General features: G+C 38.1%; 3 protein-coding genes, 2 non-coding genes and 3 pseudogenes across 10 annotated transcripts; 2 read left to right on the forward strand and 6 right to left on the reverse strand.

The window, feature by feature from the left end:
- Positions 1-7,006: 7,006 nt before the first annotated feature.
- Positions 7,007-457,447, forward strand: SBF2 (SET binding factor 2). 3 transcript variants are annotated; one of them, XM_032427050.1, is made up of 42 exons: positions 7,007-7,468; positions 104,031-104,116; positions 208,518-208,655; positions 230,363-230,485; positions 231,903-232,013; positions 233,937-234,042; positions 256,944-257,076; positions 258,348-258,456; positions 260,775-260,888; positions 261,412-261,489; positions 262,803-262,916; positions 263,891-264,019; positions 267,496-267,594; positions 278,372-278,576; positions 290,600-290,709; positions 292,473-292,622; positions 352,622-352,690; positions 390,084-390,254; positions 394,968-395,230; positions 397,371-397,543; positions 398,581-398,654; positions 400,162-400,357; positions 403,551-403,669; positions 404,874-405,049; positions 406,968-407,113; positions 409,856-410,054; positions 412,784-412,980; positions 415,114-415,254; positions 416,141-416,236; positions 422,044-422,118; positions 423,468-423,652; positions 426,919-427,095; positions 429,403-429,504; positions 430,210-430,395; positions 443,416-443,542; positions 446,244-446,371; positions 447,588-447,821; positions 448,865-448,969; positions 450,622-450,815; positions 451,464-451,551; positions 453,509-453,640; positions 454,659-457,447. In XM_032427050.1, exons 1-42 carry the CDS (start codon positions 7,414-7,416, stop codon positions 454,755-454,757), a joined length of 5,712 nt encoding a protein of 1,903 aa, XP_032282941.1. In that variant the 5' UTR covers positions 7,007-7,413; the 3' UTR covers positions 454,758-457,447. The 3 variants fall into 3 exon arrangements, with proteins under 3 accessions (XP_032282941.1, XP_032282942.1, XP_032282943.1); XM_032427051.1 differs by lacking the exon at positions 422,044-422,118; XM_032427052.1 differs by lacking the exons at positions 416,141-416,236; positions 422,044-422,118 and having other exon boundaries at positions 454,659-457,446.
- LOC116646468 lies at positions 21,641-30,039 on the reverse strand (annotated as a pseudogene). Its single transcript, XR_004302121.1, has 2 exons — positions 29,991-30,039; positions 21,641-23,147 (listed from the first exon to the last, which is right to left on the reverse strand). The product of XR_004302121.1 is annotated as a protein S100-A6-like (transcript).
- Positions 42,759-45,674, reverse strand: LOC116646384 (annotated as a pseudogene).
- Positions 152,922-153,028, reverse strand: LOC116646587. The gene has a single exon (XR_004302136.1). It is a non-coding gene; the product is annotated as a U6 spliceosomal RNA (small nuclear RNA).
- On the reverse strand, positions 267,672-271,865 carry LOC116646225 (mitochondrial calcium uniporter regulator 1-like). Its single transcript, XM_032426818.1, has 2 exons — positions 271,790-271,865; positions 267,672-270,724 (listed from the first exon to the last, which is right to left on the reverse strand). The coding sequence occupies exons 1-2, from the start codon at positions 271,863-271,865 to the stop codon at positions 269,865-269,867; spliced, it is 936 nt and encodes a 311-aa protein (XP_032282709.1). The 3' UTR covers positions 267,672-269,864.
- On the forward strand, positions 326,907-327,046 carry LOC116646582 (annotated as a pseudogene).
- Positions 457,448-474,371: 16,924 nt separating the features above from the next.
- SWAP70 (switching B cell complex subunit SWAP70) lies at positions 474,372-551,277 on the reverse strand. Of its 3 annotated transcripts, XM_032427088.1 has the most exons (12): positions 551,101-551,277; positions 523,494-523,634; positions 512,188-512,361; positions 497,885-498,112; positions 495,243-495,389; positions 493,987-494,095; positions 491,475-491,656; positions 482,341-482,448; positions 480,634-480,800; positions 476,928-477,126; positions 475,842-475,938; positions 474,372-475,508 (listed from the first exon to the last, which is right to left on the reverse strand). In XM_032427088.1, exons 1-12 carry the CDS (start codon positions 551,197-551,199, stop codon positions 475,402-475,404), a joined length of 1,758 nt encoding a protein of 585 aa, XP_032282979.1. In that variant the 5' UTR covers positions 551,200-551,277; the 3' UTR covers positions 474,372-475,401. The 3 variants fall into 3 exon arrangements, with proteins under 3 accessions (XP_032282979.1, XP_032282980.1, XP_032282981.1); XM_032427089.1 differs by lacking the exon at positions 523,494-523,634; XM_032427090.1 differs by lacking the exons at positions 523,494-523,634; positions 551,101-551,277 and adding an exon at positions 518,105-518,643.
- Positions 523,676-523,866, reverse strand: LOC116646606. Its single transcript, XR_004302155.1, has one exon. It is a non-coding gene; the product is annotated as a U2 spliceosomal RNA (small nuclear RNA).
- Positions 551,278-576,716: the final 25,439 nt, after the last annotated feature.

The following is a 576,716-nucleotide window of genomic DNA, read 5'->3' on the forward strand; positions in this document are numbered from 1 at the left end:
GTATCTTCGAAAGTGTATGCGCGTGTGCGCGCGCGCGATTACGCGCGCGTACCCGTGTGCCTGAGTTTGCGTAGGTGGCGGACAGGAACCAGAGTGTCCCCCTTGGGGGTCGGGTGGGGTATAAATCGAAAAAGTATATAAAATTTGCTAAGTGTTGGCATCTATTGTGTAACCTCGGGTTCGCTTACTTAATCATCCCTAAAGACACACACCACACACACACTCGCGCACACACACACGACTGAGTTTTCAGTTAAACGGTCGGATGTAGAAGGAAACACCACAGCGGGAGTTCTGCTTCTGGTGATTTGTTAACGTGGAGTTTCATCCAAGTTGCAGTGATTGTAGATTCACTGTTGAGTAGAAGGAAGGAAGGGAAGGAAGAAACATCTTTAAAATCTCACTGTCAAGAGAAAGACAAAAAAAGAAAAAAATTCTGGTTAATGAAGATCCACTTTTTTTTTTGTGCCCAAGAATTCTTTAAGGGTCAGATCGTAAATAAACCCCAGAGCAGGGTAATAAATGTATGTATCCTGAAATCACATATAAAGACACAAATATGCTAAATATTTGTTGTATTGGTGTCTCAATTTCTTCTTTACATTCCAACTGAATTATTTTTAGGCCTTCAATCCAAGCCTTATTCTTAGTAATGTTTGGAGTTTAAAAAAATTTGTGGTGGTGGTTTTCAGCCAAAGCCAGTGTGACCACACTCAGGTCATGAAGAAAAATAATGAGAAGCAGTATATGATATTAATGATATTAATAAGAATAAAAGTGAGTAGCTAAGTGCATTGCATAGTTAGATGCCTCTTTTTTTCAAACAGGAAATTTTATAATGCATTTATTATTTATATGTTTCAAAATGACGTTGCTGAGCTAAGGGCTTGTTTACAAAGTTCATTTGAAAACAAGGTTTAAGAAACTTCCTGGAGTCATAACACAAAATAGTTTAGGGAAAGGACACAATCAGCTTTGCAGATTTGGTCACTCACAGGAAGAAGTAAAACAGGATTCAAAACTTGACACTTTTTTGGGATCTCTGACTTCTCCAAGGAGCTAATAAAATATAGATCCTTTCTAGAAAAATTCACATGTACATAAACCAAATTAAGGATAAAATAGGCATACAATTTGCTGCCTCATTTTTGCGCTTTTGCACAAAATAGATGGAAGAAATAATCAGTTCTGGAGCACCTGGCTGGCTTAGTCCGTAGAGCATGCGACTCTTGATCTTGGGGTGGTCAATTTGAGCCCCACATTGGATGTAGAGTTTACTAAAAATATTATATATATATTTAATAAAAAAAAGAAAATATCAGTCCTTGTATGTGATAAAGCCAGAAGACAAACCTACCTGAAGCTTAAAGAATGTAAGTTGCTATTGGTCAAAGAGAATATGGAGAAGAGGATAAACATATGGAAGCTTATTATACTAACAGCTATAACAGAACAAGACAAAATGACTTCAAGAAATTTGTCCTGTTTGATCTCAACAGTTTTGTGAGATTCATCAGAATTGAGGAGGTTACCAATGGATTATAAAAGAGATGATTAGACCATTTGGGTTTCATCTGTAGCCAAAGATGTTAACAAGAGCAACTGTTATGCTACCTGCCTCCAGGTGGGGACCCTATACTATCAGATTAGAACCGCTGTAATGAGGCAATTCTTATATATGGGCCTGCATGATTTGAAAGTGCATTTATTCCTTTAACAAATATTTACTGAGCATGTATTACATGCCTAGCTCTGTGCTAAATGTTGGGCATACAGAAATCATCAATGCAAACATCATTCTTGCCTTCAACGAGCTACAGCATGGTGGGGTAGGCAGACATAAATAAATCTTCAAAAGAATAAATACATGATTATAAACTATGGTAAGTGTTCTGAAGGAAAAGCAAAACTAGGGGGATCTAATGTTCCAAATGGAGGAAACAGCATGTACAAAGCCTTAGGGGTGAGAAAGCATTTGGTACATTAGGGAGAGATCAGTATGGTTGAAATGTATTGAGTGAGAAAGAAGAGGGGCATGAAATGAGATTAAAGAGGTCATCAGGATTAGAGTAAATAGGACCCTTTGGGACATGATGAAGATTTTGCACTTTATTCATGATGACATGGGAATCTATTGACAGGTTTAAAGTTGGGAGAGAAATGATCTGACATACATTTATTTAAAGGATCATTTTGGCTATTTACTTTTTTTTTTTTTTTTTAAGTAATCTCTATTGCCAAGGTGGGGCTTGAACTCATGACTGTGAGATCAAGAGTCACTCGCTCTATCCCCTGAGTCACCCAGGTGCCCCTATTTTGGCTATTTAATGTGGTGATTGGATTAAAGAAGAGCAAGAAGGGAAACAATTGCAGTGGTGGCACCCTGGAGAGACAGGTGAGGGCCTAGTCCCCGCAAAATCTCTATTAATGTACCCCTACATACACATACACACACGCATTCCACCCTAAGCTTCACCAACAGAGTCAGCTTCATGAACATGCACGATGTTCTGTCACACAGGGTCCTATACTTGGTTTAATGCCCTGTTTGTCACTGTTTTGAAATTCCTCTTTTTTTTTTTACGATTTTATTTATTTATTTGACAAAGAGAGGGAGAGAGCACAAGCAGGGGAAGGAGCTGGCAGAGGGAGAGGGAGAAGCAGGCTCCCCACTGAGCAGAGAGCCTGATGTAGGGCTGGATCCCAGGACCCTGGGATCACGACCTAAGCCGAAGGCAGGCACTTAACCGACTGAGCCACCCAAGCGCCCTGCTGTTTTGAAATTCTTTTTTTTTTTTTTAAAGATTTTATTTGAGAGAGAGCAAGAGAGCAAGAGCGACACACACACACACACACACACACACACACACACACACACGGCATGAGCAGGAGGAAGGGGTAGAGGGAGAGGGAGAAGCAGACTCTCTGCTGAGCAGGGAGCCCAACGTGGAGCTCCATCCCAGGACCCCGGAGACCATGACCTGAGCCTAAGGCAGATGCTTAACCAACTGAGCCACCCAGGTGCCCTGTTTTGAAATTCTTCATAATTTTTGAACAGAGGGTCCTACGTTTTCATTTTGCACTGGGCTCTACAAATTATGTAGCCAGTCCTGCTCACCAAATAAACATGCAAGCTAAGTAAAAGCAGCCTGCAAACTCTCACGGCACTTATATACACTTATATACTTATACTATAACTGCTAATGTCAGGGGTACTTAATATGTGTGTCAGGATTCAACTATTCATATAATCATGTGTGAAAGCAACTGCAGGAAGACTTCCATCAATCATCTCTGAAGCCTCCTTCCTGTACCCCAAACATACACCCCAGGTAGAAACAGTGTGTTTGCTATACAAATTTAATTTGAAGGGAAGGTTCATAGCTCACTTACTGTCCTTAAGTTTTACCTACATGGAAAGTCTGGAACCACCCGTGAAGCAGGGATATCAGTTAGGAAGTTACTGCAATAGTTAAGGTGGAAAGCGATAGTGGCTCAGATAGTGGGGTGGCAATGGGGGTGGAGAGAAGTATACATATTTGGCAAGTAGGATCAATGAGGCTGAGTGATGAATGTAGGGCTGAGAGAGAGGCATGTGTCAAGGGTAAGGATCATTAAGTTTATTACTTAGACAACTGAATGGATGGAGATATGGCAATGGATCAGGCAGTTTTCTAAATGGCCTCCTTTGTTATTGGTTGTAGAGACTATTTGAAGAGGCCCCAGCCCCGCCCGTGGACGTCTGGTTAAGTCTAACTCTCAGACTGCCTCTCTGAACTGGGGTGGCTAACCACAGGAAGCACTTGAAATGACTGTAGAGATCAACCACTCACTCCACAACAGCTGACTGTAGGAGCAGAGGACTGATAATTCTTGCTCACGAGTAATTGGCCCTTTTTTCTTCTAAAGCATGAATGAAAGGCATCTGCTGTGTACACATCATCGTGTTGCATATTCTTCTTCCCTTCCTGCTCCTGCCAGACATCAGTAAAACAAATCTGGGATTGCTTTACTCCCTCACTCTTTGGTGAAAGGTCATGGTGGTTATCTCAAGGGGATGGTCTGGCCTTCTGCCAACTTCAGTAATCAGCTGCCTTGTCAGGGCTTATCAGTTTCAGCAGACTGGCAACTGTTGGCTGAGAAGCAAAGCACAGCTCCAGTGTATGCTAAATATGTTCACATGTGTATATAAACATATGGTGCCTTTATACATATAGCTGGGACATGTCAAAATCCCTATGCTACAGAACACACATTTGAAATGCAATGGCAGCCCACCTATGACCCAGCAGATGGAATATGCCTTAGAGCACACAGCATTTAATTCTAGGCCTTGAAAACAACTAAGCTTCGATTAAAAAAAAGTTTAAATAATTTGAACCAACACTTGTTAATAAAATATTGATTAAAAAAAGTTTAAATAATTTGAACCAACACTTGTTAATAAAATAAAACTCAACACATTTAAAAAGCAAAATGGGACTCCTATGTCATGTACAAAAACTCAAAATGGCCTAAACACAAGAGCTAAAACTATGAAACTCTTAGAAGAAGACAGGAGCAAATTTTTCTGACCTTGGATTTGGCAATGGAATTAGATATGACACCAAAAGCACAGAAAACAAAAGAAAAAACAGATACATTGTATTTCATATGGTATATACATAAAATGGAATATTATTCAGCTATAAAAAGAATGAACTACTGATACATGCTACAACATAGATGAAACTTGAAAACATTATACTAAATAAAGAACCCACAAAAGGTCACATATTGTATGATTCCATTTATATCAATATCCATAATAGGTAAATCCATAGAGAAAAAGCAAATTGGTGGTTAAGAGGGGCTGGGGGAGGGGAAATGGGAGTGGCTGCTTACGGGGTATGATCAAAATTATTTTGGAAATAGAAGTGGTAGTTATACAACATTGTGAATCTACTAAATACCACCCAATTGTACACTTTTATTTTTTATTATTTTTTTTTTTCAAAATGTTTTATTTATTTGTCAGAGAGAGAGCACAAGCAGAGAGAGCTGCAGGCAGAGGCAGAGGGAGAAGCAGGCTCCCCGCCGAGCAGGGAGCCCGATGCGGGGGCTTGATCCCAGGACCCTGGGATCACGACCTGAGCCGAAGGCAGACGCCCAACCGACTGAGCCACCCAGGCACCCCTATTTTTATTTTTTTTAAAGATTTTATTTATTTACTTAGAGCATGAGCAGGGGCAGAGGGAGAGAGAAAGGGAGAAGCAGACTCCCTGCAGAGCAGGGAGCCCAATGTGGGGCTCCACCCCAGGACCCCAGGATCATGACCAGAGCTGAAGGCAGACACTTAACCGAGCCACCCAGGCGCCCCCAATTGTACACTTTAATGGGGTTAATTTTACGATATGTAAATTTCACATTATTTTTTTTTTTAAGTTTTATTTATTTAAGTAATCTCTATACCCAACATGGGGCTGGAACTCAAGACCTTGAAATCAAGAGTCACATGCTCTTCCAACTGAGCCAGCCAGGTACCCTTTTGCCTTAATTTAAAGAAAAGTAAAATGGGCAAGGAACATGACAGCTGCCTTAAAAATGTCAAAGTCTAACTGAAAGACTGTTTTTTTGTTTTTTTTTCTGGGTAGTTCCAGAGAGCAAAATTAAGGGAAGTTACAGGACAACTCTTAACATAAATGAGGAAGACCTTTCTAAACAATAGGGCTTTTAAACAGTGGAATGGGCTGCCTCCCAAGAAAGAAAGGTTACTCCTTACTGAAAGTGATCAAGTTGGATGATGAGATCTTCAGGGAAGTTATAGAGAGGATTCTTACATGAGGCGTGACTGAGGCTTTTTTTGGTTTAATTATTTTCAAGATTAATCTGTTATCTTCCCTCTGCCGCTGTAACTAGGCTGATTCAGTTTGACAACAGGCAATTTGCAAACAAATTCTTAGAGTTAAGGTATTTCTTCCTGGGAATTTCAGTTCTTCTAGTGTAGCCCAACCCTCTCATTTTGTAGATGAAGATAGCATGGCACAGAAAGAGGAAATAATCAATTAAACTTTCAGAAGTTGAAACTCCAACCCTCTGGACTCCCAGTTCAGAGTTCAAGCTATTGCAACTTCCTGTTGGTAGCTGGGGGGAAACTGTACAATCACCCATTAAAAATATTTAAGCACCTACTGTACACCAGACACTGGTCAGAGCTCTTAGATATAAATGGTAAGGGTCAAGTCCTCAATTAATGAGTAGCGATAAGCAACTACGAGGATGATCAGATTTGCAAACCACGGACATTCCCAAAACTTCAGTCTACCACCTGTAACTTATCCTACTACTAAAACTTCCTCAGATACTAACAACTGACAAAACAAAGTCATCTGGGTGTCTCACCAGCCAAATTCGAAATGATCAATACGAGCAGCAAACAAGAAAGTGACCTAGATAATTCCTAGATTGGATGAGACCCACTAATTCATTTTATTGTGTGCTGGAGTAGGGAAGTTGGAAGTCACCACATGCTCTGGCTACAAGAACCCTGGGACCGCTGCAAGGAGAGAAAGGAGAGGAGAGAAGGGAGGGTCTCCCTTGGGAGACAGACAAAGCCTCCTCCCTCCTACTCCGTTGGATCCGACCAGTTTAGGAGGATCCCGTGGATGCCGCGTTCTTCGGTGGAATCCAGCCACCCCTACTTCGAGCACTCCGGGGAAGCCCAGGCCAACCGTCCCCAGCCCACCCAGCACTGAAGCACGAGGCGCCTCAAGATTGCGCAAAAGCCTCTCCCTCCCCCCGCCTGCTCGGTGGCATGTTCCTAAAATTCCCATCTGCACAACATAAACAGGAAACGTGCAGCAAAAGCCCTGGCAGTGCAAATTCCACGCTCCAGTCGAGGGCGGGAGAATCTCGTCTTTGGCAGGGGAGTGGAGGGGGGAGGGGAAGAAGCAAACTTCCCAGGAGACCCCTCAATCATCCCTGTCTCTTCTTCCCAGATCCAGAAAGAAAGAATAGAGAAGGCGGAAGGAAGGACTCCCCGCTTTCGAAAAAATAGGGGAGGGGGAGGGGGAGGGGGAGGTGGGCCACGAAGGAGCAGCCAGTCTTCAAAGTGAACCGCCTGGAGCGGCCGCGGTGGCGGGAATACCCCTGGCCGCCTACTCCGCAATCCAGCGGTCAGAGCTGCCCTAGTTGCCGCGGGGTGGGCTCACCGCCCGCTTGGGGTTCCCGAGTCAGCGCGGGTGGGGGCGGGGGAGGAGCAGGCACTCCGCGAGGCGCAGGCGCAGAGTGCGCCTCGGTTGTCAAACATGGCTGAAGTGCCGCCGCTGCCGCTACTGCTGCTGCAGGGAAAATGCTGAGCCCTCCCGGACCGGGTGGGTGGCGGCGGCGAGGGCGGCTACGGGCACCTGCTTCCCGGGCGCGGCGGCGGCGGCCATGGCCCGGCTGGCTGACTACTTCATCGTGGTAGGCTACGACCACGAGAAGCCAGGTAAGGGTGTGGGGCGGGCGCCGCCCCCAGGCCTCCCCGCCCCCGTCCCCCCAACACCCTCCCCCGGCTGCTGTCCAGTGGGCTCTGCGGGGCTGGGCGTCGCAGCCGGGAGGCGGGGAGGGCCGGGCCCGGCGGCGGCGGAGCTGGCGGTCGGTGTCCGGCCTTCTTGGCGGGGCTGAGCCTCGCGGGGGGCGTGAGGGACCGGCACGAGGGGAGGGGGAGGGGAGAAGAAAGGGAGGAGGCCGCGTCCGCAGGGGCCCAGGGAGGCCCAGCTGGGCCAGCTGGGGGCAAGTCTGGTTGCCGCGACCCTCGCCCTGGAGGAGGCCGGGTACCAGGCGCAGCGCCCTGGTGCCGGAGGGATTGGGCCAGGACTGCAGGGCTGGGAGGGCGGGAACCAACTGTGTTAAGTTCCTCGGGGATAAACTTCTGCCCTGCATCCTGAGTGAGTAACGAGTGACGCAGGGGGCTGTCCTCTCCAAAAGGAAATGCTGAGAGAGTCCACTGCTACCTCACCCCTGCGTTGTTGGGGGCCTGTCTAGTCACCGCCCCAGTGAACGCGTGGTACCGGGGAGGGGGAGAGGATCCTTGCACTTTTAAACATTTCTAGTAAATGCTCCCTGTACTTTCAGGACAGATATGACAGTCATTTCAGAGAGTTTGAACACTATCTTTTAAGGACAGTCAGCCGACCGCTTTAAGTCTTGTTTCACGTTAATTAAAATTTTTTTTTGGATTAAAAAGGTTTTTTTGAGTATAGTTGACATGTGTGTTTTAATTATTCTTAGAATTCATCACAAAACTCTTCATAAGGAACAATTTGGCAAATGCATTGTATTTCAGTTTCATCATGGATTTCTGCAACTTAAGAAAATTCGGGGTTCATACACGTTTGTTTTTGTATTTGCATTTCTTTGTATTACTGTATAGCTAAGCGTAGTGTAATAAATTGAACTGGGGGGCACAAGTATTTCAGGGTAATTCCAGTTGCACATTTGCAAGGAATTTTAGATAGCGGCAGACAGTCCCTTCATCTTTGAGGAGATGCTGAGATTGTGCTTTGCTGACGCTACAAATGGTTAGAGCCATTTGTAGCGTCAGAATGTCATTGTTCTACCCACTCCTGGTCAACTGCCCCTTTCAGTATTACTCTTCTAATAACTTCCTTTAGTGGGAACGTTTTATATTTTTAAATCTTTCGCTATTCACAACCTGATTGAGGTCAATTGTTAAGAGAAGGGGTTGGGCTGTATTTAAAAGAGTGTCTTCTGGCTCCAACATTTTATTTCCTAGTAATTTTGCATAGTCTGGTGTCTCTTACCAAGATTAACAATATGAAGAATCACAGTTTTTTAAAAAATATTTCATTTTTACCAACATCTTTTTTTTCGCTCACTTAAAACTGAAACAATCACATACTTGCAGAAAACTTGCAAGTAAGGTACAAAGAACTTTTTTTCTCTGAACCGTTTGAGAGGAAGCTGCTGACCTGATGCCCTATCACACCAGAATGCTTTAGTGTGCATTTTTTAGAAACAAGGATATTCTCCTACATAATCACAATACAATTAGCAAAATCAGGAAATTTGTGCTGATACAGTACTCCATTTAGTTATCAGACTGTTTCAAGCTTTGTTGATTTTGCTGTTAATCTTTCTACTGGCAAAAGGATACCAGTAAGAATTATATGTTGCTTTTACTTGTCATGTCTCTTTAGTCTTCTTCATTCTGGAACAGTTCCTCCATCTTCTCTTGACTTTCATAACCTTGACACTTACGAAGATTACAGGGCAATTATTTTGTAGAATGCCCCTCAATTTGGGATTATCTGTTCTCTTATGATTAGATACATACAGGTTATGTACTTGGGTAGAAATATCACAAAGGTGATGCTCATTCCAGTCTATCAGGTGGTACACAATTTCAATCTATCTCATTATTGGTGATTTTCACACTTTGATTACTTACATGATATAAGCAATGCTTGCCAGGTTTCCTCACTGTAAAGTTAATATGTAATTGTTAATACATAGTTTTGTGTGGAGTACTTTGAAACTATGTAAATATCTTGTTCCTCATCTAACTTTTAATGTATTCCTGTATTCCTATCTGTATGAATGTTTTTTAGTGGATTATATTCTGTTACTATTTATTTTGATGTTTAGATTGTTCCTCATTTGGGCAATGAGAGCCCATTCAGGCTGGCTTTTGTATCCTTATGATATGTCCCCATCATTCTTTTACTTTTTGGCACAGATTTATCCTGTTAGTCCTGCAATTGGCTATTTCTCTGGGGAGTCCTGGATCCTTTTAGTGGAGAACGACATTTTGAAGCTACAGTCTCAGTGCTAGTATGTTTGTTGCTGTTGGGTTGTTAATGCTCCCAGACCCTCTTAATGGATGAAGCTGGGGAATACTTATTTGTTCAAATCTAACTGTATTTAACCAGACTTTCATATTTGCTGCCACCCCCTCCTCTCCTGGACGCCTTTTTTCTCTGCTGATTCTTCATTCTATCCCTCCCACTCCACTACTCTCAGGAGCTAACAGCCCATACCAGGATGTCCCAATTCAGGGAAACCTTCAGTCTGCTCTGACTCTGACTCCTCATGTTAGCATCCCCACTGTTTGTGGATGTATTTCTCACCCCACTTAGGCTCTGATACCCCACATTGGGCTGCTTTCATGTGAAGACATCCTCTTCACTCTGTTCACACCTAGTGCCCCATGCAAGGTTGCCCCTCTGTGTTGACACCCTCCTTCCAGTGCTTGGGCTGAGCACATGTATTCTTCCCACATGGACTCCTTCCTTAGTTCACTTGGGCTCTGACAATCCCCACCCCACCCAGGGCTAACATGACTACTCACCATCTCACAGGAGGGAAAGGTAAGATTATTTTATTATTTTTATTATTATTATTTTTTGGTGGGGGCAGAGGGAGAGGGAGAGAGAGAATCCTAAGCAGGCTCATGCCCAGCGCTTGGGCTGGATGCAGGGCTTGATCTCACAATGCTGAGATCGTGACCAGAGCTGAAATCAAGAGTTGGACATCTAACTGACTGAGCAACAAGGTGACCTATTTTTTATTTTTTTAGTGAACTCTATGCCACACACGAAGCTCCAACTCACAACCCTGAGATCCAAGAGTCGCTCTACTGACTGAGCCTGCTAGGCACCCCAGGGAAGATTTTTTTTTTAAGTAACAAAATCCAGAAGCTTTTATAAATTGTACAATCTGGATAATAAAATGTATGATTTTATTATAATTTTTTTACTTGGGATAATTTTTCTTTAGTCACATTTATTGAAGTATAATTTACGTGTAATAAATTCACCTTTTTAACTGAATAGTTCAAAGAGTTTTGACAGGTGTATACATAAATGTAGCCCCTACCACAATCAAGGTATAGATATAGAACATTTCTGTTCCTATAGAATGCTCTCTTGGGACACCTGGGTGGCTCAGTCGGTTAAGCCGTTAGGTGTCTGACTTTGGCTCAGGTCATGATCTCAGGATCTTGGGATAGAGCTGGCTTCAGGCTCTGCACTCAGCAGACTCCGGCTTGTCCCTCTTCTTCTCCCTCTGCCCGTCCCCTCCCCCACCCCTCCCCTGCCAATTGTGCTTTCTCTGTCTCTCTGTCTCTCTCAAATAAATAAAATCTCTTAAAAAAAAAAAAAGTTCTCTCTGCCCCTGTGAAGTCAGTTCCCTCCCTAGCCTCTGGCAATCACTGATCTGTTTTCTGTCCTTTTGTTTTTGTCTTTTTTAGAATGTCATCTAAGTGGAATTATATAGTTTTCTGTGGCTGGCTTTTTTTCTACTTCGAAAAATATGTTTGAGATTTATCCATCTTGTATGTATTGTCAGTTATTCCTTTTTGTTGCTGAATATAGTACAATTTATCAGTTCACCAGTTGGTGGAAATTTGAGGTTCAGTTTTCAGCTATCATGAACAAAGTTATTCTGGACATTTGCATACAGATCTTTGAGTGTTCATATGTTTCATTTCTGTTGGGTAAATACATGGGAGAAAAATTGCTGGGTCATATGATAAGTGTCTGTTTAACTTGCTGTGAAACTGCCAAACTATTTTCCAAACTGGCTGTGCCATTTTGCATACTTACTGGCAATGTATAAAGGTTCCAGTTAATCTTTTTATTTTATTTATTTTTATTACTTAAAATAAAAAAAAAAAACACTTTTAGCCATTCTAGTGGATATGTAGTGGTATCTCATTGTGGTTTCAATTTGCATTTTCCTGGTTGCTAATGATGTTAGTCACCTTTTCATGTACTTATTGCATTTGAATATTTTTTGTAAAGTCTCAGATCAAATTTTTGTTTTTTTCTGTTTGATTGTTTAGCTTCTGATTATTAAGGTTTTGTTTTTTTTTTAATTTCAAATACAGGGGTGCCTGGGTGGCTCTATTAGTTAAGCATGCAACTCTTTTTTTAAGATTTATTTATTTATTTATTTATTTGAGAGAAAGAGAGAGAGTGCAGAGGGGCAGAGGGAGAGGGAGAAGCAGACTCCCTGCTGAGTGGGCTTGATCCCATGACCCTGAGATCATGACCTGAGTGGAAACTAAGAGTTGACCCAGGCGCCCCAAGCATGAGACTCTTGATCTCAGCTCAGGTGTGAGTTCAAGCCCCGTATTGGACTCCATGCTGGGTGTGGAGCCTACTTTAAAGATAGATAGATAGATTGATTGATTTCAGATGCAAGTCTTTATCAGGTATTTTGCAAATAACTTCTTTCAGTCTGTGGTTTGCCTTTTCATTTTCTTAACAGTGTCTTTTGAAGAGCAGATGTTTTAATTTGGGATAACTTTTTAGACATTTGAATACTTTTATATCTTGAATTGTGTCCTTTGAGAAGTCCTTTTTATGTAAAGCCCTCTGTAAAAACTTAATTGGAAGAAAATCCATTAAATTTGTGTACTTTGAATTGTAAGTGAAGAATAAACCTAGTTGATTCTGTAAATCTTTATTATAAAGCTTTCTTTGGAAGTTAGTATGATTTTATTACCTAAATCTCTTTAAAGCTAATCAGATTATGATAATATGATACTGAAATGTTGTGTGTTTAATACCACAGTATTCCTGGAATTACTCAATCAATGCACTCTATATTTGTTCCTAATGTGTCCTTTCAATTAGTAATAGTTTCAGTTGAATTTTTTTCGTATATCTATATTAAAATTGGATTGAAAGACAAAAAAACCTTGTCTTTTTAAAAATTGCTTTTACAAACTGGGAAAAATAATCCATGCTATTTGAATTGTATACAAAGAAGAGTGCTTGGCACATAGTAGATGTTTAATAAAGACGTATTGAATGAACACACAATTGCTGAAAATGTAAAAAGCTATAAGAAAGGAGTGTAGTTATAAAAGGATAACAAGAGGGATTTTTATGGTGATAGAACTATTTTGTATCTTGACTAGGTGGCAGATACATGAACCTACATTTGTGAAAAATTGCATAGAAGTAAATACACACACACACACAAATGTGAATAAATACAGTAAAACTGGGGGACTCTGAATAAGAAAGTAGATTTATTAATGTCAGTATCTTGGTGTTGATATTGTACTATGATTTTACAAGATGTTACCATTGGGAGAAACTGGGTAAAAAATGGGATTTCTGTGTTATTTTTTACAACGATCTCAAAATAAAAAAATTTAATTTAAAAAAGCTATAAGATAGGGGCGCCTGGCTGGCTCAGTGGGTAGAGCACATGACTCTTAATATCAGAGTCAAGAGTTCAAGCCCCACATTGGATGTGGAGCCTACTTAAAAAAATAAAATAAAATAAAATAGCCATAAGATAAAGCTATAAGATAAAAAGATACTAGTAGTATTCTAACTTTTTCCTTAATGTTGATAACACAAGGAAAAGTTATTCTGTAAAATTCCAGGAAAACATCATCTTCAGTGGCTGAATTATTACATCTTATGGGTATATCAATTTAACTTTATCATTTATTACTGGATATTTAATGTGTTTCCAGTTTTGTGTTCTTACACTGTCATGCTGAGGAGAACATACCTTAAAAACCACTGATTTTTATGACAGTTTGATTTTGATAATTTGAAATTAAGGCTTTATTTTCCTGACTTTGCCTATGACTATGCACAGTATTTAGGAAGTTAGGAAATATCATTTGTTTCTAAGAGGTGAAGTTATTTAGCCAACTCTCTCTCTCTCTTTTTTTTTAAGATTTTATATATTTATTTGAGAGAGAGTAGAGTGAGAGAGCATGAGTGGGAGGGGGGAGGAGGGAGAGGGAGAAGCAGGCTCCCCACTGAGCAGAGAGCCTGATTCAGGGCTCGATCCCATGACCTGAGCTGAAGGCAGGCACTTAACCGACTGAGCCACCCAGGTGCCCCCCCCAACTATCTTTACTTTTCTTATTTTTTTTTTTTAAGGTTTTTTTGTTTTATTTTGTTTTTTACTTATTTGTCAGAGAGAGAGAGAGCACAAGCAGGGGGAGTGGCAGGCAAAGGGAGAAACAGGCTCCCCCCTGAGCAGGGAGCCGGATGTGGGACTCAGTCCCAGGACCCTGGGATCATGACCTGAGCCAAAGGCAGATGCTTAACCGACTGAGCCACCCAGGCGTCCCTCTTTATTCTTCTTTTTGTTTTTACTTTCTTCTATGTTTACTGAGATTTGTCCAAGAAGAATTGATAATGACCACAGGGTTAAATCCCTTATATGACTTTACTTTTTTCTTTTCTTTACTTTTTTTTACTTAAATATCTTTTTTTATTTTTATTTTTTTTATTTTATTTTATTTTTTTATTTATTTTTATTTTTTTTTATTTTTTATTTTTTTTTATTTTTTTTTATTTTTTTTAAAGATTTTTATTTATTCATTTGCGAGAGAGACGGAGAGAGAACAAGCAGAGGGAGAGGCAGAGGGAGAGGGAGAAGCAGGCTCCCTGCTGAGCAAGGAGCCCGATGCGGGACTCGATCCCAGGACCCTGGGATCATGACCTGAGCCGAAGGCAGACGCTTAACCATCTGAGCCACCCAGGCGCCCTATTTTTATTTTTTTTAAAAAGTAGGCTCTGCAGCAGCCAACGTGGAGCTTGAACTCATGTCCCTGAGATCAAGAGTTTTGTGCTCTACTGACTGAACCAGCCAGGCACCGCTCTTTTTGTTTATTTTTCCTGTACATTAATATATTTAGAATTTAATCCATTTATCTATATAGTATTTAACCTGGAGTCAAGTATCTTAATCATTTGAAATTCTTGTATTCTTTCATATCAACCCGCTTAAGTATTTAGAGAAAGATTTGAAATACTTCTTAGGTATTTCATTAGTTTCATTTGGGCTAGTATGAGTGAGATAAGCCAAGGGGTAAACTTACATGCACGATACCTGAAATATAGTTTGAGACATTTTAAAGATTGATAATTGGTTATTATTGAACCATTGTAATTCATAGTCAGCCTGGGTTCCTTCCCCTTCCCCATTCTATATTAAAGTACAGTAGTTGGGATTTTTTGGTTGCTGTTTGTTGCCAGCTGTCAAGCACCACTGGGATTCATTGACTTGACAAGTATTTATTGCTTTTCCAGGCATTGTGCTACGTGCTAAAACAAAAATAAATGAGTAAGTGTAAGATGCTGTTCCCTACCTTAGTCATTAATGGGGGCAGTCTTGAAATAATGATAAACGAAGAAGATGGATCCACTTTACTGAGAGAAAGAGAAAACTTCTTATGAGAGGTGATGTTTAAGCCAAGTTATGTAGGGTGAATAAGCACTGCCATGTGGAAAAGAGGGTAAAGGAGATTAAAGGCAGAGAGAAAAACATGTAAATGTGTGAATGTCTTGTTCCAGGACTGGAGAGAAATATGGTGTAGATGGGAATTGAAGTGAACTTTGCTAGAGAAAGATTGTGAAAAGTTCTGTATATTAGGCTATGGAATTTGGCCTTGACTCTGTAGACAGTGAGGTCTTTTGAGAAATGGGGGTCTTGAAAAGCAAGAAACAACATAGAAATGTGACCCAAATGGCAGTGGACTGGAGGGAGAAAGACCAACGTGAGAAAACTCAGCAGCTTTTACTGCGGGAATGGAAAGGAAGGTATGGAGTCTAAAGAAATTTAAAGCTCAAATTAGCAAAATTTAGTAATGAAATGGATGTGAGGGATAAAGGAGAAAGAGTAGTTGAGGGTAACAAAGTTTCTAGCCTAGTTAATTGTGTGGGTGCTGTGAATGTAAATAGGGAACTCAGGAGAATAAATTTGGATGCAGGAAAGAAATGCTAAGCTTAGTTTCGGATATGTGGAATTAAAGGTGCTTGCCTAAATCAAGGTAGAGATATCATTTAGGTGTTTAGATATATGGGTCAGGAGATAAGAGAAAGTGAAAATTAGAGATTTAATTTGGCAATTACCAATATCCAAGTGATTGTCAGATATAAAGAAAAAAATAAGATTGTTGAAGAAATGTGTGTAGAATGAAAAGAGGAGTGGCCTAAGAATTGAACCCAGAGAAAATTCAATATTTAAGGGTAGATAGAGCAGTAATAGCCAGGAGTGGTCAGAGGTATTGCAAGAGAACCAAGATAATGTGGTATCATGGAAACCTTGGGTGTAGAGAATTTTGAGGAGGAGGAAATAATGAATGTCAAAGGTCTGAAGATGTCATGTATAATGAGGACTAACAATAGTGTCTTAGTCCATTTGGGTTGCTATAACAAATTACCATAAACTGAGTGGCTTAGACAACAAATGTTTATTTCTCACGGTTCTGGAGGCTGTGAAGTCCAAGATCAAGGCCAAGGCTGATTCAGGGTCTTATGAGGGCTGACTTCCTGGCTCATAGATAGCGGTCTTCCCATCATATCCTCACATGGTGGAAGGCACGAGGAAAGTCTCTTGGGCCTGTTTTAGAAGGGCACTAATCTCAAGTGACTGACCTAGTCACTTCCAAATACCATTACTTTGGCTCTACCTCCAAATGTTAGCACACTGGGGGTTAGGTCTCAACATATGAATTTTGGGGGGACACAAACAGTCAGTCTATGGCAAATAGGCTCATGGACTTGAAAATAAGGATAGTGACTTTAGAACATTACAGTAGAGTTATGGGGGGACCAAAGCCAGTTTGATAAGTGTGTTTCCTAAATCATATGTTGTATAAGCCTCACAGAGTCCAATTTATTTTCTTTTTAGAAGCTCACTATGACCTGCCTCCCATGGCTTGTGGGAAGTGGAAAGAGGAGTCAGGGGTGATGTCAGAATTCCAAACATGAAAGTCTGGGTTGTGATACCATGACTTAAATAGGTTGAAAATATTTTTCTCTTGACCTTTCTTGTCTTTGTGGGCTTGGAAGATGATAGGGTTTTACTTTGTAGCCATCCAAATGGAGACTTCAGAAAAAGGGACAGGTAGGGGCTGAACACAAAGACTTGAGAGTCATTATGATAGAGCTATGACACTGTGAATGCCCTCAGAAAGTTGGTATAGAGTAGAAGAATAAAGGACCAAGGACTGAGTTTTGGGGACTCTATTGCTAGGAGGATCGAAAATAGAAGGAGCCATAGAAGAAGGGTTGGAAAGTTTGGGAGAGACATTTAGTCTTCCTCAGTAGACATTCTACAGGGTGATAGAACCCCTGATTTTTGGTTGGTCATGTGGACATGCAGAAGAGGGACAATTTTCAAGTTTTGTTTCTTTTCTTTCCTTTTTTTTTTTTCCCCCCTCTCATTTTCAAGTTTCTAAGAGATATAAATGTGAGTAAGTTCTGGCCAGTTTGATGTAAGTGGAAATGAGCTCAGTATCCCAAAGATATTATTATTTTTTTTAAAGATTTTATTTATTTATTTGACAGAGAGAGACATAGCGAGAGAGGGAACACAAGCAGAGGGAGTGGGAGCAGGAGAAGCAGGCTTCCCGTGGATCAGGAAGCCCGATGTAGGGCTCAATCTGAGGACCCGGGGATCATCACCTGAGCCAAAGGCAGACGCTAAATGACTGAGCCACCCAGGTGCCCCCCACCCCCCAAATATTCTTAAAGGGTATACCTCCCTAGTTTTTCTCTTTCTTGAGACTGGCCTCCTGATATAAAGACTGGAGCTCCAGTAGGCATCTTGGCCATGTAGATGAGGGCCCACACCCTAGAAAGAACCTGGGTCCTAATGACTTATATTGTCATAATTTGTCATAACTGCTCTCTTTTTTAAAGATTTTATTCATTCATTAGAGAGAGAGCACAAGCAGGGGGAGCGGCAGAGGGAGAGGCAGAAGCAGGCTCCCCAGTGAGTAAGGAGCCTGATATGGAGCTCTATCCCAGGACCCTGGGATCATGACCTGAGCTGAAGGCAGACAGACGCTTAACCAACTGAAGCACCCAGGTGCCCTGGACTAGCATTTCTTAAATTTAAAACGTTGCTATTGTCAAAACTGAGATCATTAAGTATTACAGGATTTAATGCCCTGCTACTTAATTATTGCTGAACTTGAGTAATGACTTGGGTTATGAAATTATTTATAAAGTAAAGGTTATTCATTTAAAATTCTCATTTCTATAATCTACATTGTGAAGGAAAAGATAACTTACAGTTTCATAATTATTTAACTTTTTCTGATCAATGTCTTCATTTTAGAATTTTTCATAAAATAGAGGATTTTATTTGTTATTTGGTTTTTTTTTAAAAGATTTTATTTATTCATTTGAGAGAGAGAGAGAGACAGAGAGAGCACAAGCAGGGGGAGAGTCAGAGGGAGAGGGAAAAGCAGACTCCCTGCTGAGCTGGGAGCCTGACATGGGGCTTGATCCCAGGACCTCGAGATCATGACCTGAGCTGAAGGCAGATGCTTAACCATCTGAGCCACCCAGGTGCCCCTAGAATTTTTTTTTTTTTTAAAGATTTTATTCATTTATTTGACAGAGACAAAGACAGCGAGAGAGGGAACACAAGCAGGGGGAGTGGGAGAGGGAGCCCGATGTGGGGCTCGATCCCAGGACACTGGGATCATGACCTGAGCCGAAGGTCAGACACTTAACGACTGAGCCACCCAGGCACCCCCTCCTAGAAGTTTTTTTTGTTTTTTTGTTTTTTTTAAAGATTTTATTTATTTATTTGACAGAGAGAGACATAGCGAGAGAGGGAATACAAGCAGGGGGAATGGGAGAGGGAGAAGCAGGCTTCCCGCGGAGCAAGGAGCCCGATGCGGGGCTCGATCCCTGGACCCTGGGATCATGACCTGAGCCGAAGGCAGACGCTTAACGACTGAGCCACCCAGGCGCCCCTAGAAGTTTTTTTTAAGTTATATCTGTTTCATTATTTACTGAAAAAAATGAATGAAAAAGTGATTTTCCCTATGGAAATATTTCATACAACTACTGCCTAAGTTTAGATGAATTTCAGACAGGCTAGATTAAAAAAAAAAAAAAGGTATGGTTTTACAGATAATCGATTATTTTGGAATATAGGAACAAAAAGATTAAGAAAAGAAAAACTTGTATTTTAAGGGAGCCTTAACACTATTATAAGAAATACCAGAGAAATAAACTTCACTTTTTAAAATGTTTAATAGCTGCAGTTAAGCTCTCCAGCACTATGAGTTTCCTAAGGCTGCCATAACACATCTTGCAAATTTGGAGGCTTAAAACAACACTTATTCTTTCACAGTTTTGGAGACTGTAAATCTGAAATCATGGTGCTGGGAGGGCAGTGCTCCCCCTGAAGACTCTAGGGAAGGATCCTTCATTGCTTCTTCCAGTTTCTGGTGGCTCTAGGCTTCCTTGATTTGTGACAGCATCATTCTGCTCTCTGTCTCATCTTTACATGGCCTTCTTTTTTGTCTCTGTGTCCAAATCTCCTTTTCCTTTCTCTTATTAAGACAGTAATCAGTGGCACTTGGGTAGCTCAGTTGGTTGAATGTCCAACTCTTAGTTTCTGCTCAGGTTATGATTTCAGGGTTGTGGGATCAAGCCTTTTGTCAGGCTCCCCCCTCCGCACGGAGTCTGCTTGAGATTCTTTCTCCCTCTGCCCCTCCCCCTGCTTGTGCGAGCGTGCGCGCGCGCACTCTCTCTCCCTCTCTCTCTCTCTCTCAAATAAATAAATAAATAAAATCTTTAAAAAGACAGTAATCATTGGATTTAGGGTACACCCTAAATCCAGCATGATTTCATCTTGAGATCCTTAACTAATTACATCAACAAAGACCCTATTTCCAAATAAGGTCACATTCCGGGGCTCCAGGGGAATTTTGGGGGGGGACACTATTCACCCTACTGTATACATGATGGTTCATGAAGTTTTTATAATGCTTGCTGTTTGTAAGTATTAGGAAATGTATCTGGATTAGAGCAGTGCTAAAAAAATTAAAAAAAAAAAAAATATTGAGCATTTTCACATACATTATCTCATGAACTCTTCACAGTAACACAGTGAGTTACCCTGGGGTCCATCAAAGTTAAATAATTTGCTCACTTTCGTAATGATTTTAAATTGAATTAAATGGAATTAAGTGGGACTTGAAATTGATTTTCTGACTTTATTTATTTTTAAAGATTTTATTTATTTATTTGACAGAGAGAGAGACAGCGAGAGAGGGAACACAAGCAGGGGGAGTGGGAGAGGGAGAAGCAGGCTTCCTGCTGAGCAGGGAGCCCGATGCAGGGCTCAATCCCAGGACCCTGGGATCATGACCCGAGCAGAAGGCAGATGCTTAATGACTGAGCCACCGAGGCGCCCCGATTTTCTGACTTTAAATAAAAATTTTTCTTTATAAATATATTATTGTAGGTACTGGGGAGTGAAGAAGAGTGAGGGAGAGGAGTAGGGAGGGATTTTCAGGTTGGGAACAGTAGTAGTGGCAAATTCACTGAAGTGATAAACAATGAGTAGATTGTCAGTTTGGCTGAAATATTGGGACTGGAAGAGGAGAACTGAAAAGTAATGATATTGGGACCTAAACAGGAGAACTGTTAAGTATTAAATGAAAATTATATTAGAGCAGCTAAGACTTTTTTTTTCCTCAGCTGTTTTCATAGACCAATCACTTTTCATTGCATTTTTTTCTTGTCCTTTTGCACTTTATCTCTGGAGCTGAAATAGTTGATACTTCAGAAAACAAAATTTAAAAACCTGTTACATAGAATGTTTTGAAGTATTTCTATAGGAGAACTTGGAAAAAGTGCTTGTTTTCATAGGAAGCAGGTTAATTGCCTTTGATTTTAGACTCGTGGTCAGGTCTCCTTTATAATCTATGCATCTTGTTTTACTCATCTTGACTTTTCCTACTTAGAGTCCTAGTTTCTGACTGATCTTTTTCTGCTTGGCTCTTGAATTCTTTTGTCCAGATAATTAGAAACTCTGCTCATCTATTTTCCTACTCAGTTTTTGATTCATACTGTCATGGTTCTAATACATCAGCACCTTCATGCTTTTACTCACCTGTCTGTTGCTAAATTGTTTTATATTTGATTTACTGCAGTAATACATACTTGTTATAGACATTTTAAACATTACAGAGGGTGCTGAATCTTGACTGTAGTGCTTATCTCTTCAGACTTCTCACAGTTAATTTTATTCTAGGTACTTGTACAGAAATTTCTAGTTCTTTTTTATTTACTATTTTTTATTGAAGTATAATTAACATACAGTGTCATATTAGTTTCAGGTGTACAATATAATGATTCAACAATTCTCTACATTAGTGCTTATCATGATAAGTGTACTCTTTTTTTTTTTTTTTTTTTTTAAGATTTTATTTGTTCATTTGACAGAGACACAGCGAGAGAGGGAATACAAGCAGGGGGAGTGGAGAGGGAGAAGCAGGCTCCATGATCCCAGGACCCCAGGATCATGACCCCAGCTGAAGGCAGACGCTTAATGACTGAGCCACGCAGGTGCCCCACGATAAGTCTACTTTTAATCTTCCTGGTCAGCAATCCCTGCCCCCACCAAGTGGCAACCACCACTTTGTTCTCTACATTTAAAAGTCTGTTTTTTTGTTTGTCTCTTTTTTTCTTTGTTTGTTCATTTGTTTTGTTTCTTAAATTCTACATCAGTGAAATCATATGGTATTCGTCTTTCTCTTACTGACTTATTTCCCTTAGCATTATACCCTCTAGGTCCATCCGTGTTGTTGCAAATGGCAGGATCTCATCCTTTTTTTTATGGCTGAGTAATATTCCATTATATATGTATATATATTTCTTGTAATAAAATAAAACCCCAGTCTTCCAAGGTTGGCAATGGGAGGAAAGCCACCAGATGGTTGTTTTTCTAGTGTTCTTATGGAATGTCACTTTTTTCTTAACATTCTGGCCCTCTCCACTGAGTCATTTCTTTTTTATTTGCGCAGCCAGGCACCCCTAAAATGAGTTGTCTAAAAGCTGAAAACAAAACAAGGGTAATGAAGCCAGGGAGTAACTTTCAAGTCAGTCGTCTGGTTTGCAAGGTACAGTTTAGATCTGTTTGGTCTGTGTTCTCCAAAAGAGATACTGTCCTAGCTAGTTTCTGGCCTGCCATCAGATGATAGAGGTGGTTTTTCCTTTTAACATGTTTCCTTAAGTCTATGTCTTAGATGGGGGTCAAACAAGTCCATTCCTGTCAGATCTGTTTAAGGTACACTTTCCTGGTTCTAGTTACTTACCCAAGGATCTGTCTCTTCTGGATGATTATGTCAAGACTGTGCTTCAGGAGACGTTTCCTTAACCACAGGCCTTAAACAGCAGCACCAGCTGGTCTGCTCTATTAGAATTCAGCATAGGAAAAGGAGAATATACCACATACAGAAGTGTGGGAAGAGGGCATCTTTGTCTTTGTACCTGTTTTCCACCCATGTTCTCAGCATTGACAAAACTTTGGTGTTACCTAGAAACATGGTCATAATATTCACATACAACTCAAAAGTGCAGCTAAACAAGCGTCACATTTTCTGTTACTTTGAAAAGAAAAATAAGTTCTGTAGAACTGTGTGTTCATATTTGTTTTTAATTAATGCTTTGTAATCTTTCCTGTTTGATTTTAATCTGAACAAATAATGATACCATTTTTATTACTCAGTAAGCATGAATATTAGTTGAAGCAGTTTTTAAAAAACAATAGTTCAAGTCCCCAAACATCTAAATCCCGGACTGACTTAATTTGTACAGTTAAACTGAAATAATGTTTTCGAAAAGCTCTCCTATCACTTTTTTTTTTTTTGACAAAAAAAACTTTTTTGTACAATTACCCACAACTGGATTTGATTTAGGCCCGACAGAGAGTGTCTCTGCCTTCCTGATTTATTTTCAGCCCTTGAGGTTATCATTGTATCTTAGTGCAGTGGCCCCAGGAAGGTGACATATTCTTGGAAGTTCACCATTTGGTCCTTGTTCTGGTCCAGGTCCTCCATCACCTTTGCAGTGTCTGCATCCTGCATCTTTGGGCCGGTGGTGAGCTCTTCCTGGATCAGCTCCTTCAGCTCCTTCTTGGTCAGGGTGTTCTTGTCCCTTCCCTGCCTGAGTACTTGTGGAAGATGGCCACAGGGAGGCCAATGGCTTGATCCGGGGGCAAGCCATGGCTGGGTGCTGGGCTCCACAGGTGGTTAGGAGAGCGTTGAGGGAGTGTCACAGGACCTCCTATCACTTTCTTTTTACTCTCTTGTGTAATGAGTCTGTTTTTTCTACTAATGATTAAACAATGATTAGTTACCAAAGCATCTGATTAAGAAAATCAAACCAAAACAGCATAACTGGTCTTTTTTCCCATGCACATATTATGTAGAGGCTCACTGGGGATTGTTTATTTTTTTTAATGGACAATTTTAGAGAAATGGTGTGATAAAATCACCATTGTGCCAGGAGTTATTTGTATTTGTATATCATGAGATTTGAAGCTATTGAAGAAATCATTGAAAGAGTTAGGGAAATTATGTGAGTAGCTAATAATTGGCAAATAAGTAACTCTCAACCATAGTGAACTACTAGCCATTCTCTTAAGGAATCAAGATTGTTTCCTTGACTTTGCAATTGCTACTCTTTTGTTATCTTTCTGATTTTAGCCATTCTACTGGGTGTGAAGTGGTATACTACTGACATTTCAACAGATGGTTTTCCTGAGATTTTTGTGAGTTCTAAGTATCATTTTTTTCCAGCGTGATTTCTTTTTTCTTTTTTAAATTGAAGTATAATTGACATACAATATCCTATTAGTTTCATATACTTCATAATGATTTGATGTTTTCCTACATTATGAAATAATTCCCACTGTAAGTCTAAGTTACCATCTGTCACCATACAAATATTACTATAGTATTAAATATTATTACAGTATTCCCTATGCTATATATTATCATTTTTATTTTACTTCTTATGAAACAGGTTCATATCATCTATTCATTTATGCAGCCTCTGTTTTTGTTGTTGTTTTTTTTTTGTAAGTAGGCTCCACGCCCACCATGGAGCCTGATGCTGGGCTTGAACCCACGGCCCTGAGATCAAGGCCTGAGCTGAGATAGTCTGATGCTTAACCAGCTGAGCCACCCCGGTGCCTCTGTGTTTTTTAAACTTAACTGCATATTACTGGCAGCTTTCCATATTCTAAATATATATTATATGATAGCATTAACTTTTATTAGCTAGAAAGTGTTTTCATTATTTTAAACATAGTTTGATGTACATATAATCATTTTACCAATTAATCTCTTATGATAAGACATTTTGGTTATTTCTAAATTTTTGCTGTTAAAAATAGTGCTGTGATGAATCCTCCTACCTAATCTTTGCATTCATCTTTAATTTCTTGGGAAAAGTAGAAAAGAGGCCAGTAAAGTTTAGTAGTTAAAAGCATGGGATTGAGGGGCGCCTAAGTGGCTCAGTCAGTTAAGTGTCTGCCTTCGGCTCAGGTCATGATCTCAGGGTCCTGGGATCAAGCCCCGCATCGGGCTCCCTGCTCAGCGAGGAGCCTGCCTTCTTTCCCTTTCCCGAGCTCCCCCTGCTTGTGCCCTCTTTCTCTCAAATAAATAAATAAATAAAATCTTAAAAAAAACCCAAAGCTGTAATCATCAACACAGTATGGTACTGGCACAACAACAGACACATAGATCAATGGAACAGAACAGAGAGCCCAGAAATGGACCCTCAACTCTATGGTCAACAAATCTTCGACAAAGCAGGAAAGAATATCCAATGGAAAAAAGACAGTCTCTTCAACAAATGGTGTGGGAAAATTGGACAGCCACATGCAGAAGAATGAAACTGGACCATTTTCTTACACCATACACAAAAATAGACTCCAAATGGATGAAAGACCTGAATGGGAGACAGGAATCCATCAAAATCCTAGAGGAGAACACAGGCAGCAACCTCTTCGACCTCAGCTGCAGCAACTTCTTGCTAGACACATCTCCAAAGGCAAGGGAAACAAAGGCAAAAATGAACTATTGGGACTTCATCAAGATTAAAAGCTTTTGCACAGCAAAGAAACAGTCAACAAAACCGAAAGACAGCCAACAGAATGGGAGAAGATATTGGCAAAAGACATATCAGATAAAGGGCTGGTATCCAAAATCTATAAAGAATTTATCAAACTCAACACCCAAAGAACAAATAATCCAATTAAGAAATGGGCAGAAGACATGAGCAGACACTTCTCCAAAGAAGACATACAGATGGCCCACAGACACATGAAAAAATTGTGGATGCACTGGAATTGTGATGCACCAGTTTTGGTTTTCTTTTTCAGCATTCTTTTGGCTATTTGGAGTCTTTTCTGGTTCCATACAAATTTTAGGATTATTTGTTCCAGCTGTGAAAAAAGTTGATGGTATTTTGATAGGGATTGCATTGAATGTGTGGGTTGCTCTAGGTAGCATAGACATTTTAACAATATTTGTTCTTCCAATCCATGAGCATGGAACATTTTTCCATTTCTTTGTGTCTTCCTCAGTTTCTTTCATGAGTGTTCTGTAGTTTTCTGAGTACAGATCCTTTGCCTCATTGGTTAGGTTAATTCCTAGGTATCTTATGGTTTTGGAGAAACAGAACAGATGAAATAGGGGAAGGGAGGGAAAAATAAAATAAAATGAAATCAGAGAGGGAGACAAACCATAAGGGACTCTTAACTATAGGAAATAAACTGAGGGTTGCTGGAGGGGAGAGGGGTGGGGGGAAGTGGTAACTGAGTGACTGGTATTAAGGAGGGCACTTGATGTAGTGAGCACTGGGTGGTATATGCAACTGATGAATCATTAAACTCTACCTCTGAAACTAATAATACATCATGTTGATTAATTGATTTTAAATAAAATAAAAAATAAAAATTGTCTGGAACACAATAATAGTGTAAGTTTTAATTTCTAGAAGTAGAATTACTGGATCAAAAGATATGTTTATTTATATGGACATATGTTAATTTTTTGTCCAACATCCTTTCCTTTGGGAAGCATGTCTTCTCTTTCTTGTAGTCCCAGGGAAAATGCTAGTCCTAGTTACTCCCACCCCCTATCTTAAACTGGGCTAATTAGAGCCATCTCTGGATCTTTTCTTTTGGAAGGAACAAGACACTCTACAAGGAAGACTAAGGTAGGAGACTGTGACTTAGTTGGGGCTGCCAATGGGTATTTTCCCTACTGTGTTTAGAAAGTCTGGCTGAACATTGAACAGAGTCAAAGATAGCCAAAACATGAGAGAGAGACAGAGCTTTGGAAACGTTACTTAAACTTCTGGTTCCAGTCATTCTTGAAAGCCAAAAGAACATTAAAAAAAAAAAAAGTTTTGAGGTGTATTGCTCAATTCTCTTCCAGAAATATTGTGTTAATTCATACTCTCATTTCCCTCAGGGGGATTTTAATTAGAAAAAAATCAATAAGATTTATGGCTTAAGTAGCAACAGAGTAAACTGAAGGTGAGAATGCTAAGGAACTGGAGCAGGGATCTCAGATGTTATACCTAATTCAAATTATGTGTCTGAAACGTTACAGACTGCTACTTGTCTTTGGCCTTTATATTGTCCTAAACATATTTATTTATTTATTTATTTATTAAAGATTTTATTTATTTGAGAGAGAGAATGAAATAGAGCATGAGAGGGGGAGGGTCAGAGGGAGAAGCAGACTCCCTGCTGAGCAGGGAGCCCGATGCGGGACTCGATCCCAGGACTCTAGGATCATGACCTGAGCTGAAGGCAGTCGCCCAACCAACTGAGCCACCCAGGCGCCCCTAAACATATTTAAAACTGGTAATTTGAGTTCTGAAAATTACAAGCTCTTCCTTTTTGTATTTGTCTGATTTATCTAGACTGAGAGTTCCCTGATGGCATGGTCCAAATAAATCCCAGTATTCTGTGAACAGACAAATCTTTGAAACTGGAAAAAAATCCTTTCAGCAGAGATACTTACTTATATTATTTTAGCAGACTACTTTACCTAATGGGAGGTGAATAATTATTTAGTTAGTATTTATCAAGTAGACAGATTTGTAGAACTTTCTTTTCCGTGATTTCCCTAATAGACTGAGTTAGGAGAAAGAATTTGTATCTTCTCATTTTCCATCAATGAAACCATTCTGTAGATCACTTCTTTTCCCTTGATCCATTGTTTATAGCTCTTTGTATATTTTATTAATTTACAAAATCAGCACCATGATTTGAAGAAAACAATTAACTTGTTTGGGAACTTGACATGCTTTATTTTCTCCTTCAAGCCAATATCCTATCATTATACTTTATTTAAAATACAGACTTAAAAACTTGAAATTGAAGATTCTTGTTTAAAGAAAAAAACTAGTTTTGGGGCAAGTTTTTAAGTGAAAAAAGTCTGTTTATACTTAATGACATCTGCTTGTAGGTAAAAATACGTGCTTTGTTTTTTCCAGCTTAAGCTAAGTCTAGTTACATTTAGAGAAAGAAATCAAATGTCAGAGCAAGCTTGGAAAATAATAGTATGAAAATTAATTTGCAATGGAAAGTAGCAGTTGGGACTAGAGTGAATTTTACAAATGCTTTATATAATTGTCCCACGCGGTTGTATGGAATTTGAAAAGAATGTTACTTGTTTTTCTTTTGAGACAGATGTTTTACCAAATAATTTTAGCCTGAGTAAATCAAGATCCACACAGGATTAGATTAATAAAACTCATTTTTTTAAAGGAGAAAAGAATTGAGAGGGAACAACAATAAAGATTGATTTAGATTGGTGAAAAACTGAAGGCTTTTAAAAACACAAGTTAACTGTATTACGTTTCTGTGTTCCCAAAATTTTCTTTCACTGCTATCGTTCAGATTGTATGTTTGTAGAAGCATGAAGGATATTTGAAAATACTATAGTATTTGATAAAGTTACCACAATATATTTCAGGAGATTATATGATAACATTCTCTGGTCTTTTTTAATTATTTGAAAGATGGGATGCATAGTTTCCATTAATATGGTTGCCATTTATCAAATACCATATGCCAAACATTAATTTCTCTCAACAAATACATAAGGTAGGAAAAGTTACTGAGACTTGGAGACATTAAGTAATTTGCTTAGGGTTATACAGCTGGAACTGGTGGCATCAGTCTCTGAATCCTGTTTTTTTTTTTTTTTTTTAAGTCCAAGGCTCATGTTCTTACACTGTACAATCCTCTGTTGAAACTGGGGAATCCTCAGGTAAATATACTGTTTAGTTATTTGTTTATTTGAGAAATGTTTATTGGCTATTACGTGCCAGGCATCATGCTACAACAAAAAACAAGCCAGATACTGGAGGTTCTCTTTTACAGGTTCTTCTTCTTCTTTTTTTTTTTTTTTTTAAAGATTATTTATTTGAGACAGAGAGAGAGACACAGAGAACAGTAGAGCATAGAGGGAGAGGGAGAGGGAGAAGCAGACTCCCCACTGAGCAGGGAGCCCTATGCAGGACTCAATCACAGGACTTGATTGCAGGACCAAATTGCAGGACTCTGGGATCATGACCTGAGCCGAAGGCAGATGCTTAACCCACTGAGCCACCCAGGCGCCCCTCTTGTACAGGTTCTATTAATAGGAGTAGAGCATTTAGAAAAAAACTAGACTCTTCTCCTTCAGAGAAAGATTAGCAGCCTTTCATAAGTGAAGTGCCAAATGGCTTCTTTAAGCCATTCTGTCAAGTGTCTATTGAGTGATTGGTCGGGTTGGGGGGTGGTTATTGGCTTTGTTCTTCAGGAATTTATAATTTTGTTATGCTTGATCAGTCTCACTAGCAGAGAAATGGAAAATTCATTTAAAAGGCTCACATCTGGGCGCCTGGGTGGCTCAGTTGGTTAAGCGACTGCCTTTGGCTCAGGTCATGATCCTGGAGTTCCGGGATCGAGTCCCACATCGGGCTCCCTGCTGGGCAGGGAGTCTTTTCTCCCTCTGACCCTCCCCCCTCTTGTGCTCTCTCTCTCTCTCATTCTCTCTCTCTCAAATAAATAAATAAAATCTTTAAAAAAGAATAAATAAAAGTCTCACATCCGCGGTGCCTGGGTGGCTCAGTCAGTTAAGTGTCTGCCTTTGGCTCAGCTGATGATCCGAAGGTCCTGGGATCAAGCCCCACATTGGGTTCCCTGCTCAGCGGGGAGTGTGCTTCTTCCTCTGCCCCTCCCCCTACTCCTTCTCTCTCTCTCTCTCTCTCTCTCTCTCTCTCGCTCACTCTGTCAAATAAATAAATCTTCAAAAAAGGCTCACATCCTTATCAGTATGAAACCTACTAAATTTGTAATCATTGGGCTGTTTTGGACAGCCTCAAGGCATCAAGAGGATACTAGCAAGGGTATGTAGGTGGGGACTAGGAGGTGGAACTGCCTACAGGAAAAAAAAAATCTACCTAAATGTCTCACAGGAATTGGAAATTCAGCATTGTCTAGTAAACATCCCAAACCTTTTTACCTTGGTCATTCACACAGATTAGAAACTTGCCACACTTTTCCTTTTTTCCCTCATTTTCACTTGAAAGTGTTCTTTTCTTTTTTTTTTAAGATTTTATTTATTTATTTGACAGAGACAGACACAGCGAGAGCAGGAACACAAGCAGGGGGAGTGGGAAAGGGAGAAGCAGGCTTCCCGCAGAGCAGGGAGCCGATGCGGGGCTCGATCCCAGGACCCTGGGATCATGACCTGAACTGAAGGCAGACGCTTAATGACTGAGCCACCCAGGTGCCCCAAAAGTGTTCTATTTTTCTTCTTAAATTTTTCTCACATTCCTCTTTTTCTTTCTGTTCCTACAGTCACTGCTGTAGTTCAGGTCCTTTTCCATTACTATAAAGAGCGCTCTGTTCGGATAGAGGTTTGGCTTCCTGTAGTAGAGACCTAACATAAATGTTTTCAACAATATAGAAATTTATTTCTCTTTCACGTAAAGGTCTGGGTCTAGACAGTTTTGGGTTTATATAGGCTGCTTCCAGCTTTATACTTAACATTTTAACCCTATCACATCTGTGTGCCAAGTAAGAGGATAGGCGAAGTGGGGAAGAGGGATGACTCCTTCCCTTTAGGCCCGCAACACCTCCTTTGGTTGAAAGTTAGCTGACGGGATACTGAGAGATGTGATCCATATCCCTACTTAAAACTGGGGCTTCTATCACCACCACCACCACCACCATCATCATCATTGTAGCTATTAGGAGACAGCTAGCGATCTGCTGCAGGAACCTCCTTATCCCTCTCTTTTTGGTTAAATTCTTCTTTGGCTAGTTCGATACTGCTACCAGAGTAATTTTTTTTTTTTTGGTGCAAAAAATGTGCTTTTATTATAGCACAGGGGACAGGACCCAAGGGCAAAAATTGCTGCACTGTGCTTGTGAGGAGAGACTGATTATATACTTTTAAGTTGTTTATTGGGGGTGGGGTAGAGATAAAGGAAGTTTCTAAAGGGATTTTCTTTTTTTTTTTTTTTTTTTTTTTAAGATTTTATTTATTTATATGACAGAGAGAGACAGAGTGAGAGAAGGAACACAAGCAGGGGGAGTGGGAGAGGGAGAAGCAGGCTTCCCGCTGAGCAGGGAGCCTGATGCGGGGCTCGATCCCAGGACCCTGGGATCATGACCTGAGCTGAAGGCAGACGCTTAATGACTGAGCCACCCAGGCGCCCCTCTAAAGGGATTTTCATGTGTTAAAGAAGACTTACAGATCCTGGAGTTATACCGAGAGTAATTTTTTTTCCTTCAATAAAATGGTCACGTCACTCTGTTTAATCTTTCAGTAGTTTGGCTTCAAATTCATACCCAGGATGCCTCACGATATTTGAAGAGTGTCATTGGCAGAGGAAATCTGAAATCTGCATTACTTGTATCCTGCAGTCATCGTGTCCTGCATGACAAGGATATCCTTCCCTACCAATAATGATTGGCGTCTCCCAGTCCTTTAAGGCCTCAGTTCTCTGTCCTTGACTGAGATGTTTCTAGTTACTATTATCCCAGGTTTACGGAAGATAAATTGATTTGTCCACAGTCACACTCCAGTAGGTGGTTAAGAAATTCAAACTCAGGTTGTCTGACTCAGGAATTTATGCTCAGTTGTGATCAGCCAGTTATATTACTTCATGCATATCCTCACTGTGAAAGTACAAGACAGGGGAGGACACAATTTGAGCAACTAGACGCGAGGTAATAGTAACAGTAACAGTAATAGTAACAGTAGTCCCCACTTCCTAAGATTGTTGAGGATTAAATGAACTCATAAGTAGGGTCTTCTGCCTCTCAGAAAAAATACTCAAAAATGGCATTTGTTATTTTTACATAGATGTGTTCTTTATACATGTACATAATATTTAGGCATATTTCACAAAATTTCAGATAGATATGGTTTTTATTGAGTTCCCTGGATGTTTTCATATTAATTGGCTAAGAGATACAGATATTTTAACATATTTAAAAAATAGATACTTTTTGTGCTGATTATTTTGCTGACTTCTGTATTTGACTATATATTCTTTTAAGATAGGACCTGTATCCTACTCATTTTTATTTTTATTTTTTTTCTAAATTCCTGGTCCCTAGTAAAATACCTGGCACATAAAAGAACCCTAGTAAATATTTGTGGAATCAATTTTGAATGAACAATTTACTTAGGTCAGATGGCAGCCAGGATGCCATCCTTTTCCTGCCCCCTCCTCCCCCCCCCCCCTTAACAGGCACTTTCCCTAAAAAGAGAACTTTTAGTATAAATAGATCAGGTCTTTATTATAACCACTAAATCATTTATTCTCAGCTTTTTTCCTGATAAGCTAAGTTTAATTTTCCTGAAGTACTTTGATTATTAGGATTAGAGATGAGGGAGACTGAGTCACTGTATAAGTTACTGATGGGTGTAGCGGGGAAGATAATGGCTGCTGGCCATTCCTTCCTCATTTTGAGTACTCTGGAGCCATGAAGAGGGGAGTGTGGCAGTAGAACCATATTGGAATCTAAGTATGTTAAGTGTTAAGATTGCCAAGCTGTCTGCTATTTCCAAATGTCCCTTAGTAGGCTTTATCTAAGATGGAAGCACAGTCATATAAGCATCTTGAATTATTTTATAGTTGTTATTTTTTTAATATTAACTTCAAAAATCATGAATTTTTTGGTAGTTATCAGATCGTTGTTGTTTTAAGACTTAAGTCTTAAAGTCGTGTTTAAGAAAAGGTAATTTTTCTCAAGTAGTGCTTGAGTTATATTATTTTTGAATGTTAAATACTTTTTTGCTTTTTAGGGATAATGGACTGTTCAGGTATTCCCTTACTTTTCCCATCAGGACTTTTGAATATGTTGAATGTGTTCCAGAGTTTTTAATTTCAGCCAGGATAAATTTTCCATTTGATATATCATATTCTTCTTTTTAATATGGTCAATGTAGTTTAACAAAATGAAAGCTAAACATAATATCTCAATAGGTGCAAAAAAAAAAAAGCATTTGACAAACCTCAACATCTATGTATGATGAAAACTCTCAACAAAGTGGGTATAGAGAAAATGTACTTCAGTATACTAAATGCCATATATGACAAACCCAGAGCTAAGATCATGCTCAATGGTGAAAAACTGAAAGCTTTGGGCGCCTGTCTGGTTCAGTTGATAGAGCATGCAACTCTTGATCTTGGGGCTGTGAGTTCAAGCCCCATGTTGGGAGTAGAGCTTACATTAAAAAACAAAAACAAAGCTGAAAGCTTTTCCTCTAAGATCAGGAACAAGACAAGGATGCCACTTTTATTCAGCATAGTATTGGAAGCCCTAGCCATAGCAGTAAGGCAAGAAAAAGAAATAAAAGGCATTGAAATTGGAAAGTAAGGAGTAAAACTTTCGATATTTGTAGATGACATGATACTATTCATAGAAAATCCTAAAGTCTCAGGCGCCTGGGTGGCTCGGTCATTAAGCATCTGCCTTCGGCTCAGGTCATGATCCCAGAGTCCTGGGATCGAGCCCTGCATTGGGCTCCCTGCTCGGCGGGAAGCTTGCTTCTTCCTCTCCCACTCCCCCTGCTTGCGTTCCCTTTCTCTGTCAAATAAATAAATAAAATCTTACAAAAAAAAAAAATCCTAACGTCTCCACCAAAAATCTGTTAGAACTAATAAATGAGTTTAGTAAAGTTGCAGGATACAAAATCAATATACAGAAGTTTATTGCATTTCTATACACCAATAATGAAATATCAGAAAGAAAAAATAAGAAAGCAATCCCATTTACAATTGCATCAAAAAGAATAAAATACCTAGGAATAAATTTAACCAAGGAGGTAAAACACCTGTACACTGAAAACTGTAAGACACTGATGAAAGAAAACAAAGAAGACACAAATAAATGGAAAGATATTTTGTACTCATGGATTGAAAGAGTTAATATTGTTAAAACTGTCCATACTACCCAAAGCAATCTATAGATTCAGTGGCAATTTTTTGAAAGATTTTATTTATTTGACACAGAGAGAGAGCATAAGCAGGGGGAGCAGCAGACGGAGAGGGAGAAGCAGGCTCCCCACGGAGTGGGGAGCCTGATGCAGGGCTCCATCCCAGGACCCCAGGATGATGACCTGAGCCGAAGGCAGATGCTTAACTGACTGAGCCACTCTGGCGCCCCTCAATGCAATTTTTATCAATATTTCAGTGGCATTTTTCACAGAACTAGAACAAATAATTGTAACATTTGTACAGAATCCTAAAAGATCCCAAATAGCCAACATGGTCTTGAGAAAGAACAAAACCAGAGGTATCACACTCCTTGATTTCAAACTCTACTACAAAGCTATAATAATCAAACAGTATCATATTGGCATTATAAATAGACACACAGATCAATGGAACAGAACTGAGAGCCCAGAAATAAACTCACACATATATGGACAATTAATTTATGATAAGGGAGCTAAGAACTTAAAATGGAGGAAGGACAGTCTCTTCAATATATTGTGTTGGAAAACTAATTAGCCAAATGCAAAAGAATGAAGCTAGACCACTATGTAACACCATATACAAAAATTAACTCAGAATGGATTCACAACTTGAATGTAAGACCTGAAATCATAAAATTCCTAGAAGAAAACATAGGTGGCAAACTCCTTGACATAAGTTTTAGCAGTGTGTTTGTGGATCAGATGCCAAAGGCAAGGGCAACAAAAACAAAAATAATCAAATGGGACTACCTCAAACCAAAAAGCTTCTGCATAGTGAAGGAAACCATCAGAATGAGAGGACATCCCAATGAATGGGAGAAGATACTTGCAAATCATATATCTGAGAAGAATTTAGTATCCAAAGTATATAAAGAACTCATACAACTTGGGGCACCTGGCTGGCTCAGTCAGTGGAGCATGTGACTCTTGATCTCAGAGTCATGAATTCAAGCCCCATGTTGGGTGTAGAGATTATTTAAAAAACAAAACAAGAAAAACGACTCGTACAGCTCAACAATAAAAAAATAAAAATAAAAACTGGGCAGAGGATCCGAATAGATCGATTTCCAAAGAAGACATATAGATGGCCAATAGGCACATGAAAAGATGCCTATTATTAGGAAAATGCAAATCAAAACCACAGTGAGCTATCACCTCATACCTGTTAGAATGACTATCATCGAGAAGATAAGAAATAAGTGTTTGAGAGGATGTGGAAAAAAGGGAACCTTTGTACACTGTTGGTGGGAAACAGTATGGAAATTCTTCAAAAAATTAAGAATAGTTCTACCATATGATTGAGCTATTACGCTTCTGGATATTTAACTAAGGAATATGAAAACACTAACTCAGAAAGATAAAGGCACTGTGTGTTCATTGCAGCATTATCTACAACTGCCAAGATGTGGAAACAACCTAAGTGTCTATCAGTGGATGAATGGATAAAGAAAATGTGGTGTATATAGAATGGAATATTATTCAGCCATAAAAGAAATCTTGCCATCATGACAACATGGATGGACCTAAGTGAAATAAGTTAGATAGAGAAAGACAAATACCATATGATTTCATTAATATGTAGAATCTTAGAAAACAGAATAAACAAAGCAATACAGAAACTCATAGAGAACAGATTGATGGTTACTAGCGGGGAAGGGAATTGGGAGGTGGGCAAAATAGGTGAAGGGGTCAATCATATGGTCGTGGTTGGTAATTAGATTTTTGGTGGTGATCATTTTGTAGTATATATAGATGTAAAATTGTAGTAAACTTAGGGTGCCTGGATGGCTCAGTTGGTTAGGCATCCAACTCTTGATTTCGGCTTGGGTCGTAAACTCAGGGTCATGAGATTGAGCCCTGTGTTGGGCATGGAGCCTGCTTGGGATTCCCTCTTTCTCCCTCTCCTTCTACCCCTCCCCTCCCTCCCTCTCTCTCTCTCTCTTCCTCCCTTTCTCTCCCTTTCTTTCTCTTTTTCTTTTCTCTTCTCTTCCCTTTCCTTTCCTTTCTTTCCTCCCTCCATCCCTCCTTCCCTCCCTCTCCTTCCTTCCTTCCTTCCTTCCTTCCTTCCTTCCTTCCTTCCTTCTTTCCTCAGAGAGAGAGCACAACCAGGGGGAGTGGCAGGCAGAGGGAGAAGCAGGCTCCCCACTGAGCAAGGAGCCTGATGTGGGACTTGATCCCAGGACTCCAGGATCATGAACTGAGCTAAAGGCAGACGCTTAATCAACTGAGCCACCCAGGCGTCCCTCCCCTCCCTCTCTTAAAAAAATTTTTTTTTGTTATTTTGTACACCTGAACCTATATAATGTTCTATACTAGTGTTACTTCAATTAAAAGAAAAAGAAAAAAAAAGAAAAACTTTTATGAGAACATGCAATGTCTTTGGCCTAGCTAATTTCTAGAGATAAGCTAATTTTTAAATTGCATATTTGAGAAAACCTGAATTCTATAGAAATTAAATGAATGAATAAAATGAAAATTATTTGTTATTTATATAGAACATGCAACTTGATAAACACACAGAGACAGAGATATGTATGCTAAAATTTTCACACATGCCTGCATGTGTGTATATGTACCTTATTAAAGTATGAATCTGTGAGATATATATATAAAAAAATAAAGTTCATAGTTTACTCCATTAGAAGTTATTGCATTTCTTTTAGTAATAGTAAAAGTTATTGCATTTCTTTTAGTTGACATTTTAGTAGTTTGAATTAATCATAGTTACCATTAATGTTTTAAGAGTATAAGAATCATTCTTTTATTCATTCATACATGGCAGTGAGGGCAGCCCCTCTAAATAGAAGTAAATAATAGTTTCTTCCAGAGTTATGAGATGATAGTTCAGATAAATTAAAAAAAAAACAAACTTGAGTATTTATTTGCTTTATCTGATACTTCTAGCTTCATGTCTTTTGGGGATAAAAATGTGGAGGGGCACCTTGGTGGCTTAGTAAAGCATCTGACTCTTGATTTTGGCTCAGGTCATGATCTCAAGGTTGTGAGATTGAGCCCCATGTAGGGCTCCGTGCTGGGCAAGGAGCCTGCTTAAGATTCTTTCTCTCCCAAGGGGAACCCTCTTACACTGTTGGTGGGAATGCAAGCTGGTGCAGCCACTCTGGAAAACAGTATGGAGGTTCCTCAAAAAGCTGTAAAAAAAAAAAAAAAAAGTTGAAAATAGAGCTCCCTGTGACCCAGCAATTGCACTACTGGGTATTTACCCCAAAGATAGAAATGTGGTGATCTGAAGGGGCACCTGCACCCCAGTGTTTATAGCAGCAATGTCCACAATAGCCAAACTATGGAAAGAGCCCAGATGTCCATTGACAGATGAATGGATAAAGAAGATGTGGTGTATATATACAATGGAGTATTACGCAGCCATCAAAAATGAAATCTTGCCATCTGCAACGATGTGGATGGAGCTAGAGGGTATTATGCTAAGCAAAATAAGTCAATCAGAGAAAGACAATTATCATATGATCTCACTGATATGTGGAATTTAGGGAATAAGGCAGAGGATCATAGGGGAAGAGAGGAAAAAATGAAGCAAGACAAAACCAGAGACAGAGACAAACCATAAGAGACTCTTAATCTTAGGAAACAAACTGAGGGTTGCTGGAAGGGAGGGGGGTGAGGGGATGGAGTGGTTGGCTGATGGACATGGGGAAGGGTATGTGTTGTGGTGAGTGCTAGGTATTTTGTAAGACTGATGAAGCATAGACCTGTACCCCTGAAACAAATACTACATTATATGTTAATTAAAAAAAATAAAATGTTACTGTTCAATATTACAAAAAATGATTCTTTCTCTCCCTCTCCCTCTGCCCCTCTTCTTCCCTACCTCCCCTCCTTTCTCTCTATCATTAAAATTACTATAAAATATGAATGATATATATGCTTATTTCCTTTTATCCATACCTAAATGTTGATTTTTAAAAAAAAAATCTTTTATTTACTTATTTGAGAGATTGAATGAGAGAGAGTGGGGGGAGGGGCAGAGGGAGAGGGAGAAGCAGACTCCCCTCCTGAACATGGAACCCGATGCAGGGCTTGATCCCAGGACCCCAGGACCATGACGACTCCAGCCAAAGGCAGATGCTTAACTGACTGAGCCACCCAGGTGCCCCTAAATGCTGATTTCTTATGCATGCTGATATTTTTAAAGGAGCATAACGGGAGACTTAAATGTGTGTGTGTTTTTTTTTTTTAAGATTTTATTTATTTGAGAGAGAGAGTGTGAGAGAAATGAGAGCATGAGCAGGGGGAGGGGCAGAGGGAGAAGCCGACTCTCCACTGAGTGGGGAGCCTGATGTGGGGCTTGATCCCAGGACTCCAGGATCATGACCTGAGCCCAAGGCAGACACTTAACCGACTGAGCCACCCTGGCACTCCAAAAATAAATTCTTTAAAAAAAAAAAATGAGCCTTGAGGGATTGGATAAATTTTTTCTCTACATATGATTATGAAAAACTGCAAAGCTGCAGCGAGGCTGAAAGTTTACAGTGAACACCGCATGCCTACATCTACGTTGTATACTTAACATTTTACTATATTTTATTACATACTAATCCATTTATTTAATTCCTCTATTCATCTTTTTTTGGATGCATTTCAAAGTAAATTGTTGATAACAGAATGCCTGACTAGTTTAGCTTGCATATCATGAACATTCTAGAATGAAACGTTCTTTTGACCCTTTTTCTTTTGATGTAAAATTTATGTAAAATGAGATACACATCTTAAGTTTACATTTTTGGAAATTTTTTTTTTTTTTTTTTTAAAGATTTTATTTATTTGAGAGAGAGAGTGAGAGAGAGAGAGAGAGCACAAGAAGGGGGAGCGGGAGAGGGAGAAGCAGACTCCCTGCTGAGCAGGGAGCCCGATGCGGGACTCGATCCTGGGACTCCAGGATCATGACCTGAGCCGAAGGCAGTCGCTTAACCAACTGAGCCACCCAGGCGCCCCATTTTTGGAAATTTTATACAGTGTATAACCCAATTCCTTATCTCAAGATACAGTACAGTACCATTTTCCTAAAATGTTCCCTTTTGCCTGTTTCCAGTCCATTCTTGCCCCTGCCCTCCTAGGGGCAATCACTGTCACTGTTTTTTTTTTTTTTCACCATAGATTAGTTTTGCCCATTCCAGAATTTCATGTACGTGGAATCATACAGCATGTACTCTTTTATGTAAGTCTTCTTTCACTCAGTAAGTTTTTGAGATGTATCCAAATTGTTATATCTATCATAAGTTTCTTCTCTTTTTTTTTGCCATAACAACAGTTTAACCCTTCTGTTGATGGGTACCTGGACTATTTCCAGTTCTTGGCTATAATGAGTAAAACTGCTATCAATATTCTTGAGTCTTTCGTGAAAATATATTTTCATTTCTCCTGAGTAAATATTTAACAGTTGAATTTCTGGGTCATAGGTGGGTATATGCTTAATTTTATAAGAAACTGCCACATCTTTTCCCAAAAGGATTGTACCATTTTATTTCCCTACCAACACTGTATGAGAATTGCAGTGATTCTGCAGTCTCATCAATATTTGTGTTGTCAATCTTTTTAATTTTAGCCATTCTGTGATATGTATTCTTTTTTTTTTTTTTTTTTTAAGATTTTTATTTACTTATTTGTCAGAGAGAGAGCACAAGCAGGGAGAGCGGCAGGCCAAGGGAGAAGCAGGCTCCCCGCCGAGCAAGAAGCCCGACACGGGACTCGATCCCAGGACCCTGGGATCATGACCTGAGTTGAAGGCAGACGCTTAACTGACTGAGCCACCCAGGCGTCCCTTTGTTATGTGTTCTAATATCTCACTGTGGTTTTAATTTCTAGATTTCTCCAGTGATAAGGATAATAACATTGGTTGTTTTTTTCTTGTGCTTATTGGTGAAGTGTTTGTTCAAATCATTTGTCCATGTCAACATTGGATTGTCATTTCATTATCAAGTTGTTACTTTGTATGTGGTGGTACTCATTAATATTAGCTCTTTCTTCCTATACCAGATGTGCCTTTAGTGGACACAGGTTCAATTACCTGTAAAAGATAATTAGTCTTATTGAAATAAAAGTAATGTAGACTTTTAATTTTATTAACATATTGTGGGTAGTGAGGGCAAATTACGAAAAAAAATTGTGGACTTTCAAAATTTTGATGTGATTTTTAAAGTTGATCTAATTTCTTTGGTATTGAACAGGAGAACCCAAACTATCCGAATCAGAGGAGAATGATACAGATAAATAATTATTTTTTTTTAAACAAGTAAATTCTTTTTTTTTTTTTTAAAGATTTTATTTATTTATTTGACAGAGAGAAAGAGAGACAGAGAGAGAAAGAGCAGGGAGGGTGAGTGGGAGAAGGAGAAGCAGACTCCCTGCTGAGCAGGGAGCCCAATGTGGGGCTTGATCCCAGGACCCTGGAATCATGACCTGAGCTGAAGACAGACGCTTAACCGACTGAGCCCCCAGGCACCCCAGATAAATAATTCTTAAAATAACTATGAATTGGGATGCCTGGGTGGCACAGTCTTAAGCGTCTGCCTCTTGGTTTCTGCTCAGGTCTTGATCTCAGGGTTGTGGGATTGAGCCTCACGTCGGGCCCCGGCGCTCAGTGCAGAGTCTGCTAAAGACTTTCTCTCTCTTTCAAATGAATAAATAAATAAATCTTAAAAAAAACCCAAAAAACTATGACTTATTCTTAGGAAGTAAATAACTATTTGAATAAATGAAGTTTATCTAGTATGATCCAGGCATTAATGGGGTTAAAAACACAGTAAATGGTAATGAGATTTCTTGTTTTTGGATTTGACATTGTTTGTTACTAAAAGGACTCAATAGAAGCTACTATGTATTTGTTCTCTTTGTATTTCTTGTCATTTTAGTAGGTCTACAAATTGATTCCAGTTATAATAATCTTAGAATAAAAGAAATAACTTATTATTTTATAAAATGGGTTTATTTTGTTGTCCTTTAAAAGTTGTTATGTTTTGGACTCTTAAAATGTTGGTGGTTTAGATAAGGTATATTTGGTATTGACACAACATTTTTACTCTGCTGTGGAAAAATCATTTCATTAGGATCAAAGATATTTTTTGAGTATTTGATATTATTAGTTCTGCAGATTGTACAAAGGGTGAGAGATTCCCTGCAGTTAAGACATTGTGGTTACAGTGTATTCGTAAATTTTTTATTTTTTATTTATTTTAGTTTTATATTTTTATTTTTTTGTACTAATAACTTTTTAAAAAATATTTACCAGATTTTTACATCCAGAAATAAGTTTTTTTTTCTTCTTTCTCAGTTATGGTGTAAGGATAAGTTTTTTTTTCTTTTTTTTTTTTAATTTAAGTAATCTCTCCACCCAGTGTGGGGCTTGAACTCACAACCCTGAGATCAAGAGTTGCATTGTCTTCTCACTGAGCCAGCCAGGTGCCCTTAAGGACAGGATTTTTTATATTGAGTGAGAGGAAAGAAGTACATGCAAATTAATAGTAATAGCTAACATTTATTCAGTGCTTGCTAGATACACAAAGCACATGACAAATATCTCATTTCATCATCAGATTTTACTGATGTGGAGATACTCTAATTATTTCCATTTTACAGATGGAAATTAGAGGCTTTAGGTAACTTGTCTGGAGTTTTGCATCTTAGAGTCAAGGGCCTGGGATTCAATCCCAAGCATTCTCTCTACAATCTGTATTCTTTTAACACCTGAGCTGTCTAGCTTCATTTTAGTGAAATGAATTAAATTTTCCTTGTTTGAATTTAAATGAGATTGGTTCCAAGGAAAAGAGGTAGGTTATTATAAAGGGTACAGAAAAGATCTAGAAATCCAAGGGCTTGGTTCATAGGAGCTGAAGCAGGGAGCCTGACCCAGGACCCCGAGATTATGACCCAAGCCAAAGGCAGATGCTTAACTGACTGAGCCACCCAGGCACCCCTGGATACCAGTTTTATTTTATTCTGATCAGTGTTCCAGTTTTCAGTGAGGCCTAATTGTGGAGTCTTTTTGTGCTTCTACACTACCCCACATATTCTTGCACTAAACTCTGGTTGTGAAGTAATTTAAGTGAATCTGGCATATAGTTCTGGCAATTGGAAAGAGCCCAAATGGCTTAATACTACCACCTACATCCTTTAAGTAAAGCATAATAATGCACTTCATTGATGTAAATGGGATTAATCGATTAGCTGGGTGGGAGGAACAGGGATTTGCTTGTGGTATTACTGACCAGGGAATGTAATAGAGGTTGTGCTTCCCTTTTTTGACATAGTTGCCCCAGTATTAGAGTGAAGAGACCCAGGTTTATGGCTCTGCTACCCATTAGTTATGTATGATCTTAGATAATTCTCTCAATTTCATGGGCCAGAGTTTTCTTTCTGTAATTTGGATTAGTCAAACTTTTTTTTTCCCCCCAGAAAAGCAGCTTTTTAACAAAATTGGTCATTGTTCACAGCATTTAGAAATGGTTAGAGATAGCAATAAATCTGAAAAATGAGAGGAAATAATATCAATCTAAGTAAACATTAAAATATTGATGCAGCTTAAGTAGGAAAGTCTAATATTATTCAGCATTCTTCTTTTTTGTTTATGAAAAAGGAATGTTGTGGGGATAATATATCTTCATAGATGTGACATTAACTTGTCTACTTTTGCTACAGTGTATTTGTTTTTTCTCTCTTTTATTTATATTTCAAATATTTATAACCAGTTCCTCTAAAGAATTTGACAAACGGGTAGATTTGTTGTTTTTTTTTTTTAATGCAGTGCTTTCCTAGGCTTTTCATCCAGACTCAGCCTGATAAGGGGGCAAAAGACCAAATGCTTTTTTGTCGTTGTTGGAGAATCTTGATTTATGAATTATCTTAAAGTATCGATAAATTAAATTATACTATGATTCACTGTTAGTAATATCTTAGGTCAATAGTAATTCTTACCTTTTGTGGGAAAAAGTGCCCTTTAGCAAAAACAGTTTCAGACTGCCCCCAAAGTAATCACTGTGCTCTTAATATTGATAGATTAATATTTAAGTATTGGTAGATTCTGTGATTTAGAGATTCTTTGTTGTAACTTTCTGTTTCTCTGTAGAATCAGGAACACAACCAGAACAAAAAGAAGCTTTAAAAAAAGAAAAAAAAATTTTTTTTGGCAGTTTACATTCTTTATTCTTCTATGTATAATTACTTTGTAGGATCAGAAAATATCTGTTGCAAAGGTGTGTATAATCCAGTCTCTTAGGGCAGGTCTCCATTCTTAAATGTAAAGGTGTAGTCTGGATTCCTGTTAAGAAATGAGAAATTCGGGGTGCTTGGGTGGCTCAGTCAGTTAAGCATCTGCCTTTGGCTCAGGTCATGATCCCAGCGTGCTGGGATTGAGCCCCACGTGGGGCTCCCTGCTCAGCGAGGAGCCTGCTTCTCCCTCTCCTTCTGCCAGCCACTCCCCCCTGCTTGTGCACTCTCTCTCTCTCTCTCTCTCTGTGTCAAATAAATAAATAAAATCTTTAAAAAAAAATAAGAAATGGGAAATTCTAGGACATGACAAGGATGTGAGGAAACACTGACTTACCCCAAGACAAAATGAAATTGAGACCTGTTTGGAATCATCTACTGTGGTCTGACATAGATGTCTCTAACATTATGTCACTTTCATTCATTTCAGTTTCAAAGGTTTCTTCCAAGGAAGGTCTGGAATCTGGAGTTTTCCTTGAGGTTTCCAGTAGTGCAAACCCCTTTCCTCTGCAATCTGTTTTTCTACTTCAAATTCCCTGAAATCCCATAGAGGTGAAATAGCGTTTTTTAGTGTCTTCATTGATGCACATCAAAGTCATAACATTTTAATTTATTTTTAATGTCTGCTCCAATATAAGCTTCAGAATCACCAATTTACATTTCAATGCAATAACCAAGCACTGTAACAGAAAATATTGCTTAAAACTAAGGGCTTTGTGGAAATAACAGCATTTTCAGTGTTGCCCATCAGACTGTGGATATATCCTATGGCAGAATAGGTGGATGAGTTCTGAAGAATTAACACCAGTGCCTGATGGTGATAATCCAGTGCCTTGGCAGACTTTTTAAACTTCTTGTGGACGTGTCCCAAATTGTTCAATAAAGGTTCCCATTTGTCAACTGTTACCTTGTTCCCAATTGCTTAAATTTTTTCCAAAGCATCAAGAAACCATTTTTCTGCTATTTTCCATTCTTCATTCTGATATGCAAGCATACCAACCTTGTGTATAACAAAAGGATGTTCCAGTGCAATGCTTAGTTGTGCAAAGCTTAGGGCTTGGCCAAAGAATCTTTTAGCCAATTTTGAATTATTGGTCAATCCATATTATAATCCAGTGTAGAGCACTGGAAATGAGCCTTTCATCACCTGCATTCCTATGAAGCAGCCACAGCCTGGTCATGCTCACTCTCAACTGCAAACAACTGCCTATATGCTACCCATGGAGGCTGTATGTCTTCTCAAGTGTTGTTACTTTGCTGAGATACCTCTGGCATGTTCATTTTTATGACCAAGCATGAGATAATAGCATCCCGCTGCAAACTGATGGGAGTGCAATTGGATTGCACACAAATTAATGAGAAAGAGAAAAGTCCATTTGCTTTATTCAGTTCCACAAGTGTCCCTGTATGTACAGGTAAACAGTTTGCATGGAAAGGATCTTTTACCGTACTACAAAAGTAAGCTTGCAGCGCTATTCTTTCTTTCTTCTTTCTTTCTTTCTTTCTTTCTTTCTTTCTTTCTTTCTTTCTTTCATTCAGAGAGCATGCTCACGGAGGGGAAAGGGAGAGATACAATCTTAATTAAGCAGGCTCCATGCCATGGGGGAACCCTGCCTGGGGCTCCATCTCACAACACTGAGATAATAACCTGAATGGAATTCGAGTCGGATGTTTAACTAACTGAGCCATCCAGCCCTCTGGTTTGTAGCACATTTTAAAATCACAGTTATAATAATGTCTCTCAGTTAAAGACACTGTCATATCCAGATTTTCTTGCAAACCATCTACATAATCAGGGAAGACAGTTTCACTAGGATTATTATACTTTTAAATTTGTTCTCAAACAGAAAGCATAGCAATTCCTGTTCTTCAGTACAGAGCATGCTAAGAGGTAATGACTCAGGAAGTTCATTTTCTTCTTGAGCTGTCAACATGTAGTGTGACATTAAAAGATCAAATGCTTCAAAACAGTAGGCGTGGAGTTTCAAAATGTCTTTGTAAGTATAGGTTGCTAGGGTGCGGTTATCCAGGGCATCTGAGATTTTCCCTCCTAAGAGATAAATGGAACTCTTTTCGAGGACCGTGACATTTCCCAGTCATTGGAGGGGTCTTTAAAGCCACTTTCATCAGGTATTTCTCAAATAACCTTTTGTTGATTGGCTCCTCCATATCAAGAACATCAAGAGCCTGCTGATGCCTTCTTGCAGCATAATGGCATGTAGCTACAAGGTAGAGACATGCTGCATATGGTTTGTCCAGTTTTTGTGACCGAAGTGTATGAGCTGCTTTGTGATACTGCGCTGTCAGGTAGATGCTGAGACAACCAATAAATGTCCTGGGGTTCTCATGAGAGACTGAAGCTACTTTTCTGCACAGAATAGAGCACCTTGATAGGGTTGCTGGTCCAGCTACTGCTGAGTGCGCTTCTGCGGCCACTGCAGGTTCATGGCTGTGCAGCCGTGGCGTCCAGCTGAGCACATTCCGACTTGCCCTCCGTTCCACTGCCCGCCAGGCCTGTCCTGAGCCTGTGTTGCCTAAAAAAAAAAATATTCTAAGCAGCTAAAATCACTGCCTTAAAGATTGGGCACTACTGTACTGACAGGGCTTACTTTTGATTTTATACAGTTCTTACCTCTATCTGTTGCACCCCCCTGAGAAGAAAAAAAAAGACAAGTTTTCAGAAACAGAAGTTGTGGCTCTGTTTCTACTTACTTTTTCCCCATCATTCTTTAAAAATTTTTAAAAATCAAGTTATATATTCATATAGCTTAAAATCAAATAGTTCTATGAAGCATATTAAAAAACCCAGTATTGTTCTCCAGTACTCTGTCACCGCCTTTTGTTTTTCTCATCCCCAGAGGCAACTCTGGAAACTTTTAAAGCTGATTCTTTGGATATTTACTCCTTGTGGCAGAGGCTGCTAGTTGTCCCCCTTCCTCAGAAGTGGAACCTCTGGTTTTTAACTGGGTACATTGCTACCTGGAATATAGACATGCTGCAGTTTTCTTGTAACTAGTTGTGGTGATATGACTAAGTACTGAACAGTAAGTCATATGTGACTTCTGGGAGGTGTTTTTAAGAGTAAGGAGCAGAGCCTTCATTAACCTTTCCTGCTGGTTAGAAGGTGGATGTTAGGGACACCTGGATGGTTCAGCTGGTTAAAGAATCTGCCTTTGGCTCAGGTCATGATCCCAGGGTCCTGGGATGGAGTCCCACAGCGGGCTCCTTGCTCAGTGGGGAGTCTGCTTCTCCCTCTGCCTGCCACACCCCCTGCTTGTGCATATGCACTGTCTCTGTCTCTCTGACAAATAAATGAATAAAATCTTAAAAAAAAAAAAAAAGAAGGGTGTTATAGTTGGAACTTGAGCCGCCATCTTGGACTGGGAAGTAAAAGCTATATATTAAAGATTGTATAATGAAAGGATAATCATGGATTCTCCATACCAGTCCTAGAATTACTTCATTTATGTGAAAGAGAAAAAATATTTCCATTTTAAGCTCTTGAGGTTTTGGTCTCCTGCAGCCCAACCTAACCCTAACTAATATACCTCCATATCTGTAAATAAATCTTATTACTATTTTTTTGGTTAAAAATATTTGACTCTATTTCTTGATTTCTTGTCATGAAAATGGGGATTGACTTTCACCTAACCTATTATATTTGCCTGCTCAGACACACTTCCCGCTCACCTGGCATCTTCCCATTATCTTGTTACACTGTAGTTTTGGTGAAGTCAGTATTCAGTGCTTTCATTTTGACTATGTAAATGAACTTAATAATCTTTTGTTGTTGTTTCTTTGCTTAGTTTCCTATTGCTTATCATTAATTCAAACTCAACTAATTTTGACACTTACCTAAAATCTCTCCACCAGCCTTATCTTCTTGAAGATCTCTCTCCTTGGGCCTTTTGAGATGCTTTAATCTATATTGATTGTTTTCTGTGATGCACCACTGATATCCTGGAATTTATCTTCCCCCATCATTCTGAGGATTCCCTTTTTTTCTCTTCCGTGTGTTTGATCTCTTTATTCTTGGATCTCACCTCTTATTTTTTTCCTTAATTTTGTTGAAGCGTATCTTCCAGGGGCATCTTGAGTAAGGGAGGGTACAAAGGAAGTAATGTTATTGAGGCCTTGCATGTCTGAAATGTTTTATTCTTGATTGATGATTTGGATTAACCAGAAATAATTTTCCCTCAGAAGTTTGAAGTTATCGATCCCTTGTTTTTTAGATTTCAGGATTGCGGAGGGTCTAGTGCTACTCTGATTCCCAGTCTTTTGTGTGGTGTTTTTTTCCCTCACACAGAGCTTTTGGGATCTTACATGTGTTCCTGTTTTTTGAAACTTCATGCCTTTTAGTGGGTCTTTTTGTATTCATTATTCTAGACCTTCAGTAGGCTCTTCTAAACTGGTAGCTTGTGAACTTAAGTCCTTCCATTCTCCACTGTTTCTCTTCTCTTTTTGGAAGCCCTGTTTTCATCTCTTTGTTTGTTTGTTTTTTTTAACATTTTATTTATTTACTTGGAGAGAGAAAGAGAGAGAGCGAGCCTGCAAGTAAGATAGAGAATATGAGCAGCGGGGAGGGGCAGAGGGAGAGGGAGAAGCAGATTTCCCACTGAGCAGGAAGCCACATGCGGGGCTTGATCCCAGGACGCTGGTATCATGACTTGAGCCAAAGGCAGATGCTTAACCAACTGAGCCACCCAGGTGTCCCTGGCTTTTGTTGTAGTTGTTATTCTTTTTACTGTTCTGTTAGTTTCTTCCCTTTTTCTTCCATCTCCTTTTCATTTCTGCCATTAAAAATATTTCAACAGCTCTTTTTGTCTCTTAATACTCCTTTTCATAACATTTGGTTCTTGTTTTTTATGGTTGCAATATTTTCTCTTACGTCTCTAAAGATATTACTGATATTAAAAAATGCTTTTGTTTCCTTGAATAAGTCTTTTTCTTCTAGCTTCCCCTCCCCACCTTTGTTTTAGTTTTAATCTCCCATGTTAGAGGCTTTCTTTAGCTTTCTCCTAATCTTGTAGTCATTGTGAAGTTTTGGACTGTTGGCTTCACCATTGGTTAAAAATGGGTGATCTTGCTGGGATTGGGTTTGATAACTTCCCTTTTTTTATATATTTTTACCTTTGGTTTGTCAGATTTCCCAGAGAAGGATCTTTCCATTTCCTGCTGGGAGGTATAGATTTGGTTGCCAGAATTTGGGGAGTGGGTAGAGGAAGATTTGAGGTTGCAGAATTCACTGTGCAAACTTTTACACAGTTCCCTCTCTTTTCAGTTTGATGTTCCTGCTCTCAAATGCTAAGTATTCCCATAGGCCAATTATTCTCTTTTACATTTTTACCTGATAGTAAATCTCAATTCTTCTGCTGGGATGGAGCAAGTACAGTCACCCAGGTGCATAGAGAATGGAGAGTATCTGGAGGTCTAACTGCTGCTTAACTAGGCATTTAAACAGTTCTACTCACATTTCATTTCTAGAAGTATCTGGTACTGACAACTGCAGAGCTAGTTTAGAGTTCTGAAGTGTAAATCAGGTAGCTTCTTGTCATCCCTCGTGATAGCTTAGGATTTAGTGTTCTGAGGTGAGCTGATTCAGGTAAGTCTATCTGGCTGCCTTTCAGCTTTGTGCTTGCATTGCAAATCATTGTTTCTTTGCTAGCACCTCTCCTTTATTTTAAAACTTTTGAAACAGAAAGAAAGAACTTCTAGTAATTTTATTTGCTTGTTGACTATAATACCCAATCAAGTTTCTGCAAAATCATTTTAAAATTTCACATTTCGCTGGATGTTAATTATTTTGCAAGGTTTTTTACTTCGTTAAAATGAGATGTCAGGGGCGCCTGGGTGGCTCAGTCAGTTAAGCATCTGCCTTCTGCTCAGGTCATGATCCCAGGGTCCTGGGATGGAGTCCCGTGTGGGGCTCTCTGCTTGGCGGGGAGCCTGCTTCTCCCTCTCCTTCTCCCTGCTGCTTCCCCTGCTTGTGCTCTCTCTCTGTCAAATAAATAAATAAATAAGATCTTTAAAAATAAATAAAATGAGACATCAACTCTTGAAAAGGTGTTTTCTTTTTCTTTTCTTTTTAGAGCCTGAGCCAGGTTGGGGGTAGGGCAAAGGGAGAAGGAGAGAGAAAATCCCAAGCAGGCCCCATGCCCAGTGCACAGCCCGAGTTGGGGCTCCATCTCAAGACCTGAGATCATGACTTGAGCTGAAATCAATAGTCAGATGCCCAACCGACTGAGCCACCCAAGTGCCCCTTAAAAAGGTGTTTTTAAAATTAAGATAACATTTCTTACAATAAGAAAACAACTGAAAAATGTGTACATGTGTCTACTTTGCTTTATTGGCTAGGGCTGATACTGTTTTTCTTCCTTTTCCATTGTAGTCATAACAAAATGATGATGCTATGTATCTTTTCTCTATAAGCTCTCAGCTCTACCTGTTGGCTAAGATTGGTAGATATTAAACCAGAATAGGAAGGGGAATTCTGAAAAAGATTGAAGGTTAACAAAAGTTCTGGTATAGAGAATATTTTATAATTTTATGATTTAAGATAGATCTCCAGATAAAAAATGTTACAAGTACTATTTACACATTCAGAGTCACTTAAGATTTTTATTAATTTTGTGAAATACCTATAAATTACATTAACCCATGCATTATTCAGAATAGAAAAACACTTTAGTTACCCTTCATTATCTCCTTTTTTCCCCAAAGGATTTTATTTATTTAATTTATTTACTTACTTACTTACTTGTTTATTTAAATTAGTGGAGCCCCCTCTGGGGGCTGAACTCATGACCCTGAGATCAAGACCTGAGCTGAGATCAAGAGTTGGATGCTTAACTGACTGAGCCACCCAGGTGCCCCTCAAGGATTTGATTTGATTTATTTTATTTTATGTATTTATTTTTAAAGATTTTATTTATTTATTTGACAGAGAGAGACACCGAGAGAGGGAACACAAGCAGGGGGAGTGGGAGAGGGAGAAGCAGGCTTCCGGCCAAGGAGAGAGCCCGATGAGGGGCTTGATCCCAGGACCCCAGGGTCATGACCTGAGCCGAAGGCAGACGCTTAATGACTGAGCCACCCAGGCACCCCTTATTTATTTATTTTAAAGATTTTATTTATTTATTTGAGAGAGAGCGAAAGCGAGAGAGATCACAGAGGGAGAGGGAGAAGCAGACTCCTGGCTGAGCAGAGAACTGAATGCAGAGCCTGATGTGGGGCTTGATCCCAGGACCCTGGGACCATGACCTGAGCTGAAGGCAGATGCTTAACTGACTGTACCACCCAGGCACCCCTCAAGGATTTTATTTATTTATTTTTTTTAAAGATTTTATTTATTTGACGCAGAGAGAGAGAGCACAAGCAGAGGGAGCAGCAGGCAGAGGGGGAGGGAGAAGCAGGCTCCCCAAGGAGCAGGGAGCCCGATGCGGGGCTCGATCCCAGGACCCTGGGATCATGACCTGAGCTGAAGGCAGTTGCTTAACCAACTGAGCCACCCAGGTGCCCCAAGGATTTTATTTTTAAGTAACCTCTATGCTCAGTGTGGGGCTTGAACTCCCAACCCTGAGATCAAGAGTTGCCTGCTCTACCAACTGAGCCAGCCGGGTGTCCTCTGCTTCATTGTCTACTTAATAAACTTCCTTCATTATCTTGTTTCAACCCATTTCCAATTTTTATTCTTATTGTTTTCATTTATAGAGATATACAAAGCACCAGCCAAACTGAGCCATTCTTTATTTTCCACAGAGCTCAGATTCAGGGTCTTGTGTGTTCTTTCTCCTCTCTATTCAGAATCTTCTATCCTGGGGTGCCTGGGTAGCTCAGTCGGTTAAGTGTCTGCCTTTGGCTCCGGTTGTGATCCCGGGATTGAGCCCTGCATTGGGCTCCCTTATCAGCAGGGAGCCTGCTTCTCCTTCTCCCTCTGCAGCTCCCCCTGCTTGCATGCGCTTTCTCTCTCAAATAAATAAATAAAACCTTAAAAAAAAAAAAAAAGAACCAAGGATTGATGTTTAATGCTTCCACCAGAAGCTAGGAATACGCAAGGTGAAATCAACACCTTGATTCCAGACTTCTAGTGTCCAGAATCGTGAGAGAATAAATATCTGTTTAAAAAAAAAAGGGGGGGTGCGCCTGGGTGGCTCAGTCATTAAGTGTCTACCTTCGGCTCAGGTTATGATCCCAGGGTCCTGGGATCGAGCCCTGCATCTGGCTCCCTGCTCGGCGGGAAGTGTGCTTCTCTCTCTCCCACTCCCCCTGCTTGTGTTCCCCCTCTCTCTGTGTCTCTGTCAAATAAATAAATAAAATCTTTAAAACAAAACAAAACAAAATTCTATCTTTTGAGTCAAGTACCACCTTTTTCATGATACCTTAGGGAAGACTATGAATCTAACCTGAGAATATAATATAAAATATGCAAAACTTACTATATGACCATGTTTATTGCAGCATTATTTATAGTAGCTAAATATTGGAGACAACCATAATCTCTAGCAACAGTGAAATCATTATAATGAAAAGTGACGTTGGGACATATAGACACATGGAAAGATGATTATGGTATAGTTGGGAAAAAAAGCCAAATACCAAAATCATACATACAGTTTGATTACAATTACAGTTCTGAACAATTACAGTTCTGAAACAAAATACAAATGAAAATAAATGAAATGTGGAAGTATACCAAAATAAGTTGTTAGTGTGGTAGAATCACATGTGTTTTTTTCCTCTCATTTTATAAATTTTATGTAATACATGTAAAATTGAATAATTACAAATTGTTATGGTAAATATTTGTGCATTTTATTTTACTGTTTAAAGGTTGGGTCAAAGCAGTGTTGGGAAAACCCCAAAATGAAGCACATAAAGTGTTGAATATTGGGTAACTGCTTGAAGGGGTTTGCAGTGTTTTATGGTTAGCTATAAAAGAGTTATGTACTCTTAGTGACAAGGAGAGCTGAGCGACATCTGAATGTGATGTTTTGATATGGTAGAATTGGTGAAATTTTATTTTATTTTATTTTATTTTATAAAGGTTTTTATTTATTTTTTGACAGAGAGAGACAGTGAGAGGGAACACAAGCAGGGGGAGTGGGAGAGGGAGAAACAGGCTTCCCGCTGAGCAGGGAGCCCGATGCGGGGCTCCATCCCAGGACCCTGGGATCAGGACCCCAGCCGAAGGCAGACGCTCAACAACTGAGTCACCCAGGCGCCCCGAATTGGTGAAATTTTAATCTTCTAGTGTCTGGCTCTTTGAAGAAAAGAAAACATTTAAAAAAAAAATGATGAGGTATTGCCTGTGAGAAGAAGAGAAGGTAAAATAAGATGGGAATGCTGATGAGTGCAGATATTGAAAGGACATAGAAAAGGGAAGGACAGGGGCGCCTGGGTGGCTCAGTCAGTTTAGTGTCTGCCTTCAGCTCAGCTCATGATCCCAGGGTCCTGGGATCGAGCCCTGTATCAGGCTCCCTGCTCAGCAGGGAGTCTGCTTCTCCCTCTGACTCTCCCCTCCCACGCCCAGCCTGTGCTCTCTCTCTCTCTAATAAATAAATAAAATCTTAAAAAAAAAAGGGGGGAAAGACAGTCATATAAACAGAGATGACTATAAAAGTGAGACACCAGAGTGTAAAAATAGTGTGGAGAAGGCCAAAGCTTGGAATGAAGCTTGTGAGAAATGTTTAAGTACATAAAAAGCTTTTAAAATGGTTTTAGTAGCAATAACAACAAAGAAAGAAAGAATAGTCCTGCTGTTTGGACTGTGGTATTATATTTGTAAATTGTCAGAGTGAAAGCAGAACTTTTCTATTCCCATTTGGCTTTGATCTTTTATTTCAAGTATAATTATCTCTATTTTTTATTTTTATTTGAGTATAGTTGACATAGGATGTTACATTAGTTTCAGATGTACAGCATAGTGATTCAACAAGTTTATAGGTTATACTATGCTCACCACAAGTGTAGCTACCATCTGTCACCATGTAATACTTTTACAATTGAGTATATTCCCTAAGCTGTACCTTTTACTCCATAAAACTTATTAATTCCATAACTAGAGGCCTCTACCTCCCTCTCCTCTTCACTCATTTTGTCCAACCCTACCCCCCTTTCCTCTGGCAACCATCAGTTTGAAGGAGAATTATTTTTAGAATAAAGAAGATAAAAGGCCTATTGTTCTTTTATAATTACTTATCAAATATATTTATTATGTAAGATTTCCATGTTTGTTGTAAATTTATTTATTTATTTACTTATTTATTTATTTATTTTAAAGATTTTATTTATTTATTTGACAGAGACAGAGATAGCGAGAGCAGGAACACAAGCAGGGGGAGTGGGAGTGGGAGAAGCAGGCTTCCCGCCGAGCAGGGAGCCCAGTGCGGGGCTCGATCCCAGGACCCTGGGATCATGACCTGAGCCAAAGGCAGACGCTTAACGACTGAGCCACCCAGGCGCCCTGTTTGTTGTAAATTTAAAAAACAGACCTGTATGGGGAGAAAAACGCCACCTACATTTATGCCAGTCAGATAAAATAATTATTGATATTTTGTTGTGTACCCTCTCAGAATCCTCTTGAGCATAATGTATATATGCAATATATTTTTATAAAAAGGAGGTAAAATTGCTGTTCAGTAGTTTCTTCTTTTTCTCAGAAGTTAATTTCCTCAGAAATATATTCTAAAGTTTTCCATGTCAGTAAATGTGGACTATACTATCTTTTGAAAAATTTTTATTAAATTATAGCATGCATACAGAAAAGTATGCAAGCAAACAGCTCAGTAAATAATCTTCAAAATGAACACATTCATGTAACCACCACTTAATTTAAGAAATAGACCATTACCAGTGTCCCGGAAGCCCTCTTTATGCTCAATTCCAATCCTGAACCCTTCCTTCTCTCCAAAGATATACTGTTCTGATTTTCATGGATTATTCTTGCCTGTGTTTGTACTATGGAAGAGTATAGTAAGTGGTCTTTTGTGTCTTTCTTCTGTCACTCAATATTGTGTTTTGAGATTCATCTATGTTGTATGCAGTTGTGGTCTGTTTTTAGTGTTCTCTAGTATTATATTTTATGAATAAACCAAAATGCATTTATCCATTCTACTATTGATAGGCTTTGAGTTGTTTGGAGTTTATTCTGTTTACCACTGTACATACATAGTGCACATAGTTTTGTGCCTGATACATAGCACACATTCAATAAATATTTGTTGAATTTAAGAATGAAATGTCTCACATTTCTTTATAATTACTACTGAACTTTCTCTGAATTATAAGAAGTTAATAATATAGATACCTTTATGTTCTTCCTGCTGGTGCGAAGACCTTATCCCTCTTGACTTGTGCGCTGCTACTGTAGTTTAATTATGTTTAAAATTTAAACCTTGGGGCACCTGGGTGGCTCAGTCAGTTAAGCCTCAGCCTTCGGCTCAGGTCATGATCCCAGGGTCCTGGGATCGAGCCCTGTGTCAGGCTTTCTGCTCAGCGGGGAGCCTGCTTCTCCCTCTCCCTCTGCCTGTCACTCTTCCTGCTTGTGCTTTCTCTCTGTCAAATAAATAAATAAAATCTTAAAAAAAAAAAAAATTTAAACCCTGTAGAATAGTCAGTATTCATTTAGATTTAATGACATTATTTATTCTCTCTGTTACTCTTTTTTTTTTTCTTTCCTGCTTTTCCAAGGATTCCATCTGGCATAATTTTTCTTCTGTCTAAAGTACACTTTACTTATAATAGCCCAAAAGAGGACCAGCCCAAATGCCCATCAACAGATGAATGTATAAACAAATTGAGGTATATCCATATAGTTGAATACTACTCAGCAATAAAAAGGAACAAATTATTGGTATGCACAACCACATGAAAGAGTCTCAGAATAATTATGCTGAGTTTTCTGGGTGGGAATTCTGAAAATTCTGTTTTTGTTTGAAAGTGTGTTTATTTCACATTCATGCTTGAAAGGTATTTTTTAGGGAATAGAATTTTATGTTGGCAGTTATTATCATTCAGCAGTTTGATGGTGTGTTTCCATTGTGTTTTGGCGTCTATTTTTTTAATTGGAGGTAGCTGACAGTCTTTTTTTTTTTTTTCCATGAAGGTTATTTGATTTCCTTCCTTCGGCTGCTTTCAGCATTTTTTTTTTTCCTTTGTCTTTGTCTTTGAACACAGTATGATTTTCTTTGTACTTATTTACTTGAGTTTCATAGGGCTTCTTGAATCTCTATCATGTTTTAAATCAGTTTCCAAAAATTTTAAGCCATTATCACTTTGATAATGATAATGATGGGCTTCTGTCCCATTTTCTTTCTCCTTTTGGAACTTTTCACTTTCCCACTATATCCCCCTCTGTCTCTTCCTTCCTTCCTTTTGTTTTTGTTATATTTTATCCTTTTGTCTCTTTGTATTTTATTCTGCATATTTTCTTCTGACCTGTATTCTTCTTTCCAATTTTAGTATATGTGCTGCCGAAGCGAGCACTCTGACCTGTATTCTGAGCTGCTGTTAATCCCACCCATGGAATTCTTAATTTTGGTTAATTATATACTCCAGTTTTAGATTATTTATTTGATTCTTTTGTAAAAAATAGTTCAAGTTTGGGATGCCTGGGTGGCTCAGTCAATTAAGTATCTGCCTTTGGCTCAGGTCATGATCCCAGGGTCCTGGGACTGAGTACCATATTGGGCTCCTTGCTCAGAGGGGAGCCTGCTTCTCCCTCTCCCTTTGTCTGCTGCTCCCCCTGCTTGTGCTCTCTCTGACAAATAAATAAAATCTTAAAAAAAATAGTTCAAGTTCTTTGATGATTTTGTCACTTTTGCCTTTTATTTCCTTGAACATATTTACTATTTTTGGGGGGCTTATTGAGACATAATTGATGTAAATAAACTGCACATCTTTAAAAATGTACAATGTGATGAGTTTTGATATGTTTATTCTGGTAAAATCATCACCACAATCAACATAATGAACATATTCACTACTCCTTTAAGTTTCTTCGTGTGTCATTATAGTCCTTGCCTCCTATTCTTTCCCCTGCTATTACTCCCTATCCCTGAGTAACCACTGATCTGCTTTCTGTCACTGCAGATTACTTGTATTTTTGGAAATTTATGTAAATGTAAAGCATGTACTTTTGGGGGGGCTTCTTTCAGTTAGCATAATTATTTTGAGATCCATCCATGTTACTGTGTGTATTAGTTTCTTTTTATTGCTGAGTTGTGTTCTGTTGCATGGATATATCTGTTTGTTGATCCATTTATCTATTGAAGGACATTTAGGTTGTTTACAGTTTTTGGCTATTATAAATAAAGCTGCTAGGAACATTCTTGTATAAGTGTATCCATGGGCATAAGTCATGGGTATTTTTCCCTCCCTCCCTCCCTGCCCCCCCGCCCCCCCCTTTCTCCCCCCCCCCCCCCCCCCTTCCTTCTCTACGCCCAGCATGGAGTCCAGTGTAGGGCTTGAACTTACAATCTTGAGATCAAGATCTAAGCTGAGATCAAGAGCCAGACACTTAACTGACTGAGCCATCCAGGCACCCCTTGCAGTCTGTTTTTGATAACTATTTTCTGGATCCCTGTGGGGGAATCTATTGTTGCTTTAAAAAAAAAAAAAAATCTTTCCTTTTATGCTTACTCATGTTTGATTGAGTATTGGATATTGTAAATAGAAAAGTTACAGAAATAGCTTAAGGTTTAAGTATAAAGATTTATGCTTGCTTCTGGCAGATGACTAGGGGCACTAGTGATTCTGTATCACCTTAATCCAGTTTAAGTACTGAGATGATTTGAGGCTAGGCTGTAATCCCAAAGACAGTTTATTTTAGGCTTTCTTGGGAGTAGCCCTTCAGGGTATGGATTCTAAACACATGGTATTTAACTATATGCCTTTTCTTGGTGGGCTTTGGACTCCAGTTTTTGTTCTTTGTATTATGTGCCTGTCAAAGCCCTGCTTATTTTCTAAATCGTTAGCTAGATTTGCAGAGTTGCACAGGAGAAAAGTGGCCCAAAATACAGCTCTTATCTCTTGGGTTCCTTCTCCTTCTGGATCTGTTTCCCATAATTCTTTTTTCTGTTTTGGTGACTCTTTAATTAATGCCTATAATCAGGTGATTTTCATGTTCTGTTCAGCTTTTCTAATTGTTTGCATTAGAATAGTTGATCTAAATTACTGAATTCACATGACTAGAAGTGAAAGTCACACTGCTTAATTTGAACATTTTTTTCAAATGTTCGTGGTTATTTTTATTTCTTCTTTTGTACCTTTTCTGGTCATATGAGGATCATAATTCTTTTTTTTTTTTTTAAAGATTTTATTTATTTATTCATGAGAGACAGAGAGACAGAGGCAGAGGGAGAAGCAGGCTCCCCGCGGAGCAGGGAGCCCGATGCGGGACTCGATCCCAGGACCCTGGGATCATGACCTGAGCCGAAGGCAGACGCTTAACCGACTGAGCCACCCAGGCGTCCCGAGGATCATAATTCTTAAAAAGGTTATTGATACTCATGTTGGGTGGTGAATATCTAGATGTAGTTATGATTCAGGTTTCCTGTCATGGATTAATAAAATTCTCTAGGGTATTGTCAGTGATGGTCACCAAAGAACTGTGAAGAACTAGAGAAATGTTAGCAAGATAGTTGCTATGGAAGTATTTCCTCAGTTTTCACAAAAGGCAAGAAGTTTGTGTAACTATACACTTGGTGTTAGTGATGGTCAAGGTTCTCAAATGGCTTTTAAAAAAATGTTTCATGATTACCTGAAAAAGGACATATAATTAGCATATATTCATAAAAACAACAAAACATAAATTAGTTGTATTTATTGGATACTCACAAATGTTGGCAGTGAGCTAAGAACTTGATACTATCTCCTTGTAATCTTTATAGGTACTTTAAGATAGGTATTTGTAGTAGAAGACAAGTGTTCACCAATATATGTTTTTCCTTCCTTGGCACACAGAAATGTTACCTTTGTAGCCTTCCTTATATACAAGGAGGGCCATATGACTAACTTTAATCAATGAAATATGAGCAGATTGGTGTGTCACGTCTGAACTGACATTTAAGAGATACTGTACCACTTGCTGTTCTTCTTTACCACACTTCTACAGCCACAGGGATTTTCTTTTTGTCCAACCAACCCACCAAGCTTGTCCCCAGTGTTTTTTCTGATTTGAATACTTACATCCTTTTCATCACAGGGATAAAGGATAATTCATTTGAAAAGATGACATTTGACTTAATGACCTCAATATGAAGAAAAATAATTTTGAAATATGGGCTTTTTGATTACAAATAATTTTGTTTCCATCATTTGACAGGGTAGAAGTAACACAAATAAAATCTACCAGCTATAACTGCAAGATGTTGTTATTGATTAATCTGGTAGTAACAAAATCCTCTTGCTCTTGACTAAATTTAGATCTTTATGACCTGGGAAAAACAGAATTGGTTAGGAAAAGGAAACTCATTATGGCAGAAATTGAGCCCCCCAAAATTCACAATGATAGATGCTAATATTTAAAAAAATTTGATATGAATATTAAACAAAAATTGTTACTATAGAATGTACATGTTGAGGAATTGCTCTAGCAAGTCAGCAAATAAACATTTTTTTTTTTTAAAGAAATGATTTGGGGGCACCTGGGTGGCTCAGTCGTTAAGCGGCTGCCTTCGGCTCAGGTCATGATCCCAGGGCCCTGGGATCGAGCCCCACATCGGGCTCCCTGCTCCACGGGAAGCCTGCTTCTCCCTCTCCCACTCCCCCTGCTTGTGTTCCCTCTCTCGTGTCTCTCTCTGTCAAATAAATAAATTAAATCTTTAAAAAAAAAAAAAGAAATGATTTGGGGTACCTGGGTGGCTCAGTTGATTTAGTGTTAATGTTTGACTCTTGACTCTTGTTCTCAGTTCAGGTCTTGATCTCAGGGTCGTGAGTTCAAGCCCCGCATTGGGCTCCACACTGGGTGTGGAGCCTACTTTAAAATTTTTTAAAAAAAATTTATATACAGAAAATTAATCAAGCTAGGATATTGGCTTAGTGGAATTGGCTCCGAAAAGAAAATACATCCTTGGTGTCAGAGTAAAACATTTGCCTAATCAAAATGAGGGGTAAAAAGAACTATCAACCAGCTTTCCAAATGAAACATTAAAATTCTTCTGCAGGGCGCCTGGGTGGCTCAGTTGGTTAAGCGACTGCATTCGGCTCAGGTCATGATCCTGGAGTCCCTGGATTGAGTCCCACATCGGGCTCCCTGCTCAGCGAGGAGCCTGTTTCTCCCTCTAACCCTCCCGCCTCTCATGTACTCTCTCTCTCTCATTCTTGCTCTCTCAAATAAATAAATAAATCTTAAAAAAAATAAAATAAAATTCTTCTGCATATCTATTTTTAATATCTTAATATCAATCTTTTTCCCCCTGAAGGTTCATTCTTTATTTTGATACAAAAAATAAACCTTTTAACCTATAAAGAGTGTCAGTTGTTTTCATATTGTTCTAAAGCAATATTTTCTAAATCTCATGCTGTGAATATCCATGGAAGAACAAGGGAGTATATAAATGAGAGAAATAGATGTTTGTATTGAGATGCTAAAATTATAGTTTTATTTCTGGATCTTTGATGAATAATATTGCTATATCGGTATTAAATAATTGTGTCTGTTGGGTCCTTTGGGAAGAAGATGCTGAGTTGGAGTTAGTATAAGAGATATATACATATATTGGAGAACAGTGCCTGTGAAAAATTAAAGGAGGCAGGATAGGGCCGGGAGAGTCTCCTCACCATGATGCAGATCTGACAAGTCTTAGCTAACACAATGGGGAGCTCTAGAGCAAAGATTGCTTTTTAGAGGGGTCCCATGTTGTGCAGAAATAACCAGGTCCTAATACCTTAACCATGCAGTCATTGGTTGGGATATGCCTGGGAAGATTGTGGATTTGGCTGGAAAGCTGAGGCAGGACCTAAAGGCTCTTAACAACTAATTACCATCTCTGCAGCATAATCCTAAGTTCTTTCTTAAAAGATCTGGTTCATCTCCTTGACTGCAATACTAATTATAGTTTTTTCTTTTCTTTTCTTTCTTTCTTTCTTTCTTTCTTTCTTCTTTCTTTCTTAGAGAAGTATAATAAGTTGTTTAAAATAATACAGCAATTTTGAGAAAAAAATTTTTTTTTTTTTTTTTTGGCTAGGGCTTATACCAACAGGTTAAAGAAAAATAAATGGGTACTTTTTAGTGTAGAGAATCTTAAATATCATTGGTATAGATAAGATTATGAGGTAAAGATTACTCAGAATAAGGGCACCTGGGTGGCTCAGTCGGTTAAGCTTCTGCCTTCAGCTTAGGTCATGATCCCAGGGTCCTGGGACTGAGCCCTGCGTTGGACTCCCTGCTCAGTGGGGAGCCTGCTTCTCCCTCTCCCATTCCCCCTGCTTGTGTTCCCTCTCTCACTGTGTCTCTCTCTGTCAAATAAATAAATAAAATCTTAAAAAAAAAAAGTTTACTCAGAATAAGAACATCTGAACAATGATTTGGCAGTAGAAAGATTTTTTTCTTTGAGGGGGGCTTGGCTGCATAATTCTTATGCTTTAATATAAAAGTAAAATAGCTCTTTTTGTACCATCGTGATAAAGATTAGAATATATTGCTTATCACATATGTGAAGAAGTCCTGTCAAAATATGTTAAAAATGGAGAGAATAATAAAGTAACTACTCTAAAAGGGATGATAACTAAAGGCCTCAATGTGCCTTAAGATGAAGCTTTTAAAGAGAGGACACTGTAAACAGATATGAAAATCAGTATTAAAAATAAGTCCTATAACCCATTTATCTCCTTTGATTGAAAATACTGACTTAAAAATATTGTCTTAGATTCAACATATGCAAATCAATAAATGTGATACATCACATTAAAAATGAAAGCTAAAAATCCTATGATCATCTCGATAGATGTAGAAAAGGTATTTGAGAATATATAACATCCTTTCATGATAAAAAAAAACCCTCAACAGGGCACCTGGTTGGTTCATTCAGTAGAATATGCGACTCTTGATCTCGGAATTGTGAGTTAAAGCCACATGCTGGGCATAGAGCTTACTTAAAGAAACAGCCCCCCCCCCCCCAAAAAAAAAACCCCACCTCTGGACAGGTTGGGTATAGAAGTAGCATACCTCAACATAATAAAAGCCATTTATAACAAACCCCTAGCTGAAATTATATTCAATGGAGAAAAATTAAAAGTGCTTCCTCTAAAATCAGGAACAAGACAAGGGTGCCCTCTATTAACCACTGGCATTCAACATAATACTGGAAGTCCTAGCTAGAGTAGTCAGGCAAAACAAAGAAATGAAAGTCATCCAAATTGGAAAGGAAGATGTAAAATATCATTATTTACAGATGATATGATCCTATACATTGAAAATACCAAAGACTCAACTAAAAAACTGTTAGATGTAATCAATGAATTCAATAAAGCTGTAGGATACAAAAACAAATCTGTTGCATTTCTATACACTAACAATGAACCATCTGAAAAATAAACTATTCCATTCACAACATCCTAAAAAATAATAAAATACCTAGAAATAAATTTAACCAAGGAATTGAAAGATCTATACAATGAAAACTACAAGACTTTGTTGAAAGAAACCAAAGAAGACACAAAGAAATTGAAGAACATCTTGTATTCATGGATTGGAAGAATTAATATTGTTAAAATGTTCATGCTATTCAAAGCTATCTACAAGATCAACACAATTCCTATCAAAATTCTAATGACATTTTTCAAAGAAATAGAAAAAACAAAAAACAATCCTGAAAATTATATGGAACCACAAAGACCCCACATAGTCAAATAATCATGAGACAGAAAAACAAAAGTGTAGGTGTCACACTTCCTTACCTCAAACTATACTACAAAGCTATTGTAATGAAACCTTAGGGTACCAACATAAAAATAGACACATAGACTAATGGAACAGAATAGAGAGCCCAGAATTAAGTCTCTGCAAATACAGTGAACTAATATTGGATAAGGGAGCCAAGAACATTCAGTTGCAAAGGATAGTCTCTTCAACAAACAGTGTTGGGAAAAGGATAACCACATGCAAACAAAAATGAAAAAAAAAAAAAAGAAGAAGAAATTGGACCTCTATCTTAACATCACTTACAAAAGTTAACTCAAAATGGATAAAGACTTAAATATAAGACCTGATACCATAAAACTCATAGAAGGAAAACCTAGAGAAGAAGCTCCTCAACATTGGTATCGACAATGATTTTTTTTGGATATGATACCAAAAGCACAAACAACAAAAAAACCCCAACAATTGGGACTATATTCAACTTAAAAGCTTCTGCACATCAAAAGAAACAATAAAATGAAAAGGCAACCTATGAAGTGGGAGAAAATATTTGCAAAGCATGTATTGGATAAGTAGTTAATATCCAGAATTTATAAAGAACTCATACAACTCAATAACAAAAAACCAAACAGTCCAATTAAAAAGTGGGCATAGGATCCAACCCACCCTCCTTGGCAGGCATCCCTCCAGAGTGGCTCCTGCTCTGCCACACCTGGCAGGCAGCCGTGGCTGGGACTGTAGCCAATCCAGAGTGACTCCTGGCAAGGGTGAGTTGAAAACCCCATACAGCAGCATGTCCGTAGTTCCTGAAGCTAGGTTTAGCTGGCTTGACACACAGCAAGCCCTTTCCTTCAGTGTACCTGCAGCTGTGGTATAGAGGTTAATTGCTGACAGGCTGAGTACTAGCCCTGTCTACCAGTGAGCCCATGGTGGCCACACACATGCCTCTTAAAAATGCAGGGAGCAAGCACTGCCCAGTGCATCCACAGTAGGCAAAGAGCATCATTGCAGCTGGGCTGAAGGTAATTATGGTTCAGCCACAATAGGAAGGTGCATGCAGCCCACAGAGGGGACACTTCTAGAGTGCGTGGTTCTGGTTCAGGTGCTATAGGGCATCATCGGACCTCTTCTACACAAGGCCGCTACTTTCAAGATAAGGAGAGGTAGCTGGCCTTCTAATATGTAGAAACAAACAGAGAGAGTTAGACAAAATGAGGAGAAAGAGGAATATGTACTAAATGAAAAAAAAAACAAAATTACAGTAAAAGAGCTGAATGACATGGAGATAAGCAGTATACATGATAAAGAATTTAAAGTAATAGTTATACTCACTGGACTTGAGGAAAGAGTGGATGAACTCAGTGAGAACTTCAATAAAGAGAGAAAATAGAAAAAAGAACCTGTCAGAGCTGAAGAATTCATTAACTGAAATAAAAAATACACTGGAGGGAATCAGTAGCAATTAGAGGATGTAGAAAAATGGACCAGAAGTCTGGAAAGCAATCAAGGTGAACAGCAAACAGAAAAAAAATTAAAAATGAGAATAGGTTAAGGGAATTCTGTGATGTCATAGTATAACAACATTCACATTATAGGGATCCCAGAAGGAGAGAAAGGGAAGAGGGCAGAAGATTTATTTGAAGAAGTAATAGCTGAAGCCTTCTCTACTCTGGGGCAGGAAACAGACATTCAGGTCCAGGAAGCATAGCCCCTATCAAGATAAACTCAAGGAGACCCACACCAAGACACATAATAATTAAAATGTGAAAAAGAAATGATGAAGAGAGTTAAAAAAAATTTTTTTTTTAAAGCAGCAAGAGAAAATAGTTACATACAAGGGAAACTCCATAAGTCTATCAGTTGATTTTTCAGCAGAAACTTTTCAGGACAGAAGGGAGTAGCATGATAGAGTCAAAGTGCTGAAAGGAAAAAAACCTACCCAGCAAGGTAGATCGAAGGAGAGATAAAGAGTTTCCCAAGCAAACAAAAGTTAAGTTTATCACCACTAAACCAGCCTTACATGAAATGTTAAAGGGAATTCTATAAGTGAAAAGGGCCATAACTAGAAGTAATAAAATAATGAAAAGAAAAAATTTTACAGGTGAAAGCAAACATATATTAAAGGTAGCAGATTAATCACTTATAAAGCCAGTATGGTGGTTAAAACACAAAAGTAATAAAATAAATTGTGTCTACAAAAATTAACCAAGGGATACACAAAATAAAAAGATGTAAAATATGACATCATTTACATAGAACATGGAGGAGAGGGTAATGATTTAGTGCTTTAAATGTGTTCAAACGTACGTGACCATCAACTTAATATAGACTGCTGTGCACATATAAGGTTATATATGAACCAAATGGTAACCACAAATCAAAAACTTGTAGTAGATACACAAAAAATAAAGAGAATAGAGGGACTGGGTCAGTCGGTAGAGCATGTGACTCTTGATCTTGGGGTCATGAGTTTGAGCCCCATGTTGGGGATAGAGTTTACTTTAAAAAAATAAAGAGAATGGAATCCAAGCATAACACTAAAAAAACCCATCAAACCACAAGGTGAGAGAGCAAGAGAAGAAGGAACAGAGAAGAACTACAAAAACAGAGAACAATTAACAAAATGGCAGTAAGTTCATGTCTATAAATAATTACTTTAATTGGATTAATGCTATAGTCAAATGACATAGGGTGTCTGAATGGATAAAAAAACAAGATCTATCTATGTGCTGCCTACAACAGACTAATTTCAGAGTGAAAGACACATACAGACAGAAAGTGAAGGGATGGAAAAACATATATCATGCAAATGGAAATGAAAAAAAAAGCTGGGGCAGCAATGCTTATATCAGACAAAATAGACTTTAAAACAAATACTGTAGCAAGAGACAAAGACACTACATAGTGATAAAGGGATCAGCTGAACAAGAGGTAGCAATTGTAAATATCTACACACCCAACATAGGAGCATCTGAATTCATAAAGCAATATTAACAGACATGAAGAAATTGACAATAATACAATGATAGGAGGGGACTTCAACACCCCACTTACATCAATGGATAGATCATTCAGACAGAAAATTAAGGAAAAACGTGGCTTTGAATGACACATTAGACCAGATGGACCTAACAGATATATAAAGAACATTCTATTCCAAAACAGTAGAATACACATTCTTTTCAAGTGCACATGTAGCATTCCCCAGGATGGACCTCATGTTAGGCTACAAAACAAGTCTTAAAAAATTTAGGAAGATCAAAATCATGTCAAGCATCTTTTTGACCACAGTAGTATGAAACTAGAAATCAATTACAAGGAAAAAAACTGTAAACACACAAACACGTGGAGGCCAAATGATATACTACTAAACAGTGAATGGGTCAACAAAGAAGTCAAAGAGGAGCGGCACCTGGTGGCTCAGTCAGTTAAGCATCCAACTTTTGATTTCAGCTCTGGTCATGATTTCAGGGTCCTGGGTTTGAGCCCCACATCAGGCTCTGCACTCAGATTCTCTCCCTCTCCCTCTGCGGCACCCCCCCCCCCGGCTCTATCTCTCTCTCTCAAATAAATAATCTAAAAAAAAAAAGTCAAAGAGGAAATTAAATACATGGAGACAAATGAAAATGTAAACAAATGGTCCAAAATCTTTGGGTTCCAGCAAAAGCAGTTCTAAAAGGAAAGTTTATAGTGTTACAGGCCTACCTCAAGAAATGAGAAAAAAAATCTGAAACAATGTAACCTTCTATCTAAAGGAACTAGAAAAAAGAACAAAGAAAGCCCAAAATTAGTAGAGGGAAGGAAATAATAAAGACTAGAGTGGAAATAAATGAAATAGAGACTAAAAACCTTTAGAAAAGATCAGTGAAACTTATCTTGATAAAGTTGATAAAATTTAGTTAGATTCATGAAGAAAAAAGATCAAAGTCAGAAATGAAAGAGGAGAAATAACAACTGACACCACAGAAGTACATAGAATTATAAGAGAATATTATGAAAAATTATGTGCCAACAAATTGGACAACCTAGAAGAAATGGATAAATTCCTAGCATACAATCTCCCAAAACTGAATCAGGAAGAAATAGAAAATCTGAACAGATTGATTACTAGTAATGAAATTGAATCAGTAATAAAAGAACTTCCAAAAAAGGAAAGTCCAGGATCAGAAGGCTTTACAGGTGAACTCTACCAACCATTTAAAGGCTTTTTTTAAAAAGATTTTATTTTTTAAAAAAGTCTCTATAGCCAGTGTGGGGATCAAACCCACAACTCTGAGATTGAGAGTTGCATGTTCCACCAACTGAGCCAGCCGGGTGCCCCAGAAGAAGACTTAATACCTATTCTCCTCAAACTGGTCCAAAAAATAGAAGAGGAAGGAAAACTTCCAAATTGATTTTATGAGGCCAACATTATCCTGATTTCAAAACCAGATAGAGACACTACAAGGAAAGAACTACAGGCCAACATTTCTGATGAACATAGATGCAAAAATCCTCAAAAAATTATTAGAAACTAAATTCACGAGTACATTAAGAAAAATCATTTACCACGATGAAGTGGGATTTATTCCAGAGGTGCAAGGGGTGGTTCAGTATTCATAAATCAATCAGTTCGATACATCATGTTAACAATAGGAAGGATAAAAACCATATGGGGCTGTTTGGGTGGGCTGAGTCTGTTGACATCTGACTCTTGGTTTTGGCTCAGGTCATGAAATTGAGTGCTGTGATGGGCTCCATGCTCGGCAGGTGTTTGCTTGAGATTGTCTCTCTCCCTCTCCCCCTCCCCCCTGCTTTCTTGTTAGCTCTCTCTTTCTCTCTAAAATAAATATTTTTTAAAAACCCATATGATGGGACACCTGGGTGGCTCAGTCAGTTAAGCGTCTGCCTTCGGCTCAGGTCATGATCCTAGGGTCCTGGGATCGAGTTCCACGTCAGGCTCCCTGCTCAGTGGGGAACCTGCTTCTCCCTCTCCCTGCCCCCCCCCCCCCCCCCCCCCGCTGCTTGTGCACGCTCTCTCTCTCTCTCAGACAAATAAATAAATAGAATCTTAAAAAAAAAAAACCCATATGATTATCTCGATAGATGCAGAAAAAGCATTTGACAAAATAAACATTTGTTCATGATAAAAACTCACAACAAAGTGGATTTTATTTTATTTTTTTTTAAAGATTTTATTTGAAAGAGAGAGAATGAGAGAGAGAGAGCACATGAGAGTGGGGAGGGTCAGAGGGAGAAGCAGACTCCCTGCCGAGCAGAGAGCCCGATGCGGGACTCAATCCAGGGACTCCAGAATCATGACCTGAGCCAAAGGCAGTCGCTTAACCAACTGAGCCACCCAGGCACCCAACAAAGTGGATTTTAGAGGGAACATACCTCAAGGGTGAAAAACTGAAAGCTTCTACTCTAAGATCAGGAACAAGACAGGTTGTCCTCTCTCACCACTTTTATTCAACATAGTTTTGGAACTCCTAGCTGCAGCAATTAGACATTAAAAAGTGAGAAGAGGCATCCAAATTGGTAAGGAAGAAGTAAAACTGCCACTATTTGCAGATGACATGATACTCTATGTAGAAAACCCTAAAGACTTCATGAAAAAACTGTTAGAACTGATAAGTGAATTCAGTAAAGTTGTGGATACAAAAATGATACAGGAGATTTGTTGCATTTCTATACACTAATGAAATAATTAAAGAGAAATTAAGAAAACAACCCCATTTACAGTTTCAACAAAAATAGTAAAAACATAGGAATAAATTTAATTAAAGAGGGGAAAGACGTATACTCTGAAACCTATGAGACACTGATAAAAGAAACTGAAGATAACACAAACTAATGGAAAGATATAGCATTCTCATGGATTGGGAGAATTAATATCCTTAAAATTTATACTGCTTGAAGCAATCTACAGATTCAGTGCAATTACTGTCAAAATACCAACAGCATTTTTCACAGAATGAGAACAAATAATACTAAAATTTTCATGGAACCACCAAAGATATCAGATAGCCAAAACAATCTTGAGAAAGAACAACAAAGCTAGAGGTATCATCACAGGTTTCAAGCTATACTACAAAGCTGTAGTAATCAAAGCAGTATGGTACTGGCACAAAAATAGACACATAGATCATTGGAACAGGATAGAGAGCTCAGAAGTAAACCCACACCTATTTGGTCAATTAACTTGTAACAAATGAAGCAAGAATATACAGTGGGGAAAAGACAGTCTCTTCAGTAAATGGCATTAGGAAAACTGGACAGCTACATGCAAAAGAATCAAACTGGTCCACTTTCTTAGACCTTATATAAAAATAAACTCAAAATGGATTAAAGACCTAAATGTGAGACCTGAAACCATAAAACTCCTAAAAGGAAACATAAGCAGTATTCTCTTGGACATTGACCTTAGTGACATATTTATGGATATGTCTCCTCAGGCAAGGGAAACAAAAGTGACAAACTATTGGACTACACCTAAATAAAAAGTTTTTGTACAGCAAAGGAAACTATCAACAAAACAAAAAGGCAGCTTAGTGAATGGGAGGAGATATTTGCAAATGATATATCCAATAAGGTGTTAATATCAGAAACATATAAAGAGCTTAACACCAAAAAAACCAAACAATCCAATTAAAAAATGGGCAGGGGCGCCTGGGTAGCTCAGTCGGTTAAAGTCTGCCTTCGGCTCAGGTCAGCCTGCCCACGTCAGGCTCCCTGCTCAGCAGCAAGCCTGCTTCCCCCTCTCCTCCCGGCTCGTGTGCTCGCTCTTGTTATCTCTATCTCTGTCTCTCTCAAATAAATAAAAATCTTTTTTTAAAAAAGGAGTATGTACAATAGCCAAGGTATGGAAATAACCTAAGTGTCAGTCAGTGCATGTGTGGATAAAGAAGATATGGTACACACACACACACACACACACACACACACACACAGAGGAATATCATTCAGCCATGAGAAAAAGGGAAATCCTGCTATTTGTGACAACGTGGATAGACCTTGAGGATATTATGCTAAGTGAGATAGGTCAGAGAAAGACAGATACTCTATGCTGTCTCTTATAGGTGGAATCCAAAAGCCTGAACTCAAAAAAAGAGTGAAATTGTGTTTAACAGGGGCCAGGGCTTGGGGGAATAAGAGAGATGTTGTTTAAGGGTATATACTTGTAACTAGTAGATAAGTCCTGAAGATCTAATACACAATGCAATGGTAGACAACAAAACTGTATTCTAAACATTAAACTTGTTATGAGAGTATATCTTAATTGTTCCTACCACAAGAAGTGATAATTATGTGATGTGACAGAGGTGTTAGTTTATGAACAATGGAAATCATATTGCAGTATAAATGTATGAACTCAGTATGTTGTATACCTTAAACTTACACAATACTTATGCCAATTATATTTCAATAAAAATATTGGCTTGAAGGGACTGTGTAGGACCATTTATGTTTTTAGTATTGTGTATCATAGACTGCACTCCTGACCCCAGGCAACTGGAGCCACCCAGAAGGCCAGTGTGTATTCTTGGTTACCCTAGGGCTAGAGAGAGAGTATGAATAAAACAGCACAAATGTGTCACTGCCTACCAGAGAAAACAGCTTTTACTTCTAAGTACAAAAGAGATGTCTTTTCTGAAGAACATATTTATTGTTACAGAAGTAGCAGGATTTATTTTGGGGAAATTTAAAAGTAGCCTTGGTATTTGGGAAATAAATTTTTTCATGAAAGCATCTGTAATAAAAGTAGTAGATGCTCATTTAAATTAATTTAAAAAATTCAGACAAAATAAAAATATAAATAAGTCCTACCATTGAGATGTAATTTTGTGGATATTTTGGTATAGGTACTACTTAAAAATACATGAGTACTACACACACACAAAATGTTTTGTTTTTTAAATATTGGCTCATACTATCATGCTGTTTTGTGACTCCCACCCCCCATTACTATGTTTTGGTTATTTTTTCATACTAATAAATAAAGATCCACACTATCTTGAATAGCTGTATACTGTCATTTGAAAAAATGAATTGTGCCTATTATGACTAGACTCTGACTGATATGTGACTACAGTATAATTCATTTAACTCATTACCAGTGTCAAATAACCAAATGATATGTGAGTCATTTAAATTTTTTCAATATTATCCAATAGTGTTACAGTAAACAGCTTTCTATAGCTTTCCTGACTACTTATTTCTGTTGAATAAAATTTTAGGAATGAAAATCTTGTTTTACAAGCCTGCACATTTTAATTTTATTTTTAATTATTATTTTGTTAAAGATTTTTTTTTTTTTTTAAGTAATCACGGGGCTTGAACTTACAACCCCGAGGTCAAGAGTCACATGCTCAACCGACTGAGCCAGCCAAGCATCCCAAAAGCCTGCACATTTTTAAAACTTCTGAAACACATTACTAATTGATCTCTAAATTTTGCCAATTTACACTTCTACCAGCAAGGTATATGAATGTTGTTCTTTGTTTTTGTTTTTGTTTAAATCCCCCTATCAGCTCTGGGTCTTGTCAGTTTAACTTTTGCCAATCTGATAGATAGAAAATGGTATCATATTTTAATTTACTACAAATGCTACAAATGTTTTGAGTCTAGAATGATGAAATGTTCCTGGGTCCTAGTAAAAATAGTTTCCCTTGGGATAGTTAGAAGTAAACTGCACAGAATGTTATTTTAAGAACTTCCATTGCAGGTTGGATGAATTGAAGATTGCTTTTAATAGAGTTAAAAAAATGAAAGCAAAATAATAGCTCTCTCTTTTTTTTTAAAGGTGGTGTAGTCATTGTCATCTGGTTCTCCTGTAGAGATAATAAAGGCAATAAAGATAGAACAATTATTAGGAAATAAATTTCTATTTATAATAGCACAAATACAGCCTCTACAACTAGTTTTTAGGGACAGAGAGTACTCCTTGTCTAGGATTTAGATGTTTACTGTTTTTTTAAGAACATTTTTATACCACTTAGACAACTGCTTTCTTGATAGGAAATTGAGTTTTCAGAATGCTGCAAGAGAGCATGAGTGGGGGTGAGGGGCAGAGGGAGAGGGAGAAGCAGGCTCCTCCTTGAGCAGGAAACCCCATGTGGGACTGGATCCCAGTACCCTGGGATCATGACCTGAGCCAAAGGCAGATGCTTAACTGACTGAGCCACCCAGGCGCCCCTGTTAATTGAAATTGTTAAATATTATCAGTGATATTCTCAAGTTGTATTTTAAGATATGCTCCTGATGTGAATTAGTTTGAAAGATTGTCAGTGATTTGTTTTTGTTTTTTTGATTTATATAAGTTTAAGGATTTTTTTATCCTAATTCTGAGTAACACAGATTCTCAGAGACAGTAAAGGAAATATTTGATGTTCTCTTTATTCTTATTTTTTAAAGATTTATTTATTTGAGAGAGAGAGAAAGAGCAAGCAAGCATGGGGAGGGGAAGGGGGTGGGGGAAGAGGGAGAGAGGGGGAAGGGGTGGGGGAAGAGGGAGAGAGAGAATTTCAAGCAGATGCCCTGCTGAGTGTGGAGTCAAACACCAGGCTTGATCCCACAACCCTGAAATCATGACCTGAGCTGAAATCAAGAGCTGGATGCTTAATCAGCTGAGCCATTCATTTGTCCCTGTTCTCTTTTTAATTTTATTTTAATTTTAAGATTTTATTTATTGGGGCGCCTGGGTGGCTCAGTCATTAAGCGTCTGCCTTTGGCTCAGGTCACGATCCCAGGGTCCTGAGATCGAGCCCCGCATTGGGCTCCCTGCTCAGCGGGAAGCCTGCTTCTCCCTCTCCCATTCCCCCTGCTTGTGTTCGCTCTCTCGCTGTCTCTCTCTCTCTCAAATAAATAAATAAAATCTTTAAAAAAAAAAGATTTTATTTATTTATTTAAGAGAGAAAGAGAGCATGTGAGAGAGAGAATGAGCAGGGTGAGGGACACAGGGAGGGGGACACAGGGAGAGGGGCAAGCAGACGCCCTGCTGAGCCGGGTGTCCAATGTGGGGCTCTATCCCCAGACCCTGAGATCATGACCTGAGCTGAAGTCAGATGCTTAACTGACTGAGCCACCCAGGCGCCCCTGTTCTCTTTATTTTTAATTAAAATTTTGCATGAACATTTATCTGTTAAGTCAGTCTCCTGAGACCTTCTTTCCCCAGAATGGTAAACTGGGATGTTAAATAAACCATTAAAATGGAACAATATTTGAGATGTGTGACCATTTGAGCCTATTTTTGGCTTTCAGTTAATAAAATAAAAAAAAAATTATTAAGCACTTTCAGTATTCTTGTATTAGCTATTGGGCATCCTGGTAAACCATGCAGATGTGGTCTCTATTTTGATAGAGCTAAATAGTCTTATAGGGGTCTCAGACAATAAAAAGCAAAGGAAAGGAAAACAAAAGAAAAAAACACCATAATTAGAATTTGTGACAAGTGTTATAAAGGGAAAAATAGTGCAACAGTAGAGAATAATGGGGATTCCTATTTTTGACAAGGTGGTCAGGATAAGCACTCTGAAGTGGTGACATACAAACAAACATGTAAAGGATTAGAGGGAGCCAGCTGTGTAAATAACTGGGTGTCTGAGTTCCGGCCACTTTAGTAAAGTTTCATAGATCGGATGGCTTATAAACAACAGAAATTTATGTCTCACAGTTCTGGGGGCAGTAAGTCTGAGATTAGGAAGCCAGCATTATGGGGTTCTGATGTGAGGGCCTTCTAGGTTATAGACTGCCATCTTCTTTTTGTATCCTTATATAGTGGAAATGGGGCAAGAGAGCTTTCTGGCAACTTCTTTATAAGGGCATTAATCCCTTTAGTGGGGACTCTACCCTCATGACCTAATTACCTTCCAAAAAGCCCTACTTCCTGTCTGTCCTTATCTTCAGTACTATCACATTGCAGATTAGGATTTCAACATACAAATTTGTGGTGGAATTCCGTCATTTAGTCTGCTGCACAGGGGGATGGACAGGGTAGAGGGATTAAGGCAGTTTGAAGGAACAGTCTATAAAAAGAACTTTAAGTATAAAAGATCTTGGGTTGTTCAAAGAATTGAAAGGAGGGGCTCTATAGCTGAAATATAATGGGTGAAGTTAAGATTAGACTGGGTTGAATGAGGTTGTGGAAGTAGGGACCTGATCACACACATCTTGTAAGCTTAGTAAGGAATTCATTTTTTATTCAAAGTGCAAGGGATTTTTATTCAAAGTGCAATGGGGAGGTAATGAAGGACAGTGACACAATCCAATTTTTGTCTGTTGTGAGAATAATAATAGATCGATGGGGGGAACTAGTAAAATAGGTAAGATGATGATAGCTTGAGTAATCTAGGTAAGAAACGATGATGGCTTGAGTAGAGACAATAAAGATTGAAAGAAGTGGATGCATTCAAGATATATTTGGGAGACAGATGACAGGACATATTGAGGAATTGAACATGGGACAGAGAGGAAACACAGTTTTGTCCATATTTCTAGCTTGTTAGGTTTTATAGTCAGTCAGTAAGTAAAAGTATTTATTCGTGTGTACCTACTGTGTTACTTTTTACTTATATTCTTGGTTTCATAAAATGAATAAAACTTTAAATTGTACAATTTAGTAGAGGTGTTTTAGTCTATTGGGTCTGCTATAACAAAAATACCATAGACTGGGGGGCCTATAAACAACATTCATTTATTTCTTATATTTCTGGAGGCTGGAACCTTCAAGATCAAGGCCAAGATCAAGGTGCTGGCAGACTCAATGTCTGATGAGGATGTTTCCTTGGTTATAGGCAGCCATCTTGCTGTGTGTTCACATGGCAGAAGGGGCAAGGGAGCTCTCTGTGGTCTCTTTTATAAGGGCAATAATCCTATTCATAAGGGCTCCATCCATATGACCTAATCACCACTCAAAGGCCCACCTCCTAATACTATCACATAGGGGGTTAGGATTTGAACCTGTGAATTTTGTGAAACATGAACATTCAGTCTATAGGAGGAAGTAAAGAGACTTATAGCTGGAACGTGTAAGAACTGATAAAACATCCCTGAAAATATAGCATAAATTAATAAAAATGATTTACATACGGGGTTAATGAAACACATTTATTGCCTAAAAGACATTGTTTATTTTAGGTACTTATTAAGTATTTGTTCAATTAATGAATGTATTTCCAGACATTTCCAGTGCTTTTTATTCTTTCTGAAGATCTAAGTTTCTCTTTAGTATCATTTTCCTTCAGTCCAAAGAAATTCTTTTAGCATTTTTTTTTAAAGATTTTATTTATTTATTTGACAGAGAGAGAGAGGGCGCACAAGCAGGGGGAGCAGCAGAGGGAGAGGGAGAAGCAGAGAGCCTTGCTAAGCAGGGAGCCTGATGTGGGGCTCGATCCCAGGACCCTGGGATCATGACCTGAGCTGAAGGCAGATGCTTAATCGACTGAACCATCCAGGAGACCCTCTTTTAATTTTGTGAGTAGTTTTGCTGGCTCTAAGGTTTTGTTCCTTTTGTTTTTGTTCCCTTTTTTCCCCTAAATCTTTTTTCCTTTGTTTGTCCAGATTCAATTTTATTGATCTATTTTCAACTGTACTGAGTTTTTACACATTCATCTTCATTTGCTGTTAAGCACATCCAGTGAATTTTAAATTTTAATATTGTATTTTTCAGTCTAGGATTTCTCTTTTTTTTTTAAGATTTATTCATTTTTAGAGAGAGAGAGAGAGAGAGAGAATGTGTGCATACGTGGTAGGAGGGGCAAAAGGAGAGACTCTTTCAGCCAGACTCCCCGCTGAGTGAGGAGCCCATCATGGGGTTCAATCCCACAATCCATGAGATCACAACCTGAGCCAAGAGGAGGAGGCTTAACCAACTGAGTCACCCAAGTTCCCCCAGTCTAGGATTTCTGTTTGGTTATTTTTAAAGTTTTTATTGCTCTGTTAAGGTTTCTTTTTATTTGTTATGATCATATTTTTCTTTTCTTTATTTTAAAGATTTATTTATTTATTTTTGAGAGATTGAGAGAGAGAGAGCACAAGTGCAAGGGGCAGAGGGAGAGGAGAAAGAAAGCAACAAAGACTCTGTGCTGAGCGCAGAGCCCGACACGGGGCTTGATCCCATGACCCTGATATCATGACCTGAGCTGAAACCAAGAGTTGGATGCTTAACCAACTGTGCAACCAAGGCGCCCCTGTTATGATCATATTTTTTTCTGTATCATTGAGCATAGACCTAATACTTGCTTGAAAATCTTTTTCTACTAATTTTAACATCTGATCAATCTGTACTTAGTCTCTATTAGTTATGTTTTCTCTCACCTTTTCTGGGTTTTTTTTTTGGTCTGTCAAAGAATTTTTTTTTTTTTTTTAAGATTTTATTTATTTGTCAGAGAGAGAGAGAGAGTCCACAAGCAGGGGGAGTAGCAGGCAGAGGGAGGAGCAGGCTCCCCGCTGAGCAAGGAACCCGACATGGGGCTCGATCCTGGGATCTGAGGGTCTGAGCCACCCAAGTGCCCCTGTCAAGAATTTTGAATTGTATCCTGGACATTGTGAATATGAAGTTGTGGAGTCTCTGAATTCTGTTATATTCCTTCAAAGAGTGTTGATATATATGTTTAGCAGGCAAGTAATTAACCTGATTGGACTCAAATTCTAAGCTTTGCCTCTTGGGTGGTGGTCCTAATTTAGTTCTTTTATCCTGTTAGGCTTCTTACAGTTTACTCCTTGCATATGCAGTTTAGAGGTCAGCCAGAAAATTGGGAGTTTGTACCTAGATTTTGTTTGTTTCTTTGGCTCTCCTCTTTCTGAGACTCCTCTTTTCAGCATCTGTGGTCTCTCTGAACTCTGTCCTCTGGTTCTTCAAGATGGTAAGGTTGTGAGGTTTACATGGAGTTTTAGGTATCCCTGTGCTAACTGGACCTACCCTCAGGAAAAAGCTGTAAACGAGAAATTCACCCAGTACCACTCTTTTCCAAGTATTGACTCCCCTCTAATATTTGCCTTCTTTTGGTCACTCTTTGGTGTCTTTAGGTACTTGATTTTTGTATTTTGTTTACAATTTATAGTTATCTCTGTGAGGATTGATCTGGTAGGTGCTTACTTAGCTGTACCAGAAGCACAACTCTCCGCTGTTCCTTTTTGTGTGGGGGAAATCCTTTCAATATTAAGTTCCCTACTGTACATACCAGCTTTTAGACATATCATGTGCTAATTTAATTAGTTAAGACATTGTCATTTTGAATATTGCTTTTGTAAATTGCCTGACTCAAAGTGAAAAGTCACACTTCCTGATCTTAAAAGATAATATTCTAATGGAGAAGACAGTCAAGCAAACAGAAACTAGTAAGTGAAAGGAGACATGATAGAGGCATAAACAGGACACTAGGAAGAGCACAGAGATCTGTGTGAGGAGAGGAGACACAAGAAGACTTTCAAGGGGGTGCGATTTCTATATTGTATCTATAAGAAGAAATAAGGGTATTGAAGTTAAAAAATGGTTTCGGGGGCTTCGTAGGAAGAAGAAAGAGCATAAATAAATATGTGGGATCCTAAGAATGGATAACCTTTTAGAAGAGTTGCAGGTAGTTTTGGTGTGGCCTGAATTATAGAATATATATGGAGATGTGTGAAAATACAAAACCAGAAAGATTGGGCTGGAGCCAGATCATGAAGGGACTCGAATGTCATTCCAAGGACTTTGGACTTTAAATTATAGGTAGTGGGAAGCCATTGACATGTTTTAAATGTGGATGTGACATAATCAAATTTACATGTTTTATAATGATTGTTTTGGTATCTGTGCACAGAAGGGGGAGAAATGGGAGGTAGGGATACAAATTAAGGCAAGAAATTGTGAAAGCCTAAAAGAGTGGTGGTAGAGAGGAGGGAATGCATTCAAGTGAGAACTTAAGAGAAGAAGCCCTGAGTCTTGGTAATAGCTTTGTTGTATGTATTGTGTTAAAGGACAAGAAGTCCAGTAATTGGTAGTTATCTTTCCTCCCAGAGATTATTATAAAATATGGTAACATCTCTAGGGCTCAGAGTTTTTTCTCCTTCATAAATATTATCAGGAAGTAGCAGCACATGTTGGCTTCTGGTAGAGGCATCACTGTCTCTGACTTGTAGCAGTGTGCATTTTGTGGTTTTACAGTGATGATACTTTCAGAGTAATAAATAGAAGAAACTATCTAAACTTGTCAGTGATTGTTCCATTTGCTTTTTATTTTCTTCAGTACATAATGACAAATTTAACTTTTTTCCATATTATATGTAATAATAACTTTTATTTTTAGTTGGTTGTTTTTGTTTAGTTTTTAAACAAAAGACTTAGTAACTAGAAGAGTATAAAGTGAAAAGTCTCCCTTACCTTGCCCATCCTCATTCCTATTGTCTTAAAGTAAGACCTCTTTTTTTCTGTTTGTTTTTGTTTTGTTGGTGGACACATAATAGAGGAATGAGTATATTGAATAACTTTAGACAGCATTAGTTGGTTCTCCAATACGGAATATGGGCAATTTAGTAAACCTAATAATTAACTTGTCCCTCTACTTCCTGATAATTTGTTTGCTGTGTTAATATTGTTGGTCTAGAAGATAATTTAAATTATGTTATTAAACTTCAGTTTCTTGAATTATCAAATGTAGAGTGTCTGCTGATTACTTACTATGGAAAGTAAAGAAATTAGAGTACCTCATACCTATCATTAGTTCCTAAATTATCTGTTGTGAGTTTTTAGACTGCTCATTTAGACATTAATTTGTTTACAAATAAAATATTTGTTTTTTCCTAAGATGAATTTTCTTATCTCTTAGCTTTTTAATTCTTTTAAAAGTTCTTCTTTTGAGCCTATTTTTTTCACATTCCTTAAGTTGTGTAACTCTAATTAGACACATGTAATAAGGATTAGAGCAATCTATAATGAGAAGATTTTTCAGTTCCATTAGAAGAAATAGGGCAGGATGGTAGAATCATGATTATTGTCTTCATACAGCTTTGTATATGTTAAGGAATGAATAGACATTCTTTGTAATTATAGGGGATGTCAAGTGGTGAGAATATTTGGAGAAGATTTTGACTCAGTGTAAAGAAAAAGAAAGTTTTAAGATAATTGGATATTTTCAACAATAGAGTGAAATAATCTCTCAGCTCCCTTTTAGCATAATTTTTTCCCCTTCCTAGTTAGAATTCCGTAGCTATTTACTTTAACTTTGTTCTGATCTACCCTCAGCTTCTTTGTTCTCCCGATTGTTTCAATCTAATACTTCCAGCATTGAATGAGCCTAACAATTCATTTATTTCTCTTACGTTTTAAAGCAGCTAAGTCCTTCTGGAGATTACATAACTGTTGGACTTTTCCCCCTTAAAGATTTGGAATAAGATATTATGGAAGTTAGTCTTGGGACACAGGTGTCAGGAAACATTTCTAAAAAGAGATGACACTTGAACTTAATCATGTAAAATGTGTAAGAGTTAACCTGATGATGGGAGAAAAGGAGATGAGATTGATGAGGTGAGTTTCTGGCAGAAGGGACAACATATTCAAAGGTAGATAGATTAATTTGAATGGACCTATTTGGGGTGCTGTACAAAGGTTGTTGAAACTAGAGTGTGCATAAGGGTATGGATGAGAGGTAAGATTCAGATTATTAGGAATTTAATCATTATCCTGAATGTGGTGAGAAGTCAGTTAACTGAACAAATTCTGGCAGCACTGAGGAAAATGATTTGGAGTGAAGTCAGAGAGAACAGTTAAGAAGTTATTGCAGTAGTCCATGTGAGAAATGAGGAGGACCTAAAACAAAACTGTTGTAGTAGGTATGGGAGAATATTGAATTTCAAAATCATAACAGGTACATGGTTGTTATTGATGCAGGGAATTCTTTTTTATGGAAGGCCAGATGATCACACAAAGAGGTTCCTATAAGATGGTGTTTATTTTACTGTGAAATCTGGTTTTCAGTAATGCAGACTCAGGAAATTGCATTATTTATAGGTCAAAACTCAGTATGTCTCTTGGAAAAAACATTTTTAAAATGACAATGAGAAATGTAACTTTCAGAGTGAGAGTACTTACTAGTCTTCCTGACCAGTACATTCTTTCCTACCAGCTACCTTGTTTTTGAACATGATTTAGGTTCCACCTTTCAGATATACTCTGATTTGGACCTGAATCACACGGAGATAGAGGTGGGGGTGGATTTGAATTTTGTTGGCATGGACTGTGAGAGAGAGAGAACGGTTCTGAGCTAGCCGTTTGTGCAGTAGCTTCCTAATTAAGTGGGTGGCTTTCTATTTCTGCAGCAGCTTCCTTGTTTGCCAGCTCCCTGCAGTGATGGTGACAGCTTTCCTGATTGTGGCTGAGGTAGGATGGTTCTATGGGCTAGGAGTTGTTTCTGGGAGCTCATTCACTCTATAGATAAGAGACTGCCTCTCCATTTTTACAGGGATTTTGTGAGCACCTGATTCTTGTATTAAATCCCTTTTTGCTTAAACTACCTAGAATGGATTCTGATCTTGGACTTATACAGTAATTGATACCAAAAGTGTTACAGGCAGCAGATCCTCAAGAAATATGGAAGGGTCATTTGTAATCAGTCCAAGGTGCCTAGTGGTAAAAGTCACTTGTTTTCAAAGCAGTCACCTGGATTGGCGTACCTGTTGAAGGCAATGCTTAGGTGGACTGAGTGGTGATGTATTTTAGGAGACAAAGGAATGTGAAGATTATGGGAGGACTGACTATTTTTAACTCCACTGCAGAGTTTAAAGCAGTGGTTCTCAACCTGGGGTGATTTTGCACTCTAGGGGCTATTTGGCAATGTGTGGAGACATTTTTGGTTGTCATAATGGGGGGAGGAGGGTGCTACTGGTATTTAGTGGGTGGAGAACAGGGATGCCGCTGTACAGGACCGCCTCCTCTCCACCATAGCAACAAAGAGTTATCTGGCCCACAATGTCAGTAGCACTGAGCTTGAGAAACTCTGATTTAAAGCAAATGGCAGGGGCATCAGAGTTTTAAAATCTTGGCTGAAGTTATGGTTAGAGAACTAAAGAGTTTTGTGATTGGCTTAAAAGAATCTTTTACATCTTACGACTCCAGGGCTGTCGGAACCAAAATCAGGTGCAGAGTCTGATCCAACAAGTTGTTGAACCTACAATGTAGGTTGAATTCACAGCTTAATCAGGTTTCTTAGGTGTATGTTGGGGCATTGACTGGGAAAGAGTGAGATTCCAAGAATTGGAATGGATTTGGATTGACTCCAGGTATTCTTACTCTGTAACTTTTACTGAGTCTCCCTTGTCAGCAGAAGCAACCCCACTTCCCTTGACCTTACCTTGTAGAGCGAGGGCTGTTCTCATTCCCATCCCTACCAACTCATGGTCTTCAGACCTATAGCTAAAGTCAGATTTCAGCAAGTCCAACGGGCCAGTTTAAAAATGAAAGACAGGTTTTATGGATCAAAATAATTGCCAATATTTTACTCAATTATTTTAGCAAAAACCTAGGAAGTAGACATGAAATTGGATTTTGAGGGTGCTAGACCAGGAAAGGAGGAATCTAATTTTAGTTTGGGCTGAATTTATTAATGTAGTTCACTTAATGAGAGATTTCAGATTTGGTAATTGCTCAAGCAGCAAGGACTGGTTCTTTTTTTTTTTTTTTTAAAGATTTTATTTATTTATTTGAGAGAGAGAGAATGAGAGAGAGCACATGAGAGGGGGGAGGGTCAGAGGGAGAAGCAGACTCCCTGCCGAGCAGGGAGCCCGATGCGGGACTCGATCCAGGGACTCCAGGATCATGACCTGAGCCGAAGGCAGTCGCTTAACCAACTGAGCCACCCAGGCGCCCGCAAGGACTGGTTCTAATTGCTTATTTGGTTGACTACAACCTTGGTTCAGTAGTGATCTACCCTGAATAAAGTTGAGATGCCAGAATTGGGGAGTTAAGAATGTTGGGGTGAATTTATTATGTTTGGCTGGCTTTCTTGATCTCTAATTATGTCCCCAAGATGGATGTTCTCTACTGTCTTTAAGAAAATACAGTGATGAGGGGAATGCAGCATCCTTAAAAAGTGCTGTAGTGGCTGTCTTGTCTAGCCTTGGTATGACTATGAGAGATGCTATTATAAGATGGTCTCCCTGAATTCAGTGGGATCCTGGAATGGCAGAGGGAAGTAACAACTTAAGCATCAGAGGCAAGGTGGGCATGGTTAGCATGGCAGACAAATTGATTAAGGTGTCCCTAAGACTGTTATGTAGGAGCAGCTCACTAAAGTACCTTCCTTTGAGGCAGAACTTTTTTTTTCCTTTTTTGGTGATATCACAGGTAGGTATAGTTAATTTTCTTCATAGCCTTCCCTAAAGAAAGGGATCTTTGGCCATTTATGAATATAACTGCATCAGGGAAGGGAAAATACTCAAACCTTTCAGGGGTTATTGGGACCTGAGCTAAAGCTAGTTCCTAGTGACTCAGGATACCACCTTGTCTCACCAAGCAGAATGGGAGCTTTATGGAAATCAGGTATGGAATGAAGCTTTGGCCTGAAACTATTTCATAGTGGGCCTGGTAAGCCTATGAATTCATCCTGTGGTTATATCTTGTTTCTTAGTGCATATTTGGAATAAATGTGTTTTTTTTTAAAGATTTTATTTATTTATTTGAGGGAGAGAGAGAGAGGGAGAAAGAGAGAGAGCGAGTACGAGTGGGGTGAGAGGCAGAGGGAGAAGCTGACTCCCGACTGAGCAGGGAGCCCGATGCGGGGCTTGATCCTGGGACTCTGGGATCATGACTTCAGCTGAAGGCAGATGCTTAACCGACTGAGCCACCCAGGCACCCCTGGGATAAATGTGTTTGACAGCTGGGAGAATCCCCCAATTGGTTTCTGTATCCATGGATTGAGAGCCATTATGGTAGGAAGAGCCAGTAACCCCCTGGAGCTTTCTCTTTCTACCAAGATAAGCCAAAACCAGTCTCATATCCTGAATTACAGAGATTAGTGCCACCATTAAAGACTTGAAACGTTCAGGGGTGGAAAGTTTCAGGCTGCTTTTAACTCTTGTTTTGCCTGTGTGGAAGGTAGATCCTGGAGAATGATGGTGTATGATCGTAAGCTGCTTCCACCACTCTAATTGTATTTGATGCTCCATATGTGGTCTGTTTACTAGAAATAGACCCTGACACCTGGTGATTAACTATTGATCTATCAAATGCCTTTCATTATATACACACATACACATTCTCTCTCTCTTAACAGAAAACATTAGAAATAGCCAACAATGTAGTATAGTGTCACCATATTCCCTCCATAGTTACATCAGCTTTTTAACTCTCTGCCATAGTTTAGTCTATAGGGATTTTGTTCATCTCACAATCTCAAAGTACATTCCACTGGTCCCATGCAGTGATGACATCATGCTGATTGACAGTACTTTGTGATAGAAAACCAGTAGGCACCCTAGATCCTTTGTAAAGACCTAGATGATGGGTATGTGAAACACAGAAATTTTTAGGATCTGACACCTTCATGAAGTTTCTGAGATTATGTTTTGGGATATGTTGAGATGTCCCTTCTGAAGTAGAAGATAAACTACTATGTCTTATATCCCCTGCTATCAAAAGAACATACAATAGGGGCGCCTGGAAAAAAAAAAAAAAAGAACATACAATAACTGGTGGGTCTCTTTGGATTTAGAGTCAGAATATACTACATGTAAGTGTACTGTTACAACCCCTTTATTGAGTAATCTGTAAAGCTGTCCTTAGGTTGCTGTATGGAGCTTGTTGCAGGCTCTGAAAGAAGAATCATTGTGAGGGCCCTTTGATTTTGGAGCTAAGCTATATCCTCTTTGGCAAGCAAATCTTCTACTTTGGAAAAAGGCTTCAGGCTTGCTGTTGTATCTGACAGAGAACAAATATCCAAGTACTGGATACCAGTGATATGAGCTGCCTATGCAGGGCATGCCTTGTAAGCAGAATTCCATCATTAAGGGGCGCCTGGGTGGTGCGCAGTCTTTGGGCGTCTGCCTTCGGCTCGGGTCATGATGCCGGGGTCCTGGGATCAAGCTCCTCATCGGGCTCCCTGCTCTGTGGGAGGCCTGCTTTTCCCTCTCCCACTCCCCCTGCTTGTGTTCCCTCTCTCACTGTGTCTCTGTCAAATAAATAAATAAAAAATCTTCAAAAAAAAGGAGAAAAGAATTCCATCATCAAAAGAAGTGGTATATCTAGGATTGGGGCAAGATGAAGGTACTGAAAGCACATGTACGTTGCACAAGGAAAAGGCTCTTTCTGTACAGCTACCTCTTATAACCCCACACTCATGGTTTCATTCCCAGGGAGGTCCCCATGTGCCTGGTTAACAGATGGTTCTAAACAATGTGTTGGCACTTTGTCAGACTAATGGGCAGACTCTGGTAGAAGCTACCAGTTTCTTCCTAACACCAATTTTTTCTTCTCTTTCTTTAGAAACAAAACTGTGTTTTGTTTTGTTTTTTCTTTTTCTTTTTTTCTTTTCGGCAGTACAATTACCACTTAAGTAAGGCTCTCATTTGGTTGTGTATGGCTATGTGACTAGGGTTTAGCCAGTGATATTTAAGTGATATTGTACTTCTAGGAATTCTCCTTAAATAATTTGTGCCCTTCTTTGTTCTCAGTTTCTACTTGAAACATGGATGTGTTATTTGGAGCTCTAACAGACATATTAAACCAAGACAGTAAGGGCCAAACCCTGTAGGTAGTGGAGTGGTGAATCCAAAGAAGCTGGATTCCTGAGACCATAGATCTGTCAGTCCTGGACTCCTGCTTATGGGTTCTTTTATATGAAATGAAATAAGCCTCTATTTTGTTTAAACTGCTAATATTTTATGTTTTCTGTCATATGCTGCTAAACCTAATCCTAACAGAGACAATGAATGCCTGGATGGATAAGGTGCCACTCTCTGAGACAGGGAATGGAGGAGAAGATACAGGTTTTACAGAAAAGATGGAAAATCCCATTTTGGTCTTTATTTGCTGTGTCTGCAGATGTGCTCAATAAGGAGTATAGATGGATGACACGAGGAGCTTGAGAAAGATGATGTTTTATCTGGTAGGAGAAGGCAATGTATGTTTTTAGGTGAGCTTCAAGGGAAACAGTCTGTTGTAAAGTATATTATTGTATATTTTCAGGTGAGTTTCAAGGGAAACAGCCTGTTGTAAAGTATATTATAACCAGTCTAGAATTTGGTTTTTGTTTTGCAGGATAGGAAGTTTGATTTTTGAGAAGGGTTGGGCAGAAGATATATGGCTAAGATTATCTGTGCTATAGTTCTGCTCAAAGGTGAACTTTGAGTTGGAAATTAAGAGATGCAGAAGAACATGGATTTGTGAAGGGAAGAACATTGTAGGTGGAGGACATGTTTAAAATATTTGAGGGCGCCTGGGTGGCTCAGTTGGTTAAGCGACTGCCTTCGGCTCGGGTCATGATCCTGGAGTCCCGGGATCGAGTCCCACATCAGGCTCCCTGCTCAGCGGGGGGTCTGCTTCTCCCTCTGACCCTCGTCCCTCTCGTGCTGTCTCTCATTCTCTCTCTCAAATAAATAAATAAAATCTTAAAAAAAAAAAAATAAAATAAAATAAAATATTTGAGAAGAAATTTGGCATCTATGTTTCTTTAAAAGCCTGATTGATTTGTAAGGCACAGATTGCTGGAGAGTCTTTAAAACATGGAGATTTTTCTGCCTTCTTTACTGACTTACGGTTAGGGAACCCATTGATAGGGACATGTTGAATGAGTTTTAATAAAAAATTTATGTGTATAATGCCTGGTTGCATTGTGCAACAAAAAGGAATCTCTTGTTTGAGAAAGATGAACATGCTAACCTTTGCTGTTGTTCAATCAATAACTTTTCTCCTTAGTTTAAAAATGTTCTATTTTAAAATTCTTATGCTAAAACTAAGTACCTGTCACATAGTAACTTGTCTTCAATAGGAGGGAAACTTAAAAAGCATAAAGTGATACAGCAAGTCACAGTAGAGAGGAATTATTTTAAATTTGCTATTCTCTTTTCATTCTAAAAAGATGGATTTATTATTGATACTGCTAACTTTTAGTGTTTTTAAGCTGTTTCTAAGAAATTTGTCTGAAATGTTCATGTGGGAGTATTTTTTTCTGCTATATTATTAACAGAGACTAAATATTCTGTTATATAATGGTAATATATTTCTAAAATGCTTTGAAAGGCACAGATCTATTATGCTGCAGAATTTTTTTAAAAAAAGCTGCTTCTTTTTCTCCTCCCTTCTCTTTTCTTTTTTTTGGGGGGGGGGATATTTAAATTCAAGTTAGTTAACATACAATGTATTATTCGATTCAGGGGTTGAATTCAGTGATTCATCACTTGAATATAACACCCAGTGCTCATTACAAGTGCCCTCCTTAACGCCCATCATCCATTTACCCCATACCCCCACCCACCTCCTCCTCCTTTCTCTTTTCTTTACCCCTCTGTTCTTTCTTCTCTTCTTCTTCTACTTCTATTTCATTTGCAAGTTTGCTATTGTCTCAGTATTACAAAATAAGCATGTCTTTTTGATCTTCAGTTTGGTTTAAGATAAATTTAACCAGTGCAGAAAGAAGTCTTTTATCCTACATAATACAAAATAACAATATTTAGGCAGTAGCCGGGAGTTCTTTGCCAGCAGACAAATTATTGAGGCTCAGTTTAAATTCATATAGTTTAAATAGTATAGTTTTCCTAGCAAGGTAATCTATCTGGGAGAGGTTTTCGTCAACAATCATAGTTTTATGCCCTCTAGTGGTAAAATGTATGTATTTCACGTTTTCTGGTATTATCATGTGTAGAGTTTTAGAGCCAGAAGGGACCTGAGATCATTATTCTGTGAGAGACCGTGGTTCAGAGAATTTAGAGAATTTGCTTAAGGTTACTAGTTAGAGAGAAAGCTAAGACAGGCCTGAGATCTCTTGATGTAGTGGTTGGTTTTTTTTTGTTTGCTTTTTAACCAGACTTAATGGTGTATGTGTATATCTGTGAGGACTTTCTTAGATTAGTTTGAAGGTATTTACTGTGGGAAGATATTTATATTTTGGGTTTTTTCTATTCATAATTACTGTTGATGTCTTTAAGGCTGTAAAGAAAAAAGATTGTAGTGTTTTGAGAAAAGAAAGTGTTTGGACTTAGAAGAGTGACTGACATGAGAAGGGAAATGGAAAGCAAATTGAGAAGACACAGTGTTGGCTTTAAGTAGTTGATTACTTGTGGGAGATGGTTGAGCTTATTTTTAGCTTGTTTACATTGAGTACAAAGAATGTTAATTATTATATCTCTGGACTTGCCCTGAAATGGTCTAGTTTCTTTCAGTAGAATAGAAGGAATAAGAAAGAGCCAGTGCCCTAGAACTAGACATATTTACTAGGGTCATATACAGATTAAGTTCTATGTTGAAAGCAGAGTTGATTCTGGCAGTTCCCATTCCATCCGCCCTGTCAGTACAGCAACTAAATAAAGGTTGCAAGTCAGGCAAGCAATAAGCTTCAAGGACAGAGGAATTTTAAGTGATCCTGAAGCCTATTGGAATAAGGATGAGAGTGGATGATATTGCACTGGGAAGAAGTTTGGATTCAGTTGACCTCAGGACACTAGCCATTGGTTGAGAAGCATTTGAGTAGTAGATTTAGGATGACTTGGATTCACATTTGTGGTCTGCCACTTATTTATACAGTGTGACTTTGGGAACATTATCTGATATTTATTTCTTTATGTGTAAAATGGAGATTAATATTTTTATTTCATAGGTTGTTAGGATTATATGCTTCATGTATAGTACCTGCACTTATAAATGTTGGATCTGGGTCTGAGGGTGACTGACCTGAGCAAAAATAAAACCCCAGTCCTAGGGAGACTTGGATTCTGAACAACTATTTCAACATAAGAAAGAACTATTTAATAATTTGGGAAGTAGTGATTTCATTTTCACTTCAGATGTTAAGGCAGAGGATGAACAAGTATTTGGGAATGTTATAGAAGGTATTCAGACATTGAATTAAATTGTCATAATTTTTAATCATCAAATATGATTTATGAAACTCATAAGGAGAATGACAATTTACTCTGTGTACTTAATATTTTTACTTTTTCCATTGTTCTTTCAGCTTGATGCTTCAATATTGCTTCTTGTAGCATTTCCTTTCTGTTTGAACAATTTAGCTGATCTTTAAGGGTAGGTTTGCTAGTGACAAATTCTTTTAGTTTTTTTGATCCGAAAACATTGATTTTCCCTTCATTTCTGAAGAATAGTTTTGCTGGAGATAGAATTCATAGTTGACAGTTTTTTCTTTTAACACTTGAAAAATGTTGTGCCACTTCTGATTTCCATGACTTCTGATGAGAAGTTTGCTGTCATTTGAGTTGGTGTTATTCTATTGGCAATGTGTTCTTTCTCTCTCGCTTTTTTTTTTTTTTAAAGATTTTATTTATTTGACAGAGAGAGAGATAACGAGAGCAGGAACACAAGCAGGGGGAGTAGGAGAGGGAGAAGCAGGCTTCCCGCTGAGTAGGGAGCCCAATGCGGGGCTCGATCCCAGGACCCTGGGATCATGACCTGAGCCAAAGGCAGACGCTTAACGACTGAGCCACCCACGCGCCCCTCTCTCACTTCTTTCAAGAGTTTTTCCTTTTTAGTTTCCAGAAGTTTAATAATGAGGTGTCTTGGTATAAATTGCTTTTGAGTTTATTCTGTTTGAGGTTCACTCAACTTCTTGAAATTTTTTGTTGCTTTGCCAATTTTGGGAGTATTTCAGCCATTATTATCTCTGAATACTCTTTCAGTCCCACCCTCTCTTCCTCTAATACTCCAGTGTTATGAACACTAGATATTTTGTTATGGTCCTGTGAGTTCCCCAAGGCTCTGTTCTTCATATTTCTCTTAGCTCATTATTTTCTCTTACTTCAGATTGGGTAAATTCTATTGATTTGTCCTAAAGTTCACTAATTCTAACCTGTACCATAACTAGTCTGCTGTTGAACCCATCCATTGAGATTTTTATTTGGTTATTTAATTTTTAAAAATATTTATTTATTTATTTATTTATTTATTTATTTATTTATTAGGGGGGTTATTTTGTATTTTTTGGTTTTAGAATTTCCTTTTGATTTATGACTTCTATTTCCTGATATTTTCTATTTTTTCTATTTTTTTCATGTTTCAAGGTAATTTGTGATTGATTATTGATGAATTTTTATGACGGCTGCTTTATTTTTTTAAAGATTTTATTTATTTATTTTAGAGCTAGAGAGTTTGAGTGCATAAGCAGGGGAGGAGCAGAGGGAGAGGGACAAGCAGACTCCACGCTGAGCACAAAGCCTGATGTGGGGCTCGATCCCACCACCCTGAGATCATGACCTGAGCTGAAATCAAGAGTCAGATGCCTAACTGAATGAGCCACGCAGGCACCCCTGACAGCTGCTTTAAAATCCTTGTCAGATATTCCAGTATCTGATTCATGTCTGTGTTGATAAAGACAGTTGATTCATGTCTGTGTTGATAAAGACAGTTGACTGTCTTTTCTCATTCAGGTTTGGTTCCTGGTAGGATGGGTGATTTTTTTTATTATATCCTGGACATTTTGGCAATTAGTCATTCTTTTTAGATTTAGCACATGGAGTATGGTCTAATTTTGTGAGTTGTTGTTCTAGTGGCGGTTTAATTTTCAGAGCTTTTGCAGTGTTATTTTGGTCTTTTTGGTTTTATGTGGTTCTCCTATTAGTTCATGCTGGTGCTGCCTGATGTGGCAAAAGTGTTCCCCAGGCTGGGATGTCTGATGATTCTTGGTAGGGGAGATTAATCTCATGCCCATAGGGCCCAAAATGTTGAATTGATTTTTTTTTTCTTTCAGTATTTTAAAGATGTGATTCTACTGTGTTCCAGCTTGCATTGTTTTTGAGAACTCTGCTGTCATTCTTATTTTTTTTACTCTATATAGAACGTGTCTTTTTTCCTATGGTTTTTAACATTTTTGCTTTATATCTTTTTAAAGCAATTTAACTATGATATGCCTTGATGTAGTTTTCTTTATTATTATTATTGTATTTGGAGTTTGTTACACTGCTTTAATCATGCATATTAGGCCATTGGAAGTTATTCCACAGCTCATTGCTGCTCTGTTCATGTTTTTTTCAGTCTGTTTCTGTGTTTCATTTTGTTGAGTCTCTTGCTATAACTTAAAGTTCATTAATTGTTTTTTCTGTAGTGTCTAATTCATTCATTCTATCCAGTATATTTTTCCTATCACTATTCCTTTTTTTTTTTTTAAGATTTTATTTATTCAATTGACAGAGAGAGAGAGCGCACACACACAAGCAGGGGGAGTGGCAGAGGGAGAGAGAGAAGCATAGGGCTCAATCCCAGGACCCTGGGATCATGACCTGAGCTGAAGGCAGATGCTTAACCGACTGAGCCACCCAGGCTCACTCATGTCACTATTCCTGAAAATATGCGTCATACTCATAATAATTTTGAATGTCTTTATCTCTTAATTTCATCATCTGTGTTGATTTGAAGTTTGTTTCAGTTGGTTGGTTTTTCTTTTCATTATGGCTCATATTTTTCTGCTTCTTTTCATGCCTGGTAGTCTTTGGCTAGATATTAGACATTGAGTATTTTACTCTGTTGAGTGCTGAATATTTTTATGTTCTTGTATATATTCTTGAACTTTGTCCTCAAATGTAATTAAATCACTTGGAAATGGCTTGATATTTTTGAGTCTTGTTTTTCATTTTTGTTAGGTGGGCCCACAGCAGCAATTAGTCTAGGGCTAATTTTTCCACATTAGTGAGGCAATACCCTTCTGAAATTTCTGCCTGAAGCGTAAGGAATTAAAAGAGGTGTTGTTCCCCCCGCTCCCCATCTGTTGGGAACACAAACTATTCCTGCCTTTTGTGAGCTCTGGAAATCATTTTCTCTGTTCCTTTCATGTGGTTTATTCCCTGGCCTCAGGTGGTTTTCTCATATCAGTATTTAGCTGAAGACTCAAGAGACCAACTGTGGATCTCTGCTCTGGTCTTCTCTCTTCCTATGACTCTCTCTTCTCTTTGGTACTTTGCCCTGTGAACTCCAACCTTCTTGGCTTTCCCGGACTCCCAACTCTATTGCTTCAGCTTAGGGACACTGCTGGACTCTGCTTGGATTTCCCTTTACCCCTTCCTGCAGTCTGGAAATGCTCACCAGGGAGTAAGCTGGGGCAATTGTAAGGCGTACTTATTTGTATACTTTCTCTCAGGGTTCACTGTCCTCTATTGCCTGATGTCAGTGTCTGAAAACCATTGTTTCGTGTATTTTTGTCTGGCTTTTAGTTGTTACAAGTTGGTGGGTAAATTCAGTCCTTGTTATTTCCATCTTGGGTGATGTGGAAGTTCCTAAAGTAATGACTTTTAGACAATTTTTTTATGTAGCCACTGAGAGAATCATTTAATGATTTTGATCAAGAAAGTTAGCATGATGAACTTTAACTTTGCAGAGCTTATTTCCATACTGCCAGAGGCTTGAACATGTTGGAGTGAAGAGAAACAGGAATCAGGAAGTGAGGTGGTGAGGCTGCTGCTGTCATCCAGGTGAAAGATGATGAGAGTGAATTCCTGGGGTGATTGTCAGTGGTGCTTGGGGTGAGGGCACATTTGGTAGGTATTTGGAGATACAGACTTGAGAAGGCTTTCTTTTTAAAAATATTGATATGCAACTATATAGTTTTTACAGCATTTCAGACTCCCTATTGTTCTTTCTTTACTGCTATTAAAGAAGACATTTTATTAAGTAGGAAGAGGCAGTCTAAAGAGCTTCACAAAATGCAAAATTATACATTTAGTTTTAATTTCAGTTTGTGCTCTTTTCTGTTTTTCTTAATCCTGGCATTTATTCTCTAAATCATTGAATTTATGCATTATCAATGAATTTTTAGTTTAATAGAGACAAAAGTTGTGTCGCTATTGTTGATTTATTATTTTTAATGGTATAGTTTGTTCTCTATTCTGTTCAATTTTAAATGCATTCTTTTTAACTGCTGTAAAAGCCCGTGGGCTCTTTTTTTTCTAAGTTTAACTCCGGAAAAAAATAGTTTGTGTGTTCTAAATAAACCTATTGAATAATAGGAGATTATACTGGAAAATCAGAAAATCACATTACATTCCTACCTAAATTTTTGAATAACCACAAAAGCCTTGTTTCAGTTGAAATAAACAGACGTCTTTGATTAAATACTAAATGGATCAAATATGAAAGCCTTTTATGGAATAATTTCCTGCATGCTTTCATTTCAGTGAATGAGCAGTTTTTATTTTCCTTATCCTTTGAAAATTGGTCTATACTGACACAATCAGATCTACTTATTTTGATGAGCTTCGATTTTCTAGTTGATTATTTTGGCATTATAACGTAAGTCTTCTGGTGAACAAGTAAACAACATTTAAACAATTATCTTTTGCTAAAAAGCAGATTTTGTAAATTGAGGATGGGAAGCTTGGGACCTACAAGTTGAATATGATCCTCATCTTAATTTTACCTATGAACAGGTAAATTAAGTTTCTGTTGGTCAGCTTCTACCCTGTTAAGATGAGTAAGTCAATTATATGTACCTGAAAAGTCAGAATTTCTGGCTTTCTAGCCTTGTGCTTTTGCTTTAATCATTTCCCCTGAGATGACATTCTCAAGGAAGTAGAGAACAGGTGCTAGGCACATTGCTGAAGTTCCAAGCAGATTGTTTTGATACAGAATGCAGTGGGATTGGTACCAATATCAGTAGTGTGTCTATAGCATGTTTTGACTGAGACTTTTTCTAAGTAGAAATTTTCACTCCAGTTGGTAAAATAAATTAAAAATTTAATCAGACCTATACCAATATTAATGAAGTTTTTTTGGAAAATATTCTCTGGAGGAACTTCTTGAGCAGCTTTTTAGTATAACACAAATAATATCCATTTTTTAATTTTTGTTTTTCTTACTGAAATTGTTTTTATTGAGAGTTTGTCAATACCCATTGAACTGTTAACTTAAAGTGGTCACATTTTATGATATATATATGTCCTAACTAAAAACCAGCCCCCCACCCCCCCAAAAAACAGTGATATAAATACAGTGGGTAACAGACATAGGATGTAAAAAGTGAGTGTGCTGGGCTGACTAAAGAAATTTCACAGAGATATAACTTGAGTCTGAAACACCTTTGTATAGATACATGATAGTATCAAAACATGTTTTAAAAAAAAGATTTACATGTTTCACTCAAAAGTAACTTCAATGAATCTAGTTCTGTGGTCACCAAAAGACCTAATACGACACCAAACTTCACTGTTAGTGGTCCAGTTATCGAGAGCAGCCGTTCTCTACATTATATAATTAGATCAGCTCGGTAATCTCCAGTTTATGTTCAGCTCTGAGTACTACTTAGACAAACCGGCACATACTCATTTTGTTATAATCATCATGGTTGTCATCACTGTTATCATCAACAACATTTATATAGTATTTACCATATGCCAAACACTTGTTGAAATATTTTACATGTATATTAACTTACATTTTTTCGTAAGAACTCTAAGAGGTAGGTAATAGTATCCCTTTTTAATGATGCGAAAAGATGAAGCACAGAGAGGTAATGTTATTTTCCGAGGGTCACATAGCAAATAGATATGGAACTGGATTAGGATACAGGTAGTATAGATCCTGAGTCCATGTTCTTAATCATGTAAAAAATATATATATTGGGATCCATGGGATAAATTGAAAATATTTAGTGAAGATTGGGGCATTGGAGAGAGGCATAGAGGAGGAGGCAGGGGGACAAGATTTTTGTTAGCTGTATTCAAATATTTGAAGGACTGTCAAGTAGAAATGGGACTAAATTTATCCTGTATCCCAAGTAGGTAGACTGTGACCAACAGGTAGACGTTACAGCAAAACAGATTTTTTTCTCAAGTTTTTTTTTCATGTAAACAAAATCAAATACCTATTAATGTAATGAAGTATTTATTACCAAATATTTCAGTTTTCTAGGAGTGCTATAACAAAGTACTACAAATTGGGAGTAGCTTAAGACAACATAAATTTATTCTCACAGTTCTAGAGACTAGAAGATTGAAATGAGGGTGTTAGGCAAGGTTGTTTTTTTCTGGAGGGCTCTGAGGGAAAGTCTATACTATGCCTCTCTCCTAGCTTTTGGTGGTTGCCTGCAATCCTCAGCATTCTTTGACTTATAGCTACAACTCTACAGTCTCTGCTTTTGTCTTCATGTGTAATTTTCCCTGTGTGTTTATCTGTGTCTCTGTTTATTTTATTTTATTTTAAAGATTTTATTTATTTATTTGAGGTGGGGGGAGCTTGAGGAGGAGGGAGGGGTAGAGGGAGAGGGAGCAGGGAGCCTGATGCGGGGCTCGATCCCAGGACCCTGGGATCATGACCTGAGCCAAAGGCAGATGCTTAACCAACTGAGCCACCCAGGCGCCCTGTGTCTCTGTTTTTTATTACCAGGGCACCTGTCATTGGATTAGGGCATACCCTAATCCACTATGACCTCATCTTAACTGATTATATCTTCTAAGACTGTATTTCCAAATAAGGTTTCATTCTGAGGTTTTGGCTACTAGACATGAATCTTTGAGGTACACTATTCAACCTGGTGTATCTAAAAACAACACATTTCCTATTCCCTGGAGTTTTAAATTATTCAAATTCATCTAAAGATACCTATCTATTTTGTGATGAAAAACCAATAGGTATATAGAGAGAAAAGAGAGAAAAATAACTAATCTTAAATTTTAACAGACACACTTGTCTTCTCAGTTTTAATTCACATATTACATTTAGTGTCATTTTTAAAATAAAAGAATTTGATAAATTGATTATGATAATATACATGCATAATTAAATATTTCATGTTAGTTTCTCAGAAAGGTCTTCTATGATAATCATCCAAAGATAAGATAGGCTGCCTTGAGATACTGCACATTTGTGTCACAATACCTGTCCAAATACAGACTAGAAGAGCATGGTGAAATATAGGAGGAATGTATATATTACAGATGAGTTGTGTCAGGACTCTTTTCATCCTTCCAGAGATTATGGTAGATTATGGTAAATTCTATTCTGACTGTAGGCAAAATTTAAAGAAGACATATAATTCTGGTAACAGAAGTATATAAGCATCATTGCAATGAAAATAAGATTTTCATCACTCTAAAAAGGTCTCTTGCACCCTTTTTATTCACATTAACCTTTGATACCCATTCCTAGCCCTGGGCAAGCACTGATTTCCTTTCTATCACTATAGATTAGTCTTTTCTGCAATTTCAGAGGAATGGAATCCTGTAGTATATCATTATTTGTGTTGGTTTCTTTTGCTCAACATAATTGAGATTTATCCATGTTGTTGCATATATCAGCGATTTTCTTTCCCATTTAGTGCTGAATAATATTCCATTGTGTGGATATACTACAATTTGCTTATTCATTTACCTGTTAATGACCCTAAATATTCATAGTTTTTGATGCTATGGCATTTGGTATTTTTTATTTTAATTTTTATTCCTAGTATATAGAAATACAGTCAATATTTTTATACTGACTCTTTGAGGTCTTGCTAAACTCATTTATTCTAGTGCCTTTTTTTTATTTCTTAGGATTTTTTTTACAAGTTGTTTGCAAATAAAGACAGTATTCTACTTTTATTGCACTAGTTAGGACTTACAGTACAGTGTTGAATAGAAGTCATGATAGCGGACATCCTTTTTCTGAATCTTTGTGGGTAAACATTCAGTCTTTAACCATTAAGTATGATGTTAGCCATAGGCTTTTTATAAATCCTCTTTATCTATTGAGGAAGTTGTATTTGTGCTTTGCTGAGGTTTTTGTTTTGTTTTGTTTTTATTTTTTTGTTTGTTTGTTTTTAATCATGAATGGGTATTGTATTTTATCAAATGCTTTTTCTGCATTTATTGAGACAGTTCTAAGGTTTTCCTTTTATTGTCTTTTAATATGATTTATTTATTGATTTTAATGGCAGTACCACATTTTCTTGATTTCTGTAGCTTTATTGTAAGTCTTTAAGTCAGGGAGTGTAAGTCCTTTCCTGCTCGATTTTGATTCCACTCCCTGTAGTTTCTGCAGTATGAGGGGTTAGATTGCTCCGGCAATTTTAGTTCTTGTTGTGGAAGTGTTGTCCTTGCTCTTCCATTTTTAGTTGCTGTTTTTAAATTGGCCATTCAGCTTTCCAGTGAATACTTGCTGGCTATCTTGGGGTTCTCTTGTTTTCTTGTCTGCTCTTCTCAAGCCATTATTGTTGCTTCCTTCTTACTCTTGCACAAAAGATGCTGATACTTGCAGGCTTTGTGATTGTTAGTAGTTTTCCTCCAGTTGCAGTATTTTGGGGGATACCTTTTCACCTAGTTTTGTTGTAAATGTTGTCCATGAGTTTTTGGTTGTGCCATCTTTTTTTTTTTAATTGTGGTAAAAAACACATATAAAGTATACCATCTTAAACATTTTTAAGTATATAGTACAGTAGTGTTAACTACTATATGTGTACTATAGCGCATTGTTTTGCAACATATACCCAGAACTTTTTCATCTTGCAAAACTGAATCTTTTTACTAACTGAACAACTCCCCTTTCCACCCTGCCCTTGCCCTGCCAACTACCATTTTACTTTGTTTCTAAGAGCTTGACTACTTTACATACTGCATGTAAATGGAATCATGCAGTATTTGTTTTTTTGTAATGGATTTCTATCATTTAGCCTAATGTCCTCAAAGCTCATTCCCTTGGTAGCATATGACAAGATTTCCTTCTTTTTAAAGGCTGAATAATATTCCATTGTATGTATATGCCTCATTTTCTTTATTCATTCATCTGTTTTTGTTTTTGTTTTTTAAGAGAGAGGGAGAAAAAGGGGAGGGGCAGAGGGAGAGAGAGAATCTTAAGTTGGCTCTACACCCAGCGTGGAGTCGATGGGGGACTGGATCTCACAACCCTGAGATCATCACCTCAGCCGAAATCAAGAGTCTGAGGCTTGACAGGCTGAGCCAACCAGGCACCCCTCTCCATTCATCTGTTAATGGATGTTTTGGTTACTTCTACCTCGTGGCTATTATGAATAATGCTCCAGTGAACACAGATGTGCAAATATTTCTTTGAGATCCTATATTCAGTTCATTTGGATGTATACTCAGATATAGGATAGCTGGATCATATGGTGATTCTGTTTTTTATTTTTTGAGGAACTTCCATACTATTTTCCATAATGGCTGTAATCATTTTACATTCTAGACAACAGTGCACAAGGGTTCCAGTTTCTCTGCATTCTCACTAACATTTTTTATTTTTTGGATTTTTGATAGGGGCCATCCTAATCTGTGTGAGGTGATATCTCATGGTTTTGATTTGCATTTTTCCAGTGATTAGTGATGTTGAGCATCTTTCTATATGGTGTTAGCCATTTGTATCTCTTCTTTGCAGAAATGTCTATTCAGGTCCTTGCCTATTTTTTTTATTGGATTACTTGACTTTTGTTGTTGTTAAGTTGTAGGAGTTCTTTAAAAAAAAAAAAAGATTTATTTATTTATTTTAGAGAGAGAGAGAGCACAAGCAAGGGAGAACAAAGGGAGAGGGAGAGAGAGAATTTTGAGCCAACTCCCTGCTGAGCGCAGAGCCCAATGCAGGACTCCATCTCACGACTCTGAGATCATAACCAATGCCAATACCATACTATCTTGATTACTATAGCTTTGTAATATAGTTTGAAATCAGGGAGTGTGATGCCTCCAGCTTTGTTCTTTCTAATGATTGCTTTGGCTATTCGAGGTCTTTTTTTGGTTTCATACAAATTTTAGGATTGTTTGTTCTATTTCTATAAAGCCATTGGAATTTTGATAGGGATTACATTGAATCTATGGATTGCTTTGGGTAGTATGGACATTTTAACAATATGGAAGAACTCTCCCATTAATGAGTATGGAAAACCTTTCTATTTATTTGTGCCTTCTTTAATTTCTTTCATCAATGTCTTGCAGTTGCAGTATACAGGTCTTTTATCCCCCTGATTAAATTCATTTGTAGGTATTTTATTCTTTTTGCTGTAATTGTAAATGGGGTTATTTTCCTAGTTTCTCTTCCCAATAGTTTTTTTTATTATTAGTGTATAGAAATACCATCAATTTTTATGTATTGATTTTGTATCCTGCAACTTTTCTGAATTTGTTGATTAGTTCTAACTTTTTTTGGTGGAGTCTTTAAGGTTTTCTATATATAATATCATGTCCTTTGCAAATAGTGATAATTTTACTTCCTTTACCAATTTAGATGCCTTTTATTTCTTTTTTTCTTGCCTAATTGCTCTGGCTAGGACTTCCAATACTATGTTTTAAAAGTGGCAAGAGCAGGCATCTTCATCTTGTTTGTGATCTTGGAGGAAAAGCTTTCAGCTTTTTACTGTTGAGTATGATGGTAGCTGTGGGACTGTCATATATGGCCTTTATTATATTGAGGTACATTCCCTCTACACCCACCTGTTGAGAATTTTTATCATAAATAGATGTTGAAAAGACCTTACTCAACTTATACTTGAACGTTTGTACCCTTTTACCAATCTCTCTCTATTTTCCCCTACCTCCCAGTATAATGCTTAGTGAAAAAGCTACACAGAAAAAGACAAATATGCTTCATTATTAATAGAGCTAAAGAAACTTTTGTTTTTGCATGTAAATAATAATAAATTTAGTTTGAAATGTGTTAGCCAGTCAGAAAGTCCATACTTAAATTCCCACAGTTTTTCATGAATATCTTAGCAGTATTAAATTTTAATACTGGACTGAGTATAAAGTTTGCTAGGTGTATAAATCATTTAAAAAATAAAGTCATTGGGGCGCCTGGGTGGCTCAGTCATTAAGCGTCTGCCTTCGGCTCAGGTCATGATCCCGGGGTCCTGGGATCGAGCCCCGCAGTGGGCTCCCAGCTCCGCAGGAAGCCTGCTTCTCCCTTTCCTGCTCCCCCTGCTTGTGTTCCCTCTCTCGCTGTGTCTCTCTCTCTCTCTGTCAAATAAATAAATAAAATCTTTAAAAAAACAAACAAACAAAAAACAAAGTCATCGTGAGAAGAAGTCTTCATGTGTGCATCCTGCACTTGTAGACAATTTTGAATTGCTTTTTAAGCCATGAAAGGATGTCAGCTTTTAAGCTTTTTCTTTTGGATACTCCCTTATTTATTTATTTATTTATTTTTTTGGATTCTTGAAAGTTTACATTTCTCATCTTTGGGCTTAAATGATGCTGCTAGTACGTCAAAATAGAAGTAAGAAATAGCTCTTTTCCAAAATGTGGAATTTTTTAGTTTGGAATTTTGTAGTCTGTCTCTGATTTCATTAGACTCATGACCTGATTTCTAAACAATACAGTTTTCTTTCCTAATCTTTCCTGTTGTTATACTGTGCCTACATCTGCCCTTTTATTTGCATTTCAAAAACCTCAATTCAAGTTCTAAATATTCTCACAGCAAGTTTTATCCTTCTCTCCTTAGCACCTAACACAAGACCTGACATAGTGTTATTGTTGAAGAAATGAATTTATGTGATAGTTTGCTTGCCAGCTTTTATGGATTTGTTCTCTTACCATTCTGCATGGTTTCCTAGACCAGAAAAATTGGTAGCTTGTTCTAAAACTTCAGGTATGATCATTGCTTTCTGTGGCAGATCATTCTGTTTTTTGATAATTGTCATTCTTAGAAGGTTCTTTATGTTGACTCAAAATAACTAAAAAATAACTCAAAATTATATCTTTGGCTCTAGTCTGCTTCACTCCATCTTCTTTCATGTAATAGCTCTTCAGGTATTTGGAACACAATATTCTCTTATGCCCTTCCTACTTTTCTTTTTAAGTTTTCTGACTAAATTTCTTAATTAATTGTTTCCAGATCTTTAACCAGTTTGAAAGAGCTGATCTATCAAGGAGCTTGTTACGTGTGTATTCTGGTTTGGATTCTTTAGTGACAAGTAATACAGACCTATTCATTCTAGCTTGAGGGAAGGATATCATAAAAATACTTCCAGAGTTTGGTGACAGACATTATGGTGCTGCCAGAGTTTACTGGAGGTAGAACTTAGCTGTACAGCCTTTTCTTGGGGCATCTCTGCTTCCTTCTACATATGTGTATTCTTTACTTGTTTCTGCTGGCAGGTCTGCCTAGAGTTTCTTTTGTTCTATAACTTGGGTTTTACACATGACCCCCCTGTGGTGCCTGACCTTTTTCTACATCATAGCAAGTCTTTTTCTTTGTTTTTTGTTGTTGTTGTTGTTATTTTGTTTTAAGATTTTATTCATTTATTTGACGGAGAGAGAGAGAGAGAGTGAGCAAGAACAAGCAGGGGGGAGCGGCAGAGGGAGAGGGAGAAGCAGGCTCCCCACCGAGCAGAGAGGCCCCTGTGGGGCTCCATCCCAGGACCCTGGGATCATGACTTGAGCCGAAGGCAGATGCTTAACTGACTGAGCTACCCGGGTGCCCCCATCATAGCAAGTCTTGATACCTTTTTTTTTTTTTTACTGCTTTAGTCTCATTTTTCCTAATCAAAATTCTTTCACAGTAGGATTTGATTTGTCTAGCATACCTTTCACAGTCAGGTCATTCTGGTCAAAAGTTGCTTGCCAGTTTATAGATGCCCTTGCCTACCCAATAGTCCCATTTATTTATTCAACAAGTATTTTATTAAGTATGTAATAAATACCAGACCAGGAATTAGTCTAAGTGCCTAGATACATCAGTAAACAAAGTAGGACAAAAATCATTGTTTTCATTCTAGTGAGATGAGATAGACAAGTAACAGTAAATATAATAACCAAATAAAGGATTTAGTAGTTTCTTTCTGGCTGGTGAGAGGAGTGATAGGATTGTATGTTCTTGAATGTGACTGCTGCCCTTCCTTGAACTGTGAGTCATGCCATCTTTGATAGAAAAGGATGTGAGCAGATGGACATCATATAACCAGTCTAGTGTAGGTAACCTCTGATCTGGTTGTTTAGATAAACGTATCACAGAAAAAGACTTAGTGAATGGTATATTAGAATAGCATCTCTCAAAGTTCAGAGTCTATATTAAACCGAGCAGTATATATTTTGTACATCTATACTCTAAGCACATGTAGAAGGCACTCAAATAACTAATTTTTGTCAGTTGGTACAAACAACAAATAACAAGTATCCTGTTTTGTGTAGAGCAGAGTATTACATTTCTCTGCCTTATCGATCCTTACTCAGTCAATAGTTCTTCTGCAGATATACTTCTTCCTTTTTTTTTTTTTAATTTTTATTTATTTATTTATTTTTTTGACAGAGAGAGAGAGAGACAGCGAGAGCAGGAACACAAGCAGGGGGAGTGGGAGAGGGAGAAGTAGGCTTTCTGCCGAGCAGGGAGCCCGATGTGAGGCTCAATCCCAGGACACTGGGATCATGACCTGAGCCGAAGGCAGACGCTTAATGACTGAGCCACCCAGGTGCCCCAGATATACTTCTTCCTTATAGCTTCTGGCAATGCCACACCTATAGTATATTAGTTAGCAACCCCAGAGAATACGTTGGGCTCTTCTGGGGTCATTGGCCAAAGCTAGAACAGTCACTTTGTTAGGGGGGGTGATGGGTGGTTGGATCATCCTGGGTCACTTACTAATCTTTGTGGCTGAGCTGGGTAGCCCGCAGCCCTAGCAGGACCCAGGGGAAAGTGGGTTACCAAACATAAAGGAGGGAAAAGTGTGCCTGACCACACCAGTATTTCCTCACCCTTCCTAAATTTGTTTTTGGACAGTTTGTCTAGCATATATACTTTTTTCAAAGAAAAGCATTTCCAAATGTGCTGGTGTCCTGCTGAACATCCCCTTTTAATATATTAACTACATTAGTCATATTTCTTAGTTTTATGATGGGGTAGGAGACTAGGGACTGGAAAGAAAACATGAAGGCACTGATTAATAACTACCCCTTCCTTTTCCGGTTTAGCTACATACAATGCAGTGGACAATCACAATTTTGTCTGCCTAGCACCTCTCCTTTGTAGGAAGTGGTCCCCTTTCTTTTAAGGAATTTCTTCCTCCCCAACCCAATAACTCAGCTCCACTTAATATGCGGTGCAAATAAGAACTGCTTCCACAGCCACTCTGGTTGACATGGCATACTTTACTTCTGGACATAGGGATCAGTCCACAGTGGACATCTGACTCTAGAACACTCTTCCCTCACTGTGGCTTGCTTCTCAACGTAAAATGCCATTTTCTTAGCATTCTTTCATACAACCAGTATTGCCTATAAGTGTCAGATAAAACATATAAACTAGGAAAATGAGTTTAAATATTCAGACTAAATGCTTAAAAATCAAGAAACAAGAATCAAACAATGTTCGTTTACTTTTTGTAAGATACTTTCATAAGTTCCTCAAAAGTTGGTAGCTGCAGCAATTTATATATTTGAAAACCAAGTTATTGTAGCTCTTTCCACATTTTATTTGTAGTGAGATACTATTTTACCATTTTTATTTGTCATTTTCTAACCTAATTTCCATTTTCAGATAACATTATCATATAGCTGAAAATCATATCACTCATGAATCATATTTCTGTGTGCATTTAGAAATGTTATATCAGTATTTCAAACTGAGCTTTCATGTTATTGAGACACTGCATATTATTTTAAAATCAGTAAATATGTTACTTCTGAAGAACTTTTGAAAGTTATACTGCTGCCAAAGAAGAACTTTTAATCTCTCAAATTGATAGTAATTAAAGCAAACAAATGTTTAGAGTAACAATAGTTGGTAAGAATGTGGTGAAAATGCTAGTCTTTTTTTTTTTTTAAAGGTTTTATTTATTTATTTGACAGAGAGAGACACAGCAAGAGAGGGAACACAAGCAGGGGGAGTGGGAGAGAGGGAGAAGCAGACTCCCCGCTGAGCAGGGAGCCTGATGCGGGTCTTGATCCCAGGACCCGGGGATCATGACCTGAGCTGAAGGCGGACACTTAGCGACTGAGCCACCCAGACGCCCCACTAGTCTCATACTTAAAGAATTTACAGAATGACCCAGTAGTTGTATATCTAAGAATTTTTCTGGGGAAAAGGGAGATGAGGATAAAGATTCATATAGAAAGATGCTTTTTGTAGCATTATTTATAATAGTGAGAAGCTAGAAAATGTATGTTTAACAGCAGAGGCTTATTGTGAAATACCGAGTAATAAATGAATACATAAAGCTAGAGTTTAGTGTGATCTCAGTTCTGTAGAAAAAAAATACATGTGTACAAAAATATATGTGTACACAAAAAAACTTGGGATAAAATAGTCTGAAATATTAACAGTAATTTTCTCTAGCTGTGGAATTATGGGTGATTTCTTCTTTATATTTTTATGTATTTAAAAAATATTCTATAATATTTATAATTTAAAAAAATTTTTTTTAGAAGATTTTATTTATTTGACAGAGAGAGATAGCAAAAGAGGGAACACAAGCAGGGGGAGTGAGAGAGGGAGAAGCAGGCTTCCTGCTGAGCAGGGAGCCTGATGCGGGGCTCAATCCCAGGACCCTGGGATCATGACCTGAGCTGAAGTCAGACGCTTAATGACTGAGCCACCCAGGTGCCCCACATTTATAATTTTTATAATTAGTAAAAATTAATATAAGGTATTTATTGGGCCTAAAATAGATTACATGTCACTCTCAGAACTGAATAAACAGTATATGGATACCTTGTTAAATATAAGATAAATAAGATGCATTTATCTCTGAAAATACAGGGAGATGTGAGTTGAAAACAATTTCTGTCAATATTAACAAATTTATTAAAATTAACATTTAACTCAGTATGAACTAAATGCCAGGTATTCAGGATGCTCTGTGCTTGGGGATACAAAGATGGTACTGAAAGAAAGAAAAAGCTTGTTGTCATTTCTTCTAGAAAGTTTTCCATAGTGTTCTCTGCTGTGCTGGGTTAGGTTCCCTTCTATCCTTGCACTTACCATAATATACTGAAATTATCAGTTTATTTGTGTGTACCTCCTAATAATTATGAGTTTCTTGAGGATAGGGGCCATGTCTTTTTTATTTGTTTATCCCTAGTATTTAGCAATTTGTTGAATTAGCTCTGCTTGCCATGTCAGAAGTGGTTATGTTTGAGGTGGATTTTGAAAAAGTGCCTGTGATAAACCACTTTTAATTTAGGTTTACCTTGAATGAAATCTTTCATTCCCCTATAATGACGAATATATGAGGAGTTATTATACTGCAGCAGTTGTTCATTTAATTGAGAATGTTTTTATTTTGCCTTTTTCAAATGTGACCTCATTTTTATAACACAGTACTGAGTTGTTCAGTTAAATGAATTAAACTTTTTATTTATCTCTTAAAGATAAAAATTTGGCCATAAAGTGATTGAACTCTAGATGAAGGCCACGGGGGAAGTTGAATTCACAGGGAGAGGGTAATAGATGATGGTGGATAATTTTTTAAATTAGCAAATTGAATCAGGTGTTAAAGGCTCCCTTAAGGTAGGTGTTGTTGCTTTCGCTACAAAGTCAACTGGGACAACATTTAAATATGCAAGCACCCGACACTCTTTAAAAGGTGTCTTATGGCTCAGTCGTTAAGCGTCTGCCTTTGGCTCAGGTCATGATCCCAGGGTCCTGGGATCGAGCCCCACATCGGGCTCCCTGCTCCGCGGGAAGCCTGCTTCTCCCTCTCCTCCTCTCCCTGCTTGTGTTCCCTCTCTCCCTGTGTCTCTCTCTGTCAAATAAATAAATAAAATCTTTAAAAAAAAAAAAAGTATCTTAGCAAAAAGTAATTTAGATCTAACATGTACTTTCCATCCCTAAGTTACTCACAGATTATCTCTCCAGTGTTCAATTATAAGTTGATCTATTCTTTAGAATCACAGGATAATTTTACAACAGTCATATTATAGGCTGGTGGTTTTCAACCAGGGGCAATTTGCCCCCTTTTCCCAGGACACTTGGCAATGTCTGGAGATGTTTTTGGTTGTAATGACTTGGCAGTGATAGTGGGTTGAGGCTAAAGATGCTGTTAAACTAAATATCCTAGACAGGATGAGCCCTCCCCTGCCTCCCAACACACAACGGAGGATCACCCGGCCCAAAATGTCAATAGTGCTGATGTTAAGAAACCCTGCTTAGACAATTGTCCAGTTCTCAGGCCACTCTAAAAATCCTTATTTTACCTGTAATAGTGCTTATGTAGCCCATAACTGAAGCATAGTGCTAATAGTCCCATTTCATTTGTCACTTAGGATTATTTTGTCTCCCTAGAAGAGTTTTTTTTAAGTTCCAACTAGAGGTACTGAGAAGATTGCTTTCCTTATTGGGACCAGGAGCAGTTCTCTCATGGTATGGTAGGGGCTCTAGATTTTAATGCCTCTGTTTATTTTTCCTAGCTTTTCATATGTGTCCCTCTTTTGAGAGTCTATAGGATAGGGATTGCTTGTTATTCCAATATTATGTTTAGAAGGTAAATACTTTTATGCCCTTTGAAACTTGAGAATATTTAATTAATATATTTATTTATTCAGCAAATACTCATTTATAAATAAGTATTAATATAACGAGTATTAAGACTTTTTTTGTGCTATATAACTAATTCACTTTGATTTTAATAGGGTCAGGAGCAGGTCTGGGGAAAATAATCCAGAGATTTCCACAGAAGGACTGGGATGATACACCTTTTCCACAGGGAATTGAATTGGTAAGTTGGTGTTGCTTTATTGTGCTTTTATAATGATACTTTTCTTTTTATTCTACATTTATGGTTATATTTGTTGTATAGTTACTGTTAAATAATCTGGTGATTTACTGTAACATGTTACTAGAAATAATCCCCCTGTCTCCAAGTATAGTAACCTTTGAATATATTGATTCTGGAATGCCTGTTTTGCTATTCTTTTCTCATTTAAGCTTCTTTATAATATTCAAGAAGAAATTAGTGATCTTTATGTACATGGAAGCTGAAAAATTCCTCTGATTCATTAGTCAAAATCTTAGCCTGTTAGCTTCAGTGATAGTGTGCCACTAAACAAATACTTACTATATTTTTGTCTGAACATTTTCACGTTATTGTTTTGGTGAAAACTAAACGAAAAACAGACACCCTCCTCTCCCCTCCCAGAGGTTGGTTTAATGATCACCAGTCATGTTCAGTTTGGTCTTGAAGTCACAAATCTGAATTCTTTTTAGCACATGATCTGCAGATTGCTTTATAATAGTGAAATTCAACTGCTTTATTTTTGTCAGTCATTTTAAAGGAGTTTAACGATTGAGCGTAATTTTGATGGCCAGGACAATCTAAGTGATGACAGATCCGTGGTGGTAAAATGAGGGGCTGGAAAGATGAGTACTAAGGTATTTTGCAATATGACTATGAAGTTTTGTTCTCAAACATGGTGGAGTATGGATATATGTGTATGTGTGTGTCTATATTTATATTGTGTGAGTGTACACACACACACACACACACACACACACACGAGAACTGTTCTTTAAAGTAGTTCTTGTTGAGAGAGCATTTGGTATGATTTGATAGTGAAGAGTGCAGGCTCTGGAGGAGACTGCCTGGGTTGAAATCCCAGCTGAATGGTATGACTTTAGACGAGTTACTTAACTTCTTTGAGCAGCAGTGTCTTCATCTATAAAATGAAGAGAACGACAATACCAATCTCATAGGGTGTTGTAAAGATAAAATGGGAAAAAATATACAAAATGCTGAGAACAATGGCTCCCATAAAGTAAGTGCTCAGCAAATGAGGTAGCTTGTTGATAATGATGATGATAATTGTTTTGTTATTGTCGTTTGTTCTACATGTTGCAGCCTCTCCCCTTCCTCCCCAACCTCTGCAGCAGAATTGTTCGTTCTCTTGTTATCATGGGTCAGAAATACCCATTAGGAATAAAACTGATGTTGAAAATTGTGAATTTTCTCATTCTAGCTAATGACTGTCCATTTCGATAAAAGATACATTGCTGAATGCTTAATTTTGATTGTTACAACCCAACTGTATAAAGAGGGCTGTGGGTTCTGTAGACACACAGAGAAGGCAAATCTTGAATTTTGATATTAAAAATGGGGAAAGAATGTGAGGATCTAAGCAAAAGTAACTTTTTGGAGAGCCCCTTGTAGTCCTTTCTCTTCTCCTTCTGCATATACACATCCTTCTCTTCTGCATATACATATATGTATATGCATACATATACTTGTAATTGGCCTTGTGGTGTGAATTACCGGGTATTTGCACTAACAAAGCTTTTAAGCCCTGCTTCAGCATCCAAAAGTGATGTCTGAAAGGGGTAGATTTTGGTGCTGTGGACCATTGAGAACTCTTTTGTGACTTCTTACTGACCCTCATAGCAAAGTGTGGAGGGAAATAAACTACATCATTTTGACAGTGTGAACAGTAAACCACTGTTATAAGTTTCAAGAACAGCAGACATTATTGGGGCTATTTAGCTATGACTGGGAAGGGATTATTTTTGTGTTTTGAAAGCCAGGGGCATGGACACTGTGATGTCTCCGATGTTTTTCCAGTAGTGAGGGAGAGACCCATATTGATTTCACTACCTAGTAAATGGTATTTTTCCTTTGTGTGACAGACACTCCCATGTTCAGGTGCTATCAGTGTATCTTCAATAACAAGTAGAGAGTCCTCTGCTGCTGACGGGTGAAGTGGAGGTGCTAAGAGGTAGACAGAACTTTTTCTCACCTAAGATTTCCCTAGATGACCTCTTGGCTGATTCTTAGCAAAGCATTTCAAGATTTTTTTTTGTGCTGGATTAATACTTAAAAAGTATTTGGTCTGCTAGATTACATTGGAAATTGTTTTATTTTTTAATTTTTCCATCATTGAATGCAATTTTGATACTCTTAATGTCTCTTGTGCTTTGTCAAGTACAAAATAAATTTGTTGATCTAACATCTATTAAAGCCCATTTTTAAAACATAATAGAATCATTAACTTAAATTTTTTGTCTTTTTATTATTTATTGCTTTGTGCTATGCTTGATGTATTAGAGGCATGCAATCATTCTGCATTTGAATAGCAATAACTTGAATAACTGTGAAATACTGTGTAATCCAAAGTAGTATCAAGACCAGATATAGGCCTAATAAAATTTTAGTCTAATTGAAGGTGATCTGGCTCAGTCCCTAAGTGGTTTGTTTTTTTAAATTTTATGTATTTATTTTATTTTGACAGAGAGAGAGAGAGAGAGAGCACAAGTAGGGGGAACAGAGGGGGAGGGAGAAGCAGGCTCCCCGCGGAGCAGGGAGCCTGATGCGGGGCTGGATCCCAGGACCCTGGGATCATGACCTGAGCCGAAGGCAGACGCTTAACCGACTGAGCCACCCAGGTGCCCCTCTAAGTGGTTTGTTGAGTCCAGGGTGATCATGACACTATTCCTGTGATTTACAGGGAAAAAAAATCCTAACCCTTCCAAAATAGTGGAGCAACTTTTAGCATATAACATTAATGTTAATATCTTAACAGTTGCATAGGATTGATAGATTATGATGAACTCACATTAATTGGTTGATTGATGGTAGTATACCTAATTTATGATAAGTAAACTGAGGATTAGGGAAGTTTAAACAATTTCACTAAGCTCTAACAGCTAAGATGCAGCAGAGCTAGGTTTTAAATCCATTACCACATGAAATACTGACTCTTAGTCTCAGCCACAATCTGAGAATATTCTGATAGTGATACTTTAAACTGTGGTTGACATTATATTTTAGTGTAAATCAGGATCTGAAAACAGGGTTCTATAATTTTGAAGAACTGAGGTTCAGAAATGTTAAAAGAATGCTGTGTTGTTGTACAGAAATCAACTTCACGTGTTTATTTTGCCTGAGGTCAAATCTGGGTTCAGAGTATAATACTGAAATTATTTTCTGTTGTCACCTCTCTTCCTCAGTCAGCATATATTTGTTGTATATAAGTTCTAACACAAATTATTGTGTTTAGCCTGAAGATTGAACTTTATGACTTGTGAGAAAGGATTTTAGGTATCCATTCACTAATAAGTCAAAACCCAAATTTAATTTAGAGGATGCTGAATTTGTTCCTTCTGTTTTTATGTAAAGAATTTGCCCTTTGGGTGCCTGGATGGCTGAGTTGGTTAAGTGTCTGCTTTCGGCTGAGGTCATGATCCCAGAGTCCTGAGTCCCACATTGGGCTCCCTACTCAGCAGGGAGTCTGCTTCTCTGCCCCTCCCCTGGCTCATGTGCTCTCTCTCTCTCTCCCCCCCCATTCTTGCTCACTCTTTCTCTCAAATAAATAAATAAAATATATTTTTTTTTAATTGCCCCTTTTTTCTTTTCATCTATTGAGAAATGCTGAACTTTAATTTGGATGGATTTTAAAAATAAAAATATGAAAATAAGCTAAACCAAACATAATGACTACTTTTCCAATTCTGAGATATTTTTATCTTTTTCTTGTGCTTTTTAGGCACACATGGAAACCACAGACAGTCATATAAATAAAGTTACAGTTAATTTTAGTAACAATATTTCAAAGAAAATTTAAGAATTGTTTTGCAGAGGCATTCTATGGCTAACGATCTATTTCTGATTATGGGAACAAGTATTTTTATTGGCTAGCATTTGGACATCAGCAAAATAGTATTGTTCTGGCACTAGCTCTTTTTAAAGATGCCCTGTCTCAGAAGTGAATCCTTTTGTATTATTATTCAGAAAATTTTGTGCCATATTCTTCACTGGAATGCCTGCACTGAGGCATTTGCAGACCTAATTTTTTTTAGAAGACTAAAGTAATATGATAAAAATAATGTGGCTTGAGTAAAAGAGTAATAAATGTTTACTTAGAATTTCTAAGTTTCATGTTTGTAAAAAATTAGTTCAGTTATTTATAGACTAGTGATTTGACCACCTTCAATATGAATCCAGTTTTCTGTAATTTTAAGTATAGATTGGAGAAAAGAGGAAAAAAAACAGTGTATGCAACATTCTGCAGGTTTAACATAGAAGTAGTCTTAGTATGGGATGTTATTTGTGCAGAGAAGTTAGTATAAGTAGTACTTTAATTCTTTAAGCTGTTTAGAATGCATCGAACATAACAAATGGAATAGCAGTTGTCCATTTGACCTAGATATAAATACTGTGTCGTCAGGGAACTGAGTGTAGAAAGGATGGAAGAGAATCTTCTCCCTCTTTTGTAGAAGAGTATGCATGAAAGGAGAATGAGAAGGGTAGTGAACGTATTGGACGATAGAATCAGGGTTCACAAAGATTTTTAAAGGCTGTAGTTATAGGCTATTAGCTAAAGAGATGAAATATAGGGCAATAGGTAAAAATGTAGGTTTCTGCATATGAGTATAAAAAGCTACCTATACAAGTAATTATTTAGAATAAAGATAGGCAGGATAATTTGCCAGCCAGAGAGATTTGAGAAATAATGAAGACAGCTAAAAATAAAAAATATATAATTATAAAAGATACCTATGAAAGATATTATAGGTAGTGTCCAAAGCCTCTGTGCTGACATGGGGCACTTGGTGATGAATTCAGTTTTTTATTTTATTTTATTTTTTAAAAAAGATGTTATTTATTAGATCTTGAGAAAGAGAGAGCTTGAGACAGGTGAGGGTCAGAGCAGACACCCCACTGAGTCGGGAGCCCCATGTGGGACTTGATCCTGGGACTCCAGGATCATGACCTGAGCTGAAGGCAGTCACTTAATCGACTGAGCCACCCATGCGCCCTCAGTTTCTTTTCTTTCTTTCTTTCTTTCTTTTTTATTTTAAAGATTAACTTATTTATCTTAGAGAGTATGTGTGCTATGAGTCAGGGGGAAGGGCAGAAGGAGAGAATCTTCAAGCAGACTTCCCACTGAACGGGGAGCCCCGTCAGGGGGCTTGTTCCTCAGACCCATGAGATCATGACCTGAGCCGAAACCAAGCTTAACTGACTGAGCCACTCAGGTGCCCCTAATGAATTCAGTTTTAAAGATGGTATAAAGAATATGTGAAAGGACTTTCAATTTTGCATAGAGTTAAGGCTGAAAACTAAGACTACTGCTCTGCAGTATGAAGACATGGCTTTTAAAACATGCTAAGGACTACAAGAAGGACTTTTAAAGTTATGTTCATGACAAAGCAAGTAGGTATAAATGGAGGTTAAGCTGGTAAGTGGTGGTTTGAACTCACATTTTTGTTTTCTACTCCCAGACAGTTGTGTCTTTGAAGTAATAAAACCACATGGCAGGTTGGAATCTGATGTAGTTTAGAGCATACATCTGAAATAGTAGATTCTCTAAACATCTCTGAAGTGGAGGATACTCAGTCTTAATGTTATTCTCACATTCCGCTATGCTCACTGAAGTGGCTTGTTATCTTATACTAGACTTTCAGTTACTTTCTTTATTTTACTGATGCATTGATAATCTCAGTTATGCTAAAGAATCTTTCACCTACCCAGTGTCTCTGGTCTGCTACTTCAGTACTGCTCTCAGAAACACCTAGGACAAGGTTTTCTCCCATGCTAAGGTTCTCCTATATTTGATGCTTTGAAGCCATAGAAAGCTTCCTGAGGAAGACGGAGATCTACACAGGCCTAACCTACTACAAATTCACATTGTTTGCAGATAGCCTGGCTCTCATTACCACAGGGAGTACTGCTGCTCATCTGTTGTATAATTGTTGTATCACCACTATGGAATGTTCTACTCTTCTTAACTTCCGGTTCCTTTTTCGAGTTTTCTGTTTCCATTGATCTCAAGTATCGTTAAGACTAGCTAAAAAAAATCTTTTCTTGACTTTATCTCTTTTAGCTATTATCCTATTTCTTCATTATAAAATGTTTCAAGTGATTCTCCTTCATTTGCTGTCTCCATTTTTCTAAGAGGCAAGTGTGGTACAGTGGAAAGAATATGGTATCAAGAATTAAAATCTTGAGCAAAGTTCATTTACCCTTTCTGATAATACTACTTCTCCTATAGGGCTTTTATCAGATGATTTTCTATTAATATTTTAATAAGCTATCGTGTTATGCTTTCTTGCCATCCACTCTCAACTCATACACCCATCTTACATCTCAAGGATTTATTCTGAAATACAGTTTATATCTTTCCCATTCTGAAATTACAGAGTTGAAGTTTTTAATATTTTCTTCATGAAGGTAATAATAGCTGTTATAATAGATAAACCTTGAGATTTTTGTGGCTAGCATGATAGAAGTTTTTCTCTTTTTACTTTCATGAAGTCTAATTAGTGGCAGTGGGATAGATGAGAGTGGGGTTTGCTGTCTTCAGAGTGTTGTTCTCAAGGTCATCTCGGGTATCACCACTGACAGAGTGGTAAGAGAAAGCATGGAGGGTAGGGTTGAGTTTTATGGGATAGGCCTGTGAGGCGGTATATGTCACTTCATTCGGTTTATCAGAAGTCAGTTATGTAGCCCCTGTTAACTATAATGGGAGTTTGGCAAATAAAGCCTGGATATGTGCCTCGGAGAAAAGCAAAACAGATTTAGTGAACAACTAGCTTTTCTCTACCACAATGTCCTTGCTGAATTTGAACATCTTTTTCCTTATTGTAATTCTCCTTGACCATTTTATTTTTGGACATCACTAATATTTGGTCTTTGTCTCAGTTCCTGGCACAGAACTCCTGAAACCCTTGGAATTTACTGTCTTCTGTATGCTAATGAATAGCTGATTGGTTTAGTGGACCCTAGATTGGTTCAGGAACCAACCCTGTGATTAGAGGCTTGGAAATTTCAGCCCCACTAGGGAGGGGCAAGAGGCTGGAGATTGAGTTCAATCACCAGCAGCCAATGATTTAATCAATTGTGACTACTAATAAAACTTACCATAAAAACACCTAAATGAGGGATGCCTGGGTGGCTCATTCGGTTAAGCTTCTGCCTTTGGCTCAGGTCATGATCCCAGGGTCCTGGGATCGAGCCCCGCATCGGGGCTCCCTGCTCTGCGGAGAGGCTGCTTCTCCCTCTGCCTCTGCTGCTCCCTCTGCTTGTGCACGCTCTCTGTCAAGTAAATAAAATCTTTAACATAAAATAAAATAAAACACCTAATGAAAGGGTTCAGAGATCTTCTGTATTGGTGAACACATTGATGTGGTGGGAAGGTAGTGTCCTTCAAGAAGGTATGGAAGCTCTGAAGGTCTCCCTTCTCCATACTTTGCCTAATACTTCTATTTGGTTGTTCCTGAGTTGTATTCTTTATAATAAATTGGTAAATACAAATATTTTTCCTGAATTCTGTTTTTCTAACAAATTATTGAACCTGAGCAGTTCTTTATGTATTTTGGATATTAACTTCTTATCAGATGTATGATTTGCAAATATCTTCTCCCATTCAGTAGGTTGCCTCTGAGTTTTGTTGATGGTTTCTTTCACTGTGCAAAAGCTTTTTAGTTTGGTGTAATCCCATTTGTTTGTTTCAGCTTTTGTTGTCCTTGCCTGAGGAGACTGGTCCCCCCAAAATATTGCTAAGACCGGTGTCACAGAGCTTATTGCCTATGTTTTCTTCTAGGACTTTTATGATTTCAGGTCCTACATACAAGTCTAATTCACTTTGAATTTATTTTTGTACATGGTGTAAGAAAATGGTCCAGTTTCATTCTTGTGCATGTGGCTGTCTAGTTTTCCCAGCTCCATTTGTTGAAGAAAGTATCTTTTCCCCACTGGGTATTTTTGCCTCCTTTGTTATAGATTAATTGACCTTGTAAGCATGGGTTTATTTCTGGGCTCTCCATTCTGTCCCATTGATCTATGTGTCGATCTATATGTTTTTTTCTTGCTAGTACCATACTGTTTGATAACTGTTTCAATTTTCTTTCTTCGTCTGTGTGTATTATTTTCTGTGGAAAGTGGTGGTATCACTGTTCTGTCAGTCTTCTGTACTTGAATCCTAGTCATACCTCACACCACACAGAAAAATTAACCTGAAATGGATTATGGACTAACTGTAAAAGCTGAAACTAAAAGGTTTTAAAAGAAAACTTAAGAGAACGTCTTTGCAACCTTTAGTTAAGGAAAGACTTTAGATAGAACACCAAAAGCATGACTGAATAAAGTTTTTCTGGAGTACCTGAAAACCTTTGAAGAAGAATATATCATTATGCAAAAAAGGTGGATATTCAGATAGCAAGAATTCCCACTTTGTTTCATGGATTTCACTTGGACCAATAGAATTTGGATGCTGCTTGAGCCTTCTATTTTTTTTCTATTTTCTTTTAGTGAGGAGGAAGACATTGGAAGAAATGAGGGGACATGTAGCAGCTCACCTAGAAACTCAGGGCAAAGTTTTCTCAGGTGTTATCTGTGTTTCTGAGCCAGGTTTTATTCTTCAAGTCAGAATTTTGGATATATTCAAGTATGTGGGGTGACTTTGACAATAGAACTTAAAGTTTTAATTGCTGTAGATGGTAGCCAACTTTAGATATGAAAACATTATTATATGTGAAAGACTTTGTGGTATGGAAGAAAGAATAGTGAAATTTGGATTTTATCTGTCTATATCTATATCAATATTTATATATACCTCTGTATAGATAGATAATTTAATTATAAATGACAACACTTATTTAGAGAGAGCATCCATTTCCTAGGCCATGTAATCTATTTTCAAAGGTACATAAGGAATGATATTTTGATATTATCTATCTCCCCAACCCTCAGTTTTTGGTCTAATCAAGTTCCTCCATGATCTAGACATCTTATTTATTATATGGAATATGTTCAGATATTTTTGCTTGACTTTGTATTGTGCTTTGAGTATTCATGGGGTACTTTCCCAGTTGTGAATATTCCTGTGCACGGTCATCTCCTTATGTTACAAATGAGCCAGTTTTAAAAAGTGAAGTATTTGGTGGCCTCTAGTGGTACTCATGTGTCTATAAAAAGTCACTAATATCACCAATATACAAAATTTTAGGGGGAAAGAGTTACTAAGGTGACAAAACCTTGATAAATGTAGATTTATCAAGGAAAAGTTTTAGATCTTTGATAACTAAAATTTTATTAATTAATTATAAATCTGTCAGTGATATGGCTGTCTCTATTAATTTATAGCAAATTTTATCATCACTAGATTTCCTTTACTTTTCAGAAATGCCTTGAGGGGCGCTTAGTGGCTCAGTCGGTTTAGCGTCTGCCTTTGGCTCAGATCATGATCCCAAGGTCCTGGGATCAAACCCCTGGGATCAACTCCCACTGAGCAGGGAGCCCGCTTCTCCCTCTGCTGCTCCCCGTGCTTGTACTCTCTCTCCGTCAAATAAATAAATAATATCTTAAAAAAAAAAAAGAAATGCTTTGAAATGATATGCATGTATCTTAATTGGAAATATTTCTATGTAGCTTGTACTTAGGTCAGCAATAGTGTACTATTGCATTGTTCTGAGATGTGTCCATGCAGGGGGATGGTAAGGATGATTTCTGACATCTCCTTAAATATAATAACAGATAAAAATAGGTATCAGTATTTCATAAATTAATAATAAAGAAAATAAGTCCTTAAAGTTTATTTCTTTAAACAGCGAATTTTGGCTAACTTAAAGATACTTCAGGTTCAGCCAAGAATTATCCAGAATCTGAAATGTATGTAGAAATTTAGAAAGGTCACTTCAGAAGTTGGGAAAATTTATCTAAGTTCAAGATTTGGAAAGCTAAAGAGAAAACTGACAGCTTTAGGTAAGTTAAAATTTTTTAAGTGCTGAAATTAATCTGCATTCATACTAAAAATAAGATATTGAAATCTAGAGATTTAATAACTTGCCCAAGATCATAAAGCTCCTAACTATTGGCTGAGATGATAATAAAACCCTGGTCCTTTGACTCTCTACTAAAGCTTTTTAGAAGTTAAAATAAAATATTCTTTGTGTTAGTTGGGATAGACTCATTCTTTAAGAAGTTTTTTTTCCTGCTACTTTAAAAATGATTAAGTTAACAGGATAAGCCTTATTCTAATTAGGCTTAACTGGCATTAGAAAGACATGAAAAGTGTTTCAGCATTAAAATCAGAAGAGTCTAATGATACAAATCTGTGGTGACTAAGGAGTTGGTACTTTTTATTTCCTCCGAAGATAGACTGTTTTTATAAGAAATGCCTATTGTACATGTGAATTTGGGAATAACTTTATGACAGCCATAGTATTCTAATGAAAAAGTTAGATTCCACTATTGGGTTCATAACTGGCTGAAAGATTTCATTAAGAGTATAGTAAGATCTTAGGTATTTTTTTCAAATTCAGTAGTATGTACTTTGGAGAGAAATGAACTGATATAAAACTTGTAAGAGATGTGCCATCAATTTGTTAATAAATTGTAATTTCCATTGTTCGAGGCACACTGGGCTCTCCCCAGGCAGAAACAGCTTTTCCTGAAACTTCTGAGTACTGATAAATAAGATGAACTAGAGTCCTGGATTCTTGTTTTAAATGTTTTACTTTCTGACAGGCCAGAGAAGTAGAGGAAGAGACATGCTCTGAGTTAAAAAGAGACATAGGAAGGTCCCTGCTCATAAGTGATACTTTCCACTCATTCCATCAGGCAGAGATTCTTTTAAACTAAAAGTGGCCTCTTTAAAATTTTTGGAAGATGCATTTCAATTATATTAATATTGTTCTATCTACGTAACGTGTAATTTTATTTCACAGAGCAGCCTGTTTGGTGCCTGTCGGTGATGGTGACAACTTTAAGTAGAATGATGTGATGCTGCTAGTACTAAAAGTGAAAAATCACTTTCTAAACATGAAAAAAAGATTAAGGGTAGAGTCCAGGAACTAATAACTTAAATATAGGTGATAGATGATTTTTTTTCTTAAGTTTTTATTTAAATTCCAGTTAGCATACAGTGTAACATTAGTTTCTGGTGTAGAATCTAGTGATTTATCACTTACATACAACACCCAGTGCTGATCACAATGCCCTCCTTAATCCCCATCACCCATTTAACCCCTTCCCTCCTCCCCCCCACCTTCCCTCTGGTAACCCTCAGTTTGTTCTCCATAATTAAGAGTCTGTTTTCTGCTTTGCCTTTCTCTTTTTTTAGCCCCCTATGTTCATCTGTTTTGTTTCTTAAGTTCCACATATGAGTAAAATCATACGGTATTTATCTTTCTCTGACTTATTTTGCTTAGCATAATGCACTCTAGTTCCATGCACATCATTACAAATAGCAATATTTCATTCTGTTTTATGGCTAATATTACATTTTTTATATATATACATATATGTATATATATATGAAGCTCTGGTGTGTGTGTATATATATATACATACTACATCGTCATTATTCATTCATCAGTCGATGGACATTTGAGGTCTTTCTGTAATTTGGCTATTGTTGATAATGCTGCTATAAACATCAGGGTGCATGTATCTCTTTGAATCAGTATTTTTGTATCTTTTGGGTAAATACCTAGTGGTGCAATTGCTGGATCATAGGGTAGTTCTATTTTTAACTTTCTGAAGAACCTCCATACTATCCTTCCCACCAACAGTGTAAGAGGGTTCCCCTTTTTCCACATCCTTGCCAACAGCTGATGTTTCCTTTATTGTTGTTTTTTTAAAAAAAATACTTTATTTTTAAGTAATCTCCACACCCAATGTGGGGCTCGAACTTAAAACCCTGAGATCAAGAGTTGCACATTCCACCAATTGAGCCAGCTAGGCACCCCAACCTATATTTTCAATTTTAGCCATTCTGACTGGTGTGAGATGACATCTCCTTGTAGTTTTGATTTGTATTTCCCTGATGCCGAGTGATGTTGAGCATCTTTACATGTGTCTGTTGGCCATCTGTATGTCTTCTTTGGAAAAATGTCTATGTTTTTTTGTCCATTTCTTAACTGGATTCTTTGTTTTTTGGGTGTTGAATTTTATAAATTTTTATAGATTTTGGATACTAACCCTTTATCAGATATGTCATTTGCAAGTATCTTCTCCCATTCTGTAGGTTGCCTTTTAGTTTTGTTGATTATTTCCTTCACTGTGCGGAAGCTTTTTATCTTGATAAAGTCCCAGTAGTTTATTTTTGCTTTTGCTTCCTTTGCCTCAGGAGTCATATCTAGTAAGAAGTTGCTCTGGCCAATGTCAAAGAGGTTACTGCCTATGTTCTCCTTTAGGATTTTTGATGGTTTGCTGTCTCCCATTTAGGTTTTTTGTTCATTTTAAATTTATTTTTGTGTATGGTGTAAGAAAGTGGTCCAGTTTCATTCTTCTGCATGTTGCTGTCCAGTTTTCCCAACACCATTTGTTGAAGAGACTCTCTTTTTTCCATTGGATAGTCTTTCCTGCTTTGTCGACGAGTAGTTGACCATACAGTTGTGGGTTCATTTCTGGGTTCTCCATTCTGTTCCATTGATCTATGTGTGTTTTTTGTGCCTGTACCATACGTCGTGATCACTACAGCTTTGTCATATAATTTAAAGTCCGGAATTGTGATGCCTCTAGTTCTGCTTTCCAAGATTGCTTTGGCTATTCAGGGTCTTTTGTGGTTCCATACAAATTTTAGGATTGTTTATTCTAGATCTGTGAAAAATGCTGTTGGTATTTTGATAGGGATTGCATTAAATGTGTAGATTGCTTTGGGTAGTATAGACATTTTAACAATATTTATTCTTCTAATCCATGAGCATGGAATGTTTGTCCATTTCTTTGTGTCATCTTCAGTTTCTTTCATAAGTGTATTATCGTTTTCAGAGTATAGATCTTTTACCTCTTTGGTTAGGTTTATTCCTAGGTATCTTATGGTTTTTGGTGCAGTTCTAAATGGTGGTTTCCTTGATTTCTCTTTCTGATGCTTCATTACTGGTGTATAGAAATGCAACAGATTTCTGTATATTGATTTTGTATCCTGTGACTTTACTGAATTTGTGTATCAGTTCTAGTAACACTGGTGATTTAAAAAAAAAAAGATCATTAAAGAATAGGCTTGTGAGTACTTAGGAAAAACACAATTTTTTTGGGGTATACTTTGCTCATTTGTCCAGAATTTTGCTTTAAAATTTATAGCCATTTTGAAATTTAGTTATGATTTAATGCCATTTCATTCAACAGTTATTTATTGAGCACTTACTGTGTGTCAAGCATAGTGTTGAAGATAGAGCAGTGAACCAGATAAAATCCTTGTCTTCTTAGAATTTAAGTATCTAGTGGAGAGAGACTGGCACTAACCATAATGAATAAGTAAATTATAAAATATGTGAAAAGTTATAAGCACTATTAAAAAATAATAAAGCAGTAAAAAAAATATGAAGTGACAGGAACAATGGTGGTCCCTTAGTGTGTAAATAACCAAGGCAACCTGTTGCTGCTTGCCAAATAGTCTAAGGAAAGCAAATGAGCTAGGTTAAATAGCTTTTAGAATTTTGAATATTTCAGATATTACCAAGCAAATTGTAACTATATGCTTTTAACGTTACCAAATTATTGTTTTTATTTTTAAAGATTTTATTTATTTTAGAGAGAAAGAGATACAGAGAGCAAGTTAGGGGAGGAGCAGAGGGTGAGGAACAAGCAGACTCCATGCCGAGCGTGGTGCCTGACATGGGGCTCAATCACACAACCCTGAGATCATGACCCGAGCCGAAATCAATAGTCAAATGCTTAATTGACTGAACCACCCAAGTGCCCCTAACCATACCAAATTATTAAATGAAGTATCTTTAATATGAAATTGTGATGGATGTTAGTTTGTTTGCTTAAAGTAGCCAAGAATTTTTCAGACACATGAGTGTACATGATCATGATTATAATTTTCTGTGATCAAATAGGTTACACATTTTCAATTTGGGGCATGTAGGGAAGAAAAATGATTCTACGTATTTTTGATACCAGGGACATATCCTCCATTAATTATTTGTTAATATACAGGATCCAGCACTTAAGGATTTATTCTTTTTTTTAAAAAAACATTTATTCATTTATTTGAGAGAGAGAGAGGTGGGGGAGGTGCAGAGGGAGAGAGAGTCTTGGGCAGACCCTGCACTGAGCACAGAGCCTGACGAGGGCTCCATCTCAGGACCTTGAGATCACGACCTGATCTGAAACCAAGAGTCAGACGCTTAACCTGCACCACCTAGGTGCCTCAAGGATTAATTCTTTTAATACAATTCATAAGCTTGGTCATTTTTTTAGATTAATAGATTATTTAGTTTCTAAATATAGAAATATATATATATATACACACACATATATATAGTTAATTTGTCCTTTGAGACCACTAATGTTTAGTGATTCCCTTTCCCTTCTTTCTTTTTTCTCCTACTTGACAAAGATTTGTATAAAGAGAGTGACTGGTAGGTTATGATATAGCCTCTAGTTATTGGCAGACATTTCTCTAAAAGTTCTTCCTATTAGAGTGTGGCCCTCATTTAAAATCTGGGATGATGATGAAAATGTTACGGAATCCTTAAAGTTTTCCTGGTCAAATTCCAGCCTCTGTTTTGATGGTTAAATCAGTTTATTTCTCTTGCCCCGTGATCATGTGGCTTTAGCCTATATTGAATACTTCCAGTGATTTATCTTTAAGTATTTTCTTAGTGCCTGTTTTGTGCAGTTTGTTTGGTGCTGGGCGTGCACTGGTAAATAAGACAGACGTGGCCTATGCCTTCATATTCAGTCTTGTAGCGTTTTTATAGTGATAGTGAACTTTCTCTTGTATATATATTTACCTTCATAGTTTTATACGTATCATCTTCAAGGGTCTTGCTCTTTTTCATAAATTTATAGCATTAACCTGACCTATTAGGGTTAATATTCTAGTTTTTGTTCCTGTACTTGGAAATACTATGTTTTTTTCCGTATCAAAAGCCTGTTTACTAAATTTGTATTAAAATATTTACATATTCAAATTCCTTTTTTGAAAGTTGGAGGTTCTAAAATGTTTGGATGTATCATTAAATTACAAATACTATAGGAGTCAGGGCAGCCTGGCTGGCTCAGTTGGTGGAGTGTGCAACTCTTAAGCTTGGAGTTATAGGTTCAAGCCCCGCATCGGGTAGTAGAGATTATTTTAAAACAAACAAAAAACCAAAAAAAGAACAAATGGTAAAGGACTCTTAATGTAATAAAATTGGATTTTCTAGTACATATGCAGGGCAGAATGTTGAATCTTATCATCCTATTTAATTACATTATACTGAGAATTCAGACACATAATCTAGTTGAAATGACGAAAATGGGGATCTTGTTCCATGTAATGCTGGATGTTATACTGTGTCAGTGAATGCTTAGGATCTTAAGTTGCCTTCTGCTTTTCAAAAAGAAATTCCAACTCTGGCATATTTTTGGACATTATTTTTAGCTAGCTTTGCGGTAGATCATACTGAGACTACAGACTAGTACCAGCTATTGCTAGTGGAATTGTGAGCTCTTGCTACTGCTCAGGTGTCATTTTAGAGGTGTTAGCTGTAGTCCTATAAGGATATGAAGAACTTAAAAGGCCACGGAGAATGTGAAGTTAATATTACCCATATCACACTGGATTAATATCTGTGGCAAGTTTCAAATGCCAATAGTGATGCATTTTATAATCTTAGATCACCTCAGCTTTTTGGTTCAGATCAGCTATTCTTTGTATATGAAGGTAAAAGATTACCATTTGACTAAAGTCATTCAGTGTGTCAGTTACCAAGCAGCTAGTTGAGGCATTTCTTCCAGATTTAAAACAGAAATGAAATAGGAGGGCCCAAGGTATAGGTCAGCATTATCTATTACTTCTTTCTGCCTCTCGAGGAAAAGCAGAAGATAGCACTTCCCACATACTGGCCCAAAGGGAGCTGGGAAGCAAGGAATCCATATGAGGGACCTTCAAAGTTGTTCTAGGGCTTTGGATGACCCTATGGTTTGGAATAGATTAGAATTTATGAATGTTAAGAGCAAACAAGCTGTGGTAGCTGGGTGTGGAAATTGCCAAGTGATGCCCTGCACCACTTGGCTGGGCCATCTTTGTGTTGAGATACTGAGATCAGGGACTCTGAGCAGTCTTGTGATTAAAGGAAGTGAAAAAGTTTGGAAACATTGTGATTTATCATATGCTGTGGACTGTTTTTAAGCTTGTAAGCCTCTATTTCTTATTTGTTTCTATTTGGTAATGTCTTTTAACATCTCCAAACTGTCTCATTGATACCCATTGGAATCAAAAAAGTTTAAAGGAAGTGCTATGCTCTCTTTAAGGTCGTATCAGTTATGATTATGGTAATTGAAGTGAGAACACCAGAAGTTAAAAAGTCACTGTCCTACTGTCAGTACTGTCCTTTCCTGTAGATCTTATTTCTAGTGCTAGAGTCTTAAAGTCTCTGTGTTTTAATAGAATAGGAAATAAGATTGATACATTTTTATTTTAAAGTTTTGCTTTTCCAGGGTTTGGTATGTATCTGGAAGGGAAAGTTAATATATAGGCCAGAATGATGGACTGATGTTAATAAAGAGAACTTTTATGAGGAAATATAAAATATTTTATTATCATTATATCCCATAAAACTGCTATAAGAGACTGTAGTTCATGTGAAAAAGATGTTTTATCAGTAAGGTTGGCATGAGCTATTGGCTTCTTGAAAAGCTGATACAGTTTTTGGCTATGGAATCACCAGGATGATGGCAGTAGGAGTAGAAATGGAGTGGTATTTAATTGACAGGGTTTAGTTGCATGACTGATTGAATATGGAATGCACTAGGGGACCAAAAGTTATCACACAGATTCAAATTTGGATGACTGGGAGAATAGCAGTAACTTGACAAGATAGTGCAAAAGGAGAAATAATTTCAGGGACGCCTGGGTGTCTCAGTCGGTTAAGCATCTGCCTTCGGCTCAGGTCATGGTCCCAGGGTTCTGGGATCGAGCTCCGTTCGGGCTCCTTGCTCAGCGGGGAGCCTGCTTCTCCCTCTCCCTCTGCCATTCCCCTGCTTGTGCTCTCTCTCTGTCTCAGTCTCTGTCAAATAAATAAATAAAATCTTAAAAAAAAAGAAAGAATTTCAGATCTGTCCAATTTGACTATAAACGAATTTAGGTGTTGTAACACCTAATAAGACAATTTGGTAGAATGATTAATAGCATGGACTCTAGAACTTGACTGCTTGAGTTTTAATTCTGGCTTCACGTAGTAACTCTGTGACCTTAGGCAAATTATTTAAAGACTGTGCCCTTTTTCATAATTCTGTTAACCTTATAGGATCATTATGAGGATCAAATGAATTAATACACGTAAAGTGCTTAGAACAGTGTGTGGTACACAGTAATCATTATGTATTAGCTGTTGTTACTGTTGTCATTATTAGGTTATGTTTTCCAAAATAATACTGTGATTTTGGGATAAAACTTAGTGATATAAAAAGGATTTTTTTCACTTGGAGCAATCCCAGGAGACTTAATTCTCTTTCCTTTCCTGCTCTCTATACCCTCTCAAATTTATAGAACCAGGTATAGAAAATTAATTGTGCAGTTTTAATTATTAAATGATGTTAGTTTAACTGTGTATTTTAAGGAAGTGGGAGATGGAAAAGGTGTTTGAAAATGTTTTGTAACTAATTATAATTCTTTTTGATTCTTTTAAAATGCCATATTGAAGATGTTTGAACTTTTGTCACCCTTGTCTGGACAGTCTTAGCTCAATTAAATCCAAAGCTTGGATGTCAGATTTCATTTTTTCCTGCCACACCTCACTGCGTGGCATTAGCTTTGTCCTTCAGTGAATTTATCTGGTATTTTGCACTATCCTGCACAGTTTTTTGCTAACCTCTACTTCATATACTTCCTGGTGTTCTCATGGAACCTACAGGAAGCAATTTGCTTTCTCAGAGGAACTTAAACTAACCTAAAGACTTATCTGGAAAAGCTGTTTTTCAGAAATTACAGATGAAAGGGACAGTCTAAGGAACACTATCAGACTGGAGGAAGCCCCGCAAGTAAACAGGACTGTCCCTAGTTATTCTTAGGTCTGTGGAATTCATACAGTTTTGATTTCCTTCTCTCTGATTTCCCTCTACCCATCACCTTTAAATAAGCTATGCTATGCATACCCTTTTCTGTCCATTTCTTATGTTTAATGAGCCTGTCTGTTTAACTGCATGCCAGATAATGTGTTTGAATATGGAATGTACTTAGCAGTTTGATTCTGATAATTCTCAGTTGCATTCTAATGTCTTTGACCAGAAGAGAAAGCAATGCCATTATTGCTAATGCCCTGTCTAGCTGCAAGGAAGAAACCTGCTTAGATAGTTTTGTACCCTGAGTTCTTACTTCAGACAACTCTGCTCTGAGTGTTCAGCATGAGGGTGTGTCTTTTCACTCTTGGCTGTGTATGTCTTTGGGAATTATATTCTTCCCTTGCTCCCAAGTACAGAGGTTTAATTTAGTTCCATTAGTTATCATCAGCATTCATTAGGCTTAGATTCAACTGCAAATAATAGAAAACCCACAAGAGTGGCTTCAGTGAATTGGGGATGTATTTTTCTTCCCTGTAAAATATGGAAGTCTGGAGGTAGATGGTTTGGTGCTGGTATAGTAATTTTGTGATTTCATTAAAGGCTCAGCTCTTTCTTTTCCTCCCTTTATGGGATGTTACCCTTATCTTCATGTTCTTATTCTAGGCAGAAAGAAGGGAAAGGGGGGAGAGGATTAAAAATGTGGCTGAGTCTTCCTCCTTCTTAGAAGAGCTTTCTCAGAAGTGCACCCAGTGACTTCTACTTACATCTTCTTTGCCAGAACTAGTATGTAACTCTACCCACTACAAGAAAGGCAGAAAGATTTAGTGGTTTTTTTGTTTGCTTGTCTTAAAGCTGAGCATATTGCCACCCCCAACAAAATCTCTTAGTGGGGGAAAAAGGGAAAAATCGGTATTGGGTGGGCAGCTAGTTGTGTCTGTCATATCCTCCAAAATAGAGTCCTTATAAGGCATACTTCAGCCAGACACCCCTGGACTAATTATTTGTGGCCAGGAAATTAAGATTGGTTTCTCTTGAAGTTCTTGGCTTTGCAAGTCATAAAGAACTGCTTTTTGTTGTTGTTGTTGTTTTGTTTTTTTGTTTTTAAAGTAAACTCTGCCCCCAACATGGAAACTCACAATCTTAAGATCACAAGTTGCATGCTCTACCAACTGAGCCAGCCAGGCACCCCTGTTTTGGTTTGTTTTTTAAAGAAGGGGTGGTATAACTGGTAAGCACTATGAGGCTTCATGCCTTGTTTGTTAGGAGTAGAGTTACTTAGTATGTTGTAGAAAGAATGCATAACTCTGGATGTATCCATGTATGTGGCAGCCAAAAAAAAAAAGATTGAAAATTGTTGTCTTCAAGTAACCAAATCTCATTTCTAATTCAGAATCTTTGATCTTTCCAAGTATGGTGATGTCTTTCATTATATATTCTATTAGAAATGTACTTCTTCATTTCAGGGACAGTTCACTAGTGTTTATTTAGTAGCTTTGAGTACTTAGCTATTATTTGCCCTCTCCTCTCCCCACCTCTAAGTATTTTAAGAAAAGCCTATTGTTTTTTGCTTATCCTTATGTCCCCAGTGTCAGGTATATATGAGGTAGTAAATAAATATTTGGTGAATCAATAATTGACTGAAAGAACAAGAATGGTAGCATTCTGTTTCACTTTGAATACTCCCAGACTGGGAATCTGTTATTTTAGAAATTCACCTTATCAACTTTTATACAGCTCTAGAGAGACAACATAATAGGATAGAAATAATATGACTTTGGAGTCATGAGCACAAAGTGTTTTGGTCCACTACTGTGTGTCAGGTACTGCTTTAGATGCTGGAGTAGGAACAGAAGTAAGTGTGTTCCTTTATCTCTAGGAAAGAGGGAGACAAGCTTATAAATAGTACTTATTAAACTTACTGTGATATGTGCTGTATGTATACACTAGGTTCTAAAGGTAGATCCTACTGGGTTAACCTAGGTTGGAACAGTGGGTTTGAAGAGAGCAGGATGTGGTTCAAGAAGACTTTGCAGAGAAGATGGTCGTAGCTATGTGGGTGATAATTAGCCGGATGAGGTGAATGGGGATCATGTTCTGGACAGAGAGTAGCTGCTTGTGCAGGAGTACAGATACAAGGAGTACAAGGAGTGGCAGAAGGTGTAGGAACGAGCTGATGGAGAACTTAGATTTTATCCAGAATATCATTAAAGACATTTTCAAAACAGCTTTTTTCTCTCCGATGAAAAGGGAAGCACGTTTTTATCTTTTAGAAGATCTCAAAAAGACAGAAAAGTGTATAAAGAATATGATCACTGGTATTCTCTTCAACTAGAGCTTACCACTCCTAATACTTTGTACATACACTGCCATAATTCCTCAGTTTCTCTCCCTTCTGTCTTCTCTGCTCTTCCCTTCTTCTTCTCCCTGCCCTCCTTTGTTCTTTTACCCTTCTCTGGCCAGATCTTGTTGGCCCATACGACAACTAAGTGAAGGACTCACTGAAAAAGGAGGTTAAGGTATAGAAAGAGGCAAAGTTTTGTCTTAGAGTCATTTTCTGAAATAAATATTATAAAAGAGGCATTATTTGGGGGGGGATGGAGAGTTTGAATTTGGTTATTAGGTATGTTTTAAAAAATTTTTGTAAACACCTATAGCACTTAGTATGTATCCAGTTGTATTTTAAGAGCTTTCAAAAATTATGTATTTAAATCTCAGGGACTGAGATTTACAAACTATTAACTGTTTCCATTTTATAGATTAGGAAGTTGAAGCATAAAGAGGTCACACAGTTTGTTCAAGGTCTACATTAGCTGTAACCGTGACAGACCCTGGAATCCAGGTTCTGGATTTTAACTCATGGCAGTCTGGCTCCAGCGTTCATGCTCTTTACACTATACTCTCAGGTTGAGGTCGAAATGTGAGTGAAACAGTCAAGTAAATATATTCAGCAGGCATGTGGTTATGCATTTGAAACCCAGGGGACAGGTCAGGCCTGGGGATATAATTTGGAAGTCATCACACAGGAGGATATTAATATTTCTAGGACCTTCAGTCATATATTCTGTGATGATAATGAGTGTGCCTTATTTTCTGGTTGCTTTTCACTTGGAATCTCTACTTTGGCACTATTCCTTTTAAAACTGTGCCTTACATAACTGGATGTAGAAGTTGTAATGCAGAGAAAATGACTGCATTTTCCCCCTTTAGGATACATGTTACTTCTGTTAGTGCTTTGGTTGTATTATTGCTTCCCCTGCCCTTTCCTTATAATAACTATACTACATTGCCCGAACACACATGTTGACCTTGTGCTCACAATCCAACATCTGCTACTACCCTTAGGTTTTGTTTACACAGAAGCTTACCGAGATAATCTTCCCCATAATATACTCAGACAATTGATTTTTTTTTAAACCAAAATGAGAACCTTATATGGTACCTATAATTTATTTGAAGTTTGTAATTCTATTCTACCCAGACATTTTACTTTTCCTTGTCATTAGGGAAGGAGTCAAAGAGCAAAGGAAATTTCCAGAAAAAGCTAAAATATATATAACCTTTCCCTAGTGTTCCTACTTCTGAATGTTCTTGGACATTGGATGTGTATCACAGAATTAACTTATATACCTCTAAGAATTCCACATATGAAAAAGGGAAAGTCAAAACAGTGGATGTGAGGTCATTTAAATCAGTTTTGCCTATAAGTAACAGTTGATCAGATCAGATAAAAGAATATATATATATATATATATTTTTTTTTGCTTTTAAAAAAATTGTTTATCTTTAGAATAGGAGTATGGGGTGTGGTTGTGGATGGTTGGTGGTTTGCATTTACACCTCAAGAACCTACATTTTGGGGCGCCTGGGTGGCTCAGTCGTTAAGCATCTGCCTTCGGCTCAGGTCATGATCCCAGGATCCTGGGATCGAGCCCCGCATCGGGCTCCCTGCTCAGTGGGAAGCCTGCTTCTCCCTCTCCCACTCCCCCTGCTTGTGTTCCCTCTCTCACTGTATCTCTCTCTATCAAATAAATTAAAAATCTTAAAAAAAAAAAAAGAACCTGCATTTTATGTGATAAAATTTAGACATGCTATATCCAAAAGTATTTAGATGAATACAAGGAAATACTGTTTTTTGTTTGTTTTGTGGGAAGCAATTTTTTAACATTAAAAGAGCCTACTTTTCAATCATTTAGGTTTGGCTTTTTTTTTTTTTAAGCTTTAGTGAATTGAAAGGTCAACTCTATATAGAAATGGGTTTTATCTAGCCACCTGTGATATTCAGTTATTTTCCATAAATGATCTGATAGCATGACAAGTTGGATCTTTTTAAAGATATAAATAGTTTAAAGTACTTGGCAATTTCCCCCATTTCTAACTGTTCCTGTAATGTGAAAACACTGGCAGGACTAGAAAAATAAAATTAAGAAGACATTTAAAAAGTTACTATAAGATAAGATAGAGTTGAAAATTGTCAGAAATATGAAAGATATTTAGCTATTTAACTCTGTATATGTATGTATGTGTATATATACATATATATATACACATGAGCTTTTAAAATATATATCACCATTCTTCTGAAGTAGAAATAAAATGAAATTTTAACAAAAAAACATAAGTAGAATTTTTAGACTATAAAGATATATATATATTTTTTGTCATTGCCCCAGAGCCTCACTTTATATCTCCCTTGGAAAAATCCAAATATATGGGGACGGTATATCTTTTAGCATGATATTGCAGCTTTTCTTGAACCAAGAACACTTTACACACTTTCAGACTCTCTAAGTTTATTTCACCTTTTTTTAATGTTATCTGTCAGCAGAACATGCAATGGTGTTAGAAAGTTTAATGTCTCTAGAAATGACTTTTATATTTTCTAACAGTTGAATATTCTATTTTGACGGAGAATAAATTGTGGATTAAGTGTGACCAAGGTATAAAACAATTTTCTTCTGAGTGACAGTGAAACATTTACTGAATTATAACTATTAGCAAAAATAAAGTTGACTAGCATTTATTTTCCATGTGAACATGCAAAGAGCTATCTGTTTATTACAATTAAAAAGTAAGTCTGGTAAAAGTTTAACACCAAATCTGGCTATAGAGAGAAAGAGTAATCAGTTATTCAGAGAGCTTTCAATAATAAAATAGGTAGTCAGGATTTTGCTATTTTGTTGGAGTCAAAATGTGGGTAACTTCCATTCTTTTTAACTTAAATCAGTTTCTGGGTTTATTACTAAGTGTTATAATAGGCTACATTGTAGGTGTATGGGTGAACTAGAAATAGATCAGCCCCCATAAGGGCTGCAACCAAGCTTTGAATTACTTTAACTCCTTTTTTTTTTTTTAATTAATTTATTTGACAGAGAGAGACACAGTGAGAGAGGGAACACAAGTGAGGGAGAGGGAGAAGCAGGCCTCCCGCTGAACAGGGAGCCTGATGTGGGGCTCGATCCCAGGACCCCAGGATCATGACCTGAACCGAAGGCAAATGCTTAATGACTGAGCCACCCAGGTGCCCCAAATTACTTTAACTCTTGATTGGATTAAGGTTATCTGCTATTTCTAGAGCCTTTAGGCTAGCTGCCTGCTAAAAGAAAACATAAATTCACTTTGGAGGAAGATAACACCATGCAGAATCTCAAATTATTTCAACCTTTTTTTTTTTTTTTTTAACATACACTATTCAGCATCCAGTTGAAGGTAATAGGACATTCAAGGAGACAAGGCAATTTGACAAAAAGCTAAGATACAATAAACAGACAAACTTAGGAGGGATTCAGATAGTGGCACTCAGACAAAACTGTGCTTGAATGTTTAAAGAAAATAGAAGATTAGCATTTTGTCAGAGTGTTGGTAATGAATGAAAAAGCTAAATTAAATTCAGGAACTGAAAAAATACAGTAACTGGAGTAAGTAACCAGAAGATTGACTTAATAGCATATTAGGCATTGCTGAAGAGAGAATTAGTAAACTGGAAGATAGGTCAGAAACTGTCTTTCAATGGTAAAGGAAAAAGAAGGATAAAAAGTACAGAAATGAGGGGGGCGCCTGGGTGGCTCAGTCGTTAAGCGTCTGCCTTCAGCTCAGGTCATGATCCCAGGGTCCTGGGATCGAGCCCCACATCAGGCTCCATGCTCCGCAGGAAGCCTGCTTCTCCCTCTCTCACTCCCACTGCTTGTGTTCCCTCTCTCACTGTGTCTGTCTCTGTCAAATAAATAAATAAATAAAATCTTAAAAAAAAAAAGTACAGAAATGAGTAGATAAAATGAACCAATGTGTAAAATAGTCTAAGGAATCTCCAAACAATAGTAGAACTAATAAATGAATTCAGGGAGGTTGTAAAATATAAGATCAACATACAAAAATTGTTTTTGAATATTTATTATTAATGAACTATTGGAATTCAAATTCATATGGAAATGTGAAAGAACTAGAATAGGAAAACAACTTTGATAAGTAAGAACAAAGTTGGAAGACTTAAACTAATTGACTTGAAGGCATATCATTAAGCTACAGTGATCAAAATTGTTTAATACTGGAGTCAAGATAGGTAATGGAACAATATTAATTCATCAATAGAACAGAAGAGAGAATCTAAACATAGATACACACACACATGCACACACACACACAACTGATTTTTTAGCAAAGTTAGAAAGATGGTTCAGTGGAAAAAAGGATAACCTTTTCAATAAATGATGCCAAAACAATTGCATAACTCTATTAACAAATGAACTTCTATTCACATCTTTTTTTTTTTTTTAAAGATTTTATTTATTTATTTGACAGAGAGAGAGAGACAGTGAGAGAGGGAACACAAGCAGGGGAGTGGGAGAGGGAACACAAGCAGGGGGAGTGGGAGAGGGAAAAGCAGGCTCTCTGCCGAGCAGGGACCCCGATGCGGGGCTCGATCCCAGGACCCCGGGATCATGACCTGAGCCGAAGGCAGATGCTTTAACTACTGAGCCACCCAGGCGCCCCAAACTTCCATTCACATCTTAAGAACTCCAAATAGGGGCGCCTGGGTGGCTCAGTAGTTAAAGCGTCTGCCTTCGGCTCAGGTCATGATCCTAGGGTCCTGGGATCGAGCCCCGCATCGGGCTCCCTGCTCCGCGGGAAGCCTGCTCTCCCTCTCTCACTCCCCCTGCTTGTGTTCTCTCTCTTGCTGTGTCTCTCTCTGTCAAATAAATACAATCTTAAAAAAAACCCACAGAACTCCAAATAGATCATCAATGTAAATGTAAAATCTAAAGCTAAAACCTTTTTTCTATGATTAGTCTATTAAATTTATTAATTTTATTGATCTTTTCAGTGAGCCAGCTTCTGGTTTCCTTGATTTTCTTCTTTGCTTTTCTGTTATTAATTTCATTGATTCCTTTCTCATCCTTACTATTTTCCTTCTTCTGATTACTTTGGGTTTAATTTGCTCTTCTGTTTTGATTTTTTTTCCCATTTTCCAGACTTCTGTTTTAATTTCTTATGGTGGAAGCTGAAGTCATTGATTTGAGATTTTAATTCTCTTCTAATAAAAGGTGCTTAATACTATAAATTAATCCCCAAGTATTGCCTTAACTGCATCTCACAAACTTTAATAAATTATGTTTTCATTTTCATTTAGTTCAAACTATTTTTTAACTTCCCTTTTAAATTATTCTTTGACCCATAAGTTATTTAGAATTGTGTCTCTTACTATTTGGGGATTTTATAGATAATCTCTTTTATTAGTTTTTACTTTAATTCCATTGTGGTCAGAGAATGTGGTTTGTGTGATTCAAATAATTTCCAGTTTAATGAATGACATTTTCATGGCCCAGAATATGGTCTATCTTGGCTTCTACTACTTATGTTTGAGGTTCTTAAATCTTTCTTCTTGGTATTTGTCACAATTTCCCATCCAGTTTTACTTCATTATCACTGCTTACATTTCACTGTTTCTGGAGTTATCATTCCTAAATACTAATCTGATTCTGACACTCCTTCCTTTTTCCAAAAGCTCTGCTGATATCCCATTATCTACAGAATGAAATTCATTTTCTTTATTGGGGGAGACAGGGTCTTTCATTATCTGGCTACAAGTTATTTTAAGAAAGCCTCATCTAGTATTACCATCCTTTTCTGCCTCTTTTCATACATTCTGTATTCCAACTATGTTAAACTGATTTTCTTTTCCAAAAATGCTTTATGAAGTGCATTTCTTACATCTGTACCTTTGATTAAGCTATTCTTTTCTCCTGGAATTACCTTTCTCTTCCCTTCTTACTTTTTATTTAACATTCATGCCAATTCTGCTCACCTCTGGAATTTGCTTTCTTCAGCCAGAATCTACTATGTTTTTGGTTCATTTTTTTATACATATCGTACAGTATGCTTTGACGTGGGATGCCATATTTATGTAGGCACTCAGTGTTTCTTCAGATCTCAATAGTAAGGAAATTAAGACAATAAGGGGTTTTTCAAAATTAATAAAATTAATATCCTTAATTCTGTACATGGATCAAGAGATTCAGTAAAAGTGAAAATGTTTAAGTTCTGTTTTGGAATAGAATACACGATTATAGGCTTTCTGCGTCATTTATAAGTCAGCATTAAAGATAGTGTTCACAAATGGAACAAAATCCCAGCTCAGTTTTCACTAAATGTTAGACATGACTAATGAGCGAGTTTGACAATGCTACAGAAATTAATGAATTGCAAAAAGAAACTGAAAATACTTTATCAACTGCCATCTATAAAATTATATGTTCCTAAGGTTTAGTGAAGGTGATACGTAGTAATTAATGTTGATGATTAGTTCGAAAATAAAATTATGAGCAATGTTGATATCATATACATTACAACACAGATAGGTGGATCAAAATATGAACTGGTGGAGGAGTTGAAATGACTTCCAAAGCTAGAAATTCCTTCTGTGGTAGCCATAGCTATTCAATCTATAATTTCATATTATATTCAAAATTTAGTTTAAGTTATGACAAAGCAATAGAAAGAATAATATTTCTTCTAAACAACCTAAAAATTTCTCATAATAAAATGATGTACATTTATGTTTCGAGTTAAAATAAAAATTCAGAGGTGTTTTTCATTTTTTATGATTCCCTTTTTTCACTAATTTGTTTGATCAGCTAATTACCTGCTGTATACTTTGTGATCTATAAAAAATTGTGTGAATGGGAGTTGTTCTTATAGCCAAGAAAATAAGCTCTGTGCAATAATAACATTTGAGTAGCTCTTTACTGTTTTCAAAGCACTTTCAGGTGTGCTGTTTCTTGGGAGGAAAGGAATCCTAGTGAAAGGTATCAGTGGGTGTATGGAATCTGTGGTTCTTCTTTTTAAAGATTTTATGTATTTATTTATTTGAGAGAGAGAGAGAGCACAAGCAGAGTGAGCGGCAAGCAGAGGGAGAAGCAGGCTCCCCACTGAGCAGGGATCCCCATGTGGGACTCGATCCCAGGACCCTGGGATCATGACCTGAGCTGAAGGCAGACACTTAACTGTCTGAGCCACCCAGGCGCCCCGGAATCTGTGGTTTTTCTTTGTAGTCAGTGGAAGGATGCAGAGGAAAGGGAGCTAGGTGAGCAAAGATGTGCTAAGGTTTTTCTTGTCACCATTACAGAATCTCTTTAGAACTGGATTACTTGGACTATATCATAGACATTTTTAGCGTTCTTAAGTATGGTGTGCATATGCATAGTTGAATATAGACATTTTCAAGTGTTATTGAATCTTTTGAAGGTGAGATCATGAATATAAGAATCTAAGATTTGGTGATAATATATAAATGCATTCTCCTCCAAAGAAGATGCATGGCAACCTTTAGCATAGAAAATTGGGAGGAACCCTTTAGTTATCTAGGAGTCTTACAAGAAATGCTGACTAGTGTTTCTATAATGATTTCATCCCAGTTCCAGAAGGTGTAAGTCATGTGTGATTATGAATTTAATACATTAGGTAATTGCTCCAGTTCTGCCTTTATCCTTATTTGGTTATTTATCCTCCCATTCATGCCTGTTCTTGTTTTTACTTAGCAGTTGACCTTTTTACACAGACTTGGGGAAGAAACCCAGCAAGAACTAAATGCCTCCATTTCATACCTGCCATATTTAGAAATGTTTTTCTTTGAAGTGTTAAGTCTGATCTGTTTTATCCAGGTGCAAAATGTGGGACATTTGTTTTAAAGTAGAATTAAAACATGATCAATTATTTTCAATTGAAGCATTTCCAGTTACACTGCTTAAAAAATAGCTTTTGTAGTCTGGTTAGTTTTATTCAGTAAAATATATTTAATTATTAACAAAACAGATCAATGTAGCTGAAATTTAAATTTATTTTTTGAAACATTTTAAGCCATTTCAGTCAACTTAAAATCAATTTAAAGGCTAAATTATTAAATTGACATTTAAATACCCCTTCTTCCATCACTAATGCTCTTCTCCAGAAATAACTAATCATAATCGTTGATTTTAATCCTCTATGCTGATATTTGTTTAGAGAATGAGAATAGTGTTCTGCCCCTGCACCGTCTGAATTCCTGATCTATAGATTCCATAAGCATAATAAAATGGTGCTTAATTTAAGCTACTATGTTTTGGGATAGTTTATTATGCAGCGGGAGTAATTGAAAGATAAGTGGAATTTAAATATGCTAAAGAGAAAAGTCTCTTTTCTGCTTTAGCAAAAGTCCTGGGATAGGATATTAAATTGCCTAAAGCTTAGTATTTATTTTGGATTTGGAGGGATGTTAGTTCATAACAGAAGAGAAAGCTGCAAAGGTAGTAGGTGTCAATTGTGGCTTTTAACACTTCATTAGTGGGTTTAAACTTTTTTCTGTGTGCAATGGAACATAAAGATTTTCTGAGTGTAGAAGATCATGGAAAAAGACAATGGAACTCTTACATCATTCCAACATCTTGGAATGGGCCTCAAGTTCACTTATCCTTATATGTGTTTACTCAGCAAACATTTGTCATGCTTATACTTTTGGCCAGGGGCATAGTTTTGATTTTTTTTAATACAAAGGCTTATTTACTTATTTTTATGAAATTATATACAGTCAGAATAAGGGTCTAGTAAGAAAGCTAGCCATGATTTTTTTTTATGTCTCTAAGTAGGGCACTAAAAATTATCCTGGCTATATGTATATATTAAGTAGTTATAATGATAATGTAGAGCATGACTATAGTGGAAAAGACTTGAAGGTTAAATCAAGTTCAGAAAATATTTAGTGGGTATACACATTTCTGGGAATGTGTTAACTCTCACTTATTGATATTTATGAAAAAGCCTGCTGGGAATTTGATGGGGATTGCATTGAATCTGTAGTTCAGTTTCAGGGAGAATTGACATCTTAACAATATCAATCTACTAATTCATGAACCCAGAATTGCTCTCCATTTATTTAGGTCTTCTGTAATTTCCTTCATCAGGGATTTGTAGTTATCTTGCAACCTTGGTAAGATCATTTATTCTGTGAGTTTATGTTCAATTTTTTTAGTGCTTTTATTTTTGATTATTTTTATTTAGAAAATAATCTTGAACTTTCACATCATGATAACACATTTGCGACTGTGTTATCTCAGTCAATATGGCCTTTAAAAAATTTTTATCATAATATTTTATGCACAAACTGAGACATGTTTTGTTTCTAAGTCTTTGTTTTTATACATCTTTTATTTGTTTATTACTTATTATTTTCTACCAGTTTGGGTTCCAAAAGATTTTCCAGTATCTTTCATTGCATATTGTTTCACATAGGATTCTGTCATGGGAGTCAGCAAATTTCTACCTGTTACGCCTTTCTTTGATCTCTTTTTACAGGCAAAAATTCATATATAGTTGACCCTTTAATAACATGGGGTTTAGGGGCACCCACATTTCCCCTTTCCCATGCAGTCAAAAATCTGTGTATGACTTGGTTCCCCCAAAACGTAACCACTAATAGCCTACTGTTGACCTGAAGCCTTACCAATAACATAAACAGCCAATTAGCACATATTTTGTATGTTATGTGTATTATGTACTATATTCTTACAATAAAATAGAGAAAAAAATGTTATTAAGAAAATCAGAAGGAAGAGAAAATAACACTTACGTGCTGTACTGTATTTACTGAAAAAAAATCCACATATAAGCAGACTTGTGCAGTACAAACTCCTGTTCAAGGGTCAACTATAATTTAATTTCTTAGTTTTCTCAATGCTTAAGCACAGTGCATGGCTGTTGTGTTTAATAAATAGCTATTGATTGTTTTGAGGAGAAGAGAGAAATTGCATGCAGGTAACATAAAACCACTTTTCTCAAGGCTTATTACCACCAAGGAAATAATAGCAAAGTAGCAAGAAATAGTATTCCATGGGAAACATGACTCTGAGCTTGTGGTCAGCTTGTTTGGGTATTATCTACATTGGTCCAGGTGGAGAGAAATTCCTGTGTTGATAGCTGAATTAAACTAGATAAGAAAACAGAGAAACACTTATTCGTATAAAATAATTAGGAAATATAGTTTGAAAGAAAACACAGCCATTTCCCCTACCTGTTTTAAACTGATGAAAGATTTACAACTCTGTAAATTCACTACCTTTTATTTTGTTGAACATTTTTTCCTATAAATTGAGTTTATAAATTAATTAAACTGACAAAATATACTTATTTCTCATTTTCAGTCCAAACAACAATAGTTGTTTTTTTTTTTTTTTTTTTTTTAAGAATTTGAAGCTCAGTAACTATACTTCCATCTAATTCTATAGTCATCTGTCTTTAACCAATGTACTACTATAGATTCTTTATCTGGCCATCTGTTCTTAGTATTAGAACATAGGTTGGGACTCAGATAGGTTGATACTTCTGTGGTGATCCTTTCCCAAATATAACCTTTGCTTGCTTTTAGTTTTCAGGAAGAATCAATTTTTTTGAATAGAAGAGAGGTTGTTATTAATGATACAAATATTTGTGTAAACTCTTTGAACTTTAAAATATTAGCCATTTCATTAATCAGCAGTTATTTGCCAAATTGGTGTACAGTATCCTTCTTCCATATTGTCATAGATGCTTCAATCAAGTAATAAATTAGAAAGTCCATTACATGTATATTCTCAAAAATTAAATAATCCTTTGGTGGGCTTATTAAGACAATGAAAGGATATACTATATATTCTCTTTTCATTTCCAGGTTTTGGATAAATTTCTTAGCACTGGGTACTGTGGTAGATATTGTAAACCTAGATAAAAGACAAAAAGGTTGATAACCTTAATCAGTGAGCACCTAGAAATGAATAATAAAACCCAATAGAAAAAATAGAAAGAATACAAACTGTCTTTTCAATGAAGAAGAAATTCACTATGCCAGTAACCATGAGAAGCTACCTCTAATCTCAGTCATAATTTTAAAAGGCAAATTAAGGGGCGCCTGGGTGGCTCAGTCGTTAAGCGTCTGCCTTCGGCTCAGGTCATGATCTCGGGGTCCTGGGATCGAGCCCCACATCGGGCTCCCTGCTCGGCGGGAAGCCTGCTTCTCCCTCTCCCACTCCCCCTGCTTGTGTTCCCTCTCTCGCTGTGTCTCTCTGTCTAATAAATAAAATCTTAAAAAAAAAAAATAAAAAAAAAAAATAAAAAATAAAAGGCAAATTAAAATAACAGTGAATGAATAGTTTGGCATTCAGATTGGCCAAATTATAAAGGTCTATAAGTAAATGTTGGTCACTATGTAGGCATATTCACACATTGATGATGAAGTTTTAATTTGTTACAACGAGCATGTTCTTTGGTATTTCTTGTAATAGCACAATATAGAAAACCTTCTCAGTAGGTTTGTGGCTAGGTAAATAGACCAGGTTTCAGATTTATGGAAAAGAACTAGATAGATTTGTCTGGAAAGCTCTTCATGATACCATTAAGGGAGAAAAAGAAGATGTGGACAGATAACAAATTTTTACTTGAAAAACTTTTTTTTTAAAGATTTTATTTATCCGAGAGAGAAAGAGAGAGAGAGAGCATGAGCGGGGAAGAGAGGTGGAGGGAGAGGGAGAAGCTGACTCCCCGCTGAGCAGGGAGCCTGATGTGGGACTCGATCCCAGGACCGTGGGGTCATGACCTGAGCTGAAGGCAGACGCCTAAGCGACTAAGCCACCCAGGTGCCCAAAAAACTATTACGTGTGTATATTTATAGGTAGGTCTGAAGAAATGGAGGAATATTTGTTTACGTTAGTGGCATAAGAAAATATTTTTTTTTCAAGTAGAGGTAGGTGATTTTAACTGTATTTTTAAAATAATTTTCTTCATATAAGTATGAAAACTGAAATAATCGCATTCTTTGGGAGATTTCCTGTTGTGGGATTTTATAAAATTATGCAGTAACTAGGGAAAGCCTTCGGTTTTTCCTACTGATATTAAAGAGGGAGAAAGCAGAACAAGTATTAATAGTATGTAATACCCCAAAGTGTCTGTTATAAATAAACTAAGAGTGGAGGGATGAATATTTTTATGCAAATGAATTACAAATATTTGTGAGCTGGGCCTCATGTCTTGTTATTTCTATTTCTTTTCCTCAGTCCTCTTCCTCCCTGCCTTTCTCTTTCAAAGGTGAACATTCTTTGGTTCAGTGTTGTAGTATTTTGAGACACTCTAATCCTAGTGAATTCTTTGCTTTCATTAGTGAAACTGGAGGGAGGGTTTCCTCCAGTTGAGTCAAGTGGTTGGAATGGTGAGACTAGGTAGGGAGGGATAAACCAAAGTGGTGACTCATGAAAGAATCAAGGTTTGAGTAGCTGCTGGCCAAAGGAGAAGAAAGGTGTAGACAAGGGGTATGAGTGTGTGTGTGTATGCGTGCGCGCCTGCACGTGTGTGCGCCACAGCTGCAGAGGTACATACCTTACCCACTGTGCACCGAAGATCTTGTGATCTAATTTAATCTGTGATGCATAAGGTTACTCAATATGAATGCCAGTTCTCGTAACATGCTGTAATAAGTGATGCTTGCAAGTAGAATGCCATATGTAAATAGAAGGGCCACCTAGATGAGTGTGTTTGTTCAGATTTCCTTGTCTCCATCTTCATCCCAATGTAAATGCATTCATTACTGATTGGAAAATAATATAATTAAATTTACTAAAATTACGTGTAAACTGTTAGTATCCAGTAACTCAGTGAGAGTCAAAGGATTCTTCTTATGAGGAAAACCAAGTGCCTTTTAACAAGGATTTTTGATGTCTAATTTTACTCTTTAACTGTTTGGTTGTTTGGCCTATTTTTAGGATCTTGGTCATATTCTGCATGATTCAGGGTGTTGAACAAATGAGATGTTGGAAAATTCTTATAATTGAAATTTTAAGCAGATTTTCAGTACCTGCTTTGAGTTCTTGTTCCACACTCTCAGAAACATAACAAATATACAGTTTATTCTACAGTGTTCAAGTAAATGCTTGGTGTGTACCAGTATATATTCTTATATTGATGTTGGTTGTTTTTGTTTCTAAAAATCATCAGGGTTGCCTGGCAGGCTCAGTCGGTAGAGCATGACTCTTGATCTTGGGGTTGTGAATTCGAGCCCCATGTTGGACATAGAGATTACTTTAAAAAAAAGAAGTACTATTGGGGCACCTGGCTACCTCAGCCGGTGGAGCATGTGACTCTTGATCTCGGGGTCATGAGAACATAGAGTTTACATAAAAAAAAAAAAAATCAGCCTTAGGAGAAATAGGTGACCAACTACTGGAGAGTCATCTTTGAAACTGGCTTGTGAGAGTACCAGCTCTGAGTACCTCTGTTTTGAAGTTGTGGCTTAAAGCTTCCTCTTTTTACCATGTGAAAAAAAATAAATCTTTCCCTATCTAAACAATATTAAGGCTTATATAAATATTCTGGGGAGAAATTAAAAACATTCCCAAATTCATATTAAGTTCTTTCTTAGAAACAGGATTGGATTGAAAGAGAGAATATTCTACAGGAAAAGGAGAGATGGGAGAGGTTCAAGGAAGGAAGCAGGCTGAGTGGGATGGAAGAAGTAAACCAGTCTTACCTGAAAGTTTTGTCTGTTATCTAAGTGTATTTCAACCATTATCTCTCTGGGCATGATTATTTTCTCTTCTGAATGTCAATTCCATTTCTTTGACTGGAGAATAACCTCCACTTACTGAATGTTGACAATCATCACTAACAGGGAAATGCAAATTGAAACCACAGTGAGATACCACCTCACACCGACTAGGATGAGTACTGTTGAAGGGGCGCCTGGGTGGCTCAGTTGGTTAAGCGGAGAACCCTTTTAATAGTAAATTGAAGAGATTTGTAAAAACAAATGAATCAAGTTCTCTTATGAATGATTTTCACCAATGCCTATAATATAATAGCACATCACTTGGTTAAGAATTTTTAAATCTACTTTTTTTTTTTAAAGATTTTATTTATTTATTTGATAGAGAGACAGCGAGAGAGGGAACACAAGCAGGGGCAGTGGGAGAGGGAGAAGCAGGCTTCCTGTTGAGCAGGGAACCCGACACAGGGCTCGATCCTAGGACCCTGGGTTCATGACCTGAGCTGAGGGACTGAGCCACAGGCGCCCCTAAATCTACTTTAAACTTTGCAGTGGCATACATACAGTTAAATAACATTTAACCGAAACTTTTGCTTTATTTGAAAGATTAAGTGCGGTTCAGCTAGAATTGTGCTTGTTGTTTATACCTTTAACATTTTTTTCTGTACATATATCCAAATTCTCACTTTCTAGGCTTTTATTTTATTTTATTTTATTTTATTTTATTTTAATTTTATTGAGGGGTAGGGAGAGATGAGGGAGAGGGAGAGAGAGAATCTCAAGCAGGTTCCATGCCCGGCCCAGAGCCCAATTCAAGGCCTCATCTCACGACCCTGAGATCACAACCTGAGCCAAAGTCAAGAGTTGGAGGCTCAACCAATTGAGCCACCCAGGCACCCCTCTTTCTGGTTTTTTAAAAAGGAAATTTGTCTCCAGTTTTTTGCTGATACTAGTATTTACACATGAGTCATAAGTGGTAAATATATTTGATGCAAAAGGCAAAGGGGAACAGGGAATACTGAGACAATTTTTGTTCTCTAGGGTTTTAGAAAATTGAAGACTCAGACAAAGGTGGCAGACTTATTTAGTAAAATATAATAATGAATAATACAACTACCATTTTAATTTTCTAAGTCTAGAATTTCTACCTTAAGTATATGAGAATATGAAATAATTTCTTTGAAAACATTTTCCAGCCTTGAGCATTGCAAAATATCTACTGGCAGGATATTAACTTGGAAGCAGACTGTTCTTTTTTTAGTAGCCTTTTTCCTGCAGATGTGACTTTAACAGAGGAAGATGTGTTGTTTTTGTTTTTTTGTTTCTTGTTCTTTTTTTTTTTTTTTTTTTTTGGTGCTCCAGCAGGTAATCAGCAGTAGAAGTAAAGACAGTAGTCATTTGCTAAATGAACTTTGGTCAGTTTAGGTATATTGTGTATACAGCTGTTTAAATGTTGGTGATTTCTAGTATTCTTATAAAATTGTTTTTTTGAAACTCCTCTAAGTAAATTTTAGAAATAAATTTTAACTGCTTTAATACTATGATCTGTAAGTTTGGATGTGGGGGAAGAGCAGATATATTTAGTTTCTGTTCTAAAGTGGTAGATGAAAAATTGGTGGTAACAATTCTTATATTCGATTATCACATGACAGAAAAACAGGATGCATGGTGCAATCAAATATTATTTATTACAAAATTTTAAAAATGCTTTGTAAATACTTTCCCCTTAGCTATATTAGAATACACACTCTCTGGTCACATTTTAAATTTGATACTAAGGAAGAATTTTCTTTAGGCTCAATTAGGTAATATTTCTTTAAAATTTTTTATAAAGATTAATATCCTACTGAACAGGAATTTGACCCAGACTTACCTACATATGTGTATATGCTTCTAACTCTGGTCCTGACACTTGACTTTTTGCATTTTTCCTTTGTTGTACTTCAGTCCCTGCCGTAATCTGGAATGCAAAAAGAACTTCCGGGAAGGACATAGTATTACTTAAAAAATGTACAAATAGGAATAGAGTCATTAGTCAGTGACTAAGGATAGCTGAATTCAATTTCACTGATGTTTAAAGTGTCTAATGTCCTGTCTTTCAGTGAGACCAATATTTGGCATTCAATATCTGGGATTGTGGGTGAGGTGAAAGGAAAGGTGAATTCTAATAATGAATCAAGGCAGGAACTGAAGGAGGCTTTGTTTGTTTCTTTAACTTGTTTTGTAATAAAATCAGTTGTTTCAGTGAATAACCAAGTTGTAGTGACATGAGGAATTGCACGTTGCTTGTGAGATGTAGAATGACATAGGAACTGCCAAAATTCTTTTCATTTATCATGAATTCCAGAAACAGAACTTTTGACCAGAAGTATCACATTCCTTTTTTTTTTTTTTTTAACTAAACACTTTTTGTTCTTTAGGGAATAAAGCATTCCAGCTTTACTCGAAATCCCAAATGGAATCATATTGCATGATTGTAATCAGAAAAAAAAATTTTGTAAATAGCTCCCAAGAGAGACTCTTAAGGCTGCTTTACCAAGTTTAAATACAACTTTGTGTCTCTGAGCAAGTCTATAATCATTTCTCTCTCTCCTCCCCTCTGAGTAATCACATTTAATTTGTATTGGAACTTTAATGAAAGTTCATAAACTTTCAGTCTAATTGGGAAAGAGGAATGTCAGTGGGTTAATATGGAAGAAACCAAAGTGTGTAATGGACCTGGTTTGTGATTTTATTTTTTTATATAAAGCTGAAAAGCAAAATAGGATCTGGGTTGATATTTATGTATGTATGTGTGTATGTATTGGGGGAGGGGTAAAGGGGGAGGTGGGGAGAGAATCTTAAGCAGGCTCTATGCCCAGCGTGGAGCTCGACATGAGGCTCAGATCTTGATCTGAGCCAAAATCAAGAGTCGGATGCTTAACCAGCTGAGCCACCCAGGTGCCACAAGACCTAGACTTAATACGTATCTTTTGTTTTGCTCCTTACTTCATGTATGTCAATCCTGTGTTGCAGGGAAAGATCACTAAACTGGCTTTTTGACTTGGTTGAACTATTTAGCTCTTTGTTATGGGCTTTTGATATAATTTCTCTGAGATTTAGTTTCCTGTCTCTTAATTTTCTTTCTTTCTTTCTTTTCTTTCCTCCCTCCCTTCCTTCCTTTCCTTTCCTCCCTCCCTTCCTTCCTTTCCTCCTTCCTTCCTTTTCTTTCTTAATTTGACAAATCTGTGCATTATGAGCCTTCCTTTTCTTTCTGATACAATTTCTCTCCTCTAATGGAGAAGAGAAGGGATAGATGATGTTTTCCATATTCCCAAACCTCTTAAGATGTAAGTTAGGAAAAAGGAATAGTTAAAAAACAAATAAATAGATAAGTGCCATTGGTAACTTATATAATAGGGTCTCTAGCTACAAAGGGGCTCAAAATTACATAGATTAAAACTTGAAATGTGATGAAAGGGTGAGTACGGTTTTAGTCACTAGGAAGAAGAGGATGGTGGGTGGGGGGGGGGGAAGAGGTAGTGAACAGATCAAGGCAGAGTTTTAAGAAAGGTGGAGATTTCTTATAACAGACTGACCTGACTTAAGCAGAGACTCAGGGAGGTAGAAGTGGGGAAAAAGTGGAAATTAAAATGGCATAAATTTGTGAAGCCAGATAATGGAGGAAAGCTGTGTAGAAATGTGTATTTGAATTAAAAGAGGCAATAAGAAGCCATTGCAAATTCTTGAACAGGGAAGTAACATGATAAAATTACTCTATCAGCAGTGTTTCATTGGAATGTTTGGAAGAGAATACCTCAGTTTTCCCTGCTGCAAGTATTCTGTCCTGGCATTGGAATTTGGCAATTAATTCTTTTTTAAAAAAGATTTTATTTATTTATTTGAGAGAAAGAGACAGAGATAGCAAGAGAGAAAGCACGAGCAGGGAGGAGAGGGAGAAGCAGGCTCCCCGCTGAGCAGGGAGCCCAATGTGGGGCTCGATCCCAGGACCCTAGGATCATGATCCAAGCCAAAGGCAGACATCCAATCAACTGAGCCACCCAGGCGCCCCTGGCAATTAATTCTTAAACAGCTAACAGTTTTCTACTGTACTGAATTATCTTACCTGGTATATGAAAATCAACTTTCTATGTATTTTTACTTGCTGTTTCAGAGAAGCATCTCAGTATAATCTTGGGGAAAAAAACCAAAAAACAAAAAAACAGAGGAGCACCTGGCTGGATCACTCGGTAGAGCATGAGACTCTTGATCTTGGGGTTGTGAGTTCAAGCCCCACATTGGGTATGGAGATTTAAAAAACTTAACAGACACCTAGGGATTCAAATTTGAATTAAAATTCAATCACATTTGGTGCTACAAATACAAATACCTCAACCAATGTGATGTTGAGATGAGCAGATAGATATTTTATGTGCACAGTTATGTTTGTAATGGTGTCATAACTTGCTTTTCTGCATAATCACTAGCAGGTTTCTTTTGACATTAATTGGAAGTTCCATCCTGACTGTAGAAACATTTATGTGTGAAAGATATGTCTTACTTAGAATTGTGATTATATGGTGTTTTCATAATGCTCATAGCAGATTTATGTCTCTAGTAGATTTGGAGTCTCAATTAGTATTATATACTAATAATTGAAGCAATAAAATAGGTGGGGAATATTGTAGGATTTAATATCCATAATTAGCAGGAAAGAAAAAGAATAGTTACCAATAATAGAAAATCAGATATGTGTACTGTGAATGAACAGTAAGTGAGAGTATAGTATATTTCTGTGTGTACACATGAACCAACAACTTTGGACTTCAGATTTTAATTTCTAAAATGGAGGGTAGTAAGGGGCGCCTGGGTGGTTCAGTCGTTAAGTGTCTGCCTTCAGCTCAGGTCATGATCCCAGTGTCCTGGGATTGAGGCCTGCATTGGGCTCCCTGCTCCGCTGGAAGCCGGCTTCTCCCTCTCCCACTCCCCCTGCTTGTGTTCCCTCTCTCGCTGTGTCTCTCTCTGTCAAATAAATAAATAAAATCTTTAAAAAAAAAAAAAAAGGAGGGTAGTAAATCCTGCCTTATCTTGCTGGGTTGGTTGTAGGAACAAATGAAAGACACTGTGTTTTAAATTTGCTTAAAGGATTATGTAAACTCTTAACATACTGCCCAAATGTATTTATTATCATTATTATCACTGTTACTTCTAAAAATACACAGCTGTATATTACAGTTCTTTATTAAAAAGATGATTTATAGAAAAGATTAGAACTTCTAGTACTTGGGATAGGAATATACATTTCTGGTATGATTTGAATGTATTATTATTTCAGGAAAAAAAGAATCTAAAAGAATGTTATATTTATTGGCTCATTGAAGCCAGGAATTTCTGCAACAATGATGAAGTCATCCATATCATAATTAAAAGAATAATATAAAACACACAAAAAGGTATGCATATATAAATAATTCATACAAACTCAAGTGTGCAGACGAACTTCTTTCCCATCTCCCTGGTCAGGGACCAGTGAAATTCCTTGGGACCTGTCAAAAACAAATGAACAAATGTACTTGTCCTTTAGGTGTGTTTTCATAGCTCAGGGCAAACCAGGGTCCCACACAACAATGCAACCTCTGCTGAAGGTTGTAGACATTGTTTCCATAGGATGAAACAAACTACTAGGCAGAGAGTAAGTAGATACAACAAACAAGAGAATAAATACAAGGACTGGAGATAATAGAAAAACCTTGTAGCAAGTTTGTTTTAAATGATTAGAGATTAAAAGAAGGAATAGAAACTATAATGTTAAACTTGAGCAATATGAAAGAGGAACAGGAAGATTTGAAAGAGACCAAATAATACTTAGAAATAAAAAAAACAGTACTTGAAATTAAAATGTCAGTGATTTTCAGCCAACAAACTTCTTTGTTCTATGTGCCATAATGTATTTCTTACTATAGTATAAAATAATAAGTTTAAAAGAATTAGTTAATTTCGGGATACCTGGATGGCTCAGTCATTAAGCAGCTGCCTTCGGCTCAGGTCATGATCCCGGGGTCCTGGGATCAAGCCCCACATTGGGCTCCCTGCTCAGCGGAAAGCCTGCTTCTCCCTCTCCCTCTGCTGCTCCCCCTACTTGTGCTCTCGCTCTCTCTGTCAAATAAATAAATAAAATTAAATTTTAAAAAAGAATTCGTTAATTTGAAGAGGGCTTTGAGGATATCACCCAGAAAATGGCATAGACATATAAAGAGAAAAATATATATTAGAAATGTTAAGAACATTGAAGACAGATTGAGTGTGTCCAACTTATGTCTAATAGAAATTTCAGAACCAGAGAATAGAGAGAATGAGTAAGAGATAATATCTGAAAGGAAGATAAAGGCTATAAGTTTTCCAAAATTAAAGAAAATCATGAGATTTTAGATTGAAGGAGTATACTATATTCTGAACAAGATGCATAAAAAGTAAATCCACACTTAGGGACACCTGGGTGGCTCAGTCGGTTAAGTGTCTGCCTTTGGCTCAGGTCATGATCCCAGAGTCCTGGGATCGAGTCCCACATTGGGCTCCCTGCTCAGGGGGGAGTCTGCTTCTCCCTCTCCTACTCCCCCTTCTTGTGCTCTCTCTCTCTGGCAAATAAATAAGATCTTTTAAAAAAATAAATCCACACTTAGTATTTATTGAACACTTAATATTTGCCAAGCATGTTCTAATTACTTTACATGTATTATTTCACTTACTTTCTTCAATAATCCTTTGGGAAAATTACAATTTTTATTCCTATTTAAAATTTGAGAAAACTGGAGCGCCTGGGTGGCTGAGTTGGTTAAGTGTCCGACTCTTGATTTCAGCTCAGGCCATGATCTCAGGTTATGAGATTGAGCCCTGTTTAGGGCTCGGTGCTGAGTGTGGTGCATACTTAAGATTCTTAATTCTCTCGGGGCGCCTGGGTGGCTCAGTCGTTAAGCGTCTGCCTTAGGCTCAGGTCATGATCCCAGGGTCCTGGGATCGAGCCCCGCATTGGGCTCTCCCCTCTGCGGGAAGTCTGCTTCTCCCTCTCCCACTCCCCCTGCTTGTGTTCCCTCTCTCGCTGTGTCTCTCTCTGTCAAATAAATAAAATCTTAAAAAAAAAAAAAGATTCTTAATTCTCTCGCTCTCCCTCCCCTCCCCCCACTTGTGCACATTTGTACTCACTGTTTCTCTCAAATAAGATAAAATAAAATAAAATAAAGTTTGAGGAAACTTGAGCCCAAGGAAGTTAAAAGTCACATAACTTATAAATGATGGAGTCGTATTTGAACAGGTTGAGTCCCCTTGACAACAATGACTAAGAAATGATAGAAATAGACACTAATAGCGTTAATAATATAAACGGTACGTGTTGAGATTTAAAAAATTAAAGTAGCAACTTTAAGCAGGTTTATAACTAAAAATATGAAAATTTTGAATAAAATATAGAATTTCTAGTTTTTGAGAAAAATGTAAATTACCAAAGTTGACTAAAGGAAATAGAAAACCTAAAAGGACTCTAACCATTAAAGAAATTGATTTAGTTTTAAAAAACTGCATGTATGAGAAATACCAGTCTCAGTTATTTCACTTGTGACTTTTACCAAAATTTGTATTAGTAGGTATCCTCTGTCTTATAATTAAATGTTCCAGAAATGAAAAATTTGATAATTTTCCTGACTAGCACTTACCACATCTCTAAGTTATGTCTTACTGCCCTACAAGAGATTAAGCTTTAAGGGCAGGGATCATGCCTTGTTTATTTGCCTACTGCATCTTTAGCATTTAGTAAACTACCTGTCATTTGATAGGTTCTCAGTAAATACTTGACTGAAAAGTATAGTAATATAATAATTATTATTTTAAAAATATTTAGAAATCTTGGGGTGCCTGGGTGGCTCAGTCGTTAAGCATCTGCCTTCGGCTCAGGTCATGATCCCAGGGTCCTGGGATCGAGCCCCGCATCGGGCTCCCTGCTCAGCCAGGAGCCTGCTTCTCCCTCTCCCACTCCCACTGCTTGTGTTCCTTCTCTAGCTGTCTCTCTCTCTCTCTGTCAAATAAATAAAAATAAAATCTTTAAAAAAAAATATTTAGAAATTTTTATGTTTTCCTTATTTGAACTATCATAATTCCTATAGAGAAATAGTTTGTGAGACAAGTTTGTTTATGTTTTGATATTTTAGGATTTATTCTTCACAAAATGTATTTTATGAGGTTTTAATAAGAATACATAAAAGTTTTAAAGTATATCATTTTAGATTCATTAAATAACTTAAGGGGGAAATCCTTTCATGATGTATGCATATATCAAATCATCATGTTGTACACTTAAGTACCTTACAGTTTTATTTGTCAATTATATCTCAATAAAGCTGGGGGGAAAATACCACTAAAAAAAAAAGGATATCATTTTAAACATGTTTATTAGAAAATGATGTATGTGAGATATAACAATTTTTTTTAAAGATTTTATTTATTTATTTGACAGAGAGAGACACAGAGAGAGAGGGAACACAAGCAGGGGGAGCGGGAGAGGGAGAGGGAGAGGGAGAAGCAGAAGCAGGCTTACCGTTGAGCAGGGAGCCTGATGCGGGGCTTGATCCCAGGGCCCTGGGAACATAACCTGAACCGAAGACAGCCGCTTAACAACTGAGCCACCCAGCCACCCAAGATGTAACAATTTTTTGATACTTTAAAAAATAATTTAGTGGAGGAAATAAAAAAAAATCCTCTTTCCTGTTCTCTCTCATAAGTACACAAGTTTAATGCATTTTTCCCTGTTTATTCTTCATGCTGTTTTCAACATACTTAGTACGTTTTTGTCTTAACAGGAACATTTTCTTATATTCTTTTCTTTCATTCACATTATTATTTGAAGAGGTATGTCAGTTTTAAATGATTTTGCTTTCCCTCCTCTTACCTCTTCTTTTTATTCATTTTGCTTGAGTATTCCGTTTCTTGCACCCTACAGATTTTGTTTTCTCCAAAGATGTGTTTACTAACTGACTTTATTAAAGATTAATATCTGATGATAAATGCCATATTTACTCTCAGGTTTTTGTTTTTTTCTTTCATGAGTTTAAATAAAGGAAAAGCCATATATATTCTAGAAATCAAGGGTTCATTCTTATCATGTATGGAATGTGACATTTTAGTTCATGGTTAGTGTTGTTCTTATTTTGTTCTTTGAAATCAGAGATTTTTCATCTTTCTAGTGATTCAGAGTAACTTTTGATATCATTCAAATTCAAATGTGAAAATTAAATAAAACTTGTAACCATTTTCTTCTTAAATGAATAGGAGTTTTTGTGCTTGATAGATTTTTCTTAATAGTGAGAAGAAGACATCTGTAACAGAGCACTTAAGTTAAATTTTTGTGCTTAATTTATTTGTATTTAAAATCCAACCACAGTTACTTACTTCCAAAGAGGAAATCTTAGTGAAGCTAAGAGTTATTGGCACAATACCAAAATTTTGTGTTAAATAAATATGTGTGGGTGTAAAAGGATCATTTCTGGTACTTTATAGTTTTGGAAAATAAATGCTGTTTCTCAAGTTGAGTTACTGCACAGTTTTACTGACGTCGATAGCATATATTCTTTTTGTTGATATTAAATAGATTTAAAATCTTTATTTTCTCTTTATATTCTCCAAAATTCACTGGCAAGTGGTTTATTCTGAAAATTGTCTGTGATTAAGTATTTCTTTTTCTGTTTTATTTTTAATTTTTTTGAGTATAATGGACACATAGTGTCAGGTGTATAACAGTGATTAAGTTTCTCTCTACCTTACCACAGTGCCTATTCTTGTCTATTACTTCCTACTTCTTCTTCTTCTTCTTCTTTTTTTTTTAAGATTTTATTTATTTGCGAGAGAGAGAGTGTGCCTAGGAGCAGTGGGGAGGGGCAGAGGGAGAGGGAGAATCAGACTCCCTGCTGAGTGGGGAGCCTAGCACAGGGTTCATTCCAGGACCCTGAGATCATGACCTGAGCCAAAGGCAGATGCTTAACTGACTGAGCCACCCAGGCGCCCCACTTCACACTTATTTCTGATGCATATAGGAAATAATTCCCATCCCTTAGGTTAAAAACAAATTATTTATTTCCTATCTGGAAAAGTTTCTTCTTTTGGATTAGAATTTAAATTCTTGGAATAACCATAAAGTGTTTCTGTGAAATCATTTGAAATTATAGTATATTAAAATGGGTTACCAAATTTAAAGTAGTCATTTTATGCCAGGATAACATAACTTTAGCTTTCTTATTAAATAATTGAAAACATAGGGTAGACAGAAATTAAGTAAGTTTAACGTGCTTTTGTGTGTTGATGTATTTATACCTCTGTAACATGCATTTATGCCTGGTTAGCTGCTATTAGTGTGTTAAGCAATTTTCATATAAAATAAGTATTAAAGTTACACCCATTCACAACTATTGTAACAAATTAGTATGTGTACACATCCTTTCCTGGATAAAATTAAACATTTCAACAACATTACCCATTTTCCTGACTAGACATTTTTTTGGTAAGTATTTAAATAGAAGCTGCTAAGTACTTAAAGGATGTCTGGTAGAAGACAAAGGGAATGGATGTGTTAGAAGATCCATTTTTGTGTGTTTCTAGTTAGCCAAGATCTTAATATGATGGAGGTTGGTTTTTGTGATGTTAAATTTCTTGATTTTTGACTTGTGTCATTGGTATTATAAAATGGCTTAAAACTTTGAGACCATGCAGTTAGATTCAGGGTGTATTATTAATTTTATTGAATTTTGCTATGATTCATTTTTTTGTGTGTAGAAGTTTATCTCAGATGTTGAAGTCATGACATTTTAGTTAAAGCTATAGGTGTATTTTTCTCTTTAACTTCCATATAATGTCAAAACAAGAATTGCTTAAAACAGTTTGTTATAATTAATATGGCTACTTAACACATAAAAATAGAGGTCTGTAAATGTTAAAGTGATTCTGCGTCACTAGTTAATGTTCATTGATGATATAGTAACTGTACTTGTAGTTTGGTAATTTTGTGATAATTCAATCAGTGACTGCTTTAGAGTAGGGGAAGACTCGGGAGTTGTAGGATTTTCTTTTTTGCTGTCTCTACCTTGTATTTTTGTGGCCTCAGAAAAGGCAGTGAAGAAATGTTTTATTTTTCCTCAAACATATAAAATACATCTGGAAGAATAAATTCACATCTGGTTCATGGATTTCCTCCATGGAGATGATCCAAATTCAGTGTCAAGATTAGAGTTTGTACTCATGGGTTTGCAGAATCTTGTGTGGAATTTGAAATATTTTGTTTGGAAGTAGTTGGGGAAACAATTGATTCAGATGTTTGTGTTAAGTTCTAATTTTAGATATATTTCTCCCTTATTAAAAATAAAAATGTTTTATGCTTCATAATATCAAGGTACTTGTAAACACTATACATTTAACGAGGTGTTTTGTGGGACCATTCTCAAACATTGTTTTATGAAAGAGAGATCAATTAAATTGTTAAACTTACCAGGTCATGATCATTGGTGACCCTAACCATTAGTGGAAATGTACTTCTTGTACATAGTACAGTGTAGCCTCAACTATGCTGTCACACTTCATTGACTCTATTTAAAATAGAAGCAACAGAATCATTTTTTAACTATTCTAAATGTCTGCCTAAATGCAGTCTGTAAGTTTGGAATATAATGGTGTATGTACTCAGTTCTTCCCTCAATCTCACAATGGCTAATGAATGTATTTGTGTCTGAATGGAGTCCCTGGAGTAGCATAAAGTAGAAGCATTTGTGGGCTCAATCCAAGAAGCATGTGAACTAAAAATAATATTGTCAAACATTTATGAATTATTTGTCTTACGCATTGAGGCTGCCAAACCAGGCTGCTAGTCATGTGAATTAAACTTGATAACACTAGAACAAATGGGTGTTGTTCATTAAAGAGGATGTTTGAATTTTTTCAAGGATTCTTTTTTCACCCTTTAACATGTGATACATTTTCCATATAATAATGTAATAAAGTTTATTTGTATATAAATCTATAGCTATTTGCTTTTCTATATGTTTTTAAACTTTGAACTTTCTGTGGAATAGAAAAATGCATTTTGCATATGTGTCTAATTTAGTGGTTTCTAAACAATATGGTAAGAATTTTTGTGTTTCAGCAGATTTTCCAGTGCATCATCAAATTGTAGGTATTATAAGAGTCTCAATAAGGAGCCAGTCCTTAAGGGCTTCTACTTCTTTCCTCTTCAACTCTTACTTTTAGCCCTTCCTCCCGTGCTAGTCATTGGCACATAAAATTTTGTTCCTGGCAAATGAGAATTAAGATGGAACATTAATTTTTTGATCATATTTATACTGTTGTTACTCTTAGAAAATCTGATTTGCTGTATTGGTACATACAACCACCTTAAAAAGTTATCTATTATTTCCTTTTGCAACCTTCTTTGATGTTCCGTGCTCCCTACTTTTTGCTCTGTGGTTCTATGAATATTACCCCAGAGCACTCTGAATGAATGATTCATTGATACATTGATTCTTTCTGTGTGTGTGTTTGTGTGTATAACTTTTAAAAGTATTTCTTGAGGGTATATATAGTAGGCAGTGTTTAGAGTACTAATTTTAAGCTGTCCGGTTTGCCTTTCTTCCCTTTCAGGAAGTGGAACTCCTTCCTTAGCCTCTGTCATTCTTTTTTTTTTTTTTTTTTTTTTTTTTTAAAGATTTTATTTATTTATTTGAGAGCGAGAAGGGGAGACAGAGAGCATGAGAGGGGAAGGGTCAGAGGGAGAAGCAGACACCCCGCTGAGCAGGGAGCCCGACGCGGGACTCGATCCCGGGACTCCAGAATCATGACCTGAGCCGAAGGCAGTCGCTCAACCAACTGAGCCACCCAGGTGCCCTAGCCTCTGTCATTCTTAATTTGTAGCTCAGTTTATTCTACTATTCTTTCTCAATTCCATATCCTTTCCTAATCATCTTCTCTTTATCTTTCTTTGAATTTGATGGTTTTATTTTGAACCATTGATGGTTGTATGTTTAGGCTCAGAAATGAGAAATAATGGTGTTATTGTATAGGGTACTTTAATAACTTTTTTTTTTGAAGATTTTATTTATCTGACAGAGAGACAGAGAGGGAAAAGAAGCAGGGGGAGTGGGAGAGGGAGAAGCAGGCCCCCACAGCGGAGCAGGGAGCCCGATGCGGGACTTGATCCCAGGACCCTGGGATCATGACCTGAGCCGAAGGCTGACGCTTAACGACTGAGCCACCCAGGAGCCCCTACACTTTAATAACTTTTAACATATGCATATATCCATAAAGCCACTACCACAATCAAGATAATGAACATATCCATCACCTTAAAAGCTTTTTCATGCCCCTTAGTAATCCTTCCTTCTCATCTCCAGACAACCACTAATTTGCTTTCTGTCACTGTACATTTGTAGTGGGTTGAATTGTGACTTCCCAAAAGATATGTCTACTTGGAACCTGTGACTGTGACCTTATTTGGAAGGTGTAATTAAGGATCTGGAGATGACCTCATCCTGGATTAGGGTGGGCCCTAAATCCAATGACAAGTGTCCTTATAAGAGGAAGAAGACGGAAACAGGAGAAGGTGATGTGATGGAGGTAGAAATTGCAGTGATGCATCTACAGGCCAAGGGCTGCCAAGTATTGCTGGCAGCCACCTGAAGCTAGGGAAGAGGCGTAGAATACATACTTCCTCAGAAATTACTGAAAGAACTAACCGTACCAACACCTTGATTTTGGATTTCTGGCCTTTAGAACTGTGACAGAATAAATTTCCGTTGTCTTAAGCCACCAAGTTTATGATAATTTTTATTTTCTTGAATTTTATATAGAGTTACAACAGCTTGTAGTCTTTCTTATCTGGATTCTTCTACTCAGCATATTTATTTTGAGATCCATCTTTGTTATTGCATGTAAAGAAAATTTACTTTATATTGCTGAGTAATATTCCATGGTGTGTGTGTGTGTGTATCACAGTTTGTTTATACATTCACTTGTTGATGAACCTTTGGTTATTTCCAGTTTTTTGCTATTATAAATAAAGTTGCTATGAACATTTGTGTCAAGTTGTTGTGTGGACATATGATTTCATTTTTCTTGGATAAATTCCTAGAAGTTGAATGACTGAGTATATTTATTTAACTTTTTCAAGAAGCTGCCAAATGGTTTTTTGAAAACATTGTACCATTTTATATTCCTTCGAGTAGCATATGAGGGTTTCAGTTTCCCCGTATGTTGGCCAACTCTTTCTGTAGTCAGTCTTTTTAATTTTAGCTCTAGGACTGGTATACAGTGGCATCTCATTATAGTTGTAATTTACATTTCCCTAATGAACTATAATATTGAACAATTTTTCATGTGCTCATTTGCCATCTGCATATCTTATTTGTGGAGTATGTGTTCAAATCCTCATCCCATTAAAAAGGATTTTTTTCTTATTGAATTTAGAGATTAAAAAATTCTCTCTGGATACAAGTCCTTCACCAGGTATATGATTTATAAATATTTTTCTCCTTCTGTGTCATGTCTTTTAATTCCTTTCTTTTAATTCCTAAAGTATCTTTCATGAATTTGCGTGTCATCCTTGCGCAGGGGCCATGCTAATCTTCTCTGTATCGTTCCAATTTTAGTATATGTGCTGCCAAAGCGAGCACTCTAAGTATTTTTCAAAGAACAGAAATATTTTTTAAAAATTTATTTATTTATCTGAGAGAGAGAGAGAGAACATGAGCGCACATGTGTGGGGTGGTGGTGGGAGGGGTGGAGAGTGTCCCAAGCAGACACCATGCTGAATACAGAGCCTGGCATGGGGCTTGATCTCACAACCCCGAGATCATGACGGGAGCGGAAACCAAGAAGTCAGATGTTCAACCTACTGTGCCACCCAGGTGCCTGAAAGAGCAGAGATTCTTAAACGACATCTGATTTTATCAATTTTTTAATCTGTTTTTTTTGCATGTTACATCTCAGAGATTGTTGTCTAACCAATGTACAATATGTTTTGTTTTCTTAAATTTTTTTTTATTTCAGTAGATTTACTGAGATGTTGTTTACATAGAATAAACTACACATATTAAAAACAAACATACTTGAAAATTTTGACACGTATGAACACCCATGAAACTACACAGTGAAGATAATGAATGTTTATCTGTAATATCTGTAATAACTTCCTGTTGCCTCTTTGTAATCCCTCCCTTGAGTTTTTCCCCATCCACCTCCCTCTGCCAGGCATTCACTTTGCTTTCTGTCACCGTGGATTAGATTTCAATTTCTAGAGTTTTATATAAATTGGAATCCTATTATGTGCTGTTTTCTCACTAGCTTATTTCAGTCAGCATAATATTTTGACATTCATCCATGTTTTATCACGTATCAGTAGTCCATTTCCCCCCCTTTTTCTCCTGAGTAATATTCCATTGTACAGATATACTACAGTTTGCTTAGCTCTTTACCTGTTGGTGGATCTTTGGATTATTTTCAGTTTGTGGCTATTACAAATAAAGCTGCTGTGGACATTAATGTTATATATTCCCTGGACATATGCTATCTATACTCTTGGATAAAAATTCAGTAATGGAATGGCTGGATAAGATAGTAGGTGTATGTTTAACTTACTGAAGAAATGTTTAAACCATTTTTGCAGAGCGTTATATCATTTTACATTTTCACCATCAGTGTATGTGAACTCTATTTCCTTCACATTCTCATCAACACTTAGCATGGTCAGTCTTCTTAATTTTAGCCATCCTAACAGATATATAGTAGTATCAAATTATTTTAATATGCATTTCTTTAATGACTAATGATGTTGGACATATTTTCATGCTGTTTGCCATCTAGGTATTTTCTTTGGTGAAGTGTCTATTCACATATTTTGCAGTTTTCTAATTGAGTTGTTTTCCTCTTTTTGAGTTTTGAGTGGTCTTTTATATAATGGAGGCAAGTCCTTTATCATATGCTTTGCAAAATAAATTTTAAGGGTATGGCTTGTATTTTCATTTTCCTAACAGTAGGTTTTGTTTTTGATGAGTAGAATTTTTAAGTTTTAATAATGTCCATTTCATGAAACTTTTTTCTTTTATGGATTATGTTTTTTTGTTACATCTAAGAATCATTGCCTAATCCAAAGTGGTGACCAGCATTTTTCTCGTATGTTTTCTTCCAAGACTTTTTTATTTTTAGATTTTAAATGAGGTCTATGACCCATATTTAGTTGTTTTTTTTGCATACATAGTACAAGCTATAGATCAAAATTCAATTTTTGTCTATGGAAATCCAGTTATTCCAGGCAGTTGAAAAGACTATTTTTGCTCCAGTGAATTTGCCTTTGCACTTTTGTTAGAAATCAGTTGTCTATATATGAGTGAATCTGTGTCTACACTCTCTAATCTGTTCCAGATCTATTTGTCTTGATGTCAGTAGTCATGAATATTATGTCTTTGAATATTATGTCTTTATAATGGGTCTTGAAATCTGGACTTTGCCCCTCCCCCCCCTTTTCCAGAGTTGTTTTGGCTATTCTGAGTCCTTTGCATTTCCATATAAATTTTATAATCTGCTTTTCAGTTTTTAAAAATAAAAGCCTGCTGGATTTATTTTTTTAATTTTTTAATTGAGGTATAATTAACATACAATGTTCTATTAGTTTCAGGTGTACAATATAATGATTCAACAATTCTGTACATTACTGAGTGCTCATTAATATAGGTTTACTCTTTTCTTTTTTAAGAGAGAAAGTGTGTGCTCATGGGAGAGGTGGAGGGGCAGAGATGGGGAGAGAGAGAGTTCCAAGCGGGCTCCACACCAGCACAGAGCCTGTCCCAGGGCTTGATCTCACGACCCTGAGATCATGATCTCAGCTGAAATCAAGAGTCTGATGCTTAACCAACTGAGTCACCCAGGCACCCCAAAACTATTTTTAAAAGGGAAGTATAATTGATAACTCAAAACAACATGAATGAATATCAAGGTCATTATTGAGAATGATAATAATGAGATGTAAAGGACTACATTCTGTATGATTTTATATGAAATTCTCAATAAAGCAGAAACTATAGTGACACTAAGATCAGTGGTTGTCAGGGGCCAGGAATGGGTAGAAAGAATTGAATTTTTTGAAGTGATTGGCATGTCTGATTTTAATTGTGGAGATGGCTTCATGGGTATATAAAAATTTTAAAACTCATCGATATGTATACTTCAAATGGGTACATTTTGATTATGGAATTATATTTCTTTTTTTTAAGATTTTATTTGAGAGAGAGAGCATGAGCAGGGGCAGAGGGAGAAGCAGACTCCTCACTGAGCAAGGAGCTGGACACAGTTGATCCCAGGACCCCAAGATCATGATCTGAGCTGAAGGCAGATGCTTAACTGCGTGAGCCACCCAGCCTCCCTTATGGAATTATATTTCATTAGAACTGACTTTTAAAAAACTTGGGATGCAGTGAAAGCTGTGCTTAGAGGAAAATTTTTACCTCTAAATGATTATATAATAAGATGAAAGACTTAAAATTAGTGATTCAAGTTTTTACCTTAACCTAAAATGATAATCAAATTAAATTCAAGGTATATAGAAGGAAGTAATTAATAAAGGTAAGAGTAGAAATCAATAAAATAGAAAATTGACAAAGGTAAGAAGAAATAACCATACAAAAATTTTTACTTGAAAAAATTTCTATAATTGAAGTTTTTGCCAAGCCTAATAACACACACACACACACACACACACACACACACACACACACATTTTTGGGGCACCTGGGTAGCTTAGTCGGTTAAGCATCTAACTCTTGATTTTAGCTTGGATCATGATCTCAGCGTTGTGAGATCAAGCCCCACATCAGGCTCCACACTGGGCATGGAGCCTGCTTACAATGCTCTCTCTTCTTCTGCCCTCCCTCCCTTTCTCTTTCTCTCCCCCCCGCCCCAATTGTTGATATTAGGAATGAAAGAGCTTATATCACCATACATTCTTCTTATAGTCAGAATAAAACAAAGGAATGTTATGAACAACTTTATGCCCATAAATTTGACAAGTTAGATGTAATGAACAAATTTCTTTAAAAAATGAAACTTACAAAAACATACACTAAAACAGAAATGTTACTACTCCAGTATCTATTTTTTTTATTATTATGTTATGTTAATCACCATACATTACATCATTAGTTTTTGATGTAGTGTTCCATGATTCATTGTTCGCATATAACACCCAGTGCTCCATGCAGAACGTGCCCTCTTTAATACCCATCACCAGGCTAACCCATCCTCCCACCCCCTCCCCTCTAGAACCCTCAGTTTGTTTTTCAGAGTACATCGTCTCTCATGGTTCATCTCCCTTCCGATTTCCCCTGCTTCATTCTTCCCCTCCTGCTATCTTCTTTTTTTTTTTTTTAACATATAATGTATTATTTGTTTCAGAGGTACAGATCTTTGATTCAACAGTCTTACACAATTCACAGCACACACCATAGCACATACCCTCCCAATGTCTATCACCCAGCCACCCCAGCCCTCGCACCCCCCACCACTCCAGCAATGACGTGGATGGAACTGGAAAGTGTTATGCTGAGCAAAATAAGTCAATCAGAGAGAGACATGTATCATATGACCTCACTGATATGAGGAATTCTTAATCTCAGGAAACAAACTGAGAGTTGCTAGTCCAGTATCTATTATAGAAATTGAATTCCTTGATTGGATTATTTGTTCTTTGGGTGTTGAGTTTGATAAGTTCTTTATAGATTTTGGATACTAGCCCTTTATCTGATATGTCATTTGCAAATATTTTCTCCCATTCTGTCGGTTGTCTTTTGGTTTTGTTGACTGTTTCTTTTGCTGTGCAAAAGCTTTTTATCTTGATGAAGTTCCAATAGTTCATTTTTGCCCTTGCTTCCCTTGCCTTTGGCGATGTGTCTAGGGAGAAGTTGCTGCAGCTGAGGTCAAAGAGGTTGCTGCCTGTGTTCTCCTTTAGGATTTTGATGGACTCCTGTCTCATATTTAGGTCTTTCAACCATTTTGAGTCTATATTTGTGTGTGGTGTAAGGAAATGGTCCAGTTTCATTCTTCTGCATGAGGCTGTCCAATTTTCCCAACACGATTTGTTGAAGTGACTGTCTTTTTTCCATTGGACATTCTTTCCTGCTTTGTCGAAGATGAGTTGACCATAGAGTTGAGGGTCCATTTCTGGGCTCTCTGTTCTGTTCCATTGATCTGTGTGTTGTGCCAGTACCATACTGTCTTGATGATGACAGCTTTGTAATAGAGCTGGAAGTCTGGAATTGTGATGCCACCAGCTTTGCTTTTCTTTGTCAACATTCCTCTGGCTATTTGGGGTCTTTTCTGGTTCTATACAAATTTTAGGATTATTTGTTCCATTTCTTTGAAAAAAGTTGATGGTATTTTGATAGGGATTGCATTAAATGTGTAGATTGCCCTAGGTAGCATTAAGACATCCAAATGGCCAACAGACACATGAAAAAGTGCTCAATATTGCTCGGGATCAGGGAAATCCAAATCAAAACCTCAATGAGATACCACCTCACACCAGTCAGAATGGCTAAAATTAACAAGTCAGGAAACAACAGATGTTGGTGGGCATGCGGAGAAAGGGGAAGCCTCCTACACTGTTGGTGGGAATGCAAGCTGGTGCAGCCACTCTGGAAAACAGTATGGAGGTTCCTCAAAAAGTTGAAAATAGTACTGCCATATAACCCAGCAATTGCACTACTGGGTATTTACCCCAAAGATACAAATGTAGTGACCCGATGGGGTACGTGCACCCTGATGTTTATAGCAGCAATGTCCACAATAGCCAAACTATGGAAAGAGCCAGGATGTCTATCGACAGATGAATGGATAAAGAATATGTGGTATATATACACAATGGAATATTATGCAGCCATCAAAAGGAATGAGATCTTGCCATTTACAACGACGTGGATAGAACTGGAGGGTATTATGCTGAGCGAAATAAGTCAATCAGAGAAAGACATGTATCATATGATCTCACTGATATGAGGAATTCTTAATCTCAGGAAACAAACTGAGGGTTGCTGGAGTGGTGGGGGGTGGGTGGGATGGGGTGGCTGGGTGATAGACATTGGGGAGGGTATGTGCTATGGTGAGTGCTGTGAACTGTGTAAGACTGTTGAATCACAGACCTGTACCTCTGAAACAAATAATACATTATATGTTAAAAAAAAGAAGAAGATAGTAGGAAGGGTAAAATGAAGGGGGGGAAATTGGAGGGGGAGACGAACCATGAGAGACGATGGACTCTGAGAAACAAACTGAGGGTTCTAGAGGGGAGGGGGTGGGGGGATGGGTTAGCCTGGTGAATGGAGCACTGGGTGTTGTACGCAGACAATGAATTGTGGAACACTACATCAAAAACTAATGATGTAATGTATGGTGATTAACATAACATAATAAAATTAAAAAAAAAAAAAGAAATTGAATTCCTTGTCAGAACCCTTTCCACAGGGAAATCTTCAGGCCCAGATGACATCAGTGATGAATTCTTTCATACATATAAGAAGAAGTAATACTAATTTTACACAAACTATTTCAGAAAATACAGGAGGAGGAGGAGGAGGGAACAATTCCCAACTTACTCTTTTAGGTTAGCATAACTCCCACACCTAAACTAGATGAGGATGATAAAAGAAAACTGTGTACTGTGATCTGTTATGTATACAGATATACAAATCCTTACCCAAATTTTTGCACATGAAATCTCCAGCAATATATAAAAAGTATAATATATTATGATTCATCATAATCAAGTGGAGATTGACCCATGGAATGGAAGGTTTATTTAATATTTTGAAAACCAATCAGTGTAATTTATATAAACACAATAAAAGATAAAGCAACCACATATATGGGTGTTTCAATAAAAGCAGGAAAACATTGAAATAATCGAACACTTGGGGTGCCTGGGTGGCTCAGTCAGTTAAGCGTCTGCCTTTAGCTCAGGTCATGATCTTGAGGTCCTGGAATCAGGCCGTCTCAGCAGGGACTCTCCTCTCCCTCTGCCTCTCCCCCTGCTCGGGCTTTCTCTCTCTCTCCCTCTCAAATAAATAAATAAGATCTTTAAAAAAGAGAAATAATTGAACACCTGTTTATAATAAAAAAATTTTCCCCTTACAGTAGGACTGTAAGTAAACTTCCCCGATCTGATAAAGATCATCTTCAAAAAACCTAGCGCTAACATCCCACTTAGAGGAATAATATTGAAACAATTCCCCCTCTGACTGGGAACATAACAAAGATACCCACTCTCACCACTTATATTCAGCATTGCTCTGTTGTTTAATAAGGTGACACAAAGAAAAGATATAATGATTAGAAGGGAGAAGTAAATCCATCATTATTTGCAAATGATGTGTCTATTTAGAAAATTTTAAGTAATCTGCAAAACAGTTACTAGTACTAACTAGGTGAATTAGCAAGGTCTCAGGATACACGACTAGTATTATAAATTTTCTTTCTCTACTCTGGTGGCTGTAAGTAGAGATGGCATTAGGTAAATCCCAATTTTAATAGTTTGAAAACATGTGAAATACTTTGGATTAATTTAAGAAAATAACACACAAGACCTCTAATTGGAAACTCTAAAACATTGTTGAGATAAAGAAGATAAAATAAAGGAATAGGTAAGTCATATTCGTGGATTGGATTTCATAGACTTGTCACCATTTTTCCTGTATTAATCTATTGTTTGAATATGATCCTAAACATAATGATCCCTATAGAATTTTTTGGCAAAAGTTATCAAGATTATTCTAAAATTTATATAGAAATTCAAAGGACTTAGAACAACCAAAAAATCTTGAAGGAGAAAAAAGATGAATTACTTATATTCTGCAATTTCAAGATTTACTATAAAGTTGTAGTACTCAAGACAGCATTGTATTAGCGTACAATATACAAATACTGTAGGTCAATGGAACAGAGCAGAGAATCAGAAAAAGACCTACGGTTGAAAGATCAGTTGATTTTTGAGGTGACAAGCAATGCAGAGAGGGAAAGGAATATCTTTTTAACAAATGAGGCTGAAATGCCAGAAACAATAATCAATTTTAGATGTTTTATAGATTTAAATTTGAAAGTTAGAATTATAAAGGCTTTTATAAGATGTTTAGAACAATATCTTCACCACCTTGGAGTAGGCAGATAGGTAAGAATGGGTAAGTAATAATCATAAAAGAGCAAATTGATAAATTAGACTTATTTAAAGTTAAAAGATTTTCCTCAACAGCAACCACTGTTAAGAAAATGAAAAGGCAAATGACAGGTTAAGCCAAAATATTACAAAACATATATCTGGCCAAGGATATGTACCTAAGATGTCAAAACGATGGTCTTCAACTTTATTATAAAAAGAATGTCACTTCTGAGTTTAGGTTTTAAAAAGACTGTACCTTTCATCTTGGCTGTGCTCTTTTATCTTCCCTCTCTTAAATAACTGGATCTGGGGGGAAGCCAGCTACTATATCATGAGGACCATCAGTCAGCCTAAGGGGAGGCCCTTGTGGGAAGAAACAGGCCTGCCATAAGCCATGTGAGTGAACTTGGAAGCAGATCAACCTGGCTGACAGATTAAATGCAGGGTCGGGAGAGAACCTGAGCCAGAGCTCCCCAGCTACTAAGCCCTTGGATTTCTGACCCAAAGAATCTGTGATATAATAAGTGTTTGAAGAGGCCCTTTGGGGTAAGAAGTTACACAAATAATACATTTGGCATAAATGAGGCAAATGGAATAGTTGTACCCTGCTAATGGGAACAATCCATAAACCACTTTAAAAACTACCAATAACTACTGGGGCGCCTGGGTGGCTCAGTTGGTTAAGCGACTGCCTTTGGCTCAGGTCATAATCCTGGAGTCCCTGGATCGAGTCCCGCATCGGGCTCCTTGCTCAGCGGGGAGTCTGCTTCTCCCTCTGACCCTTCACCCTCTCATGTGCTCTCTCTCATTCTCGCTCTCTCAAATAAATAAATAAAATCTTAAAAAAAAAAAAAAACTACCAATAAATACTAATGGTAAATGTATGCATGCTCCATGATCCAACACTGCTTCATTTATACCCAGTAGAAATGCGGGCACTTTACATCAAAGGTCATATACTATAAAAATATTATTACCAGCAGTTATAGGTGCTGAGATGAGCGCAGACTTTTATTTTATGAAAATGGAACCAATAACACTTGACTAGTGGTGACGTCACATTTGAGAGAAATAGGACTCTTTGGTGACTCCTAGGTTTTTAGATCTGGGTACATGGTTGAAGGGAAAAAATCATTTTCTTTGGGCCACACTGAAATTGAGTTGAAAATGCCTAGTAGGCCTCCAAGTGCAGATGTTAAATAGATAGTTGTTTGTATAAGTCTTTCAGATTCTTCCCTACATACATAAATATAATCTTCAGGCTTTGGGGCTGGATGATTTCCTCTAGGGAGTGAGTATTCTAGAGAAGAGTGGAGGGTTTTGAACTCATCCAGTTCTAGTGAACTCCAATATTTAGAGTTTTGGTAGAAACCAAGAAAGAACTGCAGTGAGATACGCAGAAGCCCAGGTGGTGTAGTGTCAAGCAGAACTGGAGAAGTGATAAATCCTGTTCAGGAAGGAAATCCTATTAAATGTTGCTGAGAGAAAAATTAAATATGAGAGAGTCAGATATGTTGGACTTTGCATGCTGTTTGTGTTTGGGCAGGTTACTTTCTGTACTTCTTAATTTCTTCACCAAAAAAATTTTTTTAAGTTTTTTTTATTTAAGTAATCTCTACATCCCATGTGGGACTAGAACTCACGACCCTAAATCAAGAGTTGCATGCTCTTCCGACTGAGCTGGACAGGCACCCCTGTGAGGATTTCTTTTTCACTAATTTTTTCTTCCATGGGTTTAGGAGATTTTTATGTATGTTTATTTTCTTTTGTGGTCTCTGCCTTAATGAACAGGTACTTTCTTGGAAACGAATACCATTTCACAACCTGGTGTTTAATTATTTAATTTAAAATGAAATTGGATTAGAATAGTGGCTTCTAGAGGGAGCCATGGTGACTGAATGCTCTAAGTGTATTGGTTTATTTCTTCTTCCTTTGTTCTATAGGCTTCTTTTATTTAGATGTCCAGTTTTGTCCCAGTTTCTATTGCTGCTGCCTGTAATAGTCCAGAAAATAATAATCATAAACTCTACATTTTGGAAAGCAAGTTGTTTTATACTTTCTAAAACAATTTTGTCTTTTCTTGAGAGCATTGACCCACATTGACAGGTGATGAAGTAGTTCAGTGTGACTGACAGGAATGTACAGCTGAGCTGTGTTTTGACTCTAGCAAAAAAGCACTACTTTTAAAGGACTTATGTCCCAGGCCATCAGCAGTTCCATTATTTGTACTTGGATAATGAGTTTCCTCTACGTATCATAAAGCTTACGAGAAATACTACTTCATTACTATTTTGAAATGCCTCGTGGAGAAGAGGGCAAGTAATTCAGTTAGGAATAACTGATTTGTGATACATTTCCAAGATTACCCTCTTGATAAAGTAAAGGATATAACTAAGACATTTTGCTAATTCCATTGCTCTCTTAACTAAATATGGTTTATTTGTAATTATTAGATGTTAGGACATTCTATGGCTTCTGGATGAGTTGACTTTTTTATTTTTTAATTTAAAAAAAATTTTTTTTAGTGTTCCATGATTCATTGTTTGCGTATAACACCCAGTGCTCCATGCAGAACGTGCCCTCTTTAATACCCATTACCTGGCTAACCCATCCTCCCACCCCCCTCCCCTCTAGAACCCTCAGGTTGTTTCTCAAAGTCCATCGTTTGAGTTGACTTTTGAAATAGTTCCCTATTAATGTAGTTTGGACTTTCAGTTTTTGGTCTGGCATGTAAAGAACGTGGAAGCCACCACTCCATCCTAACAAGTAAAAAGCTGAACAAACTGAAAAAGCAACAGCTCTTTTTTGATATATAATTCTTCACAGGGCAAACTGCTGCCCCCAAAACTGCAGAGACTGAAAGGTCCAATACAGAAAATCACAACTTAGCAGAGCAGCAACTTCGCAGGAATAGTGCTGGGACAGGGAAATGTATACTGTTTATTGGTGAATTGCTGGAGGCTCAGTGTAGGTAAATCTGAGAGATAAAAAGTCTAGCTGGAATCCCCTCAGACTTTTGTGCGTTTAACTTGCTTGCATCTCTATTAGAGTCTCACAATGAATATTAGAGAAAAATCCTATGTACATCTCACAGGGGAAAGGAAAAAGGAACCATTTTAGAATATGCCAGAGCATTCTGTTCTTAACAAGGTCTCCTCTCAGGAGAAACTAAACAGAACCTAAATGACTTGGATTTTATCATAGCCTAACTGACCTGAGGGAAGGAAAATACCCAACTCCAATCAGGGAAATACCCAACTACAGCACAGTCTAGCCATCCTGTGCCACCTAGGAGGGGGTGGAGAGTTGAGAAACACTTGTGAAATTCATAGTCCAGGGGCATAGCTTCATCAGTAGACTGAGACCTAATCATAGGGCTATAAACTGCTTCTTCTCCCCTCCCCACCCAGCCCACCAACACATTACTAAAGCCTATTACAGCAGTTCTTTTTATCTAGTACTGTGTGCCTGCTTAGCAACAAAAAATTATAAGACATACTAAAAGGCAAAGAACACAGAAGAGAGAAAGCAGGCAACAAAATCAAAGTCAGCTATTGTAGGGATGTTGGAATTATCAGACCTGGAATTTAAAACAATATTCCAAAGGCTCTAATAGGTAAAGTAGCATGCAAGAACAGGTGGGCAGTGTAAACAGAGAAAGAAATTTTAAGAAAGAATAAAAAAGTGCTACAGATAAAAAACAGTAACAGAAAGGAAGAATGCCTTTGATCAGCTTATTAGTAGACTAGACAGGGCTGAGGAAATCTCTGAGCTTAAGAATGTCTCAGTAGAAAACTCTAAAACTGAAAAGCAAAGAGAAAAAAGACTGGAAAATAAAAACAGAACAGAATACCTGAGGATAGTGGGACAATTACAAAAGGTATAACGTACATGTGACAGGAATACCAGAAGGAAAAGAAAGGAAGGAACAGAAGAAATATTTGAAACAACGACAGAGAATTTCCCGAAATTAATGTCAGACACCGAACCACACAGATCTGGGAAGCACAGAGAACGTGAAGTGGAATAAATGTAAAAAAACTGTACCTGGGCATATCATTTTCAAACTACAAATACTTAAAAATTCCTGAAAGAAGCCAGAGGGCAAAAAAACCATACCTATAGAGGAGCAAAGAAAAGAATTGTATCTGACGTCTCAGAAGCCATCCAAGCAAGAAGAGAGCTCAATGAAATGTTTAAAGTGTTGAGAGAAAAAAAGCCCCACAGGCTTAGAATGCTGTGACATTATCCTTCAAAAGTGAAGTAGAAGTAGACTTTCTTAGACAAAGAAAAATTGAGGGACTTTGTTTCTAGTAGACCTGCCTTGCAAGAAACATTAAAAGAAGTTCTTTAGAGAGAAGGAAAATTATATAGGTCAGAAACTCAGATCTACATAAAAAAAGGAAGAGCATTGGAGTAGGAATAATTGAAAGCAAAATAAAAACCTTTATTTTTCTTATTCTTAATTGATCTAACCAATAACAGTTTGTTCAAAATAATGACAACACTGTATTTAACTGTATATATGCTGGGTGTCTGTATATATGTATGTGTGTGTATGCTTATGTGTGCTTATGCATAATCAGAATGAATGCCAGCAATAATACAAGTGATGGAAGGGAAGAGTTAGGATCATTTTGTTGTCTGTCATAAGGTACTCTCATTATCTGTAATGCAATACAGTGTTATTTGAAAGTAGGCTGGATTAGTTGTAAATGCATATTGCAAACTCTAGGGCAACCACTACAATTTTTTTTTTTTTAAGTGTAACTGATAACTTCTTACTAGATAAGTCACCTGAGGCAAGGGAAATAGAAACAAAAATATACTGTTGGGACTACATAAAAATAAAAAGTCTCTGCACAGTGAAGGAAGCAATCAACAAAACTCAAAGGCAACCTACATAATGGGAGAAGATATTTGCAAATGACATATCCAGTAAAGGGTTAGTATCCAAACTATATAAAGAACTTATAAAACTCAACACCCCAAAAACAAATAATCCAGTTAAAAAATGGGCAGAAGACATGAATAGACATTTTTACTAAGAAGACATACATATGACCAACAGAATGAAAAGGTTCTCAACATCACTCATCATCAGGGAAATACAAATCAAAACCACGATGAAATACCACCTCACACCACTCAGAATGGCTAAAATTAACAACTCAGGAAACAACAGATGTTGGCAAGGATGCAGGGAAAGGGGAACCCTCTTACACTGTTGGTGGGAATGCAAACTGGTGCAGCCATTGTGGAAAACAGTATGAAGGTTCCTCAAAAGTTAAAAATAGAACAACCCTACAGTCCAGCAATTGCAGTACTAGCTATTTACCCAAAGGATACAGAAGTACTAATATGAAGGGATACATGCACCCTGTAGATATTATACCAACTATACCAATAGTTACTTTAAACAGCAATGGTCTAAATGCACCAATTAGAATGCACAAATTGTCAGAGTGGGTCAAAAAGCAATACCCAATGATATGTTGGGTACAAGAAACTCACTTTTAATATAAAAACAAATACAAATTAAAAGCAAATTGATGGAGAAAGATATACTATGCTAACACTAGTCAAGAGAAAGTGGGAGTAACTTTATTAATTTCAGGCAGATAAGGCCTCAGAGTAAGGAAGGTTATCCAGGATAAAAAAGAGTATTACATAATGATAAAGGAGTCAATTCTCCAAGAAGGCATAATGATCCCTAATGTGTATGCATCTAAAAACACGGTGTCAAAATATGTGAGGCAAAAACGTATAGAACTACAAGGAGAAATAGATGAATCCACTATTATAGTTGGGAGACTTCAACATCCCTGTATCAGAAGTGTTCAGATCCAGTAGGCAGAAAACCAATAAGGACATAGTTGAATTTATCACTGTCAGTCAATTGAATATAATGGACATCTACACACTACTCCATCCAGCAACAGCAGAATACATGTTCTTCTCAAGCTCATATGGGATACTCACCAAGATAGACCACATTCTAGGCCATAAAGCACACCCTAACAAACTTAGAAGAATGGAAATCATACAATATCTGTTCTCAGACTACAGTGGAATTAAACTAGAAATCAATAATAGATAGTTGGAAAATCCCAATATGCTTGGATATTAAAAACGCATTTCTAAATAACACATGAGTTAAGAAATCTCAAGAGAATTTTAAAAATATATTGAACTATTTAAAGTAATTTAGGGAATGGCAGGTTGACAGAGGATAACAATTATTTGTTCAGGTATGTGTTTCTCATCCTAGCACCTACTGTTTTCCCCCTCTGTCAGACTCTACCTGGCTCTATTTATTTGGGGTAATTTTTTGTTTAGACAAAAAGAAAATACTCAAAAATTATTTTCCAAGTGGTTTAGCAATTATAATTTATTATGGTAATAGAAGTTATGCATTCATTATTTATTGGCTATAAAAATAACATTAGAGGGACGCCTGGGTGGCTCAGTTGGTTAAGTGTCTGCCTTTGGCTCAGGTCATGATCCCAAGGGTCCTGGGATCGAGTCCCGCGTCAGGCTCCCTGCTCATCGGGGAGCCTGCTTCTCCCTCTGCCTGCCGCTCCCCCTGCTTGCACTCTCTGACAAATAAATAAATAAAATCTTTAAAAAAAATAACACTAGAGGGGTATGTTAATTATATGTAGTACTACCACATATGTGAGAATTACATTGTAAAGTTAGAATAAGACAAATATCTTGTATTGCCAAAGTGATCTTATGAGATTTGATAAATCTGTATAGTTCACACACACTTTGGTGTTGGCTAAGCTCATTTAGTTCCTGATTTTAAATGCATGTGTATGTGCCATCTGCTTATTCTGATCTTTTTTTAAAGATTTTATTTATTTATCTGAGAGAGAGAATGGGGGGTAGGGTCAGAGGGAGAAGCAGACTGCCCACTGAGCGGGGAGCCCGATGTGGGACTCGATCCCGGGACTCCAGAATCATGACCTGAGCCGAAGGCAGTTACTTAACCAACTGAGCCACCCAGGCGCCCTGCTTATTCTGATCTTAAATTGTTGTTCTTTGCTTCTAATTCATACCCACTTTCATTCTAATCACAGAAATTATAACTTCAGTATGGACAGAAAGTTGACTTAAATTGCCAGTTCTAGAACATTAGGGAAAACAGTCTGTGATAAATAATATAATAGAGTTATATGATTACATGGTAGTGCTGCTGATGACTTATGACATACCTCTTTCTCACGTTTGTATGAGAAAGGTCCTATTTTAGGGCAGGCCAAACTTTTTCACTTATAGCTTCATACTTCAGCTAATCACAACTGTACATAGGTTGCAAAAATGGCAACCTAGGCCCTGTCCTCATGGATTTCTACTTTTTGGAGTAAGATGTTTTAAAACTAAACATTGCAATAAAAATTATCCATTTTGTTGGAAGAAATAAAATCACTGAGAATACATTATCTGAGAAAAAAGGTAGGGTATTAGCTATAATTTTGGTATAAAAAATTATGGATGATTCTAGGGCCCTAAGCCCTTACTGTTCTCTTGGGATTTATTTTATTTACTTACTTATTTATTTAGAGAGGGAGAAGGGGGCGAGGGACAGAGGGAGAATCTTAAGCAGGCTTCACGCCCCCAGCGTGGAGCCCTACGTGGGGCTCAATCGCACAACCCTGAGATCGTGACCCAAGCTGAAGTCAAGAGTTCGGCGTTTAACCAACTGAGCCAACCAGGTGCCCCAGAATTTATTATTTTAATTTTTTTCTTTAAAATTACTAGCTTTGCTTTTGCTGTATTCTTCTATGTCATTTGGAAAGTTACATTCTTTAGATATTTTCTTCAGATCACATTTGATGTAATTTTTCAGTATAGTTGAGTAGTCTTGAACTTTTTAATTTCTTTTAAATTAGTTTAGGGTGATTAAGTTTTATAGTACAAATAAATTGAATTAAATTTTTTACTTTAGTATTTCAAATTGAGCTAATACCCTCTGGACCTCTTCCAAGAGAAACATGGAAGCAAAACCCAAAAACTCCCTAGAAATCTGTAACTGAAACTCCATCATAATTGACAGTTTTCTTGGTTTTAGGTCATTTCATGCTTCATTTAATATATCTCCTGCAACAAACCACAAAAATATGCACTTGGTCACCTATGAAGTATAAATTTATCCTGAAATAAAAGCAACTGTTGAACTTTTTCCATATCCATAGTACTAATACTTTTTGAAGGGAGAAAGGATAAGATATAGGCCCTCTCCCCTACCCATCCCCAAAGTTGCCTTGTTGCAAACATTAAATAATAAATAAGTTTTTGCATTTATTTTGTATACTGGGCAGTATTCCTAACTGCTTAAACTTCATTTTAGTTCAAGTCTTTATGGAACATTTTCTTTATGTATAGAATTATGCTAAGCAATATGGATACTTTGTGTTGACAAGTAACTGTTGGGGTGGCAAAACTGCTTATAAGAAATTAAATACAGAATATGGCATATAGTATAGTAAATTATATAGAGAGGCTCAATAATTAGGGAAGACTTCATCTAGACAAGTAGAGAACGGGCACTTCTTGAAAACCATGGACAAGTTTATAGGAAAGTGTTATGTTTGATCTGGAGATTTCTTCCTTCTCTTAGCTCCTTCAGGATCACTGAGCGTATGTTACTTTTTTACTGTGTTTGCCTTTTAACACTTAGATCTACTCCCAAACTAGTTATATTTCTGAAAAGTGAAGATAGTGCTATGCTTCATTATACTTATAATATCTTGCATATAGTAGGTACTCGGTGCTGTTTCATAGTTACATCATCTCTAGAAGGTATGTTGATGAATTTCCAGTAATTATTTCTCAGATACCACTTTCTTGCATTTTCCTGCAAGAGACCTGAAATACCATAAAAGTTAGGTTTCTTCATAGAAGCTCCTTTTTCTTAGCTTCCAGAGCTGGAAATTCAAGAAGCGGGGAGAAAAAGGAAGTGAATGACTTAGCATGTCTGCCTAACACTTGGGACTTAGGAATTAGGAAATTATCTTTGCATTATTTATTTATATCAGGTTCTGATAGTTTGTGTGTTTATTTTTCATAGTAAATTTGTATCTATTAGGTGAACATGGTCTCTTCTACTTGAGTCAGTATTTGAATGAGACCTGTCAGTTCTTCTTTCACCAAGTTTATATATATGTAATTGTGGCAAAATATGTATAACATAAAATTTACCATTCTATCCATTTGTAAGTATACAGTTCAGTGGCCCTTAAATATATTCACATTGCTGTGCAACCATTGCTACCATTCATTTCTACAACTTTGTCATCATCCCTTACAGAAACTCTGTACCCATTAAATAATAACTCTTCATTCTCCCCTTCCCCCAGCCCCTGGGAACCACTTTTCTACTTTGTCTCTATGAATTTTATTTTTCTAGATACCTTGTGTAAGTGGAATCATGCAATATTTGTCCTTTTGTGTCTGGCTTGTTTCACTTAACATAATGTCCTCAAAGTTCATCCATGTTATAGCATGTATCAGATTTTTGCCCTTTTTGAAAGCTGAACAATATTCCATCATATGTGTATACTACATTTTGTTTATCCATTTGTCTCGTGATAGACATTTTGTTTGTTTCTATTTTTTGGCTATTGTTTCTATTTTTTGGCTTATATGAACACTGGTATACTCACTAAGTTTTTATTTAAGTGTTTGTGTGTTTCACATTTCTCCCTGCCTCCTTTCTAGTTAATACAATTCTTTTGAGATTGTTTTTAAATAACTCAAAATGCCATTAGTTGGATCTTGGCCTGACCTATGGACTAGAATCTCTTTAAAAGGTGACTTTATTCTATTCAAATGTATTGATTCTTTAAAATTTAACTTAGAAAACAACCTTTTTTCTCTTACTTACAGGCTTTTTGGGTACCTGACTGCCCTCTGTATATATAATATTTGCTTATAAGACATATAGATAAATTACTCTGGTCATCCATGGAGACAATAGAGTTAATTTAAGTAAATCAGGGATGTGTTTATAGAGGAAGGGAGAGTAAGCTAAGGTTTGAAAGATTTGTAGTACTTTGATGAACAGTTGGAGGATGAGACAGGCATTCAAAGAAGGAACATTTTGGAAGATACAGAATCAAGGAAGTCCCAGGTATGTTTGAAAACAGTGGAAGTTTATTAGCACATGGGTTGTTTAGGAATAAGGAAGGAATAAGGTGCAAGCAAGGAATAAGGAAGTCTGAGTATTAAGCAACAGAATTTGGTTTCTTCTATTCAATGACCTTGTTACTTTGGGATCTAGGATGAGTATTAGGTCTGTGAGACAAAGAGGTATTATTATGAAGTGGCTTTTATAGTTTTGGGGAATGTAATAGATTGTGAGAAGATGAGAATGTGGGGACTGGGAAAAGGAAAAGGCCCGAGTTTGAGGTTTTAGCAGTGGAATAATTACATATTATAATGAGTCTTTTTTTTTTTTTTTTGGTTCTCAACATCAGTTTATTGTTTATACTAACATACAGTAAACACAAAATAGTTTCAGAAACACAGTAACCAATAACACTGCCAACAGTAAACCTAGTAAGTCAAGTTCAAAATATCTTTCTACTTCTTTTAATCTTAAGATACGTTCTATTAGGAATGTATAATCTTAGGGGCACCTGGGTGGCTCAGTCGCTAAGCGTCTGCCTTCGGCTCAGGTCATAGTCCCACAGTCCTGGGATCAAGCCCTGCATCGGGCTCCCTGCTCCACGGGAAGCCTGTTTCTTCCTCTCCCGCTCCCCCTGCTTGTGTTCCCTCTCTCGCTGTGTCTCTCTCTGTCAAATAAATAAATAAATAAAATCTTTAAAAAAAAATGTATAATCTCAGTATTTAAAAATTATTTGAGTTAATATTAGCATGGCTGTGTTATCTATCCAGTGTATAGTAAGATTCATTTCTTTCCGTTTATAATGAGCCTTAACATTAGACCTTGCCAGCGAGTTATTGAGAAGGAGCAGGGGCAGAAATGATTTGAGCATATTAATTCATTAATTGAATAAACAATTTACGCTGTTCCAGGTAGTGTTCTAGACTCTGATTATTAATAGGTGAATAAATTACATTTTTGCTTTTAAGGGCCTTAATCTTGTAAGTAGATTTTTTTCCTATAAATTTTTTGTAGCTTGATTTCTTAAAAGAGTTATGGATAAAGTTTTCAGATGAACAGAAAATAGATCAGCTAGTTCATTATTTTTCAAAAGAAGCTATTATAATGATTTTGATAGAGTTTGGATTAAAATTTAATTAGGGAAGCTATTAAAAATTGGTTAGGTATTTAATATATACAAAATCATTTGGCTATTTAATTTCATTGTTTAAGAAGATCAAATATTTTAAGTTCTCAGAGTTCTGGAATTATTTATTTACATGTGTTTTTCATTGAGGTATAATAAAGCCTATATATTGAAAATATACAGTTTGGATGACATATGTGTACTTCCATAAAATCTTTAACACAACAAGAAAATGAATGTATATGTATCATTTACCAAGTTTGTTTTTTTCCCCTGTCTTACATTCTGACTTTGTCACTATAGATTAGTTTGTATTTTCTAGAATATTTCATATAAATAGAATCATGCAGCATTTTTTGATTTAGCTCCTTTCACTCAATATTATTATTTTGAGATATTTGTTGTTGCGTGTATCAATAAATTGTGTCTTTTTATTGCTGAGTCGTAGTATTTCATTGTATGTATGTACCACAGTTTTATCCATTCACCTGTTAATGGGCATTTGGTTATTTTGAGTTGTTGGGTATTATAAATAAAGCTGCTAAGAACATTCATGTAAACTCTCTATGTTTATATGTAATTTCATTTCTCTTGGGTAAATTCCTAAAAGTTAAATGAGTGGATCATATGTTAGGTGTATGTTTAACTTTTTAAGAACACTACTAGACTTTTCCAAACACATTTTACCAATTTACAAGCAGTACATAAGACTTACAAGCAGTACATAAGACTTCTAGCTCTTCTTCATCTTAGACAACACTTGGTAGATTCAGTCTTTTTAATTTTAGCCATTCTGTAAGTGTGTATTGGTTTCTTATTGTGGTTGTCATCTGAAATATGTTCTTTGGTAAAATGTCTATTAAAATGTTTACTCATTTTTTAAATTGAGTTATTTCCTTATTATTGAATTATAAGAAAAAATTTTCATATATTCTCTACACATGTATATGTTTTGTGAATATGTTTTATGTATATATATTTTTAAAGATTTTATTTATTTGAGAGAGAGCGAGAGAGAGAGCACAAGCAGGGGTAGGGGCAGAGGGAGAGGGACAAGCAGACTACGCGCTGAGCAGGGAGCCTGACGTGGGGCTCGATCCCAGGACCCTGGGATCATGACCTGCGCCAAAGGCGGACACTTAACTGACTGAGCCACCTAGGCACCCTGTTTTGTGTTTATGCTTTTCCCATTCTGTAGTTTATGTTTTCATTTTCAGGACAGTGTCTTTTGAAGTGCGGAAGTTTTTTGTTTTGGTGAAGTCTACTTTATAAATTTTTTCTTTTGTGTTTTTTGGCGTCATATCTAAACTTTGCCTAACCTGAGGTCAACAAAGATTTTCTTTTATGTTTTCTTCTAAGAGTTTTATAGTATCCTTTCCATTTAGTTCTGTGATCCATTTTTTTAAAAAGATTATTTATTTACTTATTTATTTGAGAGAGAGAGTGAGAGAGCATGAACAGGGGAGAGGGGCAGAGGGAGAGGGAGAAGCAGACTCCCTGCTCAGCAGGGAGCTCTATGTGGTGCTCAATCCCAGGACCCTGGGATCATGACCTGAGCCAAAGGCAGACACTTAACTGACTGAACCACCCAGGCGCCTTCTATGACCCATTTTAAGTTAGTTTTTGTGATACTATACAAATTGTGGCTCAAGAGTTATTTTTGTGGACAGGATGTCCAGTTGTTCCAGTGCCATTTTTGGAGAAAATATTCTTTTTCTGTAGAACTGCCTTTGTAAAAATCATGTGTTCATATATGTATGCACATATTTCTGGACATTGTCTGTTCTGTTCCATTGGATATTTGTCCATCTTGGCTAATACCATCCTCTCTTAATTACGGTAGCTTTTTTTATTTAAGATTTTATTTATTTATTTATTTGAGAGAGAGAGAGAGAGAAAGAGAGCACAAGTGGGAGGTAAGGAGTGGCAGAGGGAGAGGGAGAAGCAGACTGCCCTCTGAGCAGAAGCCTGATGTGGGGCTTGATCCCAGGACCCTGAGATCATGACCTGAGCTGAAGGTAGACGCTTGACCAACTGAGACACCCAGGTGCCCCTAATTACTGTAGCTTTATATTAGGACATGAATCTAGTACTATGAGGTTTTGCTTTTTTCTTTTCAAAATTATTTTGGCCATACTAGGTCCTTTGCATTTCCAATAAACTTTAGAATCAGCTTGTAGATTTGTACAAAAAATTCTACTGTGATATTGACTGGACTAAATTAAATCTTCTAATCCATTCGCATGGTATCTCTTTATTTTGTCTTATTTTAATTCCAGTGTAGTTAACATACAGTGTTATGTTAATTTCAGGTGTACAATGTAGTGATTCAACAATTCAGTGTATTATTCAGTACTCATCAAGATAATGTACTTTTAGGGCGCCTGGGTGGCTCAGTTGGTTAAGCGACTGCCTTCTGCTCAGGTCATGATCCCGGGGTCCTGGGATCGAGTCCCACATTGGGCTCCCCCTGCTCTGCGGGGAGCCTGCTTCTCCCTCTGCCTCTGCCTGCCACTCCCGCTGCCTGTGCTCTCTCTCTCTCTCTCTCTCTGTCAAATAAATAAATAAAAGCTTAAAAAAAAAAAAAAGATAATGTACTTTTAGGGGTGCCTGGGTGGCTCAGTCAGGGTGAAGCATCTGCCTTCAGCTCAGGTCATGATCCCAGAGTCCTGGAATCGAGCCCCTCTTTGGGCTCCCTGCTCAGCAGGGAGTTTGCTTTTCCCTCTCCCTTTACCCCTCCCCCTGCTTGTGCTCTGTCTCTCTCTCTCTTTCTCACTCATATAAATAATAAAAAAAACTTTAAAAAAAAGATAATGTATTTTTAATCCCCTTAAACTATTTCACCCATTCCCCTACCCACCTCCCCTCTGGTAACCATCTGTTTTCTGTAGTTTAGTGTTGTTTGGTTTGGTTTTCCTCCCTTTGTTCAATCTTTTTGTTTCTTGAATGCCACAGATGAGTGAAATCATAGGTGTTTGTCTTTCCCTTACTAGCTTATTTTGCTTAGCATTATACTCTCTAGATCCATCCATGTTGCAAATGGCAAGATTTCATTCTTTTTTATGGCTGAATAATATTCCATTGTATATATACACCACATCTTCTTTATCCATTCATCTGTTGACAGACACTTGGGCTGCTTCCATAATTTGGCTATTGTAAATAATGTTTCAGTAAACATAGGCGTACATATATCCCTTTGAATTAGTGTTTGTTGAGAGATTATTTCCTTCATTATTGTTTTGTAGTTTTATACATATAGATCCTATACATATTTTGTTAAATTTATTTCTAAATAATTCATGTTTTCTGATGCACTTGTAAAATGTACTTTAAAAATATTGTCCTTGTGTTTTGTTCCTTGCTAATCTCACTTACTAGTTCTAGTAGCTTTTGTAGATTCTTTGAAAAAAATTTTTTAAAGATTTTATTTATTTATTTGACAGAGACACAGCTAGAGAGGGAACACAAGCAGGGGGAATGGGAGAGGAAGAAGCAGGCTTCCTGCGGAGCAGGGAGCCCGATGCGGGGCTCGATCCCAGGACCCTGGGATCATGACCTGAGCTGAAGGCAGACGCTTAACGACTGAGCCACCCAGGCGCCCCAGATTCTTTGAATTTTTTTATGTAGATAGTTATGTCACTTACAAATCGAGGAGACACTTTTTTTTTTCCCCTTCTAATCTGTATGCCTCTTTTCCTTTTCTTGTCTTGTTGCACTTATTGTACATCCACCACAGTGTTAAGTAGGAGTGGTGATGACAGGTATCCTTACCTGTTGCCGTATTTGCAGGCAAAAACATGCAGTGTTGCGCCATTATATATGATACTAGCTTTAAGTTTCAGGTTGATAACCTTTCTCAGGTTGGATAAGTTTCTTCTATTCCTTATTTGCTAGCTTTAAATCATAAATGGATGTCATATTTTTGTCAAGTGCTTCTCTATTAGGTTGATCATATGGAAATTTTCTTTGGTCTCTTGGTATGGTGCATTATATCAATCAGTTTGCAAATATTGAATTAGCTTTGAATTCCCAGGATCAACTTCACGTAGTCAGATGTATTCTCTTTACACATCACTGGTTACAATTTGCTAATAATTTGTTGGGGATTTTTCATTTGTATTCACAAGGGATATTGGTCTGTAGTTTTCTTGTTATGTTCTTGTCTGGTTTTGGTCTCAGTATAATGCTTACCTCAAAAAATAGGTTTGGAAATGTTTCTTCCTTTTCTATTTTCAATAAGTTATTATGGAGAATTAATATTATACCTTACTGAAATGTTTAATTGAATTTGCTCATGAACCTGTAAGGCCTAGGACTTTTTTTTTGTTGGAAGGTTTAAACTAGAATTTCAGAGACATAGGAGTGTTCAGGACATCTATTTCTTTTGTGTCTTTTTAAAAATTCACCAATTTCATGTGACTTGTTCAGTTTATGAGCATGAAGTTATTTGAAAGACTCCTTTATTATAATATTAATGTTTGTTGGATCTGTGGTAATTTTTTTTTTAAAACCTGATATAATTTGTGTCTTCTCTTTTTTCTTTGGTCGGTCTGGCTAGAGTTTTATAAATTTTTTTTTGAACTTCTCAGAGAACCAGCTTTTGGTTTTGTTGATTTTTCTCTATTGTTTTTCTCTTTCCTTTTATAGCAAAAAATCCCTCTGATCTTTATTATTTATCTTCTTCTGCTTCTGATCCATACTCTTGGATATTTGAGGGAAATTCTCTGCAAATATCTGGAGTTTCCTCTCTGAGTATTTCTCTCTTCCGTGGTGCTCTGCAAACTCTAGGTCCTTGGTCTTTCTGGATATTTGCTATGTCTTCTCAATTTAGGGAGTCTCTTGGATTCTATGCCTCTCTGTGTTGTAATCTGGAAGCTCAGTGTGGGAAGCTGAGGCAATCATAGAAGTCTTCTCATCTCTCATAGTTCACTGCCTTCTATTAACTGATGTTCAGTGTTTTGAAAACTGTTATTCATATATATTTTGTCCAGTTTTTTAAAAAAATTCATTTCCTCAGGAGATTAAATCTAGTTCCCTGTTATTCCATCTTGGCCCAGCTTTTGCTTCACAATTTTTTATCTTATCTAAATGGCAAACTCTTGAAGACAGCTTTTGTACTCTTCATAGTATGTAGTACAGGGTCTTGTACTCAGTAAGTGCTTATTGCAAATTTGACTTATTACTTGAGTTTACTTGAGCTGGATGGAAGAGGGAGATAAAAAGCAGAAGAGTAAAGCCACCATCTGACTGCATTTCCCCTGCTTGTCAAATGAACTCTCTTTGGAGCCTTGATAACAGAATTTCTATATTCCACTCCCATCTGACAACTCTAGCCCTTATAGCTGGGTTACTGGAACTACCCCCAAAACCCCACCACACGTCATCTGACCCAACTGGTCCACTTAGCCTTAGTTTCCATAAAAATGTGTAATTTGATAGACTGGTAGGATGTTGGGAGGGGGAGAATCTACGGTAAAATCATAGGTTAAGAAATAATCTCAAGTCTTTTCTGGATGTTGACTCCAAATATCCAGTTTCATTATTAATTTGAAGATTGATTTTTCTTTTGTTCTCAAGAATTTTCAGCAGTTATTGTTTCTTCAGCAATTCTTTCAGTCCCTTTTTCTTAAACTCATTACATGAATATTGGAGCCTCTCAGTCTACCTTATACGTCTTTTAGCTGTGGTTTCAATTAAATTTTTTTCCTGACTCCATGCTGAATTCTCAGTGAATGCATCAGGACTATCTTCTAATTCAAGAATTCCACCTTCAGTCTATCTAGAGAAAAGTCTATTTCATCTATTGATTTTTTTATATCAATGACTATATTTTTTGTTTTCAATTTTTTTTTTTTTTTTAAGATTTTATTTATTTATTTGAGAGAGAGAGAGTGGGGAAGAGACGGAGAAGCAGGCTCCCTCCCTGGGATCATGACCCAAGCCGAAGACAGATGCTTAACTGACTAAGCCACCCAGGTGCCCCTATTTTCAAATTTTCTAATTGGGTTCTTTTCATACCTACATTTTCCCCCATCCTTTTGTTTTCATTATTTCTTATTCATTTTCAGTTGAAGTTTTGCCCTCATGTATGTCTGTGAACATTCTGTATGAACTTATTTTTAAGGTTTTAAAAATTTATTCCCTTAAAATTATTTTCATATTGAATTAAGTCACGTTCTGATTATTGATTTTTCTCGCTGTAATTTTTAGCATTAGATTTCACCATATGATTTCTGAATATTGGTTTGCTGGCTCATTTTGAGCAGGAGTTATTTTTTTGCTGTTGTTTTTCTCTCTCCTTCCTTCCTGTCTGCTCATACCTATCTGTCTCTAGGTATTCAGTTAACTTTCACCTTAACCCTCCTTGTCCCCAATCCAGAACTAAGTCTTATTCCAGAATTTCAGTGATTCTGTCATAAGTTATATATTGGAGATACTATAGAAACATTTGGTACTTGGCTTCAGTTTCTGATACTTGGTTAATAGGTTATGCCAACACCCTCTCCCTTAGGCAGGCATTTTTCTAAAAGCTCTAGGTGAAGATTGATGTGTGTATGTGTGTGTTTTCTAGCCTTCTTTCTTGAACTAGCTCATTTTTGGGGGGCAAGGGCTGGTATGGTACTGAACTCTCACTCCTTTTTAAGGTCTTATAATCAATAGTTCTGAGCTTTTAGCCAACTTTACTTTTTTAGTAATCATTTCTGTTTTATTACTGGCTGCTAGAAATTTTTATCTTGTTTTTATGTTATGGCTATGTCTTTTGTGTTATCTTTTCATATATTTTATATGTCCTGGCCATGTTTTTGGTGTGCAGTTAGTGATCAAAGTTTTACCATTATGTTATCCTGATTTGAAGTCACATTCCCAGGTTAGTAGAGTTCAGAATATATATACCTGGCTTCACTCCTCCTGATTCTCAGTGGTTAAAAAAAGGCAAGGAAAGCTTAGGATTATAAATCAAATGTTATTCTTTTATTGGTCCTCTGCAATAGATAATATACATAAGTGGCTTCTTTACTGAGTATTGCTCACTTGTGATTACTTAGTTTAATTCTAAATTCTGTGAGTTATTTCTTCATGAATTTCTGCTACCAAGTCTTCTGAACGCTGTCATACAAAGAGACATTGTTAGCCTAGAAGTCTGAGGTCTTAGAGCTCATCTGGATTATTCTGGGAATATTATTTAACCTTTTGTATTTGTTTCCTCCTTTATAAAACAGGTATAATATCTGCTTTCACTATCTCATGGGATAGTTGTGAACATCATAGAAGATAGTAGAGTTCAACTCAACAAAGTTTTACCTAAGCACCTGTTTGGAGAAAGACATATTGCTAGGTTCTAGGGAAATTTAATAAAACACAGTTCTATGGTTATTTATAATACAGTGGGACAAACAGCTTGTTTTTGTTTTTGTTTTTAAGATTTATTTATTTATTTTGTGGGGGAGGGAGGAGGAGAGAGAAAATCTCAAGCAGACTTCCTGCTGAGTGGGGAGCCAATGTGGGGCTTGATCCCATGACCCCAAGATCATGACCTGAGCCGAAATCAAGAGTCAGACCCTTAACTGACTGAGCCATCCAGGCTCCCCTATATAGCCTGTTTTATAATCAGTTATAATACAGAGTAGTCTGTGATGAATGCTTAAATATAGATATTAAACAACAAATTAAGAGGACCTAAAAAAGAAGCAGTTTAGGCTTCAGGAATGAGCAGAAACTTCACGGAGGAGCTGATCTTTGATTTAAAACCCTAGGGCTTTAAAAATGCCAAGGTGCTATGTAAATATATGATGTGCTATTATTTTATATGCCAAATATTTTCCCATGAGCTAATCTGATTGGAGACCACTAAGACATTTCTTCTTCTTCTTTTTATTATTTATTTATTTTTTAAAGATTTTATTTATTTATTTGAGAGAGAGCACGAGCAGGGGGAGAGGGAGAGGGAGGAGCAGGCTTCCCGCTGAGCAGGGAGCCCGATGCAGGGCTCGATCCCAGGACTCCGAGATCATGACCTGAGCCTAAGGCAGTTGCTTAACTGATTGAGGAGGCACCCAGGTGCCCCTAGCCATTTCTTCATTACCTTTTTTGTTTGTTGTGTAGATCTACCCTTGCTATTAAATCTTCGTTCTTATTGGTCATGATGGTTGCGACTAGGCATACTCTTGTGGTGTTGTGGTCAGTCTTTCTCTTTTCTGTGAATACTGATTTAGATATTGCTTTTTCAAGAGAAAAATGTTCTCTTTATGTGTTTTATTTTTTTGATAATGTAATAATTGAAAAGATTTTCCCCTCCAGGCTGCTTTTCAGAGATTGTTACCTCTGAAGTTCTGAAGAAACACTATTTGCTATTATCCAGATACATTTAGACTGAGCTTTTGCAGTAGAACATTTTGTTCTATTTGCTGTAATTTTTTTTTAAAGGACAAAGATAAACAGCTTAAACAGATAACCATCTCCGGTTGCTGCTTCTAACAATAATATTTAGCAGCCAGTGAATATTCTGCAAGGCCTTTCTCAGAAAGGCTGCATTAAGTAAACAAGCAGTAAATATTGTTGGTGACTGATAGATGATAGAATTTAAAGCTAGCCAACTGCCCATATCAGGCTAAAACATTGTTTTTCTGTTTTGGTAAATAATACTCATCTTGTTTATACAGGTCTTATCAAAAACAGTGTTAGCATTTCATACCAAACATATTTTTATAAAGCTCATGAGAACTAAAACTAACAAATTTTAAATTGCTTGAATCCTATTTCATCAGTTTCTTTAGATGTATGTTTTGGTTTATTTCCAAATCACAAGTTATACTGTATCCTGTGTTTTGAAGAATGATAGCTTTTGTGCAGTGTTCCAGTCAGTCACCATTTACAGTAAAATTTGGTTTGTTTTTGTCATGGAAGTCTCAGCCATGGATTGAATTGATACTTGGGAAAATACTTTTATTTGATCCTTGGCTGCCAAAGGATTTCATTACAGGTGTTTTGTGAGGTTTATGTACCTAATATTTGGTGGCTTCTGTATCAGATACTGCTATAATTTGAAGTATCATTCCTTTGCATACTATATAGGACCAGTCTTTAAGGGATGTAACTGTTTTTAGCCCTCTTGACTGGGTCCACAAAGGAGACAGCTACTATATACATATATAGTAGGTTCAGATGTTTTCTTAAGTTACTTTATGTTTAAGTAATAGCACATCATCGGAACCACCAGAAACAAGAAAGTGAACTCCCACATGGATTTTATCTTTTTTATTATAGTTTCAGTGCTTGGCACAAAGTAGTTGTTCAGTAAACAAATTAATTACTATCAGCCTCAGAGTTACCATCACTGCTCTTATCGCTTATAGAAATTACTGACATATAGGATCTGGATCCTATTCCCCAACACTGGCCTTCTCTTTCCTCTTTTATCCTACCCTTTAGGTGAAAGGTTTACTCTGTTCCAGTCATCAGTCACCTACTATTCCATTCTATAATAATAGCAATAGCAGTAATAATGAAAATGATATCGATTACTAGTATATCTGAGTATCAGCTTGTGACAGGCCACAGATTCTATAATAGGGTTTATTCATCATTTGCTGTGTCCCAGATACCATGCTAAATAATTCACAATGCAGTATATCACTTAATCTTATCAGCAAAATGTGAGGTATTTTATGTTCAAGAAAAACAGGTTCAGAGAAATTTGCCAAAATCATACCCTAAATTAGGGCCAGACTCAGGATTCACTTCCTTTCTAGCTGGTGCCAAAGGCTATGAGATTATCAAGTTCAGCCTTCTCTATGAATCTGTTTTTCAGTATATCTGATAAATTGCCATCTAGCTTCTGGTTTAATATGTCTAGTAAGGGGCTCTTGTTCTCTGGGAGATAATTTCATTGTTTGACAGCTGAATTATTAAAAGGTTTTTCATAATATTAAAGAAACATTAATATATGTTTTTGTAACTTTTTTGGGGGTTTCCTTTTTATTTTAAGTTCAATTAATTAACAATATAGTGTATTATTAGTTTCAGAGGTAGAGTTCAGCGATTCATCAGTTGCAAACAACACCCAGTGCTCAGTCCATCATGTGCCCTCCTTCATGCCCACCACCTAGTTACCCCATCCCCCCACCCCCCAGCAAGCCTCAGTTTCTTTCCTATGCTTAAGAAGTCTCTTATGGTTTATCTCCCTCTCTGGTTTCATCTTGTTTTATTCTTCCCAGGTTTGTTTGTTTGTTTGTTTTTTACTAACCAGAATCATGCTGTATGTATTGTTCTTTGATGTGCTTATTGGAGATGTTCTGAGCCTAGCACACTCCTTTTATCCATTCTGTATTCCACAGAAATAGTTGTTTGGGTTGCTTCATTCTGCTGTTATAATTATGTCCACTTTTGTGCACAAACTTGAGCACAGGGGCTGGAATTTGAGGGGAAGAGTGTCAGTTTGAGCCCTTGGCAGTCTGAGGTGAAGGCGTGTTGACTTGGTATTTAGCAGGTGGCAGGCTGTGCATGCTGACCTGGGCAGGAGGGTGGCTGGACTGTGAATTTGGGACCCACAGGCCGATGGCATCGTGTGTGACAGGGATGTGGCTGGTTTTGCTTTTAATTTTTGTTTTTCTGGGAAACTCGATCTTCCCCTCTATTCTAAATGAAAGCCTTGCTGGATAGAGTATTCTTGGCGTAGATTTTTTCCTTTTAAAGCAGATGGAATTTATCATGCCCCTTTCTTCTGGCCTGCAGAGTTTCTGCTGAAAAACCCACTAATAGCTGTATGGGGTTTCCCTTGTATGTACCTGCTTTCCTTTCTCTTGCTGCTTTTAAAATTCTCTTTATCACTACTTTTGGTCATCTTATTTACTTTGTGTCTTGGTGCAGACCTCTTTGGGTTGGGTGTGTTGGGGGCTCTCTGTGCCTCCTGGATCTGGATTTCTCTTTCCTTCCCCAGATTCAGGAAGTTTTCAGCTATTATTTTTTCAGACAAATCTTCTGCCCCCTTTTCTTGCTCTTCTCCTTCTGGGATCCCTATCATGTGACTGTTATGCCTGACAGTGTTTTTGTAACTTTTAAAATTATTATGTCATTAAACTTTTCCAGAGATATCTAAGGTGGAATGAGTCTGTTCATACTCACATTGGCTATATTTAGCAAATTGTATTTAAAATATATGTATAGGGGCACCTGGCTGGCTCAGTTGGTGGAGCATATGACTCTTGAACTCGGGGTGTGAGTTTGAGCCCCACATTGGGTGTATAGATTACTTAAATAAAAACTTAAAAAAATATATGTATAAATATACGTAAGCAGGAAATCTCTTTCAGATGGGTTTATAATCATGTGTGAGATATAAAAAAGGACTCTAGAGAACTTAATGAAAGTATTTAAATTTTTCTATAACCTTTATCTGGTTTATAACTGCATCCATATCTAATAAACAGAGATAGGTAATAGAATTCAGAGCAAATGGTTTTTAACTAGCCTAAATGAAATCATATAAAATACTAATTAAAAGTAGGTAAAAGGGGCTGTAATGTGAGGAATATATAACTGTCATAAACTTTAAGAGATAGTATAATTTGCAGAATGAAGAGTCTATCATAGTAAGTCACATGTGAGAGTTTGATAACATTTAAAGAACATTTTCTTTCTAATTTTTGTTTTTCTGTTTTATCTTCCTTGGATAATCTCACTAGTTTGTTTTTAGTCCCCCTCTAGATTGTCAGTTACACAGTGTTTTTGTTAACCCATCATTTCTTACAGATGCACCCTTCTAAGAAGAATATTTAGACATCATTTCAACATCTACATTTTTTATATTTACTCTGTGTCATATAGGGTGCTAATAAGCATTGGGCAAGGCACAGTTATATAAGGTGGGGTCTTGTCCTAAGTTTTTTATCATTCAAAATATAGAAAAATTAACACATCAAATTAGAGAACAGTGAACTCCCATATACTCGTCACTCAGCTACAACAATCATTAACAGTGGTCATTCTTTTTTCACTTGGAAGCCCTATATACTCACCAGCCTCATGTTTTTTCCAGTTGGATTATTTTGAAAACAAAACAAAACACAACCTACAGATATTCTATTAATTGGACCATATAAAATTGTATATATCCATCCATTTTTGGCCTACAAAATAATTGCATATGGCTCAACTTAGTATCCTTTCATTCATTAATATTTCAGTCTGCCTTTCTAAAAGAGACCTCATTTTGTTTATGAACACAATCCTAATGTCATTATCATACCTAAAAAATTTAACAGTAATTCCTTAATATCACCAAATATCCAACAGTCTTCATAGTTCTTCACTTGTTTATGTGTGTATTGCTCTTTCACTGCCTTTTTGCGATTACTTGAACCAACATCCCGACAAGATCCACATACTGCTTTTAGTTGTTGGTTTCTTCTTCCCTGATTTTCATTGCAAGTCATTTGTTAAAGAAATTGCTGTCTCTTAATTTCAATTTAATAAGGAATTTAAAAATTAAAGTAATTTTAATAATTTATACTTAAAATAATCGTAATCTTATTTGTTTCATAAGGAATATAGGAAATAGAAATATAACTCAGTATATGTAAGAGCCTACTTTATTTTTTTTTTAATGTAACTTTTATTGGGTACTTACTACACTGTTCTAACCCACTGTCATGTTCACAACAACCCTTTGACGAAGGTACTATTGTTGACCCCATTTTATTTATTTTTTTATTATTATGTTAATCACCATACATTACATCATTAGTTTTTGATGTGGTGTTCCATGATTCATTATTTGCGTATAACACCCAGTGCTCCATGCAGCACGTGCCCTCTTTAATACCCATCACCAGGCTAACCCATCCTCCCACCTCCCTCCCCTCTAGAACCCTCAGTTTGTTTTTCAGAATCCATGTTCTCTCATGGTTTATCTCCCCCTCCGATTTCCCCTGCTTCATTCTTCCCCTCCTGCTATCTTCTTCTTCTTCTTTTTTTTTTTTAACATATAATGTATTATTTGTTTCAGAGGTACAGGTCTGTGATTCAACGTGTTCACCCCATTTTAAATACTGCAGTTGTGCAGACCCCAAACCTAAATCTTATTCTAGGTTCTCATCTTTCCCTAACATATATCATTCATCCCATTAACTGCACTTTTAAAATAATTCATTAATTTTTCACCATCCCCAATATCATGAGCACAATTGTAGCTGCCATCATCTTTCTCCTGAATGATCACAGTAGCCTTGAACAGGTAATATTTAGGTTCATGGTGAAAAATTCAAAAAGAATAAAAAGTGAAATATCTTTTCTATTCTGACCCTCCAGAGGCAGTTTCTTGGGTTTTGTTTCAGAGTTAATTCTATTAATATACATCTACATATGTTTACCCATCTGGAGCAAATATCAGCATCCTGCACATTTTTCCTCAGCACCTACCATTTCTGTGTACATTGTCTCAACGTCTGATTGCCAGCATCTATGATTTTTGAGAGCATTCTTTATCCCCTGGGGCCTGCTCTGCCTCTGCACATGGGCAGGCCAGAAGTTCTAGGATATTCATGCCTGCCACCTCAGGAGCAGCCTTCAATTGATGACTTACAGAAATTGAGAGAAAAGCCTCTAGCCCCCATGCCCTTTGAGTGAGATAACTCTAATGCATGTCCTATACTGTCTCTCAGAATTCCGCAGCATGGTTGAGCTCGTTACCCCCAGCTGTAGCCTGCTCATTAACGTACACCATGGCTGCCTTCTCTTCCCTACTCCTCTCCCACAGTTTTCTGGGATTGTCTCCCAAATAAACTACTTGCACTGAAATTCTTATTTCAAGGTCTGCTTTTAGGGAAACCATAATATAAATTGTGGCACACGCAACACCTGCCTTTTTTTTTTTTTTTTCTAAGTAATCAGAGACCCCAGGAAAAAGAATCCTGTTTATTTGGCTCTAAACACTCCAATTTGGCCAAGTTTATTTTTTTTTTTTTACTTCTCATATGAAGTTGCTGGGATTAATAGAATTTTGTCTATTATTCTTTGAAAATTTTTTATTTTTTAAGTTATTATATGGTTAAATTGACCTTTTTATTTGTTTAGTATAGAGCCCTGTATATTTTAACACATGTTTAGAGTTGAGTAACTACCACTACCATCAGGATACAGGACAGTTCTATCACTCAGCAAATTTCCTCATGCTGTCCCTTTATTGTCACATTCCTACCACTTGTAACCCTTGACAACCACTGATACGTTTTTCATTATTGTGGATTTATCTTTTCAAGAATGCCTTAGAAGTGGAATCACACAGTGTATAACCTTTAGGTCCTGGGTTCTTTCAATTAGCATAATATATTTGAGGTTCATCCAAGTTGTTGCCATTATCAGTAGTTAGTTCCTTTTTTTACTTAGTATTCCATTATGTGGATATACCATAGTTTATTTATCCATTCACCTACTGAAGGGCATTTGAGTTGTTTCCAGTTTGGGGCTATTATGAATAATGTGCTGTGAACATTCATGTACAGGTTTTTGTGTGGACACACGTTTCCATTTCTCTTGAGTATATACCTAGTAGTAGAATTACTGCATCATATGGTAGCTCTATGTTTAACCTTGTGCTGAACTGCCAGACTGTTTTACAAAAGAGACTGCTTTATTTTACGTTCCCACCAGCAAGTGTATGAGGGTTCCAATTTCTCCACATCAACACTTTATCAGTCTTTTTGACTATACCCAACCTAATGTGTGTGAAGTGCTATCTCATGTATTTCATTTGCATTTCCCTAATGACTAATGATGTTGAGCATCTTCTCATGTGTTCTGGCCATTCTTCTTTGGAGAAATAGCTACTAAAATCTTTGCCCATTTTCTAATGGGGTTATTTTTACTGTTGAGTTTTCAGAGTTCTTTATATAATCTTGAGACTTGACTTTTCATTTTAACAGTATTTTTCTTAGACACAAAGTTTTATTTATTTATTTTTAAGATTTTATTTATGTGAGAGAGAGAGAGAGAGTGAGAGAGAGCATGAGAGGGGAGAGGGTCAGAGGGAGAAGCAGACTCCCCGCTGAGCAGGGAGCCTGATGCGGGACTCGATCCTGGGACTCTGGGACCACGACCTGAGCCAAAGGCAGTTGCTCAAACCAACTGAGCCACCCAGGCTCCCCGACACAAAGTTTTAAAGTTTGATGTAGTCTGATGAATTTTTTTAATGGATCTTGCTTTTGGTGTTAACTTTTTCGCTAACCCCAGGTCATAAAGATTTTCTCTTATGTTTTCTTCTAAAAGGTTTATGGTTTTGTGTTTTATATTTAGATCTATGATCCATTTGGAGTTAATCTTTGTATAAGATAAGAGGTTTAGTTTGAGGTTAATTTTTCTTTTTGCATGCACATAGATGACCTGTTGTCCCAACATCACTTGTTGAAAAAAGACCACTCTTTCTTAGTTGAACTGTTTTTGTACCTTTGTCAAAGATCAGATGGCCATATTTGTATGAGTCTATTTCTGGACTCTATTCTGTTCCATTGCTCTCTCTAGTATTTTTATTTATATTTCTTAGCTGGTATGATACTGTCTTTATTACTGTAGCTTTGTAGTAAGTAATAAAATCCAGTAGTATGATTCCTCTAACTTAATTTTCTTTTGCAAAAATTCTTTTAGCTATTTTGGTATTTTGTCCTACTGCATAATATTTAAGAATGAATTTACCTATGTCTCAAAAAAAAAAAAAAAAAGCCCTGCTTGGATTTTGATTGATATTGCATTAAATCTATAGATCATTTTCGTGAAAATTGACACCTTTAATATGTTGAGGTATTCTATGATTTCTTTCATCTATGCCATGATTTGTTAGATTTATGCCTAAGTATTTCCATTTTATTGGAGCTATTATAAATGGTACTTAAAAATCTTTTGTTTCTTATTGTTTATTGCTAATATATAAAAATTTAAGTGTTTTTTGTGTGTTGAACTTGTAACCTGCAATTTTATTCATATTAGTTCTAAAAGTGTTTTTTGTAGATTCCCTGGGATTTTTTATATAGACATTCTTGTCGTATGCAAATTGGGACAGTTTTACTCCTTCTTTCTATATATATATATATATATATATATATATATATATATATATATATTTTTTGTCAGAATGGTGAATGTAGATATCCTTGTGTTGTTCCTGTTCATAAGTGGAAAATATCCCATCTTTCACCATTTACGATGATAGCTATAGGTTTATTACACATACCCTTTTTCTGCTTGAAGAAGTACCCTTCTATTACTAGGTTGCTGAAAATTTTTATCCTGATGGGTATGGAAATTTTGGTAAATGCTTTTTCTGTTCCGTTGATGGCATGTTGTGATTTTTCTTACATGATAGACAATATTAATTTGTTTTTGAATATTGAACTAGCCTTAAGTTGCCTGGATAAACTCCACTGTTCTGGGTTAGTATTCTGATATACTGCAGGAATCCATTTACTAATGTTTTGTTGAGACTTTTTTGCATGTACTTTATTTTGAAGCCAGTTTTTAGTATACTGAGCTTAATATACAGTATGTAATTTTATTTTATAAAAGGTTTCACTTTGGGCAGTTTTTCCCTGTTCAGACCTGCTAATAAGTAAATCATTTTTCCTTGGGTAGGTAGTGTCTCTTTTTCCCTTTGTTTTGTTAAACTTTCCCTTAAAAATAATGCGCCTGGCACCTTGCATTTCTTTTTGTTCTTTAGGTGAGGCTGTGTTAGGGGATAGCAGGCCCTTGAATTGTTTTCTTTAAGAAGAAAACCAGTAATTCTCAAGTTTTACCTTCCTTGGGCTGTTATGAAGCACTTGAAACAATAAGAATGCAAATGAATGTTTCACACATGGTGTAATTTCTTAAGTTTAAATTTCATGTAATATCAGCCACGTTATGTATAAGTCTTTTGAAGGAGTCAGTTGAAATCAAGATTCCACTGGGTATTTTTTTTTTTTGAGATCATGATAATGGAATTATAAGTGGAAAAGCCCCAAATGAGAGCATTCCTTCCATTTGTTATCCAGGAAATTAGTAAAATTCCAATGTTTATAAACAATGTTTATAAACCAGAAAGGAAGAAGAATTGAAACAGAACTCACCTTATTTCCTCAATTTAAGCACTGCATTTTGAATTTATTCTAAAAAACCAAGGAATTATTTGTTACTTTTCTTTTTCAATGAAAAGTATATCTATTACTGTTTCCCTGGGCCATTATACCCGAGTATTTCTGACTCTTAAAGGGCAATGAGTTTCTATAAGTGATCAGATTTGTTGGGCCTAAAGGGTTTTGAAATGTCAACTTTCAGTACTGACTAGAATCTTATTTCCCATAAAATGTATACAAAGTCTTGGTGATATGATTCATCTTTTCTTAGAAACTGTTTATAAAATTTCAACTTCAGTAACTATAGTCTTAATAAGTTCTACCTTAGAGGCTAAGATAAATGCCTATGTTAAAAAACAAAAGTAAATATTTATATATGGTGTAATATTTAACAGTGAATCTAGATAGGGATGGATGAGTTTGATTGCACTATTTGAATTAAGCCTGAATATTTGTATATACACATAAATGTGTATATAAGTGGTTCAACAATATTGGGAAGGGAGCAGATAGAACCATAGTAGTATGTCCCTGCTTTTTCTGTGGGATTGTGTTCACAATTTCGTTACCTGTGATCCATTGTGTTCTGGAAGCAGATGATCCACCTGACAGATAATCAGGTCAGTAGTAGCCTAAGGCTAGATCACAGTGCCTATGTCATTCTTCATTTTATCACATATGCATTTTATCATCTCACATCATCACAAGAAGAAGAGTAACTACAGTATAATAAGATGTTTTGAGAGAAACTACATTCACCCAACTTTTATTACAGTATATTGTTAGAATTGTTTTATTATTAGTCATTGTTTTAATCTCTTACTGTGTCTAATTTATAAATTACACTTTATCATAGGCATATTCTACAGGAAAAAACAGTATACCTAGGGTTTGGTACTCTATGGTTTTGGGCATCGACTAGGTGTCTTGCAACATGTGCCCTGTGGATAAGGGGGGACTTCTGTATTAATAATGAGTAATGTGGCTGGAGGTGAAGGGTAGACTGTCCATATCACTGGGTTGGGCAGCAAGAATTTGAACTTTTTCTCTACAAACATTTTTATTTGGATTTTTTTTTTTCAAGATTTTATTTAACAGGGAGAGAGACAGACAGCAAGCACGAGGGGTGGGGGGAAGGGCAGAGGGACAAGCAGACTCCTGGCTGAGTGTGGAGCACAGAGCCTGACACGGGGCTCTATCCCAGGACCCTAAGATCACAAACTGAGCCAAAGTCAGATGCTTAACCGAATGAGCCACCGAGGTGCCCCTTTATTGTTTGGATTTTTATCAACAAAAACAAATTCATTAAGTATTTACTTAAAAAATTTAAAAGTAGTATGAATTTTTGTCCATTGGCATCGTGAAGGAACAATGCTATATGAATTTCTTAGAACCTAGAGGCAGAGAAGAATCAAGTTGAAAATATTTTGAAGGGAGAAACTGATGGTAAGTAGGTAATAATAGTAGTGATAATGATAATAGTAACAACTATTTATTGGATGTTTACTCTTTGCTGGGTTGTTTTAAACATTTTAGGTGCGTGAAATAGTTTTTACAAAGGCCACATAAGTAGATCAATGTATTTCCTTTTTAAAGATTTGAAAATGGTTTTTGGGAACTCACACAGCTAAATAAATGGCAGTGCTGAGATTTGAATACAGGGCTATTTTATTCTAGAATCTTAAGTCACAGTGCTAGAGCCATAATAATAAAAAATGGAGAGGAAATAAGAAAATGGTATTTCTAAAGACATAGCTCTGGAATTGGCTGAAATGGTCAGATCAGTAGTGTGTAGGACCACTGGTCAGATGGCTGGACCTTGGATTCAGACAAAAAAGACCCTTTTCTCCATTGAATGGAAGGGTCCAAATAAGATGAGCTATCCAGAAGTTCTACAACCGCAGTGATTCATTCCCCAGGACGGGTATCTCAGGATTAGAGAGGGTGAATTGTAAGCAGATGACTCAGTTGCCTATGATTTATACTTTAAATCACTTAAAGAAGCACTTAATCCTATATGAATCTATGCAAAGTAAAATTTACTAATGTGGGTGTTGCTGAGGTGGCAATTGGAGATGACTTGCAAGCAGCAATAGATCAGGGAACCCAATATGCAAGGAAACTTCTGCTTAGGGACCTTCTTCATTAACATTTTGCTTCATTTTATTACCCTTTGCCTTTAGAACACATAACAACAGTTACACTTTCTTTGAGCAAGTGTTAAAATGTCCCATTAATGGGAGGAGATAGTTGTCCTTATATGTGTGGGTTTACTTCTGGACTGTTTTGTTGCATTGATTTATTTGCCTGTCTTTAATATCACACTTTTTTGGGGGGCTTTATCAGTTCTTGAGATCAGGTAATGTTAGTTCTCCAATTCTGTCTTTTTATAAGTTGTTTTGGCTATTCTAGATCCTTTACATTTCCATTGGAATTTTTTTCCTAGGTGTCTCATTTTATTTATTTATTTTTTTAATTTAAATTCAATTAATTAACATATAGTATATTATTAGTTTCAGAGGTAGAGGTCAGTGATTCATCACTATATAATACCCAGTGCTCATTACATCCCTCCACCCACCTCCCCTCCAGCAACCCTGTTTATTTCCTATGATTAAAAGTCTCTTATGGTTTGTCTCCCTCTCTGATTTTGTCTTCCCTTATTTTTCCCTCTCTTCCCTCATGATCCTCTGTTTTGTTTCTTAAATTCCACATATGAATGAGATCATATGGTAATTGTCTTTCTCTGATTGACTTATTTCCCTTAGCATAATACCCTCTAGTTCCATCCACGTTGTTGCAAATGGCAAGATTTCATTTTTTTAATTGGCTGAGTAGTATTCCATTGTGTATATATGCCACATCTTCCTTATCCATTCATCTGTCAATGGATCTGGGCTCTTTCCATAGTTTGGCTATTGTGGACATTGCTGCTATAAACATTGGGGTGCAGGTGCTCCTTCAGATCACTACATTTGTGTCTTTGGGGTCAATACCCAGTAGTGCAATTGCTGGGTCATAGGGTAGCTCTATTTTCAACTTTTTGAGGAACCTCCATACTGTTTTCCAGAGTGGCTGCACCAGCTTGCATTCCCACCAACAGTGTAGGAGGGTTCCCCTTTCTCCGCATCCCCGCCAACATCTGTCGTTTCCTGACTTGTTAATTTTAGCCATTCTGACTGATGTGAGGTGGTATCTCATTGAGGTTTTGATTTGGATTTCCCTGATGCCGAGCGATGTTGAGCACTTTTTCATGTGTCTGTTGGCCATTTGGATGTCTTCTTTGCAGAAATGTCTGTTCATGTCTTCTGCCCATTTCTTGATTGGATTATTTGTTCCTTGGGTGTTGAGTTTGATAAGTTCTTTATAGGTTTTGGATACTAGCCCTTTATCTGTCATTTGCAAATATCTTTTCCCATTCTGTCAGTTGTCTTTTGGTTTTGTTGACTGTTTCCTTTGCTGTGCAAAACCTTTTTATCTTGATGAAGTCCCAATAGTTCATTTTTGCCTTTGTTTCCCTTGCCTCTGGAGATGTGTCTAGGAAGAAGTTGCTGTGGCTGAGTTCACAGAGGTTGCTGCCTGTGTTCTCCTCTAGGATTTTGATGGATTCCCGTCTCACATTGAGGTCTTTCAGGATCCATTTTGAGTCTATTTTTTATATGGTGAAAGGAAATGGTCCAGTTTCATCCTTCTGCATGTAGCTGTCCAATTTTCCCAACACCATTTGTTAGAGAGACTTTTTTCCATTGGATAGTCTTTCTTGCCTTGTCGAAGATGAGTTGACCATAGAGTTGAGGGTCCATTTCTGGGTTCTCTATTCTATCCCATCAATCTATGTGTCTGTTTTTGGGCCATAAGATACCTAGGAAAAAGCCTAACCAAAGAGGCAAAGGATCTGTACTCAGAAAACTATAGAATACTCATGAAAGAAATTGAGGAAGACACAAAGAAATGGAAAAACATTCCATGCTCGTGGATTGGAAGAACAAATATTGTTAAAATATCTATGCTACCTAGAGCAATCTATACATTCAATGCAATCCCTATCAAAATACCATCAACTTTTTTCACAGAGCTGGAACAAGTAATCCTAAAATTTGTATGGGACCAGAAAAGACCCCAAATAACCAAAGGAATGTTGAAAAAGAAAACCGTAGCTGGTGGTATCACAATTCCGGACTTGAAGCTTTATTACAAAGCTGTAATCATCAAGATAGTATGGTACTGGCACAACAACAGACAGATCAGTGGAACAGAATAGAGATTCCATTGGAATTTTAAATTCAGTTTTAGAATTTCTACCAAAAACAAAACAAAACAAAAACTCCGAAAACAAACTGCTGGCATTTGGGTTGCAATTGCATTGACTCTATAGATTTATTCACATATAGATTAATTTGGAGAACTGACATCTTAATAATATTGAGTGGGCCAAAACTTGAATAAGGTATATCTTTCTATTAATTTAGGTCTTCCTTAGTTTTTCAGCAATATTTTTAGTTAAGTATGCAGGTCTTTCATATCTTTTGACATCTATCCCTTTTTCTTATTCTTGATGCTGTTGTAAATGATATTTTTATTTTTAATTGTTCACTACTAGAAATACAATTGATTTTTGTATGTTGATCACATATCCTACAACTTTACTAAACTCACGTATTACTTCTAGACATTTTTTATAGATTCCATTACATTTTTAACATCGACAATCGTATTAGTGGATAGGGACAGTTTTATCTTTTTTCCGGTTGATACACCTACCATTCCTTCCTCTCTCCCTTCACCTGATTGCTCAGGCTAGAACCTGTAGTATAAAGTAGAATAGAAGTCGTTATAGTAGACATATCTATCTTTTTCTTGGTCTTAGCAGTAAAGCATTCAGTTTTTCAGCATTAAGTATGATACAGGTTTTGCACAGATGCTTTATCATGTTAAGGAAATTCACTTTTACTTCTAGCATACTCACAGTTTTTAACACAAATGATGCTGAATTTTGTCAAATGCTTTTTCTGCTTCTATTAAAATGATACCATTTTTCTTTTTTAGTTTGTTAACTTTATTTATGTAAAGGTTTTTAAATGATGAATTACATCAGTTGCTTTTCAAATGTAAACAAACCCTGTATTCCTGGGATAAATCCATCTTGGTCATGATATATTATTAGCCTTTTACTATACTGTTGGATTCAGTTTGCTAAAAAACATTTTATAAAAGAATTTTTGCAACTATGTTCATGTGTTCAATATCTTTGCCAGGTTTTGGTATCACTAGCCTCATAGGATGAAGTTGGGAAGTATTTTGTCCTTTTCAATTTTGGGAAGATTTTGTGTAGAATTGTTACTATTATTGATTCCTTAAATGTTTAGTAGAATTCACCAGTAAAGTCATCTGGGACTGTAGTTTTCTTCATGGAAGGTTTTTAACTACAATTGCAATTTCTTTGATAAATACAGAGTTATTTAGGTGTTCTGTTTCTTCATGAGTAAGCTCAGGTAGTTTGTGTTATTCAGAGAATTTGTCTATTTCATCTCATCAAGTTTATTTGCAAAAAGATATTCATAATATTCTCTTATAATCCTTTTAATATCTGTAATCTCTAATGATGTCATATCTCATTCCTGATATTGGCAATTTGTGTCTTCTCTTTTTTATGATAAATCTGGCTAGAAGTTTATCAAGCTTTTTTTAACTTTTATTTTTTATTTTTTAATTAACGTATAATGTATTATTTGTTTCAGGGGTACAAGTCTGTGATTCATCAGTCTTACAAAATCCCCAGTGCTCACCACAACACATACCCTCCCCAGTGTCCATCACCCAGCCACCCCATGCCCCATCCTCCTCCCCTCCAGCAACCCTGTTTGTTTCCTAAGATTCAGAGTCTCTTATGGTTTGTCTCCCTCTCTGGTTTCGTCTTGTTTCATTTTGTTTATCAAGCTTTTTGATCATTATCCTTTTCTGTTGTTTCTGTTCTCTGTTTCATTGATTTTTGTTTTGATCCCTGTTATTTCCTTCTTTCTGTTTACTTTGAATTCAACTTTCTCTTTTTTTATCTAATTCTTAAATAGATGCTAAGATCATTGAGACCTTTCTTATTTTCTATTTAAGTGTTTGGTGCTATAACTTTCTCCTTAAGTCCTACTTTAGTAGCATCCTACAAATTCTGAAAGGTGGTCTTTTCATTCTCATTTAGTTCCACATACCTTATAATTTCCCTTTTGATTTCTTCTTCGACCCATGAGTTGTTTAGAAATGTTATTTAGTTTCCAAGTATTGTAGACTTTCCAGTGATCTGTTTTTGATTTCCAATTTAATTCCCTTGTGGTATAGGAACATACTTTTTATTATTTGAATCCTTTTAAATTTATTGCAACTTGTTTTATGGCCCAGGATATGCTCTATCTTGGTAAATGTTCCAAGTATGCTTGAAAAGAATTCCAATTGTTGTTGTATGGACTGTTCTATAAACATCAATTAGGTTGAGTTGGTTGATAGTATTATTCAAATCTTCTACGTCCTTTTTTGTTTGTTTGTTTGTTTGTTTGTTTGTTTTGGTCCACTTGTTCTAACAATTATCAGGAGAGGTATTTTGAAATCTTTGACTAAAGTAGAGAACATCTGTTTTATTGATTGATTGATTGATTGCAGTTCTGTTAGATTTGTTTTATGAATTTTGAAGATATTTATTAGGGACACAAATATTTAAGATTTTATGTCCCTTTGTTGACCCATATATCATAAAATGCCATTTTTGTTTGTGTTAATATTCTTTGCTCTGTAATCTACATTGATATTAATGTAGCTATGCCAGCCTTATTTTGATGAATCTTAGCATAAGATATGTTTTCTCAGTCCTTTTTCTTTTAAGTTCTTTGGAACTTTGTAATTAAAGTGTTTTTTGTAGGTAACATATAGTTGAGTCTTTCATTCATTCATTCATTCATTCATTCATTCATTTATGAGAGAGGAGGAGAGAGAGTAGGGAGGAGGAGCAGAGGAGCAGGGAGAGGAAGAGGGAAAGACTCTCCAGCAGGCTCTACCCTGAGCATGGAGCCTAATACAAGGCTTGATCTCATGACCCAAGCCAAAATCAAGAGTTGGACGCTCACTGAGCCACCCTGGTGCCCTGAGTCTTGCTTTTTTATCCAAGCACAATATCTCTGCCATTTAATGTAATTATTAGTATATTTAGTCTTGAGTATATTATTTTTCTATTTGTTATATTCATTGCATTGGTTTTTTCTTCCCCTTTATTTTCTTCTTTCTTTTAGATTATTTTTCTTGGTTATTCAGTTTTATTTATTTTGTTGGATTATTATTTTTAACTCTTTATTTTGTCATTTTTGGGGCTTATACATCTTTAACTTATGGTGTATTTAACTTAACACACTCTACCTTCAAGATAAAAAGTGATATAGTATCACTTTTCCTGTGATATATGAACCATATAGTACCACGGTACTCTTCCATTTTCCCTTCCTGACTTGTGTAGTTGTTGACATCATTTTACTTTTTTTTTTAAGATTTTATTTTTAAGTAATCTCTACATCTAAGTGGGGCTCAAACTCACAATCCCAAGATCAAGAGTCACATGCTCTACCAACTGAGCCAGCTAGGTGCCCCCATTTTAATTTTATATATTCTTTAAACCCCATGATGCAGTGTTATTTTGTTAATAAGAGATTTAAATGATACAAAAAAATCTTTTGTATTTATTTATCCATGTAGTTACCACTGCTGGTGCTCTTCATTGTTTTGTATAGATCCATAGTTTTATCTAGTATTATTTTTCGGCCATTATTTTTTCAAATGAATTTTTTCTGTTCCTCCTCTTCACTGCCTTCATTCTTATTTCTCATATGTTAGGCTGCTTGAAGTTGTCCCAGAGCTCACTGATGTTCATTTAATTTTGAAGGGTTCTTTTTTCTCTCTGTATTTCTTCCTTTCTTTCTTTTTTATTTCTTTAGTAATCTCTATACCCAACATGGGGCTCAAACTCATGACCTTGAGATCAAGAGTTGCATGCTCTTCCAACTGAGCCAGCCAGGAGTCCCTCTCTGTTTCACTTTAGATTATTTTTATTCATGTCAAATCGAGTTTACTAATCTTTCCTTCTGTGACATTTAATATGCTGTGAATCCTATTCAGTGTATTTTTTATCTCATACATTGTAGTTTTCCTCTTTAGAAGTTTGAGTCTTTCAGATTTTCCATGTCTCCATTTAACTTTTTCAACATATGAGAATCAGTTATAATAACTCTGTGTCTTTTCTGCTCATTCTGATATCTCTGTCAGTTCCAGGTCAGTTTTGTTTGATTATTCTCCTCATTATGGGTTTTGTTTTGCTATCTCTTTGCATACCTGTTAATATTTAATAGGATGTGTGACATCATGAATTTTATCTTGTTGGGTGGTGGATATTTTCTATTCCTTTAAATCCTCTTGAGCTCCTGAGATGCAGTTAAGTTACTTATAAACAATTTGATCTTTTTAGGTCTTGCTTTTATGATTTGTTATGTGAGTTCTGAGCAGTTCCAGTTTAGGACTAATTATTTCCACTACTTGGGCAAGACTTTTCTGTGTACTCTATCCAAGCTCTTGAGAATTATGAATTTTTCCAGTCTGGATAATGGGAATGGGCACTTCTTCCAGCCATGCTTAAGCAGTGGCCACTGTTTTTTCTAAACTTTGCAGATGGCTCTCCTGCCAGCCTCAGGTGATTTCTTTACACACATGCAGTGATCATTGCCCTGCTGACTTCTCAAGAGTAACTCTAGGATCACCTACCTTTTTTCTCTGTGCAGTTCCCTCCTCTCTGGTGTTCCATCTCCAAAGAGTCTGCTCTGTCTCCTCATCTAGGGACTCCTCTCAGCTCTGCTTTCGTTTCCTCCTCCCTACACCATGGCCTATAAACTCTCTCAAGACAGAAAGCAGGGCCAGTAGTAGGCTCACATTGTTTCCTCCTTTCAGGGATCTTTGTCCTTCATTGCCCTAATTTCAGTGTCTTGCAAACCATTATTTCATTTATTTTGTCCAGCTTTTTAAGGTATTTCAGTCTGCAGGCTAAATCTTGGCCCAAAGTGAGAGTCCTCTCTCTCTATTTTATATTCAATTACCTTATTGTATTCTGTTATTGTCATAATAGTTTTTTAGTTGGCTCTCTTCAGTTTTCCAGGTTATACATCATGTCACTGGAAAATAATAATAATTTTACCTTCCATTGTTTTTATCTTTAATTTATTTCTACTGTGTGACTGCTTCAGCTAATGTGTCTAGTAAATGATATCAATGATAATGAAACTCATTATATAATTTAAGAATGGGTGTTATGTTGAATTATGTCCTATTTTTTAAATTATGGAGTTGATTTTATTCCTTTTCTGGTTATTTCTATTAATTTGATTAATTATATTAATAGGTTTCTGTTGCTATTTTGATCTTCAATCTATTGTAAAATACATAAACCTGTTTTTTTCTCTTTCTACTTATTGCTTTCCCTTTAGGGTCTTTTCTTTATCTTTCATTTATTGAAACTTTGTGATGATGTGCTAAAATTAATGGGTTTTAAAAAACATTACTTAGTTATGCTAGACATATGGAAATGTAGTCCTGTCCTAAGATTCTGGGCCTTTTTGTGGGGGAGAGGGTTGTATTGTTTTTTTGTTTTGGGGGGGTTTTGGTAAATTTTTCCTTTGGATGTACTCTTTTTGAATTTCCTATTACCTAAGAATTAGAACTCCTGCAGTGATCTAATTTCCTTCCCTTTCATTTTCCATTTGTTTGTCCCTTTTGGATACCGACTGGGACAGTGTTCTAGTTTCTTTATTTTAAAATTTTATTGTATTTCTCTTGCTTTGTAAATGTTCTCTGATATATAAACGCCTCTTCTTAATGTTTTGATCCCTTCTTCATTCTCCAGTGTTTGAAATTTTCTGCATCTCCTTACATTGTCTTTATGGCCACTGAGTTCCTTTTTGTTTGTTTTGGTCTTGCCTCTGTATTCGGTGACATTCATACATACTTGGTACCTCCCATTCATTATCTTTTCCAGGAATTTGTAGTGTAAACCAGTTTTCCAGCTTCCAAATTCTTGTTAACATTTTAAACCTGTTATCTCCTTTCACATTACTTTGCTGTTTGTATTTTTTTATTACAATTTTAGAGGGTTTTCAGGAGGTCATAGAAGTAAACACATTTGTTTCATCTACTGTGCTTAACCAGAAGTCATTAACAGCATTTCTTTTGTGCTTTTCATCTTGAAATTGTTTTAAATTGGTAAATCATGCAGTTGTATTTTTTCAAAACTTGAAAGAAGCTATTCCAAATGTTCATTTTTCTCTTTGGAGTTTGCTTCTTGAAATTTTTATATTTAAAGCCTTATGTGTAGGGCTCTTTATGAGAATGATTTGCCAAAATATTTAAAACTTGAGAGGTTAGGTTAGACCTGTGGCTTTGACAACACATTAATTCATAATCTTAATTATGAATAGGCTCTTTTTTTCTAATTACTTATAGCTGGTATCAAAGAAAACTATTGATTTTTATGTGTTCTTATATCTGCCTATATAACTGAACTCTTGTTAATTCCAGCAATGTTAAAGCAGTTTGCTTGGATTGTCCAAGCAGACAATCATATTATTTTATACATAGTGAAAGTTTTATTATACTGATGAGGACAATATAATGTTGTGTAGTAGTAATAAAATACCTGAATGTAAATTTTTACGAAAAGCAGCGTAAGTGACCTATTTTAAATTAAGCTTCATTTAAAGCAAATTGCTTTGGATCATCTTTTTAAAAATATACTTCATCAAAAGTTGCCCGGTAAAATTAGGCACATATATGTGATATCCATTATTTTATGATAACAAAACGTTAGAGAGTTTCCCAGCTCTTAAAGTGGTTTCTCATCTAAAGTCTTATGACTACTGTGTTTTCTCTGAACTTTCAAAAAATAATCCATCCAAAGTATAGAATACACACCTGATGCTGTGGCTTGGCTTGGCAGCAGAGGTCAGTTTCCCAAAGTTTCTGTTAACTTTATTTCACAAACAGTTCTTCTTTGGTCAGGATATAGTTCATAATAACATTTCTTTGTTATCACTTCTTTTCTACCCTCTTTATGAAAGAAATCAGCACAACAAAATAATTCTGGGGTTGCTTAACCTTTAAAAAGGAATTCAAGGATAATGAAACATTTTTGTGCTCATTTTGATTATGCTTTACAAAACCAATTCTCCTTCCCTAAAAAAATAATGAAACATGCCTGGAAAAATTTATATAATACCATGCATATCCTAACATTAGTTATTAAAAAAAAATTGTCAACACCTTAAGCAACCAACAATAGAGGATTGCCTAAGTTATGGTACTTTTATATATCTATATGATGGTGTGTGTATGTTCCAGAAGATAGAGAAAAACAGGACTCATAATTCATAATAAAATACATCCAGAGATAAGTGGTTGCAGGAAAAGTTTGCATGTTAAAGAACTTAGTTCATTTTTATTGTTTTCCTCATTTTTCTACTGTGAATTTATATTAACATAAAATAATATCCATAAGGTGGTTTATAAAGATAATTCAGTAGTGAAAAGACACAGTTCCTAAAGGTACTGAGACTTGAATTCTAGTCCTGCCTTTGTTGCATTCTAGCTATATATGACCTTAACATTTCATAGCCTTGGTTTCATCATTCATAAGATGAGTCTTATGGGATACAATTATATATAGTGTTTAACAAATATGAGGAATTATTGGCACTTACCTTTTGTTTGCAGATAGGTGGCCTATTTCCAAATGATCTACTTCATACATTGGGGCAATTAGAGAGACAAGCAAGTAAGCAAAGTTTGCATTAATGTGTGGAATCCAGCAATGTCTGTCTGACCTTGCAACCTTGAAGTATCATTTGTTTCTAGGTTATGCTAAGGTCTTAAAGAAAACTGGAGCTGAACAAAGACAGATAACATCCTGAAAAGGAATCCCCATATAGACTATTCCCAGATATGTTGTAAAATTTGTATGATCATGATCTGTGTGAAATGATGAGGGTCAGGTGGAAGGGAATAGTCAAAAACATAAGCTGTTGCAAATACGCTCATTTATGTGTGAAAACAATATTAATTGTCAACTTATATAGTATATTCATTGATGATATCACTCTAAATAGATGTGTTTCCTCAGTGACTTAAAAAAGGAGGGCAAAGTGATGGCCAGTTTAGGTTTTGCACCTGTGATAGCATTTTTTTTTTCTCTGTTTGCCAGTAAAGACACTGGGGAGAGCAAAATCCTGATTTTATCCTGTTTGTTTAATGCTTATCATTTGCTTACTATCTTTTAGTGACTATTCTGTTTCCAGCTGTCTAAACATTTTCTCACATTCCTGTCAGAAATGTGACTCAAGCTCAGGTTCAAGAATTATAGTGTCCACTCCCTCATTGTTTATTACTTTCCCAGCACACTTTTAGTTAAGATTTCAAGTGGGTGAACCAGCTAGCATTATTATATTTTAATCCAAATCCTATGAGGAATACTTCTTATTAAACAGTGGGATCATCTCTTGATACCCCAAATTCCATTATTACTTAATCTTATGATACAGTGAATTTGGAAAGTAGACATTTTAACTGGAGGTTACATTTCTTTTGAATTTAAAATCCTTTGAAAATTGAAATCTTGAAAATCCTTTAAAATTCTTGAAATTTAAAATCCTTTGAAAAAACTTTTGTAGGGGCGCCTGGGTGGCTCAGTTGGTTAAGCGTCTGCCTTCGGCTCAGGTCATAGTCTCAGGGTCCTGGGATCGAATCGGGCTCCCTGCTTAGCAGGGAGTCTTCTTCTCCCTCTCCCTCTGCCTGCCTATCTGCCTACTTGTGATCTCTCTCTCTCTCTCTCTCAAATAAATAAATAAAATCTTAAAAAAAACTCAACAAGTAGTAACTTCTTAAAAATTAGATGCAATGTGAAATCCGTAAACACATCAATGAACTTTTCGCACTGTTACATTAAAATCTCTTGGTGTACTTAGCACTTTGTTTTTTTTTTTTTTTTTTTTTAAAGATTTTATTTATTTGACAGAGAGAGACACAGCCAGAGAGGGAACACAAGCAGGGGGAGTGGGAGAGGGAGAAGCGGGCTTCCCGCGGAGCAGAGAGCCCGATGTGGGGCTCGATCCCAGGACCCTGGGATCATGACCTGAGCCGAAGGCAGACGCTTAACGACTGAGCCACCCAGGTGCCCCCTGTACTTAGCACTTTGAATGGGTCTTTTATCCATGCATGATTTTATAATATCATACATTGGTCGTTTTGCAAATATGGAATCAATGAGTTATGCAGATCTTCCAAATATTGACACATATTAATAGAATTTTAAATATTACATTAGTTAATGTGACTGTCACATTCATCAGAAATGAAAAAGCTATGAGACTCATGATTGTGCTTGAAAGCTCGCTTATCGTTGGTAACACATATATCAGATCCTTATCTTAAAATGATAGGCCCACTTAATTTATTTTGAGAAAATGTCTGCCATATACGTAAATCTGTATAAGCATATTTGTCTGTCAAGTATTCTTTCCAGTAAAAAATGGTAGAAAAAAAAAGAAGGGCAGCTAGTTCAGCTCACAACTTAATCACACAAGTAGTAGTTCCCTGAACAACTATCATACTTCTGTATGCAGCAAAAGTGCTTTAAAGATTTTGTTTATTCATTTATTTGAGAGAGTGAGAGAGAGAGAGAGAGAGCACATGAGAGGGGGGAGGGTCAGAGGGAGAAGCAGACTCCCTGCCGAGCAGGGAGCCCGATGTGGGACTCGATCCCGGGACTCCAGGATCATGACCGGAGCCGAAGGCAGTTGCTTAACCAACTGAGCCACCCAGGCGCCCACAACAGTGCTTTATATCTACTTACTATTTGAAACATAGAATATTTAAAATGTTGTATACTCAAGGGTCGAGTTATAATGAAATTAAACGATTTATTGCTTCATCAAGGACATTTTAAACTGAAACTGACTTTTTTTAAACTACAGATGTGTAGCTATGAAGAATATAATAACTACAAGTATAATTTGTGGCTTGCTGCCTTCATTTCTGTTAAGGTGCCAGCAGTTTTACCTGCCATTACTTTAGCACCATCAATGTAAATGTCAACAAAGTTAAAGAAACCACTAATTCTTAGTATTATTATGAAAGTAGTTTTTACCACTGGTACTCCTCTGATTCTGTGTACCACACTTTGAAGGCTTCTATTCTAGAATATAAAATCTTTATGAGCGACAAGAACTTGGATAGATGGGTTGTTGAAGAGAAATATACACATAAAGAAAATGACGAGTCAACTTTTCCATGCCAAATTAGTAGAATAGATAATAAGTTCTAGGGAGATATATAAGAAGAAAAGGTTGTTGTTATTATAATTACTTATTATAATAAAAATGTATAAAAATGGTTTTGGAACACAGGAGAGGAACTTCTTGATTGTTGGGTCTGGAAGGTACTGGAGATAACTGGGAATTACAGAGAAGTGTTCTCAGAAAAAATGATACTCAAGTACTCAGTAAATATTTGTTGAATAGCTAGTTCAAAATAAAAATGTAGGAAAGAAAAATGTTTTCACTTATTTGCTAATTAGTATATTTTTAAGCTGTTCATGCTATTTATTTATTCCTGTGACATTTGTTTATGGAAATTGGTGTGGTAGAATTTTTCTACTGGTAGAGAAGCTCTGAACATGATTAATGTCTCTCTCCAAATGTAGGAAATTATCCAGATCTCCCTTTTTGATGTCTCATTAGACTCAGTCAAGGAGGCAATGAGGCAATGAAAGGAGGGGCAGGTTTTGGAAGAAATTGATACAGAAGGAGAAAGAAAGTGTTATAGATATGATGACAGAAACTAAAGTTGGATCTAAGGGGGTAATGTTTACTTCACTGGATTATATGCCAGGAGCTAGTCTCAGCATTTTGCATGTGTCAACTCATGTAGACTTCCCAAGAGGACTAGCAGATAGGTACTCATTGTCTACCTTTTACAGATGAGGAAATTGAGGCACTGAGAGGTTAAATAAAATGCTCAAGATTACATAGTCATTGAGCAGAATAACAGAAGGTGGTCTGGCACAGAGAGCTGCTGTATTGGTAAGCTCATTTCTGTTTTTGTTCCATCTCTTGAAAAATACTGCTAATCAAGATATTTTGTTTTCTTCAGATTTTTGAAAATAGACTTTACTTTTTTTTTCCCCTCACACTTCTTGAGTCTAGGAAAAGCAGTTTTAGATTCATAGCAAAATGGAGCAGAAAGAACTAAGAGTTCCTGTATACTCCCTGTTCTCAAAGCATACAGCATCCCACACTATCAATATCCCCAACCACAGTGGTACCTTTGTTACAATTGATGAACCTATATTGATCAACATATCATTATCACCCAAAGTCCATATAGTACATTAGCATTCACTCTCTTTGCTGTCTCCATAGTTTTGCATTTTTCAGAATGTCATGTAGTTGGAATCATACCATATGTAGCCCTTTTGGATTGAGGTCTTTCATTTAGTAATATGCATATAAGGTTCCTCCATGCGTTTTCATGGCTTCTTTTTAGCACTAAATAATATTCCATTGTCTTGAATATGCCACAATTTATTTATCCATTCACCTACTGAAGGATATCTTCGTTGCTTCCAAGTTTTGGCAATTATGAATAAAGCTGTTATAAACATCCATGTGCAAGTTTTTTGTGAACATATGTTTTCGGGTAAATATCAAGGAGCACAATTGCTGGATTGTTTACTAAGAATATGCTTAGTTTTATAAGAAACTATCATACTGTCTTCCAGACTGGTTGTCCATTTTGCATTCCTACCAGCAATGAATGAGAGTTCCTGTTGTTCTACATCCTTATCAGTATTTAGCATTGCCAGTATTTTGGATTTTGGACATTCTAATAGATATGTAATTATGTCTCATTGTTATTTTAATTTGTAATTCTGTAATGACATAGGATGTTGAAAGTCTTATCATATGCTTTTTTTCCTGTGTATCTTCTTTAGAGAAGTATGATCCAGACCCCCATACGGGCCTTGCCCCTGACAACACCCCCAACTTGGGGGCAAGGTATCTGTTCAGATCTTTTGCCTATTTTTTAATTGAGCTGTTCATTTTCTTATTGTTGACTTTTAAGAATTCTTTGTGTATTTTGGATGACTATACATTATTTAGTATGTCTTTTGCAAACTTTTTTCCCCAGTCCTTTCTAGGCTTGTCTTCTTTTCTTTTCTTTCTTTCTTTTTTTTTTTTTTTTTAATGTCCAGGCTGCTGTTCAGCCAAGATTGCTTTTTTTTTTTTTTTAGATTTTATTTATTCATTTGAGAGAGAGGGGAAGAGCACAGAGGTGGAGTAAGTGGGAGAAGCAGACTCCCTGCTGAGCAGAGAGCCCAACATGGGGCTCCATCCCAGGATCCTGAGATCATGACCTGAGCTGAAGGCAGGCCCTTAACCAACTGAGCCACCTAGGTGCCCCAATTGTCTTCTCATTTTGTTGATAGTATCTTTCACACAGCAAAAGTTTTTAATTGTAATGAAGTCTAGTTTATCAATGATTTCTTCCATGGTTTATTTTTTTGGTGTTTTATCTAAAAAGTTATTGCTAAAACCAAAGGTCATGTAAATTTTTTCCTATATTATCTTCTGGGAGTTTTATAGTTTTGTGCTTTAACATTTAGGTGTATGATCCACTTTGAGCTAATTTTTATGAAGAGTGTAAGGTCTGTCTATATCTAGATTCATTTTCTTCTATATGAATATCTGGTTATTTCAGCATCATTTGTTGAAAGACTATCTTTTTTTCCACTGCATTGCCTTTGCTTCTTTGTCAAAGTTGACTGTGTTTGGGTATACTATTTCTGGTCTTTATTCCATTTGATGGATCTGTATGTCTCTTCTTTCACCAATACTACACTGTCTTGATTACTCTAGCTTTATATTAAGTCTTTAAGTCAGATAATGACTTTGTTCTTTGACTTTATTCTTCTTCTTCAGTATTATGTTGGCTCTTCTGGATCTTTTGCCTCTGTGTCTAAACTTTATTTATTTATTTATTTTTAAGATTTTATTTATTTATTTGACAGAGAGAGACACAGCAAGAGAGGGAACACAAGCAGGAGGAGTGGGAGAGGGAGAAGCAGGCCTCCTGCTGAGCAGGGAGCCAGACGCAGGGCTCGATCCCAGGACCCTGGGATCATGACCTGAGCTGAAGGCAGACACTTAACGACTGAGCCACCCAGGCGCCCCTTTGTCTAAACTTTAAAATCAGTTTGTCATTATCCACAAAATAACTTTCTGGGATGTTGATTGGGATTGCATTGAACTATAGATCAAGTTTGGAAGAACTGATACTTGACAGTATTGAGTCTTCCTATCCACAAACATGGAATCTCTCTCTCTCTTTATATGGTTCTTCTTTGATTACTTTCATTAAAGTTTTATAATTTTCCTCATGTAGATCTTATATATATTTTGTTAAATTTAACCTAAGTATTTAATTGGGGGAGGTTCTAATGTAAATGGTAATGTATTTTTAATTTCAAACAACACTTGTTCATTTGTTGGTATATAAGAAGGCAGTTGACTTTTGTATATGAACCTTGTATCCTGGAACCTTGCTATAATTGATTACTTCCAGGTGTCTTTTTGTTGATCCTTTCAGATTTTCTACATAGACAATTATGTCATTTGTGAACAGTTATATTTCTTTCTTCCCAATCTGTACACTTTTTATTTCCTTTTTTGTCTAATTGCATTAGTTAGGACTTCCAGTACAATTTTATAGAGTTGTGGTGATAGGGGACATCCTTTCCTTGAGAAAGCTTCTAGCTTTTTATCATTAAGTATGACATTAGCTGTAGGATTTTAGTAAATGTTCTCTATCGAGTTAAGGAACTTCCACTCTATTCTTAGTTTGCTGGGAGTTTTTATCATGAATGGGTGTTGGATTTTCTCAAATGCTTTTTCTGCATGTATTGATATGCATGTGATTTTTTTCTTATCTGTCTTCTTGATGTGTTGAACTTACTTTCAGATGTTGAACCAGCCTTGTGTACCTGGAAGAAATCCTACTTGGTTGTAGTTTATAATTCTTTTCATACATTGTTGGTTTCAACTTGTAAATCTTTTGTTGAGGGTTTATGCATCTATGTTCATGAGAGAAATTGATCTGTAGTTTTCTTATGATTTTTTTTTTTCCTGCTTTTGCTATTAGGGTAATGCTGACTTCATAGAATGAATCAGGAAGTATTTCCTTGGCTTCTGTCTTCTGGAAGAGATTGTAGAGAATTGTATAGTTTCTTCATTAAATATTTAGTAAATTCACCAGTGAACTCATTTGGGCTTGATGCTTTCTATTTTGGAAGGTTATTAATTATTGACTCAATTTATTTAATAGATAGAGACCTATTCAGGTGGTCTATTTCTTCTTGTATGAGTTTTATCAGATTGTGTCTTTTAAGGAATTGATCCATTTCATCTAGTCTGTCAAATTTGTAGGCATAGAGTTGTTCAGAGTATTTCTTTATTATCTTTTTAATGTCCATGGGATCTGTAGTAATGTCTCCTCTTTCATTTCTGATATTAGTAATTTGTATCTTTTCTTCTTCTTTTTTTCTTAGTTAACTGGTTAGAGGCTTGTTGATTTTAATGATCTTTTCAAAGAACCAGCTATGTTTTGTTGATTTTCTCTATTGATTTTTTGTTTTCAATTTCATTGATTTCTCCTCTAATTTTTATTATTTCTTTTCATCTGCTTACTTTGGATCTAATTTTCTCTTCTTTTTCTAACTTCCTAAGATAGAAGCTTAGATTATTGATTTTAGATCTTTCTTCTTTTCTAATATATGCATTCAGTGCTATAAATTTTCCTTTAAGCACTGCTTTTGCTGAATTCCAAAAATGTTAATTAAGTTGTATTTTCATTTTCATTTAGTTAAAAATATTTTTCAAATTTCTTTTGAGATTTTGTCTTTGACCCATGTTTATTTAGCAGTGTGTTGTTTAACCTCCAAGTATTTTGGGACTTTTTCAGCTATTTTTCTGTTACTAGTTCAGTTCTGTTGTGGTCTAAGAGCATACATTGTATGTTTTCTATTCTTTAAAATACATTAATGTACATTATCTATCTTGATGAATAAGATATCTTTTTCATTGTATTGAATTGGAGACTTAGATTAATGAAGGAATTTTAAAATAATTCTGTTTTCCATCAGTGATAGGTACTTAGTACTTTACCTTCAACTCATTTCATGATTTGTTCTAAAGGTGGGGATGTTTTTCATTTATGGTGATTTGTTTCTACATATGCCAATCTGTGTCTCAGAATGAGTAGCATTTGTGGAAAATCTAAGTTGTCCTCATAAAATGTATATGTACATTAGAGAAAGTGTTCTACATTATAAATATGTACTTAAATATATATATTGGCTTAGGTAACATCACATTAGCTGGATTTTTTTTTTTACAATGGAGGGATATTTAACATTTCACAAAAATCTGTAAATAATAAATTTTCATTATACCTTTAAAATGTGACAATTTTTTTCTATCCCATTTAGTTTTGTCAGCCTGGTGGGTGGCAGCTGTCCAGAGAGAGGAAGCAGCCAACATTTTTTGTGGTGGTCCTGACAGATATTGACTCAGATCGACATTACTGCTCATGCCTAACCTTCTATGAGGCAGAAATCAATCTTCAGGTACAACAACTTTTCTAGCCAAAAGAACAACATTTAGGAATCTTTTTTTAATGCCATATTTGTTTTTGTTAGAACTGTAAGTTTAAGTTCTTTGGGCTACTTTAGAAAGACTGAGGTGTACTATACTGTTGGAGAAGAGAGGAAGAAGGTAAACTTTGTTTTCTTTTAAAATATTGATCATTATCTGAATATTCACAAGAATGGCCTATTCATGAATTGGTTTATTAGGAAGATTTGTATCCTCTCATGGAGAAACTGTGATTTCCCTGTCAGTCCTTTTCCTGAGAGGTCTTTTACAGAATATAGAGCATATAATCAGAATGTTTATAAATCACCTATCACAGTGCTTAATATTATTTTTTAAGTACCCAACTAAATGTCAAGTCATTATTATTAGTGGTGGGAGTATCAATATAACAGGACTGAAATTCATAAGCTAGAACCATAGAAATGAAAAATACTAGGTTTCTCGGAATATTTGTTGGGGTTCTTAGTTTCAGACAACTGAATCTACTTTCTCTAATTTATGCATAAAAGGATTCATGACAGTGTATTGGGCAGCTTATGTAATTTCATGGGTTATGGGTGAGCAGGGAACCAATTTTGGGTACTAGGAATTGCCTAGCTTGGGTCTGTTTTAGTAGAAACCATACTTTTTCTACCTTTGACCACTTGGCACTTAGGATGTTGGGTACTAGACAATATAACCTTTACATGTTGCCCTAAAAATCTAACCTCTCATGTGCAGCCTGACTTAAATGGGTGACTTCTGCTTTAAATTTCATATGGATTGTTTCCTTGTGGAAGTCAGATTGCATGAAGATCCCTCCTCTCCCACCCCCACCCCCCCGAAAGGAATCAGAAAAAATTTTGTTGTTGTTATGCATTTGTTTGCTTGTTTGTTTTGCTTTTAAAGCTCTATAGTACACGAAGGAAACTATAAGAGTTTGGAGGATGTTGAGTAAGCCAATCTGCATTATCTGCAGTACTTTCTGCTACCTGCGGATGAATGGGTATCACTGCCGGAGTAAAGGACTGGCTTACTTTCTAAAATGGCCTCACAAAGAAGCATTTGTTGTTTGGGTTACTTTAATTAAAACTCCAATTCTAGATGCAGAAGTCTGAATTTGCAGTACAAGAGGAGATGTCACCTTTCATGACACAGACTTATATTATCCACATTCATTAGACTGATGTATTAAAACCAGCATGCTAGTTTATTAACATGTGCACATGTCTGGCACTTCAGAATTTGCAGTTGCTGCCCAAGGAGTGCACCCTTTTAATCCCCTGGCTCTGGTAGCCAGGAAGGTTTAAGCTCCTACAGGGCTTCAGCACAGAAAGAAAGTTCTTTTTTTTTTTTTTTTTTAAAGATTTTATTTATTTATTTGGCAGAGAGAGACACAGCGAGAGAGGGAACACAAGCAAGGGGAGTGGGAGAGGGAGAAGCAGGCTTTCCGCTGAGCAGAGAGCCCGATGTGGGGCTTGATCCCAGGACCCCGGAATCATGGCCTGAGCCGAAGGCACATGCTTAACAACTGAGCCACCCAGTTGCCCCAAGAAAGAAAGTTCTTAACTGGCCATCCCCACCCAGGACTCAGTGCAGAAGGAGCAGACAGAAATACCCATCTCCAAGTCTTTTGCTGAAAGACGTATATTTGCATACATTAAAAGCTGCTTCTTGAGGGCCTGGCTTTTAGTCCGTCTGAATCTAGTTGCTGAGATCCTTCTCTTTAGCACACTGACAGGTCTTGATATACCCTCAACTACAGGAAGCACTAAGAATAAGGTAGTCTGCTTGACAATCACAGAGGTTTGAGAGACAGCCGAGATCTATAAGATTGAATGATAAGATTCATCCTCCTACAAGAGGCCACTTCTTCAAGATTAGGAGGGGTGGCTGTTTTATTGAATGCATAGAAACTAACAAAGAAAGTCAAGTAAAATGAAGAAATAGGAATATGTTCCAAATGAAAGAACAAAATAAAACCTCAGAAAAAGGAGAAATGGAGATAAGAGATTTACCAGATAAAAGGTTCAAAATGATGATCATAAAGATGGAGAAGAATGAATGAACAAAGTCAGAATTTTAACAAAGAAAATATAAGAAAGTACCAAATAAAAGTCACAGAGCTGAAGCATAGAATAACTGCACTGAAAAATACCAAAAGGGATTTAACAGCAGACTAGGTGAAGGAGAAGAAATGATCAGTGAACTTGAGGACAGAGCAGTGGAAATCACCCAATCAAAAGAGCAAAAAGAAAAAAGAATGAAAAACAGTGAAGATAGTTTTAAGGACTTATATGACAACATCAAGTAGACCAACATTCACAGTTTAGGTATTCTAGAAGGAGAAGAAAGAAAGGGACAGAAAACTTATTTGAAGAAGTAATGGCTGAAACCTTTCCAAACATGGGGAAGGAAACAGACATCAAGGTCCACAAAGCGCATGGAGTTCCAATAAAGATGAACCCAAAAAAATCAACACCAAGACACATTATAATTGAAGTGTCAAGAGTTAAGGACAAGGAGAGAATCTTAAAAGTAGAAGAGAAAAACAACTTGTTCATTCAAGGGATCCCCCATGCCTATGCACAGATTTCTCAGCAGTAACTTTGTGGGTCAGTAAGGAGTGGCAAGATACATTCAACTAAGAATATTCTACCTGGCAGAGTTGTCCTTCAGAATTGAAGGAGACATAAACAGTTTTCCAGACAAGCAAAAGTTAAAGAAGTTCATCACCACTAGACTGGCCTTATAAGGAATGTTAAAGGGAGTTCTTTAAGCTGAAATGAAAGGGTACTAATTAGTAACAGGGAAACATATTAAAGTATAAATCTTACTTGTAAAAAATATCTGATGTAAAGATGGTGAGTTAATCACTTATAAAGCCTAGTATGAAGAGATTAAAAGACAAAAGTGGTGGGCCACCTTGGTGGCCTTGGTTGAGTGACTCTTGATTTTGGTTCAGGTCATGAACTCAGGGTCATGAGATCAAGCCCCACATCAGGCTCCATGCTCAGCATGGAGTCTGCTTGTACCTCTCCCTCTGCTCCTCCTCTTTCTCTCTCAAGTAAATAAATAAATAAATAAAATCTTTTTTTAAAAAGACAAAAGTAGTAAAAATAACCATACCTACAAAAACTTGTTAATGGATACATAAGATTAAAAAAAGATGTAAATTATGACCACCTAACATAAATTAGATGAGGGGGGATTAAAAATGTAGAGCTTAGAATATGTTCTAATGTAAGTTGTTATCAACTTGAAATAGACTATTATAAATTGTTTTATGCAAACCTCATGGTAACCACAAGCAAAACCTGTAGTAGATACAGAAAAGATAAAGAGAATGGAATCCAAGCATGCCACTAAAGAAAAACATCAAGTCACAAAGGAAGAGAGCAAGAGAGGAAGGAATGAACAACGGAATTACAGAATATCCAGAAAACAAGGAACGAAATGGCATTAGAAGTACAAACTGATCAATAATTACTTTAAAGTAGACAGATTAAGTTCTCTAATCCAAAGATTTAGAATGGCTGAATGGATTAAAAAGAATAAGACCCAACTAAATGCTACCTACCAGAGACTCACTTTAGCTTTAAAGATAGACACAGACTGAAAGTGAAGGGATAGAAGAAAATATGCCATGCAAATGGAAACCAAAAGAAAGCTATGGTAGCTATACTTGTCAGACAAAATAGACTTTATTTTTTCTAAGATTTATGTATTTATTAGAGAGCCGCTTGCAAATGAGGGGAGGGGCAGAGAGAGAGAATCTCAAGCAGACTCCCCACTGAATGCAGAACCCGATGTGGGCTCGATCTCACTCACAACCCTGAGATCATGACCTGAGCCAAAACCAAGAGTGCGACGCTTAACGAAATGAGCCACCTAGGCGCCCCCAAAATAGACTTTAACCTAAAAACTGTAATAATTGACAAAGAAGGTCATTATATAATGATAAAGTAGTCAACTCATCAAGAGGATATAACAACTGTAAATATGTACCCAACATCAGAGCACCTAAGTAAGTATAATATTTGCTTATGTTCTTTATAGCTCTCCCTATTTTTCTTTAGATTTTATTTATTTATTTATTTGACAGAGAGACAGCAAAAGAGGGAACACAAGCAGAGGGAGTGGGAGAGGGAGAAGCAGGCTTCCTGCCGAACAGGGAGCCTGATGCGGGGCTTGATCCCAGGACCCTGGGATCATGACCTGAGCCGAAGGCAGACACTTCACGACTGAGCCACCCAGGCACCCCGCTCTCCCTTTTTTTCTTCTCTAGTACAGGATGCAGTTTAAAATCACATATGGCTTTTAATTATCATTTCTCTTTGTGTCTTTTTATCTGGAATAGTTGCTCACCCTTTGTCTTATGACACTGACATTTTTGAATAATGCAGGTCCCATGTCCCCTTTTAATAGAATATTCATTATTGTGTTTTTTCTGATGTCTCTTATCTTTAGATTCAGATTATACATCAGCAGTTGGAATACTACCAACATTGGAAATACTAAGTGTGTTTCTTTTTTTTTTTTTAGATTTTATTTATTTATTTGACAGAGAGATAGTGCAAGAAGGCAGAGCGGCAGGCAGAGGGAGAGGGAGAAGCAGGCTCCCCACTGAGCCAGGAGCCGGACATGGGGCTCGATCTCAGGACCCGGAGATCACGCCCTGAGCCAAAGGCAGACACTCAACCATCTCAGCCACCCAGGCGCCCCGCCTGTGCCAATTTTTATTATGATGGTTGTAAAATGATTATTTCCTGCCTCCAAACATCTCTACCTTTACCAGTCAGGAGTTGACATTTTACTATAAGCAAGAAAGAGTTTTCCTGTCTTGTCTATCTGAGCTATAGACTCATTTATTCCACTTTTTTTTTTCTTCAATACCATTTAATTGATGGCTTTCATGCAGAAATTATCCTAGATTTGTACCCTTCAGGTTGGTTCCTGTATTCTTTTGATAAGGCCCTATCATTTTTTATTTATTTATGTATTTATTTTTAAAGATTTTACTTATTTGACAGAGAGCAAGAGCGAGCACAAGCAGGGGGAGTGGCAGGCAGAGGGAGAAGGAGAAGCAGGCTCCTTGCTGAGCAGGGAGCCCAAGGCAGGGCTCGATCCCAGGACCCTGGGATCATGACCTGAGCCAAAGGCAGACGCTTAACCGACTGAGCCACCCAGGCCACCCGACCCCATAATTTTTTAAAGCATTTTTTAAACTTCGTGTCATAATAAGCTGATCCAGGATCATCTGATTCCTTCCTTGCCCTCGGCCTTGAAATCAGCCATTTTTCCAAGGAGCCTTGGCTCATTTGAGTGGAGAATAATATTAGAAACCAAGATGTAGGTTCTTGTGTATTTGGAATCAATGTTTAAAAACTTTTGTTTCTTTTTAAGGTCAGATATTTGCCCATTTTCCATTTTAAGTGGACCAAAAATTATAATATACTTAGTTTTTATAATCAACTTACAAAAGGGTAGATTCTGCTTCTTAAGAGTTTTTCCAAAATTCTGAAAATGAAAATAAGCTGTAAGAGTTCCGGCTCCTATAGGATTGCACGTAGGTGGTTAGGTACTCACCAGAATTGTATGATAGCTTTTCTGTGCTTATAACAGAAAGTTAATGTTTGGAATTGGTCCCCAAAAATGGCACAAACAATGAGGTAGAATTTGAGAAAATAATATTAAAACTCAGATGATGTTCCTTTCTAGGTCATCATTAATGTTTTTCCCAATTTTGGTGTGAAGTTAACTATGTTCTTTTTTAAAAATGTGTTTTTCTTTTATTTCTGGATTATATCATCAGTTCAAAAATAGATCTTTTTAATTCTCATTTGGTGTGAATTACTTCGTACCAAATATACTATGACACATTATTTGGAAGCCTGAAGAGGAGGAACTTAGGGACACACACCATCCAAAGTATAATTGTGCAACTTTAAAAATGTTGGCTCTTACCTTTCCAGGATACAGTAACACTGTCAGTAATCACAAGCAAAACCTTTGCATTAAACTTTTGAAAGCATGTTCCCAAAATTATTCAACTAGACAATAGGACTGTAAATTTTTTTTTATGTAATCAGTAAAACAAGATAAATGTAAGGTTGCTTTTTATGGCTTATCTAAAAAATGATAAACCTGTGTAAATTTTTTATTTCGTTGTATCTTTTTAAAGTCTTTTTAATGTGGTTATAAATGTGTTTATGAACCAAAAATAATGATGCAATTCACAGTAAAGACATTTGGTATGTCAGCAAATAAATTGTTAAAGCATGGGAGGGGGAAATGATTGAAGGTATATTGGAGAAGTAAGATGAGGAATAAAGAAAGAGGTACATAGAAGGAATAGGACATGTCTCTTAATCTCGGTTGGCTTAAAATCTGTGTGTGAGGCAAAACCAAAATTTAAGTATAAAGATACTCCTAAGTACCTATGCTAAGTACCAGTTCAGTGATGGAGCTAATAATTAAAGACAGGGCAGCTGAAATAAGTCTTACAGATTTTAAAGGATTCAGTCTTGCTTAAAAAACAAGAACTAGGGGGCGCCTGGGTGGCTCAGATGGTTGGGCGTCTGTCTTCGTTCTGCTCAGGTCATGATCTCCAGGTCCTGGGATGGAGCCCCAGATTAGGCCACCTGGCTGGCTCAGCGGGGAGCCTGCTTCTCCCTCTGCCTCTCCCCCTGCTTCTGTGCTCTCTCGGTCTCTTTCTCAAATGAATAAATAAAATCTTTAAATAAATAAATAAATAAATAAATAAATAAATAAATAAAAACAAGAGCTAATGAAAACTTAGAGTAAAGGAAATAGAAAGGGCAGTCCAGGCAAAAAGCTTATGGATAGAAAAAAAAAGATTATCATGTTTATGATACATTGAAGGCTTATCATGGTCCAGGCACTGTGCTAAAAGTTTTACAGCACTTTTATTCCATTTAATTTAATTCACAGGTAATTTATTTTATTTTATTCTCTCAAGAACAACACTTGTGGGGCGCCTGGGTGGGTGGCTTAGTTGGTTAAGGGTCTGCCTTTGGCTCAAGTCATAATCCCAGGGCCCTGGGATTGAGTCCAGCATCAGGCTCCCTGCTCAGCGGGGAGTCGCTTCTCCCTCTCCCTCTGTCCCTCCCCCCAGCTTTCTTCTCTCTCTCTCAAATAAATAAATAAAATCTTAAAAAAACACCCCAAAAGACTAGCACTTGGTAAGTTTTAACATTCCCATTTTATGGGTGAGGCTAAAAGACTTACCCAGGACCTTCAGGTACTAAGTCAAAAAGCTTGAATCTGTCTCCAAAGACCAAATACCAATATGAAATACTAAAACATATATTACAAGAGTGCAAAAATTATATCAGTGTGTTATTGGTTCAAGAAAAATCATCAAGAATAAGACCATAATTGGTCTTATTACTTATTATCAATATCTGACAATGGAAACATTACAAATTAGTGGAATCTGTACATTTTAACAAGTGTTATTTAAATAGTTACTGAACTTTGTGAGAAAAAATAAATTTAAATGCTCATGGTAAAATACAACAATTCCAAATGATTGAGTAATTTATATGGAAAAATGAAGTAATAAAAATGGATTTCTAAACTGATCTCTTGTTGAGAAAACTTGGAACAGTGTAGGAAATCACATAAAACATTTGATAGATTTATCTGAAGAATAGCCTAGTCATTTTTTCTTTGTTTCTCTTTTCCCTCCCCTGGTTATCAAACACTTAAATTGTGCTCATTGTAGAAAATTTAGAATGTATTGGGGAAAAAAGTAAGAGAACAAAGGAAAAAATAATAGGTGTATTTTGTTTTAATAATAAGGGTTTTTAAATAATGCAATATATGTTAAGAAAGAAAAAAAAGAAGAAGAAGAATGTAGCAGGAGGGGAAGAATGAAGGGGGGGAAATCGGAGGGGGAGAAGAACCATGAGAGACAATGGACTCTGAAAAACAAACTGAGGGTTCTAGAGGGGAGGGGGTTGGGAGGATGGGTTAGCCTGGTGATGGGTATTGAGGAGGGCACGTTCTGCATGGAGCACTGGGTGTTATGCACAAACAATGAATCATGGAACACTATATCTAAAACTAATGATGTAATGTATGGGGATTAACATAACAATAAAAAAATTAAAAAAAAATAAGGGTTTTTTTTTAAAACTAAATCTCTTTATAGATATAATTAATGTCTACACATTAATTAACCATGGGTATAATATACTTAAACCATCTCCTAATGGGCATTTAATTCCCCTCTTGTCAATATTATGAACAACTGGGTGATGAATATCTCTCTTTGAAATAATCTTGATTCCATCAAGGAGGGTTTTGGCAGTGATTATCTCACTGAATTAGAAATTACAAATAGAGAAGAATGAGAACTGGGCTTCCAATTCTCACTGCAATCAACATTATACTTTTTTTTTAAGATTTTATTTTTTAAGTAATCTCTACACCCAACGTGGGGCTCGAACTCACAACCCCAAGATCAAGAGTCACGCGCTCCACCTACTGAGACAGCCAGGTGCCCCACAGTCAACATTATACTTGATGGTATCCTAGAGACTAATCCTCAGACCTCACTCAACCAAGAGAATCTAGTGAAAACTAGCATAAGTAACATAATTCAGACAGAGATAAAAATTGGGGGGACATATATCCTGAATTTATTCTAAAGTTTGTTTGATAATTTGCAGCATATACAAATATCCACATAGGATTCTCTTTATAGTAGGAATGGTGAAGATTATGCTTTTTGTGAAAGGGTCCTTTCTCCATCCTCTCCCCTTTTCAAACTGAGAATTGCTTACTGGACAGAATGCTGTATATTAACACTCCCCTTGACATCCGTCACAGATGCATTCTGTAGAGAAAACATTTCATTGAATTAACTATGACTGATTAGTATTATATGCTTAAAATGATATGAGACATTAAAACAACAGGAGAAACTTTTGAGAACAGGCTCCCAAAGTCCTTTAATATTAAATGCCTTTTCTTAAATTTCGACAGTTTTACACTAGGAAGGAGTGCACAGCAAGAACTGTGTATTGTTATTACTACATGCAACTATACTTAATGGAAAAAAGTGTGGACATCTTTCCAGATTTATAGTTTGACTTTTCATATGTCTTCTCTTCTAAACAGTTTCTTTGAACTAATACCTATTTCTTTTAAAGGTTGTATATGAATACAAAACAATGGAAAGAGAACTAGCCCAAGAGTTAGAAGACTTGACTTATTAATCCTCATTCTACATTTTTTTAAAAGATTTTATTTATTTATTTGACAGAGAGAGACACAGTGGGAACAGGACCACAAGCAGGGGGGAGTAGAGAGGGAGAAGCAGGCTTCCTGCTGAGCCAGGAGGCCGATGTGGGGCTTGATCCCAGGACCCTGGGATCATGACCTGAGCCAAAGGCAGATGCTTAACAACTGAACCACCCAGGCGCCCCAGTCTTCATTCTACATTGAATGAGCTTGTATGATCATGGCAAGTGATTTCATGTCTCCAGTCATGAGATTCCTTGTTTGTAAAATGAAGTAGATACCTTCTAGTACTATATTGTTTTTATTATTCTATCATGTTAACTACATCTGATTTTATACTTTTTTAAAAAAAGATTTATTTATTCACCTTAGAGACAGCACTTGAGCGCAAGTGGGGTGAGGGGCAGAGGGAAAGAATCTCAGGCAGAATCACTGCCAAGCAGGGAGCCCAATGCTGGGCTCAGTCTCACGACTCTAAAATCTTGACCTGAGCTGAAATCAAGAGTGGGACACTTAACCGACTGAGCCACCCAAGCACCCCTATAGTTTTTTTAAAAGTATAATCTCTATACCCACTGTGGGGCTCAAACTCACTACCCTGAGATTAAGAGTCAGATGTTCTTCTGACTGAGCCAGTCAGGCACCCCTAACTACATCTGATTTTAGAGATATATTTTAATTTTGCTCATAGTAGATACAAAGTTTTTACCCAAATTATGATCCACAGAATACTATTCTTTGTCATCTGAATAAGGCCTACTTTTTAGACCAATATGTCTAATATGATCAAATGGCCTATGTCTTTATGGAATGTTTCAGTATGCCATGTTACATGATCATTAAGGTTTCAACATGTATTCTTTATTTATTTTTTAAGATTTTATTTATTTATTTGACAGAGAGAGACAGCGAGTGAGAGAGGGAACACAAGCAGGGGGAGTGGGAGAGGGAGAAGCAGGCTTCCCGCGGAGCAGGGAGTCCAATGTGGGGCTCGATCCCAGGACCCTAGGATCATGACCTGAGCTGAAGGCAGATGCTTAACGCCTGAGCCACCCAGGCACCCCTCAACATATATTCTTTAAAAAAATAGATTGAAATCTTGGATCTTAGTGTCCAGCATTATAAACTTCTAAATTAGGGATTCTAGGGAAGTCCCTTTTATTTACGTTAAGCTGAAATTATGAATTTGTAAACTTCAGTTCTATGATCTTATAACTCACCAAATAATATTAACATAATTTTTTCACCTAAAAATGAGTTTAATGTTTTATCATTTCTAATCTTTTTTACCAATTTTAACACATAGTGGAAAAGAACTTTCAAAAGAACCCATTGACTTTTGTGACTCACAAAATAATATTCTTGAATTTATGAGAACCTAATTTCGAGTTGGTTAACCTTGTTAGAAAGAAACAAACAAGAAGTTTATCTGCAGTTTCCTCATACAAAAGTTTGTACTCATTATCTCTTTTTCTTCAGAGATAAGGATTAGCTTAATAGTATTTCTCATAATGTTGACATTTGAAGTCAGTCCTAGATGCTCTTAATAATCTTACAAGATATACCAGAGAATTCTTGAGTACTATCTAATAATTGATTTGAATTAATTATGTCTTGGGGATAAAGGATGAGGAACATAGTACCAGTGACCATATTCTTCAGTTTATGATGATTAATTTATTAACTCTGATTTATTCACTGCATATTAACTGGAAGGTAAAAGGTGTTTAAAAAAAGATATGCAGTAAGAATTACTGAAATAAAAGATGCCAAAAATCAAAGCTTCAACAAATTATCATTATCATGTTTCTTATATTAAAAAGTATATTACAAATTAATCTATTTTATCCACTAATAATGTGAACATAGGCATAAATAGTATTTAGTTCATATTTTTAAAAGGTATATAAGGGCTAAAATTAGGAAAATGAAATAGGCAGGATGGATATATACTAAAATTCAAGCTGGTCATGTATATAGCATACTGCCTTTTTCTAAGCTTGACCTCTTTGGATGCTTTGACTTGTCTCATTGTTGGATTTCTTCTTTTCCCTTTCCCTTTACCTCTGTTCTATTTGTCCTTTAAGTTCCAGCTCACTGCTGTGGGCCTCACTGATTTCCCTTCTCAGAGTTTCTCAAGCACTTTAAATATGAACTTCAAAGTGTTACAGTATTATTGTGCACTTATTGCTGTTATTTCACCTGTGTTGGTTTTAGCACTTAAGCTAGAATATAAATTTCCTGACACAAAGAACTGCACCTTATCCTTCTGTGACACCTGCTATGTGGCCAACCATTTAGTAAGTGTTTAATAAATAAACATACTGATACGTTACTGTTTACTTTTTAAAACTTTAAACTTTTTGTTATAAAGATAGTACAAGAGTAAACATTTTAGCAAATTATTTTTCACTAGATATGTGTATATTTTTATGTGGTATATGTCAACCATAATCCCATGACCCAAAGACAAGTGCTAAGAAAAATGCTTATTTTTTTGGAGTATAACCTTCCAGGCCTTTTCTCCTCCATATTAAAAATGTAAACATATTTAACACTATATACTGTTTACTACTTTTTAAACTTGTTGAATTTAGTATATTCCTATGTCATATTTATGGTTACCTTTAAATTGTTTTTATAGCCATTTTGTTGCTTTTTTAAAAATTGAAATATAATTGACTTTATAGCCATTATTTCTAAACAGAGCTTTAACTTCTTGTCCTGTTCTTATAATAATGGAAAAAACACTTACTGAAAGAGGAATGGAACTCACATTTATTGAGCCTTTAAAATACGCAAGGCATATTGCCTCCTGATTACTACCCATTCCTTTCTTCCATCTCCAGCCCCAATCTGTATCCTCTTTAGTTTTCTAAACTCAATAAATGTCATTACTATCCATCCATGTGTTCAAACAAAAAACTTAGAGTTACCACTTATCCTCCCTTTCTTTCACCCTGCACATTCTAGCCATCAGCAAATCCTGTCAATTCTACTTCCAGATTGAATCCTTAATCATCTACTTTTCTTCTCTCTCCTGTTACTACTCTACTGTACATCTTGCCTGAACTACAAGGCTTCTAACAATGCCTTCCTCTTTCTACTTTTGCAATCTATTCTCCATTCAACATTAGAGTGATTTCTTTCAAAACAGAAGTGAGAATAGCCTCCTTGCTTAAAACTCTTCAACAAACAATTTAATAAAAAATGCACAGAGGGGGTGCCAGGGTGGCTCAGTTTGGTTAAGGGGCTTACTCTTGATTACGGCTCAGGTCATGATCTCAGGGTCCTGGGATCGATTTCTGCATTGGGCTCTGCACTCAGCAGGGAGTCTGCTTCAGGATTCTCTCTCTCCCTCTGCACCCCCTCCCCTGCTTGCACACACTCTCTCTCAAATAAATAAATCTTTAAAAAAAAATGCACAGAGGAACTAAATAGTCTTTTTCCCAAAGAAGACATACAGATGGCCAAAAGACACATGAAAAGATGCTCAACATCGCTCATCATCAGGGAAATGCAAATCAAAACCACCATGAGATATCACCTTACACCTCTCAGAATGGCTAAAATCAAAAAGACAAGAAATGTGTTGGCAAGGATATGGGAAAAAGGGAATCTTTATGCACTATTAGTAGGAATGTAAACTGGTATAGCCACTGTGGAAAATAGTATGGAGGTCTCTCAAAAAATTAAAAAGAGAAATTAAAATTAAAAAGAGGAATACCATATGATCCAGTAATTCCACTACTGGGTATTTACCCAAAGAAAATGAAAACACTAATTTGAAAAGATATATGCACCTTTATTTTTACTGCAGCATCGTTTACAATAGCCAAGATATGGAAGCAACCTAAGTGTACATCAAGAAACAAATGGATAAGGAAGATATTCCAGATATATAGTGGAATATCCAGTCATAATAAAGGATGAGATCATGCCATTTGCAACAACCTGGATGGACCTAGAGGGTATTATGCTAAGTGAAATAAGTCAGACTGAGAAAGACAAATATCATATGATTTCACTGTTGTGGAATCTAAAAAACAAAACAAATTAATAAGCAAACAAAAAGCAGAATCAGACCTGTAAATACAGAAAACAAAATGATGGTTGCCAGAGGAAAGGGGGTGGGAGGATGGGCAAAATGGGTGAAGGGGACTTCAAGTTATAGAATAAATAAATCACAGGAATAAAAGTCACAGCACAGGGAATATAGTCAATGATATTGTAATAGTGTTGTATGGTGACAGATGGTAGCTACATTTGTGGTGAGCAATAGTTTTCTTCATAACTACTTAGGTTTTATATATTCTGGCTGCTTTTGTGTTTCTTAAAATATACCAAACTCCTTCTTATCTTAGGTCCTTTGCATTTGCCTGTGTTTCTGTCTGAATTGTGCTGTCCTGAGATTTCAAGAGACTAGTTGCTAGTCTTGCAGATGTCAGCTCCAACTTCACCTTCTCAGAGAGGCTTTCTTTGACCTCCCTTGCTCTATTTGTCTCCCCAGTCACTCTCCATTGTTCATCTTTTTTTTTTAAATCTCCATAGGACTTAACACAAAGGACTTATTTTGCTCATTTGTTTATTCATCTTTTCATTTGGTCTCCCCTACCAGAATGTGTGCTTCATAAGAGCAGGGGCTCTGTCACTACTGTAGCCTTAATGCTTGGCACTTGGTGGACACCCAGTAAGATACGTTAAATGCGCAAACAAGTTTACATATCACTAATCATTTTTTATAGTTTATATGCCAACATTGTAACCTCTCAATCTCTATTTGCTTGTCCTTTGAGAAGTTTGAATTAGATGTTTTTCTAAGGTCCCTTTTAAAAACCTTTTCACAGACCAGTCTCTGGACTCAGACCTTAGTTCTATAAGTTTACTAGAAGTATAACTTTGGGTAAATTACTTTACCTCTTGCTATGTAAATTTTTCCACCATGGGTAAGTCATGAAAATAGCACCTACTTCAGAGGGTTGTTGGAAGGGTTTAATAAGATAATGCACTTACAGCTACAAAAATATAGACCTATGGGAAGAATATAGATCTTTGTCTCTTTGGTTGACTTCTAAATCCCCATCACTTGCAACCATGTCAACATATAGTAGGTGTTCAATAAAGGTTTTATTTGCTTCAATTTTTATTATGGAAATTCTTAAACATATAGAAAATTAAGTGACTAATTTAATGAACTCCATTACACTGTATCCACCTTTAAAAATTTAAAAAATAAAAATTACCAGCATTTGTCAATCTTTTAAAATCTAAATCCTTGATTTTTTTTTTTTTTAGGGATAGGCATTTTAATGTAAACCCCAGACACCGTTATTTCCCCTATAGATATTTTAGTATGCATCTCTAACTGATAAGGGCTTTTTTACATATCATTCTACCATTATAATATTTAACAAAATTAATTATGACTTTGAATAGTTCCTTAATATCATCTGATATCCAACTTATTGTCTCAAAAATGTCTTGGTTTATTTAAATCAGAATCCAGGTAAGGTATACACATTGTAATGTTGGTATTCCTTAAATTTCTTCTGTAACAGTCCCACTCTTGGGACTGTGGTGGAGAAACTGGGTCATTTGTCCTATGGAATGCCCTACATGCTAGATTTGGCTGATTAATTCCCCATATTATTATTTAACTTGTACCTCTATTTGGCATATTTTCCATAAAGTGATAATTAGATTTAGAGGCTTGATTAGATTCACATTCAATTTTTAAAGCAAGACTATTTCAAAGATTGTGCTATACTTCCTATCAAGAGGAACTTAATTTCTGGTTCCTCTGTTTTTAGTAATATCAAGATTGATTTGTGGGTTTGAGGTAGTGCCATCCTTCACTTAATGGTTTTATTATCTATTGATGATCCTTGCTAAATACATTATTTCAATAGGAATTGCAAAAAGGTAACTTCCTCATTCTGTTATTCCTTCTGCATTTATTAACTGAGTGAAATTCATCTATAAAATAGAACTTTTATCAACTACACTTCAATATAAAATACAGTAAATTTAATTACTTACTCCTTTTTAAAAAAAAAAAATGTTCAAAATAGTAGATTAGTACCCTAGCAATCATCACTAGTGACCACTTAAAAAAATTGTCATTATGGACTCATGCATTTTTGTGTGTTTGAGGAGTTTCAGTCAACTGCAATTTTTATTCATTTTGAATAAACTGAATGTTTCTGTTATTCCTTGACACAATAAGATGAATAGGCTCATTTTGTACATTTTTCTGACCCAGATATAGAATGTCATTTCTCCAAGGAGTTCTGGTTTCCTGTACTGGGAGGTAGTATTTAATAAAATTTTATTGTATGAATGAATTAATTAACACTGATATGATGCTTAGTATAGCATAGAGTATATGTTAGTTGTTATTTTCTTTTCTATTTTCACATTAATTAGTCTTGAGCAGTGATTCTCAAAGTGTGGTCCCTGAACCAGCAGTATCAGCATCACTGGGTAACTTGTTAGAATGTAAATCCCCACCTCAGACCTACTAATCAGAAATACTAGGGATGGGACAGAAATCTGTTTTAACAAGCCCTGCATGGTTTGATGCACACTAAAGTTTGAGAACTGTTGATCAAGAGTAGAAGTTCCTAACTCATTTAGTGAGAAGGGACCACAAATATGCTAAATATTTTCCTGGGGTAGCTGTGCAGTACCCTAGCTCCCAGCAGCCTTGTCTGTTTTCTCATCTTTTCAGATCTTACCTTACTTTATGAAATATGAGAATTAATGAAACAGATATCAACTAGAATAATCTATTTATGAAATAAGTATTCTGTTTGCCTAGCCTTCTAAGGATATAGAACCTATGAACATAAACATACTTCAGTTTCACACATTTTGTATTTTAAAATAGCTTATGATAGCCTTTTCCAATGTATATTCCATAGGGCACTAGATCCTCTAAATGTTCTGTAATAAAGAGGTTTCACTGGTCCAGTAAGTTTGAGAAATATTTTATATCTCCTTTGCTTAGCATTGCACAAACAATATTTGCATATCAAAGTCTGAGAAACCCTGCAGTAAAGAAACCTGTTTAACTTGGCTTTAACTTACTGTTTCCAAAATTCTTTGATTAGAAGACCTTTTTGCTAAGTAGTATTTATTAGCTTTCAGCAGAAAACACTTTGGGAAATGCTGCCTTAGTATATCTTAAAAGAATAATAATTTATGGACTATGTGCCACTTAAAAATAGGAAGCTTCCTGGGTGAAAATATAGTAGCTCTACAAATGAATTTGTTCTACCTTCAGAATACTATAGAACCCAGGAGCTGTTGAAGGGGGAAAATATCTGGATATTGTCTTTGCTAAAGGTAAATTCAATTCTGAACTGAAGACTGGTGGCCTGATTTGTCTGAAGGCTTGTTATCCTAGTATGTATATTTCTCATGTAGTCATTATTTTCTAGACCGATGCAAGGAAAAACCAGGTTTTATCATGTGGACATGTCAACATGATTAACAAGAAACAAAGTAGCTTTTCAGGGAGAATTATAGACCTTACAGAATTTTGCAACTACTTAGACTCTTTTATTTGCAATATTGGAAAATTTAAAAGTCCTTAAATTGCATAACAGGCAATTTTATATAGTGGTGCGCTGTAATAAATTGCTTGTACTTCAAAAGCGAAATGTAGAACTGGTAATTTTTTACTTGTAATTCCTTTTATCCTCTTTTTTTTTTAAGACTTTATTTATTTGAGAGAGAGCGAGAGAGAGCACAAGCTGGGGGGAGGGACAGAGGGAGAGGGAGATACAGGCTCTATCCCAGGTCCCTGGGATCATGACCTGAGCTGAAAGCAGAGGCTTAACCGACTGAGCCACCCAGGTGCTCTCCTTTTATCCTCCTTTTGAACCAGAATGCTTAAAGAAATATTGTAAGAAGAGTTTTAGCATGAAATAACATTGTTGAAAATGAGCTTGGCACAGAGATGATACTGGATTCAACAAGTCTTTTCAAGGTAGAAAAGACAGGAATCAAGCATCAAGAACGCAACAAAGATGAGGTTGACAGATTCAGCCTGAGTGACAGGACAAACTTCCTGAATATTATGCCTAAGGAGTCAGCTCATAAAATCAGTAATATAATAATTCTTAGCATTTTTGTCTCAGGATATGTTTAAAGGGCAATAGTATTTTTGGGGCAGATTGATATGGTGAGTACTAATCTATCCCATATTATTGAAGCACAGAGACTGTGACCTACATAGAATGTAAACTACATAGAAGCTGAGAATTCCACTAGCACATGTAGTCCACAGTAATAATGGGCAGAAAAAAAAATCTATAAATGGGCAAATTGTGGCATGTGCTTGTGATAGGTACAAGGGATAAGGTAACTTTGTGAGACAATTCAGTGGAGTGTTTAAGATAAACTTATATCTTTAAAAAAAAGATAAATTTGTATCCTTAATGGGACCTACTAGAACTGGGAATAATCTTAGGTTAGAAAAAGAGTTGCAGATGTTGTTCGGTGAGATAAAATATGTGAAAATGTTTTCTGCTATAAAATACTAAATTTCCGGGCTTCTGGGTGGCTCAGTCCATTAAGTGTCTGCCTTCAGCTCAGGTCATGATCCCCGGGTCCTGGGATCCAGCTCCACGTCAGGCTCCCTGCTCAGCGGGAGCCTGCTTCTCCCTCTCCCTCTGCTGCTTGTGTTCTCTCACTTGCTCGCTGTCTCTCTCTCAAATGAATAAATAAAATCTTTAAAAAAATATTAAATTTCAAAGCATTATTATAACATCTATTACATTCATAGCCTATGTTTTAAATTTCCTGCTTATTTTTAATTTTCTCCTTTTTTTTTTTTTTTTGTAAAGATTTTATTTATTTATTTAATTGACAGAGAGAGACAGAGAGAGAGGGAACACAAGCAGGGGGCAGTGGAAGAGGGAGAAGCAGGCTTCCTGCTGAGCAGGGACCCTGATGCGGGGCTCGGCTCGATCCCAGGACCCTGGAATCATGACCTGAGCTGAAGGCAGTCGCTTAACCAACTGAGCCACCCAGGCGCCCCAAGTTTCTCATATCTTTTCAATATGTGAAAATCTATCATTGTAAAACACAAACCAAATAAAGCCAGTATCATTACATAATTGTTACAGAAAAACTGTTCTAGCAGAGAGAAGAGGCAGTATTCTCTTAGATGATAAATTATTTATAGTAAAATTTTTTTATAGAAAATTTTTTTATCAAAAATACCACATTACTGTCTCCTGGAACAAACCTTATTTTAACCAACAGTTTTTGGATTAAAAAAAATTTTTTTATCATAGTAGTACATTTTGCTTTGAAAAGAGGAGTATGAATTTTCTCTAAACTTGTGACATTGTATTCTTGTAGGAGAGCTGTTGGAATTAAGAATAACAACATCTTATGATTTATAGTACATTTACAAAGTAAAAGCCTCTGTAATAAAAAGTGATGTAAATAAAAATGGAATTGCTTTTACTTAATACTGATTTACATTATATTTGACCTTTTTTCTTTTTTGTTAATAACTCTTTCATTTAGTGAATACTTAGTTAAAGAATAGCTTTAAGAAATGACCAATGCAGGGCGCCTAGGTGGCTCAGTCGGTTAAGCATCTGCCTTCAGTCAGATTATGATCCCAGGGTCCTGGGATTGAGTCCCACGTTGGGCTCCCTGCTCAGTGGGGAATCTGCTTCTCCCTCTGCCTTTCTCCCCCCACTTGTGCTGTCTCTCTCTCAAATAAATAAATAAAATCTTAAAAAAAAAACAAAAAAGGAAATGACCAATGCATTGTATTTTGTGTTTTGGTCCAAGTAGGTGAATAGTCATTTATTTGAAATGGTTATCTCCTTAGTCAAGCTGGCTTCTAATGGTACTCTAGGGCATTTATCACAGTCTCATAAAATGGATAGCTTTATCTCTTTGAGGAATTTTAGTCATTCTTTTGTCATTTCAGATTTGTTAGTAATCCATGAAGAATCATTATGTGTGGACATCTTTGGCAAATTTATATTCATCACATTTTTATTATTTCTAAGGATTTCAAAAACCAACCTTTTAGCTTTTGCTTTGTAACAAATGAAAATCTTTCAAGAGCATAGGGACCTTATGACACATATAAAAAGTAAACAGATAGTTCCCTTCGGATATGTGCATTCCATAGACATCTAATACTTGGTTATAGTTCACTGTACTAGAAAATATACAGGCTCCAAAGGAGATAGAAAATATAATTCTTGGCCTCTATGACTGGGGGAAAAAAGACTTCCCTTAGTAAAATACCCAGAAAACTATTCCAAGAAAATTCATTCCTGCATGTATGCAGTGAACAAATATTCAGAAAGGATCAACCATGTGCCCAGCTCTTGTTTTAGGAACTGGGAAATTACCAGTGAGCAAGACAGAAATCCTGGTCTATACAGAGCATATTCTAATGGAAGAGACAGACAAACAAAAAACAAGTGAAATGGGTAGTATGTTGGGTGGTAACAAGTGCCATGGAGAAATATAAAGCAAGGAAAGAGGATAGGGAATGTTAGGAAATTGCAATTTTATTTTATTATTTATTTTTTTAAAAAAGATTTTTATTTATTTATTTGAGAGCAAGCTAGAGAGAGAGAGTGTGTGTGTGCAAGCACAAGCAGGGGGTAGGGGCAGAGGGAGAAGCAGATTCCCATGGAGCAGGGAGCAGGATGTTGGGCTCGATCCCAGGACACCGGGATCATGACCTGAGCCGAAGGCAGACACTTAACCGACTGAGCCACCCAGGTGCCCCGGAATTGTAATTTTAAATAGGGTGCCAGCAAAGGCTTAACAGCAGAAGTCACTTGAATGAAGACCTAATGGAAATGAGGGAATTCATCATTAGAATATCTGTGAAAAGAGTATTCTAGGGAAAGGAATAACAAACAGTGGTTAGCTGGGAGCATGTCCAGCATGTTTGAGAGCAACAAGGAAGTAAAATGGGGCTAAAGAGGAATAGGAGAGACTGAAGGAGACTGTTAAAATAATCCAGACAAGCAAGCAATGATGGTGGCTCATAGTATTGTGGTAGGAGTGGACATGGTAAGCAGTCAGGATTTGCTGACAGTTTGGATATGGAATATGAGAGAGGAATCAGGGTTTTTGATCAGCCAAATGGAAAAGAGGATTTCCATGAACCGAGATTGAAAATACTGTGGGAGGAATGGAGTTCAGGGAGAAAGACTGGAGCTATGTTTTGGATATGTTTAAGATACCTGTTAGTCATCTAAGTGGAGCTGTCAAGCAGGCAGTTGGATATGGCGTTTTGTGGCATTTTGAGGAGAGGTTTGGTGGGAGAAATGAGTTTGAAGATATATGATACATTGGTGAACTGTGCTGAGAAGTAAGACTAGGAGAAAAATGAGTAAAGGAAAGGCTTCAGGAGGGAAGATAGACTTTTGAGCTGGAACTTTGATTAATGGAAAAGAAAGAGAAGAGGATTCTAGTTAGGGAAAATGTCCTGGCATCTTAGAATATCGTCTAGAGATAAATCTGAATGCTTTACTACCTTGTCTTTTTTTTTTTTTTTTTTTTACCTTAAAGGTTTTGTAATGTATCATAAAGTATTATGGAACAGTAAGTACACAGGAAACATTCATTGACACATAAATGATAATAATAGTTTTCAAAGCTTATTTCATTAATCAGTATTTTTAGTCATTGAAATGTCAGGTATTTTTTATTATAGATGTTTTTATTGTGCTAAAAAATACATGACATAAGATTTGCCATTTTAACCATTATTAAGTGTACTGTTTAGTGGTAGTAAGTATGTTCTGAAACTTAGTTTTGTGTGTAAAGATATTTTCTCTTCTCAAAACATCAACATTGTTGCTTATGAGCAAAAGGAATTTAGAGCCAGTTGGGCTTTACTTCTAAGAGGATTGATTATTCTGTAAGCCTTGGAATCCTAAATGATCATCACTTTTGTGATATGAAAGATTGGGACAAGTAGGAAAAAAAAATTAGTGCCTTACTTCTAAAACAGATCTTTTCTTTCCTTAAAAACTGACTTCCCATTTAAGTGAGTGTCATTTTTAGTTGTTTGGGTAACTATTTAAAATAATTTGAATGTATCTTCTTTACCTTTGATTGTCAGTACTTCCCTCAGAAACCAAATGCTCCCATAAAGTTTTGGTTTGTATCTGCAGCATAAGGAGCTTTTCAAAAGTGAAATAAGCATACCTTCCTTTATAATTTTTTTGCCTACTTACTTGCTTCTTAGATTCCTGTCAAAGTATGTGTCTTTATTTTTAGTTTGAGTTTTGTAAATTATATTATAAATTATATTTTATAATTAATTTTGGATTTTGTAAATTATATGAAAATGTGTGATATGTCTATTTTTTGTGTTATAAACCTAGGAAATTCTGTCTGTTGATTACAGTACATCTTTTTCTAGGGAACAAAGAAGGAAGAGATTGAAGGTGAAGTGGAAGTGTCTGGTTTAATTCAGCCCGCAGAAGTGTTTGCTCCCAAAAGCCTGGTGTTGGTATCCAGATTAGATTATCCAGAAATTTTTAGGGTAAAGAACTCATAGTTGTCATTATTGATTTGTATTATTGTGTGAATCTGTTTTGAGTGAACCATGGTAACAAGATTTTGTATTTAAGATGTCTTTAAATTGATTATGGATTCATCAATAAAATAAATATAGTGTGAACTGAAAAAATGTGTTCATGTTGGATGAAATAAATACCTAAGTTAATGTATATTTAAACTTATAAGGATATACAGTGTTTGCTTTAAAATAGATCCCGTGACTACTGACTCCAAAATTTATGAATCTAAAAGAAATTATTTGATTACCTATAGCAAATTTAAAATGCGTTAGTAATATAACAACTTTGTCTATTTTTATTTACGTTCTTTTTTTCTTTTTTTTATTATGTTATGTTAATCACCATACAGTACATCATTAGTTTTTGATGTAGTGTTCCATGATTCATTGTTTGCGTATAACACCCAGTGCTCCATGCAGTACGTGCCGTTCTTTTGAGGAATACCAGGCTCAAGTAAACAGAATGGATATTTGTAATTTCAAATAGTTCTGATTGCCAAGATAGCTTTAGAATATTGCTTACTTCCTGATATTTTCCTTTTTGAGACACTCAGAATTTTCAAATGCAAGAAAAAAATTTTATTTAGTTATAAATACATTTAAGCTTTGAAAGAAGAGGGCTTATTTTTCTTATTTCAGTTGCTACCTTTAATAATAGTAATGTTGATTATTGTCCAAAATCACAGATCTCTTTGGAAAGTATAAAATATACCTTAACATTTCACAAGGACTTGGAAATTTCTGGAAAACTTTTCCATATTGTTGAGATTATGTATATTCTAGAAAAATTAACTTCATGTTAAGATTTCAATAATAACGGGTAACTTCTAACAAATACTAATTTTTTAGAGTCACAAATTTTAATAAACTGAAACATTCATAAAGATTGCATTTTGTCTTTCACTTTACTGCCTACCTTCTTCTGAGCATAAAGTGTTTACATATCTTGTCTCTATTTTGCTAACCTCTGTAATAAGTCACAAAATTTTTCTGTATAACAAATGTTCTAAGAACCACAAAAATATAAAATTTTTAAATTTTTATCTTGAAATTTGGAGTTTTACAAAGTAAGAGACAAAACAGTTTTAAAGCCCTACAAATTTGCTAAAGTGGTTATCTGAGCACAAGCACCTGTTTTACAAATTATAGATTTCTGCTTTTTATAAATTCATCTCAAAAGCTCATTTAGAGCTTCTGGTTAAGGAAGAAAATTTAATAAACTTAATAACATTTGCTGCTTAAAATTTATTCTGTGGTCATTGTAGAATATAATATACTTTACTGGCTTCAAAGGGAAGTTTCCTAGGAGCAGATGTCACAGCAATTTATTTTCAATGTTTACTTTTTCCATGAAAAAACTACATGCATCTTCTCTTTGCAGGCTTGCCTAGGTTTGATCTACACTGTGTATGTGGACAGTCTGAATGTCTCCTTGGAAAGTCTCATTGCAAACCTGTGTGCATGCCTTGTCCCAGCGGCTGGAGGGTCTCAGGTAAATAGAATGAAAAGGGAGATGAAGAGGGCCTGTTCCTCTTTTCTTCTCCTCCAGTTAATTTAATTTATGAAGAAAAGAAAAAAAAAGAATTCCTTAAATATTTTCATTTTAAAGAGGATCTTTCTTAGTTAAGCATTGTCCCTATGGTCTGCCTTCTAGAGACCCAAGATTCCATTCTTTTCTTAGGTCATGAGGTTAATTTTAACTCAGGGTTCACCTTTCACATAGCATAATTAGAAGTCATATTTTGTGTAACTTGAACTCTAGTTTACATTTTCTTGGAAATACACTTTTTTAAGCTGAACATTTAAATGCATTCTTTCTGCCTTTCTTATTCCTCTATGTAGTTATGGCTCATTTTATTAACTTATATCAAAAAATTTTTGAGTGATAAAAATTAGGAGATAACATTAAGAAAAACTCTCAAAATAATTCTTTGTAACACTTATGACTACTTCTGAATAGGTTTATTTATTTATTAATTTCCCTGGATAACAGCAATTATACACGACCCTAAAACCATTTTCTGTCTTTGTAATCTTTAATAGAATAGCTTGCATGTAAGCTTTGAAAGAAGGGTGCTTATTTTTCTTATTTCAGTCTGCTGCCTTTAGCAATAATAATGTTGATGAACATCCAGAATCACAGATTTTTTCCAAAAAGTATAATCTATCCCTTAAATTTCCCAAGGATATTGTCATATATTTAGCCTTAAAGGAGGACGTTAAATTCTTTTACTGAAATAAAACTTTCTCAAAGTGGTCATGGGTTTTTCATCCTGTTTGTCTAAAGATTTTCATTTTCGTCTTTGAAGTAGAAAAATAAGAACCTCAACTTCTGTGTCTCAATGTTTCTAGGGGACCATACTTAAAAATAAAAAATAAAAAATAAAAAAGACTCTTCTCCTTAAGCCCTAAAACTGATTAGTTGATCATTTATTTTGCTTATTCTTGTGTAATACTATAGAAGAGGACAGCCTTCTAAAAATTGCATTGTTTATCCTCCTCAGTCTGACAGAGATGGTACTTCCAGTGAAACTGACATCCGTTTTCTTTGCCCTTTGCCTTTTAACTATCTTTTGTCTTACCTGGTATCTTCTGTTATTCTTTAGTTTTTAATCCCTTTTTTTTCCTCCTGCCTCCTCAATCTTCTCCCTCTACTCCCAAGGGCAGAATATAAAATGTGAGTTTGGTCACAAATGGTCCTAAACCTGAAAGCAGTGGAATTGTTTCATTGACCTTTATCATGATGGGATTTATGCTGACTTTATTTTGTTGATTTATTTTTTAATTAAAAAAACTTTTTATTGGGACTCCTGGGTGGCTCAGTCAGTTAAGCATCTGCCTTCGGCTCAGGTCATAATCCCAGGGTCCTGAGATCAAGTCCCGCATCAGGTGTCTTGCTCAGGCGGGAGCCTGCTTCTCCCTCTGCCTGCCGCGACCCCTACATGTGCTCTCTCTCTCTCTCTCTCTGACAAATAAGTGAAAGAAAAAAAAAATGAAAAAAATAAGAACTTCTTACAAATATTACATATGTGGTTCATATTATATAGTTTTTGTTTCTCCAAGTTTTATTGACATATAATTGGCATAAAAATGTTGACTTTAACATTTTATTATTTTTTAGGTAAGTATGATTATCAGTGATTTTTGTATCTCATCATTTATTGAATTTCAACTTTCTAATTACTGAATTTTCTTATACCGTGTTCATTTGGGCACAGTGTAAGTTGAATGTTTTCGGTTACATTGTTACTCTTGGCATCTGCTAATTGGATCTTACAGGGTTATCACCAACTCTAAATTTGAACTTCAAAGAAATTTTAAAAAATTGAACTTAAAGGGATTTTTTTTTGTCTTAAGAAAATGTCTGAAAAGAAATCATTTATGTTTCTGTGTGTGTTTTTCCTCTATTCTGCAGAAGCTGTTTTCTTTGGGTGCAGGAGATAGACAGCTGATCCAGACTCCTTTGCATGATAGTCTTCCTGTCACAGGCACTAGTGTGGCTCTCCTGTTTCAGCAGTTGGGTATGTTTTTTCTCCCATTGTCAGTGTCCTCTTGTGGATTTATTTTAAGCTCACATCACCTGACGTGAATCAAGAAAAAAAAAACTAATGATTAAATATCTGATATATAAAATACATAATTATGTGGGTCCTAATCTTAAATGGTACTTATTCTTTTTAAAAAATTTTTAACTCTGACCTCTTTTGCTCTGGAGTCAATTAGACATATAGAAAATAGGCAGATTTTCTTTATGCTTTAAAAGATGAATAGATAGTATATTTTACTTTTCCTAAGATGAATTAGTTTTGTAGAAACCTTGTCAAATGGAACAAAAAGTCCTGTCCTTCTAATCCAGGATCTGGATCAGAACTTTATCTCCAATTTTCTAGCAATGGAAAGGCTGAAGAATTGCAGGGGGACACCGGAAAGTGCGTTCTGTCCATCGGACAGCTTGTCCTTCGTTTAAGGAATAGTATATAACTTTAGAGTGAAGATGTTTCTGATCAGGGCTGCCAGAGATTCCCATTTACTTTACCTCTTACTTGTCCTTTACATGTGCCTGCATATGAGTGTCCCATTCTCTTTGATTCAATCTTTGTCAGTGTTCTCCATCTGTCTTTGTCTTTTTTAAGTTACCTTGAAACCTTCTCTTCCCTAGGGCTCATATTCTCCATGGAATTACTAGTTCCTTACACAAAACTTCTACCCTTTTGTTTCCCTTCTGTCTCATGTTGAATTTTGCTTCTAGCTCAGCACTCTAATTTGTCACTCCTTTTTCATTAATGGCCCCATCCTTATTCTTCTGCTGTGACTTCAATTGCCAAATTTAGAAAGCCTCAGAAGAAATTAATGTAAATATACAGAGTTTTATAGTATCCTAATAAAGATTGATGGTGATACCAATCCCAAAGTAGTAGTTTTCCCCCCATTATATCAGGAGTTCAAACACTAAAAAATTACCTATCCTTTCTTCTTTCCCCTCCGAAATATTCTACTACTCACTGAGTCATTTCAACTAAGTCCTAATTTAATTAAAGCTATTTTTTTCTTAATATGTGAAACAGATAAACTCTCCCTGGTGGTGGTTCTCTGAAGACTATCTTGTTGATTAAATACTTTCCATAAACTTTTAGAAATAATTTTAGGGAGTTCATGGGTTATCTGCAGCCTGTCCATGGTCCCTACTAACCATTGACTTAGTTGATTTTAGCCAAGCACTATTCACGTGAGTTTTTTACTTTTAGAAGAGGCTATATACCCCATATAAGGGTCAATCAAAACAAAGATTTACCATTAAGAGGAACAGAAAAATAATGACACAAAGTAATCTACCTTTTATCTTAATGAGTGCTTTATAAGCCTGTTATTTTTTTGAGTTTTTATAATGATTTGACAAGGGGGAGGGAAGGGATGTTACTGGCATTTAGTGCCCAGGACTAGGGCTATTAAACATCTGTCGTGCATGATGTTATGTGTACCAGAGAGTTTTTACCTCAGAAACACCAGTAGCACGCCCACTGAGAAAAACTACTGTAGATAAAGTATAAATATATAAAACCTGGACCTTTCTTCAAGTAACAGTGGTCTATATAATTTAGACTAACCCTCTTAACAATGACTACTTGAAAAACTATGTAAATATAAACATCATCTATTTGAAAGCATCAGAGGCAGTAAAGATACTAAAGGAAACTTAGAGAAGTGAGCCAGACATTTGGGACCAGTTTTTCCCAGAGCATCTGTTGATTTTGGAAGAAGTGACTGAAAAGCTGATCACAGCAGTATTGCTATCCCATAGGGAACGGGAAAACTGAGTTCAGGTTTTACCAAGGGAGATTTCTTTATAAAGCTCTCCTGCTTTGAGTTGGGACTGCAAGGGACCACAACCTAGGAATGAGTAAATCACAAGTAAACCACACAAGGTCCCTTGAGGAACTGAAGTGGAACTTGAAATCATTTCAGTTCCCTGAAATGGATTATCGTGATCCTTGGTGCTACTGTCTCTAGCCATATAGTACAAGTAAAAGTAAATTCCTCTCTGGAATTTTGTATTCTAGGTCTTCAGTATGTCTACAGAATTTCATATATATATGCCCAGCACTCAATCAAAAATAAGCAGAAGTATGAGGACTAATCCTATATGAAAGAAATATAGAAGAAACCATAGACTATATAAAAACCCATAGGGGCACCAGAAAATAGTTATCAAATTCACATATTAAAATAATTGTGCTTGGGCGCCTGGGTGGCTCGTTAAGCGTCTGCCTTCGGCTCAGGTCATGATCCCAGGGTCCTGGGATCGAGCCCCGCATCGGGCTCCCTGCTCAGCAGGAAGCCTGCTTCTCCCCCGCCCACTCCCCCTGCTTGTGTTCCTGCTCTTGCTGTCTCTCTCTGTCAAATAAATAAATAAAATCTTAAAAAAAATAATAATTGTGCTTAAAATAGTGAAGGAGACAAACAGTCAAGAATGAGAATTTGGGGAGTGACATCAGCAAGATGGCAGCATAAGAAGTCCTAGTCCTTTTTCTTCCACAGAAACATTGCTTTAATGATGATATACTGACCAAAATACCCAAATGAGAATTCCAGAATCTAGCTATGAATTTGCAATACCCCAGATGATCACAAAGCTGAGAACAGACACATTAAAATGGGTAAGAAGAGCAATTTCACTTTACCCTGTCAACCTCTCCCCTAAGCCAGCAGAGCTCAGTGCTGGGAGAGGACCCCCCAGCTTGCAGCTTCTCCTTGGGGGAGGGGGAAGGAGAAGAATGGAGTATGCATGCATTTTTCTAGCTTTGTGGAGGCCTGCCTGAGGTTGAGACTGTCTCACCTCATTCGGAGCACTGACAGGATCAGCATGGTTTGGATACCACTGAGAACAAAGAAGAGTGAAGGGTAACTTGCTGTACCATCACTGCTTGTCGCAGTTGGGAGAAGGTGCACAACTTGGGGCATATCGAGAGGAAAAACAGCATTCCAGCTTTTCAGAGAGCTGCCTGAATATTGGCAGAGTTGTAGAGGAATTGTATATTTAATTCACTGCTGATGAGAATGTGAATTGGAGCACAGTTTTAACTTTCTAAAAAAGTTAAATAAACCAAATAATCCAGCCATTCCACTCCTATGCCTTTCACTCCATTTACCTAAAGAAAATGCTTTAACATTGTCCATAAAATACTTGTACATGAATGTTCATATCCACATTTTTATAATAGTAAAAAACTGGGAACAAGATCAGTGTCCATCAATGGCAGTGGATAATGGTGATGGTAATGGATAAATGTTCTCTGATATATCCATACAGTGGAATGCTACTAAACAATACAAAGTAATGAATTATTGATACAGCATAGGTTAATCTGAAAATAATCATGCTGAATTTAAAAAGCCATACAAAAAAGAATGCATACTATATGATTTGGTTTCTATAAAGTTCAAGAAAATGCAGTCTCATCTGTAGTAATAGAAACAGGTCACTGGTTGCCCTGGGGGTGGGAAGAGAGGGGTTACAAAGAGATATGAGGAAAATTTGGGATGTTTGTGTTCATTATCTTGATTGTGGTGATGGTTTACAGTATGTATATGTATATATATATATATATATATATATATATATGTAAAAATATATCAAATTCTACAAGTGAATTGAAAACATATATTCATATAAAAACTTGTACATGAATGTTCAAAGCAGCATTATTCATAATAGCCAAAAAATGGAAACAACCCAAATGTCCATCAATTCATAAATGGATAAACAAATGGTGGTATATCCACATAATGGAATAATATTCAGCCATAAAAAGGAATGGATTGTTGATACATGCTACAAATGGACAAATCTTGAAAACATTATATAAAAGTGAAAGAAGCAAGACTCAAAAGGCCGTATATTTTATGATTCCATTTATATGAAATGTCTACAAAAGGCAAATCCATCGAGACAGGAAGGAGATTAGTGGTTGCCAGGAGCTGGTGGGGAGGGGACAATGAAGTGACTGATAATGAGAATGGGGTTTCTCTTCAGACATGAAATTTTTTTAAGAGTTAGAGACTGGTGATGATTTTACAACCTGTGGCTGTGCTAACCACCGCTGAACTGTATACACTATATAAGGGTGAGTTTTATGGTCTATGAATTATAGCTCAATAGAGAAAAAATTATTAGGGCCTTGTCAAAGGAATTCAGGAGCCACCTTGAAGAGACTTGCGATGGATCCAGGATGGTATAATTTGAGCTTCATAAATGGTGAAAATTGCAGTTGGTTGAAACCCAGCAAATATTTTTATCTTGTTAAAATTTTTTAATTAAAAATTTTTTTAAAGATTATGTATTTGAGAGAGAGAGAGAGAAAGAGCATGTTGGGAAGGGGAGAGGAAGAGAATCTGAAGCAGACTCCATGCTGAGCGCAGAGCCCAACACGGGGCTCAATCTCATGACCCCAAGATCTTGACCTGAGCCAAAACCAAGAGTTGACACCTAACTGACTGAGCCGCCCAGCCGCCCCCAGCAAATATTTTTAAATCTATGAATTCATAATAATATTAAATGAAAAATTATTACCTTAGAATATGACAGGGAAATGATTTGTTATCTTGAAAACTTATCAATAAAGGAAAAGAATGCAGCATTTATTCTGTTTTGTCTATATGAATTGCAGTACAGGGTAACGTAATAGTAGATTAGGGGAATTGTCTCTTTTTAAAAGTGTTCTATCAATAAATGAAAAAAATTATTGTACTAGAACATCATTTTACAGTCTTTAGTAAATGAAGATCTGAGCATCAACAAGTATTATCATAGGAAGGAAAACAAACAAATATACCTAGCCTTGCCAAACACTACCTGTAGTTTTGCCGGAGGGATTAAATCCGATTGCAGAAAATACAGAAGATAGGAGAACATAGTGTACTACACAAGATTGCAATTGTCAAAATCTAGGTTCTTAGAAAATGTGGTGTATATATATATATATACAATGAAATATTCAGCCATAAAAAAGAATGAAACCTTGCATTTGCAACAACATGGATGAAGCTAGAGAGTGTAATGTTAAGCAAAATAAGTCAGAGAAAGACAAATACCATATGATTTCACTTATATGTGGAATTTAAGAAACAAGCAAAGAAAAAAAGAAAGAGAAACCAAGGAACATACTCTTAACTATAGAGAACAAACTGATGTTTACTAGAGGGGAGGTGGGTGGGAGGATGGGGGAAATAGGTAAGGGGATTAAGAGTACACTTATCATGATGGGCATTGAGTAATGTATAGAATTGTTGAATCACTGCATTGTACACCTGAAACTAATATAACACTGTATGTTAACTATATTGGAATTAAAATTAAAAACTTAAAGAAAAAATCTGTGTTTGCAAAAAGTCTATTGGTCAAATGTCCCAGGTTCTTTAACAAATAAATTATAAGGAAAGGAAAGGAATGGAGGAGTAACCTCTAGATTAAAAGAGATTTAAAACATCCCATTTTGGAGGCTCCTGGGTGGCTCAGTCAGTTGGATGTCTGCCTTCGGCTCAGGTTGTGATCTCAGGTTCCTGGGTTCAAGTGCTGTGTCAGGCTCTCTGCTCAGCAGCGAGTCTGCCTCTTCCTCTTCCTCTCCCTCTATGATCTCTCTCACTCTCAAATAAGTAAATAAAATCTTTTTTAAAAATCTCCCTTTTAATAGAGAGATTGAACTATAGTGTCTAGGAATGCACATTTGGGTGGTAAAACTATAGAAAAAATCAGGAAAATGGTTAATAGAATAAAGTCAAGATAAGGGTTACTTATGGCAGTAGAGAGGTAGTTCTGATTGGGGGCACATGGAAGGGGCCTTTAGGGTTGCTGGCAAAGTTCTCTTTGTTGACTTAAGTAGTGTTGGTAAGATAATTCCTTAAGCCATCCATTTTATTTGTATGGTTTTCTATTTTTGTGTTTAATCTTTCAATAAAAATATTTTTTAAACAACTTATAAAACTAGGGGCGCCTGGGTGGCTCAGTCAGTTAAGCGCCTGACTCTTGATTTCGGCTCAGGTCATGATCTCAGGGGTCTTGGGATTGAGCCCTGCCTTGGGCTCTGCACTCATTTTCCCTCTCCCTCTGCTTCTCCTCCCCAGTTGTGCTCTTTCTTTCTCTCTCTCTCAAATAAATAAATAAAATCTTAAACTTATAAAACTATTTTAACTTTTTATATATATACCTTTTATTTTTTTAAAAAGTACAGTGCTTGGACAAATTAGACATTTTATCCTCAGATAATAGGAAGTCTAGAAGTAGGCAGTACAGGGCTGATGTGTTGATTCCCAGATGTCTTCAGGGATGGTATGGAAATTCTCCTCCGTGCTTTTCCCCTATTTATTAATAAGGAGTTAATAAGACTGTGAGCTTTAAGAACTTTCTTATTATTCTGTGTGTCCTCTATATTTGGCATAGTACCTTGGACTCAGAAGACATTAATATTTTTTGAATAAATGAGTGAATATATTAGCCATGAAGAAAATGGCAATCATTATTTCATTAGATGTTCTAGGTATGGATGAAGTGTGCCAGGATGTATGATTATTAGTCATTTGAAGATCAGATTTCATTATTTTACTCTCTAGTATGTTTGAGCTGAATTATCTTTTGCTTACATATTCAAATTTTAATTTTTCAGGGAAAAAATAAGGAAAAGATAAGAAAGGGAAGGAGAAAGAAGGATGCCTCTAAAACAGCGCCATGTGCAGAGTTGTAGTTTCCAGAACATGTGGTACTGATAATTCTGACTAAAGGCATGTTCTTATCACCGGTCATTTTGGTTGGACTGTTGTTGAAGGCCAATATTAGACCATTATCAGAGTTCACTACCTGGGTTGGGGGTGAGATGGTGGTGGTGGATTTTATAAAGCACAGAGAGGAAGCAGATAAGACTAAGATTCTTTTGTAGCCTTGACCATTTTCCTGTGGAAGGTCTAAATCTAATGATAGCATTTCCTTGGTTCTTCTCTCCAAGGATTGTTAGGATAATGAATTTGTTTTTCATAGTTTGAGATGTCTCTGTGTTTGCCTGAAATAATTATGTGGACTTCTACCATCGCCCCATAATTTCCTGTCAATCACCCTTCATCTCTTACTTGCCATCTTATTTGTTTCTTTGTTCCTAGTAGCCTATGTGAACTGTTTTTGTTTACCTGAAGATTTGTGTCTTAAGTGTGGAAAACTGCAGGGTTTTTGTTTTTGTTTTTGTTTTTTTTTAATGTTAGTAAGATTGTATTCACAGGACTGGTTTTTATAGCCCATCTCATTTTTTCATCTAATCCATAGCTGTTTAACTCAGATGTCCCTCCTTAACCCAAACAATTTTGTGAAATTCTCATGATATGTTTTGCCATATCTGTTTAGCTATAATTTGGATTTTAACAGCAAATACACCAGTTTTAGAATACTTATTCCCCAGGTTTTTACAGTATATTATTTATTAGACTTTTTTATTTTAAAGATTTTATTTATTTTACCTGACAGAGCGAGAGACAAGCAGGGGAAGCAGGAGAGCGAGAAACAGGCTCCCCGCTGAGCGGGGTGCGTGATGCGGGGCTCGATCCCAGGACCCTGGGATCATGACTTGAGCTGAAGGCAGACGCTAAACCGACTGAGCCACCCAGGCGCCCCTTATTTCACATTTTTAAAGTCACAGACTAAAATGATTTTGGACCTTCAGCTATTATCACTGTTTTGATAGTTAAACAACAGTAGTCTTGTATCATCTGTACTTATACTTTTTTTCCCAGCTTTATTGAGGTATTATTGACATATAGGTTATGTAAGTTTAAGGTTTACATGTGATGACTTGATGCAAGTATATATTGTGAAATGTTTACTACAGTAAGGTTAGTTAACACCTTTGTCCCCTCACATAATTATCATTTTTATGTGTATGCTGATAATCTTTAAGATCTCTTAACAACTTTTAAGTATATAATACAGTATTGTTAATTATAATCACCGTGCTGTACATTAGAGCCCCAGAATTTATTCATCTTATACCTAGAATTTGTACCCTTTGACCAGCATCTCCCATTTCTCACACCCCTGAGTCTCTGGTAACCACCATTCTACTCTCTATTTCTGTCTGAATTCAGCTTTTTTTGTTTTTTTTTAATTCCACATATAAGTGAAAACATAGAGTATTTATCTTTCTCTGTCTGACTTGTTTCACTTAACATAATGCCTATAAGGTCTATCCGTGTTGTCACAAAAAAGGATTTCCTTCCTTTTTATGGCTAAATAACATTCCATTGTATTACACGTATTTTCTTTATTCATTTATCTATTGATGGACACATAGATTATTTCCATGTCTTGGCTGTTATGAATAATGCTATAATGAACATGGGAATGTAGATATCTCTTTGAGATAGGGATTTCATTTCTTTAGGATATATAATCAGAAGTGGGATTGCTGGATCATATGGTAGTTCTTTTTTTTTTATATATACATATAATGTATTATTTGTTTCAGGGGTACAGGTCTGTGATTCGTCAGTCTTACACAATTCACAGCGCTCACCATAGCACATACCCTCCCCAGTGTCCATCACCCAACCACCCCACCCACCCACTTGCCTCCACTCCAGCAACCCTCAGTTTGTTTCCTGAGATTAAGAGTCTCTTACGGTTTATCTCCCTCTCTGGTTTTGTCTTGTTTCATTTTTCCCTCCCTTCCCCTATGATCCTCTGTCTTGTTTCTCAAATTCTTCATATCAGTGAGATCATATGATACTTGTCTTTCTCTGATTGACTTATTTCAGTTCTATTTCTGATTTCCTCAGGTACCTCCATACTGTTTTCCATAATGGCTGCATCCTACTCACAGGATACCTTTTCTCCACCGCCTTGCCAACACTTGTTACCTCTTATCTTTTTAGTAATCATTCTAACAAATGTAAGATGATAACTCACTGTGGTTTTGATTTGCATTTCCCTGATGATTAGTGATGCTAAGCATCTTTTCATGGAATTCATATTTCTTTGGGAAAATATCCATTCAAGTCCTTTGCCCGGTTTTTAATCAGATAGGTGGTTTTTGTTTGTTTTGCTATCAAGTTGTATGTGTTCCTTATATATTTTAGATATTATTCCCTTATTAGGTAGATGGTTTGCATATATTTTCTCCTATTCTGTAGGTTGCCTTTTCATTTTGCTGATTTATTCCTTTACCTGTGGAGAAACTTTTTAGTTTAATGTTGTCCCACTTGTTTATTTTTTCTTTTGGTATCCCATTGAAAAAATCATTGCCAAAACCAATGTAAAGGAGCCTTTCCTCTATGTTTTCCTCTAGTAGTTTTATAGCTTGGGTTCTTATGTTTATGTATTTAATCCATTTTGAGTTATTTTTTGTGAGTGATGTGAGATAGGGGACCAGTTTCATTCTTTTGCATGTGAGTATCAAGTTTTCGCAGCACCATTTATTGAAGAGATTATCTTTTCCCCATTGAATATTCCTGACTCAAATACTCATTGACCTTATATGTGTGAGTTTATTTCTATGATCTCATTTCTCTTCCATTGATTTGTGTGTTTGTTTTTATGACAGTGCCATACTATTTTTATTACTTTAGCTTTGTAATACAGTTTTAAATCAAGAATTGTGATGCTTCCAGCTTTGTTGTTTCTCACAATTGCTTTGGCTATTTGGGGTCTTTTATGGTTCCATATAAATTTTAGGATTTTTTTTTCTGTTTCTGTGAAAAATGTCATTAGAATTTTGATAGAGTTTGTATTGAATCCATAGATGGTTTTGGGTAGTGTGAACATTTTAACAATATTAATTCTTCTGATTCATAAACACAGGATATCATTCCACTTATTTGTGTCTTCTTTAGTTTCTTTCATCAAAGTCTCATGGGTTTTAACATACAGATCTTTCATCTCCTTATCCCTAAGTTTTTAAAAAATTTTTTATTTAAATTCAATTTAGTTAACATATAGTTATTATTAGTTTCAGGAGTAGAACTTAGTGATTCAGCAGTTGCATGTAACACCTAATGCTCATTACATCAAGTGCCCTCCTTAATGCCCATCAGCCAGTTACCCCATGCCCCCACCCACCTCCTCTCCAGCGACCTTCAGTTTGTTTCCTGTGATTAAGAGTCTCTTATGATTTGCCTCCCTCTCTGTTTTCATCTTATTTTATTTTTCCTTCCCTTCCCCTATGTTCATCTGTTTTGTTTCTTAAATTCCACATGAGTGAAATCCTATGGTATTTGTCTTTCTCTGACTGACTTACTTCACTTAGCATGATACCGTAGTTCTCTCCACGTCATTGCAAATGGCAAAAATTCATTCTTTTTGATGGCTGAGTAATATTCCCGTGTGTGTGTGTATACACATACCACATCTTCTTTATTCATTCATGTGTCAATGGACATCTGGGCTATTTTCCATATTTTGGCTATTGTGGACATTGATGCTATAAACATTGGGGTGCATATGCCCTTTGAATCACTATTTTTGTATCCTTTCGGTAAATATCTGGTAGTGCAATTGCTGGGTCTTAGGGTTGTTTTATTTTTAACTTTTTTTGAGGAATATCCACACTGTTTTTCAGAGTAGCTGCACCAGTTCACATTCCCACCAGCAGTGTAAGAGGGCTGCCCTTTTTCCACATCCTTGCCAACATCTGTTGTTTCCTGATTTGCTAATTTTAGCCATTCTGACTGGTGTGAGGTAGTATCACATTGTGGTTTTGATTTGTATTTCCCTGATGCCAAGTGATGTTGAGCATTTTTTCATGTGTCTGTTAGACATTTGTCCCTGAGTTTTTAATTATTTTTGATGCTGTTATAAATGGGATTGTTTTATTTCCTTTTCAGATAGTTTTTTGGTAGGGTATAGAAATGCAACTTATTTTTGTATGTTGACTTTGTACCCTGCAACTTACTGAATTAGTTTATTAGCTGTAATAGTTCTTTGGTAGAGTCTTTAGGATTTTCTCTGTATAAGATCATATCATCTACAGAGACAGTTTTACTTGTTTCTTTCTTATGTGGATGCTTTTTATTTTTTCTTATTCCCTAATTGCTCTGACTAGGATTTCTAGTACTATGTTGAATTGAATGGTAAGAGTGGACACCCTTGTCTTATTTCTTATCTTACCAGGAAAGCTTTCAACCTTTTACAATTGAGTAAGATGTTAGCTGTGGACTTGCCATGTATAGCATTTATTATGTTGAGGTACATTCCTTCTATGCCCAATTTGTTGAGAATTTTTATCATGAAAGGGTGTTGAATTTTGTCAAATGCTTTTTCTGCTTCTATTGAGATGACCATGTGATTTTTAAATCTTTCATTCTATTAATGTGGTATATCATGTTGACTGATTTGTGTATGTTGAACTGTCCTTACATCCCAGATATAAATCCTGCTTGATGATTGTGTTTGATCCTCTTAATGTGATGCTGAATTCAGTTTGCAGGTATTTTATTGAGAATTTTTGCATCTATTCATCAGGGATATTAGCCTGTAGTTTTCTTTTCTTATAGTGTCCTTATCTGGCTTTGTTATCAGGGTAATGCTGGCCTTGTAAAATTAGTTTGGGAGTGTTCCCTCCTCTTCAATTTTTTTGAAAATATGAGAAGCATTAGTATTAATTCTTCTTTAAATGTTTGATAGAATTTACCAGTGAAACCATCTAGCCCTCAAGTTTTCTTTGTTGGGAAGTTTTGATTACTGTTTCAATCTCCTTACTCATTATTGGTCTGCTCAAAATTTATATTTCCTCATGATTCAGTCTTGGTATGAACTTTTTTTTACATGCATACTTTCTTTTTGCTTACTTAAATTAACTTTAGCCAGTTTTTCATTAACTATTATTAGATCAATATTTCTGTGTTGATTGTCTCTAATACTAAATATAGATGCTTTAAAAATTATTAAAATAGCCAGAATTTTTCTTCAGTTTATCTTATAAACATTATTTTTACCTTTTACATAAACATACTTAAAATGTTGAATGTAGCTGTAATTTTCAATTCAGAAAGTTACTTTTACTTTTGAATATTTTAATGGAAAAATTTTGGTATTCTCTTTTGTCTTTCCCTGGGAAAGCTTCTGTCTATAACACTATATAATTATTCCTGAAGTGACAATAAGTTTTACAAGAATTTAAAAAATAAATAGATACCAAGAGCCAAGAGAGATACCAAGAGATACCTTACTAGCTAGAAAAGAGGACAAAGGGCATTACAGACAGAAGGAAGAACATAAGCAATGGTATAGAGCATAAAAAAGGTCTTCATAAAATAGTAAGAGGTTTGATGAGACTTAAGTTGTAGGAAATAGACTGTGATCAGGAAATTCATTGCTTTTCTTTTGACAATTAAAGGTTAAATATTTATGCTAGTTTTGTAAAGCTAGCCATTTTTAAAATACCAAAGACTGACTGACAGTGACCAGTTGAGTGCTTATTGACTAGTGTACTACCCTTGCTGGAATTACGCATTAATAAAGCATGTGGTTGCTATATGATATAATTTGAGGACAGTTCAGAAGAATCCTGGTTCAAAACTATTTTCTCCGTTTTCCTTTCCTGGTGCTTAAATGCTATTATTAAATAGTTATCTCTATCTTTGTATTGAGTTATCTTTTAATGAATGCAAATGCTTTGAGGCAAGATAGCCATTAAGAGTTGTCCTTCATAATAAAAAAAAAAGTGGGTGGCTTAGTCGGGGTTAAGTGTCTGCCTTTGGCTTAGGTCATGATCTCAGGGTCCTGGAATCTAGCTGGCTTCAGGCTCCCTGCTCAGCGGGGGGGTCTGCTTCTCCCTCTCCTTCTTCCCTTCCCCACTGCTGGGGCTCTCCTCTCTCTCTCTCTCCTCTCAAAATGGATAAATAAAGTCTTAAAAAAAAAAAAAAAAGAAGAGTTGTCCTTTCTCACAAAATTCTCTTGTCCAAAATTTCATTTTGCTTTTAGCACTTAGGGATTAATATTCTTACCAAATATGGGTACTCCATTATTGAAGTATGCAACTTACAGATGATGGCAGGATAAATTACCTTCTTTTTCTGTGCTCTGTAGCAGTTTGTACGTGTCCCTATTCTGTTGTGTTTAATTATTTACTTACCAACCTGCCATCTTCAGTGAACTGTGAGCTCTTATGAGCCTGCCTCCCATTTCTTTATATCTATCCTTAGAGTTTAGCAATTTCTTACATATCTCAGCAGCTTGGTAAAGGCTTAACAGTGGAGGAAAAAAGGAAAGAGGAGAAGAAAGGAAGAAGTTTTAATTAAGAGTTATTTCTGCCAAGGTAATTCCCTCTTGTTTGATCCTTGCTTTAACTCTTCAGTTACTCAATATTATCCTTCCCCTTTGTTTGCTATTCTATTCCCAAGACCTCTTTTGCTTCCTGCTTAAATGTAGATGTTAAAGAGATTTTAAAACCTGGTCAGTCGGAACTGGTACAGACTAGGAATCTGGGCCATTTGGGATTGGAGTAATCTGATTTAATTACCCCAGACTCAGAATCAATTGTAGGGTTAAACAAGAAAAGAAATGCATTGTACCTTTTTACACGGTTTTGGTTGAGTTGGGCCATTTATGGATTACTTGGGATAAACACAATTAAATTTGAATTATTTGTGGTCATATGTATTTGTTAATTGACTTCCTATTTATAGGTCCATAAAGTATGTTTAATTCATGTCACACTCAAGGGAATAAGCCCATGTTCAAAACCGGTAAAATATACATGGTTGCCCAATTCAGTTACCTTTTAAACTATTTTTTACTTAGATTTCCATTTCTAATATATTTGGAAATGATACACTGAATTTGTAACGTATTAAACATTGCCTCTCAGTGATAGTTATAAAACTAAACTATATAAACCTATATAAAGCTTTAGTTAATTTGTGAAGGTAGAGATCTTGTTTTTCTTTATTTCTGTATTCCCAGTGCCTGAAACATGGTAGTTACTTGACAGATACTGATCAAATAAATGAGAAATCTCCTTTTCCTTGACTTGTGTTAAGTCATGACCATTATTATATCATTTTCTCTGTTGTGGATTTATGTAAAAGAACTATAATAAATTGTTTAAGCTTTCCTAACATATATCCTGTCTTGAAACCATGGCCTTCAGTTCCTCAGTTTGCCCATTTGAACACTGAGACATAGTGTTGTATCTGTGCAACATATCATTATTATTCAAGCGAAGGAGACAATTCTGGAGAAAAGTTTTTGGTGTTGTTTTTTCAAAACAGGAAGTAAATACATTTGTTAATGTGTGATGTTATGAATTCTAGAACTTTAACCCCTAAAGAAAAGTTAAGATCGGAAGTAATTTTTCAGAGTGTTTTACTATTTGAATAATCAACAGGATGTGTGTGAACCATTGTAGTGAAATCAGTAGTAATTATCACTGGAATGTTTGTTTGTCTTCTCTACCGTTATTGTGCAGCTTTAGATGGACATTGACTACCAAAGACTAGGAAACAATTCAAGATTATGTAGAAAACTGATTATGACTTGTAGTTCAAAGCAATTGAATTTCTCAATAACTGCATAGCTATAAACACAGCAAGAAACATTGCTATTTAGGAATAAAAACATTAATTTCTTAAAATATTTGAGATTGTTAATTATCTGAAACTCAAGAAAGCATGTGATATTTAAGAATACAAAATTTAAGTAATCTTCAGTTAGACATGGGTAAATTATTTGTATGTATATACTATATTATTTTCTGGATAATGGAAAACTTCCCCTTTGAGCACTAGAATATTGTCCCTAACTCATTTCAAATATAAATCCTAACTTAAATCCTGTTTTAGTAAGTATAGTATAATATTTCCCCCTTGGTATCATAAACTGATTGTTTTGACTGATGTAAGTGGATAGAGTCCCTTAAAACTATATGCCTGCCTTCTTCACAATTTATCTAATACTAAATGATGCTGACTATGAATTTTATCTTCTGATGGATTATCAGAATGGATTATTTTTTTGTGGGGGATTGCACAGGGTTCAGATAGGAGTGGAGAGGAAAAAGTTCTTCCCTGGAGTCTTCAGGAAAGAAAGCCTAGATTCCTTTTCATGGTATTCAAATTCTTCTTGAACATTCCCATGATAGAACTACTTACAGGTTTCTCAGTGCCTTTTCCTCCTTAGTCCTCTGTTTCTTTGCACATGGTTTTCTGTCAGCTTTGAAAGACTTTCTGCTCTTGTCTCCCTCACTAACTTCTTATTCTTCAAAATCTAACTCAAGGGTCTGTTCCTTTGGCGGGCCCAGTGTAAATCACAGGGGCCTTTAAAAAATGAGAGAGGCAGACAGAAGAGTCAGTGTCAGAATGATGCATTCTGACATCACATAAATGAGAAACACTCAAATGGCTTTTGTCAGCTTTGAAGATGGAAGGAGGCCATGAGCCGAGGAATGTGGGCAGTTGCTAGAAGCTGGAAAACCCCAAAATAGGACTTCTGTCCTGCTGAGCTTTAAGATAATACATTTGTGGTTTTTTAAGCAAATACTTTAATCATAATTCTAAATTACTTATTTTTACATTTACATATATGTTTCCATAAACCAAGAAAAACTGAGCTAATAAGTATTGTACATTTTTTAGTGGTTAACATGTTTTGAAGAGTTTTTATTAGAAAGTGATCAGGAGCTGGTTGAAATTCTTCCCATAAATATAAAGTATCTATTACTATTTTTATTCATAACAAATTCAGGTCTAAGCTTCCAGAAAAGCTATATTGCCTAATATCATAATAAGGATGACTAAGTACTTGACATCCTCCCTCTTAAGCACTGGCTTAACCTAAAGTGATTATTTTAAGAAACAACCTCCCCCTGCCCCATCCTCACCCCCTGTTGTAATTACAACACAGATACTAATATTTTTACAAAGCATTCATTTGATCACGAAATGTAGACAGAGATAGGTAGATGCAATAGTATCAAAAAAAAGAGCATATCAAAAACTTTTCACTTTTATTAAAGGTTTTGACAATGAGAACTTCATAAAATGTCATGAAATTCTATTTGCTATACAATAAACATCTACTGCTAAGTAGGAAACATATGCCATATTATAACAACCATTTTAATGTGTAAAATAATTCTGAATTCCTTTTTTAAATTAATATATAATTTATTATTTGTTTCAGAGGTTCAGGTCTGTAATTCTTACTGTGAAAATATTTGGCTAAAATATGAAACATCTTTGCAGTAAAACTTACAATGTAGCTTAAGTAAGATTTCAGAAGTGTCTCCTGGATAAAATGGGAATGTTTCCCTTCACCAGATAAACTCTGAATAGTTAAGGTGCCATAAATTAGACAAAGCTAGGAAGGAATGTCTTGTTACTAGAAAAGGATAGCATGTAATATGGACTTCCTCCATGTCAAAGTGACAACCACTTAATAACAATGACTTATTATACATTTTAAAAAATAGAACATAAAAGATAATATATTTGTGTTGTTTTAAGCCATCAAATTTGTGGTAATTTGTTATAGCAACCATTGGAAACTAATACAACCACAGAGGTTTTTTTACATAAATGTTTGTTTTTAAATACTTTGACTCAGAAGAAGTAGCTGAATTGGTGCAGAAAATCCTCAAGTATACATCATTCACATCCCCCCAACAATAATATTTTATATAATTATAGTACATTATAACAACCATAAAATTGATTCAACCTGGTTGAACCAGGGCACAATACTATTAATTCAGCGAAGAAGTAGCACTTCTCTGAGTGGACCTTTTTATATAGATTTAACTTTTGGAAGTATGTGTAGGTCTTACATACTCAGAAAATATACTAGATGAGTCATGATGGGAAGAAACAAAAAAATACTAAAACTGAAGCATACAGAAGCAAACTCCACTGTCTTTTATTTATTTTTTTTAAAGATTTTATTTATTTATTTAACAGAGAGAGACACAGTGAGAGAGGGAACACAAGCAGGGGGAGTGGGAGAGGGAGAAGCAGGCATCCCGCTGAGCAGGGAGCCCAATGCAGGGCTCGATCCCAAGACCCTGGGATCATGACCTGAGCCCAAGGCAGACGCTTAACGACTGAGCCATCCAGGCGCCCCTCCACTGTCTTTTAGATGAAAAACCTAACCACACTGAAGAGGAAAAACTACTCAAAATAACTTATGTACACAGTATTTGACTAACCTCAGTTTTGAGCAGGTTTGAGGAGAGAATTTCAAACAAATTGTGAGCTCCTTTTTAGATGGTGTGGTGTTAAGTTAGAATGGCCAAAGAAATTTTATAACTATTTTATATGTAGTATAAGATTTAGCAGATGAATGAATATGTGTATATTACTAGTATCCAGGGTTCTCACTGGAAGAAGGGACGCACACATATGTATTAGAGTCATTGGGGAGAGACCCTATAGGAATAAAAAGTAATGGTGTAAAGATGCACCTGGGTGGCTCAGTCAGTTAAGTGGCTGATTCTTGATTTCAGCTCAGGTCATGATCTCAGGGTTGTGAGATCAAGCCCTGCATCAGGCTCTGTGCTGAGCATGGAGCCTGCTTAAAATTCTCTCTCTCTCAATCTCTCTCCATCTGCTCCTCACCTCAACCACCTCCCCACCCCACTTGCACGCACTCTTTTTCTCTCTAAAACAAAACAAAACAAAAAATTGGGAAAGTAATGGTGTGAACCCAGGATTTCTCATATATATGTGTATGAATACTTCTATATGTGTCTGTTAAGATGCATGTATATGTGTTCATATATTTGGATATATGTGTGTGTGTGTCGGTGTGTGTGTACATGCATATATTTCTTATGTCTATCTACAGAAGTGACCCAGGAACAAAGACTCCCAGTAAAAATGATCTAACATTACCCTAATACTCAGAATCTTCGTCCTTTTTTTTTAAGTTTTTATTTAAATTCCAGTCAGTGAACATACAGTGTAATACTAATTTCAGGTGTACAATATAGTGACTCAGCACTTCCATAGGACACCTGGTGCTCATCACAGCAATGCACTCCTTAATCCCTACCACCAATTTCACCCATCTACCCCTTGGTAACCATTAGTTTGTTCTCTGTAGTTAAGAGTGTTTTTTTGGTTTGCCTCCCTCTCTCTCTTTTTTTCCCCCTTTGTTCATTTGTTTTGTTCTTAAATTCCACATATAGTGAAATCATATAGTATTTGTCTTTCTCTGACTGACTTGTTTTGCTTAACATAATACTCTCTAGCTTTATCTATGTCATTACAAATGGCAAGATTTCATTCTTTTTGATGGTTGAGTAATATTCCATTGTGTATGTGTGTGTGTGTGTGTGTGTGTGTGTGTGTGTGTATACACACTACCCCTTCTTTATCCATTCATCAGTCGATGGATAGTTGGGCTCTTTCCATAATTTGGCTATTACTGATAATGCTGCTATAAACATCAGAGTGCATGTATCCCTTCAAATCAGTAATTTTGTATCCTTTGTGTAAATACCTAGTAGTGCAATTGCTGGATCATAGGGTAGTTCTATTTTTAACTTTTTGAGGAACCTCCATACTCTTTTCCAGAGTGACTGCACCAGTCTGCATTCCCACCAACATTGCAAGATGTTTCCCCTTTCTCTGTATCCTCACCAACACCTGTTATTTCCTGTGTTAATTTTAGCAGTTCTGACTGGTGTGAGATAATATCTCATTGTAGGTTTGATTTGTATTTCCCTGATGATGACTGATGTTGAGCATCTTTTCATGTGTCTGTTAGCCATCTGGATATCTTTTTTTGAAAAATGTCTGTTCATGTCTTCTGCCCATTTCGGACTGGGTTATCCATTTTCTGGGTGTTGAATTTGATAAGTTCTTTGTAGATTTTGGATACTAACCCTTTATCAGATATGTCATTTGCAAATATCTTCTCCTATTCTGTAGGTTGCCTTTTAGTTTTGTTGATTGTTTCCTCACCTGTGCAGAAACTTTTTATCTTGATGAAGTTCATTTTTGCTTTTTAATATAGCTTGATTGTGATGTCTCCAGCTTTGCTTTTCTTCTTCAAGCTTGATTTGGCTATTTAGGGTCATCTGTGGTTCCATACACATTTTAGGATTGTTTATTCTAGCTCTGCGAAAAATGTTGATATTTTGATAGGGGTTGCATTAAATGTGTAGATTGCTTTCGGTAGCATAGGCATTTTTAACAGCATTTGTTCTTCCAATGGAAATGTCTTTCCATTTCTTTGTGTCCTCTTCAATTTATTTCATCAGTGTTCTGTAGTTTTCAGAGTACAGATCTTTTACCTCTTTGGTTAAGTTTATTCCTAGGTATTTTATTGTTTTTGGTGTAACTGTAAATGGGATTGATTCCTTAATTTCTCTTTCTGCTGCTTCATTATTGGTGTATAGAAATGCAACAGATTTCTCTACATTGATTTTATATTCTGTGACTTTGCTGAATTCGTGTATCAGTCCTAGCAATTTTTTTGGTGGAGTTTTTCACGTTTTCTACTTAGAGTATCATGTGATCTGCAAATAGTGAAAGTTTGACTTTTTCCCTCCCAATTTGAATGCCTTTTATTTCTTTTTGTTGTCAATTAATGTGGCTAGGACTTCTAGTACTATGTTAAATAACATGGTGAGAGTGGACATCCCTGTCTTGTTCCTGACTGTAGAGGAAGAGCTCTCAGTTTTTCACCATTGAGGATGATATTAGCTGTGGGTCTTTGGTATATGTCCTTTATGATGTTGAGGTATGTCCCCTCTATCCCTCCTTTGTTGAGGGTTTTTATCAAAAATGGATGCTGTATTTTGTCAAATGCTTTTTCTGTATTTATTGAATCATATGGTTCTTATCCTTTCTTTTATTAATGTGGTGTATCACATTGATTGATTTGTAAATATTAAACCACCCTCACGGCCCAGGAATAAATCCCACTTGATTGTGGTGAAGAATTGTTTTAATGTACTGTTGGATTCGATTTGCTAGTATCTTGTTGAAAATTTTTGCAGCCATGTTCATCAGGCATATTGGCCTGTAATTCTCCTTTTTACTGGGGTCTTCAGCTCAGGTCATGATCTCAGGGTCGTGGGATTGAGCCCAGCCTCAGGCTCTGCACAAGTCTGCTTGTCCCTCTCCCTCCCCCTCTCCCTCTCTGTCCCTCCCCCTGCTCTTGCATGTGCTTGCTTGTGCACGCTCTCTCTCTCTCAAATAATTAAATAAGTAAAATCTAAAAAAAAAAAATTCATCAACATGTTAAAAGGTTCATACACCATAGTTAAGTGAGATTTATTCCTGGGATGCAGTGATGGTTCAACATAAGCAAATCAATAAGTTGTTCTCTTTAACATGGTTAATTTATGGTAGGTGAATTTTACCTCAGTAAAAAAAAAAAAAAAAAAAAAAAATTAAAGTTGTAATAATGTTTCATATTGAATGAGACTAAAGAAACGCAACAACTAAATGGAGAATCTGATCCTAGAACAAATCTTGACTGTAGGAAAAAATTTCTAAAGAACAATATTGTGGCCAAAGCAATCTTGAGAAAGAACAGAGATGGAGGTATCATGCTTTCTGATTTCAAACTATACTACAAAGTAATCAAAATAGTATGGTACTGGCACAGAAACATATAGATCAATGGAATAGACTAGAGTCCAGAAATAAACCCATCCTTATTTGGTCAATTAATCTATAAAAATGGAGGCAAGAATATACAATGGGGAGAAGACAGTCTTTTCAATAAATAATGTTGGGAAAAGTGGACAACTTCATGCAAAGGAATGAAACTGGACCACTTTCTTATACAACACGGAAAAATAAACTCAGGTGGATTAAAGACTTAAATGTAAAACTGGAAACCGTAGAACTCCTAGAAGAAAAATTAGGCAGGAAGCTCTTTCACTTTGGTCTTAGGTGTATTGTTTTGGATTCATTTCCTTAGCCAAGGGCAACATATTTTAGATGATTATCCTTTTACATTTATATACTTTCTATGCAATTTCACTCAGTCTGAGACTTGTCCTCATTTTTTATGTTATTTTTTGACAGGAATTTTCAATTTAAAATAATTGAATTTATTAATCTTTTAATTTATGATCTGTGTGTTTTACACTTTCCCTATCTGAATTTTTAAAGATATTCTCTGACATCTTTTAATGAAAGTTTTAATATTTCTTTATAGTGACTCATGTCAGCATTCAGACAGCTTGTCAGTTCACTGAAACATTTTTGAGTGCCTACTATATAGTCAGTGCTTGGCAGGGGAGGATACAGCAACGTATAAGGCCCAGTGTTATCTTTGAGGGACTCACATTTTAATGAAGGGGACATCAGGTACAGTGAAGGTGAACAAAAGAAGCAGAGTTATCAAACTGAAAGAAGTGTTCTAAGAACTCAGTTAGTTTACTATTGATCATACAAGTGTGGGAGGTAGCAACTGGGTTGGAAATACGGATGTAAAACCATAAAGATATTTTGGCATGGCGCTCAGTCTTAATGTAGTAGTCAGGTGTCTTCAAACATTTTTAGCATCAGAACCCTGACTTAAAAGCAAATTAATGTTAGCAACTTCAATAATTACAATAATAATCATAATACCAGCTAATGTATCTTGGTTATTTAATATGGTACCATACTGAGAATTCCATGCATTATCTCATTTCTTCTTTATAGGAACCCTCTAAGATAGGTTTTAAAATTATTCTCATTTTACCAACTGAGGCTCACAGCGATTAATATATAAAACAGGTTGAAGCAAAGCTTCTCTTAATAAATTGCTTCTTTGGAACAGAATACATTTGAAAATAACTACCCAAAAGAATGGGAAGATACTGAAGTGTTTGAAGCATGAAAGTGACATAATCAGATTTGTATTTTATGTCCATCATGCTAGACTGTGGAGAATAGATCTGAACTGAATAAGGACTGGATTAGAGAAACCAGTTATAAAACTCTTACATTATCCAAATGAGGTAAAATTAAAAACCTGAATTGTAAGTTCAGGTGTATCATATGAGATAAGTTAGGAATCATAAAAGAGGATAGCAGTTAATAATGGACCAAGAAGAAATTTGCATGCCTCACGTGAAGGGACAAGCCATGGTAAAGGGAGTTATAGGAAGTATTTTACCTTAGAAGACTTTGATTTGGTGGGTCCATGTCATTAAGTTCAACTAATATTTAAAAAAAAAAAAAAAAAAAAGACCCAGTAGTAAAAAGGAGAAGATAAGAAACGATGTATTTATTTAACTTCAATTTATTAAGTATGAATGCTGTATTTTCTAGCATTTCTACTAGAAAAATAGAAACAGGACTTATAAATTCTGTACTAGCAGAGGGGATAAAAGAAGGTCCGGGATAATTATTAATCATTTAGAAAGGGGGAGAAAAGGTAGAACAAATAAAAAGTATTGAATAAGATATTATATGTATGTATATATAGAAATAATCACCATAAGTCAATTAAATGATCTACTTAAAAGACAAAGGTTGTCAGACTAGATTTGTTAAAATGTCAACTGTATTTCCAAGAAGTAGAGAAAGGTTGAAATGAAAAGATGGAAAAAGACATACCAGGAAAATTTCAACAACAAAGTTGGCATGGTTATATTAACATCAGACAAATGGACTTTAAGGGGGAAAAAAGTTATTTGAACAGTGCCAGCATCTAAAACAGGAATTTAAGTACAGTCCATGGAGATGAAGTTGAAAAGAAGGTAATAATGTATTTCCAAACAACTAATATGTTCAATGAGTGTTACATTGATTTGAAGAATAAAGACAAAATGAAAGTTTGGGAAAACAAATACTCATAGGTTATATGGAATTTATAGTTTAACCAAATAGTTTTCTTTAGAGATTTCAAAAATACTGGCTTTTTCATTCCATGTCATTCTTTGTCTGTTTGTTGGCAACACATATAAAATGAAATGCATTTGGTAAGCATTTGTTCTTGTGTTTTCAGGAATTCAAAATGTCCTCAGCCTCTTTTGTGCAGTTCTCACAGAAAATAAGGTTCTCTTCCATTCTGCAAGTTTCCAGAGACTTAGTGATGCTTGCAGAGCCCTGGAATCTTTAATGTTTCCTCTTAAATATAGGTGAGGTTTTTAACTTAGTACTTTAATTTGTTCCCAATTCTGCATTACTTATTGATGATTAGTTGAAATGTCATAGCACAATAGTTTTGAACCACAAGGGCATATTTTACAAAGTTATGCTGTACACATGATTCTGATGGAAATCTAACCTAGAATTTGGAAATTTTCCAAGTTGTTCATTACTGAGTGTTGATTAATTTAGTGCAAAAATAATTTGAATCATATTGTCAGCAACATTTAATTCTCTTTGAATATAGTTAGTGATGAAAGTCTTGTTAGTTTTGTCTGATTATTTGATATTAAAGAGTTATTAATTTTTAGGGGTTATAATGGTATTATGGTTATATTAAAGAAGATCCCTTACCTTTTTTTAGATACCTCCTAAAGTATTTATGTATAAATGATAAGATGTTTGGGATATGCTTCAAATAATACAGTAGGGAAGAGAACAATTTTAAAATGGGTAGAAACATATATGAGACCTTGCATTGGTAATTGTCAAATCTGCATTGGATACATGAGGCTTCATTTTCCTTTTTTCCTCCCTATTTTTTGGGGGTGTGGGGGAATGTTAAAATTTTCCATAGTAAAAAGTAAAAAACAAAACATCTAAACAATGATGCCCTGATAGTGTTCTGAATAAAATATTTTCTAATATACTGTTTTATCAATTTGATAATCATAACATTTTTGGAAAATTAAGTTCATACAAACTAGAAAAAAAATTTGGACTGTTTCAGATTTTATTTAAAAATTTTTTTTCTTTTTTTTATCTATGTGTCTTTCCTAACCCCTAGATAAGAGCATTCTAGGCCTTAATTTTTGTACTTTGCCATTCTGAGTGAATTCAAACATCAAGTATAGAAAATGGAATTTGACTGATTGTTTTATTTAGACAAATCATCATTAATATTAAGGGAGAGGGCCCATCAGGTAGTCATTGTTACCTCCTGATATCAGATTTTTATGTAATGAAAAATGCTTTCAAGCAAGATTGACAAACCTAAAGAGACTGCCTCCGAGGAATAAGGGATAAGGAAGCTGCCCTGGGTTCCATTTACTTTATATCTTGTTATATCTGATCATCTCTTTCAAAACATGAAGATTTTTTTATCTTTCTTTTAAAAAATTTAATACTAACAGCCATGAGAATATTATTGATAATTTCTAAATGTAGGTATTCTGAAATTCATACCACATAAAGGTGAAAGAAAATATGTTCATATTATGGGAAAACAAATATAGCTCACGTATGCTTTTATTATTTCCAGTTACCCTTATATTCCCATTCTCCCGGCTCAGCTTCTGGAAGTTCTGAGTTCCCCAACGCCTTTCATTATTGGAGTACATTCTATCTTTAAAACTGATATCCATGAACTTGTAAGTATTCATCTTTAAATTGCCAGTTATTGAGGCCAAAACCTTATCATATTTCTTTGAGTCCTATAACATTTCAACTAATTACTACTTTCAGATCTGTTGCATTCCCAATAGGAAGGATTGGCTGGAATAAAAGCATCATTGAAAAATATAAATATACTAGTTTCTTCTTATAGCAAGTATGGAAGATCTTCAGAATGAATTTATTAATAGTTTTAAATGCCCGTCTTTTGGCATATTAATTTTATCTTTCTGTATTCTCCATCCTATATATGAGAAAGGAAGATGAAATAATCCATTAATTAGTATTCTATTTATACTTTTGTTATGAGTGCTGTAATATATTCATATTTTGAAATGAGGCTGTGTTAATCCTGAATGGCTGGTAGCTAAAAAGCAAAAAGCATTTGCAAAAGAGTGAAGGGTTTTAGTAGAATATGAACCCTTCAGTATGAATGCCACCAAATTATTCTTTTCTTAATGCCATATGAATAGAAATACCAAAGAAGAAAAGGAATGTTCTATATTTAAGCCAGTTCTGGAATAATGTGTTTACTTCTCTGTACTGAACTTATTTAAGAGGTACTGTCACAAAAAAATGAGTTTCAGAGAAGGACATGCAGGATTGTCAAGACTTTAGAAACTATATCCTGTGAGGCCCTTAAGGAAATTTTCTCGGGTAATAACCTGATACTGTTTGATAGCTAAAGATAAATACTGAAGTGACTGTTGTAGGAAGGTTCATTTTTTGTAGCTCTGAAAAGCTGAAATAGAATCAGTGGCTATAGTGGATATAGAGACAAATTTCTCCTCAGTAGAAGAGCTTTCAACTATTAGAGCTGCCCAATGATGAAAAATGGGTTGCCTTAGATAAGGAATGTACCCTCAAGTACTGTAAGTGGAGTACAAGGAACAAATTCCATGACACTTTTCAGGGAGTTTAAGAAAAATTCTTTACTGAAAGGTTGGGCTCTATGACTTCTTCAATCCACAGATTCTTCAGATTTTGTAATTCTACTCTTGTTTTAGTTTTAAATGTCAACAGAGGTAACTCTGTTGTTACTTATATATAATTATAATTGTAATCAAATCATAGGTGTCATTAAAACTGACAAAAGACAATTCAACATTGTAATTAGAAGCAAGACCCTCATTCATATATTATTTTCCTACCTTTATATGTTGATATCTAGTTCTTATTTAACTTTGATATCACCATATAAAATATACATAAATCAATAAACATACTTAGTAAAACCTAGTTAGTACTAATTAGAAGCATACCCATCTGGTTGACAGGTAATTTTTTCCCACTAAATATAAAGTTTCTGGAGGGTAGGACAAGCCAAATGTTTCCAAAAATAAGTTTCTTAATTTTTAATGAATAAATTAGAATGAATTTTAAACCTAGTATCAACATTATAACTTAAGCAGTCCTGGCTAGTTTCTCTATTACATTTTTATGTAAGTTATTTTTTTTTTTTTAAAGATTTTATTTATTTGAGAGAGAATGAGATAGAGAGAGAGAGCACAGGAGAGCGGGGAGGGTCAGAGGGAGAAGCAGACTCCCTGCTGAGCAGGGAGCCCGATGCGGGACTCGATCCTGGGACTCCAGGATCATGACCTGAGCCGAAGGCAGTTGCTTAACCAACTGAGCCACCCAGGCGCCCCTATGTAAGTTATTTTTAAGTAGGCTGTTGTAAAATGTTAAAAATCAATTTCTTTCTTAAGCACCCAAACAGTACCATTTTAATATATACCAGTTGCTTTGTTTGTTAACTCTTGTAGTGAGTACTATATTATTTAGGATATGGCTAAACTACTATACCAAAGCATCCAAACTACAGTGGTTCAAACAAAATGGAATTTTATTTAACACTCATGCAGCAGTCCATAGTGGTGTTCCATTATATCAGAATGGCTTACTCCATGAACTCATTCATGGTCCAAGCTTCTTTCCTTCTTGTATCTCCACCAGAACTGCCTCAAGCATTGGCATCATCTGAATGTTCAAGGTTGGGTTGTTGTTAGTTCATAGTTTCAGCCTTAGGAAGAAGAGAACATAGGAAAGCCTTACATCCTCTCTATTTTGCATACCTGAAAGTGTACACATCACTTCTCACATTCCATTGGCAGAAACTTAGTCACATGCCACAGCTAATTTCAAAGAAAGCTAGGAAATACATGGTAGTTGCTATGGACAGCCGAGAGTCTTTTCCACACCTGCTTTCTCTCATTTTGAATTAATGAAGGTCAGATTACTTTGTTTAGCAATAAATGCATTTTATTAATTATTGATTAATTTTTCTCTCCTTTAGCTAGATGTAATCATAGCAGATTTGGATGGAGGCACTATTAAAATTCCTGAATGTATTCACCTCTCTTCCCTCCCGGAACCACTTCTACATCAGACTCAAGCAGCTCTTTCTTTGGTATGACATTTTTAATAGTAATTTTCTTTTGATTTAACTATAAACTCAGGTAATTGGAATTAGATATCATTGGCAGTGTAATTACTTTAAAAAGAGTTGTATGTTCTTAAAACATGAATATATTCTCACAGAATATTTAGAATAGGATTCTTTACTACATATTATCTGAAGAATATACTTTAAAATCTGACTGTTTATTTTTTCTGCATTCACTCTTTCACTCAGCATATTTATTTAGTAGTTAATATATACCGAATACTGTGTTAAGTATTGGAAACATACCAACATATCTGTGAAAATAAGACCGGACTCTGCCTCAAAATCCCTGGTTTCCCTAACATCCCTTATTGGAAGATAGTACCTGCTCCTTTTCCTTCAGCCTCCTTGTTGGCATCTTGTTTCCTGGAGGAAATATATTGTTATTCATGTACTGACACTTTTTCATCTTAGTATTCCAACTAGGTTAAGTAATAGGTTTTATTGATACTAAGATTTTGTACATAACCAAACTTCTTTGCTTTAGATTCTACACCCAGATTTGGAAGTAGCAGATCATGCTTTTCCCCCTCCACGAACAGCTTTATCCCACTCAAAAATGCTGGTAAGAAGTTTAATATTTAAATTTGATGTTTTTAAATAGAGCTGTACTTTTATTTGTAGGGTTGTTGAAGAAGCTGAGTGTAGTGAGAGTCAGATGTACAGCCTAGTTTAATAAGTGTACCAGATTAGATGTTCTAATTGAACAGTCACTGACTGATCTTATGACCTGCTCTCGGAGGAGCCACAGGGCAGCACGCAGACTGGGAGGGGGTAGAGGTAAGACTGTTGCCCTGAGGAGGCAAGAGTAAGTGCGCGTTATAGCCTGGAAAACTATGCCAAGTATCAAAGCAAAAGGGCCAGGCAAGGATAAAAGGGGGAAGCTTACAAAAAATGGAAACGGATATTGTTGACAATGAGAGTCAAGTTTGACAGGTAGATGAAAATAGTTCCAGTTAGAAGCCATGTAAGTAAGAGTTAATATATCATAAAGGCCCCTTTAAAGTTTTCCCAGTGCAAGGAGGGCACATATTGAATGGAGCACTGGGTGTTATACGCAATCAATCATGGAACACTACATCAAAAACTAATGATGTAATGTATGGTGACTAACATAACATAATAAAATAAAATTTAAAAAAAACAAGTTGAATGAAAATAATTATAAATTCAAAAGAAAAATAATTAAAATAAAAATCTAAATTTCACCTGAAAAAAAATTTTTTCCAATGCATTTCTTAGAGTTGATCTTTGTGGCCAATCAAGAGCCTTACAGAACTGGATACCTTTGATAAGTTATTTAAGCATTCTTGAGCATTTCCTTATCCAGGGTTGACCAAATAAATTTGTAAGTTTCCTTTCAGTTCCAAAACTATGATTTTTATTAAAACCTGAATTATCAGAACCAATTTTTAAGTCATACCTTATTAATATAGGAATAGATTTTTATAAGTTGGATAAACTTTGGAAGAATTTCATAAGCTTTTAAAATATAGTCTTTTGAGATTTTTTTCTTTTATATTTGTGACTGTAGTTCTTTTGATGGAAGTAAAAATCAAATGACTTGGGAAAGATGTCCTTCTCTAACTTGGTGAAGGGGGAGACTGACTTTTTCTGAGAGGAAAATTGGATATACTATAGGCAAGTTTTGTTTGGTTCACTTGAAAAAAGAACTATTTAACAGCCTACCCCGTTCAATAATGGGACAGGCTAGATGCCCACCACTCAGGACTGCCACAAGTAAGACTTATGTGTAGGAAGTGCAGACAGATTGATTCAATAATCTCTCAGGTTCTTTTCAACTTTTTGTCTTTGTGATTTTTTTTTTTTTTTTTAAAGAAATTCAGTTACCTAACTTGTTTCTTTTTATATTTTCAGGATAAAGAAATACGTGCGGTTTTTCTTAGATTATTTGCACAACTTTTCCAAGGATATAGATCATGCCTACAACTTATAAGAATTCATGCAGAACCAGTAATACATTTTCACAAGGTAAGATGATACATTACCATGTTGTATGTGTCCAAAACATGGCCTCTAATTTAATAAAACAACTTGGTTGTCTTTTTTTTAGCTGTGTATTTTGACCTTAGTTTATCAAATGTGGTTATTTTTTAAGTCTCTGTGATTAGATAATAGTTTTTTTTTTTTTTTAAAGATTTTATTTCTTTATTTGAGAGAGAGAGAATGAGAGAGAAAGCACATGAGAGGGGGGAGGGTCAGAGGGAGAAGCAGACTCCCCGCCGAGCAGGGAGCCTGATGCGGGACTCGATCCAGGGACTCCAGGATCATGACCTGAGCCGAAGGCAGTCGCTTAACCAACTGAGCCACCCAGGCGCCCTAGATAATAATTTTTAATGATACTATGGAACTGACATGTTTTCTTTAGAGTTTGTTAATTTAATTTTAAATTGTTTTTTTTCTTTTTTTATGATTTCTTTAGTTATTTTGGAGAAAACGAGACTAATTAAAAGTACAAAAATTAAAATTATTCTAAATTGGTTTTTCTTTTTCTTTTTTTTTAAGATTTATTTAGTTATTTTCAAGAGAAAGAAAGTGCCCAGAGGGGAGGAAGAGAGGGAGAGGGAATCTCAAACAGTCCCCACTAAGTGCGGAGCCCAACTACGTGGGGCTCCATCTCACCACCCTGAGAAAATGACCTGAGCTGAAATCAAGTCAGCTGCTTAACCAACTGGGCCACCCAGGCGTGCATAAATTGTTTTTTCTTTTAAAATTGAGTGTTAATTTTTAATTTCTTCTCCTGCTTTATGGGCAGACTTATTGTTATTCTTTCTAATACATGTAATATTTCAGACATCAAAAGCCCTTTCTGAGAGACTGTATTTTATAACAACACATTTATGTGTGAAGATATTTATTCAGGCTTTGATCTTTCTATTTTTGTTTTGACCATTCATCCATTACTAAGTGATAAATTATTCATTTCACTTTTTCTTTCTTTACAGACAGCTTTCTTGGGGCAGCGTGGTTTGGTTGAGAATGATTTCCTCACTAAAGTTCTCAATGGAATGGCATTTGCAGGTTTTGTTTCAGAAAGAGGTCCTCCCTATAGATCCTGTGATCTCTTTGATGAGGTATAGTTCTTATCAAATGAATGCATATTTACAGACAAAATTGGACTAGTGGTTAAAAGTAGAGTAGTAGTATTTTTTTAATGTAAATTTAATTAGCCAACATATAGTAGATCATTAATTTCAGATGTAGTGTTCAAGAATCCATCAGTTGCGTGTAACACCCAGTGCTCAAAATCCTAAATGTATTATAAATTGAATATCAAATAATCCAAATGTTACTTATTATTATGCTTATTAGATCTTGGTATTTATAATGTGGATTTGAAAAATTAGAAAAATATAGGATGTCACAGAAGTACATAAACATCTTGAACAACTGAATTTAAGTAGTTCATTAAAAATCTTTTTGAAAAAGTGACAGTGATTATATAAATAAAACTCTTATTTTTGAAGGCAGTAATACAGTAATTCCTTTATCAGTTTCAGAGAAAGAGAAAGGTCTAGGTTTAATATATAGATATGTGATTTCAAACTACAGTTACATTTAGTCTATTAGTGTCATAGAGCCATAGTTTGGCTCAGTGGCATTCTTTTTTAAAAATTTTATTTTATTTAAATTCAATTAATTAACATATAGTGTATTATTAGTTTCAGAGGTAGAGTTCAGTTATTCATCAGTTGCGTAACACCCATGCTCATTACATCGTGTGCCCTCCTTAATGTCTATCACCCAGTTACCCCTTTCCACCACCCACCTCCCCTCCAGCAACCTTCAGTTTGTTTCCTATAGTTAAGAGTCTTTTATGGTTTGTCTCCCTTTCTGATTTTGTCTTATTTTATTTTTCCCTCCCGTCCCCTATGATCCTCGCTCAGTGGCATTCATACTAGTCAATAATCAACATTTGTCTATATCCCGTAGGAGATCTTAAATATATGGAAGGCAGATTTCATTTCTATCTTCAAGGAATTGGCCATATAAAGGGAAAATTAGGACAAATGTGACTCCAAATAAGGATACTGTTTCGTCTTAGTTGTGATTTATTTTAACACATCTTTCCATTTATCATTTAACGGCGTTTACAGCAGCTCATTCTGGTGGATAGAACAATGAATACTGTTCCCATTTCAGTTTCTGAAAGAGCACTGTATTGGAACCAATAAATCTAAAAGTTCTGTAGAGTGTATAAAAGGAAAACACTTAGCACCCAAGATAGTGGAGAATAGTAATAGTGATTATGTTTTGCTGCAGGTGGTTTTATTTTGTTTTTTGTTTGTTTGTTTTTATTTATTTATTAGAGAGAGAGAGTGAGAGAGGGAACACAAGCAGGGGGAGTGGGAGAGGGAGAAGCAGGCTTCCCGCTGAGGAGGGAGCCCGATGCTGGGCTCAATCCCAGGACTCTGGGATCATGACCTGAGCCAAAGGCAGATGCTTAACCAACTGAGCCACCCAAGTGCCCCTATGTAGTTTTGTTTTGTATAGAGAAAATAGGAATCAAGTTCTTAAAGATCTCGGTTCAGAGAAGGATCTTTTATTTTCCGCAAAGATTATTAAGTAATCACAGATAAGAATGAAAGAGGGGGCACATGCTGTAGTTCTGAGTATGGAGACCTGTACCAAAAACTTTAATTAATAACACAAAGCATATGAAAATTTAGGAGAGATTGCCCTGTGGTGTAAGCAGTTCTTTCTGATGAATTACTAATCACTGATTCCCTAATACCAACATTTAATATGATTGATCACTAACTATCTGATTTTTTTTAATAATTTTTTTTATGTTAGTCACCATACAGTACATCATTAGTTTTTGATGTAGTGTTCCATGATTCATTGTTTGCGTATAACACCCAGTGCTCCATGCAATACGTGCCCTCCTTAATACCCATCACTGGGCTAATATGTATCAGTAATTGATACATAATGTTTAATGGAGTTACATTAGATGCTCCCCAAGGTCCTTTCTAGCTCTCACATTCTATTAGTTTCTGAAGCATTCTGAATAGTAACATTGGTTTATATACCCCTCATTTTTCCTATCTAAATTCTCTTAGTAACTCCTTCTGGCAGCTTCATCACAACTAGCAGGTCAGAGTGATTGCTTGCAGAAAACTTGCTTGCCATAGCCTCTGACTGTTTTTGTAAATCCTTCCCTTGCCTGGAGTGTCGACCCTCTACCTTTCAGTCTAACCATGGCTTCCTATTTTTCATGCTCTGCTCTTATCTCACCACTTCCTCCAAACTTTCCCAGAGTAAATGACTCTGAGAGCCACTTGGTCTCTATTAAGCTTCATGTTAGGTCTCTAGCTTTATGTGGCAACTTATCATTTATTATCTACATTTATGTACATAGGATATACATATAGCCTCTTGATTGGAAATGATGATAAAGCAAGGACTAAGTCCTATTGAGTCTCCCCTTAGCGTTCATCCAGTTCTGTGTTCTCCCTACAGTTACGATTTTTCCTGTCTAATTGATGTTGTTACTTGAAAGCTAGTTGTTCATATGTGTATTTCAGTCAAAAGCCTAAAAGGAATGAGATGCCAGACCTAAGTAATTTCTCTTGGGTCATTTAATTTGCTTGAATGCACTTTTAAAGAAAAATAGCACTTGCTCCTGGAAAAGAGATCCTTGTTTTCATCCAACCTAGGGCAGCCTACCACGCTGAAGATTTTAGAGGCTTTGAGAGGCAGCCTGCTTTGTGTGTTGCCTTGTCCCCACACTCCCATCACGTAGGCCTGTTAGAAGGAAAGATATATTTGCCTTTGTTTGACAGTCTTTCTGATTCCTGGCCTAGAATAGGTGGAGTCAGAGTTTTATATGTTTGTCTGCTCCAGTGAATCTGTTAGTTTCTAGAAGGAAAAACCCTATATTATACCCTTTTTTAAAAAAATCATCTTTTTACCCTTCTTTCCCATACTCACTTTTTTTCTTGTTAGTATTCTTCTCTCTGCTTCAAATGGATATACTATTCTCCCAGTAAATTAGTTTAGTAGGGAAATGGATTAGAGTTAAATAATTTGAGAACTGGAAGGAGGTCAAAGGTCATTTTGTTTTTCCATCTGATTGTAGAGATGAAGAGACTGAAGCTCAGGAGTTTTAGTGACTTGTTCCAAATCATAGTGTCAGCAGAGCTAAGACTAAAGTCTGAGTCACCTGACTTGAACATTTGGTTCATGTTTTGTAAGTTAGGGAAATGTTTGGAGACTTTCTGACCATCTGAAATTCTCTGAGTGAGAGAATTCTCCGAATGAGGCCTGAAGAATGAGAGGGTCTCTCTCAGTTCCAGAAATGATTTTTTCCAAGAAGAAATAGGGCCCTAAATTATCAGGGATAGACCACTAGACTATCCAAGGACTCGATTGACTCTGTAACTCTAGAATAAAGGTGAAACCCAGTAAAAATGTAAAATATTTTGTCTTAATAATAACATATTTTAGATGCTTTTTGGTTTGCAAATTGTAAGAAATTATCACACAGTTTTCTAATTTAGCATATTTTGGAGTTGATGTTTTGCCATTTGATTCTTTTTCCAAGTTGGTAGCTTTTGAAGTAGAGCGAATTAAAGTTGAAGAAAATAACCCATTGAAGATAATAAAGCATGTCAGAGAACTTGCCGAGCAACTATTCAAAAATGTAAGTAAATATGTTTTAGACAGTCATTAATTTTATTTTATTTTATTTTTTAAAAAGATTTATTTATTTGAGAGAGAAAGAGAGTGGGTGTGTGTGCAAGTTGGGGGAGGGGCAGAGGAAGAGATTCTTTCTAGCAGATTCCCGCTAAGCATGGAGGAGCCCCACTGGGGCCCCCATCCCAGAACCCATGAGATCATGACCTGAGCCAAAATCAAGAGTCAAATGCTTAACCAACTGAGCTACTCAGGCACCTCAGACAGTCATTAATTTTAAAACTATGTAATTATTTTGTTTAAAAAACTAAGAAGTGTCATCTTTCTAGTTATCTTTTTGCTCTGACTTAAAACCTTTGGGATTATAAATTACAAGATATTACAGTTGGTACTGTGCATCAAAACAGACCTCATTTTTCAAAGTGATTTTCCTGTCAATCAACTACGTTATGAAAACATCTTAGTCACAGTTTTCCCGTTTGTTTTGTGCCCTCATTGTGATTTTCATTTAGGACCCTGTGTTCTTGAGAGCAAACTGTTCATTTTTAAGACATAAAGATTAGACTCATTGGAGACCAGAACTAGAACTGACCAATGTGTCTGCTTTAGTGTGGTGCAGTGACTGTCAGCTGGATCAGGAAAATTGTTTGAGTTGTATTGTTTTGAGCAGACAGGGAGTAAAAAGCTGAAAGAAAGAGAGCAGGTTGCCAAGTGACCACAGAAACTCAAGGATAGAAATATTCCTTGTATAGAAGAAATGCAATTAAGTTATAAAGATTGGGATGTGATAAAGTGTGAAATAATCATTTGGATGCCAAGACAGAAGAGAACCTAAGGTGACAGGGAGATTACATGCATGCAGAAAAATGGATTTTGGCTAATGATTGCTAGTCATACTTCCTACCTGTAAAGCTTTTCAGAGTTGAAACTTGTACTAAGGAAAGGAAAGTAAATGGAAAGTATGGTTTTCCAGGGGAAAGTTGAAGGAAGGTGCATTTCAGGAAATATATTTAAGAAGGATTTGGGGTCAGTATCGCAGTATCGTTTAACTTAATTATTCGAATAGATGGAACTGTTTGGACATTGGGTCATAAGTCAGTGCTTTGTCACATCCATTTGAAATCTGAGACCCAATTGGATAAAAACAGGAATGCTAAGTTGTGTTTGTTTCATGTTATTCAGTTATTTATGAATTTTATTTCTGAAGTTATTTTAAAATTTATCCCTTTGACTAATACCCTACACTCCACATACAACTGTGTCCAATATAATAAATCTATTTCTTGATTAGTGTGCTGACAGTTTTTAAAAAAAGAGTTCTGTCAGAAGGAAAATGTGTGTTCTGTGGTGGTCTTCAGCATTTATGATGGCTGTGTAGAACTACTGTAGAGCATAACCACATGAGAAATTTCTGTTGACGTATTGTAATAATAATAACAAATATTGAGTGTTTAGCACAATGTACCAGGCATGGGATTAAGCACTTTACATGCATCATCTGTAATCTTCACAACCACAGTGTTAAGATAGGTGTCATTATCCCTATTTTACTGGGGATAATTGGCTCAGGATCATATGGCTATGAAGTAATTGAATCCAGGTTTTAAATTCAGAAACTTCCATCTGTCCAGTTCCTAAGCCTATTTTCTTTCCGCCCATTAGGCTGGCTCATCTCTAGCTGGAAAAATAGTGATATTTCCAATGACTGACTTTTATACTTTGTTCTTTATAAAGCACTTTAACATACTTTCTCATTTGATCTTGTAAATGACCATGGGACATAAATAGGGCAGATGTTGATATGTGAGGAAACTGAAGATAGAAGTTTTTTTTCTTGCCCACTAGGAGTGATTTACTGATGGATTTCAAAAAAAATAGCGAAACATCAAATGGGAATCAGTGTTTGAGATTTTGGGACTGATCCCTTGAATAACTGAGTGTTTATTTCTTAGATCTTTACAGGACTATTCCAAAACTGTAAAATTTTATAGCCTGTAAGTGACCAGAGCTGGGGTTCTGACACAGGTTTGTCTCTGTTACATGACTGAGTACATAGTGTATGTAAGGGAGTGTGCCAAGCCACTTTGATGCAAAAACAAAGTAATTTCCTTTTTTGCCATCCTAGAACTTAAGTTTTATGATAGCTTACACTACATACTACGCACTCTACTATATTACATAGTTTACACTAAGCTGACACAAAACTGAAAACTGCAGTAAAATAAATAATAATTATACATTCTTTTTTTTTCTCTTTAAATAGACACTTTATTATATCTACAGGTGATAAAATCCCAGAGCTACTGTTAGGCACATAAATACAGACCCTGCTAAATATTTAATGTTATCGAGCTTGTGCGACTCCAGCATGGTTTTGAGGCCAGTGACCTCAGTGTCTATCTTCCTGTTTGTTTGGGTGACAGCCTGATCTTGCTGGGCATGCAATGACACCATTTCTGTCCTCATTTCCAGCAGCTTCCTTTCATTCAATGAATACAATTCTTGCACTGTGCTCTTTTCTAGATTGAAGTCTAATTTGATATCTGTTTGGACTTTGATTACTTCATCCATTACTTGTTTTAACTGATGTAGTTTAAGGTTTATTTTCTCATTTTCTGCTCTGAGGGCTGAAAATTCACTCTTCTCCAAAATAATACCTTTTTTCACATTAGCAATCTGAGGCATTATTTGCTGAACAGCGATCTCCTGCTGCATCTTGGTGACCATATCCTTGTAGACAATATCCATGTTGGTGTCCATGATCTTGACCAGTGCAGAGGCAGTGATTCCTGCTTGCTGGGTTGGGAACCCATTTTCTTCGAGTAAACACACTAAGGCATGGGTGTCAAAGTAGAGCTTCTTGTTCCCACAAGAGGTGAAATCTCTCCTTTTGTGCTCCAGATCTCTCCTGTACTCCAGCTGCAGGCTCCCGGCAGAAGGGCTTAGTTCTGTCCTGGAGGAAGCAAGGGCAGCCACTTGGCTGTGGCACAGGTGGCACCTCCAGACAGTCACCTCCCCACGGGCTTCAGCAGCCTGCCTGGATTTGGAGGGAAGGGATGGAGGGTCCTGGGCATTAGCACTCCCGGTGGGCAAGAGGCCGGCACAGGAAGGGCATGAGCAGCTAAAAATTATAGCTTCTTAAAGGTAAATATAAAACATATATAACATGCACCACACCTGTCCCTTAAAAACAACACTTTTAAAGTGATCACCATGAGGGACTGTATTACTAGGTAGGAGACGTAAATCGCCCTTCGAATGTACTCTATATTTTTTAACCCTTATTGGGCTTTTTCCCCCCAGTCTAATTCTATTCCATTTAGTTTAATCAATTCCATTCTTTCAGTATGTATTTATTAAGCATATGCTAGTGCCAGGCATTTTCTAGGTACATGATTCCCCTAATATCCTTCCAAAGAGGATACATGTACACGATGAGTAAGAATTTCAGAATATCCCCATGGATTGTCATCAGACTTTCTGAGATTCCTTCTAGTTGTAAGATTCTAAATTCCACATGGTCCCAACATTTCTGAAGTAAATACATTACAAAGTTAAAAAGGAGAGCATGATGGTAAAGTTACTTTCTTGGGTCATGCAGGAAGTCTAGGGGAGGGAGGATGGTCTCAATGCAAAGAAAATAATCTAGATGGTTCTATTTTTAACTAGCCAGTTTTTTTTTTTTTAAATCACATTCTAAAATTCCCTTTTGGTAAGCAGGAACCAACCATATAATTTGACTGTTTCCTTATTATTGGGTTAGAATTGAGACCTGGTGATTCCACTTAGATGTTTGTAAATACTTTGTTGCTGTAAAGTCTGGTATGTGTACCTAGTGTCTCTGCTTCACTTATCTTTGAAGTACTCAAAAATGAACCTTAATTTCTCAGTTTCTTCTCACCACTCCTTTATATTGCTTTTTAATGAGTCAGAATGTGAGGAGACATGAGTAGGATGTTGTAACTGGGTTTAGGTGCTCTTTTAACTTTCTGGAGCTTCCTAAATAACTAAGGAAAGAATTTGGTGACTTAAGTAGAGGAGGGGAATCGTAAGGGGACATGAAGGAGAAGGAAGGGAATAACTCCATTTGAGACAAATTGTGTAAGCGTTGATAAGGTTTATACCATGAAGATTATCAATCATTCATTATACAGCTTTTCTTTCCATTCTCAATGGATAATGCTGGATCTGGATCTGCTCACTTTGGCTTTCAGAATCTTCATGTCTGTATGACAGCACATTTATGTACTTAATGGCTCTATCTCTGTGATTCTCCATACACACTTACAAAGGACCACTAACTATACACAAAATGGGAATGTTAAGATAGGCCCAGATAAGAGCTTTATAAAACCTCCATTCGAAGGCATCAAGAAATCAGTTGGACATGTGTTTTACTGTTTTACATAGTACCGTTTTTCTAATTTGTTTTGCATCTGCAAAAGTACATAAATATTTGCTAGACTGTGTAATTTGTCTGACAGCTTTCTTAAAAGAAAAATGAGAAGACTTGGACTTTCTTAGAGAATAATATGAGATTTCTATTTGTGCTTTAAGAGTATTTCATTGCCCAGGATTGCAGTGAATAGATTTTAAAATCCTAATGGGAGAACAAAGCCCACATACAGGAATAGCCTTTGTAAATCATATAAGGTCTATAGCGTTTACATTTCTGCATAAAGTTAATTTCACTACGAGGCAAATTTAATCTACACTGTTGAGATTTGTACTCTTTGCCAACTGTGAATTAAAGGATTTTGTTGTTGTTATAGGAAGGAAGTAAAATACTGTGACCATCTTTAGTCTTAAAAAATCAAACCATAAACAACTTACTTAGATTATTGTGGTGAAATGAAGCCCCTAACCCAAGCATAAAAAATCACACTTCTTCCCCTATCTTATCTGATTTATTTGTTCATTTTTAAGTCAGGTTTAGTATGATACAATTTACATATAGTAAGATTTACCTTTTTTAAATGTTCTCTAGATTTTGACAAATGAATGAAGCTATACAACCATCACCACTACAATAAGGACATAGAACATTTTTGTCACCCGTCCAAAGTTCCTTAATTTGTTATAATCACTTCCTCCTGCCATCTCAAACTTAGTAACTGATCTGTTTTCTGTCTCTGAAGTTTTTGCCTTTTCTGTAATGTCAGTATGTAGCTTTTGAGTTTGGTTTCTTTCACTTAGCATAATGCATTTCAGATTCCTCTATGTTGCTGCCTGTATCAGTTGTTTACTCCTTTTCATTGGTGAGTAGTATTCCATTGTATGGATGTATCAAACTTGTATTTATCTGTTAATGAACTGAAGGGCAATTTTGGCAATTATGAACAAAACCACTGTAAACATATGCGCTGGTTTTTGTGTGAACATAAATTTTCCTTTTTCTTGGATAAATATTTAGAAGTAGGATGCTGGGATATATGGTATCAAAATATTAACTTTATAAGAAACTGCCAGACTGTTTTCCCAAATGTCTATACCATTTTGTATTACTACCAGCCATATATGAGTTCCATTTGTTCCACATCTTTAACAAAGTTTGGTATCCTCAGTTGTCTTTTTGTTTTGTTTTGTTTTGTTCTTAGCCATCCTCATAGGTGTGTGGTGGTATCTTATGGTTTTAATTTGCATGTCAACAGATCAGTGAAAGTATAGGTCTCTTACCTAGTCACTACATGCTCCCTTGGCACTTGTGAAAAGAGTACTTGTCTTAGAATATAAAGCCTTCATCTTGAATCATAAATTAGAGCAGTGGTTCTCTACAGGAGAAACCCTCCCCTCCAGAAATTTGGCTGTGTCTGGAGACATTTCTGTTTGTCACAGCTGGAGAGGGTGTGCTACTGGCATCTGGTACGTGGAAGCCAGGGTTGCTTCTAAACATCTTACAATATACAAGATACACACTACCCCCCCCACACCCAAACAAAGAATTATCTAGGTCAAAATGTTAATAGTACCATGGTACAGAAACCCTGAATTAGGGCAACCAGCACATTAGATATTAAAGTCATACACCAAATTTATTTGTATTAAGGATGCAACTTTAATTCAGTTGGGTGATCATTGAAAGTCCTGTGAGGATGGAAAATTGAGAATGTTTCCTTCCATCAATATTGTATTCACAGCTAGGCAACCCTAAAAAGTCCAGTTACATTTTGTCAGTGTTTAATGACTTAGTCCAGTGATAGTATTGATTTCAGCTATATTTGTAAGGATTTGTATAACTTGCTATCCCATATAGCCCTATGAATAATTGGTGCACATTAAATAATTATTAAATAACCTAAATTAATATGGGAAATTTTGCAGCTGCTAACAAGGTCACATCGATTTGTCGTTCACTGCTGAGACCAACATGTAGGAAGAAATTTTTTTCCCCAATGTTGCCTACTTTGGATTTCCAGTAGGGTTTGGGGCTTTTGTTTTATTTTGTTTGCTTTGCTTTTATTTGAAGTGCATTCTCAGCCTTATTTTCCGTAAGCCCTAGGCATATTCTCATTTGGCTTGCCAAAAAAAAAGAAAGAAAGAAAAGAAAAATCCATGTTTCCAGACCAGATGGTATGTGTGTCATTTTTTCAAGTCTGAGAAATTCACTGTACTTCCCAGTACTATCATATATTCTCAAAGCAGGATTACAGAGCCCATTTCTTGAAAATCATTATCTAATTTTAAAATTCCCTCTAAACAATAGTGCATTTTACTGGCTTTTTTGGGCAGTTTATCTTGGTTGCCTTGGACAAAATTGTTACCATGTTCTCTATAAGTGTTTAGTTGCCTGAATTCTTTGTTAGTAATTTATAATTGCATTTATCTACAATCAAAGATGAAAATTTGGCAGCTTCTTTATTCTATTGAAAATAATGAATTTCCTTGTTTCTACAAGGATGTTCAACAACAAAATTGGGCTGCAGTTTTTAATGAGCACAGTAATCTTCAAGGGACTTGCCCAAATGCAGTTGAAGTTCCAAGTAAGAGCAGATGTTTCTAAGAATATGCAGAGTTCACTGAGCCTTAAACTTCTCATTTCTTGTCTTCTCAAAAGTCATTATGTGAGTGATTAACATAACATAATAAAAAAAAAAGTCATTATGTGACCAAGTTGGGTGTAAGGTAGCAAATGTGTTTCTTTATATTTACCACACTGCCCGTTAGAGGGCAGCAGTGTACAGACACAGTGGCCAGAAAACCAAATACTTGTGTTTCAGGGGCATGAGCCCTTTTTGCATCTTCTAAACACAATTGAATATAATTTAGTAACTATCGCATAATCTGAATTTTTATGAGGAATATCTATACCGCTGCAGGATAGCCTCATTTTGAACTTTGTTTTAAAATGATTAAAAAATGCTTTTTAGTCTTAATTGTGTATAGATTTGGTTTATAATATTTCAAATGGCTTATGAGAAGAAAAACACTATTAATGACTAATAGCAATATCTTTTCTTTAATAAGTGATTTCTGTTTTAAGCCTTATTGACTACAATTATTATTGTTGTTAAAATGTAAGTAGCTGGTGATATGATGGGATTCCTGGGAGAACAATATAGTTTAAGTTTTAGAGGCATGGTGTCATACCATAATATATGCAGTGAGTAAATATTTTTTTCAAATGAATGTACTCTAAATTTTTGGAAAACAGCTTTCATATTTATTCTGGGGAATAAATATGTGTGTATGTGAGTGTTCTAAAAGCCTTCCTATAACAACTCATTTTGTCCTCACAAGAACCTTATGAAGTAGGTACTGTAGTATTATCTGGATTACAGATGAGGAAACTAAAACACAAGTGGTGAGTGAATTGACACAGCACCAGGTCACATGACTAGTAAGTGACTAAGCTGGAATTGGACCCAGAGGTATGACATCAGAGACCAGGCACTAAAAATACTTTGTCGTACTACTCTCTCATTGAATTGTCTAACTTCTCCCTCTGAAGTGTAGTGCCACCTGTCTCACATTCTTACACAGAGTCCTGTTTTGGGGCTCTTTACTCCATTAGCCTTTTTAATCTTTCACTGGTACCAATTGCCATGCTATATTAATTATTACAGGTTTATATAAGTTTTGATATCTGGGAAGTGTGACTTTTCCACTTACTCTTCTTCAGAATTATCTTGACTATTTTGGGATCTTTATTCTTCCTTATAAAGTTTAGGTGAACTTAGCACATTGCAGGATTTTGACTAGAAATAATATGTGTATCCTTATTTTTCTAAATGACCTTAAGTCATTCTTGGAACAATATAGAAGAATATACAGTAAGAGAGTTAGATAAAATATAGTTAGAAAGGATACTAGCATCACTAAGATTCATTTTCTACTTTTATTTTTCCATGTTTTAAAATTTGTTACAATAAATATTATTTACATCATGGAAAATAAGTTGAAAATTTTAATTTTTATTACAAAGAAAATAAATGTAAATAGAAGCAGGAGTAATGAAGAATGTACTTTAAATGATTCTGATGCAGATCTCAAAATCCACATGAATTACCTTTCCAGCCTGAAAAAAAATCTGCCAGTGGGTTTTAGAAAATTGATATTTGTAACTTGGAGAAGGTATCTTAGACATTGTGCCTAAAGAACAGAGAAAAACAAACATACTACTTTTGAAAAGGCCAGTTTCAGAAACTACAGACAAGTGATAACTGGTGTTAATCCAGGCATAATTTTAGACAGTTTTTTCAGCATATAGTTTAGAAAGTGGTGATCATGAAGACTTGGAGAGAAATTTATTTATTTATTGTCCCCTGCCTTTGCTAAAGATGCAAAGGAAAAATACAAAGTAATAAGGGTTACTTTGGCAAGAACAAGTTTTATATCTGACTTCACCCTCTCAGGAACCTTGTAAGAGAAGCATAAGTATATCTCTTAGGCAAAGTTATTTACCCAGTATCACATAATGAGTAGAACAAAAACTAGAACCCAGGCTTTTTTACACTTAAAAGAGTATTAATTCCATTGTGTTGCTGAGATATGCTGCCTATATCATCTTCCATGACCCAGCTGTTTATCTGGGTCTGGCCAAATAACCATAAAGAATTGTGGGGAACAGCTCTCATAGATGATGACGATGTCCATTTTAACTGTCTGAAGAACATATACAGTAGTATTGAGCTTAATCTACAACATGAATAATAGATTCGGGGGAAAGGGGAATTTTCTGGTTGCAAAGGATAATGGTGGTAAAGCAGCCTTCCCTGTAGAATGTTATTGAAGGATGGATTCCATTCTGCGTGTAGTATTTGAAATATAATCCTACTTAACTAGGTGACTAGATGAAAATTTATGCCAGCCTTAAGGGTCTATGAAAATATTAACTGACACATTTAATTCAGTTACTGCCAGCCTAACATGTGTTCAACATTGTGTCCCACTCATTAGGAAATAGTTTAGGGTGCTGCTATGTGCCAGGCAGTTTCTGGGTGCAACAGATAGATAGCAGAGGGCAAAAAATATTTTTTTGATTGGCTGAAATGTTGGCCCTCATGGAGCTTCATTTTAGTAAGAGAAGGGTAGACAATAAACGAGTTAAATATAATTTATAATATGTGAGAAGGTGATAAGTTCTAAGGAGAAAAATATAGTAAGAGGAATAGGGAGTGTGTTAGGGGGTATAATTTTAGATAGGGTGGCCAAGAAAGGTGGCATTTGAGCTAAGAAATGCAGAAAGGGATAGAGGATGCTGTTCAAATTGTAGGGGGATAGGCAGAAGGAACAGTTAAGTGCAAAGGCCTTGAGGTGGGAACAAGAAGGCCTATGTGGCTAGAGCAGAATGAAGGAAAACAGTAGCAGGACACAGTCCTATAGGAAAGCCAGATTTTGTAGGGCCTTGTAAATTATATTAGGAACTTTGGATTTTACTCTCAGTGAGATGAAGAGCCATTTGAATGAATAGAGTAGTTAGGTGATGGTTTGACATACTTTTAACTAGATCACTCTGTCTGCAGTGTTAAGAATAGAGTAAGGGAGGGAGCGAGGATGGAAGCAAAGAGACCAGTCAGGAGACTATTCTTCTGTGGTAATATAGAGATGTTGGCTTGAACCACAGTGTTGATGTAAAGTGGTCAGATTATGGACATATTTGAAAGGCAAAATCCAAAAGGTTTGCAGAGGAATGGATAATTGGGTGTTAGAGGAAGGCATTAAAGATGACTAAGCTTTTTCACCTGAGTAGAAAAATAAATATGGCATTTACTGAAGTGAGGAAGATATAGAAAACAGATTTGGAAGAGATGAAGAGTAAGTGCTCCATTTTGGACATATATTTAAGATGTTATTTTAAATCCAAATGGAAATACTATGTGTGGACAGTTGAATATATGGGTATGGCATTCAGGAGAAAGCTCAGTGGGGGATAAAAATTTATGAATTCTTGGTGTTTCTATGGTTTAAATATTGAGAATGGAAGCTGTCATCAAGGAAATAAGTATAAATAGAAAAGAGGCCCAAACTCTGAGCCCTGGGGTTTTCACATAATTAAGAGATAAAGAAGATGAAAAGTAGACAAAGATGTAGCAAGAAGACCTAGAAACCAAGTGAAGAAAGCCTTCGTGGAGAAGGAGTAAGAGTGATAAGCTATATCGGATGCTGCTGATAGATCACGTAAGAAGTAAGATTCTGGTACTCTCTTTCATGGCATGTATCTGACTTACGTGTAATCACTCATCTGTCTGATTTCAGTTTGTGGTCCTCTGAGCTCCCACTCTCCACCTGGCAATCTGCCATTGTTATTTTAACTTTTGACTCATTTTACCCATTTGATGTTGCAGGAGAATCCCAACCCTCATATGGCATTCCAGAAAGTTCCACGCCCGACAGAAGGATCCCACTTGCGAGTTCATATTCTTCCTTTCCCAAAGATTAATGAAACTCGGGTACAGGAATTAATACAGGAAAATCTTGCTAAGAACCAGAACGCACCTCCTGCTTCACGGGTGGAAAAGAAATGTGTTGTGCCAGCAGGTCCACCTGTTGGTATGTATTTGTCTGTTCTTTTGTTTTAAAAGTAAACCTTTCATCAAGATATAAGACACAAAAATGAAAGTGTACCACTTGACAAATTTTTACAAAGTAAACAAACTTGCATAACCAGAATTGGAGCATTGTTAGCACTCAAAACACTGTTCCATTCACTGTCTCTCACAAATGGTAACCATTAACCTATCCGCTACCACTACAGTATCTTTTCTTCTTAAAAAACAGCTATATTGAGATAGAAGTCACACACAATAAAGCTCACTCTTTAAAGTGCACAATTCAGTGGTTTTCAGTATATCCCAGAGTTGTGCGCCCATTTTCACTATCTAATTTCAGAATATTTTCATTATGCCAATAGAAATACCCATACCTAGTAGCAGTACTCCCATTTTCCCCCAAAACTACTCCTTCCCTAGCATGAGGCAATAATCTACTTTCTATCTTTATAGATTTTTACCTATCTTAACATTTTATATACATGGAGTTGTACAGTATGATCTTTTGTAACTGGCTTCTTTCATTTAGCATAATATTTTCTTTCCTTTTTTTTTTTGCTTAAAATTTTTATTATTTATTTTTATTTAAATTCAATTAATTAACATACAAATGTATTATTAGTTTCAGACGTAGAGGTCAGTGATTCATTAGTCTTATATAATACCCAGTGCTCATTACATCACGTGCCCTCCTTAATGTCTATCACCCAGTTACCCCATCCCCCACCTCCCCTTTCCTCCAGCAACCCTCATTTTGTTTCTTATGCTTAAGAGTCTCCTGTGGTTTGTCTCCCTCTCTGATTTCGTCTTGTTTTATTTTTTCCTCTCTTCCCCTATGATCCTCTGTTTTGTTTCTTAAATTCTACATATGAGTGAGATCGTATGATAATTGTCTTTCTCTGATTAACTTATTTCCCTTAGCATAATACCCTCTAGTTCCATCCAAATCATTGCAGATGGCAAGATTTCATTTTTTTCATGGCTAAGTAGTATTCCGTTGTATATGTATATACCACATATTCTTTATCCATTCATCTGTCTGTGGACATCTGGGCTCTTTCCATAGTTTGCCTGTTGTGGACATTGCTGCTATAAACATTGAGATGCAGGTGCCCCTTCAAATCATTACATTTGTATCTTTGCAGTAAATACCCAGTAGTGCAATTGCTGGGTCATAGGGTAGCTATGAGGAACCTCCATACTGTTTTCCAGAGTGGCTGCACCAGCTTGCATTCCCACCGACAGTGTAAGATGGTTCCCCTTTGTCCACATCCCTGCCAACATCTGTCATTTCCTGACTTGTTAATTTTAACCATTCTGACTGGTGTGAGGTGGTATCTCATTGTCATTTTGATTTGTATCTCCCTGATGATGAGTGATATTGAGCATTTTTTTCATGTGTCTGTTGGCCATTTAGATGTCTTCTTTGGAGAAATGTCTGTTCATGTCTCCTGCCCATTTCTTGATTGGATTATTTATTCTTTGGGTGTTGAGTTCGATAAATTCTTTATAGATTTTGGATACTGGCCCCTTATCTGATATGTCATTTGCAAATATTTTCTCCCATTCTGTGAGTTGTCTTTTGGTTTTGTTGACTGTTTCCTTTGCTGTGCAAAAGCTTTTTATTTTTTATTTATTTATTTTTAAAGATTTTATTTATTTATTCAGAGACAGAGACAGAGACAGAGACAGAGAGAGGCAGAGGCAGAGGGAGAAGCAGGCTCCCAAGGAGCAGGGAGCCTGATGCGGGACTGGATCCCAGGACCCTGGGATCATGACCTGAGCCGAAGGCAGACGCTTAACCATCTGAGCCACCCAGGCGCCCTGCAAAAGCTTTTTATCTTGATGAAGTCCCAATAGTTCATTTTTGTCTTTGTTTCCCTTGCCTTTGGAGATGTGTCTAGCAAGAAGTCATTGCGGCTGAGGTCACAGAGGTTGCTGCCTGTGTTCTCCTCTAGGCTTTTGATAGATTCCTGTCTCACTTTTAGGTCTTTCATCCCTTTTGAGTCTATTTTGATGTATGGTATAAGGAAATGGTCCAGTTTCATCCTTCTGCATGTGGCTGTACAATTTTCCCAACACCCATTTGTTGAAGAGACTTTTGTCCATTGGGTATTCTTTCCTGCTTTGTCGAAAATTAGTTGACCATAGAGTTGAAGGTCCATTTCTGGGGTCTCTATTCTGTTCCATTGATCTCTGTGTCTGTTTTTATGCTAATACCATACTGTCTTGATGATTATAGCTTTGTAATAGAGCTTGAAGTCTGGAATTGTGATGCCTCCAGCTTTGGTTTTCTTTCTCAAATTTCTTTGGCTATTTGGGGTCTTCTCTGGTTCCATACAAATTTTAGGATTATTTGTTTCATTTCTTTGAAAAAAGTTGATGGTATTTTGATAGGGATTGCATTAAATGTGTAGATTGCTCTAGGTAGCATAGACTTTTTTTTAAGTTTTGATTTTTTTTAAGATTTTATTTATTTATTTGACAGAGAGAGAGAGAGAGTGCACAAGCAAGGGGAGTGACAGGCAGAGGCAGAGGGAGAAACAGACTCCCCACTGAGCAGGGAGCCTGATGCGGGACTCAATCCCAGGACCGCAGGATCATGACCTGAGACGAAGGCAGCCACTTAACCGACTGAACCACCCAGGCATCCCGGTAGCATAGACATTTTAACAACATTTGTTCTTCCAATCCATGAGCATGGAACATATTTCCATTTCTTTGTGTCTTCCTCAATTTCTTTCATGAGTGTTCTATAGTTTTCTGAATACAAATCCTTTGCCTCTTTGGTTAGGTTTATTCCTAGGTATCTTAGGTTTTGGGTGCAATTATAAATGGGATCAACTCCTTAATTTCTCTTTCTTCTGTCTCATTGTTAGTGTATAGAAATGCAACTGACTTCTGGGCATTGATTTTATATCCTGCCACTTAGCTGAATTCCTATGTGAGTTCTAGCAGTTTTGGGGTGGTGTCTTTTGGGTTTTCCACATAGAGCATCATGTCATCTGTAGAGAGTGCGAGTTTGACTTCTTTTTTGCCAATTTGGATTCCTTTTATTTCTTTTTGTTGTCTGATTGCTGAGTCTAGGACTTCTAGCAGTGGTCAAAGTGGACATCCCTGCTGTGTTCCTGACCTTAGGGGAAAAACTCTCAGTTTTTCCCCATTGAGGATGATATTCACTGTGGGCCTTTCCTGTATGGCTTTTATGATATTGAGATATGTTCCCTCTACCCCTACGCTGTGAAGAATTTTAATCAAGAAAGGATGCTGTACTTTGTGAAATGCTTTTTCTGCATCTGTTGAGAGGATCGTATGGTTCTTGTCCTTTCTTTTATTAATGTAGTGTATCACATTGATTTGCAGATGTTGAACCACCTTTGCAACCCAGGAATAAATCCCACTTGGTTGTGGTGAATAATCCTTTTAGTGTACTGTTGGATCCTATTGGCTAGTATCTTGGTGAGAATTTTTGCATCCATACTCATCGGGGTTATTGGTCTGTAATTCTCCTTTTTGGTGGGGTATTTCTCTGGCTCTGTGATCAAGATAATGCTAGCCTCATTCCTTCCATTTTTATTTTTTGAAACAGCTTCAAAAGAATAGGTATTAATTCTTCTTTAAATGTTTGGTAGAATTCCCCTGGGAAGCCATCTGGCCCTGGACTCTTGTTTGTTGGGAGATTTTTGATTACTGCTTCAATTTCCTTGCTGGTTATAGGTCTGTTCAGATTTTCTATTTCTTCATGTTTTAGTTTTGGTAGTTTATACGTCTCTAGGAATGTATCCATTTCTTCCAGATTTAGTTGCTCATAATGTGTTCTTAAAATTGTTTGTATTTCTTCAGTGTTGGTTGTTATCTCTCCTCTTTCATTCGTGATTTTATTTATTTGGGTCCTTCCTCTATTCTTTTTGATAAGTCTGGCCAGAGGTTTATCAATCTTATTCTTTCAAAGAACCAGCTCCTAGTTTCGTTGATCTCTTCTACAGTTCTTTTGGTTCCTATTTCATTGATTTCTGCTCTAATCTTTATTAATTCTCTTCTCCTGCTGGGTGTAGGCTTTATTTGCAGTCTTTCTCCATCTCCTTTAGGTGTAAGGTTAGGTTGTGTATTTGAGACCTTTCTTGTTTCTTGAGAAAGGTTTGTATTGCTATATACTTCCCTCTTAGGACTGCCTTTGCTGCATCCCAAAGATTTTGAACAGTTGTGTTTTCATTTTCATTTGTTTCCATGAATTTTTAAAATTCCTCTTTAATTTCCTGGTTGACCCATTCATTCTTTAGTAGGATGCTCTTTAGCCTCCATGTATTTGAGTTCTTTCTAAATTTCCTCTTGTGATTGAGTTCCAGTTTCAAAACATTGTGGTCTGAAAATACACAGGGAATGATCACAATCTTTTGGTACCAGTTGAGACCTGATTTGTGACCCAGTATGTGATCTGTTCTGAAGAATGTTCCATGTGCACTTGAGAAGAATGTGTATTCTGTTGCTTTAGGATGAAATGCTCTGAATATATCTCTGAAGTCCATCTGGTCCAGTATGTCATTCAAAGCCCTTGTTTCCATGGTGATCTTCTACTTTGATGATCTGTCAATTGCAGTGAGTGGGGTGTTAAAGTCCCCTACTATTATTGTATTATTATCAGTGTATTTCTTTGATTTTGTTATTAATTGGCTTATATAATTGGCTGCTCCCATGTTAGGAGCATAAATACTACAATTTTTAGATCTTGTTGGATAGACACTTTAATTATGATATAGTGTCCTTCCTTATCTCTTTCATTAGTCTTTGGTTTAAAATCTAATTTGTCTGATATAAGGATTGCCACCCTAGCTTTCTTTTGATGTCCATTAGCATGATAAATGGTTTTCCACCCCCATACTTTCCATCTGGAGGTGTCTTTGGGCCTAAAACGTGTCTCTTGCAGACAGCATATCAATGGGTTTTGCTTTTTTATCCAGTCTGATAGCCTGTGTCTTTTGATTGGGGCATTTAGCCCATTTACATTCGGGGTAACTATTTGAAAGATAAGAATTTAGTGCCATTGTATTACCTGTAAAGTCACTGTTTCTGTATATTGTCTGTGTTCCTTTCTGGTCTATGTTACTTTGGGGCTCTCTCTTTGCTTAAAGGCTCCCTTTTAAATATTTCTTGCAGGGCTGGTTTAGTAATCACAAATTCTTTTAGTTGCTGTTTGTTCTGGAAGCTTTTTATCTGTACTATTTTGAATGACATCCTAGCTGGATAAAGTATTCTTGGCTGCATATTCTTCCCATGTAGCACCCTGAATATATCATGCCAGTCCTTTCTTGCCTACCAGGTCTCTGTGAATAGCTCTGCTGCCAGTCTAATGTTTCTACTCTTGTAGGTTATGGACCTCTTGTCCCCAGCTGCTTTCAGGATTTTCTCTTTGTCTCTGAGATTTGCAAGTTTCACTATAATATGTCAGGGTGTTGACCTATTTTTATTATTTTGAAGGGGTTCTCTGTGCCTCTTGGACTTGAATGCCTGTTTCCTTCCCCAGATTAGGGAAGTTCTCTGCTATAATTTGCTCCAGTATACCTTCTGCCTGCCCCCACCCCTCTCTCTTTCCTCTTCTTCTGGGATCCCAGTTATTCTAATGGTGTTTCACTTCATGGTATCACTTATCTCTCGAATTCTCCTCCTGTAATCCAGTAGTTGTTTATCCCTCTTTTTCTCAGCTTCTTTATTTTCCATCATTTTGTCTTTTATATCACTAATTCTCTTTTGCCTCATTTATCCTAGCAGTTAGAGACTCCATTTTTTATTGTACCTCATTAATAGCTTTTTTGATTTTGACTTGATTAGATTTTAGTTCTTTTATTACTCCAGAAAGGAATTCTCTTGTGTCTTCTATGCTATTTCAAGCCCAGCTAGTATCTTTATAATCGTTATTCTGAACTCTAGTTCTGACATCTTACTTATGTCCATACTGATTAGGTCTCTGGCAGTCAGTACTGCCTCTTGTTCTCTTTTTTGAGGTGAGTTTTTCTGTCTTGTGATTCTGTCCAGAGAAGAATAGATGAACAAGAGAACAAAATACTAAAATGGCAACAATAACCCCAGAGAAATGTACACTAAACAAATCAGAAGAGACCTGAAACCAAAAAATAAAAAAGAATTAAAAAAAAAAAGGGAATATAATCAGACAGTTGAACAGAACAGAGCAATACACTGGATCCTGTGTGTATTTTGGTCTGTTTGTTAGAAAACTAAATCCCCAAATTGTAAAGAAAGAAAAACTTACATATGTACAAAAATAAAATTAAATACAATGAATGGATAGAATGTAACTGTAAAAATGAAAATTAAAAGACAAAAAACAAAAAAGAAGTAATATAAACAGGTGAACAGCACAGAGCAATACAGGATATCCTGAGTATATTTTGGTCAGTTTGTTAGAAGAAACTACATCTCAAAATTGTAAAAAAAGAAAAACTTATATATATACAAAAATAAAATTAAGTACATTGAAAGGATAAAATATAACTGTAAAGACAAATTAAAAAAGACTTTCACAAAAAAAAGAAAAGGAAAGAAAAAAAAGAGAGAATATGATCAGACAGGTGATCAGACAGATTCTGGGTGTATTTTGGTCTGTGAGAAGAAACTGCATCCCAAAATCATAAAGAAAGAAAAAAATACATATATGTATATATATGAAATTAATTATATATATGAGATATTATATATTATATATAATATATATATGAGACATGATATATAATATATATGAACATATATATGAAAGTAAATACAATGAAAGGATAGAATGTAACTGTAAAATTGAAAATTTTAAAATATTTTTTAAAAAGTTGATAAAATAAGACATTGGTTGAAAAAGGAGAGAAAAAAAATTAAAATTGAAAGACTAAAGAGGGTCACCTGGTTGACTGACTAGTCATTAGGCGTATGCCTTTGGCTTGGGTCATGGTCCCAGGGTCCTGGGATCGAGCCCTGCATCGGGCTCCCTGCTCTGCGGGAAGCCTGCTTCTCCCTCTCCCACTCCCCCTGCTTGTGTTTCCTCTCTCACTGTGTCTCTCTGTCAAATAAATAAATAAAATCTTTTTTAAAAAATGAAAGACTAAAGAATCGTGGGAAAAAAACCATGAATTCTTATACTATTTTCCCCTAGTTCTAGAGTTTTGCAGTTCTTTATGATTGGTAAACTTTGTCTTAGCTGGATGTTCTTGTGGATCTTCTTGCGGAGGGGCATGTTGTGTTGATTTGCAAGCATCTTTGCCCCTGGTGGAATTGCACTGCCCTTGCTAGGGGGCCAGGCTAAGTAAGGGGATCTGATTGCTCTGTGTGACTTTTGTTCCCTGAAGGCATTCTGTGCCACTTTAGAGGATGAGAATGAAAATGGTGACCTCCTAATCTCCAGCCCTGGAGCTGAAAGCTCAGGGCCCCACTCCTCAGTGCCCCTCAGGGAAAAGCAGGCAATCACTCCTGTCTCCCTGGTATCCATCTGCACTCGTGCTCACCCAGTCTGTAACCTTGTGTTTCTGTCTCAGGCACATGACCCCGTTTTGTGTCTCCAAACCCTGTAGACTCCTGCAGTGTGCACCTGTGTTGCTCCTTCCAGGGGAAGAAACGGGGTCTTAGTGTGGTTCTGCTGCTCTCTGGGCCCCTGCTCAGAGAGCTGTTGCCCAACCATGCCATGGTTCGTCATATATGGCACCCCCGAGCTGAGAGCCCGCTCCTGGGCTCGCTGATTGCTGCCAGTTTCCGCGCTCCGATGCCTGGGAACTCTGATACACTCAGGCACTCCCAGTCTTCCTGTGATCCTGGGGAAGCTGAGACCACACTGTCCCACCAAAGATTACATCCCACTTCTGTATCACTTTCTGGTGCCAGCTTATAGAGGCTCCCTCCCCCGCCACAGCTTATCTTCCCTTATCAGAGAACATAATTTGCAAATATTTTTTCCTGTTTTATGGGTTGTCTTTACTGATTTTTATCTCTTCTTCGTTCTTCAGCTATTGAGGGAGATGTGTTCAAGTCTCCTGTGATAATAATAGAATTGCCTATTTTTCTTCATATATTTTGAAGATGATTTATTGGATGCAAATATGTTTATAAATGTTGTAGCATCCTGGTGATTGATCTTTTTATCATTATGAAATATTCATCTTTGTCTCTAGTAATGCTTCTTGCCTTAAAATATACTTTGATGTTTATATAGCTATGCCAGATTTCCTTTGCTTAGTGTTGGTATGGTTTATCTTTTTTTATCCTTTTATTTTCAAACTTTGTAGGGCCTTATACTTTATGAATGCCTCTTGTAAACAGCATGTGGTGGGTTTTTTTTTTTAACCAGTCTCTTACTATACTTATTATATTATTTAATAATATTACTAATATTTACATAAATATAATTACTGGTATATTAATGGCTTTAATGTTATTTACTGGGTTGTTTTTTCTATTTAATCTTCCTGTTTTATGTTCCCCCTGCTTTCTTGCTTTCTTTTAGATTAATAAACTATTTTTCTTATTCCATAATTTATCTCTGTTAACTTGTTTATACATTTGTTTGTTGTTCTTTTAGTGGTTTACCTAGGGGCCATAGCACACATCTACTTTTGCCAGTTTAGCTTTCACCAGAAACTTTGCAGGTCAGCCTAGCCATCTGCCAGAATCAAGCCTGGATTCTCAGCCTCCTGTCTATACCCAATATTGGAAAATCTCCTAGGGAAAAAGTAGCTGTGTGTGTTAACTCACCTCTCTAGCTTCTTTTCCCTTCTCTGGAATTTTAGGTCCTCCAGTCCTTGTGCTTCTGTAGCAATCTGATATATTTAAGTAGATCAATTTGCATTTTATCTGACTTTTGTAATTATTCCTGGTAGGAATTTTAGTTTGCTACAAACTGCTCCATCATACCTAGAAGTAAGTGTGATTTTATTATCAATGGATAACAGTATAGTCATTGTATATTTACATAGTAATGTTAATTTGCCATTATTTTCCAAAGAATTAATAGCTTTTTCTTAAATGTTGATTGGACTTTCACATAGAGAAGAGGATGGAGAAGGTAGACATGTTAGGGTAAATAGTTATCTTTTGACGGAGTTAGGTAATTTTAATATTCATAAGCTAGTTGAGTACTTCTTTAAATACCCACATGAACAGATGAGAAGTTTGTTTAAAATTTAATTTGCTTGAATTGTCGCCTTAATTGTCTCAGTATTATCTTTGTATAATCTCTTTATCCTTATTTTCAATCCACATTGAATTCTTTCTTTAGATATGTGTAGAGTATCTCACTATAATCAGTGAGAGAGATACACATGACTCAGTATTTAGCCCTGCGTGTAAAACCTGAATGAATGAATGAATGAGTGAATGAATGAATACAGGAGGCTCTGTCCAACTTTCTGGTTCATTTGGGTTGATCAGAATCAGGATTTTCTTTGTACTAAAATTAAAAGGTATGAATGTTTCATTTTACATGATACTCATTTAATATGAGTGTAAAAAATTGCTCTGTCACCTTATGAGGCATTCACATTTTGAGAGGTTAATTAGTTTCCACCCATTCCTCAGAGGAGCCAGAGTAATGGTGATTGACTGGAACTAGCATTGGAAAGCTAAAGCCTTAGAAAGGAGGCCCTGGGAAGTCAAGTACTCATAAGCCAGAGTTGTCAGCAGATGTTAGAAAGTATTAGAATGCCACAGCTGGGCATTTGGCCAATCTGAAGTATCAGTAACTCTAAGTGAAGAATTTTCTTCTGGGAATGAACTAAGTCGTAGTCTCAAATAATTCTCAAATAAGTAAACAGACTTAACTACCAGAAAATGTGGGTTGTTTTTTTTTAACTGCTTGCCCTAAAGAAAATTTAAAATACTGCTGAAGAGATTTTAGAATTAAAAGTTTATAAACACAGGTTAAAGATGTTGCTCAATAAAATATTTGGGATTATTTGGAGACTCTAAGAAGTTTCCTACTCTAAATATAGATAGATTTCTATTTCAGTCTATTCCACTGACCTTCATGTAGGGGAAGCCCCAGAGCACGCAAATTAAGAATGAGCATTTCGTACAGAAGAGTCATGTGAAATAATCTATTTAACCATCATGGTCATGCAGAATATCAGTGTTGCATGATTAAATCATTAAAAATGATTTGGGGGTGCCTGGGTGGCTCTGTCGTTAAGCGTCTGCCTTCGGCTCAGGTCATGATCCCAGGGTCCTGGGATCGAGCACCACATCGGGCTCCCTGCTCCACGGGAAGCCTGCTTCTCCCTCTCCCACTCCCTCTGCTTGTGTTCCCTCTCTCACTGTGTCTCTCTCTGTCAAATAAATAAATCTTTAAAAAAATGATTTGAAGAAAACTGGTAAAATTTGAGTTCTATTGTCTAGTTAATTATATGGTGCCAATTGATTTCCTGATTCTGATAAAGCGCTATAGTTAGGTAAGATGTCACCATTGGGGGAAGCTAAAGTGATGAATGCATGAGTCTTCTCTGTACTATTTTGTAGCTTTTCGTGAGCTTAAAATTATTCAAAATAAGAAAGTTTTAAAAATGATTTGAAGGATATAAGATTTTGTATTAATGAAATGAAAGGGATGTTAATAAGTAAGATATGATAGTCTTTCTTCCTAGGTATGAGGGGAAGTGAAGGGATTATGCTTTTAGATTCCAAGAGCAGCCATAAAATATAAGGGGTCTTAAAAAGCAGAATCAGACCTATAAATATAGAGAACAAACTGATGGTTGCCAGGGGAGGGAGGGGTTTGGGCGAAATGGGTCAAGGGGAGTGGGAGATACATGCTTCTAGTTATGGAATGAATAAGTAACAGAAATAAAAGACACAGCATGGGGGTGCCTGGGTGGCTCAGTTGGGTAAGCGTCTGCCTTTGGCTCAGGTCATGATCCGGTCCTGCAGTTAAGCCCCAGGTCAGGCTCCCTGCTCAGTGGGGAGCCTGCTTCTCCTTCTCCCTATACCCCTCTCCCTCCTTGTGCTCTCTCCCTCTTGCTCTCTCTCATTCTCTCAAATAAATAAATGAAATCTTAAAGAAAAGACAGCATAAGGAATACAGGCAATGATATTGTAATCGCCAAATAACGGGACAGATGGTGGCTACACTTGTGGTGAACAAAGCATAATGTATAAACCTGTCAAATCACCAAGTTGTACACCTGAAACTAATGTAACGTTGTGTGTCAACTACACTCAAATAAAAAGAAAAAATATATATAAGGGGTCTTTCTTTTTGGCTTAAGAATTATTGATACTACATCTTTTGTACCAATGATACAGTAAAGGTGTTAGTGAAATTATACTTTTATTTAACGAATACTACTTTTATTTATATCCTTCTAATATTCTTTTAGTAAGGTAAATTTATTTTAAGTAATTTTAGCCTGTGTATTAGACTAGAATTATTCAATCTTATGGTAAAGGTACTGTACATAGTTCATAGGACTAAAAAACCACTCCCAAGTTCATATAGCAATTCTTGAGCCATAATCATTTCTCTTTTTGTATAGTGCTTTCTCAATTCGTCTCTACTCAAATTTGTAGAATCTGATTTTTTGTGGTATGTGGTTTTTCTTTGGTAATATTTTAGAAATACCAGCTTTTTTGTTAGTAGTCCTCTCACATATAAGTATTACCTACTTTTGTCATGATACTGTACCCCAAACATTTATCAGTTTGTTTACAATTGAAGTTAAAAGAGGATGTTTACTTTTGATTAATAAAGTTTTACTGGGCAGTATGAATTAATTTGCGTGAGTTCATTTTATCATTGGAATCTCTCTTGTGAAATTATCCTCAATAAGTCATTGACTAGCCTGACATTTCAAAACCTAAATATGTAATCAAGGTAATGAAATGGAATACCTTCAATGCCATGTAACCGGGGAAAAGGATAAATCCTAAATGTTGGTCATGTAAATAGATACAGCCATATAAACTGTAAACAGTAATATTCCTTTTGCTTTTGTAATTGCCAAAGGAGTTTAACTTATTTATGTTGTCTTTACATTCCTCTGCTAGTTTCGATAATGGATAAGGTCACAACAGTTTTCAACAGTGCACAGAGATTGGAAGTTGTTAGAAACTGCATCTCATTCATATTTGAAAATAAAACATTGGAGACTGAAAAGGTAATAAAATGCCTTCTTTCCCAAGTAAGCGTTCATCATTTCCCTTTCAGATTTACATGTTTAGCTTGCCAAATGACCTCTCCTCTAATTCCATCTCTTTTCCTTATCAAGTGTCCTTTCATTGTTTAGATCATTTTATTTTTTTTTATTTTTTTAAAGATTTTATTTATTTATTTGACAGAGAGAGAGCACAAGCAGGCAGAGCAGCAGGCAGAGGGAGAAGCAGGCTCCCCGCTGAGCAGGGACCCCGACATGGGGCTCAATCCCAGGACTCCGGGATCATGACCTGAGCTGAAGGCAGCCACTTAACCAACTGAGCCACCCAGGCGCCCCTGTTTTGATCATTTTAAATGAATTGTCTCTAAGATTTAAAATCTTTGCCATGCCTAGTTATATGGCTACCAGAGAAATATTGATAGTGATTTTTTTCCTTAAACTTTTAAATATTGTTCTTTAAATCCTATTTTGACATATTACTTAGAAATTTAACCTTTTTTTAAAGATTTTATTTATTTATTTGACAGAGAGAGACACAGTGAGAGAGGGAACACAAGCAGGATGAGTGGGAGAGGGAGAAGCAGGCTTCCCACAGAGCAGGGAGCCCGATGCAGGACTCGATCCCAGGACCCTGGGATCATGACTCAAGCCAAAGGCAGACGCTTAACGACTGAGCCACCCAGGCGCCCCAAAATTTAACATTTTAAATATAATTTTATTTATTGTAAAGAATCTACTCAGAATAATAAATGAATTGTAAAAACAGTGGTATTCAACTTAAATGTGCCTCATTAAAGCACATTTTCTTGCCTTCTTTAAGAAAACGTGTTAAACATAATGTAATCTTAGTGACTCATCATAGCCCTGAACATCTATTACAAGAGGCTAAAGCATGAAAAGAGTAACATTTTTACCCTTATAGTAAATGACCCCAAGCCTTTTTAGGTTTTGACTTTTTTTTGGTTTCCATTTTCTCTTTTGCTTGAAGTGTTATAATAGACTTCCTTTTGCTTTTCTTGCTTTCAGGTTTTACATCCTGTTTCTTGTACCTGCCTATAATATTGTTATACTCTCAGACTTTTTCCCTTCCTTCTTATTTGCTCCTTTATTCTATATTTTTTAGGTTTTCAAAGTTAAATAAGCCTATTATTATTTTATATAAAGTACATTAACTAGGCTCTAAATGGTGAACTGGGAGAGACATTCTTCTGGGTGATAAAGTGAAAGAATTTTAATGCATAAATCTAGACATTTCTGTTTGTTGATCTGAGTCCTTTTCCCTTCTTTATTATGATATTGAAATGAGGAGAGGAGATGTAGAATTTTCTAGTCATAAATTAAAACTGACTAGTGATTAAATAACTTACCAATTTAAAAGAATAAAATCACCTGTGTTTCTTGTCATTTTAGTTTTTCCTTCTATTTTTGCCACAGAGATGTGGTCAGGTATTGGAAGAAGGTATCTAAGTGTCATGAGTGTTTTGGTAACCAAAGTTTTGTTGAGTTTTTTTATTAAGTGAAGTTAATGTTTTTTAACTTATTACATAAATCAGTTCTACTTATTTTTCATGCTGGCTTACAAATAAAAATAACGATAAACCCATCTATTTTATAATTGTTCTTAATAGCAAATCCACTCTTTTCTGGAAGTTTAATTCTAATATCTTTGTTAAATGGTTTATAGGGTGCACTTTAATTTTCAGTGTGATTGAATGTTGTTTTTTTCCATTGATACCTTTTGTTCATTTCTGCGTCTCTTGCCTTAGACCCTTCCAGCTGCATTGAGAGCCCTTAAAGGAAAGGCAGCAAGACAGTGTCTCACTGATGAGCTGGGTTTACATGTCCAGCAAAATCGGGCTATATTAGACCATCAACAGTTTGACTATATAATAAGGATGATGAACTGTACTCTACAGGTAATTTTTATTTCTTTCAGATTATTCCTAATATTTGAGAATACTTTTTATTTTTCCAGGAGATTCTGTAATTATTGATATGTCAAGTTCTTGTGCCTTCCACAGTGAATAGGATGAAGAACCAATATCCATACCATTTCTGTCAGAAACACTTATTTATTACTTGGCATAAATACTGAGTTTTTCATACTACTGTTGTTTTCTCTTGAAAAATACTAGGGTAGAGGAGCCTGGGTGACTCAATCAGTTAAGCGTCTGCTTTGGCTCAGGTCATGATCTCGGGGTCCTGGGATTGAGCCCCGCATCGGGCTCTCTGCTTAGCGGGGAGTCTGCTTTTCCTTCTCACTCTCCCTCTGTGCTCTGTCTCTCTCTCTCTCAAATAAAATAAAATCTTAAAAAAAAAGAAAAATACTAGGTTATTTTTTTTTAAGCAAACTTTCTGAAAATGAAAAATGAAAAGTCATCTTTATGACATTCAGTTTTATGTTACTTAATGTTAGATTTTAATAATAATTTTAATTATTCATTTCAGTCAGTTTTTAGTTGTACTATTAAGGTAGAGGGTAATGAGTGATGGATAATTCAAGTTATAAATGAATTACTTGATTAAGTATTTGCTAAGCATCATGCATAAAGGTCAAAAAATACTTCTACTTGGCATCAAAATATATATATTATCTTACAGAAATAAACTTCCCATAAAATAGTGAAGACAATTTAGGAGAAGCGAATAATATGATTTCTCCATCCTGTCTCACATGTTAGATATTTTATGACATTGGCATCATATTCTTTACAGGTGATACAAATACTGTTTCTCAAACTTTTTGCACAAGAAGAATGTAATTAAATATTAAGAATTCAAAGACTATCTGTGAGACTCTAGAGAAAGTAAACAAAATGCATGTTAAATTCTGTTAGATTGGAAAATGAGAATTACTAGGTATAATTAATAATAAAATTTATGGGTGAAAGAAGGCCTAATTAAATGGAAAGATACACCATGTCCATGAGTTGGAAAACTCAATATTGTGAAGATATCAGTTCTCCCCAAAATAATCAATAGAGGCAATGCAATTTCCATCAGAATCCCAACTGGAAGAGCAAAAGCCTAAGAATTACCAACATATTCCTAAAACAACAACAAACTTGGGAATTTGTCCTGTCAGATATCAAAAATTAGTTTAAAAGAAGACATATAAGTAAGTAAAGAAAGAAAGAAAGAAAGAAAGAGAAAGAAAAGAAAGAGAAAGAATACATACAAATGGCCAAAAGGTACCTGAAAATGTGTTCAGCATCACTAATCATCAGGGAAATACAAATCAAAATCACCATGAGGTACCACCTCACATTTGTTAGAATGGCTATTAACCAAAAAGATAAAAGATAAGTGTTGTGAAGGATGTGGAAAAAAGGGAACCCTTGTGCACTGTTGGTAGGAATGTAAATTGATACAACCTCTATGAAAAACACAAAATTAAAACCAGAACAAGTATATGATACAACAATCCCACTTCTGAGTATATCCAAAGGAAAACAGGATATTGAAAAGGTATCTGCACCCCCATGTTCACTGCATTTTTAACAATAGCCAAGATATGAAAACAACCTAAGTGTCTATCAGCAGATGAATAGGAAAAGGAGATGTGGTATATATAAGCAATAAAAGTATTCAACGATGAGAAAGAAGGAAGTCCTGCCATTTGCAATAACATGGATAGATATTGAAGGCATCATGATAAGTGAAATAAGCCAGACAGAGAAAAATAAATACTACATGGTATCACAGATATGTAGAATCTTAAAAAAAAAAAAAAAGTCAAACTCTTAGAAACAGAGTGAAAAAGTGGTTGCCAGGGCCTGAGGGGTGGGGGAAATAGGGAGAAGTTGGTAAGAGGTGCACACTTTTAGCTATTTGATGGCTAAGGCCTGAGGATCTAATTTAAAATGTGGTGACTGTAGTTGATAAAACTGTATTATGTACTTGAAATTTGCCAAGAGAGTAGAACTTAAATGTTTGTACCAAACATCAACAACAACAACAACAACAAAACAGATAAATATGGAAATCCTTTCATGATGTATGCTTATATCAAATCACCACCAGGTACACTTAAAATATTTTACCATTTTATTTATAAATTATACCTCAACAAAACTTAAAACAATTTTTAATTAGTTTAAAACTGTAGTAATTAAGACAGTGTGGTATTGGCACAATCATAAAGAGATTGACCAAAAGAACAGAATATAGAACAGAGTTCATAAGCGGATGATGACAGATAATACACAGAGGTACACATATATGGGAATGTGACTTATAACAAAATTGTCATTTCAGATCAGTGACAAGAGGATAAAAAACTCAGTAAGTAGTGCTGGGACGATTAGGTGACCATGTACACGAAAAATGTACAGATACCTCACTGGTGTACGTATACCACACTATACATTAAAAGCAGTTTCATGTGGACTAAAGACTTAAATATGAAAAGCCAACCTTTACAGTTTTTCAAACAATCTTTAAAGGAGATATCCTTGGGGCGCCTGGGTGGCTCAGTCGTTAAGCGTCTGCCTTCGGCTCAGGTCATGATCCCAGGGTCCTGGGATCGAGCCCCGCATCGGGCTCCCTGCTCGGCGGGAAGCCTGCTTCTCCCTCTCCCACTCCCCCTGCTTGTGTTCCCGCTCTCGCTACCTCTCTCTCTGTCAAATAAATAAATAAAATCTTTAAAAAAAATAAAATAAAATAAAGGAGATATCCTTGACTTTGGGGTAGGGATAGATTTGTTAAACAAGTCACAAATAGTGCTGATCTTAAAAGAAAAGATTGATAAATTTGACTACATTAAAATTAAGAATATAGTCTGTGACCCAGTGATTCCACTCTTAGATGAGCTCTTACCCATATACCAAGAGACATGCACAAAAATGTTCATAGGAACATTGTTTGAAATAGCAGAAAACAAAACAACTAATATGCCAACCAGCATTAGAATGGATAAATAAATTGTGGTATCTTCAAACTCATTTCAAAGGATATTTTTCTCTGAAATTCTAACTTAAAATCTAGCATCAAAAATGCAATCTTGTAACAAGTACTCTGTAGTTTGTTTAAGCAAATTGACAAGATAGGAGATGATTCACCTTTACTGGAAGACATTCTTATTTTAAAAGGTATTTTATACTAACTATAATAGTTTATAATAATAGCAATAATTAAAAGCAACCTAAATGTTTACCATTTGGATATTGATTAATTTAATTATGTATAACTATTTGGAATACTGCTCAGCTACAACATAAAAAGAGTAGATCTGTAATAAGTGCCCATATGGAAAACTTCTATTATATATTGCTAGGTAGGCAAAACGGAAGTTACATAAAGTAGATCTAATATGATTCTATTTTTGACCTAAAATTACACGTCTGTATTATAACATACTAAAAATTTAGAAGCATATTTGCAGTAAATCCTAAATAATAGTTACTTCTGGTGTATGGATTAGGCGCACACACACACACGCATAGTTAAATTATATAAAACATAAGCATATATTTTATAAATTAAAAAAAGATTCTTTTTGTAGGAAGGACATCATTGAGCACCTTTATGAGAAGAATAAAACATAATAAATTTGACCTAAATAAAGCCACATCTTTTGTTACTTTGCTGCCCTTACTTTGCTGCTGTATTTATAGAGAACAAACGAATTTAATTAACAGATTCTAGGTCTCTAGAAGCCCTAAAGTTAGGTAATTTCTTGGTACCCTATGACTGCTGATAAAACTACAAAAACTATTTTAGGAAGCTTTTTTTTCATTAGTACTTTCTGTGCTGTTTATTAACTTAGGAATTAAGTTTTAAGGTTTTTTTAAATTTAATTTTAGCATACACCAATTGATCACTTATAGAAGAGCCAGGTACCCTCAGGCTATGAATATTTTCCTTTTTCATTTGAATAATCATATTTCTGGGGAGAAAAAGGCATGGATGTTTTTTTCTGCTTTCAAATACACCTGGGCTAGGGCGCTTAATATTTTTTAATTCAGTATTTCATAAGTACATAAAAATGGATCCTGTCTTTATTCCAGCACATGCTGTTGTTTAACATTATATAGAGGCTCTTCTCGGTTATAAATGGGCTCACATATGATATTTTTATTTTAATGGGTTATTTATTACTAACTTGGGATTTGTTAGTATTTATATTCTTGTTGCAACAATGTTACTTGTGGGGATTTAACGTGACATTCTGAACATTTTTTACAAAAGCATAGAGTTTCAAGGCAGAGAGGCCAAACATCTGTGTTGGTATTTTAAGAAAGAAACCTCAACTAAGTGAACTAATTTTTAGCTAGTGATTCAAAAACTTTAGTAATTTTTGCTTTTCGTGATTTTGAAGTTATTCTGTCCTTCCTTGTCCTCAAGGGAAAATAAAGTGGAACATGAGTACTATAGGGGACTATTTTATTTATTAGGTTCTTTCAATGCCAAGGAAATTTTTTAAAGGACTGGTTTATAGAGGTTATAGATTATTCCTATGTATCATCTCATTTCAAATAACATCATATTTTGGGTGTTTTTATAACTGAGATTATTATAAATCTCTCCAAAAATATTATGGCCTTAACTTTTCATTTTTAGCAGAGACATGATTAAAACTTTAGCAGATACATGATGTCAAGATTGTAGCTAAAATTTTTTAAAGATTTTTATTTATTTATTTGTCAGAAAGAGAGAGAGAGCACAAGAAGGGGGGACAGCAGGCAGAGGGAGAAGCAGGCTCCCCAATGTGCATGGAGCCCATTGCAGGACTCAATTCCAGGACCCTGGGATCATGACCTGAGTCAAAGGCAGACACTTAACCCACTGAGCCACCCAGGCGTCCCATTGCTAAAATTTTTTAACAATAAATTATGATTTAAAAACCCAGTGAAGGGTGTTATGCACACACAATGAATCATGGAACACTACATCTAAAACTAATGATGTAATGTATGGGGATTAACATAACAATAAAAAAATTTAAAAAAAAACAACCCAGTGAAGTCCTCCATTTTCAGCATCATAAACAACTGCGTGCTAGAGGAACCCTCTCACTAATGTAGTAGAAATAGATCTTAGAAAACTTGTAAAAAGAAAAAAATTTTAAAAAGAAAAATACCCATGTGATTTTGATACATTGTTTCTTCTAAGGAGAAAAGGAAATTTCTAAAAAGCCCGTCTTCTATTCTCAAGAAAAGGACAAATAGGGAAAACCAAATTCTGAGCAGTTAGCAGTTGGGAAAACCAAGTTTGTGAGCACAATTAAGCATTGGCCTCTATAGGAGAGCTGTTTAAACCTGAGAGTTTTGTATTAGTCTGGGACATTAGAAGAGAAATAAAATAATCCCTATTCAATAGTAACATGCCCCTCACCCTTGCCTCTAAAAGAATCAATTGTAAATCCTTTCTGGAAGAATGCAGCCCCAAATTAGGTAGTCAGGATTCCCACAGATTAAATTCAATAAAATATGAACTCATTATTTAAAAATGATTGAATACCAAGGAAGTGAGCCAGTATGAATTAATGTCAACAGATACAACCAACAACAGATTTGCACTCTCCAAGACTATATTTTGGGATTATCCAACTTGAATATATAATTAAAATATTTAAATAAAAGATGGAGTACAAAATAAGCCAATAACCAGAAACTAACAAAAATGGACAGCTGAGTTTATATAATCACTTAAAATAAAAATTCAGAGGATGTGGAAAACTCAATATTGTTAAGATGTCTGTTCTCAGCAAATTGATCTATAAGTTGAATGCAATCCCAATCAAAATTGCAACAGACTTTTCTATAGAGATTGACAGGTGGACTCTGCAATTTATATGGAAATGCAGAGGACTTAGAATGGCCAAAAAATCTTGAAAAAGAACAAAATTGGATGACTTACACTACCTGATTTCAAGACTTACTATCAACCCACAATAATCAAGACACTGTGGTACTGACATAAACACCAACAAATAAATCAGTGGAAAGAGCACCCAGAAATAGACCCACATTTATGGGATTTTTGACAAAAGCACCAAAGTAACCCAATAGGGAAAGGGAAATTTTTTCCACAAATAGTAGTGGAATAACTGAATATCCATATGGAAAAAAATGAATCTCAACCTTTATGTCACATCAAACACAAGGATAACTTTGAGTTGTAGAGTATAGATCTAAACATAAAATTTGAAACCATAAAGCTTTTAGGGGAAAACACGGAATAGTTTCATGACTTAGGAATAGGCAACAGTTTCTTAGATCACAGAAAGTGATCACCAAAAAAGGGGAAAAAAAAGATCATTATACTTTATCAAAATTAAAACTTATGCTCATCAAAAGACCCCATTACGAAAATGAATAGGCAAAACTGGGAAAAAATATTCCCTATATATATATATATATATATATATATATATATATATATATATATGGCAAAGAACTGGTATCGTGTTTATATAAAGAACTGCAAATTAAGAAGCTGAACAAATCAATTTTAAAAAATGGAAAATTTAAACAGATACTTCACAAAATAATATGTGACTGGTCAATAACCACATGAAAAAGGTCTCAATATCATTAGTCATCAGAGAAATGCAAATTAAAATCACTGTGAGAGACTACTATATAACCCACCCATATGCTAAGATTAGACTGACAATGCCAAATATTGGCAATGTTGTAAAGTAACTGGAAATCTTATACTTTATTGTTGAGAATGTAACCTGGTACAGTCACTTCAGAAAGAGAGTCTGAGAGAGTCTTTTAAAACTAAGCATATACATAATAAAATAAAATTAAAAAAAAAACTAAGCATATACCTATCCTATGATCCAACAATTTCATAATAATTGATGTCTGCTATTTACTTTGAAATGTACTAAAATAATATGGATTAATGGATAGATAGATGGATAGATAAATAATAAAGCAAGCCTAGTAAACTGTTCATGATACACCGTAAGGGGAAATGTATAGGTGTTCAGTGTAAAATTCTTTCAACTTTGATATATGTTTGAAATTTATTGGTATTAAATAAGTAAACAAAGAAATACGTAATTACAAAAAACTCAGTGGATAGGTTAAACGTCAGTCTAGACGCAGTGAAAGAATTCTAGTGAACTGGAATATACACGTGAAGCAATTACACATAGTGGAGCAGAGAGAAACAGGAAGATAGAAAATGTGGAAGAGAAGATACAAGGAGGGGAGAGTGAAGTGGTCTAATACAAATACTGTTCAAAGTGCTAGTCTGTGACAAGATAAGGAACTTGTGCTGGGATGCAAATCAGTGACTTTGTTTTCATTGAGAAAGTCTTACTATGAAAAAAAAAAAGTAAGCTACTCAACATTGGGCTTAGTGTGACTTCAGCTCACGGTGGTCAGTATCTCAGAAAGTAACCAAAGATCCTGCCTTATTAAAGAGGAGAGGCTTCAAAGTCTAAGCCTCAGATTTTGTCAAGGCTGAGAATTTCAGACACCAAGAAAATGTTTTCATAAAAATTCATTGGTTGCTGGGTAGATTCTTATATTGGGCTCTTAGGCTGAGGACTCAGAATATAGGAAACCACAGAGGAGTTTAAAAGTATGAGAAAAAAGGCTTCTATTCTGCAACCCCAAACTTCCACATCAGATTGACTTAATCTAAATTTTTTTTCTGAGGTGGTTGATATCTTTATTGCTTTGGAGGTGGAGGGCAGGTGCTCAGGAGCTCTTGGGGTGGTTCCGGTTCTTCACCATTGTAGGCTTCTGGCTGTGCAGGATGATGCTGGCTCTGTGAATGGCATCCATGCACAGATCTGGGCAGTACTTGTTCTTGAAGATCACGTGCATGATGCTGCTGAGGGTGGCCCAGGCATTCTTGTTAATGGCGGCTTGCACATAGGAGGTGGCGGGTTTTCGCCGGTATCTCTACCATATGACCACCACTACGCCTTTGCCCTTGGCCACGGGCCCACAGTCTTGTGGTGAATCAGCCTGTTGTAGCGGAAGTTGTGAGCCTTCAGGTTATTGGGCTCGGTGCTGTATGTCTGCTTGTTCCTCTTGATCCAGAAGCTAGAGCATTTCCCCACAACCATACATTCTGGTTGGGTGGGTGGACACGGTGCAGCTCCACTCACTAGCATGGCTGGAGGTAGAAAGAGCAATCTACAAATTTTTAAGGACACTCATGCACTGTTTGTATGTATGAAGTAGCAAATTTGGGGATTTTGTTAAGTGCTGTAGTCTGAATATGTTCTCCCAGATTCGTATGTTGGAGACTTAACCCCTAAGGTGATGGTATTAGGAGGTGGGGATTTGGGGAGGTGATAAGATCATTAAGATGGAGCCCTCATGAATGAGATTAATACCCTTATAAAAGAGAGTCAACAGAGCTCCCTTTGTCCCTTCCACCATGAAAGGATATAAAAAGTCTACAACCTGGAAGAGGGCCCTCAGCTGACCATGCCGGCATCCTGATCTTGAACTTCCAACCTCCTGAACATGAGAACTAAATTTCCATTGTATAAACCACTCAGTCTGTGGTATTTTGTTAGAGCAACCCAAAACAGACTAACATAGTAAGAGTATATTAATCAGTAGAATACATTTTACTTACCAAGGTAAGTTTTTTACTTCCTTCCTCTCTTCTCTTCCTTCATTTACTGATTTCTACTCTATACTAGTCTCTATACTAGATATGGAGATACACTTCATACTGAAGTGATTAAGATATCCTGGTTCTTAAGGAGTTCACAATCCAGAAGGAAAATCTCACAGGTAAATATATATAGTATAGTGGGATATGCACTGGTAGAGATTTGTGTAAAACTCTGAATGCTATTAAAGGATTACTGGATTTTGAGTGGGAAGGACATGGTCACAGAAGGCGTTTGTCAGACAAGAATTGAAAGGGAAAGTATTCCAGATAGAGGAAGTTGTTAGTAGGAAAACAAATATAGAAAGGGCCTGTGTTTTTGAAAATTGAAAAATATTTCTGTGTTGCCAAATGTAGGGTAGAAAGATGGTGGGAGATGAGAGAAGTAGGTAGAGTAATTTCTGGTTAAAGTGAACAGATTGAATATGGACATTTAACCTCAGCCACTACCCAAAACTCCAGTAAAACAAAAGTAAAGGATTTTTTTAAATGTAGAAACCCACAGGCAAAGCAGGAGAGGAGACAAGAGCAATGACATTTTGGATACTGGAAAGCTGCTGTTGAATGACTTTATTTAGCAGACTCAAGACCGCCTTTTCCTAACTGATGGTTGTAAAAGCCTTGAAGCAGCCTAATTTGCAGAACTGCAAAAGGCTTAGGGATTGGGGACATCAAGTAATCTCTGAAAACAGGAGGTTTAGGTGGGGCTAAAACATTAAAAAGAGGATTGGTTGAAAGTCCCTTTAAGATGCAGTTGGATTGCCCGCCTAGGTAATTTTTCAATTCTGTGTAAACAGCCAGCTGCTCCTCCTTTACCCTTGTAGAAGATTAGAGGTTTGTTTGTTTGTTTGTGTATTTATTTTTAAGAGAGAGGACATCACTACCCTGGGAGACACTAGGTCTGGCTGAGGGAAATTCTGGTTTTCTGCAAACAAGAGAGTTAAGTGAATGCCAAATATTGAGAATACCAGTAGACTTTCTGCCTTCAGCTCCCAGAACTCTGGCAACTTGTTCTCAAGTCAGGAAATTGGAAAACAGTTCTTTGAGAAATGTGAACAGCCAGAGAAAAAGATTTTACTAAAGATACTGAGATTAGGAGTTTCTCATCCAAATAGCTCAACCAGATCATGCTAAAGTGGAGCTTACAGTCAGCAGACTTCACCATGTACACATTCTTTTTATTTTGTCATTCTTTGCTTTACTTTGTGTGGAGTATGACCTAAGCAGAAGGACCCCTACAACAAAGTCAGTACCTACTACCATTGTTCCCCAACTCTGCTTTCATTCCCCACTCTCCCTTGTGAGAGAACCATCTAGTCATCATCCGTAATTGTCCTGTCCTTCTTCTTGGGTACGTGTATCACTCTGATGGCCTCCGACAACCTCAGCTTTCTTCTGGCTCTGAAACTGGGTTAGGCACAGTCACTACTACCCTCTAGAAATAGGCCCAAAGAAATTAAATAGTTTTCCCAAGTCACAGAGCTCATAAATCAAAGAGGTGAGTTCTGAATCTAGTTTTTGTTTTTTGTTTTTATTCACTCTGTGCCTTTAGCTCACCGATGCTGTGTTCTTCAAAACACAATAGGTGGCAATTAGGTGCTCTATAGCTAAATTTAAATTTAGATCAGAAGCCTGTATTCTGGAAACTTGTGGATCTTTTTTTTTTTCTTCCATTTTTTAAAATAACAGTTGCTATAGAAAAACTCAACCTGGGCGCCTGGGTGGCTCAGTCGGTTAAGCAGCTGCCTTCGGCTTGGGTCATGATCCCAGGGTCTGGGGATCGAGTCCCGCGTCGGGCTCCCTGCTCGGCGGGGAGCCTGCTTTTCCCTCTCCCTCTGCCTGCCTCTCTACCTACTTGTGCTCTCTATCTCTCTGTCAAATGATTAAATAATAAGAGTAGTGTTGTACTAAAACACAAGTAGACTAATAAACCATTAAATAGAGTACATAGAGACTTAACTGGTGTTTTTTTTTTGTTTTTAAAGATTTTATTTATTTATTTGACAGAGACAGAGTGAGAGAAGGAACACAAGCAGGGGGAGTGGGAGAGGGAGAAGCAGGCTTCCCGCTGAGCAGGGAGCCCGATGCGGGGCTCGATCCCAGGACCCTGGGACCATGACCCGAGCCGAAGGCAGACGCTTAATGACTGAGCCACCCAGGCGCCCCGAGACTTAACTGGTGTTTATGGGAACTTAATGGGTATTACAAATCAGTGGAGAAAGGAGAACTTATTTAATAAATGGTATTGGGAGAAGTGGATCACTGTGAAGAGAAAGCATTCCTAGATAGTGACACTTATAAAGATATTCTTCAGATAGCTTAAACATCTATAAGTAATGATAGAACTCCAAAGTTAATAGAAATGAAGATGAATATCTTTGTGACCTAAGGGCAGGGAAGAAATTCTTAAAATTTAAAATTTAAAACATCGATGCAGTAATACAAAGTAAATGTAAATGTAAATACAGGCAATAGAAAACCAGATGGATTTCTTAAGTTATTAAAACTTTTTTTTAGGGGTGCCTGGGTGGCTCAGTCATTAAGCATCTGCCTTCGGCTCAGGTCATGATCCCAGGGTCCTGGGATTTAGCCCTGTGTCGAAGATTTATTTATTTTAGGGACAGCACTCATGCATGAGTTGGGGGAGAGACAGAGGGAGAGAATCTCAAGCAGACTCCATGCTGAGTGTGGAGCTCAGTCCACAACCCATGAGATCATGACCTGAGCCAAAATCACAAGTTAGACGCTTAACCAACTAAGCCATCCAGGTGCCCTAAAACCTTTTAATCAATGAAGGACAGCATGAATGAAGTTAATATACAGATGTTAATTAATAGACCAGAATTCTTACTTGTTTTACTATCTAAAATCAACAAGGAAATAATATCTGGAATACACAAAAACTTTCTCTAAATCACCAAGAGTTAAACAGCAACCCCAGTGAAAATTGAAAAATGTGGGTCACCTGGGTGGCTCAGTTGGTTGGGTGCCTGCCTTCATCTCAGGTCATGATCCCGGGTCCTGGGATTGAGCCCCACATTGGGCTCCCCGCTGAACTTCTCCCTCTCCTTCTGCCTTTCCCTGCCCCTCATGCTTTCTCTCATGTGCACTTTCTGTCTCTCTCTCTCTCTCTCTCTCAAATAAATAAAATCTTAAAAAAAAGAAAATTGAAAAAAGATATGAATAGGCTCTTTATAAAAGAGAGAACTCGAAAAGCTATAAGGATATATAAATTAAAATAATAGCTTTATCTTCTTACTTAAGACTGGCAAAAATTAGAAAGTAGAATAATGCAAAGTGTTGGTAAGGGTGGCAATATAGGAATCCTCATTCCTCATGCATTGCTGGTGAAGAACAGAGATAGGTGTAGTTATTTTGGAGAGCAATCAGGTGGTACTTAGTCAAAAGGAGACTATGTACATACCCTCTAACACAGCAAAGTCCTGAATAGATGACTGAGGGAGAGAGGGGGGAGGAGGGGGATATTAAAAGAATTATTAATAATCCTTGTGATAAAGTACAATGTTTAGATTTGCCCTTGTCTAATATGTGAATTAAAATAAGGATTTATTATACATCTGTAATTAATTGATGCTTGTAGATTCTTTAGTCCATATATTTACTTATTTTTGAAGAGAGGAAGAGTAAGGACAAATTTGGAGGCCCTGCTAATCTGTCACTGCCTTTAAACCTTCAACTTTGATGATGCAGTTGACTTGCAGAAAAAGCTAAATTCCATTTACTACAGAGCTGCACATACACTAGCTCAGAATGCAAAGAAGCTGAAAGGAAGTCCAGCAAGAGCTTGGAGGAGCTGCAGACTTGACTGACAAGATAAGCCAGAAGATTGGTGACACTATGCTGACCTCTAAACACAAACATGGGTGCTGTTCCACTCCCACCTTTCAAGTCTCTGACAACGCTACTCAGAACCATCTAGAGAAAGGGATTCTAGAACACATGGTTCCAGTGTAGTTAAATTGACTCTTCTTCCCAGTCAGTACCCTAATTTAACATGAGATCCTTTGAGGCTGTGAACTCCAGTTGTATTGTAATTCACCTACAGGATTATACTTTGTTACGATATTTAGACATCTCAACCCTGCAGCTACAGGATCTTACTCATTTTTAAGAACAATCAGAGAAACTGGTTCCTTACCTGACCTTATGATAGAAATTTAACAACTTGAGCTTATTACAACCTTTCTCCAAATTCTCTAGTACATTTTGAAACAACAGACTAGCCTCATTGTTCCTCTTATATGAATTAAAATATTTATGGCAACAATTACTTGGTTATCTATAGGCACTTGATTATAGTTGTCTATTGGTGATAATTTAATTGTTTTGCCATTGAGTGCCATGGACTACCAGTTTCTCATTAATTACTGACAAAAGACTAATAATGCTTTTTGTCTTTAATAACTATTTTTATTAATACTTTTAGAAGAGTTTTAGTTTCACAGCAAAATTGAGGGGAAAGTATAGAGATTTCTCATATACCCTTTGTCCCACATATACATAGCTTCCCCCATTATCAGCATTCCCCACCTGAGTGGTACATTTGTTACAATTAATGAACCTATATTGACACATCATAATCATCTGAAGTCCATAGTTTACATTGTTTCACTCTTGGTGTTTAGACAACCGGATGAGATATATCCATTACTGTGGTATTATATGGAGTATTTTTACTACACTAAAAATCCTCTGTGCTCTGCTTATTCATCACCCCTTCCAATTATTAATGCTTTTGAATTTCATCGGATCTAAAAACCAATTCCAGATTTCCATCCTTAAGTTGCGTTACTTCTGAAACAATTATTGGTACAGATCAGGAAAATCCTTAAGTAGCACTCTTCATTTTCTGCAAGTTTGTTGTATTATACTTCTCTCAGTTACATCTGTCTAAATGTGTAGAAAAGACCAACAATAATTTCCAAATATTCTGGGCAGTAAAATAATTGCTTTTACAAAAGGAATTTAAAATACTGTCTTAGCTAGTTATATCAGATTGCATTGAGTGTTTACTATAATATCTAAGGGATATTTAATGGAGATTTAACAGACTGCTGACAGTCATGGATTTGATGTTCTTTGTGTTGACCATTTGAGAACAATTTATGATAAATAGTAATTTGTATTTTTGGTGAGGCAGAAATTTGAGCTGTGCATGTAATGCTATTATGTGTTCGTCAAACAGTAGCTAGTATGTAAACTTTGCTAATCATGATTCATTCTGCATCTGAACTTGACCTTGTTTTCAAGTAGTCATTGTGTGACTCAGGAAATTCTGTTTGTGAAATACATAATATTTATGACATATGTATTGTTTAAAGAATAGTAATAAAATAAATACACATGTACCCAACACCCAGTTCAAGATATAAGATTAACACTGAAGTCCTTGGGAGCTCCACCTCAACTTTTCCCGCTCTTCCTCTCCCTTAGCACCGTTCTCCTAAATGTGATATTATTCATTCCTTTGCTTTTCTTCATGGTTTTACCCAATATGTATACTTTTAAAATATAATTCAGTTGAGTTTTGCCTGTTTTGACCTTCGTATAATTGCAATCATCCTGTTTTTTTCATTGATACAATCAGTATTTGTTGAGCAGCTGCTCATAAAGCTCATCCATCTTGATGTATAAAACTATGGTTTGTTTACATTCATTGCTGTATGAGTCCATGCTACTGTTGAAGGCTATTTAACTCTGGTAATGAAAGCAGTGTTGTAACTGAAAACACTGTTGTTGACCATTCTTATCCACTGATGCACTTGTACAGGAATTTCTCTTGAATAAACACATAGAAATGGAATTGCTGAGTCAAGAATGTGTACAACTTCACCTTTACTAGATTATGACAAATTGTTTTCTCAAATATCTTTACAAACTTACACTCTTACAACAGTGTATGAGAGTTACTGTGACTTTATTAATTTTAAATTCTACCGGTCTGGTGATTGTTAAAGGGTATATCACTGTAGTTATAATTTGCATTTCCTTAATAACTAATAAAATGGAACAGTTTTTCATGTTTATTGGCTTTGTATATTTTCTATGTAAGGAAATGCCTATTTGCTTCTTTTGCCCTTTTCTTCTTTTGCATTATCTTTTTCTCATTGATTTATGAATCTGAATTTATGAATCTGAATTTATGAATCTGAATGCCAAGCTATTCATGTTGCAGGTATTGCTTCCTAGTTTGTGGTTTTCTTTTGGTTTTCTTTCTGATAATTTTTGGTGAATGTAAGTTTTTTATTTTAATATAGTCAGTTTCATTAATTGTTTCCTTTATGGTTTATACTTTTTTATGTCTTGTGCAAGAAAACCTTTCCTACTGTGAGGTCATAAAGATATTCTTATATCCTCATAAAAAATTTAATAATTTTACCTTTCATATTTAAGTCCTTAATCTAAAATTGATTTTTTTTTGTGAACCTGTATGAAGTAGAGATCCAGTTTATTTTTTTCCAAATGTATAATCAATTACCTGCAGAACTATTTATATAATAGTATATCCTTTTTCCAATGATTTGGTATGACCCCCTTTTCATACATCACATTTCTATAAATATTGGGTCTGTTCAGAATTTCTGCTTTGTAAATCTGTTTGCCTATTTTCACAAAAGCATTTTATAGTCTTTTTTTAAAAAATATTTTATTTATTTTGAGAGAGAGAGAGCATGAGAGAGAGAGCATGAGCAGGGGGAGGGGCAAAGGGAGAAACAGACTCCCCACTAAGCAGGGAGCCCTATTGGGACTCATTCCCAGGACCCCCGGATCATGACCTGAGCCAAAGGCAGACATTTAACAGACTGAGCGACCCAGGTGCCCAAAAGCATCATATAGCCTTAAAGTTTTACAATGAAAATGAATTTAAAATCTGCGAGACAAGTCCCCATGCTTTATCTTCCTAAGGGATATCTTGCCTATTCTTTGCCCTTTGCTTTTCTATATAATTTTAAGAATCACCTTATTGAATTCCATGAGAAACTCTAGTGGGACTTTGATTAAAATTATGTTGAATCTGTAGGCTAATTTAGGGAGGAACTAACATATTCACAAGTCTTTCTCTCCATAAATATAGTATATTTCTTAATGTATATAGGCCTTTACTGTGTTTTAATAACTTTTTTGCATTTTATTTTATTGTTAAATGCTTCTTTTAAAAGTTTTAATTTTAATTCCAGTTAGTTAACGTACAGTGTAATATTAGTTTCACTTGTATAATATAGTGATTCAGCAATTCCAACATCACCCAGTGTTCATCACAAGTTCACTCCTTAATCCCTGTCACCTATTTAACCCATCTCCCCACCCACTTCCCTTCTGGTGACCATCAGTTTGTTCTCCATAATTAAGAGTCAGTTTCTTCATTGCTCTCTCTCTGTCTCTGTCTCTGTCTCTCTTTCCCCTGTGCTCATTTGTTTTGGTTCTTAAATTCCACATAAGAGTGAAATCATATGGTGCTTGTCTTTCTCGGACTTACTTCACTTAGCATTATACTCTCTAGCTCCATCCATGCTGTTGCAAATGGCAAGATGTCATTCTTTTTTAATAGCTGAATAATATTCCATTGTATAAATATACCATATTTTCTTTATCCATTCATCTATGAATGGACACAGGCTGCTTCCATTGTAAATAATGCTGCTATAAGCATAGGGGTGCATGTATCCCTTTGAATTAGTGTTTTTGTATCCTTTGGGTAAATACCCAGGAGTGCAATTGTTAGATCATAGAGTAATTCTATTTTTAACTTTTTGAGGAAATTCCATACTGTTGTCCAGCGTAGCTGCACCAGTTTGCATTCTCACCAACAGTGCACAAGGGTTCCTTTTTCTCCACATCCTGGTCAACACCTCTTGTTTCTTGTGTATTTGATTTTAGCCATTCTTACAGGTGTGAGGTGATACCTCGTTGTGGTTTTGGTTTACATTTCCCTGATGGAAAGTGATGGTGAACATCTTTTTACATATCTGTTGGCCATCTATATGTCTTCTTTGGAGAAATGTCTGTTCATGTCTTGTGCCCATTTTTTAATTGATTTATTTGGGCGGGGTGTTGAGTTTTATAAGTTATTTATATATTTTGGATGGTAACCCTTTATCAGATATATCATTTGCAAATATCTTCTCCTATTCTGTAGTTGGCCTTTCAATTTTGATTGATTTGTTTTAATAACATTTTATTATTTTCTCCATGACAGTCTTTATACATCTTTTGTTAGATCTATTCCTGGTTACACTCTCATTTTGTTTTTACTGTTGTTGCTATCGTAAATGGTATCTTTAAAAATTACATATCCTAATTGCTTTTGTCTGATGTATAGAAATATAGTAAGTTTATGAATGTTGCAGACTTCATTGTATATAATAATTTGTCTGCATATTCTTTGTAGTTCTTTATACTGATAATTATATCATCCGGTACCATCCATGTCATCTAGTAGTGCTTTTTACCTTGTTTTCCAAACTTTATTCGGTTCTTTCTTTTTCTTATTGTGTAGCAAGCATTTGTAGTGTAACATTAAATAGAAGTGATAGAACCTTTCTTTTAAAGTTTAATCATTGAACTTTATCTTTGCTAAAGGTTTTTTTTAACAGCATTTAATATTTTATTGTATTTTTAATTTATCGCTATTATTTTTAACATACAGTGTTATATTAGTTTCAGGTGTACGATACAGTGATTCAACACTTACATACAACACCTGGTGCTCATCAAGTTTTGTTAGATGTCCTATATCAGGTTAAAAAGTCCTCTTCCAAAACAAACAAAAATACCTAATTAAAGATCATACAGCATGGAAAAAAGTCCTCTTCCTTTCTTGGTTTGTTAAGAGTTTTTCTCATTAATACATGTTGAGTTTCATGAAATACTTTCTCTGTAAATATCAATTGTTTTCATGAATTATTGAATTTGATATGTTAGGAATTTTTCCCATGATTGTTTCCATCATTTGAGATTAGCCTATTATTTCTCATAATGTTTTTCACTGGTATTGGAGCAAGCTTATACTTAGTGTCAGAAAATGAAGTAGAGGGGCACCTAGGTGGCTCAGTCTGTTAAGTATCTGACTTTGGCTCAGTTCATGATCTCAGGGTCCTGGGATCGAGCTCTGCCTCAGCTCCCCACTCAGCAGGGGGTCTGCTTCTCTCTCTTCCTCTGCCCCTACCCTCCCTCTTGCACCCACTCTCTCGCTCTCTCTCAAATAAATAAATAAAATCTTTTTTAAAAAAAGAAAATGAGGTAGAGATTGTTTCTCTGTGTCTCCTATCTGAAAGGGTGAAGGTTAGATTGAAATAGTATGTTCCTTATAAGTTTGTTAGAACTCCGCAGTAAAGCCATCTAAACCTAGTGTTCTCTTTGTAGGAATATTTTAAATTTCCAATTATAGACTATTCAGATTAGTAATTTTTCCTTGAGTTTATTTGGTAATTTTTTCCTAGGAATTTGTCTGTTGTGGATTTCTTCCTTTTTAAAATTGGTTTTGCCAATTTTATTACTCTAGAAACCCTTTGCTTTTTAAAAAAATTTTAATTCCAGTATAGTTAACATATAGTTATATTAGTTTCAGGTGTACAATATAGTGATTCATCAATTCTATCCATTACTCAGTGCTCATCATGATAAATGTACTCTTAATCTCCATCATCTATTTCACCCATCCCCCCCCACCTCCCCTCTGATATGCTTTATTTTAAACAAGTACCCTCAGTTAAAGTTATTATTTTTTTTCAACAAGAACATTTTTTACTTGAAGCATGTTCAGAATACATGGTTCTAAAAGATATATAAAAAACATTCCAGTCAAGAAAATAAAATACACATTTTCTTCTAGTACACACAAAAGAATCCCTTGGTTAAATCACATAAAAAGAGACATAACAAATATTACAAATTTAAAAAGATTGAAATCTTTTATGTTTTCCAACCACAAGGGTACAAAACTAAAGATCAATGATAAAACAAAGCTGGAAAATCTACAACATAAATACTAAATATTTAATATGTAAATATTAAAGAACATACTACTGCATAAGCAATGGGCCAAATAAGAAATCAAGCAGCAAATCAAAATAATCTCAAATGAAGAAGAAAACACAATATTCTAAAATCTGGGATGCAGCAAAAGCAGATGTTAGAGTGAAATTCATGCTATAAATTCTTGTATTAAGAATAAAAGTAAAAATAAACAGCTTAACACTACACCACAAGGAACTAGAAAAAAGAAATGTGAAATTTAGTAGAGGAAGGAAATAACAAAAATCAGAAATAAATAAAATAGAGACCAGAATAAACAATAACCTAACATTGAAAGTAATGACAATTTTTCCAAGAAACTAAACAAAATTGGTAATGCTTTAACTACATTAACTAAGAAAAAAGAGGAAGAGGACTCAAAAACCAAAGTGAGAAATGTAAGAGTAAATAATACAACAGATAACCACAGAAATACATAGTGTGATAAAAGATTACTATAAATAGGGCACCTGGGTGGCTCAGTTGTTAAGCATCTGCCTTTGGCTCAGGTCATGATCCCAGGGTCCTGGGATCAAGCCCCACATCAGGCTTCCTGCTCAGCAGGAAGCCTGCTTCTCCCTCTCCCACTCCCCCTGCTTGTGTTCCCTCTCTCGCTGTGTCTCTCTCTGTCAAATAAATAAACAAAATCTTTAAAAAAAAAAAAAAGATTACTATAAATAATTATATACCAACAAATCAGATAACTTAGAAAAAAAAAAAAAAAACAGTTCCTAAAAATGCACAAGTTACCAAGATTGAATCATAAATCTTAAATCTTCTAGGAAATCTTCTTAGACCAATAACTAGGATGAAAAGCAGATTAGGAATCAAAAATCTCATAGCACAGAAAAGCCCAAGACCACATGGTTTCACTGGTAAATTCTACCAAACATTTCAAAGAAATAATGACAATCTTTATTGGAATCTTACAAATAATGGAATAGAGGGAAGACACTCAAAATCATTCCATCAGGCCAGTACTACCCCAATACCACAGCAAGATAAAAACAATACAAGAACAAAAAAGTTTAGTTTGTCTGATAGAAGTATGCTATTCTGGCCTTCATTTGACATCCATTTGCGTGATAAATGTTTCTCCACCCCCTCAGTTTCAATCTGCAGGTATCTTAAGGTCTAAAATGAGTCTCTTATAGGCAGAATAGATGGGTCTTGTTTTTTAATCCATTCTGACACCCTGTGTCTTTTGATTGGAGCATTTAGTCCATTTACAGTAAAAGTAATTATTGTTATATATGTATGTATTGTCATTTTATTACTTGTTTTGTTTCTGGAGATTTTCTCTGATCCTGTCTTGCCTTTGTCATTTTTTTTCTCTCTTTTGCACTCAAAGTGTCCCCTTTAATATTTCTTGCAGGGTTGGTTTAATGGTCATGAATTCCTTTAGTTTTTGTTAGTCTGGGAAACTCTTCTCGATTCTTCTATTCTGAATGATAGCCTTTCTGGATAGAGTATTCTTGGCTGCAGATTTTTCCCACTCAGCACTTTGAATATATCATGCCACTCTTTCTGTGACCCCGAGGGTCCTGAGACCACACTGTCCCAGTGAGGGTTCCACCCTGTTTAGCCACTGGAGCGACGTCCCTCAGCAGAGCCAACTTCTAAAAGTTCTGATTTTTGTGATCTGCTGGTCTATCACTTGCCAGTAGCGGCAGATGGAGGCCCCCTCCCCACTGTCTATCTTCCCTAATATCGCCTTGGATTCTCTTCTCCGCGTGTCCTACCTTCCAGAAAGTGGTCACTTTTCAGAGAGTTGTTGCTATTCTTTTCTTCAATCTCCTGTTGAGTTCGTAGGTGTTCAGAATGGTTTAATCCCTATCTAGCTGAATTCCTGGGACCAGACAAAATTTAGGTCTCCTACTCTTCTGCCATCTTGCTCCCAACCAAACCATGTTTTGACTTTGTTCCTTTGTTCACCCAGGATTCTTGTTCTGGAATGCCCATTACCCTCTGATTTCCCCCAAATCTGGTGAACATATCATTTAAGCCTCAGCTCAACTTGTATCTTTCATGCCATGCTCAGATAGAAATGGCTGCTATCCTCGTCTCCTTTATACTCTTAACATAGCACTGATAATACTCTTTTGTAACATTTTAAACATATAATAAACTGAACTCTTGGTACATAATAAACAGAACATGTTTCAAGTGTCCAACTTGATAACATTTTTAACATGTGTGTACACCTATGAAACCATTACTACACTAAAGATAATGAACTTCACCCCCAAGTGTGTTGGTACCTCTTTGTAACTCTTCTGTCTTCTCTTTTCTAAACCCTACCTCCCACCCATCCTCAGGCAACCACTAATCTTTTTGTCACTATGGATTAGTAAGCATTTTCTAAATTTTATATAAATGGGATCATGGTATGGAATTATGCAGTCTTTTCTTGTCTGCTTTTTTTTACTCAAATCATCATTTTGAGATTCATCTGCTTTGTATCATGTATCAGTAATTCATTCCTTTTTTATTAGTGAGTAGTACTCCATTACATAGATATACCACATTTTTTAATCCATCCACCTATTGATGAGTACTTGGTTTGTTTCCACTTGGAGGCTTTTACAAATAAAGGTACTCTGAACATTCATGTACAAGTCTTTAATGGACATATACATTCATTTATATTGGGTAAAATCACAGTAGTGGAATGGCTGGATTTTGTAGTTGGTGTATGTTTAACTTTTTAAGAAATGGCCAAGCTGCTTTTCAAGTGTCTACATCATTTTTCATTTCCACCACAAGTGTAGGAGAGGTCCATTGTCTCCATATCCTTTCTAACTCTTAAAATGGTCAATCTTTTTAGTTGTAGCCATCCTAATAGGTGTGTAGTGGTATCTCACGTGGTTTTAATTTGTATTTCCCTAATGACTGACCATCTTTACTTGTTATCTGTTATATCTTCTTTGTCAAGTGTCTATTCAAATTTTTTGTCCATTTTTAATTGAGTTGTTAGTTTTCTTATTGCTGAGTTTGGAAAGATTTTTCTCCATTCTGGATACAAGTCCTTTATCAGATATATGATTTTAAATATTTTCTTTCAGATACTTTTTATTCTCTGAGCAGTGTCTTTTGAAAATCAGAATTTTAGTTTTGGGTTTTTGTTTTTCATGAAGTCCATTTTATCAATTTGTTCTTTATAGATATATATGCTTTTGGTATTCCTAAGAAGTCTTTTCTAAACCCCAGGTGACAAAAGTTTTTTCCTTTTTTTCTAAAAATAGATACAGGTTTTATATTTAGGTCTGTGATTTGTTTTGAGTTTATTGTCTTAAATGGTACAAGATGTGGAATCCAAGTTCAGTTTTTAACAAATAGATATCAAATTGTAGGATTATTTGTTGAAAACATTATCCTTTTTTATTGAATTGGCTTTGCACTTTTGGGAAAAACCAGTTATTCATATTTGTGTGAGTCTATCTCTGAACTCCCTATTCTGTTGCACTGGTGTATTTTCTACTTTATGTCAATATCACGCTGTTTTTAATCCTTGTAGCTTTATAATGCATCTTGAAATAAGGTATAGTTAGTCCTCCAACTTTGTCTTTTACAGAGTTGTTTTGGTTATACTGTCTTTTGCATTTTCCTATGACTTTTAAAATGAGCTTTTCAATTTGTACAAAGAAAGCCTACTCTAATTCTGATTTGAGATTTATTAAATCTTTATATCAACTTAGGGAAATTAATGCCTATATTCTCTTCTAGGATTTTTATGTTTTAAGGTCTCACATTTAGGTCCTTAATCCATTTTTTAAAAAAGATTTTATTTATTTATTGGGGTGCCTGGGTGGCTCAGTTGTTAAGCATCTGCCTTTGGCTCAGGTCATGATCCCAGGGTCCTGGGATCGAGCCCCACATTGGGCTCCCTACTCCACGGGAAGCCTACTTCTCCCTCTCCCACTCCCTCTGCTTGTGTTCCCTCTCTCGCTGTGTCTCTCTCTGCCAAATAAATAAATAAATAAATCTTAAAAAAAAAGATTTATTTATTTGAGAGGGAGCAAGTGAGCATGAGTGGGGCTTTTTATTAATACTCTGTTTTAGAAAGAATCCTTTGATTCCTACAATGGTGAGTGAGTTTTATCGAGAATGGATGTTGCATTGTCATATGCCTTTTTCTATATTTATTAAGTGGTCATATGTTTTTTTCTAAGTTTTTTAACATGATGAATTATATTGGTTTTCTAATGTGGAAACCAATTCTCCATTCTACTTGGTCATGACATATTAACTTTTAAAATATATTGTTGGATTTGATTTGCTAAAATTGTGTTTAGAAGTTTTCTGTTTATGTTTATGAGGGATATTAATTCACAGTTTTCTTTTTATGTCTTTGTTCATTTTGGAAACAGGGTGTTGCCTGTCTTATAAAGTGACTGGGAAAGTGTATCCTTATATTCAATTTTCTAGTAGAGGTTGTCTAGAATTGGTATTGTTTCTTCCTTAAATATCTGGTATAATTTATTCATCCATCCAGCCCTGAATTTTTCTTTATGGGGAGGTTTATAACTACAAGTTTAATTATTTCATAGATGTAGTACTATTCAGGTTGTCTTTTTTTTTTTTTAAAGAACTTTGGCAGCTTTTGCCTTACAAGGAATTTGTCTGTTTCATCTGAGTTGTTGTATTTATAAGCACAAAGTTGCTAATCACATTTTTATATCCTTCTAATATATGTAGAATCTGTAGTAATGTTATTTCTCATAGCAATAATATGTTGTCTTTTCTGTCTTTCATGTTTAGTCTGACTAGAGATTTATCTATTTTATTGAATTTCTCAAAGAACCAGTTTTTGGGATGCAGAAAAAGCTATTCTAAGAGGGAAGTTTATAGCAATACAGGCCTATCTCATGAAGCAAGAAAAATCTCTTTTGTTGTTGGTTTTGTTTTGTTTTGGTTTGTTTTTTTCTTTCTTTCTTTCTTCCTTCCTTCCTTTCTTAACATATAATGTATTATTTGTTTCATGGGTACAGGTCTGTGATTCATCAGTCTTACACAATTCACAGCGCTCACCATAACACATACCCTCCCCAATGTCCATCACTCAGCCACCCCATCCCTCCCACCCCCCTCCACTCCAGCAACCCTCAGTTTGTTTCCTGAGATTGAGTCTCTTATGGTTTGTCTCTCTCTCTGGTTTTGTCTTGTTTCATTTTTTCCTCTCTTCCCCTATGATCCTCTGCCTTGTTTGTCAAATTCCACATATCAGTGAGATCATGTGATAATTGTCCTTCTCTGATTGACTTATTTCGCTTAGCATAATACTCTCTAGTTCCATCCACGTCATTGCAAATGGCAAGATTTCGTTTTTTGATGGCTGCATAATATTCCATTGTATATATATATCACATCTTCTTTATCCATTCATCTGTTGGTGGACATCTAGGCTCTTTCCATAGTTTGGCTATTGTGGACATGAAGCAAGAAAAATCTTAAATAAACAATCTAACCTTACACCAAAGAAGCTAGAAAAAGATAATAAGCAAAACTGAAAGCAGGTAGAAGGAAGGAAATAATAAAAGGTTAGAGCAGAAATAAATGAAATAAAAACTATAAAAAAAACCAATAGAACAGATCAGGGCTGGTTCTTTGAAAAGATCAAGAAAATTGATAAACCTTAGCAAGATTCACCAAAAAAAAAGATGAAGAAGAAGAGGGAGGACTCAGAAATGACAGAGAAAAAATAACAACCAACACCAGAGAAATACAAAAGCTTCTAAGAGAATATTTTTTAAAATTATATGCCAACAAATTAGGCAACCTAAAAGAAATGGATAAATTCCTAAAAACATACAACCTTCTAAAACTGAATCAGGAATAGAAAATTTGAACAGACTAATTACCAGCAATGAAATTGAATCAGCAATAATAATAATTTAAAAAAAAAAAAAAAAAAACCTCCCAACAAAGTCCATGACCAGATGGCTTCACAGGCAAATTCTACCAAACTTTTAAAGAAGAGTTAATACCTATTCTTCTCAAACTATTCCAAAAAATTGAAAAGGAAGGAAAACTTCCAAATTCATTCTGTGAGGCCAGCGTTACCCTGATACTAAAACCAGATAAAAACACCACAAAAAAAGAGAACTACAGGCCAATATCCCTGATGAACATAGATGCAAAAATCTTCAACAAAATATTAGCAAATCAGTCCAACAATACATTAAAAAATCGTTCACCACAATCAAGTGAGATTTATTCTTGGGTTGCAGGGGCAGTTCAATATTCACAAATCAATCAATGGTGATTGATAAGGGAAAGGATAAGAACCATATGCTCATTTCAGTAGATGGAGAAAAAGCATTTGACAAAGTACAACATCTACTCATGATAAAAACCCTTAGCAAAGTAGGCTTAGAGGGAACATACCTCAACATAATAAAGGCCATATATGAAAAACCTACAGCTAACATCATAGTCAATGGTGAAAAACAGAACTTTTCCTCTATGGTTAGGAACAAGACAAGGATGTCATCTCTCACCACTTTTATTTAACATAATACTGGAAGTTTTAGCCACAGCAGTCAAACAAGGAAAAGGAATAAAAGACATCCAGATTGGTAAAGAAGAAGTAAATCTTTTACTATTTGCAGATGACATGATACTCTGTATAGAAAACCTGAAAGATTCCACCAAAAAAAAAAAACTATTAGAAACTTACAAACGAATTTAGTAAAGTCACAGGATACAAAATCAATGTACATAAATCCATTGCATTTCTATACACTAATAAGGAATCAAAAAGAGAAATTAAGAGGATAACCCCATTTACAATTGAGATAATATAATAAGATAATAAAATGCCTAGAAATACACCTAACCAAAGAGGTGAAAGACCTGTATTCTGAAAACTATAAAACATTGATGAAAAAATTTGAAGGTGACACAAAGAAATGGAAAGATATTTCATGTTCATAGATTGGAAGAACAAATACTGTTAAAATGTCTATACTACCCAAAGCAATCTACACATTTACTGCAGGCCCTATCAAAATGCCAACAGCGTTTTTCACAACTATAAAAAACAATCTTAAAATTTGTATGGAACCACAAAGACCTCAAATAGCCAAAGCAATCTTAGAAAAGAAAAACAAAGATGGAGGCATCATAATCCCAGACTTTAAGTTATATTACAGAGGTGTAGTCATCAAAACAGTATGGTACTGGCACAAAAGCAGACACATAGATCAATGGAACAGAAGAATATAGAGCCTGGAAATCCGCAATTATATGGTCAATTAATCTACAACAAATACAACAAAGGAGGCAAGAATATGCCATAGGGAAAAAAACAGTCTCTACAACAAATGGTGTTGGGAAAACTGGATAGCTACATGCAAAAGAGTGAAACTGGATCACTGTCTTAGACCATATACAAAATTAAAAATGGATTAAGGACCTAGGGGCCACTGAGTGGCTTAGTCAGTTAAGTGTCTGCCGTCAGCCCAGGTCATCCCAGGGTCCTGGGATCCAGCCCTGCGTCAGGCTCCCTGCTCAGCGGGGAGTCTGCTTCACCCTCTGCCTCTGCCCCCGCCCCGCTCATGCTCACTTGCTCTCTCTCTCTCTCAAATAAATAAATAAATAAATAAGATCTTTTTTAAAAATGGATTAAGGACCTAAGTGTGAAACCTGAAAACATAAAAATCCTAGAAGAGAATATAGGCATTGATTTCTCTGCCATTGGCTGTGACAACATTTTTCTAGATATATCTCCTGAAACAAAGGAAACAAAAGCAAAAATAAATTAGTGGGACTATATCAAAACAAAAACCTTCTGCACAGCAAAGGAAACAATCCACAAAACTAAAAGACAACCTACTGAATGGGAGAAGATATTTGCAAATGACATATCTGGTAAAAGGTTAGTATCTAAAATATATAAAGAACACAACTCAACACCAAAAACCAAATAATCCAATTTAAAAATAGGCAGAAGACATGAACAGACATTTCTACACAGAAGACATACAGATGGCCAACAGACACATGAAAAGGTGCTCAATATCACTCATTTTCCTATGCAAATCAAAACTATTATATCACCTGACACCTGTCAGAGTGGCTAAAATCAAATACACAAGAAACAACAAGTATTGGTGAGGATGTAGAGGAAAAGGAACCCTCTTTGAGTTTCAGACTGATCTCTTGTCTTTTATCTATGACTCATTTTTTAAAAAACACTTTATTACCTAGTTCAAAATCTTCTGTTTTTTAGCCTGCAGAGATTGACATTTTTGGTTGTCCTAGAAGGAGTTTAATGCACTGGCTTAATATCCCCTGCCATAAATTTTCTAAATTATATTTCAAAAATTGCAATAAAAACTCAGGGATGGAGTAGGAGGAGGAGGAAAAATCAGTTTCCATAACTTTGGGTCTACAAGACCCAGATATTAAAGGTATTACCGTCTAATGCAGCATTACTTAAGATGGTGCATAAAACTAGATACCAAGTACACGAAATATAGCTAGGGAAAAAAAAAAAAATTGAGATGGGCAGGGGCACCTGGGTGGCTCAGCCAGTTAGGCATCTGCGTTTGGCTCAGGTCATGATCCTGGGGTCCTGGGATTGGGCCCCACTGCTTCTCCCTCTCCCTCTGCTGCTCTCTCTCAAATAAATAAATAAATAAATAAATAAATAAATAAATAAATCTTTTAAAAAATTGATATGGGCTGTGAGTGTGAAATACACACTGAATTTTGAAGACTTCATTTGAAAAAGCATAAAATGCCTCAATGGTTTTTATATTGATTACAAGTTGAAATGATTGTACTTTAGATCTATTGGGTTAGATAAAATATTACATTTAATTTTACCTATTTCTTTTTACTTTTTAAGAATCAGACTACTGGGCAATTTTAAATTATTTTTATGGTTCACATTAAATTGCTGTCAGACATTGCTGTAGAATCCCACACTCAAACCTCAGCCCAAGACATTAGTCCTGCTTCACTCTACCTATATTCATTTTAAAGACTGGTTTTAAAAAAGAATAATTGAGAACAAAAAAATCTTCCAGAGATTTCTCAGTGCTGCTTTTTATTTTTATTTTTTTAAAGATTTTATTTATTTGTTTGACAGAGAGAGAGACAGTGAGAGAGGGAACACAAGCAGGGGGAATGGGAGAGGGAGAAGCAGACTTCCTGCCGAACAGGGAGCCCAATGCAGGGCACAATCCCAGGACCCTGGGATCACGACCTGAGCTGAAGGCAGACACTTAACAACTGGGCCACCCAGGTGCCCCAGTGATACTTTTTAATAATGAAATTAGCACAAAACTCATCCCAAGCTACTAAACTTTCTGGTCTATAACTCTGTGTTGCCTCACACTTCACACTGAGTGAAATCCACATAGCTTGAATCTTACTGCAATGTTTAGCTGAACTTTAGGCAGGCATTTGGGACCAGGAGTTAGAGATGCACTCTTAAAAGGGTGATGAAAATCAATCAGTACAGACACTTGGCCAGTAAGTTGGAATATTCGAAAAGGTCACTGCTACATCCCTCCTCCTGCAGCTCACAGCATGACCTCCATGTGCAAGGAGCCAGAATAAAAAATGGTAAAGATTTACAACATGTTTTATAGTCAGGAAGATGTGCCCCGTTTCATTCTTCAAGGTTACTGAGCCTTTGACAGGTTCAAATTTCACAACCATAGTATACAGTTGCCATTATATTCCTGTGCATTAAGAATACAAATCAAAACCGTAGTAAGATACCACCTCAAACCAGTCAGAATGGCTAAAATTAACAAGTCAGGAAATGACAGATGTTGGCGAGGATGCGAAGAAAGGCGAACCGTCCTACACTGTTGGTGGGAATGCAAGCTGGTGCAGCCACTCTGGAAAACAGTATGGAGGTTCCTCAAAAAGTTGAAAATAGAGCTACTCTACGACCCAGCAATTGCACTACTGGGTATTTACCCCAAAGATACAAATGTAGTGACCCGAAGGGACACCTGCACCCCAATGTTTATAGCAGCAATGTCCGCAATAGCCAAACTATGGAAAGAGCCAAGATGTCCAACAACAGATGAATGGATAAAGAAGATGTGGTATATATAGACAATGGAATATTATGCAGCCATCAAAAAATGAAATCTCGCCATTTGCAATGATGTGGATGGAACTAGGGGGTATTATGCTAAGCGAAATAAGTCAATCAGAGAAAGACAATTATCATATGATATGATCTCACTGATACGTGGAATTTAAGAAACAAGGCAGATGATCATAGGGGAAGAAAGGAAAAAAATGAAACCAGATGAAACCAGAGAGGGAAACCAACCATAAGAGACTGTTAATCTCAGGAAACAAACTGAGGATTGCTGGAGGGGAGGGGGTTGATGGACATTGGGGAGGGTATGTGTTCTGGTGAGCACTTGGTGTTGTGTAAAACTGATGAATCATAGACCTGTACCCCTGAAACAAATAATACATTATATGTTAATAATAAAAAAATAAATAAAATTTTTAAAAAAAGAATTATATTTGTTGGGACGCCTGGGTGGCTCAGTCAGTTAATTGTCTGCCTTCGGCTCAGATCATGATCCCAGGGTCCTGGGATCAAGTCTCGCATCGGGCTCCCTGCTTAGCGGGGAGCCTGCTTCTCCCTCTGCCTGCAGCTCCCCCTGCTTGTGCGCTTTCTCTCTCTCTCTCTCTCTCTCTGAAAAATAAATAAAATCTTAAAAAAAAAAGAATTATATTTGGACTAAAATATCATAGCCATATTTTTGGAGAGTCTCCTCTCCCCCTAAAGTCTGTCTCACAGTTGCAAAACTTCTTCTTGATTTAAATTTCTCAGGCTCTCCATTGTGGAATGCAACTCTGGCCTTATCTGTGGTGTTGTTGTTGTTGTTGTTTTCAATTAGGGTATGTTTCAGAGCAAGTTTTGCAGTTTGAGGAATGACTTTTCTATCAGTAATGCATCATAAAATTGTTCAGCCAAGGTTTTGACCACTGCCGTGGCCTCATGAGGCATTTCTCGTTAGAGATGAAGTAATGTAATTTTAAGGACACTCTTTCCTAATGTGGCCTGTCATGAGCACGTTTTGAGCCTAACATTGTGTTCTGTAAACTTCGTGCGACTAGCTTCTGGAATCTACCCTTGTAGCCAAAGTATTTGCAGAGGATATTTGTCTAGATAGCTGCAAAAAGAGGCATTCCTTTTCTTGATGAATATTTTAATAATTGAACCAGTTGAAATCATAAATGGCACTTAACAGGGTTTAGACAAAAAAATAAAAATAAAAGTCATTAGAAATCACTGAGTCCAAACTCTTTTCTAGGTGAAGAAACTAAGGTCCAAAGAGGTAACATGATTTGCTTAAGACCACAGCAAAGATAGTGACATACTATGGATAAGAATATGGTCTAATAATATCTTTAATCATGTCTCTGCGTAAATAATATACTGGTATTATGGGGAAAAAAAAGAATATGGTCTAATGATGTTCATCCCTGTTCTTTTTCCAGTATACTACACATGGTCTTTAAATAATAAAGTAGTGTTTTGTCTATAACCATAATAACGTTTCTTCAGATTTATTTAAGAAAATTTTTTAATTCATTTAAATAAACATAAACTAGTTCAATGTTGGAAACTTCTCTTGAGGCAAAACATAATGCTTTTCATAAAATCAAAATCAGTGGGCCTCGTTTCCAATGCAAAATATATATTGGTTGCTGTGTTCAGCTTTATATTTAAAACACTACAACTAAAACCATATGCAAACTAACAACCATTAACTAATGGAATATAGGAGGAAACAACTAGAGATGTGAAAGGAGAGAAACGAATCCAAAGAAACTATTCATCTTCCCGTTCAGCTTAAATGCCCTTCATTCATAAAGCCTTCTCTGATTGCTATGGCAGAAATCACTTCCTATTCTATGCTCCCATAACACCTTTTTCTACTTCTAGTGTGGCATGTTAAACACATTGATTTGCATTAGGTCATGTTAGGCCTACTTGTCTATTAGTTCCATTAGTTTGTAAGCCCCTTGAAGACAGACTAACTCTAATGGTTGGTACCATATGTAAGTTTTCACTTTGTAGGCCCATATTTATTGGTTGAAAAATGAAGACGTAAGTATAAACTAAGATAAACTTTTTTTAAAAAAACACTTCGATTTTATTTTTTTAATGAATTTATTTTAGGGGGGAGAGGCAGAGGGAGAGAGAGAGAGAATCTTAAGCAGACTCTGTGCTGAGCATGGATCCCGATGCAGGGCTCCATCCTAGGACTCTGAGATCATGACCTGAGCTGAAATCAAGAGTTGGCCGCTTAACCAACTGAGCCATCAAGGTGCCCCTAAACACTTAGATTTTAGTGTAAAGAATTTGGTGTGAGTTACTTGAAGCAAATGTAGAGTAATTTGAGTAACAATATATTTCACACATTCACATGAATCTAAAAATCAAGTCAGATATAGCCCTATTTTTCTAGAATGGTTCAAGGTCATATCAGGAAAGACAATATTGGTACACTATAGGCCACTGAATTTCAAAGTTTAGAATGCATTAGAATAACTGGAGAACTTGTTAAAACACAGATTGCTGGTCTCCGCACCTAGATTTCTGACTCAGTAAATCTGGAATGGAGCCTGAAAATTTTCATATATAACAAGTTCTAAGATCATACCTGTACTGCATGGCCAACACTTTATGAACTAGTATTATAGACAGATAGACTAAGAAAAGAATAGAGGCAAACTGAAGCAGAGAAAGAGGGAAGTGGGAGCAATGTACACACTGAGTCAGATGATTAAGGGTAGGAGCAGTTGTGGAGCCCTGACCCAGCACCAAAGCATTAAGACATGTCCTCTCTCCACTTCCTACTTCCCTGATTAGGATGCCCTTGTCCTGACAACTGGACATTCTCAAAAGTACTTTTCACCCACCAATCAGTTTTGTTTCATCAAATTGGCCTCTTTCTGCAGCTAGTCTTTTAAAAACCAATACTTTGAGGGACTACTTAGTACCCAGCACTAAAATCTTAAGGAGAAAAAAATAGTATCATAAAGAGCTCTTAGATAATGTCTCTTTTCTTTCTTGGAAAAGAAATAAAAACTTCATTACTCAAGGAGAGGAGAATATAATCATCTTTGTTTACAAAATCCCTTTAGGTTTATGCTGTGAAAGACCAGGCAGGGCTTTTTTTGTTTGTTTTTATTTTTATTGGATATAATTGACATACAATATTATATTAGTTTCAGATGTACAATATAACAATTTAATATTTGTATATATTGCAAAATGATCACCCTAGTAAGTCTAGTTAACATCCATCACCACACATTGTTACAAATTTTATTTCTGTGATAAGAACTTCTAACATCTATTCTCTTAGCAACTTTCAATTATACAATACACTATTATATCCCATGACTTATTTATTTTATAACTAGAAGTTTATACCTTTGACTTCCTTACCCATTTCACCCACTCTCCCATACTTAACTCTGGGAACCACCAATCTGTTCTCTTTGTCTATGAGTTTGGTGTTTTGAATTTTTAAAATTCTGCATATAAGTGAGATCATAGAATATCTTTCTCTGTCTGACTTATTTCACTTAGCATAATACCTTTTGGTTCCATCCATGTTGTTACAGATGGCAAGACTTTCTTCTATTTTGTGGCTAAATAATATTCCATTATGTATATATACACATTTTCTTTATCCATTCATCAACTGATGGATACTTAGGTTGCTTTCCTACTTTAGCTATTGTAAATAATGCTGCAATGAACATGGGGGTGCATATATCTTTTCAAGTTAGTGTTTTCATTTCCTTTGGATAAATATCCAGAAGTGAATTGCTGGATCATATGATACCGCTATTTTTAATTTTTTGAGGAAACTCCGTACTGTTTTCCATAGTGGCTGCACCAATTCACATTCCTACCTAAGGGTTCCCTTTTCTCCACATCCTTGCCAGCACCTGTTATTTCTTGTCTTTTAGGTAATAGACATTCTGATATCTCATTGTGAGATGATATCTTGTTGTGGTGTGAGATGGTATCTCATTGTGGTTTGAATTTGCATTTCCCTGATGATTAGTGATGTTGAGCATGTTTTCAAGTGGCTGTTGGCTATCTGTGTATCTTCTTTGGAAAAATGTCTATTCCAATCCTCTGCCCATTTTTTAATGAGTTTTTTTTGTTTGTTTGTTTTTTGCTGTTGAACTGTATGAGTTCTTTTTATATTTTGAGTAGTGAGCCCTGATTGGATATATGATCTTTAATACCTTCTCCCATTCAGTAGGTAGCTTTTTCATTTTGTTGATGGTTTTCTTCCCTGTATAGAAGCTTTTTAATTTGATGTAGTCTGATTTGTTTATTTTGCTTTTGTTTGCCTTTGCCTTTGAGTTGTTGTTTTGTTTTGTTTATTTTTTTATGTTTTTATTTAAATTCCAGTTAGTTAACATACAGTGTAATATTAGTTTCAGGTATATAATAAAACAATTCTAGACTTCTGTACAACACCTGGTACTCATCACAGCAAGTGCACTGCTTACTCTCCATCATCTGTTTAACCCATCCCCCCACCCACTACCCTTCCAGTAACCATCAGTTTGTTCTCTATAGTTAAGAGTCTGTTTCTTGGTTTGCCTCCCCCTCTCTTTTTTTTCCCTTTGTTCATTTGTTTTGTTTCTTAAATTCCATATATGAATGAAATCATATGGTATTTGTCTTTCTCTAACTTATTTTGCGTAGTATAATACTCTAGAGTTCCATCCGTGTCATTGCAAATGGCAAGATTTCATTCTTTTTTATAGCTGAGTAATATTTGTGTGTGTGTGTGTGTGTGTACCCACCACATCTTCTTTATCTATTCATCAGTCAACAAACACTGTTGCCTTTGCCTTTGGAGTCAGGTACTAAATGTCATAGAACATACCATCTATGTTTTCTCTTAGGAGTTTTATGGTTTCAGGTCTTACATTCAGGTCTTTAATCCATTTTGAGTTGATTTTTTGCATATGATATAATGTAGTGGTCCAGTTTCATTCTTTTGCAGATGGCTGTCCAGTTTTCCCAGCATCATTTATTGAAGACACTGCCCTTTCCCCATTGTATATTCTTGGCTCCTTTGTCATAAATTAATTGACCCTGTATGTGTAGGATTATTTCTGGGCTTTCTAATCTGTTCCACTGATCTGTGTTTCTGTTTTTATGCCAATACCATACTGTTTTTATTACTGTAATTATGTAATATACTTTGAAATCAGAGTAATGAATCCAGCTTTATTCTTCTTTCTCAAGATTACTTTGTCTATTTGGGGTCTTTTGTGATTCCATACAAATTTTAAGATTGTTCTATTTCTATTAAAAATATCATTGGAATTGTGATAAGAATTACATTGAATCTAGATTATTTGGGTTTTATGGGTATATTAACAATACTAATTCTTTCAGTCAGTGAGCACAGAATTTCTTTCCATTTATTTCTGTCTTCTTCAGTTTTTTTCATCATTATCTTATAGTTTTCAGTGTACAGGTCTTTCACCTCCTTCATTAATTCATTTATTTTTAGGTATTTTATTTTTCAATCGCTTCTCAGCCTTTTGGCTAGGATCAAGTGTAGTATCTGTTCTTATCAGCTTATTCTTTTTCATGCACCTGTAAATGGCATTGTTTTCTTATTTTTTTTTCCTGGTAGTTTGTTTTTAGTGTATAGAAACAACAGATTTTTTCTATATTGATTTTGTATCCTGCAACTTTACTGAATTTGTTGATTAGTTCTAACAGTTTGTGGTAGAGGATTTTCTGTGTATAATATTATGTTGTCTGTGAACAGTGATAGTTTTACTCCTTCCTTTCTGAATCTGATGCCTTTTACTTATTTTTCTTGCCTAATTGCTCTGGCTAAGACTTCCAATACTATGTTAAATAATCATGGCAAAAATGGGCATCCTTGTTTTGTTCCTGCTCTTAGTATGAGTAGATGTTTAGAGTTGTCTTAGAGTATGGTGTTAGCTGTGGGCTTGTCCTAAATGGCCTTTATTACATTGAGGTATGTTCTCTATATAACCACTTTGTTAAAAGTTTTTATCATGAACAGATGTTAAATTTTGTCAAATGCTTTTTCTGCATCTATTGAGATGATAATATGATTTTTATCCTTCATTTTATTAATGTGGAGTAACACCCTGATTTGCAAATGTGGAACCATTCTTGCATCCCTGGAATAAACCCAACTTAATCATGGTGTATGATTGTTTTAATGTATTATTAAATACAGTTTGCTAGGGTGCCTGGGTGGCTCAGTCAGTTAAGTGTCTGCCTTCAGCTCAGGTCCTAATCTTAGGGTCCTGGGATCGAGCCCCACATCGGGCTCCCTGCTCAGTGGGGAATCTACTTCTCCCTCTCTCTCTGCCTGCTGCTCTGCCTGCTTGTGCTCTCTCTCTTTCTCAAATAAATAAATAAAATCTTTAAAAAAAATAAATACAGTTTGCTAATAGTTTGTTGAAGATTTTTCATCTGTGTTCATCAGGGATATTGGCCTGTAATTTTCTTTTCTTACGCTGTCCTTATCCAGTTTTGGTATCAGGGTAATGCTGGCCTTGTAAAATGAGTTTGGAAGGGTTCCAGTCCCTTCTATTTTTTGGAAGATTTTGAGAAGGATTAGTACTGATTCTTCTTTAAATGTTTGGTAGAATTCACCAGCGAAGCCATCTGGTCCTGGACTTTTGTTTGTTGGGAGATTTTTGATTACTCATTCAGTCTCCTACTAGTCTGTTCAGATTTTCTATTTTTCATGACTCAGTCTTGGTAAGTTGTATGTTTCTAGGGTTTAAATAGCAGACTAGGTTTTATACAGATACATACTAAGGCATATATGTGCTAATTAATCATGTTTTCTTATGCTGGTTCTTAGAGTGTCCATATTAGGTCTTATAAACTACACTCAAAACTGATAGCTCCACTCTGTACAGGAGCTTGGCCTGGCTCTTGCCTTTCCCTTCTATACCCTCAGCCCCCTACTCCTGTCCAAAGCTTGGTCACCTAACTTAGAATAAATTCTTTTTCCTTCCCAAGTCTGCCTGTCTTTTCACGAAAAAAAAAAAAAAAGTCCTGATCTCCCGTCTCTAACGAGGAGTCCTCTCTTTTTTCTAGTAACTTTGTGACTCCTTTTCTCATGTCCAAAACTTTTGCAGTCCCTACAGTCCTTTTTTCTGGAGTAGTTATAAGCTAGCGAAATACTGTCTATTTTGTGTTTCTGTGTTATTTAGGAAAATTACACCCAGAAAGAGTCTGGTTTTTTAAAAGAATTCCAGCCAATGGTGTAATTTGTTTTTACCTAAGATAGCAGTAAGAATTAAGTATCTGGATGATTGTTAGTTTCAAACTCTTATAACCTTTTGAAAATACCATGACTCTGTGTGTGTGTGTGTGTGTGTGTGTGTGTGTTCATTCCAGAAGTTTTGTGGAAGAAACATACATAGTTCTCTAAAATGTTTAATTAAAATCAGAAAGAGAATTTCATAGGCTGTCATGCCAGTCATTTGACAGACAAACTTTAGTGTTCCAAAATAAAAAATTAAATAGTTTCCACCTGAGATTTAAGGCCCAAGGTGTATGTCACTAATATTTACACAATTTTGAGCCTAAAGAGTTATCCATGATTGCTACATTCCCCTAATACACCTGCCTCCTTACTGAATTTTATTTCCTATTTCCTCAGTGACTATAGGACTATATAAGACACTAATTCATTTTCTAAAAGGAATGAAGAAGAAGCTGTTTCAAATCTTGCTGGAAAACCATGTAGCTAGGAAATGTGAAGGAAAAGATATTAAAATATTCAAACAGTGATGGCCTAGAGAAACTTCTAGAAATTGTGAATTCTGGAATGTCCTGATTATGGACTCCTGGTCATTTACCTCCACACATTTACTTCCAGTCCCCTCTAAAAGACAACTAAAAGTCATAAGTAGACGGATTTTTTTAAAGATAAACATAAATCCACAAGGACAAATAAAACAGGTAAAGAAATGTTAGCAAAAAAATTCTGGAAGACAGAAAACAAATGGACAAGTGGTTAAGTGATTTAACAGACTTAAGAAAGTTAAATTAGGAGCATGAGAAGAAAGCAGAAAAGCATTCTGATTTCTATAGCAGAACGCCCCCCAAAACTCAGAAATCGGTAGGAGTAAAGAATTTATGGCCATGGTGAAAGTCCAATAAAGGTAGTGACTATGAAGATGAGGGAACACATGACAAATGTGGTGAAGACAGAATTAACAGCATTTGATTCAGCTTCAAGAGCGCAGTGATTATATAACTTTAATTCACAACCCCTAACACAATGCACCTAGTTTAACTAAAGTTATGTTGGATGGATAGATGGAAGGAAGTTTCCATTGGAAGCATCAACTTGGTATCTGATTGAATGTGAGAGTATGATGTCATCGATTTCTGGCTGGGTGCTGAATAGATGCTGGTCCTTTTTACCAAGACAGTATAGAAGGATATCAGGCTTGAAGGTGAGGGTGAAGGGTAGGAGATGGTTCAGTTTAAGATATATTGAATTTGAGGTATTTGCATGGTGTCATATTGGAGGTGTCTTGTCAGCTGGAGCTGAGGAGGGTTGTCTAGGCTGGAAATACAAATTTCAGTGGCACCTTATGCCATAGAAATGGTCGAGCCAGCCAATGAAAAGTAGGTACTGTAAGAGAGGAGATCTAAGGATGAAAAAAGAGCTGAGAAATACATTTAGAGGGTTGGCAGAATAATAAAAACCTATAAAGGATATTGAGATGAAAGGATCATAGATGTAAGAGGAGAAAAGATGTAAAAGGAAAAAATAGAGTCATGGAGGCCAAGGAAGGAAATTAGTTTAAGAATAAAATGACTACTTTAAAAAAAGTTAAATTGTATGAGTAAACATATAATTTCTGATTAGGAAAAATATGAAGTATAGACACCAAATGTTAACATTGGTTGTTTAAGGTTTGTGGAATTTATCACAAAGATGTTTTTCTTTCTTTTTACTTACCTGTATTTCATATGTCTTTTGTAATGAAATGGAAGGTTGTGCATTTTGGTGGTTTTTGGCTTTTTTTTTTTTTTTAGGGAAGTAGTTTAAAAAAAAAAGCATGTGTTTAATCTTAACAAATGGTATAGAGGTTAAATTAAATGTCTAAACATAATCCATTTGGTTAGCAAGTAAGAGGTTATTGTTGTTGACCTTTGCCAGTGAAAGTAGGGGTGGGGGTTCAGAAAGCCAAAGCCAATCTGGAAGGGGTTGATCCTCTGGCCATAGTTTTATGTTGTCATTAAGAAATAAGTGCAGAACTCATACATTGTTTTCTTAGGATTCCCAGGGCTGCTTTCATGTTACTATCCTAACCGTATGTAACACTTCACATTTTACTGTCTGTCTTATCAGTGCTTTAGAAAAAAAAAAATTTAACCACAGAGTTGACAATTCCTTACCTATTTATCTTTAAGGATGGTTAGATGTGGTTAATTAAGTCTAACTTTAATGTATTTCATTCATTGTATGGAATCTGCTTTTTACTTTCAAAAAGATTTTCATAAATACTGCTGCTGAGCAATTATAGTCTTACACATTTCAGAATATTCTTCTTGAAACTAAGAGCTAAGTAAGATTTTTCTGATCTTATTATTTTCACAATGTAGACCATGTAGAAAATTATCTCTAGTTATTTATGATAATTGGTTATATGAGTATTTTATTTTATCTTTTGTTAATATTATAAAGGTGGCATAAGTAACTTATGGATTTAAAATACTAAAAAGAACTGTTGGTTTTTCTTTATAATCACACTTACATACATGAAGGCTTTTCTAATGTAAAAGGCTTTTTTCAATAGGTTTTATTTCTTTATTAGCCATTCTAAATATGACAGATTAGCCACTTTAAGTATGGCAGATTTATAATTTACTTTCTTTTTTCCTCACAGGAACTTACTTAAAATATGCTCTTTTGGGGGGGAGAGGGGCAAAGGAAAGCAAACAAAAGTATAAAAGCTACCTTGAAACTGTGTAAACTATATTAATTATTAATGTTATCTCTTCATGGTTAAGTCCACCAGCTTTTCTTTGCTTTGAAGATATAGGAAGCTGTTTATCACTTAGAATTTCTTTTTGAAGCATTCTGTTTCCTTGGCTTCCATGATGAAATGTTTCCTACATATCCTCCTACTTCTCTGGACAGTCCTTTTCCATCTTGGAAAGCTTATCCTTCTCCACTTGGCTTTTAATTTGTAAAGCCTTACATTCCTTTTTTGTTTCATTCTATATCTTCTTAAAGGATGATCTCTTCCATACCCACAACTTAACTTGAAAATTTGTTTCTCTCCCCCAAACATTGCCTCTGAGCTCTGCACCCAAATATCCAGCTTGCTACCTGATATCTCATTTTTATGTCTCAAAGACGCTTCAATTTCAGTTACAAACTGAACTTATGATATCTGTTTTCTCTACCCCTCAGCCCTAAAAACCTGATCCCTTTTCATTATTCCCAGTCTTGGTAAATGTACCACTGATCCAGTTACACAAACCAAAACCTATGTCATCCTTGACACCTGCCTCAACCCCAACATCAAGTTATGTTGATTTTTACTTCATAAAAATCTTTTAACTCACTCCACTTCTCTCTGCCAAAATGATGACTCTTTTCTTATCTGCTGGTTCCTGGGCATTAGGAGTCAAAAGTGCCTTGGTGACAGGTATAGTTTATAGATTAATGAGATTCTTGTTTTGTCCCCTGGTAGAAATGTTCCTCCTTTGAGGACTGGAACTTCTAACCTTGCAGAGCTCAGAGTTATATCAATGGAAAGTGCAGATTCTCCAAGTGGGTCACTATGTATGATGAGAAGCAGTCAGGGCTTACAATTCCCGGATCTCCTACAGAGCCCTTTATTGCTCTGAACCCCACTCAGAGCTGCAGCTTTTTGCATCATGTATAGGTATGAGCTAGAGCAGTAGTCCCAGATGTAGAATATGCTGCCTCCATAACCTGAAGAGGCCTATCAGAAGTTGTGCTTCATTCCTCATAGTGGGAGATACAAGATACAGCAAATTATCCTTTACTTTGAATGAGCTGTCCCAGAATGCCAGAACCTTCATAAGGCTTATCTCCCATCCTCTGGGTTCATATGCCTTACCAAAGTTCCAAATATGGTAGCCACTTCTTTTTCATCCAGCCTGATTAGCATGATGTCATCAGTGTGGTACCACAAATATAATATTCTATGTGATGTTCAAATGGTCCAGATTTCTTCACATGGAATTTGAATGGAAGGGGTTTTAGTTAGCATAACCCTGTTTCCCATTGTCCATTTCATATAAATGCAGACTGTTTCAGATTGTCCTCTCTGATAGGGATAGAAAAGAACATGTTTGCCAAATCAATGGTTGCATGCAACATACCCGAGGCCATGGTAATCTGCTTTAGCAAAGACAACACATCTTTGTTAAATAACTGCATCTGGTTTCTGCAGACACCAGACTGGAGAATTAAACAGAGATAAGACACAGACCATTACTCCTGAATCCTTTAGATCCATAAGAGTGGAACTAATTTTCATTATCACCACCAGTAAATCCATTTAAAATAGGGACTAAAATTTCATACCAAATAGTGGGGAAAAGGGTTTGTTTTTTTTTAATTATAAAATTTTATTTTAAAAATATTTAGGTTACAATTTTCACCATATGCTGATTATTTTAGAACTAAAGTATGAATCTGACTTTTGCTTTGGGTGAGGAAAAGGTATTTAAAATATTTTTTCTAACAAAATCATATGATGGCTTACTTTGTGTTTGGCTATAAAGCACTTTCCTAAAGATCATTTCTGCAAAAATATTTAAAGCCTTCATTATTTTTCCCAAGGGACTCCCTTAATCACTTTGACATCAAATTGTTTTCTTTTAATGTACATATAAAATTAACCTAACTCATTATCTTTTTTTTACTTGATCTGACTTTGTTAGATTCTCCTTTGTCAGTATGATTTGATTTAAGCAATTCTTTGACATCACTATGATAGATTTCATGACATCCTATATTGTATTGGCACATGTTTACCTTAATGCGATTTGATGGGATAAGTAGAGATAGAGGCCAATGTTAATCAAGAAGGTATGTTTCAACAGTCTTACACAATTCACACAGACCTGTACCTCTGAAACAAGTAATACATTATATGTTAAAAAAAAAAAAGAAGAAGATAGTAGGAAGGGAAAAATGAAGGGGGGGAATCGGAGGGGGAGACGAACCAGGAGAGACTATGGACTCTGAGAAACAAACTGAAGGTTCTAAAGGGGAGGGAGGTGGGGGGATGGGTTAGCCTGGTGATAGGTATTAAAGAGGGCACGTACTGAATGGAGCACTGGGGGTTATACGCAAACAATGAATCATGGAACACTACATCAAAAACTAATGATGTAATGTATGGTGATTAACATAACAAATTCCTTTAAAAAAAGGAATAACGTAAATAAATGGAACATATTTCATTAAAATATCAGGTTATAACTCAAAAAAAAATCAAATAAAATGATAAGTTTAAAAAAAAAGAAGGTATGTTTCAGAATTGACTAATTTGATGGTGGTAATGATGATAGTGGTGAGGTATTCTTTTTGTCTTGATTCTTTGGATCAAAACTGTGTTTGGTTGATTCATCCGTGATGTTGGATATACCTATAGTTCATTCATTTTCACTTTCATCTAGTATTCCTTTGTATTGTTATACCTAACATTTTACTCATTTTGCCAAATACCTTTTTTCATCATATTTGACACTCACCAGTGTCATTATTTTTTTTTCATTGTTTATTGTACTTTCTCCTGCCTACTTTCTCTGTTTTCTATTTGTAGCACTCCTGTTAGGTTTATTGTTGAAACTTTGACTTGATCCCCTGTGTTTCTTAATTGTTTCAAATTCCTGAAGATAGAGATGGAATAAAAGGATACCATGAGAAAAAAATTATCTTCCAGTCCTTCCTTTGTATTTTAACTTTAGCAAGCACATTTTAAATTTTCAATTGCTTTTTCATAGATGTAATATAGTTTCAAACGCTCTTGAGGATATTATTTATAATTACTGGAAGATTTCTACTTTAGTCTGAATTATATATTTCCACAGATGCCATTTTTAGATTCCATGTCATACCTTATTGCATTTGAGAGACAAGAGGACAGAGGTTTAAAGCACAAATCCTGGAGTAAGACTACTTGGGTTTGAATTCTGGCTCTGCCATTTGTAGCCTTCTAACTTCTGAGAGCCTCAGTTCCTTCATCAACAAAATGGACATAATTATAGTATCTACCTTGTAGAGATATGAAAATTAAATGAAATAATTTATGTAAATTCATATTAAAACATGTCTGAAACTTCATAAGCACTCAATAAATGTTAGCTATTACTACCATAGCCAGGTGCAGTGTTCTGGTTTCCTGGCATATAAAATTGAAGCAGACTTGGGACATTCACTCAAAAACTTGTAACAAAAATTGGTATTATTTGTCTAGCCTAGCATTCACTTTTTATCCCAGGGGGACATGATACATATTAAATAACCATAGTGTTCAAAATTATGATACATTCTCTATGGTTGTATAAATTAATTTAGTATTAAAATATAACCTGAGGCTGAAACTATAGTAAAAGTCCTTTTGCTTATTTTGTGCTTAGAACTGTATTTGGAAAGGGTGGGAACATATGGGGACATCATATGGAGGTGCCAAGGGACAAGAGTGTAAATGAGAAAGCAAGGCATGGAAGACATGGAAGGTATTCCTAGGGATATTAGATGGGGTAGGAATTACTATGATGTGGAATAGGTGATAGATAAAGCAGACTGGCTAGAGCTGGCTTGTAGTAAGAGGGCCAATTTGGTCGGTTGGTTTTGGAGATAGGTCCACACCATGGAGGACTGACAAGCCTGGCACAAGAGTTTGGTCATTATTCTGTAATGGTCAGGGATTTTTGAGCAGTAGAGGAATATGATATAAAGAGGTATTTTTGGCTGTGGTAGTTTTGATTTTTGTGCCTATGTAGAAAATATAAATAAATTTCTCAGTATTTTGGACAATTCAAAAAAACTTTTTTCTGAGTTGTGTCTAATCTAAACTCTAAAGAAAAGTTAGTTCTATAGTTCTATAAGAAATTATGCCTTTCACCCTCATTTTTCTTTAATATTTAAATACTCCATTTTTGAGAGATTCCAAAGTTTTGTGAAATAGGAATGCTGGGCCATGACAGTTCAAAGGTATGCAGATTAAAAGTATGAAATAATTGAGGGTAATGGGAAATTAAGATTGCAGGGCTCACTCTTCAATTGTAGCAGGAAAATTAAAGGTAAACTACATAACAAAGTTCAGAATAAAACATGTATAAGTATTCAAGTCCTTGCAAGTTTATAAATTGCCTGTTATGTCTGCAACTACATTGCTATTATGTGGCCAAAGCACAGGGGACTTCAGGATGTGTATTTATGGACTGATTGCCCAACAGATAACTGCACTATTCCGGAATGCTATTGCTATGTCAATAGTTTTAGGCTTATTGTTTTAAAATTTTTCCATTTTTCAACCTAATTAACTTAGAATGTCTCTAATGTGATTTGCAAAGAATTTTATATTTATATTTTGCAATCAGCATTTGACTGGCGCTCAGGTTTGAGACATGCACTACAATGTGTAAACATTTTGTACGATAATAAATAGCTCCTAAATGTTTTATGATTGCCTGGTCCCTGCTAATTGGTCATGGATTGAAAATCCCCATTGTTTAATTTTTTTTAATTTGTGGGAAATTTTTATAAATGAGTGTGTGGGGCTTCATATCACAGCTGTTGTCATTTAAAGTTTGGACAGCATCCTTACAAATGAAGCCCTGCTGTGAAATCAAAGTCAAAAGGCATCTTGGCATCCCAACCATTTCCTTAGGAGAAGATTACAGCTCAAGTCTGTTGAATTTTATTGCCTTGGGCCTCATGACAGTCTTCAGAAACACGCAAGGCATTTCTGTTAAAGAAACTCAGATGTGCTAGGACACAGGGGATGACATTCTTGTGCATAGCGGTGTCCTAAGCAAGGGAGTGAGGAAAAAGGAAGAAAAAGATGATTCACACTTTTTGCCGTGTTCTGGGATTATTTTATAAAATCCATGAAATGTTAGAAAACATACAGTGGGTGAAACCATATAGGAAAAAGGTGTGATGTTTTCCTACATGGCCTGACTGTATATTTTTTTCCAGCTTTATGGAGGTATAATTGACAAAATTGTAATATATTTAAAAGGTACCACATGACAATTTATATATTGTGAAAGGATTGCCACAGTTGAGTTATTTAACATATCTATCACTTCACATATTCATATATTATTGGGGGGTAAGAACGCTTAAGTTCTATTTTCTTAGCAAATTTCATTTATACAATACAGTATTATCAACTATAGTCACCATGTTATACATAAGATCCTGAGACCTTATTATCTTACAATTAAGTTTGTACCCTTTTAGCGATCTTTACCCATTTCCCACACACCGCAATCCCTGGCAACCACCCCATTCTACTCTGTTACTGAGTTTAACACTTTTTTTATGTTCCACCTATAAGTAATGTCATGCAGTATTTGTCTTTCTCTGTCCAGCGTATTTCACTTACTGTAATACCCTCTAGATTCATCCATGTTGTTGCAAATAGCAGGATTTCCTTCTTTTTAAGGCTAAACAGTATTCCATTGTAAGTTATACCACATTTTCTTTATCTAGTCATCCACTGATGGACACTTAGGTTGTTTCCATACCTTGGTTATTGTGAATAATGCTGCAGTGAACATGGAAATACAGATATCTCTTCAAAATAAGGATTTCCTTCCCTTTGGATATATACCCAGAAGTGGGATTCTGGATCATATGGTACTTATATTTTTAATTTCTTGAGGAACCTCCCTATTGTTTTCCATAATAGCTATACCAGTTTACATTCCCACCAGCAGTATATTCTACATACTCACCTGCACCTGTAATTACTTGTCTTTTTGATAATAGCCATTCTAATAGGTATGAAATGATATTTCATTGTGGCTTTGATATGCATCTCCCTGATGATTAATAATGTTGAGTACCTTTTCATGTAACCGTTGGCCATTTGTATATCTTCTTTAAAAAATGTCTGTTCTGTTCCTTTACACATTTTTCAATTGGGTTATTTGGGGGGTTTTTTTCTATTGTTTTTTGTTTATTTGTTTTGCTATTGCATTGTATGGGTTCTTTGAATATCTTGGAAAATAACCCCTTACTGGATATGTGATTTGCATATATTTTCTCCCGTTGCATAGGTTGCCTTTTCATTTTATCGATCGTTTCCTTTGCTGTGCAGAGCTTTTTATGTAGTCTACTTGTTTGTTTTTGCTTTTGTTGCCTTTGCTTTTGGTAACAAATCCAAAAAATTATTGCCTAGATAAATATCAAGAAGTTTATCACTTATGTTTTCTCCTAAGAGTTTTACAGTTTCAGGTCTTACATTCAAGTCTTTAATCCATTTTGAGTTGATTTTTGTGTATAGTATAAGAAAGGGGTCCAGTTTCATTCTTCTGCATGTAGATATCTAGTTTTCCCAGCCTGACTATATCTTAAAATAAAAATCTAAATGTGATTCCAAGGTAATTACTGCGTTCAAAATCATCTCTCAGTTGATTATCTCATTTTCTTTGAAATGAGTTCTGATTGATTCATATTCTTCCTCCTTCCCCTCTTCCCTCCCTCCCTTCCTCCTTCTTCTGTCTCTCTCTCTTTCTACCCCCTTCCCCTTTCCTCTTTGCCTCTGTCCTCCACTCCTTTTCTTCCTCTCTTTCCAACACCCACTCTTTTCTACTCGTGTGACTGAGAGACATTACTCTGATAGTTCTATTAGTCACTCTTTTTGTATCTAAAATTCATGTTCCTGAATTTAAAACTAAAGATCACTTGATCTAAGTTAAGATCTATCCAATCCATAACCTGACTCCAGCAGTCATTTCCAAAGATGCATCATGGATGAACATGGTTGTCCCTCATATTTTAAGGATGTGTTCCATTCAGCCATGGATTTATCTCAGCCCTATAAAATGTGTTTTTATTTGTCATGTGTTTTCCGTTTTGGCATAGTTTCCTGAGTTCATTTAGATAATACTTGTTAAATGAATGAAAATTGTTATTCAAAGGAATAGCCTGCTAACTACTCTCAACACTCATTCTGGAAATCTAAGGCTTAGCAAGATAATTTGTTTCTACTGATCTTTCTGCTTTGTGAAAGTCTGGAAACGGTATAAATCATTCATCAGCTTTCCATAAACATTGATACTGCTTCTTATTCACTGCTGTAAAAATACTGTCAAAGAGCTAATGGTTTAGTAAGGAGACAGAAAAGTAAATAGGTAATTACCATGTAGTATGCTATGCTAAGTATTTCCTAACCTCAGTGATAATAAAAAAAAACATATATTGAATATTTGCTATGTGCCAGGTGTAATTTTAAGTATTTTACTTTATTACTGATTTTTAACTTAATTGTATTATGGTCTGATAACCATATCTATGTGTTATTAATCTTCTGAAATCTACTGAGACTTATTTGATGGCCTAGTATGAAGTCAGGTTTTCCAAATCCATCTGAACACTTACAGGTACAGGGTTAGAGTATAAGTAGATCCAAGTAGGTTTTTGTATATAGTGTTCTATATATATCCATTAGCTCTTTTAAATAAATCTTCTGTACTGATTTTTCCTACCTGCTTGAGGTATTAAATATTGACAGTGGTATATTAAAATCTCTCAATGCAATTGTGAATTTATATTTTTTAAATGTCTGTCAATTTTTGCTTAATGTGTTTTTAGATGAAGGATAAGTTAAGTGTATACACATTTAAAATTGTTATATCTTTCTGATAAGTTGAGCTATTTTATATAATGCTTCTTTTTATTTCTTGTAATACCTTTTTCCTTGAGATTATTTTGTATGATTTTTTTTTTTGTATGATTGTTAATATAGCTATCTCAACTTCTTTTGGTATTTGCTTGGTACATCTTTTTCCATCCTTTTAACTTTTGTGTATTCTTTTTTTAAATAATTTTTTATTATGTTATGAGTATTCTTTTTTATTGTTATGTTAATCACCATACATTACATCATTAGTTTTAGATGTAGTGTTCCATGATTCATTGTTTGTGCATAACACCCAGTGCTCCATACAGAATGTGCCCTCTTTAATACCCATCACCAGGCTAACCCATCCTCCCACCCCCCTCCCCTCTAGAACCCTCCGTTTGTTTTTCAGAGTCCATCGTCTCTCATGGTTCGTCTCCCCCTCCGATTCCGCCCCTTCATTCTTCCCCTCCAGCTATCTTCTTCTTTTTTTTTTTTCTTAACATGTATTGCATTATTTGTTTCAGAGGTACAGATCTGAGATTCAGCAGTCTTGCACAATTCACAGCGCTTACCAGAGCACATACCCTCCCCAGTGTCTATCACCCAGTCACCCCATCCCTCCCACCCCACCCCCCACTCCAGCAACCCTCAGTTTGTTTCCTGAGATTAAGAATTCCTCATATCAGTGAGGTCATCTGATACATGTCTTTCTCTGTTTGACTTATTTCGCTCAGCATAATACCCTCCAGTTCCATCCACGTCGCTGCAAATGGCAAGATCTCATTCCTTTTGATGGCTGCATAATATTCCATTGTCTAGATATACCACATCTTCTTTATCCATTCATCTGTCGATGGACATCTTGGCTCTTTCCACAGTTTGGCTATTGTGGACATTGCTGCTGTAAACATCGGGGTGCACGTACCCCTTCGGATCCCTACATTTGTATCTTTGGGGTCAATACCCAGTAGTGCAATTGCTGGATCGTATGGTAGCTCTATTTTCAACTTTTTGAGGAACCTCCATACTGTTTTCCAGAGTGGCTGCACCAGCTTGCATTCCCACCAACAGTGTAGGAGGGTTCCCCTTTCTCCGCATCCCCGCCAACATCTGTCATTTCCTGACTTGTTAATTTTAGCCATTCTGACTGGTGTGAGGTGGTATCTCATTGAGGTTTTGATTTGGATTTCCCTGATGCCGAGCGATGTTGAGCACTTTTTCATGTGTCTGTTGGCCATCTGGATGTCTTCTTTGGAAAAATGTCTGTTCATGTCTTCTGCCCATTTCTTGATTGGATTCTTTGTTCTTTGGGTGTTGAGTTTGATAAGTTCTTTATAGATTTTGGATACTAGCCCTTTATCTGATATGTCATTTGCAAATATGTTCTCCCATTCTGTCACTTGTCTTTTGGTTTTGTTAACTGTTTGTTTTGCTATGCAAAAGCTTTTTATCTTGATGAAGTCCCAATAGTTCATTTTTGCCCTTGCTTCCCTTGCCTTTGGCGATGTTTCTAGGAAGAAGTTGCTGTGGCTGAGGTCGAAGAGGTTGCTGCCTGTGTTCTCCTTTAGGATTTTGATGGACTCCTGTCTCACATTGAGGTCTTTCAACCATTCGGAGTCTATTTTTGTGTGTGGTGTAAGGAAATGGTCCAGTTTCATTCTTCTGCATGTGGCTGTCCAATTTTCCCAACACCATTTGTTGAAGAGACTGTCTTTTTTCCATTGGACTTTCTTTTCTGCTTTGTCAAACATTAGTTGACCATAGAGTTGAGGGTCCATTTCTGGGCTCTCTGTTCTGTTCCATTGATCTATGTGTCTGTTTTTGTGCCAGTACCATACTGTCTTGATGATGACAGCTTTGTAATAGAGCTGGAAGTCCGGAATTGTGATGCTGCCAGCTTTGCTTTGCTTTTTCAGCATTCCTCTGGCTATTCGGGGTCTTTTCTGGTTCCATACAAATTTTAGGATTATTTGTTCCATTTCTTTGAAAAAAGTGGATGGTATTTTGATGGGGATTGCATTGAATGTGTAGATTGCTCTAGGTAGCATTGACATCTTCACAATATTTGTTCTTCCAATCCATGAGCATGGAACGTTTTTCCATTTCTTTGTGTCTTCCTCAATTTGTTTCATGAGTATTTTATAGTTTTCTGGGTACAGATCCTTTGCCTTTTTGGTTAGATTTATTCCTAGGTATCTTATGGTTTTGGGTGCAATTGTAAATGGGATCGACTCCTTAATTTCTCTTTCTTCTGTCTTGTTGTTGGTGTATAGGAATGCCACTGATTTCTGTGCATTGATTTTATATCCTGCCACTTTACTGAATTCCTGTATGAGTTCTAGCAGTTTTGGGGTGGAGTCTTTTGGGTTTTCCACATAAAGTATCATATCATCTGCAAAGAGTGAGAGTTTGACTTCTTCTTTGCCAATTTGGATGCCTTTTATTTCTTTTTGTTGTCTGATTGCTGTGGCTAGGACTTCTAATACTATGTTGAATAGCAGTGGTGATAGTGGACATCCCTGCTGCGTTCCTGACCTTAGGGGGAAAGCTCTCAGTTTTTCCCCATTGAGAATGATATTCGCTGTAGGTTTTTCATAGATGGCTTTTATGATATTGAGGTGTGTACCCTCTATGCCTATACTCTGAAGAGTTTTGATCAAGAAAGGATGCTGTACTTTGTCAAATGCTTTTTCTGCATCTATTGAGAGGATCATATGATTCTTGTTCTTTCTTTTGTTAATGTATTGTAGCATGTTGATTGATTTGCAGATGTTGAGCCAACCTTGCAGCCCAGGGATAAATCCCACTTGGTCGTGGTGAATAATCCTTTTAATGTACTGTTGGATCCTATTGGCTAGTATTTTGGTGAGAATTTTTGCATCCATGTTCATTAGGGATATTGGTCTGTAATTCTCCTTTTTGATGGGGTCTTTGTCTGGTTTTGGGATCAAGGTAATGGTGGCCTCATAAAATGAATTTGGAAGTTTTCCTTCCATTTCTATTTTTTGGAACAGTTTCAGAAGAATGGGTATTAATTCTTTTTTAAATGTTTGGTAGAATTCCCCTGGGAAGCCATCTGGCCGTGGGCTTTTGTTTGTTGGGAGATTTTTGATGACTGATTCAATTTCCTTAGTGGTTATAGGTCTGTTCAGGTTTCCTATTTCTTCCTGGTTCAGTTTTGGTAGTTGATACATCTCTAGGAATGCATCCATTTCTTCCAGGTTATCTAATTTGCTGGCATAGAGTTGTTCATAATATGTTCTTATAATTGTTTGTATTTCTTTGGTGGTGGTTGTGATCTCTCCTCTTTCATTCATGATTTTGTTGATTTGGGTCATTTCTCTTTTCTTTTTGATAAGTCTGGCCAGGGGTTTATCAATCTTGTTAATTCTTTCAAAGAACCAGCTCCTAGTTTCATTGATCTGTTCTACTGTTCTTTTGGTTTCTATTTCATTGATTTCTGCTCTGATCTTTACTATTTCTCTTCTCCTGCTGGGTTTAGGCTTTATTTGCTGTTCTTTCTCCAGCTCCTTTAGGTGTAGGGTTAGGTTGTGTACTTGAGACCTTTCTTGTTTCTTGAGAAAGGCTTGTATTGCTATATACTTTCCTCTTAGGACTGCCTTTGCTGCATCCCAAAGATTTTGAATAGTTGTGTTTTCATTTTCATCGGTTTCCATGATTTTTTTAAATTCTTCTTTAATTTCCTCATTGACCCATTCATTCTTCAGTAGGATGCTCTTTAGCCTCCATGTATTTGAGTTCTTTCCGACTTTCCTCTTGTGATTGAGTTCTAGTTTCAAAGCATTGTAGTCTGAAAATAGGCAGGGAATGATCCCAATTTTTTGGTACCAGTTGAGACCTGGTTTATGACCTAGGATGTAATCGATTCTGGAGAATGTTCCATGGGCACTAGAGAAGAATGTGTATTCCGTTGCTTTGGGATGGAATGTTCTGAATATGTCTGTGAAGTCCATTTGGTCCAATGTGTCATTTAAAGTCTATTTCCTTGTTGATCTTTTGCTTAGATGATCTGTCCATTTCAGTGAGGGGGGTGTTAAAGTCCCCCACTATTATTGTATTGTTGTCGATGTGTTTCTTTGCTTTTGTTACTAATTGCCTTATATAATTGGCTGCTCCCATGTGAGGGGCATAGATATTTACAATTGTTAGATCTTCTTGTTGGATAGACCCTTTAAGTAGGATATAGTGTCCTTCCTCATCTCTTATTACAGTCTTTGGTTTAAAATCTAATTTGTCTGATCTAAGGATTGCCACCCCAGCTTTCTTTTGGTGTCCATCAGCATGGTAAATGGTTTTCCACCCCCTCACTTTCAATCTGGGGGAGTCTTTGGGTCTAAAATGAGTCTCTTGCAGGCAGCATATCGATGGGTCTTGTTTTTTTATCCAATCTGATAGCCTGTGTCTTTTGATTGGGGCATTTAGCCCATTTACATTCAGGGTAACGATTGAAAGATAGGAATTTAGTGCCTTTGGATTGCCTGTAAGGTGACTGTTACTGTATATTGTCTGTGTTCCTTTCTGGTCTATGTTGCTTTTAGGCTCTCTCTTTGCTTAGAGGACCCCTTTCAATATTTCTTGTAGGGCTGGTTTCGTGTTTGCAAATTCCTTTAGTTTTTGTTTGTCCTGGAAGCTTTTTATCTCTCCTTCTATTTTCAGTGACAGCCTAGCTGGATATAATATTCTTGACTGCATATTTTTCTCATTTAGGGCTCTGAATATATCATGCCAGTCCTTTCTGGACTGCCAGGTCTCTGTGGATAGGTCTGTTGCCAATCTAATGTTTCTACCATTGTAGGTTACATATCTCTTCTCCTGAGCTGCTTTCAGGATTTTCTCTTTGTCTCTGAGACTCATAAGTTTTACTATTAGATGTCGGGGTGTTGACCTATTTTTATTGATTTTGAGAGGGGGTTCTCTGTGCCTCCTGGATTTTGATGCCTGTTTCCTTCCCCAAATTAGGGAAGTTCTCTGCTATAATTTGGTCCAATATACCTTCTTCCCCTCTCTCTCTTTCGTCTTCTTCTGGGATCCCAATTATTCTAATGTTGTTTCGTCTTATGGTATCGCTTATCTCTCGAATTCTACCCTCGTGATCCAGTAGTTGTTTATCTCTCTTTTTCTCAGCTTCTTTACTTTCTGTCATTTGGTCTTCTATATCACTGATTCTCTCTTCTGCCTCATTTATCCTAGCAATTAGCACCCCCATATTTGATTGCACTTCATTAATAGCCTTTTTGATTTTGACTTGGTTAGATTTTAATTCTTTTATTTCTCCAGAAAGGGTTTCTCTAATAACTTCCATGCTTTTTTCAAGCCCAGCTAGTATCTTTAAAGTGATGATTCTGAACTCTAGATCCGACATCGTACTAATGTCCGTATTGAGTAGGTCCCTGGCAGTCGGTACTACCTCTTGTTCTTTTTGTTAAGGTGATTTTTTCCGTCTTGTCATTTTGTCCAGAGGAGAATAGATTAATGAGGGAACAAAATGCTAACAGGGTAACAACATCCCCAGAAAATATACTCTAAACAAATCAGAAAAGACCTGAAGCAGGGGGAAAAGAAAGGTAAAGAGAGAAAAAAGAAAAAGAAAAAAAAGAAAAAGATAAAGATAAAGATAAAAACAAACAAAAACAGAACAAAACAAAAAAAAACAGAATATGATCAAATATGATCAGGCTGGTACATAGATCAGTGCCCCACACTAGATTTTGGGTGTATTTTGGTCTGTTAGAAGAAAGTGCCTCCCAAAATTTTAAAGAAAGAAAAACTTATATATGTACAAAAATAAGAGTTGATATGATGAAGGGATGGAATATGACTATGTAAAGATGAAAATTATTAAAAAATTTATAAAAGGAATTGATAAGAAGTTGTTTGAAAAAAGAAAAAAGAGGATTAAAAAAAAAGAAAAAAAAGGGAGAGAATGTGATCAAGCAGGAGAGTAGAAAAAAACCATACACTAGAGATTTAGGGTATATTTTGATGTGTTAGAAGAAACTATCTCAAAATTTTAAAGAGAGAACAACTTATATATATATGCCAAAAATACGGGTAACTATTATGAAGGGATAGAATATGACTCTAAAAATGAAAAATAAAAATGTTTTTTAAAAAAGGGATTGATAAGATGTTGGTTGAAAAAGAGAAAAAGAAAAATTAAAAAAAAAATTAACTTTGAAAGACTAAAGAATCATGGTAAAAAAGCCATGGATTCTATGTGCGGTATTCCCCTAGCGCTGGAGTTCTGCCATTCTCATTGATCGGTAAACTTGGTCTTGGCTGGCTGTTCTCGCTGATCTTCTGGGGGAGGGGCCTGTTGCCGAGGTTCCCAAATGTCTTTGCCGGAGGCAGAACTGCCCCGCCCTTGTCCGTCCGGGCTAAGTAATCTGCTCGGGTTTGCTCTCGGGAGCTTTTGTTCCCTGCAAGTTTTCCATACAGCTTTGGAGGCCGACAGTGAAAATGGTGGCCTCCCAATCTCAGCCCCGGAGGAGCTGAGAACTCAGGGCCCCGCTCCTCAGTGAGCCCCCAGAGAAAAGCCGTTAGTCACTCCCATCTCCCTGGTCTCCGGCCACACTCCGTGCTCACCTGGCCTGTGACCGCGCGTTTCTATCTCTGGCACCCGACCCCGTGTGTAGTCTCCAAACCCCACAGATCCCTGCAGTGCGCTCCCGCGCCGCTCCTCCCGGGGAAGGAAGGGGGGTCTCCCCGGATCTGCCACTTGTTGGGTCCCTGCTGGAGGAGCAGTGGCCCGACTGTGCCACGGATCACAGTTTATGGCAACCCCGAGCTGAGAGCCCGCGCCTCGGCTCCGTCTCTGCAGCCGGCTTCCCGGCTCTGATACCTGGGAGCTCTGCCACACTCAGGCACCCCCGGTCTTTCTGTGACCCCGAGGGTCCTGAGACCACACTGTCCCACGAGGGTTCCATCCCCCACTTAGCCACTGGAGCGACGTCCCTCAGCGGAGCCGACTGCTAAAAGTTCCGATTTTGTGCTCCCCGGCTCTATCACTTGCGGGAAGCGGCTGACGGAGGCCCCTCCCCCGCCGTCTATCCTCCCAAATATTGCCTCAGATTCACTTCTTCGCACGTCCTACCTTCCAGAAAGTGGTCGCTTTTCTGTTCAGAGAGTTGTTGCTATTCTTTTCTTCGATCTCCTGTTGAGTTCGTAGGTGTTCAGAATGGTTTGATCCCTATCCAGCTGAATTCCTGAGACCAGACGAAATCCAGGTCTCCTATTCCTCCGCCATCTTGCTCCGCCCCCCATTATGAGTATTCTTAAGTTAAGGTAATATCCTTTTAAACAACAAATATTTGGACCCTAGCTTTTTATTCAGTGACAATCTTTGCCTTTTAGCCAGAATATTCAGTTTATTTTGGCTATTACAATTTTTTTTATTTCTATCATCTTATTTTGTTCTTTTCTGGTTGTTTCTCCTTGGGGGTTTCTTTTCCTCTTTCTGGCTTTCCTTCGGGTTATAAGTTTTCATGTTTGTTTTCCTCTCCATTTTTTTCTCCATTAGATTAGAAGTCGTAACCCATTCTATATTCCTTTGGCAATAATATAGAAAATTTTAAATGCTCACTTTATCAAAATCCAATTCCAGACTACCACCTCACAATTTCTGTGCTACTGTGGTTGATTTTGTTACTTGTATCTTAATTTTCTTTAATACCAAAAGACATAATTGTCATTGTTTTAGGTCACTGTATGTTTAGGTTTACCCACATATTTATCAGTTTCCTTGCGGAATTATCTTTTTTATATCTCAGACTTTTTATCTGGTGTCCTAGGTGGCTCTAGGGGTTCCAGCTTTATGGTAGCTCTCCTAATGGACTTCCTACAAGCCCAGCAAGCACTGGGCTTTGTTTCCTATCCCTTGAGTCCTTTAGTTGTCCAAAACTAATATTCAAATTCACTTTGCTCAAAAGCTGTTTCTGAGGTAAAATTTTACTTCAGTGCTCTGTTTACCACTCCAGGTTCCACTTAACTTACATTTTGGTCTGAGTGTTCGTTAGTTTCTTGCCAGTTCATTGCTTTGCATTAAAATTTTTAAAATATTTTATCTAGCATTTTTTAATTGTTCAACAAAAGTGTCAAATATGAAATTAACCAAAGTTAAGAAAAAGTCCAAGAATAAAAGTGTTGGGAGGGATGTGGAAGAGAGGAAACCCTCTTATACTGTTAGTGGGAAATGGAACCATTATGGAAAACAGTATGGAGGTTCCTGAAAAAATTAAAAATAGAACCTACATATGAGCCAACAGTTCTGCTGCTGGGTGTTTATCCAAAGAAAGCGAAAACACCAATCTGAAGAGATATATGCACTCCTCTGTTCATAGCAGCATTATTTACAATAGCCAGGATATGGAAGCAGCCTAAGTGTCCCTCAATAGATTAACAGATAAAGAAGATGTGGTGTGTGTGAGAAAGAGAAAATAATGAAATTTTGCCATTTGTGACAAGGATGGACCTAGAGCATATTATGCTAAGTGAAATAAATCAGGCAGAGAAAGACAAATACTGTATGATTTCACTTATATGTAGAATCTAAAAAACAGTACCAATGAACAAACAAAACAGAAACAGACTCAGATACAGGAAACAAATTGTTGGTTACTAGAGGGGAGATTGGTTGGCTTGTAGGCAAAATAGGTGAAGGGGGGATTAAGAGATATATCAACATCCAGTTATAAAATAAGTCATGGGGATATAATATACATCATGAGGAATTTAGTCAATATTATAATAACTTCTTTGGTGACACTAACTAACCTCATCATAGGAATCATTTGGTAATGTAGAAAAATATTGAATCACTATGATACCCCTGAAAGTGATAGGATATTTTATGTTAGTTATATTTAAATTTAAAAAAAAAAGAAGTAAAAGTCCATAACACCCCTTGCCCTGCTCTCTCTCTGTAACAAATAAATCTTAAAAATAAATAAATAAATAAATAAAAATAAATAAATAAAAGTCCATAACAAGTTTTAAAGTGATCTTTTGGTTGGAATTCTCTCAGATTTTTGATGATATTGAATCATCATTTTTCCAAAATATATTTTCAACTGCTTTCTTAAAAAATGTTCTTAGTCAGGGCGCCTGCGTGGCTCAGTCGTTAAGCGTCTGCCTTCAGCTCAGGTCATGATTCCAGAGTCCTGGGATCGAGCCCCACGTCCGGCTCCTGGCTCAACAGGGAGCCTGCTTCTCCCTCTGCCTCTCCCCCTGCTCGTGCTCTCTCTCTCTCTGTATCTCTGTGTCTCCAATGAATAAATAAAATCTTAAAAAAAAAAAAAATGTTCTTAGTCAAATTCAGTTTGGAAATGCTGCCAACCAAATTTTCTCCATACAGTCACAGTTTAAAAACCCTGAGAAGTCCTACAGTTTTTTAAAAAACAAACAAGAAGGGCACCTGGGTGGCTCAGTCGGTTAAGCATCGGCCTTTCGCTCAGGTCATGATCCCAGGTTCCTGGGATCCTTGCTCAGTGGGGAGTCTGCTTCTCCCTTTGCCCCCCCACCCCCATGCCTTCTCTTTCTCTCTCTCTCTCTCAAATAAATAAAATCTTTAAAAATAAAAAATAAAAAAACAAGGGCATCTCATTTAATTTTGTTTACCCAGCATTTTCCCAATTTCCAACTCCCCACAAATAACAGCTATCAATACTCTGTAAAACTAGTGTTTGTGGAAGTTTGAGTACACTCCCCTTACCATTCCTGTGGAAACCTTTTAGGTATGTTTCCTTGCAGAACCAAGGAGTCTTCCTTGCAGAACTAAGGATTGGGTTGCTTTCACCTTTTGGCTATTGTGAATAATGCCTCTGTGAACATGAATGTATAAATATCTGTTCAAGTCACTGTTGTTTTGGATATATAGTTGGATCATATGGTAATTCTGTTTTTCAATTTTTGAGGAAATGCCATACTGTTTTCCTAGCAGCTCCACCATTTTACATTCCCACTGAGATTTTCTGATATCCCATTCCCCAACATTTCAAAACCCAATGAGTTTTGGCATTGGTAACATTTCTTGCCTGATCAATAACAAATTACCCTTTGTATTCAACACTAAGACAGAAAAAACATTTCCAGTCAGTTATAAGATGGATTCCAGTCTTGGAGAAGTTAAAGTGTGAAAAAAAAAAATGTGTATCTTAGAGTCAGTGAAATATAGTAAATGCACTAAAACCCCCTCCAAAAGTTTTTTTTTTTTTTATAAATTACACAGCTTTTAACACAATCTTTATAAAACAGGAAAGTAAAGGTAGCTGCTCACCAGTAGTGTATGAAAATAATTCCTACAAACATATAAACTACCAAAACTGAAACATGAAGAAATAGAAAACATGAACAGACCAATAACCAGCAATGAAATTTGATCAATAATCAAAAAACTCCCAACAAACTAAAGTCCAGGGCCAGAGGCTTCAGTGGTGAATTCTACCAAATATTTAAAGAATAGTTAATGCCTATTCTGCTCAAACTATTTCAAAACATAGAAAAGGAAGGAAAACTTCCAAATTCATTCTATGAAGCCAGCATTACCCTGATACCAAAACCAGATATATACTCCACTAAAAAAGAGAACTACAAGCCAATCCCTGATGAACTTGGATGAAAAAATTCTCAGTAAAATATTAGCAAACCGAATCCAGCAATACATTAAAGAAATCATTCACCATGATCAAGTGGGATTTATTCCTGTGTTGTGAGGGCAGTTTAATATTCGCAAATCAATGTGATACACCACATTAATAAAAGAAGGGATAAGAACCATATGATCATTTCAATAGATGGAGAAAAAGCATTTGACAAAGTACAACATCCATCATCCATTCATGATAAAAACCCTCAACAAAGTAGGTTTAGAGGGAAAATACCTCGATGTAATGAAGGACATATGAAAAACCCACAGTTCATATCATCCTCAGTGGGAAAAACTGATCACTTTTCCTGTATGGTCAGGAACAAGAGAGGGATGTCCACTCTCACCACTGTTATTTAACATAGTACTGGAAGTCCTAGCCACAGCAATCAGACAACAAAAAGAAATAACAGGCATCCACACTGATAAGGAAGAAGTAAAACTTTCACTATTTGCAGATGACATGATACTCTATATAGAAAACCCAAAAGACTCCACCAAAAAAACTGCTAGAACTGATACACAAATTCAGTAAAGTCACAGGATACAAAATCAATTGTACAGAAATCTGTTGCATTTCTATACACCAATAATGAAGCAGCAGAAAAAGAAATTAAGGAATCAATCCCATTTACAATTGCACCAAAAACAATAAGATACATAGGAATAAACCTAACCGAAGAGGTGAAAGATCAGTACTCCGAAGACTATAGAGCACTGATGAAACAAATTGAAGAGAACACAAAGAAATGGAAAGACAGTCCATGCTCATGGATTGGAAGAACAAATATTGTTAAAGTGTCTATGCTACCCAAAGCAATCTACACATTTAATTGCAATCCCTGTAAAATACCATCAACATTTTTCGCAGAGCTAGAATAAACAATCCTAAAATTTGTATGGAACCACAGAAGACCCCAAGTAGCCAAAGCAGCCTTAAAGAAGAAAAGAAAAGAAAAAAAGTAAAGCTGGAGGCATCACAATTTTGAACTTCAAGCTATATTACAAAGCTATAGTCATCAGGACAGTATGGTACTGGCACAAAAATAGCCACCTAGATGAATAGAACAGAATAGAAAACCCATAAATGAACCCACAACTATATGTGGTCAGTTAATCTTCCACAAAGCAGGAAAGAATATCCAATGGGAAAAAGAGTCTTTTCAACAAATGGTGTTGGGAAAACTGGACAGTGACATGCAGAAGAATGAAACTGGACCACTCTCTTACACCATACACAAAAATAAATTCAAAATGGATTAAAGACCTAAATATGAGACTTGAAACCATAAAAGTCCTAGGGGACAGCAGAGGCAGTAACCTTTTTGACGTTGGCTGTAGCAACTTCTTCCTAGTTATGTCTCTGGAGGCAAGGGAAACAAAAGCAAAAATAAACTATTGGGAGGGACTTCATCAAAATAAAACACTTCTGCACAGCGAAGGAAACAACAAAACTAAAAGGCAACCTTCAGAATGGGAGAAGATAGTTGCAAATGAATATCTGATAAAAGGTAAGTATCCACAGTATATAAAGAACTTGTGAAACTCGACCCCTAGAAAATGAATAAACCAATTAAAAAATGGTCAGAAGACATGAACAGACATTTTTCCAGAGAATACATACAGCTGGGCAACAGCCACATGAAAAGATGCTCAACATCACTTATCATCAGGGAAATACAAATTAAAACTACAATGAGAATCACTTCACACCAGTCAGAAGGGCTAAAATACAAAACCCAAAAATAACAGGTGCTGGCAAGGATGTGGAGAAAGGGGAACCCTCTTGCACTGTTGGTGGGAATGCAAACTGGTGCAACCACTCTGGAAAACAGTATGGAGCTTCCTCAGAAAGTTAAAAATAGAACTACCCTGTGATCCAGCAATTGCACTACTTAGGTATTTATCCAAAGAATACAAAAATACTAATTCAAAGGGATACATGCACCCGATGTTTATAGCAGCATTATTTTTAATAACCAAATTATGGAAGGAACCCGTGTCCATTGACTGATGAATGGATAAAGAACAAGTGGGGTGTGTGTATGTGTGTGTACATACATACACATGCATGCACACATGCATTGGAATATTACTCAGCCATAAAAAAGAATGAAATCTTGCCATTTGCAATAACATGGATGGAGCTAGACAGTATTATGCTAAGTGAAATAAGTCAGTCAGAGAAAAACAGATACCATATGAGTTCATTCATGTGGAATTGAAGAAACAAAATAAGCAAACAAACAAAGGAAAAGAGAGAGGGAGAGAAACCAAGAAACAGACTCTTACTTAACTTTAGAGAACAAATGAATGGTTACCAGAGGGGAGGTAGGTGGTGAGATGGGTGAAATAGGTGATGGGGATTAAGGAGTGCACTTGCTGTAATGAGCACCTGGCATTGTATAGAAGTGGTGAATCACTACATTGTACACCTGAAATTAATATTGCACTGTATGTTAACTAACTGGAATTTAAATAAAAACTTTAAAAAAAGTCTTTCTGAAATGTATTTTTATCTCATTTCTAAAATGAACGTGCTTCAAGGGCAGTTATTTTTTCAAATTTACTTAAGAATTAGCGACAATTTGGAATAAGAGTAAAAACCCCATAAGACAGTAAACAGTGTATCCTAGATTTTTGCTTCCATATTTTTGTGCTTTCTGGTAAATGTCCTAATTATGCTCATTTCTCTTTGTTTTGTTTAAGGATTGTTCAAGTTTAGAAGAATATAACATTGCTGCAGCATTGCTCCCTTTGACCAGTGCTTTCTACAGGGTAAGTTTCATTGGTCTATACATAAGCTTATTATGATTTATATAAATATATGCAGTTTGATCTATCATGGAAATACATGAATCTTTTCTCCTTGTATATATAAGATATATCTATGGTTATGTTTATTATAATATTTATTGCATACAGTTGACCCTTGAACAACACAGATTTGAACTGTACAGGTCCACTTATTTGTGGCTTTTTTCCAGTACTGTACTGCAAATGTATTTTCTCTTATGATTTTCTCAATAGCATTTTTCTCTGGTTTATTGTGAAAATATAGTATATGATACATATAACATACAAAATATATGTTAATCAAATGTTCATGTTATCAGTAAGGATTCCAGTCAACTCTAAGGTATGAATAGCTAAGTTGTGGGGGAGTAACAGTTATATACAGATTACTGACTGCACAGGGGGTCAATGCCCCTAACCCCCGCATTTTCAAGAGCCAATTGTACTGTGTGTAGAAAATTTAATATATAATATTAAATCATCTCCTAAGATAGAACCCCACCCATCCCATCCCTTCTTTTTCTTTTTTTGTTTTATTTTTCTTTATAGCATTTTGTAACACCCAAAATTACATATTCATTTGTTTACATTTGCATATCTTCCCCTACCACAGAAAATAAATTCCATGAGGCTAGGATATTGTCTCATAAATATTTATTGATAAGGCCAGTTTTTTTTTTTTTTAACTTTACTTCAAACAGTCTGTCCACAGTTAAAGGTCTTAACCCAAAGGTTCTCCATAATCAGAAGCTCTTTCTCTGCTAAGTCACTGCATATCCCTCTTTCTTCCTATTTATCCTCCCTCCCTCTTTTAAAACAGAAAGTGGAATTTATGACATTCACACTTCTAAGAACTGGCAAGTCATACTGACCATGCTCAGGAAACAGGACAAATTTCAGAAATGTCAAACAAATGAATTTTAGGTTTAGAAACTAATGACAACTAACTGGAGCTTGAGCATCATCTTTTGGTCTTCCCTCCCCAGCTTAACCCTAGCTTCAGGCCTACTCCATTTTTCCTTCAGTGCATACATACTAACCTTCTCTGAACTCCCTGATCCCTTCATCTCATTCCCCTGCTAGCATGGAGAACACTTACAAAAATTGGCCAGGCTGTCCTGGATCCTAGGGCACCTAAGAAATTTGTCTGTATATCTCAGAGCAGCTAGAAAACTTAGTCCACTGTCTAACTAGCCTTCATATAAGCCCTCACCTGGCATTTGTTAAAGAAAATGGCATTTTAAATCTTTCCCACTTTCAACATCTAAAATATTTTTTAAACTTAAATATTATGTAGAAATAAATAAGAAACACAGGGAAAATAAGAATTGACAATAGAAACTCAATTGCTTGAGTGACCCATTGCTTATGATTTTTTTTTTTAAGGAGAATCATTTAACCATTTTACAGTGTATATTAGTGAGGGTTTGATTATGATAGCAGAAGCACCATGAATGATATAATTAAATAACTTATTATAAGGGACCAGCCCTTATATTGTTATAGAAACTGGGGGGAAAGTTTATGGAAGGCTCTACTTGTGGGCCTGAAGTCTCTGTCGGTCATGACACCATGAAGAACAAGGACAAACTGGAATCTGTGTATATCTCTTACTTATTCTAACCTCAGTAATGCAAATGGCCCGCAAAAGAAGCAGCACTGTTAGCCATAGCACTGCAAGCCACACTTGCACCTGGCCCTGGGCTAGGAGAAGCTGAAGGAGATGTGGCAGGAACTGGAGGAACTGCGAGCTCAGTCCCTTCCCCGTATCGACATGAGCCAGCAGGGCAGTGACAAAGCGTATGAGCTGTATCAGTGCATCCTATATTGCCTTCAGAGTGTAATGACTGCTGCTTCATTTTTGTCCAAATCTCAGAGAAATTTCTCTTCTGGCCAACCCAAACCCTTGAATCAGAGAGGAAAGAAAATTCTGGGAAATGTTGTCCTAGCTTAGCTTAGTTTACACAGTGCAAAACCATCATACTGGTTTTAGTTTTGTGGGAGTTTTTATGAAGTTAATAAGTTGGGCTAAATGCCATACTGTTTCTCTGTGTTATCAAACAATAATTCAAACTTATGTTTTAGGGGTGGGTTTATGAATTTAATTTATTCTTGTTGGCTTGGTTTGATTTGATTTGGTTCAGGCATGAATTAGGAGCCAGAAACCACGCCAGTAATATGAGCAGGAAAAATTTAATAAGTTATTAAGTAGTAACAGGGGATTAACTGCTAAGAAGTAAAGATAATTCTGAAGAATAGAGGAATATCAGAAACAGAGAGCAGCTACTACCTTTGGGCTTAGGCAGAGTCCCCAAGAAAGGAACAAACTTGGAAGAGGGCTCCTCCCCAACAAGACTTGTGATTCAGACCTTGCTGAAGCAGTGTTGATTTGGCCACTGGATGGCATAGAAATTCACTGAGGTGCCACAGACCAGAGCTGGCAAGCAGGAAACTACCTCCTGGAGTTCTGGCAAAACTTGCTGGGAATCCCCCTCAGTCGAGAGCCAGTGAAACTTGATAGGAAGCCACCGTCTGGAGTACCACTGAAACTCCATAAATGGCAAGCACTTTGGGGTGTCCACATCTAGCAGGTGCATGCCATAGGAGCACACCAGAACCAGGAAAAGAAACCAGTTTCTACTGCTGTGTCTCTTCAGCACTTTATACTGACAAAACAGTATTGTGCCAGCCGCGAAAGGAGAAGCGTTTACATGTCCAGCTCCAGTAGCACAAAACAGGGCAAAGAAAGGTCAGTTTGGAGGAAAGAGACATTGCATTGGTAACTGACACAGTGGGGTTAGGGAGAGTGAGAGGTAAGGGTGGATCATACCAATTCTTAGATACTTTCTAAATTCCTAATTTATGGGAAATTATTTCTGGTGTATAATTCAGGAAAATTCTGTAGATGCAAATTGTATTATCCTGGCCACAGATTGCAAATGAGCCATGCTCATAGTGTTCAGCCAGTATAAACTCCTGGGCCTTGCTCAGCATGCTTCAGGGAATGGACTCAGCTGTTTGTCTTATTTTAACTTATTTGAAAATATTTTTAATATTATTTATTAGTCTTTTTTTTCAATGGATCAAAAGTTTATTGAACATCTCAATATACAAAGTTACTATGCCAGGCAACATCATGGACAGCCACATGAGTGAAACACTGACATGGCCACTAGGAGCTTATATTAGTCTTTCTGATACCATAAATAATAAACAAGAAATCAAACTGTTCCACAGTTGTATCAACTGGATGGACATTTCCTTAAATAAAACATATGTGTGTGGTTAGAAAATTCAAATACTACAGAAACATATGAAATGCAAAACAAAAGTTTTCTTTCCCACCTCTACCCATATCCTCTGACAGTTGACTTCTTGGGAAAAAAAAGTCACTCGTTATTGCCAGCAGATAAAATACAGATAAAACTACTTTTTTAAACTAATCAAACCATTCACACTGTTTTCTCACCTTGTTTTGTTCACTTAGTTGTATGTCTTGGAGATCTTTCCATATACCCAATTAGGTATATAACACTAATGCCTAATTATTTTTAATGACTGCATATATATTTTCTTAATGAAAAGATATACCTGTGTGTGTGTGTCTGGATTTACCATAAGCATAAGCGCAGAATATTTCATTGACGCAGATGAAATGTGCTGTTCATCTTTTACCATTTTCCTTTGTGTAAAAATATCCCAAGATGTTTCATTTGTAACATTATATATCTTAGATTCTTGGGAATTTTTTATGCCACAACCACCACAAATTTGAGGGATTTTTTTCCCTTACAGTTCTCTCACTTTTCTCTACTTTTAATGAGTTATATGTAACTCATGCTTTAACTTATGAAGCCTTTCTTGAAGGTGGTGTTTTAACAGCCAGGTTTAAATTGTTAAGGATTACTGGGGCACCTGGGTGGCTCAGTTGGTTAAGCATCTGCCTTTGGCTCCAGTCCTGATTCCAGCGTCCTGGGATCGAGCCCCTAATCAGGCTTACTGCTCAGCAGGGAGTCTGTTTGTGCTTCTCCCTCTGCCCCTACCCTCCACTCATGCTCTCTCTCTCAAATAAAATGTTTTTTAAAAATTGTTAAGGATTAGTTTAATGGTGGAAAACGATGTAATCATTTACATTTATACTATGCTTATCATTTATATGATGCTTTAATTCTTAGTTGAGCAAACAGTTATTAGGAATGGCAAGCCCTGTGCTTACGTTTGTTGCAGAGTTGCAGGTGAATAGCACATGGTCCTTACCCTGAAGAAACATACTGTAATGGCCTTTCATATTCATTAATCAGCTACTGATAGAGGAACATTTCACAGTTACTGAATAACATTGGGTTACCCTTTGTTTGCTTAGGTCCTTTTTATTCAAAAATCATGTTTGTTAAATTAAGAACTGAAATATATGCTCAAAGTTTAAAGCAGGGGTTCTTGTGTAAATGTCACTTTTTTGGAATAAAAAGAATTAAAGAGTAAGCTAAAACCCAATGAGCAGAAATAGAACCAAAATAGGATACCCTTGGGTAACAGTGAAGGCCATGGGTCCCTTCATCATGAGCCATTGTGTAATGCCCTTTCCTCCATGATCCATATCTCTTAGAGTCACCTTGTTGTAGTTCTTAATCACCCAGGTAATCTAGAGAGTATCCTAGAATCTATCAAAATATGACAGATCCCTTCTTTTACTTCTTTGAGGCGCACTGGTTACTGATGCTCAAAATGATGCCCTGAACAACTGAAGCTTTCTCCCCTGGTACTCATTGTAGTTCATATTTACCCTGGGAAGAAATAGAAATACCCTATTTATCTTAAATTCAAGCACCCTGAAGTGATGCATTCCCTTCCCAGATTCCAAAGATCCCCCATACCCAGGTGGCACTTTGTGGATGATTTATTGTTCAGGATAGGTCTTACTTCATAAGACATCATTCAGCCTCTCATTCTCAATAGAAGTGGATTTATTTCCTCTTTAAAATTCTCATTTCATTAAACATGTAAAAAAAATCTTCTCTAGTATCCAGACACACAGAGGATCCATTCTTATTAACAGGTTTGTTGAGGTATAATTTATATACCATAAAATTCACTCATTTTAAGTGTACATTTTAGCAATTTTTAGTATATTTACAGATTTGCACAACTATCACACTATCCAATCTTAGAACATTTCCATCACTCCAAAAAGAAACCTCATGCCCATTTGCAGTCACTTCTCATTCCCAGGCAACCACAAATATACTTTCTGTCCCTGTAAATTTGCCTTTTCTGGACATTTCATATAAATGGAATCATAAAATATATGTTCCTTTATGTCTGGCTTCTCACACTGAGTAAAATATATTTGAAGTTTGCCCATTTTGTTAGAAGATTTCTTTAGGACTGTTAATTATTAATTAAGATTTCTCCATACCCAGAGTGCTTAAATCACCTTTTGTATTGTTTCAAATTGTATCTAATTCAAGATGTAATGTATAATTAAACTAATTCTCTTTTAATAAATATATCAGGAAAAAATGTGAGATGTAGAACCTAATTTTATGGTTCTTTAATTTTTCTATTGCTAAATTGTAACTTTTACTTATACTGTGTAAATGAACATACACTTACCTGATTATAAATAAATTTGAGATCTAGGTATTTTTCCACTGCAAAATATAAAAGCCAAAGGCAGGTAGATGTATTCAGCGTGGTGTGATAGGAAAATCTGTTGATTACTACCTGAAAAAAGTCACTTGTGTAAACCTAGCTTTTACCTAATCAGAGAAACAGAAGTGAGCATTAAAGCGCAGAGAATCACAGAATTTCCTGAGCCACCTCCTGAGTGATGACCTTCCTGCCACCATACTAGAAGTATTTCTCCTCCCAATCCCAGACCCCCAAAATGAGCAAACTAAAACCTGTTAACTGCATCTTTCGTGTCAAACCTGGTATTTCTTTTATAAGCCTATGTATCAAATAGAACATGATAAAGAACAAAAGTCCAGAGGAAAGTGATAGCAGTAATAAAGACAGCTAATTCTTACCACCTAGTACAAGATGCTATATTTGACTTGCAGCACCTAATCCAAATCAATTAATATTTCCATTTTAAGATGAAGGAATCTCTACCACTTAGTAAGTAGCAGAGCCAGGACTCAAACTCAGTTCTGACTCTAAAGTTCATATTATTTAACTATAGTAAGATTCCCCAAGTGAGTCCCAATTTATACAGCATAATTCTGGGGGCTTTTCATCTTTTTGCTTAGAGGTACTGAATTGACATCACTCCCGTCCCCTCATTTCTCCAACCAGTGTTATCCATATATCCAGTAAGGATACTTCATTAAGCTTTGGCTTAGAGTGGACAAAGTCAGAAAATGCTGATTAATTGGATGTTACAGTTAACAAATAATTGTCCCATATCATTATATACAAATCTCTAACTTCCACATATTTCTAATAGAAAACATACCAAGTACTCAGAATCACACCAGATGCATTTTGTACTTCTCTGTTGATTTAGAAGTTATTTGAATAACTAAATGGTTTTGCCCTTTAGTCATTAATATGGACCCTACTTGTCTTACTATAGATATGACAGCTTATAGATAATTCTAACCAATGGAATCCAGATGATCCCACATTCATGTTATTAAGATTGTTATTGGAAGAAAAATCTTATAATAATATAAAAAATAGATATTTCATCAGTTCTTTTTCCCCCCATTGGTAAATGACAAGAGAGGTTCTTAAAAATCTACAAAATAGGAAAATAATTTTGTTTTTCTTAAACTTCATGATCTGGATACATTGCATTCCTACAACAGGTCTCAAAGGATTACATTTTTGGCAGAAATGGCAGGGGGTGGTGATGAAGGGTCTTTTTTCATCTTTTTTTTTTTTTTTTTTTTTTGCTGTAAAATAAAATACTAAGCTTAAAAATAAATTAGCAGAAAAACATTTGAGAGTGAAGACAGGCATCAACAGTGGGCTGAATCCAAATTTGGCCTGGGAAAGATATGAATGTGCTTATTACAGCAGATGCCTCCAGCACAGCAGAATTTTAGAATGGCCAGAGATAATGTCTTGCTTTTATTTCCTCCCTTCATTTTCTTGTTCTTTCAGACAACTTAGCATTCCTTCCTCCTCCCCTCTCAGCACAACCTCTTCTTGCTTCTTCCCGTGTTTCTTTCCAGTTTTGGGTGGCTGCTCCTTTTCTCCTAGTCCTGGAAAACCTCTGCTTCTGAGAAACTGAATTATTATAATACTTTAGAATTACCATTCTTTATTAATACTTGTTTATCTTCACTGTTTAAACTAGTAATATAAGGCAACTATGGAGTTTGAAGATTTGAAGGAACATGGTTACTTATAAATGTAAAGTTACATTAACCACCGGGTAGAAAATTGTATTTCAACAAAGTTGCTGAGTGTCTCCTTTGTGTAAAACTCTGTACTAGGCATTGAATGAGTTGCAGTGATGCATAAGACATGGTTTCTGCTCTCCAGTACTTGGTTATCTTGTAGGGTAGACAGGCATGAAAATCACTAGTAGTAAGCAAAATAGGAGGAAACAAAGTAAACTGTTGTACTGAAGAATGTGCCAACGATGAAGGAGACTAACCTTTTTTATTTAAATCCCTCATACCCTCTTAGTCTCCCTTACATAATGACACTGTGATTTATGGTAACTGTTTCCCCTTCTTCCCTTTCGCTCTGGGTTCAGGCCTTGATATGTGTGAGTTCTATCCCCTCCCTCATATGAGGGCCTTCTCTGTCAGGCTTTCTAATCAACTCTCCATACTTTCCTGGGCTTATTCCTCATTCTCTCCTCTTTTCCTTTTCAGAACCCTCTTTCTGTTATTGCTTCTGTTGCAGCCAGTCTTAGAGCATCCTTCCACATTAATATACATGAAAGCTGGGGCACCTGGGTGGCTCAGTCGGTTAAGCATCTGCCTTCAGCTCAGGTCATGTTCCCAGGGTCCTGGGATCGAGCCCCGAGTCGGGCTTCCTGTTCAGTGGGGAGTCTGCTTCTCCCTCTCCTTCTGCCCCTCCCCTTCTGCCCCTCCCCCTAGCTCATGTGTTCTCTCCTCTCTCTCTCTCTCAAATAAATAAAATCATAAAAAATATATATGCATACATATATATATATGAAAGCCACACTAATCAAGACACTTTTATTAATGTTATAAAGAAGTTTATTCACAAAAGATAATTTGTTACCAATAATAAGCCTTCAACCTCAACAGTTGTTATATCTTCTTGTTGGATTATCCCCTTTATTATTATATAGTGCCCTTCTTTGTCTCTTGTTACAGTCTTTGTTTTAAAGTCTAGTTTGTCTGATATAAGTATTGCTACTCTGGTTTTCTTTTGACACCCATTTGCATGATAAATGTTTCTCCACCCCTTCACTTTCAATCTGCAGGTGTCTTTAGATCTAAAATGAATCTCTGGAGGGATGCCTGGGTGGCTTAGTTGGTTATGCGTCGACTCTTGATTTCAGCTCAGGTCATGGTCTCAGGGTTGTGAGATCTAGCCCCATGTCGGGCTCCGCACTCTGCGGAGAGCCTGCTTGAGATTCTTTCCCCCTCTCCCTTTGCCCCTCCCCTGCTTGCACTCATTCTCTCTCTCTCTCTCTCAAATAAATAAATCTTTTAAAATAAATAAATAAAGTAAGTCTCTGTAGGTGGCATATAGATGGGTCGTCTTGTTTTATCCATTCTGTCACCCTGTGTCTTTTGATTGGAGTGTTTAGTCCATTTACATTCAAAGTAATTATTGATAAATATCTATTTATTGCCATTTTATTGCTGGTTTTGTTGTTTCTGGAGATTTTCTCTGATGCTTTCTTATCTTTCTTTCATGGTTTGCTAGTTTTCTTTAATGATATATTTAGATTTCCTTCTCTTTATTCTTTGCATATTTATTAGTGGTTTTTGACTTGTGGTTACCATTAGGTTTGTATATAACCTCTTCTGCATATAGCAGTCTATATTAAGTTGATGGGTCATTCAAGTTTGAACCCATTCTTTACTCCTGTCCTCCCCATGTTGTAAGTATATGGTATCATATTTTACATCCTTTTATTTTGTGAGTTCCTTGAATTTTATAGTATTTTATAGAAATACTCATTTTAACTGCTTTTGTGATTCCTTCTTTCGTACTGTCACTTTTGGTTTTTCTCTTCCACTCACAGAGTCCCCTTTAGTATTTCTTGCAGGGCTGGTTTAGTGGTCATGAACTCATTTAATTACTGTTTGTCTGCAAATCTCTTTATTTCTTCCTTCTATTTTGAATGTTAGCCTTACTGGATAGAGTATTTCTTGGCTACAGATTTTTCCCACTCAGCACTTTGAATATATCTTGCCACTCCTTTCTGGCTTGGAAAGTTTCTGCTGAAAAATCTGCTGATGGCCTTATGGAGTTTCCTTTGTATGTAATTGTCCTCTTTTTGTCTTGCATCTTTTAATATTTTTTCTTTATCTCTATATTTTGCCATTTTAATGACAAGATATCTTGGTGTGGATCTGCTTTTCTTAATGTTTTTTTTAAAGATTTTATTTATTTATTTATTTGAGAGAGAGAATCAGATAGAGAGAGCATGAGAGGGGGGAGGGTCAGAGGGAGAAGCAGACTCCCTGCTGAGCAGGGAGCCCGATGCAGGCCTTGATCCCGGGACTCCAGGATCATGACCTGAGCTGAAGGCAGTCATAATCTTCCGAGCCACCCAGGCACCCGCTTTTCTTAATTTTGGGGGGGTCCCCTTGCCTCCTGGATCTGGATATCTGTTTCCTTCCCCAGATTAGGGCAGTTTCCAGCTATTGTTTCTTCAAGTTTTCTCTCTCTTTGGGAACTCCTATAATATGAACGTAATTATGTTTGATGGAGTCACTGAGTTCTCTAAGTCTATTCTTGTTTGCATGGTTCTTCTTTCTCTTTTGTTGAGCTTCATTGCTTTCTATTACTTTGTCTTCTAGGTCACTAATTCGTTCCTCTGCTTCTTCCATACTGCTGTTTATTCCATCAAGTGTTTATTGAGCCCTTCATCTCTGCTATGTTAGTCCCTATCTCTGTGTTAAAGGTCTCACTAATGTCCACTCTTTTCTCAAGTCCAGTGAGTATCCTTATGATCATTGATTTAAATCAGGCATGTTTTGCTTAGATCTATGGCTGTGGCCTTATCTTGTTCTTTCATTTGAGATAAATTCCTGTCTTCTCATTTTGTCTAAGTCTCTGCCGGCTTCTCTGTGTTAGAAAAGCCAGTTATGTCCTGCTCCTGAAAATAAGGCCTTGTGGGGTGCCTGAGTGGCTCAGTTGGTTAAGCATCTGCCTTCAGCTCAGGTCATGATCCCAGGGTCCTGCAATGGGGCCCCATGTTGCCCCCCCCTCCACTCAGCAGGGAGTCTGCTTGTCCCTCTCCCTCTGCTCTCCCCCCCCCCCCCGCTTGTGCTCTCTCTCTCTCGCTCTTGCCTTCTTTCATGCTCACTCTCTCTCAAATAAATAAATAAAATATTTTTTAAAAAAATAATGGCCTTATGAAGAAAAGGTGATGTAGTTCCCAGAGCCTGGAGCTTCAGGGAGTATCCCCAGAGTGTGCTGTGTACACTCTGCTGTTGTGTTTGGATGCTCTATCCTTCAGGCCAGTCAGCTGCAGAGGCTCTCCTTGCCTGTTGTGGGCAGTGTTTGGCCCCTGGCCTGAATGTGGCAAGTTTTAATAGGTGTGCTTTGGTCTGCTTGTAAAATAAGACCTGACACCACTTCCATGAGACATGAGTCCCTACAGAACTCTGGTCAGAGAATGGTTTGGGCAGGGTTTGTGCTGGTCTTCTAGGTGAGGGGCATCCCACACTGGGACTGAGGTAAGTGTGACTGAGAAAGGCAGTCCCACCAGAGTGCAGGCAGTCCCAACCAGCAGCTTAGTGTAAAAGCAAGTTAGGCAGCCAATGTGTGCACTGTGCTGGTTCCTACAGGTGGAACATGATTATGCTGAGGGGCAGGGATGAGAAATGGTGCTGGCCAGGTCCTTTGTCCCTGCAGCAGTCTCAGTGAATGCTGCCTCTCAGGGATATGCTCCATGAAGAGTAAATAATCTCCCCATTGTGTCCCAGGCGCTCTTCAGCTCACTATTTTCACACTGTCTGCCCCCAGGTTGTTTGCCTTTCTTCTCTCCAGGAGCAGCCCTGATGCCTCTGGACTCTCCCAGAGTCCAGCCGACTGACAGCTTAAAACTTTAGGCGTTAAGCCTCTCTGGTTGCAAGAATTCACAAAATTCAGCCCTTCTCGCTTTCCAAGCCAATGGCCATGGGGAAATGTTCTCCTTCTGTATTCCCCTGTGTGCCCCTCTCTCTCGCCCTTCTCCATGACCACAGCTCCATCCCTCCCAGAACCTGTTTCTCCCCTAAACCATGTCTCTGCACTTTCTACCTTCTTTGATGTGGCCTCTTCTCTACCTTTAGTTGTGGAGTTTGTTCTGCCAGTCTTCAGGCAATTTCTGCAGTATTTAGGATGATTTGATAATTATCTAGTTGTATGCATAGGACAAGGTGAGCCTAGAGTCCTCATACTCAGCCATCATCTTCCCCCAAGAATCTACAAGTAATTACCTCCTTGGGTTCCATTAGTCTATTTGAGCAACTGAAAGAACTCAGAGAAACACGTTACTTGCTGGATCACAGCTTATTATGAAAGGATATAACTCAGGAACAGCCAGATGGAAAAGATGCAAAGGACCAGGTGTGGGGAAGGGGTGTATAGCTTCCATGCCCTCTCTAGGTGTGCCTCCCTCCCCAAATCACCAACTCAGAAACTCCCCAAGCCCCCAGTATTCCATGTTTTAGGTATAATTGTGTTACTTTTTTTTAAGTAGGCTCCACACCCAGCATGGAGCCCAACGCAGGGCTTGTACTCACGACCCTGAAATCAAGACCTGAGCTGAAATCAAGAGTCAGACACTTAACCAACTGAGCCAGCCAGGTGCCCCAAATGTGCTACTTTTAAATTCTTCCTTAAGACATGGTCTGGCTTCCTCTCATCTATAGTCTGGGCTTATCTAAACCTCAGATATCTAGGTTTAAGAAAACAGGGTATAAGCTCATGAAATAATTTTTTTCCCTCCTGGATTTTCTAATACTTGATAGTTCTGATTTATATACAGAATTCACTATGAAATAAAAAATATTTACCCACAAAAATATTATAGGAGTCAAAAATAAGCCATACTCAAAGCCATTTTAACATCTTAAACCTCAGAAAAATATTTTTATTATTTTAACAATATATTAATATTATATATTATGTGTAATATATATGATATAATATTTAATCATCTGTTATATTATTAACACGTGCTGGGCTAGTCGTTTGTAGGGAATGGCAGGTCAATGGATAATACTCAGCCACCATAAATACCAAGGACTAAGAGCTGATTTCAGGAGAGGAATTGAGTTAGCTCTGAGCCATCTGTTGTTTTATGCTAGATTCCCTTTGTGATTAGTTCAGGTTATTAAATAAAATTTTCCTTTTAGTGGAAAGCCAAGTGCTCTTAGTGAGATCAAATTTTCACCCACTTCTCTAGAATTACTTGCATTGACCAGCCCAGGTTGTACATGATTTACAATTCAAGTAACATTGATTTATACTAATGAAACATATATTTTATGGAAAAAAATTAATTACACTCACTTTAAGGTAGAGATCAATTAAACTTTTGTCTGATAATATCTTATTTAAATAGCTAATGAGTGTAATAGTCTCATGGGAAGAGGAAGCCCTGAGCCTCCTCCAGGGAACCTGAGGAACAGTTTACCCACTGCCACCAGTCAACTGCAGACCTCCTGAGGAAACACTGCCTGGAAGAAAAAAAGAACGAGCATCTCAGTGGGACCCACAAGTTACAGTTTATGTTTGCATAACTGACTATTCTTGGAGGCATGAGATTGTTAGATCTGATATTTGGCTGGTTACCTCCCCTTTCACTTCTGGTCCTGAAGTAGTGGGAGGTGGCAATAAACATAGCATGGGTGTTTAACTGAGGACATTTAATGAATCACAGCTGTATGAGTACAGCCCCTATCCATTTTCTTAAAGGGAGTGGGTGGCAAGAGTTCTTGTAACATTTTTATGCAGTTGGCTCTGGTTATGACATACACTTAGAGACGATCCAATGGGAAAGACAAACCTCTTTCCCACCAAGCACATTACCATTTGTAATTCATTTTCAGTAGATCACTTCAGTAACTGTTTATTGAGTACCTACTATGTATGAGGTGCTGCAAGGATGGTGATGATGATGATAGGATAGTTAAAGGTATTAAGCATTTCCTTATGTGCCATGCATTGTGGCTAAGTACTGTGCACTAATTAGATCATAATCTTTACAACAACCCCATGGTCCAAGATTACTGTGTCAATTTCATCTTCGAGGAAACTGGGTCTAGATAAATGTAAAAACCTTGCCATGGTCATACAACAAGTAAATAGGAAAGGGTGGAATTCAAACCTAGGGACTTCTGGTCTAGCCATATGGCATGCTAAATATTCTGAAACACCCCTTCCCCACACAACACCACCACCACCAGCAAAAAGACACTAAAAATGTAGGATAAAAACAGATATCTTATTAAGTATATAACTATGCACAAGAAAGTAAGGGAAATCTTTAAGAGTGAAAGATGAAAAGGAGGCAGGAATCTGAGGTGATCTGCTGCCACAGCTTAAGCTACAGCTGACCTGAAGACATCTAGCAACCCTTCAGTTTTGGGTGGGGAGACTGAAATTTGTAAACATGTTTATAATTTACGGAAACAATTTCTAATCATGGTAATCTCTCACCTGAATTATTATCCTTATTGGTTTCCGTGCTTTCACCTTTGCCCCTTACATTCCATTTTCAACATGGCTGCCAGAGTTACCCTTTTAAAACATAAGTCAAATCCGGGCGCCTGGGTGGCTCAGTCGTTAAGCGTCTGCCTTCAGCTCAGGTCATGATCCCAGGGTCCTGGGATTAAGCCCTGCATCGGGCTCCCTGCTCAGCGGGAAGCCTGCTTCTCCCTCTCCCACTTCCCCTGCTTGTGTTCCTTCTCTCACTATGTCTCTCTCTGTCAAATAAATAAATAAAATCTTTAAAAATAAATAAATAAATAAAACATAAGTCAAATCATGTCATTCTTCTACTCAAAAACCTGTAGTGGCTTCTCATCTTATTCAGAAGCACTTTTCCTAAATTAACCCATGATTTTGTCCCTCAGTTTCCTCATACCTTTGCCTACATGTTACTTTCTCAGTGAGGTCTATCCTGATAAGCCTATTTAAAATTCTACCCATCCCTCTCCAACACTCTTATTCTCCCTTCCCTGCTCTTATGTGTGTGTGTGCATCACATTGCTTTATTATATTTATTTTTTGTGTCTTGCCATGTGAATGTAGGCTCCAGGAAAGCAGGAAGTTTCATTTGTTCACTGGTATATCCTCATCTCTTGGATTGTATCTGGTACATAATTGGTCCTTCATAATGACTGAAGGAAATTAATGAAATGTGAAAAAAATATAGTAAAGAAGATCAACAAAGCCCAAAGTTTTTTTTCTGAAGAATAAAACTAGACTTCAGACTCCATTTTGTCTAACTCCAGAATCCATCCCTTTAACCACTACACAGTACACAGCTTCCAAAATACAGCTTCCTGCCACCTTCACAAAATTTACTATCCCATACTTGGATATCAGAGTCACACTGACAAGTCCTTAATGGCTCTGTGACCTTGGACATGTTATTTTACTTTTCTGTGCCACAGTGTCATTAACTACAAATAAGAATGATAATAGTATCTACCTTGTAGGATTATTATGAGCATTAGATGCAGTAGCACCTGTAAAGTGCTTCCTGCCCAGCAAATGATAAGCCTTTAATGAATGTTAATAACTGCTACTGATTTTTTTGTTGTGATTATACCTTTGCTCCTCTTTCTCCTCTTCCCCTTCCTCTTGTCGAGTTAACTCAGTTCTCCCAGGAGGTCTTATGAATGTGGTAAAAGCCAATGAAAAATCCTATAGGTGGACACCCTGGGTGTTTAACACAAGAATCAACACTCAAACCAACTGTGCAATTAATTCTTACTGGCTCTATGCTGAGTTTTGATGACAAGAACAGATCAATAACGTGGGGAAAGGGTGGAGTTGAAGAATGGAAGACATAGTTTGTGTATTGCTCTTGGATCAAGAGAACTTTGGGATAAACCTCCCAGAGCTCCATAACAACCCTCCCCCCATACACACATACCCCACTCTACTTATCAGCCTAAACACTCCCTACTAAAAGGTCATATGCTGATTACTTAAACTGGAAACAAACAAGATATCTGACTAACTTCCCAATGATATCATGTCATATATATGTGTTTAGAAGCAGTCTGTCACCAAACATTTGACGCTTTGGGGTAGAAAGAATCTAAAAGTTATTCAAGCCTGCTATCTGTTCTTCCTATCCTCTCTTACAAGATTACAAACTCAAATGCTTGCAGAAACCAGACAAGTGATGTAAATGATTGAAGGGGAAATTGTACAGAACTTGAGAATGCTTGTTTCATGTTAAAGGAACATCTATTTAGTTCCAGTCATTTCTTGTCAGGCCAAAACAGTGTTACCAGGTCCCACACTTTTCAAAGAAGACATCCACTTCTACAGTTTTTCCTAATTATTAATAATAAAATTCAAAGCAAAAGAAGTACACCCTGCCAGTCTGTAGCCTCTGCTATAGAACTTCTGTGTGGAACTGGGCAGGAAACAATGAGAACTGCAGAATTTTAACTTGAAAGACAGTTCTGGCTAAAAATATGAATTTGAGAGTCTTGTACAGAGAGAGGACTACCAAGCCCAGTTGGGAGGAGAGAGAAGAGAAAATAATAGAGGTCAGAAACTTGGAAAAAAATCTGTGGAATGAGAAAGGGAAGAAAAGCCAAAGAATGAGACAGCACAAGAGGCTCACATATAGGAGATCAAAAGAAATTGCTAAATTCCTATTTTGGAATAGAAGTTAAAAGAAAGTTGCTAATTTGAGCAGTCTTTTAGTAGGTTATGTAGTGCCGTTAAAATCAACTAATCATTTATTTCACAAGAAAACAATGAGAAAGGACATATAATTATGAGCTGAAGCTAGGCTCTAATTTATTCCACAGGAGCATGGAATTTGATGTATTCTGTTGGCCCCTCCAAGTATATTTTCTTTTTAGAGAAAATATACTGAAAATGCACTGAAGGGAGGCAGCATCCCATCTGCTGAAAAGTCACACAGGAAGATGGGGGCAGGGCTGCAGAGGCGGGTCCTCTGTAAGTATGTTTCTGATTCTGCCTCAGACTTAGTATACCTAGCATCCTGGATCCTGTTGCAGGATTCCAGGGCAGTCAAATAATTCCTGATGTATTGATTTAAAAATAAAAGTTTAGGGGCACCTGGGTGGCTTAGTTAAGCGTCTGCCTTTGGCTCAGGTCATGATCCCAGGGTCCTGGGACCGAGTCCCACGTGGGGCTCCCTGCTCAGCAGGGAGCCTGCTTCTCCCTCTGCCTGCCACTCTGCTTGTGCTTGTGCTTGCTCTCTCGCTCTCTCTCAAATAAATAAAATCTTTAAAAAAAAATAAAATTTTACAGCAGAATAACTTAATCAGAACATGAAAATTTGTTTGACTGTTTCCATCTTCTAGAGAAAATGGACTTCTCTCAAAAGTGTATTTCTTCTTACTTTGCTATCATCATGTATAGAATACAGTATAAAATGTTTATGTCCATGCTAAGCAAAATAAGTCAATCAGAGAAAGACAGTTATCATACAATCTCACTCATATGTGGAATTTAAGAAACAAAACAGAGGATCATAGGAGAAGAGAGGAAAAAATAAGACAGGACAAAATCAGAGAGGGAGACAAACCATAAGAGACTCTTAATCATAGGAAACAAATTGAGAGTTGCTGGAGGGGAGAGGGGTGAGGGGATGGGGTAACTGGGTGATGGACATTAAGGAGGGCATGTGATATAATGAGCACTGGGTGTTATATAAGACTGATGAATCACTGACCTCTGCCTCTGAAACCAATAATACATTATATGTTAATTAATTGAATTTAAATAAAAATAAATTAATTTTAAAAAATAAAATGTTTAGGTCCCCCAAATTGAGAGAGGAACTAGCCAGCTTTAATGTCCACTCTGGTTTTTCTTAGAACCAGTAAGATCTCTGCTATTTCTATGCACTGTCCCACATATTGCAAAACTGGACGGGGCGGGGGGGCTGTGGTAGGGGAGATGATTATGAATTATACAGGCCTAGACTAGACAGGATTTTATTCATGGGCAACATGAGGGTTGGAAGAAATATTAGACTATAGATTTTAAATTATTTAGAGAATATTTCAAGTTTTTTAAATAATGAAATTAAAAGTACATGAGCCACTTGGGAGTGTTGACATGATGTGTAGTAATGGAAAAATGTTATACTATTTGAATATCTAGGTACCAAAAAGCTTTGATTTTTATATTTACTGCCTCAGGGTGTTTCCATGAAATGTTGGGAATGTCTTTATATGATTGAATACATAACTTATTTTGTTAGGTTTTCTTTTAATATTACAGAGAATAGCTGGAGAAAAGTAGCTAATTCTTAATTTAGTTCGGAAGATACATCTTAAGTGAGAAGTCAGAAGCTGGACACCTAGTGCAGTGCCTCCTACAGGGCTTGAGCAGATAGGGACCCTCCTGGGCCAGGATTCTTGTGAGCACAAGTATTTTGTCCACCCACAGCTCTGTGACAGCTGCTAATCCTCATTTCAGTTGTGCCCCAGGAAAAGTAAAATCTACAACCTTGATATAAGGAGCAAGTGTGCTACCAAAACTATAAGAGGAAAATGCAGGGTTAGAGTCAGCTTCCTACATAGAAGAGCAATGGAAGGCTAATGGAATATAGCAGAGATTCCTAACCCCAACGCACGTATCTTGTGTGTCTTTTACACCCATTGAACTTACAAATAAGATTTCATTTGAAGCTTAAACTCCCCTTTCAAAAAAGATCTGAAACCCACTCCCATCCTTAAATGTTCCAGAGCATGTCACCAAAAATTTTGTTGAATTGGTTATCCAATGTTCAGTACAAGAGCCCAAGTCCCCTGATTCCGGATCAACTCTTTGCTCTATATGAGCTTTAATTCTTTGGCCTGGATCCATGACTCTCATCCGTGCTGCACAATAGTCATCTCAGTGATTTTAAGGACAGCAGGTGCAAAACTCCCATCAAAAGCCAGTTGAGACCAAAATCTTAGGGGCTAAGGTCTGGATATCAGTGTCTTAAAAGTGGCTCAATTGGACTCAGAAGTCCTTAAGAGTCCTAAAACCCAGAGAGTCTGTCATTACCTTTTGTGAAAATGCTGATGCTATCTCATATAGCTTAATAACATACTTTACCAGTAGACATTGTTGTAAAGATAGTACTCTCTAGAGTTGGTAGGGAGAGGGAATGGTGCTTTTAGGGCCCAAAAAATAACTCCATGCCTGTTTTCAGATCTATAAGTTTAAAATTCTGAGAGACAGGTTAATGAAAAATGGAAGATTCCTGTTTTAATTCATTGCACCTGTTGATTTAAATCAAAAAGTATGTATTCAGCTCTGTATGTTCAGAAACCTTTGGTAAGCTAAATGAGGAACCTTAACATAGAAGATCTAGCCTCTCTCTTTGAGGAACTCGTGATTTATTATAATTGAGTTGGAGAAAAAGAACTTATAAATGCAATAATAATAATAATAATACCTAGCATTGATTGGACATTTCCTTGCTACCAGACACTGTATGAAGCACCTTACATGTACCATGCTAGTTAATCCTCACAATCATAACCTTAAGAAGTGTGAGATTAAAAACCCCAGTTTTATCTTTATTTAACAGATGAGGAAAATAAATGCAGAACAATTAACTTACCCAAAGTTATTGAAATGCAGGTAGTCTGAGTTCAGAACCCATTCTCCTTAATCATCGGTCAACCTATTAAGTACTAAGAGATAATGAAATGGTTGTTTTTAAGCCACTAAATTTTGGGCTGTTATTTTTACACAGCAATAGATAACAGAGATACTGGTCCATAGCAAGTGCTATGTAACTGTTAGCTAATATCGATATTATTATTATGTAGATCTTTGATGCCAAGTTCTGACATCCAGATATGATCAATGAGGGGCTGGGTGAGGGGAACAACATTAATTAAACAATATTTTATTAACTTTATAGTGGATTGTGGCTTAAAAAGAATATTGATTAGTGCAAGAGAAGTTTTTTTTTTTTTTTAAGATTTATTTGAGAGAGAGCACAAGCAAGAGGGGCACAGGGAGAGGAGAATCTTAAGCAGACTCTGTGCTGATCATGGAGCTGGACTCGGGGCTCAGTCTTACAACCCTGAGATTACTAGGTGAGCCAAAACCAAGAGTCAGACGCTTAACCGACTGAGCCACTTGGTGCCCCAAGAGAACATACCTTTAAGAACTGTTTTGGAAGTTTCACAAGAATAAAACACCATCTATTGGAGTGCTAATCTGTGGTCTCATCATGCTAAACCACTTCATATTACAAATATCTGCTGAAGTAAGCAATTGTATACTTTCTGTGATTCAGGAAATTATGTCACCATTAATAATTCTTGGTCTTGGGTGCCTGAGTGGCTCAGTCAGTTAAGTGTCTGCCTTCGGCTCAGGTCATGATCCCACAGTCCTGGGATCAAGTCCCACATCGAGCTCCCTCCTCAACTGGGAGTCTGCTTCTCCCTCTGCCTCTCCCCCTGGCTTGTGCTGTCTCTCTCGTTCACTCTCTCTCTCAAAATAAATAAAATCTTTAAAAAAAATAATAATAATTCTTGGTCTTCCTTGTGGTTAAGTCAAAATTTTACTGGCTTCATCCCAATACCTGTGAAATTTGATAGCAGATTTCCTATAGAATAACAATGAAAGTACTAATTCATAATTCTCAGAGTTTAACAAATAATGAAGAGATTTGTTTTTGTTCAAGCAAGCCTTAGAATGCTGTTTCTGAAAGGTTCTCTGGCTGCTGTTTGCATTTTTACTATGTCTCAAGTTAAGGCATTTGTATTAGACCAGAATTTTTATCTATTTACTAAATAATTGATTTCCCAATTGCGTGTTTGATGGCTTGACTCATTATGTTATAAAGATCTATGGTATCACAAGGAAAGCTGTGGAAAAACAACACATTTTGCTTTACTGTTTTTCTTACAAAATAAATTCATTTATTTAATTGGGGGTTGAGGGGATTGCAGAGACTATACTTGGCCAACACTAAAATCTGTTGTCTTCTCCATCCAAGAAAATTAACTGAAGTTGACATGACTTCTGGGAAGTGCATTGTAGCTGACATCTGGGTGTGCCCCATACCAAAGTGTTATCATGAGAGATTGGTCCACCAGGAATGCAATTTGAATCCTCTCAAAGGATTGAGTAAAAAAAAATTATCTGGACTATATCACCTTTTTTGGAATTAATAAATGTTACATTTTTACAGATTAATTTTTACAGATTAATAAATGTTACATTTTTACATCCCACTCTGTTAGTGGGATGCTGTGTCACAATTGTCAGTTACTTGTTCTTAACGTAACTATTTGTGTGTGTGTGTGTGTGTGTGTGTTTTAAACCTTGTACATGACAGTACATTTTAGAATTACCATCATAGCCCCCAGCAGAGTGCTAACCACATCTTTGGTGCTCTGAAAAATGTTCATAGTTATAGTATAATTTATCCTTAGGTACCTATGGCTGTGCAGAGAGCCTTCTATCCAAATACAAATCTTATTTTTTTAATCATTGCTTAATTCTTTTGTCTGTCATCATGTTTCTCTTTTGGGTCTTGAAAAAATGAGATTCTAATCCAAAAATGCTTTAGGAATGCTTACTGTGCTATAAAAGGCAAAGAAGTATTAGTATCTTTACATTTATGATTGACATGTATGTAATCTTAAAATACCATTGACTCCAGATCTTTTTATTTTCCATGATGAGCACTTGCCAAAGGCAGCAGAAGGATTAAGGCATGCATCTCATAGGATTGATGTAAATAATTACAAATGTTTCCTATTCCTTCTCCTACTTAAATTTGAAAATCATACTTCTTGTTACCTCAGTCATTGATAAAAGTGTTGGAAAGGGCAGAACTTCATAGCAGGCTACTTGACACTTCCTTTTAGGATAGTGTCACTCTACTTAGTCATTAGATATGGCAAATGTGACGGGTAAAATAATTTGGAATGAAATCACAGAATGCCTAGAATTGTCAAAAACCAAACTCTGCTCTGGAGCCGAAATACAACATGAAGACAGAGTTTTGGGATAAAGAGGAATGGTAGTTTTATTATTTTGCCAGGCAAAGGAGGTTGCAGCAGGCTAATGCCTTCAAAACAGCAGACCCTCCCAGGGTAAAAGACTGAGGGGTATTATAGGAAAATACAGGATCTGGGCATTTTCCACAGGAATCTGGTACATGCTGCCAGACGCATTCATTATGTCTTCAAGGTGGTCACATGACTAGCGCTGGCTCTGACCATCTGAATTTCGAATCTCCTTACTAAGTATGCATTGAAGTCAGCGAGATGTCAGTATTGAAATAAGTTCCTGAAACAAAAGATTCTACAGAAAAACAAGTGAAGGGGAGGGAGGGAGGCTTCGAGAATGAGGAAGAGAAAGTTTTGTTCAGTTTTTAAAGTCAAGTCTTGCCAAAGCATTTGTGTGTCCATTTTAATTTCCATCCATCTTTACTCTTCTATAGCAGTTTCAGAATGTCATATTAAGGAGTTTAGACTAATATCATTCTCTAGTCACCAAGAAGTATCCAATAGCATACTCTTGAACAAGGCAGTGACAAGATTGTGTTTCAGAAACTTAGAGCGGTGTGGAAGAGGTTCAGGAGGATTTAGCCACATAGCAGGCTAGTATGACAGACAAATGTTGATTATAGTACTTAGGGAGAGATCCACATGGAAAGTTATCTATAGCATGGTTTGCTTTTAGCAGGGGTTACAAACCAAAGAGGCCAACAAATAATGCAAATGAGTTAAACAAGTCAAAGGAACAACAAGTCTAATGAGGGCAGCCACCACTCAGCTCCATCAGTTGTCACCATGTAGGAATGCAGAAACAATTGTTACCACATTTTTCAAATTTTCAAGAGAAGCCGAAAACTTAGCCTTTAAATAAAATCTCTTCATTTGTAAATATTGGCTTAATTAAAAAAAACAAAACGCCTTTAGACAGCTTAAAAAAAAAACAAAAACAAAAAAAGTCCACATCTGCAGCTAGTAGGATGCCAGCTTTTACAACCTGTAGCTTTTAGCTTCTCTGGCTGTGAATTCTTACTGTGTAGTATAGTAGGGAAAAGACCTAAGGACAGGAATTAGAAAATTTCTGGTGAAGTACAGCCTGATAACATAATTGAGAAAAGAATGGAAAATGCAAAACTCATGACTCTCTTTATGGGTAGCAAAAGCCAAGATTTTATTAACAACTTGTCCCTAAAGAGCATTTTATAAATAGATTGCCCATTTAGCTTAATTTTGCTTAGGTAGCATTGTTTCCTTCTTATTAGTCAGCATTGTTAGCATTTTTGAGAAATCATAGATTTGACGGAGACTTGTGGAGGAGCTGCTGAATTACAGAAGTTATTACAGCAGAAAATAAATTATGTGGTGCTATAAATACTTGACTCAGTGACTCAGCAAATTCCCTTTATGTCCAAAGGGAAACATCTTGTACCTAACTTATGAGGACTGTTTTTAATTTCTTCAGCTTTGCAGTTGTCACTGTTTGTCACTGATAGATTTTTACATGATGTGAGAGACATAAAGATAAAGAGAGACCACGTTCAGATGGAGATTTAAGTATTGGGGAAATGAAAGCAGTGGGGGAACCCTCAGTCACTGGAGTGCTTTCATACTGATGGCAGGGGATTACCAGGAAAAAATCAGAGAACCATCCGGAATGGCTATGAGAAACTAGATAGTTTTATTATACTCTTAGGTGACATTTCCAACTAATAAAATTAGATTAAAAATTGTAACGTTAGAAGCAAACCCTGGAAAATATGTAATTAACTTCTTTAGAATTCAGCAAGCATTCTATGTATCTCTAATACTCATATTTAAGATACTTTAACCAGACATTTGAGTTGATGCCAAGATGTGCCAGAGATGGTTTCTGCCTTCAAAGGCTATTAGGAGAGAGACTAAATGTACACAAAATTTTAAAATTATTTATGTTTAATTGATTAATAGTTCAGTACTTTGTTTATAAAACCTAGTAAATTGTTGGTCTTTTAATAAATATTTATTACCATCTCTTAATGAGCATGCAAAAACAGAACAATGTAGGAACTGATTTTCTATAATACATCTTCTTAGAAAACAGTAAAGAATTATTTTTAAAAACCCTCTGTATCTTGATTTTTATAATAAAAATACTAATGCTCCTTCTTGCTACTAAATAAAGCATAATGGCAGTTAAATTCTGTCAAAAGCTCTTCCATCTTATGTAAATCTGAGGTTCTAACATGTCATTTCAGCACATGCTTGAGCAAAAATGTCCTAAATGTAAAAATATAATGAAATAATTATTAAAGAAGTATAAACAAAGTTCTGTTTAAGACAGTGTCTTAGTCTGCTTGGGCTGCCATAACAAAATAGCATGGACTATGGCTTAAACCAACAGACATTTATTTTCTCGCACTCCTGGAGGCTAGATATCAAGATCAAGGTTCCAGCCAATTCAGTTTCTGGTTATTAAGGACACTCTTTTTTTCTTTTTTTCTTTTTTTTTTTTAAGATTTTATTTATTTATTTGTCAAAGAGAGAGAGAGCACAGGCAGGGGGAGCAGCAGGCAGAGGGAGAAGCAGGCTCCTCACTGAGCAAGGGGCCTAACGCAGGACTCGATCCCAGGACCCCGGGATCATGACCTGAGCTGAAGGCAGACGCTTAGCTAACTGAACCACCCAGGCATCCCAAGGACTCTCTCTCTGACTTGTAGCTGCCTTCTTGCTATGTCTTTACATGACCTTTCCTCAGTACATATATGCAGTGAGAAAGGGGGGGAGGAAGGGAAAGGGGGAGAGATAGAGAGCACTCTCTGGTATCTCTTCTTAAAAGGGCACTAATCTTAATTCTTTCAAATACACTATACTGGGGACTAGGGCTTCAACATATGGATTTTAGGGGGACAGAAACAGTCAGTTTATAACAGATTGGAAACAGAGGAATCAATCAGGGAAGGCATTTTGGAAAAGGTAGCATTTGAATAGGCTTTTAGAGAATGGGTAGGATTTTAACCATTAGAGATTGGAAGGAGAGATTCCAAGTGGAAGAAATAGCTTAACCAGTGTCATGGCAGTGAGAAAGCAAAGAGTCTATTTAGCACACAGGGAGTCAGCTCTTTCACCTGCTGGATGACATCTATACTCAGGAAGTCAAGAGGATGTGGAAAGGATGTGGCCAAATTATTTTGTACCTTATAAAACATCATTTTCTGGTTTCAGCACTGCTATAACTAGCTCTGTGACCTTGTTTATGCCCCTTCTACTTCTATGTGTCTCAGCATCCCATGTGTCAATGGTCAATGAAAAAATTGTCTCTGGGGTTTCGTTTAATGAGTCTGTACTTCAAAACAAGTAAGTGATTTAAGTCCACAAGTATTATGTGTTTGTGTGTGCCCATATACTTTCACATTTGTGTTCTCATACCAGTAGATGTGCACACTTCTGCAAGTGTTTGATGATAGGTAGAAAAATCTGCTGCCACTTACCAACGTTGAATTGCACTCCTCCCACCTCTGCATGAATTAGGAACCTTTTTCTGCATATTCCAGTGACTCAAACTGGACTTGCCAGGGAGAGTTGACCAGGCACATTGGGGGGGGGGGGGGAAATATATTGTTTCCCCAACCTTGTTCCATGTCCTTTTCCAACTTCATTGGCTCTTTTATTTTCTCCTGCTTTAGACTTCTGATTCTTTCATGACTGCTTTTTCTGCCCTGTTAAGGAAACTTAATCTCAAAGCCTTCTTTCATAGTCAGTTGTAGGCACCTGGATAAGGAATCCATAGACTCGAAGGGATATTTCCTTTTTAGTAGGAACTAGGCCTTAAGCTATAGGAATGAAATATAAACAGTAAAATTCTAGACAATAAATGGACATAGAGCCTGGGGATAGGGGTGAGGAGGTGAATTTTGTGGTGTTCCTAAAAGCCTTAGAAGTGGAAAATGATCCCCTGGAGCTTGAAGACCATCTTCAGTTCTAGAACAGTCTAATATACTTTACAACTATTTATCCTTAACCTTGGAGCTGTCTTAGTTATTTTTAGCAAAATAATTACTCCTATTTACTTATTTTCTAGAATTCTAGATATAGTTGTGGGCTTACCTGTGCAAACACTTGGGTAACTTTGACCCAATCTATACAATTCAGTAGGTAATTCTTCTTCCTACAAAATGGCTACTGGGTTAACAGCTTGTTCCTTGTTGTAGAGGCTTAGTTTTAATGAATCTTTCCAACTTAAATAAGAAGCAGTAGAACTAAAGTTGAAGAAGAATTGTTTTCCTCAAAAAACAGGGGCATATTTCTTTTTAAGAAATTTATTTTCTTTCCCCACTATATATAGTCAGCTTATAATACTAAATTTTTCTTCTCAAAAATAGGTTAACCTACCTCTTTCAGATACACATCTAGGTCAAGAAGGTGTTATCTTCATAATGAACTTAAGCTACAGCTTAGGTGACTCATCTGAGAATATTCTATCAGTCAGAAACTGTTCAAGGTCCAACCCCAGTATTTACTGCTCTGTGGCCTCCACTTTGCGTAGGCACCACCTTAGTGAATCACACTGGCTATTCGTCACTCATTCTCTGAAGACCACAGTTTCAAAATAAAACCCTTAGAAAATGCAGGCATTGAAGTAACAGTTGTAGTTACTTCACCCACGGTTGACTGTACCATGGACGCAACCTACAATTTGAGTCTTTATTTGGTCATTGACAAAGGCCTTAAATTTTTGAGTCAAAACTTCGGTGAAATTCAGAAATGTAGGCCTCAAGATGTTGATTCTGTTGTTTATAGGAAATGCTTTCAAGACTTACTTAGCTTTTCATAGTTCTAACAAAATAATTTAATGTTTTGGGGTTTGGTTTGTTTGTTTTTTTTATCCCTGGAAAAGTTGAGTGGATGGAAACTATGAAAGGAAAAGATGTACTACAAAATTGTAATTCAATAGCACTGTGGTTTCTGCTTTCATCCAATAAAAAGCAGAAAATAGTATAAGGAACAAGTTCATTTTTCTTAGATTATTGGTAATAAAATTCAAGTTAAAAATCAGAGCTTGCTAATTGTTTTTTTCCTCTGGATTCTCTTTGTCATCAGAATAGTCTCTCGAGTAGTGATAATACCCAAATTGAATCAGAAGATTTAACTGTAAAGTTTAATCACACAAAGAGTGAAATGTGCGCTTCCAAGTGATACACCTTTGTCTTTTTATCCTAATATAGTAGTGACCAATTACATGCAAGTTATTTAGAGGTGAATGGCCATAAGCAGCTTTCTAGGTGCCTGGCTTGCCTTGCTGCCTCTGCAGACCCCTAAAACTGCTTATTGTCTACCCAGGCAGGCGCTCATATTTTTCCAGGATACCCATGACTTCCAGGATACCTAAGCTGAAGGCAGACGCTTAACCATCTGAGCCGCCCAGGCGCCCCTCATTGATGATTGCTTTAATCCTAATTCCCTTCTTTTGCTTGCTTTGATTTTAATTTGCTTTTTTTCCCCTGATTTTTCTTTCTTTTTTTTTTTTTAACAGTACATCATTAGATTCAGATGTAGTGTTCAGTAGTTTGTCAGTTTCATATAATACCCAGTGTTCATCACATCACATGCCCTCCTTAGTGCCCATCACTGAATTACTCCATCCCCCCACCCACTACCCGTCCAGCAACCCTCAGTTTGTTTGCTAGAGTTAAGAGTCTCTTATGGTTTTTCTCCATCTCTGATGACTTCCCATTCTGTTTTCTCTCCCTTCCCCTACAGTCCTCTGCCCTATTTCTTATATTCCACATATGAGTGAAACCATTTGATAATTGACTTTCTCTGATTGACTTATTTCGCTCAGCATAATACCCTCCAGTTCCATCCATGTGGATGTAAATGGTAAGTATTCATCTTGTCTGTTGGCTGGGTAATATTCCATTGTATATATATATACCACATCTTCTTTATCCATTTATCTGTCGATGGACATCTCAACTCTTTCCACAGTTTGGCTATTGTGGACATTGCTGCTGTGAACATTGGAGTACACATGCCCCTTCAGATCACTACATTTGTATCTTTGGGGTAAATACCTAGTAGTGCAGTTGCTGGGTCGTAGGGTAGCTCTATCTTTTTTTTTTTTTTTTAAGATCTTATTTATTTGTCAGAGATGGAGAGAACATAAGCAGGGGGGAACGGCAGGCAGAGGGAAAAGCAGACTCCCCACCGAGAAAGGAGCCCGAGGCGGGACCCGATCCCAGGACCCTGGGATCATGACCTGAGCCAAAGGCAGACGCTCAACCGACTGAGCCACCCAGGCGCCCCAAGGTAGCTCTATTTTTTTTTTTTTTATGTTATATTAGTCACCATACATCATTAGTTTTTGATGTGGTGATCCACGATTCATTGTTTTCATATAACACAACCCTCTTACACTGTTGGTGGGAATGCAAGTTGGTATAGCCACTTTGGAAAACAGTGTGGAGGTTCCTCAAAAATTTAAAAATAGAGCTACCCTATGACTCAGCAATTGCACTCCTGGGTATTTACCCCAAAGACACAGATGTAGTGAAAAGAAGGGCCAGATGCACCCCAATGTTCATAGCAGCAATGTCCACAATAGCCAAACTGTGGAAAGAGCCGAGATGCCTTTCAACAGATGAATGGGTAAAGAAGATGTGGTCCATATATACAATGGAATATTACTCAGCCATCAGAAAGGATGAATACCCAACTTTTACATCAACATGGATGGGACTGGAGGAAATTATGCTAAGTGAAATAAGTCAAGCAGAGAAAGTCAATTATCATATGGTTTCACTTATTTGTGAAACATAAGGAATAGCATGGAGGACATTAAGAGAAGGAAGGGAAAAATGAAGAGCGGGAAATAGGAGGGAGAGATGAACCATGAGAGACTATGGACTCTGAGAAACAAACTGAGGGTTTTAGAGGGGAGATGGGTTAGCCCAGTGCAGTGATGGGTATTAAGGAGGGCACGTACTGCATGGAGCACTGGGTGTTACCCCCTGATTTTTCTATGTGTAAGCTGAGGTCATTGATTTGAAACAATTGTTCTTTCCTAACACAGGCATTTAGTGCTATAAATCTCCCCCAGAGAAATGGGTTAGTGGCATCCCACAAATTCTAATATGTTTTCACTTTTGTTTAGTGCAAAGTACTTTCTAATTTCCCCTTTTATTTCTTCTTTGATCCATGAGTTAATTAGCTTCCAAATTTGGAGATTTTCCAGATAACTTTCTGTTACTGATTTCTAATTTAATTCCATTCTAGTCAGGTAATACTTTTGTATGGTTTGAGTCCCTTTAAAATATATTAAGACTGGGGCGCCTGGGTGGCTCAGTCGGTTAAGCGTCTGCCTTTGGCACAGATCATGATCCCAGTGTCCTGGGATTGAGCCCCGTGTCAGGATCCCTGCTCAGTGGGGAGTCTGCTTCTCCCTCTTTCTCTGCCCCTCCCCCCACTTGTGCGCTCTTGCACTTTCTCTCTCTCTCAAATAAATAAAAATAAAATCTTAAAAAAAAATGTTCAGCCTTATTTTATCACCCACGATTCAGGTTTTCTTGGTAAATGTTTTGTATGCAATAGAAAAGCATGAATATTTTGCTGTTATGCTATTAAAATTAAAGTCAAGCAGGGTACTTTCTGCCTCTATGGATTTGCCTGTTCTGGACATTTCATTCACATGAATGAAATTTTACAACATGTGAACTTTCACGACTGACTTCTTTCACTTAGCGTAAGTACTGTTTTCAGTGTTCGTCCATGGCTAGCCTGTATCAGTGCTTCATATCTTTTTATTGCCACATAATACTGTATTGCATGTATGTGCCACATTTTATTCATCAGCTGATGAACATTTGAGTTGTTTCCATTTTTTTACTGAGATATCATTCATGTACCATAAAATTCACTTTTTTGAAGTGTGTAAAGGGCTTTTCCTTCTCTAAGTAGTATGGAGTTTCCGCTTTATCTGATCTTCAAAATTTGCTACTGCCTATAAGTCCACTTTATGACTTCTAAAATTGTATTAACATCACGGATGTTGTTGTCTTTTTTCTCATCCTCTTTACTCTTGTATGTTTTACCATTTTTCTCTTTTGCTGTCATTTCAATGGGGCTTGGGGGCAAAAGAACTTTCATTCTGCCACATTTAATAAAAAGATCCCTTAAAATTATTTTGGAAGAAGGAAAACAAATTGTCAAAATTCTGTTACTTTTATTTCATTTTCATTTTGCCTTTTTCTCCTAGTCTTTGTGTACTTATGGGCATAATCATAGCATATTTGGCCGATTTTCTTTTTCTTTTTTTTTTTTTAAGATTTTATGTATTTATTTGACAGAAAGAGACACAGCGAGAGAGGGAACACAAGCAGGGGGAGTGGGAGAGGGAGAAGCAGGCTTCCCGAGGAGCAGGGAGCCCGATGCGGGGCTCGATCCCAGGACCCTGGGATCATGACCCGAGCCAAAGGCAGACACTCAACGACGGAGCCACCCAGGCTCCCGTGGCCAAGTTTCTTAAATGTAGCATAATTACTTCATTCATAACACATCATCATATTAGCCACTTTAATGGCAGCATAATATTCTTTTGTGTTAATAAGGTTCCATCATTTGCCTAACCTTTCTCTCTATGGTTAGACATTAAAATTGCTAACTTTGGAGGGGGTATAGCTATTAAAGATAATGCCGTAATAAACATTTTTGTAGAGTTTTGGGCCATTTGCAGGTACACATAGTGAGAGCTATGACTCACCAAATTCCTCCATTTCCTGTGCCGGGACCCACTGATGTCTTTTCTCCTTTGGTTCCTTTTGTAGTTACATCTCAGAGAAAACACCTTGTTATGTATCTACTAGTATCTACTACTACTTTGCTGATGATGTTCTCCCAATCAGGCCCTCAGTCTTACCAGTTTACAGTGCTGTTATATATGACATTATTAGGCTCATCAGTTATCACATGTGGAGTTCTTGTCTCTCCATATAGATTATAAGTACTTTGTAGACAGAGGTCCCGTAGTACTTGGTATTTAGTTAATGAAAAGTGCAAGTTTCCAGTAAACATTTATGGATAGATTTTTTTTTTGTTTCATCCTAAACAGGTTTAAGAATAGTTAAATATGTTTTAAAATCCATGAGCTCATAAAAATATGAATAAAAAAAGAAAAATTAGTCATCTCTGATGAAAGCTAGAAAGCAATGCATTGTTTTTAAAACTGATCAATGAAGGGATAATCTCATGTATTTATCCAGTACAGGTTACATGTTTGGGTTACCAAACGGTTGATGAGGGGAAGTTTCTCTTTATAGAAATATTCTAACTAGTAAGTAAGGAAATAATGCTAGAATGAGAATATCACTATTTTATTATTCCTAATAATGAATCTAAGAATTAATGGTCAGTAACCTTTAACATCACAAAAAGAGCAACAACCGTATATAGTAGTACCATCTATAAAGTATTCTTGCCAAACAATCAAGCCTGAAAATGATAAAGCTTCTAGATCCAACTGTCAATTTGCAGGAAATACAAAGGACAAAAGACTATGTCACGTGGTACCACTGGGATGCAGTCAGCAACCACCAGACTAATGGAAACTATTGGATAAATGATCCAGTTTCTTCAACAAATAGATCACAGGTGGGAGGGAAAATAAGAAAGAGAGAGAGGGAAAGAGACAGACAGATGGTAGAGGAACCTATTGATTAAAACTGACCTCAGAGATATATAAACTGATGGTAGTATACGGATCATATTTGGGTCCTTCCTGAATCAAGCAAACTGTATAACAAAACAAAAACAAAAAACAAAGAAAAACATTTAACATTCATAAGATAATTAAAAACTCAAACACTGACTAGATATTTGATATTACAGAATTATTAATTTTTTAAATAGTAAATTTGCAAAAAATCTGCATGAAATAATTTCTTATTGGCAATATAGCCAGTGTATCAATAACCCAAAAATGTTTTTTGGTACAGGAAATAATGGGAATTATCTTTTTCTTAGGCCCCTCTCAAGCATTTCCAGGCACTATTAAATGGTGCTGAAACCAGTAATCAGAGCTGACAGTTGACATGTGTTGATAATGTTCATACACCATTGTTTATAATAGCAAGAAGTTGAAAACAATACAAATGTCCATGAGCAGGAACAAGGAAATGCTATATATTCATGTAATGGAATTCCATACAGTAGTTAAGTTATGCAGTAATTAAGAAACTAGATTCTGTAGCTAAACTACCTGAGTTTGACTCCAACTCTAGTTCCACCACTTCCTGGCAGTTTTCTCTAGGACAAGGTACTTAATTTCTCTGTGCCTCAGTTCCTTTACCTTTAAAACAGGAGTAAATAATAGTACTTACCTCAGTGGATCACAAGGTTGCATAAGGACTAAGTACGTTGATAAATATACATAGTGAAAGCTCAGTTAGGTTAGTTTTAATAATTATTATTATTTATTATTATTACCTGAATAAGTCTAGCATCATAATATGTGAAAAACCATGTTCCAGAAGAAAACACAATGTGGTATCATTTATATAAAGTTTAAAAACCTGCAGAAAGGGGGGGAGAAAGGAAATTTGGGTCCTATCTTGTATTTTTAAGAATGCCAAACCCGGGGGGTGGCCCAGGTCATGGTCTCAGGGACATGGGATCAAGCCACTGGACCTGTCGGGGCTCTGGGCTCTGCACTCAGTGGGGAATCTGCTTTCCCTCTCCCTCTCCCCCACTCACTCACTCTCTCATTCTCTCTTTCTAAAATAAATAAAATCTTTTAAAATAAATAAGTAAATAAAATCTTTAAAAAAAGGAAAACAGGCAAAGGACTTGACAACAAGCTTGTATTTAATTCCTGCTAATTTTTGGACCACAAAGGAAAAAAATCGATTTGTCATCTGATCTCTTAATATTTACTAAACAACTTAATACAAAGAATCATACATAATTGTATGTATGTATCCATAATACAAAGGATAAGTGGTTTAAGAACTTCAACCCTGTCGTTCCAGCTACTGAAATTGGCACATCAAATGAATACTGGGCTGTGCTGGTGAATGATATACTTCTTGTGCAGGAATTGTGTGCCTGGATTTTCTAAGTAACCCAGGAGAGGTTTAGACCATTACGAATTTGAGGTTACTTTTCATTGTTCAATCTTACTATCAGTAGAACAGAAAAAACTATAGTAGATTCTCACAGTCACCTTTTTTTTTTTTTTAACTATTTGGATTATTTGCCATTCTGTAAATTCCACTGACTAATGCACACAGTATCCTAGATACTCCTTGCTTGTAAGCCACTCTCTTTCTGCTCCTTTTGAGTTGTATGTTTATGAAGAGTTTGTTGTGTTTTGTTTCAATTAATTACATAGTTTAATTAAATATTATATAATTCAATGAAATATAAGTTGTATACTTTGAGAAGTATCATCAATAAGGGCTAAAATCAAACCTGCAATATAATCCTGTGTATTCTTTGTGGACATATACAGATATAAAAGCCATATAAATGGGAATGAAAAATACCTAATTCAGGATCATTGTTACCTCTGGATTCGGAGGCAAATGGGATCAAGAGAAGTACACAGTGGGCTTCAATCAAATCTATAATGTTGAATGTCCTTTGTTTAAAAAAATGCATGAAGCAAATATGTTTAAGGTTTGATTAAGATTTGATAAATACAGGTTTTTGATTCACATTTTTCCTATTTCTATCTTCCTTTTGTTTGTCTCTCAAGACTAAGCATGGGGGGGGGGGGAAGAGAGAGGCAAACCATAAGACAGACTCTTAACTATAGAGAACAAACAGGGTTGCTGGAGGAAGGGCGGGGCTGGGTGGGTTAAATGGGTGATGGGTATTAAGGAGGGCATTTGTGGCGAGCACTGGGTGTTATATGTAAGTGATAAATCACTAAATTCTATTTCTGAAACTAATATGACACTATATGTTAACTAACTGGAATTTAAATAAAAACTTGATAAAAAAATATTCAAATTCTTCAAGTGACTTAATATCTGGACTTGGTCAGGCCAGTGTAGAATCATGAAAGGACTGGCTGGCACTGTCCCCAAACTGTGCAAAGAGGTATAATTGTATTCTAGTATCCAGAGCTAGATAGGAAATACCCAGCAACTTAAACAGTGAATCTTTGTATTCTGCATTATTCTTTAAGACAATTACATATTTATGGTCCTACCAGCTAACTTTATTTCCTGAAATCTGGTTTCCCTCTGAGCTCCCTAATGGCCTTGGGCCTGGAGAACAAACATGTCTAGCCAGACAGACCTTAGACAGGCCCCTCATACTGATATCTTAACCTTTCCCTTGACCAACTCATCTCTGACATGATTTGTGTCCATTTATTTGGTTTTGAATCTGGCCTGCCGATTGGTGAGCCTCGTGAGGTTATTCTCCATATCCTGTCTCATGCTGAGGTTGCCTTTGAATGCTTTGTGGAAAATGAATAGCATTGCTTAATCTAGTACCATCAGGGCTATTTTTTTCTAGATCAGGAAGGCAGTCAACATATTTTTTAACATCTCATAAAATTGCATGCCAAAATATCACTTGTTTCTTTAGGGAAAAATCATAAGAATTATTAGGAAGTGTAAAATGAATAGTGTTGCCGAAATTGGAGGGAAAGAAAGAGATGTCATTTGACAACAGCATTTCCTACCACCACCACCCTTAGGCCTTCAGTGGGGATTGAGTCTCATCTTTGTTCAAAATAAAAGGTCATGAAGTTGGCTATATGGGCCAGTTTGAGAAACCATTTTAGGAAAGTTTTTTCTTCAAACCAAAGAAGTGATTAAAATCAGGAGATAGTTTTATAGACACGTGCTTATTTTCTTTGTTTACAACTAATACTACTATTTTAGGATATAGCGAATTGGAAACCCTAAACAGTCTCATCACATCTTTCTCTAGATAATTATAATACAGTTTTCTTTTGTGGAATATCTTAAATTTTGTATCTTACAGAAATGATGTTGAATAATAGAAAACCTTATTTCTATTCCTTTCTCTTCTGCCCATCTTGCTGTATGACCTTGGGTAAATCCTTTTTCTTTGTAGGGTCGCTCAAATATACAGTGAAGACATGCAGTATTCACCTTACCACCTACTTTCAAGACCAGCCAGACCACAATGCTCCATTTTTGTGATTCCCATCTAAATCCTTGATGGGCTGTAGGCAGAATAAGGTGCTACTGCCCTCTGCTGGTCCTAAGAACACACCTGCCCATCAGTGCAGTGGCCCTGCCTATCCCAACAGTAACGGACACAGTGCCCCTTGCTTGTGGTTGGGAAGACATAGCAGGAAACCACAAAAAAAGGAGGCCAATTTCATGTTTAGAAAAATAATTATATTTGAGGTATTTGGAAATTAATGACTTCTTATGCATATATCAGATGCCATAGCCATGCATGACTGCCTTGTCCCCAAGAAGTATTTATCCTATAGTCACTTTTCCCCCAGATAGTTTCTCACTTGGTAAACACGTTGTGGGTTCTGCCCCTTTGAGCTGCTGTCATTGTTTTACACTGTCTTTCTGCCTTGGAACATATATAGTCCACTTTTTTTGGGAAGATTTAGGGGAGTTTTTGCATATTCATTTTTAGTTTGTCAATAAATAGGAAGATAATAATTGATAAGTGCCAAGGAAAGTGAATATGCAACATCAGCAAGAAAAATGCTGAAAAAGAAAGACAGGGCTTCATTATACTCTCAGATCCCTGGGGAGCTCTGTCAATTTGTAATAAGAGATCTCTAGTTAATAATAGCTTTTTTGGTGTGTCGATGATCCTAAAAGTACTTTATGTGAGAAACTGATAATTTGTTAAAAGCTCTGGTTTTCTGAGCCCATCTATATTAATTTCAGAACTCCAAAATTTTAAGAGCTGCTATTTATTACATCTCATTTGTAAGAAATAGTAGTGCCTCTGATTATGCTTACGGGAAAGGCAACTGAGAATTATGCTTTTGTCTTGTTTAAATTTCATGCCTTTAAAATCCCTTTCAAAATAGGTCTGTGCACTGCTACTGAGATCATTATTAGTCCTTAGATTGCTATGGGGCAAAAAAAAAACAACAACAAAAAAAAGGTGCAACCTACATCCCAAGTATCTACGAGCAGAGTATAGGAGGAACGTGTGATTCACTTTGTGGCTCCTGCTTACGTACTCACAGAACCACATTTTGCCCATGATTTCCCACTGGTAGATAGGAACTGTATTTTAAACGAGTATATAGGCATTATGAAGATCAACAGTGATCCTTATGCAGCTTACCCTTGGGGAACTCTTGATTTTTGTTTCACAGTCAATCCCAACTTATAGCCACCTGATAGGAGTTACAGTCAGTCACCTCAGCAGCAGTACATAGTCCTGTCTTGAAAGGGACTTACACAGGGGATGCAGAAATATGTAGACCCTCATAGGTAAAATCATAGCCATCCCACTTCCATAGTAGTACATATAAGTACTACATAAGTACTACATTTCATGGTATGTGTGGTGCCTATTTTCAGTTCTAGGTTTAGTCTGCTCTAGACCAAAAAGGAAATTAGCATGTATTGAGGCTATCATTTTTACCAAGTATCTTATTCATCTGTTATGCATCCCTAAGAAATGAACCAACTTTGCTACATAACTGTTACATATGTAACCTTAATAGTAATCTTCAGTGTCCGATATTCCAAGAGAGAAGTCAGTTTATTAAATTGCTTTAAAAGAAAACATATCAGAAACTTTAGTTCTACTCAATTCCAAAAAAATAAAATGGACAAAAAAATTGTCTATTGAGAATGTTACCTGCTGTTTGCTGAGAAATGATGGATTGAAAAAGTTTTTGAAACATCTTTAACCATTAGAGATGAAAGCAAGAGCTGTGGAAAGAATGTTTAAATCATTAACTGAAACTTACAATATGAATCATATGTACAAGTAAAAGTACGGTGTTAATTAAAATCATATCAGATCTTCAAGACTGTGTATTACTTTGGGAAACAAAAAAAATTACTTTGGGAAACAAAAAAAAACAGGTTGCAGAAAAAAATAGACAGCACTGCTAATTAGTATTTATTTTATGATGTTCTTTTGCAAGACAGTTTGGTATAGAAAAAAGAGCAGGGGCTTTGGAACCAAACAAACTTTGGGCTTAAAAACCAGTTTTACTACTTATGTAACTTGTCATCTGACTTTCGGCTATCACTTAAACATCCCTGAACTTCTGTTTCCTCTTCTTTAAATTGGCAATAATAATGTGCATCTCATATTTAGTATTAAATGAGATATGTAAATATTTATGAAGTACCCCAAATGCCTGCAGAGTTAGTTTTCCTCCTCTTTATTGTAAATCACAGAGTAAGGTTTACTCTTACTTTGAAGCCCAGCAGGAAGTCCTGGAAAAGAAGGTTTGGTTTGAAATTACCTTCCCATGACCAGACTTGGTTACCAGAAAATGCCCTCGAAGCCCAGGACACTCTGCTAGGGAGTATGTGAGGCAGGCAGCAGCCTTGGTGGAGAGGTAAAGGGCTAGAGTAGGGAGGGTGTGATTCTTCTTGAGTCTCAAATGCATGATATGCCCTCATTCTGTGTATAAGGCCAAGCTGCAGGCTCACTCACATTTCAGTTAGTGCCCCCCAAAAATGTACCGTAGAAAAAATTTTAAATTATCTGAAGCTTTATGTTTAGGTTGTGATGGATTTCATTTACATATTCCAATTGTAATAAGAGCTACCAACTCTACAGTGTGCACACTACAGTGCCAGGTACCTTCCATACATTCTCTAATTCATATGATAACTTTGATTTTAGCTATTGCTAAAATGTCCATAAAGTGACTGAGACCCTAAAGGATTTGATAGCAAGCCCAAAGTTGCCAGTTAAAAATGAATTAAGTTTTTGATTGCTAAGTTTGTACTGCCCTAAGATATTGTTTAGATAAGCCCTTTAATGATATTTGTGGTTAACCATGACCCCTGTAATTTTCTGAATTGTCATGATGCTGTCAGCCCTGTGGTGATGTGTATTATGTGTTCTCACAGAAACTGGCCCCTGGAGTCAGCCAGTTTGCTTACACCTGTGTTCAGGACCACCCCATCTGGGCGAATCAGCAATTTTGGGAGACAACCTTCTACAATGCAGTGCAGGAACAGGTGCGCTCCCTGTACCTCTCAGCCAAGGAAGATAATCATGCCCCATATCTGAAGCAAAAGGTAAGAGAAGAAAGATACTAGTGTGGGACTGGCATCCTGGCTTCAAGGAAAGCTTATTCATATATTCCCAGGGCAAAAGGAAATCTAGCCACTTTCTACCAGTGTATTTGAGGTTCATCCTCAAATGGGAGTCCTGTGGTGATCATCTTTCTTCTGTTGATTTCTGATATTATATTTTTCCATAATAACTTCTTAATATAGTTCTTTAGCAGTGGAATTGTTTTATTACATGTTAATAAATAGGAATTCTTTGGAAACAATTATAGGAAGTTGAACAGAAAAAAGAAAATGAAAATACCTGACCAGATGTCTTGTACAATTAACTTTCTGAAGAAATGTCAAATTAAAGCTAAATGACTCTAATAAAAAGCTTTTGCACAGCAAAGGAAACAGTTGACAAAACCAAAAGACAGCCTATGGAATGGGAGAAGATATTTGCAAATGTCTAATCAGATAAAGGACTAGTATCCAAAATCTATAAAGAACTTACCAAACTTAACACCAAAAAACAAATAATCCAATCAAGAAATGGGCAGAAATAAAAAGGGGTCATCCTAAGGTCAGATCATAGAAATCCCACGGCCCACTGACACAGAGGCAGCAGTCTCTGACGAGAAATGGTGGGACCCTCTCTATGATTCATCCGCTAGCCGAAAGCCCTTGGCTTCCTGAAACTGCTGATCAAAATTCTAAATCCTTGGCAATATTTTGTGTATGTAATACTGTTTAATGTAAAGTATGCAGTAGAAGAGTCATTACCATTCTGTCTGTACTACGTGTGGTAGTCACTTGTGATTTAATCTAAAAATAATTTGTTATAAAAATAAAGAACAGTTTATGAATGGTAAAAAAAAAAAAAAAAGAAATGGGCAGAAGACATGAACAGACATTTCTCCAAAGAAGACATTACAGATGGCCAACAGACACATGAAAAAATTCTCAACATCACTCAGCATCGTGGAAATACAAATCAAAACCGCAATGAACCTCACACCAGTCAGAATGGCTACAATTAGGAAGTTTCCTAACAAGTCAGGAAACAACAGATGTTAGTGAGGATGCGGAGAAAGGGGAACCCTCCTACACTGTTGGTGGGAATGCAAGCTGGTGCAGCCACTCTGGAAAACAGTATGGAGGTTCCTCAAAAAGTTAAAAATAGAGTTACCCTATGACCCAGCAATTTCAGTAGTAGGTATTTACCCAAAGAATACAAACATAGTGATCCAAAGGGGCACCTGCACCCCAATGTTTATAGCAGCAGTGTCCACAAAGATGGAAAGAGCCCAGATGTCCATCGACAGATGAATGGATAAAGATGTGGTGTGTATACACACACACACACACACACACACACACACACACACACACACACACAATGGAATACTACTCAGCCATCAAAAAGAATGAAATCTTTACCATTTGCAATGATCTGGATAGAACTAGACGGTATTATGCTAAGGAAAATAAGTCAATCAGAGAAAGACAATTATCATATGATTTCACTCATATGTGGAATTTAAGAAACAAAACAGAGGATCATAGGGGAAGGGAGGGAAAAATAAAATAAGACGAAATCAGAGAGGGAGACAAACTATAAGAGACTCTTAAGCATAGGAAACAAACTGGGGGTTGCTGGAGGGGAAGTGGGTGGAGGGATGGAGTAATTGGATGATGAGCATTAAGAAGGGCACTTGATGTAATGAGCTCTGGGTGTTATATGCAACTGATGAATCACTAAACTTTACCTCTGAAACTAATAATATACCATATGTTAATTAATTGAATTTAAAAAAAATTGGAGCACCTGGGTGGCTCAGTCTTTAAGCATCTGCCTTTGACTTAGGTCATGATCCCAGGGTCCTGGGATGGAGCCCCGCATCTGGCTCCCTGCTCCTCAGGAAGCCTGCTTCTCCCTTTCCCACTCCCTCCACTTGTGTTCCCTCTCTCGCTGTCTCGCTCTCTGTCAAATAAAATATTTTTTAAAAAATTAATTGAATTTAAACAAAATAAAAGCAAAACAAACAAAAATGACTCTGAAATAAATATAAAATTCAATAGTTCTTGAAAGTATGTCAGCAATAAATCTAGTTCTCCTTTTAGGAATATTCTATATGTTTCCATATATTTTATCAGCATAAATATACTTAAGAAAAATATCAAGGGGCGCCTGGGTGGCTCAGTTGGTTAAGTGACTGCCTTCGGCTCAGGTCATGGTCTCAGGGTCCTGGGATCGAGCCCTGCCTCGGGCTCCCTGCTCGGCTGGAAACCTGCTTCTCCCTCTCCCACTTCCCCTGCTTGTGTTCCCTCTCACGCTGTCTCTCTCTCTCTCTCTCTCTCTGTCAATTAAATAAATAAATAAAATCTTTAAAAAAAAAAAAGAAAGAAAAATATCAAGAAAATATTTTAAGATAAGAAAATTGCAGGCACCTGGCTGGCTCAGTCAGTTAAGCATCTTGCATCAACCTCCATTTTAAATTGACTTTATATTATTATGTGAGATAAATGAATTTAGATCTCTAATAGGAACTACATAGTACTATTCAAGTATTTCTATGTCTCATGTAATTTTAAACATTGTCTATTCTTGAGTATGATAAAAATGGAAACTTTAATTAAAAATACCACTATCTGACATTTATCTCATATTCCAAATTATTATTATACACTGTTAGTGTGAATTGTTTACTTAATTTAATGTAAAACTCGGATTTTTCTTTCAAAACACCAAATATACTTGGGTAAGGGGTAACTATAACAGATGCAAATTAGTTTGAGGTCACGTTCCAGAAATATTTGGGCTGGTGTGGTGCTTTGGATAGTTTTTTTTTAAGCAGATATAAAGCTAACACTGGTATATCTCAAAAGCATTTGTAGAGCAAACACATGTCACTGCTTCTCTGTCATTTCTTCTAAAGAAGTCTCTCTATGATACCTAGATTAGGTACAAGTGAGACTAGATATACTAGCTTTTCTTAACTTTTCAGCCTACTAGGAAATTCCTCTTTAAAATCCTATTGTCAGACTCAAAAAAAAAAAAAAGATTTTGAGAAAATGGCAGCAGAGTAGGCATAGGCTTGCCTCGTCCCACAAATACAGCTAGGTAACTATCCAGTCATCCTAAATACCCCAGAAATCAATCTGAAGACTGGCAAAACAAACTCCACAACTGAAGATAGAGAAGAGGCCACATCAAAGAAGGTAGGAAGTGCGGAGATGCAGCTTGGGAGAGAGAGAGTTCATGGCCACTGCAGGAGGGAGGGAGCCATAGCTGCACCGGAGAGTGCACAGGGGAGTGCATGGAGAAAACAAATTCCCATAGCAATTGGCTTAGAAAGTAAGAGGGCCCAAATTTCATGAGTTCTTGCAACCAGCGGGGCTTAAAACCTGGAGTTTTAAAGGTCAGTGGACTTGAATAGCCAAACTATGGAAAGAACCCAGATGTCCATCGACAGATGAATGGATAAAGAAGATGTGGTATATAAACACAATGGAATATTACTAAGCCATCAAAAAAATTGAAATCTTGCCATTTGCAACAATGTGGATGGAACTAGAGGGTATTATGCTAAGCGAAATAATTCAGAGACGAATAAATTCAGGATGATCTCATTTATATGTGGAATTTAAGAAACAAAACAGAGGATCATAGGGTAAGAGAGGAAAAAATAAAACGAGGAAATCAGAGAGGGAGACAAACCATAAGTGACTCTTAAGCATAGGAAACAAACTGAGGGTTGCTGGGGCGGGGGGATGGGGTAACTGGGTGATGGACATTAAGGAGGGCACGTGATGTAATGAGCACTGGGTATTATATAAGACTGATGAATCACTACCTCTGAAACCAATAATACATTATATGTTAATTGAATTTAAATAAAAATAGATAAATTTTCTTAAATATGCAAAAAAATAAAAATTCTTGGCCCCAATAAATAAATAATAAATACATAGGTAAGTAAATAAATAAATATAAAATTAAAAACTTGATAAAAAGGGGTGCCTGGGTGGCTCAGTCGTTAAGCGTCTGCCTTCGGCTCAGGTCATGATCCCAGGGTCCTGGGATTGAGCCCCGCATCGGGCTCCCTGCTCAGCAGGAAGCCTGCTTCTCCCTCTCCCACTCCCCCTGCTTGTGTTCCTGCTCTCACTATCTCTCTCTCTCTCTGTCAAATAAATAAATAAAATCTTTAAAAAAAAAGACTTGATAAAAAAATAAAATAAAATCCCATTGTTATACCTATGTCCTGATAATATTTGATTCCCACATTTACTAGGAAATCTAGCTCTATTTTTTATGACTTTCGTCATTCTGTCTCCTCCTCCCAAAGAGAAGAAAAGAAGAAACATATCAGAATATGAGTAAATGCTACTGGACATTCATTCATTTTTACATATTTCACGTCAACAATTTGTTTAACTGGCAGTTGGAAAGAGATGGGGCCATAGAGATAAATAAACGCAGTGAAATGTTAGCAGTGAAAGTGTAGCCATCTGTGCTTTGCTGCCGCTTCCTTGGATTTATGACATTGTTCCACTAAGGCTGGCTGGAGCTGGCAGAAAAGAGTTGATTTTGTTTTATTGTTGTTGTTGTTATGTTTCATTTATATATTTCCTTTTTTTGGTGACATAGGTATTTAATAGATGGATAATTGAAACATGTTCAATGTTTTTGAAGCTTGTGTCATGGATTTGCATTGTTTTGCTTTATTTTTTTAGGATAAGCTTCCAGATGACCAATATCAGGAGAAGACAGCAATGGACCTGGCAGCTGAGCAGCTACGCCTTTGGCCTTCTCTGAGCAAATCAACTCAGCAGGAGCTGGTGCAACGTGAGGAAAGCACTGTCTTCAGTCAGGCCATTCATTTTGCAAACCTCATGGTCAACCTGCTGGTCCCACTGGATACAAGTAAAAACAAGCTCCTGAGAACATCAGCACCAGGCGACTGGGAGAGTGGAAGCAACAGCATTGTCACAAACAGGTACCAAAATGTGCACATCCAGAGACCCTCCTATTCTTGGCTTAGCAGACAAAATAAAATATTTTGGGCAAATACTGCTGTACATATTTCAAAATTTTAAGCATTTTCCTTACCTTCAGACTTGCTCAACTCTCTTTTTTTCAACTCTTCTATATTAAAAGACCTTCACTTCATCTGACTATGTGTAACCACCTCCCACAGTCTCTTTTCTTTCATGACCCAATTTTTCAACTTTCTCACCCACTACTGACCAAACCCTTCAGTTACTTTCTGCCATAGCAATTTACAGAAAGCACTCTGGAAAATTACTAATGAACTTCTTGCCAAACTTATTATTTGTTTCTCAGCCCTCCTTTTTTCAGTGTATGCACTGAATTTGTCTATAATCATGTCCTCAACCATGCCTTGCTCCCAACCTGACATTGAGTTCCAATACCACTGAGAATAAACCTGAGAGGATTTGGCTCCTGATGGCTGCTCTGACTTTATTTCCTGTCATTCTTCTGTCAAGAACACTGGTCTCCCTTCTAATGCTAATCCTCAAAAACTCTAAGCATAATACTACCTCAGTGTCTTTGTATTTGTTCCCACAATCTGGAATACTCTCCCTGAAATAGTTACAAGAATCACTCCCTCACTTCATTTAATTCTCTGCTCAAATGCCATCTACCTAGAGAGGCCTTCCTGACTTCCGTATCTTAAGTAGCACAGGCATCACTCTTTCTCCTATCTTGCATTTTTTTTCTTTCATGACACTTTCTACAACCTGATTTATTTTCATATATTTGTTTATCATATGCCTCATTCATTGCTGTACCCCCAGATCTTTGCATATAGTATGTGCCCAATAAATATTTGGTTGCACATATGATTAAATGAATGAATGAATGAATGAACTGCTTACCCAAGAGTAGTGACATTCTAACCTTCTAGGTCTTCAGTGATGCTCTAGCATGCTGGTAGTTCTTTTAACTCTTGTAAATCCTTTTCAGGCTCTTTCAGGCAGCTTCTCTTCTCTCCCATTCTCAATCCCTCTTCCATGCTCTTCATACTCTCTTAGAAACTCATCCACAAGCCCACATCTCTGACCCCAACCTTTCAATCTCCCTATCCCAGATACTTCATTTTTGTCAAGAACACCCAAGAGCTTCTAGTCTTCCAGGCTAGACAACTTTTTGTTGTTTTGAAGTCAGCCTTTTACACCATGCAGTCAACTGCGTGGGTCTCTTATTTATTCCTTCAGAGAGTTATTTTATGTGAACAATATAGCCTAGGCCTTCATCGCTTCAAACTATACATGACCATGCTCCTTGAAAGTATACCTATTGAGTGGCTAAGGCACTCAAGTTCTTTAATGCTTTGGGATGATGTGAGGCCATATTCACTGTTTAGCTTTACCTTAAAACTGATTCAGTGAATGTGGTTGGATTTGGAGGAAAGAGAACTAAGTGGGTTAGAACAGACATATGAGTCTTTTCCATGATTAGCTGTCTAAAAGAAGGCATAGGAGGCAGGAGTATTTGTTGAACAGTGGGAACTGAATAAGCAGCAAGGACAGGATTGAGCTTTCACATCCACTGTTTCAAATTCATTCCCTTCTGTTGCATGATTTTATCACCTACAGAAGATTAATGGCTTCAAAGTGACAAAGTGTTGTGGTTCACTCAAAGAGACAAATGTTGGCAACAGAAAGGTTCACAGGACAGTTTGGTTCTTCCATTTGGAAGAATATGCGATTTTCTGGGAAAAGTTCTTTTACTTTGCCTACCAGGGAACATGTCTCCCAGTTGTCAAAGGCCAAAGATAGCATATTACTTTGTCTGACTCTATGTGGTAATTAACTTGAGAGAACAGTTTTGTTTTTTTTTTAGAAGGTTCAAGTATCAGATAATAAATGAAAGAGTCTATTTTTGCTTTAGTTTCTGTGGTTCCTGAGTTCCTATTTAGCAGAATGACAGAAGTATTTCTTACAAAAACAAATTTGGGTCCAAAGGACAATGCCCGACAGTAGCTTTCAGATGTAGGCAAGTAGGATATCATAATGTGGACAAATTTAAATTTCTATCAAAATTGACTATGATAGAATAGTCATTTGTTACATTTGAGTACTAACCATGATTTCTTTCCTTGATTTTCTCAGTATTGCAGGAAGTGTAGCTGAAAGCTATGATACAGAAAGTGGGTTTGAAGATTCAGAGAATAATGACATCGCCAATTCTGTTGTGCGATTCATTACCCGATTTATTGACAAGGTTTGCACAGAGAGTGGAGTTACTCAGGATCACATCAAGAGCCTTCATTGCATGATACCAGGTAATCAATTTACAGATATTAGAGAACAAGAATATTGGAAATAATTGAGTAGGAATTGTTTTTAGGGGTCTATTTTTTTCAGCATAACACCTTTAATACTTTTTTTTTTAAAGATTTTATTTGTTTATTTGACAGAGAGAGGCACAGCGAGAGAGGGAACACAAGCAGGGGGAATGGGAGAGGGAGAAGCAGGCTTCCTGAGGAGCAGGGAGCCCGATGTGGGGCTCGATCCCAGGACCCTGAGATCATGACCTGAGCCGAAGGCAGACGCTTAACGACTGAGCCACCCAGGCGCCCCTACACCTTTAATACTTGTCTTCCATGTAGTTTAGTCATGCTATTTATTTATGTTCTGATTAATTTTTTTAATATTTCTAAGCTATGGTAAAATATATGTAACATAAAATTGGCCACTTTAAACTATTTTAAGTGTAAAATTCACTGATGTTAATCATATTCACAGTGTTGTGCAGTCATCACCACTATCCTTTACCAAAAAATTTTTCATCACCAAAACACACACTCTGTACCATTAAGCAATAACTCCCCATTCTCCATCTCCGTAGCCCCTGGTAAGCTCTGTATCTCTATGAATTTGCCTGTTCTAGATATTGCCTATAAGTTTGATCATACAGTATTTGTTCTTTTGTGTCGGGCTTCTTTCAGTTAGCATTATGTTTTCAAGGTTCTTCCAGGTTGTAGCAGGTATCAGAATGCCATTCATTTTTATGCCCGAAACTATTCCATTGTATGGATATACCACATTTTGTTTATCCATTCAACTGTTGATGGACATCTGGGTTGTTTCTGCCTTCTGGCTACTATGAATATTCACATACAATTATTTGTTTGAGTCCTTATTTTTGATCTTTTGGGTATATACCTGGGAGTGGAATTGCTAGTCATATGGTAATTTTTGTTTAACTTTTTGAGGAACCACCAAACTGTGATTAGTTTTTAATTCTAAAATATTCAGAATTTGTATTAATTCTGCTTATTTTGTACTCTTTTATTTTGAATACTCTGACTTATCCTAGGAATTGTAGCTATGCACATTGAGACCCTAGAAGCAGTACATCGAGAGAGTAGAAGACTCCCACCTATACAGAAGGTAATTATTCCAGACTACATGCTTTCAGGGTATAACATCTCTTCTTAAAAACAGCAACAATAGACTTTTGTGCCGCAGAAAGTACCTACTCCTAACCTTTTACAGAGACTCCAGTTTTAATGATACATTAAACTTTCAGAGGAGTTTATCATGTAGATCCTCCTAAAACAGATACTGAAGTAGAATAGTAGATTCAACAAAGGAGCAATAATAGCCTCTTGTTGAGTCTATTTTTATAGGCAGGGCATAAATTATGAACATTCTAACTTCCAAGCCCAAGCCAAGATTTTATGCCCTGCCTACTTCCAGAAAAAAAGGACTTAAGGCAATTACCATAAAAATACTAGGTTCCTGAATCTGTTTACATTATAAGCATACATCACAAGCATCTGGGAATCTGGGAAGTCTATTAAAAATTGAGAGTCCTGAACCCCACCCCAGCCTCCTGAATTGGAGTTTCCTGAGACTTTGGCCTGGGAATCTAAACTTTCAAGTACCAGCCTCCCTGATGATTATTTTGCCCCTAGTCTGGCACCTGTCTGTGGACTAGGGTCAGGACCCTCTTACCTATATAACAGAACTATTAAAAATAAATTCAAAGGAAAAATCAGAAGCCAGATGGATAGGCAAGATATTTCTATGAGAAATCTGAGACATGATCATTACAATTTTGGCTTTACATTTAGCTCTGAGCTTCCTAGAGCCAACAAAAAGAATAGTACTGATTTATATAGTTTTTATTGCTTAGTAAAAAATAAGCATATTAGATCTTCAGGAGAGGTGATTTTTTTTTTTCCTTTTAGCACTGGTATCTTCAGAGGAGTGTATCATGTGGTTGTGTATTTCCCAAGATGTGTAATTGTTCATCATATGGCCATTTATTGTGTTAATCTTCAATAAAGGCCAAGAAGGGCAGATCCTTTTAAAGATGCATCTGTTTTTCTAATTATTTGTTTTTTAAGTTTACAGAAGTAACAATGCTCTTTGTATAAAATCAAACTATTAAAGAAATACACATTATACAAAGTGAAAGTCCTCCATGGTCTTTCCAACCCCACCTCACCTCTGCCCTTAACCATGATAGTACCACCTTTAACAGTTTGGTCCATATTCTCACGATTTTTTTCTTTTTCCAAAAAGAGGGAATTATAATATACATACTGGTTTACAGCTTGCTGTTTTTACTTAACAATGTATCCTTGATATCTTTCTATGTTAACACATATAGATCTAGGTCATTATTTTTAATGGTTGCAGAATGTTCCACTGAATAGATATTTTAAACGTCTTTGTAATATCCAATGATTTTTACTGTTAATAAGCAAAGAATCTTTCCACATTTGGATGCAAAAACATCATTTCTGCCCCTTCCCAAATCTGTTTTCTCATTTTGGCTACTTAAGCAGTCTGACTCAGGTTTTTTAGATCTGCAACTGAAAAGATAACTTTGGTCTAAGTGTTGGAAACCCCACAAGATTTGTGTTTAAAATGCTTTCTCTGTTGTCAGCCCAAGATTCTTAGACCTGCCCTACTGCCAGGAGAAGAAATTGTCTGTGAAGGTCTTCGAGTCCTGCTAGACCCTGATGGAAGAGAAGAAGCTACTGGAGGCCTTCTTGGAGGCCCTCAGCTCCTGCCGGCAGAAGGAGCCTTGTTCCTCACCACATATAGAATTCTTTTCAGGGGGACTCCCCATGATCAGCTAGGTATGACTCCTATTATGCCATCAGAATATGGATATCCATGTGCTTGCTACTTGAGGTTTTGATTCCATTTGTGTGCAATAATTTACAGATCATTTCTGATTCAAAGTAAGCCTTTTGTCACGAACTATTTTTTAGAATCCTTTGTCTGTCAAAGCTAATGATAATTTGGATTTTAGAGTCTTATTTAAAGAACCAAGGGTATCTTCTAAACAGTAAATCAAGGGTTCATTCACTGAAACAGTCATAATTTCATGAGGCAGTATATTGTGACTTAGGGATATTCATAGTATATAGCTGCTAACAATGTCTCCTGCTGATTTGTCCCACCTTTCTGAGTCCTGTAGTTAACTCTAAGGCTCAGGTCTTCCAGATACATGATTCCTTTTGTGGAAGGTTATGCTAAGCATCACAAGGTTGTACAACACTAACTAACCCCACTTCCTCTCGTCACATTTCAACTAACCCACTTTCCCTCTTGGCAGGCAACTTCCATTCACTAAACTCCCTCAACTTCTATTTCTATTTTTTACTACTCTATGCAGTCTTCCATATTAGAAGGAATAGCATGCCCTATCAAGTCTGAATTATCTTTTTTAAATCACTGTAATCTCTCTCTAAACTCTTCTGGTTGATCGGAAAAGCATATAAGATTTGGGCTAGAACTGTTGCTCTCCAAATAAGAAGCTCAGATTTAGATTGCTGTTGACCAGTCTTGATATCTTAAGGCCCCTGACCTCTCTCTGAGTTTCAGTTTCCCCTTTTATAAAATTAGGGAACTGGGCTTGTTTGGTGATAATTCAGTGGTTCTCAACCTTGACTGCATATTTGAATTATCTGGGAAGCTTTAAAAAAAAACCTACCAATCTGGGCCCAGTCCTCATACAGTTGAATTAATACCTGGAATAGGATTCTAGGACCCAGGCATCTGTGCATTTTTAAGCCCCAGAAGTGATTATGATGCATAGTAAGGATTGAGAACCATTAGGATAAATGGTCACTAAAGTTCCTTCCTCATCTGCAATTATTCATTCAGTAACATTTGATGAGATGTGCTATATGTGCTGCACATTTTGTTAGACAGTGGTCTTTAGATGCTTGGATAGGATCAAGATGGTTTATTGTCTTATTCATAAAAGAGTGCTTACCATATAATAACAAAAAGCTCATAAAATTCAATAAATAAAATGAATCTATAGTAATAGTTGTATTCATTGAAAAAGAGTGAAAAAAAAGCAAGACTGTCAGCCTCAAAAAAAAAAAAAAAAAAGAAAAAGAAAAAGAGTGAAAATGGAGCAAAATTTTTCAGCCCTCTCCTGTCATATCACCATACATAAATTATATTTGTATTTGAAAGCAAATGTAATTTTAAAAGAAACTAAATATCCAGTATTTACAATTTTTTTTTTTTTTTTTTTTTAAGATTTTATTTATTTGACAGAGAGAGACACAGCGAGAGAGGGAACACAAGCAGGGGGAGTGGGAGAGGGAGAAGCAGGCTTCCTGCTGAGCAGGGAGCCCGATGCGGGGCTCGAACCCAGGACCCTGGGATCATGACCTGAGCTGAAGGCAGACGCTTAACGACTGAGCCACCCAGGCGCCCCTTACAATTTCTTTTGTACTGTGACTTGGGAGCTCAGTGGCCACAAACATACATTCTGGGGATATAAGTATATGAGATACTTGGTCACTTAAGTTGTTCCAATTTATTTCTTTTTAAAAAATCAAAACCATACTTAGTGTGACAGCTTATATTGTTCTCTTGTTTTTTCCTGTCAATTTTTGGGTCAATTTTGTATTTTAGGGAATTTATTTTTATCAGAGAAAGCCTTCTTACTGCCTCTTTTATTTCTCTTTTTAAATTTCTAATTCAAAATATCTCCTTTAATGACACACAGGAATCTGATAATTTTATATGTGTTATATAAGCATAGGTTGTTTAATACATCCTAGGACTTAAATTCTGTATACATCGTAATTTTGTTTAGCCTCTGGATATGAGCTCAACATAAGAGCATAATCAGAATTTTCCAGGTTAGGAGTTGACAGATCCAGGGAATGAGAAATTCTGATGATGATAAGTGGATGTACGTATGAACTCATAAACCTAGTTCAGTTCTCACCCCTCCGGCTTACTAGCCAAGGCGCCTTGCCCATTGCTGCTCCTGTTCTTTCACTTGTACCACTGCCTGGAATTCCCTCCTCTTTCCCTCTGCAAATCCAAACCTATGTTCTCTTCAACGCTCACCTTCCCTCTCCTTTCCTCCAGGAATCATTCTCAAGTCATCTAGCATGCAGAAATCTTCTCCCTTTCTGAAATATTTAAAGCCCTGTCCCTCAAACCAAGGACCTAATGACATGTTATATTCGGCATGTGACTCTTCTCTTCCAGGGGGAACTTTGAACTCTCCAAGAGAGGCTTTGCATGTGCTATTTATTTTCTAGACTTGCATCTTCGCAACCTCTAGTAGTTGATAAATAATTATATTTTCCCTTATTTGCTTTAGTATTTAAGTTCCTAAAACTCTTCAGCCTCAGCTTAGTCCTGTATCTTCTCTGAAGGCACAAATACAAGGTACAGCACCTTTTACCACGTATGGAAACACATTTTAAAAATCTTTTCTCGGGGTGCCTGGGTGGCTCAGTCATTAAGCGTCTGCCTTCGGCTCAGGTCATGATCCCAGGGTCCTGGGTTTGAGCCCCAAATCGGGCTCCCTGCTCAGCAGGAAGCCTGCTTCTCCCTCTCCCACTCCCCCTGCTTGTGTTCCCTCTCTCATTGTGTCTCTCTCTCTGAAATAAATAAATAAAATCTTTAAAAAAAAAAAAAATCTTTTCTCTTTTGCTTTATACTTACATTAAATATCATGGGTGCTGTTAAGATTAAGAATCTTTAAGATTGCCTTAAGCCAGGTGATCTGGTGTGGCACACAGCAGGTTGGGGAAATAGAAAAAATGAAGGTAGGCAGACTGGGATGGTTCATTCGCTCCAGGAAAGGATCATGTCTCAGGAGTGAATTGTCATGCAATAAAATCAATGAATGTGATTCTAGAATCATGGCATTTTCTCTCACTGCATTCCTGGGCATTGTCCTCTCCTAATACATTTCTTTAGCAGAGGCTGATAAAATGGGAAGCAGAAACTCTATAAATAAGCAGTAAAGTGCCGTTGCTGAGTGTGTGTCCTGCTTTCCTGTAGTTGGTGAGCAGACAGTTGTGCGGAGTTTTCCTATTGCCTCCATCACCAAGGAGAAGAAGATTACGATGCAGAACCAGTTGCAGCAAGAGGGACTACAGATTACATCAGCATCTTTTCAGGTATTAAGAAAGGGAGCCATTCCTCTACTACTATTTAAAAGTTTTGTACAAATGATGTGGCCACTTTCTGTGGTAATGGGGTCAGAAGTTAGAGGATGAGGAGGATCAGAGGGTCTGAGAGGGTAATCTTGAACTGAGTAAACCCCTGAATCATTCTGTATTTAATCCCCCACTTCCTGAACCCCTTGGCCAACTGAGTACCAACAGATTATCTGTCAATATTTAGTGATCTTAGAAATTCAGACACATACTATTGACTCTTGTTCTTTGCCAAGTCATACCTTTGTGTTTGATAAAGGCTGTAGATAGAAAGCAGTTCTCTTGGCACCTGTTTCAGAAGGAAATGCCCTATGGCCCTCCTGTGGAAGAGATAAAACTCTAAGAATTATAGTCAGGGCTAAAGTACTATTGGTACTAACTAAATAACCTTTAATTAAGCAGAGGTTTTTCTAGGGGGCTTTGAATGTATCAGAACTTGTGGAATTACTGATACAAAGCAGACACTGGAAGAGTGATCTTCTCTTAGTTTTTCCTTTTTACAGTTCTCAGTCTGTGATATTTTGCTCTTCCTATTTTTATGCCTTGTCTCTGACTTCTCAGATTTTTGAGGGCACCGGTTCTTGCCTCATTCCTTCTATCCAGGAAGCCACCCTAGGACCTCCATGTGCTCATTGTGTGAAATGTGAGGCTGCTGATCTCTAGGCTCCAGACCTTCTCCCATCACCTGGGGGCAGGGGCCTCCTAGGGATTTCTTCACTGTTCCACCTGCCAAAGGACTCTAAACTGGAATATTGCCTGGCTATATTGGTTAGGATTCTATATACTAGATTTATGATATCTAAGAAGAGGCTTCCTTAGGCCAAATTCCCCATCTATAACCAACAGTTGAGAAAAAAGAAGGACATGTTTCCTACTTCAGCCACTATAAGTTAATTTCTCTATCCCATCATAGAAAAGATAGTCTTAAAGAAACCCAACTTCAAGATAGATGATTTTCCTTGCCGGTGAACCATCTATGACAAGTAAACCTTTCTGACTCCTTTTTCTTTAAATAAAAAATTATATTACATGATATCCAAGGTCCCCTCAACCTCTGGACTTCTGCCATTTAGTATTATTTTCTGTTATTTCAGTAACTTGGGGGAAGTTATCTGGAAATCCTTAATTAATCCTTCTAAGGTATTTTCTCTCTTTTTATTTCTAGTTGATTAAAGTAGCGTTTGATGAAGAAGTGAGTCCAGAAGTAGTAGAGATCTTTAAGAAACAGCTAATGAAGTTCCGTTATCCTCAGTCCATTTTCACCACCTTTGCTTTTGCTGCTGGACAAACTACCCCACAAATAATTTTACCGAAACAGAAGGAAAAGAACACCTCCTTCCGGTAAGAAGACAGTCAAGTTTCTTCATTTCAGCCTTTTCATAGCTCCCTGTCAGGAGGAAATGACCTATCCTTTGTGTCAGTGTGTACATGACAGCTCTTTTTGTCTGCCATTCTGTCAAGCCCATTGAACCTAGCTCAGAAAGTTATGGAACGGTAGCACTGATGTATGGAACAAGTTTCAAAAACTAAACGCTACAAGAGGTTTTGACCAATATGTCCGTTGCTCATGATATATTTTTAGAATGTGAAATTCTGTTCCCCCTTTTACCCATATTGATTCCTTTCTAACTGCCTTTGAGCAGGCCCTTCAGTTTTCTTTGATATCCAGACAGTTTTGCTTTGATCTACAGATGGTAGCCTTTATTTTTTTCTTTTTTATAACTTTTTGTTTTGGTACAGTTTCAAATTTACAGAAAAGTTACCACATAACACAAAGAATTCCTGTATACCATTTACCCAGATTCACCAATTGTTTATGTTTTGCTCCATTTCTTTATCGTTCTCTCTCATATATATTTTTTCCTAAACTGTTTGAGTTATATACATAACACCCCTTTATCCTTAAATATATCAATATGTATTTTCTAAGAACAAACCATGGTATATAACCAGGAAATTGAATTGGTATAAAACTTCTATCTAACCCAGAGTCCTTATTCAAATTGCTGATGATCCTTTATAGCTACTTTTTTTTTTCTGCCTAGTACAGGATCCATTCCAGGATCCGGCATTGCATTTAGTTGTCATATTTCTTTGTGGGACCCCTTATTTTCTGATGAAAATTTTTAGTAATTTATGTTGAAACTTTTACATTTCAGTTATTACAAAATAACAATTGCTTAAAATTTATCTTCGATTAGTGATAAAATATAGGGGCCAAAAGTTCAGTTCATTCATCGCTTAGAATTTGGTCATCTGCCAGTACAAATTACATATTAAGGAGTACTCTGCAGACTTTGGAGAAAAGCCCTTTTCTTTGCCTAAAAGTGGGGTAGGCTGGAGATTATAGAAGAGTTGAGGTTCCAGACACTGTGTCATTACTAAATTGCATAGCTGACCCCCTGTACCACTGTTACCGGGTAAGTGAAGGGGACCATGCAGATCCAGAAATGATACACTGAAACATGAGCAGCTTCCTAGGTATTTACAGTAGTGAGTGAAGCATCTTGTCTTAGCACTGTGGAGTCACAGAGGAACCTGTGACATCTATTATTCCGACCCTCTATGGAAGATACAAAGCTTTGTATGGTGTTTTATGTTTAGAATCTATGGACTATGGAAGGAAATACATACATACACACACATATAAAATCAACCTCTTTGTGTCAAGCTTAATCTATCCAGTTGCAAGGGAGATATAGCAGTTTTAAGATTTAAAACACCTTAGAATTGTCGAGTATGTAAAGGTTTATGGTGTCAGAAGGCAGGGCACCACACATACACACTTAAACCTGGTGCTAACTATAATTGTCATATGATCTCAAAGAAAAGCCTACAAATTAGTAGAAAGAGTTTGAATTAGTAGAGAGGGGAGCAAATGGGCTCCCATGCAGGAGGACTTCTACCAGCGTGGCTTGTGGGGGCTGGTAGAGGCAGTGGCGTGGATAACCAGAGTGCCTTAAAGGGCATGTTTGACCAAAAAGCCAAACTGAGTTTAAATTTGGAGTAAGTAGCTTATGTGCCACTCTAGGTTCTTGCACTTTTTGTCTACAACTGTCCTGATGACAACAGTGTTTTATAGAAAATTAGTCTACTGCCATATACAAAATGATCTAAAGAAGGAGAGGCTTACTGGGGTCTGGACAATCCTAGTAGCTGTGGATGTGGAAAGGAAACAAGTGGAGCCGTGTAGGTATCAAAAAATGTAAATGTTGTCCTCATATTAAATTGGTGGTCTCTTTGGTTTTATGACTTGTAGCACCTTCTCAAAAACAATTGTGAAAGGTGCCAAAAGGGCAGGGAAAATGACAATTGGGCGGCAGTATTTATTGAAGAGGAGGACAGGGACAATTGTGGAAGAGCGAGTGAATCGTCCTGGATGGAATGAAGAAGATGACATATCAGGTATGTGAGAACTCCTTTTTCCTTCATGAATTGGTTTTATTCTTTCTTCTTATATGAATAAGAATAAGAGACTCAGATGTAGTTGCCCTTAAACTTTGACTCACAAGAACCTAAACCTCATGAGAAGATTGGAGGCACTTACCAGCGTCTCAGAATTGGAAAAAAAAGAATATTTATTTTCCCAATATTCCATTGTTCAGATAAGATTTTGCTAAATTATACTTCTCTTTTACTAAATCCACAGAGCTGGTTGGCCATTGTCACATGGGTCTCATCAAAGGGAGAAAGAAAGAAACCCCAATGCATGGGAAATTTAGGTACAAAGTAATCCCCTGTACCTTATTGTTATGCAATAAATATAAGGAAACAAGGACATTGGGTATTCAAAATTAAAGATTTGGGTTTGGGGTAAGAACATTGTGGGTACTCTGAATCAAAATGAGGGACCAAAGATGAAAGGGTTCTTAGATGGTAAGAAAAAAAGTGCCTGGTAAATATTCAAAAGGACAGAATCTGAGAAGCTGAGATACCTCTCAGTTGGGAAAATAGAGGCAGGAAACCAGTCACAAAATGGCTTATTGACTGTTTTCTGTTCCTTAACCCACTATGGAGTATGTTTATGGAATTAACACTAGGGCGAATCTGATCTAATAGGCAGGATACCTTTGCACCCTTTTTCTTTTCAGGATCTTAAAGTCAATCACTAGTGACTATACCACTACTACTTCTACTAATAATAATAATAAGGACATTTTGAAGAAAGAAACCTCATATTTAGAGACATCACTGGCTAAAGGTCTCGATTTCAGTAGGTGTACCTACATACTCTGAGAGCAATGAAAAGACCCACCATTGCATTACTGGAATGACCATTTGTTGGAACCCTGGCCTCCTTAGAGTCACACGGAAAGCCATAAAGACATTACCCATTGGTATTTGACTCTTCTAATTTGAAGTTCTTATGATTACACAGAAGAAAAACTGTTATTTTATGATATTTATTCTACCAAAAGATCAAATTATATAATGCTCTTTGCTCCTCTGAAAATAAAAAGCCAACAGAAAACTGGTACCTGATGGTATATTTGCATTGTGAAGTTCACAAACTAAAACACAAAGTCTTGTATTTGTAGGGATAAGCTGTTACGGTTTTTTTCTTTATTTTATTTTTTTTTTAAGATTTTTTTATTTATTTATCTGACAGAGAGGGACAAAGCGAGGGAAGGAACACAAGCAGGGGGAGTGGGAGAGGGAGAAGCAGGCTTCCCACTGAGCAGGGAGCCCCCAGGACCCTGGGATCATGACCTGAGCCGAAAGCAGATGCTTAACAACTGAGCCACCCAGGCACTCCCTTTTTTTTCCTTTTTCTTTTTTTAAATTTTATTTTATTTTATTATGTTATGTATTTTTTTTCTTTAAATGGAAAAGAGCCATATCATTCCCTTTGACATTAGAACTTTGAGTACATATCCAAAAATTCTGAAACCTTAATTTGATTTCTCTCACTGTAGAAATAAATAAAGTAAATTAGGACAGTTTTTAACATGGATTTTTTTTTTTTTTAGTTAGAACATGCTGTACAATTAGGAATGTTAGGGGTTTTTCTTAAATCCTCCCTAAATGCTTGATTATTGGATAAATCCTTCCACATCTAAAATCTTAAGTGATTCTGTAACCTGTGATTGCAAAATTATGAGGGAGTTTCCCATGTATACCACATCCTCTGACAAAAATATTTTCCACAAAAAAAGTATAACCTCTTGATACCTCTCTAAGAAAAGTCTTTTCCCACGAGTGAACTTCTGCCTAACCTAGAAATTTCTACAAAAAGTTTATGTTCTGAAAAGTTAACTGAAACCTGGATGATGAAGTTTGTATAGTGATCATATTAAAGATAAATTTTACTGTTGAGTTAGCCTCTGACAAAATTTGAATGTTTATTTTATAGTCCTAAATAGAAATCACTATACTTTGGCATTAATAAGCAAGCCTGATTGAAACAGAAAAATATGGCTAATGAATCCAAAATTCTATTATTTTTAGAAAATTTGAGTTAGTTTCCCTGGCATTTTCAAAGTTTATTTATTTATTTATTTATTTATATATATATATATTTTTTTAAAGATTTTATTTATTTATTTGAGAGAGAGAATGAGATAGAGCATGAGAGGGGGGAGGGTCAGAGGGAGAAGCAGACTCCCTGCTGAGCAGGGAGCCCGATGCGGGACTCGATCCTGGGACTCCAGGATCATGACCTGAGCCGAAGGCAGTCACTTAACCAACTGAGCCACCCAGGCGCCCTATTTATTTATTTAAGTAATCTCTACACCCAATGTGAGACTCAAACTCACAACCCCAAGATCAAGAGTCACATCCTTTTCCAGCTGAGCCAGCCAGGCACACCCCTTCCCTGGCATTTTGAGGCCCTGATGTTTTATTTCCTGACTATCCATTATGGTTTTAATTTATGTTTGAACATAATGATTCTTCAAGGAATTAACAGGATTTAATACATACATCGTGCCTGTAGCCCTAATATAAACCACTCTTGGTTTAAGAATCCTCTTCAATGAATCATGGAACACTATATCTAAAACTAATGATGTAATGTATGGGGATTAACATAACAATAAAAAAATTTAAATGCAAAAAAAAAAAAAAAAGAATCCTCTTCAAAAGGAAGCTTCTAATCCTCTACTTTGAGCCATATCATTTTTTCAAAATCTGTTTCTGCCTTCACAGTTTCAGATGATAGTGAACTCCCCACAAGTACCACTCTGAAGGCCTCAGAGAAGTCTACAATGGAACAGTTAGTGGAAAAAGCTTGTTTCAGAGACTATCAGCGTTTAGGTCTGGGAACCATAAGTGGCAGCTCTTCTCGCTCAAAACCAGAGTATTTTCGAATCACTGCCTCCAACAGGATGTATTCACTGTGCCGGAGGTAAGTCCGTTAGTGGGCTCCAAAAAGACACCTTTCCTTTCTTCTATTTTGTCTTGAATGGGCCATTTGTCATCATAACCCAAAGGGAGAAAAATACCAGAAAATTAAGAGCAAGATCTCCAGGGATATGTGTGTTTAAGGGACATTTTTTAGCAGCATGAGCAAGCATCTCCTTGGCATTCTCAGAAGTATAATTATATCAATGAATAGTGCCTAGATTAGAGCAAAAGGTGAAAGGTAAAAGTTTTTGTCTTCTTTAGGATTTTTTTTACTTGTCTTTCTCTTCCCATTTGCATCTTTTCTACCATGACTGAAGATAACTTGAAATAAAAACAGGATTTTCCCAGGTAGACAGGAGAAATGGTCTGCTGTAGGCCAGGGGTCTACAAACTTTCTCTTTAAAGGACCTGATAGTACGCATTTTCAGTTTTGCAGACCATACGGTCTCATTGCAGCTGCTCTGCCACAAAAGCAGCCGTAGATGGTAAATAAATGAATGGGCGGAGCCTGTTTGGGCCCACACTGTGTTTGTTGACCCAAGTGTAGACAGGGTTTTCTTACGCTGTCTAATTAGAATATTTTCAAGGGATATTAGAGAATGGAAATGAACATGTTTTCTTCTATTGTTGTCATCTCTCACTGTTTCCTCTATCAATTAAGTTCTATTCCATGCTCTATATTTATATTTATTAAAACTACATTTCCGCCATCCACAAGTTTAAGCATTTTCATCTCCAGGTAAGTTGTTTCCTTTGCATTCATAAATTCCCAGTTTGATTGAATAGAATAATGCTATGAAACTACTTTGTATATTGTAAGCCTTGTACATATTTTAGAAAGTTGTCTTAATGTTACTATTAGTTTCAACCCCTCTGATCCTGAAGAGCCATAGATATCTTATTTTAAATGACAGTTTAAATTTACAAATACCTGCCCACCCAACACATGAAAAGATGCTCAACATCACTCATCATCAGGGAAATGCAAATCAAAACCACAGGGAGATATCACCTCATACCTGTCAGCATGACTAAAGTCAAAAACACAAGAAACCGGTATTGGTGAGGATGTGGAGAAAAAGGAACCCTTGTGCACTGTTGGTGGGAATGCAAACTAGTACAGCCACTGTGGAAAACAGTATGGAGGTTCCTCAAAAAATTAAAAGTAGAGCTACCCTATGATCTAATCATACTACTGGGTATTTACCCAAAGAATACAAAAATACTAATTCAAAAGAATATATGCATCCCTATGTTTATAGCAGCATTATTTATAATAACAAAATTATGAAAGCAGCCCAATTGATGAATGGATAAAGAAGATGGGTGTGTGTGTGTATATATGTGTGTGTGTGTGTGTGTGTGTGTGTGTGTGTGTGTGTAATGGAATATTACTCAGCCATAAAAAGGAATAAAATCTTGCCACTTGCAACAGCATAGATAGATCTAGAATATAACATGGATGGATCTAGAGAGTATAATGCTAAGCAAAATAAGTCAGTCAGAGAAAGACCAATACCATATGATTTCACTCATATGTGGAATTTAAGAAACAAAACAAATGAACAAAGAAAAAAAAGAGAGACAAACCAAAAAACAGACTCTGAACTATAAAGAACAGACAGATTGTTGTTACCAGAGGGAGGTAGATGGAGGGATGGATGAAATAGGTGATAGGGATTAAGAGTACAGTTATCTTGGGGTGCCTGGGTGGCTCAGTTGGTAGAGCATCCAACTCTTGATCTCAGCTCAGGTCTTGATCTCAGGGTTGTGAGTTCAAGCTCCACATTGGTCTCTAAGCCGGGTGTGGAGCCTATATTTAAAAAAAGAAAGAAAGAAAAGAGGAAGAAGAGCAAACATACTCGCAGGCAAATATATGGGATTAGAGGTTGGGAGGTTTCTAATATGAAATCTCTTTGGAATAGTATTTCTAAATAAACTAAAGGAAATGACTCTGAAACCTGCCTATCTTCTTGTGTTTCCTAATCTATAAAAACAAAGTACTCCTGTCTGTTTTGTATTTTCCCAGTCATATCCTGTAACTTCATGAGCTAATCTTTTTTAAAAAAAATATCAACATGTAGTGTTAATATTTAAACTTATTTTGACATTTGAACATACTGTTCTCATACCAAAAATCATTTGGTTTTGATTTTTAGTTCTTTCACCATCTCATGCAGGCTAATACTAGTGTACTCTATGCTCACTTGTCATTTCAGCAGACTATTGAGTTGATAATTTGGCTTGTCATCCTCATAAAGTTGATATTAATCCAGTAATCTTACAATCTTTATTTCAAGTTGACAAAAAGTAGTGTATAACGCAAAGGGAATCATCAGTTTAACAGAGGCCTTTTTAGTAATTCTACATCGCATTTTTATTTTCTAAGTTTAGGTTATTCCACAGAAGTCTGCAGTATCACTAAAGGGGGCTTATTTCAAAAAAGACTACAGATTAATGGGTTTATTTAGCTGTTTTCACATCTCGGCTGTTTCTTCTCAACCCCTGGAGAACTGAGTTGAAACTAAGTTCCATGTTTAAAAAAGTATCTTAACCTTCAACCAGTATGTTTCTGAGCCTTAGAAAATTATGGGATATGATGATATTCATGTTCTCATATTCTCTCTCTCTCTCTCTCTCTCCCTCCCTCTCCCCCCATTTCTTTCCTGTTCTCCCCCCCCACCCCCTGCAATCCCAATCATTCTCTTTCTCCTTTCCATGTCCCTGAAGCTATCCTGGCCTTTTAGTTGTACCTCAAGCTGTACAAGACAGTAGTTTACCAAGAGTTGCCCGCTGCTATCGACACAATCGCCTGCCTGTTGTATGTTGGAAGAACTCAAGAAGCAGTACCCTGCTTCTCCGATCTGGAGGATTCCATGGGAAGGGAGTAGTTGGTCTTTTCAAATCTCAGAACTCCCCTCAGGCAGGTAAGCATCTCTCTGCAGCACAGTTACGATCATTTCACTTCAGAGAATTCCTAAAAATAAAGGAAGTAATATCTGGGAATGCCAATTGTGCCCTTATATTGAGCCTTCTCTCACACTCAGGCTTTCCACTGTGCGATATAAAACATGTACTACTTGACAATGTGGGGGTTACACCTTGAATTTGACATCTTGCTTAATATGTCTGTCTATATTTGGATTTTAATAGAAATTATCATAATAAAGTCTTTGGTTCTAGGCTATTTTCATTTCAGCAAACCAAAGTATCCACAGATGGAAACTAGATTATGCTAATCTTTCTCTTTCCTTCTGGGAAGCATCCAATTGTATTTAACAGCTTCAGAGGCAAGTAGGGATTCTCTGTCCCATGTAATATGAGATATTTTATCTCATTCCTACAAGTCACATGCACACACACAAACAAGTCAGCAAACTAATGACCAAAATGCTGCCTTTTTTAAAGAAGCTCTCAAGCAAAGGATATTTTAGGAAGCTAGAGGGAAGCCAACTTAAGAAAGCAGATAGTACTGCTGTCCTTTTTTCTGAGGATATTTTTAAGCACTATGTTTGGGGTCTTGAAGTTAGTCAGGAGCTATATTTTGCTGATCTTTCCCATAACTTCTAGTTTATAGTAGATGCTCAATAAAATTAAACAATAGACCACCAAGATATCAGATCCAGTTTAGGTTTGGCTGTGTTCTTAACTCTTTGGAAATGAGGTAAGTCAAGTTCTGTGGGTCAGCAGGTAAAACCATGTGCTTTTGATATCTCCTTTTTGTTCTCATTCATTTTCCTCCTGAAAGTTAAAAGTTGGCTAGTATGTCCTTGACCGTTCACTTGACTGAGGGCAGCACACACACAACATAGCAGCAGCAGCAGCAGCAGCAGCAGCAGCATTATCCCACCTGTCTTGGAGTCTCAACATTGGTATATTTAAACACAATTGGCTTTGAACTATTTGGACACTGGGAAATCCTCCCAAGCCACACAGTAGATATAATAGAACACAGCATATAAGTTACGTAAAGTGAGGGAATCATTTCAGAGTCCTGATAAATATATCACTGAGCTTTTCATTGGAAAAATTAAAATTATTTTATTCCACTGGTTTCTGATATTTTTAATCTAATATAAAAATATTTCATATTTTTGAGCTCACACATATGCTTACATTTTAATATCTTTGAAATTGGGATACATCTTAACATTTATGTGATCAGAAAGAATTGTCATAGTTTAAATGGAAGAATTTTTAATTCTTAGTACATAAGATAATGGCACATCTTATAATTAATGACATCTTAGAGTTTATAAAATACAATAATGGCATCTTAAAGTTTGTAAAATATAATTTTGCTAATTATTTTTTTATTCAAGGTGTAAGAAAATTTGTTAATACCTGTTGTCCTTCTAATGAGTCCAGAATGATGCCTCTTTAAAGTGCCTGGGCCAGTTTCAGTGATTCTTTGCTCCACACAAACCAGACTCAGACTACCTCCAACCTAGAATTGCATTCACATTTGTTTCCCTCTGTGCATACCCTCTGCCCCTCTCTTAGAAGGACCAGGGAATCTGGCAGTAGCTGTTGCTACCTTCTCCCCATCTTCCTCCCCTCTTCCTGCAACAAACCCCTACAAGTTCATGTGACCTATTAGACCTGTGTGGCAGAATTAGAAGAAAGCCACTAGTATGGGGAATTCTCACCTCTGCCCACTCTGGGATGTCAAGGGAACCCACTCCATCCTCTGCTTCCAGACGGTAGCATGGACAGGATAATTGGGGGAAATCATCAAGGAGATGTTGCCTTTTGTGACTCTTCATTTTGAGTTGCTTGTATAATGAGAAGCTACTCCTGTGCTTGGAAGGACAGCCCTGTGCTGGTTTTCCAGACCTGCGCTCTTTCTGGGAGGATGATGAGGCAACCAAGAAATAGGTGTGGTGAAACCAGTATTAAAGGAGGATAGCCATCTAATAGTTTACAGCTCAAAGTGGGTCTGGTTTCTATATTTGGGTGTGGTAACTTGAAGATTATGTACAGAAAGAATAAGATACTTAGGTAGATAGCTCTTTTATTAACATAGAGACAGTTTGTTTTATTCACTTCTTCTTTTATAGCTCCTACCTCCTCTTTAGAATCTTCCAGTAGCATAGAACAAGAAAAATACCTGCAAGCCTTACTGAATGCAGTTTCTGTCCATCAGAAACTCAGTGGCAATAACGCCCTTACGGTCAGGCCAGCACTTGCCCTGTCTCCAGGTAAGATCTGGTAATATTTCCTTCTTGACAACTATGAAAGGTCAGATTCATTCTAACCCAGCGTTAGTCTCTTTAGTTATTTATACTGTTCCTTCTGTGTGACCCCTTAAAGCTTTACCCTGTGGGGCTATAACTTTAGCTCCTTTTACTTAAAAATCAGCATACCACTGTTAATGTCTAGTAACAGTAACCAAATGTGGGGATTCAATTATTTCCTTTTTAAAAGAATGATAGGAGTGGGGAACATCAAGTCATCTTTTTTCCTAGAATTGTTTTTACATAGACTTTAACATATTATTACAAAGTTGAATGTATAAGGTGAACCCCTGATTATTTAAATGCATATGTAGTAAATCATTGTGTGTAAGTTTGAAATTCCTGAAATTTCTGCAGCCTTTTATGATTTGTAGTACAGTTTGTTTCCACTAGATTTGGATGAAGCCATTAAGACTTGTACTAATACTCTGTTTCAGTTATCATGTGGTGGAACCCCAGAGGGTTCATGTAGAGGTAACCCTAATGTGTCAGACATGGGAGCATGTGACTTGAAAAGTTGGTCTCCTTGGCTTAATCAGCTATTTGAATTAGCTCAACATAAGCAGAAAGTGGCTTTTCTTGTAAAGTAACACCGTGCATGCCTTGCTTCATTTGTCATTAAATTCTCTGATTGCACTTGCCAAACCTAACTCTCTATAATCTTGCAAATGTGTGTATCTCTGAGGAAATAGTAACAGTGCCTTGTTATCTCTATTAAAGCTGTGGGTACTTAAAAAGTACAATGTTTGGCAGCAATTAGACATGCTACACATGAAGATAACTTTTTGTCATTTGAGTAATGTTAACCTGAACGACGTGGTTTTTGTTCTTCTTTTTGGCTGACTTTCAGGGACTGAAAGGAGGACTTCAAGAATGTCCACTGTGCTTAAGCAGGTAGTGCCAGGACATTTGGATGTAAACCCATCCAATAGCTTTGCTCGAGGAGGTTAGTAAGACTGATTTTATAACTGAGCACTGATACGACCTTAAAATCAGAAAACTTTACTCTAGATAGTGATATTTTAAATCAACTAATTATGGTTCAAATTGTTCTTAATTACCCTTTCTAAATAAATTATCTAATTTGTTACTGGTGTCATGACAGATGAGTTTAGCCTTCTGGAACAAGAGGCATAATAATTGCTGAAATCTTAGATATTGATGAGTTTGGAAGCCACGGGAGGTAAGGGGAACATGTCTAAATGGTCAGCCCTGCGAATAGCCTACAATGCTTCAGGTTTGCAGGGTAGCAAAGCTGATCACAGAACATAAGCAGCTAGAGAAGAATAATCTGAGACCCAAAGAATTGTGCCTCCCCAGTGCCTGTAATTTTTACTCCTATCCTCTGAAATACTAGGCTAGGGAACAAAAGAGAATGATATTCAGGTTACTCTTTTTTTCCTCTGGGCTTTCGCTGCTGGCATAAGGAAGTGGAGAAAGGCTTGTATTTGCTCTTTTAGCTCCAGAGGTGGTCCACTTTGGTCTCTGGAGATTATGTGAGATTCTTTTACTTTTCAGAGGAAATTCCAAAGCAACTATCTTGATTGTAAAATCTCCTACTTCACACTGGATTCATAGAATCTTGGGCTTTTCCTCTCACTCCCATGCAATGCTGAATCCCCTTGAAAACATACCAAGTGAATGATCCAAGTTACTTGAACATCATCAGTAATGGGAAACTCATTTCTTCCTAAAAGTAGTCCCTTGCATTTGTAAGCAACTCTATATTTGTTAGAAAATTCTTTCTCATATTGATCTAAAAATCTGCCACTATGTGACTTTTACATATTGGCCCTAGCTCTGCCCTCTAGAGTTAGAAAATTCTAAATCTTAACCTCCATACTACAGCCCTTAGGATTTAAAAGCTGATATCATCGTTTCGCTCTGAGAACTTTCATTAACTCCAAATTCCCCAATTTGAATGGTTGCCTTCTATCTACCATCTTTGTCACTCAATGAACTCTCCATAGATTTGAACTCATGCAGCCTCAGATTACATTAGATATGAGGATGGCCCCATCACTAGGTTGACCCATACTGACATTAATATCACTTGAAATCTCTTCCCATGTGCTGTTGTTCTTAATATATAGTACTAGCCTTGAGGGTTGATTTTTGAACCTAAATATACTATGTACTGTATCTACAAAATTCCATCTTTTTTTATATGGACTCTTGTTTTAGACTTTGGATCCTGATTCTGTCTACCTATGTGTTAGCCTCTTGTCATGCATCAGTTTGACCTCTGCTGTAATGTAACTTGTTGTTTAAAAAATATTGAACAAGCCAGACCTAAGGGCAGAAGTCTTCATCAAAATAATTTAGAAGCCTGGGGCGCCTGGGTGGCTCAGTCGCTAAGCGTCTGCCTTCGGCTCAGGTCATGATCCCAGTGTCCTGGGATCGAGCCTTGCATCGGGCTCCCTGCTCGGCGGGAGGCCTGCTTCTCCCTCCCCCACTCCCCCTGCTTGTGTTCCCTCTCTCGCTGTGTCTCTCTCTGTCAAATAAAATCTTTAAAAAAAAAAAAAAATTTAGAAGCCTCCCTGAAGAAAGAGATTGTCTGTTAATATATACTAGTTAAAAGTCCTACTAAAACCCACCTGGCCCATATTTCTAAATCTCTGCCAATCTTTTTAATTTGATATTTTCCACTCTTTCCAACTGTTAACTATATCACAAAAGATTATATGGTTAGTTTACCATGACTCATTATAGGAATTAGTGCCTTTTCCTAAGTAATCATAAATTATCCATTAGTAATCCATCCTAGAATTTGGTTCAGAATCAACATAAAGGAAGGCTCTATTTCACAAAATTCACTTTTTCCCCGTTGAAGACCAAGATTACTATGCACATCTCCTGGCAGTCATACTGGTTCTTCTCTGATCCCTAGAGCTGCTTCCTTTGTCTCTTCCAACAGTATCATTCCTCTTCACATAGAGTAGCAGGAATGGACTGGGGCAAGCAAGTTTGGGAAGTCTTAGAAGATTCCTTATTAACATGACCATGACAGGCAGACACACACTCAGACGGGCCAGGGCAAGACGAGGTGTGGACACTTGCACACCCTGTAAATAGTTCATTTCCTTGTACCTCCCCTCAGTGAGAGTCTCTTCATTTTTCCAGATAGCTAGGCACACTTCTCCAGAAGTTCCTCATCTATCCTGTGTGGGAAGAGCCTCCTATCTCTAAATCTTCCTCTTAACCTTCTCCTTTTTTCCTCTTCTCTGTATTTTTGCTGTCTTTTCATTCCTTTCATTGTCATAATCTTGGGTCCTAGTTTTCTTCCTAGGTTATTTTCACTATGTGCCTTTCTCACTCATGATGAGCCAGAGTTTAGATTAACCCCCACCTTCTCCATCACCCTTTTTTCAGTCAGAGCAATCACTTTGCATTCTGTGTGCCTGTTGATGAGTTCCTAAGGCAGGGGAAGCAATCTCTTTTACACAAGAACTAGTTAAGAAAAAGTGAAGATGTGAATAAAGCACATTGCTTTTCATTTAAAATTAAAATCACTTTTGAGCCCTATGCAGAAAGCACATATACTTTATAACTTGGATAAATTATTTTGTTGACTAGAAAAATGTCATGAAAGGGACATCTGGGTGGCTCAGTCAGTTAAGTGTCCAACTCTTGATTTCAGCTCAGGTCTCGGTCTCAGGGTTGTCAGTTCAAGCCCTGCCTGGTGTGGAGCCCACTTTAAATTAATTAATTAATTTTAAAAAAGAAAATCGGTTCTGCCTCTTAAATACAAAAATATAATAGTTCAGTGTATTTGAGAAGTAGCCACATGGAGGCAGCCTTTTAATTTTTCATCCTTTATATTTCCATGGCCCTTTAAGTTTCTCTACATGTGATAGTTTATCCTTATAATAATCTCTAGGATACATATTTTAAGAGGCTCTGAGAAATGAAGTGACTTGGCCAAGATCACTTAGCAACTAGGATAACTGGTAGTGGGATTGGTTCAGTCCGTTTTAGTGCAGCAGTAACTGAATATAGCGTGTACCTCATGCACTGTGCTAGGCATAAGGCCACCTTGATAAATTCAGTCCCATCCCCACATCCAACCCAAGCATCTCTTTCCTCTTCTCCTTTGGCCTGAACAGAATGGAGGGAACAATACCCGTACTTAGGAAACACTCATGTTTTAAACAGCAGTGCATCCCCATTGGTGGGATGGGCTATACCACTTCTTCCCTGAAGCAATCCGCTTAGCCAAACCCTGCTGGACGGTTCCAGGGCCACATGGTTGCTTACACGACAAGACACTAAGAGTTTGATTCAGACCACAGTGCTACCACTTAATGTGTGATCATTAAGCAATTTAGGAAACCTCTTAATGCTCGGTGTCCTCATCTATAAAGCACAGATAATAAATAGTAACTAACTTTAGACTAGTTATGAGGAATAAATGAAATAATAAATGTAAAGCACTTAACTTATTAACTGGTTCATAATAGGAACTCAGTCAATGTTAGTTCCATGATTGTTGTGGTGGTTATTAGTTATAGTTGCCTAATACTCCACTGAACTGGGAGAAAAGTCTACATTTGCATTTAAATTACCTTAAACCAGGTTGCTTCTCACAGGCCTAAGGCAAGAAGATAGAAGACATCTGCTCTAGGTCTAGGCCAACAACTTACAAACTTTTTTATCGTGATTCATAGTTAAAAATATATTTTATATTATATTACATTATAGAAGTATTATATCAGGTAACACTAAGTCACAATGCAAAATGTATATATACTAAAACAAAAGTTTCATGAAATAATATTTATCTGTACCACATGCAGTGTACATAGTATTTTCAAATTCTAATCTATTTCACTTTTTAAAAAATACCAGCTTGACCTACTAAAGTAATTACAGAAACCACTAAGGGGGGGTGTAATGCCTTTGGTTAACATGACTGCCAGATGGGATTACAGTCCTCAAAGCCCTCTGCTGGCCCCATATCAGTACAGGCCATGTGCTCATTGTTGATTTTCAGCTATGTGATGAACACTTGGCAGTTTTTCATTAATGAGCCTCTATTTGGGGAAGTGCTTAATTTTTTTTATTAGTTAATACCCTTCTTTTCATTTTCTCGGGGCAAATAATCAGAGTTGAAGATACAGTAGAAGGACCGCGACAACTCCAAATGTATCAATTTTCAAAAGAAAATAATCAACAACTCTTTTTAGTACCTACATGTTAGGCTCCCAGCATGAATACAACAATAAATATTAAGGTCCCTACCCTTTGGAGCACAAAATCTAGTAGAATAAAATGTGCAAAATAATCACAGTGCAGTGTGATCACAGTTCAAATAGAGCTGTCTACAACCCTGGGGACAGTGAAATGCTTTTCAGAGGAGTTCACATTGTTCCTGGATCTTGAGGGATAAGGAGTTTGTCAGGTAAAGAAATGTGAGAATTAGTTCCGGGCAAAGAGACTAACACAAAAGTGGTAGATGTTCAGGGAATAGCATCTCAGAATCAGGAACCAACCAGTCAAACTTCACTATAAGCATTTAGGGTCCCATATTCCTTTAGGAAATCTCAAAACCTTAGCAGAAAGGAGAGGAGCTGGCCAGCACACAGGAGGCCTTGTGCCTTTACCATGTTGTCCCATGGTCTTTGTTCTGTCTTGCAGTAGAATTCCTTGTGTGCAATCAGCCAGTGCCTCTGCAACCCTTAGCTTTCTGAATTCCTTTGGCCACTAAAGCCATTAATGCCCTTCATTTTTTCTAAAGGAGTGAGGCAGAAATGAAAAAACACCGCTAATGATTTTTCTTTTATCAAACTATGTCATATGCAGTTTTGCAATATATAGCTTAATAATACTGCTGTTAACATTTTCAATCCTGAATAAATGCGAAATCATTTTCCCTAATTGACTTGAGCAGTTCCTTTGCTCAGGCAATAATAGAACCGTGACCTACCGCTCACTGCTGTTGTCACTCCCAGCTGAAGTTTGCCACAGTCACGGAGCACTGTTTTTCTGTCAGGGGACAAAACAATATTACTCAAATTACAAAAGTATTATCTCTAATACTGCCTATCATTTTGGTGCAAGTAGGGATTTTAGGAGAAGTCATTACTTCAGTCATCACAAGCTGTATTTTTTAGTGGCATTGGGGATTGTCACAGGATCATGAATTTTTGCTGCTCATACCATCTATTAAAAATAAACATAATTTCAAAATGAAAAGGAAAAAAAGATAGTGTGGCAATGCTTGATGCTGTACTGCAAAAACCTGCCCTTAGTTATTCCAAATGGTTATGAGAGCTTCATTCCTGATGTGATGACCTTGCTCAAAGAACAAACGTGTTGTACAACACGTAGCATTTGCCAATCCATCAACCTCCTTAAATACTAGGGCCAATGCATTCCTAACGTTTACACCCCGCCCCCAATTCCTTAATTTTATTATATAAATTTGTTTCTCACCAAATGACAATCTTCAAAAGCTTATTCCATTTGGTATAATTTGTTCGTGGCACTCTGCTGTGCTGTCCATTTCATTGTGCTTATAATATTTATAATCAGGTGCTGACATTTCATTTAACAGGCGCTCAGTTCATCTTTTTTGTGTGACTGTGCAGCTTTTTGTTAATCATATTTTCTACTTTTATTATATTTACATTTTCCCCCTATGTTAACTTAATTTCAAAAATTAAATAACCTATTCTTCTCTTACTCAATTTGCTCTGATGTTTGCTGCTACTACATTTCATTCCTCCTTCTGTCTTTAATCTCACTTACCAGTGCTTGGGTACAGAGATAAATGTTTTACTCAGTCAAATCCCAAATCTTCAACTAAGGGAAGAGTCCATAATCAAGGTACTGTATTATCTGTCCTGATGTGTCACTCTTTTTAACCATCTTCATATGAAAGCATATTTGTTACAAGTGACTTTTTTCACATTTGTTTGTCAAATTATGTCCTTTATTTTCATCCACATTCTGAATTTGCTCTGATTCCATTTATAAACACTTCCCATAATATCTAAGACGAACTCATAGGTTACGTAGAAAGATTCATCCATGTTAAGCAGAAATCACCTACAAAACTTTCTTGGGAACCGGTCTCCTAACCCTATAAATGCTTATAAAGAGCAAAGCAGATGAGACAAACATTATGGTGACTTCCGGTCACCTAGAAACATGGATTAATTTAACATTTGGCAAATATTAAATAAAGCTTCTCAAAGAGCCTTTCTAAATCTAGAGAAGAAACCTCACTTTAGGGAAGCAGTGGCAGTGTCCTATACCCCAATGACCCCATCACCAGCATGAACACCATATGGACCTTTCTAAGGGGCTCTGTTGTTTTGAAGGTACTACAGTGTTAGTCAAAGTTTGAGGCTTAATATTTGCCTTTGTGTTTAGATATTGAATATTTACTCTTCACTTGCATGTGGAAATTCTTGATTTCTCTAATTAATATAAGTAAGGTCAGTTTATAACATGAGATTCTTCTAGCAGCTGAGCTTTGGCCTTTCCCTTAGAAGACATCTGCTTTTGACTGAAATTTTAAATAAAGCCTCCTAAGTATCAGTGAAATGCACATTACTAAATTTATAACTTCTTACTATTTTTCATGGATACTGGGACAAAAAGATGAGAATATAATGTTTGCTGGTTTAAAATTATGTCATTTTGGCATGACACACAAATATTAATTCTAAATCCAGCCTCCGATTTTAGTAGGTATAGTAAAGTTCTAATTTATTACTTAATGTACATTTATTGTTGTGTTGACAGGCTAAAGCAGGGAAGTGTTCCTTACTTCTTTCATGAAACCCTGAGAAACTGAGTCACTCCGTGTTATCTCATTGTTGCCTTCTGCCCACATTTTTTTGTTTCCCTGTGTCATGCACTCTTTCTATTTATGATCTCAGCATTCATTTATAAGTACTGACTATACATCAAAATGCAAAAATAGGATTGACTTGGGTGACTTCTTAGATCCCTCCAACCCTAAGATTGTGTGATATGGAAATGCTGTATTGAATAATGCTTATATGTTGCAAAAGTAAACTACAAATACCAATATGATCCATGATTACTTAGATGAATTAATTTGCTATTACCTCTAAAACTGTACCTACAGAGCATGCATCTTTTTCCCTATTCTGTGGCATTCCCACATCAGATTATCTCACTGAATTATTTTGGCTTTTGTGAAGGTGTATGGGCAAGTCTTCGCTCTAGCACTCGCCTGATCAGCTCTCCAACATCTTTCGTTGATGTTGGTGCCCGGCTGGCAGGCAGGGACCACTCGACCTCCTTTAGTAACAGCACCTACCTGCAAAACCAGCTCTCGAAACGCCAAGCGGCCCTTTATATATTTGGTGAAAAGTCGCAACTAAGGGTAAGATTTCTTTTTCTCACTTGGAAGCTTTATGGATAGATGAAGGCAGTTTATAAAACTTATCTCAAACCAGCTTTTCTAGAAATGTCGTTTTACAGCATAGATTCTTAACCTGGAGTTAATAATTTCAAAAATTTTTTTAGCTCATAGATATGTATGTATGTATTTCTAAATATACTTAAAAAAATCAAACATCAGGAATATTAGGAACTGTACCTACAAAAAAGAAATAAGGCTCATTCAGGCTGTGTTTTTCCATTGTCTTAGTTCAGCTTCCATAGGAATCTGTGCCCTTGGCAAAATAGATCCCTATTGATAAAGAAAGCTACAGGAAGGTAGGAGAGTGAAAAGAAGACTATGGCACTGCATATGGAGACGAGGGAAGGCCAAGACTGTTTTCTAAGCTTAACTTTTTAAAAACTTTGCAGGGCTCTGTATACAGAGACACATGTCCTAAGGCAAGTCAGAAATTTCAAACTATTAGATGCTAATCAACTTTATTCTTACTTTTAAATGATTATCTGAAGAGCTAAAGACTATGCTCAGGTCCTATAAATTGTAAAGATAGTCTCTACCTCCAAAAGCAACTATTCCTCGGGTTTGTTTTAGTAATTCGTACATTACAAAATAAATTCATTACCACTGATAGGTTTGTGGGAAATAAAAGTATTTGTTAATTCAGAAATCCCCTTAAAGTTTAGCCCAGTGCTTCAGTCAGCACTGGGCAATCTAGACAGACCTTCAGTTGAACTGTGGAGCTGGGGCTGTGAGCAGGATCCCACACGCTTGCTTCTCAAGATGCCAGTGACTAAGTCATCTCTTCTCTGGCAAGCTGGCTTTGCTCGCTCTTCTCTCACTGCCAGGCCTGCTGCAATCACTTAGTCACAACCTTTAGGGTAGAGGGCATGAAACTGCTGGGTAATGCTCAGTTTTTAAGTATGCACACGTGTCTTCTGATACAGCAGAAAACTTTATATCCAGAAAATATTCAACAGTAACCCAGGGCTGCCTCTCCAGCCTCTTTGGCACCAGTATCTTTCCCAGAGCACAGACTTTCCACACTTCAGCACACCACTTATTAATGACCTGAATCACTCTCCAAGATTTGTCTCCTAAATTCTCACCTCTGCCATTGCCTTTGCACGTCAGTCCTCAGATGAGCTGTGTGATCATGCATATATGAGTAAGAAGGACTGACTTCTTGCGACTCCTCTTCCTTTTTCTCCTTCCCTCCCTCCCTTTCCCCCATCTCTCTCCTTCCTTCTTTCTTTTTCTTTCTTTTATCCATAAAGTAGTATATTTTAAAAACATAATTCTACCATCCCGGCACAGTAATTATTAGGATTTCTGTATATTCCATTCAAGCTTTCCTTTTTATTTATTCAATTGTATCTGCAGAGTGTAGGTCCTTATCTGTGTGATGTGTGCCACATTCTGGCTAGCACAGTGCTGTCTAGCTGCAGCCCAACACTTTCTTCTCCCCACAAAGGAGACATATAGGAAAGTAAGTAAGTAGAGAATGACCTATTCTAAATAATCTTGAATTGCCCTTATTTACCTTTTTCAATTTACATACTTTAATACCTTATACTTAGAAACAAATTCCTTATGACCTAGGGTGTGTCAACACTGTGGTTGATAGTTCCTGGTTCATAAGATAAGCATACCTAGCTCATGTACAGTTGAGAAATGGAAAGGAACCTGGTTTTCCTGGAAAGTAAACTATCTTTTATCTGTTATAAGTTTAAAAAAAAAACTAACAGATAAGAACTTATCTCAAGAACATGTTTCCATGTTGTATAATAGTCTTCATAATTACTTTAATCACTACATGGCATCCCATATTGTTGGATTTTTACATCTATCTTCTATATGTAAAATTGCAATCACATTTACAAGCATATAGTTTTTTATTTTTTTATTGAGATACAATTCATTGGCGTTTTGTTTCTGCATTTTAGATTATTTCTTTAGGGTAGCTTCCTTTTTAAAAGAGGAATTATTAAGACAAAGAAGCTTTTTTTCTTTTTTTTGAAACTTTTTTTTCCTTAATACATATTAGAAATGCTATTTTAAAAAAAGAATTAGGAGTTTTTGCTTTTTAGTTTAAAATTTTAATATACCTTTTTAAAAATACTCTAAAATAACCAATATAAAACATTAAACAGACCCTATGCATAAGTCCTTGGCAACAGTTTTTTTTTTAATTGTGATAAAATACAAATAACATAAATTTACCATATTAATGTGTACAGTTCAGTAGTGTTAACATTCACATTGTTATATGCCCAATCTCCAGAAAGCAGTTTTACTTTCAGAAAAGCAAATAATCCAATAGAGTAATTTTGGCAGAATGTGAAGAAAGCACAGAGAAATGTGAGAAAACTAATTCATTCTTTGATACGAAAAGGTTGAGAACTTTTAAATCTTCAGAACTAGGCAACTAGATTATCAAAACAAAATAGACCAAAGGACCATCAGTTTAGCATTTTTAAATTACAAATACAACCTCGTGTGGAATAAATTTCATATGGATTAAAGATGTAAATGATAAAAGTATTCAAATAAATAGAGATTGATACATGTGTCATATTGAGTGGAAAAAATACTGTCCCAAAGCTAGAAATCACAAAACCTTTCAGATTTTACTATATATAAAATTTTGTATTATTACCTTTAAAAGAGTAACTACAATGTTAGGGCAGTCTTAGGGTAGTGAGGTAGTGATTTTTATTTCCTTCTCAATGTTTATCTCTACTTTTTTTTTTCAATGACTAATTTTTATTTGCATAATAAGAAACAAATATGTGTATGTCTACAAACTTTAATTTGTAGAGTTCTGGAACCTCAACGGTATATTACCTTTTCATTACAGTGTATATCTTGGGGAGACTTAGTTTACAGTTTTGGATTAATCATGCTGTCCACATGTCACTGGTTCCTCTTTAGACTTCCAGGCTCATGGCCTTACAATTGGCTTATATATGGTGTTATAAATTCCATCAGGTTCCAGCCTACCAGTAGTCTCTCCAAATTCTCAGAATAACAGCAAGCCAAGTCAAACCACAAGACCTTAAAATGGCTCTTTCCAGTAATACTGACAAATTAGCCACATAAGATTGACTTTCTTGACTTTCTTGACCTCTGCAACCTCTGGAGCTACTTGGCCTCAACTAACTGTACATCATAAGTATTGCCCTGTTAAAAACATTGCTCTTTTACCTATAGCACTTCATCTGCCTAATTCTCTTCATCTTCACCCACAGAACTTCAAGCTAGAATTTGCTTTAAATTGTGAGTTTGTTCCTGTTGAATTTCATGACATCCGACAAGTTAAAGCCAGTTTTAAAAAACTGATGAGGGCTTGTGTCCCAAGCACCATCCCTACTGACTCAGACGTGACCTTCCTGAAAGCCCTGGGAGACTCTGAGTGGTTCCCACAGGTAATGTCTGGAGCGGCTCATCTTATAACTCAAGGAAAGAGAAGTCCAATTGGATATACAGAATTGATATTTGAGGGGAAAAATATTGTGTTCCCCCACTACCTGACCCTCTCCCCTTCTTGTATGCCCTCCATAAAGGCTTTCCAGTTCCAGGAAACCATGTGATCTAGATGATGGGTCTAGAATTCTTCATCCCTGGGCTTTCATCTATCATTGAAACTTGGTCTTCATAGGATGCTAAAGAGGAGGTCTTTATTGTTAGATGGAAACCTTTTGATATGCAATAAATTTAATCAACAAATATTTATAGGACTGGTGCTCTGTTGTCAGCAGAGTGAGGATCCAGGACAGAACGTGATTTCTAGATCACTCCAAGAGCCTTTCCCTCTTACTTTCTCACCTCCCATGTGTCTCTGCCTTTTCCGTGTGTCTAGATTTTAGATTCACCCTCAGACCAGCCACCAAGGTCATTGGATGCCCTAAAGCCTACCTAAGGTTTAGGAAAAACTGCATATCCTTTCTTCAGCTCAGTCAAGCTTGGGATGTTTTTAATTAAACTCTTATTGAGAAATTAAGGAGAAATAGATACGCCAGCACACATAACCCTCATTTCTTCCAAACCACAGAAGAAAGGTATTTATGACATGCATGTTTTAGACACTGATGCAGACATTTGGCCAAGAGCATCTCTGCAGTATACCCTTCAGCCTTGTCTTTAGGCCACTGATGCTATGCCCATTATTCCTTTGCCCCCTGTAGGAGTTCCCAGCCCCTCTCATCCCCTGTTCCTATCTGCCTCCAAGCTTCCTGCCTCTCTCTTGTTTTCCATAAGCCAGGAAATAATGGGAGTACCCAGGGCAGTGACTATTCTCAAGATACTTAAACTATTAAAAAAAAAAAAAAAACCCATCCACATATACAATTAGCTATAAATCTAGATCAGGTTATGTTAATGCCTATTATGGCAGTTCAGGATACTTTTGAATACCCGTGGAAGGAGCTGATCAAAACTCCATTCTGTCCCTAAGCTATGAGCCTCAGCCCCAAACTGTTCCCACCACCCAACATATCTGTCTGTTTCTGTACATTGTGTGTTCTGCTTCTTACTCCAAAGTGGGTCTGTACCAGAAGTTGGTGACTAAAAACAGTGGAAAATATTGCCCCGCTTGGGATATTGGCATTTTCAAAGTTAACTCAGAGTAAATGCTAAGCCCAAGAGAATTCAAGCCTGGTAATGGCTGTGTTATAGAACAGTGAGTGAGAAGCTTCCCATTGCTGGAGAGGATATGTGCCTTGTTCCTGGGTTTAAAATAGCCCAGCTCTGTTTAAAATATGGAGGCAGGTGTTATTTTGTTTTATGTTAGTTGACAGTTGGATTCATTCTACAAATTATATCAAATGATGCTTAAAATATAGTTTTAATCTATAATACACAATTGGTTTTGAATCTGTATGCTCTGCTCACAACCTAGTTGTTCATTAGGGACTTGAGTCTGCTGACTTGGCTTAAAAAGCTGAGCACAAATAGAAGTTTTCTTCCCATTGAATACACAGTGCAGACAAATAAGAGTGTCTTTTAAAAGATAAAATTCATTTGTCATAAAATTCAGCCCTTTAAAGTGTACAATTCAGTGCTTTTTAGTATATTCACAGAGTTGTGCAACCATCCTCCTATCTAATTACAGAAAAATTAAGAGTATCTGAAGTAGAATTGACTACCTCATAGAAAAACACATTTTAAGTCCAGTAACTGTGTTGGTAGAGCCACTTAGACCCTCTGTCTCTTCCACTCTATGGAATTCCATAGCTCTTCTACTTGGGGGAGATCATGTACGGCCAGTTTATTTCATTGTCCATTATTCGAACACATTGTTTTAAACTATGTCTACTTTTGGGGTGCCTGGGTGGCTCAGTCGTTAAGCGTCTGCCTTCGGCTCAGGTCATGATCCCAGGGTCCTGGGATCGAGCCCCACATCGGGCTCCCTGCTCAGCAGGAGGCCTGCTTCTCCCTCTCCCACTCCCCCCTGCTTGTGTTCCCTCTCTCTCTCTGTCTCTCTCTCTGTCAAGTGAATAAATAAAATCTTTAAAAAAAATAAAATAAAATAAAATAAAATATGTCTACTTTTAAATCATGTCGTTATTTCATCTTGATTTTGACAAAGAACTTTAAGCATTTAAGCTTATGTTCTTTTGTCCAAATACTTTATCCCTAACTTGTTTCGTTATCTAAGGTTGATAATGAGTCTGTCTGTTCGTGATGCTCAGGAAGTGCCTGGTCTAATTGTGGCCTCCTTTCCTGTCTCTTAGCTTCACAGGATAATGCAGCTGGCTGTGGTCGTATCAGAAGTACTTGAGAATGGTTCCTCAGTTTTGGTCTGTTTGGAGGAAGGCTGGGACATCACTGCACAAGTAAACTATTAAAACATAGTTTCATATACTTAGTTTTAGATTTATATTTAAATCCCCTTGTTTTTAAATTCTGCAGATGAATCTTTTGTATAATGACTAATGTGTTTATAGATAGAGAAAGTCCTATGTTAAAAACCACTTAGTATCCATCAGAGAGCTCTGTGCCCTGAGCTTCCAGGCACTACATAAGCTGGAGCTCTGGCCCAGGGCATCAGGCTCCCACATGACAGATACACCATGCGAGCATACAAATGGAGCCCTTGATCAGAGGGTAGGACATGGACCATCCTTCTTGGGTTTTGTCAGTCTTTTCCTTGGCTTTCAATAAGCCCCTCCTTTACCAACTCCAGAGTGAAAAAAGGAAAGTGTAAATATAAACTAGGTAAGATGTTAATCTATACCTGCCAAAAAGTAGATAATAGGTTTGAACTGATCCTCTAGCCGTATTAATTAACTTGTAGGAGAGGGCTGCAGACAGCACACTGTTCAGATAAAGATTAAAATCATAAGTCCCTGAAAGAAAACATGTAGCCAAAATGAATTTGAGGTTTCGTTTTTACTGTGGAAAGTTTGCAGAATTAATCTGATTGGCTGTCCTGGGGCAGTTAGTGAACAAATTTGCTGTTCAGGTGACTTTGCCTGCCTTAGTAACAAAATTTTTTCAGAACTGAAAGTAATGAAGTATCCATCCTGCTTGTGCCCTAGGTGACATCCCTGGTTCAGTTACTCAGTGATCCCTTTTATAGGACACTTGAAGGCTTCCGGATGTTGGTCGAAAAAGAATGGCTCTCTTTTGGTCATAAATTCAGTCAGCGGAGCAGCTTGACCCTCAACTGTCAGGGTAGTGGTTTTACTCCAATCTTCCTGCAGTTCTTAGACTGTGTACACCAGGTAAGTAGAGCAAACTTAAATTGACTTGATATGAAGGAAAGAAAAGAACTAGCATTTATCGCGCATTGCAGTTCTATGCCTGGTATCTTCATGTCATGACTCTGATGGACTCAGCCATAAGACTTGCTGAAATCTTAGCAGTGGATTCCTGGGAATAGAGAAGAAAAAGAACTAGTTGGTTTCTAAAACTAGGAGAGCTGAGTTGGCAATTGGGCTGGCCCCCGTGTGAAGTGGCCAGCATTCTAAATTATCATCTCCCAAGAAGAGGGGCACACTTGGGTTTGTTGTCCAGGAAGGTTTGATCTATGGTAGAACAGCAAAAATCTCTAGATGATGGCAGGGCCTGAAATCCAGCAGGTGGTCTTCCCAATTTGGGAGGATCTTAGCTTGTGCCTAGGACTATAGAAGGTAGAGCCTAACCCCTGAGAAAGAATCGGGGCCCAATCAAGCAAGCCTGGAGATTGAGAACACTGGCTCGGTTCTACTTAGTGACCTAATCAGGGCTAATCAAGAGACCAGACAGAAACCCAGGTATATAATCCAGTCAAACCCAGGGGGAGCAGGGGGATAGGGAGATTTGAATGCTCTGGGCTCCCTCCTACCCTAATCTCAGGCACATCAGATATAAACTTCCTAATGGGGTCTGAATCAGAATTGGGCTTCAGAATTGCAGGGCACTAGGTTTGCTAAATTGGCCTAAGAAAAGCAAGGTTGACATTTCCAGCTTTGTTTCATCTGCACCACAACAATGAATAGGTTCTGGCATGTCAAACGTATTTGTCAGAACAGTGAGCCTCTTTGAAATAGGTTGGCCTCAGGTATCTATTGGAAGGAGAGGTGGAAATGTTTTCAGGAACCAGAACTGAAACTAGGTCTTCTAAAGAGGCCTAGTTGGTGTATGGGTTTTGTTTTGGTTTGGTTTTTTATTCTGTTAATCATTTGATCAGCTTTATTAATTCACTACATAATTTTTCATTTATTTAAAATTTATACAATTCAATAGTTGTTAGTATATTCACAGTTGTGTAATTGCCACAATCAATTTTAGAACATGTTACCACTCCTAAAAGAAACTCTATACCCATTAGCAGTGACTTTTCATACCCCCACCCCCACCCCATTCCCCACATACACACTCTGGTGGTTATTTTTGATTGCTCTAATGAGCTTCTTAAAGAAAAGATCTATTGAATAATTTCAATGAATTCTGTCCGAGCAGCATCTGGAGAAGATGGTTACAAGGTTGAGCTTACATTTTAAATCTTTGCAGCAAATGTGTATTTGTTTACTATTTGAATATGAGCCTTTTTATTTCATACTCCTTTTGGCAGATAGATGAGAGAGACATTTGGAGCCCATTGTCCCTGAAACAGAAAGCTTAGCTGAGACCAGGGAGAGGAGCAAGCATCTTTTTCTCACATCTAGATAGGTGAAAGCATATGAGTTCTTCATGAAAGCACTTCTTATTACCTTGCTTATTACCTTATATTGCTTACCAAATGCACTAGGCTGTCTACCTTAAACTTACACAGTGATGTATGTCAATTATTTCTCAGTATAACTGGCAGAGATTTGGGGAGGCAGATAAAAGCAACTACAAACTATATGATTTCATTTATAGAAAATTCTACAAAAGGCAAAACTGTAGTGACAGGAAACAGATCAGTGGTTGCTTGGGACCAGTGGTCAGGGACCATAAAGGGGCATGACCAAACTTTTTAGGATGAGGGAACTGTTCTGTCCTAATTGTGGTGGTGATTACACAAATGACCAAAGCTAATCAGTCAGCCTGTATGCTGTAAATAGAGAAATTTTATTATATGTAAATTGTATATCAATGACTGGAAAAACAGAATTTTAATTAGTAAGTCGAACAGCTCAGTTAACTGAAGTTCCAGAAAAAGAAAAGAGCAGCTATCTAGTTTCTCCAGAGAAAAATTTGTCAGTCTGGTGCCCAGAAAATACTTAAAAGCCTGGCTGCCTGCTCTTTAGAAATAGGGCAGGAAATAGGTCCAGGGAGATCCCTCTTAAGTGTGCAGATTTTTTCTTTTTCTATGCTATTTTCGGTTTCAAGCCTCATCACTAACCCAGTTGTTCTTGCCGTTCCCAAGTCCAGGGCTCATCAAGTTTGTTTTTTCCAGAGGACAAACTTCTAATCCCTCGCTTTCAAGGAGGCAATCACATGACTACATGGGGTCGGAAAGGACGCTGGAGATCTCACCACTTCCTCTATAGACTTAGACCTAGTCCTCATTTTTGGCTCCCATTTCACCCCCATATATGTTACTCAGCTCTTGGGCCTCTGAGTCCTGAGCCTTTCTGGGTTTAAAGGGCAAGCTGTTACCTTCTCAAATCATTTTCATCCTATAAGCATCCCAATGTAGCTTCTCATCTTCTATCATTTATTGCTATTCTTCCTTCTATTTTCCATCGTTCATAAATGTGCTGAATTTTCTTGACCTGCTACTGTCTCTCTTCCCATTCTCCCCACCTCCTTTTAGGTTTTTTGCCTTATAAAAATTCCTTTCCTTTAATTAAGGGAGAGTTGCAGGGTGCTGAGTATGTATGGCCTAATTTGGCTTAAGTTAAATGAGCTATTAAATATGTTAAATATCCATGTTCAACTTGCAGAATTCTGCATCCCTAAACATGAGAATCAGCAAAAGAAGGCACTAACAGTCAGTAAGAGATGGGAGGTTCTCATAGAAGACATATTGTCCTCGAAAATGAGAACATCATTCTACCCCAAGTATAATAATAATTACTTGATATGGAATACTTATATTTTATTGTTGGGAGTAGGTAGGAGTGTGATCTAGAATTGGAAAGTAACCTGCATTGTGTGAGTACCCCTTAAGTGGTGTAAACAAAGTAATTTAATATAAACAAAAGTGAAGTATAAATTATATTCCTGTTGTCTTTAGAATACATTACAATAGATGCTAAAATGATATGTTATCTAAAACATCTTAGGATGTATGTTTGATTTCTAGGAGCTTTTTATTTTAAATGATGAGTTAAAATTCAAATGTTCTGTATAAATTGAGCTTTAGTGATAGCTCAGTTATTTGTAGATGAATGCTTCACAAACTGTAGAAGATAATATTGTTCAGGGCCTAAAGACTCCTTTAGTATTAATTTAAATCTGATTGTACCACATTAAATTTTTTTATAGATTTTTTTAAAGATTTATTTATTGGGACACCGGGGTGGCTCAGTCAGTTGACAGTAGCCAGTGAAACCAAATTTGAACCCAAGGTCTATGCCTCATTCAGTGCTTTATACTGTGCTAGGGACTCGACAGACATAAGTCGTATCTTGCTTTTCAGGCACTTGTGGTGTAATAGTGTGTAATAAAACAAGAAAAGTTGTACAGAGAAGTTTGTCAGTGAAAGGAATGAGAAGAGGAGGTGGTGGTTTAGAGGACAGCAAGAGATCTTTTCAGGGGGTGCCTAGGTGGCTCAGTCATTAAGCGTCTGCCTTCAGCTCAGGCCATGATCCCAGGGTCCTGGGATCGAGCCCCGCATCGGGCTCCCTTCTCAGCAGGGAGTCTGCTTCTCCCTCTGCCTGCCACTCCCCCTGCTTGTGCTCTCTCTCTCACACATATAAATGAATAAAATATTTTTTTTAAAAGATTTATTTATTTTAGGGAGAGAGAGAGAGTGCGAGTGGGGTGAGGACCAGAGTGAGAGAGAAAGAGAGAGAGAGGGAGAGAGAGAAGCAGACTCCCCACTGAGCATGGAGCCTGACGCAGGGCTCGATCTCACAACTCTGAGATCATGACCTGAGCCAAAATCAACAGTTGGACACCTAACTGACTGAGTCACCCAGGCGCCCCAACATTAAAATTTTTTAAATTAAAATATGAATTTTTAAAAATTTGCCTGAACCCTCTTTTGCCTTAGTACCCTCACACATAATAACCTGAGCGGAGGCAAGTCATGGCAAAGCAAGCATATGACCTTAATTGCAGTATTTAAAGGATGCTTGGCTATGATAGGTATCAGCTTTGGTGAAGCAAATTACTTTGTGCTGAAAAGGGATTGTTTATTCATTCAAAAACAGAAGACTGTAGAGGACTGTAGTTAACAAATAGTGCTTCTGACTCTTGCTGACTTAATTATAAGGTAGTGTTTCATCATCTCCTACATTACTAGTTTTAGGCATTAGAAAATGCCTTCTTTGAATACCTTTCAAATGAACACTAGTGCTTTACATGACTCCAACGTTTGCCAGACAATTCGAATTACTGCTGTCCTCAGTCTCTCAGGGGCACAAAACAGAGCCAGGCCCAACAACATTTAAAAAAAAAAAAAGTGCAAAATTATGCAGCAGCAAGCGAAACTCCCAGGTGGAATGTGTTCACTGCTTATTAACCATTTCTAACATGCTGAATGCCAAAAGACAGTCTATGGAAATTTGCCTAGACTTGTCCATTAGTACTAGTAGAGTTACAAAGAAAACAGATGAAGCACTGATCTTAAATTAGAACTGCCTCATCATATAAAAAGCCATTGTTTACGCCAGTATATCCAGGTGTCAGATGAATTATAAATGCTAGATCACTGTTTCATAATAGCAACATCTGGCAATTTTTTTGTTGCTTCTAGAAGAAATTGGCTTAGTTCAAATGATACCATTACAGGATGCTTCCTTTTCTTAAAATAGTTGAACCAAATTCAAAAAGAAATACATCCAAAATACAAAAATGAAATTTTTACCTAAAATTTATTTTTAAAATATAATACCAAGGGAACAGATATGTATAATATGAACGAAAACATGAAGTATAGGAAACATCTCCTCTCTTTCAACATTAGAGTAAATCTTTGAGCGTTTCTTAGAACTTTTTCATTATTTCCTACTTTGAGAAAAACAACAGTTATAACTTTGCTTTTGAAGTTTATTCAAGTTGTAAATTGACTCACTCTGGTCTGGCTGTGTGATACGGTTCTCCTCACAGTTACCATATGCCAGCACTATGCTAGGTCCTATTCCAAAAAGAAAAAATATTTGCCTCTTGAAGCTATGAACTTTCCTTGTGAGCACATGTATGAGGAGCCAAGCTGCCCTCACACGGTTTGGTTACTCTAAAATTTATCCATTAATATTGGCAAAATAACTGCAGTTAATGGAGTAATGGTATATTCAAAGTTTCTGGTGTCTGCCCGCTTCCCATTCATTTGAAAACTGGCAGAAATTGATATAATCCAAGCCGTTTTATATCAAAGCTATTTTACATTAAAGTTTTTAATATTTTGAGCCCATAAAATAAATCTGCATTTACATATCAGTCTTACTTACTAATTTTTGATCTTTAACAAATTATTTAACCTCTCTGTGCTTTGGTTTCTAGATAGATTTACATGGATAGATAGATAGCTATCAGAAGGATTACAAATCTTATGTAAAGTGATTGGCACAGTAGAAACTGCACAGTTAATGTTTGTTAAATCTTTATCTTGAAATAAGAACCTACATTAATTACCTATTTTTCTAGGGTGTATCTATCATACCCACAATTTTTCCAATGTTGATACCATTCTATATAGGGTCTCTTGTAGCTTAACGTTTCTAATTCTTGAAAGCAAAATCTAATGTTAACTTATTATATTTTATTCCTAAAACATTGATCTTTCCTGGGATTTGAGTCATAGCTTATTTTATGGGCCTTTAAATTTTATAAAGTACTTAGTGACACATGGGCAAAAAATAAGACCCTATAAATTCATGTTTCTCCAAATTCCATTTCAGATTCTCTTCTTATAAATAAGTGAAATTGGCAGGTTTCACTCCATGATGGAAAACAAAACTAAAATACCACACATAACTTCGTCTTTTAAGTCTGTATATTTTTATCTTCCATCAAGATAAATATAAAATTATTTTGGACAACAGAATCCAGATGATGCCTGAGAAAGGCCTAAAACTCTACTCATCAACATATTTGGGGAAATGCTCATATAGAATTAATTTATAGGCTGAGAGGCCTATTATTTCCAATTCTACATAATAAAATAAGGCTAAATTTATTTGAAGCAGATTTGCCTTTAGGCCTCAAAAATCTTGTGGCCAACAATAAAGAAAAATAAACCAAATGCTGTTCTCTAAAAAGATCGATAGAATTGATAAACTTCTAGCCAGACTGATCAAAGAAAGACACAAAATACCAATAATAGAAATGAGAAAGATGACATCACTACAGAGTCTACAGATATTAAAAGGACCATAAGGGAATACTATGAACAATTTTGCACCAATAAAATCAACAATTTAGATGAAATGGACAAATTCCTTGAAAGACACAACCTACCACACTCACTCAGGAAGAAATATATAATTTGAATAAGCCTGTGTCTATTAAGGAAATTGTAGTTAAAGTCTTTCCACACTGAAAACTTCAGACCTGTGTAGCTTCACTGGTTAATTCTGCCAAGTATTTAGGAAGAAATAATAGCAACTCTACAAAAACTCTTCCAGAAAATTGAAACAAAGGGAATACTCACCTCAGTCTATGAGACCAGCATTACCCTGGCCTGACAAAGACAACAAAAGAAAACTATAGACCAGTATCTGTGATGATCACACATTCAAATTTTCTAAACAAAATTTTAGCAAATCAAATCCAACAATATATTTAAAAGATAATATGCCATGGTCAAGTGGCATTTATCCCAGGAATGCACAGCTGGTTACACAGTCAAAATCAGTCAAAATAGGGGCACCTGGGTGGCTCAGTCGTTAAGCATCTGGCTTCGGCTCAGGTCATGATCCCAGGGTCCTGGGATCGAGCCCTGCATCTGGCTCCCTGCTCCACGGGAGGCCTGCTTCTCCCTCTCCCACTCCCTCTGCTTGTGTTCCCTCTTTCGCTGTGTTTCTCTCTGTCAAATAAATAAAATCTTAAAAAAAAATCAGTCAAAATAATTTCACCATATTAAGAAACTTTAAAAAAAAACAAAAACATATGGTCATCCCAATAGATGCAAAAAACCATTTGAGAAAATATAACATCCATTCCTTGTAAAAATGTTCAGGAAACTAGAAATAGAAGGGAACTTCCTCAAACTCTAGATAGTATCTATTTTTTAAGAACCTACAGCTAACATCATACTTAATAGTGAAAGACTAAATGCTTTTCCCTTAAGATCAGGAACAAGATGTGGATGTCTACTTCACCACTTCTATTCAACATTGTACTAAATAAAGGTCCTAGCCATGCAATAAGGCAAGAAAATAATGAAAATAAAGACATCCACATTAGAAAAGAAGTGAAATTATCTTTATTCACATACAACATGGTTGTCTATGGAATCTACAAAAAACTACTAGAATAAGTGAATTTAGCAAGGCTACAGAATACCTGATCAATATACAAAAATCACTAGTATTTCCACATACTAGCAATGAATTATTGGAAAATTAAAATGTAAAAATTATCTTTACAATAGTATCAAAAAAACATGAAAGAAATCTAACAATATGTTAAAAGCCTAGACACTGAAAACTACAAAACATTACTGAGAGAAATTAAAGGCCTAAATAAATCAAGAAATACCTCTTGTTTATGGGTCAGAGGATTCAGTATTGTTGAAATGTCAGTCTCCCCAGATCACAATCAAACTCCCAGGAGGCTGTTTTGTAGAAATTGGCAAGCTCATTCTAAAATCCATATGGAAATGCAAAGAATCTAGAATAGCCAAAACAACTTTGAAAAAGAACAAAATTGGAAGACTAGCACTATCTGATTTTATTATAAAGCTACAGTAATCAAGATTGTGTGATAATTGGTATAAAGATAGGTCAGTGGAACAGAATAAAGTCCAGAAATAGTCCCACACTATATGTGATATGTGGAAAACTGATTTTCAATGAAGGTGCAAAAGCAATTGGTAGAGAAGGGATAGTCTTTTCAACAAATAGTGCGAGACAATTGGATTTCCAGATGCAAAAACAAACAAAAAACTTTGCACCAATATAAAAGTTAATTCAAAAGGGATCATAGACCTAAATGTAAGACCTAACATTATACAACTTCTGGAACAAAACATAGGAAGAAATTTTTGTGACCTTGGGTTAGGCAAGGGTATCTTACATTCAACCCCAAAAGCATGGTTTATTAAAAGAACAAATTCATAAATTAGACCTTGTCAAAATTTAAAACTTTTGTTCTTTAAAAATCCCTGTTAATAAAATGAAAAGACAAATCATGTATCTGCTTAAAGGGCTTGTATCCAGAATAATTCAAGAATTCTTGGGGCCCCTGGGTGGCTGTCAGTTAAGCATCTGCCTTTGGCTCAGGTCATGATCTCAGGGTCCAGGGATTGAGCCCAATGTCGGGCTCCCTGCTCATCGGGGAATCTGCTTCTCCCTCTCCCTCTCCCCCTACCCCTCCCCCACAACTCCCACCATTCCTGCTCCTGTGCGTGCTCACTCGTTCTCTCTCTCTCTCTTTTGCATGCACAAAAACAAATAAAATCTTTACAAAATTAAAAATTAAAAAAATAAAGATAGTAGGATAAAGCAATACTTAACAGAAGGGGAAGGAAGCATGTGGATTGTGCTTTTTGGAGACCACTGTGGTATTTTACAGCAGAAGAACCTAGGTGTCCCATTGACAAGCAGGAAAAAAAGCCAGTGAACTAGACAAACTGAGTCCCTGGGGAGATAGGACTAAGTGGAGAAAGTTTAATTTTTCTTTTTTACTGGAAATCAAGCACCATATTTTGTCATGCAAATACAATCAGGTCTTTGTTTCTCATTATGGTAAAAAGACATTTCAGAAAACAGAATTGAGAGCCCAGAAATAAACCCACACATATATGGACAATTAATTTACAACAAAGGAGCCAAGAACATAAAATGGAGAAAGGACAGTCTTTAGCAAATGGAAAAACTGGACAACTACATGAAAAAGAATGAAACTAGACCACTATCTTACACCATATACAAAAATTAACTCAAAATGGATTAAAGACTTGAATTTAAGACCTAAAACTATAAAATTCCTAGAAGATTCCAAAGGCAAGGGAAGCAAAAGCAAAAATAAACAAATGGGACTACATCAAACCAAAAAGCTTTTTCTGCACAATGAAGGAAACATCAAAATGAGAGGGCAATCTACTGAATGGGAGATGATATTTTGGAATCTTCTATCTGATAAGGGGTTCATATCCACAATAGATAGAGAGTTCCTACAACTCAGTGATTAAAAAAAAAATTTTTTTTTAATGGGCAGAGGATCTAAATAGACATTTTTCCCATGTTTCTGAATGTCAGATTCCAAATGTGGCTATCTACGTATTAATCAACCCAGCATTCAAGTCAATCTGATTTTTTCTTCCCCCCGTGGAAGAAATCCTCACATGCTTGTTTCTTAAACTGTGGCTAAAGAATTAAAAAAAAAAAAATTGCTCTGTATCTTCTTTTCTATTTCCAATAGACCTAATAATTAACCCCAGTTTGGGAGCAGATTGTCTTTTGGCCTCAAACAGTTAGCGCCAGCAGGTGCCCTTGTGGTACTCAGACACTCAGACACACGAACAGTGCCCCTGAGCACTGACACTGTGATGCTATCTAAGCACCAATTCCAGTTCAAGCAGGGTGAGTGCCAGGGGCCTTGAGAAGTGTCTAACCTTGCTAACATAATTGTAGGGTCCGGGATTTGTGGTGAGGCCAGTCACTCAGTACAGTGGGCTATGAAAGCATTTTTCCACTTGTAGAGGAGTTTTGCTTCTAGTCCTAGCATATGATCTCCCTGAAATGCCTGTAAGTTCAACTTAAGGTCATATTCATTATTTCCATTCTACTTTACCTCATAAGTGGGTCTTCAAAATTATATACTTAAGCATATTAAGTATCAGAATAATCAAGGAAAGATAACAGATAGGTATGAGGCAGTGGTTTCTAGGGAGAATAGTCATTGAGAGAATGGTTTTGTTATTTGGAGCTTTGTTTAATAAAAGTTTTTAAAAAATTTTTTAGAACCTGTTATGGACTGGGTCTGTAGAAATAGCCCTGAACTCTTCTTCCCTGTGACCAACAAGGTTTATTCCAACATCTGTTGGGGCAAAGTTGTTCTTGGAGCTCACTCTCCTTGAGCACATTGCAGATTCCTCCTCCCTGAGACTCTCAGATGGAAGGGAACCAGGTTCCATCCTGGGCCTGTCTCCTTCTGTCCTACCACCCACAATCTGAGTCACCCCCTCTCTATCATGTGACACTGGCTGTTGGGTGTCGCCATTGATTCCGAACCAGGAGCTCGGACTAGGGAGCGTGCGGTTCTGAAACACTGGAATAGGGCACACTACCTGGCTATTCAGGGCCATGTCACAGTTGTCCCATGGAAAGCTCTCCAGTCTTCTGGAGATCCGATGCAACAGGAAGTGGCTGAGAGCAGGGAAGCAGCTCTGCAATATACAAGCCTATTGAATGAGAGTCACACTCTCTTTTAATATATTTTCCTAAAATCCACTTTATTTTATATTACTTCTGAGCTAAAATTTTAGTTCATTTAAAAAGCCAATAAGAAAATGTTATAGGGGGAAAAAATCTTTAATCACAGAAAACTAGGTTTCTAACCAGATGATAAACTTTGATAAATCAATGATACCCAGATCATGACTTTAAATTCTCACTGATCTATTAGGCTGTAACATCAACATATTACACACATGCCTGCTCACTTTGGCTGACCAAATGTGGGCCTACATTGCCAAATTAAACATGGAGAGAAAAGCTGGCTTCTAGACAGCCTGCCTAACATGTTCATTTGAAACAGCTTTTAAGCAAATATAATTATGATTGGAACTTATCTCAACCAAACAAAATTCTCTAATGGTCATGAGAGATTGAGCAATATAGAGGTGAGATTGCTAGGTGGACTGGAGTCACAAGGTCATCAGCCTACCTTCTGCCAACATAAGATGGCTCCGTAGAGTCTGCATACAGCTTGTCTAAAGTACGCTATAGCTCAGTAACCATTCCAAGCTCTGCCTTCTCCCTCTCTCCCACATCATGCCTTCATCCTTATTCCTACATCCAGTGACCTCACTGCCTAATTTAATGATGAGGAATTAAGTTAAAAGGCATAAGCCCTTCCCCCTTCCCTTGGCACTTGAACATCTCTTTCTTCTAATCTACTCTTCTATCCCTCCTCATTTCCAAAGCTGTTCCCTGTATCTGAGCCCTTAGCCTCATTCATTCTTGCTTTCCCCGGGGCCTTGCTCTCTTAGTTATCAGCTCTTTTGCCACAATTTGTTCTCTCTCTACTGGCTTCTCCTGCATTGTCTTCAGACAGCCATATATTTCTTTTGTTCCAAAAAGATCTTTTTTTTTTTTTAAGATTTTATTTATTTATTTGACAGACGCAGCAAGAGAGAGAACACAAGCAGGGGGAGAGGGAGAAGCAGACTTCCTGCGGAGCAGGGAGCCCGATATGGGGCTCGATCCCAGGACCCTGGGATCATGACCTGAGCCAAAGGCAGACGCTTAATGACTGAGCCACCCAGGCACCCCCTGAAAAGATCTCTTGCTGTCCTCTAAACCACCACCTCCTCTTCTCATTCCTTTCACTGACAAACTTCTCTGTACAACTTTTCTTGTTTTATTACACACTATTACACCACAAGTGCCTGAAAAGCAAGATACGACTTATGTCTGTCGAGTCCCTAGCACAGTATAAAGCACTGAATGAGGCATAGACCTTGGGTTCAAATTTGGTTTCACTGGCTACTGTCAAATGACCTTGGGAAATTACTTAATCTTACTCATCCTCAGCTTCTTCATTTCTAAAGGAGGGGGGCGTGGGAATAATAATGCTTATCTTCAGAGGATCTGAATAGGGATTTTTCCAAAGACGACATACAGAAGCCAATAAGTATTATGAGAAGGTGCTCAACATCACTAATACCAGGGAAATGCATAATCAAAACCACGGTGAGATATCACCACACGCCTATAAGGATGGCTAGTATCATGAAGACAAGAGGTAACAAGTGTTGGCAAGATATAGAGAAAAGGGAGCCCTTGTGCATAGTTGGTGGAATGTAGATTGGTGTAGCCACTGTAGAAAAGTAGTTCCTCAAAAAACTAAAAACAGAATGACCTTATGATCCAGCAATCCCACTTCTGGGTATTTATCCAAGGGAGTAAATTTGGTATCTCAAAGACATAGCTGTACTCCTGCATTCACTGCAGCATTATTCACACTAGCTAACATATGGAAACAACCTAAGTGTCCACTTACAGATGAATGGACAAAGAAAATGTTATATATATAACAATGGAATATTATGCAGCCATGAGAAAAAAAAAGAAATCTTGCCATTTGCAACAACGTGGCTGGACCTTGAGGGCATTATGCTAAGTGAAATAATTCAGAGAAGAATAAATTCAGTATGATCTCATTTATATGTGGAATCTAAAAAAGCCAAACTCATAAAGACAGTAGAATGGTGGTTGCCAGAGGCTGGGGGTTGGAGGAAATGTGGAGATACTGGTCAAGGGATACAAACTTCCAGTTATAAGAGGATTAAGTTCTGGGAACCCGATGTACAGCATGATGACTGTAGTTAAAAATACTGTATTATATGCTTGAAAGTTGCTAAGATACTGGATCTTAAATGTTCTCACTAAGAAAGAAACTAATTATGTGAAGTGGTAGAAGTGTTAACTAATCCTATTGTGGTAATCATTTCATAATAGATAATGTGTATCAAATCATCATGTTGTATACCTTAAATTGACCATGTTATATGTCAGTCATATCTCAGTAAAGCCAGAAAAGAATGATGCCTGTCTTGCAATGTTTTTATGGAGATTAAATGAAATTATGTTTATAAAAACTCCTAGCATGGTGTCTGGCATGTAGTAGGCGCTCAAAAAGGCTGGTTCCCTTCCCACTCCACTCATGGTAGGGGTTCAGTTGATTGACCACGTGGTCAATTTCAGATCACCATTCAGTGGCATGGCATCCAGTTTCTGTTAAGTTTGATTCTTACTCTTCTGTCTTGTGTGTTTCAGGTTCACAACCAATATCCAACAGAATTTGAATTCAATCTCTATTACTTAAAGTTTTTGGCTTTCCACTATGTGTCTAATCGCTTTAAAACATTTCTCCTGGATTCAGACTATGAAAGATTAGAGCATGGTATGTGTTTGCACTCCCTTGTTCCATCTTTTTTGTTAGTTTTGTGTGTTTTTAATTAAAAACTCTAATCTGCCCCCAAGTATGGCAAGGCCATTTTAGGGTATTACTCTGAACTATAAAAGTAGAATAGATGGGGCACCTGGGTGGCTCAGTCCTTAAGTGTCTGTCTTTGGCTCAGGTCATGGTCTCAGGGTCCTAGGATGGAGCCCCACATCGGGCTCCCTGCTTTGCAGGAAGCCTGCTTCTTCCTCTCCCACTCCCCCTGCTTGTGTTCCGTCTCTGGCTGTCTCTCTCTCTGTCAAATAAATAAAGTCTTTAAAAATAAATAAATAAAAGTAAAATAGATATGAATGAGTGCCCACCTTCTCCGATTATGTGCTGTGCTCTTAGGGACTGCAGGTGGTTGTCCCAGTAGCACCGTAGAAAGGTGAAATTTGCTTACTATTTTAACATCCCAAAGTGGTATCACTGAAGAGAAATGTTTGACTTAGTTTTACTGTCCCTGGTACAGTCACTCTGGTAGGAAAAGTGCTGGACCTTGGAGGCAGTTTGAATAGCAGGAAAGGCCATGGGCTCCAGAGCAAATAGACCAGGGTTCAATTCCAGCATTCCTAGTACCAGCTGAGCACTTTGGACAAGTTTAGTGCCTCTCTGAGTTTCCTCAGCGTCCTCATCTCTAAAATGAGGACATTATTAGCACCCACCCCTTTGGCCATGATGATCACATGAGGAAATATTTATAAATTTCTTAGCAGTTTCTAGCTTATAATAATCACTCATTGAATTTTATTTTATTTATTTATTTTTTTTTTTAAAGAGTAGATTTTGAAAGCCCCTGTGAAAACATTCCCCACAGGGATTTTACATTCTTACTTTTGTTGTTTTTTTAAGAAGGGAAGGAATGATACACAAGATCTTGTTAAGAAGACAGTAAAGAAAAAAAATCATCTATTTTCAATATATGTACCTGGATATTCATAAAGAGAACTCTTCTAGTGGCTGAAAATGTTTACTGATGTTCTCAGTTTAAAATATGAAATCAAAAAATGTTGCTTTCCAGTGTATGCTATTAAATGGTCTAGTATGATATTTCATACTTTTGGTAAAGGAGACAGCACTGGTTCTTATTTATATTCCAGACCTTTGTTGACTCATAGAATTGTCATTCCACATGTCATAATCAGAAACTTTAATTTCTTAAGCACTGTGTGTTGGGAAGACATTAAGGAGAACTGATTACATTGGACATTGGAGTCACTTGGAGAACTTTTAAATCTTTTTTTTAAGATTTTATTTATTTGACAGAGAGAGACACAGCGAGAGAGGGAACACAAGCAGGGGGAGTGGGAGAGGGAGAAGCAGGCTTCCCACTGAGCAGGGAGCCCGATGTGGGGCTCAATCCCAGGACCCTGGGATCATGACCTGAGCCAAAGGTAGATGCCCAATCACTGAGCCACCCCGGTGCCCCCCACTTGGAGAACTTTTAAAATAACTAGTATCTGGGACCCATCCTCAGAGATTCTGATTTAATTGGTCTGAGGCAAGACCTAAGCATTGGGATTTTTTAAAGCCCTTGATTTTTCTGATCTGTGGCCAGGGTTGAGAACTACCACACTGGACTCTGCAGTTAAAAGGTAGACAAGAAACAGTACTTAGTCTTGGGGGCCTCTTTGTAGGATTTTGTGCAGCCTTGGGCTTGAAACATTCTTTTCTGATCAACTGGTAAAATGCTTGTTGACTTTTGACTGAGTCATTTCATTCAAAGCAAGACAGCACTGCTAAGAGAGGCACCCTTCCTGGCCCTTTGAAGAAATACTCTCCTTCCTCACCCTTACACATCTTCTCTATTAAAACCAAAGTGAGCCCATGTGAGTGGCAAATTGACTGTTTGATAGGTACAAGGATAGGATCAGAAAAGGCCTGAAGCACCCCCCTCTACATTTGGCTTTGGTCAAGTCACCCAAAGATACAGACCACACCGTTCTATCCTCCAAAGTCTCCATGACATGATTTGCAGTATATATAAACTACTGAACAAGAAGAAACTTTAAACGGCTTCATAATGAACAGCCGAAGACTGGAAAAAGAAACCTAAAATTATGTTTTTAACTAGGCTTCATCACATCAACTCGAAGTCCTTCCCTTTTCTCCTGAAAAATATGTAGAATGACTCCTGGCGTGGAGCTCTGTGAATCTAGATCTAGATGTAGGATGTGGATTAGAAGAAGGTCATGATGAACTGCTAAATACTTGGGAAAACCTTATCAGATGTTTTCCTTGCATTTGGGTTTGTTCCCCTATAGCTGAGAAGTTCATTCCTCTCCTTAGCTTTGCAGTTACCTCTAAGGTTTCTGCACGTACATTGCTGTTTTGAGAGCTGTAAAATAGATTTTACTTTTCATCTGCTACATGCATCATAGTTTTATTTATTTATTTTTAAAGATTTTATTTATTTGAGAGAGAGAGAATGAGAGATAGAGAGCACGAGAGGGAAGAGGGTCAGAGGGAGAAGCAAACTCCCTGCTGAGCAGGGAGCCCGATGTGGGACTTGATCCCTGGACTCCAGGATCATGACCTGAGCCAAAGGCAGTCGCTTAACCAACTGAGTCACCCAGGCACCCGCATCATAGTTTTAGACAGACTGTTGATTTATTTGACTTTTGTTTTATTGATTTTTTTTTTTTTTTTTTTGGACTTACAGGAACTTTGTTTGAGGATAAAGGAGACAAGCATGCCAAAAAAGGAATTTGTATTTGGGAGTGTATTGATAGAATGCACAAGAGGAGTCCCATTTTCTTTAATTATTTATATTCACCAGTGGAAATAGAGGTACAGTAAGAAAGTATTTATGTTTCATTTTCTGAATATTTAGTGTTAAAGTTTTCCTTACTTTTAAGTATGTATAAGCCATTTAAGCTTTTTATAAACATTGGACTAGGAAGCTATTTAAAATACCAGAGGCTATTTAAAAGTTTGATACACCATGGGTTTGGGTTATGATGGAATGGAGACTCTTCATCATATTCTTGACTGCAAAAATTAGGAGCTGGACCCCCAAATCTAGAAGCGGTAACTTAAAGTCAAAGCGAGGCAACTTTCCACGGGATGGAAGACCAAACAAAACTTGAAACCTCAACTGGTTATCTAAGTTGAAAAAAAAATCTAAAATACTTTGGGACAGATTTCTTTAAGTCCATTTATACCAAAGCCATGGAAGAACCCTTTGGGAAGCAGGGATGTTTGGAGTGCAGCCCAAGAAGCATGACATTTCAGGGGCAGCCATGCTCTGTGATGCACGTTTATATGAAGTAAGCTCTGGGATGGGACAGACTGGTGTGATGAGCAGTACCACCTTCCTCAGGGGCAAGAAGGCCCTATCCTTGGCTCCATACATTAGGACCCCACTCTGGCCTTTCTCCAGCAACCCCTCCTCAGAAGGTGCAGAGCACAAGAAACCAAGTGTTTGTGCTTAGATACCCCTTCTTTATCTAAACCATGCTCTGGTACCTCAAAATTTCTTAACCCAAATCCAAGTTACTCACGAGACTACTTCCAGTGTGTCTCCCAAGCCAGTGCATGTGCCCCTGAGCCCCGAGGATGCCTAAGGAATAACTGTTTGGCAGGGAGTAGACAGAGTTTAGCTTTGTGGGCTGGGGTATATATACACATTCATAAAAGACCCTCAGAATATAGGACAGAGCCAAAGTGAGAGGAGCAGGGACTTAGGCCGAGGACTGGGAGCTGGGACTAGCTTCCCCAGTGCCACCACTTTCTGGTGTAGAATTCCAAGGAGTCCATGATATCTCATTTTGAGCTTGGCCTTCCAGGTCATTAGGAAGTTCTGTTTATCAAGGTAGGAGGAGAGACATATTTTATTTAATAGTTTATCTTGATGTATAACATTTAAATATTTAGACATATGGTATTAGAACATCCATTCATGCTCTTGCCCTGGACCCTGCAAATGTTAGGGGCCGGCCTGCCTATAAACTTGGGGTACTTTGAGGTCAAGATGAAACTATATTTCAGAATTCTCTTTGAACAGGCCCTGAAGCCCAATGTAAATGTCTCCAGCCTCAAGAAGTGGGATTACTACATAGAGGAGACCCTTTCCACAGGGCCTTCATATGACTGGATGATGCTGACCCCCAAGCAGTTCCCCTCCGAGGACTCTGAAGTGGCCGGGGGAGCTGGGCTCCAGAGCCAAAGGAGAACGGTGTGGCCATGCTATGATGACGTCAGCTGTGCTCAGCCCGATGCACTCACCAGGCTTTTCAGTGTAAGTCAGGCCTATGGAGACATGCATGTAGGGCACCCGAGGCCTCGAGAACCAGGCTAAATTAGGACTGGCTCGCAAACTTCTAGACATGGCTCTCCTCACTCTGGGCCAGTGTTATATGTGGCGCCACAGGAGGGTGAGGAAACCAAATTTGCTCCCCAGCAGCAGCGGGGGACCAGGCCCAACCACTGAAAAAGAGTCCAAAAAGTAAGTTTTCCGGCATTATGAGGAAGCAATCAAGCAAATGGAGCAATTTGCAGCTTCCCAGCTGTTTTAGCTGCCCAGCAGCCTGAGTCAGGCCTGGGTTATGGCTTTTGTGGGTGCTTTACTTCCTCTGGTCAGAAGTGTGGGTGGTTGATGGCCTGATGGGAGTACTGCCAATCGTCTTCTCCAGGGAATATTCTGGAGTGAAGCCGCCCCAGCAGTGGCCACCCTGATGAGAGCAGTAGCCCCAGGAAAGGGTTTGAGCCCTGATCTGGGCCCCACAGTTCCTGAAGAGTCTTCATCCATTCTTCTGACCGGGAGGGGGACACGCACACTGCAGTGAAGGCGCTGTCACAGGGCCAGCTACTCTGCTCTCCAGCTTCCCTCTCCAAAGCAAAGTCCATTCCTTGGGCATTTCTTGATTCATTCTTCCCACATCTGGTTTTAAATCATCAGGGTTGGGCGTTCCTCTGTCAAAGACAGACCTCTACCTCAGCTATTAGGATTTGGACACCAGCCTTTTTGCTGTGGCCATCAGATTTCCTGTGGGGTGGCCAAAGGTCAAGGTGTTTGGGATACATATTTTCTCTTTATTTAAGCTATTCTGTACAAAAAGGCCTGATTACAGATCCTAATAAATCACCTTTGCCACAGTACGTCATACCAGCTAGAGCTCCCACCACTGTCCCTGGCTTGGGAGACCTCTGAGGCCACCGACTTTAGCTACCTTCTGGCCATGATGTTCATCGGGCCCAATACAGAGGAGATTTGGCTCTGGGGCACATTCTGATTTCTATGAAATACTTAATGTCAGAAAACTCATTTTAATTGCTTTGCAGGAAATTGAAAGATTGGAGCACAAATTGAACCAAACCCCTGAGAAGTGGCAGCAACTGTGGGAAAGAGTAACAGCGGACCTTAAGGAAGAACCCAGAGCAGACCGTGTGAGTTGATAAAATCCTGTGAGGAGCTACTTCTGAGTTTTTTTGAGGGTGCTAGGTCAGGTGGGGCCCACTGCCACAGGTAACCCAGGCGGGTGTATGGCCAGAGGGAGGGATGGAAAGGGGAGGGGTCATGCCCTGGAGGTCCAGGGCAGAAGGTCCCAAATGACTGAATACTTCCTGAGTGTCTCACTTTACCACAGTGACATAAGACTTGTGTTTCAGGGCCCCGCATCCAGGGAAAATTACCGGGTTCTTTTCTATCTGCTCCTCTGTGGTTTCAGCTGATTTTCTACCACATGAGTAGGGAAGGGAACACCAGGACCATCTTCCCTTCAGAGAAATAGCCAGAGAAAAGAAAATATTTTTAAAAGACAAATTATGCTACTTTCTGTTGCTCACACCCCCTTTTCTGTTTCTGAATTAAGAAACATTTATCATAACAATATTTTAAAAACACACACTCTGTTTTCTGTTTTTCACACCCCCTCTTCCGTTTTTGACTTAAACTTTTATCAGGCCTTAATATGTGCAAGAGGCCATGCTGAGCCCCCCCCCCACTTTAGCATCCCCTGCAGCCCACGGTGAGGGGGGGGGCGTCCCTGCTCACAGGCAAGGAGACAGGCACAGAGATCACATACCTCGTACTTGAGGCAGCCACCATCAGATCCACATCAGACTGGCTCCAGATGCAACAGAAGGGAAGTCAAGACAGCTGTGAGTGTTGTGAAGAGGACTTCAGATGTCACAGAGGGACAAGGAGAGTGGGGGACAGAAGAAAGCCACCAGGCTGCCGAGAAGGGACCCTCCAGGCACTAGCTCTGGCCTTCAGATGGCAGCTCAGGGAACTGTTGTCAGACAGACCACCGGCGGGCGATGTCTGACTGCTTTACTTCTCAGAAAAATAAAACCGTTTCTTGATATTTTTTTCTGATTATGAGAGTGAGATATATTTATTATTTTAAATAAGACAATACACAATAAGCAGAGGATAAAAATCACCTACAATTTATAGCCTAGAAATAAACCACAAGCTGTCAAACTTGTATCATTCTAAACACACAAAAAAGGGATTTACTATATATACTATTTTAAAACCAGCTTTGTGGGGTGCCTGGGTGACTCAGTCGGTTAAGCAGTCTGCCTTCAGCTCAGGTCATGATCCCGGGGTCCTGGGGGAGCGGGGAGTCTGCTTCTCCCTCTGACCCTCCCTCTCTTGTGCTTTCTCTGTCTCATGCTCTCTCTCTCTCAAATAAATAAATAAGATTTTTTTTTTTTAAAAATGAGGCATACATGACCTTCCTTTGTCACTATATATAAGTCAGCCCAGCAGTTTTAATGCCTGTCATAAAATTCCATTCTATGGAAATACCTTTTTTTTAAACCAGTCCCCTAATCATAGACATTTACGTTGTTTCTGGTTTTTTACTATTATAAACAACTCCAGGATAAACATCTTTGTACGTATGTTTTATTTAGTACTCCAGTTTTCTCCTTGAGATAAATTTTTAGAAATGAAATTATTGGATGAGTTGCTCAATAAAATCTTCATAAAGCTTTCCTAGCTCTTTTTTTTTTTAACGTAAAATGCAAATTTATCATCTTACAGTTTAGGGGGAGGGGTTTTTTTTTATCAAAGTATGGTTCTTTTTCAGCCGCAGAGACACCCTTCAGGCTCCCCAGGAATTGTGTCTGCCAACGTGCCCTCCTGTCAGAAGCGGTCTCTGCTGCCCCTCGCAGACAGCGGCGCGGGCCGGGAGCACAGCGCCCGCGCGTGCCCGTCCAATGGCGTGGACCGCAGAGCAGCCACGCTCTACAGCCAGTACGCGTCCAAGAACGACGAGAACAGGTGGGCGCGCCGAGCCGCCCGCCCTGCACTCAGCTGGGCCTGGCCAGGACAGCCTTCTGTCACCTTGAATGGATTTGCCTTCATTCTTTCTTTGTTTCTGTTGTAAATGTGTTAGATGGCTCTTTGAAGAGAAGAAATCAAAATTACAACTAAAATTAAATGTCAAGAGGTTATAGCGATTTGTGGTTAAGTCCTGGTTATTATTATCTCATGCCTGTTAGAGCGTTAGAGGGATATGTGTTAGTCAGCAGTTTGGGGACGTCAGAAGTTCAGCTCGTGCTAGCTTAAGCAAAAAGGAGTTTACTCACATAGACTGGGAAGGCCAAGGATGTGCCAGTTTCTCACACAGCTGTCTTCAGGCTTCTGTTCATTTGCTGGCTCTGTTTCCTTTAGGGGTTGCATCATTCCCAACATGGCACAAAAGATGGCTACTGAGAGCTCCAAACCTCACAAGTTTGGTAATTCCAGCAGAAAGAGGCAGTCTTTCCCCCAAAGGTCTAGTAAAAAAGATTCTGGAGACGATTCTGATTGGCTTTTTTTTGGACCATCCAAGGGAAAGAGAGGCTTGACAAAAACAACAGACATCCCCTTCACAGCACTTTTTAAATGAAAAACCAAAATTAACTGGCCTGTCATCGTTTCTTCTAGGTCCTTCGAGGGAACGCTTTATAAAAGAGGGGCTCTGCTGAAAGGTTGGAAGCCCCGTTGGTTTGTGTTGGATGTAACAAAACATCAGGTAATAATACTATGAAAGCCTACAGAAATCACCTCTCTCTGGGCTAGACTGCAGCCTCACTCTACCTCATAACTGACCAGTCAGCCTGGAGGCTGAGTACACATTTTGATTCTCAACACATTCATTTCTAAAATAGAGTCTGTTGAGGGGCACTTGGGTGGCTTAGTCAGTTAAATATCCAACTCTTGATCTCAGCTCAGGTCTTGATCACAGGGTTGTGAGTTCCAGCCCCGCATTGGGCTCCACGCTGGACATGGGGCCTACTTTAAAATAAGATAAGTTATATAAAATATAAAATAAAATATAAAATAAAAAATGGAGTCCGTTAAGAAAGATACAAACTGGTACCCCTATACAGTGTTCTGGTAGGACCTGCACCTAGAAGACCATTTCCAGATAAAGATCTTAGATGGGGACCACATTTCCCTCTGCTCAGGGCATTTCATAAAAGTTAGAGTCTTTGTGGAAGAACATAGAGAATTTACTTACAAATATGCAATGGAAGCCCTTTTGGGGAGGGGATTGTACTTTAAAATAACGACTCTGAAATCATAGAGAATAAGCTGTAGAGACAAGTTCCGTTAAACCACTAAATATAACATAGGACAATGTCATAATTTTTCTGTAATTTATAATTACACCAAATTATACTCACATTCTTACCAATCTTTCGGATTTCTTTAACATGAAAAGTTTATGTTAGATCCATTACAGAGAAAAGTCTGAGGCCAGAACCACAGTGACAGAGGCACCAGACACTTTCCTACTGTGTAAGTTAGAGAGTGAAATTCAGTCCTGGCACATAATAACCACTCAGTCAAATGTTGAGCTGTTTATTGTGTTTTTCAAAAATCATTTTATATCTACATGCTATCTGGCAACTTATATTTTTATATAATATATCTTGAACATATTTTCCTACCAGTTCATAAAGATCTTCCTTATCATTTTTGAAAAGTTATAGTATTCCATATTATTGATATAATTAACCAACCATCATTTAATTAACAAACACTGCATTAAAAGACAGATACATCTTTTCCATTTTTAGCTAATAAAAACAGTGCTGAAGGAAACCTCTTTCTGTGTGTCTCTGCATGCTCGTGGGAGTGTTTCTGTAGAGGTGAGAAGGATTTATCAATAGGCGTAAACATTTTATTTATTTATTTTTATTTATTTATTTGAGAGAGAGAGCAGAAGCAAGGGGAGCAGCAGAGGGAGGGAGAGAAGCAGGCTCCCCACTGAGCAGGGAGCCCGATGCAGGGCTCGATCCCAGGACCCTGGGATCATGACCTGAGCCAAAGGCAGACGCTCAACCAACTGAGCCACCCAGACGCCCCAGGCATAAACATTTTAAATTTTAGTTGCTGTTGCCAAATTATAGTCCAAAAGGTTTCTAACAAATTATATCCCCACTAACAATGTTTGGGAATACCTAGTGCCTTACATTCAACCTGAATATTATCAGCCATTTTTAATATTTCTTAATCTAAGTGAAAAGTGAAGTCTTACTGATTTCATCACTTTTCTTTCATCAGTGAGGTTGCTCATCTTTTCAGATGTTTATAGGTCATTTGCATTTCTCCTGTGACTTGCCTGTTGAGATTTTTTTATCATTTTTCTACTAGATTATTTTTTTTCTTACCGATTTCTAGGAATTCTGTATATATTCTAAACCTGTTTTTTATATGTTATCTATGTTTCTTACAATTGTTAGTTGACATTTAATTTTATTTTTTTTATGTAATCTTTTTATTCATTCAAATTTCAAAAAAATACGTCTTTTTCCTCCTTTCTGTCAGCCACCAAGAAGCAAGCGGTGTTTTTATTTTCTTGTTTATTCTTTCAGGCATAGGTTAGCAAGATGCAGAGGAAAGTATTCAAATACATTTTGAAAAGCCATGCCATTTTCGCTTTCTGTGTCTCTTATATGCCCTCTGTATCCTTTTGGTTCCAGCTGCGATACTATGACTCAGGTGAGGACACAAGCTGTAAAGGCCACATTGATCTGGCTGAAGTAGAAATGGTCATCCCTGCTGGCCCCAGCATGGGAGCCCCAAAGCACACGAGTGACAAGGCTTTCTTTGATGTAAGTTGATCTTACTTGTCTTTTCCTGGCTCTGTACATGATTCCTTACAATCCATCCACCTCCAAGAATTATGGGGCCTCAGAGCAATTGATGGTAACAGCAGGTAGGTTGCAGACCTCCTGGCTATGGGAATTGCTACAGAACTTGAACTCAGCACTCGATGCCCAAAGCTGACCTCTTCCTTCCCACTGTTCAAATGTCTCAAAAAGGCTGCATATTGCTTTGCACAAAGGACTTCTTCAGCGGGTGTCCGGCCACATATGGAGGCAGATGAATTCCCTATTAAGTATTGTTTGTTATTTTACTCACTACCTTCTGTCAAGAACAGATGCTACTTCCCTTTGGATCCGGTGGTCTTCATGCTTGACCGTCCATAAAAATTGTCCTTAGTCATACATGATGACTATTTGCCCTTAGGTGAGCCTTGGGGCATTTTATGGGCCACATGATAGGATTCTTATCTAGTTCCCATAGCCAAGCAGGGCTTCATAAAGAGCACAGTCATACTCTAGGGCTCTGTTCTAGCCATGAGGCCATTTCCCTGAGTCTGGGCTTCCAGGGTGGCCCCAACTGAAGCCTTTAGAGAAGGGGATGGAAAGGGGACAGGGAAGCCAACTTCCTCATGGTGTGGATGAATCTCACTCAGGCTTGCCTGAGGAGCACTGGGAGCTTCCATGGCACATTTGCTGCATTGGTGCAGTGCATGGGAGAGGCCAGAGCCATTCCTGACCCTCTTCCTTAGTCAAGGAAGGCCCCAGGAAAGTGCAAAGTTAGGCTCTCCTAGCATGTCTCCTTTTTCTGCCAATGGCCTTCTTATAATATCTGCAGTGACTCTGGGGACCAAAAACACAGTGTGACTGTGAAGGCAGTGACAGTATGGTCCAGGAGGGGAATGAGAACATAGAGGTTCTGGGGTGGTATGGGAAGGGAGGTTCACTGGGATTGATTCGCACACTTAGCCAAAGCCATAGAACAGGCCTGCCCTTCATCTGTGCTTCTCTTCATTTGGTTTTGTAGCTCAAGACCAGCAAACGTGTGTATAACTTCTGTGCCCAGGATGGACAGAGTGCCCAACAGTGGATGGACAGGATCCAGAGCTGTATCTCTGATGCCTGATGCCCATGGTCAACCCAAGCAGAAGAGGGAGGAAGGACTCATGCTGTCAGAGAGAACAAAGTGCATGAATCCTTGAGGAGCTGACAGCTTCCTGTTTGGTTCTAAAGAGTCATCCCAGGCCTAAGGTTCTCCTGCCCAGTCTTACCCAGTGCCCTCTTTGAGCAGTTGCTATGTCTGCTTAGCCTGAGTGAATGTGTCACAGAGGGCTGGCCGAGAGCCGCAGGCACTCCCTATGTCTTGCACTAGGTTGTTCTAACAGGGTCTTAGTGGTTAGGGATCAGAAGAATGCTTCCTGAGCCAACTGTCATCTGTCCCCTAGGCAAAATGGCTACCACTTACTTGACTCCTTCTTGATGAAACTAGATCCTTTTTGTTCCCAAGGTCACAATTTCCTTGGAGAGCTTTCTGACAAACAAAAATCAAAACTCTCCAAGATGATCTTATATTGTGTCTGGAACAGGTTTCCCAGCAGAATAGCTCCTACTCTTAACTGCCTGACCTTAGAGATGCTCAGTTCTCTGGTGCTCCCAAAAGGTGCTTCCATAACCCCTGCTGGGCCACTGGGGATCACAACAAGAACCTCAGTGCTCAGTGGCAGGCAAGGGGCGGGCGGGGGTGCACACGGGATTCTCCTGAAGGAAAAAAATGGTCCAGGGAAAGATGCAACAATGACCAGGCCAATGCAGGAAAATATTGCTTCCAAAACACTGAATTTTCTAGGCCAAAGGTGCCCTGAGGATCCAGGACTTTGTGTTCCTATGTATTCTTCTGCTCCCTGACAGCTTCTTACACAAAATAACATGCAAAAAGCCGAATGCACTAACTCACAACTAAACACTTGCACTGAACTCTTAAAGAAGCGAAGATATTGGAAAGACAGAAGCTGGCTGTTCATGAACGCATCACACCTGTGACGGGCTGTGTAGACAGCGGCCGCACGGCGGCACGATCCGATGCCCAGACGGCACTTCTGCACATGCACAGTAAGAACTGTTTGTAGATTTTCTTTACTTTGGATAATGTTGTCTTTGTTCAGCTTAAGATCTGAGGAAAGCTGTTGGTTCACAGCAAGCGGGGCAGCGAGCTCTCTGCCTCCAGGCGCTGCCTCCAGCCAGAGTCAGAGGTAGCTCGGTGGTGGTTGTGGAATGTTAATATGTTACATACCAAACTAATATTTCAAAAATATGTATATATGATTTCTATATCCTTGTTTTTCAGATAGCCTACTTATAATTTAATATAAAATTAACTGATTTGTGCGTAAGATTTCAATAATGAAAATAGTTCCCTTTTTAAAAAAATAAAAAACCACTTTGTCTTTGTAGATTACAAATAAATCAGATTTTCAAATTTAAAATTATCTACACACTAGGAAATAGAACTGTGTTAATATATAAGAAATTGGGGAATAATAAGAATGAAGGATTTTTCTATCATTTTCATTTTATAAATTGCCACCTGTGAAAATGATTTTTGCACATTATTTGTATTTTTTCTTTGTATATGAAATAATTTTTGTACTTTGTAAAATACGGAGCCCATTGTACCTTCAGCTGTTTGAGACCGTATACAGTGCTTCTTTTATAACTGGATTCTTCTAACTTTCGTAAAGGTGTTACATGCCTTACATTCACTAACCATCTTGAATTAAATTTATTTCTTAAGAAAAAACATCCTCATTTGCTGTGAAATAAAACTCACTGTGTAGTGCACAGTGCTCAGAAGGCAACATTCAGGATTTATGTATGAGACTAAACGTTCAAGGGTGAAACGGCCCGTTGCGGGCCTTGCTTACGAGGTCAGTGGACACACTGGACTCACTGGCCTGCACTTCGGGGCTCTGGACACACTGCCGCCGGGTTGAGGTAAGAGACCTGAAGCCACTGTCCCCGCCCGGTGCCTTTCATGAGCAGTGTGCGGTTGGGGGGGTCCTGTACATCTTCTGGGTCACAGGTTTGCTACCTATGGTATGTGGCCATTTGTGAGAACTTTAGGCAGGATAACCTGAACTCTAGTCGGGTGGCTGGCTTTTCCGTTCCAGGAAATCGTTAGCACAAATGAAGGATCGGCGATTTCAGTTCTGGACAACGCTTCTTCTAGTTAAACCCTTGAGTTCACCTTGGGGACTGTAGCTACATCTCCACACGGAGCCAACAGAATGCAGCTTCTCACCTCAGGGCTGAACCACTAAGTCTTTTGATATCCAGGAGCCCTCTGTGAGCCAGGCAGAACGGCCCCCGGAGCCTTCAGATTCCCTCAGTCTAGAGGCTCAGGTGATCCAGGCGGGGGCCCTCAGGCTTCACTGGTCCCAGGGTTCTGCCCCCGCCCCTCAAATAGCTGTGTCCCTGAAATTCAATCACAAGGGAAACCACTGAGATTGGGGGTTCAGCACAAGAATATCCAGATGCCCTTCATTCCTCAGGTCTTAGCTGTGAGGGGGAGAAGAGCACTGGATTCCAAGGAAAAAAGACTACGGCCTGGCCCCTTGTAAGAAGCCTATCCGCCACCCCTCACCTGTGGCTCCTGTGACAAAGCCTTTCTACAGCTGGGCTCTTGAAAGAGGCAGATCTTGAAAGGAGCGCATTGTGCAGGTCCTGCTCCCTAAACCCTGAGCCCAAGTTCTTTAGTCTCAGTTCCCAAAGCCCTCCACCCAGTGGCCTCCATTCCAGAGCTAGAGCTTAAACTGTTAATGGCCCGGCACGTTTGCTTCTCAACAGAAATTGACATTTCTAGATATTTCATTGGGGGTTCTCTTAAGAGTTATTAAGTAACCCCATCATCCCATAAAGAATTTCTGAACAATGTCAAGCTGGTAACAAGCAACAGCAACTGGAGCTATGAATTAAGCAAAGAATAAGGCAGTATTGATGAAGAGAGAGGGCTTCGAGCAGCACTGTCAAATAGATACAAATGCAAGCCACATAATGTATCTTTTTTAAAGTAAAAAGAAATAGATGGAATTGATTTTAATAATATTTCATCTTATTTTTTATATATTTTACTTAACCCAGTATATCAAAAATATTATTTCAACATGTAATCAATCCAAAAAATTATTAATGCTATATCCTCATGCAGTTGACTCATTTCCCTTAGCCCCACTCAGGCTCAATCCCAGAGGTAGTATTTCCATCTTATGGACTGCTGCCAGGCCCATCCGTTTTGAGTACGTGATGCATCCAACAGAACCCAGATCATAATGGACAGTTTCAGATGTCCCTTTTGGTGTACGGTGGTCAAGTGTTCTGTCTCTCCCAGAGCCTGGTAACACGCTAGAAACTGTTTCTCAGAAGGTGTGTAATGCGCTGTTGCTGATCGCGCGGCCCTGCCGTGGCCTCCCAGGGGCCTGCTTCGGGGTTCTCCCACTGGGACTTGCCATGAGCTCTGTACTCCATCTTTCCCCGTCCCCATTGCCGACACTCCCAACACCTCCAGCTTCCAGGCACGGTAGCCTGGCCCTGTTGCAGAGCCTCTGTTGTGGGACCCACCTGCAGCCGGCAGCTCTACACCTCACCCAGGATACTGTGTTGTCCCTGAGCCCAAAGACACTGTGCTTTCCTCACGGCGGCAAGAGATACAAGATACGACAATTTCTCTTACTTTTTACTTTCACTTTCTTTCCCTGGCCACTGAACCCCTTAAAAACTTCATTAAAGGGGCAGGTCCTTAAATCTTCATCGGTTTTCTATGCTACACTCTGGAGTGTGTGTGACTGCGCCACGGCCTCCAGGAGAGGACACCTCTTACTCATCCTGCCTGATCAGCACGGGGTCATGGATGTAATGGGTCAGTGTGGTGTTCTGTGGGATATCCACATGGCCCTGATCTCTTGAGATGACATTAAGAGGGCAAGGCAGTTTACACAACCCTGAGGCAAAACTGTAAATGAGTATTATTGTCTATCCCATGTGATTATGAACTGTTTCTGATCCCCTTTTCTAATTGGAATGGAAAAGAACACATTGACCAAATGACTGCAGACCACATACCTAGGGCCTTACTAATCAGCTCTAGCAGTGATCCCGTGTCTGGCACAGCATCAGCGAGCGCGGCTCCTCCTTGGTGCAGCCAGAGGCAGTCCAGCTAGTCCTCGTCCGGGATCTGTCGGATTCACGCAGAGGTCAGGTGGGTGACTTAAATGGAGAAACAGTAGGGACCACCACCCCTTCATCCTTGAAGTTGTTAATGGTGGCATTACTTTCTGCCATATCCCCTGGTATGAGATTTTTTTATTTACTATTTGGGGCAAGGCAAGGGAGCCGGGAGAAAGCAGTTTCAGAAGCTTGCACTTGGCTTTCTCTACTATGATTGCTCCCACGAAGTAAGCCAGTGACCTGATGTGGGGGTCACTGCCCCTGTCAGAGCACGTGAGTTCTGACTAAGCACTCAGGTACAAGGGACTGGTGGCAGCTTCGGACCCAGCCAGACCTTAGCCGTGACTCCCCTCTTCCCTGACCTCCAGGGGCCCCATTCTGAAAAAGGGCCCATGACGATGCTTTGAGTCTCAGGTGCTCATGTCAGCTAAAACTCCAGTGTCTACTAGTCCCTTTTCTCTAGTGAACAGTCACCCAAATAAACAGTTTTCTCTGGGAGAAAACTTTAGGAATCACCGTACATACTTGCTGCACTTTTGCAAGGTCCTTCCTCCTAGACCCCTGATCCCTCTTTAGACTATGGGTTCCAGATCTGCAAATTGGCTCAGGCCTGGGAACTGAGCAGGGGACCAAGGCTTTCCATTGTGCCTGCCCCCTGCACCTCCATTCCTGTCTGCTTTTTTCATTGTAGTTATTAAGCAGAGCCTTACTGGCTGTCGGTTTGCCCGTAGGGACACCATGCTCCATGTGCCTTCTCCACAACTTTCTGTGGGTTGCCTACCCTTGCCTACCCCTCCGCCATTACTGGCCTTACATAATATATCCATTCCAGCACACCCACTTCTGCCAGCTTCTTTTATTTCTTCTTCACCATCTGCCAGGAAAACTCGGGTATTTCCATTTCACTGAGTATTGGCCACTGCTTTTTCCAGACTTCTAAGAGCCACCCCCAGCAGAATCTGCCCTATCGCCTCGTGTCCCATCCAGCGTATTAAATCTGTGTCTCAAGAAAGTGCCCCCAAATCCATGAATTCTTGCTTATCCAGTCTTACATTCCAGCCCCCTTAATCAAGCATTCCCAAAATCCAATTCCAGGAGCATTCCTCTAGCTCCTGCCAGCGTCTGTCTGTGGTAGTTACTATTCTTTCATGTATACTCTCTTTCCTTCACTAGCAGGCCCCGTATGTCCCCAGCTGGATTATTCTGGAATTCAACCCCTAATTACGGTCCTTGGCTAGCAGGGGAGAAAGTGGGGGCCACTCCCGAGAAGGTACCTGTTGCCCGGCAGGGGTGAGGCCTCTGTGGCATCCGTGAGCACAGCAGAGGTGCTGGCTCTTAGGAGGAGGGGGGGGCAACTCTGTAAGCCTAGAGGGTCAGGAAGGCTGCAGCACCCGCATCCTCCGGGGCCTCCATCCTGATGTCTTTATCTCACGTTGCAGGGTTCCAGACTTTCCCCACCAGGGCCTGACCTTCACATAACTACCTTGGCTGAGCATTCATACTTATCTGTGCAACTCTTATCTTCAGCCTGCCACTCAGCTATGTCTGTCCTCCACTGCCAGAGATAAGTGCTTCTTTGTCAGCTTCCATGGAGGCTTGCAGGCTGGCACACTTGCCCAGCAACTGCTTGTCCGTGGCCGGTGGTCCTTCTGCAGACCATCAGCCTGCACTCACGGTAACCAGCCAATTTGGGGGGCATTGTTCCACCCCCCCCCGCCTTATTTTTTAAATGCCTGGATGATCACACCTACCATAACATTCCCCTCCCCTAGGAAGTTTCCCGGGGTCCTCACCAGTGAACTCTTTAGCATTTGAGCCACTACCTTGCTCTAGGGACTATCTGGGGCCCCATCAACCAGGATGGCATCCTCTTCCCCATCCCCTCTGAGACAGTCCCAAATCCCCATCTTGCCACTGTTTCCTCGGACCACTTGTGGTGGTCCTGGTCCTTCTACAAAGATAGGACTCGCTATGTGCAAAAGACTTACGGGGGGGAACACGCATGAGGGAAGATGAGCAGGGCACAGTTCGGCGGCAGGTTGGGATGTAGGTTTGACCCCTGTGAACAAGAGACAGAAGGATGGAAGGTGGAATGGAAGAGTCTGAGGCTGCAGTTCGGATCTAAAAGGAGCAAGGCCAACGGGGAGCCCTTGTGCCAAGACCGTCTGTCAGAGAAACCTTGTATCTCCCAAGAAGGAACCCACCTTAGTCATTGGCCGAGAGCAGCCTGTGGGCCTCAGCGCAAACCCTGAGGATATCAGAGCGCAGCCACAGGGGCCAGTCTGAAATCTGAGAGGTGCATTTTCACGGCCACCACCCAGGTTCTAGGGGTTTCTCTCCATTGGAGCTCTAGACCCAAAGGAACAAAGGTGTCTGCACTTTTGCAAGGTCCTTCCTTGCAAGGTCCCACCTGACGGCAGTATGTACAGAAGCTCCCAGCTCTGTCACGTACTAGCTTTTTTGGCCTAACTTCTCTAGCCTTATATTCCTCACCTATAAAATGGGAATAGAAGTTGTGATGATATGTATGAAAGTACCCAGCACAAATGAATTCTCAATATATCATTTGATTGAATCAGATTTATTCAAATATGTTAACAAACACCTAGTACAGGCTGGGTCCCGAGGAGTCTCTGGATGAGTAAGAGACAGACATGCCCAAAGAGTCAGAAAGAGACAGACCGTCTGTGGTGTGCAGAATAATGCCCACCACCCCCGAACACATCCACGGCCACATCCCCAGAATTTGTGAACATGCTACCTGATGCAGCAAAGGAGAATTAAGGTTGCAGATGAAATTAAGTCTGCGGGAATCAGCTGACCTCAAGAGATCTTCCTGACGCGCCCAGCGTCATCACAAATGTCCTTGTAAGTGGAGGAAGGAGGCGGAAGTGAGTGGCAGAGAGACACAACACAAGAGACATGGCCAGTCACTGCAGGCTTTGGAGATGGAAGGGGCCAAGGAATGTGGGCAGCCTCTGGAAGCTGGAAAAGGCAAGAAAACATCCTCCCTCAAAGTCTCCAGAAGGAATGCAGCCCTGCGAACACCTGGAGGTTTGCCCAGTGAGACCCATTTGGACTTCAGACCTTCAGAACCGTAAGATAATAAATCTGGGTTTTTTATTTTGTTACATAAGTTAATACATTTATTACAGGCTAGCGATGTTTCAAATGGTGGAGCTTCTACTGGTCTTTCAACTCCTCAGTCTTCAGATGGCGGACTTTACTGTGATGGCAGGAATGGTTCTGTGGGTCCAGGCACCACCTGTCTTAGGTTTTCAGGCGCGAACCCCGACGCCAGATCCCCGCAGCTCGTCTCTTTGTCTTGGTTTTGCCACAGGAGGAACAGGTGTACTTGGCATGCTGGCTTATTTCAGCTTTCCTCACCATTTTCCTGAGGGAGGCACCACAACAGATCCCACATTTAGCAGCAATCCTGCCCTTCTTGGTGCGCTTAGCCATGTCACCACGGATGACAGACGAGGGCATGCCTGCTCACACACGTGCCCACCCTAGTGACACAGGCCCACCTGTCACCTACAGTCCACCTGTTTCTGGCGACCTCTCTCAACATCCACATTTCCTAGGGGCAGCTGAGTTTGGCAGGTGGGGTTGGGGGTCCCTGCTGTGACCCCATCACTAGAGGCCTCACCAGTGGGAGGCAGCTGGAGGTCATTTCACTGTGGGGGCTTCAGTAGGCGAGGTGCCAGGGCAAGCCTGACCGGGCGCGCGTTTCCCCAAAACCTCCCGCTGTGGGATGGAGCCTACCATGAACGGGGCAGTCACCCAAAACCACAGAGGGTCCCATTATTCATTCAGTCAGTACATTTATTGGTACTTGCTGTGTGAGTGCCTGTTCCGAGACTACTTTGGACCCCAAGTCAAAGAAGCCATTACGCACACCTGCAAGGTCAGCTGTGCAGGTGGGGACAGCTAGGGGCCGGCAGAAAAATGGGAGGAGACCCTAGCCCAGCCCCGGGGCGTCAGAGAAGACCTTCCAGCATGAAAAACTGACGTGACTGGAGTCATTTGAAAACAGGGTCAGGAGAATCCGCCTCACCTGCCCGTGTTTGACCCGGGCAACGCGCCTGTTGTTTGCAATCGTCCACAGAGTCAACAGGACAGCAGGCCTCCTGGCCATAAAGCTGTTGGCTGTGGGCTTCGGGAAGACGGAGCAGGTCACTAAAGCATACCAGGAATAGTTCTGTTTGTTAACCCGATAGTCAATCAGTGTGCACCCCACAGCGGTGCGGCCTGACAGCACTGAGTCACGAATCCCCCCCTTCCTCTCTCTGGTGAAGCCCCTTGCTCTCGTCCGAAGGCAGGACACTTCTCTGGTTACAGCCAGAGTCTGTGCCCCCCACACTGCAATTCTTGGGTCCCAAATACACACTCGTTTGCCTCTTGTTGTGGCTCTTTATTTTCAGGTTAACACCTGAATACATGACGTGGAGGCTAAGTCTTAGGACAAGAAGGAGCTAGCTGGGCAAAGGGGAAGGGAGGAGGGCAAGGAAAGGCAGTTAAGCCAGGACGGGACATGTGTTTAGAAAGCTCTGCCTGGTGAAGATGCACAGGGGGACTGGGAAGGGGGGTGCAGCCAGGGGCTGTTGTGGTTGTTCAGATCTGAGAAGGCAGGCAGCAGGGCTGGAGAGACATTCCCGAGGTGGCATGTGTAGAGCGGCCTACCTGCTGGGGACAGTGGGGGGAGAGGGGAGAGGGACAGGACTGTCAGGTTGGTGCCCGAGAGACCTGAAAACGGCCACAGCCTCCGAGTCCAGTGGAGGAAAGACGGCCGGGCAGACAGCAGAAGCCCGGGCCCTGGCCCCACGGGCAGGCCGCACACTTCCACAGGGGCCCTGCTGGGGGGGTGGGGGGGGCAGCACTGCCAGGCTCTGGGAGGGCTAGTGTCCCACAGCGTCAGGCAGGCGGCCCCCTACCCAAGTCACAGACACACGGTGCGACTTGATGGAGAGAAATTGAGTAGCCACTCTGCTCTGCAGCTGAGGGCTCCCTGCTTTGGAGAGAGAGGTCGGATGCCCAGGTCGGACGGTAGTGTCTGATGGAGACAGGCTTGAACCCAGGCTTGAGCGACTATGTCCCGCTCTCACCCTCCCCAGCCATCATCCTTCAACCAGGCCAGTCTTGGCACCAGAGAAAGGAGATTAGCGGGGACCCGTGACCTCCACCTCTCACCCAGCCAGGCCAGGCCACTTAGAGGGCCATCCAAGGCCAGGAGCACACTGCCATGACATCACCCTCCTGGGGACTTGACCAGGACATCAAGTTTCCTCTGCGGGTGGAATGAGCTAGGGCCTCCAAGAGAGGACAGAGGGGCCCATAGCTGACTCAGCACCCTTACATTCTCTCCACACGGGCCACACACCCCACAGACCACCTGAGAAGCATATATCCCGGTCTGGAAGCGAGGGTTCCTGCCTCCCTGCCAAGAAGAGCACAGGCCTAGCCCAGCTCGTCCCCCACTGTCACACAGCTCAGCAAAGCTGGGCCTTCCAGGAAACGCACGCCTGGCCCGAAGAAATAAGAGTTCAGGGCTTAGAACAGGGACGCTCATGTGATCCTGCTGAGAGCTGGTCCTGTCTGAGCCTGTTTCCTCATCCGAAATATGAAGCTGGGCTCATTTACCCCAAAGCTTCAGCAGCTGTGACGCTCTTTCTGTGTCTGCTCTACAGTCTCTGGCCCCATCCCAGCTGAAGGGTTGGACACCAGATGCCTGGTCCCTGCAGAGAGCCCCCGACTCTGGCCTCGGAGATCCACCTCCTCACTCCCCGCAGGTCCCCCGAGGTTCGAGGTTCAGTGCAGCCCCAGCCAGAGGAATGTGAGCCATTCCCGGCATCTCCTCCCCTGTGGCCAGCCCAGAGAGGGTCTGGGGCCTCTGGGCCATTCTGACAGGAAATTAGCTGGGCCTGGCCTTCCCCACTACCAGCTGCTCTGCTGACCCTGACCCCGTGTTTTCTGAAACCCGATACTGCAAATTTCAGAGCCTCCTCTCCATTCCCAAGGAGGCCTGGGTGCGCTCTGTGTCTAACCTCCAGCCTGCATGAGGCTTAGCCTTCCTGCCCTGGGAACTCCAGCCCTGCCGTGACCCTCAGCAGGCCCTACTCTCTCTAGGAGACTGGTGTCCCCATGTCTGAGGCTTCAGGCAGAGCCCATGTGCAGAGTGCCTACAACATGGAAAATGGCTTAGAGGGAGGCAAGTGGGAAGGGATGTGGAGAGACCATGTTAGGGGCTGTTGTGGTCCAGCAGATGAGTGGCCGTGGTTAGGATTAGGAAGGGGCAGTGAAGATGTGAAGAACTGGGCAGAGCCCAGAGCTATGGAGGCAACAGGAAGAAGGGGGGGCAGGCAGTTGTTAGCCTGGCCATGGAGGCTGCAGGGAGAGGTGTCCGAGGCCCCTTAGTTTCCTGAGTTGCAAAGCCTCTTGGGGAGACAGGGAGCACCAGGGGCTGAGCAGCCCTGTCGCGGAGGAGAAAGGGCCCCAAGTTTGCCTTGGATCATACAGGCTAAGGTGACTTTCAGATGTCCTAGTGAGCATTTGGATACAGAGAGGAATGAGCTGGAAATGCACACTAGGGAGGCAGGAAAGTAGATGGTAACCCAAGCTGAGAGGCGGACAGGGGTGCCACAGGCGGGAGTTCAGAGAAGAGAGCCAGCCTGCGCCCAAGGACACTAATGCTGAGTGGCCTGTGCGGGGTGGACCCGGAGGGAGCGGCGAGGAGCGGCCGAGAAGATGCAGGAACCACCCAAGAATGCTGCGCCTGCAAGGAACAGAGAAGGGCGGTTCAAGGGGCCAGTGCTGGAAGCTGCTGGACGACTGGGAAGAGGAGGGTCCTGGGTCACTGACGACTTCAGGGCGCGCGCTCTAGGGGAGTGAGGGGCCGATTAGGCAGGCTGCAGTGGGCTGGGAGGCCGTGAGAGGTGAGCAGCAGAGCGGCGTGGGGAGAACTGCCCTGTGCAGCGGCAGGGGGGCTGTGGAGTCAGACAGGATCTGGCTTGTTCGCGTTTAGGGCGAGCGAGGCGCGAGCGTGTTTACACGTAGCCGCCGAGGGCCCTGCCACCGAGGCGTTGATAATAGCCGCGAAAGCAGGGACGACCCCCAGAAAGGTGGCCTGGAGCCCGCCGGGGCCTTGCGAAGGCGACTCCGCGCCTCAGGGGCCGAGCGAGAGGAAGGTGCGAGGGCGGCCGCCGCGGGGCGCTCTCCTCTCCCCCCCGCCAGCCCCCGGCCACGCTGCCCGGGCTCCCCGCCGCCCCCGCCCCCGCCCCCGCGCACGCACGCGCACGCACACGCACACGCACGCACGCGCGTCTTAAAGCTTGGGGAGCCCGGCATAAAACTCGGCTCCTAACGGGTCGTCTGTGCTGGGGGTGACGGACGTAGACGGTCGACTACACACACGCTTCTCGTCGGGGTGTGGGTTTCCCTGAGAAGTCGGGTCGCGTCCAGCGCCAGGTTCCATCCTGAACGACGGCAAGCTACTGTTGCACTGAGCTTTCCACTCACGGGTTTTCCACGAAGCCCGCCGTTCGCCTCTGCCTGGAAAGAGCCGGGAGCCAGCGCCGCCGCGAGCAGCGCCCTCGTCCCCGCGTCCCCGCGCTAAGCCCCCGCTCCCGGAGACACGGGCAGGCGCCGGTGCCGAAGGGCGGAGCTGGATGGCCACGTCGCACCCCGGCCCTCCCTGTGCGCAGCGGAGCTGAGCGGGGCACGTCACCCGGGGGGGGCACGGAGACACCGGTGGTGAGCGGGAGCCTCGCCGTTCCCGAGCTCTCCGCGGCTCCTGCCAGCACCCGCTCTGGCTGCAGACACGCTCTCACCCAGTGTCTCGTGGTTTCCTTCCAGCCTCTCGGCCACTCCGCCCAGGGCGCCCGTGCTGCCTGTTGCCCCCAACCGCCCCGGACCCCGTCTTTTCTCTGCCGCTTCGCTGGACGGCTGGCGCTGAGTGCCGCCTCATCGTCGTCGCAACTCAGGCCGAAGGCGCTTCGCGAGCCCCGGCTGCCTCCGGACGCCCCCACCCGAGCACGCAGAGGCGCCCTGCCCGTGTGACAGGTGCACCTCCTCTCCCTGCACTCCCTGCCCGCCGAAGCAGCAGCCTTGCTTCTCTTCCTCGGAAACGGGAACTCCTCACACTTGCCCTGGCCACAGGCTGAGTCGTCCTCGACGGAATGTTCCCTGCTCTCACACCCACAGCTGACCCAACTTCAAAGTACACCCTCAACCTGTCCACTTGTCACCTTCGCCACCGCCAGCCTGGCCCACCTCTCACCTGGGCTTGTGCAGGAGCGCCCTCAGCAGTCTTCCACCCTACAGTGGCTAGGGGGCCCCTAGAAATGAAAGCTCAGGGCATCCTCTGTGCAGCCCCCCCCCCCCCCCCCCCCCCCCGCCCCGTGCCATTCCCTCTTCCTTGGTCTGGACCTTACAACAGCTTACAAAACCTGTGGCAACCCCTCCCTCTGCGCCCGTCCGGCCTCTTCTCGGGCCATGGGCCCTTTGCTCATCTGCACCAGCCGCCACCACCACACCTAGTGCTGCCCTCTTCCTAGGACACTCCTCCCGCAGACTTGGCTGAGCTCACCCCTCACTTCCCTCCGCTCTCCGCCCAGAGACGCTCCGCGGCATGTGCGCATGTGCGTGACAGCCCCCAGCCCTGCCTTGGCCCCCCGCGCTCATCGCCCGCTCTGCGGTGTCCACAGCATCGTCTCTCACGCTCAGCTGCCGGCCTGTCCCCGCCTCAGAGAGCAGGCTTCGTGAGGACTGTAACTTCCTGTTCGCAGTCTGCCTCTCAGCACATGGAAGCGTGGTCGAGGCACAAACATGCACATAAATAAGCACTAATAAAAACTTGTGGGTGGAGCAAGAGTAGCTGAGAGGATGGCCGCTGGGCACAGGGGAGGGCGCCCAACCAGCTGAGGGAGGATGGGAAGGACAGACTGAGAGACCCACAAAGGATGGAGAGAAGGGTGACCTTCCTGACCTGCCAGGTCCAACCTGCAGGAAGCTTGTATGTTGGTGAGGTCTGCAGCCGGTTTTATCCTCAACTGTCTGCCGCCTCTTTCCTGATGATACAGGTGTCTGTTCCTTGCAACCAAAATAGTCTTGACTCAAGCACTATCTTTCCACCCACCCTCCACATCTCCACCCTCCATCAAGCCTCCCAACCATCTAGACATCTAGTCATCTGTCTGCAAGTCAAACAGCCCACCAGGCCCTTCAACCGCAAGAGCGCCTGCCTGCCCAGGGTCCGCCCACCCACCTGTCAGAACCAACAACTGTCCCTCTACACGTCAGCCCCTCAAAACACACATGGTAGAGTGGGGCCAGATCATGAAGGGTCTTGAACACCAGCTAAACAGTGGGGAGCTATGGAAGAATTTTGAGCAGAAAAGTTATATAATCATCTGTATTTTAGAAACAGAACACTGGCAGTTGTGAAGAAGATGGATTAGAGGAGGAAATCTAAAGCAGGAAGACCGGTTGGGGTAATAATCCAATATTCCAGATGATGAAATAGGGCAGAAGGAGAGTGGCTAGGGAAAGGAAGCTTTGAGAAGACAGGGGAGCAGCCCTGGGAGCAGGCTTGCCCAGATGGGGGACCATCTAATGGGCCTTGGCTTGGCAACCCCCAGGTGGGCCAGCTCTCAGGTGAAGCTGGGCCTCCTGCACATCTGGCCCCAGAAGTTCAGGACAGCCCGTTCCCAGGGGCCCAGCCCAGAACCAGTCCTTTCTGGGCCCATCTACCGAGCCCTCTGCCCTATAGCTCGAGGCCCTGAGCAAGTGGTATTTCCAGAGTACACTGTCACCACCAACTCCAGTGTCACAGCTCAGCCCGGGCTGCAGAAAGCTGGGGCCTCTTCTCTGTTAGTTTTCTCCAACTCCTCGGAGGCTGGGCCTCAGGCCCAGTGAAGTCACAGTTTGGGAGGCAGCCCTGGCTCCCTGCCACCCATGGAGGCTATATTTGGAGCAAGACAACTCCCTACAGACATAGACTAGGGACCCACCCTGCAGCGCTGCCCCAACAATTTTACCTATCCAAGCGGTGTGAGTGTCACTCACATTTTCACGTACTTGCTCATTCATTCATTCGGTCCCTCATTTATTCGTTCCCCATGTAGTTGCTGACCCCCTCGTAGGACGGGGCAGGCAGGATGTATGGTGGGCACGTGTATGTGTGCGAGTATCTATGGCAATCTGTGTTGAAAGAGGGATGGCAGAACATACTCTCCGTGCCCTCCCCAGGGTTCCACGGTGTCCATGACTCAGGATCAGGTGTCAGCGGCGTCTGCGGGCACCTGCGAGCATGTGCGTGCAGGCACGCGCTCCCCGAGGAGGCAGCTATGACTCAGCCGCACACGGCGTCTACCGTACCTGCGCGGAGAGGACTGTGTGTGCCGGCACGAGCCCTTGTCCCCAGGGTGGGGGCCGAAGCGGTGGTGACTGACTCGGCTGCATTTGGTGACTGGGTGCCCAAAGGCCAGCTGCGACTTTACACCTTGCTCACTTGCCAAGCCAAACAGCCAGTGCTGGGTGCGAATGTTCTGCACAGAGTGTGCAGGGGACAAAGTCCCAAGTCAGCGGCCTCCGGTAAGCGATCGGGGCCCAGCTGCTTCTGCCCCTCCCCTGGCATAGGGCCCGCATCTCCACCTCTCCCGCCTGGCCTCCTGGAGTCTGGGAGACTGTGCCTCTTGCGGACTCCTCCGTCCCCCTCACCCGCCAGTCCCAGGTCTGTGCACGTTAGGAGCCAGGCGGAGAGGCACCGAGCTGCCAGCCCAACCCATTTTCCTCCCACAGCCCAAGCCCCTCCTGTTTTCAGCCATGATCGCATCTTTCTCCATCTCCCAGGCGCAACCATAGCAAGCACAACCCCGGGAGCGTTTCCGATCTCTGGGGCTCCGGACCCACGGCCTCGGCACTGCCGGGTCCTTCCCCGTCTCTTCCTCTGTGTTCCTTGCCCTGTCTATCCCCGGCTGTCTCTCTCCTTATCTGCCCAAGGGTCTATCTTTGTCTCTCTCCGAGGCCGACTGTCTGCAGCGGAGGCTTCACAGGAGTGGAGGTGCTGACAGGGTGGGGGGTGTGGGGAGACCACTCTGTGTCCCTTCTTGAGCCTTATCAGGAAAGCTGAAGTTACTGCTCAGGGCTCGGGCTGGAATTTCGCCCCGGATGACCTCGCTCCGTTTGCCGGGGCCTCCGCAGGGACAGCCAGGGTCAGACCAGGCAGGAAACAGGCCCCTGCTTGTTGGCTGCTCCCCCTCCCTCGTCACCCACTCTCATCCCCGCCGCCGGCCCCCAGCCAAGCCTGTCCACAGAGGACACGGAGGGGAGAGGGCCGCCCCTTCCTAGGCTCTTACAGGAACAGGGCCCGGGCTGTGTGCGTGCTGGGGGCAGCGGGGAGGGGTGAGTCACGACCAGAATGCCTCAAGCTACCCAGCAGGGCACTCCCCAGGCCCCCAAAAGGAAACCTCAGGGCCCGAGGAGGAAGGGGGCTCCCCCACCTTCTCCCCTCATGGGCTTCCAGGCAGGCCTGCACTGCAGGCGTGTGGTACATGCCGAGGGGCTGGGGGAGCCTCGGAGTCGGGACACCTGGGTTTTGTCCCCCATCCGTCACTGCCTGCCCTTGGGCAGTTCCCTGTCTCAACCCCGTTTTCTTCATCTGTAAAGTGGGGGGGGGAACGCCACCTTTTTGGGCTGTTGAAGACACAGTGGGGCGGCTCCGGTAGGCTCGGCGTCCGTGGGTTTCCTCAGCCCTTGGCGGACACGGCCGCGACCCGCGGGCGCTCCCACCCGCCCCGACAGAACCGACCCTGCCGCGGGCGGGACGAGGGCCGGCGGGGCGGCCCGGGCGGCCGGGAGCGTGGCCGCGGCGCACGCCTGCCACCTGGCGGCCCCCAGCGGCGTCGCCCAGGCCAGCGGCCCGCGTCCCCGGCTCCGCCTCGCCGTGCGCCAGGCCACAGGCTCATTGCCCCAAAGGCGTCAACAGCTCATTGCCTCTGGGTCTGCGCCGCTTCAGGACCTGCCGGGGAGGTCTGGATAAGGGGGATCGTCCCTTATGGGGGCGGGCATGTCCCTCCTTACAGCCGAAAGTAGGCCTGAGAACCCCGGTCCATTGTCCCTGGAGGGTGGGATTATAGCGGTATTGTATTCTCTAGGCATACCTCCTTTGTCTCCATTTTCCACATTGGGTGTGTATTACTTTGCGATGAGAAAAAACTACAAACGTTATTTTTAAAAGATTTTATTTATTTGAGGGGGGGTGGGGGGCTGCAGAGGGAAAGGGAGAGAGAGAATCCCAAGAGGATGCTGCACCCAGCTTGGAGCCAGATGCAGGGCTCTGACCCACCACCCTGAGATCATGATCCGAGCCGAAATCAAGAGTCAGTTGCTTAACTGACTGAGCCACCCAAGCGCCCCCAAAAATCAGGGAAAGAGGGGGCCCAATTAGCTTGTCCATCAGGGAATTTGGGAAGACTTTCTAGTATCTCTATTGGGAGAAATGGAGACTAGGATTTGAGACTAGAATTGATGGTCCAGCCTTCACGTAAGCTGGTATTAACTCTCTTTAGAAGAAAGGCAAGAAAAAGTAGCCCCAGCCTCAGGACAGGGTGGGATAAACGCTCTAAACGGACCAGAAATTCTGTAGAAGAGAGTTGCTTGCAGTTCAGTCACGTTGTCTCCTGTGAGCTCTGATCAGGCCCAGGGGACTATAACCAGGACATATTTGAGGACAAATATGGGGCATTAAAAAGTCAGCCTCTACTAAGGACTTACTAGGTGTCAATATAGCCATGAGGAGGCTCCCCTGCCCTTAAGGAGCCTTGGGCTCCGGCGCCTGGGGGGCTCAGTCAGTTAAGCGTCTGCCTTCGGCTCAGGTCATGATCCCAGGGTCCTGGGATGGAGCCCCGCATCGGGCTCCCTGCTCCACAGGGAGTCTGCTTCTCCCTCTCTCTCTGTGATCTCTCTAGATCTCACTCTCTCTAATAAATAAATAAAATCTTAAAAAAACAAAAAGGAGGCTTGGGCTCACCTCTGAGAAAGTTCACCAGGGCTGGAGTGCCGTGGGGAGCCTCACTCCACAGAAGTGGCAGCGGGAGCAGCAGCTGGGGGAGGCCCTGGGAGGAGAGTGGAGAACAGCTCTGGCTTCCATGGGATCCCAGAGGGGAAAGCAGAGGGCAGGGGTCCTGGGGCTCCTGGGAGGTGGCAGTCCCAGGCCCTTGAGATCCACTTCAGAGCCTGGTCGCGGCCCTCCAAAGGGCCGCTGTGACTGGGAAGTGGGAGTCTCGCTGGACAGAAGCCATCCACCGTAGGACCACCGCCATGCAAACATTTGCCAAGTACCTGCCTTTGCGGGACACCTGCCTATGGAAATGCAAAGAGAGCACTCGCCAGTAGCTTTGCATGACCACCTACCTCAGTCACCTGCAGAATTTTCTCAGAACTTGCCAGTTCACCAGCAGCATCTCTATTATGTGTCCTGGCGCAGCCAAGATGGAAAACCCCTTCACCACCGGACTTTCCCAAGAAAATACGCCAGGATGAAACATGGCGGGCGGGGGTTGGGGGGAGAGTTCGTCTCTGCCCTGTGGAGAAACCTGAACAGGTTGATATTCCCTCACCAGTGATGGACAGATGAACATCATGTGCCTCCAGGTGTGACATCCTCAGAAGGACACATGACCTGTGCAGGACCCCCTCTGAGAATACAGAATCTAACTCAGGGTGACACAGTAAGTTAGAACCATTAGAACCCAGGTCTGTGTCACTCTGAAGTCCAGCCTCCTTTCCAACTCAGTAATTTTGAAGGCCAAGCACTGGCTACTTGTAATCTCGGGCTGTGAGGGCAGCCACACTAGAAAAAAGCCATTCACCCTGTCCCTTCAGCCAACTGTGCTGTGGGAAGTACAGGGCCTTTGGGCCGTCCTAAGCAAAGCTGCTGTGAACGACCCTCCCTGTAGGGTCTTGGTGACACGTGCCTCAGTTCTCCTGGGGGTAGAACCGCTGGGTACATGTTTTTAGCTCTAGTGGATATTAGCAAATAGCTCCCCCACGCTGAAACGTGACTTTTATGGGTCTCAAAATGAGTATAAACAAGGAAACAGAGGGGAAGAGAAACACATTCCTTAAACGATTCCCAAGACTGATCCTTTCAATAAATTTTGAGCACCTACCGTGAACCGGGGAAGGCTGGGCAGCGCCTCTTCCCCGGCTCGCGGCCTCGGGTTAGCCCGATCCTGGCTCCGCGGGGCCACGGCGCCCGGCTGGCGCTTGGGGAGGCTCCGAGAGGCTTTGGCACGAGGCACAGCAGGGCTGCGCAGCGCCTCCGAACGCTCACTCCTTCCCAGCTGCTGGGGGCTTCCGACAGACCCTCCCTCTCGGGGAAAGAAAATCAAGCTCATGGCAACTTTCGTATTTCACACCTCAGCAACCTGCATCACAGAAAGACTCTAGAACATACCCAAAGCAATTCCGTCCGCATCTGTGTGAAAAAGGCAAACCGGCAGTTTCCGAAGCCCGCGGCCCACAGGGGCTGTGCCGGCGCTCAGGGCAGGCGGCCTGTCTCCCTCCCCTTTCCGCCCAACTCGCGGGATCCTGAAGGAAAACCCTGACTCACTGTGTTCTGGGTACTAGAACTTGCCTTTCTGTAGAGTTGTCTCAACCTTGGCACTACCGACACCTCGGGCCAGATGACTCTTGGTTACAGGGGACTGTCCCATGAATTGCAGGACATTCGGCAGCATCTCTGGCCTCTACCCACTAGATGTCAGTAAACCGCTCCCAGTTGTGACAACCAAAAATGTCTCCATACGTTGCCAAATGTCCCGGGGGGTGCGGGGGGGGGGCAGCAAAATTGTCCCCTGCTGAGAACCACTACAGTAGAGAAGTATGTTTAAGAAAACACCTTCCTCTAGAAGGGAAAGATCAGCTTTCCAAGACACAATCAAGCTGGCCTGAGTGAGTGGGCCGGCTTAGTCCACAGTAGGCATTTTAATCTTGGCAACCATGTGAGACCAAAACAAAAAACCACACTGTTTACTCTGGTAAAACTGAAAGAAAAACTAAAAAGCATAAAAAGAAAATTCGGGAAAGCAGAGGTTAAGAGGATTGGGAGGTAAGAGCAACAATGAGGGAGAAATCATCTTTGTAAGTTCCCGTTTGTGAGCGCGCACATCTGCGGTGGTTTCCCACATGAGTGACTCAAACACCAAACATGAAGCCGTAGCTAACCTCGTGACAGCACTCGTTTGGGGGTCCAAGCTCCAAATTCAGTGTTTTCAGGAAGTATCCCTAAACTCAAGTCCATCTCATTATATGAAAATACACACACACATACACAAAACCTTACCCTACTGTTCTATTAAATCAGACAGTTTAAAATGCATGCCATTCTGGTATTTTTATTTTCTTACTGAGTCCATTTTACTAAAAACCAAACAAAAACAAAAACAAAAAAATCAAACATACAAAACATTTTTAATATATCTTAGAAAATTAGCAAAAAATTAAGAAAGTTCAGGATATTACATTGTACAATATTTAGGTAAGAATGTTTGAAAATTATAAATATTTGTTCCTTCTCAACACAGGACATCATAAAAATACATTTTTAAAACTTTCTTCATGTATAATTCCTATAAATGATCATATCCCTATTAATATTTAGGAAAAGGCCTGATTATGACAAGCATTCACACACTCCTGAAATTTTCTGTACAGTAACTACAAAAGTAAAAGCAAGGGGGTCGGGCAGCACGTTGACCATCGCAACCATTTTAAATATTAGAAAGAATTCCGTTAGTATCAAATTATCATTCCAAATGGGATTTACTTAGTTCATCTCTGTGCTGTGTTTGATTCCTAAGGCTCCATCTTAGCCAGAGCACCGCGGGCGAAGGTGTTTGCTTCCTTGCGCAGGTGGCCCCAGAGCCACGACTGGGGTCAGCGGCAGCGCACTGAGCAGAAAGCTCTGCACGACCGCACCCGCGGACCGCCGCCCGCAAGCCATGAGCGGGGGCAAGGGCCACACGCCGCCAGGGACGGCTGTGCGGGGGAAGGCGTCGCAAGCGTCCCTCCCTGGCCACCGGCACGCCCAGGCCAGCAGACCCGCGGTCTAGTTCAGAAGCCTGCGCTCCGAGAAGGGCACATGCTGCCTGCGTCAGGCAAGGAAGGAGCGCCGTCCCCGGGCCGCCGACCCGTCCCTCCCGCGCCCCCCACACGCGGCAGCTGACGGCACCCCCCCGCACGGCGTGTGCGCGGCCTGCTTCCCACAAGGCCCTGAGGGAGCTAAAGGGAATTTTCAGAAGCTGAAGTTTTCAAAGAGTAAATAAAGAGCTTGATAGTGTCGACTTTTTTTTCTTTTCAGGTAAGCCCTTATTTTCAGGCAGAGAAATAAGAAGGCTTCCTCAGTACGTTGACCTGCTAGGAGGCACGGAAGGAGGAAGGTTAGAAGTAGCAAAGCCAGTTCCTGTGTCTTTAGCATCGAGCTTTCCAGACGCACGCCGCCGCCGCGCACCAACGGGCCCCTGCCGCCCGTCACTCCCTTCACTCCCTCACTCGGTGCTCTTCTTCCCCTTCCAGCTCTTCTCTCTCTCTTCCAGTTCTGCCTGGGTGAAAGCCGCGGGGCCCCAGTTCGTGATCAGGTGAGGGTTTTTGGAACCTAAGGGACAAACACACATTAAATACAGGAAGTACCATATCCTTCGGTTAACATAAGCTTTTCCCCACAGATAAAACAGTAACTTTCTCCTTTATTTCTCCTCTGAGGAATATCCGTCAATGTCACACCAGCCAAAACAACCGGAAGGCTTATGCAAAGGGAATTAAGGGCACCTTCTTACCTATTACAGAGCGAGTTATTCAAGAGAAACTGACCCTAAACAGCTTGGTTTCTATATATTTGGGCTAACGAAGATTTTTAGCACAATTCAAACACACAAATAAAACAAAAATAAGTTGGAAAAATATCTGATTACTTCAAGGAGCGTGTTACCTGGCTCTATCAATCGAATTAATCCTTCATGCTGGGCCACTTTGTCCTTCCAGCTCTTGGTCTTACTAGTTGCCATCTCCAGCTTCTTCTTAACTCCCTGGAACAAAAGCAGATTATACTATGCAAACACAATGGGAGTTTAAGAGCCAAATAGAAATGATTGGGCGCTTACTCTATGCTTGTGGGTTATCCCAAGAAATCCTCCCAGCCACCCCCGTTTTACAGATGTGGAAACCAGATGCAGAGAGCTTGAGTAACCTGCCCGAGGTCAGCCAGAGGACCAACTTGCACTGCTCCGCACGAATGTGTGAGATCCTTGTGCGCATCACGGCGCATCACCCCTTGGCTCCAAATGCGCCCCCCCACCCACCCGGCGTGTGACTGCGGGTAACTCTCCTCGCCAACTGGCACCACTTAAGCTTCGTCAGTAAAGGGCACTGAAGGGACACTGGAGGAAGGGGCTTTGCTTCCAGGTCCCACTGGACCTTGCTCAGTGGCGGAGAACCTGCCGCTCTTCTCAGCAGCTCCTGCGGCTGGGGGGGGGGGGGGGGCCCAGGTGCTCACCCCAGTGCCCAGAGGACAGCCTCCCAGTCACAGCTCTTCTGCCGTCCAGGGGGCCAAGGCCATGCCCTCTCCAAGGAGGTCGGGATCACAGCCATGGGCAGAAGGGGCAAGGGGCAAGGGGGGCCCTCTCCCAGCTGTGTTCCCTCTCTGCGAGCCCTGCCTCAGTCTCCGAGGCACGGGCTGCTTCCTGCCCCGGCCGTTGCTGCAGCCTAAGAGTCTTCTTAACTGCGTAGCAGGTAATCCCCTCGTTATGGCTCATAACTGCCTATATATCAAACTGGCCCTGTTCCAGTTACTGTGCCTCTGGACTGGACTCAACCTGGTCACACCTCAGCACCTGTACAAACTACCACTTCTTACAGCGACGCCACCTTCTTACTAGCGCTTCTTACAGCTAAGCAAATACCATTAGTTCTAAATGTTTCAGTTTTTACTTTAAGTCCAGTCAGTTAACAGAGGGTGTTATATGAGGGGCTTGTTTTTGAAGCTTGCCCGCCGCGCGTGCAGGCGCCGTGGGGTCACCTCGTACTGCTCCAGCGCCTGTTCCCGCTCGCGCCCCAGCCGCTCCAGCTGCGCCAGGGCCTCCTGAAGGGCCCGTTCCTTCGCGCCGCGCTCGCTCTCCAGCCCCTGCTTCTCCGCCTCGGTCGCCTGAATGGCCTGCTGCTGCTCCAGGTGCCACTTCTCCAGGTCAGCCCTCTTGGAAGACTCTTCCTCTAGCAACCTGCGACACAGGCAGCTCAGGATCAAACCTGCCTGGGCTCCCCACCGCGGCAGAGGCGGGGGCCCCTGAGGTCATCTCACCCACCCCCCTCATTTCGCAAGGAAGAAACGAGGAGCCACAGAGGCCCATATTCACAAAGCTGGTAAGGCAACCCACGTGTCCTGTCCTGCTCCTCTCTGTTGCACCCTTTGTTGAAAACAAATTAAAATAAAAACAACATTTATGAGAGGTTTAACATGCACACAAACTGTATTTAGCCAAGAGCTAAACGTATTTCCCCAATCAATCCTCACAATAAACTTAAGTGCTATCAACATTCTTGGTTCAACAATGAAGAAAGTGACGCACAAAAGCTAAGTGACCCGTACCAGGTCATTCACCTGGCAGGTGGGAGGGCCAAGTTTGGAAATTTGCCTGGTTGCTAGGACATTAAAACATTTTTCATCTAGTACAAACCTATTACCAAGGACAAAGCTAACAAACTAATGAAGGTGAGGGAAGACAGCATGGTACTGGCACAAAAACAGACATACAGACCAATGGAACAGAATAGAGAACCCAGATATGGACCCTCAACTCTATGGTCAAATAATCTTTGACAAAGCAGGAAAAAACATGCAATGGAAAAAAGACAGTCTCTTCAATAAATGGTGCTAGGAAAATTGGACAGCCACATGCAGAAGAATGAAACTCGACCATTCTCTAACACCATTCACAAAGATAAACTCAAAGTGGATGAAAGATCTCAATGTGAGAGAGGAATCCATCAAAATCCTAGAGGAGAACATAGGCAGTAACCTCTTTGACATCAGCCACAGCAACTTCTTTCAAGACACATCTCCAAAAGCTAGTGAAACAAAAGCAAAAATGAACTTTCAGGACTTCATCAAGATAAAAAGCTTCTGCACAGCAAAGGAAACAGTCAACAAAACAAAGAGGCAACCCACAGAATGGGAGATGGATATTTGCAAATGACACTACAGATAAAGGGCTGGTATCCAAGATCTATAAAGAACTTCTCAAACTCAACACCCAAAAAACAAATAATCCAGTCAAAAAGCAGGCAGAAGATATGAAAAGATACTTCTCTGAAGAAGACACAAATGGCTAACAGACACATGAAAAAATGTTCATCATCATTAGCCATCAGGGAAATCCAAATCAAAACCACACTGAGATACCACCTTACACCAGTTAGAATGGCAAAAATGGACAGGGAAAGAAACAACAAATGTTGGAGAGGTTGTGGAGAAAGGGGAACCCTCTTACACTGTTGGTGGGAATGCAAGTTGGTACAGCCACTTTGGAAAACAGTGTGGAGGTTCCTCAAAAATTTAAAAACAGAGCTACCCTATGGACCCAGCAATTGCACTCCTGGGTATTTACCCCAAAGACACAGATGTAGTGAAAAGAAGGGCCAGATGCACCCCAATGTTCATAGCAGCAATGTCCGCAATAGCCAAACTGTGGAAAGAGCTGAGATGCCCTTCAACAGACGAATGGATAAAGAAAATGTGGTCCATATATACAATGGAATATTACTCAGCCATCAGAAAGGATGAATACCCAACTTTTACATCAACATGGATGGGACTGGAGGAGATTATGCTAAGTGAAATAAATCAAGCAGAGAAAGTCAATTATCATATGGTTTCACTTATTTGTGGAACATAAGGAATAACATGGAGGACATTAGGAGAAGGAAGGGAAAAATGAAGAGCGGGAAATAGGAGGGAGAGATGAACCATGAGAGACTATGGACTCTGAGAAAGAAACAGGGTTCTAGAGGGGAGGGGGGAGGGGGGATTGGTTAGCCCGGTGATGGGTATTAAGGAGGGCACGTACTGCACGGAGCATTGGGTGTTATATGAAAACAATGGATCGTGGATCACCACATCAAAAACCAATGATGTATTGTATGGTGACTAACGTAACATAATAAAATTAAAAATAAATAAATAAATAAATAAATAAATAAATAAATAAATAAAAGAAGGTGAGGGAAGAAGGAGCCAACAGAAGGCAGAATAAACCAGATACCACTTATTGAACAATTACTACATGTTAGATCCTTGATTTCATGACTGCTAAGCCCCCATCAATTCTGCAAGGTATTATCCCTCCAGATGAAGCAATAAAAACCAGGGTGTTTATAAGTATGTTGCACAGGCAGTAGTGGATTTTCACCAAGGTTTGTGTGACTCCAAAAAGTCATCTTGGAGTAACAGGCTACCTATCTAAGAATATCCAGGTACGGAGGCATTTAAATAAACTCACGTACAGCCCAAACCTGTAACCAAAATACAGACAATGCAGTTAGATGCCGGCCCGGGGCCCGACACAACCCCAGGCCTGACCACCAGCACGCCCTTCCAAAGCCAGCGACAGAAGGACTAAAGCAAGCAACGGACCAGACGGCCTCATGTCACCACCCGCAGCCGCCCCCACTACGAGAACTCCCTCTACGACACCCTGCAGGGTGGTTATCCGACTGTTCCCAAACCCTCTGGGGCATGGGCTGCCCACTGCTTCACAGATCAGCTGAGTTTATTTATGGGCAGCCTCATCTGTAGAAAGTTCTTCCTCAACTAGGAAGAGCTCTCCCACCCACTACCCCTCGTTCTACACAGGACCATCCACTCCCTCCTTAGATGTCTCCTGGAGTATGAGAACCACAGCTGAACACAACACTGCAAATGTGCTGTGACCAGTGTTTATCCACTCACTCCATGTGTATATACGATGCACCCTCCGTGTGCTTTTCTAGGCACTGGTGATAACAACACTGAACAAGACTGGAAAGGTCTGTTTCCTCATCCTAGTGGTAAGAGTATGGAAGGGGAATGGACATTTGCGGTGTTCAGGCTGCCCGGTCTGAATCCCCTTCATGTGTCCAAGGAATCCGCCACAGTAGGTGTCTGCATGGGAAGCAGGGCCCATCTCCCACTACATAAGCCACAGGCCGGACCCCTGCCCTCCTGCCCTCTGGCGGCCAGGGCACAGTGGGAGCCTGAACTGGGCTTGGCTAAGCAGATGCACAAGGAAGCAACTAGCTCTGAAACTCTGACTCTGAAGCAACCAACACAAAGGAGCAGAGACAGTGGAGAATTATCTTGCTGGGGGTGGCAACATCCAGTGCTGAGTGACAGCAGAAGCCATGGTGACTACCAACACATGGTGCCAATGCTGACCTCCGTGGCATCCTCAGGGGACTCGCCCCACAGCCTGGTCTGTGCTGTGGCTGGGCCGCTCAGCCTTGGTTCACGCCTGTGTTCACACCTGGCCACCTGCCTGCTCTAACATAGATGGAAGGCCTGTCTAGAGCCCCAGAAGCCAGCGTCCTCCAGGGCCCTAGATTGAGAATAAACAAGTTGGCCAGCCAAGCCTCCAGGGTCTCTCCAATCTGGCAGACACTCGTCCCTCTTCACCAGAACATTAGTCATTCCTAGAAACGACATTTGCCCAAGCTAAGCACATAAAGGCAAGGGACACAAACGCATTTGGCACCTGGCCTGAAGCTTCCGCACGGTCTCCTCATCTTGCCGGGCCTGTCTCTCATCCTCAAGGGCCTCCTGCAGTTTTAGGTACATGTCTTCCAGCTCCCGGACTCGCTGCAAATACTGCTCCAGTTCAGAGGACTTCTGGGCAACCTGTTCTTCCATCTGCTGTCTGATCTGATGGTATAAAAGGGTCACGTTAAACTCCAGCTGACGTTCACCCTCAGGGAAAGTCTCCCACTGCTCCTCCATCCTGAACGATGGCCGCAGCCCAGCAGGGTGGGCAGGGCCCCATCCCGCGCTCCCAGAACTGAGGTTGGAGGAAGGAGAGCACCACACCCAGAGTCCACGGACACAGACTACAACCCTCATGCTGTATTCCTGCCCTGGGAGCGCTCCATCCCTTCCACTCCACACTTTAAGATTTAAGTCAAGAAAATACTGTTTCCCTGAATAATTTCTCTTTAAATTCCTTTCTATTATAAAGCCACAACCTCTTTACCCACAGTCTTCTCTAAAAGGAATGAACCTCTGTCCAGTCAGAACAGCCAGGGGGTTAAAACAAAGGGGAAAGGGATGACGGACCGGCAGCCAGCGACGACTCCTCTTACCTGGCTGCCTCCTCACCCCTCTTCTCCCTTCCTGGGGCATATCCAGCCCTGGGGGGCCTCAAGCACCCAAGTTAGCACCCTAACAAGTATATGGGTTCTTCTTTCTGTATTAAACAGTTTTGAATCTCTGCCTTAAAAACTGAAAGACAAGGACATCTAAATGTAATAGCACACACATTAGCATATGTGTCTGCGGTTTATAAAATATTCTCACTGCTCACTTCATCCTCGTAAGAGTCATGAGAGATCACATGACAACGCCTCCAATGTAAAGAGAAAACTCATGCTCAAAAGCAGGAGCAGAGAGGAAAGAACCCAGATCTCCTGGCTGTGAGTGCAGCGCTCCTTCCCCCCACATCTGCCTGCCTGTGTTCTTTTCTCTCCTAACATGAAGTTGTCTGTTTTGACCCCAGCAACCAAAAGTTACTAAAAAATGTCACGAGCGTCTATTTAATAGGCACTGGGCTCAGTAGTCTGCCGCAATTACAGCTCCGCATAAGACCTGTGTTCCAATGAACTAGCTAACCACCTACAGCAACCTGGCTCTTGGGGGTCTTGGGGGATGGGAACCTCTAAGATGAATTAGAGCTGCTAAGAGGAGCAGACCAGAATTCATATGTTCTCATGACTTCAGAACCTCCCACTTTGCTCATTACAGAAGAGAAATGTCATGGAACCCATGCTTACTTTTTCCATAGCTATTTATTTTCCAAGCCAGGGCTCTTTGAGAAGGAAAAGGAATGCTGTTAATAATTATAACAGGATGGCAAGGACTATCCCAGCAAACCAAGACATACAGTCACCCTAACCACAGTACTTATCACCCCATTCCATGAATTTCTATTCAGGGGTCCTGAAAGCAAGGTTTATGTCTTTTACCTTTATATCCTTGGCATAGTACCTCGCACAGAGAAGGTGCTCAATAAAGCCATACTGAATGAAGAAACACAGAACTTCCCTGAGCCCACTGCAAGTCAGAAGCATAGCCCAGCTGACAAGATGGCCTCACTCCAGCCTCCCAGGCCTTGGCCCCTTCCCCTTCAGCCAGACTGGCTCTGTGAGCGAATGCAGCAGCGTTCCCAGGTTCCCAGCTGTGCAGCACTCACAAGCTTCTCTCGCTCCAACTCTGTGCTGAACCTGGCCTGTAGTTCCACTTGAGTCTGAAGACGTTTCTTTTCTTCTTCTGCTGCGCGAGACGCTGCTTCTTCCAGTTTCTACCCAATCAAAACCCCACCCATAGAAAAGCAGTAAATATTAGAGTGGATATCATCTCACACATTATTCCTTAAAACTTTTACCAGAGCTTGACTTATCAGAGGTGGCAATGAGGAACTCCATGGACCCATTCCCCCAGCAAAACACCCATAACTGGTGAAAATAATTTCCAAAAAAACCCCAAAACCACCATTTAAAGTCTCTGGAAATTATCCTAAGAGCATACAGCAAATAGAGAACATTTATCCAAGAAAAATCTACCCAATCTTCGTAAGAACAGTGAGTCTATGGCATCTGAGCCATAGTGTGCCCTCCTTCCCCCCGCCCCCCAATGTCAGTAAGAACAAAGTTCTACTCCTGGTAATGAAACCAAGAACACAGGGCTCCCTCTTTCCTCAGCTCATAGTCTAGCCACAGTACGCCCCCAGGAAGGACAGCCGCTAGCATTCTCATTCTTCCCAGCTCCTTGCTGCAGAAACTCTATTCCAAGCAAGAGTGATTGAGAGGTCTGAGACTCTTTCCTCCACCCTGCACCCACTCAGAGTGGAAGTTCTACCTCAGGGATGACAGGCTGCGATTAGTAGACACGATCACCCTTGCCCCAATCACCCGTACAGCAGAGGTTCCACACCAGGAGAGGCAAGACTATAAGACCAGAGGCTACCACCTCCACCTCGTGATAGGCTCACAGAGCAGGAGTATCCCACCAAGGGAAGTAGACCACTTGTTTCTGCCACCAGCTCCAGAGCCCTGGCACAGAGGTTTGCCCAGGCAGACAGGCAAGATCTGAAGTTCTCCCCAAAAGAAATGATGTCATTTAAAACACAGGGTGAGGAAGTTCAAACTTAATGATGCTCTTGAAAACAATGGAGATTTTAAGGAATTAAGAGGCAGCTCATTGTTCCATGAGACCAACAAACTAAACCACAGACCAGCCAGAAATTTGACAGAGAGAAACACAGACAGCAAAGCCCTCATGTACTAGGAACAAGTCTCAAAGACTACATGTGGGCTTGAATTTAAATAATATCAGACTGAGGAGCAATTTAGGCCCCATGCCATTGTTGAAAACCATAGAGCTCTAACAGCTGGATAGGATACCAACAGAAGTAGACAGCTTAACAGGGAGATCAGAAACAGAGACACACAAAGAGAACCCTGCTAACATCATGGTCACCCCAGGGTACTGTGTGCATGTCCAAGGCTGTGCCTCCGAAGAAGACAGTCAGAAGCTTTACAGTGTGAAGAAAACAGACTTCACTGAAATAGCCCAGCCAAGTCACTGAACAAATGAACAAGCAAACAACAACAAGCCCTCAGGGGAGGGAAGAAATCCATATCCAGAGTTACTACAATATATTGTCTAAAATGTCCAGTTTTCCAAATGGAAAGATATTTCATGCTCATGGGTTGGAAGAACAAACATTGTTAAAATGTCCATACCACCCAAAGCAATCTACAGATTTAATGTAATCTCTATCAAAATATCAACAGCATTTTTCACAGAACTAGAACAAATAATCCTAACATTTGTATGGAACCACAAAAGACCCCAAAGAGCCAAAGCAATTTTGAAAAGGAAGAACAAAACTGGAGGTATTACAATTCCAGATTTCAAGATATACCATACAAAGCTGTAGTAATCAAATCAGTATGGTACTGGCACAAAAACAGACACATAGATCAATGGAACAGAATAGAAAATCCAGAAATAAACACACAAACCCACAATTATATGGTCAAGTAGTCTACGACAAAGGAGGCAGGAATATGTAATGGGAAAAAGAGAATCTCTTCAACAAATGGTGTTGGGAAAACTGGACAGCTACATGCAAAAGAATGAAACTAGACCACTTTCTTACACCATAGACAAAAATAAATTCAAAATGGATGAAAGACCTAAATGTGAGACCTGAAACCATAAAAATCCTAGAAGAGAGCACAGATAGTAATTTCTCTGACATCAGCTGTAGCAGCATTTTTCTAGATATGTCTCCTGAGGCAAGGAAGACAAAAGCAAAAATAAACTATTGGACTACATCAAAATAAAAAGCTTCTGCACAGCAAAGGAAACAATCCACAAAACTAAAAGGCCGCCTACTGAATGGGATAAAATATTTGCAAATGATAAATCTGATAAGGGGTTAGTATCTAAAATATATAAAAACTGATAGAACTCAACACTAAAAAAAATAATAATCAATTAAAAAATGGGCAGAAGGGGATGCCTGGGTGGCTCAGTCAGTTAAGTGTCCGACTCGATCTCAGCTTGATCTCAGAATTTCAGAAGAGGAAAGAGACAAAGGAATAGAAAAAGTGTTTAAAGAAATAATGGCCGAAAACTTTCCCAATCTGATGGAAAACATTAATCTATACATCCAAGAATTCAACAAACTCTAGGATAACCCAAAGAGATACACACCCACACACATCATAATAAAACTGTAGAAAGACAAAGACAAAAAGAAAATCCTGAAAGCAACAGAAGAAAAATGACTGATCACACACAAGAAAACACCAGTAAGACTGACAGCTGACTTCTCGACAGAAACATGACTAGTTCTGGGCAAAGTATTGAAAATAGAAGGGAAGTGTGACACTTCTAGCTGGAATACTTAATTGCCAAACCACTGAACACTTAGTCCTCTGGTACAGCGAATAGCAAGATTTGAAATAGCAGCTGTTGCATCAGCCTGGATTTCATAATTACAGGTGTATATACTCTGCTCCAGCAATCCCACTTCTGAGAATTAATTCTATAGCTAAATTAGAATGTGTATAAAATGACACAGGTCCAAAATAGTTCCCTGCAGTATTGCCTATTTAATCAAAAGATTAAAAACAAACCAAATGTTCATCAAGAGGGGACTGGCATTGTTTTTCTTTTTTTTTTTTTTTTAATTTTTATTTATTTATTTATTTAGTTAGTTATTTAGTTATTTGAGAGAGAGAGAGAGCCAGCGAGAGAGACAACACAAGCAGGGGCAGAGGGAGAAGCAGGCTCCCCACTGAACAGGGAGCCTGATGCAGGTCTCAGTCCCAGGACCCTGGGATCATGACCTGAGCTGAAGGCAGACGCTTAACTGAGTAAGCCTCCCAGGTGCCCCTGGAATTGTTCTCTTAATTTCTCTTTCTGATAGTCCATTATTAGTGTATAGAAACAACAGATTTTTGTGTATTGTTCTTTTATCCTGTAATTTTATTGAATTTATTAGTTCTAACAGTTTTCTCTATATATAATATCATGTCATCTGCAAATAGTGACAATTTTACTTCTTACCTTCCGATTTGGATGTCTTTTCTTCCTTTTTCTTGTCTAATTGCTCTGGCTAGGACTTCAAACACTATGTTGAATAAAAGTGATGAGACTAGGCATCTTTGTCTTATTCCTGATCTTAGAGAAAAAGCTTTCAATTTTCCACCACTGAGTATGTTAGCTAGGGGCTTTGCATGGCATTTACTATGGTGAGATCCAGTCTCTCCATACCTGCTTTGTTGAGAGTTTTTAAATCAAAGTCAAATTTTGTCAAACGTTTTTCTGCAACTATTGAGATGATCATTTAATTCTTATCCTTCATTTTTATAATGTGGTTGTATCATACTGATTTGTAGATAAACACAATTTAAAAATGTGAAATATGATATCAAAAGCATAAAATGTTGGGGAGGGGAAAATACAAATGTTGAGCTTTAAAATGGGATCAAACTTAAGTTATCAACTTAAAATTGTGTTACATGTATAAGTTGTGTAAGCTTCATGGTAATCACAAAGCAAAAAACTATTTTAAATATGCGAAAGAGAAAGAAATATAAGCATAGCACTAAAGAAAGTCATCAAACCATAAAGGAGGAAAGAGAAGAAGAAAGGAACAGAAGAAATACAAAAACAGCCAGAAAACAATTAACAAAATGGCAACAAGTACATACCAATATTAACTTTAAATGTAAATGGACTAAACTCTCCAATCAAAAGACAGAGTAGCTGAATAGATTTTTTTTTAAAAAAAAGGCCCCAATCCACTGAATTGTATACTTTAAAATGGTAATTTTATGCTATATGAATTACATCTCAATAAAATTTTACTTAAAATTAATTCTCATTATTTAAAAAAAAAAAAAAAGACCTGTCTATATGCTGCCTACAAGAGACTCAGTTAAATGTAAGGACACACACAGACTGAAAGTGAAGGAATGGAAAAAGATATTCAATGCAAATGGAAATCAAAGAAAGCTAGAATACCTATACTTATATCAAACAGACTTTAAAACAAAGCCTGTAATAAGAGGCAAAGATGGGTGTTTTATAATGATAAAGGGGTCAATCCAACAAGAAGATATAGCATTTATAACATTTAAACATCAGCACAGGAGCATCTAAATATATAAAGCAATTAACAGACCTACAAGGAGAAATATTCAGCAATACAATAATAGTAGGGGACTTTAATAGCCCACTTACATCAATGGATATATCATCCAGACAGAAAATCAATAAGGAAACATGGTCCTTAAACAACACATTAGACCAGATGGGCTTAATGATATATATAAAACGTTCCATACAAAAGCAACAGAATACATATTCTTCTCAAGTACACATGGAACATTTTCCAGGAAGATCACATGTTGGGCCACAAAACAAGTCTTAATAAATTTGAGGACTGAAATCGTATCAAGCATCTTTTCAACCACAATCATATGAAACTAGCAACTCCACAAAGAAAACCAGAAAATTCACAATTTGTGGAGATTAAACAACATACTGCTGAACAACCAATGGGTCAAAAGAGAAACAGAAAATACTTTGAGACAAACAAAAGTGGAAATATAATGTACCAAAATTTGCAGGATGCAGCAAAAGCAGTTCTAAGACTGAAGTTCTTAGCTATAAATGCCTACCTCAAGAAACAAAAGTCTCAGGGGCACCTGGGTGGCACAGTCAGTTAAGCATCCAACTCTTGTTTTTGGCTCAGGTCACGATCTCAGGGTCATGGCATCAAGCCCTGCATCAGGCTCTGCGCTCAGCACAGAGTCTGCTTGGGATTCTCGTTCCGCTCTCCCTACCCCCCTGCTCAGACTCGCTCTCTCTCAAATAAATAAGTAAATCTTTAAAAAAAAAAAAGGAAAGAAAGAAATTAAGAAAGAAACAAAAGTCTCAAATGACCTAACTTTACACTCAAGGAACCAGAAAAAGAAAAAAATGAAGCCCAAAGTTAGTAGAAGGAAGGAAGTAACAAAGATTGGAGAAGTAAATAAAAGAGACCAAAAGACAAGAGAAGATCAATGAAACTAAACTCGTTCTTAGAAAAGATAAATTGACAAGCCTTTAGTTAGACTCACCAAAGAAAAAAGAGGACTCAAATAATAAATGAAAGAGATGTTACAAAGGATACTACAAAAATACAAAGGATCATAAGAGACTATTATGAACAATTATACACCAACAAATCAGACAACCTAGAAGAAATTTATAGATTCCTAAAAACATAAAACCACTTTGATTACTAGGAGATTCAATCAGTAATCAAAAACCTCCCAACAAACAAAAGTCCAGGACCAGACAGCTTCACTAGTGAATTCTACCACACATTCAAAGAAGAATATCTGTTCTTCTCAAACTTTTCCAAAAAAAAAAACAAAAACAAAAACAGAAGAGGAGGGAATTCCTCCAAACTCATGAGGCCAGTGTTACCCTTATACCAAAACCAGACACAAGAAAAGAAAAATTAGGGGCTAGTATCCCTGATGAACATAGATGCAAAAATCCTCAATAAAATATTAGCAAACCAAATTCAACTATACATTAAAAGGATCATACACCATGATCAAGTGGGATTTATTCTTTTATATAATTTAAATTTTTGAACCATATGATTATATTACCTATACAAAAGATTAGATTTTTTTTTAAAGAAACCAAAGTAGAAATAAAAGTTATTTGGGAGAGGAGGGGGATGAATAGGTAGAGCACAGAGGACTTTTAAGGAAGTGAAAATAAGCCTGAATGATACTGTAATGGTAAATACATGTCATTATACATTTGTCCAAACCCATAGAATGCAAAACACCAAGCATGAACCTTAAGGTAAACTATGGACTTTGGGTGCTATGAGTGTCGTGTAGATTCATCAATTTTAACAAGTGTACCACTCTGGAAGGGGATGCTGATACCAAGAGAGACTGCGTGTGTTGACACTGAGTTATATGGGAAATCTCCGTATCTTCCTTTCAATTTTATTGTGAACCTAAAAGTGCTCTACAAAAATAAAGTCTTTTTTCAAAAAAAAATATGTGGGTAATCCCTTTAAAGATATGTATTTTTACAAAAACCACATGATTTCTTGTTCCTTCTTCCAAATTAAATGAGGCCAATCAAGTCTTACAAAACCCACAAATGTTATAGAATTCCAGGTGATTAAAAGCTTCATCTAAGCAGTTTTTTTCTAAATATGCTTTAATGAAAAATTGGGATGAATTTTATTTCTTAACAAGAAAAAGAAAAATAAAGATTTTTAAGGGATCTATAATAATTTCTCAACACTTGTCAAATCCCAAATCAGTTGCTTAAATAGTCTGTAAAACTAGGTAGGAGGAAAGCTGTCTAGTTCGGCCTAGGCCTTGTCGGCTCTGGGCATACATTCACACAAAGCAGAACAGGCCATCTACATGCTCATGGGAGGCAGAGTTTAAAAGAGTCTAAAGGTTCAAAAAGATGCCAGATAGATGAATCTCAAATGCATGATGCTAAGTCAAAGAACCCAGTCTTGAAAACTTATATACTGTGCAATTCCATTTATATGACAATTTGGAAAAGGCAAAAATATAGGAACAGAGAATAGATCAGTGGTTGCTGGGGGTTAGGGATTAGTGGACAATCTGAGTACAGAGGGCAGTGTGAGGAAATTCTTTGGAGCATTAGAATTGTTCTGCATTCTGTCTGTGCTAATTACAAGAATCTAGATACATGTAAAAACTCATACAACCATACATAAACCATGAATCTTACTGTTTGTAAACTACTAAAAAATTAAAACAAAAGAAAAAAGGACACCAGAACTTTCAAGTATTGGCAATACTCTATCCTAACTTGGGTAGTAGTTTCAGGAGTATTCACTTTATGATGCTTTGTATACACTCTTTCATACTCTCTTCTGTAGGACCTCTTGCATAATTTTTAAAAATTATGAAAGAAGGACAACAAGCCCAGATTCCCACCCCATTCTTAAAACACCCACTACTGCCATGTGTACAGTGGATGAAGGAAGCAGTGATCACATACCACAGGTGCTCATCCTAGCCTATTAAGGGAGTTTTTAAAGAAAATGTATTACAGCAGAAAGGCAAGATGCAAGAGTGATTCAGGAGGAAGAGCAACAAGACCTGAGGAGCTGCTTTTAGAAAGTAGGTATACACTCTGGAAAACAGTATGGAGGTTCCTCAAAAAGTTAAAAGTAGAACTACCCTCCAGCAATTGCACTCCTAGGTATTTATCCAAAGGATACAAACAGTGATTTGAAGGGGCACACGCACCCCAATGTTTATAGCAGCAATGTCCACAATAGCCAAAATACGGAAAGAGCCCACTGACAGATGAATGGATAAAGATGTGGTATATATATATACTCAGCCATTAAAAAGAATGAAATCTTGACATCTGCAACGACATGGATGGAACTGGAGGGTATTATGCTAAGCAAAATAGGTCAGAGAAAGACAAACACCATATGATTTCACTCATAGGTGGAATTTAAGAAAGAAAATAGATAAACATAGAGGAAGGGAAGGAAAAATAAAATAAGATGAAAACAGAGAGGGAGGCAAATCATGAGACTCTTAACCACAGGAAACAAACAGGGTTGCTGGAGAGGAGGTGAGTGGGGGGATGTGGTTATTGGGTGATGGGCATTAAGGAGGTCATATGATATAATGAGCACTGGGTATTATATGCAACTGAGGAATCACTAATAATATACTAATAATAACTGAAACTAATAATATACTGAAACTAATAATATACTGTATGTTAATAACATATAGAAACTAATAATATACTGTATGTTAACTAATAATATACTGAAACTAATAATATACTGTATGTTAACTAAATTGAATTTAAATAAAAAATTTTAAAAAAAAGAAAAGAAAGTAGTATGCTGGATAGGAAAAACTGTTTCTAATATCGTATGCCCACATAATTCCTAAGGTTATAAAAGTATTAGAAAATTCTTTGAGTCTACTCAGAGGATGTCAGCACAAAGTGTGCCATTTCCATGGACTGCAAAGGGAGAACCCCACCAGGAATGTGGGGGCTTATACTGTGAGCACCTCCCACACTCCAGGGCAAAGGTGCTACAGAGCAGACACAAAAGGGTCTTAGATCTTGTAGTTAGCAGGTGCTCACTGACTCAAGGCAGACAGGCTCAATCAATCCCAAATAAGGATGGTACCCAGACACCGAAGACCGACTACCACCCCCAGAATCATGATTCAACTGAGCAACAAGGTTTCCCAATGAATGTCAATTATCCTATACAATCTACGGTACTTGACCTCCTAGCCCAGAGATGGAAGGAGAAACTGACCCAGACTGTATCTTTGACTCTGAACAGTGAGACCCCTAGCTCTATACTAAGGGTATTCAGGAGTAAAGATGGGAGCTAAGAACGGAAAAACTAAAAAAGCAACACACCCTGCCCAGGTCACCAAAAATGACCTTGACATCCTTAGGGGAATAAAATTTCTCATCTTTATCTGACAAAATTCAACTGTGCTCACCATTCTTATAAATGTTCTTTTCCGGTCAATGAAATGCCTTGCTGACCTGAGACCCTCATACTTCCAAGGCTGGGAAAACCAGGATGTCTCACTCAGTAATCTAGATCCACTTCCTGAGAAAACAATTTACCAAAACATCTCTCTAAAACTGCATGCAGCTGGTCTTGGTAGGCCCAGAGCTTGTAAGTAAGGTAGCTGGGCTCCTACAGTGAAAGAGAGAGCCCTCCCCCAGCCCAGTGTCCATTCCCACCTTCCTCACGGTCTCCAGCTCCTGCTGCTTGTTTTCGTTGGCAGCCTGGAGCTCCTTCATCTGTCGCTCCAGCTCCTCTTGTTCAGCCAGCAGCTTCTTCCGGAGTTCTTTCCGACGCTGGCGGGCTTCTTTATGTGGTGGGGGGCTGCCCAACTTCAACAGATGGATAGTAGAATGAATGGCTATAAAAGGCACAGGACAGAAAAAGGGACAGACTGTTTATTCTTCGTATGCAGATGGCATACTGGGAAGAAAACCAGAGACCCAGTGTAGATTCTGATTCTGCCATTAAGTAGTGGTGTGACCTTGCGTAAGTCGTAACCTGCAGCATCAGTCTCCTCATCTCTAAATGTGATCTCTGGAGTCCCTTCCAGCTCCAAAATTCCAGAACTGCATATCTGTGCTTAAATAGATACTTGATTCGGGAATATCACACACATTTGAAGAACTTACAACACTTTCAATTCCCTTCTCTGTATTTCTCAAAAGGCCAAATAAGAATAAGACATAGTAAGAGTTGAGATTCAAACTTCTTAATATCTGATTTGCTACATGCTGGGTTTAGCCTGCCTTTATCTATGCCTTCTGAAACCATATCCTTATACACTTCCTTCCTGAGATGGTAAGAGTAGCTACCATTTATTGAATACTTGCTATATGTATACCTTTACATGCATTATCTAATTTTTATGTATCTTCCTGATTATTTGAATTAATTTTAATTTTTTGACAGCTATTACTTTCACATTGTTCAAATTCAAAAGCATGAAAAGACATACGGGAAAAGTCTCCCTCCTGCTCCTATGCCCAAGTACTGGCTTCTCCTCTCCACTACCAACTAATGCTAACAGTTTCTTGTCTTTTCCAGAGATATTTTAAGCATATACAAATAAGTATGTATATACATCCTCCACCTTCTTTTGACATAATACACTCTTCTGAGCCTTCGTTTTTTTCACTTACTATATCTTGGAGAGCTTTCCATGTCAGTATATAAAGCATTATACAGGGCACCTGGGTGGCTCAGTCAGTTAAGCGTTTGCCTTCAGCTCAGGTCATGATCCCAGGGTCCTGGGATCGAGCCCTAACTGGGCTCCCTGTTCAGCCGGGAGTCTGCTTCTCCCTCCCCCCTGCTCATGCTCTGGCTCACACACACTCTCTCTCAAATAAATAAATAAAATCTTTTAAAATAAATAAATAAATGAATAAATAAAGCATTATACATAAGTACTGTACAGAACCCCATTGTGTTTCTTCTATCATTTATTCAACCATTTTGCAATTAATGGACATTTAGGTTGTCTACAATCTATCACATTTTTGCAATGATGTGCCATTTTTAAAATGTGCAAGTATATCTTCATTATCTAATCACAAAAACCTTGAGAGGTAGGTACTATCTTTTTTTAAGATTTTATTTATTCGAGGGGTGACTGGGTGGCTCAGTTGTTAAGCATCTGCCTTCGGCTCAGGTCATGATCCCAGGGTCCTGGGATCGAGCCCCGCATCGGGCTCCCTGCTCAGCGGGAAGCCTGCTTCTCCCTCTCCCACTCCCCCTGCTTGTGTTCCCTCTCTCGCTGTGTCTCTGTCAAATAAATAAATAAAGTCTTTAAAAAAAATTTTTTTTTATTTATTCGAGAGAGAAGTAGTGAGACAGAGCATGAGCAGGGAGGAGAGGGAGAAGCAGGCTCCCCGCTGAGCAAGGAGCCCGATGCGGGGCTTGATTCCAGGACCCTGAGATCATGACCTGAGCCGAAGACAGATGCTTAACCAAATGAGCCACCCAGGTGCCCTGAGAGGTAGGTACTATTATTATCCCCATTCTACAGAAGAGGAAAAACAGCTACAAAATTCATAATTCAATTCAAGTGACCCAGGAAAGAGGATTCAAACCTAGGTGCACTTGCTTCAAAATCTTAAGCCACATCAAAATGACCACAATTTTCAGTATAACATAATTTTACTTATATCTAAGAATATCATATTCAGAAGCCCTGAACTTTCATGATTAAAAAAAAAAACTCATACGTAGTGTTTCATTCTTTACTAATTTTAGAATAATCAGTTTAAAAGTTATTAAATCAAAAGTTTATGTTCTTGAAATAATTATTTGAAACTAGTGATTTCTTGTGAAAATAACAGATCTTAAAAATTACTGGAAATATTCAAAAGTGATTGCATTATTCCTCTTTTGTTTTCAGTATTACTAAAAATTCAAGATGGTCACTTCAAAATTCTTCAGTCCTTAAAAGGGGAAATTCCATTCTCTTTAAATAGTAAAAGTAAATAAAACTTAAAATGTCCAGTTTATAATTTTCCCACAAGTTCATTATGCAAATGAAACTGATGAAAAATTTGGGAACTCCTCTCAATTTGTTTTTCTTTTAGTTATTATGCTGCATGCAGAAATAACTACAATGAGGGAACAATGCCTTAGTATCTTTAATGAGATTAAAAATACAAAGTCAGAGCTCTCAAGTTATATCATGACAAATAATAAAAACTGCCTTACCCTGAATCCACTCCTGTTTCTTCTTCTTATCTGAGGCACTGATTTCAAAGGTCTTATCAAAACATTTTATGAGAAAAAGGCATTTCTTCCCATCTTTGTCAGGCAAGGACTAACACAGAAAGCAAAATTGGTTTTTAAAAATTTTATTTTTAAGCATTTAAATTTAATCTGAATTATTTATACAAATCTGGCTGAAATTCAATGTCAATGAAAAATATCTATAAGAGCATATTTCTGATTTACAAAATGCTATTCTCTAGGCAACATTACCTATGGTAACAATGACCCCTGATTAGTATATTTCATCTGGACTGTGAGAACCACCAACACCTGATGGGGACACCATGCTTTGGCTTCCTGAGCACAGTGACTCTTGAATGTGAGCACACCCCTTACAGGAACCCTGGAAGGTATATCCACGTTGTTACAACAGGTATTGACTCCAATGCGCTATGAGGCTACTAAGCCAGGGTGATTCCCACATTCACCTGATGCAAATCCACTCTCTTTGCACTTGGGCTGGTATTGCTAGCAAGCTGTGGCTCCTGTCCTATATCCTTAAGTAGACTGGTATGTTCTATGGTAATCTCGTGAGTCTCCATGTTTAGCTGAATCTAAGAAGACCCCTTAGTAGGCAGTGCACACCCTGAGACATCAATATATGTACACTATTTCATCCATCAAAATACACTGTCATTTATGAGCAAGATTTTAGGTATTTTACATGTTCTTCATCAAATACAGATGTGATGATAGTTCAGATATAAATTAAAAACTCAAAATGTAGGTTTCTTGAAGACTTCACTTCTTTACAGAATTAATAGCAATGAATAAGGTGTCCTGAAAGTCACCTAAAATATTCAAAGATAATGCTCGTATTTTCTTTAGTTTTATTTACTGTACTCAAAATGGCCCAGATTTCCCCATATATTCATGATTTCAAACACTATCTTCCTGAATATTTTTTGGCTTTCTTTTTTATAACTCCATTTTATTCAATAAATGTTTCCTTAAATGTTCAAATAAATCTGACTTAATCCCTATACTTTGTTCATGAGACAGAAAATAAATTCACGTTACAAAAAACTTTTGTCAGGTATCTTCAGTTTTTGGTTCAGAAAGTCTGGTAACTGTATGCCTATACTATTTTAGAAATGTTAATTTTAAGATTATTTTAAGGTTCTAAAGCCTAGAAGCAAGATAAAAAGACTTGAGCAGCAGGGGGCAGCATCAGAAAGACGTAACAAGAGGCTTACCTCCACACAGCAGTTTTCATCCAAGAGAATGTCTCCTTTCTTATCCTTCAGATCCTCACTCACATAATAAGAAATTATGTTGGGTTTTAGTACAAACCAGCGTTCAGTCCAGTTTTTCCGTCTATGGCCTTTTTTCATCATGTAACCCTATGAAAGATTAAGTCTAATATAAATGCCTGGCCTTTTACTTATTAGAGCTAATATCTCTTCCTTGAATACATGAGTATAAGTGGTTCTTGACCTTTGTGGATCACGAACCCACTGAGGACCTACGAAGGTCAGGGGTACTAAACCCAGTCAAATACATGCAAATACATGCATACAAAAGTTTACACATAATTCTGGACCTGCAGAGACAAAAGTCCACCCCACTCTCCATCCCCCAATGCTATATACGTAGTCTTAGAACTCCTGGTGCTAAAATCATTGTGATCTTTTTTAATTCCTTTTTTTTTTTTTTTTCTTAAAGAGAGGGGGAGAGAGTCTTAAGCAGGCTCCACACCCAGCACGGAGCCTGACATGGGGCTCAATCTCATGACCCTGAGATCATGACCTGAGCCGAAATCAAGAGTTGGACACTTAACAGACTGAGCCATCCAGGTGCCCCTAAAATTCCTTATCTTTTAGGGATACCTACGGAAATATTTATAGATAAAATGAAATGTCTGGGGGATGCCAAGGTGGCTCAGTCAAGTCCCGCATTGGGCTCCCTGCTCAGCAGGGAGCCTGCTTCTCCCTCTGCCTGCCGCTCCCCCTCTTGTGCTTGCTCTCTCTCACTCTCCCTCTCTGACAAATAAATAAAATCTTAAAAAAAAAAAAAAAAAGAAAGAAATGTCTGGGATTGTTTCAAGATACAGGAGAGGAAAAAGTAGGAAGGGTAGGATCAACCATGTGTTGGTGGTTACTGGGGCTGGATGAATGGTATATGAGAGTTCACTATACTACCCTGTCTATTCTGATTAAAACACATACACACACAAAACCCTGATAGTGATTATCAGTAATTTAAAACCTCAATCAATGAAAATGCTAAACTTGGTCAAATATATCTTTTAACCAATCACCTTCTGGCACCAACCTACCCTTCTACCTGACCTCTCACTCACTATTCTGGAGGAAGAATTCTGCTCCAGATGAACAGAAAAGGAACTAGCAGCTAGGATTCTGGCTTCTAAATGTAGCTTCTACACTCACACTTCTAGGCCTATACTTCCTCCCACATATCAGTCACAAAGGTGTATAATTCATATCTTTACTTAAGCAAAATGACACATTATTATAGGCCAAGCCTTTCAGGGTTGTTTGAGAATAGCTGACTTTTTTTTTTAAGATTTATTTGAGAGAGAGACTGCTCACGCGTGCGAGAGGGTGGGCAGAGGGTGGGAAGAGGGAGAGAGAATCCCAACGGAGCACAGAGCCCAACGTGGGGCTCAATCTCACCACCCCAATCTCACCACCCCAAGATCATGACCTGAGCCAAAACCAAGAGCCAGATGCTTAACTGACTGAGCCACCCAGGAGCCCCAAGAATAGCTAACATTTTAAATATTAAATGTGTAAGTGCTAATAGCCTAGAGTAGACTATATATCATTAAATATTTATTACCTTGCTGTATCATTTGATTATTATGTCAGGTTCTAATCATATACTTGTTCAGTTTCCTAATCCTTGGACATTTAAATAAAACCTATCTCATACTGAAATTCATCTGTAGTCCAATTATCCTGCCATCCTGGTGGGCCTAGAAGTCTTTAGACAGAGACCATGTCTCACACTTCTTTTTAGCACTAAAAACCTACACAAATGAACCTCAATTAATGTTTATTGATGGGCTCAATTAGGGAAAAAGAGCAAAGACAACAACATCATCTGCTTAGTTAATAAAGGACCAAGGTAAGGAAACCCCAACTTGGAGCTATTATTCAGTATAATAATTAAGAAATCTGAAAGATCCACTAAAAAATAAATAAATTCTATTTAACAAGCATTAAGCTTCCCATATGTATATCATATGCTATGCAGGTCATAATCTAATAAGATAAATGCAATTTTGCTAAATAAAGGTATTTTCTCCCAAAAGTAAGGGTATTTTTCTGATTTTATAAAAATATATAATCATATACATACATTCATGTATAGAATCCTATAAAGTAGTAAGTCCAATAACAAGAAAGGAATAAAGAAGAAAATAAAATTTACAGAAATCCCACAATCCAGAGGCAATCACTTTTAACACTTTGGTGACCATCCTTCCAGATAGCCCTACAAACGTGTATGACATTTCATGAAAGGGGTTGCAAGATACTTCCTGTTCAACAACCTGTTTTTTTCTCTGAACGATATGCCATGAGGATCTTTCAGATCAATAAATATGGCTGTATACGACATGAAAGTACTTTAAAAATAGTTAAAAATGGGGTCATTTAAACAGTTCTTTCAAAATAGTAATTTCCCAATGCTTAAGTGTACTTCAAAATTGTACCAGTATTTTTTTTTAAATTAAAGCCTAATACAAGACTGGGAAAATAAGAAACTTCATTCCTGTTCTAAATCAGTGTAAAAGTATAAATGACTTATACCCGATGAAAATATCTTATTTCAAACATGTCAAATTCTAAAGGTGAGGAGACAGCACTCTTACCTGTTTCAACACATCTAATATAAGCTCATTAAAGACTTCATTAATCGCCATGGACACGGTCTGCCGATCCATGCCTTTGCTGAACTGTCCATTTCCAATAAGCTCAATCAGTTCCCACACAGAAAGGCCATCTTTACTGTCATCAAAGTTGATTTTATAATGTTCAAACTGTTCTTGCTGCCAACCTCCTCCCATAACTTCTGTAAGTTTCTTAAGCAAGTATTCAATCTGTAAAAAGAAAAATGTAAAAGTATTAATTCCTAGTCAAAAAAAATAACTTTTAAACTTAGGTATGTATCTATGTTATTTGCACTGATATGGTCAACTTAGGAAATTTTCTTTTCTAGTTACAAAAGCATATCTTTAAATAATCATGATATTATCAGGGAGAAAGGTATGGATAAAATGCCATTGGTCCTATATTAACTTTATAGAACAAGTAAAGGAATCAAAAACTGATAACCCTCTAATAGTATAGTATATCTGTATGTAGAACTAAAGCAAACTGCACACATACAGTATCATACACAAACTAACTGATGTGATTTGATTACTCTCTGTTGGATAAATATTTCAATATACCAGAACATTGATCTTACTGAACTAATATGCAAGTACTAAGTGAAATAAGCATCTCAAAGTAGTATGTACAAGTTAGTCCTCAATTTACAAATTTTCCACATAAGCCAATTATTTGAAAGTTATGATGCTTCCTCCCATTATAACATTGACAATGTTGGCAACAATGGCTGAATTCCTAGCCCGGGCTAGAAAAGTTTATTAAATCCTGAAACACACACCTTTGTGTAGAAAAACAGTAGAAAATGTTGCTATTGAAATAGCAGCAGGTGAACAAAACAGTGAGGCAGTAATACTCACTGAATGAAAAATCGGTATCTTACTTTCTGGAAAGCCTAGATTTCCTACAGCACTCTTGAATTCACCATGTCCAAAAATGAATGAATCACCTCACCTTCCAAATGGCTCCCCCTTCTATTATAGATTTCAGCTGCGAACAACACCATTCACCCATGCCAATCCTTGTTCCCCACTCCTTTATACCAAATCAGTGATAAAAACCTACTGTTTTCACTTCCCTAGATCAGTGTTTTTCAAACTGTAGGTTATGACCCAATATAAAACCAATGTATTAGGTAGTAAACACCATTTTCCTTAATGGAATGAAAATATTTGAGTTCACCTACAATAAAGACAAATGTTTTGTGATAAGTTTGGCATTGTGTGTGTGTCTATGTGTGCTGGGTCATGAAATAAAACACTTACCTTCCTATGGATTACAGTCAAAAGAGAATGAAAAACTTTGTCCCAGCAGTTCTCAAATCCATCCCCTCCTACTCCATCTTCCTTTGTTCAGGCCTCCCAATTGGTATCCTTGACTCCAGCATTGCTCCCTTGCATCTATATTCTGCTAGAGAGATTTTTCTAAAACACAAGCTGAGCCTGTCACCTCCCTCTTTAAATCCTGTCCTGGCTCTCTATCACCTCAAAGATAAAGACCAAGCTCTTCTGTGTCCCTTGGTGAGCACCACCCTCCCAGCCCCACCCCGGCTTACTATCTATCTCTAACATGTTTTCCACTTATGCCCACTGCAGATTTTACACTTCACCATACCAGATTAGAGGTCTCAAGCTTATTCTGCAAAGGATTAGGTAGTAAATGTTTTAGGCTTTGTGTATCTCTATTAAAGTTACCCTTTGTTTGGATTGGGTTTTTGTTTGTTTGTTTGTTTTATGCTTTAAAAATGTAAAAACTAGGGCAGCTGGGTGGCTCAGTTCTTAAGCGTCAGCTCAGGTCATTATCCCAGACTCCTAGGATCGAGCCCCCCATTGGGCTCCCTGCTCCAAGGGAAGCCTGCTTCTCCCTCTCCCTCTCCCACTCCCCCTGTTTGTGTTCCCTCTCTCGCTGTGTCTCTCTGTGTCAAATAAATAAAATCTTTAAAAAAAATGTAAAAACTATTCTTAGCACATGGGCTATACAAAAATAGGCTATGGGTTAGATTCAGCAATGAGCCATAGTTTGCCAACACCCGCCATAGATTATAAAGAGTATACCAATTTAACACACTTTTTTATGCTTCTAAAAGTGCTTCACATTTTTATGCCTTTCCCCACGCTGTCCTCTCTGTTTTGAATACCTCTCCTCATTTCTATACCTGGCTAACTGGTATTCCTTCAAAATCTGTATTGTCTAGGCTATTCCTACTTCAAGTGAGGTGTGTGGAACAGCAGCATCGGCATCACTTAGAAGCCTGTTAGAAATGAAGAATCTTGGACCCTACCAAAGCCCCAAAAATCAAAATCTGCATTACAATAAGAACCCTAGGTACTTCCACATGCACATTAAAGTCTGAGAAGCACTGCTCTAGGAAAACTGCTCTGACCAAACCTAATTCAGGTCAGGTGGTCTTCTATGTCACTGCACTTAGCATACAGTACTGAAATCACCTCTTTACTCATTTTCTTCCCTACCATTTTCTGAATTCTTTATACAAGGGACCATGTCCCACCCATCTTTGAATCTCCAGAAATCAGCATCATACCTAGAATGTGGTAGAGCTCAATTAACATTTACTAAACTGAAATAAACTAAGCTAAGCCTCAATTTTTTCATCTATGAAATGGACATAGTAACACTTATCATATAAAACTACTATGGGGATAAAACAAGACAAGCTGATTATTTTGCACAGTGTCTGACACAGTATGTACTCCATCAACGTTACTTCCTTTTGTACTGAGTGAGTGGGGTATTATACAAACATTTAAAATTACATTTTATGAACAGACCCATAACCACTAAGGAAATTGAAGCAGTAATCAAAAATCTCCCAACAAACAAAAGCCCAGGGCCAGATGGCTTCCCAGGGGAATTCTACCAAACATTTAAAGAAGAATTAATACCTATTCTTCTGAAACTGTTCCAAAAAATAGAAATGGAAGGAAAATTTCCAAACTCATTTTATGAGGCCAACATTACCTTGATCCCAATATCAGACAAAGACCCCATCAAAAAGGTGAATTACAGACCAATATCCCTGATGAACATGGATGCAAAAATTCTCACCAAAATACTAGCCAATAGGATCCAACAGTACATTAAAAGGATTATTTACCACGACCAAGTGGGATTTATTCCTGGGCTGCAAGGTTGGTTCAACATCCACAAATCAATCAATGTGATACAATACATTAATAAAAGAAAGAACAAGAACCATATGATCCTCTCAGTAGATGCAGAAAAAGCATTTGACAAAGTACAGCATCCTTTCTTGATTAAAACTCTTCAGAATGTAGGGATAGAGGGGGTACATACCTCAGTATCATAAAAGCCATCTATGAAAAACCCACAGCGAATATCAGTCTCAATGGCGAAAAAATGAGAGCTTTCCCCCTAAGGTCAGGAACACAGCAGGGATGTCCACTATCACCACTGCTATTCAACATAGAGAAGTCCTAGCCACAGCAATCAGACAACAGAAAGAAATAAAAGGCATCCGAATCAGCAAAGAAGAAGACAAACTCTCACTCTCTGCAGATGGTATGATACTTTATGTGGAAAACCCAAAAGACTCCACCCCAAAACTGCTAGAACTCATACAGGAATTCAGTAAAGTGGCAGGACATAAAATCAATGCACAGAAATCAGTTGCATTTATATACACCACCACCAAGACAGAAGAAAGAGAAATTAAGGAGTTGATCCCATTTACAACTGCACCCAAAACCATAAGATACCTAGGACTAAATCTAACCAAAGAGGCAAAGGATCTGTACTCAGAAAACTATAAAATACTCATGAAAGAAACTGAGGAAGACACAAAGAAATGGAAAAACGTTCCACGCTCATGGATTGGAAGAACAAATATTGTGAAGATGTCGATGCTACCCAATCTACACATTCGATGCAATCCCTATCAAAATACCATCCACTTTTTTCAAAGAAATGGAACAAATAATCCTAAAATTTGTATGGAACCACAAAAGACCCCAAATAGCCAGAGGAATGTTGAAAAAGAAAAGCAAAGCTGGTGGCATCACAATTCCAGACTTCAAGCTTTATTACAAAGCTGTAATCATCAAGACAGTATGGTACTGGCACAAAAACAGACACATAGATAATGGAACAGAATAGAGAGCCCAGAAATGCACCCTCAACTCTATGGTCAACTCATCTTCGACAAAGCAGGAAAGAATGTCCAATGGAAAAAAGACAGTCTCTTCAACAAATGGTGTTGGGAAAATTGGACAGCCACATGCAGAAGAATGAAACTGGATCATTTCCTTACACCACACACAAAAATAGACTCCAAATGGTTGAAAGACCTCAATGTGAGACAGGAGTCCATCAAAATCCTAGAGGAGAACACAGGCAGCAACCTCTTCAACCCCAGCCGCAGCAACTTCTTCCTAGAAACATCACCAAAGGCAAGGGAAGCAAGGGCAAAAATGAACTATTGGGACTTCATCAAGATAAAAAGCTTTTGCACAGCAAAGGAAACAGTCAACAAAACCAAAAGACAACCGACAGAATGGGAGAAGATATTTGCAAATGACATATCAGATAAAGGGCTGGTATCCAAAATCTATAAAGAACTTACCAAACTCAACACCCAAAAAACAAATAATCCAATCAAGAAATGGGCAGAAGACATGAACAGACATTTTTCCAAAGAAGACATCCAGATGGCCAACAGACACATGAAAAAGTGCTCAACATCGCTCGGCATCAGGGAAATCCAAATCCAAACCTCAATGAGATACCACCTCACACCAGTCAGAATGGCTAAAATTAACAAGTCAGGAAACGGCAGATGTTGGCGAGGATGTGGAGAAAGGGGAACCCTGCTACACTATTGGTGGGAATGCAAGCTGGTGCAGCCACTCTGGAAAACAGTATGGAGGTTCCTCAAAAAATTGAAAATAGAGGGGCGCCTGGGTGGCTCAGTTGGTTAGGCGACTGCCTTCGGCTCAGGTCATGATCCTGGAGTCCCAGGATCGAGTCCCGCATCGGGCTCCCTGCTCGGCGGGGAGTCTGCTTCTCCCTCTGACCCTCCTCCCTCTCATGCTCTCTGTCTCTCATTCTCTCTCTCTCAAATAAATAAATAAAAAATCTTTAAAAAAAAAAAATAAAAATAAAAAAAAAAAATTGAAAATAGAGCTACCCTACGATCCAGCAATTGCACTACTGGGTATTTACCCCAAAGAAATGTAGTGATCCAAAGGGGTACATGCACCCCAATATTTATAGCAGCAATGTCCACAATAGCCAAACTATGGAAAGAGCCAAGATGTCCAACAACAGATGAGTGGATAAAGAAGATGTGGTGTGTATATATAAATATATATTTATATATTTATAAATATATATTCTATTCTACACAATAGAATATTATGCAGCCATCAAAAAAATGAAATCTTGCCATTTGCAATGACGTGGATGGAACCAGAGGGTATTATGCTGAGCTAAATAAGTCAATCAGAGAAAGACATGTATCATATGATCTCACTGATATGAGGAATTCTTAATCTCAGGAAACAAAATGACGGTTGCTGGAGTAGTGGGGGTGGGAGGGATGGGGTGGCTGGGTGATGGACATTGGGGAGGGTATGTGCTATGGTGAGCGCTGTGAATTGTGTGAGACTAACAAATCACAGACCTGTACCTCTGAAACAAATAATACATTATATGTTAAAAAAAGAAGATAGTAGGAAGGGAAAAATGAAAGGGGGGAAATCGGAGGGGGAGACGAACCATGAAAGACTATGGACTCTGAGAAACAAACTGAGGGTTCTAGAGGGGAGGGGGTTGGGGGGATGGGTTAGCCTGGTGATGGGTATTAAAGAGGGCACGTATTGAATGGAGCACTGGGTGTTATACACAATGAATCATGGAACACTACATCAAAAACTAATGATGTAATGTATGGTGATTAACATAACATAATAAAATAAAACTTAAAAAAAATAATAAATACCTTTCTAAAAAAATAAAAATAAAATTACATTTTAGAAAGCATTTATGAAATAACAAAGAAGAATGCAAAATTAAATTTACCTGTAATTTCCACTGCATAAAGATTACACAAATATTTTGACAAATACTAGAGGAAAACACAGAAACAGTAAGTCTAATTTGTTACAGATAAGACTGTGAGTTAATTTTTCTTTCTCTCCTTTGCACTTCTAATAATTTGGTTATAATGATGTCTGTGAAATAACATATTTTAGCAGAGAAAGAATGCCAGCAATAGCAAAAATGTGCTTGCAAAGAAATGTACGTCCACAAAATATCATAAAGTCAAAAATATCAAGAGTTCTACGGATTTAATTTGATGTAATACTATAAAGTCCTCTAGTATGGAAATGATCTTCTCTCCTAAATCTAGCATATGGTCGGTAGTCAACAAATGTTTACTTGCTGGAGAAAAACACACTTAGGACTTCCCTTTCTCTTGTTGGAGACAGATCATGTACTGTTAAGCTTAACAGATATTATTATCTTCTTGGCTTTTAAACAGAAGTATCAGGGATTGGGGTGGGGAGTGCTGGCTGGCTCAGTCTGTAGAGCATGTGACTCCTGATCTCAGGTCGTGAGTTCAAGCCCCACGTTGGGTAGAGCTTACTTAAAAAAAAAAAAAAAAAAAAAAGAACAATTTCATTGCGCCTCGCTGGCGCAGTTGGTGGAGCATGCAACTCTTGATCTTGGGGTTTTGAGTTCAAGCCCCACGTTGGGTGTAGTGATTTCCTAAAAATAAAATCTTTCAAAAAAGAAGAAGAAGTGGGGCACCTGGGTGGCTCAGTCGTTAAGCGTCTGCCTTCGGCTCAGGTCATGATCCCAGGGTCCTGGGATCGAGCCCCACATCAGGCTCCCTGGTCCGCGGGAAGTCTGCTTCACCCTCTCCCACTCCCCCTGCTTGTGTTCCTGCTCTCGCTATCTCTCTCTATCAAATAAATAAATAAAATCTTAAAAAAAAAAATAAAAAAAAGAAGAAGAAGTAACAGGGATAGTCAGTGGAGGAGAAAAAAAGAAAATGGTCAAGAAGAGAGAGAAAGAGAAGAGGAGAGAATGGGGCAGAAAAGAAAAGGAAGAAAGACTAAATACAAGAAGAGATTAAAGAGAGACAGGAGAGAAAAAGAAAGTCAAAAAGGACATTAAGATAAATAAATGCCCAAAGTAAAATATCTTAGAGGCATTAACATGTACAGAAGTTCAGTCTCCCTAATGCAGCAAAAAGAAGGGCCCATGCCATCTGATCACAACTCGGGACAAAGGTAGTGCAAGCACAACTAGAAGTTTTGTAGTAAGGCCAGCAGAAGACACGTATATGCATATGGTCACGTGTACAGGCGTGACAAAAAATGGTGCGACCGAATGACCATTCATACTACTAGTCAGGAAACAGCCTCAGCTTTTCCTCACCTACCCCTGTGAATACACCCAAGTCCCTCCCACTCCAAGCTTCAGTTCCCCTGGTATCTGGAATGGTCTTTTATAATGTTAGTAACCCAGAGTGCCTCTTAGCACCAAACTCAGCCCTAGAGGCAGCTTCCAGGCTCATCCTGAACCTTTCTGAAGGTGTACTCCCAAAGCCTTCTGAGTTTGTCATCAGCACCGAGCATCTGCTCAGCATTCCCAGGGACTGTCCCAGACAAATTATCTAGATTCATTTCCTGCTGACTTTCAACACAATCATACACTTATCATTAGCAAATAACTGAAGGGCCTCTTAATTCATTATACTGGGCGAGGGAGAGACAAACATTCCCATTCTCAACGACTCAATCATACTAAATAAGAAATCACGTGCTGCCGTGTTAGTCTCGAGTGGCCCGCATCAATTCTAAGAGCTCATTCAGTTTCAGGAAGCAGCTTACTTCCTCCTTCCAAGCAAGTTTCACCAAAAATAACAAAGAATAAACTTTCAGGCTGCATGTGATTTTCGAGGCCTTTGGCTCCAAAAATTATTTTGTTAAAAGTTCTTTCCCTGTCATCATTAAAAAGGGCCTTTATTGGCTTAACAACAATTCAGGTTTTATTTCACTAAGGGTCTCTTAAAACTATTTCAGGTTTGATATTTAATTGCATCAAAGCAATTCCTCCAAATAAGCCCACAACAGACACATCCTGTTTTGTTCTTGGCTCTGTGGAAAATGAATGCTAATGAAAAAACTATACTGACACACATTTCCAGGAATATCATTTGACAAAAATTAGAGAACCATCTTAAACGGGAACATACTGTACCTTGACTTCCGCGTGTTAACTCATTTAAATATTTAATATTTTTGACACTACTTTCTAGGTGATGGGAAACTGAGTCAAAAGCAAACATTTATACAACTTACATCATTCATATAACTCCCACTGTTTCTTATATCTTTTATAGTATTAATTGAAGCTAGAGAATAAAATCTTAGTTAAAAACATTCTGGACTTAAAATACAAATAATCACTATGGTAGATGAATGATGAGAAACATAAAAATCACCTTAAATGTATAAAGCCTAAAAACTGTTGGTAAGATTACAAATTAAATTCATAGATACACTCGTGACAAATTGAGACATTACATTTCAAATTTTATTTTTAAAATGTACCTGCCTTTACATTAAATTTTATTAAAATCTCTAAGTTTAAAACTACTTCAAAATATGGTTTTTTTTAAATGTTATTAAAGTATTTAGGGGCGCCTGGGTGGCTCAGTTGGTTGAGCGCCTGCCTTCGGCTCAGGTCATGATCCTGGAGTCCTTGGATCGAGTCCCGCGTCGGGCTCCCTGCTCGGCAGGGAGTCTGCTTCTCCCTCTGACCCTCCCCACTCTCATGTGCTCTCTCTCATTCTCTCTCTCTCAAATAAATAAATAAAATCTTTAAAAAAAAAAAAAGTATTTAGGAAGGAAGCAAAATGTAACAAACAATGGCCACCTTAAGAAATATTATGACTCTAGTATTTTCCATAAAATAGTGTGACCTTGAGTTTACAGTGGTTGGTCCAAGGACAGAAGATGTGCTAAGAGCTTAATAAATACAAAGCCGTGTATTTTAAACCTCAGGAGGCTGGTTCAGCAACCGGACAAAGCAATTCCACATAAATCTGTCCCAATGATTCCTTCTTTCCCCACACAAGTACTCCAGGCCACAGAGAAATTCTACATCTAAGCAGAAGAAATGCTGAAGGATTTAGGGATGTCAAAACAGAGTAAGTCCAAACAAGAACATGACAAGGTATGCTGCCTGCCTATTCTAAACAAGTCAAAGAGGCTATTCCCTTCTCAAATGAGATTAATTTGTTTAGAAAGAGGACCAAAAAAAAAAAAAAATTAAACTTTCTAACAGCTTGTTTTTTTTCCTAAATGAATAAAATAATATATAAATTTAATTTAGACAAATAAAGAATTATATTTTATAGAAATAAATACTAGATAGCATCTGGTAAAAATAAATAAAAGAAAAGAACAGGGGACCAAAGACGTTCCGATCAGCCCACAAAGATGAAGGTAGGCATACTGTGGAGTCTTGGTGGGGCCCTAGGATACAGGAGAGGTTAGAATCATGGCACACCACAAGGCTCACATGGGTCCCAGTTCTTCGGGCCACCTGGGGCATAAATCTTTTGAGTTTCTTAGGCAAAGCAGTCAGGAAGTTGGTGCTGGCCGGCTCCCTTCACAGCCTGTGGCTCAACAATGATTTAAAACCAATGACAAGTCCTCCACATCACGCAAGTGCTGCCTTGAGGAATAAGGTAAGTTTCCTTACTAATTTCTTTTTTTTTTTTTAAGATTTTATTTATTTATTTGACAGAGAGAGACAGCCAGAGAGAGAACACAAGCAGGGTAAGTGGGAGAGAGAGAAGCAGGCTTCCCGCCGAGCAGGGAGCCCGATGTGGGGCTCGATCCCAGGACCCTGGGATCATGACCTGAGCCGAAGGCAGACGCCTAACAACTGAGCCACCCAGGCACCCCTACTTACTAATTTCTAATACTGAAATCAGGACAAGATCACTTTCAAGTCCACCAGGAATATTTTAGTGATGGAAACAACCCAAACATCACAAGCTCACAGTTAAGAGACCCACCTCACCTCCAGTTCCAAAGAAAACACAAATAAATTTAGAACACAGAGTAACTACAAAATGTCTTAAAAGACAATACTGGAAGTTTTATTAGCATAATTCTTCCAAGCAACAGCTAGGTTTTTAAAATGCCATCAGTACATCTTTTTCAACACCTATCAATATTCCATTCCCTTCTATATTTCTCTGTATTAAGCTAGACAACTTTGGTGTGCAAGACTCTATAGCACATTTTATTCTTTATGTCTCCTTTAACATACATGCACTATTACATCATTATTGTTACTAAGCACTAAGAAACTGTTCCCATCACTACAGTTAAACTGTGTTCTACTTGATTACCAACGACCACCTAATTGGTAAATCCAAGGGCAACTTCTCACTTATCACCCTATAATTTTTCTGCAACATCTAATGCCAGTAACTACTTTCCTGCTTCTTGAACTTTTTCTTTCTTTGGCACCCATGACTCAACACTCTCCCAGTTCTCTTCCTACCTTATAGACTATTCAATTCAGCTTCCTGTACCAAATCTACTTCCTCTTCCTGCTACAGAAACAGTCCCCAAAGTTCTGTCCTCAGCCCTCACTTCTCCCACAACAGTTTCTTCCTCCCTGATCTAATCTACTTCCATGGCTTCCCCACCTCTGTCTCCAGTCCCGGCCTCTCACAAGCCCTAGATGTGCACTTCCAGTTGAATACAGGACAGCTCCACAAATATGTTCCACCTAAAATACCAATATACCCAACCCTTCATCAGGCACCATATCCGTATCTTATTCATCATCTAATCATTCATTCATACATGCATGCACACACACACACACATATACACACTGTCAGTGAGCACTTAAGGGGCGAGACACTGTATTAAATGTTTCACATCATCAACTATTTTAGTCCTCACAAGAGTCCAATAAATGAAATAGTTATCCCCACTTTACAGATGAGGAAACCCAAACAAAGAGACTAAGTAATCTCTTCAAGATCACATAGTTAAAAAGTGGTAGAGTCGGGATTTAAACCAGGCAGTCTGATTTCAAAGATCATGCTTTATTTTTTTTTTTTAAGATTTTATTTATTTATTTGACAGAGAAAGAGACAGCGAGAGAGGGAACACAAGCGGGGGAGTGGGAGAGGGAGAAGCAGACTCCCCGCTAAGTGGGGAGCCCGACACGGGGCTCAATCCCAGGACCCTGGGATCAAGACCTGAGCCAAAGACAGACGCTTAACAACTGAGCCACCCAGGCGCCCCATCAAAGATCATGCTTTAAACAACCACACTATATTACCTCCTGATCAGCTGAAGTCCTGAAACTTGTCCATAGTCAGGCATTATGAACTTAGTCCTGTCACCTCCGGATCTCTCCCACCTGACCTTCTTTTCCATTCTCACTGACATTACTATACTTCAGTCCTCAACTACCACTTATCTTCTCTCAACTTCCCATCTCCCATCTCTTCATATTTCATCTATTTACTTGTCACTCTCTTGCTTAAAAATCATCAGTGGCTCAGAGTTCCCCACTGCCTACAGGATAAAGTCAAAACTCTTTCTAGCCTCATCTACTACCACTCCTCTTCAGAGCCACCATGTTCCAGGTAGAAAGGGCATGTGTCATTCTTTTTGACTGCCTAGCATCTAATCCCCTTCTTATGTCTAGACAATTCCCTACTTCCCAATATAGAAGCTAAAAATGCAAATGGATCCTTTACAGGCCTCCTTTGCAGCTACTTCATGGTACCTGACATAGGCCATACCAATTAGATGTGTTATCCCCTGACTGAACTGGAAAGTGGGCACAGAGAACTCTCTCTGGCAGAAAGAACAGCTGCAGGAAGACTGGAGCCCCGGGCTACACTATGTGCACGGCCAGAGGGGTTCCACAGCACAAGTACAATCCCTCCCCTCTGGTGGGAGCAGCATTTTCCTTGTGGTTCCTCACTGGAGTGACAAGTATAGTTCCAGACGGATACCATTCAAACCTGGTTTCTCAGCCATCACGACAATTCTGTGAGCTACCAAATATCTTTTTGGCTTCAGTCAGTCCATCCAGCTGTTTCTAAGTAAGTGTCCTAAAGTAGCTATTCAGACAAGCGGAATACCTCACTCACCTCAAAACATGCCCTTTGCTTTCCTGACTCATATAACCTTGCCCACTGTGTCTTCCATCCATTCTTCTCCATTAGTCAAAATTCTTCCATCTTTTAAGGCCCAGCACAAGTGCTAATTTCCCCATAAAGATAAAAGCAAACATTTAATGAGCACTTTCCAAGCGTCAGGCATTCTCCTTGTCCAATCTTCACAAGAACAGGAGGAGGTAGATATTAGCATTAACCCTATTTTATAGTTGAAGAAACTGCAGCAAAAACGAACGATGTATATCGCCCAAAGTCACATGGCTAGTGAACAGTGATAGAGCTAGAATTCAAATCCAGGAAATCTGACTGCAGACCCTGCCCTTAACCAGGGAACAGCAAATGACAGACCACAAATCCACTCCAGTCCCCTCAGCCAAATCTGGCTCATGGCATGTCTGTATACACCCATGACCTAAGAACAGTTTCTGCAGTTTTAAGTGGTTGGGAGGGGAAAAAAAAAAAGAATAATATTTCATGATCCTTGAATATTATATAAAATTCACAAATTCACATTTCAAAGTCCATGTTATTGAAGCACAGCAACATACTGTCTATGACTGCTTTCTTGCCATAACGGCAGATTTAAGTAGCTGCAACAGAGACAGTACGGCCCAAGAGGGCCACAAAGCCTCAAATATTTATTGTCTGGCCCTTTATGGAAAAAGTTTAAGACCCTGCTTTTGCCCATTATATTACATTGCCTCTTACAAAGCCTTCCTTACTTATTTCCCCCAAGCTGGAATAAATCTTTCCCTTCTCTGTATTTGCATGGCCTTTGTACCTCTCTTATAACAGGTAATCTATTTTGCTTCGAATTACACTTGACTTATTTTTTTTCCTTGAGCAGACTACAAATTCCTTGAAGGCAGGAAGCAATCTCTTTCCCTCTGCATTCCTCTTGGCGCCTTGCTTATTGTTGGCAGTCAATAAATGCTTGCTGACTTTAAATAAAATATTGCAGTATGAACTTTTAAAGAGATTTTCCTAACATGAATATGAATCACAGAAATCACAGACTAGACTCTGTATTGGCAGGATAAGTAATAACAGGCCCCCTCAATCAGGTATATAAATTGGTATGGCCTTTCTGACAGGCAATTCTGCCTTGTTCATCAAATACCTTGAAAGTGTGTTTTTTAGGACTCAGAACTCCACTGCTGGAAATCTGTCCTAAGGAAATAAGCAGACTAGTGTGCAAAAATGCAATAACAGTAGTCACAAGAGTTGACACTATTTACTGAGTACATCTTACATGCCAGGTACTAAGCTAAGTCCTTTAAATGCAGAACCTCCTACCCTTTAACACTGTGATGAGCCCTATTTTGTAGGTGAGGAAATTAAAACTCAAGAGGTGAAATAATTTGTCAAAAGTTAAGGAATGACAGATTTCTTTTAAGGGGAGCACTATACCCGATTGTAATTCTGCGAATTAGTCTTTTCTATATTTACTACTATAATAAGCATGTATTACATATGTAATTTTTTAAGGCAGTAAGATAGCACAGAAACCCTACACCTGTCTTTTTTTTTCCTTTGGAAGCTCAGGGAAAAGAAGTCAGAACAGAATAAGCAAATGCCCTTTTTTATTTACTTCGTAAAGTACAATAAAAAGTCACCATTCTGGACTTTGAAACAAGGATAGTATTTCCTCACATGAAACAGCCTTGAGAAACAGCATTGTGGATTCTATGTTTCCCATATAGCATCACTCAGCCAATTTTGCCCTGCTTTCCTAAAACGCCATACTGGTTTTGCCAATATGTAAGTAGACAGAAAATTATGTTGTGACTTGTACTGAATAAAGACTCTGGATATGAGGACAGATTCATCTATAATTACAGCAATTTAGAGATGAAAGTCCCACCCTGTCTGCAAATCTCCAGGGGTATTACATGACCCCAAATCACTGAGTTTTGGACTATTTTGGATTCAGGCTGTTTTGCCTCTGATCCAAAAGCACTAGTCCCAGATCTCCTTCTATTATCTACACTGAATTAACACAGTACTACCAAGCTAGATCTATTAAATGCTATGATGACCATGTAAGAACTTCCCAGAGCCACACCTTACCTCTTCTGGCACAATAATTAATGGATACTTGTCCTCAGATAAAAAGTTGAAAATAACCCATACTTTAAATGCATCTTCTTCTGTAATTAGCAGGGGACTCTTGGTGAGGTTTTTTTTGACACAGAGGGTCCAACACATCCTATTGAATTCAATCTTGTCAAAGTTGTCTTGGACCTAAAAAAGAATTGAGTTAAAATTTCAGTGAAAAAATTCTAATGAATGAGGAAATATTCCAAAATAAGCAGGATATAAGCCAAGTAAAACAGATACAGGTTTCCATTTTCACCAATCCAATTAACTAATAACCATTCTCTAAGTACTTGCTTGTATACCACACTTTCAAAAGCCCTATTAAGATGTTATATTTAGCCTGACACTAAAGCAACATCTATCTGTCCAAATCACTCACTTGGCACATAAAATACTAGCTTGTCGAATAGTTATTTTTTCACATGTACACGCTCTCTTCTAAATATAACTACCAACCCTGGTACAGAGGAGTGGAGAATATCAATTACTCAGTATGAGCCAGATGCAGATATCTCATCTTTACCTATATAGTCAAAGAAGACATTTTCTTTTGGAAAAAAAACAAAAACAAAAAACAAACTTTAACTGAAATTCTAAAAAGACAGCCCTGCCATACGGTCATTCAATCATGCATTCAATATTCCCTCAGCATCTATTATGAGCCAAGTACTATGCTACAAATTAAGGATATAAAGATGAAGAACTTGGTCTCTGCTCATAGAATATTCAGTTTATTAGGGAAAACAGAAATGCAATAGACAAATTCTAATATAATACCATGTATAATTCAATAGTTTTTCACTCATTCAACAGATAAAATTTAGATAGTAATTATTATGTCAGGGATAATGCAAAGATACTGAATATAATACTAGCCCATGTCTCCAAGGAAAGCCAAGACAATTACAATATAGTGTGATAAGTACTATAAAAGAGGTAAGCAGAGGGTTCCGTGGGAACACTGAGGAACTAATCCAATCTTAAGAACTGGGGGATTTGCAGAAAAAGTGACATGACAACAGAGTAGAGTCCTAAAGGATCATTAAATATCAAAGAGTTTATAGTCACTATGGAAAACTGTATGGAGGATCCTCAAAAATTTGTTTTAAAAAATGCCATATGATCCAGCAATTCCACTTCTGGGAATATATCCAAAGGTAACAAAAATGTTAACTCAAAAAAAAATATCTGCACCCCCATGTTCCTAGCAGCATTATTTACCATAGCTAAGACATGAAAACAACGTAAGTGTCCATCGATAGATGAATGGATAAAGAAGTTGTGCTATATCTCAATCCCAGGACCCGATCAGGACCTGAACCGAAATCAAGAGTCAGGCACTTAACCGACTGAGCCATGCAGGCGCCCCTTACAACCTGCATGTTAAAAGCCATATTCTGGGACAACAAGGAAGATGTACAGGGGAAGGCAGAGTGGGTGGCAGGACCATATGAACAAAGCATTTCTTTTTGAAAAGAGAGAAACAAAGTGTTATGTGTATGGTAAGAAAGAAGTCACCAGCTGACAGCAGGGAGAAATTTCTCTTGACCTCTCCCTAGAATTTGTGGTTGGTACACCAGTTCCCCAGGAATACGAAGATATCCTTTGTGCTCTGCCTTCAGCATCCTGTCTCAGGCTGGCACCATTTCCCACACCCCAATCATACACAATTGATCCCACGAAGGGAAAGCAGTAGCTGCCACAGCAGCTTCTTTTTTCTTTTCTTTTTTTTTTTTCCTTTAACACCATTTATGAAGACTTTTAAGGTATGCTTGGCATTTTATATGCAGTTTCTCACTTAAACCTCATATTAGCCTTGTAAGGCCAGATATTTCCCCTATTTTACAGATCAGGAAATAGAGAAAAACTGCATACTTTTACCAAGTTTACACGGCTTGTAAATATCAGGAAACAGAAGTTCAGAAAAACTGAATACCAAGCTCATATGGCTGGTAAATATCAAAACTAGAGTTTAAATCAAAGCTCAAATGCTGTCTCTTTCCACTCTGCTAAAATGCTTACAGAACTCAGTAGATGGAGGATATCTATGTGATGGAAGACATCTCTACAGGACTAGTTTCATAGGCCACCACCATCAACTCTATCCACCTGCACCCCTAAAAAACACTTTGGGGAAATGACAGGTACACAAAAGCATGTAGCCTTACCCTGAAGAACAAGAAGTGATTCTGTGTGGATTATGTGATGAATTATAGGGTTCCTGAGGGGGAGTGGCTAGACTTATGGCTAGAAAAGCAAACATAGACCAAATCACAAACAGCTTCGTAATTTTAAGAAATAGACTATAAGAAACCCCCAACTGAAGGGTTTTAGAGCAGAGAATGAGAACAGGTCATCGGCTGCCCAGATTAGTACTTTGCAGAAAGATGGTATTTGAGGCAGACCTTGAAGTATATGAAGAATGCAAGGAAAAGTATTACAAAAGACAGGAAAGGAAATGGCATGAGCAAAGGTATGGCAGAAACATCACACCAGCCAGGTTTAGGGAATAGTCACAGGACGGAGACAAAAACAAGGGAGAAGGAAAGATAAAGTTTTCAGTTATGAGCATCTTCAACCTGAAGGTCTGCTAAGATATTTAGATGGAGGTGTCCAAAGACAAACAAAGTGCAACTGTAGCCTAAGAGGAGAGGCAGATCTGTGAATCAACTGTATGCTGATGACGAATGAAGCCATGGCGGTCAATGAGATCACTGACAGGAAACATAAATCGAGAAAAGAGATGGGATCAAAAAACAGAACCTCAGGGGAGATAGACATTTACAAAACAAGAGGAGGAAGAGGAATTATGATGACCGAAGGAACAGTCAAAGTGGCAGGAGAACCACAAAGATATGAAAATTGAGTGAGGAAACTGTTAAGAAAGTTTGATCAATAGTGTCAAATGCTACAGAGATTAAAAAGGAGTTGTTTAAGAAAAGACCACTGGTTTTGCAATTGAGTGCTTACTAGTTACCTTTAAGATAGGCAAGAAATTTGGGTAAAAATCAGATTGCAATGGCATCAGAAACCAGGCAAATTCTCCATAAATTTGCCCAGGAAATAAATAGTGGCTTTTTGATCCATGTCCACTGTATAACTTAATTTTAAGAAATTGTCTGTTTGGCTCATTCCTTTCTCTAAAATTTAATGCACTATTCTTTAGTTTAATCATGCTCAAGGATAAAAACATACTAAATGAAGGCATTTACATATTTTTTAAAAAGTACAAAATGATACGAAAAGCCCACAGCTAACATTGTACACAACAGTGGAAAACTGAGTTTTTCCTCTAGGATCAGGAACAAGGTAAGAATGCCCACTCTAACTACTTGTATTCAACACACTCTCACTACTTGTATTCAACACAATACTGAAAGTCCTAGCCAGAGCAATTAGGCACGCAGGCAAGCAGGCAAGAAGTAAAGGAAAAGGAAAAGGAAAAGAAAAAGAAAGAGGAAAAGGAAAAGGAAAAGAAAAGAAAAGAGAAAAGAAAAGAAGGAAGGAGGGAGGAAGGGAGGGAGGGAGGGAGGAAGGAAGGGGATCCAAATTAGTAAGGAAGAAGTAGGGGTGCCTGGGTGGCTCAGTTGTTAAGCGTCTGCCTTCGGCTCAGGTTGTGATCCCAGGGTCCTGGGATAGAGCCCCGCATCGGGCTCCCTGTTCGGTGGGAGGCCTGCTTCTCCCTCTCCCGCTCCCCCTGCTTGTGTTCCCTCTCTCGCTGTGTCTCTCTCTGTCAAATAAATAAATAAAATCTTTTAAAAAAAAAAAAAAAAGAAAGGAAGAAGTAAAATTACCTGTTTGCAGATAACATGTTCTTTTTTTGTTTGTTTTGTTTTAAGATTTTATTTATTTATTTGACAGAGAGAGACACAGCGAGAGAGGGAACACAAGCAGGGGGAGCGGGAGAGGGAGAAACAGGCTTCCCGCGGAGCAGGGAGCCCAGTGCAGGGCTCGATCCCAGGACCCTGGGATCACGACCTGAGCCAAAAGCAGACGCTTAACCATCTGAGCCACCCAGGCGCCCCAACATGTTCTTTCTTATATGTAGAAAACTCTAAAGATTCCGCAAAGAAAACCTGTTAGAACTAATAAAAAAATTCGGCAAAGATGCAGGATACAAATTAACACTTAAAAATCAGTCATGTTTCTAAACACTAACAACAAACACTCTAAAAAAGAAATTTTAAAAATCCCATTTAGCATAGCATCAGAAAGAATAAAATACTTAGGAATAAACTTAGCCAAGGAGGCAAAAGACTTGTACATTGAAAACTACCAAATGTTACTGAAAGAAATTAAAGATGATATAAATAAATGGAAAGACCTCCCATGTTCATGGATTGGAAGACTTACTATTGCTAAAATGTCCACACTACCAAAGGAACTTACAGATTCAATGCAATCCCAAGAAAATCCCAATGGCATTTTTTTTCCAGAAACAGAAAACATCATGCTGAAATTCACACAGAATCTCAAAGGACCCTGAATAGCCAAAATAATCTTAAGAAGAACAAAAGTTGAGGCCTTATACTTCCTAATTTCGAAATATATCACAAAGCTACAGTAATCAAAACAGTATGGTACTAGCTAGCATAAGGAGAGACATACAGACCAGTAAAACAGAGCCCAGAAATAAACCCTCATGTATGCAGCAGCCAAATGATCTTTAACAAGGATGCCAAGACTATACAACGAGGAAAAGATAGTCTCTTCAACAACTAGTGCTAGGAAAACTGAATATCCATATGCAGCACAATAAAATGGGCTCTTATCTTACACCATATACAAAAATTAATGCAAAATGGAGTAAAAATCTAAACGTAAGACCTGAAACTATAAAAATCCTACAAGAAAACATAGGGGAAGAGCTTCACGACATTGGAATAGGCAATGATTTCTTGGATATGATACTTACAGCACAGGCAACAAAAGCAAAAATGGACAACTAAGACTATTTCAAACTTTAAAACTTCTGCACAAAATGAAAGCAATCAATAGAGTTGGACAATGGTGAACCAGTCCTTGCCTGTCACAGAAGTTACACTCCAGGAGGGTTTTCAGGTATCAAACAATACAACAATAACATAACCATCTACATGATGAAAACTGTGGTAAATGCTACAAAGGGAAAACAGAGGATAGTGTAAGAACACTTTATAGGACAGCAGGTTAGCTCTGGTAAGGGTAGGGTGCTACCTGGAAAAATCTTCCTGAGGAAGTGACAATCAAGCTGAGACCTACAGGATGAGCAGGAATTAGATGCATGTTACGGGTGGAAGAAGACTTACCACAGAGGAAGTGACATGTCTGAAGGCTCTGTGGCAGGAAGGGTCTTGATAATATGAGGAACAGAGAGAAGGCCAACATAACTGCACTGAAGTGAACAAGAAGGGGAGAGAAAGAAAAGGAGGCTGGAGAGGGTGGCAGAGGCCAAATTGAACATGGCCCTGTATGCCATGATAAGGATGTTCGGCTTCACCTAAAAACAACAGCAAGCCTTTGAAGGGTATGGGCTCAATATTTAATTCTTGCTTAATTAAAATAAATCTATATATCGAGAAGATCTCAAGGTCTATTGTAACGATAAAAGGTCTAGAAATCTATGATTCCATACTCCATCTCATCTAAGATTATACACTGCTCAAAATCCCAGTTTATATCACACATAATAAATCAAAAGTCTCACATCTTTTGGAAAACTACTAATGGCTGCCAGTGGTTTCAAGGTATCCAAATGGAAGACAATATCCTAAAAAGAAATGTGTAGAGTTGTTCTCATTTTCAACATATATTTCCTTTTCACTAAAATTCATACAAGATAGCAATGCTATTTATAGACCTCAATTCCAATTCAAAGTACTAAAAGTATTTACAAAACTAAACTCACATGTTTTCTAAACTAGAATTTTCATCCAAGCCAGCTCAAGACTAAAGTTCCTGTGAAACAGAGACAGTTCTCAGAAGACAGGGAAATTGGCCAATTTGATGCTTTGGAAATTGATTGTAGAATTTGTTTTCTCAGACAGTATTCATACTCTTCCATCAATAATTCTACTTCAAATAATCTATCCTAAAAAGAGAACTAGAGTCAGATAAAGATTTACCTAGGATAGTCACTATTATTTATAAGAGTGGGGAAAAAAATAAAAATAAAATATAAGCCTACCAAAAAGGGAATAGCTATAAAGCCACAGGACAAAATTACCGTACAATCACTGAATACCACTTAGCAGCTGGGTGACCTTAGGCAAGTAATGTAACACAAGGCCCAGTCTCTTTGTCTTTAAAATGGTAGTGATGATGGTACTTAACCCATGGAGTTGATATAAAGAATTAATTAGAACATGTGTTTAAAATATTTAGCAGAGGGGCACCTGGGTGGCTCAAGCATCTGACTCTTGATTTCAGCTCAGGTCACGGTATCAGGGTTGTAAGATCGAGCTCCACCTACAGGGAGTCACCTTGAGACTCTCTCATACTTCTCCTGCCCCTCCCCACCCCTCGTGCATGGTCTCTAAAATAAATAAATCTTTTTAAAAAATTAATGAAAAAAAGCCAAAAAGAAAAGGATTGTGCTAGAAAAGTGGCAGATTTCGCAATGAGGACTTGGCATCTTGCCAATGGATTATTGGTTTTAGTCATAATAGCTCAGACTAACCCTTAACATGTGGAATCAGGAAAAAAGAACTGACATTGATTCAGACCCGAAAGCCTAACAGGCTATTAAATCTCAATGAAAGAATTAGATTGCCACATAAATATGCTAAAGCAGAACTAGCTTTTGATGTAGTGCACTGGGGCTCAGTAGTAAAAAGGTAACAATATACTGCTTTCTTCAAGTATTCACTGTCAGATAATCCAGGTATAAGGTCTCTTTGCAAAAAAAGAGAGGGGAGGCTCACAAAAACATTCTTCCTAAATGTTTACAGAATTCCATTCTTTACCAAAGAAGGAATTTAACAAACAAGCAAAAAAATAAAAAAAGTTAACACTCGGGGAAGGCAAAATATTTGATACAAGAACACAGGCATATTAATCATTTGATGTCTCAGGAAAGCTGAAAATAAATTCTATCAACGTGAAGAACAACAGGAATATGATTATCTCTGAAGAAGCAAATACAGAAATCAAATGGAAAAATTACTTTTTAGAAAGTGAATTTCAACATGATTTATCTCTTAGTCCCAAAACCCCTTCAGAATAATTCTCCTAGGCAAAGGCAAAAAACCTCTAAAACCACCTGGGGAAAAAGTGGTAAGAATGAACACTAAAGAACACCAGATACTGGGGCACCTGGGTGGCTCAGTCATTAAGCGTCTGCCTTCGGCTCAGGTCATGATCTCGGGGTCCTGGGATCCATCCCCGCATCGGGCTCCCTACTCAGTGGGAAGCCTGCTTCTCCCTCTCCCACTCCCCCTGCTTGTGTTCCCTCTATTGCTGTGTCTCTCTCTGTCAAATAAATAAATAAAAATCTTTATTAAAAAAAAAAAACCAGATACCAATTAAGAGAAAAGACTCATCTTAAAACTTTTGAGAAAAAACCTAAGAGAACTAGAGGCTGACAGAGTTTGAGATTTGTCAGAATAGCTTTTAAGCCACTTTCCCCTTCCCCTATATATCCAATAACTAGAAAAACAATAATTCTAAAAGGAAGTAATTAATCCCTCAACAGTACAGTTAAAAGAACACTGATCTAGAAATTAAACAGCTTAGGTTTAAAATCTATCTAACCCTTATTTGTTAGGCAACCTTATGCTCTGTTTCCTCCTGAGTTAAACGGAAATAAGAATTCCAGTTATGCACTGCAGGATTAACATAAGGATCAAATGAGATAGTGTGTGTGATATATAGATATACATATGTATATGACACACACAGATATGTATATCACATCTTGCAAATTTAGTCATTATTTTCTATTTCTTTTGCATAACCGATTACAATCTCTAAACTTTATGTTAACATTCTCCAGTCACTATTGGCACTTTTTCAACCACGTTTCAAAACAAGGCACTAATCTTTGCTCAGTTTAAACCCACACCATGGAAACCTTGGCTGCTTTATTTGGATTGAAGGACTGGCAAAATTCCACTCCAGGTGGCTAAGCAATAATGTAAACAAGAACTTACTGTTTCATCATATCCTCACTCATTTTGTGAATAAGTTTTTCTCCAAACTTAGTGGCTTATTTTGAACTTTTTAAATACTGCTATATTTTCTCCCCCAATTATAAAACTTTAAAATACCTAAATACTAAAACAAAAAAAACATTTTAAAACTTAAAGTTCAAGATATTTAACAAAAGTTACACCAAGGAGAACAAAATACAGTATTAGAGTACAGCACTTTGAGATATGAAACCATGTTTCCCTATCCACTGGCCCACCCCACACAAATTTTAGCACTGAAAAGGCAATTTTCAGATTTCTGAATATCTCCCAGTATGCTCTATATTTTAATAACAGACATAATTCTGCTCATTGTCTTTTAATTTAGGGGTGGGGGGTGGAGGGCAGAAGGAGAGGGAGAGAATCTTAGGCAAGCTCCACACCCAGTGCAGACCCCAAGGCAGGGCTCCATCTCAGAATCCTGAGATCATGACCTGAGCCAAAATCAAGAGTTGGGACGCTTAACTGACTGAGCAACAGGCACCCCTGATTGTCTTTAATTTTTAAGATCAAACACACTCACACAGCAGGTCATCAAGTATTTGTAGAATTTAAGACATATTTACTTATAATACAACTACAGAACACAAATAAGCTACCTCATCAATGAACAGAACAGCACCCAGGAAAAACTCCAGAAAATAGTACAGCATCATACTATGAAGTTTTGAGACCTCACAAATCAGTTTCTGTATAATTTGATTAAAACATTTTTTAATGATTTTATTTATTTGAGAAGAGACAATGAGCGAGCGAGAGAGAGAGAGAGAGACAGCACAAATGGGGAGGAGCCGAGGGAGAGGGAGAAGCAGACTCCCTGCTGAGCAGGGAGCCTGATATGGGGCTCAATCCTGAGATCATGACCCGAGCCGAAGGCAGACGCTTAACCAACTGAGCCACCCAGGCACCCCTAAACATTTTTTATTGAAATATAATTCACATACCATAAAATTTGCACTTTAAAGTGTACAACTCAATAGTTTTTAATATATTCATAAGGTTTTGCAACCACCATCACTATCTGATTCTAGAATATTTTCATCATCCCAAAAAGAAACCACAAGCCCATTGGTAGTTACTCACCATTCCCACCTCCCCTCAACCTCTGTCAACCAAGAATCTACTTTTTATCTCTATGTGTTTGCCTATTTGGGGCATTTCATATAAATGGAATCACACAATTTGTGGCTTCTGTGAGTCTTACTAAATCTTACATTTCATTATGGTATGATTTCTCTTTTTTTCCTAATTATTAGGCATGATCAAAGCAATGTTATCATCTCTGCAGGGAATACTTAAACATATAACACATATACACAGAAAACAAACACAAAGAGCAGAAAATTGTATTGTGAGGCTAATGTGGAATAACAGACATAGGTACAAAGAATACTACAAAAATGAACACACTGTAATCTTGACAACCTTTGCAATAAAATTTCTGAAAAACATGCGATTTTTTATTTTTTTAAGATTTTATTTATTTATTTGACAGAGAGAGAGAGCACAAGCAGGGGGAGCGGCAGTCAGAGGGAGAGGGAGAAGCGGGCTCCCGCTGAACAGGGAGCCCTATGCAGGGCTCGATCCCAGGCCCCTGGGACCATGACCTGAGCCGAAGGCAGACACTTAACGACTGAGCCACCCAGGCACCCCTAAAACATGAGATTTTTTTAAAGAATCCTCATCAACACTTTGACATTTTCCAAACTACTAACTTATTATCATAAATTTTAATTACCATACCTATTACAAAGACACTAAACTATAAAAAAATGTATACATATACAGCAATAAAAATCCAAAGAATCCACAGAAAAAAGTATGTAAATAGTTGTGGTGGTATTTAGGTGATGGAATAATATAGTTTTTAAATGTTTTTTTAAGCTTATTTATATAAGTCATCTCTACACCCAACGTGGGGCTCAAACCCACAACCCCAAGATCAAGAGTCACATGCTCCTCTGACTTAGCCAGCCAGGTGCCCCTAAATGTATTTTACTTTTAATTTTAAAGTATTATCATTGTCACTTTTGAAAGGCATTTTTAAAATATATCCAAAAGTTTCACGCTTGGTGTTATAAATAGGCAAAACCAGGAATTTCTCAGCCATTCATGTGAATATATGATTACTTTCATATCTAAACTAAGTGTACACAAAATGGAAAAATGACACTAATATATCATTCGGTTAAAAAAACAATTTGAAGAACTTTATATATAGCATGATCTTAGCCATACGGAAACAAAACACTATGTATTATGTAGGGGTGTGTCTGCATGTACACATTTAAAAAGATCTGCAAAGATACTCACCAAACTGTTAAGAGTGGTTACTCCTAGAGAGTGAGACTAGAAGAGTAAAGAGACATTCACTTTTTATTTCATCTATTTTTGTATTAATTGCCTATTTAATAAGCATATGCAAACTTTCATAATTTTTAATGACCAATTTTTTAAATTATTTGAAGGCGCCATCAGTTTAGATTATTTTCTTCTAAAAAGAAATAGAAGTACATTAAATTCAACACCTTCTTGTGTCAATTTTTAGTTATCCAAACCAAAAGAGAAACTGAACATGGCAGCAATGCCAATAGGTTATATTTGGCTTCCAAACACAAAATAGGTTTTTGCAGCATCTTTACTCATAATATACCCCAGAGGAAGCATCTGAGTGGTACCCTGAAAAGTCCATGATGAAAACTTTGCTGTACAACAGCTATTTAGTAAAGATAATTAACATCACCTTTGGTATTCACATCTTACCCTAACATACCCATGCTTTAACAATCATTGCCAGTACATGTGGAACAGAATTTAAAAAGAAAAAAAAAAGCACTCTGAGAAGACATTATAGACTAATACAAAATACAGCTCTTAATTTCAAAAAATGAGCCAAGTTGTAAAATACCAAACCAAGTTTTAGAAGACTGTGGAGAAGAGGAAGAAATAGGAAATGTCAGTCTCCCATTCTTTCTTTCCTTTCTGATTTATCCTCCTGATGCCTCACACCTGAACTCCTTAGTGAACTCACCAGCAAGAGGGCTCTGGGGCCCACTTGAAATGTGCAAATCAAACAACGCTGTAAGCAAGAAGACATTAGAAGCGTACCTTTTCCAAAATGAACTTGTTTAAATACGGCATGTAGCCCTGATTGGAGACGGGCCCCTCATCATCATCCCTGAAGTGCTCTTCAAGGGCAACAGGGTCATGTGGAACCTTCAGCACCGTGCACAGGTTATGGGAAAGGACCTAAGGGGGAAAGAAAGTAGTTTATTTTATTTTTTTTAAATTGGGGGTGCACCATTCCTGGAAGTACTGCAATACCAGGTCGATGCGCGGAGTGGACGGAGCAAGCTCCTATTCCATCTCCCGGCTCCAAAAATCCATTTACTATATTGTCCTCAGATAGAGGATGTATCATATATTAAACTGGTAAGAACAGATACTACACCTGATCTCAGCCAAAAGGCCGAGAAGCAATAAGAAAGTAGTTGAAAGGCATCCGCTCACCAACACATGGCAGCTTCACTGTCTGAACACAACTGGCTGCTCCCTGCCGTAGGGAGAGAAAGATGGAGAATAAGCTAACAAATATGGGGTGAGTACTGCTTGGCTGCCTGCTCCTCACTTGGTTGTTACCTCAGTCCCTCCCCAGTTCTGGTTCACTTCAAACAAGTCTCTTTTACATGCCTACAATGAGCTGGCTCCATGCAAGATCTGTGACTCTACACAGGAATAAAGGGAATGGCATAGGGAACTCAGTCCATGAGACTGTAATAACACTGTCTGGTGACAGACGGTAGCTACCCTTGTGGTGAGCACAGCATAACGTAAAGAGAAGTTGAATCACTATGTTGTACACCTGAAACTAATGTACACCGTGTGTCAACTATACTTAAAAAAAATGCTTAAGTATCTGTGACTATAATATTCCTTACAATTTTTTATTACTTGGCCCACATTAGAAAGAAAAAAGTGGGGAAGGACCAAGAGGATGTTTTCAAAATTAAACTTCTCCCCAAGTAGAGCAGTGTCAGGCAGTTAGAGCTGTAAGGGAAAGAATGGAACTGGGCAGCTGCAGCTGAAGGTTCTGGACAAAGTGACTGACCAGGGCCAATCACACCTCTCTGGGCTCCGGTGTTCTCACTTGGTTCAATACAAAGGGCCAAGTTAATATACAAAGGTATTAACCACTGGTTAAATTATGATGCATTCATAAAACATTAAGAACAATAAGGAAGCTCACTGTGTGGTGGTATGAAAAGATCTCCAAGATAAGTTAAGTGAAAAAAGCAATACGCTTAAGATTGTTTAGTGTGCCATCTTTTATATAAAAGAAAAAGAAAGAGGGCACCTGGGTGGCTCAGTCGTTAAGTGTCTGCCTCCGGCTCAGGTATAGCAATCTCTAAGTGTCCAAATATCTCTAAAATTCTAGGATACTGGGCTAAGTTTTCAGCATGAGTCTAAAAGAACATAAACATAAAAGGAGAAAAGAAATCAAGGGCCTGGTTTAGAAATAGGAGAAAAATTAATTGCAAAAATATCTCAGATTTGCATTCCGTATATAAAGCATTACCGGTTTTGGCATAACCTGAGTGCATACTTTAACACTCAGGCAGTTCAATTAGCAGTCTGGGGGGTCTGTGAGTACTAATCTCATTTTGTATTAAATGAAAATTTTAGAGTAAAACTTAAACCCCTCCCATTTCATTTGTGCATTCTAAACAGGTCAATTACATAGCTCAGGCTGTACTTGCTTTAAGAGAATCTTACCAGACGTTAAATCCCAGGTTAAAATACTCCCTACTTTTCTCAGCCCTACACATTTAATCACTTGAAGAACCACATTCATCTCAATGAAACTTTCAATGCCACTTTTTCCTGCATATACATACTTCAGTTAGGATTTTTTAAGATTAAAAAAAGTAACCTATAAAAAGAATATTTGCATATCTTCTCTTTATATTTGTTTTGTTTCTCAAAGCTTCATTTATGTGGAGATCCTTTTCTACATGCTCTACTGGTTTTAAGGAAGTAAGTAAAGTAAAGGAAGTAAGTTCACAAATGGTTATAAATGAAGTAATGAAGACTTTTATCAACCCCTACAAAGCAGGCTGTGTTTCTCAAGCAAAATCTCTATTTGCCAATAGCAGAGCACATGAAAAGAGCGCGGTAGAGCTCTTGCTGAAGAATCCTGCACCACAGTCGGCAAAAACCTAAATAGATATTTCCTTTCTCTATTTACCTAGTACAACTTATGGAGTAATTATCTTCTTCCAAAGAGGTTTTGTGAGGATCAACTGCAAGAACGTAAAGTGCTTAAAACCTGTAATGTACTATAGAAATATGAGTTTGGAGAAATAAGGAGCAATTTTCTCAACTAAGGCTCAAAGGTCATTCAAATCTGAAATCATTTAGGACTTTAATCAACTAAAAATTCCTAACCACTGGTTAAATTATGATGCATTCATAAAACATTAAGAACAATAAGGAAGCTCACTGTGTGGTGGTATGAAAAGATCTCCAAGATAAGTTAAGTGAAAAAACCAATACGCATAAGATTGTTTAGTGTGCCATCTTTTATATAAAAGAAAAAGAAAGAGGGCACCTGGGTGGCTCAGTCGTTAAGTGTCTGCCTCCGGCTCAGGTAATGATCCCAGGGTCCTGGGATCGAGCACCGCATCAGGCTCCCTCCTCCGCAGGAAGCCTGCTTCTCCCTCTCCCACTCCCCCTGCTTGTGTTCCCTCTCTCGCTATGTCTCTCTCTGTCAAATAAATAAAATCTTTAAAAAAAAAAAAAGGAAGAAAGAAAGAAAAAATAAGAAACTCTAGCAGAGGGGCACCTGGGTGGCTCAGTCGTTAAGCCTCTGCCTTCGGCTCAGATCATGATCCCAGGGTCCTGGGATCGAACCCCACATTGGGCTCCTTGCTCAGCAGAGAGTCTGCTTCTCCCTCTGCCTGCCACTCCGCCTGCTTGTGCATGCTCTCTCTCTCTCTGACAAATAAATAAATCTTAAAAATAAGTAAATAAATAAAGGTTCTATTTCTTAAAAACTCTAGCAGATTATATAAGAAACTAATAACAGTAGGGGAAAGATTACCTTGGTGGTAGACCTGAGGTACACTTTTCACTGCACCTCCCCTTTTTCTTAAGTTTGAAAAAAATTTTACCTATTCAAAAATGTTCTACCTATTTAAAAAATTAAACATGTATTTTTAAAAAGGGGCTGACCTAAGATCACACAGCTAAATCAATTTATCTTCAAAGTCTCTATTTTTTGTTTTACACTAATCTACTCTCTAGAGACAGGTATAAGAGGAAGGCATATTCCACAGGAATGTACCATGATTAACAGATGAGTGAGATGTAAGGACAATCAATGAGTTCAGAAAAGAGAAACAATGTGTGTTAAAGTGACTTCATAGAGGAAGTGAAATGTAACCTAGGCCTTAAAATAAGGAGGGCTTTTTGGACAGGAAAGGGCAATTGGCAGGCTTTCAGATAGGGGAATAACATGAGAAATGTAGCTGATTAATGCAAACTCCCCAGGGTGCAAAAAGGAGACACCAATCTCTCCCACACCCCTCTTTCTCTACCTTCAGGTTTCATAGATCTCCCAACTAAAGTCCTGGAAGGGGCTTTGGATGCCATATTGTCATCCTCATCTTATAGATGGTGAGTACTGGCTCAAAGAGATAAAATTTGTTTCGTTTTTTTTAACTAATTTACTTAGCAGAACTGAGACTAGAATCCAGGTTTTGTAATCCCTGGTCCAACACTCTCTAGTAATAAGGAACATCATGGTTTTAGTTCTCAAAGTCAACAATGCTCTTTGTATGTGTAGGTGCTTAGTTCAATTCATTGATCCAAGAAGATTTAGATTTGAACCCTAGACTTGGGACAATTAAACAGCATTTGTGTTAAAGAGAGGAATAGCTGAACTCAATGACAATTTTCTTAACCGCCTTTATCTTTATTTAGTTAAACAAACTGTGAGGGAGGGGCGCCTGGGTGGCTCAGTTGGTTAAGCGACTGCCTTCGGCTCAGGTCATGATCCTAGAGTCCCTGGATCGAGTCCAGCATTGGGCTCCCTGCTCGGCAGGGAGTCTGCTTCTCCTCTGACCCTCCCGACCCTCCCCCCTCTCATGTGCTCTCTCTCTCTCAGTCTCTCTCTCTCAAATAAATAAAATCTTAAAAAAAAAAAAAAAAAAAAACTGTGAGGGAGACAACACTTAATAGTAATAAGGACCCTAGAGGAGATCTGAGCGCCAGCCCTGCTCATGCAGTCTGTTCCTGTTCAATGGTTTGCCACTTACCATTTTATAATGGTTTAATGTTTTGCTACCTATTTGCTCAGTCTCAGCATCCTCACTGCAGAATAAGGTGTTAAAAACTGCTTCTAAAAAAAATTTTTTAAAAGCCCAGTCCTTAACTGTCAACCCAAACTCATTTTATGAATTCAGCAAGAGCTATAATTCGATCATAAATTCAGCTTTTTTCATTGTTAATATGGCCTAGAATAGGGAAGTCTTCATCAAACAAAAAAACTGATTAATAGATAACTGAAAAGATTTTGTTACTAAAAGAGATTTAAAAAAAGTGTGATATCTTTAAAACTTTTCAAAAATTTTTATCAGCATAAATAAAATCTTTTTAAAAGGTGGGGGGGTTGCACCTGGGTGGCTCAGTCTGTTAAGCATCTGCCTTCGGCTCAGGTCATGATCTCAGGGTACCTGGGATCGAGCCCTGCATTGGGCTCCCTGCTCAGTGGAGTCTGCTTCTCCTGCCCCTGCTCTTGTGCTCCCTCTCTTTCTCTCTCAAATAAATAAATAAAATCTTAAAAAAAAAAATTTATCAGCAATTTTTAAAAGCCTAAACATTATCTCAATTTTTTTTTAATGAAAAATAAAATGTATAAAGAAACCAAAATCTTGAAGGACAGAATATAAACTATTAACAAGAAGTAAACACTCTATATGCTTGTACAGTAGTTTATGCTTTTTAGAGTAGACTTGAATCATCCATTAGTTGGTTTTAGTCTCACCCCTGGGAAAAGTAGGTATTATTGCTATTTTACAGATGAAGAGGCTGAGTCAGAGATTAGGAGATGTGCCCCAAATCACAGAATTTTACGTGTAGTGAAACTGGGACTAGAACCCAAGCCTCCTGCTCTGATGCCCTTTCCACATTTGCCACTTTCCCTCTCTTTCTGGAAGAACAGAGCCCTATGACCCTATGGCGATGTATGCATGTTGTAGATAAGGTGCAGTGATGGCCTGGTGCTTCCCTAGACCTACCTAGACAGTACTCCAGGACCCAGTAAGATAGCTGGCACTATTTTGTGGAGCCGAGTTAAATCCAGGGGCGAAGAACTACACATGCCTAGAACTCTGGGACCATTCTCTCTCTCAGGGAGCCCCCATCTCCTAGCACCCACCTTTGGGGGAACCAGTTCCAAGAGGCGCTAGCCTCTCCAGATGAGGAAGCTGGAAAGCAGATCAGGACAAAAGCAATCAGGAGGAAAGAGGCCTGCAAGTGCTTGATTTGTATAAGGACTGCCCCTGAATCACTCTAATCAGAATGTTTGCAAGTTTCTCAAAAAAGTTGAATTTAGGGCGCCTGGGTGGCTCAGTTGGTTAAGCGACTGCCTTCGGCTCAGGTCATGATCCCAGAGTCCTGGGATCGAGTCCCACATCGGGCTCCCGGCTCAGCGGGAAGCCTGCTTCTCCCTCTGACCCTATCCCCTCTCATGCTGTTTCTCTCTCTCTCTCTCTCTCAAATAAATAAATAAATAAAATCTTTAAAAAAAAAAAAAAAAGTTGAATTTATCCCACTTCAAATGCCTGCTCCTCCAAAGGCCATTCTTTTAGCGCCCACATGATTGCCTAAGCAACTTTGCTCTCATTCCCCTGATTTGAAGAATAAACTATTGTTACTACAATAAAAGATCCATATCCATGCCAACAACCCATCTCTCCCAGTTCTTTCATAACTATCTACTATTGCCTCTGCAGGGTCTTTGCTGACAAGAGATGACTAATTAGCTGCATGAGCCCTGTTCATTGGTCTGTTCCTGTTCAGTGGTTTGCCATTTACCCTTTTTAAGCACTTTACTCCAACTATCATGAAAACAAAATCAAGGATGATAAACGACTAATCAGTGTTTTAACACACATCAGTGCATAATGTTTACCCTCCTCCCTCCCAAAGATTTAGAGATTATAAAGGTTCTCTGAAATGTGCCCCACCCCCCCCCACCAACAAGTCACACAGTTTCCCTTTACAGGATGTGCGTAATGGGCAAACTTCAACACTGAAGAAAAGGGGGGTGGGGATCTCTATTCCAACAAGCTTATCTGAACCAACACAATTATAGAATTATAATTCATAATAAGCAATCTTTAAAAAAAAAACACATGAAAATTCCTGCCTGATTTATAAAATTTCAAGCTAATGGCGAATTACCAGAAGACTCTTCCTAACAATGAACCAGAATGACCAATTTCCTACCAGTATTATGCCCTGCCTTAAGAGCATTGTCTTAATAGAAGTCCTGCCCCTTACCACATAGAGTCATTTTCCCTTTCCTGGCAATATCCTTTCATCCTGCTTATCACTGTTTAAGTCTCACTTGCTTTCTCTTAAATTATCTTCATTGTATTCAGCCTCAGAAATCTCCAAGTCAATGTTGACTTAGTCCCTAAATGCAATCACCATCCTAGACACTTTTACTAAATTAATCTTTTTTTTTAAAGATTTTATTTATTTATTTATTTGACAGAGAGAGAACACAAGTAGGCAGAACAGCAGGCAGAGGGAGAGGGAGAAGCAGGCTCTCCACCGAGCAGGGAGGCCAATGCGGGGCTCGATCCCAGGATTCTGGGATCATGACCTGAGCCAAAGGCGACGCTTAAACGACAGAGCCAGCCAGGCACCCCTTACCAAATTAATCTTAAAGTGCTGCTTATAACACATTATTCCCTCATCTAAAATTCATCAAAAGCCTACAGAAGTAAAAACCAAGTAAGTATCTCAGCCCTGTATTTAAGTCACTCAACAGGTCAGGCCCTCTTTAGCTTTCTAGCGTTTCTTCCTACCCCTCTGTACCAACCATACAAATCCCACCAAACAAGTTTACTCACTGCACCACACACAAACCCTGTACCACACCCCTTCCCTCCAGGCCTTTGCTCCAACCACCCCTACACCTCCATTTCTACCTAACATAAATGCTATCCCTTTCAGAAGCCTCCACCACCCAAAATCAAGATGGCCTTTCCTCACTGCATTTCCCAAGCACTCTGTACTTTTTATTTTACACTACCACAAATGATTTTTCTCTCCCAAGATCGTAAATTTCTGAAAGAAAGGCCCATGTCTTATCTATTCTTGCATTCCCCCAGTACCTCACATGCTATCCAGAAGGCAGAAGGCTTTCAATAAATGCTGAATGAATTCTTTCTAAAAATTCTCTTTTAACAGTAAAACTATAATATTTTAACGACAACAATCTTAGGAAATATCCTACTCCTGTCTCCTATTTCACAGATAAAAAGACTGGGGCCTGAGACTTGGCCTAAGTCACACACTGATTAGTAACAAAACAGGGATGAGAACCCAAGTCTCCTATCTGCCTGTCCCACAACAATGGGGTGCCAGAAACATTCTCTTCTGCCTAGTTATATCCTTCAAGACTGGGTCATTCTCCATAAACTCTAGGAAACCTTTACTGGCCCTCCTGTCCACTGAACTCCTACTCAGCATTTAAATGAATTGTTTCATATGCCAGTATCTCAAATACCTAGCTGCAGCTCAGCAAGGGAGGGAACCGTGCCTAATAGTTGTATTCCATATGCTTCACAGAGACTACCAGTAGGAGTGTAACACTTACGGACAGATTAAGGCAGGATATCTAACTCAAAACCACCTGTTGTGATGTTGTCTACAGACTATATGCCATTAAACTACCTACAGTAAATGCCACTGGATTTCATTCTAAATGAACCACCTTTAATAAGTTATTTCAGGCAATTAATCAACTTAGCCCTCTTCAGAAATCAAACAGAAAATATCAATAAATTTGACCACAAAATTTTTTTAATTTCCCTTTAAAAAGAGATACCACAAAGAAACAAAAAAAGGCTGATAGCTCCAATATTCAAATTACTCTTCTAAATTAAAGATGAGAACCTAATTAAAAAAATGGACAATGGACATAAATGGGAAATTTGTAAAAGAAACTGATGGCTAATAAATATAGAAAAAGATGCTTAACCTCACCAGTAATCAAAATAATGCAAACTAAAAGAGCTGTTTCTTTTTCCTTGAGTAACAATACCTGGTGTTTGAACAGATATAGGGGAGTGAAGATAGCCACCACCCAACACTGGAGAAGGAATAGAGAAGGTTTTCTCCATCACTACTGACATTTTGGACCAGATAATTCTTTTTTTTTTTTTTTAAATAGACTCCATGCCCAGCATAGAGCCCAACACAGGCTTGAACTCATGACCCTGAGATCAAGACCTGAGCTGAGACCAAGAGTCAGACACTTAACCGACTGAGCAGCCCAGGCGCCCCTAGACCAAATAATTCTTTGTTTAGCAAGCAGGGGGAGGTGTGTCCTATGCATTGCAGGATGTTTAGCAGCATCCCTGGCTGAAAACATCTAAACGTCTCAAATATCTAAGAATAGGAAAATGGTTAAATAAAACATGGTGCCTCAACACAGTGAAATAGTTCATAGCCATTATTAAGAATGTTGTCTGTATCTATGAGCAGTGATATGGAAAGATGACCCTAACACCTCTTTAAGAAAATAGGTTACAGGGTGCCTGGGTGGCTCAGTTGGTTAAGCGACTGCCTTCGGCTCAGGTCATGATCCTGGAGTCCCTGGATCGAGTCCCGCATCGGGCTCCCTGCTCGGCAGGGAGTCTGCTTCTCCCTCTGACCTTCCCCCCCTCTCATGTGCTTGCTCTCTCTCATTCTCTCTCAAATAAATAAATAAAATCTTTAAAAAAAAAAAAAGAAATTTTAAAAATAAATAAAAAAAAAAAAAAGAAAATAGGTTACAGAGGCACCTGGGTGGCTCAGTCGGTTAAGCATCTGCCTTTGGCTCAGGTCATGATCCCACGGTCCTGGGATCGAGCCCCACATCAGGCTCCCTGCTCAGTTGGGAGTCTGCTTCTCCCTCTCCTGCCTCCCCTGCTTCTTATCTCTCTCTCTCTCTCTTTCTGTCAAGTAAATAAAATCTTAAAAAAAAAAAAATTATAAAAGCATATGAAATACAGTCCATTTATATAAAAGGATATATATGTTTGTGTATATGCAACTGTGTGCATGCATATGTGTATGTGTACAGAGCAAGGAGAGGGAGGAAAAGGGGTGGAAGAGAGAAAAGATGTTAAAAAGATATTCACTGAAAAGTTAACTGCATCCGCCCTTGGTGGTGGAATTTTGGGTACTTTTATCTTTGCCTCTATACTTCAATGCGTTGTTTGAATATTCTACGTATTATCTTTATAATCAGAAAAAGTGAAGGTTTATATTTATGGAAAATTTAAAAATTAAATATATCTGGGGGTTCCAGCTGGAGAACACCAATGAAATTACAAAATATGAAGAGATCACTGTAAGAATATAGAGTGGATGAAACTAACTCAGTTCAGTCATCCACAAAGAACTGTGCTTTGCCATGCCTCCTGAAGAAGCCACACGATGGGCAACAAAGTGTCCCAATCTGGGACAACTTCCTTATGTTCTAGTCTCCCACTGGACTATAGCATAAACAAATGTCTTTAAGAAGATAAATCATGTATAAAAAGATTTAACTCCAATAAGTGTCTGCACCTATCTCTCCCACTACTTTGTAAATTCCATAAAGGGAAGGTCTATATTTTATCCAACTGTGTCATACCAAAACCTAATAAAGTGCCTGATGTTCAACAAATGTTTGCTAAATGAGCCCTATTTAAGAATTTTCTTATCTCTCTCTTTAATTTAGTTTGCTTCTCCATCATCTTTATCTAGATCTAGGTCTTTGAATTTACTTCACTGTATTACCACTATATTCCACTGGAGAGAATTTTTGTTTAACTGGAATCTCTAATTCAGATCACTTTTAGAGTAAAAACCAATGCCTCCATTAGTTATTCACACCACCAGAACTAGCAGACGTAACTCATCTGACCTGAGGTCTAGAAAAGCAATCCAGTTCCTCAAAATTTGAGTAGAGATTTTTGAGGAAGGGACTCACTAAGAATTAACAAGTGTGAGAAAGAACTCTATAACAGAAGAGAGAAAAATTAGGTAGTTCAATTTAGTACACTCTACTCCAAAAGAAAATCTGAAGCCACAGTATACACCCAAAGTGATGATAAAGATCACAAATCTGAGGTTTATCTTTGCTGCCCCCTCTTCTGACCACTCTGTCTCCTTATGGTCTCCATAATATGGCTCCCATCCCTATCAATCTCATGAAATTGCTTTTTCAAAAGGATTCTGTGGCAGACGCAGAGATGTACCACTCAGATCCCTCAAGAAAGGAAATGCTGCCCAGCTACAAGGACTGTAGTTGGCTGAGAGCCTCCAGCTATTTTATCTTCAGGGTCCTCAGCCAATGACTGAGCAAGATGGTGGTATCATTTGCTCCTAGTTTTGTCAAGTCTGTATCACAATTTGACAGCTCCTTTTCCCAATCCTGCTTCGTCTTTTTTTTTTTTTCCCCCATAGGTGTTTCTTCTCAATAGCCCTTTTGCACTCCCAACTCTGTCTCATCATCTGCTTCCTGGAGAACCCAATGTGGGACAGATACCTTCTGAACAAGTCATTCTCCCAAGTTGCTGGCATTTGGCAGTCTGGATCATCCCCCTCCTCTTAGACTTATTTTTGTTCTTCTCCTTAGGAGAATGAGGGGTGAGGAAGGTGATCCCACAAAGGCACTTCTACCAAAGCTCAATTTTCAGCCCTGAGTTCTTCTTTCTCCTTATTCTCTTCTTCAAAAGTGCTTTTATTCTGACAATGTTAAGTTACCTCTATTCTAATAACTTTCAGATCCTCCTCTGGTCTTTTCCTCTCAACTGAACTCTGATTTATATCCCTAATTCTAGAGATTTCTACACTAAATTTGCCTCACATCCAAAAAAACCCAAAGAAGAATTCATTACCTTTTTCCTCAAAACAGGCTTCCCACCCCGATGCTAACTTTGGTACCATCATTCCTTTAACAACAAAATCATGAACTCTCCTCTTCTTGTACCTCTTTTACTTATAGTTTGTCCTATAGCTAAGTCTAATTCAGCACCCCCAATGTCAACTCCTCTCTCCACTGAATGAGCTGCTCTTTCAGCTTATGGTTAACCAGAGAATGTAATGCTGGGGAAACAGGGGCTCCCTGTCCTCAGTAGCAGGTCCCATTCTCCCTTCTGAGACTCCAACAAAGAGCTGCTGCAGAGCAAACACTCAACAGCATATGACTGTGGTAAACACATCAAGCTACTATAGTTAAATTAGAAGGCTAACCCTCAAAGACCTCATCTGGTACTCCACATTTTACAAATGAGGAAACTGAAGCCCAGCAAGGAATGACTTCCCATGGCTACATAAGTATCAGAGCACAGACAGGTCTCCTGACTCCCCAACTAGTGCTCTTTCCTGACACTTTTTCCTGTTTTCCCAAGGGATTTATTTTCTGTATCTTTCATCACAGATGTTCTTATAGACAAGTTTGACACATCCCTTAAGGTCAGTGACAAATGTCTCTTCCTCTAGAAGTATTCTCTGACCTAACTCCTCCAATCCTCCCCATAGGCTAGACAGGTTCCCCTCCTCTGTGTGCCCAGCACTTTTTTTTTTTTTGGTGGAAGTTTAATTTTAAAGAGTTAGAAAATGAACACTCGTCTTTACACAAGAATGACAATTAATAAATGGACAAAAATGATAGGAATTATCTTAAAAATCACTATATTGCAGCCCACAATAAAATAATTCATTACAGGCAAGTGTTATGAATAGATCCCACACCTTAGGTGAAATGTATACTTTCTTTATCTCCCTATATTTGAATTGATAGTTTGCTGGGTCTGTCTCATTCACAAGACTAAAGCTCAGGGCGCCTGGGTGGCTCAGTCGTTGAGTGTCTGCCTTTGGCTCAGGTCATGATCCCGGTGTCCCGGATTGAGCACCGCATAAGGCTCCCTGCTCGGCAGGAGGCCCGCTTCTCCCTCTCCCACTCCCGCTGCTTGTGTTCCCTCTCTCGCTGTGTCTGTCAAATAAATAAGTGAAATCTTTAAAAAAATATAAGACTAAAGCTCTATAAGGGTAGGGAACATATCTGTTTGATTCCCACTGCCACCATCCCAGTCCAGCACTGATCAACTGACTCATCAACTTTCACAGATGCTCCCCAGTTGGTCTCCCCATCTCCAGCCTCTCACCTCTAATTACCACACCCACATCCTCAGAATAATCTCAAAACTCTACCTTTGTCATAAATTCCCAAAAAGTTTTAGTAACGTCCGCTCTTTATAGGACCAGTTCTGAATTACTGGCTCTAATGTAGTCAGTCAACAAATATATGTTAACCATCTATTCTGTACAGGAACAGAAGCATCAAAAATGTAACCCCCGGGCGCCTGGGTGGTTCAGTTGGTTAAGCAACTGCCTTCGGCTCAGGTCATGATCCTGGAGTCCTGGGATCGAGTCCCGCATCGGGCTCCCTGCTCAGCAGGGAGTCTGCTTCTCCCTCTCACCCTACCCCCTCTTGTGTTCTCTCTCTCTCTCTGTCTCAAATAAAAAAAAATTTTTTTTAAATCTTCAAAAAAAAAAAGAAAATGTAACCCCACATCCATCACCCTAGGAGCTGAAAGAATTGATGGGGATGTGCCGCCTGGCAAGGCAGATAATGCTCCATCCTCCCAGAGCTGCTTATGCAATGAAATATCGTACCTTCAACACTGTTCAGCACGTGTTGGGGCACGGCCGGTACACCATGCTCACATACACCACCCTCCTGGTCCAGAGCAAATATACTTGATTACCAAACAAAGGTATTCCTAAGGAAGCCAAAGGTATAGAAGGCACAGAAGAATCCTAAGATGAAAAAATTAGTTTTTCCAATACTGCAGAAATCTCTCCCTAATCACAGTATCTCTTCATTTATGAAATTCAACTATATGCAGATTTACTCCTAAATACCTTTCCACAGTTAATTAATTGCTGAGAATTGCAGTTTCAAGTAAACACAGATTTTGAATTAAAAAAAAAAAAAAAGGAACCTGAAGGTATCATGAGAAGAAGGAAATAAAGCAGAAAGCAAAGCAGAAAAATAGATTCATGAAATGAATCCCTGGGGAAGATAAAGGAAGCTGAGACAAAGGGCTACCTTAGACTTATGCTGTAGGACGGGACCAAGGACACACATAAGAAAGACTGCAGAGGCAAGCTGGAATACCTCGAGTTCCAATGTACTAATTATCCACTGAGGGAACTACATAATAACCCTCGTGTTGGGAGGGAATGAGAACATAGCTACTCTGTGATGGCAAATGGACTAAGTGAGAAAAGGTCACACAAAGCCTCTTCTGTCTCTAGCTTCCAGGTACTACGTACCTCAGGACTACAGTGAGACCCAAAAGGAAATACAAAACGGAGACCAAGAAGGTTAAGAACTCTGAGTCATAAGATTAGAAATGCACACTGGCTCTTAAGATGGAGGGACACACACACACACATACAGTGCCTCACAGTTTGTATATTACCTTCAGTAAAGCAGAAGTTTATGTGTTATTTCAAAAAAATCCCAAAACTTCCAACTCATTTCACTGAAAAGCTGTTAGCAAATAAGGAATGAAGAAAGGAAATAACCCAGAATCCATTATTACCATTTTAAGATTTTTAAATGTCTCCTACAAATTCTTTATTTGGAGAGCTGTCTTTACTATTTTGTTTTGGTGAAATATAAAAAATATTTACAAAGACACTTACAGGCTCATTCGTGATTCCAATCCCCTAATCCCATTTTTTAATTAGATTTTTTAGTTCCTCAAAAGAAACAACTTTTACCACAGAGGTTAATAGAAACATAACACAAAAGATTAGGGGAAAAGGGGCACCTGGGTGGCTCAGTTGGTTAAGCATCTGCCTTCGGCTCAAGTCATGATCCCAGGGTCCTGGGATCGAGCCATGCATAGGGCTCCCTGCTTGGCGGAGAGCCTGCTTCTCCCTCTCCCTCTGCCTGCCACTCTGCCTACTTGTGCTCTCTCTCTGTCTGTCAAATAAATCAAATCTTTAAAAAAAATGAAGTTCAAAACCTTAAAAAAAAAGACTAGGGAAAAATACTATACATGCCAAGTTCACAAAAATTAATCATATTTTTACGTTGTGTTTAACACGATAAAAGCCCTTTACTGCAACTTGCTTCCTTTATACAGTTGTCCTGCTTATGCAAGGGACATATTCCAAGTGGATGCCTGAAACCCTACTGGATAGTACTGAACCCTAGATAGGTGTTTTTTTCCGATACATACATATCTATGATCAAGTTTAATTTATAAATTAGGCACAGTAAAAAGATTAATACTAAAATAGAATAATTATAACATACTGTAAGAAAAGTTATGTGAATGTAGTATCTCTCTCTCAAAATATTGTACTATATTCACCCCTCCTGTAATTATAAGAGACAATAAAAGGTCTACGTGATGAGATGAAGTGAAGTGAATGATGTAGGCACTGTGACATATTGTTAAGCTACCACTTAACTTTTTTTTTTTTTAAGATTTTATTTATTTATTTGAGAGAGAGAGACACAGCGAGAGAGGAAACACAAGCAGGGGGAGTGGGAGAGGGAGAAGCAGGCTTCCCGCAGAGCAGGGAGCCCGATGCGGGGCTCGATCCCAGGACCCTGGGATCATGACCTGAGCCGAAGGCAGACACTTAACAACTGAGCCACCCAGGCGCCCCTACTACTGAACTTCTGACGATATGTCAGAAGGAGGATCATCTGCTTCCAGACCACAGATGACTGCAGGTAACTGAAACCGTGAAATTCAAAAACGCAGATAAGTAGGGACTACTGTATTTTTAACTGACACACTGGCCAGGCTCAATTACTTTTGTAACCAGTAAGGTTAAAAATTTTTGAGGCTAACTGTATATATGGGAATAGAACATATAATATTCATAAGATACACAAACCAAACTGCAAAGCAAAGAATAAAAGATATTTAGCTGAAAATCTATCATTGAAGAATGAAAAAAGATTCAAACTACCCATGTTGTTCCCAAAACTTTTTTTCCACTTAGATTCTCTTTTACTTCAGAAGGGCCCAATTTAAAACAAAACAAAACCCTGTGTTTCTAAAAACAACAGGATAAAAGTGCACAGCCAAAAAGCTTATTTCAAGACATTTCCAGGAGTGACATGTAATTCGCACTGCAACCATAATTGCAAAGTAAAGTTATAATAAAGATTGCAAAAAATATCACTAGATTTTGCTATATTTAAAAGGACAACACTTACTAAAACAATAAGAGTATTAATTTTAAGGCACATTTTGATCTCTGGAAGGGAACATAACAAACTAGTAATAATGGTTACCTCCAGGGCAGGAAAATAGTATGGGACAGGGCTTGAAGAAAACTTTTCACTTCTGTAAATGTCCTTTTGAACTTTACGAATTTTTTTTTTAATTTATTTGAGCAAGAGAGAGCAAGAGAACATGAGGCGGGGGTGAGGGGCAGAGGGAGAGAGAGAGCAGACTCCCCACTGAACAGGGAGCCTGACACGGGGCTTGAGCCCAGGACCCTGGGATCATGACCTGAGCCGAAGGCAGACACCCAACCAACTGAGCCATCCAAGCACACCAAACTTTACGAATTCTATACCATGCGTTTATATGAACTATTCCAACATTTCTCTTTGATGTACAAGTGTTTAAATAATAGCCTTCATCACCTTATCTTCTTGGAATTACATGTATTTTTTTCTTTTTTTAAATTTTTATGTTATTTTAATTCCACTATAATTAATAGAAAGTGTTATATTAGTTTCAGGTGTACCATATAGTGATTCAAGAATACATTACTCTGGGGCGCCTGGGTGGCTCAGTTAGGTCATGATCCCAGAGTCTTGAGATCGAGCCTTGTGTTGGGCTCTCTGCTCACTGGGGAGTCTGCTTCTCTCTCTCCCTCTGTCCCTTCCACCCCTCCCCCCGTTCATTCTCTCTCTCAAATAAATTCTTTTTAAAAAAAGAAAAAAGAGGGGTGCCTGGGTGGCTCAGTCAGTTGGGCATCTGCCTTTGGCTCAGGTCATGATCCCAGGGTCCTGGGATCGAGCCCCACATCGGGCTCCCTGCCTAGTGGGGAGCCTGCTTCTCCCTCTCTCTCTGCAGCTCCCCCTGCTTGTGTTCTCTATCAAATAAATAAATAAAATATTAGGGGTGCCTGGGTGGCTCAGTTGGTTGGGCGACTGCCTTCGGCTCAGGTCATGATCCTGGAGTCCCAGGATCGAGTCCCACATCAGGCTCCCTGCTCAGCGGGGAGTCTGCTTCTCTCTCTGACCCTCCCCCCCTCTCAGGTTCTCTCTCTATCTCATTCTCTCTCTCAAATAAATAAATAAAATCTTAAAAAAAATAATAATAAAAATTAAAAAAAGAATACATTACTCAGTGCTCATCACAATATATGTACTCTTAATCCCCCTTACCTATTTCACCCATCCCCCACCACCACCAACCTCCCTTCTGGTGACTACCAGTTTGTTCTCTATATGTAAGTCTTTTTTTTTCTTTTTTTTCTTTGTTCATTTGTTTTGTTTCTTAAATTCCACATGAATGAAATCATATGGTATTTGTCCTTCTCTGACTTATTTCACCTAGCATCATGCCCTCTAGATCCATCCATGCTGTTGCAAATGACAAGATTTCACTCTTTTTCATGGCTGAGTAATATTCCATTGTATGTACAGGCACCTGGGTGGCTCAGTTGGTTGAGCGTCTGCCTTCGGCTTGGGTCATGATCCCAGGGTCCTGGGATCGAGTCCCGCATGGGGCTCCCTGCTCAGCAGGGAGCCTGCTTCTCCCTCTGCCCTTCCCCCATGCTCATGCTCTTGCTTGCTCTCTCCCTCAAATGAATAAATAAAAAATCTTAAAAAAAAATATGCCATCGTATGTATACACCACATCTTCTTTATCCGTTCATCTATCAATGGACACTTGAGTTGCCTCCTTGCCTCCATATCTTGTTGTTATAAATAATGCTGCAATAAACAGAGGGGTGAACATATCTTTCAAATTAGTGTTTTCATATTTCATAAATACCCAGTCATGGAGTTACTGGATCATATGGTAATTCTATATTGAATTTTTTGAGAAACCTCCATACCATTTTCCAGAGTGGCTGCACCAGTTTGCATTTCCACCAACAGTGCATGAGGGTTCCTTTTTTTCCACATCCTCACCAACACTTGGTGTTTCCTGTGTTTTTTATGTTAGTCATTCTGACAGCTATGAGGTGTTATCTCCTTGTGGTTTTGATTTGCACTTCCCTAATGGTAAGCAACGTTGAGCATCTTTTCATGTGTCTGTTGGCCATCTGGATGTCTTCTTAGGGGAAATGTCTGTTCACAGGTGCCTGGGTGGCTCAGTCGGTTAAGCATCTGCCTCCGGCTCAGGTCAGGATCCCAGAGTCCTGGGATCAAGCCCCACTTTGGGCTCCCTGCTCAGCGGGGAGTCGGCTTCTCCCTCTACCCCACCACCCTGTTCATGATCTCTCTCTCACTTTCTCTCTCAAATACATAAATAAAATATTTTTTATTTATTTTTTTAAAGATTTTATTTATTTATTTGTCAGAGAGAGAGATAGAGAGAGCACAAGCAGGGGGAACAGCAGGCAGAGGGAGAAGCAAGCTCTCCGCTGAGGAAGAAGCCCCATGCGGGACTTGATCCCTGGAATCATGACCTGAGCCAAAGGCAGACGCTTAATGACTGAGCCACCCAGGCATCTCAATAAATAAAATCTTTATTAAAAAAAAAGTCTGTTCATATCTTCTGCCCATTTTTTAACTGAATTATTTGGGTTTTTTGGTGTTGAGCTGTATAAGTTCTTTACATATTTTGGATACTAACACTTTATCAAATACAGCATTTGCAACTATCTTCTCCCATTCAGTAGGCTGTGTTTTAGTTTTGTTGATTGTTTCCTTTGCTGTGCAGAAGCTTTTTATTTTGATGTAGTCCCAACTGTTTATTTTTGCTTTTATTCCCCTTGCCTTAGGAGACATATTTAGAAAAATGCTAAGGCCAATGTCAGAGAAATTATTGCCTATGCTCTCTTCTTTGACTTTTATGATTTCAGGCTGGAATTGCATGTACTTCTAAGTAACAATGGAGATTTATTACCTTTCAGCAAGACCACTGAAATTCTAAATCATCTGAAGATCATTTTAAAACATAAGTAGAGGGGTGCCTGGGTGGCTCAGTCGTTGAGCATCTGCCTTCGGCTCAGGTCATGATCCCAGGGTCCTGGGATCGAGCCCCACATCGGGCTCCCTGCTCTGCGGGAAGCCTGCTTCTCCCTCTCTCACTCCCCCTGCTTGTATTCCTTCTCTCGCTCTCTCTGTGTCAAATAAATAAATAAAAATCTTTAAAAATAAAAAAATAAAATAAAATAAAACGTAAGTAGAGAAGAAAATAACTATTGCCTCTACTTCAAATAATATCCCCTATACCTATTTCCATTGACTTCTGCAAATTTACATCAAAACCTAAAAATAACAAAGTCTGCTTTAGATGGCATATTAATAAGGTTTCATAACATATAGAATCCACACACAAATGTTCCTCATTAAAAAAATATATATCCAGGGGCACCTGGTTGGCTGAGTCAGTGGAGTGTATGACTCTTGATCTTGGGATTGTGAGTTCAAGCCCACATTGGGTGTAAAGATTAATTAAAAATAAAATTTAAAAAAAAAATACACACAGACAAAAGAAGGGCATAAAAACTAAAACCAAACCAAGGAAAAAAATGGGTGGAAAAAAATTGTAACATTCAACTCAATGATATTTATCAAGCTATCTATATGTACCTAGCATCTTCCTATACGTATGTTCCCATCAATCACTCAGTAGTTTTTAATCTCACATCAGTTAGAGTGTATATTGAAATTGCATTCAAGGGATGCCTGGGTGGCTCAGTCGTTAAGCGTCTGCCTTTGGCTCAGATCATGATCCCAGGGTCCTGGGATGGAGTCCCACATCAGGCTCCCTGCTCCATGGGAAGCCCGCTTCTCCCTCTCCCACTCCCTCTGCTCGTGTTCCCTCTCTCGCTGTGTCTCTCTCTGTCAAATAAATAAATAAAATCTTAAAAAAAAAAAAGCTTTAAAAAAAGTAAAATTGCATTCAAAACAAATAGTCTTATAGTTTGTTCTAAGGAAAGACTATTCATAAACACAAGTCTAAAAGCAAGTAGAGAATGTGTTTCTGAAGATTTCCTTCCCCACCATATCTACTTCAGCAGCTGACAAGTAATCACTACACAATTAGGAAAAGCTTAATTTAAAATAATAATTCAGGGGCACCTGGGTGGCTCAGTCATTTAAGTGTCTGCCTTCGGCTCAGGTCATGATCCCAGGGTCCTGGGATCGAGCCCGCAACGGGCTCCCTGCTCAGCGGGGAGCCTGCTTCTCCCATTAGCTCTTCACCTCCCCCACCACTTGTGCTCTCTCTTGCTCACTCTGTGCTCTCTCTCTTTCTCAAATAAAAATCTCTAAAAAAAAATAAATAAAATTTGGGGCACCTCGGTGGCTCAGTCATTAAGCGTCTGCCCTCAGCTCAGGTCATGATTCCAGGGTCCTAGGATCAAGCCCCGCATCGGGCTCCCTGCTCTGCGGGAAGCGTGCTTCTCCCTCTCCCACTCCCCCTGCTTGTGTTCCCTCTCTCATTGTGTCTCTCTCTGTCAAATAAATAAGATCTTTAAAAATAAATAAATAAATAAATAAATAAATAAATAAATAAAATTTAAAAATAAAATAAAATAATAATTCAGTTTAATGTTCCTCTGTATCCAGCCTGAAAAACAGAGTAACACCAAATCAGTAGAGTTGCCTTCTAACAATTCCCTTGTTAAACTAATACAGCTGATGACTTATAGGGCGGTACAAAGGCTGAGTGTTGTGGGGGGTAAAGACTTGTACAACCGCAACTCAGGTGGGGAGCCAGAAACACAAGTGGAGCCAAAGAAAGGTCTCCTGCAGAGGGTGCACAAAATGCAAGGAAGAAGCCTGGGAGATCACAGGGAATGCGGAAGGAAGAGGGAGAAAGAATCAAGGTTAAGGAAAGTGAGGCAGAGATGGTTCCCCTTTTTTAGGAGGGTACCGGGAGCAGGGGCTTGGGGGCGAGGAGAAGGGTACATTAATGAGGATCAGGAAGATATTGACCTACATTGACCTCATGCCCAGTTGTCTTAACAAGGAAGCATCACTGTGACTAAACAACCTCAACATTTTGCCTCTATAGTAGCTTATACAAGTCACAAGTGGTTTTCCAATTCTGTGTTTTATATTTTTATCTTATTGATAAATTTAATGAAAGTCTATGTTTGCAACAACAAAATAATATCTTAACTTATGTTGTTAATTTATTCTTTGGATTTCAAGTTACAGAATTTACTGAGGTAGTAATTTTTGTTTTACTCAAAAATATGCTTATTAGTTAATAAAAATTAGGTATAAAACATAAGCTTTTTTTGCACTAAATTGGAGACCCTGGAATTTTTACTAATTTTTTACTAATTTTTACTAATTTTTTTAAAGATTTTATTTATTTATTTGAGAGAGAGTGGGGGTTGGGGGGGCAGAGGGAAAGGGAGAAGTAGACTCCCCGCTGAGCAGGGAGTCCAATGCAAGGCTGGATCCCAGGACCCTGAGATCATGACCTGAGCCAAAGGCAGACATTTAACCAACTAAGCCACCCGGGCGCCCCAGTATTTACTACTTATAGTAGTGACTCAAACACATCTATCTAAATGAGTACTGTACTACAAAGTAATCTCCTAAAAGTAAAAAAATGAATTTATTCCCAAGATGATGCCAATACTGCAAACTTTTCACAACTTCTCTTTAGAGAAGAAATATGTAGTTTATAAGCTATAGCTGGGAAGAGTCACTCTCATTACTTTACAATCTCCAAAATATATGTATAGAACAATAATAATAATAACTCTCAAAGATAACAGACTATGTCTTCCTTGAAATCTCTTCTCCCTCAGTTCCAGTGTTGCTCCAAAGTGGTTCTTACTCTTGTTTCCAGTCCCTCGGCTTCTATTCTTCCTCTCACCACATACTCTAGTCATTCCCCAAGGCCATCAATTAATTCCTCTCTTTTTTCCAAGTTTCAATTAATCAGATCCTGTACTGACAGCCCCACCCTTGCCAAGGACATCATCTCCAGCAAGGACGTCAAAAACAAAACAAAGTAAACAAAACCCTATACATGTTCAAAGCTAACTTTCCTTTCTTCTCTAACAGTTCCTTTTCGTAACTTTCCTGTTTCTATTAAAAACCACTACTATCCATTGGTCATCCACAGTTGAAATTCTGACTCCGTCCTTTTCATTTCTCCTCACACCCAATCATGAGCCGAGGCTACTAGACAGCAAAATTCCTTCACCCACCATCCCCCACTTGTCCATCCCTCACCACCTCCAGCCCCTATTACCTCTCATTAGGGCTACTACAATTGTTCCCTAATTCCAATATGCCCAATCCACTCTAACCCAGGTCACATGCTACAGCCCAAGTGACTTTCTAAAGTGCACCTCTTATCATGGCCCATCACTTCTCAGAAAACTTGGAGGCTCTGTGGCACCTACCTCATTAACCTGGTACTCAAAGTCTTCCATGCATTAACCACAATCTATTTCTATTGCTTTATCACCAGCAATAACTCTCTCTTAAATATACATTCACACACACACACACACACTTATATTCTATACTGCAATCAAAATAAATTACAGAGAAGTCCCCATAAATGCCTGATAATTCCTGTCTGTCGCAAAGAGTTCACAGGGATGCCTTGGAGCTAACAGCAGTCAACAAACATCCAACGAATATCCAATGAATGAATGAATAGAACGGGCTTACCTCTCTCTCCCGCATTTCTATATAATCACATCCTGTCTTCAGAGTTCATTTCAAAGCTTTTTTCATGAAATAATCTCACCAGTAAAAAGTAATCACCTCAGGGCACCTGGGTGGCTCAGTTGTTAAGCGACTGCCTTTGGCTCAGGTCATGATCCCAGGGTGCTGGGATCGAGCCCCGCATCGGGCTCCCTGCTCTGCGGGAAGCCTGCTTCTCCCTCTCCCACTCCCCCTGCTTGTGTTCCCTCTCTTGCTGTGTCTCTCTCTGTCAAATAAATAAATAAAATCTTTAAAAAAAAAAAAAAAGTAATCACCTCTTCCTCTAAAATCTCATGGCCCCTAATCTTCTAACCCACTGAACATCCTCTATCCAATATTTATTTCTTATCTCAACCACCAGATCTTACTTTTCTTTTTCTTCTTAAAGATCTTATTTATTTATTTGAGATAGAGAGCAAGTGAGAGAGGGAGAGAGGGGGAGAGAGAGAGAGAGAGAGAGAGAGAGAGAGAGCACGAGTGGTGGGGGAGGGGCAGAGGGAAAAGCAGACTACATTTCTTAAGGATAAGGTAACTGAGTAATATAATTGAGAGAGAGAGAGAACCAACCATCTCTAATGGTTGATTATTTTCTTAATTTGCCTATCAAAATTTAAACTCTTTGAAGGCAAAAATTTGTATTTGTTTCCTTTTCCCCCCGACCTCTACTACCACCCCTAGCATTGGGCACAGTATCTAACACATGAAGTGTCATTACATAGTTAGTGATTATCCATTCGTTGTGTCAAATATTGTGAAGGTAATCCAAAAAGGCAAATTCAAAAATATTTTAGAATGCCCATATAGTTTTACAAAGTGATAAACTTTAACACTTGTTTTGGATATTTAGTCTGGTATTTAATAAATCAATTATGGTATTAACTCTTAAGAATCTAAAAATAGCAAAAATGAACTACTGAGGCTTCATCAAGCTATTGGGACAACACCAAAGGAAATAATCAACAAAACCAAAAGACAACCACAGAATGGGAGAAGATATTTACAAATGACATATCAGATAAAGAGCTAGTATCCAAAATCCATAAAGAACTTATCAAACTCAACACCCAAAGAACAAATGATCCAATCAAGAAATGGGCAGAAGACATGAACAGACATTTCTCCAAAGAAGACATACAAATGGCCAACAGACACATGAAACAGTGCTCAACATCACTTGGCATCAGGGAAATCCAAATCAAAACCACAATGAGACACCACCTCACACCAGTCAGAATGGCTAAAATTAAGTCAGGAAACGACAGATGTTGGCAGGGATGCGGAGAAAGGGGAACCCCCCTACACTGTTGAGAATACAAGCTGGTGCAGCCACTCTGGAAAACAGTATGGAGGTTCCTCAAAAAGTTGAAAATAGAGCTACCCTACGACCCAGCAATTGCACTACTGGGTATTTACCCCAAAGATACAAATGTAGTAATCCGAAGGGGCACGTGCACCCCAATGTTTATAGCAGCAATGTCCACAATAGCCAAACTATGGAAAGAGCCTAAATGTCCATTGACAGATGAACGGATAAAGAAGATGTGGTGTATATATATATATATATATATATATATATATATAATGGAATATTATGCAGCCATCAAAAAATGAAATCTTGCCATTTGCACCAACGTGGATGGAACTAGAGGGTATTATGCTAAGCGAAATACGTCAATCAGAGAAAGAAAATCATCATATGATCTCACTGATATGTGGAATTTGACAAACAAGGCAGAGGATCATAGGGGAAGAAAGGAAAAAATGAAACAAGACGATACCAGAGAGGGAGACAAACCATAAGAGATTCTTAATCTTAGGCAACAAACTGAAGGTTGCTGGAGTAGAGGGGGGTGGGAGGGTGATGGATACTGGGGAGGTATGCTATGGTGAGCACTGTGAATTGTGTAAGACTGATGAATCACAGACCTGTACCCCTGAAACAAATAACATATTATATGTTAATAAAAAAATAAATTTTAAAAAGAGAAGAAAAAAGAGCCTAAAAATACTAATCTTATTATGAAATTAACATGGTACCTTACACAGAATAGACACACAAAAGGTTATTGTACGAACAAATGAATGAATGAACAAATTAAGGCAAAAACTCTTCTCCTAGACAATAAATCAGTGGACATCAAACTTCAGAGTCAAAACAAAAAGGAAAGATCTAAATAGAAATTTTTTCTTAATATTTTCCATTCCAGGAAGACTGGTAAGATGAACAGAACGAAATCAATCCCAAAGTCTCTCGGTTAAGCAGACAAGGGACAGACAAAATACAATTGCATAGTTGCATTATCAACATCTTGTGGGTGAAGGTACGTACTGGGATTTAACATTTCTTGCCAAGCCTTTCAGTCAAGAATCCTCTTTTTCTATAAGCAGCCACAAGGACAATTTTGAATGGAGTGCAACAAAAGTAACAGAAACATCTCATTTATGTCGGGCGCCTGGGTGGCTCAGTTGGTTAAGCAACTGCCTTCGGCTCAGGTCATGATCCTGGAGTCCTGGGATGGAGCCCCACATCCAGCTCCCTGCTCAGCAGGGAGCCTGCTTCTCCCTCTGACCCTCTCCCCTATCATGCTGTCTCTCTCTCTCTCTCTCTCTCTCTCTCTTAAATAAATAAATAAATAAATAAAATCTTTAAGAAAAAAAAGAAACATCTCATTTATGTCATTAGCTAAATGAGAAAAAATTAAGAAACACTGGCTCAAAAGTTGGAAAATCTTGGTACTAGATTTAGCTACTACTTACAGCTGGGAGTCTGGGCAAGCCACCAAACACCTCATAAGCTTAATCCACCTTATCTATAAAATTAAAGAGTTGTCGGGGCACCTGGGTGGCTCAGGCTCAGGTCATGATCCCAAGGTCCTGGGACTGAGCCCCACTTTGGGCTCCCTGCTCAGTGGGGAGTCTGCTTTTCCTTTTCCCTCTGCCTGCAGCTCCCCCCGCTTGTGCGTACTCTCTCTCTCTCTCAAATAAATAAATAAAATCTTTTTTAAAAAAGTTAAAGAGTTATCTGGGGAGAAAAAACTATTAAGAGATCTTTAAAATAAAAATGGTGGTTGAAAGCAAAAAAATTTTAACATTGTCTGATAAGGTTTTCAATGTGTGTAAATTAATAAATATGACAATTATAAAGCAGGGAGGTTAAAAGGACTTAAATGGTGATAAGGTTTCCACATTCCTCTTAAAGTGGTAAAATATTAATTCTAAGTAAACTGAAAAGTTAGGTATGTATTATAATCTCTAGAGCAGCCATTAAGAAAACTATACAAAGAAATATAGTCAAAAAACTCATTATTGAGGCGCCTGGGTGGCTCAGTCGGTTAAGCATCTGCCTTCTACTCAGGTCATGGTCCCAGGGTCCTAGGATCAAGCCCCACATCAGGATCCCTGCTCAGCGGGGAACCTGCTTCTCCCTCTCCCTGCAGCTCCCCCTGCTTGTGCTCACTCTCTCTCCCTCTCTCTGTGTCAAATAAACGAATAAAATCTTAAAAAAAAAAAACTCAGTATTAAAATGAAATACTAAAGTATATTCAAATAATCTAAAAGAAGGAAGGAAAGGAGAAACAGTGGAACAAAAAATTGGAAAACAGAAACCAAACAGTAAAATTAGTAACCTTAAATCTAACCATATCAATAATTACATTAAATGTAAATGGCCTAAACACAACAATTAAAAATAGAGACTGTCAGAATGGATTAAAGAACAAGACCCAACTACATGCTATTTACAAGAAATCCACTTTAAATATTGGTGTAGGTAAATTAAAAGTACAAACAGTAAGGGTGCCTGGGTGGCTCTGTTGGTTAAGCATCTGCCTTCAGCTCAGGTCATGATCCCGGGGTCCTGGGATCAAGTCTCACATTGGGCTCCTTGCTCAGCAGGGAGCCTGCTTCTCCCTCTACCTGCCGCTCCCCCCTGCTTGTGCACACTCTCTCTCACTATCAAATAAAATCTTAAAAAAAAAAAAAAGTAAAACACAGCTCTATTCACAATCACCAAAAAGGGGAAATAACACAAATGTTCAAGGGTGAATAGATTAACTTCAGTTATCCCATTACATGGGATACATACAAACCATACAATGGATTACTTAATAAAAAAGAATTATTAATACATACTCACAATAACATGGATGGGTCTCTAAGGCATTACCCTGAGTAAAAGAAGCCAGTGTCAAAAGGTTACATACCAAATGACTTCATTTACATGACACTGTGGAAAAGACAAAACTATAGCAATTAAGAAGAGAGCAGACCACTGGTTGACCCCAGCTGGAGGTGCAAGGGCAATATGAAGCTTCCCGGGATGACAGAATGGATGGAAACCTGATTTTGGTAGTTATATAAATTTGTACATTTGTTAAAACTCATGGAACTGTACACCAAAAAAGTCAATTTTACTGTAATTTAAAAGTAAAATAAAGATTAAGAGAATGATCTCTGTGAACCCTTCCAGACTATGATTTTATGAATGAGAAGAAGAGAGGAGTGTGAAAGGAAGATGAAAGGAGAACAAATGCTAAATCCTACTGGCATAAAAACCACTACTCATAAAAACCTCCTGATTACTGCACAAAATAAACAAAGCAAATCCAATCTTCAGAAATTCATTCCCCAAAAGAGGCTGAGAAAACCAGACATTCAGATCCAAAATGTGGATATTAGAAATGCCTGTGAATGGCTCTTCTTGTCTATTTCTATATTTTACACTTTGAAGAAGCTGCCAATTTCTCCTGGCTAAACGCCACTTTCCTTGCTTGGGGTTACTCAATTTACAAGCATTCCTTTATTTATACCCTATACTCTCAAAGATGGGGTCTTTGGCAGTCACAATAAAGACTCTGCCAGAAAGATCAGGGCTCCTCACCCGGAACTAAGGTCCCTGCGGGACGCAGCACACCCATGACTGACCTAAAGCCCCTAGGCGGGGAGGTCTTTCTCACAAGTCAGAAAGCGTCCCCCACCACCAAAGCCCCCAAAGGAGGAAGCCGCTGGAGACCGGGCTCTGGGCACTTCTCGCTCCTCTGAACAGCCAGACTGCCTCAGGTGCAGCTGGCCGTTTTGAGGGCTGCCTGGATGTGGAGCGTGCCCTCTACAGAAGGTTCTGCCCAGTGATCTTGGGTAAGTCCCTTCCTCTTCCAGAGTAGAGCGGTAATCTGGGTATTCTGTCTAAGGGAGCTTCCCATAGCTCTCTCCGAGTCTGAGACTTTCTGGGCGCCCCCCCCCCCCCCCCCCCCCCGGGGCCCCCCCCCCCCCCCCACCCCCCCCCCCCCCCCCCCCCCCCCCCACCGCTCAGGGAGCCCTGAGGGGGCTAACTACCCGCCCGAGGGCACTGCCCGAAGGCAAGAAGGAGGCAGAACCGCCAAATCCCGGTCACTGGCCCCTCTGCGCAGAGCAGGCCGTCCCGCCGCATTCCTACTCACCCCTCCCTGGGGTCACCGCCCACCGGGGCCGGCTTCCACCACCCGGGGGTGGTGGTGCGCGCGCCGGGGAGGGCCTGGGTTGGGGACGGGGGGGGCCCACCTTGAGCTGGGATTTAGAGACCTTGCCGCTGTGGTCCAGGTCGAGTGCGGTGAAGGCGTGCCAGATGGCCTTGAGTAGCTCGTCCTTCAAGCCCCCCATGGCCGCGGCGTGGCTACCCAGACTGCCAGCCCGCCTCGCCGACTCTAAGGCGAGTCTGACGCTCTCCGCCACCGCCGCCACAGCCGCCCGCCCTTCAGTCACCTGACCGTGGCAGGCCCCGCCCTCCAGGCCCCGCCCCCGGGGCTCCGGCCCCGAGCCGGGAGCGCTGGCGTGGGAGCGCGGGGTGGACTTGGGAGTGGACGGGGCTAGCTGCCCCCACGGGCCTTCCCTCCCGGCTTGGACGCTGAGAAGTACCCCGAAGGTCCCTCGTGTTCCCCAGACCGCGTCGGGCCACCTTTAGTGCTTACGTGCCCACCAAACAAGACCCCAATTCCGGGGAAAAATATGAGAGTCGGGGTGAGCAGCCTCCAGCCCGCGCCCCGCAGTGAAAAAAAAGGAGCCCGCATCTGTCCCGAGGACGCACCACTGTCTGGAGGAGAACTAACGAGCCGGAAAAGTCCCCGAGCCGGGCCTCCAATGCTAGCGCAGTTCCTAGCCGGAGAGGATGTGGAGGGGGAGGGGAGGCAGGGAAGGGCTTCTGAGGGAAGGTTTATATTAATTTTTCAAACGTTTCTTGATGCCTACTATGTCGTGGGTGTGGGGGCACAGAGACGAGGTTTAAGGTTGGTTTAGAAGCCACAGAGTCAGGCAACGTTTTCTTCCCAACCTTCAGCTGTTGAGGGTCAGTTCACAACTTAGGAACAGTTTGACTCCGGTTATTGTGCCGTTCCTGGTATTTCTGTGCTTACACAATAGGAGTTATGAGAGAATCAGCAAATCACTCCACCTATTTTACTAGTCAGAATGGGTGGACCATTTAAAAGAACACATCCAAGGGCGCCTGGGTGGCTCAGTTGGTTAAGCGACTGCCTTCGGCTCAGGTCATGATCCTGGAGTCCCTGGATCGAGTCCCGCATCGGGCTCCCTGCTCAGCTGGGAGTCTGCTTCTCCCTCTGACCCTCCCCCTTCTCATGTACTCGCTCTCTCTCATTCTCTCTCTCTCAAATAAATAAATAAAATCTTTAAAAAAAAAAAAAAAAGAACACATCCAAGCCTATAAGAGCGTCCTCTTCATCGTAGATGTTTAATTAATATCTGTTAACAGTGGTCACCTGAGCTCTTTGGGCTTCAAATTCTCCACATACAAATGAACATGTTGCACCAGATGTTCTGAAGGGGTTCTTCTAGTGTTCACATCATAGGATAATAAGGACTGCTGGCTGACTCCAATCTGATGAAGTCACCAGGCACAGTTAGTGCCTTGCCTCTCCAATCCAAGACTAAATCTGGACGATATCGAGAGAAGAACAAATACCAAGAGTTTTGAAAAGGAGATCATTCTCAGATCAAGTTTGGTTTTGCTTTCTTCTTTTACGTTCCTAAGTACACACATATGTACCTTATAAAAAAGGAAAAGATCATCATAAGGAAGGGGGATTGGGAAAAAGCAGAAAAGGAAGGAACTGCTCAATGAGCTATAGACCAAAGGGAACTTGGTGGGCCAGAGGAAAGAATAGCCTAGGTGAAGGGAAGGGGCAGAAGCAGAGGGACTGCTCGTCCCTCACTGTGAGGGCCCTTAAGGCCCTACCCTACTTTATCACCATTTGTCAGGACTTATCTTGACATGCCAGTATCATTTCTCTCATTTATCTTCCCCAACTCCAGTCCAAATCTGCCAGTCAGGAAAAACACATGATTCAACCTTTAATTTCTGAATGCCAACTCAGCTTTCCCTGGGCAGTGACAAAAAAGAAACCCTCCTAATTCTCAGGGTTCAGCTTAACTACTAGATGGTTCTCTCAGTATCTGTTAGCACCAAACAGGTATTTCAAAGCTTTTATATATATATATAATCACATGACTAGGACATTCTGAACTTCCAAATTCCCATTTCTCCCACAATACCAATTCTCATAATCCAAACAAATTTTAAAGCAGAATGATGTCATCTCATATTTTTCAGTGGCAGGGATGGGACACATAACTTGTCTCTTTAATTCACAGTTCCTCAGATGAAGAGGAGCTCCAATCAGGGAGCCTCATATACCTGGACCTGACTTTGATGAAATCCTGGACTTCAAGGCAATTCCGTGAAAGGGGACATGAATTGTAGTGGCTGGGATGAGGTAAGGACTATGGTGGATGGTCTCCAAGATGGCAGAAATTAACTCTGTTCCTCTCTGTGGATCCATACTGATCTAAATATTAAGAGGTAAATCTAATTCCCCTCCCCTAGGATATGAGCTGAACTGAGTGGCTTGTTTGACCAACAGAACGTGGCAGAAGTAACAGCTTGGGACTTCTGAACCAGATCACAAAAAGCCTTTCAGCTTTCACCTGGATTTCTTGGAATTCTTACTCTTGGAATGCTCCCTCTTGGAAACTTAATGCCATGCTGTGAGAAGCTGAGGTCACAGGGAAAAGCCACATGAAGAGAGAAAACAATGCTGGCCACATCCCAGTTTCAAACCTACAGCCTAGACATTAGATATATAAATGAAGGAACCATCTTAGACATTCTAGTCCCAGCAGACACTGCATGGAAAAGAACTCAAATCCCAGACAAATGACCCCAGTCAAGCTGTCCCTACCATCTCCAGCCATTTTTTTTTAAAGATTTTATTTATTTATTTGAGAGAGAGAGAGCACATGAGAGGGGGGAGGGTCAGAGGGCGAAGCAGACTCCCTGCTGAGCAGGGAGCCCGATGCGGGACTTGATCCAGGGACTCCAGGATCATGACCTGAGCCGAAGGCAGTCGCTTAACCAACTGAGCCACCCAGGCGCCCTCTCCAGCCATTTTTGAGCCAACTCAGCTGAGGCCCCAGACATTGGGAAGCAAAGAAGAACCATCCCTTCTGTGTCCTTGCCAAACTTCTGACCCACTGAATCATGAGCATAATGAAATGGTAGTTGTTTCATGCCACTAAGTTTTGAGTGGTTTGTTATGTAGCATTAGATAACTGAACAACAGTGAAAAGATAATGTTCCCAAGATAATGTTTCCTTCCCCTGCCCACCAAAGAAGATTCTGGTCTGGCCTACTCATTCTTCCCCTCCCCTACCTTCCAGAAGAGTCCTACCTTCCCAGACTAGTTCTTAAGCTGTTTTTTGTCATGGAGAATTAGGAAGAAAGGAAGAGGAAAAGAAGACCACAGTGCAAAAGTTGAGGTGGCGGGGTTGGGGGGCGGGGGGGGGGATAGTTGTTGAGAAGAAAGGAAAAGTAGCTTTAGTATGTGAAGGCATTGGGTGGGAAAAGGGGGATTCTAACAGGTGTCATGGAAGACTGACTACAGAGCTCCATAGGGTTTGAAAGGTATAGATAAAGGATTTGAAAACTTTTCAAGTAGTTTTGGCTGGATAGACTTTGCTCTTTTATTCAGGACTAGCTTAACTATGGCTAATACTTGTGGCTTCTAAGTGTTACAAACAAATGGTATTCCGTCCCCTTGGACGGCATTCCAGACCACTCTGTGTTTTTCTGCTAAGTGCTACAAAGGAAAAGTATGGGTTGATATGAGTGTGTACAGGTGAATATGCTGCTCTCTCAGGAACAGGGAAAGCTGCAAATGAGGAGTGACAGTGAGGCTCAGTTCTGAAGGATGAGTTGTAGCTAAGTGGGCAAAAGTGAGAGAAGAAACTTCCAGACAAAAAACAGCCTAGACAAAGTATGGTTTAGTCAAGAAACTCAAGCGAAGGCCGGTGTGGAGTATGAAGAACGGCAAGAGCAGAGATGTGAGAAGAAATTAGAGAGGTTGGGGCGCCTGGGTGGCTCAGTTGTTAAGCATCTGCCTTCAGCTCAGGTCATGATCCCAGGGTCCTGGGATCGAGCCCTGCATTGGGCTCCCTGCTCAGCGGGAAGCCTGCTTCTCCCTCTCCCACTCCCCCTGCTTGTGTTCCCTCTCTCGCTGTCTCTCTCTCTCTCAAATAAATAAATAAAATCTTTAAAAAAAAAAAAAAAAGAAGAAGAAATTAGAGAGGTTGGCATCTGAGGCCAAATAAGCGAGGAGTGCCAGGCCTGTCGGGGAGGTCCATAGAGCTCTTATCTTCCCCAGGGTCTGAAATACCCCGGAATCAGTGGCACAATCTGGCCGCAAGAAGCAAAAATGCTGAACAGCTGTGCCTGAAGTTGCAGATGTGGGAGTGGTGTCCAGCCCCTGGCCTCTCGGCGGCCGATAGCATCTCCATTACTGCCATACCACAGCTTTCCTGGGGACAAGGGGAGGCTTCTGGTTCCATGGGAAATTTCATAAATCGGTCCCAGAATTTAAGTAGCACTCCAGGGAGTCAGGCCCACTCCACATCCTCAGAGCCAGGTGAAATTGCAGTTCCCCCAACTGGGAAAAACAATAGCCCTCTCTGCCTCACAGGGGTGGGTTATTGTGAGGAACAAGTAAGATACCATCTATGAAAGCACCCATAATCACTAAAGCCCATCCAAATGGGAGGGGCAATAGTGACGAACAAGAAGGAGAATAATAATAGAGTTCTGATGCCAACGAGGACAAAAACCTCTGAGGCTTTAGGGTTGGGTGGTTTGCTCAAGGTGCAAAAGCAGCAAAATTTGATCTTTTAATGATAAGAACCGTGTGACAGGGCTAATTCTTAAAGCCTTCTCAGACAAAAGTAGCTGGAGTTTAGGCTGAGCCCAGTGTTCTGTGGAATATCCTGATTTAATGATCTTCTACTGAGACCAAAGCCAGATCTACTGACCCAATGAATGCATGAAAATCTTGAGTTGACAATGGCAAGGCCTCCGGTATCTTGTAGGTCCTCTTCATGTGAAAGTTCTTTTGAAAATCTCCCTTGTTCCTTACCTCCCCCAACCCCATAGTATATAATCAACCACCCCTCAAAACCCCTGTGCAGCAGCTCTTTCTGCCCACAGGTCCTGTACCCGTGCTTTAATAAATCACCATTTTGCACCAAAAAAAAAAAGAATATCAATGTCAACATTACCCAATTACCCACTGAGGATAAGGATAAGGGTAGGCATCTCAAAGGTGGAGATTGAGTCTTGAAAATTAATAAAAGGTTACAGACAGCTGGAGAGGAGAAGGAAGGGCATTCCAGAAAGAGGTAGCTGAATGTGCAGAAGTATGAAAGCCAAAAAAAAAAAAAAAAAGCTTGTGGGAGATGAAGGAGAAAGAAGAATGTAGAATGGTATTTTGGCTAGGGGCACCTGGGTGGTTCAGTCAGTTAAGCATCTGCCTTAGGCTCAGGTCATGATCCCGGAGTCCCAGGATCAAGCTGAGTAGGGTTCCCTGCTCAGTGGGGAGCCTGCTTCTCCCTCTCCCTCTGCCCTTCCTCCTCCCCCTGCTCATGTTCTCTCTCAAATAAATAAATAAAATTTTTTTAAAAATTGTATTTTTCGCTACATGATATGTGATTTATAATAAGAAATATATATATAGTTGACCCTTGAACAATGTGGGGATTAGGGGCACCGACCACCTCACAGCTGGAAATCCAAGTATAATTTTTGACTTCCTCAAAACTTAACTGCTGATGGCCTACTGTTGACTGGAAGCCTTACGGATAACATAAACAGTCAACATACAGTTTGCATATGTATTATTTACTGAATTCTTACAATAAAGTAAGCTAGAGAAAAGAAAATGTTATTGAGAAAATCATAAGGAAGAGAAAACACATTTATAGTACCTACTGTTTCGAAAAAATCCACATATAAGTGGACCCATGCAGTTCAAACCTGTGTTGTTCAAGGGTCAACTGTATTTGGCCTTCTTCCAATCCCTGGCACAGAACTCCTGAAACCCATGAATTTCCTAAGTGATGAGAATGATTAAGTTGTCTTTTGTTATGTTCATGAACTTTTGGAAAGCACCTAAGGATGAGGGCTGTTTGCCATGGAGCCAACCATATCATTAGAAGGTTGGAACTTTCAGTCCCACTCTGACCTCCAAGGGAGGGGAGAGAGGCTAGAGGTTTAATCAATCACCAATGGCCAGTGATTTAATCATTCATGTCTATGTAATGAAGCCTCCATTGAAGCCCAAAAAGACAAGGTTTGAAGAGTTTCTGGGTTGGTGAACCAGAACGCACCCATGTGCGAGGCCTCAAACTCTGCAGAAACAGAAGCTTCTGTGTGCAGGACCTCACCCTATGTATCTTTTCATATGGCTGTTCATTCACATTCTTTAAAATCTTTTGTAATATGCCAGTAATCTAGTAAGTGAACTGGTTTCCTGAGTTCTATGAGCCACTCTGGCAAATCAATTGGACCCAAGGAAGAGAGGTATAGGAACCTCTGATTTCCAGCTAGTCTGTCAGAAGCACTGGTAATAACCCATGCTTGGACTGGTGGTTAGCATCTGACTTGTGGGACTGAGCCCTTAACCTGTGGCATCCGATGCTATCTCCAGGTAGATCATGTCAGAATTGACACTAGCTGGTGTTGGAGAATTGTTTGGTGTAGGGAAGAAACCCACACATCAGAGTTGGTTTCAGAATCATAGGTTAAGACACCTTGGTCTTTGCAGTCAGAAAGATGACCCGAGAGAGTTCTGGTTTTTTTAGGTGAAACTGAATACAAAAGCCAGACAGAGCCTCCAAATGAGTAGTAAAATTTACTAGATTTCACTTCTGGGAAAAGGACTAGACAGAAAGGAGGGGAATAGAAAAGCAGTGGTGCAGAAATCAGGGAGAGCAACCAAACCAAAGCTCCAAACCCAAGGGCAGGAGGCAGAGCCTGAAGAAGTGCTTGATTTGTAGATGGTTCCTGTGGTCAAAGACAAGAAGGTGACCTGAGGGCTTACGGGTTAATATCCAGCCCAGATGTGACATACAAGTAGATGAGTGGAGGAGACCAGCTAGAAAAAGTAGAAGATGAAACAAGGGTCTAGGGCCCAGGGAACACCAAAATTTAAGGGGTGCTTTGAAGAGGAGTCCTTGAAAACGGCTAAGAAAATGCAGCCAGAGAGGTCCACTGTCTCCCTAGCTTCTAGTACTTTCTCAGCTCCACTCTCCCTTCACAGTGCCCCTCATTCTTGAGTTAATTCTTGATCCTTCCCCTCCACTCTCTCCATCAAAACTTCTCTTCTGAGAGTGAGAAAGCAATCTGAGTTAAAGCGATCCACATTTAGGTTTGAATGACCAATGGTTCTCTACCTTCATCCTTGAGTGTTAATCTCTAAGTGTAAATTAATATCCAGTGGATAAACTTTCAGCCTACTTGGGAATGGTGAAAAAAACTTCAATTGTGGCCACCTGGCTATTTACTTCAGCTTGGGGGAGAGAAGCAGAGGAGAGAGTTGAAAGCATCTATAAAGTCGCTCTGAAGTCCTAATTTAGTGACACTCATGTGGTTCCCTCCTTCCCACCCCCCATTTTTATTTTTCATTTTTCATTTCATTTCATATAATTTATTTTTTAAGTAGTATCCACGCTGGATGTGGAGCCTAACATAGGGCTTGAACTCACGACCCTGAGATCAAGACCTGAGCTGAGATCAAGAGTCAGACGCTTAACTGACTGAGCCACCCACAAGCCCCTACCCTCCATTTTTAATGGGGGGCATTCATGGTTTGAATCTGCTGGAAACGTCTAACTGACAGTCATATATACCTAGAAATTCTGGGAACTAGGATAAGCCAAACAGTGGTGTCCTGGGTGTAGTTCAGTTTCAGGCTGAATATCCTTCTTTCTTCTTCCCCTTTATTGACTCTCAGCAAGGACAGAACAATTAAGGCCCTCAGGCTCCACACAGGAAACTGATGGAGAGAGTAGTAGAGAAGAGGACATCTCTGTCCATCCATTCTCCTTCTGGGAGAGGCATCAAATGGCATAACCATTATGAAAAACAGTTTGGAGTTTCCTCAAAAAATTAAAAATAGAATGATCTCATAATCCAGCAATCTCACTCTGAGTATACATCCAAAGAAAATGAAATCAGTATCTTGGAGAGATATCTGCAGTTCCACGTTCATGGCAGCATTGTTGACAGAAACCACGATATGGAAACAACCCAAAAGTCCATAAGTCCATTGACAGGTGAATGGATAAAGAAAATGTGATATAGGGGTGCCTGGGTGGCTCAGTCATTAAGCATCTGCCTTCGGCTCAGGTCATGATCCCAGGGTCCTGGGATTGAACCTCACATTGGGCTCCCTGCTTGGCGGGAAGCCTGCTTCTCCCTCTCCCACTCCCCCTGTTTGTGTTCCTGCTCTCATTATGTCTCTCACTGTCAAATAAATAAATATTAAAAAAAAAAAAGAAAATGTGATATATAATAAATATATATATATGTGTGTGTATATATATATATATATATATATATATATATATAATGGACTATCATTCAGACTTTGCAAAGAAGGAAATCTTGACATTTGTGACAACATGGGTGAAACTGGAAGACATTATACTAACTGAATTAAGTCGGACAAAAAAGACAAATACTGCATGATCTCACTTATATGTGAATCTAATATAGTCAAACTCATAGAAGCAGAGAGTAGAATGGTGGTTACCAGGGATTGGGGAAGGGGGAAATAGGGAGATGTTGATCAAGGGTACAAAGTTTTACAAGATGAATAAGTTCTGAAGATCAAATGTATAGCAATGTGAATATAGTTTATAATATAGTATTGTACACTTGAAATTTGATGAAAGGGTAGATCTTAAATGTTCTCAACACCAAAAAAAAAAAAAAAAAAATAGGTAGCATGGTGAAATGATGTATGTTAATTATCTTGATTGTGGCAATTATTTTTAAGTGTATTTTTTAAAATTAATTTATTTAAGTAATCTCTATACCCAACATGGGGCTCGAACCCATGACCCCAAGATCAACAATTGCATGCTCTTCCAACTGAGTCAGCCAGGTGCCCCTGGCAATTATTTTTTAAGTTATTTGTATATCAGAATATCAAGTCATATACCTTAAGTATATACAATTTTTATTTGTCAATTATACCTCAGTAAAGATAGGGAGAAAACCAGCAATATCCCAAAAAAGAAAACAAACAAACCACATCTTTTTGTCCACTCTTCACTCCTTTTCTTTCTTCCTCCATGCCTTCCTTCCTTTCCTTCTTATTTTCTTCCTTCCTCGAATAAGCATTGAACATCTTCTCTGTACCAGGGATGATACCAGGCGCTGGGAATCCACCAGTGAGCATGCAGGTAGCCATTCCTCTCATAGACTCACTGTTGTGAGGAAGCTCTGTCCCTTCTGCTGGTCACTTAAAGGGCCCCATGTGGATGCTACTTAATTACCATTCCAGAACTGCTCAGGAGGCCCTCCTGCTCCTTCCCACATTTCCAATCTTTCCCATCTCTCCATGATCTAACTTTCAATATATTAGTAGAGTCATCCAAAGTTTTACCTCCTGGGAAGCAAAGGATTGTTTGCAGAGGCAGCTTTCTTTCTTTACAACATTTGATTAAAGCACCATCTTGTAACACATTATCGGACCCCTTTTTTTAACCTGGTAATTATGTGACCATGAGGTTGATCATTTTTTTTCCCGTTCTTAGTACAATTCCTGCTAATTTGTGGCTTGCCCACAGTTTACTGCATACACTCTTCCCTCGTTACACAGAGAGAAATACAAATTTATATTTTACACAGAATATACATAATGGAAGAAACAAAACAGCCAAAAATATTGACATCTACTTTAAAAATTAATAAAAATGTTAATACATTTCATTATATGTATCCTCCTTTCGTATTAGAGTTACTTTTTTTAAAGATTTATTTTTTTAATTTTATTTATTTGAGAGAGAGAGTACAAGAGAGAGAGCATGAGCAAGGTGAGGGGCAGAGGGAGAAGCAGACTCCCCGCTCAGCAGGGAGGCCGATGCGGGGCTCAATCCCAGGACTCGATCCTGGGACTCATTCCCGGGACTCTGGGATCATGATCTGAGCTGAAGGCAGATGCTTAATCGACTGAGCCACCCAGGCCCCCCTAGTTACTTTTTATTTATTTTTTATTTTTTAAAGATTTTATTTATTTATTTGAGACAGAATGAGAGAGAGAGAGAGAGAGCACATGAGAGGGGGGAGGGTCAGAGGGAGAAGCAGGCTCCCTGCCGAGCAGGGAGCCCAATGCGGGACTCGATCCAGGGACTCCAGGATCATGACCTGAGCCGAAGGCAGTCGCTTAACCAACTGAGCCACCCAGGCGCCCGCCCCTAGTTACTTTTTAAATACTTGTTTTAAACTTTTCGCTTTGACTCATGGACTTTTACAAATACAATCACTTGCTATAATTATTGTTCTTTTTGATGCTCAAAAGAATCACAACGTGGCCAGTGGGAATCCTCTTATATTGGCTTCACTGCCCAATTAGCATGATTTCAAATATTTTTGGAAGCATCCTTTTCCTGGACATTACAACCCCTTCCTGATTTCCCCCTGCTCCAAGACATGGAATTGGCTATGCTTCAAAAAAGCTTTGGTTTCTGTTTAAGGAACATAACAGAATCCAAAATGCAGATGTTGGGCGTGCAAATCAATTTGGTAGTGAATAAAGTTGTTTCCAGGTGACAGACCTGAAGATTATTCTTTTTAAATCCATCAGTTTGGGGGTGCCTGGGTGGCTCAATCGCTTAAGCTGCTGCCTTCCGCTCAGGTCATGATCCTGGGGTCCTGGGATGGAGCCAGCCTGCTCAGCAGGGAGTCTGCTTCTCCCTTTCCCTCTGCCCCTTCCTCCCCACGGCGCCCCCCACCCACCCCCCATGCCACGGGGGATGTGCTCTCTCTCTCAAATAAATAAATACAATCTTTTTTAAAAATCCATCAGTTTGCATTAAAACTTTCCATTTTGGGGGCACCTGGGTGGTTCAGTTGGTTAAGAGTCCAACTCCTGATTTCATCTCAGGTCATGATCTCATGATCTCAGGGTCATGGGATTGAGCCCTAAGTGGAGGCCCATGGCGGGCTCCACGCTCAGTGGGGAGTCTGCTTGGGGATTCTCTCCCATTCCCTCTGCCCCTCCCCCCACTCACACGTGCACTCTCTTGCGGGCACTTGCTCTCGCACGCTCTCTCTCTCAAATAAATAAATCTTTAAAAGAAAAAAAAACTTTCCATTTTTATCCAACTGGAAATTCCTTTTGTTCTAACATAAAAATATACTTCCTTAATATACCATATACTTCCTTTTTTAACCTCTCACCAAATCTATAATTATAACCTCTTCTCTTTTATAATCTTTATTTGAATCACCTATCACCATTCAGAAGTCTCTTGATTGATGCAAATTTGTTTGCATTCTTTTTTGGTCCAAAATAAATTTAGTACTCAACTGTAAGAAAGATTTTCCAGTTAACTGTTATTATCTATACCATGGTTATTTATAAATGACCTGTGTTCTGCTTCAATTTTAATCCTTTTTTTGTAAGAATCTTGGTATAAATATAAAATAAATGAATAGTTTAGTGTTGTAATCAAGTCAAACTTGATAACAAAGCAACTCATATATATTTCATGATTTGTTATTGTAATAAGATAATTCGGCATGTATGGAAAAGTTTATATATATATATTTTTTTTTTTTAAGATTTTATTTATTTAGTTATTTGACAGAGAGAGAAAGAGAGAGAGCACACAAGCAGAGGGAGAAGCAGGCTCCCCACTGAGCAGGGAGCCAATGTGGGACTGGATCCCAGGACCCTGGGATCATGACCTAAGCTGAAGGCAGACCCTTACCCAAATGAGCCACCCAGGCGCCCCTGGAAAAGTTTATATAAATGATGATAATTACACAGAAAGATGATATGTCAAGGTTAGATGGTAGGAGAGAAGGAAGGAAGGCATGGAGAAAGAAAAGAAGGGAGTGAGTGACTAATATATATGGCATGTTTATATTTCCAGTTATTCCAAACAACTGGGTCAATACATAACAAAAGGCAATACAACCAGTTACACAATACTAAGTAAAACTTTAAAAATGCACAATTTCAGGAAACCCTCTATGAAAGGTTTAGGCATGACAAATAACACTGATGGAGTGAGTAAAGTTTAATGATTTAAAGGAGTCAAGCTTCTATATAGTGTATGATTTCCATTTGTATGAAATGTCGAGAGTAAGCAAAGCCATACAGACAGAAAGTAGTTTGGTGGTTGCCCAGGGCTTGGAGGAGGGAGGAAATGGAGGGTGAATGCTAACCAGTTTCTTATTGGAGCAGTGAAAATATTCTTTTTCTTTCTTTCTTTCTTTTTGAGTAGGCTCCATGCCCAATGTGGAGCTTGAACTCATGATCCTGAGATCAAGAGTCACATGCTCTACTGCCTGAACCAACCAGGCACCCCTTGATGAAAATGTTCTAACATTGATTGTGGTAATGGTGGCACAACTCTGAAGATACTAAAAACCACTGAATTGTATACTTTACATGGTCAGTTGCATGGTATATCAATTTTATCTCAATAAAGCTGTTATGAAAGTGAAGGCAGCCTGATATCTGGCAGCTCAGGCTTAGAAGGTGCCACCACCCCCCTGCTCCAGCCAGGAATCAATCATAAATAACTCCAACCTACATAAATAACCAAACATAAGTAACCTACAACCTTGGCCAGTATGAAGTGGTATTATTTTAATTTGGGATCTACTAAAATTACTGTAACCCTAGAAAAGTATCAAAATAAATATTACTTATAAATATAGAGATAATGAAAAAATTAAATCTATGGTTTTAATATTTTAAAATTAGATTTAAACGTAGTTCTAGCCTCTGTGATTATTTTACTTTCGTGTTTCTGTCTGCCATTTGGTGTGTTAGGATGTTTGAAATGTTCAAAGAATTGATCCCATTGGGTTTGTGCATATAATTTGGACTGTTTAAGGGAATTTAATTAAGTGTATGCAGTGATCATTAAGACGGATTCCCCTACACTCATTCACTCTGGGATAATTAGTCAAAGCCAACTGGCAGTCCCATCGTCCTTGCCAGTGATTGGTCTAGGAATAGGCACGTGACACAACTCTGACCAATGGGATGTAAGTAAAAGTCTACCCTGGGGCTTCTGGGAAAGGTTTCCATGGTAGCCCCCCCACACACCCCGCAAAAAAGGAAATAAAAGTCCGACTTCCTTCTCTGAAATGTTGTGTCTGAGTAAAATCGTGTCATTGCAGCAGCCCCGTGGTGACAAGCCTGAGGGCGTTGCCAATACACGGAGAAGGGCAGAACCAAGAGAATCCCAACAAAGTGGAGCTGGAGCCCAGATGTACTGCGTCCACAGCCCACCCCACCTCGGGGCTTCACCTTATGTGAGATCAGACATTTCCTTATTATTTAAGCCACTATGAGTTAGGGTTTTCTGTTATTGTCACCCCAAATAAATAGAAGTTGTAATCAGGATTTGAATGTAAAAACGTAGTTTAAGAAACTTTTATTTTCTAAGTTTTATTAGGCATGTAAATTTGATAAATTGAGCATCAGTTGTCTTGATACTGGGAGTTGCAGAGAGTATTCTTCTGCACACACAGAAGCCCCTGGGACTTTGAAGAACCTAGGAGCAGTGCCAACAGACACATTTCAAAGAGGGATTCATTCCCTTGATCCTCATATGAAAACCTACTGGTAACATGACACATGTCTTCAACTGTGGCAGACTCATACAGACTCAGAGAAGACTTATCTGCAGGAATCACAAATACTGACTGCTCCTGCTATCATTTCTGGTGGAGAAAGAGAAGTTAGAGAACCCAAAGGAATAAAACGCAAGTAGTCATGCTCTCGGTCAATGACCAAAGGGGACTTCATAGGCCAAGGGTCCCCAGCTCAAATGCCGTTAGGGTTCAGGCAATTTCTGTGACTGAAATTGAGCGGAAGTGAGACCCTAGGAAATGGTGGTCCCCCTAGAGGGAGTGCCCCCACCCACACCCAGATGATGTTACTACGAGGAAAAGCTACAGCTTCAGTGTTGCCAGATCTTCCCCTTTTCAAGAAAAGCCAGAAACCTGGATCATATGAATTTTTAGATCAAGCCAACCGATTCAACTTCAAAAATAAAAACAAAGCATTGTGTGGCCAAACAAAACACATCTAGAGGCTGTCCACAGGCTGCCAGTTTGCAACCTCTCCCCATAGTTTTGCAGCATGCCCGTACAGTAGACATGTGTGAAAGCTGAGACATCTGCCCCGTGCTGCCAGCCCAGGCCACCATTTCCCTCCCACAGGTGCTTCTTAGACACTTCGATTCAGGGTCCCCTAGCCGAAAAGAGGTGATTCATACCAATAGTCCAGCCAGGAGGATTAGCTGCAAAATGATTTGAATGAGTTGAATGAATGATTTGTCACATGGGGCTGTTTAAGTGTTGTCCCCTGGGGCGCCTGGGTGGCTCAGTCGGTTAAGCGTCTGCCTTTGGCTCAGGTCATGATCCCGGGGTCCTGGGATCGAGTCCTACACCAAGCCCCGCAGTGGGCTCCCTGCTCAGTGGGGAGTCTGCTTCTCCCTCTCCTTCTCCCTCTCCCTCTGCCCCTCCCCCAGCTCGTGCTCTCTCTCTCTCTTTTGCTCTCTCTCTTTCACTCTCTCTCTCAAATAAATAAATAAAATCTTAAAAAAAAAAAAAAACGTTGTCCTCTGCTTCAATGCTGAAGACTGACACATAATTTGCATTTCAATCCTTGCCAGACCCAAGTTGCGTAACAGTGATTAGCCACAAATGTGATCAGTCCTGCTGAACTCCTTTGCTGTGTTGCTAGGCTTTCTAAATTAGAATCAACCATTCACTCAGATGAAAAAACTAGAGGTGGCGCCTGGGTGGCTCGGTCATTAAGCGTCTGCCTTCAGCTCAGGTCATGATCCCAGGGTCCTGGGATCGAGCCCCACATCGGGCTCCCTGCTCCTCGGAGGCCTGCTTCTCCCTCTGCCTGCTGCTCCCCCTGCTTGTGCTCTCTCTCTCTCTGTGTCAAATAAATAAATAAAATCTTTAAAAAAGAAAAAAGAAAAAACTAGAGACACACACACATAGAGAGAGAGAGAGACTGAGACTGCTAGTCGCTAGAGTCTCATCACACATCTCTGGAGCTTCCCAGTTTAGCCCAGCACAGTCCACAGTCTGCAGGGGTCACATGACAAATATTCCCTGGTTTCTTGAAGATAAGAGTAAACCCAAGGCCTGTGAATGCCTCTGACTCATAGAAAAATCTGCTCATTTTCATGGGTCTATTTGTGTGTTATTTTAAAATATATGTGATCTGACACATTGTAACAGGAGGAACTTAGGTTAGATATTAAGAACAATTTCCTGACTAACAGATTGTGAAACATTAGAGCAGGTTACAAATGAGGAAGTAGAGCTCCATCTCTGCAGGACTTTTCCGCTAGGGTAAACGCCTGATTCTGTCGCTCAGATGCTATCGCTGGAGTCAGTGGGGTTTGTGTGAGATGTCTCTTCCAGCCTGCTCTTCAGTCTTAGTAAGAGCTGCCATTTATAACATGCTCACTGTTGTAGGTCCTTATCAAGTCCTCCTGGAAACCCAGTAAGACAAATTATCCCCATTTTACAGATGAGGAAGCTGAACCTCAGAGAGATGAAATAACTCGCTGAAGTTCACCCTGGCAGGGCTAGGATTAGAACCTACCTCTGTGCGGCTTCCCAGTCTAGGCCCTTTCTATAAGGCCATGTTGTTGCAGGTCCCCTGGCAGAACACCCAGGGCTACCTGGGGGAGGAGAGACCGAAGGGCAGGTTCAGGCAAGGAAAATATTATCCAAAACAGTTGTGAGAGCAAGGCTGAGACCCAAAAAGGAAACCAGTGTCAGGAAGAGAGATAAGATGCCAACCCGGGCGGAGACAGAGACACAAAGGGGAGGCAAGGTCAGAACCTGGAAGTCAAGGGATATCCTTCTAGAAATGAGTCTGCACTGACCTGGACAGTCCAGGAAGTGAAGATAGTGACCAGGGAGTTCCTTTTAAGCAACACTCCCCTTGTGCTGCCGAGCCTGCCAAGCACCAGGCTGGATGCTGCTGACCCGCCCAGCTCAGCTTTTCCTTTGGTGACTCCTGACTTGCTAACAGTGCCCTTGGACAATTCCCGTTCCCACTGTCCCACCCACCAAGCAATTGTCTTTGATGTACAGGAGCTGAAACACTGTCCAACAATGATTCTGCAATGTAGTCAGCTGTTCAGAATACCTGTAATGGTGTAACTTCCCTTCTCTAAAATATTGTCCCTGTTGTTTCTGCCCCGCAAGGGCCCGGGCTCCTGGAATAGCATCATTGCTACAACCTAAGAGAGGGCAGGTTGAAAACTAGTGGGTGCCTACAGCACCAATATATGATATGTTAAGCTGCACTGACTTTCCTACTTAACACTTGTGGCCGAAAAGAGTTAGCGTCTGTATTGTGAAATAACAAAAGAGTAGCTCCAAGACAACTCTGGAGGAAGGTGGGGGGCACCTCTACATTATTTCAAGAGGTAATCTGGGTGCCTCTTTTGTTTTATTGGAGTATAATTAACATACAGTGTTATCGTAGTTTCAGGTGCACAGTATAAAGATTTGACAGTTCTGGGCACCTGGGTGGCTCAGTTGGTAAGCGACTGCCTTCGGCTCAAGTCATGATCCTGGAGTCCCAGGTTCGAGTCCCGCATCGGGCTCCCTGCTCAGCAGGGAGTCTGCTTCTCCCTCTGACCCTAACCCCTCTTATGTGCTCTCTCTCATTCTCTCTCTCTCAAATAAATAAATAAAATCTTAAAAAAAAAAAAAAAGATTTGACAGTTCTATACATTACTCAGGGCTCACCACATGCACAGTCACCATCTGTCACCAAACGTTATTACCATCTGACTGACCGTATTTCCCTATGCTGTACCTTTCATCTCCGTGACTTATTTATTTTATAACTGGAAGTTTGTACCCCTTAAGAGCTTGTTTTCCCAAACTCCAGTTGGCCTTAGGAGCTCCAGACTCTGTGCTCAAATAGGAAATCTAAAGAAATGAGTGCAACCACAGAGACACAGGAGAACAGACTCACTAGGTTCAGTTCCCAGCTGTCCAACTAGAACTGACACCCAGTTCTTTCCATTAAACTCAAAACTTTCTGGAAGCTCAGGCCTCGAGGATCAGAAGGCACGCCCAAGTCTGTCCTGCTGGTCAGTGCCTTTGGGAAGTTTTTTCATTCAGTCTGTGCTTTCCTGACGCACATTCCTCTTATAATAAGGGCGGAGAGAGAAAACTAAAGCAGAAATTTAAAAAAGAAGTCAGGTCTTTTCTTTTTTCTGACTGGTCATAGCTTGGCCAGGTCAATAAATAAATGCAAGGATACATCCGCCTGAAATTATTTATCTCACCCCACCCACCACTCACTGTGAAAAAAGCCAGAGCTGACTTGACTCCAGCGGAAGGTTAAAACTCTCCAAAGCCTTCTGAGAGTTTGGCCTAGGGATTAACAGGATTCTGGAGAATGCTTTGGATTTTAGGCTCATTCATTTATCCCACAATCATTTATTGGGTTCCACCGATTTTCTAGGTGCTGAGTTAGGAGTGGGGGAGTGCTCCGGAAATGACCAGAGCACAGATCCCGCTCTCCAGCTGCTCCGGGGGTAGCGGGGAGACAAAGCACGAATTAGGTGACTGCAGAAAGAAGGAAGAAAATGCTAAGTGCCACAAGAGAGAGAAAACCACATAATACTCATCATTTACATTTGAATGGGACTTTCTAAAGTCAGTTTCCTTATATTATCTCATTTGCTCCTCAGCACACCTGTGGTGGACAGCTGCAGTGATTCTTGTCCAGCATCCTCTCACCATTCTGATCAATGTACCCCAGCTTCTCACTGGAGAACCTCCACCCACCCATTCTCGTCCCATGTGCTGTTGCCAAGACTACGCCCGACTGTCTGAGGTAGGACAAATCTCCTGGGCCCCAGGCAATCCAAGCAGCCAATTCTCCTGGCCATATGCACCACCTCAGGGATGGGAACATGACCCAGTTAGAGCAACGAGAATTTAGTTGGGACTTCTGCAAAAGTTCTCAGGCTTGTCTGCTGGAGGTGAAGCAGAAGGACTAGGGTTCTGGGCCTGCTGCCAGCCATCTTGTCACTCTTTAAACCTGAGCCTGAAGGCGGCAGTAAAACGCAGAGCTGAGAGTGCTGATGGTATCACTTGAGCTCTGAATTCACCAATGCCTGAAGCCATCTCTGCCCCTAGACTTTTCACCAGTGTAAACCAGTAAGTACCCTTTTGTCAGAGGCCGATTTGGGTTGGGTTTTCTGTCACTTGAAACAAAGAGTCATGAAAAAGGCTCTAACTCTATGAGATAAATATTTCCGTCTGTTATAAAAGAAACATTGAAGGTCACATAGGTAAAAAAACAAAACAAAACAAAAAACAGCTAAGACCTAGCAGAGCCCCCTCCCGAACCCACAAAGCCTGATACCAGTTTGTCGGTTCAGTCCTTCACACCACAGCTGCTTCCCTCAGTCACAGAAATCCTGAGGAAGCACAGATAACTAGGCTGGAAAGATTAGCCAGGCTTCATAGGAGCACCAGTTGAGCTGGACTGTGAAAGACAGGTTGGATTCCGCCTAAGATGATGGCAAAAGTACTATGGGTAAAGGAAGCGTCATATACAAGGTCATGGATATGAGAAACTCAGGGGTAGCTGGACAATAGCAAGTACTTCAGTTTGTCCAAAGCATTGGGTATATAAGAGAAGATAACAGAAAGCTTATTTATAATCAGAATGTTTGGGGAACTTGAAATTTATCCTGAAGGTCAGAAATTTCCAAACCCCACTGTATGAAAGAATTGGCTTCAAGTGACCGGAACTCAATTTTGGCTAGCTTGGTTGTACAGCATCTTGGGGATGAGGTCCAGGAAAGAAGATTCAAAAGAACCCAGTGAGGAGAAAGAGTCAAATTCTTGGCTTTGAGTTCCAAAAAAGTATCTTGAAACCAGGACAAGATGATGGAACTGAAGCAGGACTCACCTCTTTGAGATTGAAAGCAAGAAAGGGAAGTTCTCAGGAGCCAGAAATCAAAGCCAAAGCTAGCATAGTGAGCAGAATCTGAAGCTGGGACAGGATGGCCTTAGAGATCAAGGATGAGATCTTGACATTGATGTGGAAACAGAAAATGAAGCCTTGTGCCCTGATGAGACCTGGACTTACAACAAAGGTCCTACCTGCTCCACATAGGAGGATAGAAAAACCCTGTTAACCAACCAGGGGAAGGAGCAAGAGAGCTTGCCATTAGCCTGGATCACAGGGAGAAAAACAATCATCTGTGATAAACTGGAACCGCAAACCTGTTTTTGCACCAGCATGGGACCTGAACTCACAGGTACATCAGGTCCTGTGCTTTATCCATCAGGTTTAGGTCACAAGATATTGAGCAAAATACAAGCAAATTCATACCTAGATAGCATAATAAACTTGGAGAACATCAATTACAAGGAACAAAAATCTTAAAAGCAATCTATGAAAAAAGACAGAGTACCTACAAAAGACTAACAAATGGTAGCGAGCTACTCATCAGCAACAATAAATGCCAGAAGACAAAGAGATATCTTAAAACTGCTAATCTATTGAGCTGCAAAGGAAAACAAGAATGAGAATCAGGAGAGTGCCAAGTAATCATGCAGAGAGTGATGTTTTAAGAACCAGGCAACAATGCGGGTATTATTTACAATAGCCAAAACACAGAAACAACCTAAGTGTCTATCAATGAATAAATAGATAAGAAAATGTGATACACACACACACACACACACACACACACACATACATACAGTGGAATATTATTCAGCCATAAAAAGGAAATCCTGCCTTTTGTGACAACATGGATGGATCTTAAGGATATTATGCTAAGTGAGAGAAGTCAGAGAAAGACAAATACTGTGTGATCTCACTTATTTATATACGGTGTCTAAAAAAAATTACTCAAACTCACAGATACAGAGAACAGATTGGTGGCTACCAGAGCTGGGGGTTGGAAGAGTGGGCAAAGTGGGTGAAGGTAGTCAATGTACAACCTTTTAGTTATAAGATAAATAAGTCATGGGGATATAACATACCACATTGTGACTAGTTATCAATACTGCATCGTATATTTGAAAGTTGCTAAGAGAATAGATTTTAAAAGTTCTCACCACATGGGATGCTTGGGTGGCTCAGTCGGTTAAACGTCTGCCTTTGGCTCGGGTCATGATCCCAGGGTCCTGGGAGCGAGTCCCGTATCGGGCTCCCTGCTCAGTGGAGAGCCTGCTTTCCCCCCTGCCTGCTGCTCTCCCTGCTTGTGCTTGCTCTCTCTGACAAATAAATAAATAAAATCTTTTAAAAAAAAGTTCTCATCACAAGAAAAATATTGTAAATATGTATGGTAATGGACCTTAACTAAACCTATTGTGGTAATCATTTTGCAATATATACATATATCAAATTATTATGTTGTACACCTAAAAAATAAGATGTTATATGTCAATTATATCACAATTAAAAAAACCTAAACAGGTGGTTAGTTATGTCAAAAGCTGCCAAATAGACAAGAACGATTAGGACAGAGAAATGCCCATTGGATTTGGTAACCTAGAAATCACAAGTGAATCTGACTTCATGGTTTCAGTAGGGGGGTGGAGGACAGAAAGCTGGTGTGAGGAGGCTGAAGTCAACACAAGGAAGTAAATTTATACCTTCAAAAACCCCTTTGCTTCAAACACATGGCCATGGCATTTAAAATGTAAAAATGAAAAAAAAAAATGATTTTTTAAAAAGACATACCTATTCCCATGACCCAAAAATGGAATAGAAACACAGTACTATGAGTGGGATGAAGTCGCAGGTTTAGGGGCTCTAAGTCTAGAAGTTGGATAGCGGCAGCTGGTCGAGTTCAACTCCTGTGGGAATAAACGGCTCCCCTCAGTGTGGGAGACTGATGCTCACAGCTCCATACCAGAGGTTAATGCGGGCTCCACAGCTTATTTGAAAAAAAAAAAAAAAAAGGCTGAAGAAAATAGCTGTCAATCTGTGGGCTCTGTCTTTATTAGAGCCCAGGGAGGTGAGGAACGAAGAGAAATTGTCAAGTCATCTGCTGGTCCCATGACTAGATCCGCCATATCCCTAATATCTGGGGGTGGAGAACCATGGGCAGAGGCCCTGGCTCTAGGTTGACACCCAGAGGGCCCCACGGAGGCATCCTGGGAAGGGATGAGGGGAAAGTTAGAGAGAGAGAGAAATCAAACAAAAACAAATACTTCCTCACTCAAAAGCCTATGAACCATAATTCCAAAACATATGAAAGGACCTCCTGGTGGGAAAGATAGCCTTTAAAATTAACAATCAGATCAGGGCGCCTGGGTGGCTCAGTTGGTTAAGCGACTGCCTTCGGCTCAGGTCATGATCCTGGAGTCCCGGGATCGAGTCCCGCATCAGGCTCCCTGCTCGGCAGGGAGTCTGCTTCTCCCTCTGACCGTACCCCCTCTCATGCTCTCTTTCTCATTCTCTCTCTCTCAAATAAATAAAATCTTTAAAAAATAATAATAATAAAATAAAATAAAATAAAATAAAATTAACAATCAGATCAGAAACTTTCTCAAATTTCCTCCGGAAATTTGTAAAAGAGTATAAAAAGACTTTAAAATAGTATGTTGAACATGTTCAGAGATGAATGTACACCTTCCATTTCAAAAGGAAAGTGTGAAGCAAAAATAAGCTGAAATGAAACAACATAAACCATAACCAATTAGAAATCCTTGAAATGAAAAATACCCTAGGGGCACCTGGCTGGCTCAGTCAGTAGAGCGTGCAATTCTTGATCTCAGGGTCTTGAGTTCAAGCCCCACGTTGGGGGTGGAGATTATTTAAAAAAAGAAAAGAAAAATACCCTAGTTGAAATCTCAGGGGCCATAAATGGGAGAAGTTCTAGAGTAAATTACTCTCAAAGAGTATATTAGAAAATTGGAAGAGGGAATAGAGGAATTCACTCAGAACACAGCATGAGATTAAAAAAAGAAACAGCCATTAAAAATATGAAGAATACATGAGGAGGTTTAAATATATATAATAGGAGTTCCAGAGAAAGATAATTGAGAGGAATGATAGAAAAAGCAATATTTGAAGAGAAAATTACTGAGTTTTTTCCCAGAATTGAAGAAAAATTCCTAGGAATGAAAGAAATGTACACTCAGCCAAGTTATTATTCATGAGTGTTGGGAGAGGGGGAATCTCAGCATATAAAAACTAAGAAATGTTTGCTACTCACAGGCCCTTACTAAACGTACTACCGGATTTTGATTCTAACACATACATCTGTTCATATGTTCACATCTCCAAAATCACAATGTGTATTACAGTCAATCAGCAACTTTTATTCTTAGTTTTGTTTTCTCTTTAAAAAAAAAAGTCTAGACTTCTATTTGCTTAGTTTTCTATGTACTTATCCTAATATGCCACCGAACGTTCCATCAGCTGTGCAAATCTGCTCTCCAGAATATTTATTCCCATTAGGCACTCTGTTCCATCTACTTGAAGAGATCTCTCTGGAGCCTTCTGACTTGCTCCAGAATGAACTGGCTGTTCTCAAAGCCTGTGGCATCGTTGCTAACTTAGATTTTCTATTCAGCATCATTTTGGCGATTTTCTTCACCTCTGTCTTGTGATGAAGACCTAGTCTCCTGGTTCCCATTATTCTTTCCTCTTGGTTTGTCCCCCTTGTTTTAGTGAAGCAAATTCTCCTGTTGTGTCCCAACAGTGCACTGGAAGGAACATTTTTTGAGACTTTGCACATCTGAAAATATTTTTTTCCTACCTTCACTTGATAGCTTGGTAGGGTTAGAATTCTAAGTTGGAAATTATTTTTTCCTCAGTATTTTGAAGGCGTTTTCCCATTGTCTCCTAGTTTTCCATGAGAAAACTGAGAATTCAGATGCATCCTGATCCTTGAGCCTTGGTGGAAAACTGTTCTTCCTTTCCAAAAGGTTTTAGGAATGTTTCCTTGCCCACACGTTCTGGAATTTCTCCATGGAGTACCAATTTTCATTCATTCTGCTAGACTTTTAATGGACTCTTTCATACTTTATGATGAGGGCTTCATTTCAGCTCCAAGTTTTTTTTTTTTTTAGGATGAAGACCTCATCTCCTGTTGCCATGTCAACATTAAAATCCCATCCTCAGTGCCTCAGACCTATAGTGTTCCGACTTCGGATTCTGCTCACCATACTAGCTTTGAGCTCTTCTTTGATTTCTGGCACCTGGAGATTTCCCTTTCTCACTCCCAAGCTGCCTTGGTGATATCGTCCCATCTCATGGCTTTAAATACCATCTATAATGACAACTAGCAAATTATTTATCCACACCAGACCTCTCCAAACCTGTGTAGTCAGCTGCTCCTTGATACCTCCGTGTGTATGTCCAATAGAAATTTCAAACTTAAAATTTCAAATCCAAACTCCTGATATTCCCCCTAAACCTGCCTCTCCCTCAGTCTTCCACTTCTCAGTAATGGCATTCTTCCATGTGCTCAATCTGAAAGCCGCAGAGTTACCCTTGACTCTTCCCTGTGCCACACCCACATTCAATGCTATCAGGAAATCCCCTCAACCTGCCTTCAAAACATACCCAGAAACCAGTGAATTCTCACCATCTCCATTGCTAACACCTTGATCCACACCACATCAAGTTTGGCCTCAATTATTAGCCTTCAACTCAATGTTGTTGAACTGTCACTGTTGCCCCTTGTCATTGGCTGCCCCCAATAAACTACAGCTCCTGTATTCATAGTCTTTTTTCTTTTTTTTCTTCCTTTTTTAAAGTAAGCTCCATGCCCAATGTAGGACTTGAACTCATGACCCTGAGATCAAGAGTCACAAGACTGAACAAGCCATGCACGCCTTTTTTTCTTTTTTCTTTCTTTTTTTTAAGTAGGTCCTGTATTCATGTTCTTGAGGCGCCCATTCCCTCAAATCCGCCCTGGCCCTGTACCCTGTTTTAAATAAGAAAATGTGGCAGAATTGATGCTTGCCAGTGAGGAGTCAAAGCCTTAAGAAGGCCCCATAGCCCTGGGGCGCCTGGGTGTCTCAGTCAGGTAAGCAGCCGACTCTTGGTTTCAGCTCGGGTCATGATCTCAGGGTCGTGAGATCGAGCCCCACATTGAGCCCCGTGCTCAGCGCAGTCTGCTTGAGATTCTCTCTCTGTCTCCCTCTGCCTCTCCCCCTTGCTCATGCTCTCTCACTTGCTCTCTCTCAAATAAATAAAATCTTTAAACAAAACAAAACAAAAGCCCAAGAAGGCCCCGTAGCCCTGAGTTGCCATGTAAATAGTCTGGCTACCCTGTTGGAGAGGCCACGTGAAGAGCGAGAGTATATGAGACCACCTAGAGGTGAACCAAGGAGTCCAATCAACAGCAAAACAGCCAGACATTTGATCTCCATGTTACTGTTGCAGCCAGCCCCCAACTATTTGTGAACACACATGAATGAAGAAGCCACAGTGGACATTCCAGGCCCAGCAGAAATTGCTAGCCGGGCTGTGCCTTGTCCAAATTCCTAAGCCACAGAACTATGAGTAATAACAAGAGTTTGTTTGTTTAAGCCTCTAAGTTATAGGGGAGTTTATTTTGTCACGAAATATAACCTCAACTCTAGTGTCCCTGCTTCCTCCTTCACACACCCCTCCACCTTCAGTCTATTCTCCATACAACAGCTGGATCAATTCTTTTAAAATATAAGAGGTCATATCACTTGTCTGCTCAGAATACTCCAATGCTTCTCATCTCACTCAGAGTAAAACCAGTATCTTTACAACAACCTACAAGATCCCAAGAGCTGGCGAACTATGACCAGTTTGCCAAATCTTTGTACTGCCAGGGTTTTTGGTTTGTTTGTTTTTTTTAAACAGTCTGTTAAAAAAAAAAAAATGAGAGGAAGAATACACGATAGAGACCATACGTGGCCTGCAAAGCTTAAAATACTTACTATCTGGCATTTTACAGAAAAAAATGTGCCAATCTCTGTTCTTCACAGCTGACCCCTGCACAGCTGACCCCTTGGTGCCTGCATTCATCTCCTCCCCTTGCTCATCTCGCCCTCTGCTCGCCTAGCTCCAGGTAGACTGGCCGCCTGCTCGTTCCTTGCATTTTCTTACAGTTACTCCAACCAGCCACTCATGCCCTTGCCCTGAGGTCTTTGCTCCTGCTGTTTTCTCTGGTGCAGTGTTCTTCCCAGAGTTAGCCCTCCAGAGTCCTTTTCCCTCAGGTCTTTACCCAAATGCACCTTCTCAGTGAGCTTATCTGACCGTCACCTTATTGAAAATTACTATCCCCCTGCATCTCTAAATCTCTCTGCTTTATTTTTCTTTATATCTCAAGTCACTAACATATATTTTTTACTTTTTGTTGTCATTGCTTATCTTCTATATTCTCCCACCAGAATGTAAATGTGTGGAACGGATTCTTTGCTTTCTTCACTGACGCATTCTCAGCACCTAGAGCTCCTGGTGCATTTTGGGCACTCCATATGTATTTCTTGCATGTCCTTCTGGGTCATGAAAACCATCACATCCCTCTGTTTTCTGCATAGCACTCGTCACCAGTTGCAAATGCCATATTTA

The sequence above is a fragment of the Phoca vitulina genome, unplaced genomic scaffold (assembly GCF_004348235.1).
Source record: "Phoca vitulina isolate PV1807 unplaced genomic scaffold, GSC_HSeal_1.0 scaffold36, whole genome shotgun sequence".
NCBI classification, from domain to species: Eukaryota; Metazoa; Chordata; class Mammalia; order Carnivora; family Phocidae; genus Phoca; species Phoca vitulina.

Coding starts and splice junctions, on each gene's coding strand:
- LOC116646225 (XM_032426818.1), bottom strand. CDS start 271,865: ATGGAGAATCACAGAGATAGAGCCATTAAGTACATAAATGTGCTGTCA. Junction 270,725..271,789: donor TGAAGATTCTGAAAGCCAAA/GTGAGCAGATCC, acceptor TTTACCTTTAAG/AAGCTATAATTTTTAGCTGC.
- SWAP70 (XM_032427088.1), bottom strand. CDS start 551,199: ATGGGGGGCTTGAAGGACGAGCTACTCAAGGCCATCTGGCACGCCTTC. Junction 495,390..497,884: donor TATTAGATGTGTTGAAACAG/GTAAGAGTGCTG, acceptor AATCTTTCATAG/GGTTACATGATGAAAAAAGG. Junction 477,127..480,633: donor GTGCGGAAGCTTCAGGCCAG/GTGCCAAATGCG, acceptor CCTGTGTCGCAG/GTTGCTAGAGGAAGAGTCTT.
- SBF2 (XM_032427050.1), top strand. CDS start 7,414: ATGGCCCGGCTGGCTGACTACTTCATCGTGGTAGGCTACGACCACGAG. Junction 290,710..292,472: donor AAACATTGGAGACTGAAAAG/GTAATAAAATGC, acceptor CTCTTGCCTTAG/ACCCTTCCAGCTGCATTGAG. Junction 292,623..352,621: donor TGATGAACTGTACTCTACAG/GTAATTTTTATT, acceptor GTTTTGTTTAAG/GATTGTTCAAGTTTAGAAGA.